The sequence below is a fragment of the Delphinapterus leucas genome, chromosome 4 (genome assembly GCF_059928025.1).
Source record: "Delphinapterus leucas isolate spDelLeu-1000000601 "Yukka" chromosome 4, BTC_Dleu_Yukka2, whole genome shotgun sequence".
In the NCBI taxonomy this organism is placed as follows: domain Eukaryota; kingdom Metazoa; phylum Chordata; class Mammalia; order Artiodactyla; family Monodontidae; genus Delphinapterus; species Delphinapterus leucas.
This window is the reverse complement of record NC_143132.1, coordinates 53,751,780-54,328,495: the sequence shown is the minus strand read 5'-3', so window position 1 is coordinate 54,328,495 and position 576,716 is coordinate 53,751,780. Positions and strand designations below refer to the sequence as shown.

General features: G+C 37.5%; 1 protein-coding gene, 1 long non-coding RNA gene and 2 pseudogenes across 2 annotated transcripts; 1 reads left to right on the top strand and 3 right to left on the bottom strand.

Moving 5' to 3' along the window:
- Positions 1-4,230: 4,230 nt before the first annotated feature.
- On the bottom strand, positions 4,231-5,215 carry CCDC54 (coiled-coil domain containing 54; the record flags this gene model as incomplete). Its single annotated transcript, XM_030760696.2, is given in 2 exon segments — positions 4,231-4,734; positions 4,736-5,215. Coding segments are annotated over 2 exon segments (984 nt in total), but the record flags the coding sequence as incomplete, so codon positions are not given.
- A 122,599-nt stretch (positions 5,216-127,814) lies between these two features.
- LOC149749310 (uncharacterized) lies at positions 127,815-393,735 on the top strand. Its single transcript, XR_016392989.1, has 4 exons — positions 127,815-128,553; positions 242,992-243,204; positions 304,817-304,896; positions 390,379-393,735. It is a non-coding gene; the product is annotated as an uncharacterized LOC149749310 (long non-coding RNA).
- Positions 131,683-137,101, bottom strand: LOC111175904 (mitochondrial import inner membrane translocase subunit Tim17-A pseudogene; annotated as a pseudogene).
- On the bottom strand, positions 137,382-138,152 carry LOC111185233 (phosphatidylinositol N-acetylglucosaminyltransferase subunit P pseudogene; annotated as a pseudogene).
- Positions 393,736-576,716: the final 182,981 nt, after the last annotated feature.

Sequence of the window (576,716 nt, the reverse complement as noted above, 5' to 3'; positions counted from 1 at the left end):
GGGTGTGGTGTATAACATGATTAATATAATTAACACTGCTGTATGTTATATATGAAAGTTGTTCTCATCACAACGAAAAAATATTTTTTCTTTTTCTTTAATTTTGCATTTGTATGAGATGATGGATGTTCGTAAAACTTACTGTAATCATTTCATGTTGTGTATGTGTCAAATCATTATGTTATACACCTTAAACAATGCTGTATATCAATAAAACTGGAAGGAAAAAAATAAAGCTTTCTAGTTGTTTTTTTCCAGCCTGTGGAATCACAAACAAACAAAATAAATGAACAAACCAAACCAAACAAACACACAGATGGTACAGATGAACCGGCTTGCAAGGCAGAAATAGAGACACAGATGTAGAGAACAAGCGTATGGACACCAAGGGGGGAAAGTGGCGGGGGGCGGGTGATGGTGTTGTGATGAATTGGGAGATTGGGGTTGACATGTATACACTAATATGTATAAAAGAGATAACTAATAAGAACCTGCTGTATAAAAAATAAATAAATAAAACAAAATTCAAAAACAAACAAACACACAGATACAGAGAACAGAGCATTAGTTACCAGAAGGGACTGGGTAGGGGAGTGGGCAAAATGGGTAAAGGGCCTCAACTGTATGGTGATGGATGGAAACTAAAGTTTTGGTGGTGAGAATGCTGTAGGGTATACAGAAGTAGAAATGTAATGTTTTACACATGAAGCTTATGTAATGTTATAAACCAATGTTACCTCAATAAGAAATACATTTAAAAATTATCTTTGTTTCATATAATATTACCCTATTAGGATTGGACTGTGGACATTGTGGAGGCTGGGAAGCCAAGCAGGAAAACTTTTCATTCATATAGAGATATTATGGCTTGAACCAAAACAGAAGTGGGGACAGAGATAGAGGATGGATTCCATGAATTGTTGGAAGATAAAACAGGGAAAGATTTGATGATTAATACATCAGGTAAGGGAGAAGATGAGAGTAATTTCCAATCTGGTGTTGTGGATAGCTTGCACTGTCATGCCATTAACAAAAAGGATACTGGAAGAGAAATGGGTTTAAGTCAGAAGAAGGAAGAGCTATTAATGTTAATTTTAGAAAATAAAGAGTTTGACACTCATCCAAGTAGAGAAGATGACTTGGAACTAAAGCTTAAGATGTCTCAGGAGAGGCTGGTTTAGGAGTCCTTTGATTTGGGAGTGAGTAAAGTGAAGTAAAGTAAAGTGAAGCATCAGTATTTTAAGGGAATGACTAGTGGCAGAGGAATCATCTAAGAGACTGAGGAAGATCTGCCAGAGTGATGGGAAGAGGACCAGAAGAGAGAGCATGGAAGACATGATTCTAAGAGCTGTGGAAAGAGTGACAGAGGAGGAGGTAGGGACAGGAGGGTGGGCCTCTCATTCAGAGAGGATGACAAGAGATCAGCAAGAGAAGAGGGGACACAGGGACAAGGCAAACATATACTTGTGAAAGCTGAGCTCAAGGAACTGGGAGGTGGTGATTAACAGGGAGGAAAGAACAGAACTAGCTGATGAAGACCCTATGAGCCACTGGAGGAGGAAGGTGGACGAGAGAGGCATCACTTCCTCTGAGCCAGGTGGGATGGAGGTGTGTAGGCTGAGAGGCAGGTGGATTTGAAAGCAAGGACTGGGGAAAAACTATTTGCTCACATGTAGTTTCAAGTTGAGTTGCAATTTTAATGAGTCATGTGAGATCTCATCTAAGTGATGATAATAAGTATTTGACTCAAGAGCAAAATTATCTTTCCTCACAAGGAAACTAATGTGAATTAACAGAGGGTAAAACAGTCATCTTCTGGGAAATTTGAGATCCTGAGAAAATCATGTAGTGTACCTCTCACTTTCTCCTTCTCTAACATTCTTATGTAGGTGAAAAACAGGTTAAAATGAACATGGTGGGGATCCCTGAAGAGAAAAATGAGATCCATAGAAGAGTTAAAATGATAGCCCAGGGCTTCCCTGGTGGCACAGTGGTTGGGAGTCCGCCTGCCGATGCAGGGGATACGGGTTCGTGCCCCGGTCCGGGAGGATCCCACATGCCGCGGAGCGGCTGGGCCCGTGAGCCATGGCCGCTGAGCCTGCGCGTCCGGAGCCTGTGCTCTGCAGCGGGAGAGGCCACAACAGGGAGAGGCCCTCGTACCGCAAAAAAAAAAAAAAAAAAAAATGATAGCCTGTCAGTACTTTACATTAATAAAATGCTTGGTGGCTTTTATTTCCCACGTTCCCTACTGGCTCCACTCCTGTGCTCTTGTTTTTCTGTACACTGCCCTCTCCATCTCCTCCTCACCTTCCCTCCTTACTACAAGGCTCCTCAACTCTCTTTCTCCTCTGATACCAGGAGCACTTTTTATATTGTTCTTTGCTGCCCATCCCCATCTATCGTGCCTTAGAGTTGTGTGTACGTGTTTTGTTTGTGCCATTTGATGTTATGTGTCTACAGTACAGGGAATGTCTTCTACTTTGTCTTTTGCCCTCCACTATCCCTTGCTATTAGTAAACACTGAAGAAATATTTATTAAGTGAATATAATGATTCCCTTTTTACAGATGACAAAACAAAGGTACTTGAGACGAAATAATAAAGCTTGCAAGTGTAGAATTTAAGACTGTTCAGAACTAAGGTCTTCTGATTCCAGGCTCTTTTCCTAAACTCTTTGCCTCTCTAGAAACATCAAGCAAGTGCAAAGGGGGAACATAGGGCAGTAAAAGTGAAAATGTGCATTAATATAGAGGCTCAGGTGACCCAGGCAAATACCAGTTGAGTCACTTTTTACTCTCCCAGTAGCCACTTGTAATGTCATTTGCCTGTGTCATGGCCGACCTTCCCTAGTTACTCTGATGCGAGGGTCACAACCAATGTGCCCAGCTAGAGCTCAGCTGTTCTTTACGGATATCGCTGATGGTCAACATAGACATAGAGTTTGCTGGTGCCTTTACCAAAACGATACTTTACTTTGTTGGCACTGTTAACCCATTGAAAACAAACCCATTTAATAGATAGTCTTGCTTTAAGTAGGTATATGATAGGATCATCCATGCTGCCCCTATCACATATTGACATATTTTAAAAGTTATGTGCACATCTTATCTGTAAATTTGTAAATAAGGATAAAATAAAATGCATTTTTGTAATGAAAAAGTTGTAATGTATAATGACAATGAAATGAAAAAGTTGTAATGTATAATTATTACCACACTGGCACCAGATGATGTTGTGTCTTCTTATCCTACTTCTCCCTTTGTTTCCTCTATATTCACCGTAGTTCCTTTTTCCTCATTCGAAACTGGGTTGTTCTTAGCTAACTGCCGAAGCCCTCATTTCAAATGATTAGCTGAGAATAGTTTAAAATAGTACATTTTCCAAGGATATTTGTAGTTTAACAGCATATGACTGACTATTGGTAGATTTCATTTACTAACTTAGTGGTGAGGAAAACATTTTTTTTGCAGTTAATTTGCATGATATTTAGAAAAATTACATTACAGTGGCAACCACCTATTATGTCCAAAAATGAAGCACACACCCTGGATATGTAGTATACGGTTCATGCAAACAAAGGCTGTCACATAAGAATCTATGGTGGTATAGTGTTGAGATTGAGATTTAACTTAGTTCACAAATCCAGACTCAGATTTTCCCTTTTCCTCTGCCTCAAACCTGCAAGATATGGTATTTGTCTCATTTCATGAAAATGTAAAAATAAAACCGCAATACCATAGTCACCTTTTCCCCCCTTTTCTAATTGTTTGATAGAGACGAAGTTGAAGTTGAAAGAAAACTCCCATTTTTGGAATAAATATTTTCCTGGCAATAACTTGTCCTTTCAGTGCCTTTCATTTTTTATAGCTCTAACTTTAGTAACCTTGACAGTGGGTATCTTTTTCACTCTATCCTCTTTAAAATTTTGTTAGTAGAGTCTGTCTCTAGTATCACGAATCTTATCTGCAAAGGCCACTAAGATAAGAATGCATAGAAAACTGACGCGAGGGCTACTAAATGTGTTTCTCATTCCTTTGACCCCTTTATTCTTTGCCTCCAATTATCTATGAAATGGGCGCTGGATGAGTCCTCATGAATTGCCTTTGAGAAAACAAGAAACTTGGCAGAAAATGCATCATGATTGTCCAATGGGATGATATGCCTCAACTTACTTTAGACGTAAAGAAACTTTGCAGACAGCCAACCCATAGTGAGCTAACTACCAAGGAGTTCACAGCAACCACAAAGATGTGTGAATGCTTGGAATGGCCAGGTTACATTTATTTTGTACCAAGCAAAGCAGAAAATTACTCTGTAGTCGAGTTACTTCCTCTTTTGAGGAACCGAAAAGACAGTAAATATAGTTGAAAACAGAGAGACAGATTGTGGTCAAGCTTACAATAGGCCCAGTGAGTGGACAATATCTCTGGGTTATGACTAGTGGTTCCTCAGGAGGGATGGCTGGCCTACAAAGAAGCTACTGGATGAATTTCTCTAACTTGGTTGCACTAAGGAAAAATCTCCACTTTCCTCCATGGACAAAAGTTAGCTTGATCCATGTATTAAAGTCTGGGTAAATACAAATATTTGACGTTGCTTTTTGAAAGCTTCTTAAGGCATTTTAATGATTACTTTTCTTCAGAGCTTTAATTTGGGGAGAAATTGATTTTTCCTCAAGATGATCAGTGGGCTTGGGATAACTGGGCACTTTCTCTGGTTCTGCTGAGATTTCAAGAGTCTGTAGAGGCCAATGTGTTCTTCAAAGTTTCTGGTTGTATGAGTTTGTGAAGAAGTTCTATGATCTCTCTATCCTTTTCTCTATCCAGAACCTCTAAACAATGTACATTGGAGCAAGAATTCTGGTTTTCCAATTCTGTCACCTTTTTCTTTAAAGCATCAATGTTTTCCTTCAGAGAGAAGATATCTTTAGTTATTGTGCACTGTTTGTCTTCACTAACATTCATTCTGGTTTCCAGTACCTCCATTTGCTTCTGATAAAAGTCAGTCCTTTCCTGGATTTTTGGTACTGGACCCACAATGTCAGTCACTTGCCTGAGGATTTCAATCTGGGCAGTTTTAATATCTCGGAGCATTACTATAACATTCATTTCTTCATCAGCGTTTACGTCATCTTGATCACAATCATAGGAAATCATAGTTGGATATCTAGTTGAATTTGGGTGCTGGTTCTTACATGTATGGTAAGCATTTTTTTTTCACGTCGTTATTGCAGTATAATTGCTTTACAATGGTGTGTTAGTTTCTGCTGTATAACAAAGTGAATCAGCTATAACAGATACATATATCCCCATATCTCCTCCCTCTTGCGTCTCCCTCCCACCCTTCCTATCCCACCCCTCTAGGTGATCACAAAGCACCCAGATGATCTCCCTTTTCTGGTAAGCATTTTTAAGACATTGTCTGATCTTGGAGAAAGTTGAATGCCACATCTGCCAAGCAGCAGCATTTACCCTTTTTTGTTTGTTTGTTCGGTACGTGGGCCTCCCACTGTTGTGGCCTCCCTGTTGCAGAGCACAGGCTACGGATGCCCAGGCTCAGTGGCCATGGCTCACGGGCCCAGCCGCTCCATGGCATGTGGAATCTTCCCGGACCGAGGCACGAACCTGTGTCCCCTGCATCGGCAGGCGGACTTTCAACCACTGTGCCACCAGGGAAGCCCCAGCATTTACCCTTTTGGTGTGAAGTTTGTACATCTTTCGTAATGAAACAAGAGACAAGGTGTTGGGAAACCTGACCAAAATTAAAGAAAGAAGCAATGTCAGAATGAAACGGTCTTTCTCTTACTATTTTTCCGGTGGCATCCTAGAACGCCCTATGGAGAACGTCAAGGGCAATAGTAGGCACCCTTCGATGATTAGCTTCTTACAGGGCGGTCCAACTGGAGAGCTCTGTGAAATAATGGGCAATTGCATGGAATCCCTCATAGGCTGACCTGATGCTGATGCCACAATGGCTGCTGGCTTAGAATATATTTAACCTTAGGGCAGTAATTCTCAAAAGTTTTGGTCCAGGACTCTTTTTCACTTGTAAAAATTGAACACCACAGAACTGTTGTTTATGTGAGTTATACCAATCGATATTCCATACTAGAGATTAAAACTAAGAAAATCTTAAGATATTAATTTATTTAAAAAATAAACCCATAACATGTTAACATAAATGACATATTTTTATGAAAAACTAATTATATCTTCCAAAAGAAAGAAATAGTGAAAAGGGTGGCATTGTTTACATATTTGCAAATATTTTAAATACCTGGAATACCTGGATTAATAGAAGACACCTCTATTCTCATATCTGCTTCTGCATTATATCTGTTGTGATATGTTGTTTTGGTTGAAGTATATGAAGATATTATGGCCTCACAGAGATATATAAATGGAGAGGGTATTTTAATGGCCTTTTCAGATCATTGAGGTTTTTATTCTTTGCTACTCCACCAAAATTTGACAAATGATAATTGATTAGAAGGTAAGTGTAATGTGTAATCTTACAACAGAATAATACTGTTACATTAAAATTCATTGGTCTATCTTCCATTTTTAATAGATGTGTAATATCATGCATTGGTCATTTGGAAAATAATGATTCACTGAATTATGCAGATCTTTCAAATGGTAACTCATTTTATTATATAATATCAAAATATCACATTCATTAATATCACCACCAGTCTCACCAGAAAAGTCTTTGAGTATTGGCAAGAAGCCAAGCTCATGGTGGCAGATAAAATTTTCTGAAATTCTAATTTTAGCTTGAAAAGCTTGAAATTTATTAAGCGTGTTAGTTGTTTCTCTTGAAGTGACAGGCTCTCTATATCCTTTTTTTTTTTTTTTTTGCAAAAATGCTTGTCAAATACCCAAATATGAATACCGTAGTTTACTGCCAGTTTTTCTTTCAAAATGATGTCCCATGAAAAAAGCAGCTACTTCAGTTTGTAACTCAGATAAATACTTTTCCTGGAGACAACCATTATATTTCTGTAAGCAGCAGAAGTGCTTCATGTGTACTTCTCATTACATCACATTTAATATTAAAAAGACATACTGAAGGTTGAGATTTAATAAAATGTAAAATTTTTACTGCTTCATCAAGGACATTCTAGAGCTAAACTGGCTTTTTCTTGTATGCATTCTTTTTTTTTTTTTTTCTCTCTCTGAGTGGAGGTGAAGAATACAATCACTATTGGTAGCTTAGTGCCATTGCCTGGGCTTGTGCTAAGGTATCAGTTTTACCCACCCTTGCTTTTGCAAGGCAATTTGGAAAATTAAAATGACATGATAACCCTGTCTGTCAAGGTATAGTCCCACTTTATTAAAGAAGATATTCCTTCTTGGATCAGTGCCAGTTCCAACCGTCTTCTAAATCACTCTTTCTCATATTTATGCTTAAATGCAGGGCCAGCTTCAGCCTAGGTTTTGGTATAAACTCTGAATTTAGGCAAAAGTAATTTAAGAATTTTGGGTCATTAGTGATATCAGGGATTTTGCTTTACTGTCCTATCTTTGAATTGTTCTTTAGTAACTTTTCCAAAACTTCTAGAAACCTTTCCAAACTCTTGCTGAAAAAAAATGTTCCTATCACAGAAAGATATTTGGAGCCAGAAAAGGTAGTGTTCAAAGCTGTCCCGTTTACCTTGGCCAAGGCCATTTTATCCATCAAGCACTACAGACACTGTGCTTAGGACCTATGAAATTTCAAGGAACCAATAAAAATAAATATTTTAGAGCCAGAAAGGGGAAAAAAAAAAGAAATCGGGCTCAGAATACTAAAATCTGCAAGATTGAAACAATAAATGTTTAATTAAATATCTCCAAAGTGTACAGTTATATCATCTTCATTAATTGTTAAATTAGTATTAAAATTTCATTACATTTGGAGGCAATTTGTAGATTAGGTATTCTTGCTTTACAGGAATTCCCAGTTAAATTAGAGGGATTGCTTGTAGCAAATACTCCCTTCGGGTTAATAACAGCTAAGTCTTATTGGCTGCATACCAGACATTGTTCTAAATATTAGCTTATTTAACTGTAATTCATAGAAGTCAAATAATTTTCCTTTCTGCTAAAAAACGGGCAGAGTCAAATTTCAAATCCTTACATTCTAGCTCCGGGGTCCGTGTGTTTTTCCTCCTACTGCCACACAAACCAATACGATAAAAATATATATTTGTCAACTCAAGAGAAAGATAGACATTTCACTTTTTAGAAAAAATACACTATATATTTATTTAAAAAACTCATTTTGATTAAATTTTTAGAAATATGAAAAAACTAATTTTTTGCTTATTTATCAAAGCTAATTGAAGCAGAACTTTGTAAAGACTTTAGAAGTTAAACTATCTCTAATTCGAGTAAGTAAACATGAACATTTAGAGGCTATTCTTGCCTTATTGTAGTAAAAGTATAACAACTGTAATAAAAAAAGACTTAAAATTTTTCAACTAAAAATATTTATGTATACTGATTATTTTTATAAAACAAAAATTAATCTAGTAGATTTGATGCAAACATAAACCTGTCTGGTTTCTAATTACTTACCTATTAATGTTAACGAAAGGAGCCTTAGCCTATTTGGGGTTTGTTGGGCAGTGAAAAGCTGTAGTGGGAGAATACAAGCCTGTTGATCAGGGTCAAGTTGTGAGAGTAGTCAACACGTGAATGAATAATGGGAAATGAGCTGACCCCCTCTCTTCATGTTCCTGCCAGAGATGTGGAGCCATTTAGGAGTAAAATAACATGGCAGACTGGAGCCTAGTTACTGACTCTTACCAAGGAAAAATGTCCTTCAGGAGGCAGGCTTTTAAAGGAATGGTATTTGGAGCCAGAAAACTTAGAGTTCAAGGCCCTCCCATTTATTAACTCTGTGCTCTTAGTCAAGTTACTAACTTGTCACAAGACTATAAAATGGGATAATGACAATACTTATTCCATAGAGTAGTTCTGAGGATTAACAGTGCTCAATCTTTGTAAACTCTTTTCCTGTTCCTCTCTGACCATCTTCTTCTTACTCTTCTTTCAAATGAAAGAGGAAATGGTGAAGAGTTTTAAACTTTAGCTCTGCTCTCCCCGTCTCTCAGTCTGCCTTTTATTCCTCTCCTTCAATAAAGAGGCCACTGTACCATCATATGACCAAGACATAAAGCATGTGCTGCTCACTGTTCAAAATCTACAAATGCAGATAAAGCATTTGGATTAGGACACCAGAATGCAGCAAACAAGGCCAAACAAACTGGCATTCTGTCTCCTAGTACAGCTATTATAGCTAGCAAAACCAGCTATGGTGTCAGACAGCCTGGCATGTAATAACCAATGGAGAGATGGCTCTAATAATAGATAATCTTATTAATGTTTAAAATGCTGGTGTTTGAGTAAGTTAACTATAAATTAATTACGGTAGAGTCTTTTTTTTTAAGATTTATTATTTATTTATTTGGCTGCATCGGGTCTTATTCGCGGCACGCGGGATCTTAGTTGAGGCATGTGGGATCTTTTGTTGTGATGTGCAGGCTTCTCTCTAGTTGTGGCGTGCGAGTTTTCTCTTCTCTAGTTGTGGCACGCAGGCTCTAGGGTGCGTGGGCTTTGTGGTTTGAGGCACGCAGGCTCTCTAGTTGAGGCACATGAGCTCAGTAGTTGTGGCGCACGAGCTTAGTTGCCCTGTGACATGTGGGATCTTAGTTCCCTGACCAGGGATCGAATCCACATCCCCTGCATTGGAAGGTGGATTCTTTACCACTGGACCACGAGGGAAGGCCCTATGGTAGAGTCTTTATTTAATTAAATTAATTAATTAATTAACTTTTGGCTGCATTGGGTCTTCGTTGCTGTGTGCAGGCTTTCTCTAGTTGCGGCGAGAGGGCGCTACTCTTCGTTGCAGTGCGTGAGCTTCTCATTGTGGTGGCTTCTCTTGTTGTGGAGCACGGGCTCTAGGCACACTGGCTTCAGTAGTTATGGCACATGGGCTCAGTAGTTGTGGCTCGTGGGTTCTAGAGCGCAGGCTCAGTAGTTGTGACACACGGGCTTAGTTGCTCCGTAGCATGTGCTATCTTCCCAGACCAGGGCTCAAACCCATGTCCTCTGCATTGATAGGCAGACTTTAACCACTGTGCCACCAGGGAAGTCTCTCTGGTAGAGTCTTGATCATCTATATAAAATCACCCCAATTTACATCTTTTTTTTTTTTTTTTGCGGTACGTGGGCCTCTCACTGCTGTGGCCTCTCCCGTTGCAGAGCACAGGTTCTGGACGCGCAGGCTCAGCGAACATGGCTCACGGGCCCAGCCGCTCCGCGACATGTGGGATATTCCCGGACCAGGGCACGAACCCGCGTCCCCTGCATCGGCAGGCGGACTCTCAACCACTGCGCCACCAGGGAAGCCCTACATCTTTTTTAATATGCTTTTTCAAGTTGGGAGAGAATGGGGTAGAATTATAGTTATCCTGCTAGCATTTGGGCATTATTTGTACCCTTTATGTTACACCTACAGTCATCTACTATTACTCGTGTACCCTTAGTGCTTGTGACCATGAAAAATTATTGCAAGTCTTTTTCTTCCCCCACAAAATTTGAGGACCAGGTTTACCAGAACTTGGCCCCCCGCCCCCCGAATATCACTTGTTACATGCAGAGTGAGATAAAAGACTGAGAAAACAGGAACCATGAAGGTCTTTCTGATTTGACCAGGGTGTCTGACCCATGGGGATAAGAATGTATTAATGAGAGAGCACTAACCCAGTGTTACACAAAGGAACAAAGCTGTTTTCTTCTTCTTTTCTTTCTTTCTAGCCATGAGGAGTAGGAGAGAATGAGAGTGAAATCAGAGCTGTTGTGCTAGATCACGACAGGGATGGAGCAGAAAGCAAAGGTATGGTGTTGATGAGATAGGCAGAGCCTGACGCAGTGATGCAACACTATCAGCTTCATGAAGTGGTAAAACTGAGTGACATTGATAAAGCAAACTGGTTAGAGTAACACATGAGGTGAGGGGGCCACTTCCATTCTGTGGTGTCAATAAATGTTTATGATAACACTTTAAAATCATATGAGGACTTCCCTGGTGGCACAGTGGTTAAGAATCTGCCTGCCAATGCAGGGGACATGGGTTTGAGCCCTGGTCCGGGAAGATCCCACATGCCGTGGAGCAACTAAGCCCATGTGCCACAACTACTGAGCCTGCGCTCTAGAGCCCGCAAGCCACAACTAATGAGCTGGTGTGCCACAACTACTGAAGCCCTCACTCCTAGAGCCTGTGGTTTGCAACAAGAGAAGCCACTGCAATGAGAAGCCCATGCACCACAATGAAGAGTAACCCACGCTCACTGCACCTAGAGAAAGTCCGCGCACAGCGACGAAGACCCAACGCAGCCAAAAATAAATAAATAAATAAATTTATTTTTAAAAAATCATATGAAACCAATGCCAAAAGAATATGATGTCATTAGAGAAATGCAAATCAAAACTACAATGAGGTATCACCTCACGCCAGTCAGAATGGCCATCATCAAAAAAATCTATAAACAATAAATGCTGGATAAGGTGGAGAAAAGGGAACCCTCTTGCACTATTGGTGGGAATGTAAATTGATACAGCCACTATGGAAAACAGTATGGAGGTTCCTCAAAAAACTAAAATTAGAGCTACCATACGACCCAACAATCCCACTACAGGCATATACCCTGAGAAAACCATAATTCAAAAAGAGTCGTGTACCGCAATGTTCACTGTAGCTCTATTTACAATAGCCAGGACATGAAAGCAACCTAAATGTCCATAGACAGATGAATGGATAAAGAAGATGTGGCACATATATACAATGGAATATTACTCAGCCATAAAAAGAAATGAAATTGAGTTATTTGTAGTGAGGTGGATGGACCTAGAGTCTGTCATACAGAGTGAAGTAAGTCAGAAAGAGAAAAACAAATACCGTATGCTAACACATATATATGGAATCTAAAAAAAAATAAAATGGCTCTGAAGAACCTAGGGACAGGACAGGAATAAAGATGCAGATGTAGAGAATGGACTTGAGGACACGGGGATGGGGAAGGGTAAGCTGGGAGGAAGTGAGAGAGTGGCATGGACTTATATATACTACCAAATGTAAAATAGATAGCTAGTGAGAAGCAGGTGCATAGCACAGGGAGATCAGCTCGGTGCTTTGTGACCACCTAGAGGGGTGGGATAGGGAGGGTGGGAGGGAGACCCAAGAGGGAGGGGATATGGGGATATATGTATATGTATAGCTGATTCACTTTGTTATAAAGCAGAAACTAACACACGATTGTAAAGCAATCATACTCCAATAAGGATGTTAAAAAAAATAAAAACTCAAAGAAAAATGAATAACAACAACAAAAGAGAATATGATGAACACCTCTAAGGAAATGATGGAATGATAATTTTGATAATTGGTAATGATAATTTAACATTTCACTGTAACTAAAATTGTGTGGTCTGTTTCTGGAATGCCCTCCATATATATATATATATATATATATATATATAATATTTTATTTATTTAATTTTGGCTGCATTGGGTCTTCATTGCTGCACGGCTTTCTCTAGTTGCGGCGAGCAGGGGCTACTCTTTGTTGTGGTGCGTGGGCTTCTCATTGTGGTGGCTTATCTTGTTGCGGAGCACAGGCTCTAGGCATGCGGGCTTCAGTAGTTATGGCACGCGGGCTCAGTAGTTGTGGCACATGGGCTTAGTTGCTCTGTGGCATGTGGTATCTTCCCGGACCAGGGCTCAAACCCATGTCCCATGCATTGGCAGGCGGACTCTTAACCACTGCGCCACCAGGGAAGCCCCCTTTGTTTTTTTTTTTAATTAATTAATTTACTTTTGGCTGCATTGGGTCATCGTTGCTGTGCGGCTTTCTCTAGTTGCGGTGAGCGGGGGCTAGTCTTCGTTGTGGTGTGCAGGCTTCTCATTGCGGTGGCTTCTCTTGTTGCAGAGCACGGGCTCTAGGTGCTTGGGTTTCAGTAGTTGTGGCTCACGGGACCCTCCATATATTTATTCTGCAGTCAAACTTCTACCCATCTTTTAGGAGACATCCTGATAATACTTTCCTTGTTCTGTCCTGTTCTGATTCTCCCTGTGATCTTACCAGTGCTACCGACCTGTTCTGTGTCCCTACCCAGTAGCACTCAGCATAGTGTATCATTATTGTTGGTGTGCCTATGTCCTCTTTAGATTGGGAGCTCCTTGAGGGGAGAGACTTGCTTTTCAACTCTGTGTCTCCAGTGTCACAAAGCCTAACATATAGTTGGTGCTCAGTATATCTTTATTCAATGAATGAATGAATGCATGCGTTCATGCACTTGTGAGTGATTGTCAAGGTATCCAATGGGTCCCTCCTGCGCCCATTTCTATGGGTGGCTAGGGAACATATTGCTTGCTTCATAAAGGTAATCTATGATAACTTTTTTTAGTTCCTGAGGGATCATTTAGCATTTTGGGACAGGGATTTAATAATTTCTTCCCTGAAGACCTGAAACAGTTAAGTAGCATGAGAGGTAAACTGAGATCAGGCAGATGGAGGTAATTATGAACCTGGAAACAGCTAAGGGGTGGATAAGAGAGAGCCTGGTAAATGATGGTAACAGCAGTGGTGTTAATGGCACTGATCCTACAGGTGACTAAGGTACCCAGCATACTGCCCCTCTGCAACATATGAAGTTTTTTAGGCCTCCAGGGAACTGCAGGTAATCAGCATATTCTCCAAGTCTCTGTGGAAATGCCTGCGAATGCATTTGTCATGAACTTGGGTACACAGGCACTTATCTCTTTATTCATGTCATCTTATATTCTGAACTCCAGATTTACAATGAACTCTCTCCAGCTTATCTAGACGTACTCTTCACCATTTAGTTCCAGAACCCTGGGGACACATTAGTATTTTATGTAATGTCTCCACCCCGTCATCTTCCTCCAGTTCTTTCTGTTATGCTTGGCTCTCCCTGGTAATGTATCATATTAGGTTGCTCGGTTTCTGTAATTCTTAAGTTCACCTCTTGGTTTCCCTTCTCAGATATTACCTTTAAACTTCTACTCCCTTTAGCTGATGATTGACACTCTTTTTACAGTGCTTTATAAGCCCTGATGTGCACAATTGATGTAGCCATTAAAATAAATGGCTCGAGAAAGCGAAGGAGAAGTGTTTTTGCTTAACCATTCACCTTCCTTTAATGGAATCAGTGAATAAATCCAGTGAGTTAGTTTTTAAACACCTCTGTTTTACTGAATTTATATCATTTAGCAGAACTTTTTGAAAATCATTATATGATGAGTGCTGCCCAGTGTTAACTTTCTGTCTTGTTCCTGAATTGCTTTGTACTTCATTTAGGGAACCCCGAAAATTAAAAGGTATGGAATACATAGTGATCACATAGGAAATAGGGATTTAAAATGTAAACAAATACAGAAATCATAAAGTGTAAAAACTGAAGAATGTTAATTTTCTCACTTCTAATTATGAATACTGTACAGTTTGTGGTCTTGTCTTATTTGGGTCTGTTAATATATTAGTAGAGCCTTATTTAAGAAAACTTCTGTTCTAGTGTTTGGCTTTTCACTTGTAATGATGCTTTATAGTACTTTGGATTACAATATCCAAGGAGCTATCTTCTTTAAAGTTTTAAAGATTATAATGTGAAAGATTGCACTGGCTTTCCTTCATAGTACTCACCTTGAAAGACATCTGTTTTTATGGCATTTTATGTTTCTGAGGGAATTTGCGACAATGTCTTTGTGAAGTAAATGTGTATTTATCCCTTGGCTTTAGTTTTCCTTCTGTTATTAGTCTGTTCTCTGCCTATCTTGGGCCTATTACTGCCTATTCTGTTCCATAAGAATGAAACAATAAGAACAGCATAATGCCATGTGCTGTTACTAAAAGGAGTGTCATAAGGGTTAACATGAAAAATTTTATTACATCTAATTTTTAACTTGATATAATATCTCTTATTTAAGAACTGTAACTATTATTATTATGCACTATTTCTGCAGTGTTTTTCCTTCAGGAGTTTGATTTTTAGAATCATTTCCTCTCTCTGTTTAAAGCTACCTTCCTCCTTCCTCCTGTATGGGTTTGGATTACAAAGATCTTATTTAACTTTCCAAATGTATTATTTCTCCTTACACACTCTGATTACACACAAAATGGAAAATGCTGGAAGGCAATCATAGAACTGAAGGTTTTTTCTCCTCCTTCTTTACCTAGGCTTTGACAACTATGATCTAAGGGAAAAAGTATTTAGTCATTGTTTTAAATATTTATTGAAGGTTCCCTCTACCTGCCACCCCTCCCCACCAAGAAATGTGTATTGCTGCTGCAACTGCTTCTGTATGACAAAAACCAACTAGAGTATAAAAGGTATATAGGAATGCTTAAGTATAAGATTGAAAATTTGTTTTTCTGGGCCATTTCTTTCAGGAAATTTGAGGTCTCTTTCTGGTGGTCTGAATGTAATGTAGGTATCAAATGACAAGCTAAGAGTGATAAAGCAGTTCTATTAGACACATATTTCAATAATTTTCAGCTTCAGTCTTTGGCACTAATGGCTATGATTCTCACTGTAACTTGTAAGAATTAATTACCATTCATTCTATTTATGTCCCCAAGTTTCTCCTCCATGATGTAGTATAAAATGATAGCAAGCTGGTTGAAGTTCCTGGGCAATTTACATATTAGAATAGGTAAAAAATCTTTATCATAACCTCCACTGGGCTTCACATTTAAATTTTTCAATGGCACTTCAAAAGAAAAGAGATGTTTCTGGAAATCACATTCTTTGTTGGTAGAAAGTAGAGCTGAAATCAAATGAATGCCCAGGCTCACTGTTATGATTGAGAAAGTGACATAACTGCTTAAAACCTAGTAAAACAAAACATCTTAACTTTTTTTTGTATTCCTTTAATAATCCTATGAAAGCTTTGCATGCTTCCTTAGGAAACAGCATATACATACAATTTTGCATATAATTTTAGGTGATTCACAGACCTCTGTCCTCTCCCCTGCCCCCTCAGGCATTTATGGACATAAATAGTACCATAAATAGTACCTCAGGTTAAAATTCCTGACTGTAAGAGAAGGATTATTCTGGCACCAATACCTGTTTGTGGGTGTTTTGCTTCTAAGGGGTCTGGGAGCTTCGAGGTAGTTTGGTTCCAGACCTTAGACTGACTATGTGAAGTGCTGAAAGTGAAGGCCATTAATTATTAGGGATCAAAGGCGGGAGAGGCCAGTGGAATGCAGTGACTTGGGAGGTTTCAGGATGAACCTTTAAGAATGAGCGAGATCTGGGTAGATTAAAGTTAGAAGGGTCTTCCAGGTTGTATGAACCATGAAATCAGGGTCTCTGTCTGGTTTGTTCTTCACTATGCCTAGCATGGTGCCTCCTATATGCCCCTAGGCTTTCAATAAATATTTACATAGTGCTTTGTGACTCACTTCTACTGAAGAGCGTGAGTCAAGAGAAATGGCATTAACTTAGGGGTGGAGTTCTGTAACCGACCCTCCTGAGACAGTCCCGAAAAAGGATCCTCCTGCCAGCTATCATTTGAGCCAATAGAATGAGACCAAGTTTGGTTCAAAAGCAAAAGAAGCAAAAGAAAGCTTTATTCTTTCATCAAAGAATGGAGGGCTTCCCTGGTGGCGCAGTGGTTGAGAGTCCGCCTGCCGATGCAGGGGACACGGGTTCATGCCCCAGTCTGAGAAGATCCCACATGTCGCGGAGCGGCTGGGCCCGTAAGCCATGGCCGCTGAGCCTGCGCGTCCGGAGCCTGTGCCCCGCAATGGGAGAGGCCACAACAGTGAGAGGCCCGCGTACAAAAAAAAAACAAAAACGGGGAAGTGTGAGCTAGTGCTCTAGAGTACACGCCCCCTCTCCCCCCAACCACGGAAAGGCCAGGGGCGGGGCTGCTTTCTAGGGATCTTGTCAGCGGGAGCGGGGGAGAGAACTGAATTCTCTCCCGAGCTGTGACGCTCCCGCTGCAGATTTCACGCAGGGCCCGCTCAGTGTCTCTATGCACGGCCCACCGCCGCCATCTTGAATCGCAGTGTCCTGTGCAGCGCTTCTGCACACGGTCCGCTGAGCTGAGGCGTCTGGCGTAGCCATTTTGCCTGAGGAACTTAGATCCGGAAACTCTGCGTGCAGGGCCTCTGCGTGTAGCACCGTACGAGCAAGTGAAACTAGACAAAGCACAAAGGAAAAGAAAAAGGTTAGACTTTATTTTACTACCCAGATTGTATTTTTATTCCCCAGGGATTGTTAATGAGCTTTGCTGGTGACAAATCTCTTCTCCGTCTTTTGTCCTGCTCCTTATTCTTGAGGGGAGCTGAGGGGTGAAGGTCCATCTGATTTTGGGTGTCGGTCGTCATAACCCTGGGTAGAGGAGTAGAACTTCTTTCTCCCAGCTGCCTTTAGATATGTTTGGCTGTCTCCAGGCTTTAGCCCAACTGTTCATATCCCCGAGCACCACCACTTGTCTAACCTTTTGGAGACAAAGGACAGCAGACAATTTAAGATACATGGCCCAAATGTTAGCAAGAGAATAATGGTCATATATCAAATTCGTCATAAAAATGCAAGTGTCGGGCTTCCCTGGTGGCGCAGTGGTTGAGAGTCCACCTGCCGATGCAGGGGACGTGGGTTCGTGCCCCGGTCCGGGAAGATCCCACGTGCCGCGGAGCGGCTGGGCCCGTGAGCCATGGCCGCTGAGCCTGCGCGTCCGGAGCCTGTGCTCCGCAACGGGAGAGGCCACAACAGTGAGAGGCCCGCGTACAGCAAACGAAAAAAAAAAAAAATGCAAGCGTCTACGTCTTTCGCCTGTAGGCAGAAGTGTACCCTGATTTTGAGGCTCACTGCCGTGGCTCAAATATATCCCTGGTTACACTTTCGTTGTTTTTCAGAAGAGTAAGCTTCAGGTCAGAGAAAGATGAATGGCATCTACATACTGGAGGAGGGTTTCCTTCTCCAGGTGTAGATCTTTCAGGTCTTTAGCTAAAGTTTCCCCAGAGAGGACGGCGAAATTTTTGAACACTTGGGGCAGGACTGTCCAGCAGAATTGTTTTCATTGTGTGTTTGGGTCCTGCCACTCAAAAGCAAACATTTCTTGTGACTCTGGGGCTAATGGAATACAGGAGAAAACATGTTTTAAATCTAATACAGAATACCAGGTCCTAGTGGATAGTAGAGTAGCCAGCAGAGTGTAAGATTAGGGACGACTAGTTGTATATCCCAGGTGGCTTCACTGACTGCCCTGAGGTCCTGTACCATCCGGCATTCCCCACTGGGTTTCTTTACAGGGAGAAAAGGGTATTACAGACTTATTGGCATGGTCTAATAAGGCCTGGGTCGATTAGGCCCTGTATAACGGGGGCAATGCCCAATAAGGCCTCCTGATAGAGAGGACACTATTTTCTATTGGTCCATATTTGTAGTACCATGGGACTGGCTCCTGCAGCTATTCCCACCCATCCCTGGGCCCAGACTTCAGGATTTACTCCCAGGAGGTGGACTTGCTCTGTCCCAGGAGGTTTGTCCTCAGCCATTAACATTATCATCTTGTGCCTTTGTCTAAGGGGATGCCAGTCTCCAGTTTGTCTCCCATTAGGTGACCCCCAATTTCTGTAAGATATCTCTTCCTCGCAGGGGTGTAGGGCATTCGGGAACATACAGGAAGGAATAGGTAAAAGTATGTTCATCCAACTTGCATTCTAATGGCTCTATGAATGCCTGTTCTTGAACCTTCCCTGATACCCCCATAATTTTACAACCCTTGTGACAGAGTTTGCCTGGATCTGGTGTTCAGAACCAGATAAGTGGCACTGGTGTCAACTGAGAATTCGACAGGCTTCCCCCCATGTCCAATGTCAGCCGGGGCTCTTGGGGGTCATTTGAAGCACCAGCTTAGAACCCATGGCCCCATCATTCTTCATTTATTTGGACCATCTGCCTTTGAGGGTAGTGGCCAGGATCTTCCATTGCCATCCCCCTTTGGGGGCAGCGAGGGCATTTTCCTTTTCAGAGTCCCTCTGGTTTACATATGGTGCAATGATTGGGTCCCAGTTTCCTTGGCTTCCTCAGCCTTCCTGAGGGGGCTGGGGCTCACTCATTAGAGTGGTTAGTTCAGATTCCCATGCTGACTGGTTGACACTGGAGGGCAACAGCCAGTAGGTGGGCTTGCCTCTGGGCTTATTTATCCTCTGACTTTTCCTCCTCTGTATCTTGGTTATTAAACACCCAGTAGGCAACCTTGACCAGGCGAGAGGTAGGGGTATCTGGTTCTATTTCCAGTTTCTGAAGTTTACACCTAATGTCGGGGGCACTTTGGCAAATGAGATGTAACCTCAGGATTGCATTCCCTTCCAGTGACTCAGGAGCTGTGGTAGTAGATTTAGAGGCGTTCCCTGAGGTGCTCTAGGAATCCTGGAGGGTCTTCGTTGGCTCCTGATTGATTTCCTTTATCTTATTCCAACTGACAGGTTTCTTTCCTGCTGCCTGGATTCCCTTTAGGATTTTATTTTTATAATGGGTCAGCCTCTGTCTTCAGCTCTTTCTCCATTGTCTGGGTGGTCCCAGTTAGGTTTGTTATCTGGGATCACTTTCCCTGGTCTGAAAATAGCATGACCTGCATTGTTTCTGTTCTCTTTGTCTGGTCTTTTCTTCCCCTGTTAGGAGTACATTGAGGAGGCCCTGGGCGTTAGCCCAGGTAGGTTCATGGGTCTGAAAGATTCTCCTAATCAGATTCAGGAACTCCTCTGGGTCTTCCCTCAACCCCTTACTATGAGTCTTCCAGTTATACAAGTCAGAAGTGGTAAATTGTTGTATACTTGGCTGAACACTCCTTCTTCTCCTGCCTCAAAGGGAGTACTTTTCCTGATGGGCTGTTGGACTGTGGCTGGTAATTAGTCCTGCTTAGTGTAGACGGCTCCTCGGGCCTGTGGCCCAAATCAGGGTATATTACCTCAGTGGAGGAGAGCCACATCCCTTTTTTTTTTTTTGCGGTACACGGACCTCTCACTGTTGTGGCCTCTCCTGTTGCGGAGCACAGGCTCCGGACGTGCAGGCTCAGCGGCTATGGCTCACGGGCCCAGCCACTCCGCGGCATGTGGGATCTTCCCGGACCGGGGCACGAACCCATGTCCCCTGCATCGGCAGGCGGACTCTCAACCACTGCGCCACCAGGGAAGCCCGAGCCACATCCCTTTTGAAGGCCTTTGTTCTGATAGAAGGCTATAAAAAACTGGACATAGGGAATTTTATCCAATTTATTTTGTCTCTGGCATAGCAGGTCCAATTTTAAAATGGTGTTGTAATTTAGAGACCCATCAATGGGCCAACTTTCCCCATCTCTCAGCCAGATTGGAGCCAGGCTGTCCAACTACCGAAGAGGGTGGTTGGAGTGATTTGTTGGCATACAAATGCCACAAGATTTGACCCTAATAAGATTTTTGGTTCAGGAAATTTGGAACCAGCACCAAAACGTTAATGGATTTCTTAAAAGACCAAAATAGGAGGCATCCAAATAGCATGGACTCTGCTGTAACTGGGGGTCTCCCTTGAACTTGTAAGGGCCTGTGCTTGGGATAGTGAGTCCCTCCTCAGTCGGAATATCCCACGGCAGGTTAGATGGGACTGCCTCTGGGCCGGAGCAACTTAGCCACATTAGTTCCTGACCAGCTTGGTCCATTTGGGAGTGGCACAGCTGTCTGAGGAGGGGGTCTTCTCTTTCCTCCTTTCGGCCGAAGAGGAGGAGTTTTCAAACTTCCCTCCAGGTGAGAGTTAAAACATGAGGGATTTCCATGGGATACTCCCCAGATTACTGGGGAGGAGAGCCTGTGGAACCTCAGTTGATAAAGAATCACCCAAGGTTCATCTCACAAGCAGTGGGGGAGGAGAGGTCTGGCAGTGGGTGTTTCCTGTACTTGCCAGCAGCTCACAGGGCTTCCTGATAATGGGGTTCCTGGTCTTGTGAGCAGCTCACAGAGCTTCCCTGCACTTCAGAGAAGCTAGTGCTGACTGGAAGAGCTCAACCAGCTGCATACCTACCTTTGGACCCTTTCACACTCAGGCGTCCCTGGTGTCTTTCCCTGAACTTGGATCAAGTGTCCTTCTTCCATTTTGTCAGGTAGTCCTTATTACCTGGGCCGTTACCCAATCTTGCCTATAGGCCCTTGGGGCTGGCCACTTTCTTTTACCAAACCCAAAGTGACTATCAAGAATGCTACTGTTGACCCCTGGAGGTTGGCGAGGAGAGCATAAAGCCCTGGTGCAGCTGCTACTACTGCCTTGTAGAGGGGTCAAGAGTATAGCACTACTGGTGAGCCAGAGGGCAAGTCTGCCTTCCCTCCTTCTTGTCCACAGGTCCCCACTGTTCCCAGGCACCTGGTACGGCAGGAAGGCCATCCAGAGGCAATGGACAGTGAGTTTCAGTCTTTGATCCCCAACAGTGCCACAGTATGATTCACTCAAGGGGGCACAGTCCAGATATCTCTGGGGGCCAGGCTATGTGGACACCATACCTGGGTATTGGGTTGCTGGGCAGAGTTGCTCTGAATTTGGCTGAAGGCTGCTGCCTTTCTGCCCTCTCAGAGTTACTCAAAAATCAGAGTCAATCATCCTCACACAAAACTCCCAAAGCCCCTGCTGTCCTCCCACTGAAGCCAGGATGAGCCCAGAGCCTGGTGAATACGTACAAGCAAAAAGGCCACCGTCTGTCCCTTTGTGGCCGACAAAATTTTGTTACCACCCTTTCGAGTTGGGTGCCAACAAAAGTCCTCCTGCCCAGTGTCATTTGAGCCAATAGAACAAGACTGACTTTGGTTCAGAAGCAAAGGAAAGCTTTATTCTTTGATCAAAAGATGGAGGTGCTTCCCTGGTGGCGCAGTGGTTGAGAGTCCGCCTGCCGATGCAGGGGACACGGGTTCGTGCCCCAGTCCGGGAAGATCCCACATGCTGCAGAGCGGCTGGGCCCGTGAGCCATGGTCGCTGAGCCTGTGCGTCCGGAGCCTGTGCTCCGCAACAGGAGAGGCCACAACAGTGAGAGGTCCGCGTACCACAAAAAAAAAAAAAAAAAAAAAAAAAAAAAAGATGGAGAGGTGTGAGCTTATGTTCTGGAGCCTACCCTTTCCCTGAAAGGCCGTAGGTGGGGCTGCTTTATAGGATTCTTGTCAGTGGGGAGGGGAGGTGGAGTTCTTGCAGGTCAGTTGCAGCTGTTCCGCTCCCTGCTCTCCACATAGCAGCGCTGGGTGCATGCAGCATCTCTGCACATGGCCCACTAAGCTGAAGTGTTGGGTGCAGCCATTTTGCACTAGGAATTCTGGTCTGAAGTGCTGGGTGCAAGGCCTCTGAATGTGGCACCCTATGAACAGGTGAAACTAGACTAAGCACAAAGGAAAAAGAATGGTTAGAGTTTATTACCCAGATTCTATTTTTATTCCCTGGGAAAGTTCTGCCTGTGCCTGTGATACAAAGTGACTGAGATAAATGTTGGTGGCTGGTCTAGATATCTCTGGTGATGAGTTGGAAGTATGGAAGTGTTTTATAACAGTTCTTGGGAGGTCAAAGCTGCAAAATTAAATGTCTTAATTTTATTGCTAAGGAACTAAGGATCAGCAGATGTGATGTATCCAATATTTTATGATAAATAAATTCTGATAGCCCTTAGGACTAGAACTTGTAGTGGTGATTCCAGATCTGAAAACTAATTCCTAGACCTAAATCCCCCATAGCAGTGGAGGAGCTTCTGTATTTATCGTGGCTCCTCTAGTGTACAGTTTTCACCTGAGCACTGCACCTAATTTCCCAGAGTGAGGAGGAGAGAAGGAAAGGCTTTGTGGGACAACTGAGTCGTTTTTCATTTTGACTTTCCCTGTTCTTTCAGTACCGTTTTAAAAGGACGTGTTATCAAACGCAGAACCTGCTTCGTTCACAACCACACCCCTTTTCTGGCCTCCTCTTCCCACCTGTACTCATGTGGGCTCTCTACCTGCTGAGTCATCGCGGCATGGCGGTGAGTCCGTTTGTGGCTTTCCTTTATTCCAAAATGTAAATTAAGCACCAGCTATTATTTAATTGAATCCTGAGTCACCAGTGGGCATTTTTGTTTTCCTTTCTGTATAACTTCCATATCTATACATATATTAACGTCGAAAAAATTAATCAGTATATCTAAGAAAGAAATGGAAAACGTTCTTTGAGTCAAATTGAGGGCTATAACCTGGAAACAGCATCTCAGAATGCTCCCAGAACTGTTCCGCCCATTAGAAGTCAAGGCAGAGTTATGTAAGTTTTTTGAGACAGAGGGCTGTACAATAAATGACATTGACAGTTTACACAATCCAGATCTAAGCGTCATTGTGGCCCCTTACCAGATCAGGAAGGGATGTTATCTTTTAAGGAGTTGTCTTGTTGATGCTTGGAGAATGTTGCTCCTTATGGTTTGGCAGGCATTTCTGCCCATGGCAGAGGTTCGGTTGATGCAGAATGCAGGTACACGGTGCACAGTAGGAGGAAGAGAGGAGGCCAAAGGGAAGAAAAAGTTTTTTATGTTTAAATTTTTCTTGTCTTGCCGTGAACTATGAATTTTATTTCACATTAGTCTGTCTTACACATACAACACAAGTGCCAGTGAAATTTCCCCGTTTTAAATCCTTGACTTTACTCGCAACAGCACTACGTCTTTTCACTTCTTCTTCCTTCCTGACTGTTATGAAGAAAATGATCATGAACTGAAGTGCTTGAGGTCCAACATGTCCATAATGAAGAGAGTGGACTGTATCACAGTCCAGCCACATGGCATGTATCTCTGTGTGTGTGTGTGTGCGTGCGTGCGCACGTGTATGTGCACATGCGTGCATGCCCGAACATGTGAGTGTGGTGATGGTGATACCTCCTTTCTCAGACTTCGTGGTTCCACAAAGAGGGACAAGAATCAGCATGTTGCTCCTGCCCTGCCTCCACCTCCTCAGAGGAGGATTGCCTTTGCTTAATGCTGAGTTTGGGATAAGGAGCTGGGAATGCATACCTCATCTCTTTCCTCCTTTCCTTTGTCTTGGGATTTGCTTGCCAGCTGAGAACTCTTCATTCTGCCCTCCATGTCACCAGCTGGACAGGGGCTGACTCTGCTCCCCTCCCCTCTCCCTGCCCAGCTCTGAGAGACAGTCCAATTCTGAGGTTGAGTATTAGGAAGACTATGGTCGCCATACATCCATGCCACATCCATCATAAGGGTGATTTTTTTTTCTCTGAATAGCTGTACTCTTCTGCCTATTTCAGCTATAGAAACTGGGAGAGGAAAAACGGCATAATTTGCTCACCTTCTCATACACCCAACAAAATAGGCTCATTTCTAGTCATTAGAGATTTGGATGACGTTACTCAGCTGCTTGTTTTGGAGAAGCTCAGAGTAAAACCTGTTGAAAGTGGACTGTATTTGGTGAGAAGCCTGTGAATTTGAAATTCTGATTTTAGGTGCAAGGTTTATAATTTAGATATGACTGAACCTCTTTGTTTTTTCTTGCTACCACAAATATGAGAAAAACCATACTGACCTGATTTTTTAAGAGAGCATTGTGAGTAGTAACCTGAAATTACCAGGTATAGGTACTTCAATCCGTTTCTTAAAATTTTCTCTGCCCCTGTTTCCTTATCTGTGATATAGGGATAATAGTAATTCACAAAATTGTAGAGAGGATTAAATTAAATGAAAAAAATGTATATGAGAAACCTGGCCCATCATAGGCAGTACCTGGTCCATCATAGGCATTCGATAAATATTTAATAAACACCTATGATGTGGTAGGTGCTGTGTCATAAAAAACTGTTCTTTATGAATCAGTGAACTCAATGACCCACCATTTTGTTGTCCAAGATAGAACCATTTAAAAAGAGGGAATGAGAAATCAGTCTGTTACTGGCGACCTCATATTTTTCCCTTCTGTCTATTCCCTAAATGTATCTTTTTATTTTTAATTCAACCAATGCCATTTTGATCCTGTAAAATCTAGTTCTCGATGTTTCTAATCAATGGACTTTCCTTTAAAAATTGTTCATATTGCCTTAAGAAAGAGAGAAATCCAGAAGTCTGCTGCCAAGCAGGTCTCTTGGTGGCATCCAGACTGACCCCAGGGCAGGGGGAACAGGGTGAGAAGGCTGGAGGTTGGCTTGGCTCATGTTGCCAGACTAGTCTAAACTGAGTTTGAGGCACAGAATGAGAGGTAGCGATGTTTCAAGACAACCTCAAAATTTTCTTTCCTATCTGTCTGGAAGATAAAACAAGTTTCACCAAACTTGTTTAGTTTTTTGATATTCCTGTGGAGCAACCAGAATTTCTGTTTGTAAGTGCTCATGAGCCGTAGACTTTGGGGGTAGAAGGTGGGAGTTAGAGTTGGTTCCCTGACTCTTTATCATCCTTCCTGCTTCACAATGGCTCTGTCAAGTTGGTTCTTCCCGGGAATGTGCTGAAGAAGAGGGAAGGCTACCACATAAAGTCAATCCACAAATTTACCATCTCTCACAGGCCTGTCTCCCTTCCAGAACTGGTAGATCCCAGTAATCTCCTACAAGGGTCATGGTTTAAGAAGAAAAAGAAAAAAGGAGAAGGAATTCTTTCTCATTTTTAAAGATCTGGGCCTACTGGATTTGTTTACTTTTACATTGGTTAAGAGACCTCTCTTCTCTGTGCAAAAGGAGGACGATTCTAAAAAAAAGAAAATTTTCTTTCTCTCTGTGTGGCCTTAGGAAGGCTTGTCCAACACAAGTATGACAGTCTGGGGTTTGGCTTGGTGAGGTGATGGAGGGAGCCCTGGGCAGAAGGCTCTGGTTTTGCTCTGTCGTTAACCATCTGTAAGAGAGCCCCTGGGCTTAACTGAAGGGACTAAACTCAATGATATCTTTTTTTTTTATAATAAACTTATTTATTTTTATTTTATTTTTGTCTGTGTTGGGTCTTCGTTGCTGTGCGCAGGCTTTCTCTAGTTGCCACGAGCGGGGCTACTCTTCCGTTGCCATGTGCAAGCTTTTCGTCGTGGTGGCTTCTCTTGTTGCGGAGCACGGGCTCTAGGTGTGCGGGCTTTGGTAGTTGTGGCTCGAGGACTCTAGAGCTCAGACTCAGTAGTTGTGGCGAACGGGCTTAGTCGCTCCGTGGCATGTGGGATCTTCCGGGACCAGGGCTCGAACCCCTGTCCCCTGCATTGGCAGGTGGATTCTTCACCACTCTGCCACCAGGGAAGCCCCCTAGACTCAATGATATCTTAATTCCATTCCAATTTAAATATTAGAAAAAGTATACCTTATGTGTCAGAAGGGGGATTTAATTAACTTTCAGATTTCTGAATTAAAAAAAATACTCCCTGTTGTATTAAATGTTAAATACTCTATTATATACCATGTTCATAATGTAAACCCGCTTTTATATGCTTATTAAGGTTGAAACTTTTTAAAAAATCACTTATTATCCAATATTTGGTTATTAACAACTTAAATATTTACCTATTTAATTGAGAATAGTCACATGTCATGCAAAAAATTTAAGAGTTGGAGACTCTTCCTTTATTAATGTCTGCTTCAGGTATTAGAAACATAAAAGTATTCTAAGACCAGGAAAATTCCAAGGTCATTTAAACTGCATTTTATTGGATCAAAGATGCAAATTTTTTGCCTCATATTTTAATATCACTGAAATTGGAATTCATCTTACAATAGATGGCATCTTAGCATTGTATCATAGATTAATTGGTGATGCTTTTCTTTTCTTAATAATACTTGCAGTTAATGACATCCTAGTTTTATTGAAATACAGTAAATATTAATTTACTATAAATCAATACCAAAATTTAAGACTAGCTTTCTAGTCTTATATAAATGCATTACACATATTAATCCTTAAGTATAAATCCAAATTTCATGAAACTAATATATCCTAACATGATCATTTTAAATACACAAAGCTATATTGAGCATTTTTCATTCAGTGAAAGTTCCAACTTGAACCTAAGCTGGGATTTAACATGTCCGGGCATGTTGAGTGAACCTGAGCCTGCATATGAGATGTTGACATATATGAATCGATTCGTGTGGGTGCTCTCAGAGGAAGAAGAAAGTTCTGTTTTGGTGTCTGCAACTGGACACAGGTGTATCAGTTGGGTTCTCTAGGAAGCAGCACTGAGAAGGAGTTGGAAGTACAGTTTATTGGAGAAGCATCCATGAAAGATAAAAGTAAGAAGAATTGTATTGAGCAGGGAAAGCCTTCAGATCTGACAAAGTCTTGGCCAACCCACCAGGGAGCTCTGGAGCAAAGATTATCTATTAGGTTGTGTCCCCTACTGAGCAGAATGTCCTGGTTAGGGCTACCCAAATAGAGCACAGTCTCTGCTTGAAAGCTGAGGTGGATTCTGAACATGCTACAGCTGGAGACTCAGCAAGCTGCACTCCTTGCAGGTAAAATATAAGATCTTTCTTGATGGGGAAATCTGAGAACTGCCCAGGAGAGCACAGTGTCTGTCTTAGGTAGCAGTTCTGATCCAAGGACTCATGTCTGAATCCTGTAGTGAGAGTTGTGTCTACAACTATGTAGGGTCTGAGATTTTACCCTACTTGCAAGCGAACAACTTAGCCTGGCACAGTGTCATGGACACTGACAGAAGACATGAGACTCCTTGGTTAGAGACAGAGGACATTGTTACTCGTGGCACAGTAGATATCATGGTTGCATGTTTCCACAGGGTGATGCAAAGAGGGCTAAATGATGTCTGTGCATGCAGTGGGATGTGTTACAGAGGGAGACCTCAAGCCTAGGGAATCTGAGTCTGTTATAATTGCACAGAGCCTGCCTGATTTTTGCCTTTGCCCCAGAGGACAGTAAACAAATTTGACCTTTGCTCCAGAGGCAGACACTCTATCTTCCACAGCTTTTGGCTATGCAAACATCCTTAAAAAGCTAATCCAGAACAAAGGCAGCCACTGTCTCTGCTCACAAGATGTGCAGAAATGTGAGAGACCCAAGGGGAATTGTCTCCAAAAAGGTACTCCAAGCAGAAGCTTAAGGGAGTATTTTCATAAGTGACTCTGGAAGATAAGGGGCACAAAGTAGAGACAACTCTGCCTGGTTCTAAAGTGATGTGTTGGCACATAGTAGGGAGAAGGACATTCTTCCTACTTCTTGCAACAAAAGCAGCTTCAGCTCAGAGAGAATTATAGGGGAGACCATGCCATGTAGGCACCTGGAGGGTTTGCAGTTAGAGGAGCACCGAGAAACAGCATTATCGACATGAATATCAGCTCTCTCACTGACTTCCTCTCTCAGTGTTTGCCTGTAGTGAGTCAGGCCACAGCCTGAAAACAATAAGACTGTGAAAATTGTGGAGATACTCTTTCAGGACCTTTAGAGATAGTTGGGCAGGGTTACAAGGGCTGACTTTCATGAGACTGATTTCTGTTGCCTCTGCAGGTGAGAATAAGAGACAGAAATCTGAGATGTGATCATTACTATTATCCTGCTAGTACCCAAATGCTGGAGAGACCTGCTTAAAGAAAGTCAGGTCATACCAGTCATGCTTATTCAGTAGTTCTCATGAGCTCTTTGATATATGAATGACTATATTTAGTAACTCTTTTCAGCCTAATTATAGTTGGCAGTGTGTCTATTTCCATTTTGGTCCTTAACCCTCCTTTCTCCAGAATGCCTGAGGAAAGACTGAATAAGCAAATAATTTCATCTGGGTTAAAAAAAAATAAAGATTTAGAACTAATGAAGGAATTTCTCATTCATTTTCAAAGCTCAATTTCAATATTTATCAGTATTTCAATATTGAAATATTTTTGATATTTATCTCTTCCTTGAAGCTGGTTTATTCCAGATCACTGTGGTCTCTTCCTCCTTCAACTCATATAACTAATTGTAGGAATGGCAAAACTGTTTCATCACATATACTTAATCACTCAACTGGGAGTGAGTAGCAGGAGTACTTTGTTGAGAACTGTGAGATCATGTCCCAACTCCTGGGAAAGGCAGCCGCGAGCAACGTGGTTCATGACTTTGGCACAGAGGGGTTGCAGATGCATGGTATATATTTAATGACACCCGCCCAACTAGTTTTTTCAAAGCTTTTCCACAGAAGACAGTTTGGTTTTGGTTATTTTTTTACACAGAGCAATGAAATGTCATGAAACAAGTTTTCTTTTTCCAAACAAGTTTTGAAAATGTTGCAAAGTATGAAACTCTTGAGAATTCACAATGACCATTGCCATAACAAAGACTAAAAGAAATTGAGCATTAAAGAAAGCTGCTTGAATATATGTAATCTAGAATCTTCAAAAAAATTTTTTACTCCATAATATCCTAACAAACTAGTCGTTATATAACACTCTGTGATAAGTTTTTTTAATTCTCTTGTGTAGAAATATAATTCTTGAATTATTTACCTTTTTGTGTGTTTGTTTCTCGCTGCGGCTGAACTATAAACCTGTTGAGAACAGAGATTATGTCCTAAAATTCTTGAATGCGTCACAGACTTTAAATCAATGCCATGTACATAGTTAGAGTTCAACATGTATCTTTTTGATGTCTTAAATAAGTTCACCATGGTAATAATGATGGTTATAGATACTTCACCAATTCACTGGTGTATTTCCAGTGCTTAGCATGTTGTTAGAACTGAATTAAAATGTATTGCAGGTTAGAATTGTGTGCTAAGGCAGGTGAAGATGCTAAGATAAATCAGTTCTTGAAATAAAGGAGCCTTGAAGTTTTTGAGGCAATTAAAAATTTTTATTTATTTTAATTTTTTTCCAATCTTATTGAGATATAATTGACATGTAACACTGTGTAAGTTTAAGGTGTAAAATGTGGTGATTTGATACACATATATTGTGAAATATTTATCATAATAAGTTTAATTAAAACATCCAAAAAAAAAAAATCCTTCACCTCACTTAATTTCCATTTTGTTGTTACTGCTGTAGTTGTGGTAAGAGCATTAAAGCTGTACTCTCGTGTCAACTTTCAGGTATACGATCCAGTGTTGTTAACTGTGGTCACCATGCAGTACCTTAGATCCCTGAAACTTACTTATCTTAAAACTGAAAGTTTGTACCCATTGTCCAGCATCTCCCTGTTTTCCCCACTTTTCTGCCCTTGACAACTACCATTCTACTCTATTTCTGTGTGGTTGGTGTTTTTAGATTCCATATGTAAGTAAGATCATATGGTATTTGTCTTCTTCTGTCTGACTTATTTCACTCAGCATAATGTTGAGCCAACTTTTAAATAAAGGTAGTGGGCTCATGTTGCAGCAGAAGAGAATGAAGTAGGAATACAGAGAAGAACCTGACAGTGAGTTTGGCTCCCCTGGAACTGGGTATCTGAGAGGGGCATCCCATCCGGACCGAACTAGCAGTTTGCTTGAATGCTTATGAAGCAGTATAGCAAGTGGTGAAGTGCGTTTTCCTGGTTAGACTGCCTAAGCTTAAGACCTAGCTCTGCTACTTGCTAGCTTGCTAGATTAACCTCAAGTTAATCTCCAGTTCCTATCTAGAAAGTGGAATAAAAAGAATGCCTACCTTGTAGGGTATTGTGAACATTAAATAAGATATTTAAAGAATTTTCACAGTGTCTGTTGCATGTATTGAGCAGAAATAAATACAAGTAATCTATTATTCTTGCTAGGGTAGATTAAAAAAAAACCCACAGAAAGCTCTTTGAACTTTTGAATAGCAATGTAGTATAAGTCTTTTTTCCTTGATGTTTTCAGATGTCTCTTTTTTCTCAATTTTTACACTCTTGTTATATGCTATGTCTTGTGTAGCAGTATGATCAGTCAAATTTCTACAATAAATTAAAGTCAGATTGTAATGTATGATTTTACTTCAGGGCAAAAACCATATCCTACACTTTTTTGTATCACTTGCTGAGCCAGCACAGTACTTCCTAATAGTTATATGCTCAATAAACGATTATTAAACATTACATTGAAATATTTCAAAAATATATCCAACATTAAAAATAAATAACTTCCAAATATGATTGTGAATTAAGAGGTAACTGGTTCTTTCAAGTATGACAAGATATGTTAGCTGGCTAGATAGCTGAATTGCTGCTTTGTATATTTTCTTATAGGCATACTTTCTTAAAGCTTCTGTTATTTTAGATATTAACTATTTCAGTATAAATTTCTTGGAGCCTACTTTTAGAGTTGCTTCTGTTTTCCAACTCCCAAGCAATTAATTGCATATATAAATAGCCATTTTTCTCTTTTTTCTATGTAAAATTCATTATTTATTTCCTTCAACAGTACCAATAATTCTTTCAAGTTTAATACTGTCAGGTTTAGAATTACGTATTTTAAGACAATTCCCCAATTGTGTTAGAAAAATATCACAGATGATTGTAACAAAGATTCTTAAACATCGCATTTGTTTCTCATTACTTCTGTTGGCTACTTAGGCTTTACTCAACTTAGACAAAGCATGGATTGAGCACTACTTAAGTTTTTTCATCTTCCCTCATAAGCCATGAGGTCTATTTTGGAGCTCGGCTGGAGGACTGTTCCTCACAACACTGTTATTCTTCCTGGACAAGAAAAACATAGCTAGGAAGAAATAACTTGATAAACCTCCTGGATCTTTACTGTGATTTAGGAACTTGTTATATCTGTAAAGCTCATAGCAATCTTATGAGGCAAGTACTAACATTATTTTGCTGAGGAAGCGGAAGCCTAGGGAAGTTAGGAAATTCAGCCAAAGTTAAATGGCTAGTAACTAGTTGCGCTGGGATTTAAGCCTAAAGGTCACTCTTATCCAAGTCTTAACACTACTCTATGCCACCTTTTTTTTTTTTCTTTTAATTTTTGGCTGCACCCTGCGGCATGTGGGACCTTAGTTCTGTGACCAGGAATTGAACCCACGGCCCCTGCATTGGAAGGCAGAGTCTTACCCACTGGACCACTGGGGAAGTCCCAGCTCTATGCCATCTTTTACCCATAACTTTTGACATGGTACAGACGGTCCCCAACTTACAGTGTTGTGCTTGGACTTAAAATTTTTGATTTTACAATGATGCAAAGGTGATAACGCATTCAGTAGAAATCTGAATTTTGATCTTCTCCTGGGCTAGTAATATGCAGCCAGATACTCTCATGATGATGGGCAGCTGAATTTTGATCTTCTTCTGGGCTAGTAATATGCAGCCAGATACTCTCATGATGCCTTTGCCGCTCCCAGTCAGCCACGCCATCACGAGGATAGACAACCATTATATTACAACGATTCTGTTTTTCACTTTCAGTAGAGTATTCATTGTATTGAGTAGAGTATTGATTGAGATATTCAACACTTTATTATCAAATAGGCTTTATGTTGGATGATTTTGCCCAACTGTAAGCTAATGTAAGTGTTCTGAGCATGTTTAAGGTAGGCTAGGCTCAGCTGTAATGTTTAGCAGGGTAGGTGTATTAATGCATTTTCAACTTACAATTTTTTTGACTTACAATATTTTCAGCTCATGATGGGTTTATAGGGGTGTAACCCCATAGTAAGTCGAGGAAGATCTGTAGTATTATCTTTATAGTTAAAATATGAATGAATAAGCAACAGTAGGCCATTTTGGACTGCTCAAACTACCAGGACATTGGAATACCTCCCACTTTTCTTCATACATACTCCAACTCTCAAGTATGTTTAATCTTAAAAAGAAACAAAAATGTTTCACCGTAGCTTTATAAAAGCTATAATTTGTTCTGCAGACTTGAGTCTAGTTCTCCTGTTTTCACGTTCACTCAACACCTACTTCCATTCATGCTGAGTCAGCTAATAAGGTGCAGAGATAATGCTAAAGCTTATGAATAAGAAAATTGGGATGACTACCACGGTATAAATCTTTCTTTTAAAGCCAGAATTTGAGGTTTAAATAAATGGCTGTCTTGATTACCTACTGATCCCCCTGTGAGAGAAAGTATATCTTTGACTCATCTGTGTCTTATTAGTCATCTTTAAAACAACTAGAACATAATGAAGAAGAGGAAGAATTATTTTGTTTATGCTATAAAGTATTTCAAAAACATGTATTTGTCATTATCAAAAGTGTGTACTTTTATTCACTATTAGTTTTTTCCATGAGAGCTCTAAGCTTAAACTTGGCATCCATCTGGTAAGTTTTCTGAGAATGTTATTGTCCTCAAAAAGCTCACAAAATGATAACTTGGAAGAAAGAAGGCAGAGGCTTTTGCTCTGGACTTTCCACCATATGATAAGAAGATTCTGCATAAATCTTGTTAAGAAAATTTTCTTGCATCACTGAGCTTGCAGGAAGAAAGGAAAATCTCCAAGAGCCCCAAACATACAAACACATGAAGAACAAAGCAGAAAAAATAATCTATGACGTAAAATTGGAGGAATGAGTAAGCATCTGTGAAAAAGCAGGGTTACACTGGTTGTAATGCGAGAGCTAGGATAAGGAGACTAAGACTTAGGTATGTAACAAAGTTGAGTGGGTGATACCAAGACTCCCAGATTAAGCTGTGGATCTTGGAACGGGCTAGAGTGTTCTCAAGTCAGTAGTGCTAACTGGGTCTCAGAAGAAACAAATTTAATTCTTTTCTGGATGATAGTATATTCAATTTAGGCTCCTGTGTTTTTCCAAAATATTGGAGAGCAGGGCCTATTAAGAAAGGTGAGAAGTGGTAGAATCCTTCTGCTCTGAGTTGAGACCCTTTTGATTTAGTGTTCCCTTTTCTCTTTCTTACCTTCTTTTCTTTTTTCTTTATAGTACCATAGCTACACTCTAGAAGTAGTAGTGAGTGAGAAATGAAGCAAACCCTTGAAGGGACTGAAACCTAGCTTGAAGTAATTTCAGTTTCTAAAATTGCATTAAAGTGACCCCAGACTGTTAAAGCTCTTAACCACTTGCCAAAAGAGATATCAAATCTCTCTTTGGGAAGATAATATAGGCCTAAATTTAATTCTAAAAATTTTTATATATAATATCTGGCACTCAAGAAAATAACTAATTAAAGGGCACATAAGTTTATAAGAAAATATGATCAAAATTTAAGAGAAACAATAAATAATGGAATAGATCCACAATGGATCCAGAAAATGGAGATACCAGATACAGATTTTAAAGTATCTGTGCTATGTTCAAGAGAATTTTAACAGAGAATGAAATGGAAACTCTAGAACTAAACACATTTTTTAAAAATCCCTGAAAATAAGAATTCAATAAGGAGTATTAAACATACTCTGGACATCATATTAAATCCAGCAGAAGAGAGAATTAATGAATCAGAAGATAGTTTGAAGAAAATATTTTTTTTTTCTCAGTACGCGGGCCTCTCACTGTTGTGGCCTCTCCCGTTGCGGAGCACAGGCTCCGGACGCACAGGCTCAGCAGCCATGGCTCACGGGCCCAGCCGCTCCACGGCATGTGGGATCCTCCCGGACCAGGGCACGAACCCGTGTCCCCTGCATCGGCAGGCAGACTCTCAACCACTGCGCCACCAGGGAAGCCCGAAAATATTTTTTTAAAGATAGAAATAGATAAAATATTTGGGGATGCTGAGGGGATAGTCTGAGAAATATTTAACACATGGATAATTAGAGTTCCTGGAGGACAGGAGAAATAAAATAAAGCAGAAGTATATTTGAAGTGATAATGGACTTTCAATTTTTCAAAAATGATTAAATACATCAAGCCACAGATTCAAGGTACTTTATGAAACCCAGGTAGGGTAAATGAGAGCAAAATCACACATAGGCACATCATAGTAAAACTGGTGAACTACAAAGACAGAGGAATACTTAAAAGCAGCCAGAAAAAAGCTTTTTGTAACCCCCAAAGGAATAAAAATAGGATTAACTCTCTAAACTCGTGGTATGTAGCTAAAGCCATGTTGAGAGAAATTTTTGGTTATAGATACATATACTAGAAAAGAAGAAAGATTAAAGTTAATGAGTTAAATAGAAGCATGGAAGCTAGAGGACAGTGAAGTAAGTGCTGAAAGAAAATGACTGCTAATGTAGAATCCTATTTCCAGTGAAAATTTTCTTTATGAATGAAAGTGAAGTAAAAGCATTTTCCATACAACCCCAAACTGAGAATATTCATCATTAGCAGCTTCACGCTAAAAGAAATACTAAAGCATGTCCTTCAGTAGGAAAGGGGGAATGATTCCAGACAGATGATTGGAAATGCAAGAAAAAGTAAAGAGCACCAGAAGGAGTAAATATGTAGGTAAACCTAAAGAAATGGTTACTGTTAAAATAATAATAGTAACAATATTATTATCTTTGGATTTTAAAATATGTAGAGTTAAAATGTGGTAACAGTGTCATAAAAATCTGGAGCGGTAGATATGAGGTCCTGTATTGTCTTGGAAGAAGTAAAAGTACTAAATTATGTTAGACTCTGTTAAATCAAGAATCTATGTTTTAATCTCAGGATAACCCCTATCCCAATAAAAAAAGAACAGTAAAGAGGGTATAACTCAAACAGTCAATTATTCAAAGAAAGTAAGAAAAATCAACACCAAATAGTGACACTTTTAGCTTGATTCTCTGTGCTGAGAGAAAATTTACTAAAAGTTAATATGTGCTACACCAGAAAGCATGTCTCAACACATTTAAAGGGATTAGAATAAAATAGAGTATGCTCACTTACCATAGTGGAATTAAGATAAAAGTCAATAAGGTAAGTAGAAAATCCCCTAAAATGTTTGGTAAACAAACAGTATGCCTCTAAGTAATCTGTGAGTCAAAGAAGAAATTGCAATGGAAATTAGGAAACATTTTTACATGTTAAAAAAAATACTACCTGTCAAGCTCATGGCATGTAGCCATACTGAAAGACAAATTTTTAGTTTTAAATACATATATTAGAAGAGAAGAAAGGTTAAATGAGTTAAGCATCTATCTCAAGAAGTTAGAAAAAAATAGCAAATGAATTCTGAAGAGAGTACAGGGAGGATAGAAATCTTAAAGAGAAGAAAAGAAATCAGTGGTAGATTTAAAAAAAAATGATAAAGATCAACAAAACCAAGAAATGGTACTTTGGGAAGAATAATAAAATTGACAAACCCATTATGAGACTGATCAAGGAATAAAAATGCAAAGAGAGCGAGAAAGCAGAGATACTTAACACTAGAAATGAAAAGGTGATGTTTCCACAGATCCTGTGTATCCAGCTTCATGCCAATAAATTTGAAAATTTACATGAAATTAACAAAGTCCTAGAAAAGCATAATATTAAAACTGACATAAGAAAAAATAGAAAATTTGAACATTCTTGAATAAAGGTATTTGCCAGTGAATTTTTTAAAATACTTAGGAAAAAAGTGCTAATTCTATAATTTTTTCTGGAGAATAAAACAGGAGGAAACACTTCCCAGCTTACTTTATGAGGGAAGTATAATTTTCATAATAAAATTTTAAAAGGATTTACAAAACGAAAACTATAGGCCAAACTGACTCAATTGTGAAAGTCCTAAACGTTCAATTAGGAAATTGAATCAAGCAATATATAAAAAGTGTAAAATATTGACCTAGTTTGATACAGGATATATACAGCATATTCCAAAACAAACAAATCAAACAAAACAAACTACAGCAAGCATCATATTCAATGGTATAATGTTTCTCTCTGAGATAGGAAGGATACTAGTTGTCATCACTTAAGTCAACATTTTGCTATAGGTCCTAGCCAGTGCAGTAAATCAGGAAAAGAAATAAAAATATTATAACTGGGGCTTCCCTGGTGGCGCAGTCGTTGAGAGTCCGCCTGCCGATGCAGGGGACACGGGTTCGTGCCCCGGTCTGGGAAGATCCCACATGCCGCAGAGTGGCTGGGCCCGTGAGCCATGGCCGCTGAGCCTGCGCGTCCGGAGCCTGTGCTCCGCAACGGGAGAGGCCACAACAGTGAGAGGCCTGCGTACCGCCAAAAAAAAAAAAAAAAAAAAAAAAAAATTGGAAAGGAAAGAAAACATCATTATTCATACACAATATAATTTTGTACTTAGAATATCCAAAAGAATCACTGATAAATTATTAGAATTAATAAATGATTTTAGAAGATTTGCTGCATGAAAACATCGCTTATATTTTTATGTATCAGCAATGAGTTAGAAAATAAAAGAAAATAACAATTGCAGTAGCTTTAAAAAGAACACAACAGGGACGTCCCTGGTGGTGTAGTGGTTAAGAATCTGCCTGCCAATACAGGAGACACAGGTTCGAGCCCTGGTCCGGGAAGATCCCACATGCCTCAGAGCAACTAAGCCCATGTGCCACAACTACTGAGCCTGTGCTCTAGAGCCCGTGAGCCACAACTACTGAGCCCACGTGCCACAATTACTGAAGCCTGCATGCCTAGAGCCTGTGTTCCCCAAGACAAGCCACTGCAATGAGAAGCCTGTGCACCACAACGAAGAGCGGCCCCTGCTCGCCACAGCTAGAGAAAGCCCGTGCGCAGCAATGAAGACCCAACGTAGTCAAAAAAAAAAAACAAAAAAACACAACAAATACCTATGAATAAATATGACAAAAGTTGTACAAGACCACTATGCAAAAAAACAGTAAAAAATAAAGAGAAAAAAAAAATTTAAGGCCTAAAGTAGTAGAAAAATATGCCATATTCATGGCTTGAGTCAATATTTTAAAGGTGTCCATTCTCCTCAATATGAGCCACTGAATTCAGTGCAATCCCAGTGCAATTCAGTGCAATTTTTATGTGGAAATCAACAAGTAGATTCTAAAATTAATGCAAAGAGCCAAGAGTCAAGAATAATCAATTATCTTGAAGAAGAAAAAGATTAGAGAACTTGCTCTCTCTGATATAAAGCTTATTAGGAAGTTATAGTAATTTCAGTGTGGTGCTGGCACAAGGATGGATAAATAGCCAAAGATAATAGATTAGTGCCCAGAAACAAACACACACATATATGTCTACTTGATTTCTGTTAAAGAAGGAACTACAGAACAGAAGGAAAAGGAAGATCCTTTTGATAAATGGTTCTGGGTCAACCAGATATCACCATAGGCAAAAGTGATACCTGATATCACATGCAAATATGAATTCCAGGTGGATGTTAGATCTTTTTGGAAATAATATAGAACATTTTCATGACCTTGAGGATAGTGATAGATTTCTTAAGCAGTGCACATAAAACATTAGTCATAAAAGATTGATACACCAGAGTGGGTACCTTAAAGTTAAGAACTTGCATTCATCAAAGGAGTGAGAAGGCAGGCCACAAAGTGGAAGAACATATTCATAACACTTATAATCAACAAAAAGCTTATATTCAGAATGTATAAAGAATTCTTAGATATAAGATATAAAATTCTTAGATATGGATGAGAATAAGAGATGTTAAAAAAACAATTATATAAACAAAGAATTAGTAAAAATTAGCACATTAAATAAGGAGAAAGAATCAAACATTCAATAGAAATGACCATGTTTCTGAAATATTAATATTTCAGTTTCTGGAATATTAATAAAGTCAAATTTTGGCTAGATTGATAAAGTAACTACATATAATATTATTAATGAAATTGATATAACTGGATTCTGTACAGAACAAAAAGAGAATACAATGAATAATTTTGTGCCAGTATATTGAAAACTTAGACAAAATGAATTTCATATAAATGACTTACCAAAACTAATTCAAGAAGAAATAGAAAGCCTCAACATTCTTAGGATCATTATCTTCACAAAAAAGAAAACAGGGACAGATGCTTTTAAAGGAAACTCCTACCAAGCATTTAGGGAGCAGATGATTACAATCTTACTAAATGTTTTTTTGCCAATAGAAAAAGAGGAGATATTCCAAACTCATGTTATTAGAATAGTGTGGCCTGGTAACAAAATTATTAACAGGTATTATGGTAGTTAAAAAAAAAAAGTGTATGCACACTCTTTGATACTCAAGATTGGGTTTGATAAACCCCATCAAGAGGTGGGGTTTATTTCCCCTCTATGATATTCACTGCTTGAGACTGTCTTAACAATAAGTGATGGCAGATGGCAGAAATGGTGCTATGCCAGTTGTGGCCCTAGCTTTTAAGAGGACTGGCGGGTACTGCCTTGGTCTCTTGGAGCCCTGAGCCATTATGTAAGAAGTGTGACCACCCTGTTACATAGACCGTGTGGAGAGGCCCTGAGATTATATATAGGAACCCAGCTGAGCTTAGCATTCCAACCTTCCCTGTTAAGGCACCAGACATTTGATTGAATTTGTCATGAACTTCAGCGCAGTCCAGTCACTAGCTGAATATCACTGAGTGATCTCAATAAGTGGCCACAAGGAGTTGAAAAATTTCTCAGTGAAACCCTGCCCAAATTTTCAACCCATAAAATCAGGAGACATAATATAAGTGGTGCTATTGTTTTAAGCGTCTATATTTGGGAGAACCTTGTTTTGCAGCAGTAAATAACTGGAAAAGATTGTATGAGGGATCACATTTGCAGTTCCGTATCAGGCATGAACATAGATGCAAAAATCCTAAAGAAACTATTTGCAAATCAAATCCAGTGAAGTATAAAAAAAAAACACACCATGACCAAATTGGGTTTTTTCCAAGCATGCAAGAGAGTTTACTATTAGAAATATCATTAATGTAATTCACTGCATTAATAAATTAAAGAAGAAAAACATAATTTTATTTCAATTAATGCAAATGAAGCATTGACATGTCAAAATACATTCGTGATAAACACTCAGAAAAATAGGATTAGAGGGGTATTTTTTAATTTTGATAAAGAGTCTATCAGAATTGAACAGCAAACATTCTTACTGGTAAAATATATTAGCATTTCATTGAAAATCAGGAGGTTGTCTGTTATCAACATTTCCATTTAACATTGTACTGGAAATCCTAGATAACATGGTCATACATGAAAAAGAAGTAAAAAGCATTAAAATACCATTTATAACAGCAACAAAAATAGGTACAGACTAAGTAGCCTAACAGAAGGTAGGCGAACCTATATGGAAACAATTTAAAACAATTTAAAACTTTGTTGAATGATATTAAAGTAGACCTATATAAAGTAGACCTATATAATATTTTGTGGATAGGAAGATTAATATCATAAAGATTTGTGTTTTCCCCAAATTAATCTTTAGAATTAATGAAATGCCAATGAAAATTTCAACAGTTTTGCTTTAGTGAAGCTTTACAAGCTGATACTAAAATTTTGTATGAAAGAGCAAAAACTCAAAAGACAAGACATTCTTAAGAAAAATAAGGTGGGAGGATATGTTATGTTACAATGCTATAGTGGTTATTATATTTAATATTTGTTAAAGAATAGGCATACTGATCAATGGAACTGAATAGAGAGCCTCCAAATAATATATAAGAATATAATCTTTAATATTGTATGTATAATATCTATAGTAATCAAGAAGTACCAAATGTAAAAGAGATATTTCAGCTGCAGCTCTAAACTATAAAAGTTTTTTTAAAAAAAGCACTCAGGGACTTCTCTGGTGGTGCAGTGGCTGAGAGTCCGCCTGCCGATGCAGGGGACGCGGGTTCGTGCCCGGGTCCGGGAAGATCCCACATGCCGCGGAGCGGCTGGGCCCGTGAGCCATGGCCGCTGAGCCTGCGCGTCCGGAGCCTGTGCTCCGCAACGGGAGAGGCCACAAGAGTGAGAGGCCCGCGTACCGCCAAAAAAAAAAAAAAAAAAAGCACTCAGAAAGGATGGTATATCCTAAGAAATCTGATGTTCAAGCGCAGGAAATTCATGACAATTAGAATTGTATCTGCACCTAAGCAGAACACACTACTATGTCATGGCTTCAACGAACATTCTGTTCCCTCTATTGCCTGACTAGTTCCTTATCATTAAAAAAAATCCATATCAGATATTGAGATGTTCCCTGCTTAATTAAGTTTCTCTGGGTTAGCTTCAAGAACAGTTCATTGGTCTCTTTGTTGTACTGTCTTTGTGAAGAATATAAATTACTAATGTATTTTTGGACTTGAATCACAGTAACGCAATTTATTTATATGTTTGCTGTATTAGATTGAGTTTCTTGAAGATAGACAGCCCTTTTTATAGACCACAATTTTGGCCAGTCTGTACGCTGGGTATTGAAGATACAGGAATAAATATGTATTGAGAATGTGCTTGGAGTCATGAAAAGGATTGAGAGAAAAAGGAAAGAAAAGAGGAAACAATGGAAAGGTAGTAACATATTTTGAATTATTTAGCACTGTGCTTATCACATTAACATATATGGGCAGAGTCATGGAATTACAGAGCTGGTATGGACTTTGAGACCATTTATCAAATCCTCTTATTTTACAAAAACAACTAAGCCCCAAAGAGGTTTTGTGGCTTGTTCAAGGTTACCTGGCTGTCTGGTCATGGAAAGTGCTGAAGTCCAGACATCCTGACTCCTAGGCCAGTGTTATTTCCCCTATATCATATTGCATCTAGTTCTGGCCTTTCTATAATAAAAGAACAGAATTTAGTATCTCAAAACTCATTTATATCATCTGACCATGACACATGTCCATTATGTCCTAATGCTTCCAAAATAACAGTTTTAAGCTTGCTTTAGAGGTTGTTTTATTTCTTCCTGTGAAAAATCAGGTACACATGCCTTTGAATTATGTGACTTAATACTAAATTATGTCCCATGGTTTAGTCTTTATACTATTTGTAAAACCCAAATATCATCAAGTTATTCTAATTTATGTTACAAAAATATCTGTGAACCCTGGGCTGGACAAGTAACATTATTCTTATTAAAAACTTCAAGTGTATGTAAATTTATAGAATTAAGCATTTTTAATGCTTAGATTATGTGATTGTCTATAATTACATCAGGTCAAAACCTCTCCTTAAAATTTTGTTTCAACCTGGGTTATATCCAATCAATTGAGACACTGTTATTTAATATTTGCTTTTACAGTTTTGTATAAAGTTTAATAATCTACTTAATTTGATTTAATTTTCTAAAGGCTGAAGTGTTTTTGAATAAGCTTTGCCTTCAGTTCCTATTAGGATTCTTTCACTCTCATAAAAAAGTTAGTTTCATTTATATTGCAAGAACTACACGCAAATAAAATATTTCTCCTGGCTTATAATGATGTCTCAATTTGAACCTGTACCATTCATTAATTAAGCCACCTAGTTAACAAAAAAAAAATTGACTGAATAGCATACATAATTCCAAAGTTTTAGATTTTAGGCCATTAGGTACTTTTAAATAACCACTGATCATTTGTCAGAGAGCTGAACTCAAAAGAATTTTCCCTGTTCTCCAGAGATGAAAGGTGAAGAAAGGGGAGTCTGAGAATAGAGACAAAAAATACTCAAAACACCATCTAACTTCTGTTTTCTGGGTCACTAGAGATACTCTGAATAACATGTCTCCAGACTGTTGGAGAATATATTGGAAATTTTCTCCTGTCTTCCCTGACCTTTCCAAAAGCAGGTTATTTGATTAATCAATTTGAAAGTCTAAAATTCTCAGCTTTTCCTAAAACCAGATTTCTGAAAACCTAACTATATCAATAGTAGATTGCTATGAGAGGTATGTTTATTAAGATCCTCAGAAATGATGTTGTTTGAATATCATGTATGTGATTTGACTCCATTCCAGGTCCACTGTTCCTCTGTGTGTGTGCATCTTAATCTGTCTTATTCTACTTTCTCATTTATAGATGGAGAAAATAACTTTCCTGTAGCTGAGAGCTGGGGGAACTGTTTTGAAGCAGGAATGAGTGCTGTTGTGTCACTCTGCCCTGGCACCAGCTCCTTTGGGGAAAGTACCTCTGCAGTTTTGCTGGGGCAGCCAATCACACCATTATAGTCTCAGTACCTGGTCACAGGGGTAGACAACCAGCCTAACTGGGCCAGCCCTTGATGTTGCAGGGACCTGGCTAAGGAGGCTGCAAGGGGTCTAGACCAAGTTAACCAGGGTCCTGTAGGATGTTCTAAACAGAAGTTGGGAGAGAAAAGCTATCTCTACTCTGTGTTCAGAAGCTGTGAAAATGTGGTCATGTCACCTGCTGTGTGAAAAATCTGAGAGAAAAACAGCATCATGCAGTGATGAATATAATAGGGCAGACAAAGAAAGCAGGGACAGGGCTGACAACATTCGAGTCCCTGGCCTGGTCCTGGCCCTGTTCCCAAGGGGGCCATGTTCCTGCCATTCTTCCTTTGATTCTGGGGCATAATCCAGTATCTTCAAGAAATATTCTTTTCATGCAAACATATTTGAGCTGTGTTTTCCTGATAATACAATTAGCTATCTAACTATTCTTCCTCTTTTTTTTTAATGACAAAAATAAGGAAAGAAGACTGCCAAAAGGAGGTACTTTTTTTTTAAATTGGAGTATAGTTACTTTACAAAGTTGTGTTAGTTTCTGCTGTACAGCAAAGTGAATCAGATGTATACATACATCCCTTCCTTTTTGGATTTCCTTCCTATTTCGGTCACCATAGAGCATTGAGTAGAGTTCCCTGTGCTATACAGTAGGTTCTCATTAGTTATCTATTTTATACATAGTAGTGTATATATGTCAGTCCCAATACCCCAATTCATCCCACCTCCTCTTTCTGCCCTTGACGTCCATATGTAAAGGAGGCACTTTTTAAGAGACAAGTAATGCATTTATATCTGACATGGATGGTGGTTGAACAGCAACATTACTGGGAAGTTTCATCCTTGCTAGATTAATTTATGGAGTGTCAGCAGGCTTTCAAATCAGAGAAAATATCTTTCTATGGCCTCTCCTTAGGGTCTTCACCTCCCATGAGGGCCTCTTGGAAGTCAGGTCAGGTACTGAGGGATGAAGGGTCTGAGTAGCCTGCTCTCTCTTGCCTGCAGTACTTCTGGTCTAGACCACTGTCCTGAAGCCACCCAGGAGTGTCTCATTACCCTCTTGGCCAAATTAGAATTGTACCAAAATGTGCTTTCACAGAAATCCACAGCACTGATGTATTCCTCAAAGCTTTATTCTTTCTAGCACATTTATGAACAAAATTTTAAACAGAAAATTTGACAAGGTTTCTGCACAGAAATTTAAAGCAATTGCATGACAGTGGTGGCTCCTGTAGCCCCACCATATTTTAGTGAGGAGGCAGGTAATATCCTGTTTATTAGAGAGAGGGACAAAAAGGGCAGAGGAATAGATATGTGCCCCTAGTCATTTGAGTGGTACAAATGTAAGAGCAAGAATGGTGTATTGAGAAATTACATGGCATTGAGAGGCATAGCTTTTTCTTGAATTCACGTGAATGTTCTGAAGTCTTTTCTGTGATAAAAGTAAAATGCTTTAAGAAATTCTTCTGAAAGCTGTTACACTTCTGTAATAATAATCAGCTTCTGGCAATGGGGCTGACATATTTCGGCTCAAAGTGTACACACACACACACACACACACACACACACACACACACGTTATTTTAAAGGCAACAATCTAGCAGTTACCCATGATGTGATCCAACTTCTTGTGTCATGTTCCTGACTGTATCGGGTAGCAATGCTTCGAAGGAAATGTTTCATTTTATTTGATGATATCAACATGAAGTTTCATACAATAAAAGTGAGGGCAAGGAACAAAGGCAGCACATCATTGTTTGACAACATTTATAGCAATGGCCAGGTGTGGAGATATTCTCTTGTACCTTTTAGGTGAAATCTGGCTCTGTGTTGTTTGTTTAGATTAGAGTTTAATTCAGTAGTTGAAGAACATTGCCTGAGTATTTTTGTTTTTAGTCATCATTGTAATAGGCCAGTGATTAATTGAATTTATATATAGTAGTATGTTTTCTTTTGCAGGGCTCAGTTCCATTTTAACAAGCTGTCTTCCATGTAATAACATATGCTTTTACCAATGGAGCATAGTATTTTAATAAAATATTAATACATTGTGTTTACTCATATATTTCATTGGAAACAATGGATCATATTTCTTAATTACAAGACAGAATGAGTTCCAACGATTGAACTAAAAGATTGAGTCAAATTTAAGGAGTGAAACAGTTATTCTTGATGAAGTGCAGGTAGTGATGTAATTTCCATGCACGTTGATGTAAACATCATTACTGAGTTATATTTTCATGTTTATATAATTTTGTGATTCATGTGCATGCCCTGTAAGCAACTTTCCTAAGAGAGTAGTTGTCTCAGACCCAGACCATGGGTGGATTAAATGTAAGTTTTTCATCATGGTATTGTGTAAACAAGTGCCACCGAAAGTGTGGTCTGTGGACCTGCATCCTCTTCATAACCTGGGAGCTTGTTAGAAACTCAGAACCTCACTAAACAGAATCTCTGTGTTGGCAAGGAGCTCCTGAATCTATGCTTTAACAAGCTCTCTTGGTGATTCAGTGTACACTAAAGGTGGAAAACCACTGATGTAGACATTATAGCATTTCAGTTCCTCAGGTATCAATGTTGATTCAGACTTTCTATTCAAGAGCCATTATAAGAGCTGAGGTTTCCCCTTTCTACCATGGACACTTACCCAAATAAATAATCAGATTACTTTAGGGAACAAGTGACTCAATTACTGTCTCTGTGTTCAGAGTACTTTCTCATGGGGACCTAGTCATTCCTTTAGTCGATGGGTCATGAGTCAAAGAACTGGCTAAATTCTAGAAACTGGCAAGGATTTGGGACACTGCATTGGTGCAACTGACATCAGCTTAATTCTCATCCCTATTTATTTGTTTGTTTATTTATTTTGGAAATTTATAAAGTTGTGTAACCATTACTATGATCCAGTTTTAGAACATTTCCATCACCCCTCAATATTCCTTTGAATCCATTTAAAGTCAATCATTTGAGTCAATCCTCACTCCCACTTCTAGTCCCAGACAACCTCTGATCTGCTCTTTAGCTCTATAAATTTGTGTTTTTTGGATATTTTATGTAAGTGGAATCATACAATATGTATTCTTTTGTGCCTGTCTTCTTTCAGTTTGCATAATGTTTTTGAGGTTTGTCCAGCTTGTAGAATATATAAATATTTGTTCCTTTTTATTGCTGAGTAGTATCCCATTGTATGGATACCACATTTTGTTTTTCCATCACCAAATGACGAATATTATGGATAACAGTACTATGAACGTTCATGAGCAAATCTTTGTGTGGACATGTTTTCATTTCTTTTTTTTTTCAGGTTGATTAGTTTTTAGATTTTTTATTGAGGTATAGTTGATGTACAGTATTATATGTTTCAGGTGTACAACATAGTGATTCACAATTTTTAACGGTTATACTCCATTTATAGTTATTATAAAATATTGGCTATATTCCCTCTGCTGTACAATATAGCCATGTAGCTTATTTATTTTAGACATAGTAGTTTGTACCTCTTAATCTCCTGCCACTATCTTGCCCCTCCCCTCTTCCCTCTTCCCACTGGTAACCACTCGTTTGTTCTCTATATCTGTGAGTCTGTTTCTTTTTTTGTTTAGATTCCACATATAAGTGATATCATACAGTGTTTGTCTTTTTCTGTCTGACTTATTCACTTAGCATAATATCCTCCAAGTCCATTAATGTTGTTGCAAATGGAAAAATTTCATTATTTTCTATGACTGAGTAGTATTCCATTGTATATATATACCACATCTTCTTTACCCATTCATCTATTGTTGGAGGCATATTTTCATTTCTTGTGGGTATATACTGAGGACTGGAATTGCTTGTTCATATGATAAGATGATATTTAAATTTTTAATTACATAACCCAACTTATTTCCAAAGTGGCTATACTATTTTACATTCCCACCAGCAGTGTATGAGGGTTTGAATTTTCCTACATCCTCACCGGTACTTGGTATTGCCTGTATTTTTGATTATATCTCTTCTAGTGAATGTGTAGTGGTATCTTACTATGTTTTTAATTTGTACTTCACTAATAACTAAGGATCTTGAGCTTTTTTTATTTGATTATACCCATTTATATGTTTTCTTTGATGAAATGTCTCTTCAAGCTTATTTTTATATTTGGTTGTATATATTCTTATTGAATTGTAAGAATTTTTAATATATTCTCGGTACAATCCTTTATCAGATATATTATTTGCAGATATTTTCTCTTGGTCTGTGGGACAACCCATTTTCTTAATGGTGTGTTTTAAGCACAAAAGGTTTTACTGAATATTTTTTACTGAATATCAATTAATCAGTTTTCTTTTCAGTTGTAATTTGTGATTGTTGTAACATATTTAAGAACTTTTTGCCTAATGTGTCACAGAAAATTTTTTCCTAGAAGATTTATGGTCTTAGCTCTTTATGTCTGTGATCCATTATGGAGTTATTTATATGTGAGCTAGCTAATTGACTCAATTAATGGTATTAGTAAAAGGTTCATATTTGTAAATATATTCAATTGTCCCAGCACCATTTGTTGAAGAGAATATCTTTATCCCATTGAATTGTCCTGGCACTTTGTCAAAAAAAAACGATTGAATATAAAAGTAAGGGTTCTTTTTGGATTCTCAGTTCTGTTGCGTTTATCTGTATGCCTCCGTTTATGCTAATACCACACTGTCTTGATTACTGTAACTTTATAGTATAGTAAGTTTTGAAATTAGGTAGGTGTAAGACCTCCAATTTTGTTCTTTTTCAAAGTTATTTTAGCTATTCATGTTGCCGTAGAACTTCATATCATTCTGGAAGAAAGGTTAAATCTGTGATACAACCATATTACGACTGGTTATGCAATATTTTGTAGATATATCAACTTGAATGAATATGTAAGGGCTCCTGTCAGCAGCAGGGAATCTAACAAATGATATATGACAGTAACTTCTGATTTTTAACTTACGCTATATTTTTGCAGAGCCTGAGAAAATTTTGAGAACTCAGAGTCCTGCATATGATTGACAGTTTTAATAAATACTTTTCTTAAATCTTTATGTGTATCTCTATTGACTAGGATTTCTCTGTGAATACAACTGTAGGTATATGTGCAATAGCTCAGCTGTATTAATCAAGTCTTCTTGTTGAACGAATTGTCTTTGACACCTGTGTTTAGCCCAGTATTGCTTGTCATTGTAATTGATTATCTGAATTCATCAATAAATATTAAATCACTTCTTCAGTTGTACAATTTGACAGTGAAGAAGTTTTTATAGACTACTTTTATTCACATTTTTCCAGATTTAGTCAAAGATTTTCTGACTATACATTGTTAGTGGATTCATCAGTCTGCAGAAAATTGTATTGACTTTGTCATTCTCTGAATAATAATTGATGCTTTACTTTCTGTTCATAACTGTAATTCTAAAATGAACCCTGTTATTTGACAGAGGCACCTTATCAATCACATTTCTTGTTTTGTCCCCAATCATTGCTTTGACATTTTTGCTATGAGGATTCTATGTTTTTCACCAGTTGCCTCACAACACCATAAAGCTTTTGTACTCTTATCCTTATTATACAGCATGTTAGTTTCTAGGGTGCTTGAATGTCCTTCTGTTTTGCTTCAGTAATTTTGGTAAGTTTCTCATAGTGTTCTTTGTATGTGTCAAAATGACACTAGTGTTTCCAAACACAACATGTAATAAAATAGGTTAGCTCTCAGCTGGCAGTCAAATTCCACATTTCAAACAGTATTTGTCATATTTGTGCAATATTTTGTTTTTTGTTGAAGCTGGTATGTCTTTTAACACTAACAAGTGATTCAGTCGTTATTGTGACTTTATTGTTTTCACCATTAGTGTTCATATTTGTTATAAATTTCTTTTATTAGGCCTAAAAATCTCTTTAAACCTATGATAGTTTCAATTAAAACACGAAGAACTCAACCCAGATTATAATTCACAATGGTATATACTCATATAGTAAACTGTGATTGACTTCCTGATGTGATAGATTGATACATTAGTAAGAAATACATGATGATGGGAATGGAAATTTGATATACAAGAATCTGTACCAGCTATCTGTTCATTCATACTACCCTTACATCCAAAGCAGAAGTTTTAATTATTGAAGGTTTGACCCATTCATGGATCTGCTTGAGTAAACAAACTCTATGCAAAGTAGACTACCTATTTTGGCTTTGCTGTAAGTAATAACATCCATAAGAGTAAGGGTTTGTTCTGCTAGTTAATTTCTTTCCTGATGTTAAAAATATACAACTAGTAAAATATTCAAGTGTTAACAATATTATCTTGTGGGTCAGTGGTGGTATATGTGGCATGCTTTGGGAAACATTGCCTTATCCTGTAACATCAGGATCTCAAGTCACGTAAACAAACCCACTAACTAAGTCATCTGACCATCTACACTGTGCTATTCAAAGATATAAACTCATATGAAGAATATCTGTCAGTATTTTTGATTCCTGCTTCTGAATCTAACTTTTTAATGAACAGTTGAGATTGTTAATAGATGAAAGAGGCAAAGAAAAATTTGGATAATAAAAACATCTTCCACTCTCTTCTCTACATCATTCTAATTGAGAAGCAACCAGAGTGTTAAAAAATCTGGATTCCAATCCAGATTTTTAACTGAGAACTCTTAGGTAGTTTAAACCATGCTACATATGGTTTCTTCCGTGTATATTAAAAATAATTATATCTATCTTGGAGAATTCTTGTGAGGTTTAAATAAGATTTCAAATGTCGTGTGACTGGCACAGGGCTTAATGCATAGTAGATGTTCAAAGTATTAAAAATACTTTTAATCAATTTATTCATCTGGGCTACGAATAACCTTTATACTCTTTATGCTACTGTAGAAACTAAATTACATTGTAAAAATTCTTTGAGCTGTCTATCAAGAGTTAACAAGACTTTCTTTGAAAATTCCAAAGGCACCAACAAATCTAAGAAGTAAGACAAATAATGGAAAAATTAAAAATTTCTAAAATATAGTACAGCCTAATAATGTACTCTAAATGTTGAATGTTTTGGGTTTTCAGATGAAAGGCACTGCGGAAATAAGGTATCATTACTGTGAATATTACTATGCCGTGCCAAACAAATTTTTTAAAATTATAGAATCAAGACATGTAGTTCAGCCTTCCTATCACATTATCCCTAAGAATATGTACAAAAATCTCTAAATGTATTGGTAAACTTGAATCACACTATACAAAATTATGATCCCAATTATGAAAATACAGTATTGTATTCCCTAATTGGTGAACCTAGAATTAAATAATTTTAAGAGGAAATGATGAAAGTTGTTTGGACAAATTAATATTTAAACAAAAGACAACATAGAATGCACAAAGCTAAAATGATATTTCATTTAAAATATTGTTATTCTTATTATTTTTGTCTCTAAGAAAAAAGAGTCAGAATTTATTTGTGTAGGAATTCAGGAATGATTTCTATAGCATATGGTTTTGTTTGGTGATTTTTCTTTTCCTGAGAGACAAGCTACCTGGAACCATAAGTTATTTTTCTAAATCCATTCCCCCTTGACCTGCTTATGTGCTTTTTCACTCATTACAAATATTATAGGATAAGCCCAGAGCAAAGGACTTTGACCTTAAAATGTTAGGAATATAAGAAGCCAATGAAAAAGCTTAACACCATTTAAAGACCACTGTTTCCTATAGGTATTAATGAATAGTAGTAATACAAAAGAATGTGGTCCAAAAAAAAATAATAAAAGAATGTGGTCACTCTTCTGGAACAGTTAGTGAGCCAAATGAACCTTGTATTTGATTGCTTAAACTGTATTCTCCAAGGACTGAGAGGGAAGTCCAAATTTGGACCTAGTTGAGCAGAAAGCTCAGAGGAGTCTGATTAAAGTTAGGTTAAGAAGAGAGTCTTTGTCACAGGGAAGCAGACAGACTATATTATTAATAATTAAGTAAACATGGATGTCAGTTTGTGATAAGTTCTATGGTAAAAAATAAAATAGGGCTTCCCTGGTGGCTCAGTGGTTAAGAATCTGCCTGCCAATGCAGGGGACACAGGTTTGAGCCCTGGTCTGGGAAGATCCCACATGCTGCGGAGCAACTAAGCTCATGTGCCACAACTACTCAGCCTGCACTCTAGAGCCCGCAAGCCACAGCTACTGAGCCCACGTGCCACAACTACTGAGCCCATGTGCCACAACTACTGAAGCCTGTCTGCCTAGAGCCCGTGCTCCGCAACAAGAGAAGCCATCTCAATGAGAAGTCTGTGCACTGCAACTAAGAGTAGCCCCCGCTCGCTGCAACTAGAGAAAGCCCACATGCAGCAATGAAGACCCAACACAGCCAAAAATAAAAATAAATTAATTAATAAAATAAATAAATAAAGTAAAACAGGATAACAACCTAAGTGTCCATTGGTGGATGAATGGATAAAGATGTGAGATAGATATATATATATACACACACACATATATATAATATACAGATATATAAATATATATTATACAGTATATATAATAGTAGTATTCTATTTTATACACACACACACACACACACACACACACACACACACACACTACTCAGCTATAAAAAAAAAGGAAATCTTGACATTTGCAACAACATGGATGGACCTTGAGGGTATTATGCTAAATGAAATAAGTCAGAGAAAGACAAATACTATGTGATCTCACTGATATGTAGAACCTAAAAAACAAAACAAATGAAGCCCTAACACCCAATGTGATAGTATTTGACGTATAGTATTTTGGGAGGTAATTTGATTTAGATGAGGAAGTGAGGGTGGGGCCCTCATGATGGGATTAGTGCCCTTATAAGAAGATGCACTAGAGAACTTGTTCTCTAACTCTCTCCACCAAGTGAGGACACAGGGAGAAGGTGGCCATCTGCAAGCCATGAAGAGAGCCCTCACCAGAACCTGACCATGCTGTCACCCTGATCTTGGATTTCCCAGCCTCCAGAACTGTGAAAAATAAGTTTCTGTTGTTTAAACGACCCAGTCTGTGGTATTTGTTATGTCACTCCAAGAAAACTAAGACAGGTAAATGTATGAAATAGTTGCATAGGAGAGGGCAAAAGGAATGGATTAGAGAAATTAGAATTGCTAGTTAGCACTAAGGGCCCACTTGAGATTGGAATTGATACATTTCAGTGAGATCTGCCACCCTGAGAGTGTTTTTCACCACCTCCTTTCTCTGTGTAGCTGTAGAGTCACAGATAATTATCTTTTATTGCTCACATAGTAAGGGTTGATGAGAGTAAGACAACTAAGCAGCTCTTACATGTCCAGGCACAGTGGAAACACAGAGGTAGATAAACATAAGAAGCAGCGAACCATAGCCCCAAACTCAGTAGCAGAGCAGTGTCTGTGGTTGATTGAAAACCGCAAACAAACTAGATCAGCTGACTTTAAGCCAAGGAGTTTCAATGTGGGGATGCCCTGAATCCAGAAGAGCATGGATAATGGATCGCTTGCTCATTTTTTATCTCCTGTTTGGCATACTGTAGACTTAATCAGAAATATGTCTAGGATGGAGTCATTGTCAGGTACTGGGACTTTCTAACCATTAACATTAATCCAAGAGTGAATCTTCATATGTATAGTCAATCCTCATTATTCACAGATTTCATATTTGTGAATTTACCTGCTCACTAGAATTTATTTGTGACCCCAAAATTAATACCTGTGGTGTTTTCACAATCATTTGTACACATGCACAGAATGGTAAAAAATTTGAGTCCTCTGACATGCGCATTCCCAGCTGAGGTCAAACAAAGTGACACACTGCCTTCTCTTTTCAACTCTCATACTGTAAATTAATTAAATAGACCTTTCGTTGGTCTATTTAGTGCCATGTTTTTTGCATATTTGTGCTTTTTGTTGGTGATTTCACTATTTAATGTGGCCCACAAGTATGGTAGTGTTCCTAAATACAGAAGGCTGGTATGTGCCTTATAGGGAAAATACGTCTGTTGTATAAACTTTGTTTAGGTGTGAGTTATAACACTGTTGGCCAAGAATTCAATGCTAATGAATCAATAATGTTAAATAAGGTGGCTTTAAACAGAAACACACATAAAACGTCGTTAAGTATTGATCAGTTGGTGAAAATGTTATGACCAGAGTCTTACAGGAACTTAACACTGTATTTCTCCTAGGAGCAATGGTTCAATATTTGCTAATGCAGTGTGCTTTTGTGATTTTATAACACGTAACTACCAAGAACAATGAGAATGAGTTGTATCTGCTAGGTCATTCAGTTAATCATATTAAAATTTTCAGAAATACTGCGCTCTTGGTCTATCTCATTTTCCCCATGGGACTCACTCACCTTCTCCCTGTCCTTTATCCTTGTAGGTTTCCTATGTGCCCAGTCTTGTAGGTACCTTCCTACCTCAGTAGGTTTCTTCCTTCTCCCATAAACATTGAATATTTGCACTGCCATCTAGTACTGGAGTCCCCATAGGGGTTTTATGACTGTACTCTCTTCTTAATTACCTTTTTAAAAGAAGCCATGAGTGTTTTGTCTCTTCTGTGTTCTTGCCCTTGGGCTTTTCTTGGCTGTCCCTTCCCCTGTCCCTGCCCTGTGACTTGTAGAATCCACTTGCCTCCCTTAGTGGCTTTGGGATATGTCAACTTGTCTAGGATGAACAATAGTATCCAGAATTCCCTTTCTAGTATGTTTCTGGTTAGCATGGGCTATAGGAAGTATTCTCGTAGGAGAGTTGAAGGAGTACAACTTTGTAGCTTACACACGTTGTCCCAGTTACTCATTCAAACACTAATCTAGGTTCTGCTGTGAAGGGATTGTGCAGATGTGATTCAAGTCTTTAATCAGTTGACTTTCAATTAATCAAAATGAAGATTATCCTAGGTATACCTGACTTAATCAGTTGGAAGTCCTTCAGAAGAGGGCCTAGGTCTTCCCTGAGGGAGAGATCCGGAACAGCTACTAAGTCTGTAATTGTCCTCCCTTTCTCCTGGATCTTCCTTTCTGGTTTCTACCTATAGACAACAAGCTTCACACTGTGCCCATGAGCTCTAACTGCTTGGGATCTTCCTTTTCTGCCTGTCTGTTCTACTGACTTCAGACTTGCTTAGCCAGCCTCCATAATTGCATGAGTCAATTTCTTGTTTAAAAAAAAAAAAAAACTCTTAATATATATGTATATATCTGCTACTGGTTTTACTCCTCTGGTTGGACCCTGATTGATATACTTCCCATGTTGCAGATTGCCCCTTCCTATCATCTTCTCTTCCTCTGTAAATATTTCACCTTTTTCCTACAGTATAGGATAAATATTCAAACCCTGACTCTTTCATTTTCTAGATGTACAAGTTTAGGGAAGTTACTTGAACTTCCTGAGTCTTAATTCCTTCATCTATAAAATGAGAATGTTACTAGTACATACCTTATAGAATTGTTGTGAGGCTTAAATTGGTTAATGTGTATAAAGCACTTAAAACAATAGCTAGCATATTGAAACCATCAATAAATATAATTGCTAAAATTATTATTATCTAAAGAATTTTATTTTTTCCTTTCACATCCCCAGTACTGTGGAGAACATAGGGGAAGCTGAAGATAGTTCTTTTCCATTATAGGTTATTACAAGATATTGAACATAGTTTCCTGTGCTACATAGTAAATCCTTGTTGTTTATCTATTTTATATATAGTAGTGTGTATCTGTTAATCCCATACTCCTAATTTATTCCTCAGCCTTTCCTTTATGGTAAGCATACGTTTGTTTTTATGTCTGTGAGTCTGTTTCTGTTTTGTAAATAAACTAATTTGTATTACTTTTTAGATTCCACATGTAAGTGATATATAATATTTATCTTTCTCTGCATTACTTACTTAGTATGATAATCTCTAGGTCCATCCATGTTGCTGCAAATGTCAATAGTTCATTGTTTTTTTATGGCTGAGTAATATTCCATTGTAATATCCTATTCTTTATCCATTCATCTGTTGATGGACACTTAGGTTGCTTTCATGTGTTGTAAATAGTGCTGCTATGAACACTGGGGGGCATGTATCTTTTCGAATTAGAGTTTTCATTTTTTCTGGATATATGTTCAGGAATGGGATTGCTGGATCATATGGTAACTCTATTTTTAGTTTTTTAAGGAACTTCCGTACTGTTTTCCACAGCAGCTACACTAGTTTACATTCCCACCAACAGTGTAGGAGAGTTCTTTTTCTCCACCCCTCTCCAGCATTTATTATTTGTAGACGTTTTGATGATGGCTGTTCTAACCAGTGTGAGGAGATATACCTCATTGTAGTTTTGATTTGCATTGACAGTTCTTTCTCTTTAGAGTTTTGTAATGTGCTTGGGAAGAGAAGACAAATGTATGGAGATTTATTTCCTGAACCAAAAATAAAAGAAAAAGATGTAATAGATTGGATTACATTTATAGGGGCAGTGGATATAAGGTGAGATGTGTAGTCCTCTGGGAGAGGGAAGATACTCAATTTCTCTGGTTTTTTTCACCTCTCTTACTTAATTTCTCCCAAGTGGAGAAGTTATTAATCTGGATAGATAGATTTGAGGACTCTGATTAGGTCATGTTTATTGGTAAACTGTGGTCCGTGTGCATTACAAGGTCCCATGCATGTGTCCCACACATGTACTCTCCCTATTCTGCCCCTGCTTCAGAAGTAGTAAGTGGACTATTGGGGTGAGCCCTGCTCGCACAACTGGCATCAACTTCCTTTTTCCACAGGGTGACTTCTACACGACAAGATCTGTTCACCTGAGCTCTCTTTCTTTTTCTTTTGTGTACACTTTATAGATTTCACTTTTTCATTAAGTCTCAGTTCCATGTGGCTTTTAAGACAGTGGTTATATCATGAAATTTGGGTTTGGAGGTTAGGGCACAGGGAGGCAAGCCCAGAACTCTCTATGCTGGGATTTTAGGAACAGGTCCATCTAACGAGAAATGGGTGCTTTTTTTGTTTGGCTCTGTCTCTTGTTGTATACGTCCCTTAGGGCTTCACAGGGAGAAGAGGAATATTAAACAAATATTTCTGCCCTCAAAACCTTGAAAATATATACATAGGATAAAAGCCACCATGTAGTATGTCATCATCATTTGTAGTTTTTGGCTCCTTTTGGAAAAGTTCAAGTATGCTGAGCTATGTAGCTTTCTTGTACAAATTACAGGCCTAAATGGCCTCCTTCCCCACATTCATTCAAACCCAAATCTCCAGATTCATTACTCCAAAGAAATAAAAAGCCACACATGCCAGTCCTAAGGGAAATAAATCCAGAGAAAGGATGTGTTTGTTTTGAGGCCTAGGGGTGCAAAATGCAAGAATTCTGGGGGCAGGATAAGTCCTGAGCCCATGATGACATTAGAATGTGGAAAAGAAATTCCAAATTGCTCAACAAATAACATTTCTAGAGGAAAATAGCAGAGAAGGGATGATCCCTTTGGGTGATGTGATCAGAGAAAGTTTTTTGATGGAGATGAAATTTGAACTGGGTTTTAAAGAATGAAGAACTTTGATTGATGGAGAGAAGATGGAGAGAATTTTAGGCAAAGGTGATCTGTAAATTTAAATTCTACTACCATCATTATTATTTGTCTTAGTTTGTGTATCCTCTAAAACCAAAGCCTGAGGCAACCACTTATTTTGAAGTTGATTCCACGAAGCACAGTGAGGAAGTGGGCGAAAGTGAGATAGGGTAATGAGGAGAGCCAGTAAGGAGTATGTTAATGAGCCTGTTACCACTGTAGTCAAATGGAGCTCAGTCCATTGGGGATTCTCTGAGAAAATGTATGGAATGTGCTTCAGAACTGTTCCACCAGGGGCCAGGAAAACTAACTGTTCCACCGGGTCTCACACTCCCCATTGATTGAGGGTTGTATGTTTAATATTTTAGTTTGTACCTGCTTATAGTTCAGATAGCTCTTGAGGTACCAGAGAAAACCTTCAGAAAGAGGGCTTCAGAATGCAGAAAACTGTCCTAATTCCTTTTTCACCTCACTAAAGTTCCTTAGTTCAATTGGAAGAGCCAGAACTTAGAGTCATTTACTCAACTATAACATTTATCGAGCACTTACCCTGTGCCTGGTACTCATCCAGGTGCTGAGTGCTAGCACATCCTACATGTTCTACTCCAGAAACATCCCAAAGCAGTCCTCTTCTCTCCAAATCCATTTCTCTATCAGTAGTATGGAGCATGGTGGCCATTTAAAGTTGTTGCCAAATTGAGACAAAGTGCTGAATCTTTGTAGCCCTTCATTGTGCCACTACCACAGTCCATTCCCATGCCTTTCCCCCCCACATTTTTGTTCCTGATTTTCCAATTTTGCTTTTTCCATATACCTGTCCAGCCAGCTAAATAATTCACTGCTGCACATGAGTCTACGTATATTCCTAGTTTCGGCCACTCCTCTCTCCACATGAGTCTATGTACATTCCTAGTTTCAGCCGCTTCTCTCTCTGCACCCTAAGTAGATGATTGCCGTGGTTAATTTTATGTGTCAGCTTGACTGGGCTAAGGAGTGCCCAGATATCTGGTAAAACACAGTTTCTGAGTTTGTCTGTGAGGGTGTTTCTGGAAGAGATGAGCATTTGAATCTGTATACTGAGTAAAGAAGGTCACCCTCGCCAGTGTGGGAAGGCATCATCCAATCCACTGAGGGCCTGAATAAAGCAAAGAGGTGGAGGAAGTGCCAATTTGCTCTCTCGATTTTAGCTAAGACATTCATCTCCACTGACCCTTGGATGTTTGGTACTCCTGATTCATGGACTTTTGGACTTAGACTGGGACTTTCACTATCACACCACCTGCCCTCCCACACCTTGCAAATTCTCAGGCCTTAGGACTTGGACTGAATTATGCCATCAGTTTTTCTGGTTCTTCAGCTTGTAAATGGCAGATTGTGGGACTTCTCAGCTCCATAACCATGTGAGCCAATTCCTATAATAATAAGTCTCTTCTTATATGTATATCTTATTGGTTCTGTTTCTCTGGAGAACCCTGAGTAATACAGTGATGAAGTGCACTGTCCGAAGCTATGCCCAATGGGAAGATTTATTCTTGTTTCTATCTTTCAGGGTTCTGTGAGTGGAATTGAGTTGTGTCTACCAAATGGTATATTGAAGTCCTAACCCCTGGTACCTGTGAATGTGACCTTATTTTGAAATAGGGTCTTTGCAGATATAATCATTCAGATGAGCTCATACTGGACTAGGGTAGACCCCAATTCCAGTGACAAGTGTTCTTTCAAGGAGAGGGAGATTTGGAGGCAGACACACAGGGAGGAAAGCCATGTGAAGACACAGGCAGAGACTGGAGTTATGATGCCACAAGTTAAGGAATGCCTGGAATTGCCAGCAACCACCAGAAGCTAGAGGAGGCAAGGAAGGATTCTTTCCTATATCCTTAGGAGGGTGGATGGCCCTGAGCACACCTTGATTTTGGACTTCTAGCCTCTAGAACTGTGAGAGAATATATTTCTGTTGTTTTAAGCTACCCAGTTTGTGGTACTTTGTTATGGCAGCCCTAGCAAACTAATACACAGATCACTCCTGAGTGGCACTGTGGTGCGGTTACAGTCCATTTTCAGCTTGCATCCATCCATCAACCAAGCTCAGCTGTTTTTCTCCTATAGTGTTGATCATAAAAGACCCCCACTACCTACAATGTGACATAGGTATGAGCTGAGAAAGAGCTGCCCTTAACTATAGTGGTAAATTGTGTAGTTCTGGGCCACCTGTTGGTATATTTTTAGTGCCCTCTGGCCCTCCTTGTAACTGATCATAACTGATTCCACTTTCATCTTACAAGTGATTGTAGCTTGGCTGCCTGACCATATGACTTGATGGATCTGACAGAATTCAGCTTAGGGTATGGAGTATGCTGTCTCTATAACTCAGAGGCCTAGCAAGTTTTATGCTTCCTTTTTATTGCTGGGAGAATCAAGAGGCAGTAATCTGTCCTTTACTTTCAAATGGATGTTCATTTAGGTCTCAGACCACTTGCCCCTTAAAATCTTCACTGATGTGGACAGATCACTGTCATAAACATTTGTGGTGCTGTTGCAGGATTCTTCTTCATAGGGATCCAGCTCATCTTTCAATCAATGGTTTTTAGGCCTGAGAATTGGCTCAGGTTTAGAAACTAGGTAAAGGGTTATGAATTTTCATTGGGATGATTGACTCCATCCTTCTGTTTGTCCACTCCTGATTACTTTTGATTATATATATTTAGCAAAGTTTTTGTTGGTTTCCCACTTATACCTGTAAATAAAATATTTTATAAGCCATTTTCATAGAATCCTACAAGTCTGGTCCTTCTGACTGCCCTTCCAACATTGCTGATCGTTATGGCAATTTCCCACCTTGCTTTTGTCAGTAAGGTGCTACCATCTGGCCCCCACTATTTCATGATCCTATCATCTTCTTTGGCACTAAGGGCTTGGTTCTGTAATAACATCTGGTGTTAGTCACAGCCCAAAGAGAGCAGCCACAACTGAGCTTTTCAGTGATGCTGGTGCCCTTCTCACCAGCACATTTCTCGTTCTTTGGTAAATGGAATGCTCTTTAGGTCCTCCCATGGGACACAGTTGGCTCATGGATTGTTAGGTCTTGAAAAGTACAATATATTCACTTTTGCATCCTTTGTTTTCTGAGCTTTTCTTCTTCCTCCACTGTCTGCTCCAGCAGATCTAGTATGTATACTTTACGTAGTGTGTGCCGTAAGTTCCTTACAGTTGCCAAGAGCCATCTTAGCAGATATTAGTAAGACCTGCTCTGGTCTTTGCTAAGGTGTTAAATTCAGTATTATAAGAGAGTACTCTCCTGTTGATAAACCCCCTCTTATCCATCTTTATATTTTACGTCCCTTAATCCAGCAGCCTCACTTTTCTGTCCCATGTGTGCTCTCCTGGATCCTACGAGCTCATACTGTGTTGCCCTGTACTCTTTCAATGTGTATAGTCCCTTTCCCTCTCTTAGCAGGCCCAACAGTTTCTCAGGTGGGAGTTATGCTGAGATTGACCCTAACTAGGGTTTTGTGGCTAAGAGGTAGGTAGGGATAGATCCTGAGAGATAATGTGCTATCTTTTGAAAATAGATCTCATCTGCAAACAAGGGGGCAGGTTAGCCTTTAACATGAAGAGGTAAAAACATTTACTGGCCCATAGGTTTCATCTAGATTTTGGTGTCCAGGTTCTAAAGTGTATTGACCCAGATGTCCCTATCCCTAGTCCTAGGGTCCTACTTCTTTTTAATTAAAGCCTTCTATTTGGTGTAGCAGAGCTGCTGGTGTTGGAGTTCAACCATCTCTGAAGCTTCATTACCCTTACAACGTTATTAGACTGACCTTAGCTTTTTTCCACCTTTTAGCAGGTAATTCAGATCAAAGAGTCTACTTCCTTAGGACCATTTCTGGTACCCACCATTTTAGAGTGAGTTTCATGGAAGCATATCTGAGGTGAAGATTTGTGTGGGGCGTTCCCTCAGGAACAACACCTTTAAGGAAGTACAGGAAGCAGAACTCGATAGAGGTAGAAATTCCACTGTGATGAAATTATAACAGAAGTTTCAGATGATCCTTCGGGGAATCTCTGGACCTGAGACACATCTTTAGAGTTATCCACACATTGATGCAGGGGGAACAGGTTTTTATACTTTGCATTAACCAGGCATTTGATGTAGTCTGCCCTAGGGCAGTGATTGTAACCTTGGATGAGGTGGGTCCCTTTGATAGAGGGCAATTCGAGGGGAGAGATGTGGTTATGAGATATCAGCAGCTAACACTTCCAGCAACTCACAAATAAGCACCTTGGTCCTGATAAGGGCATCCAAACAGCACTCTAGTATAATACGTAACGCATACCTGCATTTATCTGTTTATTTTAAGACAATAATTAGAATATAAACTGCAAGAGAACAGGGACCTTGTCTGTCTCATAAATTGCTATATACCCAGAATTAGAACAGCCTGGCTTAGTATTTACTCAATAAGTATTTGTTGACTAAATGATTGAACTAAATGAGTAATTAAAGCATATTTATAGGTGCCACATTTTGTAAAATGACAATCACTTGGCACATAACAGGGGATACAAATAAATGAAAATTTATTTATTTATTTTTTAAAACATCTTTATTGGGGTATAATTGCTTTACAATGGTGTGTTAGTTTCTGCTTTATAACAAAGTGAATCAGTTATACATATACATATGTTCCCATATGTCTTCCCTCTTGCGTCTCCCTCCCTCCCACTCTCCGTATCCCACCCCTCCAGGCTGTCACAAAGCACCGAGCTAATATCCCTGTGCCATACGGCTGCTTCCCCCTAGCTATCTACCTTACTACGTTTGTTAGTGTGTATATGTCCATGACTCTCTCTCGCCCTGTCAAAGCTCACCCTTCCCGCTCCCCATATCCTCAAGTCCGTTCTCCAGAATAAATGAAAATTTAAATAGGAAAGCATCCCAAAATACATTTCTACTCTCACATTCCAGTACAAATCTCCAACATGAGTTTTTTTAGTATTCTGAAATTGAAACCACTTTTAATGCATTAAATGCATTTATGAATGGCATGGGCAATATACTCATTTTCAGCCATGACCTTTTACTCTGATGTGGATTCTTAATGAACTGACTTGGTTGTAACTGGTGTTAAAAGAGTATTGAGAGAGAGATTATAATTGGATCAGCTCTTGTAGTTGGATTGACTCACAAAGGCAAATTTGGTTTTGCACCTAGATCTCATTAATATTCACTTTCAACTGCCTTCCAACAGATGTCTGTTTTGACTTTAAACGTAGATTTTTCCAAACATTTTTATGATACTATAAACATATAGAATCTTCTGAAACTTTTTTCCTAACCATATTGTATTAAATTTTGGCACTGTCCCATATGGAGTGAGAAAAAAAGTAAGACTGAAATGTCATCCACTCTTTAAACATTTCTAATGCAAAATGTCACAAAAACTCAACATTAATAAAACATTTACTTTTCCCCATTTTGACAACTACCATGTGTGGGTTCAGGTTTACAATTGAAAACAAATGAACACCTAATTATGAAGAGCAAATATCAAGAATAGCAGCAACAAGGAGTTCTGTGGACCTATTGCCCAACAAAAGAAGCATAAGTGGTGATAATTATTTTTAAAACAATTTAAAATCTTTGGAACTTGTGCTAAGGATATACAGCAAATGAAGAAACAGTTATTAAAGAAAATCTACTAAAACTCATTAACAGTAAGGCTCTGCGGCACTTGATCCATGACCCTTTCCCTCATTCTCACCCCCAACACAGCTTGATTGAAACTCTGCTTCAAGTGAGTATGGGCAAGAAAATGGGACTTCCTCTTTCCTAAACTCTTAGTCAAGGAATACCATACCTCACATGGAGGGACAGGCTGCCAGTACTTCTCATACCCTCCCACTCTGAGCTGCAAAGGCTAAATTCCTGGTGAGTGGCTGAGAGGTCAGGAGTGCCATTCCTTCACCCAGACTCCACTCAGAGGGAGGAGACTCTACCCAAGCACGGCAGGCTGAGTGTCCAGGGGCCCTGATCACTTTCACTCCAACTCACTACTGGGGTGGAAATTCCATGCCAGGAGGGGCAAATTCAGAAGACCAGAGGCTACCACTCCTGTCCAGTGCCCAGAGTATTGACTCAGATTTTTTTCCCCAGGGGATAGGCAGTCGGTAAGAACAGACATCTACAAAGCTTTCCCCAGAGGAATTGATTTTATTTGAAACAGAGTATGGGGAATTTCAAGCCTCAAAAGAGATGTGCTCAAAAACAATGGAGATTTTGGTGATAAGCAATTAAAAGGACGTTGGCATGTCTGTAAGAGACCTAAACCAGAAGCCATCTGGTTCAGCAGAGAGAACCAGCAAAAGACAGTTAAGAAGAGCCCTCCTGGGGCCAGAACAAACGTCAAAAACTGTCCTCCAAAAATACTCCTGAAAAGGGGCTCCAATTCAATTAGATCAGACTGTAGAACAATTTATGCCCCAGAACATGGTCGAAAATAGTAGAACTATCAGTCAGCAATTAATGGAGTCTAAGAGCTTGGTGTGATGCCAAAGGGGGAATACAGCTAAACAGGAAAATCAGAGAAAGAGAAGAGCTCTGCTGAAACCACTGTCATCCCAGGGTAACTGTGTGCATGCCCAAAGCTGTTCCTTCTGAGGAGAAGCATCAGAGGTTTTATACAGGATAGTAGACTTTACTAAAACTGTCTATCCAAGTCATTAAACAAATAAACAATCAAACAACAATAACAAAAACACAAGCTCCAGAGATGGGAGGGGATCCGTATCCAGTGTTGCTATAATATATTACTTAAAATGTCCAGTTTCAAGACAAAATTAGGAGACATGCAAAGAAACAGGAAAGTGTGACCCACACAAAGGAAGAAAAAACAGGCAACAGAAACTGCCTGTGGCCCAAGATAGTAATTTGAATCCACATGAAAAAGCAGAGGGCTGGTAAAGGTAATTATGTAAATTTAAAAGACAAAATGCATAGTTCTTTTCCTATCTTTACTTAACTGATCCAAAAGCAATTATGAAATAAAATATGTACATAATTGTACTGTTGGACCTGTAACACATAGAAATGCCATATATTTGCCAGTAACAGCACAGAGAAGGTGGGTGGGAGCAAAGCTGTATTGGAGTAAAGAAGAGACAACAGATGGTAACTTAGATCCACAGGAACAAATGAAAAGAACCAGAAATGGTAAATAAGAAGGTTAATATAGCAAATTCTATAAATATGTACCTGCTTTTTTCTTTTCTCAGCTCCTTTAATAGACATAAAATGAGTAATTAAACATTAATTAATGTAATGTAATAATTATAACAATGTATATTGTTGGATTCAAAACACATATATGTACTAGTTATAATAATAGCACCAAAATTGGGGAAGAGAGAATAGATGTGTATAAGAATAACATTTCTGTATCACACTGCAATTAAATTAGTATAAATCTGAAGTCGATTCTGATTACGATGTATATGATAAGCCCTAGAGCAACCACTAAGAAATAAATTTTTTTAAAAGTGAAAAAGATAATTAAAGACAGCCATGTGAAGATGGACACAGAGATTGGAGTGGTAAAGCTACGCACCACGGAATGCCAAGGATTGCCAGCAACCACAGAAGCTAGGAAGAGGCAAGAAAAGGCTTCCTCAGACTTCAGAGGGACTGTGGGCCTGCCAACACCTTGATTTTGGACTTCCAGCTTCCCAAACTATAAGAGAATAAATTTCTGTTGTTTTAAGCCACCCAGTTTGTGATAGCAGCCCTAGGAAGCTAATATAGACATCTAGAACTGTTGTTGAATGTTTTTGGAAATGGATGTTGGCATACGAGTTTTTCTAAAAATTTAGAAAGTAATGTCTCAGAAAAAAAATGCATTGTTATGGATTGAGTTGTGTCCCCCATGTGTTTGAATTCTAACCCCCAATACCTCAGAATGTGACCTTACTTGGAAATAGGGTCATTGCAGATGTAATCAGTTACATTAAGATGAGGTTACGTGGAGCTAGGGTGGGCCTAGTCCAATCCAATATGACTGGTATCCTTAAAAAAGGGAAAACGTGGACACAGACTTGAATACGGAGATAACACCATGTGAAAACTGGAGTTACACTACCACAAGCAAGCAGAAGCTAGAGAAGAGACCTGGAACTGATCCTTCCCCAGTCCCTTTAGAGGGAACATGACACCCTGATTACGGCCTCCTAAACTCCAGAACTGTGAGATAATATGTTTCTGTTGTTTAAGCCACTCAGTTTGTGAGTACTTTGTTACGGCAGCCCTCACAAACTGATACACCCACAATGCTATTTCTGAGCCATAACAACGGTTAATTTTTTGGTTTATCTCTTTTCAGTTTCATCTCTATAAAACTGTAGATCCACATTTACTTTATGCACAGATATACACATGTAACCTCCATCCAGATTATCAGAGGCAGGTTCCTCTTAATAAAATTATCCAAAACTTGGAAATCAAGGCAGAAAGATTATTGGGTGGCCTTCCAAACTCCAGCTGGAGACTGTCTAACAAGCTGGTCTGAGCCACTCTAAAGGGAGGTAATTTGGACTTACTATTTACCATTGATTAATGCCCAGTCTCTATTAAGTTACATATTAGCTGGAGAAGATCAGTAAGGCATACATTACTTTTTTTCTGGTAGAGACTCAAATGATTTCTGTCCTATAGAAAAGATAACCCCCAAAGATTACCGTTTCATTGCTCTGTATCTAAATTAGCAATCTTATTTCAGCTTTCTTTCTTTTGGTAACTCTCTTTCAAACTCTCATATCCTCCTTTGAAACAGGTTTACCATCTTGCTAATTCTCTCATTAATGAGTTCAAAAAAATCTTTGACATCTGTACACTATATATTTGTATGAGTCATGATTTTAATTTTTTGAAAATTATACTTGACATGCCTTAGAAGAGTAGTTCCCAAACTTTCAGAGTTCATGAAGAAGAAAAATTATTAAAATAAAATGAAGTTGGCTGACTGAGATAGGGTTGCCAATTTTAATTTTCCAAGTAATGTCAATTTTAAAATTACAGACACAGAAATAATCTTTTAATACCACCATTTCATAAAAGGCAGTGCATGGCCTTTTTACACCAAGAGAATAGAATAAAATGTAGTATAAACTATGTAACATTATGAAAATTTGCCCCATTCTATTTATTCTTCTCACTGTACAGTATATTGGTGAAAACAAGCATAATTTAGGAGGCACTGCCTACAGATGACTGGTTTCCTTCCTACTTGTGCAGTCTCTTTTATTCACTCATTTAAAGTCTTTACTTAGGGCTTTCTGTGTCCGAACAAGAGCCTGCTATGTGGCAAAAGAGCATCAATTACATGTCAGGGAGGCATCTTCTATATACAAACAAAGTTTCTGACATTGGGGGAAATATATTCTAGTGGAGAAAGATGCATTAAATAATCCCTCCAATATAATTAAAATTGTGCTAAATATTATAAGGAAAAAGCATACATTTAATAGTGTGCCCTGAGCTGCTTCTCAGTAACTTCTCAGTGAAAACTGCTACCTTGATAGAAAGGCCCAGAAAATTATTCTCAGAGTTGCTTCTCTCAATAAAAGGAAGCCACTTTTCTCTCCTTAAAAGTTAAATATGTGACTGTGCTTGGTGGTACCAGATCACCAATAATAATAGACTTTGACTTGTATAGCCACCTGGGCTTAACAGGAACCCTCAGAAAGAGCAGCGACCTCCCACCTCTTCTTTCCCATTTTCATCCCTAGAAGAAAGGAGCTGGGCATTGAATGGTCCCTTCTAGATGAAATAAACAAATTAAAATGAGGTCAGTTCATAGTCTTTTTAAGAGCACAGAAGTGCTTTGTTGCAGTTGATTATAAAGTTATATTGTTAATTAGCTCAGCAGCTCCACAGACTTGGGCCCTAAGGCTGTAAAGCAGTCCTACAAGGAGGGAAGAAGGGCATTATCATATGCAAATCTCCCTTATCATAAACTTTCTGGAGATAAATTTTGACTTGGTTGAAAAAGTGTGGGCAATTTGAGCTTCAGGAAAGTTTGTAAATACATGAGTGAGGAGGCCAAACACTTCATGCTCTCCCATACAATGTCATGGAGAGTTAATTGAAAGACAAGAAGCCAAAACTCAAAAATTTAGGACCAAAGACACTTGCTTTAATAAGGGTGGCGATGAATCCTAGAAGAGAAAGACATCATCAGGTGTTTGGAATGGAATTCTGAGACTCTGAAGTTGGTTGAGGAGCAGAGAGTATCCGACTCCTAGAGAGCACAGTTTGCTGCATATTGCAAGCACGAAAGTGGTTGGTGGATTTCTCTTTGTTGTATAGTCAGGGAATACTCCCTATATGTTTGCGTGTGAACGTAATTCAACAAAGTAGCACTTTGTAGGTTTGGCAGAGGACTAGGACAATGAATAATCTTCTCATTCTTCTGCCATCCCCAAGATTTATCTGCATTCCACTGTAGTGTTCATAGCTAGGGGATGAGCCATATGGGTGAGGCTCACCCAAGGTTGGGATGAAAGTCTGCTATAAACTTCTGAGGAAGCTCGAGGGATAAATATTTAATTTATAGAAAACTAGCCAGGTAAGATATTCAGAGGACTAAAGGCCCATTTTGCCACTCAGGATAAGAAAAAAGAAATTTGATGAAAAGTTTAGTAGTGTCAACTCTCTGCTCCTCAATAGACAATCAGAGAAGCCCATTGATCAATGAAGACTAAGTTTATTTGACTTACAGCAGTGAGGAAGAACACCAACTTGAAAAAATAATGGTTGCTTCTCAAAATAGGGAAATTATGGAAGAGTACTTATAGGGTTTTAGAGCCAACTAATTTGGGAGATTTCAAGCTGAGTCCTGCAAGGTGGGTAACTTCTCAGGATTTGGCAGAGTTTATGATATAATAACTTTGGATTGATGGGCACAGCAAGATGAGGGACTTAAAGAGAGTCTTGATAAATACATTTCTAGTTTTGATAAGTAAGCTGTTAAGTTGGTTCACGGGCTTATCTTCTTGGGAGCAAGTAATTCCTAAAGCAAGCAAGTACCTATTTTTGCTCTGACCCAGTATTGTGTAAAATAGGGACAGGAAAGTTTGCCTAGTCCCAGTATTGTTTAACATAAAATGTAGGAATTATGTTGCTTTCAGTTCTCAGGAATCCTGTTGGTCTTTCTCTAGCCTAAGCTGCAGGATAGACCATCATCACCTAAGGATGTGACAAATCAGGATGTATATCATTGTTTGATATGTTTTGGTCATGTGAAGAGTTTCTGAGGGTTGTCATTCAACCTCTATTAGTGACAGATTTTCTTGTTCATTTTGTTGGAGGATCATGTTTGGATCATTTCATGGAACAGCATCTGCACAGCAGAATTTGAGACTCCAGAGAACATATATTTGAGAGTTGCAACATGGACAATTACTAAGAGAGAGATTGTGATACGATTGTGATATGTGTAATCACTTTTAAGGCAGGAGCCAAGAGTAAACAAATTAAAAAGAACTAATACCATTCTCAATCTGAAAAGGCCACACAACCAAATATGAGGATATTAGCAAATTACATAATTTTATGATTTTTATGTTTGCTTCCCAGATAATTTTAGTATGGTACTAGTAAATATCCAGAGGTCTGTAGCAATGTAAGTACAACATTCTTTCCCTAAGTCCCATCTGAAAAGAATGTTGTACACATGTACCACCTTGAAAGACCTCTATTTTGAACCACCTGTCCAAATTTATGAACCTCTTGGGTGAGGAATTCTATTGCCTCAGTAATGTTGTCATTCTTCTGCTATTCTCTGTACCATTCATTGCCTGTAGAATTCTACTTTTCAAGCCCCAGGTAAAGTGTGAAATAAGGAAAAAACAGTCGAAAATATTCCTTTGGTGGTTATTTTTTAAATGTAAATTGAAGCTCATAATTTTTTCCTTTTTGAATTAAATTATCTAAATATCTGTTTTTCTTAGAAGGGAAATGAGTGGATCAAAATGGACCCAGGGTGATATTAAGAACCATTCTGAAGGCCATCATCAGTTTACTGACATTATTGATCCCTGTTCAACTTACAGATTTCCGATTACAGTCAATAGTCTTTTGTGCTTCAAATACTCATATATGGATATCAAATAGAACAGGCATGGCACAAATTCCATTACCTGGTGCCAGGGCAATTCTATTTGACATCCACATATGAGTATTTCCACTGAAAGCAGATCATTGTGTGGCTCCTAACTACTAGTATTGGATTTAAATCACAAAAGACTACTGACTGCAATCTGTAAATTGGACAGGGATGAACATTTAGCTTAACTAATGCACCTTTCTTACAAGGTCTGTAAAAGTGAGGCGACCTCTCAATATATGCCATCTGTTCCTTAGATTTTTCTATGCTCTATTTCTGTGAAAGCTTGATTGCAAAGGCTAGCTCTTCTGTGTATTTCTTTTTTCTACAGAAAAAGGAACACTCCTTTCTAGGTTTGACATACAAGAGACTTTAGATTTCTGTTTGGTCTGTTGTAGTTTTTGCCATCTAAATTAGTTGCTTGGTGGTTGAGTCCAATTAGCAAGGATTATAACAAGGAATGCGTTTTGTCTGATTTGTGACGAAGAAATGGTACCAAATGAAGCTCGGTAGCTCCCAAAGTAAAATGAGTATAAACCAAACATTATGTTTGATTGTATGCTTTAACCAAGTCACAATCAAATTATAGGCAGGTATTGGAATCATGCCAAGAAGTATGTAACTATGCAAAAAAACTATTAAGTTTAGGAACTTTATAGGTATCATGGTTAAGAAATAATAAGTGTCTGTTAAGGACTAGAAATCTTAAACCAGAAAAGAGGAAAGAAAATATTTAGGGAAATAGAGAAAAAAAATAATGCAAATTAGAGGATGGGAATCAGTGGTTCTGGTCATCTGGATCTTATTCATGGATCTTAAATGGAAGCAGTCTACTATTCACAGTTGTCTCCTTGATCTGAAGGTCTTTGTTAGAAGCTGTCTCCACCCACAAAATCATGTGTTTCTTGAGGATTCCTAAGGACCCTCAGCTTGAAGTCTGGCTGGGACAGGTTTTTAGTGTTTTAGGGATGAATTATATCTCTTTAGTTAAAAGATGTAGATCTAAGGGTCCACACCCTATAGTTTTTCTCTTGTATTATTTATTAACAGGAGCCACTAAGGTTCTTTTCATCAAGTCTCAAGAACAGTTTTTCTGTGATGTTTCTTCTAAAGACTAAATCTCCTCGAGAATTAACAGAATGGAAGAAAGTTAAATTCTCTTGAGGCAGGAAACACAGTAAGTTTGTGAGGATATAGTCTTACTCTGAGAGTAAGAACATATTATGAACAGAGAGGACACTGACAAACCTCCAGGGCTTTTTGATTTGTGCCGTAAAGTGTGCTATGATTGTCCCTGATTAAAATAGGTATCGAGGCTGAGTAATCTACAAATCAAATCTTTTTTTAGACAATTATACCAGTCTATGTACATGAACATTAGTGTGCTTCTAATGTAAAAGTGTACACAGTTATTGAAATATTTTGTTATGTTAGACTTAATATAATCTAGTTTCAGGCAATATTTTAAAAATATACAATAATAAGTAAAAATGATTATTAGTAACCTATCTTTTCTCAAAAGTAAGAAACCTTTGGTTAAAATGCAGAGAAGTATCTTAGTGATAAAAAGGAAACTTTGTTACCGAACAAAGAACGGCTGAAAAACTCACAAATTTGGTGAAAGAAGATAAGTCGACATCCAAGAAGCTCAGCAAATTCTAAACAGGATAAACTTAAAAAAAAAATCTTTCAAACACATTGTAATCAAACTTCTGGAAATCAAATATAGAAAGAGAATTCTTGAAAACAGCCATTGAAAAGTGCCGACATTTTGAATGACTGAAGATTTCTCATCTTCAGATGAGAACACCCAGAAATCAAGAGATCAGAAGATAGTGGAACAACATTTTTCAAGTGCTGAAAGAAAAGAACTATCACGCCAAAATTCTATAGCCAGTGAAAATATCCTTCAGGAATAAAGGCAAACACATTCTTAGGTGAAGGAAAACGAAGAGAAGTTACTGCCTTTAAAATAACTGCTAATTTTTTTTTCAAGTAGAAGGAAAATGATAACAGAGTGAAACCTGGAACTTTACAAATCAAGGAAGAGAAATTGAAATGGTAAATATCTGCATTAGTTTCCTAGGACGGCCATAACAAATTACTATAAACCTGGTGTCTTGAAACAACAGAACGTTATTCCCTCATAGAAGTCCAAAATCAAGGTATTGTCAGGACTGGACACTCTCCAAAGACTCTAGGGGAGAATCCTTCCTTGCCTCTCTCATCTTCTGGTTGCCGTAAGCGTTCCTTAGTTTCCGTGACTGCATCACTTCAATATCGGCCTCGTTGTCACATTACCTCCTCCTCTTCATGTTTGTATCTTCTCTTCTGTCTCATATGTACACTTCTCATTGGATTTAGGGCCCACCTGGGTAACCCAGGATGATCTCATCTTGAGGTACTTAATTACATTTGCAAAGACCCTTTTTCCAAATAAGGTCACAATGACCTCTTATGTGCTTTAGTATATATATGGCTTTTGAAATTAAAAATTATAACATTTTGAGATTAGATTTTCTGTGCACTTCTTTCTATGTGTCAGTTGTAATATATTTCACAAGTACAACATGGTGGATAAAGGGACATGTGTTTGCTGTAAGGTTTCTATATTCTGTCTGAAGTGGCAAAATATTAACTTTAAGTTTATATTTTAAGTTAATTAATTACAGAAAGTTAGGCATGTATATTGTAATCCCTAGAGCAAGCACTGAAAAAAAATATATGAGAAAGCATAGTAAAAAGAGCCAATAATGAAATGGTTTACTAAAAAATACTTAAGTAATTCAAAAGGAGAAAAAAGGGGAAACAGAACAAAAAACAGAGGGACTAATAGACAACTAATAATAATATGCTAGACTTAAATCCAACCATATTAAAAATTACATTAAAAGTACTATTTTTAAATTAAAAAGAACAGATATTGTCAGATCAGTTAGAAAAACAAGACCCAACTATATGCTGTCTATAAGGAACCCACTTAAATTATAATGATATATAATAGATAGGTTAAAAACAAAAGCCTGAAAAATGATATACCATGCAAATACTCATGAATAAAAAAAAGCTGGAGTGCCTATATTAATATCAGACAAAAAAGACTTCAGAACATGGAAAATTACTAGGAATAAAGAGGGACTTTACACAATTATAAAGCACTCAATTTACCAATGAGACATTAAGATTCTAAATGTATACACATTAGCAACAGAACTTTAAAAACTTTGTTTAAAATGATGCAAATGCTGATAGAATTTAAAGGAAACAGACAAGTCCAGAATTATACTTACAGACTTTAACATTCTTTTCTCAATAATTATATAAAAAGTAGATAGAAAATCACCAAGGATTTCAAAGCCTTGAACAATGCTATCAACCAATTAATCTGATTGTCATTTTTAAAGCACTCTATTCAACAAAAACAGAGTACATATTTTTTTCAAGTGCACATGGAATATTCACCAAGATAGCCGATGTTACGAGTCACAAAAAAACTTATTATATTAAAACAAATGAAATAATACAAATTATATTCTCTGACTACAAAGGAAATAAAATAGAAATCAACACCAGGAAACCTGGAAAGTCCCTAAATATTTGTAAATTAATTAACATAATTCTATAGAAAATATGGGTCAAAAAGGAAGTCTCAAGGAAAATCAGAAAATATTTTGAAGAAATAGGAAATAGAACATATTAAAATTTGTGGGATGCAGTTAAAGCAGTCCTTAGAGTGAAAGTTATAATACTCAGAGCACATACTGGAAAACAAAGTTGTCTCAAACCAGTAAGGTAAGATTTACATTAATAAACTAGAGAATCAGTGCAAACTACACCAAAAACAAGCAGAAAGAAGGAAATAATAAAGAGAGGAACGGAGATCAAGAAACTGGAAACAAAAAAAAGAGGAAAACCAATAAATGCTAAAAAAAATTTCCTTGAAAAGATTAATAAATTGATATACCTCTAGCAAGACCAATGAAGAGCAAAAGAAAAAAGGCACAAAATACCAGTATTAGTGAGGAGAGAAAAGATATCACTGCAGTCTCACAGACATTAAAATGATAATAAGGGATTACTATGAATAACTCTTAAGCACATAAATTTGACAGCTTAGATGAAATAGACTGATTTCTTGAAAGATAAAACAAAAAGATAGAGAGCCTGAAGAGTCCCATATCTATTTAAGAAATTGAATTCACTGTTAAAGATAGTCCAAAAAAGAAAACTCCAGGCTCAGATGATTTCACTAGTAAATTATACCAAACACTTTTGGAAGAAATAACACCAATTTTGCATGATCTCTCCATAAAATAGAAGGACCATCTCCCAATTTATTTTATGTAGTTAACATTACACTAATACCAAACACAGACAAAGAGAGTATAAGAAAAGAAAACTGTAGACCAATATCTCTCATAAACACAGATGCAAAAATCCTCAACAAAATGTAGTAAATTAAATTCAGCATTATATGAAAAGAACAATACATCATGATCAAATGGGGTTTATCTTGGGAATGCAAGGCTGGTTCAACATTCAAAAATCAATCCACGTTAACTCACCATACTAACAGACGTAAGAAAAACTGCATGGTCATATCAATTGATGCAGAGAAGTTATTTGATGAAATTCATGTCCATTTATGATAAAACCTCCTCACAAACTAAAAGGAAGATGGAACTTTTGCAATACAACAATGGGCATCTGCAAAAACAAAAAATAATAACCTACCTCTAACATTATATCTGGTGGTAATGCAGACTGGAACAGCTCATCTGGAAACGTTTGGCAGTTAAACATAAACCTATCACATCTGGTTCCTAGGTTCTTACTCTAGAAAAATAAAAACTTATGTTCACACAAAAACTTGGATGTGAATGTTTATAATAGTATTATTCATAATTGCCTCAAAGGAGAAACAAACCAAATGTTCTTCAATGGGTGAATGGATAAACAAACCTTGGAATACTTCTCAGCTATAAAAAGGAATGAACTGTTGACACACACAACAATGTGGTTGTATGTTTTATACTAAGCTAAAGAAGTCAATCTTTAAATTTATATGACATTCTGAAAAGGGCAAAACTATAGGGACAGAGAAATGGTGCTTACCAGGCTTACGTGTGAGAGGAGAGTGACTACCTCCTGGGCAGTAAGGAGGAATTTGGCGGGAGTTTGGGGATTGTTCTATATCCTGTTTGTGCGGAGCTTACAAGAATCTGTGCATGTTTGGGGAATTCCCTGGCAGTCCAATGGTTAGGACTCCCCACTATCATTGTGGAGGGCCTGGGTTTGATCCCTGGTCTGGGAACTAAAAAAAAAAAGAGAAAGAATCTGTGCATGTGTTAAAACTGTACACAAAAACATGAAGTTCACTCTATGTAAATTTAAAAAGGCTAATATAGAGATTATATATATTTATTAAAATATATTTATCTATTTACCTATAGATTTTTAAATATGTAAATAAATATATAAATTTAAAAATAAAACAAACCATATTTATTGTCTTGTATACATATTATGATTTCTCCATAGTCAATTTTATTAATTTTAACAAAATTTTTACTTTTAACTAAATTAACCAACTTTTACTTTTTAAGCTATATGAGGAAACTAGAAGATAAACCAAAATAAGTATAGCTAATTTTTTATGAGCATATATTTTATTTTACTTAAACAAATTTTAAGATGGCAAACTAAATGTATTTACTATTATTTGAATATATTTGCCTATCTCCTTAATTTTTAGTAATTCCCTATATAAAAATAAATGATAAAGGAAATTTAAAACTATGTTTAATGACCAAAGTGTTATATTTTTCTTATCTAGAGATTATCCACGTATCCAAAGATTATTTATTAAATAACACAATTTAACATTAGTCTAAAATCTTAGACTAAAGGTCTGGAAAAAACAATTTAAATCAGAATCTCCTATGATTTAGATTAGCATTAGAAAAGTTCACAAGGTTAAACACTTTAAAAAATCTGTCAGTTCAATTTCATTTATTAAAAATATTTAAATATTTTTTCCAATTTTAAACAATTCTCTAGAAAAAAATTATACCTCCCAAGACACATGGAACTAATGGAAGAAAATTTTAAAATAGTAATCATTACAAATTAAGCCCAAATCTTGTACTACTTAAAATATTGTGGAAACATTATCTTTTATGTGGTGATAAAACCAGAGAAAAGACATGGAGTTGTTTAGGGAATTCTCTGGCTGTCCAGTGGTTAGGACTCTGCACTTCCACTGCATGGGGCACGGGTTCCATCGCTGGTCAGGAAACTAAGATCCCACAAAGCGTGCATCACAGCCAAAAGCAAAAGGAAAAAAATTAAATCACTCTAATTTGTTCAAAGTTCATCTATTTATCAGGCATGTTTTAAGACCGTTGAATTAACTTCAAAAGGTCTGAGTGTCTAGCTTTTCTTCTTATCTGGAATCAAAGGTGATTATCCAAATTCACAGTTAAACCTTTTCTTCTGAGTTACTGTTTTAGCTGGGAAAACATACAAATGAAGTACAGTTAACATTTTCTCTCTCTCTTTTTTTTAAAAAAAATTCTTGACTACCTAGAGTAGCTATTTCTAGAGTGTGTAAATTAGTACAAAACAATATTTTTATGATCAATTAATCTCTAAAGTTTCCCAAGAGTAGGGAAAAGGAGAGAGAAAGAAAGGAAAAGGAAAAAAGAACTAGCTGGCTTTAGGCAAATATAAAATTATTATTGAAAAAGTCTAAGTATCTCCTCTCTACAAGGAGGGAGTAGGCTTAGATGTGAGAAAATCGATCTTTACACTTAAGCACTCTTGGGCTAGCACGAATGTGAGCACACACATACACCCACACACACAGGGTCAGACAAGGAGACAGGGAGGCAGACACAGGCAGAGACAGACAGACAGACCAATTAAGCCAGTTTAAACAGTACCATGTGATCCAGAGAACCCACTCCTAAGCATGTATCTGGAGAAAACTATAATTCTGAAAGATACTTGCACCCCATTGTTCATAGCAGCACTATTTACAATAGCCAAGACATGGAAACAACCTAAATGTCCATTGACATATGAATGGATAAAGAAGTTGTATATATATATATATATATATATATATATACACAATGGAATATTACTCAGCCATAAAAAAGAATGAAATAATGCCATTTGCAGCAACATGGATGGACCTAGAGATTATCATACTAAGTTGAAATAAGTCAGACAAAGACAAATATCATATAATATTGCTTACATGTGGAATCTAAAAAAATGATACAAAAGAACTTATTTACAAAACAGAAATAGACTCACAGACATAGAAAACAAATTTATGGTTACCAAAGGGGAAAGGAGTTGGGAGGGATAAACTGGGAGTTTGGGATTAGCAGATACAAACTACTATATATAAAATAGATAACCAACAAGGACCTACTGTATAGCACAGGGAACTAGACTCAATATCTAGAAAATAATCTAAAAAAATAATATATGTATATGTTTATATATATATATATGTTTATATATATATTTATATAGCTGAATCACTTTGCTGCACACCTGAAACTAACACGGCTTTGTAAATCGACTATATTTCAGTAAAAAAAAATAGTAACTCAGGCCTTTGATAGTTCTATCAAGTGTACAATTTAAAACTCCAATATCTTTTGATCCCTGAAGCACAAAGCTAAAAAGAAAGATTCCTCCTTTGTTATCAAAGTGTTCTCTCTTTTATATTGACAAAACAGAATCTTGTAAGGGTTTCTTCCCTTCTCCTTTGAATGTATGTCTCACATGAATAATCTTATTCTTGTTAAAATTTCCCCAAAGTGGCCACTGAATATTAGTGGCAGAATTATGCTAGGTACAGAAAAATGCACATGAAAGAAAACAGAAATCAAGGAGGCACTCAGCGAGGCAGGCAAACAGAGAGGATCCCATTAAAATTACAGTGATTACCAAAAATGATGCTTGTGCAAACCTCTAATCTCTAGAAACTGACCAAAGATTATTTGTCACCAGCTGGGGTCCAGTGACCCCTCCATCTCTGGGTAGGCAAAACCAAATGAAGCAGTTCTTAGGGATACAAAGATAAGACTGAGGAAGATCCTAATAAGATGTTGAAAAAGTGTCACAAGTCAAAGAGTGTCCAAGGAATTTGATCTGGCAAGAACTCCTGGACTTGGCAGTTCATAGGGCTGACTTGAGGACATGCTTCTCATGTTCATGTCTGTCCTCTTCTTTAACTTTTGTTGTACAGACTCAAACAGAAAGTGACAGGAGAAGACAGGGAAACAAACAGAAGCGTGTTCCACCATGTATAAGGGATTTCAATAGGGAAGAGCCAGTCAGTGTATCTGGAGAACTGCTCTGAACCTTCTGATAAATGATCAAGTGGTACTATCTACAGAAGGTAGAATGAATGACAGACTAAAAGTTTCACCTGATCATAGACATTATGTAATACATGGTTCTCAGTTTATCAGGTGCTGAGCTTGCTGAGAATTTCTTGCTCATAAAGTCATGTGAAGATTATAATTTTTACTTATTCATTTCAGTTTATTTACCTACTGAGTAGTTTGAGGTTTGATTTCACTAAAAGGTACTGGGGCATAAGAATGCCATTTATGAAATACTTTAGACGTGGTGATAAACTTGTGGTATGTAAACATGAATTCGATCTTGTCCCAAACTTCAAGGGGTTTTTAGTCTAGTAGATAATCATTTAAAGTAATAAGAGGGCATCCGTGTGTTGTTCCTGTCTTTAGGAAAATGTGGTTCCAATGTTTAAAATTATGTTTACTACTAGTTTATGATAAATACTTTAAAAAATCACATTGTGGAAATGTTTTTCAATTCCCGTTTTCTAAGAGATTTTTATCAGGAATATGGTTGTCTTTTCTGCATCCCTTGATATGATCATGTGATTTTCTTCTTTAATACATGTCTTACTATTGAACTGCTCTTTTGTTTTTAATATGAAACACACTTGCTTTTATACTTCTTTGTTACACTTTTGGAATAATTTTTTAACACTGTATTTAGGATATTGGCATCTGTATTCATAAACACTCTTTCAAATTTCACTAGGCTAGCTTAACTAGAGCTACAAGTTGATTTTAAGAGTGAATAGGAATTCCTTGTTTCAGAAGTTTTTGATAGACTCTTTCTCCAAAACCTCTAGTCCTCTTGCCTTTTGGGGGTGAAAATCTTTTCATTTTTTTCTTACCTGTTTGATTTATCCAATGCCTCCACAAGTATGTACTGAATGTCTCTCATCCAGTGCCTCTGTGAGGTGCTCTGGGTAGGGGCATTTACTATGTTGAGCAGTGCAGTCACGACTCCTGCCTTCTGCCTGTGTGGGTCTTCAGGATCTATTCAGATTGCCTACCTCCTCTTGAAGCAGTTTGGCTACTTTCCTAGTGTATGATATGTTTCATCTGGATTTTCAAATTTATTGCCATAGCATATACAATGAGTATATCTCCCTTTATATTTCTAATAGTTTATGTTTTTTTTTCTTTTTATTTCTTGGTCAGGAAGTGGTATATAAAAGAAGATCTAAAAAGATGCATTATTATAATAATCACTCATGCTTACATCGTACTTCCAATCTGTTCTGTTTTTCTTGTATTATTTTATATAACCCTCATGAAACCCTATGAAGTAGATCTAAACTGAAAGCTTATGCCCTTTTAGAGACCCTATGCCAATTTTCTATACCTGGCATATTGACATCTGATTTTGTATCTTGTCATTATTTCTTTTTCCTGAAGGAACACTTCTATTCCTTTTTTTTCTTTTGCCTTTTTTTAGCTTAAGTATTTCACTGTCTCTGTAAGAAATAAACACTAGAGAGAAGAAATGAGGTCAAGAGCAATACCACAAAGGAAAAGATAGAAAATTTTTAAAAAGAAATACCTCTTGCTCTCTGTTTTGTTTAGGAGCAAATGTTTACTTGTTAAATGACTGGAGTGAACATTCTAAAAGCTCTCACAAGATGAAGCTAGGAAAAAGTAGATATACTGAAATTGTAAACATTATAAAACCTGCTTGGGTAGACAGGAACCAGAAGATAATATTCTCAAATATTTCTCTTAGAGAAGAGGTCCTGGAATTTAATTTGGGTAGGTACAGAAGGCAGAACTAAACTAACACAAGTTTACCGGGAAGCAGATATTAAATAAGCATGAGGAAGAACTTTCTAGGAATTGGAGCTTCTGTCTATGAAGGGGGGGACTGCCTCACAGTGTAGTGAATTTCCTCCTCATATAGGGTGACTGTATGAAATTTGAGAGTAAAATAATTATAGTTTCATAATTTTAAAAGTAAGTATTTACTGATTGATAAACTGGTTTTGTTTTATTGGTGGCATTGTATAATAAAAATTCTATTCAAAAACTTTAAAAATGAAATTCTTAATAAGTAAAGAAGATAAATCTACGTATATTAAAGCAAAATATAAAAATGACTTATATGGATTATCCATATATTCAAATTATATAAGCAGAGTTCTTTGTCTTATTTGAATACTTTCTTATTTTAAAACTTTTTTTTGTACTTGTTTGAATACTTCAATCAGTACTTTACAGGTTAGGGCATCTTTGTCTTTATTTCCTTTACATATTTCACATATATCAGCCCTATAATTCCCCTATTTCCTCAAGAATCCACTGACTGGCAGGCTGACATCTTGGGGTACCCTGTGGGCTGGGGTGAGGCCATGACAAGAATCGCTGCCTCAGCCACACCCCACTGGCTGGGCCATCACTAAGCTAGCAGGGCAGGAAGCATCCAGATGGTATTTGTAAGCATTTCCTTTTATTACTGAGTGTCCTGCATGATCTCCTTGGGAGATTGGTGTTAGTTGCTTTGTTCATAGAAAGGTTTGGGCATCTATCAGATTTAACCATGCACTAGAGTGGGGACTCCACTCCCTGCACAAAATCTCAATTGGTCTCAGCTGAGTCAGAGCTGAAGCTGGAAAAGTGAAAGTCGACCAGACCCATCTTAGCATTTTCATTGAACTATTACTAATAATACTAGGTTAAAAATGAAGAACCCAGGGCAAATGCTAAATTGAACAGGCCAAAAATATGATGGCGTAAGAAGAGACCATCCTTGGCAAACCAGCTGTGAAGATCTCAGACATGCAGAGTTGTTTTCTCTTTTATTAAGCATAAATTCTGTGCAGGCAGAAGGAATTCAAAATAAAAATTCATGGGGTTTTTAAGTATGTCTAAAATGTCCTGTCTCTAGCGCTGTTTGTTTGGTACGTTATTCATCAAAAGTTTTCCTCCATCCCCGTCGGAGCCTGGAGACATTGGAGACCTCTGAGAAGGGAAGATTGTAGCCGGCTGCTACTGAGTAATGGAACTGAGGGACCTGCACTTGAATCTGGGTTCACTACCTACTGGTCTTGAGCACTCAGTGTCTCCTTTTTCTCCCCTGTAAATTGGAGATAACAGTAGTAACTGTGTCACAAAGTTGCTATGAAGATTAAATCGCCCAACATTTGTAAAATAGCTTTCACTATGCAATTGTTAAATAAAATAAAATAAGCTCCCCAGCCATGTGGGAGAGAAAAGGAAATGTGTTGTTCTACTGTGTTCTGTTCTTCAAACTGACTGTTGAGAGAGTTCCTCTTCACTCTCTACAAGGAAAGAATTACTTTCAGTGCTAAAATAAAAATCCTATTTGATATGGTGACGAAGACACAATGACACGAATGCTGCTACTCTCAAAGGGCCTTTAATGCAAGACCATCTTGCTTGTGATTAGAAACTTAATTAAGGACTTTTAGGTCCCTGCACTCTGGTTAGGAGATACCCTTAAGATTCTGAAACCCGGAACTACCCAGGATATTTTCTGCAAAGAGCATCAGCCGTGGACAGTAAGTAGCAGCCTCAGGGAGGAAAATTAGAATGAGCTGAAAATCTCTTCAGACTCCCGTGATAGTTACAAGGGAGAACAAAATGTTAGCACTGTAAACAGGACCATGACTCATCATCATATGGCCTCTGAAATTATGGTCATGAAAATCAAAATGCTGTACATAAGAAATCATACAGCAGCTTTGATATACTGTAAGATTATGTCATTATTCTGGTTTTAAATTTAACTGCCTGTCATTCCACGCTTATGCTAACCCCAACAGTGTGGGGCATTCAGTATTTTTTTTTTTTCATTCCAGAATAAAATGTTCTTTAACTGGAAAACTGTTCAGATGAATCACAGCCTAGGAAGTGCACGTGGGCAGCTCATAAAATAAAAGCATTACCTTTGCTAAAGCATCAGAATAATAATTTTTTTTAGTAACATGCACTTTGCATTCAGTGGTAATTACTATGTTTTTAAAAACAGCAGTTGAATAAAAAGCTTGTACTACTTATTACTGACCTGCTGACTCACCTGAATTTTAGTGCCTCTAGATGACGCCAGATTGATTTTTTTCAAAGATAACATCCCAGGTTTAGCCATGAATTAGGGTAAGCCGGTCATGGCATTCACACTTCTCTGACATCAATTCTGTCACCTAGTTAGGACAGTATGAGTTCCAGTTCTTATTCTTCAGACACTGTGATGAAAGAAGTTTGAGATTATGTATCGACAGGTAGCTCCTGTCTCCCACAAAATCAAAGGGTCAGGCTCAAAGCATTTACCCATGGAGTGGACCTGTCTCAATTAAAACTTGCTGAAAAGCTCTCTGCATGGCTATGTTATAAAGGAGTTAGTTGCTAAGGGATAAAGACCTGATTAGCCACATGAGAACCTAGGAGCACTTTCACCCACAGCTCACATGCATTTCCATCTGTTCAAATGCTCAGACCCTTCAAAACAGAAGGCTAAGAATAAGAACATGATCAATGAAACTCTTCCTCTTAAATTTCAGGGCTTCCTAATACACCCCATAACTTCAGGTAACAAAGAACAATTTGTTAAACAAGGAACAAAGTTTTTAGGAGTTGAGGTGTTTTTTTTGTGTGTAAGGAGAAGGCTCTTGCATTTCAAGTATCTGTAGCAACAGAATTTGAGTCTTTATTAACTTTACCAGTAAGAAGTCAGCTTTTTCATAGGCATAAATCCTTTATTGTTTCATCAGTGAAGGACCAAGTAATTTATATTTGAAGTTTAGGCATGTAGTTGTACTGATTTGCTTAATGCAGAAGGTGGCAAGCTATGGCCTGCAGACCCAGTCTGGCCTTCACCTATTTCTATAAATATTTGTTGGAACTCAGCCACACTCATTCATTTAGATATTGTCTACAGCAGCTTTCACTCAGAGACTATGTTCAGAATGTAAAATAATTTATGTTTGGTCCATTACAGAAACAGTTTGCTGATCTCTGGATTAATACATATTTTCATAAAACCCTCATGGATTTTCTTTGTGGTTTCTTGCATAGTGGGTCCTGGTAGAGAGAGGAAAGTATGTAGGTGCAGCTGAGCAAAGATCTATTCAATAGTTTTATACCGTGTGCTGCCTTTGTTTACCCATCCAAGCAAAGTTGCTTCTTACTTCCTTTGTGTCTCTTTAGACTCTAGAGATAAGTCTCTTTTTGCACTCATTGGTTTAAATACTTGTCTTTCCTATTTGATATCGAGTAACTTGAGATTAAGGCCTGCGCTTGACTTAATTTTTTATTTTAAAATCTAACACAATACTTGTTATAATACTAAAAATTTTAAGGAGTTGAATTAAATTGGGCAGAATTTCCCAGCAACCTAATAAAGCAGAAGCATTTTATGGTGGGTGCAAAAGACGCAAAGAATGCATTCTCCCTCAGAGCATTTTAAATTATTTTTAAAATAACATGAACTCTAATCCTAGGATTATATGGAAGAACAGGAATTGAAAGCCTCTGATACATCTTGATCATATAGCTCAAAATCAGTAACCAGGAAGCATGTTTAACAAAGATGGAGATTTAGTTTTTGCTTTTGATTTTAATTTTTCTTTTAAAATAGTTAAAACACTATGAACTCCTATTCATTGAAATGATGAGGGAATGGGATTTTTTAGTTAATCTAATAATCTGGCTAGTTACTATACAGTTATAAGTTTTCAATTTTTAGGGGGAAAATGATGAAATCAACAGTGATAAAACCATCTGGACAAATTCTAAACTTCCTTTGATTGTAAACTTGATTCAAAAGGCACTTCAGAATTTTGAAGTAACAGTTATAATGGACATAAATAGTAGGTGGTCAAATACTTATTGATTTGCATTCTACACTTCAAAGTAGACAGTCTGAGAAATTGGGCTGAAAAGATGCTGACTCTATGGTATATTTTGAAAATTGCTTCAAAAATTCCTGATATCAGCTTGTTTACTTGTCATTTAAATTTTTCACATAAAAGTAAATTGCAGTTAAAAAAAAAAAACCTTTCAGTTATTTGAGTTTCTAGGCTATTTACATTGTAGACAAAGGAAAGTTTTACAGTTTTTAAATACCATGAGAGTTGGCAGGGTTCTAAAATACTTTTCCTTTCAGTTTTGATGTCAGTAATAAGTATTAGTTTGTACCCATTTTAAACAGCAGAAGCAAATATTATTCTGTCAGTCTTCTTCCAAAATTGGTTTTCTGTCTCAGTGTCCAAAGTGATGATTGTTATGGGCCTAGATAGAGAGAGATGAGCGTTAATCCTGACTCAGCCACTTATTATTTGTGTGATCATGGACAATTTATTTAATCTCTCCATGTTTCAATTTCCTCATCTGTGGAATAAGGAAACTTAATAGGGTTATGGTAGGGATTAAAAAGAATGAATATAAAGTCTGTGGTTAGCAAGTTTCTGGCACATAGTTAGAGATTTGAAAATGGTAACTATTTTTCTCAGAGTTCAAGTTATTAAAAATTATTTACTTTTTAATTTTTAAATTAACATCCAGTAAAATTCATTTTTTGGGTGAACAGTTCCATGAGTTTTAACATGTGTATGGATTCATGTAACTGTCATCACAGTTGGGATATAGAACAGTTCTGTCACCTCAAAAGTCCCTCATGCTGTCCCTTTGAAGTCACACTCTCCCCCCAATCCCTAACTCATGACAACCACTGATCCAATTTTCGTCACTATAATTTTTCCTTTTCTAGAATGTCCTATAAATGGAGTCATACAGTGTAACATTTTGAGACTACTTTCTTCATCCAACATGATGCATTTGGGATTCATCCAAGTTTTCCTGTGTGTGAATAGTTTGTTCCTTTTATTGCTGAATAGTATTCCATCGTATGGATGTATCACAGTTTGTTTATCCATTCACCCATTTAAGGACATTTGGGTTGGTTCCAGTCTTTTACAATTTTGAGTAGAGCTATTGTGTGACCGTATGTTGTGTGACATATGTTTTCATTTCTCCTGGGTAAATATTTAGGAGTGGAATTTTTGGGTCATATGGCAAGATGTGTTTAACTTTATAGGAAACTGTCACAGTTGTTTTCCAGAGTGGCTATATCATTTTGCATTCCAGGAATGCAAGAGTTCCAGTTGCCCTGCATCCTCACTGACACTTGGTATTATCCTCTATTTTAAAAAAATTTTAGCCTTTCTGATAGGTGTGACATGGTAGCTCACTGATTTTTTGATTTTTGTTTTTGGCTGCACTGCGAGACTTGGGGGAATCTTAGTTCCCTGACCAGGGATGAACCCGGGCCCTCGGCAGTGAAAGCCTGGAGTCCTAACCACTAGACCTCCAGGGAATTCCCTGTTTCTTTGTTTGTTGTTTGTTTTATAATAACGTTGAGCATATTTTCATACACTATTTGAAAACCATGTATTTTGTTTGGTGCAAAGTCTATATGAATATTTTGTCCATTTTTAAATTGAGTTTTCTTATTAGTGAGTTTTTGAGAGTTCTTTGAATATTCTTTCTATATCTTGGATAGAAATCTTTTGTCAGATATGTGACTTGCATATATTTTCTCCCAGTTTGTGACTGGTCTTTTCATTCTCTTAACAGTCTCTCACAAAATGAAGGTTTTAGTTTTTTTTTTTTAAAGAGTGTGAAGATAATTATTATTATTTTTAAAATATTTATTTATTTATTTGGCTGCTCCGGGTCTTAGTTGTGGCACACGGGATCTTTAGTTGTGGCATGCAAACTCTTAGCTGCAGCATGCAGGATCTAGTTCCCTGACCATATATCAAACGCAGGCCCCCTGCATTGGGAGCGTGGAGTCTTAGCCACTGGACCACCAAGGTTTTAGTTTGAAGTCTAATTTATCATTTTTTTCTTTCATGAATTGTACTTTTGGTGTACTTTTCTTAGACATTTCTAAGAGCTCTTTGCCTAACCACATATCATGAAACTTTTCTCCTATATTTTCTTCAAAAGTTTTATAATTTTATGTGTTTTTTTTGTTGTTGTTTGTTTGTTTTTGTGCTATGTGGGCCTCTCACTGTTGTGGCCTCTCCCGTTGCAGAGCACAGGCTCCGGACGCGCAGGCTCAGCGGCCATGGCTCACGGGCTTAGTTGCCCCGCGGCATGTGGGATCTTCCCAGACCGGGGCACGAACCCATGTCCCCTGCATCTGCAGGCGGACTCTCAACCACTGCGCCACCAGGGAAGCCCTGCTATTGTGTTTTTAAAAATTATTTTTGGTTTCCAGTTGTTCATCATTAGCATCGAGAAATGATTGATTTTTGTGTGTTGATTATGTATCCTGATACCTTGCAAAACTCATTTATTAATTCTTAGTTTTTTTGTTTTTGTTTGTTTGTTTTAAACTACTATGGATTTTCTGCAAAGACAATTTTGTCTCTTGCAAATAGGAACTATTTTATTTCTCCTTTCCAATCTTCTTAATGTTGAATAGGAGCGGTAAAAGAGAATATTTTTTCTTTGTTCCTCATTTAAGGGGGAAAGCTATCAGCTTTTCATAAACAAACATGTTGTTAGTGAATTTCTTTTCTTTTTTTTGTTAGATGCTCCTGCTCTTTAACAAGTTAAGAAAGTTACCTTCTATTCCTAGTTTGTTGAGTCTTTTTTTTTTGGTCATGAAGTGATGTCAAACTTGATCAAAAAATTTTTGTGACAGCTTGGTTCAAGATGGCGGAGTAGAAGGACGTGCTCTCACTCCCTCTTGCGAGAACACCAGAATCACAACTAGCTGCTGGACAGTCATCGACAGGAAGGCACTGGAACTCACCAAAAAAGATACCCCACATCCAAAGACAAAGGAGAAGCTGCAATGAGATGGTATGAGGGGCACAATCACAATCAAATCAAATCCCATAACAGCTGGGTGGGTGACTCACATACTGGAGAACATGTATACCACAGAAGTCCACTGGAGTGAAGGTTCTGAGCACTATGTCAAGCTTCCCAAGCTGGGGGTCTGACAACAGGAGGAGGAATTCATAGAGAATCAGACTTTGAAGGCTAGCAGGATTTGATTGCAGGACTTTGACAGGACTGGGGGAAACAGAGACTCCACTCTTGGAGGGCACACACAAGTAGTGTGCACATCGGGACCCAGGGGAAGGAGCAGTGACGCCATAGGAGATTGAACCAGACCTACCTGCTAGTGTTAGAGGGTCTCCTGCAGAGGCGGGGGGTGACTGTGGCTCACCGTGGGGACAAGGACACTGGCAGTAGAAGTTCTGGGAAGTACTTCTTGGCGTGAGCCCTCCCGGAGTCTGCCATTAGCCCCACCAAGGAGCCATGTAGGCTCCAGTGCTGGGCTGCCTCAGGCCAAACAACCAAAAGGGAGGGAACCCAGCCCCATGCATCAGCAGACAAGCAGATCAAAGTTTTATTGAGCTCTGCCCACCAGAGCAACACCCAGCTCTACCCACCACCAGTCCCTCCCATCAGGAAACATCCACAAGCCTCTTGGAGAGCCTCATTAACCAGAGGGCAGACAGCAGAAACAAGAAATACAACAAGAACTGCAGCATGTGGAACAAAAACCACATTCCCAGAAAGGTAGACAAGATGAAAAGGCAGAGGGCTATGTACCAAATGAAGCAACAAGATAAAACCCCAGAAAAACAACTAAATGAAATGGAGATAGGCAATCATCCAGAAAAAGAATTCAGAATAATGATAGTGAAGATGATCCAGGACCTCGGAAAAAGAATGGAGGGAAAGATCAAGAAGATGCAAGAAATGTTTAACAAAGATCTAGAAGAATTAAAGAAAAAACAAACAGATGAACAATACAATAACTGAAATGAAAATACACTAGAAGGAATCAATAGCTGAATAACTGAAGCAGAAGAACGGATAAGTGACCTGGAAGACAGAATGGTAGAATTCACTGCGGAACAGAATAAAGAAAAAGAATGAAAAGAAATGAGGATAGCCTAAGAGACCTCTGGGACAACATTAAATGCAACAACATTTGCATTATAGGGGTCGCAGAAGGAGAAGAGAGAGAGCAAGGACCCAAGAAAATATTTGAAGAGATTATAGTCGAAAATTTCCCTAACATGGGAAAGGAAATAGCCACCCAAGTCCAGGAAGTGCAGAGTCCCATACAGGATAAATCCAAGGAGAAACACGCCAACACACATAGTAATCAAATTGGCAAAAATTAAAGACAAAGAAAAACTATTGAAAGCAGCAAGGGAAAAATGACAAATAACATACAAGGGAACTCCCATAAGGTTAACAGCTGATTTCTCAGCAGAAAATCTACAAGCCAGAAGGGAGTGGCATGATATACTTTAAGTGATGAAAGGGAAGAACCTATAACCAAGATTACCCTACCCAGCAAGGATCTCATTCAGATTTGATGGAGAAATCAAAAGCTTTACAGACAAGCAAAAGCTAAGAGAATTCAGCACCACAAAACCAGCTCTACAACAAATGCTAAAGGAACTTCTCTAAGTGAGGAACACAAGAGAAGAAAAGGACCTACAAAAACAAACCCCCCAAAATTAATAAAATGGTAATAGGAACATACATATTGATAATTACCTTAAATGTGAATGGATTAAAAGCTCCAACCAAAAGACACAGGCTTGCTGAACGGATACAAAAACAAGACCCATATATATGCTGTCTACAAGAGACCCACTTCAGACCTAGGGACACATACAGACTGAAAGTGAGGGGATGGAAAAAGATACTCCATGCAAAGGAAATCAAAAGAAAGCTGGAGTAGCAATACTCATATCAGATAAAATAGACTTTAAAATAAAGAATGTTACAAGAGACAAGGAAGGACACTACATAATGATCAAGGGATCAATCCAAGAAGAAGACATAACAATTATAAATATATATGCACCCAACATAGGAGCACCTCAATACATAAGGCAACTGCTAACAGCTCTAAAAGAGGAAATCGACAGTAGCACAATAATAATGGTGGTCTTTAAAACCTCACTTACACCAATGGACAGATCATCCAAACAGAAAATTAATAAGGAAACACAAGCTTTAAATGACTCAATAGACCAGATAGATTTAATTGATATTTATAGGATGTTCCATCCAAAAACACCAGATACACTTTCTTCTCAAGTGCGCATGGAACACTCTCCAGGTTAGATCACATCCTGGGTCACAAATCAAGACTCAGTAAATTTAAGAAAATTGAAATCATATCAAGCATCTTTTCTGACCACAACACTATGAGATTAGAAATCAGTTACAGGGAAGAAAATGTAAAAAACACAAACACATGGAGGCTAAACAATACATTACTAAATAACCAAGAGATCACTAAAGAAATCAAAGAGGAAATAAAAAAATACCTAGAGACAAAAGACAATGAAAACACAACAATCCAAAACCTATGGGATGCAGCAAAAGTAGTTCTATGAGGGAAGTTTATAGCTATACAAGCCTACCTCAAGAAACAAGAAAAATCTCAAATAAACAATGTAACGTTACACCTAAAGGAACTAAGAAGAAAAAACAAAACCCAGAGTTAGCAGAAGGAAAGAAATCATAAAGATCAGAGCAGAAATAAATAGAAACAAATAAAACAATAGCAAAGATCAATAAAACTAAAAGCTGGTTCTTTGAGAAGATAAACAAAATTGAGAAACCATTAGCCAGACTCGTCAAGAACAAGAGGGAGAGGACTCAAATCAATAAAATTAGAAATGAAAAACGAAAAGTTACAATGGACACCACAGAAATACAAAGCATCCTAAGAGACTCTATGCCAATAAAATGAGCAACCTGGAAAAAATGGACAAATTCTTAGAAAGGTATAACCTTCCAAGACTGAACCAGGAAGAAATAGAAAATATGAACAGACCAATCACAAGTAATGAAATTGAAACTGTGATTTAAAATCTTCCAACCAACAGAAGTCCAGGACCAGATGGCTTCACAGGTGAATTCTATCAAACTATCTATCTTCTCTAAATGAGAAGAGCTAACACCCATCCTTCTCAAACGCTTTTAAAACTTGCAGAAGAAGGAACACTCCCAAACTCATTCTACGAGGCCACCGTCACCCTGATACCAAAACCAGACAAAGATACTACAAAAAAAGAAAATTACAGACCAATATCACTGATGAATATAGATGCAAAAATCCTCAACAAAATACTAGCAAACAGAATCCAACAACACATTAAAAGGATCATACACCAGGATCAAGTGGGATTTAACCCAGAGATGCAAGGATTCTTCAGTATATGCAAATCAATCAGTGTGATACACCATATTAACAAGTTGAAGAATAAAAACCATATGATCATCTCAAAAGATGCAGAAAAAGCTTTTGACAAAATTCAACACCGATTTATGATAAAAATCTCTCCAGAAAGTGGACATAGAGGGAACCTCCTTCAACATAATAAAGGCCATATATGACAAACCCACAGCAAATATCATTCTCAGTGGTGAAAAACTGAAAGCATTTCCTCTAAAATCAGGAACAAGACAAGGATGTCCACTCTCACCACTATTATTCAGTATAGTTTTGGAAGTCCTAGCCACAGCAATCAGAGAAGAAAAAGAAATAAAAGGAATACAAATTGGAAAAGAAGAAATAAAACTGTCACTGTGTGCAGATGACATGATAGTATACATAGAGAATCCTAAAGATGCCACCAGAAAACTACTACAGCTAATCAATAAATTTGGTAAAGTTGCAGGATACAAAATTAATGCACAGAAATCTCTTGCATTCCTGTACACTAATGATGAAAAATCTGAAAGATAAATTAAAGAAACACTCCCATTAACCACTGCAACAAAAAGAATAAAATACCTAGGAATAAACCTACCTAGGGAGACAAAAGACCTGCATGCAGAAAACTATAAGACACTGATGAAACAAACATGATACCAGCAGATGGAGAGATATACCATGTTCTTGGATTGGAAGAATCAATATTGTTAAAATGACTATACTACCCAAAGCAATCTGCAGATTCAATGCAATCCCTATCAAATTACCAATGGTATGTTTTACAGAACTAGCACAAAAAATCTTAAAATTTGTATGGAGACACAAAAGACCCTGAATAGCCAAAGCAGTCTTCAGGGAAAAAAACAGAGCTGGAGGATTCAGAGTCCCTGACTTCAGACTATACTACAAAGCTACAGTAATCAAGACAATATGATACTGGCACAAAAGTAGAAATATAAATGAATGGAACAGGTTAGAAAGCCCAGAGATAAACCCACGCACCTATGGTCAACTAATCTATGACAAAGGAGGCAAGGATATACAATGGAGAAAAGGCAGTCTCTTCAATAAGTGGTGCTGGGAAAACTGACAGCTACATGTAAAAGAATGAAATTAGAACACTCCCTAACACCATACACAAAAATAAACTCAAAATGGATTAGAGACCTAAATGTATGACTGGGCACTATAAAACTCCTAGAAGAAAACGTAGGAAGAACACTCTTTGACATAATTCACAGCACGGTATTTTTTGATCCACCTCCTAGAGTAATGAAAATAAAAACAAAAATAAACAAATGGGACCTAATGAAACTTAAAAGCTTTTGCACAGCAAAGGAAATCATAAAGAAGACGAAAAGACAACCCTCAGAATGGGAGAAAATATTTGCAAATGAATCATCGGACAAAGGATTAATGTCCAAAATATATAAACAGCTCATGCAGCTCAATATTAAAAAAACAAACAGCCCAATCCAAAAATGGGTAGAAGACCTAAATAGACATTTCTCCAAAGAAGACATACAGATGGCCAAGAAGCACATGAAAAGCTGCTCAACCTCACTAATTATTAGAGAAATGCAAATCAAAACTACAATGAGGTATCACCTCACACCAGTTAGAATGGGCATCGTCAGAAAATCTACAAACAACAAATGCTGGCGAGGGTGTGGAGAAAAGGGAACCCTCTTGCACTGTTGATGGGAATGTAAATTGATACAGCCAGTATGGAGAACAGTATGGAGGTTCCTTAGAGAACTAAAAATAGAATTACCACATGATCCAGCAATCCCACTAGTGGGCATATACCCAGAGAAAACCATAATTCAAAAAGACACATACACCTCAATGTTCATTGCAGCACTATTTACAATAGCCAGGTCATGGAAGCAGCCTAAATGCCCATGGACAGACGAATGGATAAAGAAGATATGGTACATATATACAATGGGATATTAGCCATAAAAAGGAATGAAATTGGGTCATTTGTAGAGAGGTGGATGCATCCAGAGACTGTCATACAGAGTGAAGTAAGTCAGAGAAAAACAAATATCATATTAACGCATGTATGTGGAACCTAGAAAATGGTACAGATGAACCGGTTTGCAGGGCAGAAATTGAGACACAGAAGTAGAGAACAAACGTATGGACACCAAGGGGGGAAAGTGGCGGGGGTGGTTGTGGTGGTGGAATGAATTGGGAGATTGGGATTGACATGTATACACTGATGTGTATAAAATGGATGACTAATAAGAAAATAAATAAACATTAAAGAATAATAATAGTAATAAAATAAAATATGACACAAAACTCCCTGGTGGTCCAGTGGTTAAGACTCCATGCCCACTGCCATGGGCCGAGGTTCGATCCCTGGTCAGGGAACTAAGATACTACAAGCCACACAGTGCAGCCAAAAAATAAATAAATAAATAATAAATGAACTTATCTACGAAACAGAAACAGACTCACAGACGTAGAAAGCGGACTTGTGTTTGCCAAGGGGTGGGGTGGGGAAGGGATGGATTGGGAGTTTTGGGATTAGCGGATGCAAAGTATTATATATAGTATGGATGAACAACAGGGTCCTATTGTATAGCACAGGGAACTATATTCAACATCCTGTAATAAAATTTTATAACTGGATCACTTTGCTGTACACCAGAAACTAACACAACACTGTAAAAAAAAAAAAACAAATTTTTTTGTGATATCTACTGATTTCTTTAGATGGCCAATATGGTAGATATATTAATTGGTCACAGTGTCCAGTGGTCATTATTTTATATATTACTGCATACTATCTGCTGCTATTCTGTAGAGGATTTTTGTGTCAATGTTCAGGAGTGATATTAGTCTGTAATTTTCTTGTCCTCTTTGGTCTGTAACTTTCTTTACTTTCTTGTCCTCTTTGTATGCTGAAGAATGCTGGCTTCATAAACAGGTTTGAGAAGTGTTCCCTATTCTTTTATTTTCAGGAAGAGACTGTAGATCTGATGCGCCTTCTTCTTTAAATATACCACTGAAACCATCTGAGCCAGGAGATTTTTTGGAAAGGTTTTTCCTTAATTAAACAATTTCGATTTTTAACAGTTAAAAGACTATTCAGAATATCAATTTCATTTTGGGTGAGTGTTGGTAGTTTATGATTTTTGAGGTGTTGGTCCATTTCATAAGGTTATTGGATTGATGTAAAAGTAATTGTCCATAGTATTCCCTTATTTTCCTTTTAATTCTTATTGGATCTATAATGATATCCCCTGTTTTACTCCTGATATTAATAATGTATGTCTTCTCTGTTTTTCTTTTTCAGTTTTGATAGAACTTTGTCAATTTTATTAGCCTTCCTAAGGTTAATAAAACCCAATTTTGCTTCTCTATTGTTTTTGTTCAATTTCTGCTCTTAACGTTGTCATTGTCATTTCCTCCTTATGCTTACTTTGGGGTTTAGTTTTTTTTCCCTCTAGTTTCTTAATGTAAAAGTTTGGACTACTGATTTGCGACCTTTCTTTTTTCTAACCTAAGCATTTAATACTATAAATTTATCTCAATGGAGGGCTTTAGAGGCATCCCTCAAATTTTAATATGTTGGACTTTGATTTTTTCCAGTATAATATAGTTTTTAACTTTTCATGAGATTTCTTCCTTGATCTGTTGCTTATTTATTAGTGTGTTGTTTAATATCCAAGTGTTTAGAAAATTTTGTTATCTTTATGTTATTTTTAGTTCAGTTGTATTATGGAGAACACATTTTATGTAATTTCAATTTTAAAAAATTTGTTGAGTTTTCTTTGGTAATCCAGGATAGAGTCTGCATTGGTGATTGTTCCATGTGCACTTGAAAGGAAGATGTACTTGGCTGTTATTGGGTATTCTGTAAATGTGAATCCAGTTAGTTGATGCTGTTATTCAGTTCTTCTATATCCTTTCTGACTTTTGTTTGCTTGTTCTATCAAATACTGAGAGAAGTTGAAGTTGTCAGATATAATTATGGATTTCTCTTTCCATTTTGTCAATTTTTGCTTCATGTATTTTGAAGCTTTGTTGTTCATTTAGGATTATTTTGTCATCTTGGTGGATTGACCCTTTTATTATTATGTAATAGCCCTTTTAATCACTTTAGCTTTCTTTTCATTAGTGTTTGTATGGTATACCTTTTTTCCATTATTTTACCTTTAACCTACCTAATTTTTATTTTTAAATCCTTTCTGACAATCTGTCTTTTAATTTGTGTGTTTAAACTATTTACATTTAATATAATTATTGATATATTTGGATTTAAGTCTATCATTTTATTATTTGTTTTCTGTTTTCCCCCTTCATTATTTGCTTTTCTGTTTCTGCTTTACTGCCTTCCTTTGGACTATATGAATTTTTTAATTATTTCACTTTATTTATTGTGTGTTTGACTCTCTTTTTCATAGTTTGTGTTGTGCTCAAATGTTATAATATACTTAATTTTTCACAGCTTATACAAAATCAATATTTTACTACTTAAGTTAGAATGTGGAAAACTTAACACTGTGTAGCTCCTTTTATTCTCCCCCATTTATGTTGTAGCTGTCCCATGTATTACTTTAATGTGCATTGAAAAATTATCAATGTAATAATTTTTGTTTTCACATATCAAATGTATTTTAAAGAGCTCAAGAGAAGTCATATTTACCCAGTATCTACCATGTCGGTGGATTTCCCTTCAGTCCTGTTGGTACAAGTTTTCCTTTTGTATCATTTCCCTTTGGTCTGAAAAACTTCCTTTAGCAATTGTTTTAGAGCAGGTTTTCCAGCAACAAATTTTCTTCATTTGAGAAAACATTTATTTTATCTTTATCCCCAAAGGAAAGTTTTGCTCTTGAAAATATTGAGCCAATTCCTTCTGGCCTCTGGGATTTCAGATGAGAAACAACATTTGAATTGTTGTTCCCCTATAGTTAATGTATTATTCTTTTGTTTTACTTTTTAATACTGTTTTGTCTAATTTTCAGAAGTTTGATTATAAAATGTCTTGGCATGAACTCTTCTTTGTGTTTATCCTGTTTGAAGTTCACTGAACTTTTAACATGTATAAATTCTTGACTTTCACCAAAAGTAGGACATTTCAGCCATTAGTTCTTCAGATCTTTTTCTGTACCACTCTGTTTTTTCTTTCCTTCTGGAACTCCAATTTCACGAATATTAGACCTTTGGGTACTGTATCACAGGTCCTCTTTCCTGTCATCTCCATTCTACTATTGAGCCTATCTGGTAAGGTTTGTTTTCTTTTTTTTTAAACAGAGTGAAAACAAGGTCTCTTTTATTTTTATTTTTTAAAATTTTATTTAGTTTTGGCTCCGTTGGGTCTTTGTCGCTGCACGTGGGCTTTCTCTAGTTGCAGGGAGCAGGGGGTACTCTTTGTTGTGGTGCTTGGGCTTCTCATTGAGGTGGCTTCTCTTGTTGCAGTGCACGAGCTCTAGGCACATGGGCTTCAGTAATTGCAGCACATGGGCTCAGTAGTTGTGGTGTGTGGGCTCAGTAGTTGTGGCTTGAGGGCTCTAGAGTGCAGGCTCAGTAGTTGTGGCACATGCACTTAGTTGCCCCGTGGCATTTGGGATCTTCCTGGACCAGGGATCGAACCCATGTCCCCTGCATTGGCAGGCGGATTCTTAAACACTGTGCCACCACGGAAGTCCCTGGTGAGTTTTTATTAGAGATGTAAAGGTCAAAAAACATTATGTTGTTGAAAGTTTCATGGAAAATCCCTTATATTCTGTTGAGTCTTATATTTGTCCAGAATTTATATTTTTAACAAAGTATTATCCTTCATAGGTTGCATTAATATAAACTGCCAGTCAGATCAATGGGACATAGGAGAAATTATTAGTTTCATGTAAAGTATGTGTGTGTATGTTGTGGTTTTCAAACATGTCCACAAACTTTTTAACGCTCTTCATCAAAAGATTCACTTTAATTACCCTCCCCTTGAATAGTATTCAGTACTATACTAGTGACTTGCATCTAACAAAGAGAATGCATTGAAAAGTGATGCTGTGTTACTACCAAGATCAAGCTAGAAAAGGCAATACAGCTTCCTTATGACCCTCTTTCTTGAAAAACTCACTCTTGGAAATCAGCCACCATGTTGTGAAGGCACATGCAGAGAGCACATGTCGGTGTTTTAACTGACACCCACAGCCAAGGCTCCCGGAGAACTCCAACATCGACCACCAGACCTCAGAGTGAGCAAGACTTCAGATGATTCCAGTTGCCAGCCAGGCTTCAATCTACCTCAGCCAAAGCTGAGTGGAGCATAGATGATTTGTCCCAACTGAGCCCTGTTCAGATTATTGGTTTTAAGCAAAATACATGTTGTTGTTGTAAGCTTCTATATTTGGGGTAATTTGTTACCTAGCAATAGATAAATGGAATAGATTTTGGTATTTGGTACCTGGAAATGCTGCTGGGGGTACTGCTTTAACAAGAAACTTAAAACATGTAGGAAGTGCTTTGGAACCTCAAGGAGAGTGTTAATGAAAGCCTAACACCTTGAAGAGACTGTTAATAGAAAACAGGCTTTAGCAAAATCCGTCTACCAATGCTTTCCATTCTTTTAGTTACATCTGCCCCCATACCATTCAAGTACTGGAGCTACTGCATATGCCAAGGCTTTGCCTTTTGCTTGTACCTCATTCCTATATACTGTAGATGAGAACCTTAGTCATGGTGATGCCACAGCATGGTTAGGAGTTAACCTCCCTCCTACACTTGCCCCACACAATGGCTGCTATCTGACTGTTGGGTAATTCAGTTTCAAAATCCTATCCTAAGGGACTGTTTTCTGGAGCCATTTTCCATTCTAACTCTTAAATTGGGTTTTCATGGAAGCAGAGTCTGACTCAGTGATGCAGTGAAGGTGCTTTATTTGGGACATAATCCCAGGAGACAAGTGAGAGAATGGAGAGAATGATGTAGGAAAGGGAGAAAAGTCAACAAATGGTACATTATTGTGCAGGTTGTTGCCGAGAACAACTGGGATTCGATCCCACATGTGAACTCTGAAGAACCTTGTAGAATATGCCTCCGATGTCTTGCTAAAGAACTGGAGGCTAGTCCATTTCCATAAAAACTCCTGTTCAACATTGTTTAAGGGTTGTCCCCATGATTATTAACACTTCTTCACTTTTGTGTCTACTGAGCCTCTACTGAGTGACTTCCAAGACCTCAGAGAAACTCTGAGGCAGAAAAGCAGAGAGGTGTCATGTTTGAGGAGAGATACTGACAATATGCATGGAATTGTTCACCTCAGCTGCACTGAAATCAGATGGACTGAGTGGGATGTGGTTTTGGGCCTCACAAATGTCTATTACACCTACATATATATTTGAAGAATATGTAAAATTTCAGTTAGAGGGTAGGATGGAATTCATTTTTCATGAAGCTAAAAGATCTTTCGGCAGCCCATGAGTCCCATGTTAAAAACTCTTGGTCTAGAAGCTCAGTAATTTTGTATATATCCTCTTTCCAGGCACACAGGAAGCCTCACTCTCCAGCCTCCCTTGCAGTTAGGTTGATCATGTGACTGAGTTAGAGACAATGGCTAGGGGACAGAAGTAAAGTATACTGTTTCTAGCTCTGTCCCCTAAATTTGCTCATCAACAAAGAGAGGATTCAGTGGGAAGATGATGGAGTCACATGATGGAAGGAACTTGAATCCCTGAATTGTCACTTGGAAGAGAGCAGCCCAGGCTAGTCACCCAACTCCCATCAGACTTGAGTGAGTGACTTGAGTGAGAAATAAGCCGTGTGTGTGTGTGTGTGTGTGTGTGTGTGTGTGTGTGTGTGTGTGTGTGTGTGTGTGTGTGTGTGTTTGAATCCACAGATGTTCTGAGTTTGTTTTTTTAGCAGCTGGTTTTAATTACTTTGGCTAATGCAGTCAAAGTATCTTACAAAGTAATACTGGTATCTTACATAAGACTGGTAGTTTCTTGATTCTTACTACACTTGGGTCATTGAAGAAAGTATTAGTTATCACCTCTTTATCTTATTGGCAGGCATGTGATGATAATTGACAGAATCATTTTTGTGCTTTGCTTTTAGTCTCCTAGGGGCTAGGCAGCAGCTCAGCTGTAAGCAATAGTATAATTATTTTTAGATCACTGATTGCTTTCCTCCTAGTTAGGGAGAATCACCCATTGTCACCTTGCACTTGCTGAACACAACTTGAGAGAGAAATCCTCCTTCACATTCCCAAGATAATAAACAAGAGAAAGAACCAGCATGAAACACTGTCTGCTTTTCTCCTTTATCATGAATGGCCAAGAAAATATCCTGGGTATAATAAATATGAATCAATGGAAGACAAGAAGATAATCACTTGGATTTTAGATGAGTAAAAAAGAAGCTTCCCTAGTGTTTAATAATATGTCATCATTTTTAGACAAACATGAGGATAATATCTATTTGGTGTCAGAGATGGACTGTGACAAAGAAGTAAGAATACTCCCTCTTGTGGTTCTTGAGAAAAATATTCCCTCCTATGAGAGTGTATTGAGAAAACAGAAATTCTGGATTCAAAGGCAATTTCAATGGATAATTACAGTTTACCCTTTTCTCTCTGACCTGGTTCTCTGAAGCTGAATAACCATGTTAGGCTATGGATCTTCTTGAGGGTGTTTATGAATTTATACTCTTAATCTCAGGGAGAAACTGTGAATGTGAGGAAAGCCTTCTTCATCCTGAACTGGAAAAAGTCTGCTTCCACTTGAAGTTTTTTTTTTTTTTTTCCTGAAACGTTAAGAAGTAGTAATTGTCACTCAATTTATTCTTTCTTTAACTTGCAACTGGTTCCCCAATGTCGCCTTGTACTAGCTTTTGGGGAAGCTTTGATTTAAGAAGAGTAAATTTGTGTTAGGGCACTATCTCCTCTAAAATACATCACTCATTATTTTGTGGGGCGGGTGTAAATGTATTTCTTGGATATATGTTTTTTCCCTTTATTCTATTTGGAAACTTATTTAGCAACTTTGTTTTTCTCAGGGGATGGTTGGCTGCAAAACACTGGAAATAGTAAATTTACTAATTTCTTAAGAAGTAAAGTAGGGATGGCGTTGCAATCATAAGACAACACATATCCAACGTCAGCAGTGGTTTGATGTGAAATTATCATTTGTTTTCTCATAACTGTTGCCTTCTGTTTTTTAATTCTAATGTTTCATCATTAGAAACATGATATCCTGCACTTCTGAGGAGGGTGGACATCTGTGTAGGAAATCGATATCTATTTATCTCTTGATCTCTCTTTCTTTCTGGTTCTCTGGTTAGGTTGTATATATTGTTCTGGTTTGCCCTGAAAAGTCCTTGTTTACACTGCTGTCTCTGTGTCCCACTTAGCTTAGGATTTGTTCCTTTCTCTTTCTTTCTTTTTTTCAGTGAAAATGTTAGCAATTTCAATTTCATAAGTCAAAACATGCAACTTGAAGAACACAGGAGGCAATTTTAAATTTAAAAAGATTTAAATTTTACATTAAAAAATACATTCTTTAGAAAAATACCTGACATATTATAAACAAGAAAACAAAAGTACGTGAATTGTGAGGGGAAAAGAAACTGCCTTGGACTAGATGAAACACATTACTTCTACTTAATGTTTCATTGGAAAGACAAGTCACACGGGCCACTGAGTTGCATAGCTGCTGGGAAATGGAGTTTAGCTGTCGGCTTAAAAAATAAGAAATGGGTTTGAGAAACATATACTCGGTCTCTGTCATATTATATTAGAACAAATGAATGAAGAGAGGGCATGAAAAATATATGTAGTACAAAAACAAGAAAGGTGTTATTTACACTTTATAGATAAAGAAACTGAGGCTCAGAAGAACTGAGAAAATTGCTTATAGCCACACAGGCAAAAAGGGGCAGAATTAACCATCAGACTTGAGTCTACTTGACTTCAAGGCCCAACATTTACCATCACATTCCAAAGATCTCGTTGTAGTTTCCAGAAATCATACTTTATAGTACCATTTATATCTTTATCTGTGTTTAACAGAAGTTAAGATTTAAGTGATTTAGGTTATTATTTCTAATTTTACCTGAATTATAATACTTGCATACATTTTTGGAACTATAAGTATAAATACTGAAAGGATTTATGTATACTTGTCTATCAGTAATTTAGATTTGATTTGAACTTTCTTGTTGTGAAAGTCCATTTATTACCTAATTATACACAGACAATAAATAGCCTTTCCTTTTGCCAGTCTATCTATCTATTTTATTTTATCTTTTTTCTCATTTGAAGCCATGGAGTTAGAAGCAAAAAATCTCAGGAGATTTTATCATTTTTTTCTGGATTGGGCATAAACACACAACCTGGTTCTTGCTCAGAGCTCTTTATTACTTTTGGGGGTGAGCATACTATAAACCTGGAAGGTGTCTCTCTTTATCTGCATTTTCTCCCACATAAATAATCTTGAGATTCATAAAAGGAAAGTAAAATTCTGAGATTAAATTCCCCATTGCCTTTGTTGGTTCATTTTATCAATTGTGTTGACTGGTTGGTTTAATAGAACAACTTCCTAAAAACATGTAACAAATTGACCAATCCACTTTTGCTCTTTTCCCATATTTTTTCCAAAGTCAAAACACAAGATTTTTTGTTGTTGCTGTTAAATAGACAATTAACAGAATTATATGAATCTAAAACTTTGAAAGAAAATGACAAACATTATGTATAGCTTGGGCACTTTTGCTCTGTCCTGCTTTTTGGAGTTACTTTCTGTCAAGGATGATTCTACCTGACACCTGTTAAGCAAAGTTGAAAAAAGTGAAAGATTGGTTGGTGGCCTTTAACTCCACCCCCTTACATTTCTGTCTGCTTCCTTCAGCCAGAGTTCACATTTGGGCTGTCTGTGTGTTGAGAGCAAAGTGGACAGAAAAAAAGTGGACAGAAAAAAAGTGAAAGTAGAGGACACATTCATTTCTTCCCTTAATGCTAACTCCAGCCTTGCTTTGATTCTGCTTTTCTCTGTTCTAAGAGTACTTGATTCTGGACCAGCAGATCTTTTTGCAGAAACAACACTGATGATTTTCTACCTATCCTTTCTGGAACTGTGTCTGGTTAATTGTTGCTTTGCCCTTACCCTTTCCAAGCACAAAAACTCTGAGTTTTGTCCTTTGAGGAAGCATGTAAGCTACTAGCAAAGCATAAATCCCTGTTTGTCTCAAACAGGTCATGCATTTAGTTGCTCATCAAGAAACATTCTATCTCGGTTCCACAGAGAGCAGCAGCTCAGCATGCTCAGTGTTCTGACTGACACAAGCTCGGAGATCCCATATCAATAGTATGTAAATGTAGGAGGTGAACAGGCTGCAGACTCGAGGGGAATTCAGACATGTCTGAACATGCCTGGTGTACTGGTAGGGCCATCTCCCCAAAAGACTTGTTCTTCTGATGAACTGAGGAGATATCTAAGAAAGTATGTGTCCTAAAACAGGAGACTTTGACCCTGTAACAAATCCTTAGTTGTCTGGATGGATGGGTAATTCTGAATACAGCATCAAAATTTTCACTTTCATTTGGCTAGTAGGCAAGACGCTATTGGATGGAGGTTTAAATCCTGTGGCGAGCAGGATTTAAGATCTGATTTTCTAAAAACTCTCAAGTATAGATGCACAAACAGTGCTTCACTGGAGGTCTCTAAAACAGACGCAGATGTGAGAGAAGCTCTTCTCCACGCGGTTAAGTGTGGTGGACATGAGTCTAAAGATGCTTTCCCCCAACCCCACCCCAGGCTTCTGACTCATGGTTACCTATTCAAACAGTCATTTAGGTACATCTTTGAAGGGATTTTGCAGATGTAACTGAAGTTCCAAGTTAGTTGACCTTAAAGTATGAAGATTACCCAGCTGGGACTGATCTTATCAGGTAAGCCCTCTTGTAGGTAGGAGCACACAAAGAAGTCAGAGATTCAAAGCACGAGGAGATTTGACGCACTGTTGCTGGATTGACGATGAAGGGGGCCTTGTATTAAGGAATGCAGGTAGCCTTAAAGAGCGTAAGCGTAGCCCCTTTCTGACAGCTGGCAAAGACACACGGACCTCAGTCCATATTTGGCCAATGATCTGAATGAGTTTGGAAGCAGATTATTTCCTAGGGCCTCTAGATAAAAGCCCAGCCCAGGGGACACCTTGATTTCAGCCTTGTGAGACTCTAATCAGAGAAGCCAGTTGAGCCCGCCCAGACTTCTGAAACAGAAGTGTGAGAGAATTTATTTGTGTTATTTTAAGTCACTACATTTACGGTGATTTGCTATGCAGTGAGAGAAAACTAATGTAGTAATAGAATCAATGAAGCTTTGTATCTTGTGGGACTCAGGTCTTAGTGGTGGTGGGAGGCCCTTGTGTCCCACAAACCTGGTGGTATACAGTGAGTGCTAGTGGTAAATGGTGGAGTGAGAAAAGACTTGGTGAGTGCTTGCGAAACATCCCCTAGGAACTCCCAGAAATTCTCCTGTTTGGGGAAGCAACCAGAAATTTAGATTGTTACAGTTAATATGAGTCACTAGAACCTATAGGCTCATGAAGTTCAGGGAAATTGACTGCACATACCTCAATAAAGTCCAGTTAACTCTCCTAGCATAACTTCATTCACCAAAAGGGACACAATTTTGTTTCGTTTTTAAATTGTTTCGTTTTGTTCTTTGTTTGTTGTTGTTGTTTTTTCTGATTTACTTCTCCCTACTCCTAAATTCTGTGGCCTTTTTCTTGGCCCTGATGTCTTTTGGTAGATGCCAAGAAGTGGATGTAGTAAGTATATCCTTGGATAATGGAAACAGTAGAAACAAGTATCTCTTTTTCTTTATTATTAAATCCTTGCTACTGAGATAAAATAGCAACTTAAGAAATAGGTCATCTTTTTCAGTATACTTAGGTGCCTTTATCACAAACTTCCAATCAAAAAAATAGTAAGCAAACATTTTATATTGGGTTCTTAACAAAGGAAACTTGACCATAGTATGGAAGAGCATGGACTTTCCATTTTCAAAGCCAAGATATAGATTAGTACAGAGATGATTATAGTATAATTGCACTGTAATTTTATAGGAATATTCTTGGGAGACAATTTCCTTCAGATCTCTTGCATTTCTGCACATCTGAGCAGATACATTGGCAGCTTCTGTTCTAGAATATCTTTTTAAGTATGTTTGTATGGCAAACAGTTTTAAAAGATAAAGATAGTGTCTCTCTCTGAGGCAAAGGGCAGATTTGTTTGTTGTCCAAGATAATAAAGATAATGTGTCTTTCTGGAGCAAAGGTTGGGCAAATTTGCTGGCAGTTTCCTTTAAAAGTTTGGTGTTGCCTAAGGTCAGGGCATCTAGGCTGTGATACAAACTGTGTGTGCACCAGGTGATAAACTTATCTCAGTTTGCCTGATACTTTCCTGATTGTAGCATAAAGTCCTGAATACCAGGAACCCTTCCGTTTGGAACACACCAGGGAGTTGGTCGCTTTAGTGAGCTGCATGCACCTGAGATGCTCCTTATCACCCCCATGGGATTTGGGAGGCAGGGAACCAATGTAAGTTTGAAGCTCATGCTGTCACTGTGCTCTGAGTAATAAAGTCCTTTGGCTCTGACCCAGGAGTCTCATGTCTTTGACTAGCACCCTTAAAACTGTGGTAGCCTAACTTGTTAGGTAGCAAGTACAATAAAATCTCTGACCCTTCACAGTTCTTTACAAACATAAGTCCAGTGACTGCTGGAACTGTAGTTGGAAAAATGTCTATTTTAGATTGGAGAAGTGCAGTAAGCCCATAAGCTTCCTCTAATGTTTTCCAAAAGCTGTTTTATGAAATGAATAATTCAAAAGCAAATCAACTTATGAAAGTGACTTTGTAAGAACTTGTGTTATTTCTATTGCAATTTTTTTCTCTTATTCATACATTATTTAGAAGTGCATTGTTTAATTTTCAAACATTTAGGAATTTTTCTAGTTATCTTTATGTCACTATTCTTTAGTTTAATTCCACTCCAGTCAGAAAACGTACCCTGATTTCAATTCTTTGAAATTTATTAACATTTGCTTTGGTCTATTTTGGCAAACGTCTAACTGCATTTGAAAAAAAAAATGTGTACTTTGCAGTTGTTGGCTGTAGTGACTATATTATTGCTGATTATTCTGTCAGCTATTATAACATTTCCAGGAATGATTGTGGATTTGTCTCTTTTGCCTTTAAATATTGGGTGACACGAATTTAGGAATATTTTATTTTCTTGTTTAATGGACTCCTTTATCATTTTGAAATGTCACTCTATTTCTAGTAATGCTTAAAGTCTACTTTGCTTGGTATTATTAAAGCTGTACCATCTTTATTTTGTTTAGTTTTTGCATACGATATATTTTTCCATTCTTTTTATTTTTAAGGCTTCTGTGTTCTTATATTTAAAGTTTGTCTTTTGTAAACATCATATAGCTGGATATTATTTGTTTGTTTGTTTTAAATTCAGTCCAACAGTCTTTGTCTTTTAATTGAAGTCTTTGTTCTATTTACATCTTGTATAACTACTGATATAGTTGGTGTTATGGAGTGAATGTTTCTCCCTAAAAATCATACGTTGAAACCCCACCTCTTAATGTGATGATATTAGGAGGTGGAGCCTTTGGGAGGTAATTAGGATTAGATGATGTCGTGATAGTGGAGCCTTCATGAATGGGATTAATGCCTTTAGAAGGGGAGCTTGCTTCCCCTTTCTGCGCTCTGCCATGTGAGGATGCAACAAGAAATCAGTAGTCTGCAACCTGGAAGAAGGCTCTCACCAGAACTCAAGCATGCTAGCACCCTAATCTTGGGCATCTAGCCTTTAGAACTGTGAAAAATAAGTTTCTGCTGTTTATAAGCCATCCAGCCTATGGTATTTTCTTATAGCAGCCCAAACTGACTGAAAAACAGTTTGGTTTACATCTACTAACATATTGCTTGTTTTCTATATATCCCATCTGTTCTTTGATTCTTCATTTTTCCTTTCTTGAATTACTTTAGATTAATCAGGTATTGTTCATTACTCTATTTGCCCTCTATAGGATTTTTTTGTTGTACACTGTAAAAATTATTCTTTTTGATGTTTTCCATGTAATTACAATATACATCCATATCTTATTGTAGTCCACTTTAAATTAGTAACTTTACCAGTTACTGACCAATATAAGAACACTTCAACAGTTTAATTCCATCTACCTACCGGCCACCATTTGTTCCAGTGTTGCCATCTATCTATCTATCTGTCTCTATATATATACACATATATTTACCACATGAGGCATTAACATGAGTTGAAGGGAAGTTGAATGCAGATTTTTGGATCCTTCTCTCAATTCCTTTCCTGTCTGGGATTGTGATGCTCAATTCCAAGACACAATGACAGTGCTGAGCTCAGACCTCTTTCCCCTCAGTCCAGTAAGACTGTGCCTTTCTGTTCTAGCTATATTCCCTACATTACAATTAGAAAAATGCCCTCAGAAAAAGGCCATAGCGTGAATATAGACCTCACCATATGTGCTTCCTTTCTCTCAGAGACTGAGTCCTGCCTATTCTGTTTTTTTTGTTTTGTTTTTTTTGCCTGTGCCTTCAAACAGTTGATTTACGTATGTCATCCAGCTTTTATAGTTGTTCTTGGCAGAAGGCTTCGTTCAATACCAGCTACTTTATCATGCATGACTGAGACTGGAAATCCCTTAGAATGTTTTTATCAACAGAAATTTCTCCTCATGTAATATTTGGTACACCAGTGGTATAGTTCATGTAAAAGCATGATTATTTCTTATCAGTATTTAAAATAGTGAGATAATTCCTTAGCATCCTTCAATGTTGACCAACTATTATTATTTTTAGTGTAATTATGAGTTCATGATTAAAACATATTTGTTGTAGGAATTATTCTTAGTGATGCCCAAATTTTCCCACCTTTGACCACTGGGAACCTCTTTAAGTTAGCTCTTGAGTTCTTTTGAAATGACCCTGGTGGGCTTTTATACTTTCATTGTTATATGTTTGACAGATATTCCAGGATCATCTTGTGCGTTTTTTTTCTTCCTAGACCTGGAATCAGCCATTTGTCTAAGGAACCCAAGATAGAGTATGAGAGGAGGATCAAGGGTCAGTGGTGTTCTCAGGGCACTGCCAAGGTTCGGTTAAAGCAAGAAGGTAAAGAGCCTACCTAGACAAAAAGTTGAAGACATATTAGGTGATTTTGCTGATGGTGGTTCATGATTTCTAGAGGGCAGAGAGATTGTTAGAGGTAGGTAAAGGGTGCGAGATTAGGTAAAATGAATGAGTTAAAGGAAAAAAGGAGATGGAAAATAGAAGCCTGGTGAATACTAACATGTATATTAAACCACTTAGTATGTATGTACTTATGTCTTGTGCTAACAAATTTCATTATATTAAAAGTCACCATCAAACAATTCCCATGTTGCTAATAGCTGCATAGACTCAAGTGTAGGACTTGACTGATGATATCTGTTGGCCACGCCTTTGTTTCTATCAGATTTATCTGGAAAATATCTCTGTACAGAGCTCAGAAAATGTGAATATTTCCTCCTTTTCATTAGCTTAGTAAAGTGGTCCCCTTTGAGAAGTGGGAAGAATCACCAGACACTGTAGAGAAAGAATGAGTAGGACTGTAATTCATTTGTACATTTTATTCAGTCATAACTCTGCTCCGTACATAACACATGTAAAGATATTTATTTCATCTACATATATTATTGAAAGAGTCTTAGTGCATAAACTGTTGGTTGATATTTTCTGTTGAGTTGATAGATTTTAGAGAAATTCCTGGTAGGAGCAGTATCATTACTTGCAAAGTTATCTTCCTGGGCAGGAGTCTCTTGAAATTGTAGTTATGCTAATGGAGATAGTTGAATAGTAAAGTCATGTTAGTGTTGACTCTAAACTGTGTGTGTTTGTGTATGCGTGTGCGGTACATGATTTTGATTTTTCACTGCGAAGGATGAGACAGACCTCTCTGATTTCAAGAATTTCATTAAGTCTAGTGGTAGGGACAGGTAAGCTATAGAAAATATTTAAGGTAAGTAATAAATGCTTTATGCTTGGGCAGCAGGGATGTAGGGTTAGTAATAAGTGCTTTATGCCTGGGCAGTAGGGAGCATCGGAGGCTTCACCGAGGAGATGATCCTTGAACCTTCTAGTTGGTGTTCACCCGCAGTGGAAGGAGCCTTTCCAAACAGAGGGAACAACTTGTGCAAGGGTGTATAAGGAAGAAGGATAGGAGATAAGGCTATAATAATGTATTATTCTATATATAATGTAGCTAAATCGAATGGCCTTTATTCCATCATAAGGAGTTTGCACTTTTATCCTATATGAAAAGGGGAAAATAACCATTAGTTGAAATTAGATACAGGCAAGAGAAATTTAGTTAGTAGAATAGAGCCAGAACATTTTTAATAATTAGGTATGGGAGATTATGGAAAAAGAAAGGTTAAGTGGGCTTCCCACATCCCTGATTTTATAACTGGATAATAATAGAGTGGGAGTGGGGTGGAAATAAGCAGTCATTGGGGGAATGGGACTATGATAAATTTTATATATCTCTATTAATATATTTATCTACAGTTGTGTGTATGTCTCTCATGGTATTTTTTTAAAAAATAAATTTATTTATTTATTTTTGGCTGTGTTGGGTCTTCGTTGCTGCACGCAGGCTTTCTCTAGTTGTGGCGAGCGGGGGCTACTCTTTGTTGCAGTGCACGGGCTTCTCATTGCGGTGGCTTCTCCTGTTGCGAAGCACAGGCTCTAGGCATACGGGCTTCAGTAGTTGTGGCACATGGGCTCAGTAGTGGTGGCTCGTGGGCTCTAGAGCGCAGGCTCAGTAGTTGTGGCACACAGGCTTAGTTGCTCTGCGCCATGTGGGATCTTTCCGGACCAGGGCTCAGACCCGTGTCCCCTGCATTGGCAGGCATATTCTTAACGGCTGTGCAACCAGGGAAGTCCCCCTCATGGTTCTTTTTTTTTTTGCGGTACGTGGGCCTCTCACTGTTGTGGCCTCTCCTGTCACGGAGCACAGGCTCCAGACGCGCAGGCTCAGCGGCCATGGCTCATGGGCCCAGCCACTCTGCAGCATGTGGGATCTTCCCGGATCAGGGCACGAACCCGTGTCCCCTGCATTGGCAGGCGGACTCTCAACCACTGCGCCACCAGGGAAGCCCTCTCATGGTATTTTTTAACCTTATATATCTCTTAGGCTAACCTCTCTGCTCTTCATAGATAATGAAATATATTCCCTTGTTTTTATTAGGAAAGATTTATCTTGTGCTGCCCTTTCAGCTGTTTACTTGTTCTGTAAGCTTTCATGTTTTCTTGAATAATGTTATGTACCCAGTGGATATTTTTATAATGAAAAGTCACACATAGGGCTCTATCACACATAGAGATAATATTAGTCACTTCAAGAAACTGTCATCACACAAAAATGGGCCAGATTGAAAGTTAGCTGGATATGCCTTGCTGGTTGCAGCCATGAAGGGGGTTCGGTACTTGACAACAGATTTAGACTTTAAGGGAGGAATTAACTGAAAATTCTTGAAGAAGACACAGGTAGCATAGAGGCAGACAGACAGGACGATGTTGGAATGGAAAAGAATGCATAGTTTGGGAGGCAGCTCTTTGATACACGTTTGGCTTGCATTAGAGTCTGCCACATTAACTGAGTTTTCAGTCACCTTGCTATTTATTTCTTGTATGATTTAAAAATTGAAATGTTGGAGTTCCCTTGTGTCACAGTGGTTAAGAACCCGCTTGCCAATGCAGGGGACACGGGCTCGAGCCCTGGTCCGGGAAGATCCCACATGCCACGGAGCAACTAAGCTTGTGCGCCACAACTACTGAGCCCACGTACCACAACTACTTTAGCCCGTATACCTAGAGCCCAAGCTCTGCAACAAGAGAAGCCACCGCAATGAGAAGCCCGCGCACCGCAACAAAGAGTAGCCCCTGCCCGCCACAACTAGAGAAAGCCCGCGCACAGCAATGAAGACCCAATGCAGCCAAAACTAAATAAATAAATAAAGAAAAATATTTTAAAATTGAAATGTTTACATATCTGTAAGTGAAAATATTGAGAGAGAGATGGATTTGAATTTTTTTATTTGACCAAGTTCTCCATATTGGTAGGAGGTAGGACAGAGTTACAGAGAGTCATGAAGCACCATCACAATGTCTCCCATTTGTCTCTTCTGACTCAGTTTATGTGTTCATTATCTCCTCCTGACCTACTGAAATAGCCCTCTCTCTGTTATGTTCCTATCTCTAGACCTCCTTCCTTCTGATGCATTTCAAACACAGCTAGAAAGAATTTTAGATGCTATTCAACAAGTCTTAACAATATGCATGTTGCTAAATTAATTAAGCAAGGAGTCCACAGACTATGCCTCTAATGCCCTGGTGGCCTGTAAGCAAACTGACCTCTAAGTCTGTCAGTGCGTCAAGGTTAGGAAATCAAAACTCTGAGGATAACCAATCACAAAGAGCCAACTAGGCATTAGCTTTAACCAATCAATAATTTCCTTTCTTTGCTTCCACACTTTCTCTGTACGTCTTTTGCCCGGCTTCTCTTGGTGGAGTTCTCATGACGACTTTCAGTTTGGGGCTGCCTGATTCACATCAGTTTTTGCTCAAATAAACTTGAAATTTTCAGTATGCCTTGGTTTATCTTTTAACAGTGATTTTTCAGTCAGTTTGTACTTTCAGCAAGACCTCTAGCTTTTAAGTTTAATACGGGGTTAATGTTTTTGAAATTTCTTTCCAAAAGGCTTGAATAAAGTCCAAATATTTTACCTCGGCATTTGAAACTTTCCAAGATTTTGTTGTAAATTTATTAACAGCCACTCTTCCCTTAGGCCATTGTGAACTTGCTCATGTCACCTCACTTTCATATGGCTTTGCCTGCCATCACTAGAGTGTAGGCACCACAAAGGCTAATCTCCAGGAATTTGAACAAGGGGAAGATTTTGAAATGAATGAATCATTCATGAGTCATCCACTCATTTGTCTACCTCCTCCTCAATCTCTGCATATCTAAATTCTGTGCTTACCATAAGGCCCAGATCAAATACCACCTCTTCCATGATGGCTTCCCAATTCCTTCACACAGAAGAGCCATGTACTCTGGAGTCTATAATATTTTGTTTATGCCTCTTTTATGATGCTTATTCTCTTCTTGAAATTATTCTTTACATATTCTCTAGAGTGGAGTCTATATTATATTTATTTTTGTATCTTCCCTAGACCCTAGACTCATGGGGCTTGGCACATAGTAGGAACTTAGTTAATGTTCCTTGAGTCCATTAATTATGAAAAGAGAACTGAGAGGTGATTGTTGCATGAATGCCTGAATCTCTAGAATAAGTTCGTGTAAACACACATTTGGAGCTCTCTTTTCATTAAAAAAAGAAAACCTAGTGAAAGTAAAATTACAGCCAATTTTGGTATTACCATTCCAATGATTAACAACTTTGATAATAGTAGCAGCTATGCTTTATTGAAAACTGACTCTGTGCCAGACAGTCTAATCACTTTAAGTATATCATCATGAATCTTCAAAGCTACCTTGTCAGGGACTATGTCCATTTAAATAATGAGCATATTAAGGCTGAGGCTGAGTCTTACACATTTAAAGCTTACATGACTAAGATTTACATATTGATCTGACTGACTTCAAAGCTCTACCCACTCGACCATACCTCTGCACTTTTGGGGTTAAGAAATACTTTTGTTTAACTAAGTTAAATGTCTTGTGTGATGTCCACAGTGGAGACACAAACATGACCAGGAAACCTGGCTATTTGCAGTGACAGCCCTTAGTCTCCTTAATAGAGAGCTGCTGACTATACTGCTACCAAAGGAAGAAGGTACTGTTAGTAAACTTTTAAGGGAAGTCCCAGAATTTAAGTTGAACTTGGTCACCATTTTCTATAATAACTGAATATTACAACCTGGAATCCAGGGGTGAAAGGGAATTTTGAGAGTACTCCTAACTGTGGCTACCTGATTACAGGTTAAAGACCTGTGTATCCTGATGACCAGGAGTCCACAGGATTGCCTTCCTCTACACTGCCTCATTAACCTAACTCCCCCTGCCTACTCTATCTCCAGCCATCCCTGGGAGATGCTAATTGTAATGGCTCTGGAGTCAGTGGAAGGTAGAAACCACACAGGCACAAAGCAAATAAACTGCAGAATTTCCAGTTTTATTTCACAGCCTCAGACTTTTGTCCTTATGATTTTCTTTTCTGGTTGTTTAAAAGATTATAGTATGGCTAAGTCAATGAACCTTTAATTCTGTAACTCTGTAGTGGGTGTTCATTATCTTTTACATGGGAACTAGAGAACATTAACTCTCTTTCCTTCCATTTCCCTAACTGATAAGAGTTAGGTAAGTGAGGAATGTTCTAGCTTTTTTTTTAGTTTCTAAGTTAATTTTTTTTATTATTGAGGTATAATTGATATATAGTATTATATTAGTTTCAGATGTACAACATAGCAATTCAACATTTGTGAAATGGTCAGCACAGTAAGTTTAATTACCATCTGTCACTTTACAGAGTTCATGTAATATTATTGTCTAAATATAGCTCCTTCTTGATTGTCTTCTTCCTGCTCCTCTAGTCTATCCCTGTTAGTAAGGTTTTCTGCCTCCCCACTTCAGCACTTCTTTTAGTATCTCCCAGTAGTAATAATTAATGAATGGAAATCATCCATGTTTTTTGTATGGTGATTTCTATTTTGCATATCCATTATCTTATTTTAGCCTAAAAATAACAATCTATGGAAGGTAGATTGATAGTATTTTCATCTCCATTTTACAGCTAAGGGGACAGGTCCTTTTTCTTTTGAATGTGAGAAAAAATAGCATTTGTAGTTCTGCTGTCATCAGAGCCATCAACTTCAAGACTATATTGTTGTAACAGAGGACCAGGAGATAAGCAAGCTGAACTAGGGTTCCTCTTCCTTGTTTTCTCTTGAACTTATCAGTACATGGAACACTGAGTTAAGAGCGTAGCCTTTGGATTAAGACAGCAGGAGCACAAGTCTCAATTATGATACTTAGAAGCTGCATGTTATTGGGCAAGTTACTTGACCTACCTAAACCTCAATTTTGTATTCTAAAAAGATAAAAGATAAGGATTATGATAGTTATACCCAACTCAGTAAAATAACATTAGGAACCATTTAATTCCAGGTCATCATCATTACACTTAACACTCATCTATTCAAACTGGCTATGTTGTTCCGGTGTTCGTACGTTCCCTTAACAAATATTTGAGCGTCCACTGTGTATTAGACACTGTGTTGTAAACCAGACACACACAGTCCCTGCCCTCATTAAAGTGTACATAACAAGCTCTTCACCCAGGGATGAGTTACCTGCTACAGGTAGATGGATCATGAGCAATTTAGGCCACTGCTTCATAATGTGAGATAGAATATGCTGTTATATTTGCAATACCATTTACATGGAAGATTTATTTAGAGAATCTGTAAGTGCTTGCAAATCATTGAGTATTTGCCATAAGTCCATAAGGTGAATGCTTTGAAGCTATTTCCTTTGAGTTAAAGTGATTCACTAAATAGAGAAATCATAGCCATCATGTTTAAAGGTACATGAGTATATAGAAAAGGAATAGGGCCTCCAGTTCACACATCATGCCAATTCTTTGTGTAGATTGCCTTGGGGAATAATATTTTTAAAATTATAGGTATCCATAGAAAATAGGAATAGCAGATCATTTGCTTCTCACTGCTCACATTTACTAAGACTTTTATAAAGATTTTCCCTGGGCACATGAATCAGTTTAATAATGATTGCTGCCAGTTGGTGGCTAGACATCAGACTGCCAGCCTACTCAACAGTGTTGCCATCTGCTATTTGGATTCACAGTGTGCTGCGGCTACGCACCACCTCATTAAGAACGGGACCCTTGTGAGCTATAGACAGTAGCTTATTCAAGTGAGCTGAGGCAAACTCCTCCCCGGGCCACATTTGTAGAAGCTGCGCGCATCTCATCTTCTTTGGGAATTGCTCTATGCTGATTATACAGTCTGATAGCTCACCATCTCTGATATTTAGGCGTTAGTCTTTCAAGCCAGCTCCTTGTTTCAAAGTGGTATTAAAATACAAAAATGATTATTTCAAAGATATGGATTTTTTTTTTGGTAATACAGTTACATCTTGGGATGATATTAGTCAGTGGCTTGCCAAACACAAATATTTTAATAAGTTAAGTATATTATAATTCATTGGGCTTTTTTTGGTTAGACTTTCCAGTTCTGAAGTTTTTTTCAGTTTTGAGGAAATCCTACTGCCTAGTTTTCATGGAAAATGATTTTCAAAGGCTTTCAATATACTTTTCTTTTTTCTTCTCCCACTAAGTATCCCAAGGCAGCTGTGAATGCAAAATATTTGTGTTTGTCAGACAAAATTAAATGTGTTTTATCCGAACCCACTGATCACTTTTAGCGTTTTTTACAGGAAAATAAAAATTTATTTGTGTAGGTCATATAATATTTAGAGTTTCTCCCTCTGCCTCAATAGCTAATGGATTCTGTAGCACTTTAAGAATTAGGTGTATCTCAAAATTGGTCTGGTTTCAAATTGTAAAGGACTCATGGGCTGGTGATCAGGCTCAGGCACCCTTCCCTCACTTCCCACACAGACACTTACCCAGTTCTCACACTTGTACTTACCAACATCCAAGATGTGTTTCCTAACCCTGTGCTTGTTAGGTACTCTGTGAAGAAAGGTTTTGGTGGGCAAACAGAATTGGGAAGCGGGGCATCTCAGACTGGTTTCTCCAGGATGCAGACTCTGAGATGTAGCTTAACCTGCAGGATGTTTATTTAGAAGAGTGCTTGGGATCAATACTTGTAGAAAGAGGGGAAGAAACAGGAATGGGTAGAAGGAAAAGCTGAGATGTAATGCAGGTCCAACAACAGCCTTGGCCGACATCATGGAGAGCTCTGGAGTCGGAATGACCTTCAGAGTTTCCCTGAGATGGGCAAGAGAACAACTTTGTAATCTTGCACTGGTGGGTCATTGGATATGGGCAACCCATGAAGGGGTGCGACCTTGGTTGAGTGCTTCCCTGCAGCTGAGGCAATTCCCAAAGAGGGCTGACGGCTGCAGGCTGCCTACTAACAGTACTCCCAGCAAATGAGGAGCAAGTCCTTCCTTGAAGGGGGATCTGGGCAGTAAATAGATCATAATGCTGCCACAGGACCCAGATCGAATAATATCTTTTGAAGAGCTGTACTAAACTTCCACATATGAATGGCTTTGAGAAGCTGACACTGAAGAAACCTTCCAACTTTGTTTTTCTTCTAACATCAGTTCATATCCTATGGAACTAGTGTGTCACAGAACATAATATGATAAATGTCTCACTAATCTTACAGTGCCTTGCAGGCTATGTTAAAAGAACTGAGTACAGATGATTTTCTCCAGGCTCCGCTGCCTATAAGTCCTGATTGAAAACTTTGGTGTTGCCGTAGTAATTATGGGCTTGCAAGTCACACATTCAGGTGTGTGGAAAAAGGACTTTGCTTTTCCATAATTGACCTTAATTTATTTTTTAAGCTGTCCTTCTGCCTAGTGGCAAACATACAGTCACACCCCCCGGATCCTTAACTTTAGTCATTTTCCAGGTATACAGACATCATATCTTAAGGTAAGTTAATACAACATCTCCTCTTCCACCCAGGGTTGCAGCTAAGCTCCAGGGGACTTCAGTCATGTCTTGGTCTTGGGGGTACATCTGATTCTTTATTGGCACCTGTCCACAGCTGGCATCAGCTGAGATGAACACTGTCCTTTCTGGTCTTCACTGACATCACCTTCCATGCTGACATCTGATGGGATGTCTGCATTTCCATCCAGTACTGCTTCAAAGAGTTCACACTCCATCTCTGGCCAAGAGGTACCTCTAGTCTGTCAGCTCTTGAGGTCATGTTTTCAATCACACCAAGAAAAGCATTAGCTCCATTCTGTAATTCTGTGGTCCCATAATGTCTGTGACATAGTTTAGGATCCATCTGCCTAGTTACTCAATGCCGATATTTTTTTTTTTTATTGAAGTATAGTTGATTTACAATGTTGTGTTAGTTTCTGGTGTACAGCAAAGTGATTCAGTTATATATATATATTCTTTTTCATTATAGGTTATTACAAGATATTGAATATAGTTCCCTATGCTATACAGTAGGACCTTGCTGTTTATCTATTTCATATATAGTAGTTTGTATAAGTCCAAACTCCTAATTTATCCCTCCCCACCCCTTTCCCCTTTGGTAACCATAAGTATGTTTTCTATGTCTGTTTACATTTTGTAAATAAGTTCATTTGTATCATATTTTAGATGTTTTGTAAATAACATATTTTAGATCCCACATATAAGTGGTATTACATATTTGTCTTTCTCTGTCTTACTTCACTTAGTATGATAATCTCTAGGTTCATCCATGTTGCTGCAAATGGCATTATTTCATTCTTTTTTATGGCTAAGTAGTACTCTATATATATATATATATATATATATATATCTCACATCTTCTTTATTCATCTGTCAATGGACATTTAGTTTGCTATGAACATTGGGGTACATGTATCTTTTCGAATTAGAGTTTTCTCTGGATATATGCCCAGTAGTAGGATTGCTGGATCATATGGTAGTTCTATTTTTAGTTTTTTGAGGAACCTCCATACTGTTTTCCATAGTGGGTGCACCAATTTACATTCCCACCTACAGTGTAGGAGGGTTCCTTTTTCTCCACACCCTCTCCAGCATTTATTGTTTGTGGATTTTTAACGATGGCTATTCTGAACAGTGTGAGGTAGTTTTGATTTTCAATGTAGCTATTTCTACTCCAAGTTTAATGCCACAGTGTCAAAACAGCACTGTGGGACTTTCTCAGGATAACCAGACAAGAAATAGGGCACTGGTCTATTTTTAGTTCACATACATTTTTTCTGGGGGGTTCTTTCATGCTGTAAGTTAGAATAATGAAACTCTCTTCAGAACCCTCAGCAGCAGTTAACTCTCTTGCTTTCTCTTCAACTGTGATTTACTTTCTTCTTACTTAGTGTTGAGATTTTTTTTTCTTCCTTGAATGAGTTTGGAGGAGGTAGGCATGGAAGAGATTGGCTAGACAAGTATCCCTCCAAGCCTACATTTTAGGCCATGATTTTGGTCCTTGGAATCCCAAAGCCAGTAACTAACTTTTATTTTGATGAATCATCTATGGCCTCTCTTCCCCAAGGCGTGAAGTCTACAAGTATAATTTGAGTGGGGGAATGAGCTTGGGTGGGGAATGGGTGCTGGGGTAGGAACAAAGCGTTTGCTTCTAGAAAAAACATAACCATAGTTTTACTTCACTATTCTATTCTATTAGCCTATTAATTTATCATTGTGCAAATATTACCTATCTTTATTTCTGTAGCTTTCTGGTGGGTTTTGATATCTGGCAGTGTAAACCTTCCAACTTATTCTTCAAGACTGTCTTGGCTATTCCAGGTCCTTTCTATTTCTGTATACATTTTAGATTCAGTTTATTAATTTCCTCAAAAAAAAAAAACCCTGCTAGAATTTTTATTGGTATTGCAATGACTCTATAAATAAATTTGGGAAAAATTAAAAATATTGATCTTTAAAATTTTGAGTCTTCCTTCCATTAACATTGTTCATATCTCTATTTAAATATTCTTTAATTTCACTTAGCAATATTTTATAGTTTTTAGTGTAGAAAAATTGTATTACAGTTAGTTTACTTCTAAGTATTTGATGTTTTTGATACTGTTGTAAATTTAAAATATTTTAATTTGTCCAATTGATCCAGTACAATAATATGTAGTACAATTGATTTTGATAGAGTTACCCTGTATCACAATGTTGACCTCACAGTCATTCTTATTGTTTATTTGTAGATTATTTCAGATTTTCTACATATGGTAGATCATGGGGTAACAATTTTATTTTTTCCTCTCCAATATATATATTCCTGTTTTTTTCTCTTCTTCACTGTCCTGGCTAGGACATCAAGTGCAATGTTGAATAGAGGTGATGAGAGTGAACATCCTTGCCTTAGTCTCAATCACAAGGGGAAAGATTCCATGTTTTACCATTATGTATTATGTTAGCTGTAGGTTTTTAGCAGATACTCTTATCGGGTTAGGAAAGTTCCCTTCATTTCTAGTTTGCTGATAATTTATAATGTTAATGAGTGTTGATTTGTCAATTGCTTATTCTGCATCTATTATCATATTTTTTTCTCATTTTTCTGTTATTAATGTTCAAATGTTAAGCCAACATCCTGATGTACTAATTAACCTCTTTACATATTGCAGATTCTGTTTGATAATATTTCATTTAGTGTTCTAGCACCTACATTTGTGAGGTTTATTGGCTTCTGAGCAGGAAAGAGTTAAGTAGCTAGATTCCAAAGAATATTTCCTGGAAATGTTTCCAGGAAAGAAAGATGTTTCCAGGAAAGAAAGAAGAAAAAAGAAGCCAGGTTAATTATCTTGTAAACATAGTGATAACAGACTTCATGTAAAGAAAGTAATATTAATTAGTAGGACATGAATCCTTATCTTTGAAACATTTTTAGCAGGATTTCCCTGACTTAGAATTGATTATGGTAAACAAAATCACAATCTCTGCATTTATGGGGCATGGCTCTCAGGAAAGTATCATGTAAGTTATACAATTACCTGGGTATATAATGAAGAAGTGTCATCACCCAAAATCCTCCATGTTGTGTGAAGTGACCTCATTTAGAGAATGTATCTTTCCAGCTTTGCCAAATAGCTCATCCAATGCAAGAAGGAAGGAAATAGGAATACATAGACATTATTCACGACTTCTCTCTGCTTTGCCTGTGCCTCTTGATTGCTTGTATTCTTGAGATTATTAGCAAAACTATATCATGGATAAAATCTTTTATTCCTGTGTCTTTGAGTCTGATTTGACAATCCTATCTTTTATGTCGGCTCCATCTATAATTTTCCCTTTTTGTAATTCCATGTCAGGTTTTGGTATCAAAGTTATGCTTGTTTTTTTTCCTTAAATGTTTGGAAGAATTTACCAGTGAAGTCATATGGGACAGCATAGTATTATATGGAAAGCTATGGACTTTTCCTGTGGTGGAAGATATCACAAAGCCCCCTTCTTGACAAGACAGTAGGTAGGTGACCCCTTATGAGATGCCTCCATCTTCATTCCAGTCTGCTGGGCAGATGACTAGAATTAAATCCAGCATAACCTCATTTGAGAAGTGCTGGGCCTGATAAGGGAAGAAAAAGATTATATACTGAAGGTGCTACAAGAAGTAGTATGTACCAGGTTTGGATTTTTGAGGGTGCTTTATCCGGGGGCCAGGATATAAGGCTAGAAAAATAAGAACGTGTTTATTAAGGGACACTTTATTGGGACACAGGATTTATCATCCTAGCAAGAACCCCAGGAGATGGGACAAATTCACTTATAGGCTAACCCTTAGAAGTCTGATATAGTTATGGCCAACACAGTGAAATGGAAATGCCCAATTTGTCCTGGATAATGGTAGGACATTCAGTGAAAAGGCTGAGGGAAGTGGTTATACTGGACTGGATATATTAGGAACCTAGAAAACCCAGCACATGATTTTGTTCCAAAGCAGAGCCCAGAAGACACATGATTCAAAAGGTTGCCAGGGATGTGCTTGTAAAAGGGTACGAGCATCATGGGTTCAGTGGTGGCTCTCCTCTTTAGAACAGGGCTGATTGCAGGTGAGGTGGTAACAGAGGTGGGCTTATTAGTGTCATTGGGGGTGAGGGGCGCTGAAGTAATAGCGGGCTGGTGCTTAACTACCGAAAGTCAGGCTGCCATAATTACTGTAACAACTGGTGAAGTGGGAGGGACAGTCAAGGGGGCTTGACCCTCAGGGTGTTTGGGAGATGATTAATTGAACATAACACCCCTACAGCCAAAATAAAAGGGCAAGTGACAAGAATGCTGCTTAATATCTATAACCGGTAAGGCAAAAATGGAAAAGGATGGGGCCGAGGACATTGTTCCCAGTGGAACCTCATGCTCCCTTGTTCACTCCCCAGATCTGAGGCAATTTGCAGATTCGGAACCCACAGATGGAAGAGGGGGCTGGGTCCCTAGGAGGAAGAACCCTGCTATACAGTGGCATGAATATACTGTGATGAATCACCAAGTTCTTCCCTAAACGGACATGTGACCAGTTACTAGGGTGACATTGATACCTGGAAATCCAAAGCAGCATCATGGCCCCCTGTTAAAGTGCGGGCTCCTGGGGACTACTTGGTCCTGGCTGTCGTACTGGCTAAAATCTGGTTCACAAAGGACACACTGAGTCTGTGGACCCACAAGTGGTCACGCCCACAGTACCTTAATGTGTTCTTAGAAACGATTGCAACATACACATAAAGCCTTTTGGAAACCTCTGAAATTCCTCCTCATCCCAGCCAAAATAAGAAATCAAAAACATTTGGCCAGGGTGGGGATGGGGGAGGTGGAGATCATTGGTGGTCCCCATCATTTCTCCATTTACTTTGCCAGTTTGGGCTTTGAAGAAACTGGAGAGAATGGCTGTAGACTACTGCAGGTATAACCTTGTATTAGCCCTGATTGCAGCTGCTGGGCAGATGTGGTTATCATTGGTGACAGAGATTAAGAAAAGCTCAGGTACCTAGTATGTGTCCATTGATCTGGTGAATGTATACTTTTCAATCCCAATCAGGAAAGAGGATCAGAAAGAGTTGGCTACATTATAGCTATGACCAGGAATGTACTTGAAGGTCAGTGAGAGGGCAACTCTTTCTAATAAGCAGAGCTGTGAGTGGTGTACCTGATCATCTACTTTGTGTAGAGAACTGGTTCTAGGTGAGAATGTGTACTTTACTGGCCAGTGGCTAATGGCTGAGGCATCTGTTCAGGGACTTGGACGGAAAAAGTACTGGATAATTGGTATGTGGATGGGCCTATGGGAGTAGACACAGAGTGTGAAGATTTTTGTTTCACACACTAACATCCACCAGAAAGCAACCATTATGAAAGGGGCACTTAGCAACCAAATAAACAAAATGTTTTGACAGTCAGGCCTTGTCATCAGACACCCCGAACCGGCATGATAGGCACGTGAACGGAGTAGCTACAGTGGCAGAGCTGGAAGTTATGTTTGGGCTCAGCACATGGACTCTCACTTACCAAGGCTGATCTAGCTACTGTGGCCTCTGAATGTCCAGCCTGTCAGCCACAGAGACCGTCAGTAAGTCCTCAACATGGCACTGTTCCTCAAGGAGACTAACTGGTCACCTGGTGACAAGTTAACTATAACAGGCCTCTCCCATCTGGAAATAGCCATTAATTTGTCCTCACAGGGATAGAACCTAGTGCAGGTATGGGTTTGTCTTTCCTACCCGCAGAGCCTCAGCCAGCACCACTATAAAGGACTTACATAGTATCAGATCACTTGATGGTGATGAAGGTGCAGGAGTAGGCCCATGACCATGAGATCCCCTGGCCTTATCCCATACTCCACCACCTACAGCCTGATGCATGCAGCCAGCCTCGTGGAATGCTGGAACAATCTTCTAAAGGCACAGCTAAAGTATGAGCTTCGAGGCAACATTCTGAAAGGTTGGGATGTTATCCTTCAGGATACAGTGTATTCATTAAACCAGAGATCTGTATGGTGCTGTGTCCCCAGTAGGAGGATTATGAGAGTCAAATGGGATGGCAGAGGAGTGGCCTCATTTACAACACTCCCAATGACTTCTTATTGGAAGCATGCATGCTTCCTGCCCTGCAACTCTACCCTCTCTAAGCTGAGGCCCTGGTTCCCAAAGTGGGGATACTCTTGCCAGGGGCTATGGTAAGGGTCCCATTGAGCTACAAGAAATAATTGCCATTAGGGCACTTTGTACTCCTTGTGCCCAGGGGTATGCAGGTGAGGAGTCACCATATTCACGTGATGAGCAGGTCGGGCTGCTTTTACAAAATGGCACAGGGAGGCATATGTGTGGATTCCAGGTGAGGCACTTGGTGCCTCCTGTTCCTGCCTTGCCCTGCTGTAACTGTGAACAGACACACGTGGCAAACCCAACCTAAGAAGGGCATGGTCACTAAAAGTTCAGACCCTTAGATGTGATGAAAATTTGCATCACATCATCAGGTAAACTGCCAAGAACTGCTGAGACGATTGGTAAATGGATAGTGGAGGAGGGAGAGGATGAGGACCACTTGAAGCCCTGAGATCAACTGCCAAGAGAGGGGATGTAGTTCATTTCGCTAATGTTACTACCTCCTTCTTCTAAGTTTCCCCCAGGAAGATAGGCCCACAGGGACCACGGAGGCCTCGCTCCCTGAGCTCGGCAGCACAAGGCGTGGACTACAGAGCCATGGAAGTACATTACCCAGATCTATTGCAGACAGTAGCATACCTGAGGGCCCCAGCTGCTCTCTGGATCCATTAGTTTCATGCTTAGGCTACATTTCCCATGGGTCATTTCCATTGGAACAACCACTGAGCAGGTATCCTAACGCACGCCTATTCCTGTGAGGTAGGAACTCCTTTGGGAGGCAAGTTCTGACCATAAACCTTCCTGGAATTATGCTGCAGTCTGGGACCCTTGCTACTCAACCCTCCTTCCTTATCTCTTTCTTTCAAAGGGGTCAGACATGTTAGGTAGTCTGAAGACTCTACTCCTCTGGCTTCCTCTCTGTTTCAACCCTTACAGGCATTTCCCCAAGTACATCTCTTGTAAATCTAATTCCATATTTGCATGTGCTTCTTGGAGGACCTGAACTAACAAATTTGGACTTGGTTCTGGCAGGTAGTTACTTGAGGATCAGCTTCATGTTACTGAGGCTTGTTTTTTGAGCAAGTCTAGATTTTATTGTCACGCTAGTTTAGCCCTACTTATGTAAGATGTAGCCTTCCTGGTGTGGAGTTCTCTGTGAGGACACCCCACTATGGCTGGATGGAAGTTAAATGTTTCCCACTCTTGTGCTTGTTTTGGGAATTGTTCAGTGTGCAGCAGTGGGCACAGAGGGATCCGTATGCAAATTTCTGGAAATTTTTTCTCTGCATACCTTCTTTCTTGCTGATACTCTGCCCTGAAATTCAAGACACTTGTCCCACTCGATACTAACCCTTGTCTCCTCAAGTCAGCAGGACTGCTCTGCTCCGTTCAAGCTCCTCCTCCTGCAACGAGGTCCAGAGTGCTTAAACCCAGAAAGGCAGGACAATGGTAGGGTCACCTTGTTCCACCTGCTCTGTGATCAGTCCTTTGCTGCCAGTTGTCCCATGTCTGAAAAGCTGCTTCACACAACTATTTTCCTAGCTTCTTGAAACACTGATAGCTAACCTTTTTGTAAAGTTTCTAATATATGTATTTGGAGGTATACATTTCCCATAAGCATTTGCTTTCACAGCATGCCACGAAGTTTTGATATGTTGTATTTTCATTAGAATTCATTTAAAAATATTTTCTAAATTCCACTGTGATTTATAGGTTGACTCAGGGGTCATTAGGGGTATGTTCCTTACATTACGACCATTTGGGAAATTTTTTATCTTTATATAACTGATTTCTGATTTCATACTCTTACAGGATTTTAATCTTTTGATATTTGTTCTGACCATTTGTGATCAATCATATGGTCAGTTTTGGTAAATGTCCTGGGTATACCTTAAAAGAGTATGTATTCTGAAATGTTTGGATGTAATGTTTTATATTATGTCTTACTCATATGCAGTGTGCCAATACATAGCAAATAGTAGGAGCTCGATCCATATATATATACTTTTTTATAAATGTATTAATTAATTTATTTTTGGCTGTGTTGGGTCTTTTTTCCGGTGCGTGGGCTTCTCATTGCGGTGGCTTCTCTTGTTGCGGAGCATGGGCTCTAGGCGCGCGGGCTTCAGTAGTTGTGGCTCGCGGGCTCTAGAGCGCAGGCTCAATAGTTGTGGCCCATGGGCTTAGTTGCTCTGCGGCATGTGGGATCTTCCCGGACCAGGGCTCGAACCCGTGTCCCCTGCATTGGCAGGTGGATTCTTAGCTACTGCATCACCAGGGAAGCCCTTGATCCATATTAAATAACTCAAAAGTTTATTCCTACTGGTGGCAGTTCCAGACCAAACAAGTGAGGATGATAATGACATCACATGGATGTAGGCAGAGAGAAAATTATTTCTGGTAAAATGGAACTTCAAAAGAGGAACCCCAAGTCAAAATGTGCAGTTTCCCCCCTGCCTCCCTGATTCCAGCCAATATTAATGCCAGCCCTTTAGGTTATGGAAATTATTCCAACATTTTTCCTTCCTGTGTTTCTACCAATTTTTCCTTTGTTGGTTGTAAGCTCTGTATCACTAGTCTATGTGACAGTAGAAAACAATATCTTAGGAAAAATTAATGACACTGATTTATAAAGCTAATAGAAATATAAGAAATGATTAATTTTATTTCTCCAAACAATTCATGATTACTTCTGAGATTACATGAGTTTAGAATATATCTAATATTGCTATCCAATGGTAAAATGTTTCAAGTAGAATAATTTAAAAATTTTCCAAGTTCTAGGGTCACTTTCTATTTCTTGTGTCACTCAAGGTTAAAACTGTTAACATACAGCTTCTAGGAAATACATTTAACCTTCCTATTTAACCCTTCTGCCAACCTTGATCTGGACGATGAAATTTTGATGATAGAAAGAAGAGAGAATATGGATTTAGACAAGGCTAACAACACATTCTCTAGGCTTATGAGATGCCTCCTGTGCACTGTCTCCCATCTCTTCCACCTCCGATTCCAGCCGCAGCTTTGGTTAACAGCTCTGGGCAGGTTTCATCCCGCTCTGTGTTGTCAGTGCCTCGTCTCAGGGTTGCGTCAAGAATCTAGCTTCCTGTCCCAAAGCTTCTCTGTTGCAGCACATGTGATGCTGTAGTACCAGTGAGGGTCTCCTCAGGGGGGAGTTAATGCCCCATGGGAGCAGCCCTCAGCACACAGGTGATAGCTGCTGAGAGATAAATCCTTCTTCTTTTCGTCCCTCAGGCAGACTGTTCTGAGCCAAAGTTTGTTAAGAATCCTGGGAAGGCTCTGCACTAAGCCATGAACGCTAGTGGACCACTCAATAACACTACCTTGTTTTGTCTGGACTTTCCCTTTTCCGCCTGTTCACTCCCCTCTGTCTCATTCCTGTTCCCTGGGATCACATTCCCAAATAGAATGTGTCTACCTTTGTTTCAGGCTCTACTTTCAAGAATAACCCAGATTAAGACCGTAGGTAAATAGGTTGTTGGTAGACTAAATAATACAGGAATATAATTTCCCTTGACTCTGCACATGCTATAAGGAAACACTTAACGGAGCACAGTTCATGGTAAGTTCGATGATTTTCCATCCTTTTCCTTTTTGAAAGTTCATCATCGATCCTGATGCCTGAACGCCTGAAGAAAGAAGTTGGTACAAATTAGCTTATAATTGAATAGGCAAATTTCTTTGTGATGACGGCTCTAAGTGTTTTTTCTTTGTGAGGCAGCCCTCAGCTATTTGATTGGATATTTCAATCTAATAAGGAGGAACCCTCAGTCTACTTAATGAGGTAAAGCTTTTCGTTGCTTTGGAAACAACCATATCACATTTCTTATTCTCTTTGGTAAAAAGCTGGAGCTTTTACTGCTGTAATCCTTTTTGCTAAGACACTCAGACATACCTTAAACATTTAAAAATTACTGGAATACTGTCAGGACTTTCTTATTCATGAAAAACTGAAGAAGTATCTTGAAAGATTTAGAGGTTATTAGGAATAAATTAAGGTTGCCCACATGCCAGCCCTGAGAAAAATGTTATCAGTTATAATTTTTTACTCATTTAAGGTACTGAAGACACTACAGAGAACAAGATTGGTTAAATCCCCCTCCGTCTTCACCAGAACTTATATTCTACTGGTGGGGAAAGTGAGACAGTAAGGAAATTAAATAATTAAAATACATAGCATTGGGCTTTCCTGGTGGTGCAGTGGTTGAGAGTCCGCCTGCCGATGCAGGGGACGCGGGTTCGTGCCCCGGTCCGGGAAGATCCCACATGCTGCGGAGTGGCTGGGCCCGTGAGCCATGGCCGCTGAGCCTGTGCGTCCGGAGCCTGTGCTCCGCAACGGGAGAGGCCATGGCAGTGTGAGGCCCGCGTACCACAAAAAAAAAAAAAAACCCATAGCATTTCAAATAAAGGCTACATATAAAAATAAATTGGGGATGGGGGAATGAACTCACAAGTTTTTTGTTTTGTTTTGTTTAATTTATAGGTCTTACTGAGAAAATGACGTTTGAACAAAGACCTGAGGAGGAGAAGAGAGTCAGTCATGTGGATGTCTGGGGGAGAACCATTCAGGAAGTGAGAAAAACCATCCCAAAAGCCCTGAGATGGAAAGATGCCAGTGTGGTTTGCGAGATGTGAGCATTAGAGATGAGGTTAGAAAGGGCATGGGGCAAGGAGGAAAGGAGGCAGTGGCAGATCATGTGAGAGAGGGGTTCTCAATGGATGTAGGGCCATTCTATGCACCTAGGGGATATTTTGAAAAACTGGGAGGACATTTTGCTATTACTATGATTGGGGTGGTACTATGGGCTTTAATGGGTAGGCAACATTTATGCTCAAAGTACAGTAATGTTCGGGACAGTTCCACCCAACAGAGTATTTTTCCACATTTTGTGTGTCTTTAAAATGCCCTGCTGCTCATTCGTGTAGATGTATGCTAACTTCTAAATTCCATTCATGGTAAGCTGGGTTATTGGGATCCACTCCCCATTGAAAACAAGTAAATGTCCTGGATAAAATATAGTTGATCAATTTTGGAAAGCTTTTGCTAATATTTTTTCAAATATTTTTCTGCCCCAGGCTCTCTCTCCTTGCTTTTCAGGAGTTCAGTTTCATGTATGTTAGGCCATTTGATGCTGTTCCATCAGTCACTGATGCTTTGTTTATTTAAAATATTTTTCTCTCAGTGCACTTATATTTGGATGATTTCTAGCAACCTGTCTTCAAGTTTAATGATGCTTTCATGACTGTGTCCAACCTACTGATAACCTATCAAATAATTTCAGATATTATATTTTTCAGTTGTAGGATTTCCATCTCATAAAAAAATATTACCCGTATCTCTCTCGAAATTCTCTACTTCTTCACATATTACATCTTGTTTTAGTAAGATTCCTTAACATGTTTATCATGGCTAAAGACCTTGTCTATTAATTGCAGGATCTGTACTCATTTATGTTTCTATTGATTTATGAGAAAGGTGACACTGCAGGGCAGTGGGAAAAGAATAGTTTTTCAAGAAGAGCACCTGGGTCAGCGGGATAGCTATATGAAAAAAAAATTAACAACTGCACACCATACTCCAAAATCAATCCTACGTGGTTAGTAGATTTAAAGATTCAAAGAAAAACATTATGTTTTAATTAATTTATTTTTTTTAATTTATGGCATGTGGGATCTTAATTACCTGACTAGGAGTCGAACCCTTGCCCTCTGCAGTGGAAGTGTGGAGTCCTAACCACTGGACCACCAGGGAAGTCCCCCAAACATTATGTTTTTAGATGGTAAAACAGGAGAAGGTCCTTGTAGGCAGTGGTTTCTTAGGATAGCAAAGGTACTAACCATAAAAGAAGATTGAAAAGTTAGACTTCAATAAAAATTAAAAATTTACAGTCATTAAAATTTAACAATGAGATGGTTAAAATGCAAGTCACAGATTAGGAAAAGTTTGTTTGTTTGTTTGTAGTACTCATAAATGAAAATGGACTCACTGTAAATCAAACAGAAAAAGACAGCCTCACCAAAAATGGAATAAAGAACCAAAAGGCATTTTACTAAAGGGGATATTCAAACGACTAATAATTACATGAAAAGGTGCTTTTTTTCATTAGTCATCAAGAAGTGTAAACTGAAACCACACAACCTCCAAATGTTGGTGAGGGTGTGGAGCAATGAAAAGTCTCACACGCTGCGGGTGGGAGTGTAAATTTGGACAATTGTTTGGCACTATCAACTACAGCTAACCATAAACGTAACCTATGTTGGAGCTATTCTACTTTTAGGTATATATCCCAAGAGAAATATGTATCTATGTGATACATATATAGCTTTAGATACACATGATATGCTGATTAGTATAGTAATGTTCACAGCAGTATTATTTGCAATAGCTCCAAACCTGGAAATAACATGAATATTCAGGATCAGTGTAAGGGACGAGCCACAAAAGACATATGACTCCATTTTTATGAACTATCTAGAATAGGCAAATCTATAGAGACAAAAAATAGATTAGTGGTTGCTTAGGGCTGGAGAGGATGCAGGGTAGGGGAGTGACAGCTAAAGAATATGGAGTTGTCCTGAGGTGATGAAAATGTTCTAAAACAGACTGTGCCTGTCAATGGTTGCACTTACCTGTGAATATACTAAAGAAACATTAAACTGTACATTTTAAATGGATGAAAATTGTATGGTATAGGAATTATACCTTAATATAGCTGAAATTTAAAAAATAACAGTATAAACGATAAACTGCAGCATATTCACACAATTAAATGCCATACAGCATATAATAAAATACAGACCTGTTACATGCAACAGTGGATGAATCTCAAATGTAATATGGAAAGAAATAAAATACTACAGAATATTTACTGAATAATTCATTTCATGTGAAATTAAAGACAGAACTAATCTTTTGATTATGGTTATATTTGGGGAGAAGTTGCCCTTGACTGAGCACGCTCTATTTCTTGATCTGGGTGGCAGCTGCAAGGTTATGTTTGTGTTAGTCTTTGAAAGTTTATTGAACTGTATATTTACAGTTTCACGTTTTTGGATTTGGTAATTCAACAAAAGTTTATTAAGAAAAATTTTTTAGAAATCCAGTTCAGTACGTTGTCCTATTAATATGCATTGAAAAGCTGGACTAGAAGAATACAGAAACATTTTGATAGTTCATTTTTGTGGGTTGGGAGTATGCTGAATTTTAATTTTTGTCCATATGCTTTTCCGTATTTTCCAAATTACCAGAGTGGACATAAATATATTACATCTATCAATAGAAAAAATGCTATATAAATACAATTGTCTGAGATCTTGTATTGTTTATACTCATTTAATCACAGTGTGAGGACTTTGGTTTTTGCTCCCAGACAGGAAGGGATTGTCATTTTAGAGCGAAGGAGGGTGTGGCTGCTTGTCTGGGGATATCCTGGCAGCCCTCCTGACTGCCAGGAACTCAACAGCCACTCAGCAGAGAAGAGCAGAGGTGCAGGTGTAGGGGCCCAAAAGATGGTAAATTAAGCCTCAGTAGGTGGCGCCCAGTAAGCCCGGTTGGGTCGTGGTCCTCCTGGAACCTGAGTCCTTACTGCAGAACTGTGGTTGGACCAGAGACTTAAGCTCTAGCCTCCGTGCTGGGTAAACTGAAAGACTGTAATCTAATCATAGTAATCCCCATGTTTTTGTAAAGCCTGAAGCTAAGAGCGGGGTTTTTTTCCTTACATTTTTCTGAGGTTGTTAAAAAAAAAAAAGAAAGAAAAAGAAGCGACAGAGGCGACTGTTCCTGCCCTGCAAATCCTAAAATATTTGCTATCTGGCTTTTTACAGAAAAAGTCTGTCAACTCCTTGATTAAGAAACTCTAGGCTGAAGAATTTTAAGGTATTTAAAAATGTTACCTGGGTAAGCTGTTGTTGGCGAGAAGCCCGGTGTGGAATGAGCCTGCCCGGGCATTTTCGGTCAGTGGTCACGAGCTGTAGTACTGCCCAGGCTCGTCAGAAAGTAAGTCAGAATCCACTAAGCAGAGTGTGAAAGCTCACCTCTGGAGAATCCAGCCTGCACGGGAATGGCCAGGCACCAGCGGCCGCACGCAACGGACTCTTCCTGGCAGAGGGCTCCAAAGGATAAGCGATGATCCCTGCAGCCCGCAGCGGATCGCAGAGGAGGGGGCGGGGTTCAACTGGGAAAGCAGCGTCGTCACTCCTGGAGAAGACAGCGGAGCCCCCTCGGGAGCCTTCTCTTCTCTCCTCTGCTCCAGGCAGCCGAGGTGACTGCGAGGTCTGCCCCACCTCTGTTAACTTTTGGAGAAGCGCCGCGTGGGCGTGGCTGCCACCTAGCGCCTGCGCAGTGGTCGCTCGCAGTGTTCTCCCACCGCGCAGGCTCGGCGGGTCCGTCCGCGCTAGGAGGAGTACGACCCTGCTTCGGTACTCGAGGGAGGAGGAAAGCAGGGCGGAAGGACATGTACAGTGTGTTTTGCTGAACAGTTTGAGAGTGAGTTGTGGACGTCATAACCCTTCACCCTTAAATGTTACCAATATTTGACCTGCGCGGCAGACCATTTCATTTAATTCAGCCTAATATCGCAGTACTGTCCCCTGAGAATAAGGGATTCTCCTACATCAAGGTTTATCAACTGTGGCGCTGTTGATTTTGGCGTGAAGTCTCTTTGTAGTGAGGGGAGTGGGGCTGTCGTGGGCATTGTACCGTGTTCAGTAGCACTCCTGGCCTTCACACGCTGCTGGATGCCAGTAGCACCCGGCCCTCCCCTCCCCAACTTGTGACAACCCAAAATGTTTTCAGACATTATCACGTGGGTGTGGGGAGGGCGGGGCAGGGCAAAATCGCCCCAACTGCGGACTACTGGCCTATAGGATCAGTGCTGTGTCTTTAGGAAATGTATCCCTAGGCTTTTCAGACCTGGGGAGGCGGAATGCACTAAACGTTGTTACATTACTCTAAGTTAATATATAGTCCATATTAGAATTTCCTCCATTGTCCCCCCACGCCACCCCAAATCCTTGCTTACCCTGTTGTTGTCTGTAGAATAAAAATCCAGGATATAACAAGGCTCACGTATCGATTTTAGTCATAAAGTCTCTTGAGCTTCCTTCAGTTTAGACTACTTCCTCAGCCTTTTTTGCTTATTTTTTTTTTTTTTTTTTCTGGCATTGACTTTTTTGGGAAAGTTCAGACCAGTGGTTTAACAGAATGCCCTTCAATTTGGATACTCAAATTGGCCCTCGTTGAAAGATTGACGTTGAATTTTTTGGCTTTTCTGGCTGGAATTCCACTTAGGTGATGTTATATCCGATGTTTTCTGTTTCACAGACCTATTTAGCTGTTCTAACAACATTTAATTTTCAAAAGCCCATTTATTTCGCAGTGATTTGAGATACCACTTTTATCACATACATAAATTTTCACATTGTATGTGGCTCTACATCTATATTTACTATTTTTTTCTATTGATCTGATTGTCTACTCAAGTGCTAATATTATACTGTTCTAATTACAGAAACTGTATAATATGTTCTAATATCTGGTAGAGCTAGGCCTGCCTTATTGCTGTTTCCTTATTTTGATTTCCTGTTTTGGGGGGAAATAATCTTGCTTATTTATTTTTTCCATGTAAACTACAGAAACTAACTGTGTAAAAAACACTTTGAAAATTGGCATTAATTTATGATTTTGCATTATTCAATTGAGGAGCAAGGTTTATTTTTCTTTTTATTCAAGTCACAGTTTTCTATCTTTCAGGAAAGCTTTAAAGTTTTTCTCATATAGGTTTTGCACAGTTCTTATAACATTTACTCCTAGGATATTTTTTCATTTTTGTTGGTTATGTAAATGGGATCATCTCTTCTATTTTCCCCTATAATCACTTATTGCTTAAACATATGAAGACATCGATTTCTACATGTAATTTTGTATCTCGCTCTCATATTGAATTTCCTATTGCTTCTAGTTTTGCATTGATTCTATTGGCATCTCTATATACACTTTTATATAATTGCAGTGATTATTCATTTTAAAGCTCAAATTGCCCATCTTTGGCTTCTGTGTTCATTTGATAACTGCAAATGTCTTGATAGCTTCCTTGCTTTTGGATACTTTAAAGAGTCCCAGTCTCGTATTGGAACAGTCTCATTTACCGCTCCAGACCTAGAATCAGCCATTTCTCAAAGGAGACTTCATTGCTTTCAGTGGAAATGGTATTTGTTGACCACAATCTGTGCATGTAGGATGTTCATGGCTGAAAGGCCTGTTGTTACTTCTCAGACATTTTAATACAGATCTAGGAAATATGTGGTTTTTCAAAGAAAAATAAATCATAAATTTGTGCTGATACTCCAATTCTAATGAAATGTTATAGAATTTTTTACTTATTTAATTTTATAGAATCTCTTTTCTGCTGAAAAGCATGGTTCCTAATAATGTTAACATAATTGCTTATTTACTTTTTCCCATAATATATGTTAGTTTCAAATTAACAGAACCAAAGTTATAATGAATTTATAAAAGTGCTAAATGCAGTTTGATACAACTAGGTTTATTTGTTTCAGGTTGTTTTCAAATCTAGTTTGCTTAATTAAAAAGAAAATTAAGTCCAAAGTACGGAGAAAAAGAAAACAAGTCTTAAATATTTCTAATTTTTTGAGGATAATGTCTATCTCATTTTCTCTCATTTTTATTGGTACAAATATTTAAATCTATGAATCTTTCTAAACACTCTTTAGCAGTATCCTGTAAACTCTGATATCATGTTTTCATTATTTGTTTCTAGAAAATTTCATTATCAGTTGTTATTTTTTCCTTGAGTCAAGCTAAGTTTAATAGAAACATTTTAAATTTCACAGTGGGAAGATTTTCTTATGTTTTGATTGTTATGGATTCATACTTTTATCATCTTGTTGATGGAGAATATTATTTGTACTTTTCTTTATGTAATTTATTGAAGTATAGATGTCTCTGTAATTATGGAATCAATTATTATAAATGTTTTTTGGTACCATTTTTGGTCTTGGACCAAGGGAAGTATACTAAAGTCTGCTATTATTTATGTATTTCTAGTCTCTTTGAGTCTCTCGTAGTTTCTGCTAAATGAAAGAAGCTACTGTGTTATTTGCTGCATATTTTATAAATATTTTATTTTCACTGTGAATTGTAGCATTTAGCATTTGTAAAGTGCTCTTTGACTTGTTATAGGTTTGGGTCTAAATTCTACTTAGTTGGATTTCAAAATCTCAATTCTTTCTTTGTATTTTCTTGGTATACCTTTGTGCATCCTTTCATTGTTAGCATTTCTGAATTGTTTTATGTGTGTCTTTGTCTTTTATGTGCAGCAAAGAGTTGGGTTTTGCTTTGGAATCAACTGTTTTGTCCTTTTAATAGGGGGGTTAAGCCCTTTGTTGGTAGATATGTTTGGTTTCAGTAGCTCATTTTTATTACATGTAAGATGTAGCATATAATATTTGATGATGATAAGTGCTATTGAGGAAGATAAAGGAGGGGGAGGAGAGTAGGAAATGCTAGGGGGGAGTTTTCTATTTTAAGTAAGTGGTCAGGGAGAGCCTCCACGAGAAAGGGACTTTCGCACAAACTCTTGAAGTAGGTGAAGGAATGAGTCGTTTGGATAAGTGGGCTAAGACTTACCCTGACTGAGAGAACAGCAAGGCCCTGAGGCACAAGATTACTTGGTGTATTTTCAGAGAACAGCAAGGAGGCTGGTGTGACTGGAGCGCTGTGTGCAGGAGAATAGTAGGAGACAGGCCAGAGGGGATAAAGTCGAGGGTATCAGATAGAGCCCTCAGTCTCAGGGAGGGAAAGGACTATCCCTTGACGAGGAATTTTAGTGCCAGATGTTGAAATAATATTACTTCTGCCATTCCGCAGTCATAAATTAATAACTCTGTGAGAATGCATTAGTAACTCTGGGAATTCCAGCCTAGGTGGGAGAAAGAAGCCAGTCTTACAGGTTTTATATTTTGGGGTGCAACTCAAATTATGCATGAAATAGCTTAATCTCTGCTGATTTTGAAGGTTGGATTATGAAACACCTTCCAATGCAGTGGAAATGATCCTTGAATGTATTCCTCAAATCTCTGATGTTACAGTTTCTACTTTATATTCTACCCCCAAACTCATCAGATACAGCTTCACAACTGCAGCTTTTTGCTGTTTAGCTGAAGGCGTGAATTTACAGGGGAATAACTTTATTGAAACATAGCAATGAAATGTATCTTGACTAATAAATGTTTAAAAAGCAGAAAAGCATTAAAATTCTATACAGAGACGCTTGACCAAAGGCCAGCACACAGTTTTTTGAATTCTTTTAAAAAGTATTCAGCTTAAAACAGTTTGTTCTTTTTATAAAGAAATATGTTGTTTTAACAGAAAACTGTATGACAGAGAAGGTAGAATGAAATGAGTGTATCTATGAGGGAAGGGTTAAGGGTGAATTAAGTCTGTAATCCAGGAAAACAATGTTTAAGATTCCAGTGGATGGGAACAGAGAAGGGACAAACTTTCAATACATGCAGGATTACTTGTTCCTTGTTTTTTTGTGTTTCATTTTGCTGCACTTAATTTTCTCTTTCCTCTTTTTTTTTCTCCTTCACCTTTTTTTTTTTCTTAAGCTAAACTGTCAGTGAAATGCTGTCTGAATAAGTTACAACTCATAGAAAACTGAACAGTGCATTGTAAAATAGGACACAAAACAAAAGACTTCATCTGAGAGCTGAGATCATCGCGTTGGGGTACACAGACCCAGTGCAGCAATTCAACAGTGTTTCTTAGAGCCTGAGACAGTTTCCACAATTCTTGGTGTGCTATTGCCCCCTGCTGTTCGTATGGAAGCACTGACAACAGAAATAGGTTTTCAAAACGTTCCATGTTTTAGTCTAATTTAGCGTGCTATCAGAGAAAGTTAGACGAAGCAGTTCAAATATTTAAAACAATAATTTAAGGAATTGTTTTCTAAAAAGCTGAATATCAGAGAGATCCCAAAGCATCTTCCCTACTCCCCAATATATCAAAAAGAAATGTATGATTCTGTTATTTGGCTAATGAATCTAGTTTCCTTTTTAAGTTTCTGAAGAGAGCAAAGCACAAGGCAATTGAGGTAGCTCGGAGAAAAAGTGGTGAAGTAAGCAGGGAAAATGGAGGGCAAAATGTGCAAAAGGAGGGGGTAATGAATAATTTACATACAGCGAGGGTAAAGCAGTTCAGTCCTGAACAGATCATTCGCGTTCCTCTGAGCATGTTGGATAGAAACTGTTTTGTCTCCACAGAAGAGGGTGGATGGGTCATTTGTGAACCTTCAGGTCTTCTGCCTCCTTGTTCTTGGGTTTGGTCATGAAAACTTCTCAGAACCATTATGATGTGAATTGGGGCCCCTGAAGCAGAGTAGAAGCATATAATCCTTGGAGCTAATTTCCTGATTTACTCTGCAATTTCTAAAGAGGTCTGGGCTGTCTACTGGATGAAAGTCAGCCCATGTGCAAATATGTGTGTTTGAGCATAGGAGTTTCATGTTATTTTTTCCAGGTTTCATAACTCTAGCAACCATGGGCTGCTAGTTCCTGCATGCCAGTTCTTCCAGTGGGATTAGGTAATTAGGTGCCAGGATCCCCTCCACTCAGTAAAAGCAATTTAAAAACTAGGGGCCTTGTTTCAGCATTTTGTTTTTGCTTAGACTCTTTCTCCATGAGGAACATGACTAGAGAAGAATCTTTTAATATTTAGAAAATCACATGCATATTTATATACAAAATTACATCCTGTTATGATAAACCTAGAAATCCAGCCTGAACTACTGTTGAAAGATTTAGTTTTGGCTGTAAATACCACTAAGAATGTCGTTTCTAACTTCTGAAGTCCCCACCTCAAAGGCACAAATGATGAATTCTAAGATAAAAATTTGAGAAAACATTTACATCATTTATTTCAGATAACAATAAGCTGATTCCTTAATACTTGAGGTAGTTACGTTCACAGTGTTGGTTTTAGTGCTTATAGAATTTTGTTTCTCCTGTGTGATATTTTACTGTTTACTTACTCACTTAAATGTGTATTTTCCACTATGGCAGATGTTTAAAGATATGGTGAAAAATATGATAGACTCTGCCTTTAAGCTTTTTATAGTAGTTTAGCAAAATGTAGAACAACAGCATGATAATCACATAAGAAGGAGCCAAGAGTAGAAAAATAATTTCCCATTCCTTTTCACTTTATCATTTTATTCCCTTTCATTCCGTTCCGTGTCATTCCATTTCTTCTCTTTACTATTTTATTTTATTTGTTCATTTTGTTTAAATTACAAATCAGGAAACTGATTGTCCTTTTTATTTATCTTTGCACAACCCCTAGTACTCCAGCACTGAATGAAATATGAGCACTTACTAGTTGCCTTAGTACTATCCTGTGCCTATGTAAACTAGATGCACATTTGATTTCAACAGAGGAAAAGAGTGAAATTAAGGGGGATTTATATAGACCTAGATGGAAGTATTAGAAATATATTTTTTGTGTTCAAACTCTAAGGGGTAATAAGAAACTTTTTAAATGAGAAAAACTAGAACACAAAAATTCCACCATGTAAGTACTTGAATCTTTTTTTTTTAAACATCTTTATTGGAGTATAATTGCTTTACAATGGTGTGTTAGTTTCTGCTTTATAACAAAGTGAATCAGCTATACATATACATATATCCCCATATCCCCTCCCTCTTGAGCCTCCGTCCCACCCTCCCTATCCCACCCCTCTAGGTGGTCACAAAGCACCGAGCTGATCTCCCTGTGCTATGCGGCTGCTTCCCACTAGCTATCTATTTTACATTTGGTAGTGTATATATGTCCATGCCACTCTCTCACTTCGTCCCAGCTTACCCTTGCCCCTTCCGTGTCCTCAAGTCCATTCTCTACGTCTGCGTCTTTATTCCTGTCCTGCCACTAGGTTCATCAGAACCATTTTTTTAACAAAAATTCCATATATATGTGTGAGCATATATTTGTATGAGCATGTATTTGTTTTTCTCTTTCTGACTTACTTCACTCTGTATGACAGACTCTAGGTCACTACAAATAATTCAATTTCATTTCTTCTTATGGCTGAGTAATATTCCATTGTATAGATGTGCCACATCTTCTTTATTCATTCATCTGTTGATGGACACTTAGGTTGCTTCCATGTCCTGGCTATTGTAAATAGAGCTGCAATGAACATTGTGGTACATGACTCTTTTTGAATTATGGTTTTATCAGGGTATATGCCCAGTAGTGGGATTGCTGGGTTGTATGGTAGTTCTATTTTTAGTTTTTTAAGGAACCTCCATACTGTTCTCCATAGTGGCTGTATCAATATAAGTTCCCACCAACAGTGCAAGAGGGTCCCCTTCTCTCCACGCCCTCTCCAGCATTTATTGTTTGTAGATTTTTTGATGATGGCCATTCTGACTGGTGTGAGGTGATACCTCATTATAGTTTTGATTTGCATTTCTCTAATGATTAGTGATGTTGAGCATCGTTTCATGTGTTTGTTGGCAATCTGTGTATCTTCTTTTGATAAATGTCTCTTTAGGTCTTCTGCCCATTTTTGGATTGGGTTGTTTGTTTTTTTGATATTGAGCTGCATGAGCTGCTTGTAAATTTTGGAGATTAATCCTTTGTCAGTTGCTTCATTTCCAGGTATTTTCTCCCATTCTGAGGGTTGTCTTTTCATCTTGTTTTCGTCTTTTCCTTTGCTGAGCAAAAGCTTTGAAGTTTCATTAGGTCCCATTTGTTTATTTTTGTTTTTATTTCCATTACTCTAGGAGGTGGGTCAAAAAGGATCTTGCTGTGATTTATGTCATAGAGTGTTCTGCCTATGTTTTCTTCTAAGAGTTTTATAGTGTCTGGCCTTACATTTAGGTCTTTAATCCATTTTGAGTTTATTTTTGTGTATGGTGTTAGGGAGTGTTCTAATTTCATTCTTTTACATGTAGCTGTCCAGTTTTCCCAGCACCACTTACTGAAGAGGCTGTCTTTTCTCCATGGTATATTCTTGCCTCCTTTATCAAAAATAAGGTGACCATATGTGCATGGGTTTATCTCTGGGCTTTCTATTCTGTTCCACTGATCTCCCACGTTCCCTTAAATAGAAAAAGGTGCTAAATGTCTCTTCATAGCCTATTTGGCCATAGTTTTCCCACCTACAGTTTTAAAAACAGACTGAACTTGATCTTCTGAAATCCTTCCTTGAACCGCAGCTCATTCTCTTTAAGAAGTCCCGGGAGAGAGGTCCTATTGGTATTGTTGATAGTCCCTAAAAGGTGAGGATGGTAACTGGTATGAAGGCAGCTGGGAGGGGTCTTCAGCAAACGGAGGGCTGTTGGGAAACTGGGCAGAGGCAAATCTGGTTAACAAGATACCAGCTCCTTCGATGAGAGCTAGCAGAATGCCACCCATCGCGGCTGACCCAACCATGGCCACTGGTCCATTTCTTGCTGCCAGGATGGCTCCTGTTAAGGCACCACTCGTGATGCAGTTCCAGGGGTCTTCTTTCCCTCTGACATGAACCATACTGCAGTCAATCATGGAAAACAGACCTCCCCAAACTGCAAAGCTACCTCCCAACTGCAGAGCCCTGGTTCTAATAGCTGTCAGATTCCCTCATAGTCTGTGGTTTACTCCCACCCGAGAATTGCGAAAACCTTTGCTTGAAAGATCCCACCACCTATGGCTCCCATCGTAAAGACCCCATCACAGTCGTCCACATTGCACCAGGGGCAAGGCTTGTGTCGTGTACTCCCCCATCTTGACTCTGCCGCTCCTGAATCTCTTTTTAATGATTATCGTAAGTTGCCAAAACATATGAATTTTCAACATTTCTGCCTGTGCAATTCTTATCAGATCTGAGTACATGCAACCTATTGAAGATTTGGTAGAAACCTGAAGATAGGTAGCGAGCAATGATGATGCCTGTTTTTCAAAAGGAAGCTGAAACTTATTTTCTTTTTGAATCAAGAACTAACTTATCAGTGTTTCACTGTACAAAATTCATAGTATATTGGAACATGCTTTTTGCCACCTTAATGGTGTAACCCAAATTGTCTGCTACTATTTAATTGTTCTACTTAAATTGTATTGAATGCCAATATCTAAGAAAACTGTCAGCATAAGTGGTTCCAGAATTTCATTGGGTTACTGAGAAGTGGATCTTCTCTGCAAGTATACTATGTTATACTATAGAGTATTCTATATATGTAGTTTTCATATATAGTATCTATATGTAGTTGTACTATGAAGTTATCTATATCTAGTAATGCAGTATTCCATTAATGTCTAATATTTGAGAACATTTACAATATGAATGGAACTTAATCTAAGAGACATTCAATTAACTTGTTTTTCTTTTTACATTTCAATACTGGATATTAATAAGAAAGATAGTCAAAATAATTATGATCAATATTATGTCAAAAATAATAAATGCTTGGTGTTAGTCTACATACAATTCAGTTTTTGGTGTAAAGTTCTTTGGTTGCAAGAAGGAATATTTAGTTTATTTCACTAATAGAAATATCTTCTAATGCTAGATGGCCTCTTGGTATTTCTTCTGCTGTTGATTTTTAGCATTGTTATCTGTGATTACATGAATGGAGTTGAGTGGGGAGGTACTCATCATGTTTATTCCAAATAAGACTATGTAACGGATTGCTATAGTAATAATGAGGTAGACAGGCAATGCAACTGCCTGATATTTTTGAGGCCAATAGGTTAAGCCTTAGGTGTTCAACCAAGATTCAGGAATAAAAGGCCACATGAGATATAGTGTGCACCAAAATTGGGAGCTTAACAAAAAAGAAAGCCATAGATCGCTCTTTCTGGAAATGGCAAGGGTGACTTTTCCATCATTTTTTCTGTGGCTGTAGACAATCTTGGGCCCGTCTTGCTGGCAGCTCGGCCTCCTGAGTGCCGAGTGCCCTGCAGGAGGAGAAATTGAGGAAAAGGCCAGGGAGTCACCCGCTGGTGTGCAGGCGCACCGCCTTCGTACCGGGCCGGAGGGTGCAAGCTGTAGAGTAGGTTTATGTTCTTCTTTCTTTCCTGTCTCAAGTCCCATGGACTCCGCCTAGAAAGTTTGGAACTGTTTTCTGGTAAGTGGTCGTGTGGAAATTAGTATGGAAGAAGCTCACAGGGTTCAACAAATAGTTGACAGGAACTGTAGTTTAAATAGTGTAAAGTCTTTTAATTTTAGTGTTTTGTGACTCTTCTTCACATCAGGCATTGCCTAAAAGCATGTTTAAAAAAAAGCTTCTGAGTTTCATATGTGCGGTGGCTTCATGTCTAGTCAATCGTCACAAGGCATTTTATAAGTGCTTCATTGCATATGGTGCTGGGCTAGGTGCTGATGAGGGAGAACAGCACAGACTGTGTTCCATCCTCGAGTTATTTATAATAGAATGTGAGAGGAATAAAAAGAAGTCCGAAAGCACAGAATTAGAAGAAAAAGTAAGGTAGATAGCGTCTTGCTTCTATTTCAGTGAAGTGTCTTTGGGGAGGCTTGGTTAGTATAGGGTGGAGTGGTTGAAACTGTTGAAGGTACAGACCTTCTCAAATTATCCACCAAAAAGTTGGAATTCATGAATATAGATCCCCCTCTGTACAGGAAGCAATCTGCCTGTCTCTGTCCCTGTCTCTGTTTTGCTTTGAAACCCCGATCTCTGTCTGGATGGCTGAAAACAATGGAAATTATTAGAGCTCCTCATAATTGATCACTCTTGCCAAAGCCATATTGATAGATATGGTTGGGATTTAGGACAAAAACAATAGCCCACATGACTTGGAAAATGAAAATAAATGTGCTGCTGAGATGCTGAAAATATATCATTAAATAGCCTAAGAGGTATAGGAAATAATTTATGTATGTTTTAGGCTGGTCAGTATGAGGTTTGTATTTTAAATGGTCTCTTCTCTCAATTCAAATTGCCTTAGGCGTCTGGCTTTTTAAAAATATTTTGTATTCATGAACACTTCTTTTATAATTGATGGGGATGTTTGCTTATGGCCCAACTCTAATTTGTAAGCTGGAAAGTTCATTTATTTATTCATTCCACATCTATTATGTATTTACTGTGTGCCAGATATGATGATAGTGATTGGTCTTTACGTTAATTATAAAGCATACTTAAAATTTTGTGAGCTCTATTTACCTAAATTCCAAGAAATCATGTTCAGAGAACAAATCAAGGCAAGAGCAAGTGGGTCTGTTACATTTTGTCTAGATCTCTATTGTAGCAGTTGTCACACTTTCCTTTTTTACATTAATTTTGCCTGCTGGAATGAGAGCAGAGCATGGTCTGGATTTGATCATCAGTGTGTTCTCAGCATCTGACACAAAACTTGAAACATAATAGAGACCCAGCAAAGGAGGTTTGGATGAATTTAAAGCACCACATACACAAACATAACATTGTTCTTTCTGAAGACATTTTTATTTTCACTGGGTGTCAAGGCCGTTTCACACTGGAATATCTTCCTCTAGGAAGAGGCAACATCTTTTCGTAAAAACCCTTGTTATCTAAATATCTTTCTTCCAGAAGTAGACTGAACATTGATCTGAAGCACTAAGAGTCCCTCTTAGTGGAATCTGATTAAAATCATTTTTGTTATAATTAAGGTCTTCAGGTTCCAAGTGAGTATTTGCTTGACATTTATGAGAACAGTTACTTTATATTAATCAATAATATTTTTCAATTTGCCTGGTAGGTAAAAATCAGGCTTTAGAGAAGCAGTTCTTATTTGGGAGGTGCTGATGATGAGCTTTCTGAGGAGCCCTTCTCGTTCATCTCGCATTTGTTGCTTTCTGTGTTTTCAGTGGGTTTATGTCCACCTAAATACATTTCAGAAGTGCTTTGAGTATGAAACAGTGCAGAAAGGAGACAGCAATCATATGCAGCCAGAGGATTATGTAATTCACATGAAATTCTTGATGATTCCCATTTAGGGTGGGAGTTAATGGTAGTACTTGGGAGTAAAATCCCTGATGCTACGTTTATTAGATCTCATATGGGACTGATGGGATTGTCACTTACCATTGAGTAAATTGTGCACTGTACAAAGAAACTGATCTAAGGTGCACACTGTTTATATCATAGACTTATCAATTTGAATATTTACTGAGACAATTTTATGGCAGAGGGCAGTCAAGTTTCTTGTTCAGATAAAATTAGTATATTATGATACATTTTCTGGCAAATGGAAGTAAAATGTCTTGAGGAAGAGGTACCTTGTTTTTTTTGTTTGCACAAATGCTCTGTATGGGCTAATGGTGGCCTGAACTTGGACAAGTTACATAACTCCTTTGGCCTTCAAGTGAAGATATTAATCCCTACCTCACTAAATTGGTTGACAGTGTTAGACATGTCTGGCATATGGTCAGCATTCAAGAAATGCTTTTGAATGAATATGAAAGCACTGAGATTAATGTGTGTGGTAAAGGTTTGATAAGTTGCAGCTCACTTTTGCCTTGAATAAGGGGAATTTTAGAGGGATTAAGTATATGTGTAAATATATGTATTTGAACTTTTGAACTTAAGTGTTTCACATTTTACACTTATTACTATGTGGTATTACCTTGGATATCCATACTGAGATGTTTGGGGTCCTTCTTTATTTTCCTGAGGGGTATGCATCCAGCATAAAGAAAATTATGATAATGTGACCTATTGAAAGGAAAATAGTGTCTCGTAGTTGAGTTTCTTTTGGAATCCCAAAATACTGGTATCCTAGGTTTAGAAGGGTCTGTTTGAATTTCCCTTGATTTATCAAATACATATTAGTCAGTTATTACATGGGAGTATCTCTGCTATGCACTAGGGCTGTAAAGATAACCAAGATACTATTGTCAAGTAGTTGCAAGTCTTTGCATGAACACTTCCAGGGACAATTCACAATTACTAACTTGATTTTTAGGAATCTCTTTTAAGACGAATCAAAATTTGTCTTCCTGTAACTTTCATTTATTGGTGTTAGCTTTACTCTTTGGGGCACAAAAAATAAGTCTGATTCTGTGATAGAAAGGTCCTTCTTACTTATTAAGGTAATTAAGGTTTTTCAGAAACTTCTGTTCTTCAAGTTAAACATCACTGTATAAATCTGCTGTTTCTCAAGCCTCTTCTCCCTCTTGCTCCCATTAGTGCCTTCCAGGTCATCTACTTACCTCTAAAGGTGTGGTAGCCACTGGGTATTCAGGGCTCCAGATGTATACCAACCACTGCAGGATACAGTAGTATGATCACTTCCTGCATTCCAGATTCTGTCCCTCAAATCTCTCTGAGTGTTCATTTTGTACTGTATTAAAAAGTATTGTATTTATTTTGCACAAGTTACCATGTAAAGTATTTTTGGGAAAAGGATAAGTGACCTCCTTGATTTCTTGAGGAGCTCTTCATATACTGTATCGGACATTCCAAATGGGAACTGTAATGAGGCTACCTTGCTAGAGTTCTGGGTTATTGAATTACGATTTGGAAGTCATTTTTGGTCCGGTTGGTTAAAGCCACTGTAATTCATACATTTTCTGACAGCTAAGAGGTGACTGACGAGCAGAGGAAGGACTTCTATAGTTTTGCACAATCCATTTCTATAAATTATTATCTCACTTAAACATTATGTTTCTTTTTGATGAACAAAGAATATGACAGGAAAAGAATTGTTCTACTTACAACTCTAAGCACTTACTAAAAAACCTTCATATCTTCTTAACATTTTTGTTTAAGTTAACAAATGTGTGGAACTCTCTTTATACCACGTGTACTCTGACTCAGTGTTTGGGACAAGTAGCCCTGCCTAGCAGAGTGCCAGAAGATGCCAGTTATAACTCAGCCACAATTTATAGGTGTGTGCACTGCTTTGCTTTGTTCCTTTTAGTAGAAGGAAAGGACAAAGAGAGATGCAGTAATTAATCGGAAGATGGGAACAGGGAAGAGAACTATGCTTAAATAAATGCAGAGTGTTTGGCAGTAGTGTGGGTTAGAATTAGATGGGTAGTGTGTTAGTTTCTTAGGGCTACCATGACAAATTACCACAAACTTTGTGGCTTAAAACAACAGAAATTTGTTCTGTCTTAGGAGGTCAGAAGTCCAAAATCAAAGTGTTGGCAAGGCCATGCTCCCTCTGAAGGCTCCACAGAAGAATCCTTCCTTGCTTCCTCCGAGCTTTGGTGGCTCCTGGCAATCCTTGGCGTTCCTTGGCATGTAGATGCATCACTTCAGTCTGTCTATGTTTTCACATGACTTTCTTTCCTGTGTCTCCTCTTGTCTCTTTGTCCAGATCTCTTTTTCTTATAAAGGCACCAGTCATTGCATTAGGGCCCAACCTAATCCAGCAGAACCTCATCTTAACTTGATGAACTGTAAAGATGCTATTTCCAAATAAAGTCATATTTACAGGTACTGGGGGTTTGGATTTGAACATATCTTTCTGGGTAACACAATTTAACCAACAACAGGTGAGATGGTACTAAATCATGGAACACTTTAAATGACGGGTAGAATAGTTGGGGTTTTATTTATAAGCCAGTGGAATCACTGGACAATATAAGCAAGGGTACTGATAAGATACTTATTACAGGAAGGTCTGGCAGCAAGCATTATGCTTCAGTATACTGAACTGAAGATGAAGTTTAGAGGCTAGGATATTAATGGGGAGTATGTTGCAATGTTCCAGGAAACATGAACAAAAATTTATAGAGGAAGATGGGGAAGAGTGTATTTTCCAAAGGTGGCTCCAACAGTGTCTCTCATACCACTTGCTCTTCTGCAACGAGACCTCCTTACACCTTCATCAATAGTTGGTGTCTGTTTCTCTATCCGTGAACTTGGGCAGAGCCAGTGACTACTTTGACCAATAGAATAGGGTGAAAGTGACACCACGTACCAGTTATATGCAAAGACTTTTCTTGGCCCAGCAGCTTTAACTCCCTTACCTCTTGGAAGATAGTCATGATGTAGGAGGTGTGACTCCCCTGAGACCACTGTGCTGTGGTGTGTCTCAATTTGGTGCTTCCAAGCCATATGGAGAGGCCCTAGAGGTAGGGCCAGGGCTGGGGTGAGGCAAGTGGGTTTTCTAGGGTGCAAAATTTAAGGAGACACTCGCTCTCAGGTGTACTTGCATAATACTGAGAGTGAGCACCTCCTTAAATTTTGCACTCTGGGAGATTCACTCTTAAGAAGGCACTCATTCTCAGGGGTCAGTAAGTACTGGGGCAGCACTTGAGAATTAGTGCCCCCTTAAATTTTGTGGCCAAGACACCTCTTCTTGCCTTACCCTAGTCCTCGCCCGTCCTGGAGGATGACATACCAAATGGAGAGAGAGAGGAGAGAGGAGAGAGGGGAGAGAGAGGAGAGAGAGGGGAGAGAGAGGAGAGAGAGGGGAGAGAGAGGAGAGAGAGGAGAGAAGAATGGGCCGGTAAGGAGCTTGAGAGGGAGAGAGAGAAAGAATAAAGCAAGAGTGGTGCAAGACATTTAAGTGAGGAGACCATCTTGAATATTGATCTTCTGGCCTTAGCTACCAGCTGGATCAGGTAGATGAGATGAACCACTCAGCTGAGTCCTCCTTAATTCCTGATCCACAGAATCGTGAGTGAGTTTTTTATACAGCAATATATTACCCAAAGCACTCTTGCCAATATTATGTAGGACTGAGAGTTGACTGAGAAATACCGGGTAGCCATATATTTACTCAATTCTGATGGAGCAAAATATGTTTGATTGCTGCTTAGGGAGAAGGGATGAAGAAAGTGATGTAGAGAGATTATAGTCACTGGCAGCCTAGGAAATAGAATTTAAAGCTTTGCTTCTTCAACGCTCTGCTTAAACTACATACCCGTACAACTTTTAATGTTTGAAGTTGGCCAGAACAAAAAGATATACACACTCACAGTTTGAGTCTTTATAGAAACAAAGTCTGTTTTGATCTGACATGTAGAGGGTTGTGAAATTCTCATTTTTAAAGCAGATGGTCTGGATTCTGATGCTAAATGAATACAATTGTCCTTGGATCTCATTAACCCTCATATGGGATGGAGGGAACTCTGTATAGTTATTTCTTCTTGGCTTTGTCTGAACAAATCAAGCTTTGAAATGAAAGGTTTAGTTTTTACAAAGGCTGAATTTACTAATTTTTTTATTGAGTACCTCTGTTTCATGGTAATTTACACATTCTTTCAAATGGCTGTTGGCACGTTTATTTATTTTCCTTTGAAGTATTTTCTAGTTACTTGTAAACAAAGCTGAGAGAAAAAGCAAATTTGGAAAAAAATTAAGTAAGGGACTGTTTGGCAGAGGAGTTGTATTACACATAAAATTAAATATGATGGATATATATTTTAATATTTTATTTATTTATTTATGGCTGTGTTGGGTTGTTGGGTCTTTGTCGCTGCACACGGCTTTCTCTAGTTGCGGCAAGCAGCGTCTACTCTGTTGCGGTGTGCGGGCTTCTCATTGTGGTGGCTTCTCTTGTTGTGGAGCACGTGCTCTAGGGCGCGTGGGCTTCAGTAGTTGTGGCACGTGGGCTCAGTAGTTGTGGCTCACGGGCTCAGTAGCTGTGGCTCGCGAGCTCTAGAGTGCAGGCTCAGTAGTTGTGGCGCACAGGCTTAGTGGCTCTGCGGCATGTGGGATCTTCCTGGACCAGGGACTGAACCCGTGTCCCCTGCCTTGGCAGGCGGACTCTTAAGGGCTGTGCCACCAGGGAAGTCCCTGATGGATATTTTTATAACCCTTCAGTTCATTTTATAGGTTTCTCTGCTTGCTCCTACAAGTGGGCAGTGAGTAAAGATTTCCTGACCCATTATTCATTTCAACAAGGTGTTAGACATTTTTATGACCTCCTAGAGTACTTTATAGTCTGTACTACACAATTTAGCACCTAATTATATTCTGTGTTGTATTGTTCATTATTATATCATTGTATGATTCTTGTTCCCTCAAGTAGATTATGTGATCTTAAAAGGCAGGGACCATATCTTATATTGCTATATTTGTATTACATCTAGTATAGTGCTGGTCATGGTATCCACTTGGGAGAATTTAATTGATAGAAGTATATTAAGTAATTTTAGTCCCTCAAAGCTCAGTGAATGTGTCTATGGAGCATTTGTCATGGCTCTGGACTTAAGGGCACTGAGATAGGCAAGTTACTTTTCCTTTCTCCAGGGAATTTGTCATCAAGTGGAAGTACCAAGGTGAAGGATTGCTTTGACTGATGAAGTGACTTCTCCTTTTTTCCTTTAGTGTCAGACCAGGGCAGTTGAGAAGCAGAGAGGCATGTGCCATTGTGCTACCATTATCATTTTGATATAGATGATGGTTGACATTTTTTCCTCTTCATTTCTTCAGTTGGACAAGCCAGCTAATGGTGTCTGACCTGGGGAGGGATGGGTATCTTTTTTGGCTGAGCAGCTATAGGCTAAGTGGGTTGGCAGCCTTTACCTTTCTCTTGTTTTGAGTGAGCATGCTGTTTCTCAGGGCATTAGATCTACATTATTTTTTTTTTTATTGTGGTAAAATGTAGGTAACCCCAAATTTACCATGTTAATCATTCTTTTTTAAGATTTTTATTGAAATATAGTTGATTTACAATGTGTTAGTTTCAGGTGATTCAGTTTTTACATATTTATGTATATATATACACATATATATGTATCCTTTTTTAGATTCTTTTCCATTATAGGTTATTATAAGATATTGAGTATAGTTCCCTATACTTCAAGGTAGGTCCTTGTTGATTACCTATTTCATATATAGTAGTGTGTATATTTTAATCCCAAACTCCTAATTTATCCCTCCCCGGTCTTCCCCTTCGGTAACCATAAATTTGCTTTCTATGTCTGTGAGTCTATTTCTGTTTTATAAGTAAGTTCATTTGTATCATTTTTTTTTGGATTCCACTTGTAAGCGGTGTCATGTGATATTTGTCTTTCTCTGTCTGACTTCGCTTAGTATGATAATCTCTAGGTCCATCCATGTTGCTGCAAATGGCATTATTTCATTCTTTTTTATGGCTGAGTAATACTCATTTTAAACATTTTAACCATTCTTAAGTAGACAGTTAAGTAGCAATAAATATATTCACATTGTTGTGCAGCCATCACCAATATCTATCTCCAGAACTTTATCATCTAAAATTGAAACTCTGTACCCATTAAACAGTTACTGCCCATTTTCCTTTCCCCAAGCCCCTGGCAACTACCATTCTACTTTCTGTCTCTATGAATTTGATAACTAGGTACCTCTTACAGGTGGAATCATAATGTTATTTGTCCTTTTGTGTTTGGCTTATTTCACTTAACATAATAATCTTTAAGCTTCATCCATATTGTAGCATGAATCAGAATTCCATTCCTTTTTAGGGTTGAATAATATTCTGTTGTATGTATATATAACATTTGTTTGTCCATTCATCCATTGGTGGACATTTGGGTTGCTTCCACCTTCTGGCTAGTGTGAATAATGCTCCTATGAACATGGGTGTACAAATATAGATCATTATTATGAGCACCAATACTGATTTAATGCTCATGGTGAGCAAAATATCCTTATCACCCATTAAACTATCTGGAAGAATCAACATGTCTCTGGAATTTCATAACTTGAATTCAGAGACTTAAGTACTCATAGGAAAATGTGGCCTGACAATATTTTTTAGATTAGGACTGTGACCAGCACTTGCATTCAGTGAGTATGTCTTGTTTATTTATCCTTCAAAATGCTTTTTGTCTCCATCTTTCTACTTGTCACTGCTCCAAGGTATGTCTTCATTGCCATGAAGTAGGTGTACTGCAGTCACATCCTAACCAGTTTGTCTAACTTTTCTCCCCTTTCCAGTTTTTCTTATAAAGTACTGCTTTGGTCATTTTACTTTATTGAACAAAAACTTTCAGTCCCCGTCATTGTGCAGGACAAAGCTCGAACTTGTTTGAAGGACTTTTGTAACCTGCTACCAGCTTACCTTTCAAGTCTTACTTCTATTTCCTTATACAAACTCTACTCAGAGTCAAAATTGTCTTCTCATTCCCCCCTGGACAAATCATCATTATTTTGACTTTTGCTGTTGATTCCACCATGTAGAAACTTTTTCATGCTGCCTTCAAGTGTTAAGTCAAACCTCAGTGTCACTGCTAAATCTTTTTAAAATAGACACATTTGAAAATGATTGCTTGCTCTTTTGAATACTTGTACACTCACCATAAGATTAATCATATTAATGTTTTTGTGGTAGCTAACATTTTTTGAGTTCTCCGGCTTGGCCTAAGGGCTTTAGTTGCATTATTTCATTTCACCTTTACAGCAGCATGTGAAGTATATACTATTATTATCCATTACGCAGATGATAAACTTGAGGCTTTGAGACACTAACTTGTCCCAAATCACACAAATAGTAAGTGGCAAATCTAGGGCTTGATCACAGGTTTTCTGCTGCTAAAAGCATCATTTTAAACGTACTATCTTAATTAGATTATAGACCTGTAGGTGAATAGGGTATTTGCTGCTAATGGTGTCTTCCATAGGGACTGCCTGTGGAGGTCAAAGTCAAAAAAAGACTGCCCATTGAGTGGAAACTTTTTTTTCTTTTTAACTAGCTCACTGTGGATGAGCTTGGCATGATTTTTCAACTGGTTACTTTCTACTGTTTCTTTAAGACCAGGAAGGCTTCCTGACTGCTCACATCTGATTAGGTATCCTTCTGAGGCACTTCCTTCTATCAGAGTACGTGCCACACTAACTGTATTTATCTGCTTGCTACATGTTTGTCTCCTCAACAGCATCTTTGCTTGAATTCCTAGTACCTAGAACAATATCCAGCACGTATGCGCAGTAAATGCTTATTAAATGAATTAACTGCATTTGTGACCATGATCCATACAAGGAGTTGGTTTCTAAATGTGTTGCTGTTATAGAGTTGAGTAATACCTAAGTCCAGTGAAGTTGAACAGGGTATATCCTCAAGGAGGCATAATGGGAATATAAATGAAAACTGTAGTTTATTTAATTGTACTGCAACTTACATTACGTGGTATAATGGTATTTGTGGTCACTTTTAACAAAGGCTGATTGATTGGAAGGAGTTGACATCTATATTAAAAGAAGAGAGATCCTGAGTTTTAAAGGCATGGGTGTATTTGTAGGTACTTTGGGAGCAGATATAGTTTAATGTTTTGTATAATATTCTTTAAAATTAGCCAGTTATTTCTGGATATATGCTGTACACATAACCTTCTGATTAATAATTGGATTTCTCAAATACCTTGATACTCAAAACCAAATCCATAGAGAGTAGATATTAATATTTTGGTCACTGAAAAAAAGTATATTCCCCACAAAAATAGCAGATGATTTTTTATATTTAATTATTTACGAGTCTGCTAACGGTGTCTTAAAAAAATTGAAGCAGAAAAGCATAAGACGTTAGACAATGGTGATGTTACTAAAAAAATTTCCCCAGAGTTCTTGCCTGAGAAGCCAACTAAACTCTTCATTTCTCTCTACAGATAGGCACAGCGGCATCTGGCACAATGCTTTGCACACAGTAGACCTGCAACACATACTTTTTAATTTTGTCAGTTCAGTAGACTACAGTAATCTAAAGCAACATTTGTCTATCATTTTTCCTTCATGACACACATGATAGATGTTGCTTCAGCCTTCTAATGCATCTCTATATGTCTCCTGAAGTTTGTTTCATGTATACCAGCTGTAACTGCACTTTCTCTCTCGTGAAGCATATAGAATGTGCATGAGAATACATTATTGTAGAGGTAATAACAATAAGAGTGATGATGATGATGAAACAAGTAGAATATTTCAAGCATCAACCTGATCACTGTTTTGTTTATAACCTTGCAGTAGCTTCTCGTTGCCCAGTGTCAGCCCCTAAACTTTTGTTTGGGACACAGGGCTTAGCATGGTGGTGGTATCAGCTGGAGCTGAGTGCTTGTGCCCCTGTAGGATGCAGATTCACTTTGGCAAAGGCCACCAGGCCCCAACCACATTCCAGACCATAGAACTATCTGAAAAATAACTGAAGAGAAGCAGGAATAACAATTTGGTATTCAGTGTGAGCTCAGCTTGTTTCCTAGTCAGACAGCGGGTATATATAGATTCTTGGGTGCTCGGGGATTGTGAACGACTCTCGGGAAATCTCAAAGAGGCAACTTGATATGAAGCAGCTTCCACCTCAGGACCTTACTGAGGGTTTGCTAAAAATGGCACGACAGAATGTCCTGCTGTGAGGTTAGAGGGACCTCACAACAAGGATAAAGTTATCTGACTTTGATGGGTTTTTGAGTACCACACTGCCACTTCCCAGTTCTTTGGCAACTTAATTCTGAGAAAAACTCAGCTTTTCTATGTAACAGAATTTTAATTTTCATTGGACTTGAGGCATTAAAAAATTTTTTTTTGTCCCTTATAAACTAGTTTATGGTACTTCCTGAAGGATTCCCAAGGCAATATAGAGCAACTGAGTCATTGATGGACTATCCTTTAATATCCTAAGGGTAAAGTAGTAAATAATTGATTGATTTTTTTTTTTGTACTCACATTATGGTATAATGGAAAGAGAGACTAGTTTCAAATCCTGGTTTTACAATTTACATGCTATAGGACATTGGGCAATGCAGTTCATTCGTTCATTTTTTTATATAGCAGATTATGGATTTCTTACTTTGTGTCAGACACAGTATTAAAGCTCTGAAGAGAGAAGTCAAATAGAAATGATCTCTGTATTTACAGAGATTTTAGTCTACTGGGGGAGACTGGCAAGTAAACCAGCGATTTCATGAGTGTACCATGGAAGTATGTAGAATTGTAGTGTTGTGTGGAACTGAAACCAAGGCGAGTGTGAACTGAGAATGGGGGAGGGCGTTAGGGAAGGCTTCTCAGGGAAAACCATACTTAAGCTGAGTCTTAAAGCCAAGTACAATTTAGTTGAATACAGATATAGAAAGAACATTCTAGCAGCCTGAGCAAAGCTAACAGGGAAGCACGAAATAAGATATATTTACAGATCAGTATTAACTGTTCAATATTACTGATATGAAAGTTTCATCTTGAGGAGACAAAGGAGATAAATTTAGACAAATGTTTATATTTCCTTTTCTCTAAAATGAAAATAACTATGTCTACCTCGTGGAGTTGTTGTGAGCACTCAGTAAAGCAGCGTATGTAGAGTACCTAGAACGTGGGTGCTTAAAAATCTTAGCTCCTTTTTTCTCCACCATATACCCTCCCCTGCCCTTCCTCACTTATGATGTTGCTAAGTGGAAAAAAACCCCTAATGATGGTTAGGTTATCAGTTTGGAAATTATGGCTGCATTTGGAAAGTGGAGGAAGAGTCAAGAGCTTTAGAACTCTGTTCTTTTTCTGACCTGGACTGCAGAATGTTGAATTGAATGGGGGCAGTCCTTGGCAGCAACAGTATTTTATTCTGACACTGCACAGTTTGCTGTGTCATCACAATTGGTATGTGAGGAGGGCACTGGTTCCTAAAGGGCACTGTATTCTTGGTCTGTCTGTTTGATTTGCTGAGTTCAGCACTGAGCACAGGTCATGTGCGCTGGAGTGCCTGGAAAAGACCTGGGAATGATGTTGTTGCGTATGTTCTCTTTTCTTTCACCATTTTGAAGTCTCTGGATGTGTTGCAGGGAGCTCGGTTTTTAAGTATGCATTTTTTTCTGGGTAACAGGTCCATAATTTCTGTGATCCAGTAAATGTTAAGGATCACTGCTTTTGAGGATTTTTGGTCTACAGTTTGATATTTCTTTCAAGGAGCTTTGCCTCAAGTACTGGGTTGGATTCTGATAAGAGTTACCTTAGTCTGGAGAGATTTTATTCATTCTACCATTTATTGTTAATAAGAAATTGATGTTTATACTCAAATGTAGTTTTCCCAAATGTTTGTCATTTGCAAATATCTTTCATGATTTTTGTCATACCCAGATACCTTCTGTTCTATATATTTACTCAATATTTTCTTTAAATTTCCAAACTTTAAAAAACTTACATGAATTTAGCCTCATTCTAAGCCATAATACTTATGAATTCATGGACTTCGTATGCTAGTTACAGTTTTCCAATACATATTCAGACAAGTGTTAAAATAAAAAATGATCTAATCTACCATCTAATACAGGAATCAACAAACACAGTCAAGTCTATTCATTTATGAATCGTCTATGGCTGCTTTTGACCTATAACAGCAGAGCAGTTGAGACAGAGACAGAATGGCCCACGATGACTAGCATATTTATTATTTAGCTCTTTAAGAAAACTTTGCCAACCTCTGACCTAAAATTGTCTGCATACCATCAATACAACACATAGCACACTCTGTTAAACATTACTGTAGTGCAGTTTTGCCGAGAGAGTGTGCGTTAAATCTTTAATCACATTTTTTTCCAGAACCAGCAAATACTTTACCTTTTTATTCTGGAACTGAAATATTTAATTATAAATAGCTTATGTTCTGAGACTCTTGGTGACAAGTCTGTTTGAGACCCAAAGAAAAACATAGACATTAAGGATAATTTGTATATTTTTAAAAGGGAATATTTGCCTATAAAAATACCTGATAGTACAAAAATTCATAAAGTGAGAAGTAAAAATTTCCCTGCAAGGAAACTCTAATCTTACCCACTAAAAACAACATTCGTTATATTTCCTCCTAGTCATTTTCTTTGCATATTCAAGATTAAAGACTTTTTTTTGCGGTACGCAGGCCTCTCGCTGTTGTGGCCTCTCCCGTTGCGGAGCACAGGCTCCGGATGCGCAGGCTCAGCGGCCATGGCTCACGGGCCCAGCTGCTCCGCGGCCTGTGGGATCTTCCCGGACCGGGGCACGAACCCGTGTCCCCTGCATCGGCAGGCGGATTCTCAACCACTGCGCCACCAGGGAAGCCCCTAAAGACTTTTTTTCTTTCTTTAAAATATAGCTTCTTTTTTTTAATGAAAAAATATGATATCAATATTGCAAGCTTTTTATAACTTAGATATATTTCTGTTTAGAAATTTAGGTAATATGGCTAAAATTATAAATTGTTTAATATTACTTCAGAGTGTTTCTTAAGAGCTTTGTTGATATATAATTTACATATTGTGAAATTCACTCATTTTAAGTGCACCATTCAGTGATTTTTAATAAATTTGCAGAGTTGTGCAGCCATCAGCACAGTCCAATTTTAGAACATTGTCATCATCCCCAAAAGATTCTTCACGCCCATTTGCAGTCAGTCTGTTCCTACCCCCAGCCCCAGGCAACCACTAATCTACTTTCTGTTTATATAGATATGTCTTTTCTGGATATTTTACACAAATGGAATCATATATTATATGATCTTTTGTGTCTGGCTTCTTTCACTTAGCATTTCAAAGTGATTTTAAGGTAAAAGATGAAGGAATTGTTCAAATAGCCCCAGGAATCTTCATTCTTTTGCATAGGATGCTTTAGCTACAGTCAGTATTTTGCTTTCTTTTCTTTGGAAATTAGTCTTTGAGACATGCAGTGATACAAGTACCAGGTAACTTCTGCAGTTCCTAAAATCCACAGCTTCCCAAACTTCTGTGTACACTTGGAACAGTGGTTATTTGTGCAGCACTCTGGAGTGATAGAAGAGGCCGCTCACTGCTGGTGGCAGCAGGTCCTTGCCTGGCCACTTAGAGGGGAACAAGATCTTGGCACAGCTGTATCAAATGTACACCATCCCAGTGTGCTGTGCCAGGTGGGCCAGGAAGTTCTCCTGCAAGTCTTCCAGCTTTGATGTAACAAAAACTTCCAAGTATTCTTATGAATGTGCCACGTGGATCCAGCCCCAAGAGCCCTTTTCTCAGCCTCGGTCCTATGCCCTTTCTTATGTAATGACGATGGCTTAAAGCCAGTTAACAGACAGTCAAAATCAGTGAGAAACTGATTTATTTTTCTCTATCATATCAGCAGATATAGATTTACCTATTTCTTTTTAACAGAATTTCAATGCTTTGATATCACACTTTATTTAATCAGTTTATTATTTAGTTTTTTCTTTTCTTTTTTATTATTGCAAGCAGTGGTAAATGTCACATTGTGATTTGCATATTTTTGCCTTCTCCTCAAGTGTCAGTTGGATGAATTTCTACAAGTAGACTCACTGGATCACGGGCTGTGCACATGCCTGTGGCACATGCCGCGGGACAGCTAAGCCCGGGCGCCACAACTACTGAGCTCACGTGCCTCAACGAGAGAGCCCGTGTGCTGCAAACTACAGAGCCCACGCGCTCTGGAGCCTGCACGCCACAACTAGAGAGAAGCCTGTGTACCGCAATGAAAGATGCCACAACTAAGACCCAACACAGCCAAAAAAATAAAGAAAATAGATATAGAAAATAAATAAATAACAAGTGGTCGCCTACTGATCTCTGGAAATCTACTTTTGCACTATAATAAAATAATCCCAGGGTATAGTTTCAAGTTATAGGACAATGATACTCTGAGTTTCAAGGAGGGAAAAAAAAAATGAAAAAGGTTATCTCTAAGTGGGTGTAGAAACATTTCCAAAATTAAATAGTAATGAATTAAACTCTTCAAGTCACAGTGTACTGTGGGATCAGGAGGCAGTTGTGGGTCAACTTCAGAATTCTGGTATTTTCATCTCTGTTGGAATTTCTTGGCAGTGACTCCCACTTAAAGGTTTATAGTGAATATAATATACTATTTCTACTGATCAAAGAAAGTTCCTTGGTGTCAGACAGCAACTTGGGAGCCAGAGTGTTTACTATTTCTTAATGAGCTCTGGCTCATGGTTCTCATCTTTTTAAGAGGGAGGAATGTAACTCGGAATGCACAGAGTCAAACCATGAGCATTTTGGCAGATGTGGAGATGCAGCACAGCTGGAGAAGAACTCCCTTCTTTGAAATCTCGTATCTCAAGTGCTACATCAATTTTTAAGCTTTTTCCGCTGCCAGTTCAGATTTTAATTTGAGCAGGAACTGGGGGATGTTTACTGATACAGTCAAGGAAACATCAGTATCTGTTCACTGGTTGCCCTCTTCTGTCTCTACAAGTAATTTGTGAGGACAGTGGGTGAGGGGCAATGAGGGAGGAGAATCAGGTGCTCTGTTGTTGCTGGATTGGCAGGAAGCGTGGCAACAGGGACAGCTGGGATAGTAATTTATCCTATGGCATGATCTTCACCTCCTGAATCAGAAGCCCTGTGGTTAATCAGGGGGACACAAGGCACTGATAATTATTCTTTTAAAAATGCTTTTTATTTTTCATTATAAAGTTGTACATGTTCAGTACATAAAATATAGGAAGTAAAGGAAAAATTGGTGAAGATGTTGCTTTGTGCAGCTGCCAGCTTTCTATCTTTAATATGTCATTGTTCTGGTCCAATATGACTTGAATAAAGACCTCAATTCCCCCAGACAACAAAATATAGTTCTTCAATGGCAGTCAACAAACATATATCAAATTGCAACCACCGAATCAGGAACTGGACTACTGCTGAAAATACAAAGGCAACAGAGATTTGGTTCCTTACACACAGATCCTAATGAGTAGTGTAAATGATGAACAGTTGAACTAATTGATGAAGCTTGAGAAATTACAATATAACTGGAGGCTCAGTGAGTCTGTATAAATAAGAGAAGAAGAGTACAAGTGGCATGGGTCACTAACTGGTTGACTTGATGTGTTCTCCGCGCCTTGGCTTCTTTCCCTGTGAAATGAAGGGTCTGGACCAGATGATATGTAGAGTGAGCAACTTGTTCTGATCTGCCTGGGACTTTTTCCAGACTGAAAGTCCCAGGTCCCAGGAACTCCTTAGTCCCAATTTTAAAACTCAAAGTCCCTTGTCTTAGTAGCCTCAAAGTCCTGGGCAAACAGAGAGTCGGTCAGTCTATTTATAGGGTTCCTTCTAATTTTCATGTTTATGATTTGTTAAAAAAACAAAATTCAACTGAGTCAATTTTAAAGATCTTATTGGTTTTATTCAGTGATTCATGAATTGGGCAGCATCCCAATTCTAGCAGATAGAAAGGAGCTCTGAGAAGCTGTACAAAAGGAAAGACTTTTATAGACAGAAGGGAGCAGGAACAAGGAAGTTATACTAGGCACAAAAGTAGGTTGGTTATCCCAAGGATACGTTTCTTGAGGGGATGGTAGGGGTCTCAGGCAGCTGACCTAGCTAGTGCTGATCAGGTGATTCCTGATTGACTGGTTTAAGATTCCATTTCTGGGAGAGCCAAAGCTGTAGTTAAGTCCTGGTTTGGTGACGTGGGGCTTAACATAAGCAACTCCATATTGGGCCTGTTGTCTTGTTTTTAACAGATGGTATATTGAGAAAGAATATTTGGCAAAGTGAGAAAGAATATTTGCCGAAGTTTATGATATGACCAAGTGTTAAGATGCTTAGGTTGAAATGCTGTATGTACATTAACAATACTACTGTTTATGGGAAAATGGGTTTTATGATATTTATGGGGAGATGGGTTTTATTCTTCTGAGAAAATATCTCACAAATAAGTATCTGCAAACACTTTGTAGAGTCAGAGTTTTCTGCAAGCTGCTGCCTTGGTTGTGATTCTCAGTTGAGTCCTCTAGGGGTCTGGTGTATACAAACTGGCTTTTTAGTCAGGCAGTTTTTGCTCTTTTGTTTACTAGCCATGAGAGCTGATGAAAACTCTTCTGTGATGTAGTTTCTTCATTTTTAATATATGAATAATAACAGCTACCTTGCAAGGTTTTTAGGAGAATCACAGAGTATATTAGTAAGTAGTAAGTGCTCAGCAGATGTTTGTTTTGTTTTCCTAAACAGTTTGCTTTCTATTGTTTTTAAATTAATGGGAACTGGATCCAAATTAGGACAAAAAAGACCAAACAAACTGAGAAAGATGCTTTTTACAGGAGCTTACCCTAAAATAATTGCATGTATAAATATATACGTGTGTGTGTATACATATGAATACGTATACTTAAATATATAGATGTGTATATATATATGAATACATACATAGACGTATACTTAAATATATATTTTCCATTAATGTTGCCCAAGAAAGCCAAAGCATGTTCTAAGTGTTACTACTGAAAATTAGGATCCAACCTAGGTCATTGAGTCTTACAAACCCCATTTAACTGTTGAAACTAACTGTTTTAATGCAGTGATTTTACTTGTTCAATATCCATTAAGTTTAATTATTTATTTGAATTTTAATAGCAAAAAAGAAAGCTACAATTCTACAGGCAATACCTGTTGAATGCTGATGCATAGGTTACTCTCACAAGGATAATTTTAATTTAAAAGAAATATTTAAAGTCAGAATTCTTAAATGTATACCATAAATGATGACTAATAAGTGATAATAGCTTTTAATTCATTCTAGTATGCATATATTAGAAAAACTACTGTGGGAAGTAATGGCCTAAAGAAAAAATAAGGCACACATAAAGGAAAAAAAAGCCTGATGTCATAATGCATCTGAAAAAAAAAACTGTAAAAACTCAAAGGTTTGTTATACATGTTCACTGGTGACTTTAAGGGCAAGCGGGCCCAGCTCCTTGAGATGTATAACTATTCAGTAACAAGTCAGAGTGTTATTAGCCTGTTCTAGATAGTGAATAATATAATTCCTCCCCTCAGCTCTACATTTATACATTTCTTAGCTAAGAGACAAGTGTCAGTGTGTATTTCATAAGCCCAAGCTATTTTAAGTGTCTCCATTTTCATTTTTCTGTATAGACAAAAATGTTGGCTGCCAAAAACATAGCCTTAAATATTGAATTACCTAGTTCTGCGGTTGTATACCCACTGTGTGCATGGGAACCGTGCTAGGTTCTGGGAGGAGTGATGATAAGTCAACTCACTAGCAAACAAACAAACAGTAGGCATATTTCTTGCCTTCTAAGAGTTAACAGTTTTGCTGGGGAGGCACAATTTCACAAAATAAAATAAGCAGTTTAGTTAGGATTGTTTAAATATGAGTTTTTGAAATGTTTTCCCCCAAAGTTAAAAAAATAGGATCAGTGCCAGAGTGGCCAGTTCCAAAGTGATGTTCTAAAACTTCAGAAGTTTCCTTGGAGTAGCAGAAACTTTCCAGGAAGTGAAGCAGTTTATAAATAGTTTCAGATCTTTGGGGAAATATACAGAGAAACTGACAGAAAATGAATCCATGGAGATTTGACACCTAAGCAAGACCCACCTAAGCAAGATCTAAAAATAAAACTGAATGGAGTTGTCCAAGGATTATGTACCTCTTATCAGAGACATTCATGCAAAACTTTAGGTTAGGCGGTGACAGGATTACAACCACAACAAGAAAGTGAGATACAGTTAGTGAAATTCTAAAGTGCTCTCTTAGGCTGAGTCAACCTCAAGAAAGAGCACCCCCATTTTTGATAACAGATGAAGAAAGGCTATGGAGGAGACAGATTCTGGTTAAGGCAGAGATTTGTGTAACAAGCACAATAAAGATGACATTTCTAATGTATGGGCATGGGCTTTATTTGCAGTGTTACAACTGTTTTTTGATCAAATGTGTTGTGCAGGATTTGTGGCATAATAGGCATCAAGGGAAAAGGTTTGGATATTTTTAGAGAACTGTACCTTCAGTATGTCTCAACAGTGTGATTGAGGGCTTTCAGGGAAAGCTTCCCATCTCCAATTAGCTCTCACACTTAGGAATAAAAAGTTCCATTATTAGCAGTTTCTCTGTGGTGAACATCATCCTTTCCTTGTCTCTTTTTGAAGGTGGAAGAATTGCCGAGAATGGCAGCACTTTCTTTCCTTCACACTTCAGATCAATACTTGTTAGGTCACCTTCCTGTTTGATGAGAGAGATGGGAAAACTTGAGAATGAAAGGAAGTGGGTATGGAAGGGGGCGGGGAGAGCAGAGGCCACCGAATCAGAGTCAGAGTCCTGGAAGACAATCGTGTTGGTTTACCAACGGTTTCTGGGCTCTACTGAATGAAACATGGATTTGTGTACAATGACTTGAGAGTTAAGGGATCTTTATGTAGGAAATAACTTTCTGTCCTATCTCACTGGTATATTGTTAGGATAGAAGTAATAATGAAATAATAATAATAAACAACTTTTAAAATTCTCTGAGCATTGCTGAAGAATATGATTATAATATTGTGATAGTGGATAAGTTATCAGTAGTCAACTTTCATGCAAACCTGGGTCAAAGAAAATTTAACCACAGGGGGAAGAAAATAAATCCATGAGACTGCCTTTAGCAAGGTCACAGAGCAAGATACTTTCCAGCCCTGAGAACCCGCGATTTCCTTCCTGTTTCTTTTCATCTTTATCTGTTCTGTATTCCACTATTTTATGTCCCTTCTCCCACCCTTTGCCTTTCTCAGTAAGGATATTTTCTTTTCGAGACCTGAGGATATTGCCACTGTTTTGGTTATTGCTTTTGCACTTGTGTAGCAGCTTTTAAATTCCCATCTTCTTTAGCAGCTGCAGCCAGACAAACATATGAGTCAGTGGGAGGGGTTTAGAGGAGCTGGCTCAGTTCTCCAGGGAGCAGTAACCTTTTGGCAGTCCAACAGACACACATTTAAAGTCCAATGACTGCAAAAGCTCTCTCTGTACATGTGATAGCAACTGCAGCTTTCCCAAGCTCTACCAAGAGTTTTTTCAGAGGGAATCAGGTTTCTGCCTATAGAGAGAGACATTCCTGAAGGCTTAACTCTGACCTCAGCTAAAATCTGAAGACAGCTGGGAAGTGATAGGGCGGTGGTGTGTGTGTGTGTGTGGGGGGGGGATGAAATTTGGGGATATGAATTTGAAAAGGTCTTATTAAATGTTCTCATTAGGTTTTGTTGCCGTGTACCCTATACTCCAAATAGTGAATCAAAGCTGATCTTTCCTTTTTCAGTAGTTCAGAGTACCAAGATATTTCTCTTTACTGTGTTCACATAAGTGATTCTCAAAGTGTGGTTTCCGATCTGGTTATCCTTGAACGCCACCTGGAGGGGTGTGCATTTTCAGCTCAATCTTTTTCATCTGTTTATCCTCTGACAATGACAGTGGTCCACAGACTAAGATGTTCCTGTGAGTGAAGCTTCTACTTTGCTAATTGCTTATATTTGATTAAAAACAAAACTGCCAGTTTGATCAACTTAATATTAAGAAGAAAATAAAGATAGGAGTGGCTTGTTGATTCCTACAAGAAACCAGTAAATGATTTCTTTCTCTCTTTCCTTACATTGTACTTCCTGTATCTTTTGCTTTCTTCTTCATTGTTTATCATAAAATGAAAACAATAAGAGGATCTTGTGTAAAAGGGATGAATCATGGAAGATTTTTTTCTTTGTGGCGAGTAGGAACAATTGGTTCTTTTGCTAAGTGAAAATTCAGACAATACTTTCCTTGATATGCATTTTGCTAAGATGAAGTTTCACAATAAAGTCTGTTTACACTGAAAAAGGCAACAGAATAGTATCTTAGTTAACATAGAAGAAAGTGATGATTAGAGGCCAGTTGGAAAGCCAAAGCCACAGTCTCAATGAGGCTGCAAAGTTTTACTTGATGACCCAAGGTACCAGTTGGGGTTCTTGGTTTCAAATAACAGAGAACCTCTGTCTAACATAGGCAGAAAAATAATTTGTTGGAAGGATATTGGGTTTCTCACAAATTGGCTAGAGGGCTAGAGATCAAATTCAGAAAGAGACTGGGAACCAAGGGAGGATGAACAGCTGAGGACATAGCTGAGATCCCTCCACTGCTTAGAATATGTCACTATTCCTGTTACCATTGACATTGATGCCCCTTGGCATTTACCACCACACCACTGGCCGCTGCCCTCTGCTCTGGGGGTCAGGAATATTTCCTGGCAACTCGAGCAACTTGACATCTCTCTCTCAAGAACCAAAGAGCCAGGTGGCGCAGTGGTTGGGAATCCGCCTGCCAATACAGGGGACACGGCTTCAAGCCCTGGTCCGGGAAGATACCACATGCTGCGGAGCAGCTAAGCCCGTGCACCATGGCTACTGAGCCTGCGCTTTAGAGCCCGCGAGCCACAACTACTGAAGCCCATGCACCTAGAGCCGGTGCTCAGCAACAAGAGAAGCCACCACGATGAGAAGCCTGCACACCTCAATGAAGAGTAGCCCCCGCTCTCCTCAACTAAAGCCCGCGCACAGCAACGAAGACCCAATGCAGACAAAAATAAATAAATTTTAAAAAATAAAATAAAATATAATAATAATAAAAAGAATCAAAGGGCCAGTCAAGAGCACCTAATTGGCTGAGTTCAGGTCATGTGTGTTTTTCCAAACACCTAGGGATGGTGCCTGATGCAGGGGTGTGTGTGTGGGGGCGAGCAGGAGATGAGGAGGTGGACCTTTTCATTTTCAACTCAATTTTATCTATCTATTCATCTCCCAACAATGACAAGAAGTCCCCTCCCCTTACTTACCCTGTTGGAGGTGAAGATATCCACCTTTCTTGCAGTACTTCGTATATCGGCTTTACTGCATTGTTTTATTTATAATTGACACGTCTGCTTTCCCTTACTAGACCTAATTTATGGAGAAGGATTGAGTTATGTTTTTAGCCTCATCATCTAGGGTGCCTAACAAGTATTAGGAACTTAAAATATATTAGTTGAATAAATTATGTTTAGTTGTATCACAGAGAAGGCTAATACAATGAAAACATATGAAATAATAATAGCAAACAAGTACTAATGAAGGACTTGTTATATACTGACAGTTCTCTCATTTCATCCTTATAACAGTCCTGTGAAATAGTTTCTATTCTTTTCTTCATTTTATGCATGAGAGACCAAGGCTCAGGTTAACTAACTTGTTCTAGTTTATATAACTGAAACTCACAGAGCAGGGATTTCAGATTCAGGGCAGTCCGACTTCATCAGAACTGTACTGCCCCCTGGAGGTAAATCAGAGAGAAGAGGAAAAGGAGTCCAAGTCTCAGAGAAGAGAGATCTCTAGTTTGCTATTCTCTGTTCTTAGATGTTCACCTAGGATGGGTGGCATTTATTCGGTGGTAGACGAGTCAGGCAAGAGAGTTTTATGTTTACTGATATAAATTACGTCCTTTTTTGAATTTGATATTATCCTAAAGAAACTGGTGTTTCATCATAACTTGATTAATAAAGCATTCCTTATTTATGGAATTCTTAGCTCTGTGTTTCCCTCATAATATAAGCAAATAAAATAAGTATAAAATCCACATAAATGTAGATTATTCAAATCAGAATTTACAAATTTTGTATCTCACGTCAAAATCTTTGTTTTCTTTACTTAGTTAACAAAAGCCATATTTTACCCTAAAACAAGAATTTTGAGTATTTTTTCTTCTTAACTTTAGAAATACATCTTTAGAAAATGTACTAAAATCACGATTGTCTGCTTTTGAAAAGAATTCTTGCCTAAATATGAGTAAGAAAATAGCAGTAATCCAGATATTTTTATTGGCATAAATGTATATATTTTTATTTTTATGGTGAGTTGTATCTGAGAGAGAGCATATACCTTCTTTTATCAGAAATGATGAAAACATGGGATTGCTCCTTGGGAAACATTAAAAGCAGGTTTTCTTCATGATAGTTAAGAACACAGAATAGAGTGAATTTAAATGTGATTGTTTTGTATTTGGATAACCAGTTGCTAAAGCAAGGATATATTCTGTTATATCGTCATTTTATTCCTGGTACTTGAGGCATTATAGAAACGTGAAGAACTCATACTTGTAATTGCATTCTTATACATGTCTTCTAGTATAGATAGCTCTGTTACTCCGGAAGGCTAATTACTAGTGTGGATTTACTCAACTTGTAAGTTTCAAGTAAACGGACAAGTAGTAAATGCGGACGTAGAGGAATAATTTGAATTTAAGTAGACTTGTGGGAAAGACTTCGTAGGTATGGAAGATTGAGTATATTTGTGTTAGAGGGAAGAGAGAGGAGAGGGAAGGAAGGAGTAAAGGTATGAAAGAGGCAGGAGATTGTTTATGAAGATGTTAACTAAAGAGTGGAAGGAAAAAGATCAGATTTAGTAATGGAGAGATTGGCGGTGGAAGTAAGAGTAATATAGCCAGAGAAAGGAAATGCAAAGATCATAACCTTGAAGGGGGGTGGTTCTAAAAGATGATAGGATGCAGAGTGGCTGAAGTGGATCACAGTTGTAGTTGTTTGACATTGAGAAGGTCATGGAAGATGGGATGACAGATGTGGGGCTGTAGAAGATTTTCTCTTGGGTGCTAAAGTTTTTAAATAACTTGGGAATGCCCTGGAGGTCACCAGATGACAGTGGTAAAGATATAGGAAAGTACACAAATGCTCAAGTATGCCTCAGAAAATGTGCTGAGAGCTGGTGATGGGCAATTGTGGGGAAGCCGCAGTGGAGATTATGTAATGCTAGCTCCTCCAGCCCACTGAATCCAGAGGCGCGGAAGAGAGCAACATCTACTGGAGAGAAACCTGGGAGTGAGCATCAGACAGAAAAATTGAGATTTCCAATCAGGTTAGGAGAAAGTACATCTGTTTTTGGCTTTGGCTTTAATTATTAACACACTCTTAATGAGTTACAACCATGTGACAGACATCATGCTGGATGTTGGGAATTCAGAGATTTAAAACAGTGTGTCATCATGAAGAGGGTGGATTTTGAAGCTAGCCTCAGTTGGCTTTCAAATCTGACACCATCACCACTATCTCTGTGGCCCTGTGGAGTTCTTAGCTTACCTGAGACTTTGTTTCCTCTTCTGTAAAATAAAGATATTGATAACTTATCTTGCAGCATTGTTGTGAGGATAAAATAAATTGTAAATAAAAGTTCTATCATTGTGTGGCCTTGCAGTTGCTATCATCATCATTATTGTTGTTGTTGTTATTATTTTGGTGTCTAATCTGATTGGTTGGGGCAGATGACGTGCACATAACCATCAGCTGGTAGGAAGACTGAGGTTAACTAACCCCTGACAGTCTTATTTGGGAACTCTGGCAGTGGGTCAAAGTTTAATGAGCCCTAGGCCAGGCAATTTTGATGAGATGAGATAAGGAGGTAGAACACACGAGGACCACATTAACAGCACTGCCATGTGTAGTGATCATGGATGCAGACCCAGAAGAAACACTTGCCTTAGAAATCAGAGAAACCATCTGTCTGGGTTTCAGTTTCTTCATTTACTGAGAATATAGACTTCCCTTCTTTCTGTTTGGTTGTTGTGAAGATGATGAGATAAATGCGTTGACAGCTGTGAGTGGTGTGTTTCTGAAAGGTTTTGTTGTTTATGAATTTTTGTGGACAGAATTTCCAGTGGCTGCTGTCCCCACCATCCTTACAAGACCTAGAGAAAATGGAGAAAATACCCTCCACAGGAGATTAAACCAAGAGTAAAAAAAAAAAATTTCTCCTCAGTGTAATTGAAACATTTGTGAATCATATGATAGGGAAAAGACAGAAAAATGTTGTAGCATGTAAATGTTGAAAAATGTAGGCGTGATCATGCTTGGTAGCTTCTAGAGTTGTCGTCAGTCATTAGAAAATGTTTTGCTTAGTAATCAATACTGTAATACGATGAAATGTGACATTTCTCCAAGCCATTCTTGGATCCTTAAAAGGAAAAAAAAAAACTTCCATTGTTTATTTGGAAGACTATCAGAAAGTGAGGATTTCTTGCCCACTAATATTTCTATCCAGACTTGTGTGACTCTTCCCTTTAACTGATCAGCCATCTCTATCACATATTCTTCCTCCCCCCTGCCTGTCTGTTGTCTGGATGGAGCAGGTTCTGCTCATCGGACTCAGCTTTGTGTTTCATTTGGCGTCCAAATGATTGGTTGGATCTAAAATATTTAAGAGCTAGCCAGTTTAAACTATGGTAACAATAGGTAAAAGTGAGTAAGTATAAGGGATTGATTCCTCAGCAAATGCCACCCATTTAAGACCAGATGAAAGAGGTTAATTAACATTCATAATAATAATGGCTAACATGTTGTGAATGCATCTTTTAACCAGTTAAAAATCCTCATCGCGACACGCTGAGCTTGTTATTACTACCCGATTTTAAAGGTGAGGGAATTGAAGGAGGAGAATAAAGTCACCTGCTCAAGGACTCCATTTAATCAGTGGCAGAGTTGGGACTGTAAACCTGATAGTATAGCCAAGCACTAGGATGCATCATCTTTTCAGGTTTGAAAGACTTAGAGAAAAAGTGTTAAAATGGAAAAAAAATCAGTCAATCAATCCATCCATCAAAGGCCTGGAAAGGATTATAGTTGGTTATCAAATTTTAGAATGTGAGGAATAAGAGCACTTTTTGAAATGTGAGAGGTAAATTTAGCACAATAATTGGAAATGTGTTTCATAAATTTATGCAATTTAGTAACCCAAGAAACGATTTATACTGAAAACCTCCTCCCTTTAAAAAACCTCTGATGAAATAGATGTACATTTGAGTATCTTTTAGGGCATACATCCTCTAATTTTTAGGCTTATTTCAGGGAAAACATTAGGCTCTTTGCCTTTTATTCTCATGGTGCTGTTTACAGAACCGTAGTACTGGGCTGTGGGAAACGTTTTGTGTTCTGACTTATGAGAACTTAACTTCCTTCTGTGGGTTTGACTTTATTCTCATGTCTTTGTCTCCATGGGGAACTGTCTTACAGTTTTTCAACATCAGCCTGACAACAATGAATGGAACAATGACATGGTGGCTGGCAAGGGGCAAGAGGCTCAGGTTTCCAATAGTTTGTATAATAACTGAATTTATGTAATTTATGAAATACTCTAAAGAGGAACTTTTTATTATGAAATTAACAAGGTAGATTTTCAGATCCTTAAATCTGTCTTTGAAAAAATTATCCTGTTCTAATTTGTTGAAATGTAGCCCTTGAATCTTTCATTCAAAAATATGTGTACTGTCTTGGGTGTTATTTGCACTTGTGAATTTTTATGAGATTTTCATTTCAAATTGTTAAATGGAGTGATTACTTCTATTTTTTTAACTTTTAGTTTTTAAAAGTTATTTCAATTTATTTTCTCTAATTTTTTTTTTAATATTTATTTATTTGGCTGCACCGGGTCTCAGTTGCGGCATGAGGGATTTTTTTGTTTTTTAATTGTGGCATGAGGGATCTTCATTGCAGCATGCAGGATCTTTAGTTGTGGCATGTGGGATCTTTTAGTTGCAGCATGCGGGATCTTTTATTTGCAGCATGCAAGCTCTTTTAGTTGCAGCATGAGGGATCTAGTTCTCTGACCAGGGATCGAACCTCGGCCCCCTGCATTGGGAGCACGGAGTCTTAACCATTGGACCACCAGGGAAGTCCCTAAATGTTTTAAAGAAACTTAAGATTTAAAAATATATTTGCAGAGCCAGAGCTATGATGTATTATTATTTTGTAAAATATTTTAGCAAAAAATTGCTAAATTTTTGCAAAGGAAGAATGTGATCATTCAGTAGACTTGTAGAGACATGGTTAACTCTCAATGCAGTTACTCCTGTGTCTTTCCTGCTCTATTTGCCAATAACAAGAATTGAGTTTTTTGGATCCTGTGGTTTGGAAATAACAAATTACGCATTCCACAAACTCTTTATTGAGGTATACTATGTGAGACAAATGGTGTGATGTTCTGTTTGGAGACCAGAAAGCTGAGATGTTCTAGGGGCAGTGGGCGTTCCTAGGCGGCATGTGGGGAAGTAGGATAGTGTGGTGATAAGTAGGATAGTGTGGTGATAAGGTGATGGTTCCCAGAGGCCACGGGAGTTGGACTGGTGGCCTGGCCCAAGGGAGATACCCTGGCCTCTGGGTCACGGCTCTCTAACCCTCTGGGTTTATATGCTGCATTCGCTCAGGCACATTTCATGCTCACGTGAGAGGAAAACACCCTCACTGGCGCATTAAGGCACAAAGAGGCTTTCACAAATGCTGTCTCTGTTAGTTTCTGAAGGGGCTTTTCAGCTGTCACCATGACCCCTGCTGGACTAAACATATGTTTAAAACATGTGGAGGAATGGTCAGGTTGAGAGGCTCTGTTGCCACTTGGTATTATTCCTGGCTCTCTTTTCCAGTCGACTTGCCAACATTCTAATTGTGTGGGGCTTGCAGCTGCCACAGTCATACTAGTCTCAGTTTGGTGTTTCCAAGCTCCTGAAGGTTCCACCACTTCTGCCAGATGTCCTCCCAGTTGTTACCACCCTGATTGCTTTCAAGTTCAGAGGCAAAGCAGGGGGGTGGGGGTCAGTCTGTCTCTCTCTTTCTGTCCTCTTGTGCTCTAGATCATGTTCTGGCTTTTTCTTATTTACATGCCATATATTCATGGAGAGCAGCTCTGTTACCTTTGCTTGTATGCAGCCTCCACAGGGCTCTGTGAAGAACACTTCATGAATGGCTTAAATATCACTCACCAATGTCTTTCTAGTCCCCTCTGTTGTTTCTTGCTAAAAGGGTATCTGGGTTAACTTAAATGCTTCTATTAAGCAGGATCTCCTTCCTCTGTGTCAATGCAGTTATTAATGGATCATAAGTATATCAGTTGTGATATTTAATTCTGGCAGCTTTTCATAAAAGATTTACCCTGTTTATTCAAATGATCCCCTCAATTTCCTGCTGGCTCTGGTACCTAAATGTAGTGGTCCAGATTGGTCAGGTACTATTTACTTTAGTAAAACAATGGATGTGACAAATATTTCAGTTGGTCCAAATGAAATCTCATTAAAGAGTCTGTAATGTAATTGATTCTGATGTTTTTGAATGGCAGCACTGAAGGAAAGGAGAGAAAGGGGGATTGGAAGACAACTGACATTTGTCTTCCCCAGGAGCCATGTTTAGATCTTTATAAGCATTTTCCCATTTAATCCTGGCAAAAGCCCTTTCATCTAGTTAGTTTACTCCTATTTTAAAAATGGGGAAACTGAGGCTCAGAGGGTTAAATATCATATTCTAGGATACATACGTATCTAGTAAGTGGTAGAAATAATTTCAAATCCTGGTGGGTTTGATGCCAAAGTCAGTGTTCTTTCACTTGAGTATACTGCACCCAAGGTTGCTTCACACTTACCTTGGTAAGTGTATAAATGTATATGTGGAAGTCTCCTTACCTGTCCTGTTACCATCTGTGAAGACTGCCTGCCAAAATTATTACCTGCTTTATGAGATGTAAATATAAATTAATGAGGCTCATTTAAATAATGTCCTTCCCCTATTTGTGCCAAATGAGAGCTGTGCCCACATATCACGTACCTCAGGAGGTTATGAAATCATACCAAAGCCAGTCCTGGTTAGTGGCATTTTAGCAATCTCTCTTTGGGAATTGTGCAGTGCAATTAGCTTTGAACAGTGTAAGGGCCAGCTTTCTCTCAGAGATTTGTAGAAAGGAGCTGAGATGGGCCAGACATCTGAGGGACTTCATGTTTGCCACCCTCAGTGTCTCTGTGCAGTCGCAGAAAATGTTTTCTTTTGAGAGCAGGGTGGGTTACAGTGAGATGGGGTCTTGAAGAGATGTTTGGAATGTCTGCTGTGGGGAATTAACCAGTGTCACAGGGCAGTAGTGCTGAGGGTCTAGCCCATAATTCAGAGACAACATGTTTGGTTTATTCTAGGATCGCTAGATGGTTGGACTGATAAATATGTAGAGTGAGTATGGAAAAAGGAACCATGGCAGTGAGGATAATGGCAGGGTGTGGATGATATGAAGCACTCTGGGCTCCGGTTCTAGGGAGGAAACTGAAACCATAGGAGGGGTGTTAAACAAGAGGATGGGATAAACATCCCAAGTGAGAAATGATGTGAGTATAAAGCAGACACTTAACAGGCACAGGGCTGGGAGGATGCCTGCCTTTAATCTGCTGCTGCGAGTATTTGTGGTGGGGAGGGGACAGAGGTCACCTGACCAAGTTGAGAGACTTCAAAATAGTATTTTTAAAGGGTTGTAGCTATTCTTTGTTTATAATTTCAGACTAATGTAGAATGCCACTTTGACTATAATTTTAAAAATTCTACTAATTATAGTGATATCTTTTGCATGATAAAAGCAAATAAAATCAATTTGTAGCTAATTACAAAATTTATATTCATTTCAAATGTACAGTGGTAAATCAAAGTTGATAAGAAACCCATGATCTGAGGTCTTCCAGATTTTTTTATTCCATAGGTTCCAGGCCCAGGCTTCCAGTTTTTAAGTTGAGAACAGAAATTGGTTTCCATATTCTGAGATAGAACACATGAAAGTCTTTAGTTCAAGGAAGTTCAGCTTGTAATCAAGTTTATAATGACTATATACAGTCTTGGTAGGTGAAATGAGCCATAAATTTGTCTTTTAGAAAACAACTGCATTTACATCAGAGAGAATTTCAAAGATAAACTAGCATGAAATTTCATGAATATTGTCTTTCTTCATATAAACTGAACCCTACATACAATAGTGAAATCTTCTGGTATAAATTTACAACCTGTATATTCTGATAAGTTGAAGATTTTCTAAATGTCACAAAATTGTCGTAAGAAATATCATCATCGAAATTGCTTTTCACAAAAGCTCGCGTTTATTAGTTCTACTGAATAATTTATATGTTTTGGAAATGGCGTGTGTTAATTTTTATGAAAAGTAATAATGTGATTTGTTTGAAAGTTCTGTTTTTTCTGAGAATAAATCAATGCTTCTTAATCAGTTGTCTAATCTGCAAGCATTGTAGGTATAAATCAGGTTACAAATTAAGTCAGAAATCTAAGTTTAGACACAGATTGATTTTGATTTTGATTCCACTTGCCTTCAAGTGAAATAGCCTGGACCCAATAAAATTCTCTCCATTGATTTCCAGAAGTGGCATTTGGGGTAGCCTCATGGTATTAATGTGCTTGTCATGGCCCGGTATTTGTACTCAGCTGTGGTAGTAGAGTAAGTTTAAATTGATAAGATTGGATAAATAGCATTCTTCAGATGTTCTGGATGACAGCATATCTAATGTGATTGCATTTGTCTGCCAGTTTCTATGTGTTAGAGCACAAAAGATTTTGATCCATGAATAATTTCAATAAAGAAATTCAACTCACTTCCTTCTATAGTATACTACAAATTATAAATTTTCATTACAACTATTCAATCACTTGAGAAAAGAATGCATTTTAAATCAGGTTCCATGCCAAATATCTCACTTATGGAGCTGTGCTGCTTAACATTGGACAAATTGATTACTTTGGTGAATGTTGAAAATCTCAGTTGGAAACATTAAAACCATCTTTATTAGTTCTAGGATCTAGTAATACATATACTTGTGTAATATTAGGAGCTACTAATAGACCAGCTTGTAAGTGAGAGAATATCTATTTGCTTAATTGTGGTGAATTATCGGGATATGATTACGTAGGCCTGGGTGCTGAAATATGACTAAAACATTCATGAATGCTATCAGCTCCTTTAGGAAGCTAATAAATATGCCCATTAGATAGTCTTATGAGACATTGTGGGCTTTAAGGCCTGATGATAATGGTTGACTTATGCCTGTGTAGCTACTTTTATTACAAGATCGTGAAAGGCTATGCAGTCATTCACTAACTGATCACCACAATCCCTTTATGAGTGAAATGACTGGTATTTATTGTTCCTTCAGTATCTGGTCACTTTTCAAGAGGCTAACATTTTAATCAATCTCTTTTGGTTCCAGTAACTTCATAATTTGAATATATGATACTGAATTGAACTATTATGTTTAGAAACTCATTTATGTTTCACTTTAAAAGATAGCTAATTTTTTCAAAAGTTTTATTCCTACCTCCATGCAGTCTCTCCTTACTTTTTTATATTAAATTTAACTCTGTAGCTTTGATAAGGTTTTCTGGATTCTGTCATGAAGAATCAGAATTGTGACTGGAACTGACCTTTAAAGTTTCAGGTTCTGACTCCAAGCCTCAATCCACTCTGGGCGTCTCTGAAAGATGGGCGTTGGGCCAGGATCATAAGTGTTTTCCCTGGAGTTTGTAGCAAGAAAGCCCTGATTTGAGCCTCTACCTAATGAACCTGGTGGGGTTATTGCAAATTTTTTGAGATCAGCTTTTCAGTTAAGAGACAGCTTGAGTGATTATAGTTTTATTTTTATACCGAGGTAAAACTTCTTTTGCAGTGACCTTAGGAATTAATAGAGTATGTAGCTTCTACTGTTTTGACACTTTTAATGACTGATATGTTCTTTACTTTTCCATATTCTGTGGTAAATATTTCTATTTCTAATTTCTTCAATCCCAAAATAATGACATGGTTTCTGGAGGTCTTGCAGATCACTCTCATCCGTATTTTCTCCTGATATCCACAGTTGTCTTAAATTGTTGTTGCCAGAATTGCACATGCTGGTGAAAAACTGTAATAGCTAACCTTTTTTTTTTTTTTCCTAAAGTAGGCATTGTACTAAGTAGTTTATATGCATTATGTATTTTAAAAAGTTAAGCATTTAATTTTAAGGTAATTATAGATTTTATCACAAATAGTTGTAAAAAATGATGCAGAGAGATCACGTGTATCCTTTACTCCGTTTTTCCCAATGGTAGTATATTCCAAAATTATAATATGTTATCATAACCAGGAAGTTGACATTGATGCGATTAATCTGTCTTTTCAGGTTTCCCCAGTTTTATTTATTCTTTGTGTTGGTGTATTGAGCTCTATATAGTTGTATCAATGGCGTATGTCCACCACAGTCCAGAGATGGGATATCCATCACCTGAAAGATCCCTTGTGTTGTCCCTTATGCAGACACATCCCCTTCCTTCCTGCTTCCCCTCCCCAACCCCATCCTTAACTCCTGGCAACCACTAATCTGTTCTCCGTTTCTCTAATTTTGTCATTTCATGAACGTTGTATAAATGTAATCCTAACAGGTATGCAAACTTTTGGAGACTGGCTCTTTTTGTTGTTTTTTTTTTACCAAGTAAAGTTATCTGGATAAACATTCAAACTATTGTATGTATAAAGGGTTTGTTCTTTTTTATTGCTAAGGAGTATTATATGGTATGGATGTACCACAATTTGTTTATCCATTAACCTGTTAAAAGACATCTGGATAGCTTCCAGTTTTAGGCTATTAGAACATGAACAATCATGTACAGGTTTTTTTGTGTGAGCATTTTCTCTGCGATAAATGCCCAAGAATGCAATTGCTATTGTGCAGTAATTGTATGTTTAGTTTTCAAAGAAACTGCCAAACAGTTTTTTCAGAGTTTCGTACCAGCAATGTATAAGTGACCTGGTTTCTCCTTGCCTGTATCCTTGCCTGTATTTGGTGTTGAGGTACTTTTTAAAATATTTTAGCCATTCTAATAGGTGTGTACTATCTCACTGCCAAGATGACAGAGTAAGAAGACTCCGAGTTCATCTCCTACAGGCACACCAGAATTACAACTCTTTACAGAGCAATTATTGATGAGAAGTATTAACATGCATTTTTTTAAATGGCTAATGATTTGAATATTTTTTCTCGAGTTTTTTGCGATTTGTGTATCCTTTTCAGTGAAACGTCTGTGCATGTCTTTTGCCTATTTTCTAAATGGATTGTTTGTTGTTTTGTTTGAGAATTCTTTATATATTCTACCAGTCCTTTGTTGGTTTGGAAAATTTCCTCTCAGTCTATATTTTGTCTTTTCAGTCTTTTAACAGGGTCTTTTGTAGAGCAAGAATTCTTAATTTTGATGAAGTTCAATTTTTCCTTTTATAGTTTATGCTTTTGGTGCTCAGTCTAAGAACTCTTTGCCTGGCTGTAGTTCCAGATGATTTTTCTCTGTTTTTTTTCCCCTGGAAAGTTTTATAGCTTTCTATTTTATGTTTAAATACATGATATATTTTAGTTGATTTTGGATAAGGTGTGTGGTTTAGGTTGAGATTCAGTTTTTTTTTTTTCCACCTAGGGACGTCCAGTTGCTCCAGACCATTTGTTTAAAAGGCTATTTATTCTTCCTTCACCGAGTTGCTTTTGCACCATTGGAAAAATCAATTGAATGTATTTATGTGGGTCTATTTGTGGGTTCTCTGTTCATTCCATATATCTATTTTCTGTCAGTTCACCAGTACCACACTCTCTTGATTATGTAGACGTACTGTATATAATTAGGTAGAGTGATTATTCTCACTTTATTTTTCTATTCAAAATTGTTTTAGTTAGACAAGAGTGCCCAAGATGACAGAGTAAGAAGACTCCGAGTTCATCTTGGAATTACAACTCTTTACAGAGCAATTATTGATGAGACTGACCTGAAGAGTAGCAGAAAAAAATTTCAGAACTAAAGATATAAAGAATGAGCCACAGTGAGATGGGTAGGAGGGGCAGAGACGTGGTACAGTCAAGATCCATACCCCAGGGTAGGTGACCCACAAGTGGGAGGATAATCACAATTTCTGAGGTTCTTTCCAAGGATCAAGGGGTCCAAGCCCCACACTGGGCTCCCCAGTCCAGGGGTCCTGCATCAGGAAGATGAGCCCCAAGAATTTCTGGCTTTGAATGGCATTGGGGCTTGTGTATGTGAGACCCAGAGGGCTGTGGGATTCAGAGACTCCACTCTTAAAGGTCACATGCAAAATCTCACACCCTTTGGCACCCTGCGCCAACAGAGTACTTTGAAAGTAGCCTGGGTCAGACTCACTTGCTTATCTTGGAGAAGCCTCCCAGAAGTGAGAAGGCCATGTAACCAGCAGAAGGCCACTGGGATTCCCCCCAGAGACAAAGATACTGGCAGCAGCCATTTTTGGGAGCTCGTTCTACCACGAGAACACTAGTGCTGGCAAATGCCATTTTGGAGTCCTCCCTCTCGAATGTTAGTGCTGGGACACAGCCGTGGCCACCAGACAGTGGGCACCAACCCACCCCATCCTGAGCAGCCAGTTGTACCGGCACGTGACCCCTCCCACCAGCAGACTGGCACCAGCCCCAGGTCCCCTGGCCTCACAACCAGCCACCATGGGACCCAGCTTCAGCCACCAGTGGACTGGCACCAGCTCTGGAATCCCCCAGCCCCACAGCCAGCTGCTTTGGGACCCTGGGCCCATAGCCAGCCCACTGGGACCTGGCCCTGTCTGAGGGTGGGCCAGCACCAGCCCTGGGAAGCCCTGGTCCAGGCATCCAGCTGCCCCAGGACCCCATAGGCCTGAAGTTAGCAGGCTGGCACCAGTCCCAGGATGTTCAAGGCTCTGGCCCTGCCCACCAGTGGGCCAGCACCAGCCTCAGGACTCACCAGATCCCACAGCCAGCTGCCAAGGGGCACTGGCCCTGGGACCCCCCAAGGCGCCCTCAGCCAGTCATGCCAGGACCCAGCCCCATCCACCAATGGGCTAGCATCAGTCCTGGGGGTCCCGAGGCCATGTAGCCAGCCGCTCCAGGACTCAGCCTTGCCCTAGAAACAAAAGTCCAGGACTCGATGGCTTTGCAGGTGAGTTCTACCAATCATTTAGAGAAGAGTTAACGCCAATCCTTCTCAAACTATTCCAAAAAATTTGCAGGGGAAGGAATGCTTTTGAACTCATTCTGTGGGGCCAGCATCACCTTGATACCAAAACCAGACAAAGATATTACAAAAAAAGAAAATTAATGAGATGATGGATGTTCACTAAACTCATTGTGTTAATCATTTCATGATGCATGTAATTCAAATCATGCTGTACACCTTAAGCTTACACAGTGCTGTATGTCAATTATATCTCAATAACACTGGAAAAATTGTTTTAGTTATTCTAGGTCCTGTATCTTTCCATAAAATATAAAAATAAGCTTGTCTATGTATGTACAACACCTCTTTGAGATTTTGATAGGAATGTTTTAAGTCTATAAATCAATTTAGGGAGAATTGACATCTTTGCTATGTTAAATATTCCAATACATGAACATGGTGTGTCTCCCCATTCACTTAGATCTTTGATTTCTTTCATCAGCATTTTGTAATTTTAAACATACAGATCCTGTTCATGTTTTGATAAGATTATACCTGAGTATTTCAGTGTTTTTGAGGTGACTGTAAAAGGTACTGTGTTTTTAAATTCTAGTCGGCATATTCATTGCTAGTGTATAGGAATGCTATTGATTTTTTTGTGTTGATCTTGTGTCCTTCAGCCTTGCTGAGTTCACGTATTACTTCTACAAGCATTTTTATAGATTCCTTTGGATTTCCTACACAGAAAATCATGTGATCTGCACATAAGTTTCTTACTTTCCAAACCGTATGCCTTTTATTTCTTTTTCTTGTCTTATTGCAGTGGCTAGAACTGTGTTGACTAAGAGAAGTGAGAGTGGCTATCTTTGCCTTGTCCTTAATCTTAGGAGGAGAGCATTCAGTGTTTTACTATTAAGTATGTTATTAGCTATAGGCTTCTTGTAGATGCTCTTTATCAAGTTAAGGTAGTTTCCCCCATTACTAACTTGCTGAGTTTTTTTTCTTCTTTAGCTGTTAGTATGGTGGATTATAGTAATTGATTTTCAAATGCTGAGACAGCCTTTTATACCTGGAACAAATCCCACTGGGCCATGGTGTTGAATTCATTTTATACATCGCTCAATTTGATTTGCCAATGTTTTTGAGGAGTTTTGCATCTAAGTTCATAAGAGATACTGATTTGCAGTTTTTGCTTTTCGTCCTATATTTGTCTGATTTTGATATTTCGGTAAGACTGGCCTCATAAAATGAGCTTGGAAGTGTTCCCTCTTTTGTTTTCTGGAAGAGATTGTATATTTTTTCTTTAAACATTTAGTAGAGTTCTCCAGTGGAATCATTTGGTTGGAGATTTCTTTTTTGGAAGTTTTAAGTTGTGGGTTCAATTTATTTAATGATTATAGGACTGTCGAGATATTTCCTTCATCTTAATTGAGGTTTGGTAGTTTGTGGTGTTCAAGGAGTTGGTACATATCATCTAAGTTGTTGAATATATGAACATTTTTCTATCAACTCTGCCAATCCGTGAATTTAATTGATGATTTTAGACCATTTGCATTTTAGGTAATTATTAATATTTTGGGGCATAAGTCTGTCATTACAGTGTTTATTTTCTGTTTCCTGCATTTCTCATTTTTATGTTTCTTTTTGCTTTCCTTTGGGTTACTTAAATATTTCCTAGGATTCTATCTTGATTTATTTATAATGTTTTTTAGTGTATTTCTTTTCTAGATTTCTTATTGGTGTCTCTGTGTATTATAATATATACACAGAGAGTATAATATAACATAGTATAATATACATGTGTTTATTATCAAAGTGGTATCAATATTTTACCACTTTTATTGAAGTGTATACCTTACTGCTGTTTAGGTCTATCTCCCCTGCTTTTAAGTGTCATTGTCGTGAGTATCAGATAGTGTTACAATTTTTGTTTCAATAATTGAATACGATTTATAAAATTCATGAGGAGATAGTCTATTACATGTACTCATATTTGTGCTTTTTCAGTTGTTCTTTCTTCCTAACTGATACTCCAAGGTTCTTTCTTTTATCATTTCCTTTCTGTTTGAAGAATTTTTTTTAGTCATTATTTATGGTCCTGTCTGCTATCAACAAATTGTTTTAGTTTTTCTTCATCAGAGACTTCCTTTATTTTTTCCATGTACCTGAAGGATAGTTTCACTGGTCATAGAATCTATAGTTGACCATTCTTTTCTTTCAGCATTTGAAAAAAGTTGTGCCCCTTTCTTCTGGCCTCCAAAGCTTCATATAAAAAATCTGCTGTTGTTCAAATTAGTTTTCCTTGTACATGTGTTGTTTCTCTCTGGCTGATTTTAAGATTTTCTATTTGTCTTTAGTTTCCAGAAGTTTAATTATGGTGTCTCTTGGATTAAATTTCTTTGGATTTATTTTATTTGGGGTTTGCTCCACCTCTTGAATCTGTCACTTTATGTCCTTTGCCAAATTTGGGACGTTTTCTGTCATTATTTCTTCAAGCACTTTTTTAGCCCTACTCTCTCCTAGTCTTCTGAGACTTTAATGATACAAGGTGTTGGGTTTTTTGCTGTTTATCCCTCGGGTCCCTCTCGCTCCCTCCCTCCCCTCTCCCTCCTTCTCTCTCTCTCTCTCTCTCTCTCTCTGTTGTTCAGGATGGTATAAATTCCATTGATCACTGAGCTTATCCTCTGTTATCTCCACTATACCGTTGAGCCCATTCATGAGAGTCCATTCTCCATACCACCACCCCCCATTGTATTTCTCAGTTCTGTTTTTTTTGGTTTGGTCATTTATTATTATTATTTTACAAATTCTGTTATTTGCTGCAACTTTTACATTTTTCATTTGTTTTTAAGAGAATTTGTAATTGCTTGTTGAAGTATTTTTTTTCAGTCACTTTTGGGCATTTTTATGTTTTTTATGTTCAGTTTCTCTATATTTTTATCTTTTTTTTTTAAATTGTAGTTTGTTGAAGTATTTTTATGATGGTTGCTTTAAAATTATTGTCAGATAATTCTAACATCTAATTTACTTTGTTGTTTATATCAGTTGATTGTTTTTTTCTCCTTCAAGTTGTGATTTTCCTAGTTCTTGGTATGAGAAGTGATTTTCCTTCTTTCCTTCCTTCCTTCTTTTTTTCTTTTTTTTCTGTATTCTGACAATCTTGGTTATTATGTTATGAGACTCTGGGTCTCAATTAAATCTTTATTTTAGTAAGCAGTCATCCTGTTTAGATTTAGCTTGCAGGTCCTGGCCTACTTTCTGGGTTGTGATTCCAGTGGAAGTTTAATTTTAAGACCTTTGTGGTGCTATTTTCATCTGTTTATTGTCTGGTGCTGCCTGAACTTATAATGGTGCTTCCTGAAGCTGCAGGGAGCTTCCCCAGTCCAGACTTGATGGTTCCTCTAGATGGCAATAGGGAGTCACATGGTTCACGGGGGTGACAAGCACTTCTTAGGCCAGGCACTTGTCATTGCCCCTGTTGGTACTGTCTGGAGAAAGAGATTCTCTAGCCTGTGGAGACTAAGAGGCTTCCTGAGCTGGGCCACCTGATGTGGTGGGATTCCACCTTGCCAGTGGCGTCTGGTGACTCTCGGTGGGGGAGGGTAGTCTCAGGCCCAGCAGAGGAGAGTGCTTTGTCTGGCCTTTTATTTTCAGTGGGGTTTCTGACCAATCTTCACTGCCAGTTATTGCTGAGCTCACTTAGTGTTGTCATTGGGATCCTGTTTGATCTGGGGGGGAAAAAATGAACCTGTATGGATCACCTTCTGTTGATACGTTGGAAATGCCAGGTCTGGGTTGCCTTCTTTTGTTGAGTTGGATGTCATGTCATAGGTTCCGTAATCAGTCTATCTTCCTCTTTCCACATTTCAGGTTTCTCTTTCTCTTGCATCATTTCTAGAGTTATATTTGTCCTTAGTGGGGAGAAGCAAACAGAAATGAACCCATGCCATCTTATTTAGTATGTACTATTTATTTTAATTCTAGGGACTGCCCAGTGCCATAGGAATAATTGCCTCCCTGCTGCTGCCTGCCCAATAAGATGTTTTTTCAGTAATTGCTGTTTAAGCTGTCAACATGTTTTGAACATCTTAAGAGGATTTTATTTTTATATTAATTTATAGTCTAGTAAAAATTAAAATCATACATTTGGGAAGACTGTAGTTAATGTTGTTTTCAGGGACTATCTTCTTTTTTTTTTCTTGTCTTCCTCAATGGTATAATAGCCACTCTTGAAATTTTCTCTAAGATAAAGCCAAACCTCATAGTTTCTGGAATCATTATACCTCTTTAAGAAATTTGCTTGTATTCCATCATTTGAGATCCTTAAAAACTATATGAATTCTGTATCTTTTGCTTTGAGGTATAATATTAATATAGGGACTTGCATCATTTAGATATACTCTTATTTCATTACCTATCTCTCTTTCTTTAATCATTCCAGACTATTCTCCCATCTGATTGTGTTTTACAAGGGTTTCAATATTATAATTCATTTCATTGGTGAAAATGGAAGAAGCACAGGGGTTGAATAGATCTATGGTCTTTATCTGTTAATATTGCACTATTTTCTCCAAAAAGGAGCCTATCCATTCTTAGCCCTTCATTTGTTCTGAATACATGTTTTGTTCTTTATCACATTCTCTATCAATTTTCTTTGATCTTCACTCTGAACTTTCTTTTTTTCTGGGTCCTACAAGTCTTAACAGTTCTTCTAAATAAAGAAAATTGGTCACTGTCATTACATAAGAAATATGGTTAAATTTTTCTCAACTGTCAAAGTAATACTATTATATGTAGACAGTACATTTCATTATGTGCTGTCCATCATATGCAATGATAAAAATGATGTATTATTATCCCATGAGAATGGAGTCCCTTTCTTTGGATAGCTGTGTGTGTGTGTGTGTGTGTGTGTGTGTATGTGTTAAAGGAATTTGCTTTTATCCATTTATATGATTTTATCATATAAATGATGTGTGTATGTGTCAAAGGATTTTGCTTTTATCCATTTATATGATTTTATCCTTCTTTTCCTTTGAAATCATGGCCATGTTTTTGATATAGCTGTCAGGCGTAGGGGTACAATTAGACTAGGGAACTAGTCATATGAAATTTGAACTCATGACATGAGCCTCAAAGCAGTGCCTGGATTGAGCTAGCTGGATACTAAATTATAGTATGCAGAATTTTTGTCAACTGAGTGGGCTTTACAGTCGGGTTAAGAAGTTCCTTTTGCCATGCATAGGAGATTTTTTCAGTTTTTGAGTACTATACTCAGTATTTTGTTCTACCTATTCATACATGGTCATGAAAGAGCTATTCATTATCCATGACTAACTTACTCAGATGAAACTTATTTTGCTGATCATTCTTATTTTTAGACAAATCCTATAGCCCAAGATTATTTCTCCTCCTTATTTTCCATGTAAATAAACATACGTCCCCTATTTTTAATATTATTTTATATCTCCTTCCATTTCTCTGGATAGTAACTGTCCTGTCTAATGTGAGGAATTATCTTACCCTCAGACCAGAGAAGGCAGCAAGTAGATGCTGTAGTTAAGTGTATGGCTTTGTAATCAGACTGCATCCTAACTTCACAACTGAGTAGCTTAGCTTTGTGACTTTGGACAAGTCAATTAAAGTTCTTAAAACCTCAGAACAAACTGAAAAGGCGATGGTTTAGTTTTTACAGTTCCAACAGTTAAATTGCTCTAATTATAGATGAGTCTTTTATCTGTTCTGAGGTCCACCCATAGGCCTCATCCAGTAGTGTTTCTCTCTCCTTTCTTCCTTCCACCCCTCCCTCCCTCCCTTCTTCCCTTCCTTCCTTATTGTTTTTAATTGATATATAATTTAGATACCACAAAATTAACCTGCTTAAAAGTGAACAGTTAATGGTTTTTGGTACATTCAGAAGGTTGTACAACCATCACCATTATCTAATTCCAGAACGTTTTCATCACCCCAGAAAGAAATCCTGTATTCATCAACATTAACTCTCTGTTTCCCCTCCCCCTGGCAACCACTAATCTACTTTCTGTTTCTATGGATTTGCCTATTCTGGATAGTTCATATAATGGAATCATAAAATATATGGCCTTTTGTGTCTGGCTTCTTTCACTTAGCATGATGTTTTCAAGGTTTATCCATATTCTAGCATGTATCATACTTCATTCCTTTTTGTATTCCATTGTATGGAATAGATGCACCATATTTTTTTGTGTGTGTGTGGTTGGTATGCGGGCCTCTCACTGTTGTGGCCTCTCCTGTTGCAGAGCACAGGCTCCAGATGCGCAGGCTCAGTGGCCATGGCTCACAGGCCTAGCCGCTTCGCGGCACGTGGGATCTTCCCGGACTGGGGCACGAACCCGTGTTCCCTACATCGGCAGGTGGACTGTAAACCACTGCGCCACCCGGGAAGCCGCCATATTTTATTTATCCATTCATCAGTTGGATATTTGGGTGGTTTCCACTTTTTGCTGCTATAAACATTCATGTATAGGTTTTTGTATGCATATATGTGTTCGTATATGTTTTAAGTCTCTCAATTATGTATCTGGTGGAATTACTGAGTCATCTGATAAATCCATGCTTAGCTTTTTAAGGAACTAACAAACTGTTTTCCAAAGCGGTTGCACTATTTTACACTCCCAGCAGTGTATAAGGTTCTGATTTTTCTCTACATCCTCACCAACACTTATAATGTTTTTTATAGTCATCTTTGTGAGTGAAGTGGTGTCTCATTGTGGTTTTGATTTGCATTTCCCTAATGACTTCAAGCTCATCTCCCACCTTTTCTAAATATATTACACTGTTAACTCAGTAAAAACTTGTCTACCTGTGTCTTTTTTTAATCTCTTTTGTTTCCTATACCTAGAATGCCCTTATCTGTACCTCTCTTGATAACACTTGTCATTCTCAAAGACTCATGGTTAAATCAACACTTTATCCATGAAATAACTACTCCATATAAAAGTGACCTTGCAGGGCTTCCCTGGTGGCGCAGTAGTTGAGTCTGCCTGCCGATGCAGGGGACGCGGGTTCGTGCCCCAGTCTGGGAGGATCCCGCATGCTGCGGAGCGGCTGGGCCCGTGGGCCGTGGCTGCTGAGCCTGCGCATCCAGAGCCTGTGGTCCGCAATGGGAGAGGCCACAACAGTGAGAGGCCCGCTTACCGCAAAAAACAGAAACAAATAAACAAAAAAAAGTGACCTTGCAATTATTTAAACCTCCATAACACTCAGTGCTTCCTTTATTATAATTATTTTACCATTTATCATAATTTTATAGTGGTATTGTACCTCTGCATAACAGATTTTAATTTATTTAAGATAAAGGATAGTCTCTACAATTTTGGTTTTCTCTAAAGTGACAATATGTATTTTCTCTATCATAGACAATCATATATTAGTGAATTGAACTGATTATCCTGCAACTCTCTCCTTTCCTTTTGTGTTCCACAGTAGTTTGGGCTCTTAATAGTTCCTGTCTGCCTTAATTTGATAAAATTCTAACCAATTTGCCTGACTCTGTTTTCAGTCTGAATCAGTCTATATATTGTGTGATGATAATTTTACAACCCAGGACAAATCATGTCTTTTTGTTCCAAACACACTGTTGCCTTCTAAATAAGATCCAGTTTGGTTAATACGGCACCCAGGACCCTCCTGCCTCTTCTCCTTATCTACTCAGTGCCTAAACTCTATGCATTCATCTTGATTCCTTAAATAAGCTCTTTGGTGTCACGGTACACATAGGAATAACATTAGTAAGTCACCCTGGGGTAGCTGTGCACAACTACTTCTGACAGTGGTAATTGGCCTGTGGTCTCTGGCTACTCAGTGTTCACCCAATTGTCTTGAGAGTTGAGGGGAGTTTATTTAAACACTGCCAAACCCATTTATGACACACCTTGGCAGAAGCTTTGTACCATGCTTTTGTACACCTTGACTTTTGCTCATGTTGTCTCCTTTTCTGGGAAACTTTGTCCTTCACCAGTTCCATGTGCCCTCCATCCCCTTCTCCCAATGTGGCTTCTGTTGTCAGAATGTATGCCTGTCTTTCAAGGCCTGACTCTGATGTTGCCTCAGAACTTTTCTTTTGATGTCTTCTTCTGAAACCAATTTGTTTTGTTTTCCCCATAACATTTTATTTTGCATTTTCTGTAAAACTACAAATAATCTTTCTGGTATCAGTTAATTTTTGATAGCTTTCCTTCTTTCAGCCTCATATGGTTGAAAATTTTTGATTTGCACTCCACTCACTATTTAATCCACTCACTTTTTAAATCTTCCTTAGCAGATAAGGCGTAGCCTACACATATAAAACATGGAACAAACATTTTTGAGTTGAATTGTTGGGTATCTAATAAGAGTAATATGTTATGTTATATGTAGAACAATTACATTGGCAGTGTTTCTAGTTATTTTTTTTTAAAAAAAATTAATCTTGATTTTGCTATATCATTTTTTTTCAAAATCATTAGGTCAGTGGTTCTCTAACTTTAGTGTACGTAGAATAACCTGGAAGGCTTGTTAAAACACAGACCGCTAGGCTCCAATCCCATGGTTTCTGATTTAATAGGTGTGGGGGTCGTATCCCAACATTAACATTTCTAACAAGTTTGCTTGTGATGCTGATGCTGTTGATCAAGGGGTTACATTTGAAAAATTGTGCTTTAGGCTACAGATATACTTTTTTATGCTTCAGGAGGCCTTGTTAAAAAAATATATCATTTTAGAAGGATTTTTTTTTTTTTTGCATATGTGTGACAAGACAGAAGTGTTGCGGGATACATTAAAACCAGAGGTTAGGCTTTCTAACCTCAACCGTGTTTTGTTGGGCTTATAAATAGGAAATAATAATGTTCCTTTGGGATTTACTCTTTTGCAGATATATTGGATCTCTCAAACTGTAGATGTACAGTACTGTGTCAGAGATTGTTCTCTTTGTGGGCCAGGGATCAAGAAACATTCTTGGAGCCTCTGTATTTCGCTTAGTATCTCCTAGAAGCCAGAGGTCACCAAGTCTACACTATTTGTGTTCAACTTCTAGAGGAGAGAGAGGAGAAGGGCCAGGTTCATTGCTGGACCTTGCTGCCATCTTGAAAATGGGTGATTATAGCAAATGTGTGGCATAGAGAAGAGTAGAACTATGAGTGAGAGAGAGATGCATGTTCCTGGTGCCTCATGGTTTCCATATTATGCCCTATGAAGGATATTTTTGCCAATAAAGAATAGTCCGTTATTAAAGGCAGTGGCATTTTAATTACGTTGTGAGTTTACCAGGGCTTGTGGACAATACTGTGAAGCTGGCCATCATTTATAACACTGTTTATGGGATAATTCTGAGCTCCAAATAGCCAATTTGCAAATCAACTTGGAGAACACAACCTATCTCCAAATTGGGAACTGCTTGTATTGCAATTTCTAGAGCGTATTTGTTCTACTCATTTCCCCAAATGGTTCATCTGTATATAGCAGGGCAATAATATGAGCAGGTGCTTAGTCTGTACAGAGGAATTGACAATTTCTTATACCTAGACATTGTTTCTTCACATAGAGTGGAGACAAGGATATAAAATCCTTCTTAAGGTAGTTGCAAATTTTAGCTCTGAATCAAAGAAAGGCTAAAGGCTAGTTCTGGATCAAAGAAAGGCTAAAGGCTACATCTGTATAGTTGCCAACACTGCAATGTGGTAAGTATCCTAAAGCCATTGTGTCAGTAGTGGCCACTCTGGGCATGTTTGGCTGGTGGGCAGGCTGAGGAAGACCCTGAGGAAGGAAGGACCAGGACTAAAGGATAGCACTGGCTTTGACACGTAGCACTTGTCCAAAAATAGTGGCCAAGAGGGTTGTGCATGTTTATTTTACCAAATTGTGTGTTAAGTTGATTGTACGGTGTCAATAATAATAGCTAGGTGAGCGGTTTCGAGCAAGGGATCGTGGTAATCTCTTGTCACCAGATGGGTTCTCCAAGAGGCCAACTCTGATCCAGAGATGGACACGTAGAATGTTTATGAGGGTGGGCTCTTAGGATCAGTATCTATAGAAAAAATGTAGGGAAGCAGGACTGGACTGAGGGAAAAGTTGGGCTGTAGTGCAGTCACCACAAAGCCTCCCTTGGCCATCCCTGCTCTGAGGGTGGGAGAATTTCCCTGGCTTGGGCCAGTGGCACTGGTTTCTATCCTCTTGCATCCACCAATCTTTGGATACAAGCCGCCCTTTCAGGAAGAGGGTGTGGCTTTGACTCAGGAAATTCCCAGAGAGGGCTGACAGTGTCTGTCATCAGTGGGGGAAATGCATCCTTTGGTCCTGAAGGGGGGGTCTGGGTGGCAAAGCAGGGCGTCCATGACATCTCTTTGGAAGGAAGGAAAATATTTGGGGAGCTGGTAATACAAGGAATAAGAGGTCCATGGTCTCAGTTGAATAGGCTGTTACAGGGCTGTGTGCACAGTGGAAGGAACTGGAATACTATAATATGACCCTGATTTATTGATCTATTGTTATTTCTTATAATAGCCCTAAATGTAGATATTAATAACTCTACTTTACGGAAGGACACTCACAAGAAAAGGTTGCTTCCCCACAGCCAGATGGATGATAAGTGCCTGAAGCAGACTCCAACTCAGTTTCTTCCCAAAGCTCCTGCTCCTTTGATTCTGTTTCCTGAACACACCCAGGAAATTGTCACACAGATTTTCAGAGCCAGGGCAAATCCTGAACTGGCCTCAGACTGGAAGAACACAGGCTGGGGGATCACTCCCGAGTGCTAGGCTTAGGGCAAGAGGGTTCCTGACAATTAGCGGCGGAGGCCTTGGTTGGAGTTTAGCTCACAGATGAACAGAGCTGGGGGAGGAGCGATGGCAAATCAGAGACCCAAACTCAATGTTTCCACCTCAGAATGAGGGAGTCCGCTGACTGAAATGCGATGGTTTATTAGTGTTGAAGCAGGCTTTCAAATTAAACTCACACTACACTGAGCTGTGTGAAGGAGCGATAGCTTTATTTTCTGTAGATTTGATCTTCTTTAAGAACCTCCTATCTAGTTAGTGAGGAGGGTGGAAGTAAAACACCCAGATCTAGTCATTCTAATCCAATGATTTATACAGGCTCTTAAGGTAACTCAGAGTCTTTTAGATCAAACCCTAATCTTTAAGATTTTTACCCACCAACCCCCTCATATTTTCTTTTCAGACGATATATACATGGAGGTGGACGTGACTTGGCCCGGTGGTGCCAGGGAGGAATGGTGGGGACCCAGGAACCATGAGCAGGTCCCAGTACTGCTTCCTCTCCTTTGGTAGCAGTTTCCCTTATCTGCCCCTGAGGTCAGCTCAGGTCAAGTTGAGGTCTCTTCCCTTTGGCTCAGTCACGTCCCCAAGGACTTCCCTGAAGACTCAGCCTCCCCTTGCCTTTGACAGCCCTGTGGGCCTGCCTGAAATCTGCTTGCAACTGATTTGATTCCCAACTGTGGTCTTTCCTGCTGCTTCCAACCTCGGCCATCTGACCTTTCTTGCCAGCCATGATATCAGCTACCTCTGCATCCCTCCACGCTGCATGTGGAAACCTCTACCTACTGTTCATGTCCTCAGGAACAGGAAGCCTCCAGACAGTTAGGTGCAGACCTGTCTCTGACCAACAACGACACCCTACCTCTTCACATTGGAATGGCCACCCAATGCTGATCTGAGCATGGCTGGTTAAATCATTACCTCACCATCTCAGACAGACATAGGGTCAAAGCACGCTGACTTTTGGCTTGACCCTTTCTTTACCATGCCTTCTGCATTGGCTGAAAAGGAGGGCAGGGCAGACAGTTGCTCTGTTCCTTTCTTCCTCTCACCAACTCCCCAGTGCAGCAGTGACAAGCTCTCATATCCCTTCTCCTGATTCCTAAAAACTTCCTTTTTCAATGTTCTCGTTTTTGGAGCAATGATGGTGGAATTGCTGTTGGGGAACAGGGAGAAGATCAAAAGCACATTGGTTTAATATTGCCAAATAGTTTTTTCTATCGGCTATGACACATGCAATGAATTGTCTTTGCACTCTTTCTTAGCACCCAATTGTCTGTGCAATGCATCCCCACTGGTATTTGCCTTAACTTCTACTGACTTACCGTGCCTCAGAGTTAAATATTTCGCCAAAGTGGAGGAAAGAGCCTTTCTAAAACTTTGCATATAGTTAAACTGTTGAATTCAATAATTTAAAAAATCCTTTGGTTGCTTGACTGTGTGGTCAAAATAATAATAAAAAAAACTGTAGTTAAATTTCTCAGAAATTGAAATAGTCATACACTAAGCCATTTCTTATATGATAATAATGGGTACTTTTAAGCCCATGGCATATAATGAGAAGTCTAAGAGGTCAAAAGAGCAATTTTAAACCATTAATATTAAAGACTTCTTCAGTCATTCAATTTCCTTTAAAAATCTCATCAGTATGTAGTTTACTTTCATTCCCTGCTGATAGACCATTTCTTACATTTGACAGCTTCACAGTGTTTTTACCAGTCTCATATTCTGAAGTGCTGTGTAGTTGGCAGTTTTGGTACTCAGTGTCATCTGTGGACCAGCAGACCTGGCATCACCTGGAGCTTGTTAGAAATGCAGAATCCCAGCACAACCCAGACCTACTGAATCTGAAGTTTAACAAAGTCCCTAGTTGACTTGTATGCACATTACTGTCTGAGACGCACTAGGCAGTAACACTGGTGAAAACCCTCTAAAGAGACAACATAATTCACTCAGTGTGTTTTTGTAAACCATTTATAAAAAATAATAAAGTGGAACCAAACCATCTCTTTGCACTCTGGTTCATAGAATATTATTTTTCAAATCTGTGTCCACTTTTTCCCCTAATCGAAGTAGAGACAGCTGTTCACTTGGTGCACCTGGGTACGCCTGTTCCAGGTCCAGTTAGGTGTCTGCATCAGTCAAGCCAGCTGAGAGCAGCTGTGGCTTCAAGTCAGCAGTTCTTCAGGCCACCTGTTGCAACAAACGACATTAGAACACTCCCAGGCAATCCTGTCTCTAGGTCTTTCCTCCTCCATCCCCCAGTAACAGTCCATAGTAATTGAAAGCAACATAAATTACTAGTCAAAAGTAAATCTCGCTGAAGAAAAGCAGCTGTGTTTTATGGAAGGGACCTAATTTTACTGAGTAGTTCCCTTCCTCCCCATCAGTTAAAACCACAGGAGAGAGAGGAGTGGGAGGATGGGTTATAAAATTCCCTCGTAATCCCACCAGGAAAGGCCTCTACAGCCAAAGAAAAATGAAGATCTAAACAAAGATCCTGCTAATGTAGGCCAAACCCAGAAGTGTCAGGATAATTGAGGATAAGAGTTTCTTTGTTCTCCCTTCCCACTCTCTGCTATTTTCTCCTGTTTCATTCCTCCATTTAGCTTTATCCTCAACAATTGCCCTACCTTTTTAGCATTCCAAGAATACCTCTAAGTATCTGCCTCTTCCTGTATACACCCACCCCTTCCTGCTCAATATTCTTTTGTAACTTGGTTAACTCAGCAGATAGACTGATGTAGAGTCATGCCCATAGCTCCGTTCTTTGGTAACAGGGGAGCAGAGCCCATAAACGGGCACAGTCTGGCATGGAGCAGAGTTTAGGGAGGAAAGAGGACAGTAAGGGCACAGAATCCGATGTGCCTGGTGATAGGTGTAAGCTATTGGCCTTTGTTAGGAAGGTCCAGCAATGGTTATAAATAAAGATGATAATAATGGCTGCATTTAACACCCATGTCATGTTCATTTACTTATTACAGAGGTTCGAGGCAGATATTGTTACTATCACCATCATCACTGCTTTAGGAAACCAAGGCTCTAAGAAATTAAAAAGAAATCCACAGTTAGTAAACTGTGGTATCAGGATTCACACCCAGGTTTGATTCCCAAGTCACTGCTCTTGCTACAAGGGCCTGCTTCCCTTATGGGTGTCTTAGCAGATGGGCACGGCATGAACACAGACATGTCTGACAACAAGACAATACATGGATATGCAGCCAGGTAGCCATATGGTGGGCATAAGGAAAGTCTGGTTGGAAGTAACAGAACATCTGCTATGGGCATGGGGTTCGTGGGCAGGATCTAAATGCTGAAAGTATGGTTAAAAACCTAGTAGGATCTAGTCTTAGGAGAATGAAGCTTCTTGGCAGTTATCAATTGTAGGCTCTCTATCTGAGTAGAAGTAATTATCTGGAATAGAACATGGGGGCTGAGTCCTAGCAGCCACTTACTAAGGAGAACTAGGGACAAGGATAAAGTGGGAACAACAAGGACATGAAAAAAATATGTTTCATTTTCACTTGAGATATGGATCTGTGAATTGTGGAATTCCCTCTGAGTACAGAACTGGTGCTAGAAGAGGATTATAATGGAATCTGAAGGTGGGGATTTAGAAAAAGAGGGGACGTTTTCTGGGGCTTCCCTTTGTGGTAGTAGGAATTTCAGTGGAAATTATAAAAATAAAACTCAGGGACGCTATGGTGGAACAGAATGTTGTATGAAGGTGTTATGCTCCCGGTCTCTGAGACTTTGGCAAGCATTCCCCTGCTTACGGGGCATTTAATGGCTTCTGTCGGCAGTTCTTCACTCTTACTGTGGCCCCAAGGCCCTCTCTAATGTGCCCTCTGTGTGGTTCTCTGACCTCCTCTTTAACAATTTCTCATTCACTCACTATTCTCTGTCAGGGTTGCTCAAAGGAAGTGCTGGTATTTTGGGTGGAAAATTTCTTTCTGGAGCAGTCTCCTTCAGATTGTGCTAGATATTGAGTGTCCTTGGCCCCTGTTCATGAAATAGCAGCAACACCCCCATACTATCATGTGACAATCAAAAGTGCTCCCACACATTTCTGACACTCCAGTGAAGACTCGCTCTGTGGTTTTCTGGCATGCTCTCATTTTAACATGCCAAGCTTGTTCTCATCTCAGGGCTGTCATGTTTGCCTTGGATCTTCCTCCCATGATGTTTCATATTACTTCTCATTTTTCAGTTTCCATATCACTATCTCCAAGAGCATTTCCCAGCCCTCATTCTGAGCATTTAACATGGTATGAAATTACTTTCTTTTCTTTGCTTCTTTCTCTTTTCCCTTCCTCTCACTAGAATGTAATCTTTGTGAGAACGGGACCTTGTACTTCACATTCACTAGGTACATTGGCACACTGAGGAGTGCCTGGGGCATAATAGGTCCTCAAGTATTTTTTTTATTTTATGAATTAAAAAAAAATTTGAGCATTATGAATGAAGGGACAGATGATCACTTTCCAACATCCTGTATAAGAGATTTTTGCATTGCTTAGGAAATTGGGTTCCTTATCAACTGTAAGATTCTGTTGCATTCTTTTCTATAGCTTCTGGAGTATTCGAAGGAGAAGAAATTCTTCTTGGTGAGCTTCTAATCTCCTGTTTGCATTATTTACCTGAAGATAAATATGACTGTATAGTTAACAGCATAATTAAATCCCCCTCTTGGAAAAGACATTTTAAATGATAGAAGGGATCTTCACCTCATCAAGATGAAACTGCAGAACATAGATTCATAAATATGACCTCCAAATACTGAACATACCCTAGTCTTTCCAAGATGACTGGGAAGATAATGGAATTAGTAGAGAGTCCTGAGCAAGCTTCTTGATATCAAAAAAAAAAGAAAACTCAAGAAGCCATTCATCCATTTTTTTTAACATCTTTATTGTAGTATAATTGCTTTACAATGGTGTGTTAGTTTCTGCTTTATAACAAAGTGAATCAGTTATACATATACATATATCTCCATATCTCTTCCCTCTTGCGTCTCCCTCCTTCCCACCCTCCCTATCCCACCCCTCTAGGTGGTCACAAAGCACAGAGCTGATCTCCCTGTGCTATGCGGCTGCTTCCCACTAGTTATCTATTTTACGTTTGGTAGTGTATATATGTCCATGCCACTCTCTCACTTTGTCACAGCTTACCCTTCCCCTTTTCGTCCATTTTTGTTGCATATTCCCTCGATTCTCGGCATTCTGATGGGCACTGGGGGAATGGTAATTTGGGGGATCATTTCATCCAGCTGTCAGCGAAATCAAGAATGGCCCCAGAGGAGGTTTATTTGGTTTAAAACACTTTCGTCCTCTTACAACCCAGGCATAGAGGGAACTGGAGTCTGGTTGGTACACTAGTACCATTGTTTCCAGGTATCGCACAGCCTGTTTCCAACCAAGACCCCAGGAGTTCTTTGAAGGTAGATAGCTCCAGTCTTCTGAGAAGAGCATGGCTGAGGTTGCTTTATATTTGTTCACTATTTTCAGTTCATATACACAGTTCATATCCTCTTCCTGGGTCAAACTGGACCTCGTTTCAGAAATCTAACACTTCATAGTCCTAGAACTTATACCCCTACTGTGCTGGTCTTTCCAGATACTTTTAGATCCACCCCTACCCTTCCCTGTTGTCTTCTGTACCAGAGGGTTGACTCTTACTGACATTTCCCAGATCTCTTGCCAACTAGCTTCAGTTAGATTAGGCCAGTGTGAAGCACTGGAGCAGACTGGAGGGCAGGAAGAGGGAGCAACTGGAGTGTTTCCCTTTTCTCCCTGCCTCAGTGCCCAGCACTGGCTGTGTCTCCTCTGTGGTTCTAGCTCTTACTGATGACCTCTACCCTGAGCTCCAGTTATACCATCTGTGATGGTCAACTTTATGTCAACTTGCCTAAGCTATGATATCAAATGCTAGATGTTGCAGTGAAGGTTTCTGTGGATGTGATTATCAAATGCTAGATGTTGCAGTGAATGTTTCTGTGGATGTGATTAACATTTACCGTCAGTTGACTTCGGGTAAAGCAGATTACCCTCCAAAATGTGAATGGGCCTCATCCAATCAGTTGAAGGCCGTTAAGAGCAAAGACTGAGGTTTCCCAAAGAAGAAGCAATGCTGCCTCGAGGTTGCAACATCATATCTTACCTCAGTTTCTGGCTGTCAGCCATTCTTACAAATTTCTGACTTGCCAGCCCCTGCAATCACAGGAACTAATTCCTTAAATCTTTCTCTCTCTCTCTCCCCCCCTCACTCCTCTCTCTCCCTTTTCCTCCCCATCCTCCCCTGCCCCCATTGGTTCTGTTTCTCAGGGGAACCCTGACTAATACACCACTTCTTCCCATTGTCTTTCCAGCCTTGAGGGTGACAGTGACTTCCTATAATTTTTTATCTCTGGAACTGCCTCACTAGCTCCTAAAAGCTCTTTAGTGCTTCCAGCTCCTTTGTGAACCAGTTCCCTACATTCAGTTCTCTCTATTGAACTACAATATGGGTGTTGTCTTCCTAACTGAACTCAGCTTTATCCCAAGGCAGATTTTTAAGTCACTCAAAACCTAATCTGCCCTTCTCTTAGGAGGACAGGTAGGAGGCCTGCTCCTTCAGCACTTAAATAAAAAGGGATAGCACTCAAGAAAACCTTATGAAAAGGAGGAGACTATATTACTGTGCCATTCTCTGTTCCTGTCTAGTTAAGAAGTAACAGTTGTAAAAGAACAAAATAATGTCATTTGCAGCAACATGGACGGACCTAGAGATTGTCATACTGAGTGAAGTAAGTCAGACAGAGAAGGACAAATATGATACCGCTTACATGCGGAATCTAAAACAATGGTACAAATGAACTTATTTACAAAACAGAAATAGAGTCACAGATGTAGAAAACAAACTTATGGTTATGGGGGGGAAGCAGGGGGAGGGATAAATTGGGAGATTGGGATTGACATATACACACTACTATGTATAAAATAAATAATTAATAAGGACCAACTGTATATCATAGGGAACTCTACTCAATACTCTGTAATGGCCTATATGGGAAAAGAATCTAAAAAAAGAGTGGATATACGTATATGTATAACTGACTCACTTTGCTATACACCTGAAACGAATACAACATTGTAAATCAACTATACTTCAATAAAAATTAAAAAAGAAAAAGAAGGAACAGCTGTGGAAGAGAAAACAATCGTTGGGTGGAGCACCCCTGTGTGACCTTGGGTATGGACGCCAGCTAGGGTGGGGAGAGGGAGGTTAGGTGAGTGGAGCTGTGACAGCGGGAGAGGGGGAGGGTAGAACTGAGGGGATGGGATCTGTGTGAAGGAGTGGCACTGGGTGTTTGTGTGAGTGTGAGTGAGTAGGACTCTGTGTGCTTGTGTGGGGGTGGGGCTTCGTGTGCGTGCGTGTGCGTGTGTGACCGGGTGTGTGTGCCCATGTGCGTGGGACTGTAAGGAGTGTGGGTGAGTGCATGTGACTGGGGTTGGCTATTACTGTAGAGGAGTGCGTGGGACTGCGTGTGAGCGTACTTGTGCTATGCACTGAATGCCTGTGTCCCTCGAGAACTCGTATGTTGAAACCTAGCCCCCAGTGTGACAGTATTAGGAGGTGGGGCCTTTGGAAGGTGCTTATCTTCCATGAAATGAGTGAGATTAGTGTCCTTATAAATAATAATATTAGCACCCTTATAATCTCATGAATGGGATTAGTGCCCTTATAAAGAGACTCCAGAGAGCTCCCTTGTCCTTTCACCACGTGAGGATACAGCAAACATACACCATCTGTGAACCAGGAAGAAGGCCCTCACCAGACACCAGATCTGCTGGTGTCTTGATCTTGGACTTGCAGCATATAGAACTGTGAGAAAGAAATGTTTGTTGTTATTGTCACCTAGCTTATGGTATTTTGATATAGGAGTCCGAACAGACTAAGGCAACTTATATGTGGGATGGGGAAGGTCTGTGTGAGAATATAATTATTGTAGAGTAAATCAAGGAGAGGAATAATAAAAGAATCATGAGAACAGGAGGGCAGGGTGAGAGAATTGGTCAGCCTCTACCCAGCAGCATAAACACGTGGACTCTATCAGGCTAGAAACCAGACACCTGGGGAGCAGACGTGACATGCAAGCTAGAGGGAGAGACCTTCTCAGATGCTTCTTGGTAGAGCGTGGACTAAATCCAAGGTGTAGACCCCTCAGTGCTCATGTGGAGACAAGGCAGATGATTGAAGGCCCAGTGAGGTGAGAGGCGAAGTCTTGACAAAAGAATTAAATTTAGTTAATTGAGATTTTAATTTTATCTCTTGTCACCTCCGGTATCCATCAAAACTTGAAAAAGTTTATTCATCACAGAGATCCAAACACACACATATCAAAGAGGTTTAGTGAGGCAGACTGGTGTTGGCAGTCTCCTCTTTCCTTCCATCTCTGAGCAGTGTACATCCTATTATTTTCTGTGCCACCCCCGCCCTGTTCTCTTTCTTTCAGCCTCACTTATGTTATAGAATTAATTTCTTACAGTTAAAAATGAGAGATCATTGCTCTTAGATAAGTAAACAAATGAAGAGATTAAATCGCAAGTCTGGATCATACCTACATGTCAGGATTGTTTGCAGTAAGTTATAAAAAGGTTATTTAGAGGGAAGGTTTGTCTTTCCTATACAATAAATAACCAAAATATTGATATGGCTGCTAGATAATGTTTCCATTGGAAACAAGGAATATAATATATAATAATCTCTAGATGATAAATCAAAAGGTTATTAGCTAAATTCCATGAACTAACTATTCTAAGAACCCCCTGAAATCATATTCAAAATCTGAATTTGCATTTTTCTGGATGGAGCATCCATAGTGTGCATTAAAGTCTCAGAGGGAGACTCTGACCTCCCAAGGTCATGAACTACTGTTTTAGAGATTACCGCCCCTACAGACTTTGAGTTCCTGTGGGACTTCTGTCTTAGTGATTTCACGAAAGCTGCTCCTGCTTCTTTGGCTAGAGCTGGTTCTGCGGGGGCCTTGACCTTCAGTGGGTTGCTGTTATAGAATCTCTTGCAATCCTTAGAGTCAACATCAAAGGGAGAGAAAAGGAGAGGGAGTTTGCCATTTATTCACATTAAAAGCAGTATAAATAAATTCAGTTTATCTGTATATATAATAATTTTTTTGTTGTATCAGTTTCCGTGGCAACTAGTTCTTTAAAATATTCTCCTCATTTAGAACTTAGGTTTTTTCATTCAATACCTTGTTCCAGGTATTGGCATACCGATAATTTTGCTCATATTAGATAATATTCTTTCACTATTCTTCTCTTTCTCTTTGACTATTTCTTTTTTTTTTTCCTGTGTTGCAGTTTACCAAGAGGGAGTTGCATCTATTTTAGTAGTATATGTAGGGGTAAATCCCGATTTGTGGGACCTCAAGTTTATACAGTTTTGGGCCCTTCTTTAAGAAAAAGAATAAATATTATGCATACAGCAATGCTAGGGACTTTCTCTGGGCTTTGGGCAGGTGAGGGGCCCTGAGGCTTAGGCATCACCTAAGGCATCATTAGCATCACCCCATGCGAATGCGTGCATGTGAGGAAAAAACCTATTTAACTTTTTAATGTTGGGGTAAGGGGTTAACTTTGGCCATTTTGTTTAAATACACCATTAAGAAGAGCTACCTGGCCAAATCATTTATTCAACGTTAGCTTGAGGGATTTATACAAATTTAGACTATGCATGAAATGTATAAGACTCCAAGTACCATAAGCACTCTGGTACCAAATGGGCAGTTCAGGGGAGAGTTGGTTCAGTTTACAAGTTCAAAATAAGAGGGAAAACTAACTCTGGAAACTTGTTCCCTTGAGATGCTCAGAGAAGTGTCCTGGTTTAGAAAGCAAAAAAAAAGAACAAAAAAAAACACAGAAAGGAAGCTTTATTCTAAAAGCTAGGTTTGTCTTTAGGAGGAGGATTGCTTCATACTCCTTGGCTCTGAATAAATTAGTAATGAATGGTATCATGAAACTATCAGTGGGGCTTAGTTGTTTCAGAAATAATTGTGAATGGGATGACAAAGAGAAAATGAGTGAACGAGAGAGATTGGAATGAATTACATAGACATAAAATTTTATATACAAACAAATGCTGGTGTGAGCATACAAACAAAATTTCCAAATGTGCCATTAATAATTAATTTGTAGGCTGCTAAGGATTCTGAATTTATTGAAGAAATATCTGATTGCAGCAAAATAAAAAAGCTTACTTGGCTTTGGGAAGCAGCAGGCTTAGGAGAAAAAATTGTACAGGAATTCTTACTATAAGGTCAAGGTGAAAACATCGCATTTTTTCTACTGCTTCACTGCATAATCTAAAGATGTCTGGAAAGGAGCCAATCAATTAAAAATATAGCTGGAGGGAACTGTTCAGGGAGAAGGCTTGTGGCAGTAGCAGTCCATGAAAACATTCCCTTTCTCTTTCTCTCTTTGCAATTGAAAAATAAACTTTGATTATCCCTTTATCAAAGAAGGGTATTCAATTGCCAGTGAAATGTGGAAATTGCATCTCCTGAACAGCATAGTACCCAATTATTCTTACAGAAAATAATTTTATTTTTCTGTTACATACTTTAAAAAACCATAATGTCTCCTTGGGTGTGATTATTATTTTTGTGTGTGCAAATAACCCTGTTTAGAATAATATTTAAAACTGCCGTGGATTTTTTGAGGGTTTCTGGATTAAGACATTGAGTAGATAATTAAAGTAAAATGTTAATAGAAATAATTCTCAAAGGTGGTCCTCACCCAGGAGTCTTTTAAAACTTAAAACATATCATACATTTCTTGTTGCTCTGCATACATACGTGTGTGTGTCTGTGTGTGTGTGTGTATGTTTATATACCTTGTGGGAAGACGTGGGTTTAATCAGTATAATTTCTGTGGTAGTCATTAACAAAATTCTATCAGTATATCTGTCTCTTCACCTTTTGGGTTCACAGTAGGATTGAATTCCATAATTCCATGGTTCTCTTACACCTGGGTTTGGATCATGTGACCAGTTCTAGCTAAATATTTACGAGCAAAGGTGACATTTGTTACTCTGGCCGATTGCAAGTCTCACTAGTTCTCTCTTTTGCTCTGTGACGTTTGAAATGATGGCTGTTCTATGAGTCTGGGTTCCTGAATGACTAAGGTCAGCAGCACCCCTAGTTGACCTACTATGGACGTATTCCATGAATAAGAAGGAAAGCTTTCCTGTTTAAGTCGTCAAAACTTGGGGTTATTTGATATTGCAGCACACACTAGACTATTCAGACTTCTACAGGCTGACAATAGGGCACATTTGGGGACAGTTTACCCAAAGTATTATTCTGGTGACTCAGGTTGGAGAAAACAAATCCCTGGAGCTGCCATCTCTAGAAATAAAGGGCAATTGCTTCAATTTTTACAGATTCCAGTTTGTTTTCTGACTAGGACTCCAAAGGGTTTGTTGCACTGTACAGTTTTTTAGAAATTTAAAGCTAAAACTTGGAAAATCCATTTTTTCCTCTAGAGCTGTTTCATGGACTGTTTTCAGTAGTAGAGACCAGATCCCACTGTCTTGGATACACCATAAGCATTGCTAGTTTTTCTTTGCAAAGGTGACGCTTCAAGTAACTATAATCTTGATTTATAATATACATGAATACAATGCAAAAATTGATACTTTGGGGGGGGTCTCTCATTAAGCACATTTTATTGATTGCAGAGTTTTACAGCCAAAGGTGTTATAGAGAATGTTGGGGGTTGCCTAAAAATGCTGAGTTTGTTGGCAGAATCTAGACTAATCTTAATTTCCAACAGAATGTTACTTTTTTAGGGGCAGGAGCCAAATGTTGTATTGTTTTAGCCAACCTTCTTGAAAGATTAGCCTATAATTTCTTTCGCTGTTTTCTGACATTTTTACTCACTGTCGTAAAGCTTTAGTCACCATCTCCACACCAGGCCTGCTCTGGAAAAGGTCTCTACTTTACTCCAAATCACCAAGATCCTTGGACACACTGCACACTTATTATTTTGATCTCTCTGCAGCCTTCAAAACTGACCAATCACTTCCTTCTTGAACCTTTTCCCTCCCTTCCTTCCTTGACTCCACTCTAGCTTGGAGGTTCTATTTGTCTCCATCTTAAAGTTCTGTTGAGGGCACAGGAGCTATATTGAAAATATTCACCTGCTGATGCTTTGATTAAGATCCTCTACGGGGCTCCTACATTCAACAAATCAAACAGAATCCATAATCTTCCCCTTTCCAAGCATCTCCACCTCAGAGTCTGTTCTTTCTTTTGTGTTTCTGTTCTTGATGAATGAAACTTCCATCTGCTGAGCTATTAAACCAGGAACATGGGATTCATTATTGGTCATTCATATATGTGTTAAAACCCCATTGTTTCGACTGCCTACATATTTCTTGAATTTATGTTTCCTGCTATACCTTGTTAAAGCTGTCATATTTCTCTTTGTCTTTTTTTTATGAATTAATATAGTAGCTTCCTAATCAGTTCACTTTCCTCTTGTCTAAGCTTTCTGATTTATCTTCCACAGGCAAGTCAGAATGATCTCTCTAAAGACAAATCAGAACATTTCATTCCTTTGAGCAAAACCAATCAGTGGTTCTCCATTGATTTAAAATTATACTGTAAACTCTTTTGTATAGCACATAATGACCCTTAGAATGGTTAGCTCCCTGAATTTTTATTTATTGCTTGTCTCTTTTTTTTTGTGGTACACGGGCCTTTCACTGTTGTGGCCTCTGCTGTTGTGGAGCACAGGCTCTGGACGCGCAGGCTCAGCGGCCATGGCTCTCGGGCCCAGCCTCTCCGCGGCATGTGGGATCTTCCCGGACCGGGGCACGAACCCACATCCCCTGCATTGGCAGGCGGACTCTCAACCACTGCGCCACCAGGGAAGCCCTGCTTGTCTCTTTTATGTGTGCTCTAGAACTATGGAATTTTTTAGGTCTCCAAATACCTATATCTTCTTTTACCTTTCAACCAGTTTGTTCCTTCTGCTTAGAATAGAATGACCAGTTGTCCCAGTGTGCCTGAAATTTACCTGGTTTTAGCCCTGAAAGTCTCCCCTATCCCAGGCAACCCCTCATTCCCAGGCGAACAGGGTTGGTTTATCACTCTAGCTCAGAATGTCTCTTTCCCTTTAGTTTTCCTGCCTTATTCTTCAAGAGTCTGATTAAGTTGACTTTTTCTAAAATCCTATTCCAATCCCATTTTCCCTCCAGGCTGAAATGTATCTGTTTATGCGGCAGGGAAAGGAATTGCCATATTCTGCTTTAATCTGGTCCTGCTATACTTTGCACTCTTTGAAGGGAGTTGCTCTGTTTTGTTCATTTCTACATCTCCTCGTGTCATACACATCTAGCATAGTGTTTTGCACGTGGAAAGCTGCTGACAACTATTAGTTGTATGGTATTAGGAAAACCCAGGGCTTCTGTCTTAATGTTATTCAACAAGTATCATAAATACTTTGCTGATTAAATTAGTCTGGTATTTCCAAATGTTTCTGTTGTTTTCACCTTGAAATAAAATGTTTCATTTTTACTCATCTTATTTACTGTCATTATTTAACTCAAAAGTAATGATGATTTTTCTTGTTCTTTTAGTAAGTCTCGTCACATGTTTAACACGTATTTGAATATCTCCCCACTGTTTCTTCTGTCCTAGAAGATTTAGAGATGTTTGGAATACTTAAGATTGTTTTCAAAAAGGATTTCTTACATCACCCAATGATGTCCAGAAATTTACCAGATGCTGTGAAATGCTAGGTATAAACCAAGGAAGTTAGACTTCTGTTCTCCAGAAGTTTACAATCCACATGGTAAAGCAAGCAGGTAGAATTGAGTACAGAATATTTTCTTCAAGATTTATTTTAGCACATGGGCCTGAGAACTAGAGTTCCAAATTACAGATGTACAATCTAATGACCTGAGGATCCCTTCCTATAATGTATAAAATGTGCAGTTGGTAGAGATAGTTTGAGAGGGGGTATTGCTTAGGGAAAAAAACCCGTCTACCTCCTGTGTTTCTCCTTTACCCCCACCCTACTGTTACACTCAGGACACTCTGGTCACAAAATGTGTGGCTTTTTCCCCTACCAGGAAGTTGTCTGTGATACCACCTGGGTGTCCTACAGTTTATTCAATTCTGACACTATCTACCTGGAGATAGCATCAGATCCCACAGGTTAAGAGCTCTGTCCCACAAGACCACTCCCACCTCACTTCGGTTACCAATTGCAAGTACAGGTTGTCACCTGTGCTTCTGATCCCTAGGCTGTAAATCTGAGGCTCCCATGACTTTCTTTTTGGGTTTGATTAATTTTAACTGAGCAGTTCTCAGAACTTAGGAAAGCAGTTACTTATGCTTACCAGTTTATTAAAGGATATGATCAAAGATACAGATGAACTGGGAGGATCCCGAGCACAGAAGCTTCTTTCCCATGGAGTTGGGGTGCATCACCCTCCAGGTCTGTGTTCACTAACCTGGAATCTCCCTGATTCCCATACTACCGGATTTTATGGAGGCTTCCTCATGTAGGCCTGATCAGTTATTAACTCCATTTCCAGCTCTTCTCCCCTCCTAGAGACTGAGGGGCAGGGCCGAAGATTCCACGTTTCTAATCATGGTTTGGCCTTTCCAGTGACGGTCCACATCCAGGAGCCATTCAGGAGCCCATACAGTCTCCTCATTAGAACAAAAGATACTCTTTTCACCCAGGAAATTATGAGTTTCAGGAGTCCCACGTCAGGGTCACAGACCAAATATTAGAACAAGAGATGTTCCTAGAGCTCTTATTACTTAGGAAGTTACAAAGGGTTTTTAGGAGCTCTGTGCAGGAACTGGGGACAGACACCAATGTATGTATTTTCTATTATCTCACAGGTATTTGACTTGTTAATTGCCAAATAAAACCAAAAAAAGGGCATAGTATTATTTGAAACACAAAACAGAATCTTTCCCTTTTACTTTTATTGATTTGTTTTCAATTTTAGCTATCCTGTTTTTAATTTTAAAGAGTTTTTTTGTCTCCCATTGTTCCTTTTCAATAGCACTCTGTTCTTTGTTATTGATGTAAACTGATTTCTCAGAGAATGTTAGTGATAGGTTGTTTTTTTTAAAAAATGCTTTATTATACCCTGTATTGCCTTTATTCCTTCTGTATTCCTATTTTGTCCTGTTCATTTTTCCCATTAGGGGATTCTTTCAAACACTGGTGATAACTTGGCTGTCCATTCATATTAAGAGTGAGGCGATAGAAAGTTAATTGAAAGCCTTGGGTCGGAGGGATTTATCTGCTGATGATTTACTGTAGGGTAGTCTGAGGGCTCAGCCTTTTCATTAGGGGCCCTTAAACTTGTGGTGTCTTTTCTTTGGGACTGTTTGATTTTTTTTTTTTCCTGGGGAAGAAACCTTTTATATCTTGCCCTGGGGTTGGGATTTAAGCCCAGCTCTGGCATTCTAGAATCAGGGAGGAGGAAACTCTACTTCTTTGGTCCTGTCGTCAGCTCCATATTCCTACCTCCCTCCTCCCCCCCAGTTGTGTCTGGTGTCTTAAGTCTGGGGCCTTCAGCTTCAATTTCTCCAGAGAATAAACCTCTCACCTTTAGGGAGGTGGTAGTGGTAGGGTCTTGGTAGGGAGAGGAGTAACCACAAATCCGTGAAGGGAGGTTGGGAGAAGACTATGGATCTAACCTCTTTACACGTAGATTTTCCTTTTAGTTTGTCTCTTCAGTCACTATAAGTATGATAGAGTGTGTTGTTGGTAACATAAGGCACTACTTCTATAGAACACAGCCCATGGATGAACTGGAAACTAGCCTTCTTTAGGCATTCTAGAAAAATCACATTGCAAAATTACCTAATCACTTAAAAAATATTCTGTGCAGGAAATTTCTTTTTTTTTTTACTACTTTTTGAAGGGTGGTTTTCATGTAAAATAAAGATACAACAATAAAAGCCTTAACATTTTCAAAGGACCAGTTTTCTACTTAATCCACCCCCTCTTTTTTTGATGTCAGATATTACTAAGAAGTGAAGTCTTTTTTTTTTTTCTTTCCATATAGATATAAAAAACAAATCTTTTCAATCTCCAGGTTTTGTTGATTTTGTTTCTTCATTTTCTCACTTTCTATTGCCTGTACTCTGGTCAAACCACCCTCACTGTTCCCTGATTCTGATGAAAATGGCAAATACTTTCCACTCCTTCACTGCAGCCTTTCTTGGCTTATTCCAGCCCATTCTCCACATTGCCACCATAATGGTATAAAAACAAGCATAATCATAATCCTACAGCAGAGATTCTTAACCTGAGATCATCCATGGTTGATGACTTTAGAAGTCTGTGAGTCCTTTGAATTATAGGCAAAAAATTGCGTTTATGATTATTTTATTTCAGGGGAGAAGCATTGGTATTTTATCATATCCTTGAAAGAGGCTATGATACCCTCAACTATTAAAAACCACTTCACAGAGAATTAAGATGATGAGTAATGATGAGAATAGCTGATGATCTCAAAACACACATCCACAAAGAGTCTCCGTTATTTCTCTGGAAATTTGTTTACTAGAAATCCAAACAGCATATGTAATTGATTGCTATTCTTTTCTCCCCATACAATGGTGGCAAAAGAATGACTGTTAGTGAAGTGTCTGTCAAAGTGAGTCACAAATATGTTCACTAGAAAACAGTCTGTTAAAATGGATCAGGTATAAATATATTTTGCATACCACAAAAGAAGCCTAAATTAAGGAAAGCTGTGGAAGAGCCGATAGCCATTTTTCAATTATATATGACCAGTGTGGCATTTCTTGATACCTTAGTCAGTAATTCAAAGGTCTGGAAATGCCATACCTGACTTTGTAATTTGGAGTCACTGCTTTTTTTAATTAATTTATTTATTTATTTATTTATTTATTTATTTTGGGGTATGCGGGCCTCTCACTGTTGTAGCCTCTCCCATTGCGGAGCACAGGTTCCGGACGCGCAGGCTCAGCGGCCATGGCTCATGAGTCCAGCCGCTCCGCGGCATGTGGGATCTTCCCGGACTGGGGCACGAACCCATGTCCCTTGCATCGGCAGGCGGACTCTCAACCACTGCGCCACCAGGGAAGCTCTGGAGTCATTGCTTTTAACACGGGCAGTGAGTCTAGAAATTCCTACCCTGCTCAGAACAATCATGCTTTGACTTTGTGCAGTTACCGAGATTGCACCTCATTGAACACTTTTATGTTTATGCACATGAATATTTACTGGGAAATAGACCTGAGCATTAAGAAAAAAGTCATCCAGCTTCCTTGACTTCATCAGGTTGTTTGTGGAGAGGCCCTTTCAGAAACATACAAGCTACAAATCAAAGGGATGTGACACCTTTTTGTATTATCAGGCAACATGGTGAAGAAAAAAATGAAATGGAGTTTGTGAACTTTATTACTCAGGGTGACAAGTTAATATGTGGGTGATGGTGTGCTGCTCCCAAGTGAGATTCGTTGCATCCTCAGCGCTGCTTAAAATGTCTAAAGAGAGAGGGAAGTTTCCGCGCCGTCGACAGACTCGTTGGCTCTCCTGAGGATGTTAGATTGGAAACGTATAAGTCCACAATCGTTTGCAGGTGATAAAGTGTGTGAAGTGGAGAGCTGGGAGAGACTGTGTTTGCGTGAAGAATTTTAATGAGTTAAAGTTTCTTTTCTTATTATTAATTTTGGCATAGGGAGGCAATGAGATAAGGAAGTCATCAATCTTACAGATGTCTTTTTCCCCTACAAAAGGCATGGTTGATTTTGTACAATCACCATAAAGCAGGAAACCAAAAAACAGAATCAAATCAAACATGATTTTATAGTTATCATTCCTAAGAATGGCTGCACTCCCATTGACATATATCTTAGATAGGAGAATGATAGTGGAAGTCCTAGTTTGTGCACCAAGGGGCTATGTATTTGGAGAGGATGTGCTTGTTGGATATGACAGGCTTGCTCCAAGAAGCATCACTGGGTCTGCTCCCAGACCTACTCATGATTCAAGGCTGTGAGTCTTCTCTTTGCACATAAGACAGGTGAGTTATATTACTTGCTGGGTAAAAAGGAGGGCAGGAGATGAGTTACCTGAAACCATCTGACTCATTATTATCCCCTCAGTACTAACATGATGTCAGAAGAGGATCACTGAATCAACTAGAACTAAAGCATTCTTTTTAATCTCTGTGTTGGGGGCTTGTCTGTCCTGCTGTGCTAGACTGTTCAGGTGGAAACCAGATAAACTCAAATCACTTGTCTGATTAAATGGGCCAGCTGTTTCAATCACAGCGCAAGTAAGTGGTGTTTCTGTGTCAGTTTCCACATGTATACTTTGGAGTAAACTGTTATATTGTCATCTCATGTTTTCTAGAGGCGACTTAGAAGTATTGGAAAACTGTTTTGAAATCCTAATTAGAACCTAACATTGAGGCTCACATTATTTTTCCTTTTTATGTGGGTATTCTCAGTTTAAATAGCTTTATATTTTTACTTTTTCATTTAAAAAATGTAAAATAATTTATTTTGCTCCTCTTTGGGGATGCTAAAATAGGATCATTGAAAGGACACTTATAGTTGTCCACTTGGCCCAGAATTCCTGCCTTTTTCTGAGATGGCACTAAAACGTTTGATCTAAAATAACACAGTAATTCCCAGATTAGACCCATATCCATTAAAAAAAATTACTTAGCTGTGAAAGATCAGAACTTGTACTTGCTGTCTACCATTCCGTTATTAAATCAATGAGCATAATGGCCTTAAAAGGAACATTCAGTTGAATCCAAAGAAACATTATTTGAGGTCCTATTTATATGTCAAACCTTGTGAAGCGCATTGGGGAGGAAAAGGCAAATATTATACCATTAATGAAAGTAGGTAAAGACATTAACAAACAATTCTAACACAATGTGATAAGTACTATGAAAGGGAATTTGGTTGTGTGATTTCAGTGTCAGTAGATTTCTAATTCAGTTAGTCTCATCTGCCAAAGAAAATATTTTTGTAGTGAGGAAATGCTACTTCTGTTCACCACTGGAAATAACTGTTTATCACACTATCATTTACTTGGATAATTTTACTAGGTATTGCCTTACAGATGATATTGAGGGAGAATAAAACTGTTTTCGGCAGACCCACCTTTGGCTTATAAACTATGATACTTATAATGTTTAGTGCATATGTGGCTTCCTGCCCATCTGGTCTTTTGTTGAAGGCCTAAATAATTGGATCTAGGACTAAAACAAGTCCTCACTGTGATTAATTTTATTATTGTCTTCCTTGGGCCATTTTTTCCAAATAAGAATATTTACTGAGCATAAACTTAATTGCTTCAGAGGTTTTCAGAAAAGTATTATGGTCATGCCCTTGATTTGCTCCTTATCCCATGGATGAATTTTAATTGACCTTTTTTCCTTAGCGAGTGTTTCAGTTTCATTTTTTATGACTTAGAAAAAAGAATCAGTTGTATATGCCAATCCAGGAAGTCCCTGAATTTAAAAACTCTGAATGAAGGGCAAGAAAGGAAGAATCAGGATGCCCTGTGATCCTCTCTGTGTGTCTAATGTCTGTCTTCTTCATGTCTGCCAACACCCAAAGCCCTGTACAAAGACTCCACATTCACCTTCCTGTCGCCCACAAGGAGTCTCCCTGGCTCTTCACCCTCTTGCTTTTACAGGTTGACTTCCCCTTGTCATTGTGTGCATCAGGGTCTGACTCCCTTAGTGCTGTCTGGAAACCCTATATGGGCTGACATCTTATCTCTGGCACTTGCACTGGCTCAGCTCTCTCTTGGTAACTGTGGACACGAGTGCCCTGCCCCCTTGCCCAACTCCTTAATGACATAAACTGTACATACATAAAATGTATGTGCTATCGCTAAAATCAATCAAAGCATAGTGACCTAACAGAAAGAACATGGTCACCCCAAAGGGAGTGGCCACAGGGCAGGAGGCCTTGGATATAGAGAAGAAACTCACTTTGGGATACTGGAAGCTTTCTGTGAATGGATACAACTTGTGTCCAGGGGGCCTTGGGTGAAGGCTGGTGAATAACGTGAAATTATAGGAGTTGTATGACCTTAATAAGTAATACTATTTAACCTGAGTTTTTTATACAGATTCCAATTGCACAGTGTCCTAAGGCTGTCTAAGTTTAGCAGAATGATTTCTCCTAAGTAAATCGCCTTACTCTTCTGAGCAGAGCCCAGGTAGCCTGGTTATCTTAACTGAAAAACTGAGAGTCCTCTTGTCTCCTTGGGGGATATTTGAAAATACATAAGGCAAAATTATATCATCTTAACTACACTATGAGTTCAAAAGCATTCAGTCAGCCCCAACAAATTTTCCTTTGCCTTGGAGAATTGGAATAATCATAAGTGCAGACAAAATGAGGTTTCTCTCACAGGCAGTCTTGTGAGTCCAACCTGGATCTTTGGGAATTCTTTTCAGTTTCTCTGGGGAGCGAAATTAAATTTCTGCAGTGAGGCCAGTGGGGGGCACCAAATAATCATGATCGATAGAGTGGTTAGGCTGAGCGGTTGTGGGAGGTTCAAGCATCAGGCCTGTGAAGCCTCTGTGTCTGTTTTGAACATTTTGGGCAGAAAGCGTATTGAAGTCTCTTGTGTTACTGAATCATCGTCGAAGCAGGAGCTGACACCCCAGCTTAAGTGGCCCAAACTGTGCTCAGCTAACGAGGAAGCAGAAGTTGGCAGGATCTGTGGTAGCAAACATTCTTAGAAAGTCTCTGTACTCCTTACACCCTTTTCTTCTTTCACTAATCAGAGTTAAACTGTAGGAAGAATTGAGAAGCAAAGTTTGCTATGTCCTTAAAAAGGACTGGGATGGGCCTTTCTTGATCTTTCTCTCTGAGGCAGAGAAATCACTGGCAGGTTTCCAGCTTTAATACTTCTGGATACGTTGCCGAAACGTCACTTTGGTCTTCAGGAAAGGGGGATACATTATCACATTTTAAAATTCATCTTTACCTTTGGCTATTTGAGAAAAGTCTGCTTCCTTCCCTTCGGCAGGATTTCTAAGTTGAAGACAACTTTCAGAAGTATTCCACCATAATTTTGTAATTTATCTCATATGGAAAAGTCATGCTTCCTGTTATTGGTACTTGTTACCCTTTGTGATCTGTAGTTTCCTTACATTTCCTTATTTGTAGTGGATTAATTGAGGGCAAGGGGCTAGGATGAAGGCAGAGAAGTTGGAATTTCCTCTGTTCAATTGAGGAGGATACAGGTATGCCTACTCTGTTCTTTGCCAATACTTGATGGGTTCCAACTCTTGCAAAATACGTTTGAATGCCAAAAGTTGTTAGTTATGATCATGCGAAGTTTAACACACACATAAGCCCTGGACTCTCATTTGTCACCTCAGTTCTCCTTTTTGACTTTCTGTATGGTTTAGGGGTATATATTTCAAAGTGGCCCTTTACTGCCTCTTTTTGTAAGGTAAAATCTGTGCTTATTTTCTTTCCCAGTATGGGGTACATGACAAGTAAACCGATGTGTGCAGAACAATTCTGACTTGGGGAGACAGACCCTGTGAGGATCCTTATAGCTACAGGCACCTTTATATGTCCACATTTTAACTTAGTGTTTAGGAACTTGGACTCTGGAGCCAGACTGCATTTAGGCTCTGCCTGTTACTACCTGTATGACCTTGGCAAGGTGCTCAGCCTCTCTGTGCTTCAGTTTCCACATTTGTAAAGTGGGGTAATGACAGTATCATAGGGTTATTACAAAAATTAAATGAGAATTAAATTACATATAAAGCAGTTAGAATAGAACCCCTTATATAGTGTTTCATAAATACATGCTAAATAAATGTTAAAAGGCAATGTAAAACCTGTTACTCTAGTCCTACAGACTTTTTATTTCTCCAGAGAAATTCCCCATCAGGTGATTTTTATATGGGCAGATATTGACTTGGGTGTTTCATGTACATGTACCTGGTACTCCCTGGCTGGAGGTTTAGGACTCTCCCGCTATCTCTTATGCACATAGAAACCTTTGAGAGAGAAGAAATGGAACAGCCAAAATCTTGTACAAAGATCCTGTTAAAACTGACTCCTCAACATAATTTATTTAACAAACATTTATATAGCACTTACTATGTGCCACACAGTGTTTTAAACCCTGTCCAAATATTAACTTATTTAATCTTCATTATAACACAAGAATACTTGTTGAATTTCAATTAAGTGATGTGGGAAAATCCTGTATCCCAGTGTCCAACATGATAATCCTTCAGCAAATGTTTGTTGAGCGAATGAATACCTGAGAGTGACTCGATCAATCAGTCTATCTTGTTTGCTATCAAAAAGCAAACAATACACCAGGATGTTATATTAAGTGGCCTAATGTGTTCTCAGAGACTGGAAACAGTTGAGACTCTTCTTCCACAGATAAATTCAATTTGTACTGAAGGGACTAAAGTAGTCTAAATGTTCCTGTTGCTTTCTCAGTATTCACTCACTTATTATTTTAATGTTAAGTTTAGCTGTTTAGATGTCATAGAATAGATAAAGTCTTTGGTGACTTGTAGACTATTACACTCAACTATATTGACAGTTGAACGTACCATTCTAAATTTTCATTTTAATCGTTATTTTGGATTTTGAGCAGAAAGTATTATGGTTCTGTTTGAAACACTAAGATTTGTCAATTTTTCTGCACTCTTTAAATTGCATCCTTTATTTTTATTCTAATCTAGGAAAACATATTTACATCATACTTCTTAATTTGTCACTATTCTGAGAAGATAAGCAAATAAGTACTTAATATTTTATAATGCTTTGTCATAGTTGAATATATCCACAAATTAAGCCTGAGGAATAAATTACCTTAAAAATAAATATGTCAGATCTATTCAAACACCCATTTGGGAGCACTTGAGAGGTAAATGCCAGTTTTTTATGAGGTACAGTACATATTTTTATTCAGCATGTTATTGCTCCAGTCAATTGTAGACTCTTTTTATAGTCACCAAATTTGTTGCATTTAGTCTTAAATTGTACTTGTTGAAGCACAGTTAACAGGACAGAAAAGAATCAATGTAATAACAACCTAAGACTTCAACAGTGTCTTGTCCGTCTCTCTTTTCTCTTGCTCTCTCTCTTGCTCCCTTCGTCTCTAGCTACTAATTGAAATATTTATCTCTTCCTAACTATGACAAGAATCTGGTGAAATGGGATTTAAAATTTTTTATGGAGCTATTGAGATGTGGCAACTGAAGGGCATTTGGAAAAGTGGGTAAATTTGCATGAGGACTTTGGTGGTTATGAAGTGGAGAGGAAAGATCAAATCTGCAGCCTTTTATCTCTGAGATTAAATGTTATTGATACTGCTGGGGTAGACACGGGTGATTGTGGGCAAGTCCTGGATTAGGGAAAGTCAACAAGTCTAAAATCACAATGTTGGCGAAAATTACAGTTGGGGAGTGTATTGCTCTTGTACCTCCATCCATTGGTCAGAGGTAGAAGGTGGGTTGCAGTTGAAGAATTGGCAGTTGGTAAAAACTGTCCCAATCCAGCCAAGTGACGGTCAGGCTTGAAGCCAGGTGGCTGTTCAAATTACTCTAAGAATTCCAGTCCAATTTGGGCACCTTTGTTTGGGTGTAGTTCTAAGATGGGGGAAGGGGGCGGTCTCCTCACTGCACGTTGAAGGTTTATTGAGGTGAGGGCACAGTGAGGAAAAGAGGATATCATTGGAAAGTCTAGATTTCAGCTGTGAACTGAAGCCTCACATTTGGCAGTAGGGACTTTGCATTATGGACTTTGGTATTATTCAAAGAATATATAATTTAAATTCTGACAAGCTTTTAACACATTTTCTTCAAAGTAATGCCTACAGATTAGTCCTTTACTTCCCCTTCTTAGACTGGGGCTGTGACTGAAATATCAGATGGGAATAGGATCATAAATTTCTGTTATAGTTGGACCTAGATCAACAGGAGGACCTATGGGTAAGTAGAAGCAGAGTTACGGATGGATTCTGGAGCCTGCTTGCTGACATAGGCTTGTGGCTGTGACTTTGTAAGTTTAGTTTTTAATCTGCTGTCAACTAGCACAATATCATAAATAGCGTAAGGGAATAAACATTTAATCTTATGAGGAAGGCTCCGTTGACCTGAACCTTTCTCTGAATAACTTGACAAAAGATCTCATTCTCCATGATGTGAGAGAAGTCTACCAGTTGCACTGTTTTGCTGCATAAAGTATATTCGAGTTTAAATTAGTGGCGTATAAAGTTATCATCTTGCTTGAACAAAAGTCATATTAAATTGAGCATGTTTTTATTCCCCCCCAAAATTAAATTTTTAGATAATTATTTTTTCAGTTGGAAATTTATTGAGTTAATAGAAAATAAGTTACACAGCCTTCCAAGGAATATATTACACGGTTTTGCATTTTGATTTTCTTTGGCATTGTGTGGTTTTTAGAAAATCTTGCAAGTTAAATATATTAGGGTAGAAATTGAAAGAAAATAACCAGAGATATAACAGTAAGTTTGCAGATAAAGATTTCTGTAAATAAATGTTCACCGCAATATTATTTATATATATAGTCTGGAACTACCAAAGTCTCTAACAATAAATATATTGTTATAAAAACTGTGACCTTTCCATTAATGGACTATTAGATAGACATTAAAAATATTTTTGAAGAAGTTTTAAAAGCACATTTTTTTTTAATGTAAGAAAAAATACAACAACAACAAACCCAGAAAACCAACTTTATATACAACAGAATTTTGGTTTGTAAAGACAAACTCATGAATGGGCATAAGGCAAAGTATCATATTTAATCCTCTTAGGAGCACAATGAGATTGTTATGGGCAACTCAGAAAATGCCACTGTCAAGGACTAATTCCCTGGATGAATAGTTTTTGGAGATCATTTTGAAGTTGAAAATCATAGGTCAACAGTTTGAAATTTTGTACTGGAAGAAATTAAATATGCAAATATAGTGGATGTAATTGATTTTAAGAGTATGTTTCTTTGGATGAGGTGCATTAACTGCTGTTGTTCAGACTGGTTCGTAAAGTATAAACTGGCCAAGTGGGTTTAGGCATTAAAATACCCAACAATGACTGGTTCCCTCTGTAGCCTTGGCTAGAGCTTTAACACCTTAAGGCTCCCCTGAAATGAACTGCTTTACCGTGATGAAATAGAACAGTCTCTTTGATAGAACTTACATTCCAGTCATGGTGGTTTTCCCATGAGAACTCCAAAGAGGAGGTGATCTTCTCCCAAAGCAGAACGAAGAGTCCCAACATGCTTGGAGTCCAAGGTTTCTAGGACCTGCCTTTGCCATTTTTCTTCACTTATTGCCACCCTCCCATCATCTACACTGACATCTAAAGGGTTAAAGAATGGTGTTGCTTGTTGTGCTAACAGTCTTCACTTATGATTTTAGGGACTGAGGTAAGCACCAGCAGTAAAGTTTGTGCTTAGATGCCAATTTTCTCCTAAGAATCATTATTATGTTATGTTGCCAATGCATGCAAATGTTTTTTTAATACAGAGGAGAATTGGGCTTTGGTTCTTTACTTGAGAATGATACCTAAACATTGGTTGGTAACTTCATTTAGCGTATGAGTAAAATTAAAACATAGAGAAGACCGTAATTTGTCTAAAATCCTGTCTACTTGTGACAGACAGAGTCAGGATTTCACCCAGCTCTGTCTAGCCTTTGGTTATTTCAGTAATGGGATCACAGATAGTTTTTCTGCTTTTTTAAAAAAAATTTTTTTCCTCTGTATTTTCTAAACCTTAGATGGTGGTATTGCTTTTATAATTAAGTGATAAATATTATGAAAGTAGAGATAAAACATTTTAACATAACCTGAAGAAGTGGGAAAGAAGAGATTTTTCCTATTAATTAGAAACATGTTCCTGTTTCTCTTTTCCATCCTGGACTATTTGCTGTGATTGCACCTGACATAGTCTGAAATGACCTGAAGACAGATAGAAACAATGTGTGCTCTACAAGCCTGGAAATATATACCTCAACCTAGTTTTATTAATGCCTGTGTGATCAAATTGTGCAAAAATTAGTGTATATTATTAGGTAAACTTATTCAAGTGCTATTTCTTAATAAAAATACAGAACAATAAAAACAGTTCACAAGATATTCTTTATTAGTTACCACTTGATTTCTTCCAGTTCCACCAGCATTCTGTTTAACTGTAGAAACTTGAATATATACAAATCTGCATGGATATAATTCTTAGTTCTTTTTGGGCTAGATGTGCTTGCCCCCAGGAAAGAAACAGAATTTTTGGAATTCATTTTTATTCATGGAGGTGCTCTCTTTAGACTTCTGAGAGAAGAGCTGCTGGGCAGATGAGTTAAATGTTACTCCTGTCTGACATGTCTGCCCATCAAGACTAGCTGATACAGTGTACTATAATCACCCTTCTATAGTCAGAACTGACACTGGCACTAACAAAAAGAATTTGGGACAAAGAACTGTGTTCACCTGCAAATCAGCTTCAAGTTTCACCACAAGCTTTGCTTTTTGTGTTACCTATTCTGCTTAAGCACTTATTTGTATCTCTATAAATTAAATGCTACTTTAATACTTAAGGACTTTATCCTAGGTCCGGGAGGGGACAGTTTGGATCATACTGTTTTGGCAGGTAAGCTCTTTGATAGGGAAAACTATGTGGCTCAATCATTTAAGAGCTAAAAGTCACTAAATCTGAAACTACTGAAATTTTAAAATATCTGTTGGAATGTCTCCTATTTGAGCCATGTTTGTAAATGAACTTATTCAAAGGCATTTCAAAAGCAAGTACATTAAAAAATTCATTTGATTCTGAGAGTTATATAAAACTTCAAGTACTTTATTAAAAACCCTAAAAATTGAATGATTGAAGATTGTTAACAGAAGACTGGGCAGTGAAAACAAATTGGGAGTTGGAGAAATGGAGTGGTATTCAGATACACAGCTAATTTAGACTATCTCCAGGGCAGGGCTTAAATAACTGAAAATTCGAATGGACTTCTGAAGGATAGCCTGTTTGTGTTTGAGTCTTACATTACAGTATGTTCATCTTTAAAGAGTGTTTAAGAGTATGGTTCCAAGGAGCTTGAGGGTCCACAGCTGCAGTGAATCCTGGCATAAGCCAATAGCAAACTTTCAAAATGACAAGAATTCTTCTGAAACTGTTAGTTCTTCTCAAGGAATAGCAAAACACTCAGCTTTGAGACTCTCTTACCAATGCCCATTAGGTTTAGAGCAATAGCTAGATGATAATTAACCTAGTAGCTCTCTCAGTAATTTTATATTTAGGTGATAAATGTCAATATATATCTGCATGGTTTCAGTTCTTTTGTGTGTACCTGCTTTGTACCAAATTGAGGCAGCCCTGGCGCTTTGGGATGATTGAATTGGACTGCTAGGGGGAGGCTCCCTTCTGACTCACCCCAAGAATACTGGTGACTCCCATGGCCTCAGTATCCCAGGAAGAAGTGAATGAAACAGCTAAACAGAAAATCCGTGGTGATTACATCTAGGGATTATTTAATGCTGGTAAATAGAATATTTCATAGAGATTGTAACTGATCAAGGAGGGTAACTTTTTCCTCTGTGAATGCAACCTGAAAATTCTGTCAAAGCAAGAGTGAGATAAAAATCCTTCTACTGACACGGCTTATGGTAGATAAGGGATGTAATACAGCAGAAAAGAAAAACAGGCTCACAGTGGATATTAGGCAGAGCTGAGAGAAATTTTCTCAGATAATAAACACTTGCAGTCAGGATTTTGCAGGGTGTTTGGGAAGAAAACAATGCCACAGAAATGCATTTGAGGGAGACCATGTTGAAATGTTGAATTTTGCCATTTGTAATAAAGAGATCAAAAGTTACTTTTGAATTGTATTGAAAACATTGATATTAAAAAGTGACCACTCCAATAGATATTTGTGGAAGGTATAATCAGTGTCAAATGCAGATAAGGTCTACAGGTGAAAAGAATTAGATGACTAACAGGGACCAGAAGCCAAACCAGAATAGTGCTGAGTCATTTCCTCTGGCTTCGGGATTCCACAGGAGGGAAGAGCTGGATGCTTAGCGCAGGAAAAGGCTGCAGGTAAGTGAGCATAGGGTGCCTGTGTGTTTGAGGATGAGTGAAGCCTAGTTTTAGTATCAGTAATGAAGCATTTGTTATTAAAGCAAAACAAAACAAAACTCCTGTTAAATTAATTAAGCAAGGAGGCTGTTAGACTGAGGTGTCTCCACTGCCGGGACCCATGTGATCAAACCAAAATCTAAGCCTGTAAATGCCCTGAGGTTACCAAATCAAAACACTAAGGACAACCATAAACAGCCAGCTAGGCTTTAAGCTACAGTCAATCAAATTTCCTTTCTTTGTTTCTGCACTTTAGATGCCTTTCCCCTGGCTCCTGTCCGTGGAGCACCCTGAACCACTTTTGTTTGGCGTTGCCCGATTCCAGTTGTGTTTCTGTATGTTGAGATAGGACATATCAAGCCTGACTTTAGGGGAGGAAGAGGGGAAGCCCAGTGAGGTCTAGTTTATTCATTCAGTGAATGAACTGAATTTTAAATGTGTACATCTTTCTTCTCTAATCTATAGGGTGCGTTTTATCATTCTCCATTTTTGTTTATCTTTATAAAATATTTGTTTAATCTCCCCCAGATGTTATTACACATAAGTAACTGAATTAGTGAAACTTCTGCTGACAATTGCAGTCAGGATTCTCTGCCTAGAGGGTAGAGTGGATGAATAAACATTTTTATAGAATGATTCCAGAAAAACTTTCTATTGACATGAGTTTGACATAATATGCCTACAAGTTATCATTATTTGCAGATTAATAAGACAGTTTAGAAGCTTCTTATCAATTTTGTCAAGATGTAATTCTTTATCCAACTAAGGAGGGATTGTTAGCACATAAGTAACATTCCAAGAGTGTGTCTTGCCCATTATAGTAAGTCAAATACGTATTCAGTTGGTGTTACAAACAAGATCTAAATTCAAGAGGATTTTATGTCCTTCCTCAGTTGAAGGTATAATGCAAAGTAAATTAAGTTTCTGTATAATTTGTTGGATTTTTAAAAGCTTTGTGTGCTTTTCCTAACAATGCCTTGAGGCATTAACAATAAAATTAAGCACCTGCATCTCCTTACTACAATAACGATATACTCAGAAGGAAATTAGCAACATGCGAATGAAGCAAGATGCCTAGTTACCCTTGCAATACTGAAGGGTGCATTAAAGATATATACTTATTTTCATGCGGAAGGGTGAAAATCTTTCTTGTGTTCTCTTTTTATATTCTCTTCACTTCTCTTGCTAAAGCAGCCTCTTTTTGATAAATATTCCACCTGTTCAAAGTTAAAACTCACTATCAGGGCTGCTTCTTTTCTTTCAGGTGGTACCACCTCCTTCTCTTCCTTCCCAGGAAGGCAGGTTGGTGCAGGAGGACGCTGTGTTCTCACAGTGGGGGTGGGAATTAGGGGATTGAGGATGGGAGGAGGGTCTGTTCCAGCCAGTCCTCTGGGTCAAGGTGTCTTGTCCTGCTTGTTCATGGGCCTCTGTCACTGACACGTCTGGTACTGTTCTCTCAACACCAGTAGTGCCGTGGGCTCTGAACTATCGGGCTGCTTCCGATCATTGCTTTCTTCCCCACATCTGCTTTTCTGAGCCCTATATCCCTGAGGTTTGGCAGTGAGTCCCATTTAACCTCAGCTGGATGGCTGGCCCCTCTGCTCCCTTCCTCAGGGTTACTCCCTTTCACTGTGCTGCTCCACCAGGTCCACCCACCAGCCAGCGACACCAGCTGTTCCCTCTGGGACAGAGGGGGCTTCTGGATCACTTACATGTCACACCTAGGCCCTGGAGAATGTGGGGTACTGTCTCAGGTTCTCTCTCTATCTGAGCATGCCATCAGCCATTTTATTCCACCATAGTCACCCCACATTGGCATGGCTGATTTTGAGGGATTGATTGCCTCCCAGAGTTCCAGATAGCACTTGGCTTCCCCTTTAATTAATCTGGGGTAACCAATCTGTCCCTCTTGACCTGAGGCCTGATTCAGATCTGTAGGTTTCTGTAACCTCTCCGTCCCACTGCTCTTTCCCCCTTATTTTCCCCTGTGAGGAAGGAGCCATTCTTATGTGGGAAATATAAGGAGAAAAAAATAGGTGATCAGTTGCCTGTAATCTTGAGTCAAATGCATGTCTCACTCCTAGCTCTCCAGTGCTTGGTGTGTGCTGGGGAACCAAATCCCTTGACTCCTGTGAGTGCAGATGTACAGCCAGGGGCTGTGTTAGCCGGTACTTGGTAGGGAGAGGAGAAGCAACACAAGGCACGGAGGAGGACGTGTCGCAGAAATCTTTGTTAATAACTTAGTAGTGTCAGCGATGATCCGGGATGCAGCATGGTTGTCATCTAGGAGTATGGATTTGCTTTCACTCACTGTGTTCATCTCCTCAGCTGAGAAATGAAACTAGCTTAATAATTTTTGTTTGCTTTTTGCCTTTAACCCCTTTTAGTGAGAATAGAATAGGAACCAATAGATAAATTTCATTTTTACAGTATTCTTATACAGCAACGATATTAGTTTGCTAGGACTGCCATAACAAAATTACCACAGACTGTATGGCTTAAACAACAGAATATGTTTTCCCATAGTTCTGGAGGCTGGAAGTTCAAGATAAAGGTGTCCATTACTTTGGTACCTTCTGAGTTCACTCTCCTTGGCTTGCAGATGGCTACCTTCTCCCTTGTGTCTTCACTGATCTTTCCTCTGTGTACAGCATCCCCGGTGTTTCTTCATCTTCTTATAAGGACACTGGTCATGTAGGATTAGGGCCCTGCTTAATGGCCTCATTTTATTTTATTTTTTAAATTTATTTATTTTATTTATTTTTTATACAGCAGGTCCTTATTAGTCATCCATTTTATACACATCAGTGTATACATGTGAATCCCAATCGTCCAATTCACCACACCACAACCCCCACCTCTCGCCGCTTTCCCCCCCTTGGTGTCCATACGTGTTTTCTCTACTTCTGTGTCTCAATTTCTGCCCTGCAAACCGGTTCATCTGTACCATTTTTCTAGGTTCCACATACATGCGTTAATATACTATATTTGTTTTTCTCTTTCTGACTTACTTCACTCTGTATGACAGTCTCTAGATCCATCCACGTCTCAACAAATGACCCAATTTCGTTCCTTTTTATGGCTGAGTAATATTCCATTGTATATCTGTGCCACATCTTCTTTATCCATTCGTCTGTTGATGGGCATTTAGGTTGCTTCCATGACCTGGCTATTGTAAATAGTGCTGCAATGAACATTGGGGTGCATGTGTCTTTTTGAATTATGGTTTTCTCTGGGTATATGGCCAGTAGTGGGATTGCTGGGTCATATGGTAATTCTATTTTTAGTTTTTTAAGGAACCTCCATACTGTTCTGCATAGTGGCTGTATCAATTTACATTCCCACCAACAGTGCAAGAGGGTTCCCTTTTCTCCACACCATCTCCAGCATTTGTTGTTCGTAGATTTTCTGGTGATGCCCATTCTAACTGGTGGGAGGTGATACCTCGTTGTAGTTTTGATTTGCATTTCTCTAATAATTAGGGATGTTGAGCAGCTTTTCATGTGCTTCTTGGCCATCTGTATGTCTTCTTTGGAGAAATGTCTATTTAGGTCTTCTGCCCATCTTTTGATTGGGTTGTTTTTATTTTTAATATTGAGCTGCATGAGCTGTTTGCATATTTTGGAGATTAATCCTTTGTCCATTGATTCGTTTGCAAATATTTTCTCCCATTCTGAGGGTTGTCCTTTTGTTTGTAGTTTGCTTTGCAAATGCTTTGAAGTTTCATTAGGTCCCATTTGTTTATTTTTGTTTTTATTTCCATTGCTCAAGGAGGTGGATCAAAATAGATCTTGCTGTGATTTATGTCAAAGAGTGTTCTTCCTATGTTTTCCTGGAAGAGTTTTATAGTGTCCGGTCTTACATTTAGGTCTCTAATCCATTTTGAGTTTATTTTTGTGTATGGTGTTAGGGAGTGTTCTAATTTCATTTTTTACATGTAGCTGTCCAGTTTTCCCAGCACCACTTATTGAAGAGGCTGTCTTTTCTCCATTGTATATCCTTGCCTCCTTTGTCATGGATTAGTAGACCATAGATGCGTTGGTTTATCTCTGGGCTTTCTATCCTGTTGCATCGATCTATTGTTTCTGTTTTTGTCTTGATTAACGTAGCTTTGTAGTATAGTCTGACGTCAGGGAGTCTGATTCCTCCAACTCCGTTTTTTTCCCTCAAGACTGCTTTGGCTATCTGGGGTCTTTTGTGTCTCCATATAAATTTTAAGATTTTTTGTTCTAGTTCTGTAAAAAAAATGCCACTGGTAGTTTGATGGGGATTACGTTGAATCTGTAGATGGCTTTGGATAGTATAGTCATTTTCACAATATTCTTCCAATCCAAGAACATGGTATATCTCTCCATCTGTTTGTGTCATCTTCGATTTCTTTCATCAGTGTCTTATAGTTTTCTGAGAACAGGTTTTTACCTCCTTAGGTAGGTTTATTCCTAGGTATTTTATTCTTTTTTTTTGCAATGGTGAATGCAATTGTTTCCTTAATTTCTCTTTCTGATCTTTGTTGTTGTTGTACAGGAATGCAAGAGATTTCTGTGCATTAATTTTGTATCCTGCAACTTTACCAAATTCATTGATTAGCTCTAGTAGTTTTCTGGTGGCATCTTTAGGATTCTCTATGTATAGTATCACGTCATGTGCAAACAGTGGCAGTTTTACTTCTTCTTTTCCAATTTGTATTCCTTTTTCTTCTCTGATTGTCGTGGCTAGAAATTCCAAAACTATGTTGAGTAATAGTGGTGAGAGTGGACATCCTTGTCTTGTTCCTGATCTTAGAGGAAATGCTTTCAGTTTTTCACCATTGAGAATGATGTTTGCTGTGGGTTTGTCATATATGGCCTTTATTATGTTGAGGTAGGTTCCCTCTATGCCCACTTTCTGGAGAGCTCTTTTCATAAATGGATGTTGGATTTTGTCAAAAGCTTTTTCTGCATCTACTGAGATGATCATATGGTTTTTATTCTTCAATTTGTTACTATGCTGTATCACATTGATTGATTTATGTATATTGAAGAATCCTTGCATCCCATCAATCCCACTTGATCGTGGTGTATGATCCTTTTAATGTGCTGTTGGATTCTGTTTGATAGTATTTTGTTGAGGATTTTTGCATCTTTATTTATCAGTGACATTGGTGTGTAATTTTCTTTTTTTGTAGTATCTTTGTCTGGTTTTGGTATCAGGGTGATGGTGGCCTCGTAGAATGAGTTTGGGAGTGTTCCTTCCTCTGCAATTTTTTGGAAGAGTTTGAGAAGGATGGCTGTTAGCTCTTCTCTAAATGTTTGATAGAATTCACCTGTGAAGCCATCTGGTCTTGGACTTTTGTTTTTTGGAAGATTTTTAAATCACAGTTTCAGTTTCATTACTTGTGATTGGTTTGTTCATATTTTCTATTTACTGGTTCAGTCTTGGAAAGTTATACCTTTCTAAGAATTTGCCCATTTCTTCCAGGTGTCCATGTAATTGGCATAGAGTTGCTTGTAGTAGTCTCTTATGATGCTTTGTATTTCTGTGGTGTCTGTTGTAACTTCTCATTTTTCATTTCTAATTTTACTGATTTGAGTCTTCTCCCTCTTTTTCTTGATGAGTCTGGCTAAAGGTTTATCAACTTTATTTATCTTCTGAAAGAAACAGCTTTTAGTTTTATTGATCTTTGCTATTGTTTTCTTTGTTTCTATTTCATTTACTTCTGCTCTGATCTTATGATTTCTTTCCTTCTACTCACCTTGGGTTTTGTTTGTTTTTCTTTCTCTAGTTCCTTTAGGTGTAAGGTTAGATGGTTTATTTGAGATTTTTCTTGTTTCTTGAGGTAGGCTTGTATTGCTGTAAACTTCCCTCTTAGAACTGCTTTTGCTGCATCCCATAGGCTTTGGGTCGTTGTGTTTTCATTGTTATTTTTCTCTAGGTATTTTTTGATTTCCTCTTTGATTTCTTCAGTGATCTCTTGGTTATTTAGTACTGTATTGTTTATCCTCCATGTATTTGTGTTTTTTACGTGTTTTTTTCCCTGTAATTGATTTCTAATCTCATAGCATTGTGGTCGGAAAAGATGCTTGATATGATTTCAGTTTTCTTAAATTTACTGAAGGTTGATTTGTGACCCAAGGTGTGATCTATCCTGGAGAATTTTCTGTGTGCACTTGAGAAGAAAGTGTAATCTACTGTTTTTGGATGGAATGTCCTATAAATATCAATGAAATCTAACTGATCTGTTGTGTCATTTAAAGCTTGTGTTTCCTTATTAATTTTCTGTTTGGATGATCTGTCCATTGGTGTAAGTGAGGTGTTAAAGTCCCCCACTATTATTGTGTTACTGTCGATTTCCTCTTTTATAGCTGTTAGCAGTTGCCTTATTATTGAAGTGCTCCTATGTTGGATGCATATATATTTATAATTGTTCTGTCTTCTTCTTGGATTGATCCCTTGATCATTATGTAGTGTCCTTCTTTGTCTCTTGTAACATCTTTATTTTAAAGTCTATTTTATTTGATATGAGTATTGCTGCTCCAGCTTTCTTTTGATTTCCATTTGCATGGAATATCTTTTACCATCCCCTCACTTTCAGTCTGTATGTGTCCCTACGTCTGAAGTGGGTCTCTTGTAGACAGTGTATATACGGGACTTGTGTTTGTATCCATTCAGCGAGCCTGTGTCTTTTGTTTGGAGCATTTAATCCATTCACGTTTAAGGTAATTATTGATATGTATGTTCCTGTTACCATTTTCCTAATTGTTTCAGGTTTGTTTTTGTAGGTCCTTTTCTTCTCTTGTGTTTCCCACTTAGAGAAGTTCCTTTAGCATTTGTTGTAGAGCTGGTTTTGTGGTGCTGAGTTCTCTTAGCTTATGCTTGTCTGTAAAGCTTTAATTTCTCCATCGAATCTGAATGAGATCCTTGCCGGGTAGAGTAATCTTGGTTGTAGCTTCTTGCCTTTCATCACTTTAACATGCCACTGTCTTCTGGTTTGTAGAGTTTCTACTGAGAAATCAGCTGTTAACCTTAAGGGAGTTCCCTTGTATGTTATTTGTCAATTTTCCCTTGTTGCTTTCAATAATTTTTCTTTGTCCTTAATTTTTGCCAATTTGATTACTATGTGTCTTGGCATGTTTTTCCTTGGGTTTATCCTGCCTGGGACTCTCTGTGCTTCCTGGATTTGGGTGGCTGTTTCCTTTCCCATGTTAGGGATGTTTTTGAGTGTAATCTTTTCATATATTTTCTCTGGTCCTTCCTCTCTCTCTTTTCCTTCTGGGACCCCTATAATGTGCACGTTGTTGCGGTTAATGTCCCAGAGGTCTCTTAGGCTGTCTTCTTTTCATTCTATTTTCTTCTGTTCCGTGGCAGTGAATTCCACCATTCTGTCTTCCAGGTCACTTATGTGTTCTTCTGCCTCAGTTATTCTGGTACAGGTTACTTCTAGTGTATTTTCCATTTCAGTTATTGTATTGTTCATCTCTGTTTGTTTGTTCTTTAATTCTTCTTGGTGTCTCTGTTTAATTCTTCTAGGTCTTTGTTAAACATTTCTTGCATCTTCTCGATCTTTGCCTCCATTCTTTTTCCAAGTTCCTGGATCATCCTCACTATCATTATTCTGAATTCTTTTTCTGGAAGGTTGCCTATCTCCCCTTCATTAAGTTGCTTCTCTGGGGTTTAGTCTTGTTCCTTCATCTGGTACACAGTCTCTGCCTTTTCATTTTGTCTGTCTTTCTGTGAACATGGTTTTCCTTCCACAGGCAGCAGAATTGTAGTTCTTCTTGCTTCTGCTATCTGCCTTCTGGTGGATGAGGCTGTCTAAGAGGTTTGTGCAAGCCTCCTGATCGGAGGGACTGGTGGTGGTTAGAGCTGGGTGTTGCTCTGGTGGGCAGAGCTCAGTAAAACTTTAATCCACTTGTCTGCTGATGGGTGGGGCTGGGTTCCCTCCCTGTTGCTTGTTTGGCCTGAGGCGACCCGGCACTGAAGCCTACCCGGCTCTTTGGTGGGGCTAATGGCAGACTCTGGAAGCGCTCACACCAAGGAATACTTCCCAGAACTTCTGCTGCCAGTGTCCTTGTCCCCATGGTGAGCCACAGCCACCCCCCGCCTCTGCAGGAGACCCTCCAACACTAGCAGGTAGGTCTGGTTCAGTCTCCTATGGGGTCACTGCTCCTTCCCCTGGGGCCTGATATGCACACTGCTTTGTGTGTGCCCTGCAAGAGTGGAGTCTCTGTTTCCCCCAGTCCTGTTGAAGTCCTGCAATCAAATCCCGTTAGCCTTCAAAGTTGACTCTCCAGGAATTCCTCCTCCCGTTGCTGGACCTCCAGGCTGGGAAGCCTGACATGGGGCTCAGAACCTTCACTCCAGTGGGTGGACTTCTGTGGTACAAGTGTTCTCCAGTTTGTGAGTCACCCATCCAGCGGTTATGGGATTTGATTTTATTGTGATTGCGCCCCTCCTACCGTTTCGTTGCGGCTTCTCCTTTGTCTTTGGATGTGGGGTATCTTTTTTGGTGAGTTCCAGTGTCTTCCTGTCGATGATTGTTCAGCAGTTAGTTGTGATTCTGGTGTCACAAGAGGGAGTGAGCATGTGTCCTTCTACTCCGCCATCTTTTTTTTCTTTTTTTTTGTGGTACGCGGGCCTTCCACTGCTGTGGCCTCTCCCGTTGCGGAGCACAGGCTCTGGACGCGCAGGCTCAGCAGCCATGGCTCACAGGCCCAGCCACTCCACGGCATGTGGGATCATCCTGGACCGGGGCACTAACCTGCGTCCCCTGCATTGGCAGGTGGCACTCCGCCATCTTGAACCAATCTCCAATGGCCTCATTTTACATTAATCACTTCTGTAAAGACCTTATCTGTATATACAGTTACATTCTGAAGTAATGGGAGTTCGGACTTCAGCATTTTAATTTTGGGCTGGAAACAGCTCAGCGCATAAGAGCAGCTGTATTCTAGGGAATTCAAAGTACTTTTAAATCAAAATCATTACTGAAACAAATGTTTGTACCATTGCTACATTTCAGACAATAATATGCAAGAGTAGGGAATGGTTTATCAGAGGTTCCAAAGCTCAGGAGAGAAAGTGAGAACTTCATTTAATCCACTTAGAATGAATGGATTATATGCTTTTGCAATTTTATTTTGTTCTTTTAATTATATAAATAATACCTTAAAATGTGCTAGGTGGGGAAATTTCAAACTGTACAGAAAAATCTAGAGTTGCTATCTACTTTATATTGTCTCCCTTTCCCCCAGAAGTTAAACACTGTTAAAATTTTAATATCTATTCATCCAGAAAAACAATATTTATACGCAAACACATTATGAAGATTTTTAAATTTTGATTTTGTTTTTACGAAGTGTGATAATACCGTAAGTGTTGTTGTCTGTTTGGGGGAGAGGTGTCCTGTGCATTGTAGAATGTTTAGCACCATCCCTGACCTCTACTCGTTGGACGCTAGTAGCACCCCCACCCCTTCTATTTGTATCAACCAAAAATGTCCCTCGCTGTTCATTGCCAAAACTGTTTCCAGCTTGAAAAACCACTCGTGTAGAGATTTCTGTAATTTTTAGAAACTGCTATGCAGTATCCAGAGTATGGGTTACGCCATAGTTTATTTACCTCTCCTCCTGTTGTTGGACATTTAGAATATTTCCGTTTTATTACCATTAGGAGCAACACTGAACTGACCATCTTTGTGTGTGACTCTGTTACACGTACTAACGTTGCTTTAGATGAAAATACCTGGAAATTTAATTGCTGGGTCAAGGATAATGCACATTTTATATTTTGATAGATGCTGTCAAATTATCCTTCAAAACCTTTGCTTAGTTTACATTTCCAAAAGTGAGTGTTCTTTCCTTTACCTTGCCAACACTGAATAGCATCAAACCTTTTATTTTTCGTTAGTGTGACTAAAAATTTATATCTTGTTATATTTCCATAATGACTAAAAGTTGAGCATCTATGTACTTTATTTCCAATTTTGTGATCTGTTCAAATTTCTTACTCTCTACCATTTTTTTTTTTTTTTTTTGTACGCGGGCCCCTCACTGTTGTGGCCTCTCCCGCTGCGGAGCACAGGCTCCGGATGCGCAGACTCAGCAGCCAAGGCTCACAGGCCCAGCTGCTCCGTGGCATGTGGGATCCTCCCAGACCGGGGCACGAACCCGTGTCCCCTGCATCAGCAGGTGGACCCTCAACCACTGCGCCACCTGGGAAGCCATACCCTCTACCATTTTTGTGGATGATTTGATATGTAGGAGTTCTTCATATGTATTCTGACTCCTAATCCTTCTACTGCTACATACATTGCAAATATTTTCTCCTAATCTGTTACCTGTTTTCTAACTTTGTTAACACAGCCTTTTATGATCATACATTTAAATTTTTATACAGTTAAGCATTTGAATCTGATTTCAGAAAGCACTCCAAACCTCTATTGCATAATACTTTATATTTTTATTCTTCTTTATGTATTTTTATCTTGCTTCACATTTTACCATTTAGATCTTCAATTGTCTCTAATCTATTTTTTTGTAAATATTTTTATATGGGGTATTTTCATTATTCTCTTTTTAGGTATATTTTATTTATTTATTTATAAATTTATGTATCTATTTATTTTTGGCTGCGTTGGGTCTTTGTTGCTGCACACGAGCTTTCTCTAGTTGCGGGGAGCGGGGGCTACTCTTTTTGTGGTGAGTGGGCTCAGTAGTTGTGACACGCGGGCTCTAGAGTGTGGGCTTCGGTAGTTGTGGTGCACGGGCTTAGTTGCTCCGCGGCATGTGGGATCTTCCCGGACCAGGGCTGGAACCCGTGTCCCCTGCATTGGCAGGTGGATTCTTAACCACTGATCCACCAGGGAAATCTCTTTTCATTATTCTTGAAACAAGCATTTACATAAACAAGCTTGAAGCTGTATGATCAATTTTTATTTGGGATGTTCTGTCCAATACAAATGTGATGATAGAAAACAAATAAAATTTGCATTTCTATCCATATTAAAATTATTTACAGATCTCCTGTCTCTCTTTTATGTAGAGAACTCATGGCACTTAGGGCAGGTGAATTTCTGAGTGTTGTTCCCATAGCTCTCCTGTTCACTGTTTGGCTACAAGTGGATGGAGTAGAGCAGTCTCTGAGCGGGGAGCAGAGGAGCAGGATTGTGATGATTCGTAACTAGTGGCTCCTTTCCAGAGAGCAGGATCACCATCCATATGAGGCCTTTGAATTCCTTCTCCATTTTGCTCTGGGCTAGCCCCCCTGTGAAATGTATGCCACGCAAGAGATAGGTCTCTTTTCATTCCCTGGGTTGGTTAATCTGGATGACTTCCAAAGGTGCAGGATCATCACATATTGAAGAGCATATTGTTTTTGGATTGCAAACCAAGAGGATGAGGTGAGGCCTGGGAGGGCCCCGCTAGGAGGCAGGAATTTGAAAAGGTTCTTGAAAAGAAGCAGCCCAGAGCCGGAAGTTCTAGCAGAGTCAGAAGAAGTCAGTGGTTTCTTTACATCTCATTACCAATTCTGCCCTCACACTGGATGAGTTCAAACCCTTTCATATTCACTGCAGATTAATTAAACTTTGTACTCAGGGAGGAGAACAATGAAGGAAGTAAAAAGAGTCTCAAAGAATATAACATTAGTGAGACTGTACATGAAAAAGGACAAAATAAAAATGTAAGTGGGCAGTGACATCTGTTTCCTCCTCTGACCCCATGTCCTACCAACCCCACGTCTTCTCACTCAGCTCCAGCTACCAGCACCTCCTTGTTGCTCCGTGAATACACCAAAGTGAGCCACTTTGGAAGGGGCACTCTGCCCCCCCATATTCCGGGCCTGCTTACTCACTTTCTTCAGTCTCGGCACACAGGGAGCCTATTAGTGAGACCGCTGAGTCCTGTCTATAAAATAACACCTCTCTGGTCACCTTATCTGGGTTTGTCTTTCTCTGCAGCATGTCATACCTTTGCTGGGCTGTATACTTAGTTACAATGTGCACATTCACTTATGCACATGCATTACTGTCTGCTTCCCCCACTGGAATGTAAGTGCCTCATCTTTAGTACCTAGAACAAGTACCTGGTGCTCAATGTATTTTTCTGCTGAAGGAATGACTAGATTGAGGTTACTCAGCTAAGATGTGGGGAAGGGAAGGCATCAAGTACCATCCTCTGATTCCTAATTCCATCCTTCTTAGGAGCCCTGAGATATTGCATTTAAAATGAATATGTCATTTAGGGATGAGGTAAATGTACTTTTAGTGTATATTTTGTGTGTATCTTGTACTGTGCATCTAACTTGTGGCAGATTAAAGGGCAAGCTAAATTTGCTGAAATAAATGCTGTCGTCAGTAACTTTGGAATTTTATGAGATTAGAAAGCAGAAACTAGGGGATGCAGTGTTACCATGATAGATTTCCCTGGTCCGTGGCTAGCCTGCACCTCTCTATGAGGCCATCCATGAAAATCTTTCTATTTCAGGCTCAGTAAGGTGCACTATTAGAGATTTATCCTTTTGTGAATAATGGAATCAATAAAAGATTAGAAGGATCTTTCTTGAAAACTAACAAATACTTTTTCTTCTGTACTACCTGTTTCCCAATAATTATGAATAGTATCTCCTCACCTTCACATATTGTTATGTGAAAAATAGAATCAACTGTACACATTGTATATCTGCAGATGGTCAAATAAAACCTCTGAATCCTGCTTTCCTGATTTGTGTATTTTGATAGAATGTTTGAATCTTTTTACCATATAAAGGAAGAAAAATGAAGTAAATAGAGAGTATTATATTGAAATCAAATTCATTTCCAAATCCTGTCTTAAAATTGGTGTTCTCAGTGAGCTTATCCTGAGCCTGTCAACCAGTGGAGCTTTCCTACCTTGGAACAAGGAAGTACTTTGGACTTTCCTGAAAACACTTGCTGGCTTTATATTTTAATAAATTATATACATGTCCCATTTGCTCAATGCAGTTGTGATTTTAAAATTTATAGCTGCTTGGGATAGGTCTTTTAAAAATTAAAAATAAATGTTTAAAATGTCAGTTTCATAATAAGATAAAATAAGATAAAATAGGATTTTTTTCATTTGGTTATATTTAGGGCACCATGAATGTTTATCTAGAATAAGGAATATAATTTAACATTTATCAAACTATATTACTAAATTCTGAGAAATGAGACTGCCCTTTGCCCTCAAATGATTCTGGTGAAAAAAACATTAAAATAAATATCTGGAATACATGTGAGAAATCACAAAAAGAAAAATAATGAGCAAAATTACATTCTTAATTCCCATACTTAAGCATTGTGCTTTTTCTAAAGAGTTCTCACTGCAGAACTATGGCACAAAAGGAGGGCAAACATATGCAGAAAGACAAATTAATAGAAATTTTCCATTAATTTCTCTGCCCGTTCTCTCAGGCAGGAGAGAAGTGGAAATATCTCTAAAGAAATGCAATGAGAAAAGAGAATACAATTACCAAATTTACCAAGATGAATATTTAAGCTTTATGAAAAATCTAATGTTTCCAGCTTATATATGCACTGGAAACATGATTGCTAGAACTGTCCCATTCCATAATATCTACTCTTATTATATGGTATAAAGAGTAAAGTAAGAATTAACTTGGATTATGTAATAAATAGTCTCATCTCTAATAGTGAGTTGTTTGCATTTTTTCTTGAAATCTTTTGCCTATTTTTGAACAATTCATTGTTTGCTTTATTATCAGTTATGACAGGATCATCAGCTACAGGCTTCCTTCTGCAGGGATGTTACTCAGGAATAGGTTAACTGATGCTTTCTTGGAAACTTTATTCCAGGCAGGATTTATAATGCTGTGGCTCTTTGGTTCAGCCTAAATCTCATCTGTTTAATACTTTTACTGGCCAAATGAGATACTTCTGGAGATTCATTGAGAGCCTGTCAATTCAGTGGGAATCCTTAGATAAAACAGCATTGCTTACATGGCGGATCCAGAAGACACCACTCATTTGTTGATGACTGTGAAATGAAGTAGAAATGGTTTACAGTGAATGTAAGATGAGAGCTAGGGCTAGAGATGATATTTGCAGAAAACAGTGCCCATAAAACTGTCAGAAAAATAAAATTTCCTTTGAAGAAAAACAAAAAAAACCCAACTTTCTACCTAAGCCCAACTTACATGACTTATGTGGTGGTGGTCATTTTCAAGGCAGTATTCCCTCCCTCCTCCCCCATAGGTAGCAACTAGGTATTTGGATAGGCAGTAGAGCATAAGTATTTATTTCTGAAAGATATACAGGAAAGAATGACTTAGAAACTAGAATGATTTTCTCTTTCTCTTTCCTTTCTAAATATTCATACACTTGCTCTTCCCTCTGCCAGGCACACGGTGTTGGATATCACCCTATTAACAAGGATAATACCAGGATTACACACTTATTTCTGTGTGTCATTCTTTTATAGGGCATTGACTCTGGAAACACACTTCTTTCTGTGTGTCATTCTTTTATAGGGCATTGACTCTGGAAATCATCTCCGACAATAACTACTGTTAGTTATATAGTATGACAGAGACCCTTAGACTATTATCCTTCCATGGCATGGCATTAAAATGTGACTTATTGTTTCAAGTACCCCATACTTTATGCGGAATTGCTGTTCAAGGCTGATATAAACCACTCCATAGCTTTCTTTTTTGATCTATTAAACAAAACAAAGGCTCTACTGTCCAAAATCTGTGTATATGTCATAGTAAAATAATGCCTATTGAGTCTTTAAAAGAAACTAAACTTCTACATGAGACTGCCTTTAATGGGAGCTGCTGCTGACTTATTGTATTACTGTTGGCATTAACCAGCACAGCTACATGCTCTCAGGCCTTTCCCCCCAGGTCTAAGTGCTTCTGTAGAATGTAAATTGTTTCAGGACAGGAGCTACATCTTTTGAAAGTGCCATTTAAATTTATCGTATTTAATATCCATGGATGCAAAGTATTAAGTGATGATGAATGTGATGAAGATGAGTCTAGGTTTTCTTTAACTCCAATTTATTGTGAGAATCATAACAACACCAGTGCTTTTAGTCTCAGAGATCCCCCTGCCTCATAGATAATTTTATAAACTGTCTCGGAACTTCTTCCATTGCCCTGATTTTCTGCATGTGTATGCAGTGGACCACCAGGCTCAGTGTCTTGAGACAGGACAGAGCTTGGCAGGGACTTAATGTAGAAAAGAAGTTTTCAAAGTGCTGGATTTCCTCCAGCCCCTTTCAGGAGACCAGGCTCTCAGGCCGTGTAACTGAGTGGGCCTGTGGAGTCTCTAGGTTTCCACCTACCTCGGTTCCTGCTTGTTGCTGGTGGATGATGAGGAACCCAGCTTCTGGCCCAAAACCTTTGTGTGATTTGTTTTAAGCCTGACCGTAGGAAATAACAAAGCCTGCCAAGCAAAGCTGCCTTCCTCACACCAGGCTTGGTGCAAAGCTAATGTATTTGCAGTGTCTGGAGGGAATAGCAGCTGAGGACTCCAGCCCCCTGGCTGGCCATGCTCTCAAGTATTTTTGCATTCCTAGACCAGGCACCTCCATTTGGAGGTCTCTTTATTGGGGGCCTTTGGCAGAAGCCTTTCTCAGGTGCCTCTGCAGAGACCTCCTTGTCTAGGGAAGGGGGGAAAGCTTGAAGACACTTTTTCTCCATCTAACCCTGTACTTAGTACTTTTTCAATCCTAACCCTTCCCTCTCCCCTCTTTCTGGCCCTCAGGTCCATAAAAACCTCAAGAGTCTTTTATTTTGGACTCTCTTGGCAGTGAGATGATTCCCATCTGGGCTTATTCACCAGACCCTGACCTAGGGCTGATCGATCCATGGGGAAAAGTGGTACAGTGAGGGAGCTGCCACTTTCCCTATTTGACCTCTTGCTTATACTGTCACAGTAAATTATTAAAGGCTTGACTGTTTCATTTTGGCTTGTTATCTTAATTGACCACTCTAACACCACTCAGCTCAACTCAGCTCAGCCCTTGACAGTCGATATTACTTTCATGTAGCATTGTCTCACCTTACCCAATTTCACATCTGAATTTTAAACATCAGAATTTGAACCAGAAGTCTAACCATTGAACCATATCTTGGAGTAGTGTACAGAGGGGGGAATCCACTCTTGACCATTACTAGGACAACTGGTTTTATAGGTGAAGCCAGTCATTAAGACTCACTCATGAACTGTCTGCCATGGTTTACCTTATCTGCAATGTAGATAGAAATTTTAACCAGTAATATCTTTAATTAAATAACAATGAACATTTATTAAATGAACACTTTGTGGCATACACTATGCTGGGCATATAGTAATAAAAAAAATCTCACAAGTTCTGTATAAAATATTGGAGCAAAATGTGGGTGGGTAATGCTTAAAAGCAGATGAGTAGAGCTTCATGTTTGCGGATCATGTTTTACAATAGCAAGGTGCTGACTAGTTGTTGGTGGATGTGGAGATGAGTAGGTGGCTAGCAAAGATGGGGTGGCTAGCAAAATTTAGGTATCACTGTCCTGGCCATGTAGGATGGAGAGCAGGGCATGGTACTAATTTCACCATGTCACTGAAATGTCAGATGGGAAACAAATCAGATTAGACATATAAATGGAAACAATATTGTAGGTATCAGGGAAGGTCCTTGTAGTTGAAGAGCTGTGTATATTAATATCCAGTCATCCTGCCTAATCCCATAAACAGACTCTAACCCTAAAGCATCCACCTGAACCCTGTACATACAACCAGAGGCTGGTAGGCAAGGCAGTGAGGTTGCTAATTTATCTATTGATCTGATGAAAATTGGCATATAAACTGGGCCAGGAGGAGGGCATCAATCACCCTAGTTGTACAAGCTAGTAAGTGGGAGAGAAATTTGAGCAGGTATTGAAAGATCATTTATCACTGGCCCATCTGTTGAGTGAAAAGGTTATGGACCTTAAATATATTGAAATACAAGGACTTCTGCTTCCTGTTTTGAGGTAGAAAGTTGAGAAAGACCATCGATTCCACTGTGAATGAGAATAATCCGATAAACTTGAATAGCAAAGAGCTAAAGAATTACAAGTGAATTAAAGTCTAGAAAGGAATCATGATCCTTCCTAGCAGCAAAGGACCCATGACTGCTTTTTTCCCTGGGGAACAGCAGAAAGAGGCACCAACTCACCTCAAATTGGACAGAAAGAAACCAGATGAACTTCTAATGAACATTTAACAATGCCTGTTGGATTAGACCCCAACGAGCCCTGGTCAGAGAGCAAAGCCATGTCTACCTCCCAGTTCTTGCCACTGAGAGTAGAGGCAGCATGCTGAAGGATGGGAGCAAAGTAGGAGAGCTAAGAAATTCCCCTGAGGCACACAGTGTCTTTTAGCATATAGGGCAGGTGCATGGCCTAGAGGCTGGAGGCAGGGCCAGAGAGCTGAGAGAAACCCCTTTGGCATACCAGGAATTTACTGATTGCAACATGGTGGCACACTGAAGTCTAGGGGAAGGATAGTAGGGCGGAGAAAGATTTTCATGGTTTGGCATGGGAGAGCAGAGGGACTCCACAGAGGTCTTAAAAGCCGTTGGATAGATTATAAAGCATAGAGGGACCTTTGAAGCATTGCTTGTGTTCAGATCACAATCCGTGATCTTGCCTGATACAGGAAGAAGCAATATCTGAATAGCCTCATGTCAATGAAAGAAATTTAATTTGTAATCAATCACCAGAAAACGCCAGGACCATATATTTTCAATGATGAATCTTATCAAACATCTAAGGAAGAGAACTATTGATCTTACATAAACTTTTTCAAAATACAGAGGAAGAGAAAACACTTCCTAACCTGTGTTTTGAGCATTTCCCTGATACCAAAACCTGAGAAGGACATTTCAGGATAAGGAGACTACAGATGAGTATCCCTCATGAGCACAGACACAGAAATCTTCAGTACAGTAGTAGCAAATAAGTCTAATAATATATAAAATGTATTCCACTAAAATATGCTGTGGCCATTTATTTAAACCAAGGTAAATATTACTGTGTTACTGTAAACTAGTTTCAAAATGATTACCATAACAAAAACTCTTCATGATAATAGAAATGCCTTTCAGGTAGAACTACAAAACCAGTTGCTGGATGAGATTTTTAACATGTTAAAGTTAGGCTGCTGCCTTAATGCTGGCAAATGTTTAAACAGTTTGAATTAGTGTCACTTTAGAACCAACCTTCCTCCCTTCCTCCCTTCCTTCCTTCCTTCCCCCCATCCCCCCTTCCTTCCTTCCTCCCTCCCTCTCACCCTCCTTCCCTCCCTCCCTTCCTTCCTTCCTCCCTCCCTCCCTCCCTATCTGTCTATCTACATCTATCATCTATTTAGTGAGCATTATTCAGTTTTCTTTAATCATGTTCTTGTTATCTACTGACAAGTTTTAGTAGGCTTTGTCTTCCTGCATTAGTGCTTCCTAGAATGTGTTGATCCTTAATTCTATGACCTATACAGGGAGGCCTTGCAGAGCCTTATTGGTCCAGGTACATGTGATGCTAGTATAGTGGACTACTTTGGAGCCTGCCTCAGTTGGTATGTTCCCCAAACTTACTGCTTTGATTTCAGACACTTTAAGAATGTGGATCTTAACTACAGGTATTCTTGAAGAGATAAACATAGATTACGTAGTGTGTTATAAAGCAAACATCCATCATTAAAGCAGCTGCTCAAAAATATTTTCTCTGTGCCATTTTCTCCTTTTCTCTTCTTCCTTTTCCCCACTTATCCATTTATCTGTTTGTCTTTCTGTCTGTCTGTCAGTCTGTCTCTCTACCCATTTACTACTCCATTCATTCTCACTCTCTTTCCGTGCATTCATGTTTATTTACCCTACACATTTTCCTTTCCCTCTCCTTTTCTTTAGTTGAGATATCTATAACTATATATCTCCCTATATATAGAGAGTGTGTATATATCTCTCTCCACACACACACACACACGCGCACACACACACACACAAGCAGCCCTCCGTATCTGCTGGTTCTGCATCTGTGGATTCAACCAACTGCTAAAAAGCTAAAAAGCAAAATTTGAATTTATGTGCCAGCAACTATTTACATATCATTTACATTAAATTTACAACTAGTTACGTAACATTTACACTGTATTAGGTATTATAAGTAATCCAGAGATAACTTTAAGTATATGGGAAGATGTGCATAGGTTATCTGCAAACCGTATGCCATTTCATATAAGGGACTTGAGCATCCTGGGACTTGGGTATCTGTGGAGGTCCTGGAACCCATCCCCCAGAGATACCAAAGGATGCCCCCCCCCACCTCTCTCTATATATGAAAACATTCCCAATATGAAAACTTTTATGTCTTTTGCAGCACCCTTGGAAGTTTAATGTAGTTTATGCTGTATTTTCTTTTTGACTTTTCCTTTCCTCCTTTCTTTTTCTTTTCCTCTCTTCCCTTCTTCTCCCTACCTTCTCTCTTTGCCTCTTCTTTTTGTGGGGATAAACATCCTGGGATTCTGGTAAGCAAAAATTTCCAGCTAATTACGTTTCATTTCCCTAAGAGAGGTATTTATTATATGGTGTGTGCTGTTTCATCAGCTTATTTAACCATAGATTTTTTTTTTTGAGGGGACATTTTGTGGAAATAATTTTATATGGAAAAAAATTGGGACACTCTGCTCTATTTTAATAAATTCATTCTCTTTTTTTGCTTTTAAGGTATTTTTCAATAATAAAAGCAAAGTAAGTGCTCATTATAAATGACAATTTTACAAATGTATAAAGTTAAAGAGTTACGGTTCTCTTACATTTCAACTAAAGGGGTGCTCCATGAGGGGAGGGACCATGTCTGCCTGATTCACTGTTTTATCCTTTCATCCAGCACATTGCTGGGTACTGAGTAGGCCCTGAATAAATATGTGTTGCATTTTATAAATTTGTACACACATATAATGCGTATCTATTAATCAGAAGCTAAAATATATTTGCAACTATTCTGCATTTAAATGTCATATAGTTCTTATTCAGTGACTCACAATGAATTCATAGTCTATGTAATGTGAAAGTCCCTGCCTAACAGCAGATGTAATCCAAGGCTTTAGACTGAATTATTGCAAGAATTTATGAATATATTCTCAGAAGCAATGGGCTGCTCAGAATCCCCCTCCCCATAAAATAGAATCCCTAATGTAGGGACCCAGGATTCTATTCTGCAACAGTCTTAAGTGCACCTATTTCTCTGCATCATTCATGCCACAGGCAGTGAAGAATATTAGAGACTTTGAAATCACAGACCTGAATAATTGCTATTCTGTCTATAGGGGGAATCAGTGTTGGCAGCTGCCTTCTAATTTAAAGCCACATTACCCTGTATACTGTCTGTGACAGGTCATAATTTAAATTTATTTTGATAACTAGTTCTTTAAATTTGAAAATAAATTCATGGAAGCTATTAAATGTTCGAATAGCATGGAAGAGAATACAATAAAAACAAGTCTAGAGACCCCTACCCACCTAGCCCACCCTTTCCAGAGGCAAATGCTCTAACAGTTTCCTTCCAAAATTTTTTTGATCACAGATTTTAGCTTCCAAGATTGTTTTCTGGGAGAGAGTTAAACAGAGACATACAGAGAAAACACATAACAGGAGATTAAAAAAAAGAAGAAAAAAGAAAATGGAGCCCTCTAGTTTCCATATATCAAGTTGGGAAATAGAGATTAAAATACACACACTCATTTGTACTCCAGGCCTCCTGCTTTCTGTATTCTCCATGGGGATGTTGAGAATCCCAGCCTATCTTTTGTGAATGAGAACTCATGGGATGGGTGGTTTCTTGGCTATTGCCCTGGTGGTCTGTCATTTGATCACCCCTCCAGAGAATGAGTCATGTTAAAAAAAATTCCAGGCTTCCCTGGTGGCGCAGTGGTTGGGAGTCCGCCTGCCGATGCAGGGGACGCGGGTTCGTGCCCCGGTCCGGGAGGATCCCGCGTGGCGCGGAGCGGCTGGGCCCGTGAGCCATGGTTGCTGAGCCTGCGCGTCCGGAGCCTGTGCTCTGCAACGGGAGAGGCTGCAATGGTGAGAGGCCCGCGTACCACACACACACACAAAAAATTCCCTACCTCACTGGTAACTGTCTTGTTTCATATGGATAAAGGATGTTCTCAGTATGATAATGGCATGTGGGGTGATACAGATTTGGAACTGGACATGTGTGTGTGTGCTTTCTTTAAACCAGTGGTTCACAATGGAAGCAATTTTGTCTCTCCAGGGGCATTTGGCAATGTGTCTGGAAACATTGTTGATTGTCATGACTGGGGGTGGGTGAGTACTGCTGGCACCTAGTGGGTAGAGGCCAGGGATGCTGCAACATCCTATGAGGCATAGGACAGCCTCTCACAGCACAGAATTATCTGGTCCAGAATGCAATACTGCTAAGGTTGAGGAACTCTAAATTAGCTGTTTTGCCATTTGTTCTTTTGGGGACAATGATTTTCATTCAGAGAAACAACTCAAAATAAGCAATAACGTCAACAGCAATAAAATCCTATGGAGTTTTCCACTGGGTTTACAGTTCAGGTTCTTGAACCTTGGAACATAATGGAAGAATTTGGTGTCTTACTAGTTCGTCCAGAAAATACTTTTTTCATAGCATTATCTACCCTTAGCCTTTTCTCTCTCTCTCTCTTTTTAAATAACCTTTCTGATTATATTGCCAATGGGAAAAAAGCAACATATTGCAGGGAGATGAAACTTGAATAGCAGGGAATAATATCAAATAAATATTCTATATCTGTTTGAAAAATACTAAAAAAATAGATAGCAAGCCCCATGTTCATTTTCCTTTGCTGAGTTTTATTACCAGCTGCTCTTTATCTGGTTATGACCAGAATCTTTACACAGATACCCTCTTTCAGTTAAGTGGTGCTATATAAATCCCTTTCAGGGGGTGAAGCCTGACAACTGTGTTCTGGTGGGTTAATTATATTTAATCTGCTCATTTCTGAATGTCATCACAGATTAAAGCATGTGAAAAATTAAATAATGTGAGATTGCATTGACTCTGGGTTAGAAGATTCTTGACCCATAGTAAATCCTGCCTTTGCTTCATTTTGGAGCATTTTGTTGGCATAGAGGAAAATGTGAAATATTGAACACTTAAAGTTGTCTTAATGAAGGGAATTAGATTGTTGGATCTGCAGTAAGGTGGTTTAGAGGGTGTGGAATACATCCCCTTGAGTTATTGATGAGGAAGTGGAGACTCCAACAGGTAAGTGGCTTGGCCTGGGTCACAGGTCAGTGGTGATCCTGAGGCTAGAGTCCAGCCCCCCCCCCATCTGAGTCTACTGCTCTTTTGGCACTATTTCTGTGCAGGAGTTCATAATTATCACCATGTGACCAGAGCTGCCCAAAGTGAAATATGCCAAGGTCAGACCATAATATCTTGTATGTGTTCATCACTTTAGATTATTCAGGCTACTTTCACATATATTATCTCATGTCAGAAACAACCTTATTACATAAATAGAACAAGAATTATCTCAGTTGATCAGAAGAAATAGAGATGTTAAGTAACTTATGTGGAGTTAAATAACAATAAGAAATAGACGCAGATATCCCAGTTCAGGACTCTCCTCTCCAGTTCCCTGCAGGTTTATTGTAGAGGCAAACAATTCTGCACTGGTGTAAAAATAGCTGCTCTCTGTTGGTTGCTTACTGTGTGTCTGGTACTGTGCGAAGTGCATGCATCAGCCCATTCATCCCACACAATAGCTCTAAGAGGTTGGTATGATTTTTAATATTATTTGTGTGATGAATAAACTGAGGTTTAGTGAGGTTTTGTAACCTGCTTAAGTTTGCACTATTAGTAAGTTTAGACTAAGATCTGTTTCAATCCAGAGTCCATACATTAACAATTATACTGTTCTACCAGCATTGCTCAGTATGGTTTTTCTATGGCTATTTTGTAACCAGTACAATTTCTTGATTGGAATAGCTATTGCACATCTAATTTTATGCACTGATATTCTGATTTTTAAAAAAAATTATACTTTTTCACCCTTATTTGTAGCTGATGTTGGGGAGGATGGAGACAATAGGTGAAGGTAATTTTCTCTCTTTCTCCTCCATATTTACCCAATAGCTCCTATCCGATTTTCCCCCCTCAGCATACCTGCATTTACACATTCGATCTAACCTACCCACTGCAGATAGAGCAGGCTTTCTAGGAAAGAAATCTGGTTGTGTCACTACTTAGGAGCCTTTAATGGATCACCCATAACGTAAAACACAAGATATTCTAAGATCTGTTCCCTGCTTTATTATGCAATTTTATCTCTTGCCAATCTACCACAAACTCTGCTCTAGCCATCCTGAAGTTTGGTAGTTTCCCAGTGACGCATGCTGCTTCATGTGTGTGCATTTTCCTGTTCTTCAGATGACATCTCCACACTGCTACCTGCTTCCTTCCCCAGCCCCAATCTGGCCCTTATTTAATTCTTTTTGTTTAAAACTCCCTTCAAGAATATTGCTTCTGAGCTCCCAAAACAGTCAAAACGTGGTTCTATCATGGCCCCTATCACTGTCATTGATAACTGACTTTCCTTCTCGACTATTTTATGAGCTATTTGATAGAAGGCACCATTTTTTATGTGTCTTTATTTCCCCAATGCTTAACTCAGTTCCTGGCATATAATGGCAAGCCAATAAAGTTGAATGAGCGTGGTAATATCACAAGAATTTGGGGATTGAGTAGATATGGAAAGTAAATGAGAGAGAAGAGTGAAAGATGATTCCAAGATATCTCCTTTGGGTAACTGGGAAGATCTTTACGATATGAACTGGAGCAGGAGACTTAAGAGAACGATAATGAATCTGGTTGTGAGAAGGAAAGTTGGTAAACTTGGGTTTGCTCATGACCAAAGAATAGCAATCTTCAACCAACTAAATAATATGTAACTAGCAGAGTAGTTAGAAATTTAGGTTTTGGGACAAAAAACTTGAAAAGGCTCTGTTATCCTTTGTAACTGTAAAATAAATAGACCTCAAGTTCCTCTTTAATGCATGTGTTTATGCAAATGAAAGAGTGGGCTGGCTTCCTTGCTCAGACTGCAGGTTTTCTTCTGTTACCTTTTTGACATTGCTCACGCAGAAGTAGAAGCTGACTCTACACTTTATGAGCAACTGTTCCGCAGCAAGTGAGTACACTTTATGAGTTTGGCGGAAATGGAATGCTGTGCACAAATGGACTGTTTCCCGGTAGCTAAATGGCTCTTAATAACGTTGTGTAAATATCATTCATTGAATTAGCCAACTAGGAGCAGTTTGCTTTAAGACGCTTATGCCTTTAGTTTATAAGCCTTATTATTTAAGCAGAAAATTTGTTTATGCAACCGGACCTTCTATTCTCAAAGTCTGAGCTGGGGACCCAGTGTAGACTGGAAACGAGGAACAGAGAATAGAGTCCTGTGATGAATAAACTCGCTTTGTAAGAATTATACAGATAAAGCAGAAGGGCAGATAGTATACAGTTAGTGATTTTGCTTTTTCTGGAATGGACCTGTCTAGTTACGTCACTACTACTTTATCTCCGACATGCATGCATACCTTTTGGCAAAGTGTAGCCATTATGATTTTTAGTTCCACAAGGATTTTGAAAATACAGAATGCCTCTCTGGCAGAGGGGCTAGTTAGCAGAACTTAGAATTCTCTTAACAGAGAACTTACTGTGAATGCAGTTTAAATAGAAGAAAGGTAAGCTCATTGCTGGGAAGTAGAACTCTGTCAGGCAAGTGCTGGACAGCAACAATATTTTTGCTTTCCCAGGTCTTCCTGGGAGCACTTCACTGAGAAATCACATATGAGTATTCTGAAGTAGGGCATGTGTCTGTTGTGGGCTGAATCATGTCCTTGCCACAAGTTATCTGTTGAAGTCCTGACTTTCAAAATGTGACTGTGTTTGGAGATAGGGTCGTTACAGAGGGAATTAGGTTAAAATAAGGTCCTTAGGGTGGGCTTTAATCCAATAGAAGAGGACATTTGGATACAGACACACATAGAGGGAAGATCATGTAAAGATACAGGGTGAAGCCAAGGAGAGAGGCCTGGAACAGATCCCTCCCTCACAGCCCTCACAAGGGTTCAAACTGAAGACAGTTTCATCTTGAACTCCTAGTCTCCAGAACTGTGAGAAGATAAGTTTGTCTTGTTTAAGCCACCCAGTGGTACCTTGTTGTGGTAGCCCTAGCACACTAAAACAGGGTCTTCTCATCTTTGTATCCTCAGGCCTTAGTGTGTGGCCCGGGATATAGAAGTTCTCAATAAGCATATTTGTATCAAAGGAGTAGAAAAAGGTCATTCTGGTCTTTGTAAAAGGATTAGCACAACTTGGAGGAACGTGCATAATCCACAAACTATTATCCATTTAAAAAAATTCACCAATCAACCAACAGATACCACAGCTTTAGGTGTTTGGTCTTGTAGTGGGTCCTGTGTGTTGGTTGTGCTCAGAAGAGTGGGCATCAGCCCTGCTTTCAAAGAGCTCATTGCCTGGGTTTCTTCATCCTGGAAAAGACTTAATGTAACAGTCTCATGGTAGCCTCATCTGCAAAGGTGGTCCTCCCTCTTTACTCCCTAGCTCTGTCTGTATCAGTAATGGTACATTTTTTTGGTGGTGTGGGGGTCATCAGTCATTTAAATTATAGCCCCATAAATACATACATTCAAATTTTCCTGCCAGTAGGTAGAGAAGTAGGCTGGCATAATTGGGGATTGTTTTTGGCCTGGGTTCCAGGCCAATGATCAAATGATCATTAGTGTCCACTGGGATGTAAGTATCCACTATACATTTGTCAGTATCATTTTAGTGTTCTTTATTTAGACTTGCAGCAAAAGAGAATATTTACCCTGTGCATGAACTTAACTGAATTTTCTATGGAGTTGAATAGAGCATGAAATACACAAGGCTGAGTTTAAGTTGGACCGAAAATCTTTTCTCACTTTGAGAGCTGGTAAATTCTCTCTAGCCATACGTGGATACATCGACATTTCAGTCTTGCTTTCTGGGAATGAGAATTATTCTTCAGTGCAACATCCTCTATGTAGCACATATTTTGGTGACCCTTTATAGCTGCTGCAACAGCCCAAGGCAGTGAATGTAATTGTGCTGAGCCATTTTACCTCCTTGTTTTCATCAGTGTTCCTCTTCTGATCCACTTTCTCCTGTTCTTTTCTTACGAATGTTGTGTGTATAGTGGGTAGATGTTGAGAGGGCTTGGAACTTCTTAATGGCTTTACAATTTCCCAACTTACCTGTTTCTTAACTCTATTCTTTCTTTGTGTCTCTGTGATTCTTATCCTAAGCATATTCACTGAGGGATGTTCTCTGCTCCGTGCCCTGCTGCTGTGTGTCCTGATACTGCCACTTCTCCACACTGCCATTCCAGCCCTCCGTTTTGGGAGTTTAGCCTTGTCTGCTTCATCATCAGCCATTCCCTTTCCTTGTATGCTCTGCATTTCCTTTCTTTGTGTTGCCTGATACTACACTCTGTTTACATTCTCTGGACTTGCCTGCCCTCTAACATATGATTTAGCTCACTCTAGAGGCCTGGGCATTGGATAACTGGTTTCACATACTCTGTGGTCCCACTTATTTACTTGTTTCTTTTATAAGTAAAACAGAAGCTTATCTTTTGCTTAGGCAACTTCACTCTTGAAATGGGAAAAGATCTACTTTGTGGCAGCACCTGCCAGGAAAATTATCTTCTCAACCCACACAAAAAAAACCCTTTTATGGTGTTCCCACATTTTCAAGAATACCTGTGGTTGATAGATATCAAATCACACAGAAGATTAATCTAACATGTTTCTAGACCTGCATTTTCCAATGTGTGTTCCCAGAAGCATTAGTTCTGTAATTTTTTTCCTTAAAAATTATAATCACAGATAATCTCATGTCATTTTCCTCTCTCATTCACCTCACTCCTGATACATGAACACAGAGACTATGGCCATCTTGTTCTGATGAATGCATAGTACCTAACACAGCCTGGTGAGTAATAAATATGCAATAAAAGCTCATTACATGAGAATTCATAAATAAAGAAATGAACAATAGCCCTGTGAAGTACACAGGCTTTTCAAAGAGGCCAAGATTATTTGCTAATATCACACACCTGTTAAATGATGAGCAAACTAGAGTTTAAGCCTTTGTGATTGAAAGTTTAGGGTCCAGTCATGTTCATTGATTGGCTGTCTCCCACTCCTGCTATGCACTTCTGTTGAGAAAATTACTAAATAATGGGAAAAAAACTGAGAATAGTCATGGAGCATGAAGTGCACAAATAATAGATAAATTTGTTATTTTTTGTACGTGAAAAATGAGTAGACCAAATACAATATCTGTGAAGTATGTAAAAAACAGATTGGAGAAGGCTTTGAATGTTAGGGTAAAAAAATCCAAACTTTATTTTGGAGGTAATGATCAGCCTTTGAAGTTTTCAGAACAGAGAAATGGTATTTATAAAACAGAACTTTGCAGTGAAGAATGTGAGGATGTTGTTTCAAAGGAGAATGGAAGGGATGTCCACTAAGGGTTATACTGCTGTTTGATTATGTGGTTGGTCACATCATATCCTTCTTGTTCTTGGTGTTAAAATGATGAAAGAAGGAGAGTCCAGAACAAGAAGAGCATGATCCCTATTCTTCTAGTCCTCTTGTGACTTCCTAAGGTTGTCTCATAACCTCTCTGGGTTTTTCCAGCCAGTCAAGTAAATAGTTCGTACTGGATAATCTCTTAGCTTCTCATTTTAGCACTGGTGAAAGTGCTAAGCATATAGTATGCACTAAAGAAATATTTATTTGTTAAATGAATTAGTGAAGAAGTGAATGAATCTATGACTATGACTGTGTGATACATTTTCCACCTTTTAATATTTATAGTTCCTTGCAGAAGTCTTGAAATTTCAGAAAAGTACGAAGAAGGAAACAAAAGTCACACATAACCCCATCATCCTGAGACAACCATGATGAACATTCTCATGCATCTCCCTTCCATCCTTCTTCCTCTGTCTTATTTCTTCCACCCTGCCTTTGTAAAAATGTTTGTTATGAATTTCTTGGGGGTGATTAATATATTCTCTATGTGAAACATTTGGAAAATCCAAGAATAAGAAAATATTTCTTTAGAATAAAAAAATGTATATAATCACAGTAATATGTCCCTTTTGCCCCCACCAGGATGCTGCGGGTGGTGGGAGCTAGTCACAGAGTTCTCACCACTGCCCCTCACTCCTGACCACATGCACCGTCTCTCCATCACAGTGTGCCTGAGAGGCCCATTGAAGGAGGCTACAAGTACACCTAACCATCTGCCTTTCCCTAAGATGTCACCAAACCCTGCGTCTTCATTTTTCTCAATCACTTCAAGCCTCCCAAGCCTGCCAGTCCGTCTTGCAGCCCAAGACCCTTATTCTCATGTATTAAATGTGACTACATTCGCTGATAAGCCACAGCCTCCCTTCCCAGCTCTTCCATTGTACGTTCTGCCATCATGGAGTGTGTACAAATCAGGAGAGACTAGGTTTTACTGTGGTGACAAATCAAACACACATACACGCAGACACACACACTCACACCCAGAAACACCACTGGCCCTCACAAAACAAAAGCTCATTTCTCACTTAATCTTTATGGTCAACATTGGTTGGCAAGGAGTCCATTCTACATAGTCACCCAGAGAGGAAGCCGACAGAGGCTCCAGTCTCTTATCAAAAACATCTGGCAATAAAGCCTTCTTGGCGGCCTCAGAAGAGTAAGAGTGAAATGAGAGAATTGCACATGGGCTTTTCACTGCCTCAGCCCAAAAGTAACATGGGTCATGTCTCACATTTCTTTGCCAGAAATATTCAGATGTCCCTGCTTAAGTAGAATGGGGTTGAGAAGTCCTGTCTTCCAAGTGGCTGAAAGGGGAGGTGAATGATATTTTTGATCACCAGTAAAAACTATCTCAGTCTGTAATTAAAAAAAAATACCCCATCTTCAATCTCTTCTCTTAAATTTCTCTTCAACTTCTTGTACTAAGAGAACCTGGCTTTTCCTAAAGCTTTTTCGCCTATACCGCGTATACTCCTGGACTTGTAAGCAAAGTAGTGTATTCTTTGCTCACTGTTTATTCTTCCAGAATGTGGCTCTCCCTTGCTTTCCTTGCTTCTTCCCACAAATCTCAGTTCCTTTAAAACACATGCTGTCTGACCGGACCATCTGATACCCTTCCTTGTTGCAGCCATCAGCTGTCTTCTGGTCACCTTGCCTCCCATTCTCCCTCCCACCTGTCCCACTCTCCCTCCCCACACCTCCCACACACAAACACAGGTTCATGGAAGATTTTAGCACTTTCTCTACTTTGGTTTACTGTATTTTTCTCCTTTGTGGATTCTGTCATCAAGCTTGGTGATTTCAGTATCCACAAGGATAATTCATTCTGTGCCTTATTCTTGACTGCTTCATCCCCAACTGTTTTGTCTTTTCCTCACCTCTGACATCTATTTTCTTTTCTTCTCTTTTTTTTTTTTTGTGGTATGCGGTTCTCTCACTGTTGTGGCCTCTCCCATTGCGGAGCACAGGCTCTGGACGCGCAGGCTCAGCGGCCATGGCTCATGGGCCCAGCCACTCCGCGGCATGTGGGATCTTCCCGGACCGGGGCACGAACCCGTGTCCCCCGCATCAGCAGGCGGACTGTCAACCACTGCGCCACCAGGGAAGCCCTGACATCTGTTTTCTTGATCACACTCTAGGCCTTTGCTTCCAAAACCTCAATTTTGAGCATCTTACTTCCTGGACGTCGCTTTGTCTTTCCATTTCAATCCCCTTGTTATGGGCTGAATTGTGTTCCTCTAAAGTGCTGACTCTGAAGTCCCAATCCCCAATACTCAGAATCTGACAGTATTTGGAGATAGGTCTACAAAGGTGATTACAGAGGTGTTTAAGTGTAAATGAGGTCATTAAGGTGGGACTAATTCAATAGACCGGTGTTCTTATAAGAAGAGGAAATTTGGACACAGACACACAGAGGGAAGACCCTGAGAAGATACAGGGAGAGAGGATGGCGATCTATAAGTTAAAGAGAGGAGACTTCGTAGAAACCTTGATCTTGGACTTTCAGCCTCCAGAATTGTGAGAAAATAAATTTCTCTTGTTTTAGTTACCCAGTCTGTGGTATTTAGTTATGGTAGCCCATGTTGACTAACATAGCTCGCTGATAGCACCATGCTCTCACATCTTTCCTCAGATCAGATTTCATGGTCCCACATCATAATCATGGCCGCTCTACACCTTTGTTTTTATGGTGCCTCATCTTTTTGTTATATTTTATAAGTCCTGCTTGGCAAAACTTCCACTCTGATTAGATCCCGCTCTCCACTTGGATAAAGCCCGTGGCCAAACAGCTGAGCACGGCTAAAGGAAAACAACACTCATTCAGTACCTGTGGGAGCATCTCACATTCAACATTTACTCTCTTCTTCCCGAGAAGACTGTTTTTTTATTTTTTGTTTGTTTGTTTGTTTTGTAGTACGCGGGCCTCTCACTGTTGTGTCCTCTCCTGTTGCGGAGCACAGGCTCCGGATGCGCAGGCTCAGCGGCCATGGCTCACGGGCCCAGCCGCTCCGCGGCATGTGGGATCTTCCTGGACCGGGGCACGAACCCGCGTCCCCTGCATCGGCAGGCGGACTCTCAACCACTGCGCCACCAGGGAAGCCCCGAGAAGACTGTTTTACAGCATCAGGTTAGTCCTCATACTTGCACTCCCCTTTACAGTCTCAGCCAATGATCTGCCTCGTGATTTAGGGCCAGAATAGTGGTAACCAAAACAGTACCCCCGATCCTCCCTCAGCAAGTATACCAGCTTCACATACTCTGTAGTCTTATCTGTGAAAATGGTTTCCTGCAATTGTCCCCTTTCTCTCCTGCATCAATGCCCTTCCCTCCTTTCTGCAGGATCATTCCTATCAGCATGTCTATATGCCCTAATACTTTATTACAGTAGGCTTTGCTGGTTTGTGGTTACAAGCCCTGAAATCTTAATGTACAGAACAGTGATTTATTTCTTGCTTATACAGCATTAAGCAGGTGCTGGATGACTCTTTAGAGCAGCTGTCCTCTATGAGAGTGACACAGGAATTCTGGTTCCTTCAGCTTGTGAGGTCAATACATGGCTCTAGGGTCCCCATGGCCAGGAAAAGAGAGTGGAAGGTGGCATAAACAGAGTTGGAAAAAGAAGCTTTGAAGAACAACATATAACTTTTTTTTTTTAAGGAAAAGCTGTTTTAGAGATAAACATTTAAAAATCCAAGATATTTTAAATTTAACTGTTTACTATCCACTATGTGAGATTTCACCTACCACTGATAAATAGAATAAGGATGATGAACTCCTTTGCATGCAGTAGACACATTAATGGGATTTTCTCTTTCATTGTGTGTGTGTGTGTGTGTGTGCGTGTGTGTGTTCTCCATAGAATCTATAGCAGTATACTCATCTTATTCTTGGGAGAGCAAAGGTGATTTCATTCAGTAAATATGCAATTGAGAGGGAGGGATTGTTCATGTGGGTTAAATTTTCTTTTCAGACTCTGCAGAATCAGGCATAAAAATCATCTGAATTCATATATGAAAGGAAACTATTTGCTGTCCATATTGTCAGAGTGAGGGCAATGTATTTGTTTATGCTTGGGGTTTTTAATAGGCATTCATGTCACTCCAGACTAACCTTTGGTTTTAAGAACCCAGCTGCATGTTTATAAATATGTCCTTCAAAATTGACAGAACTAACAAAGAAGCATATGGTATATGGTTTCCTTTTGTTACATAATAAACCACTCCAGAACATACTGGCTTAGGACACTTGTTTATTTTGTTCGTGATTCTGTGGGTTCGTTTGTTCTTTTGGTCTCACTGGACTAAGTTAGGTGTCTGCAAGCAGTTGTCTTTCAGCTAGGCAGCTCTGCTTCTGAGGGTTGGCTGGCTGTAGACTGGGTGACAGTGGAGATGGCTAAGCCAGCGTCTCTCATCTGCCTGCAGTACAGCCCAGGTGTGTTCACACAGAAGTAGGCAGGATCCCAAGAAAGAGTGGAAGAATGTAGGGCGCTTGAACTCAAGGCATGGAACTGACACTCTCAGCTCTGCCACATTCTACTGGCCAGACAAAGCACAATGTCAGGCCGTAGTCAAGGAGTGAGGGAATAGATTCCAACTTTTTTGTGGCAAGAGCTGCAAAGTCAAATGAAAACGGATATAAGAAAAGGAAGAGAAATGATTTATGGCCACTTAGTAACCTACCACGTCGGACAGGCACTTGAGAAGTGCAGCACGAGATCTTTGAAATCTGTTCCTTCACCTAGTACTAGCCAGCGAGGAAAACAAAAGTCAGAAATAAGTGTTTGAAAACAAGGCTTCCTAAATATTTCTCCATTGCTTGCCCAGTTCTGCTGTCACTATTAAATACAGAACTTTAAGAAAATAGTCATTCTTTTAAAACTAAAAGCTTCAGTTTTTGAGCTCATTTATTTTCCTGTGGAAATAGTTTTTCTGAACGAGGAAGTGTGTTGACTGCACTGAGAAGGACCAACATCTTGTCCCCATGGTAACAAAATTTTGAATTCTCCAAGTGTTCGCCACGTGGTGTTTTGAAACCCAATAGCCATATAGTACTGCATTATATAACGTGAGGACGGAATCTACACACACTGCACGTACAGGGACAGTGAGTGGGCTCATAGGTGCAATTTGGTATCAGATCAGAATTATGGCCTATGAAATAATAAGAATATGGTTATATTGCTGAAAGTAATAATAATAAAAGTAATCTTTCTTGTAGGAGATACTTGGAGAACTCTGTTATCTTAGAAAAGTACTCCTTTCAGCAACATAGGAATAGACTGCATTTTAACGCTTTTAAGTACGTTGTAGGCATCAAGCTTACATGCTCATGTGCAAATACACAGGAACATACACACACATGTGCATGTGCATAACTGTTGAGCTCTGAATTTAAACAAAAGTGATAGCAACTGTAACAGGCCTGTTATTAGTTACTGGAATATTTGAAATGATGACTCCTGTCCTGACTTACTGTATTCTTTTAAAGAAGATGTTTAAGAAATACAATGTCTGAGTCATAAGATATTCGTGTGGGTGGTTGCTTTTCCATGGTAATTGTTCACTCTCCTAAGCCCCTATCTTAGTAAGTGTCACTAGGGCTTTTAAAAATTAGAATTTAGATTCAAATCAAGCTACATCTCTGTGTAGTGATTTGGGGTATATAAATGATAGATTTAATATCTGTGTCTGTGACCTTTGTTAAGCTGCATAGGAACCATGAAAGAACAGATCTCTGCTCACTGTGGTAGCTGAATGGCTGCTGTTGCTGCTAGGACTGTAAAGCAATTTTCTATTGTAAAACGCATGGTAATAGAATGCAGGAAAGGTGGATTCCTAGGGGGATTGAGGAGGGGATGCATGTGGGATGTTTTTGAATGAGTCACTGGGCAGGACTGGAGGCATTCTTCAGATTAGAGATAAGAACTAGTGCTTGGAAAAGCAGACATGGGCTTTGAACTGAGAAGAGAGGGGTCTTCGGGACCCTAGGAGGGATCCTGGGATGATGTCTTCCATCTGAAGGGTATACAGAAAGTTTGGAACCTAGATCCTGATACTAACTACAAATAGTAGGTTAATAAGACAGACCTGTGATCAGCTGGTGTAATGATTAAAGAAGTCAGTGGAGGCAACATGTTTTAAAAACTGTAAAGCAATGCACGAAGCTGTTTCCTCTTCACTGGGGGCCCACAGAGGGAGAAGTGAGTTAGAAGGTAGGTGGAGTGTTAAAAAAGAAAACACTGTTGATATGCACTTTCCTTCCCCAAACTGCAGAAGGGCCGGCTCCCATAGGGCTTGGAAATACAGGTCTGAAGAAGGGAATACTGAGTGGAAGAAGGGGGATCTATGTACCTTCTCAGTGTGCCTCTCAGGTCACTTGGCAACTGGATGTTGGTTATCTTAGGAGAGGGAGTTTATGCTCAGGAAAGATCTCCCTTGTACTTGCATTCCTTGGGTTCTCATTTGTAATCCATCGTACATAATCTTATGGGTTTCTGTCCACCATATGTCATTTATTTGTCATTTATTTGTCTGTCCACCATATGTCATTTATCCAACATTTATTCCTCACAATCACTCTAGGATGAATATATTTATGTGTCGCCCTCCCCAAATTCCAAAATCCAGAAAGCTGTAAACTGGAAAGTTCTTTTTGTAATTCTGGTGACAACACCTAACTTGAACTGTCAGAAAACTGTTAATAAATTGCATTTTTCTCATCTAGTAGATTACTGATACTTCATTTTTCTGAATGAATATCAATATGTTTGCTTACTAATTGCTGTCCCAAACATTGTGAGTCTGGGACATTATAAAAAATTCTGAAATCTGATCCCAAGGATATCAGGTAAGAGACTGCGGACATGTATTATCTCTAGACTAAAGATTGAAACTGAGGTTCAGTGAGGCTAACTGCTTGGTTTAAGGTCACATAACCAGGAAACAGTGGATTTCAACTCAGGTATATTGGAATGGTGGTTTCTTTTTCAACCAAACTAACCAGTGTCAGTGAATTCTTTGTTTTTGAGTCAGAGAATTATTTTGATGCACCACTTTTAAAAGAATAATGAAAAATGTCTTTGAGAGCTGCAGCCTTAGGCAAGCACTCACCATCGATCCATCACTCACATTGTAAAGACGGAGAAACCTTCCATTGTTCTTTTAGCTTGCAGAAGCCTGTTCATTCCATACGCCTTTCTCTCTAGCATTAGTACCTGGATGACATACTGGCTTCCTGTCATCTTAAGCTGAATATCTTCTTAGCAACACAAATAAAACATGGTGAGGACAAAGCAAGTTCCAAACACAATCCCTGGGCCCTCAGTATGTGAAATCTAAACCTTGTAATCATTGTCAGTCTTTCCAGACCTCGTTCTTCATCTCACTCTGTTTCTATATTCTCTTTTCTTCGTTTTACACACTCCATGAAAGAGGGTTATATGATGCCATCTCTACTCTTTACCTGCTTCCTTTTAAAGGGCTGAGTTTTCCTTTCTCCCAATCATTTGCCAATTTTGGTAGATCAGGTGATTTAGTTGATTTAGTGGTGCATAGTCAGGATTCCATGATTATGGTTATATTTATTTTAGAAATGGAAAAGTGTGTGAAGCAGATGTCATCTGTCTTAGTCAGGTTGGGCCGCCGTAACAAAATACAATAGACTGGATGGTTTAAAATTTTTCACAGTTCTGGCTGCTGGGAAGACCAGTATCAAGGTGCCCGAAGATTTGGCTCTTGGTGAGGATCTTCTTCCTGGTTTGCCTTAGTCCCAGGGCCATCTTCTCGCTGTGCTCATGTGGTGGAGAGAGAGAGAGAGCTCTGGTCTCTCTCTTTTTCTTATAAGGACACTAATCCTATCATGGGGCCCCCACCCTCATGACCTCATCTCCAAAGGTCCCACCTCCAAATACCATTACACTGGACTTAACGGCTTCAACATATGAATTTGGGGGGACACAATTCAGTTCATAAAATCATCTATTTACTATAACACATTCTTTTAATATTTAAAAATTCTACATAAATGTATACATAGCACTGGATTGGTAATCAAAATGTTAGATTCTGGTTCCTGCTTTGCTATTGGAAGAAAAAAAAAACACCTTAATACAATATACCCCAGTTTAAATAATTTTGTCAAGTCTGAACACTATGTTACATGTATAACAGAGCAACACAAAAGTAATAATATCTCTAAAGTATACTACAAAGACTTTTTTGTAACTTCACTTTTTCTTACTAGTTAGTGATTTACCCATCTTTTCTGAATTGCTACAAGTAAACATTTTCCTAGTTTCACAGATTTTGGAGTCATTTTTTCAGCTTCTGCTCAATGGATATTTCTATCGTAGATAATAATTGCCTTTTGATCTCCCTCTCTCTCTCACTCTCTCTTTTTTTTTTGGCCACGCTGTGTGGCTTGCAGGATCTTAGTTCCCCGACTTGAACCTGGGCCTCAGCAAAGCTCCAAGTCCTAACCCCTGGACCACCAGGGAATTCTCTGCTCTCATTTTCTTTTGATCCCTTTTTAGGTAGCTCTGACTTTGCTCTTTTGGGGGAGAATTGATAGTGATAGCGCAGTGGCTGTAAGTGTTTAAAAACAAGTGAGATGAAAGTTCTGTATTTTCAGAATATAATTTCTATACAATTTGCAGTTTCATAATTGAACATTGACATGATCCCCTTTCTAAAACAAAAAAGGTATAAAATTCCCAGTGCATGTGTTTAAAAAAATTCTTTCATTTCATAGCTGGCAAAAATCATGCCAGATATTTAAATTTTTTTTTTTTTTTTTTTTTTTGCTAAAAGACTGTTCTAAAGTAGCCCTGACTAAAAAAAAAAAAAAAAAAAAGTGGTTCTGAAGAACCTAGGGGCAGGACAGGAATAAAGACAGGAATGGACTTGAGGACATGGGGAGGGGGAAGGGTAAGCTGGGACGACGTGAGAGAGTGGCATGGACTTATATATACTACCAAATGTAAAATAGATAGCTTGTGGGAAGCAGCTGCATAGCACAGGGAGATCAGCTGGGTGCTTTGTGACCACCTAGAGGGGTGGGATAGGGAGGGTGGGAGGGAGACGCAAGAGGGAGGGGATATGGGGATATATGTATACATATAGCTTTGTCGTACAACAGAAACTAACACAACATTGTAAAGCAGTTATACCCGAATAAAGATGTTAAAAAAATAAATAAATAAAGTAACCCTGAATATGTCTTTTCAAAGTGTATAAAGAAATAAAACCGTCATCTATTGGGGTTCGGTGTGACTTTGTCCTTTGTCTTTTCTGTCACAGTAGCCTGCAATCATTTGCTTTAGCTTGGCCCACTTTTCAGAGATGTGATTGTGTGGGTTTCAGGGGACTGTCAGCTCTCCTTTCCCCAGATGCTGTGGGCCAGCTTGAGGCCTCCGGACACCTCTGACAGAGGCAAGTCCCAAAGTCGATAACTCTGAAGAGGCTGCTGATCCCAGGACGGATGACAAAATGTGCTGAGCCTTTGGGACAGACATGGCAGGATGTTACTATTAAAAGACAGACCTGCTGCTGAAGAAGGGGAGGGAAGCAGATGTGAGGGCAAGATTCAGGTGACAACCTGGGCACTGCAGAGATACAGGAGGTTATGGAGGAGGGAGAAAAGTAAGTTGGCACCTGGCAGTATGTGCAGAGGCGAGACCTGAGTGTGGGCAGTGGAAATGGCAGCTTTCAAAGATTTCTGACCTTCTGCCTGCCAACTTGGAATTAGATTTCTTGATGGAGGGGGAGGAGGAGGGAAGGGGTGAAAAAGGCAGATGCCAAGAGAGATTATTGACCTGGCAACCAGACAAAAGGCTACTGTGGCTGGCACGCAAGGCAGAGAGGGGCAGAGCGGTGTAGCTCATAGGTGTAATCCAAAGGACTGAGTGCCAGAGTTTCAGCTGCTAGAGAGTAGCCTGAGGTGGCCTCTTCTGTTGACAGGAGAAAATAATCAGTACAGCAATAAAAGAAAGAAAAGTGAAATTTAATATCTTTGGATAATTTTTAGGGTTGGCATTCAGAAGTGTATTCAGCTACCTTTCTCCAATCTGAGAAGCAAAACCTCTTGTAGCCATATTGATAATGCTTAAAAAAAAAAAAAAATCCCAGTAATACTGCTGCCACCTTTCCAATTCCAAGACTGAGGTGGTATGATTTGACTACCGGCTTCTCATTCCCCAGCAGTGAATATTAAGTGACTTTTCCAAATGTTGACCCAGAAAAATATTTTCTTGGAGACAGGACTCACTGATTCCATTGGAATACAGTTTTGTTGCCACATAAATCAGGAAACTTTAAACGTAGCTCCATGGTTCCCAGGTTTTGGTCTCAGCTCTCACTGAGCATTTCTGTCTCACCCTCCTATATCACTATGTGCCACTAGATGTCACTGTTACCCATGCCTTTGGGCGACAGAAACAGAGCAATCCGTCTGCCCTTTTGTGCAGGGGGAAAAATCTTCAAAAGTGGAGGATAATGCTATGTGGATTTCAATATAAAGACCTCTTTACTTGGCATTTTTCATTGAAAAACAGACACTCTGTATATTGTGTTATTTGGTTGCTATTTCCCTTTCTGTTTTTGAAAAGGAGAAAATGAATTAAGTGCGGTTCTTCCCACGAATGCACCTTCCCCTACATCCTAACTAATTCTTAATTCTCCCTTAATATATAGTTTTCAGCTTTATAATATGAGGACTATTCGTTAGCAAATTTGGAAAATTACTGTTATTCTGTCTAACCTTGTTTTTTCCCTTTAGAACACTTCCACAGTAGTGACACTATACCGGGTCACTTGTCCTTTGTCTATCACCCCAAGTTGACTGTTAGCTCCCCAAGAAAAAGTGCTGTATCTTTTTTACTCATTGATATACTCCCTAGCATCTAGCACAGTAACTTGCATGTAATAATGCTAAAATAAATGATGGTTTGATGAATGAATACTTGAGAAGAAACAGGTGCTATATAATGTCATTGTGAAGAGAGAGAACTCTCTAGGGCCTGACTTCCCTGAGTGCAGATCCTTTCCCAGGTGTGTGACTTGCCTAAGTCATTATTCATTCTGTGCTCAAGTCCTTCACTTGTAAAATGAGGTTGATAATAGTAACAACCACATAAGGTGGTTTTGAGGATGAAGTATTTTTTAATGTTTTAATATATGTCAACATTCCTGGCACAGAGCAAGGACGAGGTATTAGCTAGAGGAGGTAGAAGCAGATCATTGTCATGTGGACCTACAGAAAGAGAGCTGGGTGAGGGAGGGATCCTGTCTGTGGAGTTGACAACCTCAGGCCAGAGGGCTGCACCCAGGGCAGGGGAGGGGACAGGGAGCAGTTGCTCAATCAGAGAGAAAGCCTGGAGAAGGAGGCAATCTGCATTCTGTACGAAAGATAGCTCCAGGAAGGGTGCTATCAAATGGAGGTGCCATCAAAGGCAACGCAGCCATTGCCAAATTTTGCCTGCCGCCTGCAGGAACTGTCTGTCATTGGCAGGGACCAAACTGCTCCTGATTTTGGCAGGGATTCATGAAACTGATATTTTGGAGTTTGTTTTTCTCAATGAAAAAAAAAAAAAACTTGAATTAACGATCTTAAAAGAGGAGAAATGTGCATGCTTGCTGACCTGTGGTTTGCAAATTGCTTATAATTCTATTACTGTCTGCCACCAAAATATCTCAGCCTGACAAGATCAGAACTACTGTCATCCTTTTACATTTAATTTTAATGTACACGAAATAATGTTCTCCTGCTCCATTTCTTCCAGTTCTTTTCTTCTCCTCCCCTGTTCATTTTTCCTTATCATTTCAGTTACTTCTCTCAGCAATGTCATCTTCTTTTGCTGTAATGTGCTTCACCTTTATACATCTAATAAACGCATTATTTTCATTTCAAGTTTATGTCCTCTGTGGTCACACTTATAGGCTGTAGAATTGAACTTAGAAAAAAATAATAAGCTGACTTTGTAACAGAGATGATTTCGCTTTTGTTAACAATCATTTTGGCTGGCATTTCTTTATTTTGGAAACCTTTATTTTGAATTTAATTTAGAAATTCAGGGGGCACTAGAGTGCACATGAATGACTTTTTTCCTCCCCTCCGTTCTGCCTCTCTTTCCCCACATCTCTTTCCTTCTTTCCTTTTCCATGCCTTTACAATACACCTATAACATGAAGAAAATTTTTAAAATTTTATGGCTATTGGTTTGTGTCTTTTCTAGACCTTAGATTTATTACTAACAGATTTTTAAACAGTTTTCTATACAAAAATGTTTGTTTTGACACAAGACCTTGCACTGGGGAATAACTTTACTATAAATATGCAATGTACAGCCTTAGGGATAGGCGTTTGGTTTCTTTTTCAGCTCAACAAGTAAGCATTTACTAGCCACCACATTTAGAGACCTAACACTATCCTGGATGAATCATAAACCTGCTCTAATTTGGTAATTCTTTATGTACTTGCACGGGAGCTACAGATATTTTATCATAATATATTGCCTTCATAATTATTCTGCTTTGGAATACAGAAACACCCAGTGCTCTGATTTCTTCTTTCTGGTAAATTTGTCTCCCATTTCAACTCTAACCTCTTCCCAAAGAGGTTACCTCTTAATTCCATTACTAATATCACATGTTGAAAGTTCGAACAGACTTTTGCTAATTCACTTTTTCCCCAAGAGATGATGGCTACTATTCTTTTGAATTATTGCATCCATTTTAGAAAAGGAACTAATTATTCTTTATTTAACGAAGACTATCCTGTGACTGATACAGTTAGGTTCATGTGAAAATGCATAAGTGGTAGTGAGGATATCATTTTCTCCAACAGAGTGTAATTTCAAAGGTGATTTAAATGGAACATAAAGAAGTACTCATGACTTTGGTTGCTTTTATAGCTAATGCAGATATCTTACTTCTACCACTGATATTCCTGAGTGCCTTCTACTTAGCAGGTTCTCAGTAAATATTTCTTGATGTTAATAGTTTTCCAATCCTGAATTTTGTGATAGCTCTTGAAAGCTTTACATAGTGTTTAGAAAATATGAGATCCATAAATATGGATATGGGTATAGGTATCCATATCTGTGGATCTCATATTATCTAGGTGATATTATAGCTGGTGACCTGGATAATTGTGTGTTGATATGACCCCAAAAGACTCTAGTGCCATCTACACTCCTCTTCCTACTGCATAAGTGTCCCTTTATGTGCCCTGGCTTGCATTCCTTCCTTCAATTACAGACAAAACTTTGCCTCTTTCAAGGCACATGCTTGACTATAGGAAGTTTTGTGACAGTTATGAATTTACTTCTGAATTTTCTGCATTACAGATTCCACTTCAGTGCACTAAAACTGGCTGCAATTAAAACAATGTGTATCATACATTCTGTGTATGCTACCCATTTGAGCGTGATGCTTGGAAGATAACAATTTTTCCCCGTCATTGACTTTGGTGAGCCTCATTGCTGCTGTGAAAGCAAAATACCCTACACACGAAAGCAGAAAAGAGGACTCTAGATAGAAACCTGGCGTGCGAGTAGTGATGGCCACTGCCTCCATTGTTGTTTAATTGATTTTCCTTCATTCACGATCTTTAAACAAGCGTTTATTAATTATGTAATATCAATCAGGGCTTCCTCCTGGGACTTCGTTTTCCTTTCACATCTGCTTTTTCATTTGTTTTGTTTTTGGCCATGCGGTTTGTGGGATCTTAGTTCCCTGACTAGGGACCGAACCGGGGGCCCCTGGCAGTGAGAGTGCCAAGTCCTAACCACTGGACCACTAGGGAATTCCCATATCTGCTTTTTCTTTAAAGAACTTTTATTTTACAATTTAAGCAGGATTTTGTTTGATTTGGGCCATGTTGTTTACATGATGAGCAGTTTTAGTTAGAATGGATTTCACTGGTTGCCAAGAAAATGGGTTAAGCTGCCAGGTGGGACACCAATCAGGGTCTAGTTATCATAGTTGTGGGAAGTTAACTGCAACACCCCTCCTTTTGGATCTTCCAGTTAGTTGGTGTTCATTTGACACCAGATTTGATCAGTTCCTAAAGGTGTGCTGGACCCGGACTTGATGCTCCACCTGGTTATTCGCAACTTCATTGTAATGTGAGATGTCTGCTTTGCTCCTAACTCTAGGCTCTTATGATTCTGAGAGCAAATCTCCAAAATTACTGTCGCCTTCTAGTTGTATATGATAGAAACTTTTGAAACCTGATGCAGGCTCCTGACTTATTTGTTTTCCTTAGGCAGATTACCATTTCAGAATAATATGCATCATCTAGAAAGTATATCATAATTAGATGTAAAGTATATATTGAAGCTTCCAGATGACTCATGGAATATGTTTTGTTGATGCTTACAGACTAGCTCATGCTACTCTTTAGGACTGTATAAGACTGGGACCAACAGGTAGTACTTCAGTCCTTTGGTAATAAGGGAATTCATTAATCAAGAAACCATTATTTCTGAACAAAGATACTTCTAATATGTTAAAACACTCTGCCAATTCTCTTATGCTCTCTCTTCAATCTTCTGTTGCAGAAAATGTGAAGTCACCTAGCTTCAGCTCTGCTTTTCTTTTATTTGCTCTGGCTGACCACTGTGTTCTCCTTATTCCTTTGAGAGGGAAACATGCTGACACACATGTGAGTATAAAGTGAGAAGCTGAATCTAGAGTTACATCTAATCACCATAGTTTTGGCCCATAGTTTTAGTTTTGGCCCATAGTTTTAGGAGAGTTTTGGCCCACAGTCCCAAGCTTCTGACAGTGGCAGGACCCTGAATCTACTGGAATATAAATTCCAGTGAGATTTACACCAGAGCTATGCTTCTCAAACTTTAATGTGCATATGGACCACCTGGGACCTTTCGAAAATGTGGATTCTAATTTAATAGGCTCGGGATGAGGCCCAGGATTCTGCTTTGTTACAAGTTCAGCACTTGAACCAGGCCTAGAGGAGCAGAACCCTTTTGATTTTCAGTATAGGCCCTAAGTGTTATGGGCCAGATAAAATTGATATTCTTAGATTTCCATGCACAGGAATTGAACTCAAAGAGAAGGCTTTATCACTGACATTCTCATGCTGAATGGACCCGCTCAAAATTCTCAATCCAGAATTCTGGGAGTACTGAACCATTCATTCTAAAGACTACTGAACTTGTACCGTGCCTGAAATTAGTTTACAGTTTCTAATGTTTTATAGAGTTGTTGTACAGAGACAACAGAATGGGTGAATGGGACAAGTAGATTATCCGGAGTCAGAAATTCTGAGTTTGAACCCAGTTTTGCCTCTACTTGGTTCCTTGAGTTTGAACAAGTCATATATCCTCTTTCAGTTTCCATTTTCTTGTGCCTAAATTGGCAATAGCAAAGTATAACTTTATAGGTTTGCTTTGATATCAAGTTGAGAATATATATAAAGGTGTTTTGAAAATGTCAAGTACTATAAATATTATTTGAGGAGCTTGTAACCTAGCGATGATGATTTACATTCACATCAGAACACTTGTGTTTCCTGAGATCCTTTTTTTTTTTTTTTTTGCGGTACGCGGGCCTCTCACCGCTACGGCCTCTTCCGCTGTGGAGCACAGGCTCCGGACGCGCAGGCTCAGCAGCCATGGCTCACGGGCCGTTCCGCGGCACGCGGGATCTTCCCAGATCGGGGCATGAACCCGTGTCCCCTGCATCGACAGGCGGACTCCCAACCACTGCACCACCAGGGAAGCCCCTGAGATCCTTTTGTTGTTTGTTTATTAGCAGCGAACATTCTGACTGAGAACACAGGTATTTCATTGTTTCCTCTGGGTGTCATTTGTATACAGTCATTGGTCATAATTCTGTAGTAAAAAATCCTTTATTTTGTCCCTTAAAATGCCAGTGTTGTCATTAACACCCCATTATGTTTTGGGGAAGGAGAAGTGATGGGTAGCGTGTATAAAAGTTGGTATAGGATTCTGCTTGGAAGAACTAATTAGTGTTCTGTGGCAGTCATGGATGGTATACTGGGTTACCCACAACTTTTGAGAATTGCTTAATCATCACAGAGATATGCTTGCTCTGAGGAGAATACACCGTGCTCATCACCTAGGGAAGAAGTCGGCCTGCAGGCAGCTTGCATTTTAATTGATTTCTTTTTTTCTTTTTTTTTTTGGTACGCGGGCCTCTCACTGTTGTGGCCTCTCCCGTTCCGGAGCACAGGCTCCGGACGTGCAGGCTCAGCGGCCATGGCTCCCGGGCCCAGCCGCTCCGCGGCACGTGGGATCTTCCCGGACCAGGGCATGAACCCGTGTCCCCTGCATCAGCAGGCAGACTCTCAACCACTGTGCCACCAGGGAAGCCCTGTGCCAGGTTTTATTCCCATTGTCAAATCCTCCACAACACTTTTCTTGTGCTTGCAAAAAGTATGATCTCTCACTTTTTAAATGCTTCCTCTGCACTCCAGTTAAATGGCTTGGGACCTTGTATTCCAGTTATTTGTGATAGCTTATTAAGGCACACAGCCTCCTTTGTGTTCCCCAGAATGCCTTGCTCTTAGGGCTTCTGTAGAGGTGTTTTGGTTTGAATTTTGAATTAAACTCGATTACTTATTCAGTTCTGGTTATTAAGTGACCAATGTGTTCTTGAGCTTCATTTGTACCATTATATTCCAGAGGGACAATTTTTAAGAAATTATGAGTTGGAAGGTTAATAGTGATTTAAACACTTCCCAAAGTAGACCTATTAGTTATCTGTGCTTCTAATGCCCCTTTCCACCTTACTATGCCGTTGTCTACATGAAGTACAGCAGCAGAATAATTGCTAACTAGCTGAAGATCTTGAACTCAATTTACCAATTGCTGCAAAGTAGAAAAAAAAATTACATGAGCCATACTTTCCATTATGAAATATTCATAGAAATGAGTTTCAACCTGTGTTACAATAAAATGTTCATAAGACTTTTAAGAAGACAAAGACACATGCTTACTGTTGGGATAACTAGATTCAAATCTTTTATTCCTCAATTTGGTAAAAAAAAAAAGGGGTAGTTTGGGATAATTTAAGTGTAGTGTTGTCAGGTAGATGGATACTTGCTTATTTTCAGGAAAACTTTCCATTGCTATGAAGTTTTCATGGATAATTATAATTTTCAGCATCTCCCTGTGGCAAAATAAAACAGTTGGAAGTATATCTAAGTATATGCTCATACCTTACTACCATAATATATTTAATAGCAACTTAAATCACCTTCATTTGGGGGGAGCTCAAAAATACTATCTAAGATTGTTTGCTGTCCAAGTGAAGATCATAGTCAAGGAATAATAACATTGCTCAGAGTTTAGGAATTTCTCTGCAGAGATAGAAGTGGGAAGTCAGAGTATCTGCTAAGAATTAATAAGCTCTAATAGGATGAGAAGAGTCTCTCCCATTTTTTTTCATACTGCTTCATTTACTGACTCAAAGCAGCTATGGAGAGAATGTCAGTAGCCTGTCACTTTAGGTGGCAAGTGTAACATCAGCCTAGCGTATTAACCTACAAACTCTTTGCCTCTATCAATTTTTCTGTTGGCATTGTGGAACTGACCATTCTGGGCAGGACTACTACTGAGCTGCTCTTCTGAAGTGTCAAAGGTATTATTGACTGGAACTCTTGCATTTTTTGACAATAATAAGTTCCTTGACAGGACATCTGGACTCTAGCTTGTCTATTTACACTATAGGGAGAAGGAAATTATCTATGTTGTGTCTGCAGAATTCTGGAATCAGCAGCCATTTCTTTGGAATTCCTAATGTGATAGCCTCAAATTATACAACAGGCACCGATAATACAGTGGTCACCATGACTTGGAGTGTAAATCGTCAGTAGGAAGCAATGTTAGTACTATGTTGAAGCCAGAGGAAAGAGGAGAAGGTTGCAGCATATACAGAGCTGGCTTGAGGTTATAAGAACCCAAGTTCTTCTAAGTTTTAATCTGACGTATTCTGACCTTCTTCAATTCAGTCTTTTATTGTTAAAGCATTCTTTTATAAACAACAGGCAACGGGTGGCAGGCTGTGTCTTCTTACTCTTTTGCATATAACTACTGGTACTGAGTTGTGGGTGTTTTGGTCACACCGTGTGTATTCAGGGCTACCGCTTTTGCTGGTGATTGCAGCAACTGTTCAGATAATTGCAGTTATCTCTATATGATCCCTTCTATGATTAAAAACATTAATATGTGAATGTAATTCTAGAGAGAACTGTCCTTATAGCTTATTATCAATTTTCAGCACACGGTTATGCAAATCTAGGACTTCATAAATGTCACTTTCTGCTAATGATTTGCAGTTTGGTGAGAAGTTTTAGCTTTTCAGATGGACTAAAAGAATATATAGAATTTTACATTTGTGAGAAATACAGTGTCAGTGAAGTACCTAACTGGGAGGCTGATCTTTTCTGAGAGAGAGAAAAAAATGTTACCTTTTTGTTTCTGTCTACTTGAAAACGAGGTTAACATCCCCTCATTTCTTTCTCAAGCCTTTCTCAGGATGGAGACGCCATCTGTGTCACATGCCTCGAAGTGAGAAAGCATTGTAGAAGAGTTGCAGCTTTTTGTTATCCCAGTGGTATAAAACACCAATTTTCTGGGATAAAGTATAAGTTCAAAGAAAATAGAATTTACTAGCATGTCAGTTTTGGACATTCTGTGAGTGTCCAGCAGGGAAGGCTGTGAATTGCTTCTGTCATTATGACTGACATAAGCTCTTCAAGCTGTTGACAGCCTGCAATTCTTCTTACTGACTTTCAAAGAATTATTGACGTTATTATGCACTAACTCTCCTGTTAATGCAACAATAAATGATAAAATATAAATTTGATTTCAAATAAAATCTCACACTTAAAAATTAAACCTCTGAAGATCTATATTTATTGTCATTCAGTGGCCATTTGATTGTATCAGGGTGTTGCACTTGAATTCAGTTTCAAGCAAGTTTTAAAATCTGAGGTAACTTCCTGGGATGTCCACATGCTTGAACTGGATTGGGCCAACATTGTGTTGTTAATTAACCCCTCTGGAAAAATTGCATCTGGCTTATGCTTTTACTCTGCAAAAGCAATTATATTTTGAATTATGCTGTAAACTATGCCTTACCAAATTCTTTCTATGCCTTAGCTAGTTGTATCCTGATATGCTGCAAAATCGTTTGTATTCTAATAAAGGAGCCTTGATTTATCATTCTTTTATAAGCCGGGATCTCAGATAGTGACATTTATTTATGATAGTGTTTAATGCTGAATTCCACCTTTTGATTAAAGGCTTAGTCTACTAAAATGGGGTTTGGTTTAAATTCCAGTTAACCTTTTGCTTCCTCTGTGCTATTTAGGTGCATAGTATTATTTCACCTTGATAAGAGAGTGCAATTTTATCCTTTAGTTTTTCACTGAAACCAACTATATTTATTAAGCTAGTTTGAATCTCCTAACTCCAGCTATACTGCTGGGATGACTAAACTAATCATTGTAAAATAAAATAAATGATTCCATTTACAAATTTAAAAAAAATTATCTCCTTATAATATTTTTAGAACTATGAGTAAAATATTTTTTGATAAAAGTGAATATGAGTCACATTTTTATAAACTTGGATGAACTTCATATGACTCTAGCTTTGGTTAACACCACCTATTCTGAAATATTTAATAGTAAATTATATTCAATTTAATTCAACAAGGCACTTGAGGCCTTTGTAGTATAAAGTTGAATAGCATCTCCTGACTTTGAAGAACTCAGTAAACAGCAGGGAAGACAAGCACATGAAGAGTTAGTGTGATATGCTCTGAGGGAGCAGTGTGTATGAAGTAGTGCACAACACTGATAATGGAGCATCTGATGTGGGACCACAAGGGAAGGCTTCCTAGGAGAGGTAGAGCATTTGAACTAGGTCAAAGTAAGAGTACATCAGGCATATGAAAGGATGGGGATGCAATATCCAGGCTGAGAGGGTAGCATAAGCAAAGGCCCAAATCAATGAAAGTGTATTGTGGATTTGGAAAGTTTGAGTTGTGCAAAATGAAAGGTTCATGGTAAGTGTATATGGAGCAGGGGAGATGGAATAGAAAGGTGGGAATAGGAGGGGTAGGAGATTAGGATATAAAGGGTTAGATAGCCACAGAATATTTTTATGCAGGCTAAAATGTTAAAATGTTTTACTTTAAATTGGTTTTAGAAGTATCAAATAATGTGCATAAAGACAAAGATGCTCTTTCTCCACCTCTGACACTTGTGCTGTCAGCCATTCCCTAAACTACTTAGGGATAGGGTGAAGGCCAGAGCTGTAAGGTGCTGTGAGAGATAGGATGGAAGTCCAGATTCAGTACCATTTAGGAATAATTAGTTTTCATATTAGCTGGCTTCTTTACACATCTTGGACTACAAAATTAGTTGAAGATGAATCAGCACAACTGCTGTAAGTTTGCCCCTTTTCTAATAGGGCTCAAAGGTAAAACCACACACTAAGACCATGCCTCACCAAAGACTTTTTCCTACCCAGTCCCAGGACTAAGGTCCCATTCTAGAGACCTCTTGACTCCATGACGAGGGGTTCAGAGAAAGTTCCAAACATCCAACCCTCCCCACCTCTGAACTCAGATCATCACCAACACAATTGACCCTGAATCCACCAGCACAAATCTTATGCCTTCTATCTCTTCCTGATCTGTCAGACCATAAGAGGGGCCCTAGACTATCAGTCATCCTTTAGCTCCAGTGTTCTCCATAAGGCTTTGTAGAACCTTATGCTCCCTTTTCCCACCTATCTCCAACTCCTGAAATATTTTTGTTGTGCTTTCTAAAAATCATTGTCTAGCATCACCAAATAGTATATCAATATATGTGACTACTCTCTTATTGAGACATTCAGATTACCTTTTTTGAGCTAATGGAAGCCTGTTCTTTCACATGCTTACCCCGCTGGCCCTTAAGACACTACTTCCCCTTTAGCTCTTTCAGCTATTGATAGTTTTTCTCTCACAGATATCATACTCTTGACCCTGAAGAGGAACTTTATGTCACCTGATTATATCACCCACTTTCTATTATTTTTCTGTCATCTCAATCTCTGGATTGTTCCTGTTCCTTTTTCATAGATTTTAGCACCTGGTTACTTGATGCTTTTGCCAACACCATTCCTACCTTAATTCTGCTTGGGTTCAGCTTCACTGATGATCCTTTCAACATTCTCTCCTCCAGTGATTTTGTCCTTTACCCTGTTTCAGCTCTCACTCATATGGTGTTTCTCTAGACCCTATCATTATCAGTAATTACAGCCCTTCTAATATGTTAATTTCATTCATTCCACTCTCTTACCAGGCTTGAATTCTGTGAGCAATCATTATAGATGCTTCTTGCACACATGCTCAATTCTTTTCTTCCTTTCTCACTTCATTGAACTTACTTGGAAAGAGCACAACTCTAGTTAAAAGAGCTCTTTGACTACTCAGTGCTTGCCCCTGTCCACTGATTGGAGAAAAATACCTAAACATGCTGATTGGTCCTACTTTAAATTCATGGCCATGAGCATCAATTTTTTTATTTTAATGCTGCCTGGCAATCATGATGAATTTTTGTAGACTGCCATGGGCTCTCCTAAACTACCATTTCATATTCTCCCCTCTTTCCTCAAACCTCCCAAACCTTGCCCTCCATCTCCTATCTCAGTTAATGACATTGGTTCCTACTTCACTGAGAAAATTGAAATGCCAAAATAAAAACTTCTAAGGACTCCCACAGCTGCATCCAGTCACCTGTCAGCTTTTGCATTCATATTTTTATGCCTTTGTGCTTAAATCTGGGCTCCTATCTAACACTATGCTAACAGATTTCATTCTTGCTCCCCTATTTGATTATCTTTCCACTTAGTTTCTCAAAGATAGCACTTCAGCAGTAATCCACTGTTGACATCTAAGTTGACATCTTAAAAATATTGACTTTTCTGACTCAAGAATATGGTTTATCTATTTATTTGGGTTTTCTTTAATTTCTCTTAGCAACATTTTCTAGTTTTCAGTGTATAGGTACTGTATATATTTTTTTGTCATTTATTCCTAAGTATTTCTTTTATATATTTTGTATTACAAATGGCATTATTTTCAATTACCAACTGTTTATTGCTAGTATACAGAGATAAAATTGACTTTTGCATATCGATCTTGAATCCTATGTGACCTTGCTAAATTCACTTGTTAGTTTTAGTGTTTTTTTTTTTTTTAAGATTTCATCGAATTTTCCAAGAACATGATCATGTCATCTGTGAATAGTCAGTTTTACTTCTTTTAAAAAAATACGGATGCATTTTGTTTAATTTTCTTGAAGAATTACGTGGAGTAGAACCTCCAGTGTAATGTCGAACAGAAGAGATGGGGGCAGACATCCTTGTCTTACTCATGATCTTAGTTTGAGAAAAGCAAGCTGTCTTTCATTATTTGGTATGTTGTTATGTATGTGGTATATTGTTAGATATAGATGTTTTGTAGATGCTCTTTATGAAGTTGAAAAAGTTCCCTTCTATTCCTAGTTTTGTGAGAATGTTTGTCAAGAATGGATATTTTGTCAAATGCTTTCTTGTCTATTGAATTGATCATATGATTTTTCCATTTTGGTTTGTTGCTGTGATGAATTACATTGACTTTTGAATGATTAAATAAACATTGCATTACTGTGATAAATCTCTTTTGGTTATGATATTACTCTTTTTATAGATTGCTGGATTTAATTTACTAAAATTGTGTTAAGAATTATTTCTGTTTGTATAAGGGACATTGATTTGCCATTTTCTTTCCTGGTAATGTCTTTGTCTGCTTTGGTATCAATATAAGGCTGGCCTCGTAGAATGAGTTGGGAAGTATTGCCTGTCCTTCAATTTTATGAAACATTGAAAAAAAGTGGTATTATTTCTTTCTTAAATATTTGGAAGAATTCATCAGTGAAGCCATCTGGTCCTGTAGTATTCTTTGGGGAAAGGTTTTTGACAAATTCAATTTCTTTAAGAGATATAGTACTATTCAGAATATTTATTTCTTAAGTGAGATTTAGTAGTTAGTCTTTTAAGGAACTTTCATTTAATCCAAGTTGATGAGTTTATTGGCGTAAAATTTTTCATAATATTACCATATTGTGCTTGTAACAATAAAATTTGTAGTTTGTTACTTCATTTATTCCTGATATTTGTACTTTGTTTCTTCTCTCTTTTCCTTGGTCAGCATAGCTAGGTCTATTAATTTTATTGATCTCAAAGAATCAGTTTTTGTTTCATTGATATTCTCTATTGTTTTTCTGTTTTATACTTTATTGATTTATGCTCTGGTTTTTATTATATCCTTTCTTTCGGTTGCTTTATGTTCATTTTGCTCCTTATTTTCTAGATTCTTAGGTGAAGCTGAGGTCACTGATTTGAGATCTTTCTTCTTTTCTAATTTGGGCATTTAGGGCTATAAGTTTCTAAATACTGCTTTAGTGGCATCTCACAAATTTTTATATGTTGTGTTTTCACTCACTCTAGAATACTTTCTAATTTTCCTTTTGATTTCTTCTTTCACCTTTGGGTCATTTAGAAGTATGTTATTCAATTTCCAAGTGTTTAGGATATTTCCAGATATATTTTTGCTATTAATCTCTAATTTAATTCCATTGTAATCAGAGAACATGCCTTGTATAAATAAAATTCTTTTAAGTTTATTGAGACTCAATTTATTTACTCTGGTAAATAGGCCATATACACTTGAAAAGATTGTGTATTCTGCAGCTGTAAGGTGGTGTGTTCTCTAAATGTAAATTTGGTCAAATTGATTGATACTGTTATTCAAACCTACTATATCTTTACTGATTTTGAGTCTTGTTGTTCCATCAGTCATTGGCAGGGCACTGGATTCTCTGACTGTAATTGTGGATTTATCTAGTTTTCCTCAGAGTTCTATCAGTATTTGCTTTAGCATTTTAAAGCTTTTTTTTTCATTATGGCACAAAACTTAGGGTTTTTAGGTCCTATTGATGAATGGACCCATTTATCATTATGAAATGACCTTCTTTAACTCAGGCAATATTCTGTGCTTTGAAATCCAGTTTGTCTGATAACAATATAGCTACTCCTGTTTTCTTTTGATTTAGTGTTTGCAACAATTTTTTTCTATCCTTTCACTTTTAAGCTTTTTGTTTCTTTATATCTCTTGTAGGCACCATGTAATTGGGTCTTTTTTCTTGTCAAATCTGAAAATATCTGCTTTTTTATTAGGATGTTTAGATCATTTATATTTAATATGAGATCCACACCCATAACTTGCTACACCTGCAGTCTTCTCTTACATTTAATAACTCCATTTTCCTTTCTCCAGGCCAAAAAAAAGGAAAGAAAACATAGGCTTAGAATTATACCTGACTCTTCTTTTTCTCTCATAATCCCCATCCAATCTGTTAGGACATGCTATTGGTTCTACCTTAAAACTGTATTCATTATCTAACATCATTTTCACTAATGCCACCTCGTTCTGAGCCAACATCATCTTTCACTTGGATTAATGCAGAAGCTATTCACTTTGTTCTCTGCTTCTTCCCTTTTCTCCTCCTCAAGACAGCAGCTAGAGTGTTGCCTTGAAAGTGTAAATTAGATCATGCCATGCTGCTCAAAACCCTGCAGTCATTTCCTACTTCACTCAGAATAAAGGCTAATATCCTTCTAATATCAACCAAGGTCTCAAATAATCTGTCCCCTCATACTCTCTGCCCTCACCTTATACTATTCTTTTATTCACTTCCTCTATTTCAGCTATACCAGTCTCGTTGTTATTCCTTGAGCATGCTGTGCCCTTTCTTCCCTTAGAACCTTTAAGCTGGCAGTTTCTTTTGCTGGGAACACCCTTTCTCTGATATCCCCCTCAGCTCCTTTAACTCTTTGCTCATATCTTATATTCTCATTGAAGTCAATCCTAATAACCATATTAAAAATTTCAAACTGCCCCACTTCCCAAACCCAGCATACTTGATTCTTTAACCTCTTCAACTTCTTCATTATGCTTGTCATATTGTAACATATTAATTTCATTTCTTATTAGTTTATTTGTGTTATCTCTCTCACCTTACTAGGATTTAAACTCCACAAGGCAGGGATCTTTGTCTGTTTTGTCCACTGATACATTCTAAGCATTGTAAGAGCACTTGGTTCATAACATGCACCTAAGAATGATTAGTTGAACTAAATAAATAAAAATGTTTTTGTATTTTGATGTTACCATTTTGTTATGGGAATGTTAGAATAATCCTGTTAAAAGAGCTGATTCAAAATCCACTTACTGCCACCACTGCTAATAGGTTATGTCTCTTGTCCTGTTTCAAGCATGGGCTATGTATACTTGGCTACAGAGTTTGTGTCTTATGCTACAGGTAGTAGGGATGCATACATTTTTTTTTTAGCAGTTGTACTGTAAGACATTACGTGTTTTAGAAAAATGAAAAGTAGCCATTTGAAAAAGAGGTTTTGATGAGAAAATACTGCTAGCAGAAAAATCACTTAGAAGAGACTATTGTGTAAATCTGTTTCAGGGAGATTGAGGCATGTGAATATCTGTCAATGTGCCTTGCTCTCTAGTATCTCACGTGCTATTCCCTCTCCTTGACATACTCTTCAAAACCATGTATCTGCATCTGACTCCTTCAAGGAAAATCAGTTTTTTCTTCTCCAAGTTTCTAAAGTATTTAGCATGCTGTATCTAATTGATTACGCATCTGTTTTCACAGCTATACTTTGATAGCTGCTTTTTTAAATTTAATTTTTGTGAGCCCAGTAACAAGCATGTTGTTTGGTGCAATGTATATAGTGAAGTGGTCAATACATTATTTTGAGATGATTGAACAGGATGATGAGAAAGTGAGTGGCAGTGACAATGAGGATGGAGAAGTGTGCATGTATGTGTGGCAGAGGGAGTTAATCAGTTATAAATGAACCGTGAAGGAGACAGAGAATCTCGGATATCATTTAGATTTAAGCCTTGTCCTTTGGATAAATATTTGATTCACCAAGGACACTAGGTGCTACGGTAGAAAAAAATACTGTATGCAGTCTTCTTTTGGAGACATTTGGAAAATATCCCTGAAATGTATTATGTGCTTTCTAACTTATAAAAGAAAATATGATGGGGTCCAAGTCTGATTCAAATAATTGTTGGAAAAAAGTGCTTTTTCCAGTATTGGGTTACCCTTAATTGAGCACAGTATTGTACATTCATTGACAATGTAGCCACATTTACAGTCATTAATATCTTTTGAAAATGTCTGGCTACAATATTGATAAGCATTTGTATAAAAGAATTCTAAAGCAGCAGTGTGATAGCTTGGGTGCTAGCATATATTTGAATGAGTCACACGTGGTTCTAAAGATGCTGACTGAGAATAATTGATCTGGAGGAAATCTAGATATCAGTTCAATTTGGTGGGTGCTAGTATGGGACATGGAGAGTCCAATACAGAGTAATAATGTAAAATTAAATAAGAGTGGGCATTCTCCTCGCTGGTAATCTGGTTCATTGTAGGATGGATAAAAAGGGTAGCCTCCAAACACAAAGTTTCTGCCTTTAGTTGAATCAGTCAAATTCCACATCCACAGTGAAATTCTAGAAGAACATCCTCAAATGAGAAATAAGGGACGAATATATTCAGATTCATTCATTTTATTTGTTGTCATTAGGTGTCTTGAATGTGTCAGTGAGAGAAGTATTTGAATTGAAGCAGGTTCTTATAAATCTCTATTGATTTAAATACATAGCACATATGAATTAATATTAGATCAGTCTCAGGAATTATGGGTAGAGTGTGTGCTGGTTTCTGTAAAAAGGAATATATTGGAAAAAGGTATTTGGAGATATTTTCCACAATTGTGTTCTATGGAAATGGGGTTAAGCATCTCCTTATACTGCTGTTATGAAGATGAAAGAAAATAAAGAAAGGAAATATCTTTGAAGAAGAAAGAGTACTGTCTCTATATATGTGGGTGTAGGAACATTTCTGTTCTTCTCTGTGCACCAGGAAGCTTCCATTTCTGCTTGTTTCTTCCTGTATCCACCTCCATGAGAAAAAACTATTCAGTGAGTTATGTTTACAAGTGGGCAGATGACTGTGTTAAAAATTAGGTAGTTATGTTCTATTCTCTCCTATATAGCTGGGCAGGATGGTGGATTCAGTCATTCTTGCTATTTCTTGTCTTTTACTTTCTTTTATTCTCACCACCTCTGTGAATATTGAGGAGGGGGTAAGTGAGCCAGGGCTCATGCTGTAAATCCAGCTGACTCTTTTGATTCCATTTCTGCACAAGCATGTAGATCCATGTAGACTGTCATCTTTCTAGGCAGTGTGTCATACAGGCTGCTAGCCAAGAATAGGGACGTTGTTGTTTCAATGGCCTGAGATTTCCTTCCCTAGGAAACTGGAGGAGGCAGACAGCACTGTTGTCATTGGTTTTAACAAGTACAGCATACCTTTCCTATTGCCTTAGGCAACCCTGAAGATAGGGCTATTTGCTTGGAGCAGGAGGGCCAATTCTAAAAGCGTTACCTCCTACCCAGACAAAGATTTAGTTTCATAGAGTGGACATCAAGGGCAAGCTATTTAGTTCAGCTCTTACAAGGAAATTCTGGATTGAATTATTGGGCCCTTATCTTGTTACAGGAGGCAGTCTGGGGGAATGTTTAGAACATAGGCTCTGGATTCAAATCCTGGATTCAGATCTGAGATTTGCCGCATATTAGCTGTTTGAGTCAGTTAATCTTTGACTCTCTTGGACTCAGTTTTCTTTTATGAGAAATGGAGATAAGAATAGAACCTTCCTTATAGGTTTGCTTTGAAGAGCGCATAAGTTAATGCACATAAAATGCTTAGAGTGAGTCCTGACACACAGTAGATGATTAAAAAATTTAGTCATTATCATCATTTCTGATCTGTACTTTGGTTCTTATTTGTTACTCCTTGTATGTGTAATTCCCTTGGGGATGCCTTGGAAAGAGTGGGTGATTGACAGGAATTTCTGGGTCTCTGGAAGTATTATCTATCTCAATTGAATAACTTCTACCTCAGTTCCTAGAAGAATAAGTTATTTCTATTAGTCAGCAAACTGAAGGCTACATTTCTGAAGTTTAGCACAACGCCTGGCAAATGGTCAGTGTACAATAAATACCTGGGATAAATGAGTGAATCCTAGAACCCTCTCTGTTTGTGGGGGAGTGAGTCATGACACAGAGAAGTGAGAGATTAGTTGAAGGCCACACGCTAGGTACCAACAGGCCAAGATACGAAGCTACCTGTTCTGATGAATCTCAGTCTATTACTTTTAAAATTGTTTCCATTGCTTCTTGAATTGTTTTTGTATTGCCTTAAAACTACAGCTCTTCTCAAGAGTGCAGGAAAAAGTCAGCCATCTACCTGCAAGGCTAATGGAGCTTAGGAATCAAAGACAGCCTTGAGACACAGTATTGTGAGTCATCAAATTCTACACTGGATGCTAGAAATCAGAAGCGATAAGTTATTCAGCTCTTCTGAATAAAGTTTCCATTTAAACAACAGTGATAGTTCCTGGAATACAATAGCTGTACATGTGTGTCAGTTCTTTCTGATTTAATCTTGATCTCTGGGATGTTTGAAGGGCTGTAAGAAATCATGGGAAAGGGTGGCCAAAGCACAGAGGGAGTTCATTCTGATTATAGCACTCATTGCCTGAATCCTTCAGCAGGATATTCTCAGAAGGGCGTTGCTGAAAATTGACATAATTTTTAAGAGAAAAAATTAAAGTATCATTAGAAAAATGCACTAGGCCTACTTATAATCAAATACGTGTTGGTTATAAAATGATATTTTGTAAATTCAAAGAAACTTTAGGAATTGAGCCTAATTCTTAATTTTAAAAATACATATTTTCCAGGATCAACCCCCCCAACATATTTTCCAAATTCATGGAATTCAGACTACTAGCAGAAACACTTTGCCCTTCTCTTGTAAAATGTCACAATAAAAACATTTGAGTTGAAAATCTGAAACGTGAGTTGTTTTCACTATCAAAAAATAGAAATTTTAGCAAGGTTTCAGAAATTTCTTGGTTGTAATCCTTCACACATCAGTGTATTAAATTATATTTTAATAGTATTTAATTTTGAAATAGAATGCCTGTTATTATGTTTATTTTTTATTTTATTTTATTTTCAGCTGGGGGAACACAATATTTCTTTTTTTCTTTTAACATCTTTATTGGAGTATAATTGCTTTACGATGTTGTTAACAACATTGTAAAGCAATTGTGGAATGGAGAGCTTTTTTTTTTTCATGCTCTGTTACTTTCTGCTGTATAACAAAGTGAATAATCTATACATATACAAATATCCCCATATCCCCTCACTCTTGCACCTGCTTCCCACCCTCCCTATCCCACCCCTCTAGGTGGTCACAAAGCATGAAGCTGATCTCCCTGTGCTATGCAGCTTCTTCCCACTAGCTATCTGTTTTACATTTGGTAGTGTATATATGTCAGTGATACTCTCTCACTTCGTCCCAGCTTACCCTTCCCCCTCCCTGTGTCCTCAAGTCCATTTGCTACATGTACGTCTTTATTCGTGTCCTGCCCCTAGGTTCTTCAGAACGATTTTTTTTTAGATTCCATATATATGTGTTAGCGTACGGTATTTGTTTTTCTCTTTCTGACTTACTTCTCTCTGTATGACAGACTCTAGGTCTATCCACCTCACTACAAGTAACTCAATTTTGTTTCTTTTTATGGTTGAGTAATATTCCATTGTATATATGTGCCACATCATCTTTATCCACTCATCTGTCGATGGACACTTAGGTTGCTTCCATGTCCTGGCTATTGTAAATAGTGCTGCAATGAGCATTGTGGTACATGGCTCTTTTTGAATGATGGTTTTCTCAGGGTATATGCCCAGTAGTGGGATTGCTGGGTTGTATGGTAGTTCTATTTTTAGTTTTTTAAGGAACCTCCATACTGTTCTCCATAGTGGCTGTATCAATTTACATTTCCACCAAAAGTGCAAGAGGGCTTACCTTATCTCCACACGCTCTCCAGTGTTTATTGTTTGTACATTTTTTTGATGATGGCCATTCTGACCAGTGTGAGGTGATACCTCATTGTAGTTTTAATTTGCATTTCTCTAATGATTAGTGATGTTAAGTATCCTTTCATGTGTTTGTTGGCAATCTCTATATCTTCTTTGGAGAAATGTTTATTTAGGTCTTCTGCCCATTTTTGGATTGGGTTGTTTGTTTTTTTGATATTGAGCTGCATGAGCTGCTTGTATATTTTGGAGATTAATCGTTTGTCAGTTGCTTTGTTTGCATATATTTTCTCCCATTCTGAGGGTTGTCTTTTGGTCTTGTTTATGGTTTCCTTTGTGTGCAAAAGCTTTTAAGTTTCATTAGGTCCCATTTGCTTATTTTTGTTTTTATTTCCACTTCTCTAGGAGGTGGATCAAAAACGATCTTGCTGTGATTTATGTCATAGAGTGTTCTTCCTATGTTTTCCTCTAAGAGTTTTATAGTGCCTGGCCTTACATTTAGGACTTTAATCCATTTTGAGTTTATTTTTGTGTATGGTGTTAGGGAGTGTTCTAATTTCATTCTTTTACATGTAGCTGTCCAGTTTTCCCAGCACCACTTATTGAAGAGGCTGTCTTTTCTCCATTGTATATTCTTGCCTCCTTTATCAAAAATAAGGTGACCATATGTGCGTGGGTTTATCTCTGGGATTCCTATCCTGTTCCATTGATCTATCTTTCTGTTTTTGTGCCAGTACCATACTGTCTTGATTACTGTAGCTTTGTAGTATAGTCTGAAGTCAGGGAGTCTGATTCCTCCAGCTCCGTTTTTCTTTCCAGGATTGCTTTGGCTATTTGGGGTCTTCTGTGTTTCCATGCAAATTGTGAAATTTTTGTTCTAGTTCTGTGAAAAATGCCATTGGTAGTTTGATAGGGATTGCATTGAATCTGTAGATTGCTTTGGGTAGTATAGCCATTTTCACAATGTTGATTCTTCCAGTCGAAGAACGTGGTATATCTCTCCATCTGTTTGTATGATCTTTAATTTCTTTCATCAGTGTCTGATAGTTTTCTGCATACAGGTCTTTTGTCTCCTTAGGTAGGTTTATTCCTAGGTATTTTATTTTTTTGTTGCAATGGTAAATGGGAGTGTTTCCTTAATTTATCTTTCAGATTTTTCATCCTTAGTGTATAGGAATGCAAGAGATGTCTGTGCATTAATTTTGTATCCTGCTACTTTACCAAATTCATTGATTAGCTCTAGCAGTTTTCTGGTAGCACCTTTAGGATTCTTTATGTATAGTATCATGTCATCTGCAAACAGTGACAGTTTTACTTCTTCTTTTGCAATTTGGATTCCTTTTATTTCTTTTTCTTCTCTGACTACCATGTCTAAAACTTCCAAAACTGTGTTGAATAATAGTGATGAGAGTGGGCAACCTTGTCTTGTTCCTGATCTTAGTGGAAATGGTTTCAGTTTTTCACCATTGAGAACAATGTTGACGGTGGGTTTGTCATATATGGCCTTTATTATATATTATATATATATATATATATATATTTTACATCTTTATTGGAGTATAATTGCTTTACAATGGTGTGTTAGTTTCTGCTTTATAACAAAGTGAATCAGTTATACACATACATATGTTCCCGTATCTCTTCCCTCTTGCATTTCCCTCCCTCCCACCCCTCCAGGCGGTCACAAAGCACTGAGCTGATCTCCCTGTGCTATGCGGCTGCTTCCCACTAGCTATCTACCTTACGTTTGGTAGTGTATATATGTCCATACCTCTCTTTTGCTTTGTCACAGCTTACCCTTCCCCCTCCCCATATTCTCAAGTCCATTCTCTACTAGGTCTGTGTCTTTATTCCCTTCTTACCCCTAGGTTCTTCATGACCTTTTTTTTTTTCTTAAATTCCATATATATGTGTTAGCATACGGTATTTGTCTTTCTCTTTCTGACTTACTTCACTCTGTATGACAGACTCTAGGTCCATCCACCTCATTACAAATAGCTCAATTTCGTTTCTTTTTATGGCTGAGTAATATTCCATTGTATATATGTGCCACATCTTCTTTATCCATTCATCCGATGATGGACACTTAGGTTGTTTACATCTCCGGGCTATTGTAAATAGAGCAGCAATGAACATTTTGGTACAGGCCTTTATTATATTGAGGCACGTTCCCTCTGTGTCTACTTTCTGGAGAGTTTTTATCATAAATGGTGTTGAATTTTGTCAAAAGCTTTTTCTGCATCTATTGAGATGACCATATGTTTTTTATCCTTCAATTTGTTAATATGATTAATATGATTGATTTGCATATATTGAACAATCCTTGCATTCCTGGGATAAACCCCACTTGATTATGGTGTATGATCCTTTTAATGTGCTGTTGGACTCTGTTTGCTAGTATTTTGTTGAGGATTTTTGCATCTATATTCATCAGTGATATTGGTTTGTAATTTTCTTTTTTTGTAGTATCTTTGTCTGGTTTTGGTATCAGGATGATGGTGGCCTCATGGAATGAGTTTGGAAGTGTTCCTTCCTCTGCAATTTTTTGGAAGAGTTTGAGAAGGATGGGTGTTAGTCCTTCTCTAAATGTGTGATAGAATTCGCCTGTGAAGCCATCTGGTCCTGGACTTTTGTTTGTTGGAAGATTTTTAATCACAGTTTCAATTTCATTACTTGTAATTGGTCTGTTCATATTTTCTATTTCTTCCTGGTTCAGTCTTGGAAGTTTATACCTTTCTAAGAATTTGTCCATTTCTTCCAGGTTGTCCATTTTATTGGCATAGGGTTGCTTGTAGTCGTCTCTTATGATGCTTTGTATTTCTGCAGTGCCCGTTGTAACTTTTCCTTTTTCATTTCTAATTTTATTGATTTGAGTCTTCTCCCTTTTTTTCTTGATGAGTCTGGCTAAAGGTTTATCAATTTTGTTTATCTTCTGAAAGAACCAGCTTTTAGTTTTATTGATCTTTGCTATTGTTTTCTTCGTTTCTATTTCATTTATTTCTGCTCTGATTTCAACTTCTGTCCTCTCAATATGGTGAGTTAAGCAAGGGAATTAAATAAATAAATCTAAGACAGTATGATTAGCATAATAGTGGAGCTAAGTTCAAGGTACTGTGGAAGCATAAAGATTCTGAAGAGGAAATGATTCTTGGACCACAGATAATGGACTACAGCACTGTGTAGAAACGTTGCTGAGTTGGATGTATTGTAGTGTCTTCTGGGGTGATTATCTTAAGTACCTTGAAGCTAATACTGTATCTTTAAATATTTGCATGCAAATGATTCAAGTATCTGCATAGGGCAGATTTAATACCATCTCTTAAAAGTACTCAAAGTGAGTTTAGAAGAGGGAGATCGAGTTTGGAAAGGCCTGAATTTCGATCTTGGTTCTTTACGTGGAGGCCACCTAGCACAGGTGGCAGAGGGCAGGGTGAAAAGCTTGGTATTTGGAGCCAGTCTTCCTGGGATCAAGGGCCAGCTCTGATATTTACTGACTTTGTGCCCTTAGACAAGCCGTAAATCTTACTTCCTTTTCTTCTTTTGAACAAATGTGGATGAAAATAGTATATATGTTTATAGGGTTGTGATAAAAATTAAATGAATTTATTCTTATAATTTAGGCCAGTTTAGAGCAGTTTCTGACACATGAGGGCTCAATAAATGATAACAGTTACTATTATTATTACTATATAACAATTATTATAATTACTATATTATTATTATGCATTATAACAAAAACAAATATTAAGGTTTTTAACCCAACATTCTTCATGGTCATTTTATATTTGAAAACAAACAAAGAAAACAAGTAAATGCTATATTACCTGACTACATTTCTTCACCTTCTAGACCACTGGTGAAGGGCTGGTTAGAATGGAGTTGGGTCACTTGAAGGGGTGTGTCTCATTGGATGCTCGTGTTGTAGGAGAGGACTGGGTTGCACTATTACAATACATTTTTCATGACAATAACGAATGGATAAAGATTCCAGAAGTAGCTGGCAAGAGTTGAGCTTAAATACACAGGTCACTGGACATATTTCTGATGACTCTGTTGATTGGAGTCAACTGTGAAAGGGCCTGCGTACTCCTTTGAAGTGAATTTGGATTAGGATTTTAATAAAAAAAAAAATCCAACTAGTATTGCTACCGACTCTCCTGAGTTGGGCCCCAACAAGGGTCCTTCTGCCGGGTGTGTTGTTTGAGCCAATAGGAGATGCAGTTCGGTTCAGAAGCAAAGGATGGAGAGGTGCCTGTGAGCCCTGCTCTAGAGCACACTGTTCCCTCTGCCTCCCGCAAACCAGGCCATGGGCGGATATGCTTTGTAGGAATCTTTCAGCAGGGAGGGGGTAGAGTTGTCGTGGTCAGTTGCACCTGCGCCGCTCATGCTCTGGATCGCAGTAAAGGCGCAGCGCCTCTGCGCATGCCCTGCCGATGCCATCTTGAATTGAGGTGTCGTGGTGTCCCGATTTCCATGAGGGACTCCAGTCTGAAGCGCTGGGTTCGAGGCCTCTGCCCGCAGCATACTGTGAGCAAGTGAAACTAGACTAAGCATAAAGGGGAAAACAAAAAAAAAAAGCTATAATTTATTTTATTACCCAGATTCTATTTTTATTTCCTGGGAATTGTTAATGGGCTCTGCCAGTGATGTTATGGGATAGATTTGTTATGACTTGGATGAAGAGAAGGGAGTAAGAGAATTACAAACTGTATCTTTATGGAGCAGATATCAGTAATCTACATGTAGTGAATTTTATCTGGATATAAGTCTGTGAGGAAAAAATAAGGGTGCGGGTTGCAGCTGAAGATTGGAGAAACCCAGTGAAGAAAATATGTGCTTTAGTGTTTTACAGAGGTTGAATCTATCAATTACCAGCAACGTATTTTACCTAATTTCCTTGATACGCAGTTTCCTCATCTGTAAAATGGGTGCAGTATTTCCTGCTTTCAAGGTTGTTATGAGGAATAAATGTACTAAAGCATGCAATATAGGACAAGAGAAATTCCTATTAAGTATCAGATCTTTTCCACAATCTGGGAATTCTAGATAATTTGCTACTGACATCTGGAAGGAAAGCTGCTCTAGGAAAGTAGGAACGGATTACTACTGGAAGATGCTCCTTCCTTCTGACCTTCTCCTGTGCTTTCTGTAATTCCACATCTGGTAAGCTAGGCTTCCCATCTCTCTAGATAATAAAGTTCTCCTTTTCTTGCATAATGCATCCTTCTAGAAAATATTAGGGTAGAGAGTGTATAGTACCAGGATTCCCAAAGCGGTTTAACTTATCTCTTTTTATATGTAGCTTTTAAAAAGGGTAAATATTAAATTACTGAATTTGATTTTCAATGAGGAGGAGGAAAAAAAGAAACACATAGAAGCACACAGAGAGGAGAAGAACTTAATAGTCTCTGAATTGCAGCCTCTGCTGATGCAGGCAAATGGTGGCTGCCAATGTGCCGTGTGTTTTGCTGAGTCCTGCAGCGCTGCCAGCCATTATCGACCTTAATATTTAATAGGCATTTGTACAGAAACACCACATGAGTATGAGAGATGTTAATTGTTCATAATACTTTAATTTTTTTTTTTAATTTAGCAGGCTGTTAGTCATTAAATAAAGAATGCTGTTTGGCTAGGTTGAGATTTTAATGTTCAGCTCTTAATTTTTCTGAGATAGTTTTTCTGTGAAAAGTTTGTAATAAATACTTTGTATTTGCACCATGCCTCACTCCAAAGAGATCAAAGTCCTGATCAGAAACTTCTTGAGACCCGGGAAGGATTCCAGGCTCTTATGTACTTTGCTCAGCTCTCGTGGAAATGCTGCTCCTAGCAGTGGGTCTGACCTATGGGGAAACCGTCTCTTTTATGTACCATCAGCTTCTTGAAGTTCTTCTCAGTTACTTATCCCTTGTGGCAAACATCTCAAATCCTGAGGTTCACTGCGCATCTAGTTCTAGTACAATCATTGAATGATTGTTTTTTTTCATGTTTTTGTTAACAATTTTACTTAAAAATCAGTTTTAGTTTAAAGAATTATGCAAGATATCTGTACAAAAGCACTAAATAAAACAATTTCTAGTAACCTCTTAGGGTTACAGCAGGAGAAGTGATACCTGAAGGTAAACAGTGACAGAATGTATTTTAATAGAGAAATCTTACATAATCTGAGACTTTTCTGATCATTCATAGTATATATAGTCATGTTCTATACTTCTGTGTTCTTTTAATGAAACGTGCTATCCTGCATGCTTTTAATATGTTTCGAACCATTCTTTTCACTGCTGTGAAGGCTTATTCTTTTTTTGTCTGTTCAAAAGTTACTTCCTCTGAGAAGTTTTTCCATACCTGACCATAGGCTCAATTTGTTATTATTTACTCCAGCCTAAATGTTCCTCAAGTCTAGTACCCATGGCACTGTAAATATCTGTATACATGTTTATCTCTCTCACTGTGCTGTGAACCCTTTGGAAAGAGATCATCTGTCTTACTGTTTTCTGAATGTTTACTGTCTAACACAGTGCTGCACACATATAAAGTGTTCAGAAATATTTTTAGAATGAATGATTTCTGTAAATTACCAAAAGATTTTACAAAATTTAAAACTACAACAGATGTTCCATTTCAAATAGGCTCCTCTCTGCTTACACCAAATTAGCGTCACTTCAGGAGACTTTCTATTGTTGGTGCTTTAAAAACAATTAAATCATTTCCTTTATTGACCTTAAATGAGTATTTGAGAAAGAAATAGGAAAAAGGAAATAACCTGTAGTCTTAAATAAAAATTAGGTAAAAAAAAATTATGGAATTAGCTTTCTAAAATGAATTTGCTTTGTTAAGTGAAAAACTCTGTGTATTTAAACAGAAAGGAAAATGCCTGTCTATGAAAGGCAACAAGGTGGTGCAATTTCTGGAAACCTCCACAGATATATTAAATGTAATTCTTTGTAGTTTCATCCCTAAAGCAATATTGTCACTTGTTTGCTCTTGTGTGTTAAATTCATCTCTTCATTTTTTATCTCATTTGTCTGCTTGAATTTCATAGCACAGTCTAATCTTCAAGAGAATGTGGGTGTAACTTTCTCATTCTTTCTTACTCTGTAGAAGCTTGAGTCAGTTTTTCAACAAAATAGTTCAGTGAATTGCTGTAGGCCACAGAGCAAGTAAATTGTAATGAAGGGAAGCAACTTCAGGTCTCTCACTTTCCTGGAGTCCCATTCTACTCTATGAAGATTAAAATGTTCTATCCTTACACCACATATTTCATAATGATCTATAAAAGAGTATAGAGTTTCTAAGGTAGTATGACCCTCCATAAAGAAATAAAGATCTATATAAACAATAGAACCTTAATACAACAAATCTGGAATGAAGAGCTTTTTTTTTTTTTTGCTGTACGGGGGCCTCTCACTGTTGTGGCCTCTCCCGTTGCGGAGCACAGGCTCCGGACGCGCAGGCTCAGCGGCCATGGCTCACGGGCCCAGCCACTCTGCGACATGTGGGATCTTCCCGGACCGGGGCACGAACCCGTGTCCCCTGCATCGGCAGTGGAACTCTCAACCACTGTGCCACCAGGGAAGCCCAAGAATAACTATATTTTTTTCATTTTTTCAGTATCCTATAATGAGCATATATTGCTGCAGAATTTTTTCAAAAAGGAATCTTGAAAGATACCAACTTATAGGTTAATAATTTTCTATTCAGATTTTACTGCAGAAAGTTACTTTTCAGGGTAGATTCAATACATGATAGAGTGTTGTTATAAATGATATCTTGCTGCATGGTGTCCTAGAAAATGCAAATGGATCTCATTTGATGATCACGGGCTGTTCATCAGAGTAACTTTGGTAGAGAGAAGCTTTTAAAGAATATTCCTGCCTGGGACTCATCTCGGTCCTGTTGCATAGGTACATCTGGGAATGTGGATGTAGAATCCAGTATAAATATATTTTGTAAACCTTTCTCCAGGTAATTCAGATACATATCACTGATTATGCTTTGCTACTTTGGTTATAAATAAAGAGACTAAATCTTGAATCAAGCTTAAAAAGGAGAGGTGAGGTTGGATGAGTAGGAAACATTTAGCTTCTGGTGGAAAGGATAAGTGAGGTGCTCAGAGCTCTCTGAATAGGGAGATAATCATCGAAACATCTTTAAAAACCTGCCTGTTACAACAGATATAGAATAATAGTTGGTGACTTACTACTTTCTTAAACTCCAGAACTGAGGGTGGGCAGAAGAGGAATAAATAGATATTTTTTTAATTGGAATTATGACTTGAGAAAGATATTTAAATCATTTATAAGCCTATGCATATCTAAATTGGCAGCCTGATTTAATCAATATTTCTATTCTTTAGCAGTACAATACACACGGCTCAGGAAATTCCTATTACCCTCTCCCATTTTATATAATACTACTTCCACTATTCTTATCTAGTTTTTATATCACAGAAATTTTTGTTACTTTTTAGAATCAGCGTTTGTTCAAATTGACCATAAAATTTGGCAATTTATTTGCCCATCTTGGTTTCTTTCAAACCATTTTTTCCTTTATTCAAATTATTTCTTATGAAAATATAGTGGCTCATTGTGAGAATGCGAGTGGGATTCTGAATTTTCTCAGACTTTGACTTTTAAAATGTGTGAATTTTACCCTCATTCTTGAATATACAAAACAAAATATGAGCAGATATCAGCAAGATGGAAGAATAGGTCTATGCTCTCATTCCCCCATAGAAACACTGATTTAACAATGAGATACAAACCAGAATACCTTTATGAGACTTCCAGAGTCCAGTTAAGAAGTTGTAGAACCCCAGGTGAGCCCGAAGCTGAGAACTGCTCCATTGAAACAGATAAGAGCAATTTCACTTTACCCACATCAACCTCTCCTTCAGGCCAGCACAGCTCAATGTCAGCAGGGAATGCTCTGGCTCACCACTTCTACTTTGGGGGAAAGAGGAGCATGGAACATGTGTACCAATGTTCCAGGATTTTGGAGGACTGTACAAAGGACTGGTGTCTGTTTTACCTCACTTAGAGAGTTAAGAGGACCAGGATAGTTTGAATGCTAGGGTTGACTGAAAGGTTGGTTCAGCGGGGAAAAGCATACAACTTGAGGATTCTTTCTCAGAGGGAAGAAGAAGAGTGCAGTGTGTTTCTGGCAGTCCAGCTTTTCAGAGATACCTCAAGGGACTGGTATCTGTCTTTACTGACTCAGGGTTCTGATAAGGAGTTGGCATACTCTGGATGTCTGGTGGCTTTATCTTGCTGCTGAAAATCCAGAGAACATGCAGTTCCACAGACAGATACCAGAGGGAGCAAGAGATTACAAGCTCCTGAAAAAGAAACTGGCAAATCTCTCTAATTGAGAAATTTTATGCACAGGCCCAGAGAAATTGCTTCCCAAAATGGTTCAGAGGCCCCCACAATCTGTAGATGGATAGACTGGTGAGGGTCTCTCCCTGCACGAAGTCAGTCTATAAAGACAAAGAGAAGGCTGTTTTTCAAATGTGTGGATGTTAACATAAAGCTACAAGACACATAAACAAACAGGGAAACATGGCCCAATTAAAGAAACAAAATATATCTCCAGAAGCCAACCCTAATGAAATGGAGATAAATGAGTTATCTGACAAAGGATTCAAAATAATCTTAATAAAGATGCTCTACGAACTCAAGAAAACAGTGCATGAACAAAATGAGAATATCAACAATGAAATGGAACTTATAAAAAAGAACCAAACAAAAATTTTGGAGCTGAAGAATACAATAACCGAGCTGACAAATGCACTAGAGGGGTTCTACAGCAGACTTATCATGAAGAAGAAAAATCAGCAAACTTGAAAATAGGTCATTTGAAATTATCTAGTCAGAGGAAGAAAAAGAAAAAAAAGTGAAAATGAGTGAAGAAGGCCCAAGGGACATATGAGGCACCACCAAATGGACCAATATATGCATTATGGGAGATTCAGAAAGAGAAGAGAGAGAGAGAAAGGGGCAGAAGGCTTATGTAAAGAAATAATGGGCAAAAACTTTTCAAATCTGAGGAAGAAGATGGACATACAGATTCAAGAAGCCCAGCAGAACCCAACTAGTATGAGCTCAAAGAAATCCACAGTGAAACACCTTATAATCAAAATGTCAAAAATTAAAGACAATTTTGAAAGCAGCAAGGGAAAAGCTACTCATCATATACAAGGTAGCTCTTAGAAGAAAATTTCTCAGCAGAAACTTTGCAGGACAAAAGGGAGTGGGATGATATATCCAATCAGTGGATTTTTTGGCAGATATCTTGCAGGTCATAAGGCAGTGGGATACCATGTTCAAAGGGATGAAAAAAACCCCTACCAAACAAGAATACTATAGCCAGCAAAAGTATCTTTCAAAAATTAAGTATAAATAAAGACTTCCCCAGATAAACAAAAGTTGAGAGTTCATCAGCAGTAGGCCTGACTTAAAAAATTGCTAAAGAAGTCCTTCAGGTTGAAACAAAAGGACACTAAACAGCAATGCTAATCATATGAAAGTTTGAGGCTTTCTGGTAAAAGTAAATATATAGACAAATACAGAATACTGTAATACTGTAATGGTGTGTAAATCACTTTTAAATATGGTGTGGAAGTTAGAAGACAAAAAATATAAAAAAGTAACTTTAGCTATAAAATATGCAATACTTTGTTATTCATTTCATAAATTACATATTTTATATTGTATATCTAAATGAGTAACAAAGTGTGGGAGAGAGAAGTGAAAGTGTAGAATTTTTGTATGCATTTGAGGTTAAGTTATTATTAGCCTAAAATAGATCATTATAACTATAAGGTGTTTTATGTAACCCTTATGGCAACCACACATAAAATATCTATATAAGATATAAAAGAAATTGAAAAAGGAATCAAAACATGTCACTCCAAAAAAAAAAATCAATGAAATACAAAGGAAGGCAGCAAGAGAAGTAAAGAGGGACCAAAAATGCTACAAGATAGAAAGAAATTGACAAAATGGCAATGAGTTTTCACCTATCAGTAACTAGTTTAAACATGAATGGATTAAACGCCCCAATCAAAAGACATAGAATGGCTAAATGGATTAAAAAAAAAAAACAACAAGATTCAACTATATACTGTCTACAAGAGACTCACTTTAGACTTATGAACACACATAGGCTGCAAGTAAAAGGATGGATTTTCCATGCATGTGATAACTAAAAGACAGCTGAGATGGATATACTTACATCAGACAAAATAGACTTAATATAAGAAACACTGTCAAAAGAGACAGAGAAGTACGTTACATAATAATAAAAAAATCAATTCACCAGGAAGATATAGCAATTATAAAAGTATATGTACTCAACATCAGAGAACCCAAATATATAAAGTAAACATTGGCTAAACTGAAGGGAAAAATAGTAACACAATAATAGCGGGGATTTCAATATCTCACTTTAAAAATAGATATGACAGGGCTTCTCTGGTGGCGCAGTGGTTGAGAGTCTGCCTGCCGATGCAGGGGACACAGGTTCGTGCCCTGGTCCGGGAAGATCCCACATGCCGCAGAGTGGCTGGGCCTGTGAGCCATGCCCGCTGAGCCTACGCGTCAGAGCCTGTGCTCCGCAACGGGAGAGGCCACAACAGTGAGAGGCCCGTGTACCACAAAAAAAAAAAAAAAAAAAAAAAATAGGACATCCAGACAGAAAATCAGTAAAAATACAGAGGACTTGAACAACATTCTAGACCAAATAGACCTGAAAGACATGTATAAAACATTCCAACAGCATCAGAATACCCATTCTCTTCAACTGCACATGGAACATTCTCCAGGATAGATCACATGTTGAGTCATAAAAGAAGACTAAACAGATTTAAGATGGAAATCATATAAAGTATAATTTCTGACCACAGTGGAATAAAATTAGAAATTAATGGCAGAAGGAAAATTTTAAATTATATGAAATTAAATAACACAGTCTTTTTTAAATATTTTTTAATTGACGTATAGTTGATTTACAATGTTTTGTTAATTCCTGCTGTATAGCAAAGTGATACAGTTTTATATATATATATATATGTATACATACACATTCCGTTTTTTAAAATTCTTTTCCATTGTGGTTTATCATAGGATATTGAATATAGAGTTCTCTGTGCTATACAGTAGGGCCTTGTTGTTTATATTCCATTCTATATATAAAAGCTTACATCTGCTAACCCCAATCTCCCATGCCATCCCTCTCCCGACCCCCTCCCTGTTGACAGCCACCAGTCTGTTCTCTATGTCCATGATTTTGTTTCTGTTTCATAGATAATTTCATTTGAAACAACACAATCTTGAACAACCAATGAATCAAAAAAGAAATCAAAAGGGAAATTAGAAAATATCTTTAGACAAATGAAAATGAAAACATAACATACTAAAACTAAAGCGTTGCAGCAAAAGCAGAACTAAGAGGGAAGTTTATAGTGATACATGCCTACATGAAAAAGAAGAAAGATCAAAAATAAACAAAATAGCTTTACACCTCAAAGAGCTAGAAAGAGAAGAACAACCTAAAATTATAAAAAGGAAGAAAATATTAAGATTAAAATAAAAGTAAATGAAATATAAGAGAGAAAGACAATAGGAAAAAGTGAAGAAACTAAGGAAGACAGTTCAAGATGGTGACATAGGAAGATCGTGAACTCACCTCCTCCCATAGACACATTGAACCTACAGCTACATATAGAACAAATCCCTCTGAAAAAGACCTAAAAACTATCTAAACAGCTCCTTCATGTCAAAGAAAAGGGTCATATTGAGGCAAGTAGGAGTGGCAAAGACACAATCTCACCTTAAACCCTGGTGTGGCAACCCACAATTGGGAGGGAACTCACAAATTTGGAGTATCTCCCTAAAGAGCGCAGTGTTCACACCCCACATCAGGCACCCCTACTCTTCAGGTTTGCCACACATCTAAAGGCCTGTCGAGGTCCTTCCAGGGAATGTAGGCTGGGGACTCCATCTTTGTGCTCTGTCTCTGCCTTGTGGCAGCTTGCTAATACCTCCCAGAAAGGAGCTTATCCACTCTTCTGGAGCCCTGAGTTTTGCAACTGTTGCCCAAGGGACACTTCCAGATTGTCTGGTCTGGAGACCAGTGGGGTTTATGGCTGTGGTACCATGGGACTGTATATGTTTGCATACTTTACAAGCTGTTGCCTGAGGGTCTGGTTTCCAGTCACCCTGAAACTAGGTGCTGACTGAGATCCCTTTCTTTGGAGCACTAACAGGTCTTGGCACGTCTTCAACAACTAGGAGCTAATAAAAATAAAATGGGCTGCTTGGATAATCACAAAGGTTTGAGACACAACCAAGAACTGAGACAAAGTTGAACAATATGGTTTATTCTCTATATGAGGCCACACGTCAACTCTGCAAGAGGTAGTTGTTTCACCTAATACATAGAAATAAACAAAGAAGAGTCAAGCAAAATGAGGAAGTAGAGGAACATGTTCCAAATGAAAGAACAAGATAAAACCTCAGGAAGAAACCTTAATGAAATGGGAATAAGTATTATTTACCTAATAAACAGTTCAAACTAATGTTTATAGAGATGTTCACCAAACTTGGGAGAAGAATGGATAACTACAGCGAGAACTTCAACAAAAAGATAGAAAATATAAGAAAATACCAAACAGAAGCCACAGAGCTGAAGAATAAAGGAACTACTTTCAGCTGAAAAGAAAGGACACTAATTAATAATAAGAAAACACATGAAAGTGTAAAGCTCACTGGTAAAAATAAATATATAGTAAAGGTAGATTAATCACAACGCTAGTATGAAGGTTAAGAGACAAAAGTAGTAAAAATAATTTTAATTACAATAATTAGTTAAGGGATACATCAGATAAAGAGATGTAAAATGTGACATTAAAAACATAAAACCTGAGGAGGAACCAAGATGGTGGAGTAGAAGGACGTGCTGTCACTCCCTCTTGCGAGAACACCAGAATCACAGCTAGCTGCTGGACAATCATTGACAGGAAGGCACTGGAACTCACCAAAAAAGATACCCCACATCCAAAGACAAAGGACAAGCCACAGTGAGATGGTAGGAGGGGCGCAATAACAGTAAAATCAAATCCCATTAACTGCTGGGTGGGTGACTCAGACTGGAGAACACTTATACCACATAAGTCCACCCACTGGAGTGAAGGTTCTGAGCCCCACATCAGGCTTCCCAACCAGGGGGTCCGGCAACGGGAGGATGAATTCCTAGAGAATCAGACTTTGAAGCCTAGTGGGAATTGATTGCAGGACTTTGACAGGACTGGAGGAAACAGAGACTCCACTCTTGGAGGGCACACACAAAGTAGTGTGTGCATCGGGACCCAGGGGAAGGAGCAGTGACCCCAGGGGAGACTGACCTAGACCTACCTGCTAGTGTTGGAGGGTCTCCTGTAGAGGCGGGGGGTGGCTGTGGCTCACCATGGGGACAAGGACACTGGCAGCAGAAGTTCTGGGAAGTACTCCTTGGCATGAGCCATCCCAGAGTCTGTCATTACTCACCAAAGCACCAAGGTAGGCTCCAGTGTTGGGTTGCCTCAGGCCAAACAACCAACAGGGAGGGAACCCAGCCCCACCCATCAAGAGTCAAGTGGATTAAAGTTTTACTGAGCTCTGCCCACCAGATCAACACCCAGCTCTACCCACCACCAGTCCCTCCCATCAGCAAACTTCCACAGGCCTCTTAGATAGACTCATCCACCAGAAGGCAGACAGCAGAAGCAAGAAGAACTACAATCCTGCAGCCTGTGGAACAAAAACCACATTCCCAGAAAGGTAGACAAGATGAAAAGGCAGAGGGCTATGTACCAGATGAAGCAACAATATAAAACCCCAGAAAAACAATTAAATGAAGTGGAGATAGGCAACCTTCCAGAAAAAGAATTCAGAATAATGATAGTGAAGATGATCCAGGACCAGAGAAAAAGAATGGAGGCAAAGATCAAGAAGATGCAAGAAATGATTAACAAAGACCTAGAAGAATTAAAGAACAAACAGAGATGAACAATACAATAACTGAAATGAAAAATACACTAGAAGGAATCAATAGCAGAATAACTGAGGCAGAAGAATGGATAAGTGACCTAGAAGACAGAATGGTGGAATTCACAGCTGTGGAACAGAATGAAGAAAAAGAATGAAAAGAAATGAAGACAGCCTAAGAGACCTCTGGGACAACATTAAATGCAACAACATTCACATTATAGGGGTCCCAGAAGTAGGAACATGGATACAAAACACTGACAAAGCACGATGATCCAAAACCTATGGGATGCAGCAAAAGCAGTTCTAAGAGGGAAGTTTATAGCTATACAAGCCTACCTCAAGAAACAAGAAAAATCTCAAACAATCTAACCTTACACCTAAAGGAACTAGAGAAAGAAGAACAAACAAAACCCAAAGTTAGCAGAAGGAAAGAAATCATAAAGATCAGAGCAGAAATAAATGAAATAGAAACAAAGAAAACAATAGCAAAGATCAATAAAACTAAAATCTGGTTCTTTGAGAAGATAAACAAAATTGATAAACCATTAGCCAGACTCATCAAGAAAAAGAGGGAGAGGGAGAGGGAGAGGACTCAAATCAATAAAATTAGAAATGAAAAAGGAAAGTTACAACAGACACCACAGAAATACAGAGCATCCTAAGAGACTACTACAAGCAACTCTATGCCAATAAAATGGACAACCTGGAAGAAATGGAAAAATTGTTAGAAAGGTATAACCTTCCAAGACTGAACCAGGAAGAAACAGAAAATATGAACAGACCAATCCCAACTAATGATATTGAAACTATGATTAAAAATCTTCCAACAAGCAAAAGTCCAGAACCAGATGGCTTCACAGGTGAATTCTATCAAACATTTAGAGAAGAGCTAACACCCATCTTTCTCAAACTCTTCCAAAACATTTTGCAGAGGAAGGAACACTTCCAAACTCATTCTATGAGGTCACCATCACCCTGATACCAAAACCATACAAAGATAGTACAAAAAAAGAAAATTACAGACAAATATCACTGATGAATATAGATGCAAAAATCCTCAACAAAATACTAGCAAACAGAACCCAATGACACATTAAAAGTATCATACACCATGATCAAGTGGGATTTATCCCAGGGATGCAAGGATTCTTCAATATACATAAATCAATCAATGTGATACACCATATTACCAAAATGAAGAATAAAAACCATATGATCATCTCAATAGATGCAGAAAAAGCTTTTGACAAAATTCAACACCTGTGTATGATAAAAACTCACCAGAAAGTGGGCATAGAGGGAACCTACCTCAACATAATAAAGGCCGTATATGACAAACCCACAGCAAACATTATTCTCAATGGTGAGAAACTGAAAGCATTTCCTCTAAGATCAGGAACAAGGATGTCCACTCTTACCAGTATTATTAAACATAGTTTTGGAAGTCCTGGCCATGGCAATCAGAGAAGAAAAGGAAATAAAAGGAATACAAATTGGAAAAGAAGAGGTAAAACTGTCACTGTTTGCAGATGACATGATACTATATATAGAGAACCCTAAAGATGCCACCAGAAAACTACTCGAGCTAATCAATGAATTTGGTAAAGTTACAGGATACAAAATTAATGCATAGAAATCTCTTGTATTCCTATGCACTAATGATGAAAAATCTGAAGGATAAATTAAGGAAACACTCCCATTTACCACTGCAACAAAAAGAATAAAATACCTAGGAATAAACCTACCTAGGGAGACAAAAGACCTGTATGCAGAACACTATAAGACACTGATGAAAGAAATTAAAGATGATACCAACAGATGGAGAGATATACCATGTTCTTGGATTGTAAGAATCGACATTGTGAAAATGACTATACTACCCAAAGCAATCTACAGATTCAATGCAATCCCTATCAAATTACCAACAGCATTTTTTACGGAACTAGAACAAAAAATCTTAAAATTTGTATGGAGACACAAAAGACCCCGAATAGCCAAAGCAGTCTTGAGGGAAAAAAAAACGGAGTTGGAGGAATCAGACTCCCTGACTTCAGACTACACTACAAAGCTACAGTAATCAAGACAATATGGTACTGGCACAAAAACAAAAACACAGATCAATGGAACAAGATAGAAAGCCCAGAGATAAACCCACGCACCTATGGTCAAGTAATCTATGACAAAGGAGGCAAGGATATACAATGGAGGAAAGACAGTCTCTTCAATAATTGGTGCTGGGAAAACTGGACAGCTGCATGTGAAAGAATGAAATGAGAACATTCCCCTAACACAATGCACAAAATTTAACTCAAAATGGATTAGAGACCTAAATGTAAGACCGGACACTATAAAACTCTTCGAGGAAAACATAGGAAGAACACTCTTTGACATAGATCACAGCAAGGTCTTTTTTGATCCACCTGCTAGAGTAATGGAAATAAAAACAAAAATAAACAAATGGGACCTAATGAAACTTCAAAAGTTTTGCACAGCAAAGGACACCATAAACAAGACAAAAAGACAGCCCTCAGAATGGGAGAAAATATTTGCAAACGAATCAACGGACAAAGGATTAATGTCCAAAATATATAAACAGCTCATGCAGCTCAATATTAAAGAAACAAACAACCTAATCCAAAAATGGGCAGAAGACCTAAACAGACATTTCTCCAAAGAAGGCATACAGATGGCCAAGAAGCACATGAAAAGCTGCTCAACATCACTAATTATTAGAGAAATGCAAATCAAAACTACAATGAGGTATCACCTCACACCAGTTAGATTGGGCATCATCAGAAAATCTAGAAACAACAAATGCTGGAGAGGGTGTGGAGAAGAGGGAACTCTCTTGCATTGTTGGTGGGAATGTAAATTGATACAGCCACTATGGAGAACAGTATGGAGGTTCCTTAAAAAACTACAAATAGAATTACCATATGACCCAGCAATCCCACTACTGGCCATATACCCAGAGAAAACCGTAATTCAAAAAGACACATGCACCCCAATGTTCATTGCAGCACTATTTACAATAGCCAGGACATGGAAGCAACCTAAATGCCCATCAACAGATGAATGGATAAAGAAGATGTGGCACATATATACAGTGGAATATTACTCAGCCATAAAAAGGAATGAAACTGAGTCATTTGTTGAGACATGGATGGATCTAGAGACTGTCATACAGAGTGAAGTAAGTCAGAAAGAGAAAAACAAATATTGTATATTAATGCATGTATGTGGAACCTAGAAAAATGGTACAGATGAACCGGTTTGCAGGGCAGAAGTTGAGACACAGATGTAGAGAACAAATGTATGGGCACCAAGGGGAGAAAACCGTGGTGGGGTGGGGATGGTAGTGTGCTGAATTGGGCGATTGGGATTGACATTTATACAGCGATGTGTATAAAATTGATGACTAATAAGAACCTGCTGTATAAAAAAATAAGTAAAAGAAAATTTAAAAATTAAAAAAAAAATTCCCATCTTTAAAAAAAAAAGAAGAAAAACATAAAACTCGGGAAGGGTGGTGGGAGTAAAAATATAGAATTTTAGAATGTGTTCAAACTTATGTTGTTATCAACTTAAAACAGGCTATTATATATATGTGTTGTTCTATGTAAAGCTCATCCTAACCACAAAGTAAAAACCTATTGTAGATACACAAAAGATATAATGGAACAGGATAGAATGCCCAGAGATAAACCCACGCGCATATGGGCACCTAATTTATGACAAAGGAGGCAACAGTATACAATGGAGAAAAGAAAGCCTCTTCAATAAGTGGTGCTGGGAAAACTGGACAGCTACATGTAAAAGAATGAAATTAGAACACTACCTAACACTATACACAAAAATAAACTCCAAATGGATTACAGACCTAAATGTAAGACCGGACACTATAAAACTCTTAGAGGAAAACATAGGAAAAACACTCTTTGACATACAGCACAGCAAGATCTTTTTTGATTCACCTCCTAGAGAAATGGAAATAAATAAAAAATAAACAAATGGGACTTAATTAAAAGCTTTCCCACAGTAAAGGAAACCATAAACAAGATAAAAAGACAACCCTCAGAATGGGAGAAAATATTTGCAAATGAAACAACCGACAAAGGATTAATCTCCAAAATATACAAACAGCTCATGGAGCTCAATATCAAAAAAACCAACAATCCAGTTAAAAATGGGCGGACGGGGCTTCCCTGGTGGTGCAGTGGTTGAGAGTCTGCCTGCCGATGCAGGGCACATGGGTTCGTGCCCCGGTCTGGGAAGAACCCACATGCTGCGGAGTGGCTGGGCCTGTGAGCCATGGCCGCTGAGCCTGTGTGTCCGGAGCCTGTGGTCCGTAATGGGAGAGGCCACAACAGTGAGAGGCCTGCGTACCACAAAAAGAAAAAATTGGGTGGACAACCTAAATAGACATTTTACCAAGGAAGACATACAGATGGCCAAGAGGCACATGAAAAGATGATCAACATCACTAATTATTAGAGAAATGCAAATCAAAACTACAATGAGGTATTACCTCATGCCAGTCAGAATGGCCATTATCAAAAAATCTAGAAACAATAAATGCTGGAAAGTGTGTGGTGAAAAGGGAACTCTCCTGCACTGTTGGTGAGAATGTAAATTGATGCAACCACTATGGAAAACAGTATGGAGGTTCCTTAAAAAACTAAAAGTAGAACTACCATATGACCCAGCAGTCCCACTACTGGGCATATACCCTGAGAAAACCATAATTCAAAAAGAGACATGTACCACAATGTTCATTGCAGCTCTATTTACAATGGCCCAGACATGGAAGCAACCTAAGTGTCCATCGACAGATGAATGGATAAAGAAGATGTGGCACATATATACAATGGAATATTACTCAGCCATATAAAGAAACGAAATTGAGTTATTTGTAGTGAGGTGGATGGACCTAGAGTCTGTCATACAGAGTGAAGCAAGTCAGAAAGAGGAAAACAAATACCGTATGCTAATCATATATACAGAATCTTAAAAAAAGAAAAAAATGGCACTGAAAACCTAATTGCAGGGCAGGAATGGAATAAAGATGTAGACATAGAGAATGGACTTGAGGACACGGGGTGGGAGGGGAAGCTAGGGTGTAGTGAGAGTAGCAGCGACATATATACACTACTGAATGTAAAATAGTTGGCTGGTGGGAAGCAGCAGCATAGCACAGGGAGACGGGTTTGGTGCTTTGCGATGACCTAGAGGGGTGGGATAGGGAGGATGGGAGGGAGGCTCAAGAGGGAGGGGATATGGAGACATGTGTATGCATATGGCTGATTCACTTTGTTGTACAACAGAAACTAACACAGTATTGTGAAGCCATTATACTCCAATAAAAATCTATTAAAAAAAAAAGGTAATGAGAAAGGAATCTAAGCATAACACTAAAGAAAGACATCAAACCACAATTGAAGAGAGCAAGAGAAGAAGAAAGGAACAGAGAGGAACTACTAAACAGCCAAAAAACAATTAACAAAATGGCAATACGTACATACCTATCAATAATTACTTTAAATGTAAATGAAATAAATTGTCCAATCAAAAGACAGAATGGCTGAATGGATGAAAAAACAAGACCCATCTATGTACGCCTACCAGAGACTCACTTCATATGTAAGGACACACACAGACTAAAGGTGAAGGGATGGAAAAAGATATTCCATATAAATGGAAATCAAAGGAACGCTGGGGTAGCTATTTTATATCAGACAAAATAGTTTTGAAAATAAAGACTGTATCAAAAGACAAAGTTCTAGAAGTGGAACTATTATGTGATCCAGGTATCCCACTTCTGGGTATTTATCCAAAATAATTGAAATCAGGATTTTGAAGATATTTGCACTTCCATGTTCATTGCCTCATTACTCACAATAGCCGAGAGGTGGAAATGACCTAAATGTTCATTGATACCTGAATAAATAAATAAAATGTGGTATATACATATAATGGAAGATTTTTTAGCCATAAAAAAGAAATGAATTCTATCATGCCATAATACTGATGAACCTTGAGGACATTACGCTAAGTGAAATGAGTCAGTAACACAAGGACAACTACTGTATGATTCCACTTATTTGATGTTCTCTAAAGCATCTTAGTAGAAGCAGAGAGTAGAATGGTGGTTCCCAGGGATGTGGGGGAGGAGGAAATGGAGAGCTGCTGTTCAGTGGGCTTTGAGTTCCAGTCGTGCAAGATATAGAAGTTCTGGAGATCTGCTATATAACATTGTGCTTATAGTTAGCAATACTGTGCTGTACAACTAAATTTTTCAGAACAGAATAGATCTCATGTGGGGCTTTTTTGGCTGCAATTTAAAAAAAAGAGAAAATTGAATTCAGTAATACATAAACTGTGTTAACATGTATAAGAAGTGTGGTTTATTCTGAGGTAGCAATGTTGATTTAACATTTGAAAACCTCAGTCACTGCATTGACCAAATTAACCTAATCAAGGAGAAAAGCTGATTCTCTCATTAGAAAACCAAAAAGGTTTGATAAAATTAAACGCATATTCATGGAAGAAAATTTCAGTAAGCCAGAAATGGAAGGGTCTCAATCTGAAAAGAATATCTATAAACATTTAAATAGAAAATTTAATAGAGTACTTAACAGTAAATATTGAATGCTTTGCTTCTTAAAGTATGAAACGAGACAAGAATATTATCACTTCATTATACTGGTGGTCCTAATCTGTACAATAGTGCAAAATGAACTTTATTATTCACGTATCTATATAATATTAATATTTCATGAATATTGAAAATGTAGATTAAAACAGCTATTATCTGCAAATGACATGGTGTGTGTATATAGAAAATTCCAAAAGAATTCACTAAGAACATTAGAATTAATAAGTGAATTTGGCAGCTTTCCTGAATAAAAAGGTAAATATAAAAACTGTATTTCTGTATACTAGGAACAATATTTAAAATAGTATGAAGTATTAAATACCTAAAAACAAGTACAATAAAAGATGTACTAGACCTTTCCTCTGAACATACAAACGCATTTTAGAAAAAAATTTTAAAGCCCATAATATATTGAACAATATAAAATGTTTATGGACCAGAAGACTCGACATTGTTAAGATGTCAGTTTCCCCTAAACTAATCTGTAAATTCAAAGCAATATTGACCAAAATCCCAACAGTTTTTTTCTGAAGTTTGCATGCTGTTACAAAGAACATAAAATAGCAAGAACCAACATGATCTTGAAAGAGAAGAAAATAGTTTGAAGGACTTATATTGCCACACAGCAGTATTTAACACAAAACTACAATTATCAAGGTAGTGCAGTATTGGTGTAAGGATAGAAAATAAATTTGAAAATTTTTGATAAATTTATACATTCGTGTAATCTAGACTCTGATCTCCTGATCAAAATATAAAATATTTTTATCTTCCCAGAAAGCTTTGCCTTGTTGCTTTCCAATAAATCCTCACCCCTTCCCCAGAGTAAATCACTGTTATGATTTTTATGACCATAGATTATTTTTTCTGTCCTTGAACATTATAAAAATGAAACAGTGAGTACTCTTTTGTGTCTGACTTCTTTCACTCAAAACAGTTTGAGAGTTTCATTCATGCTGTTGAGTTTCTGTTTTGGTTTTTATTGCTGAGAACTATGAATATAGCATAATTTGTTTTTTTCATTATCCTTTAGATGGGTATTTGGGCTCGTTCCAATTTTGGCTGATACGAATAAAACTGCTATGTAAATTCATGTATAAGTCATTTCATGGTCATATGTTTTAATTTTTCTTGGACTTCCCAAATTTTCCCATCCACAAATTTTGAGAGTTTTATTTATCCCACGTCCTTGCCAATGTTTGGTTTTCTCAGTCTTTTAAATAATTTTTTTGAGTATGCAATTCTTTATCTGATGACTGATAATGATTAGTCCATTTTTATGTGCTTTTTTTGGCCTGGAAATGGCTGAGATATATATATATATATACACACACACACACACATATATATATATCTTTTGTGAAAAATATTTTCAAGTTAATTGCCTTTTTATTTTTCATTTGGTTAGTGTTTTTGTTATTGATTTTTAGAAGTGCTTTATATATTCTACATATGAGTCCTTTGATAGCTATGTTACAAATATTTCTTCCAATCTTTGTATTGCCTATATATTTTAAAACATTTTAAAGTAAACATATGTCAAGGATTATTATTCAACATATGAATGAAGTAACCAGTAAGAATTTTTAACTGGTTCATATAAGAATTTGAGTTATAAAGATTCATAATCTCTACTAAAGAAAATTGACTTACATTGTTATGAATAGGGATTATTTTGTTGCTAGTAATCCTTTGCATGGCTATCAGTCTTCTACAACTTAATCACTACAATGTAGAGTTATAAAATTTCCCAGCCAATAGAAAGTTAATGAAAGGTGCATGCTCCTATAGAATCAGATAATTAGAGCGTTCTCTAGGCAATGCCTAGCACTCCACTGAAAGGATACCAAGTACAGTCTTTTAACTATTTCCAAGTTGTGGGGTATTTTTTTCCCCAAAATATTCCTTCCTCTAATCACCTGTGACTATGAATAATCTCTAAAGCTTATTCTTGATCACAAAAATGTCTAGTTCATTAGATCTTGTTTGATTCCTTACTAAGATGCATCAATAGTGTTAATCAATTATATATGTCTTCTTGCATTTTCTCGGCAGACCTTGAGCCATACAGTATAGATCAGCAACTAAGTCTGAAGAATTTACTTTAGTCTAAAATATTTATAAGGATTTTTGGATTGGAATTTTTACATCCTTTTTGATTACTTCACTTAATATGATAATCTCTAGGTCCATTCATGTTGCTGCAAATGGCATTTCATTCTTTTTCATGGCTGAGTAATATTCCATTGTATATATATTCCACATTTTTTTAATCCATTCATCTGCCAATGGACATTTAGGTTGCTTCCATGTCTTGGCTATCCTAAATAGTGCTGCTGTGAACATTGGGGTGCATATATCTTTTCAAATTAGAGTTTTCTCTGGATATATGCCCAGGAGTGGGATTATCGGATCATATGGTAAGTCTATTTTTAGTTTTTTTAAGGAACCTCCATACTGTTCTCCATAGTGGCTGCACCAATTTACCTTCCCACATATAGTGTAGGAGGGTTTCCTTTTTTCCACACTCTTTCCAGCATTTGTTATTTGTAGACTTTATGATGATGGCCATTCTGACTGGTGTGAGGTGATATCTTGTAATTTTGAGTTGCATTTCTCTAATAATTAGCAATATTGAGCATCTTTTCATGTGCTTTTTGGCCATCTGTTTGTTTCCTTTGGAGAAATGTCTATTTAGGTCTTCTGCCCATTTTTTGATTGGGTTGTTTGTTTGTTTTGATATTAAGCTGTATGAGCTGTTTGGCACATGTAAAAATTTTTTATTTTACGTATTTAATATTTTTGATGCTAACTTCTATTTCTCAGAGAAAACTAAATGGTAGATAATTGAGAACTTTCTGTAACATAGAAGAAGTTTTAACAGTACCAAAGTGCATGAATAAAGGAAAAAACCTTATATTCCTTTACACATTCTTATGCTCAGTGATCAATCTTCCAGTAATCAGTCCTTCATAGAAATCATCTCCCATAGAAATCAATGGGTAATTACCCATTTATTAACTCAAGGTGATATTAGCATAAGTTATTATGGTACCTAAAGATCTTGAAAATTAAGGTCTAACTGACACACTAGAAAACCTAGTTACTATTGGTATAAAAATGATCAAACTTATGATTCAATTTAATTGAGCAAAATTTTATATAAACATTATTTTAAAGATTAAGCATTACTCTGAGTCATCTGAGAAACAGAAGACAAGATGGCATTGGTCATTCATGAGCTTCTTTGGGAGATTCCCTGCTGTGAGGGAAAATGAGAAGGGAGCTGGAGGAGGCTGGGCGAGCATCTGATTGTGATCCGTCTGACCCCTGTGAAGGAGAAAAGGAAAGAAGGAAGGAAGAAAGAAAGCCTTAGATTGCAGTGCCGTTTTATGAATGCTTTGGCAAGGCCAGTGTAGAGTCTCTGTGCCAAAATAGTCTGTCAGAGGAGTCCCAAATCACTGGAGTGTGCTTGCCTTAACATCCCTTTGCGCTAAGTCATTGGTTGGGAGCAGCTCAGTGGAAGCATGCCCTCGGCCAGGATGCAGTGATGTATTCAGAGCATAGCAGCTGGGGGTGTCAGTCAGTTGTAGTCACTACAGTTGGAAATTTGAGTGGTACTTTTTTTTATGACTGTCATAGTCTATCCCTTACATCACACAGATCTGCTTCTCCATACAAGTTCAGGGATCAGCTTCTCCATGATTCCTACGGGCTTATCTTTCTTTCTTTTTTTTTTTTTTTTTTTGCGGTATGCGGGCCTCTCACTGTTGTGGCCTCTCCCATTGCGGAGCACAGGCTCCGGACGTGCAGGTTCAGCGGCCATGGCTCACGGGCCCAGCCGCTCCGGGGCACGAACCCGTGTCCCCTGCATCGGCAGGCGGACTCTCAACCACTGCGCCACCAGGGAAGACCCGGGCTTATATTTCTGAGAGGAAACTTAGCAGATTAGTGAGATAAGCTACAGCTTTAATAGTTGCAGTTGATATTGGGGCTAAAACCATTCTCATCTTTTACCATTTCCACTCTCCATTCCAAATTCCCCTCACCCTCTGCTAATGCCGTGTTGGATCTTAGTAGCTTACCTGGTGGTGTGACCCAAATCTTCCTTTCAGAGGGCTCTGAAACTCTGGGAATTATTTCCAGGCCAGAGTTGCTGCTTATGTTCATTTTTTGCTACAGTGGACAAAAGAGTACCAGTTGCCATCCAAGTGGATCACCTGGGTTCCACATGTATTCTTCCCTTTCCGCATTGTGCAGAACCATCTCTACTCCTCCTGTCGATCATGGTTAATTACCCTGGACAATATGGTAGTAACACCTTGACAGCTGGTCCCCGGACACAACAATTCCAAAGTGCTTAGCAGCAGCTCTAACTTATAGTGCATTGGAACCCTTGCTCTGTCCACTGGCAAGATTATGTCCCTGTGCTCTCAATTGATAGCTTTATATATTTTGAAGTTGTGTTATAGGTGTATATATCATTAGAATTTTCTTTTCTCGATAAATTGACCTTTATCACTACAAAATGAGCTATTTTTCTCTGGCAACACTTCTTGTTTTAAAGTCTACTTTGTATATTCATATGGCTACTTCCGTTTTCTTATGATTATTTTATCTTTACCTTTTAATCTATTTGTATCTTTAAATTTAAAGTATGTCTCTTGCAAACATCATTCAGTTGGTTCTTGACTTTTTAATCCAGTGTGACAATGTGTGACTAATACTTGGAATATTTTGTCTATTTACATTTAACATAGATATCGGTATGATTTTGGTGTAAGTCTATCATCATATTATTTATTTTCTGTTTATACCATCCATTCTTTGTTACTTAGACTGAATTTCCTGCTTGTATTTTTTTAAGAATTTTATTCCAGATATTGTGCATAAAAAGTAGAGATTGAAGTGTCATGTTGTTTGTTATGTAGTTTAGAGAGCTGAATTCCTTTCTTGTGTTGAGCTGAGGCTAGGTCACAGCTTTTATTAGATTGAGCTCATTCTGTTTAAATCTCATAAATATGTGAGCTGGGAGTCAGTTGGCTGCAGCTTCAAATATGTTGGTTAGTCTTTGGATTCTATACCTGTAGGACTCAGCAGTCTAGTCACCGTGAGAATGCATGGATTATGTTTCTATTCCTTCCTCCACTGAAGCTCTCTTTGCAGAATTTTGAGGACAGAGTTGGTGGAGAGAATTGTCAGACTCAGCAATTTGCTCTTGTACTTGGGACTTTTCTATACTCCAGTTCAGTCTACACTATCATTCAGGGCTTGTCTGACCTCTCCCGTTCCCACGTAATTGTTTCATCTTTAGCATCTCTCTCCTTAGTCAGATGTACCTAGGCCATATGCCCACCTCCAGGTATGGAGGCTGTCAGCTTATCAAGACTCCTTTGTCACATTGAAAATATGACTTTTATTTTGTTAGGTTTTTTCTGGCTGTTACCACTAGGATCAAGGTCTTTTTCATCCCATACATTTCATCCAGAAGCAGAAGTCTTTTGCTCTTTCTTGAAAGGTCAGCTGCATATTATATTCTATCTAATGTTTGAGCTTGAGACTTTTTAGGCCATCTTATTTCTCCATCTTGTTGAAATACGAACAGAAACCATAAGTTTATCTTTACATTATGACTACTAGAGGGATGATATATTAGTGGTTTAAAACACTGATGTGCGTTAGAATTTTTTGAAGCCTATAAAAATATAGATACCTTGGTCTTATAATAGATGATTCAGATTCACTCACTTCATGGGGAAAACCCAAAGGAATATATGTTTTCCAAAGGCTCCTCAAACTTATTTTGATGCAAATAGAAGTTTGAAAAGAAAATGATGAATTAAATGAATGGTGCCCTGAAAGTCCGTGATATTTATCTATATTTTATCCCTAGTGCCCAGCACAGAGCTAGTGAGTGCTCGGTTTATGTTTATTGAATGGGTGAATGCATTCATTATGGCATCTTGGTTTTCTACCTAAATCAGATGTGAGATGATTTAGACATTTTAGACATTATTTCAGTAAGTAAAACTATAGCCGTATGAGCAAAGACTGAATCAATTTACTGCTTTTGAGAAGGTTACCGATGTCCTCCTTGTTGCTTAATATATTGGACACTTTCCCTTATATATTTTATTTGAGCTCACTTTAGAGTTTGACACTATTTTCCTCCTGAAATAAAAATATTTCCTTGCCTTTATTTTAAAAAATTAATTAATTAATTTTTTAACATCCTTATTGGAGTATAATTGCTTTACAATGGTGTGTTAGTTTCTACTTTATAACAAAGTGAATCAGTTATACATATACATATGTTCCCATATCTCTTCCCTCTTGCGTCTCCCTCCCTCCCACTCTCCCTATCCCACCCCTCTAGGTGGTCACAAAGCACAGAGCTGATCTCCCTGTGTCCTTGCCTTTATTGACACCATAATTTTCTGGTTTCTCCCTACCTGTTGGTCTGTTCATTAGAATTTATAATTCTGGTTTCCTCCTACTAAATCTAGGGCTTCTAACATGCTTTTTTTTTTTTTTTTTTAGGGCTTCTAACATGCTTTTTGAAACTTACCATAGTTGCCTCATTTATCTCAAGATGGGTACAACAAAATTCTTATAGACAAGGAATTCGCTATCAATGCATGAGTCTGTGTGTGTGTGTGTGTGTGTGCATGCACATACACACGCATGTATTCCCTATCAAGAATAAATATTTATTAAGTTTTCTTTACTGTGCTAGATACTGGGAATACAAAGAACCTTAAGATACCACCTCTGTGCTTAAGGAGCTTGTAAATCAAATAAGTAATGATATTATTGTAATTCTGAAAGAGTTCTGAGAACACTGCCCCAAGATATGGAACACAGGCTCGTTCCTCCTCGAAGACTTTAAATGTCCTTCTCTTCACCTTCTCTTTTTATTTTCTTGGAAATTTGTTTTAAGGACTTCACTGTCTTCAAGTATATGTACATGAGAATTTGTGATAGGAGGAGATGGGGGAGAGCAGTGAGGAGGAAAGGTAAGAGGGAAGGAAGGATGGTCTCTAGGCATGTGGCTTTCTGCTGCTTTATTATAAACAAGCATGAACAGAATAAAGATACACTATAGTATTTTAACTTTCTAAAGCGTCCTTAAAACTTCCTCCAATTTTATTTTCACATTACATTTTACTGATGGAGAAACTGGATCAGGGTATGTCCATATGTCTACTAGACACCTCCATCCTTCAGCCCTCAAAGCACATTTCATCTACAGTATCAGTTTGATCCTAACCACAGTCCTCTGAGTTTGTTGCTCATAAAACAGGGAGCAGCAGTAGAATGAACCATGTTTGAAAGGGAAAATAACCCAACCCAGCTGAATTTAAATCTCTGCTCATCCATTTGCTAGCTGTGTGACTTCCACTTAACCTCCATGAGCCTATTTATCTATTAAATATGAATAATAATTCCTACCAATAGAGTTTTGTGGCTGACCTCATGCTTTCTAAATGTTGGTTAACTTTCCCTTTTGTCTGAATTTACTTTTGTTCCTGGAGATCAGTTCTTCCAAAGACAGGTTTTTTTGTTTTGTTTTTTTCTTTTCATGGCAAAAGACAGTAATCTGTCTGTAATCTGCATTTGAGAAGGTAAACACGAACTGCATCTGGCTGTTACTAGTCTGGTAGAGCCCATACCCCTTTCTCTCACGTGAAACAAAGTCTCAGGGAACACTTTATCCTATGCAAGTTTTACTTTTTAATAGCACAGCAACACCCTAGATGGAATAATCTCTTGAAAATAGAAAAAAAAAAAAAAGAAAAGAAAAGAAAAAGAGGACCTGGAAGTTGTTATGTGCCATGTGTGTAGCTGCACAATTTCTAATCTAGTAAGAATTCAAATGTAACAATTAATGTCACATCTCACTTCATTCAGATTAGTCTAAAGCTTATCTGCCTCAGGCAGTAATAATTGGGACTCAGTAAAAGATGCTAGAGCAGATGGAGGTACTACAGTTTCCAATTAAACTCTTCTTTGTTAAACTTTGTATTCTTTCATGATTTATTGAACTGACTTCAGCTCTCCATCACCTACACAACTGCTGTGTGTGTTTAGCACAACCGGGCGACTTTGGCTACTTTCTTAGGTAAGGAAGGGCTTTGTTTAAATAGAGAATCTCATTTTACCTTAATGAGATAGTTGTAGAAAAGATGGCATTTCCTTTTGTAGCTGGAATAAAAGAGAAGGAGAAAAAGGCAGCTGATGTTTATTGAGCATTGGGAATGCCCTACAGGCATTTTGAATAAATATACTCCGGGGCAATGCCTTGTATGTATTGTTGCATGTAATCCTCATAACCATACTGTGAGGAAGAGGTTGTTTCTTGTTCGCTCACCATTTTGTTGATGAGAAAACGGAAACTGGCATGAGTCTGAATCAGCAAGCTTATAAAATCATATCATCAAGGGAAAGAAAGGTAAGAGAGATTTTACAAATGAGAATGTTGAGAATGTTAAGAATAAAAACATCTGGTTTTATTAAAAGAGCAACATAGAGCATATACATGTATACATGAATCAAAATTAATCTTTTGAAAATTCGAGGAGTCTCTTCTGCATGTGAATAGCATCACTATGTGAAGCATGTAACAAACGTGTGTAGATGTCACACAGCCAGACACTGTGCTAGGCATTGGCAGTTTAGTGGTGGAAAAGACCGCCTCTATTTTTGCTTTCATAGAAAAAATGAACACAAATATTCATGTAATTCCAGTTAATGCTTACCCATTGTTCACTAAGAAGATGAGAGCTTTGTCTGCTTGAGTAGTCTGAGGTGATTAACAAGGCAGAAAGGATGCACTACTGTGGGAAGTGCAAAAGAACTCTAAAAAGAAGGTGGGAAAAAGGCAGGTGCTATCTCACCTCATAAGTCCTAGTTCCTGAGAAGGACTATGGAATAGAGTGAGAGATGGGTCAGGTGTTTCAGTATCTTGTTAAGAACAGCAGGGTCTAAAAGTGTTTAGGATTCCTCAGAAAGTGGAATTTCTTTCTGTGCAACTGTATTTGCTCCCAAGAAATTACTGTTCTTCTTGGCACTTTAGTAAGGCAGTTTAGCTAGTCAATAGCAAGTAACACTTGCTAACTGTGTATTTCTTGTATCTCATGACCAGGAGACACTTAACTGTCTTAAAAACAGTGTATTTGATATGTCATTCTACATACACAGATTCAAAAATTTTGTGTTGCAACATGAATTCTCCAAATACCGTAATTTGAATTAAGCCAAAAATAACTTAATCATTGATAGCTTAAGTGTAATGTTGATGTCGTATCTTTTGTTTCCAAAATTTTAAAATAGTTGGTTCTATTTTCAAGATACAGTGAAAGATGTAAATTCAGGAGTAAACATATGATGTGAGATGTGAGTTTATGATAAAGTTTGGTGTAGAAATTAATGGACAGTCCAACAAAAGCATCTCAAAAGCAAGCAGGAAAAGAGTAATAAAGGAAAAATAAAATCAGGGATTAGTCCGCATATTTGGGCAAAATATGAAGCAATATTCAAAACATTATTAGACTGTCGAGTTTATCTAATTAATAGGAATGTTGGAAAGGCTCAGATATCACAAAAATGGTCAAAGGGTCAGAAAAAAGGAGCTATAGAGAAAACTTTAATTAGAAATATAACGAGAACAAACCCCTCATTACCACACCTCATAACACAAATTTGAATATAACACAGTCACATGACTCCCCAAAGAAAACTCCACAATAAAATTATAAAATTTTTAACGTATAAGGTAATAGTTCTATCCCCTACATTAGCACTGAAATTGGGCTTGGAAAGAGAAAGATAAGAGCAGACTTAATAAGTCTTTATAATAGTTCTTTATGTGGTGAACCGACAAATTGTGGAAGCAATGTACGAAGATGAATGATTTGTGATAATGGCAGTGAACTCTTCTAAAACTTAGGGAACTATTCTAATTCTAGTTCTTTGTAGCACATGGATATATCATAAAACATATGTGTGATTGCTCATTTATACATGGGGATTATACTTGGTTTATTCATTTAATAAAGCATTAGTGGGTTAAATTAACATGCTTTCAGAAAAGGGATTTGAAAAATTAAAGTTACAGAGTAAAGTTTCTACCTATAAAATAGTCAAATGATAGAGTGGATCAGAGAAGATGGTTGTTGTGATGCCATGAGTAGGAGGAAATTATTTTAGTTTTGACTCTAGAAAGTTAGGAGGTTCTTACCACAAGAAGTTAAGACCTCGTGCCCCTCAGAGACTTGAAATTTTGCCTTTTAGGTTTTATGGAAGTGCCATGTGTTAATTCAGTGGCTTGAATTCTAATCTAGGTTCTAAGGTGTGGGAATTCTAATAAAGGCCGCAAATGAACTTCTTATTATGCTGCCCGGGCTGTCTTACATAATAGTTTCTAGACACACCCTTCCTCTTACCTGCAAAAGTCTCTCTTACTTGCAGGAGTCTATGGAATGAGGACTAGGGTACAAATACAGTCTACTGAAAACGTGAAAATGTGCAGTTCTCTATTATTGCTGTTAAAAGAATCCATAAATTTTCAAACGTTGTACTCTCTCTGAAGTACAACTTTCCATTTGGAAATAAATACAGGTTTATTTCTTTGGGTCTTCAGGAAGCAAACAACTTAAAGTATGAACAATGAAAAATGTTTTAGGAATATGGAAACTTAATATTATACTGTAATGGTATATAATAGAATTTATATATTTAAATGTGTCTGTGTGTGATATCCACATTCAATTTCCTAGCCAATTTTAGAAGTCTATCTAAGGTAGGGATTAAGAACGCCAGAAGAAGAAATCAAAGAGAGCGAATTAATATTCAGCTTCTGACACTATACAGATAGAAGTTTATAGAAGACAATAGACTTAAAAGCCTGGCTTTGGTAAAACAGAGGATTTTCTACATTATTTTATTTCTTCATGAAGCATAACATGAGTGAGGCTGATGAAACTGGACTGCAGAGTTCCATTTTCAGGTGGTCCTTATCAAGCAGGGGCAGAGAGAGAGGGAGAGAAAAACTGCTGCTTGTCTTGGTAGTTTGTGGGGAGAGGAAGGCAGAGGAGAGGACAGAGAGGAGGGTGAGTAGATGAGGAATAAGGGCTCTTACTATCTGCCTAAATTTGAAAAAAAAAAAAAGAGTTGACTTGATATATTTACATGGGTATGTGGGGCCTGAGTCCATTCAGGCTGGTCATGCTTCCCTGGCAAGACTGAATGGAAGCCTTTGAGCCTCTATCCCTCAGATACTTCCAGCTTGGCATGGAGTGGTTATGCATATACTTGCTGTAAGGCAGCTAGGTAGATGGTCTGCACGGTGTTCTGGGATCCCAGAATTTCTCCAATGAAGTGATGAAGAGATGTTGAAATTGCTGGCAGGTAGCAGAGACCAGGGATCAAGACAGAGTGGTCACCATAGGTAAGGACTTGAGACTGGGTGAAAAGTCCTTATGGGTCCTAGCAGTGGTGCCAGCATGTCACCCCAAAAGCCTGGTCCAGCCACCTGCCCATCAGCAGTCACCAGTCTGGGGAGGAGACTACTCCATATATTCTGTATAAGAGAATATAGAGATCCAGGTGATACCTCATGGATCTGAGGAATGAATCTCTCCACCATCCTTTCATGTGTCCTTCACCTACTTCTATGAGGACAAGGTCAAACCCCCTCACACACTCATATAAACTTGAGAGGACTAAGGGGGTAAATCTGAAAGACTGGACGTTTACCTTAAAAGACTAAATTCTGTGAAAGAGGCAAATTTTAAAAAGCCCTAATAGGAAGTTGAACTTTGGAAAGACTGAATAATGGTTGTTGAAACAAGAAGAGGCAGAAATAATTTAACTGACCAGTTGAAAAAAAAAAAAATCTTCCTACCCATGGTTAGAGGTTGTGAAAAAAATAAATGCAGATTTAAAGAATTTAAGAAGCTATTTTCTTTGTGCAGCTCAATCACAGTGAGTAAATATTAAAATCTTCACAGAGTTTAGAAAAATAATGGAGTTTGAGGATTAAAATGTTGGTGTTTCTCTTGGTAAAATGATAATTTCAACCGATACAAATATTTTGAATTAAGAAAAGAAAATTGACTTTACTATTGCCTCAGTGGAATTACCTCCAGAGTAGCCAACTTTGATGCAACAGAATCTGACTTGAAATAGCAAGTCCTGGTTTGAAAAATGCATTAGCATTATTACCTGTGTCACTTCAGGTAATAAGTCGATTAATTTCTCTGAGCCTCAGTTTCTTCACCCATGAAATACATAACGCTAACCTCGCAGAGTTGTGATAAATCTCTCATATATGATCATGCATATGACTTGTAGTGCAGACCCGAGCCAAAGCCAAAGCCTGCGTGCTGCCTGTTTGGTGTATGAAGTTATAGTGGGAAATGGCCTTGCCCATTTCTTTACCTGCCCTATCCATGGCTGTTTCACACTACAAAGTTAGAGTTGAGTAGCTGTGACAGAGACTGTACTCTGTGAGCAGGTGCTGTTGTTTTTATCATGTTAACCCCTTTGCTCTGAGTCCAAGCTCATATAATTGCATTTTGGTAAATACATATAGTTTTAAAGGCTTCATTCTGGAGAAAACTATTCTTTCATTCAAAAGTATGTTTCTCATTGTAAGTTAACCAACTGGCAACAGGTTTATAAAGCAGCCTATTCAGAACTTGGTTACATTTTCTCTCTTTGCCAAGGCCTGATCTCCCCAACTGAGCTGATACAATTAAACTTCTGAGTCTAAAATCTAAGGACCACCTGTTCCTCTGCAGCCACAATGAGCCATTCCCTGCCCAGCATCATCACTGAGATCAGGAGCCTGCTACTTTATCACACTTACCACAGGATAGCCATAAATTTTTGCCTCCTTATGTGAACATGAAATCAAAAGATAAATTACTTTCAAAAAAGACACAGTATATCCGCTTTGATATTTTTCCTTTTTCTTTTCTCCAGTGTTCATCCTCACATGGACCATCTGTCACCTGCTGCAGGGCAAAACCTACTGAGAACAACAGGCAGCTATTCCGTGAAAGGTAACCTTGGGTAGATTTGCCATGATTCTAATAATAATTTCACATGTTAGTTTATTATTAAATGAAACCTGATTTCTAAAAAATAAAATTAGTGATATAACATCCAGTGATGGGAACGTAACATGCTTGCGTTAATTGTGTCACTCTTTAGGTAAGAAGTTAGTTGTTAACAGCTAACCACCTGCCATGTGTTAAAACATAAGAGGCTTTAGATTCCTTTCTGGAAATAAAACGTTTTTGAAATTGAGATGCTGTAATTTTGCCAAATGCTGATGAAACCCCAAAAGGTAATTATGTCAGCCTGAGAAGACTATGATGGTGAAAATAAGATTAAAAAAAGAACTGTGGGTTTTCAGCCATAACCAGCAGACAATTTTAATTTTGGAAGTGAACGTCACTGTGCTTGGACATAGTTTAAATTTTTTCCTCCCTACCAACTGTTCCCCTCATTTGCCTGAAAACCTTCCAGTTCCCTCTCACCTTCTTTTCTCTCTTTTCCTTCTCTTCTTCCTCTCTGGACTCTTCTCTGCTTCTCACCCCTCCCATGGCCACAAATGCTCTTAACAAAACTTAGAATAATATAGAAACCTGTGCTCTTTCAACAGTGATGGGAAAGCAAAGGGTTTTCTTAGTGCATCACCTTTGCTTCTTCTTTACACATTAAAAAAGTATCGAGCATTCCCCACAAGTCCAATTCAAGGAATCTGTTCTACAGATAGACTCTCACCAGGGTGCAAAGTTCTGTTATGAAAATGTTCATTGCAGCCTGAGGATGGAAAGAAAAAGAGAAGCTGAGCCCAGCAGAGAGCTGGAACGATAGGAGCAGTGGGAACAGGAGAGCCCAGGAGCTGGGAGCAGCACTAATAATGGAGCAAGGTTCAGGAACAGCGTGGGAGAGAAGAGCCAGCAGTGCGGGCTCCCCGCTTCTTCTTGGTCCCCAGTGGGCTGTGTGCCAGGCAGGTATCCCTGCAGCCTGCATGGCAGTGGTGACAGACACAGCTGAGCAGTGCCAGCTGCCTTACAGGAGCCTCCCCACTGTGTGGATTCTAAAATGCTTCCACATCCAAGATTAGCCAGTGCCCTAACGGGAAGGATTGAATTGAGGGATGGGAAACTGGCATTTCCAAGTGGCATAGCCAGTGGGGAGAAAACTCAATCCTTAAAAACCACAGAATGAAAATGGGTCTTTACATAGAATTTGTTTTTGAATAGTGGCCATTTTCTGATCATTTTAGCAGTAAAAAAAAAAAATGAGTCTTTTTTTCTCAGATCTTGTCAAATTTTATACCAGTGGTAGTTGTTCGTGAACACACTGCTACTAGGAGCCATCTTATGTTTGTCCATACTCCAGGCTAGCATGACATAAAACATCTGGCAATTTGAAATGTTCATTAAAACATTTAAAGGAATATAATTGTGGTATAAACAAAACATACTAGTACATGGATAGACCAAGATATTTGTTTCTGAAGCATCATTTAAAGACAACTTAGAGACTAGAGGTTTATCAAGTACAGTAACTATTTTCACTATTGTCCAGCCCATTTCAGAAAGTCAGATTTGATGGTAAAATTTTACTCATTTTGCATGTGAGTATTATCTCACAGGTTCCTAGTGAGGTCAAGATTAAAAGTTTGAAATAGTTTTTCAGCCACTTAATAACCTCTAAAAGAGGTCTACTATGGGTGACTCATTCTTCAAAGCAGTATACTAAGACCTTGTGAAGAGGTTATTATTTCATGTGTTATGGGCTAAATTGTCCCACCTTCCCTCTGAAATTCATATGTTGAAGCCCTAACCACCAGTACCTCAGAATGCGACTGTATTGAGAGACAGGGCCTTTAATGAGGCTATTGATTTTATTTATTTATTTATTTTTTAAATTGAAGTTTAGTTGATTTATAATGTGTTAGTTTCAGGTGTACAGCAAAGTGATTCACATCTATATGTATATATATACATATATATATTCTTTTTTCAGAATTTTTTTGCATTATAGGTTATTACAAGATATTGAATATAGTTCCCTGTGCTACATAAGTAGGTCCTTGTTGTTGAGGCAGCTAATTTAAAATAAGACCATTAGGGTGAGCCTTAATCCAATCTGGCTGGTATCCTTTATAAGAGGAAATTTGGACACACGAGAGAGACATCAGGGATGCACTTGCACAAAGAAAAGGACATGTTGGGATACAGCAAGAGAGCAGACGTCTGCAAGCCAAGGAGAGAGGCCTCAGGAGAAACCAAACCTGCCAACACTTTGATTTTGAACTTCCAGCCTCTAGAACTGTGAGAAAATACATCTCTGTTGCTTAAGCCACCCACCCAGTGTGTGGTATTTTATTATGGTAGGTGGAGCAAACTAATACAGTGTGTCACAAACAGACTTTATACAGCATAAACTATACAAATTTCATTGTTTTAACTCAGTATCATAGCTGTAGAGAATCTCTTTTTATTTTGTTGGTGAGGCATTAGTAATGAGCCCAAAGTATCCTAGAAAAGTACTGGGTACATCTGAGGGTACTTTTCATTGACAGTGTATTAATGAAAGATGCCAGAGAGAAGGAGAGCATTAGGCTGCCAAAGGTATTTATTGTAATAAACTTTGTAGGATGGGTCATGTGACATGATGAATCCTCAATTGTTTGGCCTGCAGCAAGAGAAAAACAAGTTAGGAACAGGCAGTGCCAGGACTAGGGAAACCTTCTCAGCAGAGGGTTTGCCTGTGAGGATGGTGGCAGGAATCGGATTTGGGATCCAAGTTGATGCAGCAAATTTGTTCTCCATCTGGACTTGAATTGATATCCTGAGATTCAAATCAGGTGGTGGGGGCCCCTCAGCCTGAGTTTCCCTGCAGTAGTGCCATGGAGACAGGTGGATGGGGGTTATGTGGTTTCCGGAGTGTGGGAGTCCATCTGGGTTGAAGCAGGATTCCAGCCAGCTGTTGGCAGGAGGGACAGAGGGTCCAACTCCTAGGGAAAGTAGGCTTGTTTTAGAACCCTGTTATGATTGTTGAAACTGAGAAGCCAGATCCAATCCTAGTCAGAAAACTGGCATATAAATCAGGGCTTGAAACAGTTTTCCATTCGGGTGGAGAAAGCAACAGCTCTGTAGGCACAAAAGCATCTTGGAACTCACACCTGTTACAGGGCTGACAGTTATTGCAGACCCTAATTCAAAATTATACAGTCAAGTTTGTTCATTTGGTTCGGGCATGGAGAGGACAGTATGAGAAACAACACAGGCGATCTGAAATGACATGCATGGTGGAATCTTAAGAAATGTTTTGAATGGTGCTGACAACTCAAAAGATACTGGAAGCACAAGCAAAGAAGATAATTTTTCTGGCAGGCAAGTAAAGCAGTTCAGGGATGATTACTTCACTCTTTAATTTATTAATCTATTCTTCAAAAAGTTCGTGGTGTTCTGTTGCCCTGAAGGACAAACAGCTCAACATATTCAATTTCATAAGAATAATGCAGATGAGCAAAAAGCAAGCTAATCATCTACTTTATATAGAAAGCAAGTGTCTGAGAATGTTTTTAAATCCATACTCCTTCCTATATCCCACATCAGGAGCAGCTATGGCATGTATAATTAATATAATGATAATTCTAAGTAATTGATAAAATGTGAAATTTGGTTATATTGTACATAAGAAGGCAGAGAGAAAATTTGCTGTTTAATGAGTTGCTTTAAGAGTCTATACTGGGACTTCCCTGGTGGCTCAGTGGTTAAGAATCTGCCTGCCAAGGCAGGGGACATGGGTTTGAGCCGTGGCCCAGGAAGGTCCCACGTGCTGCTGCGGAGCAACTAAACTAAGCCTGCGCGCCACAACTACTGGAGCCCGTGCACCTAGAGCCCGTGCTCCGCAGCAAGAGAGGCCACCGCAAGGAGAGGCCTACACAACGAAGAGTAGCCCCTGCTCGCCATTAGAGAGGGTCCACGTGCAGCAACATAGACTCAATGCAGCCAAAGATAAATAAATAAAATAAATAAATTTATTTAAAAAAAAAAGAGGCTATACTAACATTGTAAATATCTTTTGAAATTCCGTTTTTACAAATTTTTTCTTTTTTTGCGGTACGCGGGCCTCTCACCGTCGCAGCCTCTCCTGCCACGGAGCACAGGCTCTGGATGCTCAGGCCCAGCAGCCATGGCTCACGGGCCCAGCAGCTCCGTGGCATGTGGGATCTTCCTGGACCTGGACACGAACCCGTGTCCCCTGCATCAGCAGGCGGACTCTCAACCACTGTGCCACCAGGGAAGCCCCGTTTTTTACAGATTTTAATCTTTAATTTGTGTTATATAATATCAGATCCCATTCATGCTTTGCAAATGTGAAATTCTCTGTGGTAACTCAATTACAAACATTTCCATAGAGGTACAAATATAAGTGATTTAGCAGATGTAACAAGTTTTCATTCATAATATATATGTGGGTATGAATATTTATATGCAGGTATATCCATTGTGTGATTACAGTGTACTGAGAGGAATGGATTTCTGCACATCATGATAATTATCATTAGTGTGTGCTTACTAGTTGTCAGACATTGTATTAAATGATTTTACAAACGTTAACTCTTTTAATACTCAGAAAACTTCTTTGTAGCAAATACTCTTATCCTGATTTTACAGATAAGGAAACGGAGAGCTAACAAGTGGTTAAACTGCCTAGGGCCCTAGACTTGGAGGGTGGTGAAACTGGAATTCGGGCCAAAGTCTGTCTGGTAGGCATTGATGCTCTGAATCTCTCTGCTACATTACTGTACAAATTAACTTAAGTATTCACGAATGAAGCCACAGTTGTACAGTCAGTTTATATAGAAGCCAGTTGGCTTTGGGTAGAGGAAAGACCGCTGCTTCACTGTCACCATCCTTGACACTGCTCGAAACATCTGTGCCTCTTATTTCCACATGGTTGGGCAAGACTGAGGAGTTATTTTATATTTTATAAAACTTGCAGATGAATAACTCTTTCAATTCCACATTTTGATGCCGTGGCATCTAATATGTAGGAAAGTAAGTTATGACATTTCTTAATACTTTCTAATTACATCTAACTCAACAGCAGATAGTATGATGGAAAGAAGAGCATTTCACTGTAGGCAATGCTATTTACTTAACCTCTATCTCATTTTGCCCCATCTGCAAAATAAAGGGATGGATTCAGGTTCCTTTTATCCTTAAAACTTTTATTCTAAGCATCTAATTCATTTCTAGTCAAATTATATTTTTTAGAAATAATACAAAACATGAAATTAATATTCACTGAGCTGTTTTTGTACTCCAAGGAGTGTAAACACATACATACACTCACAAATTTATTCACTTGTTTAGTTACCTAAGGTACTTTGTATAGTACTTTGTATAGTAAAACTGCATAGCATGTGATATTCTATGCATTTTATAGAAAAAGCATATTAGGACTTAGAAGTCATTGAACTTTCTAAAGATCTCAATCATAAGATGTAAACTTGGTATTTAAAACCAAGTTTATCAAACTCCAAAGCCAATGTACTTCTGTTTAATAACTAATCTTCAGTTTAATTGGGAAAGTAACTTGTTTAGAACACACTGTGTATTAGGTTAGGCAAGGATATGCAGTGTAACAAATTAGAACATGCAGTAACAGTGATGTAATATGGAATTTTTTTTTTTTTTTTTTTTTTGGCCGCATGGCATGGCTTGTGGGATCTTAGTTCCTGGACCAGGGATAGGGATTGAACCCAGGCTCTCCGCAGTGAAAGTGCTGAGTCCTGACCACTGGACCACCAGGGAATTCCCTATTTCTTATTCATGTGAAATTTAGCAGCAGGTCTTAAATGGTTTCAGAAGAGAGTGGGCAGAGGATATATACCCACCCTTAACTTTTGACTAGAATTTACATGTATGAATTCCATTTACATCTTGCTAGACGGACTAATCATACAGCCCTGACCTAATAGCAAGGGCAATTTGGAAATGTGGTTTTCTTGCATTTTCAGAAGAAAAATGAAATGAGATTTCATGAACCCACAGCATTGGTTCTGCCTGTGCTGTATCTCCACCACTGGTCATGGTGCAAATAACTGAAGGACTGCTACATTATCTTTTATTATTATGCTTATAGACAGAAAGAGGGTAACACAGAGCTTATGTCTTCCTGATAGTAGTATTCTTTATTTAGAAATTTCCAGAAAACTGTAATATAGTGGGACATCAAAGCCTTCCTCTTGATATAGGAGTTCCACAATTGCTTTATCATGTTTCCCATCTTCATCATTTCCCTCCACTGTCTCTCACAGGGTCCAGGCATCTGTACTTATGGCAGGGATGTTGAAATGTGGCTGTAGTGATTATGGATGATTAATGGGTGAAGGTACTAATATTTTATCACCTGCTTGAGAAGCCTCTCAGTGGAGGTAAATATGTAGAAAGACACCACTGAAATTTTGAAACATTGTAACAGTGTGAGTTTTATGGTCTACTATCTTCTCTCAGTCTCAACTTAACTATATTAAAAAAGAAGGCATGTTTCATCCACAATGGTTTAAGCTATTTCTGAGCAAAGGCCTGACCTTTCTGCTGAAACAGAATTCACAAATGTAGACAAACTCAGGCAATGATGCCTAGAGCAGTTTAGATGAGAAGGCTGAAAAGGAGCACTTTTGGTCTGTGTATTCCTTGACTCAAGTGCCCTTTGCTGCTTGCTGGGGAGCTTGGGGAGGGCAAGATGACATTTTGGTGGTGCAGCATGACCTAGACCAGTGATTCTCAACCTTTCCACGTTTAAGATTCCCATTTAAATGTCAAACTTTTCAGAATCCCCAAAGACACTAGTTGTATTTTTTTGAATCAATTGCCAAAGAATTTTAAGATAATGAAGGAACTACAAAACAATGAGGAACTACAAAACAATGCTAATTCCGTTGAACTCAGTAGTAGTTTTAAATGCATTCATATTTTATTAATTACAATGCATATATCTGAAAGATAGTCAAAGAAATGCAAGACAGATTTATGTAGTCAATCAACTATTCTTCGTGCACTGTGGACTTGAAGATGCTTTGCAGTAACGCTGAGGACCACTGGTTGGGAAGCCTTGAATTTGGCTGAAGCATGGGTCCTTGTGGTGCCAAATGCAGTTCTGAGCTTCACAGTAACACTGCATGTTACTTGTATATATTTGACATATACAGGTACTTTGAACAGTTTTAATTGTTTAAAAGTAAACACCTGGTTATGAATATTCCACATTTCAGTAGAAAGTTAGGATGTGCAGAATGTATATGTGTACATGTGTGTTTGAATATTTATCCATTCATTTGCTGTTCTAGGCATTGAGGAAAGTGGTGAACATAAACAATAAAAGCTAAGACTTATATAGTGGTTAATATCTATAAAATATATATTTGTTATTATATATTTTAAAGTGTATTAGTCCTGTTATTAACTGTATTTTCCAGGTGAGGAAACCAAGACATGGAGACATTAAGCAATGTGCCCAGGACTCTAATTCTAGTGTTTAGTTCTCAAATCTGTGCTCTTAATCTTTATGCTGTGTGGTCTTTCAAAATCGTTACTATCCTCTGTCTCATGGACCTTATATTCCATTGGGTGAAAAAGAAAATAACCAAGTAAAAAATTAAGAAACGTAATTAATGCATATACAAGTTCTGTGATAGAGTGAGTGCTGGGCATCTGTTTTCTATAGGAGTGTATAGGGAAAGCCTCACTGAAGAGATGACATTGTAATATTTAAATAAGGATATGTTCAACTTCTCCCTTCTCAACCAGACCATCACCATCAAAGCCTCTCTTTTCTTTTTAGGGAACCAATTGCAAATACAGTGCTTGTGAAGTCATAATTTGTAGCATCTATAGAATGATTAGATTACTGGCTCAGACATATCTTTCCAACATAATTTCATTATATATTTATCTCTTTGTATGCATAGGTAATCTCTGGGTTGATCAACTCTGCCAACAGAGGTCCTATATTAAAAATTCTAAGGAATTGCTTTTTGCTTGTGATTTTTTTTTTTTTTTTTGGCCACCACCACGCGGCATGCAGGATCCTTAGTTCCCAGACCAGGGACCGAACCCGTGCCCCTGCAGTGGAAGCATGGAATCTTAACCACTGGACCGCCAGGGAAGTCCCTTGTTTGGGATTTTATTGCAAAATTGTATTATACTGACTCGTTTGCCATTCTTTTGTTTCTATACACCACTTCTTACAAGAACTCTGAGCATAAGTTATGCTAAGAAGTTGACTTAAAAGAAAATAGCATCTAATAAATTTAAGCCAGCAGCACATCAGGGTGACCTGCTACCTCAGCCATGCTGCCAAGCTCCTTATATTTTGAATTGCTTTCACCTTGTTCCATTAACTGGAACTTTGAAAAGTAAGGTCATGAGTGTTAGGAGCACCTCAGAGGCAGGCTCCATCTCATCTGCACTGTTCCTCCGTATTCTTATGTCCTTGTTTTGACCCACGAGGTCTGCTTCCCACATTTGTGGTACCCACTGGTGGCTTGTTATCTATATGCATCCATTGCTCTATGCTGTTGGCTCACTTTTGCTCTGAAATACATAGGACACACACACACACACACACACACACACACACACACACATGCCTCTAACCTTTGTGGAGAATGTGAAACCTCTCTCCTCTAAGTAACTGTCCCCAGTATTTGTCTCCCCACAGAAAATCTCTGTCTCTGCTTCTATGTATGTTTTGAAACACTCAAGACTCTATTCTCTTTGAAGAGTTCCCTTCCTGGTTCATCTCTTCAGCTTTCCTGACTCCTGTTAAATTTCACACGCGATTCTGCATCTTTTTGGGGAGACCTAGAATGATTAAGCTGTCAGTTTGCTCTTGTGTATGATTTCAGAAAATTTTCGTACATTTCCTTGGAACACATTGTCGGCATTTGTTCAGTGCATTTCTCTAAGTTCTGAGTGGGCCAGCGTAGTTGATGCAGTCTTGTTACCCTCATGAATTTTTTCTATTAGCTTAATAATCAATATCCAATATTAGCCTATCTCTCCCTTTCCATATTTTTTTTTCTTTAGGAAATATCTATTGTATGCCTGTTCTGTGACTTGCACCTTGCAAACTGCTGTGGGATGTAGTTTTGAAAAATTCATAATCCTCAATTAATAATTTGTACACGATGAGAGAATTAATATAAAAAATTGTGTGTGCGAATATGTACATGTAATTCCCAATAATAATAATGGCATTGTTTTATTGACTGCTTATGATGTACCTGCTCTACTCCAAGCTTTTAACCTGTATTAATCCATTTAATTTTCATAATAACCCAATGAGCTAGGTATTTTATTATACCAAAACTTTAGATGAGAAAACTGCTGCACAAGGATTTCAGCAGCAGTTCTGGGTACCTCAGTAAGTAGAGTTGCTGGGAGTCCAGTCAAGACACACTCACTCTAGAGCTCGTTTCCAGTATGTTGTATACATTAAAGTGTTCAGTGCAATCATTAATTTCTTAATACCCTACTTTACCACTGCTTCCTGATGAATCTTCTAAGACAAAAGCTTACAGGTTGTATTTTCCTACTTCAATCCTTTTGGTGGCTGTCCCTACAGGTTCACATGTGCCATTTAACACTCTCCATTAACCAGATACTATGATAAACATCTCATTGATGAATCAGTCACTTGGTTAACCTCTGTCTTCTACATGCTCATTTCCATTTTGTACCATTTTCCAAGTGGTCTCCCTTCCACATGAGATATCTTCTTGCCTCTCTACCAATCAGTTCAACACGTATATTTCCTTCAATGACAGTTTAAGACCAAGCTCTTCCATTCCTTGCTAAATTCCCAAAGCAAGTATAGTTTGAAAACGTTCTAGTGTTTTGTAATACACACTACACTTTATTTTCTAGTAACTTTTGTATTTTTTTTTTTAAAGCAACCAGATATGATTCTTCACCGGTAGAGGTCACATATTTTACTCTTTTTTTTAAACCTCCACAGTGACTAGAATATATTTGATGATGACTAGCTTCTTCTTGATAGACAACTTTTTGAAGAATAAGAAATTATAATGTGATTTAAGGCACTTCTTCAATGTGGAAAGTATGTTTCCAGAAAAGAGTTAAAGATTCAGGTCAATGCTGTTCATGTAAGTGATAATTATAGCACATGCAATATTATATAAATTATTCCCCAGAATTTTAAGACTCTCTGCCCTTTGACTACAACACAGTGTAAACGAAAGTGCTCACCTGACTTATTGGTATTACTTAAATGCTGTTTAAACACATGCATGGTTTGATCTTGTCACCCTTGGAACAGGCAGAATAGAGATAGCAGGGAGAAGAGGCAAGTGGAAGCTGCATAGGATGTTGTTTCCCCAGTAATCTTCCTGTTTCTTTTGTCCTTGATTCTGTGGAAAGGACTGCTAGAGCAGGTGGTAGGACATGCTTTTATTACTATTCAGAATTTGAAATGGGTGAGTAGGCTTTTGATATGGTGCTTTGGGCATTCTTGCTTTTTCTCAATGGATGAACTATCCCTGTTTCAAATTCTACTTTCTTTATAAATTACAGTTTAAAATGTCTACCAAGAATCACAGAGTTAGTAGGTGTACACAAGCCCCTAATAAATAATTATAGTGTATGGTATGTCACTGAGTTAGGGAAGGCTGTCTTACTTTCTGATGTAACTCATAATGAACTAGTCACTAAATATAACAATATAATAAAAGATTGGATTGTATGGAATTGAACAATACTTTTAATTGTAGTCCCTAAGCATTCATACCAATTGTTGCTCATATATTTTTTGAAAATATACTGGCAAATAGCAATCATCGTATTTCATAGGAGAAGTTGCACATCAACTGCATACTTCAATTTGTAATATTTCATTCATATGGACTACAGAGAAGTTGACATTTCTATTATAGACAGTGTTTTAGAGCATTAACAGAACCATAATAATTGGCCACCAGACAAAATCTGCAATGCCAGGCCTAACCTTGGGGCAGTTTTTAAGCAATTATTGTTATGAAGTCAAACCGCTTTGGAGTATTTATTTTACAAAGTACTGTATGCTGAAATAGACCAGGGAAATATGACTTCATTTTCAATATGTTTTAAAAAGATTTCTAGCTTTGGGGCTTGAAAACACATTTTCTTTTAAATGTAGAGGATTCATAACTCCCCATCAAAATAAAAGCAATCAGAACCTACCAGCTTTAATACATAAATATCCTTTACATATTTTAGGCTTATATACTTAAGGATAATTACTCTTATTTGAATACAACTTTAGTGAATTCATAAAGAAGACTTGGGGTTTATGCTGTTGTATAGAAGATTAAAAAGTATTATTATGAAGGCTCTAGTAAGTAGCTTTTGGGGCAATATGAATATTCAAAATTGTGCTAAATATGCAACAAAATGTATCTGAAATATCCTATTGTGTATACAATAGGGACTTACTCTGCAAGAAAGGAAATCTCTTTGAATATTTTACAGCAATATATATTTTTGAAAATTATTTTACAATCATTGTATATGTTTTTCTTCAGGCACGCTGGCTAGAAATGGTGCTGTTTTAAATTGGAAGGAATAGAAAGAGGAAAAGAAAGGTATATATACAGATGGAGTCACAACCTCTCAGATGAAGATAGCTCCACACAAGGAAACCTTCTCCCCTTGCTCATTTACTGTTAGTTTACTTAGAGGAGCTCAAGAATTTTGTCAGAATTCCTATCTTCTTTGACAGTATTTGATCTCCTTGGGCCTCCATGGAGTTGAAACTATAAGGCTGATTACCATCAGAGAGCTGAATGTACCCCAGGGAACAGAGAGAACTGGGGGATATGGTGGAGTTGGAGCTCTCAAATGAGTGGCAGTCTGATTTGAATATCATGTTAGTGCATGGCGAGACTAAGGTTGTCAAACTAGCTGGAGCCAGGGTTATTTGAGTACTTGTGTCTCCTACTTAGTACTGCCACTTGCTTGGCTAACTCACAACACAGACCCATTTCATCAGTGTGGTGTATATAAGAGCTTGACTGGAAATGGTGGTTATGCCCCCTCAGAGGGTATCATCACCTGTGACTGAGGATATCCAGGTAGTCATGTTGCAGTGGTGTGTGCCTGATTCCTGAGCAGCACTAGATAGACATAGACCTAGAGTTTTATTATTATTACTACTGTTTATTACAGTTAGCTTGTCAAATCAAGTGCATTTATTTTTATGTCTTCTTGATTACAAAGGCTGTATTTTTAGATGATGTACGTTTGCAGGTCTAAAAGAAGGAATTTCTAAATTTAATGTTAAATGTAGCATTAACTTTGAATTTAACGTTCGAAAGCCTAAACAAAGGAATTTATAAAAGCAGTACAAAAACTCCATACCTGGGTTCTAAAATTAAAATACTTCTTAAAGACTGGCCTCAGCTCACTGATGTCTGCTTTCTGTTTCAGTTAGCCATTATGAGCCATTATGAAAAATACTAACACTAACATTCATATATTCCTATTTCAAACATGTGCTGCTAATGGTTGATATAAGTTACAGGGGCACTGACTTTTGTGAATTATTCCATTGTTAATGTACCAGATAGTAGTTTAAGAACGTGGGTTTTGGGGACTTGTTGCCTAGGTTCACATTCCAGCTATAATACTTACAAACTAGATGACCATGGGCAATTTACTTAACCTCCTGTGCTAGTTTCCTCATCTGTAAAATGGGAATAATAATATAATAATAGTACCTTTATCATAGAGTTGTTGTGAAGACTACCTTACATATGTACTTCTTAGAACAGTAAAACAGTGTCTGGCACAAAGTAAGTCCTATATATAGGCATTAGCCACTAGTATTATTGCATGCCTTCAGATATCTAATGAAACATTTCTCTCAAAGCTTCCATGTGCTCAAATTTTTATAATAGCAGAAATTCTTCTCAACTTTGACATTTATTTTGTATTGGGTTTCATGACTGAAACAAGAATCCTCCTATACTGCTGCTAGGACTGGACTATAAATTAGTGTGATCACTTTGGAAAAATACTTAATAGTATCTCTTAAAGCTGATCTTTTGCATAACTTATGACCCAGCAATTTCACTCCTTAGTGAAATTGGATGGGGTATCCAGCAGAAAAGTGTGTGTGTGTGTGTGGGTGTGCGCATGCACACACACCAATGGACATACAAATGAATATTCATAGCACCATTATTCATTATGATCCTAAACTGGAAAAACATAAATGTCCACTGAACAGTAGTATAAATAAATAAGGGTGTTATAGTCATACAATGAAATACTGTTTAAAAATGGAAATGAAGGAACTACCATCACAGCCAACAACAGGGATGAATTTCACAATTATAATATTGCTGGGAAGGTCAGATACAAAAATGTCTATACTATGTAATTTCGTTGATAAAAAATTGTATCAAATAGTGAAAACTAAGCTGTAGTGTTAGAAGTCAGGATAGTGGTTTCCTGTGAGGAGATGGGAAAGCATGGTGGTTGGGAGTTGCCATGAAGGGAGGGCTTTTGCAGGGTTAGCAATATTCTTTGTTGACCTAGTGATAGTTACACAGGAACTGGTTTTGTGATAACTCACTGAGCTGTACATTTGTATTTTTTTGCACTTTTCATTATGCATATTATATATCGTAATACAAAACAGTTTTGGTGTTTTTTTTAACATCTTTATTAGAGTATAATTGCTTTACAATAGTGTGTTAGTTTCTGCTTTGTAACAAAGTGAATCAGTTATATATATACATATATCCCCATATCTCCTCCGTCTTGCGTCTCCCTCCCACCCTCCCTATCCAACCCCTCTAGGTGGTCACAAAGCACCCAGCTGATCTCCCTGTGCTACGCGGCTGCTTCCTACTAGCTGTTTTACATTTGGTAGTGGATATATGTCCATGCCACTCTCTCACTTTGTCCCACCTTACCCTTCCCCCTCCCCATGTCCTCAAGTCCATTTTCTACATCTGTGTCTTTATTCCTGTCCTGCCCCTAGGTTCTTCAGAACTTTTTTTTTTTTTAGATTCCATATATATGTGTTAGCATAAAATATTTGTTTTTCTCTTTCTGACTTACTTCACTCTGTATGACAGATTCTAGGTTCATCCACCTCACTACAATTAACTCAATTTTGTTTCTTTTATGGCTGAGGAATATTCCATTGTATATATGTGCCACGTCTTCTTTATCCATTCATCTGTCGATGGACACTTAGGTTGCTTCCATGTCCTGGCTATTGTAAATAGAGCTGCAATGAACATTGTGGTACATGACTCTTTTTGAATGATGGTTTTCTCAGGGTATATGCCCAGTAGTGGGATTGCTGGGTCATATGGTAGTTCTATTTTTAGTTTCTTAAGGAACCTCCATACTGTTCTCCATAGTGGCTGTATCAATTTACATTCCCAGCAACAGTGCAAGAGGGTTCCCTTTTCTTCACACCCTTTCCAGCATTTATTGGTTGTAAACTTTTTTTTTTTTTTTTTTGTGGTACGCGGTCCTCTCACTGTTGTGGCCTCTCCCGTTGCAGAGCACAGGCTATGGACGCCCAGGCTCAGCGGCCATGGCTCATGGGCCCAGCCGCTCCGCAGCATGTGGGATCTTCCCGGACCGGGGCACGAACCCACGTCCCCTGCATCGGCAGGCGGACTCTCAACCACTGCGCCACCAGGGAAGCCTTGGTTGTAAACTTTTTGATGATGGCCATTCTGACTGGCGTGAGGTGAAACCTCATTGAGTTTTGATTTGCATTTCTCTCATGACTAGTGGTGTTGAGGATCCTTTCGTGTGTTTGTTGCCCATCTGTATATCGTCTTTGCAGAAATGTCTATTTAGGTCTTCTGCCCATTTTTGGGTTGGGTTGTTTGCTTTTTTTGATATTGAGCTGCATGAGCTGCTTGTAAATTTTGGAGATTCATCCTTTGTCAGTTGCTTCGTTTGCAAATACTTTCTCCCATTCTGAGGGTTGTCTTTTCATCTTATTTATGGTTTCCTTTTCTGTTCAAAAGCTTTTAAGTTTCATTAGGTCCCATTTGTTTGTTTTTGTTTTTATTTCCATTTCTCTAGGAGGTGCATCAAACAGGATCTTGGTGTGATTTATGTCCCAGAGTGTTCTGCCTATGTTTTCCTCTAAGAGTTTCATAGTGTCTGGCCTTCCATTTAGATCTTTAATCCATTTTGAGTTTACTTTTGTGTATGGTTTTAGGGAGTGTTCTAATTTCATTCTTTTACATGTAGCTGTCCAGTTTTCCCAGCACCACTTATTGAAGAAGCTGTCTTTTCTCCATGGTATATTCTTGCCTCCTTTATCAAAAATAAGGTGACCATATGTGCGTAGGTTTATCTCTGGGCTTTCTATCCTGTTCCATTGATCTATATTTCTGTTTTTGTTCCAGTCAAAACAGTTTTAAAAAGTGAATAGCTATACTGGCCACAAGCATGGATCTTTCGGTGTGTGTATGGCGAGTTTACATATCTAACTGTATAAGAGATCTCCAACTAAAAGACCAAAAGTGCAGTAACCAAAATCACGAACTGAAATTTTATGTGTGCATACCCATGAATACTTTAAATTTTAATGTTGCCTCCTGTTCCATAAGTCTCAATGCCAAATCAGTCTACTTTTCTCTTTTCATCATTCTAAGATTTAAACAGGCATCCTTAGAATGGCTGGATCACACCAAGCTGTTGAAGAGGCTGCTATTGAGAAAGGAGCTGAATACAATTGCCTAGGCTTTTTAGCAGACAAGAGCACAATCAAGGCAGTTTTTCGCCTGTGCTGGCAAGACTGGCACCATGTCAGGGGCCCTAGCCCTCTAAAAAGAGCCTTGAGAGCAAATTTAGTCACGGTTGTTTGTCACTAGCCTATCTGAAAACTGCTGAACCTTAAAAATGTTCTGCATATTCATTAGTGATCACTGTGGCAGTCAGGACTTCTAAGACAATCATGCAGATGAATGAATACCTTCCACTGATGTTTTTTGGCACAATGCACTATCCATGAAATTACAGATAAAAGCATTCCAGAAACAGTTGCACAATTTTTTCTAGACCCCAGCTATTCTGTTATCCTAAAGGTCTGAGCATGATACATTCATGCTAATCATTTGTCTCTTGGAAAACATACCCTTCCTCCCCTCCCCCCCCATGTATTACTGACAGCACATTCACAGAGGTGTTTAGGTGGATGCAGGTTACAGGTTTTTTCTTTTTCTGTTCTTTGATCTCTTTGGCTCCTCTTAGTGAGAAATTAGCTTCTGGATGATGAAGAGTAGTTTTTAATTTGGGGGACATTTTGTGAGCTTAGTAAGGTTTGAGATATAAGTCTTTGCATTCCAGTAGCAATGCTAATCTACTAACAATGGATTTATATACATTAAATATTTAAGCCAGATTTTAAAAAATGAGCTTTGGGACAGTTGAAAAAATATTTGAATGGGCTATCACAAAGGAGGGAAATGTTTTTTTACCTGGAAGTCTTAGGAAATAGGATTTATTCTCATCTACCTGGGATAATATAAGTGGAACACAGACTAGACGACCTGAAAATGGTTTCTTCTAAGCAGTTTAACTTATTTTTCATTAGGATGAGAGCATACGGAGGATTTTAGACACATTTGGGGCAGTTTATTTCTGGGTTATAATGTTTCGCCATTTGTCATTAGCGCTAGATGAAGATGAATTGTGACTCTTAGAAAACCATTACAGCTCATTACTTTAAGCCAGTGTTTTCCAGATATTCCTGATGACAAATTTTAATTTGGGTGTTTGTGAAATAACATTTGTCTGGGCCTCTCCTGAATCTGAATCTCCAGAGGAAGCCCTAGAACTTATTATTCATGTAACAAGCAACTCAAGAGATTCTTTCGTTCGAACATGAAGGGGAAACATGATTTATAATTGAATCTTCAGATTGGGATATTAAGGGCATCAAGGGAATATTATTTAACTATTCATCTATATATGAAAAAGGGATAGGATAAGAAGAGATATTACGCAAAAAAGCAAAAGTAAATTTCAAAATTTTATTTTATTACAAATTGACTTAATAATAATGAATAACATGTGTAGTTTCTTTTATAGTGAGGGCCTGCATATGTGGCAAATGACTTTTTAGAAGATTTTACCATGTATAAAATATAAAGTCAGATATATTCATCCATTTAGTCCTCTCAAAACCTTGTGATATGTGTGTTACTATGATCAATCTCAGTTTCTAAATGTCAGTGGAAGATCACAGAGGTTAAATGACTTGATCTTGTATCTCTTGCAAAGTTAAATCTCATCTAATTTTAGAACAATTCATATTGAAATTGCTTTTCTACTCATGACTTTGCAAGGAGCTAAGATTCTGAATGCCCTGGGTTACATTTTTCCTACCAAACTTCTTTTCATGGAGTAGCCTAAAGAAAACAACCTCTTGAAATAAAAATCTTCTATCTGAAGTGAAATATCCCACCATGATTTTTCCTTTTATAGCAGAATTTTTTTGGAGCTGCTATTTTTGTACTAGAATCTGTTGGTGATATTATTCTACCCAAAGTTCTCTAAGAAATTATTTGTTTTTGTCTTCCAGGTAGAATAAATATTCTTTTCTATCTTATTATTTCATTTAAAGGCCAAAAGTATACTCAACTTCTCTTTAGAAAGCTGAAGTTGACAGCACGTGAATCACACAATAAAGCTAATCTTTCTATTAGCTGTTCTGTAAGTTAGCAGTAAACTCATTGCTAGTGCAGGAGCAGGATTTTGGTATAGCAAAGAAAAAGAGTGAAGTGCTACAGCAGACATCCTAACAGAGAATCTCCCCTTTTAAAAGGAGCACAGAATTAAAAAATCACCAAGTACTCAGGGAAATTCATTGCCATGAAAGAGAGACAACAAAGGTGATAAACAGAAGAACTTAAACCCAAGGAAACAGAGCTGTTAGAATAAGGATTTCTTATTAGAGCAAATTATATTTTAGCAACAGGGAGCTGCAAGAGGATATTGATACCTAAAAAGTAATCAATTATTTTACATGGAAAATAAAAATTGGTTAGTCAAACAACAGCAAAATAGATGAACTAAGTATAACAGAATGAGTCCTGAAGCTGATAAGTGAATTTACATACTAAAAAAAAAAAATATGAACTGAGGAATTCTTACAGAATCCAGAACAAAAAATAGAGACGAAAAGTATTAAAGGTAAGGTAATCTCCTGTCTCAAACTTCACATACTAAAAGATTCAGAAGAAGAGAGTGGAGTGGAGGTAATTAGTAACATTAAATGAAAGAACTGTCAAAAATTTCTTAGAATTGGGAAGAGTTGTGTCTTCAGGTTGAAGAAAGCTATCAGAGCACCACCCATCCTAATGAAATTTAGAAGGACAAAGACAAAACCAAGGACAAAGACAAAACCCGAAAAGCTTCCAGAGAAGGAAAGTAGAAGAGATTGTTTACTAGGAAATAATGGTCAAATTGAAATTAGATTCACCTCAAAGTTCACTAGGTTAAATAGATGCAAGAAGATAATGGGAAAGTACAGTTGAGGTAAATAACTTTGTATGATTCTTTATCTGATCATTCAGTTGTGTGAGAGAAAGAGGGTTGGTTTGTACATAGAATGATTCAGAGAATGTATCACTTAAAGACAAGGTTGAATTACTGTTGGATGTTCCCCTGCAAGAAGACAAATATGGATCCAAGAGGAAGAATAAGGATACTGAAGCACTGATAAGCAACTAAATTAGTCAAAAGTATTATAAATCCTAAATAAATATTGACTGTAATTATTTTTTCTAAAATTATTTATAATTAAAAATTTCCAGGTTATATCAACAAGGCAAATGGGATGGTGAAGAAAAGCATAAACATGCTAGAGTTCTTAACTTATAGTGAGAAAATTTGTTTATGCCATTTTTAGAAACAGTAGAATTACAATTCATTATAAAGGAGTAGTTTAAAAATTAAAGTTACTACTAGAAGAAGAGAAATAGATGTTTTACCCATTAGTAAAAATAAAAGATACAAACAAAAGTTGATTGATTCAATAAAAGGCAAGAAAGGGGGAGTACAAATATTTAAAAACCTGGTAAAGAGAAAACAATACATAGGTTCACAGAAAAAACATATAAACACAGATGCAAAATTTTAAAATAAAATATTTATAAATATCAAGCAGTGCACTGAAATTAAAATATATCATGAACATCCAGCGTTTACCCCAGAAATATAACAAATGTTTCAGCAACACAGAATCTGTCAATGCAATACACAATAGTGACATACTAGAGGATACGAAAAACTTTTAAAATAAAACTTAAATTCATCCTTTAACAAACAAGGACTAGAAAGGTTGTTATCATTATCTTGAAGGTTTTTTACAAAAATCTATAAAAATACATATCCCATTAAATGGTACTTTCAGGATTCCCATTGAAAAGAGGGACAATAAAGAAGGTCCGTTATTACTGTAGCTATTTAACAGGGTACCAGAGGCCTGGTCAGTGAAACAATAACAACAACAATGTAACCGGATAACCTGCAGAAGATGATTGTCACATAGACAATCCAAGAGAATCAGCTGACAAACTATCAGAACTCAAGCTTGTTCAACAAGGTGGCTAGATAAAATATCAACATACAAAAGTAATTACTTTCATATATGTGAACTTAACAAACTAGGGAATACAGAGTTAATAATCCAAATAAAAATAGCTAATAGCAACAACAAATACACAAACCATAAAGCACTTAAGAAAAAAGCCAGCAAGTCTGTCCACGGAACTCAGGATTAAAATTTTAAAATATCTAAAATGTTATTTAAGGAGTTTTATTAGAAGAGCTGCAAAAATGGAGAGAGAGAAAATTTTATGGGTGAGGAAATTTATCATTTTAAATATTTCAGTTACCATAAGGCAAATCTGTAATCTAGATCTGTAATTTAAATTCAAACCATTCAAAATCAATAGATTTTTTCCAATGAACTTGAGAAGCTGATGGCAATTTATAAGTAAAAGTAAATGTGAAAAAATAGCCAAGACGATATTGAAAGAAAAGCAATGGTGGAAGCTTGCCCTAATAAAGTGTTAAAAATTATAGTAATTAAATAGGAATTAAGTAATTATTAATTGAAAAGATATTAGCAAATAGGTAAATGGAGTAAAGAGCCCAGAAGTGTTTACTTCTCTCTTCCTTTCTTCGAATTTGACATAAATTGTAAAGGAGACATTTTAAGTCAGTATGGAGAATGGGTTATTCAGTAAATAAGATAAAAGTTGGTGTGTGTTCTACAAAATTTTTAAGATATGATTTCTTACTCATGCAACTTATAAATGAAAAATAGATTAAATATATTCATGTGAAAGTAAATTATAAAACTATTAGAAGACAATATAGAAGAATGTATATTTGATCTTTAGGTTGGAGAAACCTTTCTAAAATAAATTAAGTAGCCAAACTTATGAAGGAAAAATTGAAGAAATTGACATTACAATTAAAATTTAAATACAGCAAGAGACACGTTAATATTTAGAATACACAGAAAGCTACACAAATCAATAAGGAAAAGATAAATAGCCTTATAGGAAAAATGGAGGAAATACTTGTATAAGTAATTCATAGAAGATGAGAAAAAAGCTCATTTTCAGTGGTAATAGGTATACTCCTACATTGCTGTTGGAATTTTTATGGATTTGTGTTTGTATGTGTAGTGTATATAAAATACTATATACTTTTACATACACATTAAAGTATATGGTATTTTACATATATATTATTATGTTTAATAGTTATACATAAATGTGATAAAAGGAGGAGGAAGGATGCACACTCAACTGATAATGTTGGGTACCTCTGGGGATGAGACTGAAATTTAAGTTAGTTATCAACATTTTCTTTAATCTCACGTCTTAATTTTGCACAGGGAGAATATGTGTTATGTGTGTTTGAAATTATTTTAATCAATTTATATATAAGGTATTAAAAAAGGTAAAATGAGAAGTTCACATAAATATTTTTTCTAAATTCTAAGCTCTAGATATTAGTAACTGAAGCCAGTTCATATAACAACCAAGCACTCTAACCAATGTTCATTTTGGAAAAACAGTTACAACCATTTAACTAAGTTATCACTAATAAGGCACCAAAGATTTTATACTTTACATGGGTGTCCAACAGCACCTAAGTCTCATCTACTAGCTAACTCTCTCTTTTTTGTCCCTTGCAGAATTTGGCAAGATTAATGTTAAACTTCCAGGCCACATTGACATTTTCTAGAGTTTGTATTTCAAAGCATGTACATATTCATAGGGATAAATCTATAACTTCCTAAAACATTATTGTCATTTGTTGAGAGCAATACAAACAGATATTTAATTCCACTTTGGGAAGATTTTTTAAAAGCATTTTTGAAAGTGAATTCATAGCTTTACTTTAGAAGTCAGGGAAATGTTATTACAATATTTGTAGCACAGAGATGCAAGAATATTCAAAATGTGCTGTAATTTAGAAGTGATCAAATTATGATAGAAAAAAAGCCTCATTTTGGTATCAGACAATGATGATAACACAGTCTGAAAACGATTTCCTAAAGATTCATTTCCTGAAGAGAATTGATGGAAATGGAGCCTTGATATCCATAAGTTATCACCTTGTACAGAAAACAGACCCACAGCACAACCAGGAAGGTGATGAAATATAGCCACCCCATTCTTCTATGTTTCAATGGCTCACGTATTTATTTGGTAGAAAGCTTTTTACACCAGAAAAGACTTGTTCAAGGATTAATATAAAGAATAGAATTTCTTAAAAGAGAAAGCTGCCACAGAGTAATAGTATGCGTAGACAAATAATATAATCAGAAGCACTTCAACTGTTGATCCTATTGACAAGCCCTGCATTCATGCAATTAGCTTAATTTTTCTTGCAGAGAAAATGGTTTTCCTGGCTTCTCTTTCTAGTCACCCTCATAACCTTTATACTTAAAAACTCGGGATTTATCTAGAGTCCAAAATTTAAGGTAAAAAACATTGATTAAATTTAGTTTTACTTTTAAACCTTCATTAATTTGAAAACTTCTGTCCCTAATTAACTATGCAAATTTTTCATCATCATGCAATTCTTTTAAGTTGTTTTCACATATTCTACATTATACACATTTAAAAATAAGTATGGCAGCATATGCTATAACAGATCTATCATAAGATGTTAAAAAGCTGTAGATGTAAGTGAAAATGGCAGTTGACTAGGCAGTAAATGACTGTTAGGAAAATAGAATAACATGATTGTTTTTCTCAGAAGGACAGTTGACCCTGCACTTCCTGGTAGGCAAGGATGAAAGGAAAACAAGCAGGTGTATAATCATCAGAGCCTCTTAAAAAGAATGACTCGGATTTTCCGTATTAAAAAAAAAAATCCTTGTACAGAATTTTAAGAGAAAAATCAGTGAATCATTATATGAAAGAAAATGAATAGAAGTTTTCAACCAAGATTTAAACATTATTTTTACCTGTTGTTATACTGATGATTGCCAGAAACTAATATTTTCTTTTTAAAATTTTCCCTCTTAAATGATTAAACATTTTCTCTCTTTTTACCTTTTTCTAATAGTAAGTGATACAGACTTGTTTTTAAAACATGGAAAGCAAAAACAAATTAAATCTCTCATAGTACTTCCGTAAAGCCAGTTACTCCCAACTTTTTGGAATATTGTATTCCAGGCTTCTTTGATATACATTTTATGTAATGGGAAATATTATGAATATTTTTGTACCCTTTCTTATTAATATTGTATCATATGCAGTTCACAATATGTAAAAACCTTTGTAAAATCTTTATATAAGTATATAAGGATTGGATTTAATCATTTCCTAAAGCTGAATATTTATGTTGTGTCCACCATTTTACTAGTAATAAACAATGCAATAATATGTGGTGTTGACATAAATTTTCTTTTCAATTTGATTTCATAAAACAGACCTTCAAAAGTAGAATCACTTAGTCATAGGTTTTGGATACTTTTCAAGCAACTAATAACTGGGTTGTTCTTCATAAAAATTGTATCAGTTTAGACTATTATCAGTTGTGGTTGGGAGTGCCTAGCTTCAATGCACCAGTTCCAGAACTGGATGTTCTTATTTTTTAATCATTGTTTATTTTATCAATTAAAATTGGATTCTATTGATTTAATTTGCATGTAAATGATTCTTAGTGATGTTAAACATTTATTCAGATGTTTATTATACATTTATTTCTGCTATTTCTTCAACTACTTACTCAACTGTTATTTTTCCAAAACAGATAGGAGGGTCTTTCATTTTTACTTATTTATTAATTTGCATCAGTTCTTTACATAAGAATAATGATTTGTCATATTATAACATTTTTATGTTGTGATTTTAATCTCCATATTATTGTAGATATATTGTTTAAACTTCTGTATTTGACCTTTACAGTACTTTTTTTCCAGAGTAATCAACTCAGTTACTGTATGATTTCTTCATTTTTAAGTACGTTAAACCTTTCTTTGTGATTTATATCAATTTTTGTGAGTAGTTCATAGATACAGATAAGATGGTTTTTTCTCCATGAAGTAAATGATTTTTCTTAATTTGGTTTAGGGTCTAAAAAATTATCTGATGTGGATATTGGATGACTAATTTAATTACATTAAAATTGTGTTATGTAATGGTGTAGACTGGTATTTTTTCTGGCATCTGTTTTATTTTTAAAGCAAAAATATAAATAAAATATATTTTTTAATAAAATATTTTTAATAATGTTTTCTAAAAATAGGTTAATAGTTCAGTGTTTATGGGTAAGCAGCAATATATATGAAGTTATAACTGTCAGCTGGTTTACTTTTATTTATTTTTGTCAAATTTTAAATAAAAACTGTTTTTCTTTGTAGTTCACAGTCTGACCTCAGGTCTGTTAAAGGCAGTTCTGAGTGAGAAGTAACATGTTGCTTTCTAAAGACTGAAGGCTGTATTACATGTTAATGGGTTTTATCTGCATTTAATTTTCATATATCAGTGTTTTCAGAAATTAGAATTTTAAAAATATTCTGTTGACAAATGAACACCTTTAAAATGAGACTCCAACACTGCTATCCAAAATATATGAAACATTCCAGAAAAAAGTACCTTAAATATAATTATGCTATCTTTGACAGCAGCTGAGTGGAAATTTGTCAGCATTTGAGTTATGAAGTGTCGGTGATTAGTTTTGGATGAGAACAACATTATAGGCTCTGAACTCTTAAGGTCAGTAAATGTTTAAAAACAAATTTGGAGTAATTATGTTTTTGCCTTGCATGCCCCTGTTACTTTAAGTGGAGTTGTAAGCTTAACACACCTGAGGGTGTTGCTCGAGTTGAATGCTTATTGTAATATTTAAAGGTTCCTGCAATTTTCACAAGGGCTTAAAGAAATTACTTTATAAAAAAAGGAATCCTGTATTTCTTTCTTTTTCACAGTAGGTATGTTTTTATTTATTTTTATTATTTTCGAGAATGAATAATTCAATTCTAGATTATTGATGGTAGTAGTCCACAAAGAAAAATCAACTAATTGTGTGTTTTTAAAAAGATTTTGCTCAGGAATCAGTTAGGCAACACTGGCCCCACCCATGCTTTCTCCAGTTAAAACATCTCAGCGGTACTACCAGAGGGAAAAATGCCTATATAGTCCTAAAAGCAGACAGTAAAATGAAACACATGTACCCAGAGTTTGCACTGAGGAAAGAGAAAGAAAGATGAGTGAAATGTTTATATTCCTTTCTGTTCAAAGCAAGTTTTATTTGTTAACCTGCAGCTTGTTCAGAGATACTAGTTAAGTTCTAGCTTTTTGCATACAGGAAATGTGACTTTGTATTGTATTCTTATTACAAAGTTATAAGGTGATAAGACTTTTTGAAATTAAATTTTATTGAGGTAAAATAAGTACATAACATTATATAAGTTTCAGGTGTACAACATTATGATTTGATATCTGTATTCACTACAACTTTGTTGTAGTGATCATCACCAAAAGTCTAGTTACCATCCATCACCATATGCTTGACCTCCTTCATCCATTTCACCCACTTCGTAACCCCCTTCCTTTCTGGTAACCACCAACCTGTACTCTGTGTCTATGAGTTTGTTTTTGTTTTGTTTCATTTGTTGTTGTTGTTCTCCTTTTTTTTAGATTCTACATATGAGTGAAATTATATAGTTTTTGTTTTTCATCTTTTGACTTATTTCACTTAACATAATACCTTCAAGGTCCATGTATGTCATCGCAAATGGCAAGATTTCATTCTTTTTTATGGCTGAGTAGTTTATTATGTATATATAGCTCATCTTCTTTATTCATTCATCTGTCAGTGGACACTTAGGTTGTTTTCATATCTTGGCTATTGTAAGTAATGTTGCTGTGAACATTGGGGTATATATATCTTTTCAAATTAAGTGTTTTTGTTTCTTTGCATAAATACCCAGACATAGAATAGCTCCATACTGTTTTCCATAGTGGCTGCACCAATTTACATTCCTACCAACGTTGTATGAGGGTTTCCTTTTCTCCATATCCTCGCCAACATTTGTTATTTGTTGTCTTTTTGATAATAGCCATTCTGACAGGTGTGAGGTGATATCACTGTGGTTTTGATTTGCATCTCCATAAAACTTATGTTGAACATCTTTTAGTGTCTGTTGGCCACCTGTATGTCTTCTTTGGAAAAATGTCTATTCAGATCTTCTCCTCATTTTTTAATCAGGGTTTTTTGTTGTTGTTAAATTGTATGAGGGTTTTTTTTTTTGTATGAGTTCTTTATATATTTTGGATATTAACCCTTTTGTTGGATGTGTGATTTGCAAAAACCTATATTCAGTAGGTAGCCATTTCGTTTTGATGATGGTTTATCCTTTGCTGTGTTTTTTAGTTTGATGTAGTCCCATTTGTTTATTTTTGCTCCTGCTTCCCTTGCCTTTGGAATCAGATCCACAAAAACATCGCTAAGATCTATGTCAGTGAGGTTACCGCCTGTGTTTTCGTCTAGGAGTTTTATAGTTTCAGGTCTTACACTCAAGTCTTTAATTCATTTTGAGTTAATTTTTGTTTATGGTGTAACGGTGGTCTAATTTCATTCTTTTGCATGTGACTGTCCAGTTTTCCCAACACCATTTATTGAAGAGACTCTCCTTTCTCCATTGTATGTTCTTGGCTCCTTTGTTGTAAATTAATTGTTCATATATGTATGGGTTTAGCCATCACCTGTATTTCTAAAACTTTTCATAAAGACTTGCATATTGTTGATGATTTGGGTATTATAGATACCATGTTAGAAGAGAGAGGGAGAGAGCATTTTAAGCATTTTAATGTAACAAGATATATGATGGGAAGATAATTCTATTGGAAGTTAAAAGACTATTAATTGGTTCAGTGACTTAGACAAGTTATTTTAACTCTCTGTGCCTTACTATATTTATTTGTAAACTTGGGGTATTTTGTAGAGGAGCACTAAATCCTCTTTATAAAAAAATGTATAGATTTCAAATACATATTCTTAAGATACAAGACTTAAGATATCATTACACTTTGAATTTTGGAGGCATGTAAGCATAGACATCTCAGTCTTCTTTTAATAGTATGTATGGCAGATCATATTTACCAAAATGGTTGCAATAAGTTCTCTTATTCTACCTACACTTCTTATGATATATTATAGGCATTTCTCCCACTGAAATGTTGGGGCAAAGGAGGAAGGTTGTCTGTGTTACCTTTCCTTGAATTTGGGCATGCCTTTGACTAAGGCAAGAGTCATACTATGTGACTTCCAAAGATAGGCCATAAAAGGCAATACAGCTTGTTCTTTGAACACAATCACCATGCTGTGAGGAGATGAAGAGACCATATGGATTGGCCATATGTAGGTGTTCTGACTGATAACCCTAGCCAAGGGCCCAGCTAATAGCCAACATTAACCTCAAGGCACCTGAGTGACCAAAGCATCATATGATTTCATCCCCCAGCCTTTGAGTCTTCCCAGCTGAGACTCCGGACATTGTGGAGCAGAGGCAAGCCGTCACTTCTGTGCCCTGTCCAAATTTCTGATGCACAGAAATTGTGAGATATAATAAATATCCATAAGGTGTTGGAGTAATTTTTGCTCAGCAACAAAAAGCCAGAACAGATTTGGGTGCTGGAAATGAGCAGCTAAACAATTAAAACAGGTGGCTTTGACTTTCGATGGCAGATGGAAGCTGGAAGGACTTTGAGAAGACTGTTAAGGAAAGCCTAAAGGACCCTAAAGAATGAGTTAGTGGACACCTAAAAGCCACAGGGAGGCTACTGGTGAAGCCTTAAAGGAAAGTAAGAAAAATGTTATTAGAGACTAGAGGTAAAGGAACCATGGTTATATAGTAGCAAAAAGTTTGGTGACATTGACACTTACAGTATATGGAAAATAGTATATGTATCTAATGAATTCCATGATCTAGTTAAAGAACTTTCCAGGGAGAATGTTGAAAGTGTCACTGAACTTCTTGGCACCCATGATAAAATATGAAAACAGGGAGATAAGCTAAAAAACAAACTGTTAAAAATAAAGGAGCCAGGAAACACATGTAAAAACAAAACTGTTTTTCATTCCCACCTCTCCAAATGGAAAATTATTCTAAAATTAAGAAAAGGCTTCCTAATATATGTCAAATCCACGTCATTGTCAGGAAAACATGGTCTAAAGAAAAAGCCAGGAATATGACTGTATAATCTTTTTTTTGAGACCTCAGAAAGATTTAAGGTGGTGCTTCATCGACTCTTTTAGACAGACAAAAGCCTCTCTAAGGACCTTATGGGTGTACCTTATAGATCTCTGTTAAGTAATAAGGCTTCAAGATTCTTACATATGTTGAATCATAGCAGTGTTTCAAGGAAGACTAGGTAGAGGAGCTCATCCAGAAGAGATTTGTGGTTATGACTTTTGCCTAATGAAATGAATGAACACCAAAAAAAGTCGTAGAATCTCAAGGAATTTTTAATTTCATGGAGGCACCACCAGCTTGGACTGAAAGGGACAGAGCGTACAAGTAAAAGAGACTTCCAGTCCCTTTCCCCACAAGTTTTACTAACAAGACACATCTTGAGAAAATTACTCAGCTGCAAACATGAGCTGATTTATACATAAAAGGAAAGATAATTCATAAGGCAGAACAAAGAGTCATGGAGAATCATTCCTAGGGGCAGTAATTAAGGAACTGGCAATATATGTTAGGATGGATTTCAGAATTGCTGTTAACTTGTGACTGCTATGTGCCTCCTGCTTTTCCCCTTTTTGAATGTTTGTCCTGTCCACTATCGCTGACTGAGTCATTTGTAGGAAAGACGCTGCTCTGATAATCTGTTAATGCCTAACTTGTCTCCTAATGTCATAAGTCTCCAGCTGGAAAGGAAGGGTGCTTAAGGAGCTGTAGTCGAAGAATCTCAGCTAAGGAGCCCCATCTGCTTGATTTAGATGATTCTCATGGACTTTGAGCTGTTGCTGTAATGGAATGAGACTTTGTAGTCTTGATGGTGGGAATGGAGGTGGTTTGTATGTTTGAGAGAGAGTCGACTGTAGCAGATTGTATTTTCCATGCTGGCAGCAACAGTGATATCGCCTGCCCTTTATGCTTTTCTTATAATGTGATGTTGACACTCTTCCTTAGAGTCTGGGTGGACCTATGACTATGGTAGAAGTGAAGCTATATGACTTCTGAATCTAAACAGCAAATGGTGATAGAGCTTCTGCCTGCTCTTCCTGGGATACTTACTCTTAGAACCCTCTCACTATGCTCTAAGGAAACAGAAAAACCGTGAGAGATTACTGCTAAGTATTTTGGCAGATAACCCTAATAAACCCACAGCTGAGGTCCAAGTCAGTAGTTAGCAACAACCTTCAGAAATGTGAATGAATGAGCTATTAGATGATTTTGTCCTCCAGCCATTCAGTTACTTCAGCCTTCAAGTCTTCTCAGCTGAGACCTCGAACGTCATAAAAAAGACACAAGTTGTTCCCCCTGTGACCTGGTCAAATACCTGACCCAAAGAAACCATAAGAGGTAATTGAATGATTATTATGGTTTTAAGCCACAAAGTTTTGGGGGATTTGTTGTACAGTTGTAGATAACTGGAACACTATCATTTATTTAAATGATTCTTGGAAACAAATTATATCTTTGTACTCATACTCCTTATACAAATGAGCTACATCATGGAGTTTACAATCCAGTACATTTAAAGGTAACAATTACACAATCAAAATGTATCTTTTGATTGAATTTCAATACTTATTAGGGCATATATTCTGAACAATGTTCATATAACACTGAAATAGAGTTTAGTACATTTTTTTCTTGGAAAGTGTCTTAATCTATTCATTCACCAAACTCTTTTTGAGCACCTACTATATTACAGACACTGCATTAAGTTCTGGGGATACAGAGATGGATTAGACTCCAGTCTTATCCTTAGGGAACTCATAAAGCTTTCTCAAACTGGATAATTTCTCTCTAGTTATCAGAATACTGTGACTTTTTGATCCAGAGTTTATTTTTCTGATGAATCAAATTTATATTTTCTTACTATTTATAACCTGTTCTTATCCATTTTTCTGAGGAGAGCTTTTCTCAGATTGCCCAGCATGTGAAGATTTGGAAATGTTGGTTCTTCATTTTTTGTTTCATCTCAGTTAGGATAGCACAATTTATTCATTTTTTGATTTGGTCATTCAAAATATGTTAATTGAACACCTACTATACATTATGTCAGATTACTAAGGATAAAGTAGTAAACCAAATTAATAGTCTCTCTGTCCCAGAACTCAGTCTAGTGGGGGATGTAGACATGTAAGTAATTATAGTACGGTGCTATGGTAGGACAGGATACAGTGATCTCATGGATGCGGGCACCTCATTCATTTGGGGGTGAAGGAATCCTTTCTGGAGAATGCTACTCCCATGATCTTAAAGTGTTTTCTGATTCCCAGGTTTTATAGAGTTGCCTCCATCTCTTCCATTCTTAACTATCCTGTTTCCCAGGATCTTAAAGATACACAGTTGTAACATTTTTATACTGTCACTTTCTTTGGAACCAGCTCCTCTGACTCATAATTAGCAAATAATTGTAGACATTTACTCTTACTACACACAGATTTAGCCTAGGCTTTAACTCTAATAGTTACAAGATCTCAGCAAGAAATATAGAGATGGAGGCCCATTTGCCATAGGTCTAAATATTTAGAAGTTATAAATCAAGCCAACAGACTGGTAGATAAAATATATTCTATCCTCCTTCTTTGACAAATATACTTTTATAATTGCCTGGAAGGCCAACTTCAAATTTGAATTATTGGACTGCCCCATCCGCATCTTCTGCAAAAAGCCATCCTTGACTATACCTAAGCTCATATCAGTTGATATAACCTTAGGAGTATAGACCCTTGGAAGTGCTTGTGCAGGCCCTGAAAGAAGGTTGGGTCAATTGGAGAGGACATAGTAGGGTCCTAGGTATAAAGAGAGTGGCCCAAAATTGGGGGCATGTATCTGGTTCGGCCTAGTCCCATGGCCCCTTAGACTCCTCCCCTTGTATGCTGGGAGCGAGTCGGGGAGGGCAAGAGCAATGTCCTCTTTCCCTGCTCTAGGGTGGTATGCATTACCTAAAAGGCCATACCTAAGTTATATTCCAATGGTGATGAGACTGAGCTTTATATTCGTCAACTTTTATAAAAGGAAACTGAACTGACTACACCTCACAGCGGTCTAGGAGGCAAGTGCATGACCAGAGAAAGAAGTGTTGATGGGAAAACGTTCCCAGCAATTAGTTCTGAGTGAGTGATAGTTAAGGATAGCCTGATAGTCTACTTCTCTTTTCCTGGGACTCCATGTCCACTGAGGAGGGAGGAGATTTCTTGAGGTATGTTGCTTTGCCTTAGTTTTCTACCAGACCTGCTGAGTCTTTAAAAAGTTAAGTCTGCAGTTGAGGACTTAGCAGTAAGAGGGTATCAGCTCCTTACACATTCTCACAGTTGCTCAGGGAACAAAGGGCTCAGGAAATCATCTCAGGAGAGGAGCAAAGACAGAGTAGATAATACTTACAGATATGAAAGATAGCTCTAGATGTTTGCATCTAAACTGCATAAAATCACATCCGCAGGCATATAGTGTACCAGTAATAAATTGTCTTGACAAGCAGTTGTTTATTATAAATTTAGCAACTTTTTATTCAGATGCCTTTGGTTTCATTAAATTAAGCATTAAGATAGGAATCCATAGCTGAAGATAAATATTCCAGTGTGAATCTTATGGATGTAAAATAAATTTAATGTTTTTACATTTCTATTAGCATATTTTAAGACCTGCCTCGGGAAAGTGCTTGCTTGGCAGCGGGCTGAGCTCAGTGTAACTTTTGATTTTAAGATCGTTTTAGGGGCATGCCAGAGTCGAGCATGAAGCTGTTCAAAAGACTATGAGTGAAGGGAGATTTCTTCCTTGAGTTTTGGGGACTTTCTGGTAGCTCAGGATTTTCTAATGTGACCCTCGTGGATGCCCTGAGAAACAGGAAACAGTGTCAGTAGAGGCCAGGATGGGAGCGACAACAATAACAACGCAGTATCTTTTCAACTAGAGAGTTGTCACCGTTGTCCTGCTCGGGGGATGGAGTTTCAACCACTGCTCCACAGTACCAGTTAGCTCCCACCTTGGGTATATATGAAGGCTGAGTGAGGAACCTGGGCATCTGCCTCCACCTGCCTGTAAAAGTCAGCTCCTCTCCTTGCCCTGCCGAGTGGTTTCAGAAACCCAGCTAATGCAGGACACAAATAAGATAAAGTGTTTCATAACATAACATCTAAAATGTCCAGGTTTCAATAAAAATGACGCCTTATTTGAAGAACAGGGAGGATCTCAAACTGAAATAAAAAAGATAACCAATAGATGCCAACACCAAGCAGAGAGAGATATAATAATTATCTGAAAAAGGGTTTAAGCAACCATCATGAAAATACCTCAATGAACAGTTATTAACTTGCTCAAAGAAAAAAAGTCTCAGCAAAGAAATCAAAAAGTCTCAGGAAGAAATAGAAGATATAAAGAAGAACCCAGTGGAAATTTTAGAACTAAAAAATATAGTAACCAAAATTTTAGAAAAGCTAATGAATTGGCTCAACAGCAGAATGGTGGGAAAAGACAAAGGAATCAGTGAACTTGATGACAGAACGATAGAAATTGCCCAATGTGGAAAAAGACGAGAAAAGAGACTGAAAAAAAATTAGCACAGCCTCAGAGATCTGTAGAACTAAAACAAAAAATCGAATATTTGTGTTATCAGAGTCCTTGCTGTGTGGTATTGGTGGAGAGATAGACACAGAGATCAATGCAGCAGAATAGAGAACCCAGAAATATGCCCACAAATGTATACCCAACTGATTTTTGACAAAAGTGCAAAAGAAATTCAGTGGAGGAAGGGTAGCTGGAGCAGCTGGATATCCATTAAAAAAAAAAAGAACCTTGATTTATGTCTCATACCTTCACATCTTACACAAACGTCAACTCAAAGTGGATCACAGACTTAAATTGAAAATGTAAAATTACAACATTCTTAGAAAAAATATAGAAAAATTTTAAGCTCTACAGTTAGTCAGAGTTCTTAAAATTGACATTAAAGGTACCATCCATAAAAGGAAAAATTGATAACTTGAACCTCATCAAAATGAAAACCTTTATTCTGCCCAAAAAAAAAAAAAACTGTTGATAGGATGAAAAGATAAGCTACAGACTGGTACAGACTGGGAGAAAATATTTACCAACCATATATCCATCAGAGAATTAGTATGTAGAATATATAAAGCACCCTCAAAACTCAATAGTAAAACAAACACTCAATTAGATAATGGGCAAGAGACAAACATTTCTCTGAAGAGGATATACAGATGGCATATAACCACATAAAAAGGATGTTCGTCATCATTAGCTATTAGTGAAATGGATATTAACATCATGAGATATCACTGTGCACCTATCAGAATGTCTAAAAATGACTAAAATAAAGACAGTGACAACACATAGTGCAGACAAGAATGTAGAAAAATTCGCTAACTCATACACTGCTGGTGGGAATGTAAAATGGTACAGCTACTCCAAAGAAGAGTTTGGCAGTTTCTTAAAAAAACTAAACATGCAACTACCATACAACCCAGAAGTTGTTCTTTTGGGCATTCATCCTGAAGAACTGAAAACTTGTATTCACACAAAAACCTGTACATGGATTATACAGGGATTTAATTCTCTTAATTCTTTTTTTTCTCTGATTTTTCTAATAACTTAAAAAACTTTTTTTATTGGCATATGGTTGCTTTACAATGTTCTGTTAGCCTCCACTGCACAACAAAATGAATCAGCCATACACATACAGATATCCCCTTCCTTTTGGACTTCCCTCCCATTTAGGTTACCACAGTGCATTAGGTAGAGTTTCCTGTGCCATACAGTATGTTCCCATCAGTTGTCTATTTTATACATAGTATCAATAATGTATATGTGTCAATCCCTGTCTCCCAATTCCTCCCTCCCCACCCCTTTCCCCCTTGGTATCTATACATTTGTTCTCTACATCTGTCTCTATTTTTGCTTTGAAAATAAGATTATCTATACCGTTTTTCTAGATTCCACATATATGTGTTATTGTACGATATTTGCTTTTCTCTTTCTGACTTACTTCATTCTGTATGGCACTCTCTAGGTCCATCCACATCTCTACAAATGACCCAATTTTAGTTCTCTTAATTCTTAAGAGGGGAGTGGTTAAACTCTAGTACCATAGATTATGACTCAGCAATAAAAAGAAACAAACTATTAATATACTCAACAACTTGTACGAATCTCCAGAGAACCATACTGAGTGAAAAAAGGCAATCCAAAAATGTTACATACTATATGATTCCATTTCTGTAATATTCTTGAAATGTCAACATTATAAAAATGGAGCCCAGATTAATGGTTGCCAGGTCAAAAGGAGGGGATATGTGGCTCTAAAAGGCAGCATGAAGGATCCTTGTGGTGATGGAAATATTTTATATCTTGACTGTATCAATGTCCATATCCTGGTTGTAATTCTGTACTATAGTTATGCAAGACGTTACCATTGGAGAAAGTTGGGTAAATGGTACATGGGATCTCGCCGTATTATTTCTTACAACAGTATATAAATCCATAATTATTTTAAAATAAAAAGTGTAACTAAAGAAAACCAAAATGTAAATCATGTCCTTTCCTTGCTCAGATCCTCCAGTTGTTTCCTGTAACTCTTAGAATAAAATGTATACTCCTTTCCATGGCTACAAAGTCCCAAAATACATAGTTACTGCTTACCTCTCCTTGCTCTTCTTCTAACATACCAAGTTGTCCTCAGGGCCACTGTGTTTGCTGTTCCTTCTGCCTAACACACACTTCTCCCTGTTTTCCCAATAGTCAACTTCCTTACTTAATTCAGAGCTCTGCTCAAAAGTTAATTCTTCAGAGATACCTCATCTAGCACCCTCTTTAAAGAAGAACCCTTCCACCATCCTCACTAAGTCTCTTTCTCTGTCGGTCTGTCTCTCTCTTTCTCTCTCATTCTCTTTACATACTGTCTATAATTGCTCAAAGTTCAATATGTTATAAACTAATTTATAATCTGTTTCAGACCAGATCTTTGCATGGTTATGTTTTCCTTATAGAAGTAAAATATTGTAGAAAATGCTGAGGTCCTCTTTGACCATGAAAACTAAATGTGTGTCTTTTCCCTACTCCTCTATTAGATGTGTTTATCGTCAGATGTTTTTCTATGGACTAATATATACAAGCTCCATGTAGATTGTAAGTGTTGTGTTTTATTGATATCCTCATATACTACACATTATTTTGCAAGTTGCTTTTTTCAGTGATACATTTTGGAAATGGATCCATGGTAGTATCTACAGATATAATTGGTATTCCATGGTATGTGTCCCATGTTTTATTGAGCAATTTTATTTATCCTATTAAAGAACAGACTTTTCCCTAAAATTTTATTTGTTGTTTAAAATAACAATTAACTAAACATCTTTTACATGTCTCCTTGGGCATATTTGTGATAACTAGTTTGTTATTTAATTTCCTACATAGTACAATGACTGGTAATGTGAATTTCAATTTTAAGATGTATGAATGTTTCTTGCTATTTTTGTTGTTGATTTCTAATTTTTTCTAATAGGATCAGTGAATAAGCCTTGTGAGACTTATACCAATTTTTTGAAACTTGTCATCTTTATAGCCTGATAGAAAATCATTTTTTTTGTTGTGTAAGTGTGCTTAAAAAAGAATCTGTTCTTTTTCATGCAACTCCTCATGGTGTGTGTGTGTGTGTGTGTGTGTGTGTGTGTGTGTGTGTGTGTGTAGCAGATCAAACTTTTAAAGTGTGGCATTAAAATCCTCTGTACTAATATGCTTTTCTATTTTATCTGTTGATTTCTGAGATGTGTTATACTCTCCTACTGTGAACTATGGATTTATCCATTTTCCTTGGAAGTATCAGTTCTTCCTTTATAAGTTTTGTACTTCTGTTGTTAGATGCTTAAAATTTATGATTAGATTGTTGTGTTATCAGTATGTCATGAACTGCTTGAAAACTCTTTTAAAGCTTTTGCTTTGAATTCTCTTTTGTGTGCTATTGCCAATGCAGATTTATTTTGCTAGCATTTACCTTTATTTTCAACTTTCTTGTGTCCTTTTTATAAAAAGTGCATCATTTAAAAATAGAATATGGTTAATTAGTTTGTTTTAACAAATTTGAAAATGTCTTCCAAAAGATGAGCTAATTTAAACACATTTATATTTACTGGGTCCACTGAAACCTGATGTCTTGCTTTGTGTTTTCTCTTCACCATGGTATCTCTTTCTAAATTGAAAATGATACTTCTATTTCTATGCTTTTAATGTTTCCATTGTGACTTTAGCAGGTGTTAGAACTTATACTTTTAAAAACAAAGATTTAAATTATTGAACATCTGTATATACCCTAAAAGACGTAAACAAAGATGTGTTTGCATCATTTAATTTCCACTTCTGTGCTCCACCCTCACCTCAGGCACCTCTTGCCTTCCCCCACATACACATATGTGTTAAATGTTTTAATAATCAGTACCTATTTAAACTTTACAGTAACGCTGAGTAATTAATGTACTGTTACTTCCTGAATTCCAATAATTCCTCCTGGCTTCATTTTTCTACTTTCTGTGGTACCTTCTTTGGTAATTCTTTTACAGAATACCTCTCCGGGACACATATTGTGAGCCCTTATAGATCTGAAATCTCCTTATGTTAGTCCCACTTTTGAATAATAGTTTGTCTGTTATAGAATTCTAGGGTATGAGGTGACTTGGAAGCTGGTCTCTGGGCACAGGTTGCTATGGGCCCTGCCAGGGCTCTGGAGCATATGCTCTCACCTAGACTTTCCACCCAAGGGGGACACTCTCCTTTCTCTCTGTGTAGAAGGTGTGTGCACGTGGAGGGTGTGTATAGTGCATGGGTTGTGTATGCTTGAGGATCTGTCTCTCCTGGCTGATTGAACATTGAATACACTTAAAGTGTTCAGTGTTGCTGCAGTGAAAAATGGGAGGAACAGAGCTGCTCAACCATCACCCTAAAGCTGTTGGACATTACTTTCCTATGTGCTTTCCAGTAGAGGATGACAGTGCTACCTCACCCATAGATGCCTTGGTTATTTTGCTATAGTGCATATGTAATTGAGCTTCATACTCTTCCAGCTGATCACCTATAAGACAGCTTTTCAATATGAACTCTTGAAGACAGGGGTGTGTCTTAGTCCCTTTCAGGCTGCTACAACAAAAGTATCATAAACTAGGTGGCTTATAAACAGCATTCACTTCTCGCAGTTATAGAGAAGCTGAGAAGTACGAGATCGTGGTGAGAAGTGCTTCCTGGACTGCTGTCTTTTCACTGTAACCTCATGAGACCCAAGAGGTGAGGGATCTCTCTGGGGTCTCTTTTATAAGGTCACTAATCCCATTCATGAGGGCTTCACGTTCATGACCTAATCACCTCTCAAATTATCTAACTCTTCTTAATACCATCATTTTGGGGGCTAGTGTTTCAACATATGAACTTGGGGTAGTGCAAACACCCAGACCATAGCAGGGTGTTATCAGTAGCTGTGAGTCACCAGGCCCTAATGGGTCCTGAACCTCATTAGGTGAATGATTTAATGCCCTAACCTAACTCATTCTCTTTGTATCTTATGCTTCCCTAGTTTATCTTTTATTCAGGCTACTGCATTATCATTTGACACCACTTAGCCCTTTGCTCCTCTTGTCACTGAACCCTACTACCTTCTTCTGCCTTACGTTGGAGAATTGGTGGAAGAGGAAGAATCTATAGAAAGATGATATTTATCAAAATCATCAAGAGGAGATATTTATCAAAATCATCAAGAGGAGAATGGGGAATGTAATTACCACTGGTGTGTAGTGATTGTGGATACTTTTTTTGCTTCTTTGTCTGTTCATGCATTTAGGAAGTATTTACTGAGGATTTGCTGTTGCCAACCACAGTTTCAGGTGCTGCAGATAAATTATGGACAAAGTGCAGGTGATGAATGTGGTCTTGGAGTTTTGTATGCTATTGGTAAAGACAGAGGTAGTTGTTTGAATCAGACACTTTTTGTGATATTCTACCAAATCACAGTTACAGTTTCTGGATTCAGATTTATCGGTGCATATTTGTTTTTCATTAACTTTTTGCATTCATTTTCCTTTGATTCACTATTGCTGTGTGATGTGGGGAATCCATAAATCTTTGAGAAATAGCTGCTTTATTAGTAGTAATTCATCCATTCTCCAAAGTGACTAATTAAAAACATAAGAGTGATTGTATCAATGTATTGCTCAACACCTTTTAACGGTTTCTTATTGTTATCAGGGTAAAGTAAAATCTTTGATGTGGCTTCCAAATCTGGCATGATCTGACATCTGCCTACTTCTCCCTCTGCCTCATGCCATGCTTTTACCTCCTCTTGGCTGTCTCCATTCTGGTTTTCTCTCAGTTCTCAAACTTTCAACACATCAATCCACTCTGGGGCCTGTTAGCCTGAATAGTTTTCCTTCTCCCACAACTAGTTCCCAGCTGCTTTCCCTATTAATTTTCTTCATCTTTCAAAATTAGCTCATATATCCAATGAGTCATTCTATAAAGCTCCACTTAGTCAAATCTATTAAAAGCTCCCATAATACCCTGTTCTGCTTCACAATGCTTATCACACTGAAATGAATAATTAGTTGCTTATTGTTTTTTTTTTTTCCTACATGTAAACTGTAAATTCTGTGCAGGCAGGGACTGTACCCATCTGGATCATTGTTTTATTTTTAGAACTTAGCATAGGTAACAATACATTATAGATACTCAGAAATATTTTTTGGTAAACTAATTCAATTTTTAAGTTGACCTGGTGTATGCAAAACACACCTTGTGTATTAAAGTCATGAAATAAAACTTCTATAGATGGTGGATTCAGTAATGTTTTCTCTTGGATGGGAACACAAGGGGAGTATAACTTCAGAGAACTGATGAAATGCACATTAGGGTATGCTCTTGGATGAGAGATGAAATGAGTTTTGAGGAGGAGAAGTTCTTTTGTATTTCTTGAGTTTTCTGATATTGACTTGCCTAAACTGAACTACAATATAAACCAAGGGTCCCCTCAGCTTTTGTTCTTTTTTCATTTTGTTTTTCTTTCAAAAAGCCCTGTGGACATCTGTCAAAACTACAAAGTGGAAATTGGTTAGCTTCATTTAACACCATATCCTGCTGCAAAGGCCTCACATCAAGGCACTTGCCATTTTACATTCTTCTTATTTTAATAGTTTTCCCAACTTGAAAAACTTAGAGTTGTAAATAGCTAAAGGCTCCCGTTGTAAATCCCTCGAAGATTCAATTCTATGAAGATGTTAAAACCCCAGCATTTCAGCAGCCAAAGGAATACAAACTTTCTCTGATTCCTCATCGCAAGACTGCTGAAATCACACTGATGAAATTAGGAGGGCTTTGGCAACACACATTGAAAACAACATCTCTGGTGCTTTAACAGTAGAATTCCTTTGCCTTGGCTGACAGTATATATGTGTCTCTAGTCTCTAGCTGTAATTTTAAATTTAAAAGGCATTAAAAGTTTTCTGCTTTTCACTCAAATTTCACAAGAAAAAGACAGGAAACCGTAAGGTAATTTCCTCATAGGAAACAATATTATTAAAGGACAAATTATTGTTGCTTTGATATACTTATATTTTGTTCATGAATGTGAAAGCTTGTGGAGTTTGCAATTTATATAACTAGTTAATGAAAGCATAAACTTTACAAGTGGGATTTTTAAGAGATTTTAAAATAAAATATACACATTTAATACTTGCCACAGATACTGCACCAGGAAACTATTCTTGTTTTATTGATGACGTCCCCTTCTTTGGTGTTTGATAGATTTCCTACTAGAAGCAAGCTTGTTTTGTTGAATTGTTTGTCCAAAAGTGTGACACTAGACATTTTGACAATAAAAATGAGTATTTTTTATAAACAACTGTAAATACTTTTTTCTATTCTATATTTGTTTGCAATTAGCGTTGCTTTAGATTTCTGTAGGGAATGTATTATCTGCTCAATATTTAGCACTCGATTTTTAAAAAGATATGTTCTGTATATCCTAGCATAAATGAGGCTTGATATAACTTGTCATGGTCAGCTAGCTCAGAAACCTTTTCATTTCAAATGCTGACTTGGGGAGGTAGTGTCAGGAACTACTTAATGACCTAAAGAAATTACAGAAAGAGGTTAGCAATTATATTCACAGTGTAAGATCTATGTAGCTCTTTATTTTTTAAACTGACCTCTAACTCAAGGCAGAAAATTAAGTCCTCTGTGATAGCCTGCAGATGGTACTTCCGTCTATTGGTGCTCCTTCAGCTGAATTAGCATTCCAGTGTTGTCTGTTTTCAGTTTTGTGACTGTGGCATTTGGAACTTTGTGTAATTTAATTGTCAAAACTTGACCATTTCTTTAATTTGTTATTGGGCAGTTCATCAGGGAGTTTTATAAAGTATTATCACGAAAGGAGTTATAGCTCTGCAGGAATTCTTCTGAAGCTGGATTCCATTCAGGAATATAAATGTTGTACATTTAACCAAATAATGGAAAACATCCTTGCATAGGGTAAATAGTAAATAGTTGCTAGGTAAATAGTAACTCCCCTGGACCAAGCTCTGTGATAGGTACTTAAGGGGCATGGTCTTCAATTCTCCTGACCACCCTAAAACATGGCTATAATACAGAAACAGTCTCCATTTTACATGTGAGAAACTGAGGCATTGATTTCTTCGGTAGCTTACCTACAGTCACCTAGCTAGTAAGCAGAAGAGCCTAAAATTCCAGCCGGCGGGTCATTCAGTGGTAATATAGATGACCCCACCCGCTCCACACACACCCCGCTCATATCTTTCGGCCTCCAATTTTATATTTATTTTTACCATACAGTAGTAGAATTTCTTCTCCTCTCATCACAGATGTTTGGTTTATTGCATTATGTAGCCCAAATGTGAACCATTTCTTAGATGTCACATTGAAGAGTTTTGTTCCTTGGAATCATACTAAGAACTTTAACTGACATTTAAAAGTACTTTCATCATCATTTTTTTATACAAAAGAGGCCAAAGAATCTTTTGTTATAAACTCCTTTAAGTCTTTGTTTCCAGATCAGTGAGTATAAATTCCAGACAAATATGCTGTGATAGGCGTAATAATGGCCCTCCAAAGATGTCCGTGTCCTGTGAATGAATGTTAGGTTATATGGGAAAAGGGATTTTGTGGATGTTATTAAGCTAAGGAACTTCAGACTGGGAGATTATTCGTGGATTATCTGAGTGGACACAACATAACCACAAAGATCTTTAAAAGAAAAAAAGGCAGGTGGAAGTGGTAGTCAGAGGCAGAGAGAGAGATTGGGTGATGATGCTATCCAGCTGGCTTTGAAGGTGGAAGAAGGAACCATGAGTCAAGGTCTGCAGGTGGCCTTTAGAAACTGGAAAAGGCAAGGAAATTGCTTCTTCTTTAGAGCCTTGAAAAGAAATGCAGCCTATTGCCCCTTTGATTTTACATTCAGTAAGGCCCATTTTGGACTTTTGACCTTCAGAACTGTAGCATAATGAATTTGTGTTGCTTTAAGTAATTTGTTATAGCAGTAATAGGAAACTAACACAGATGCTATTGATTTAACTTTAATTTTAGATGTGAAATCAAACGTAGATTGCCTTTTCTCCTCAGTGGGAGCCCAGAAGTTCTACGTAGAAGGTGGTTAAGGCCAGTAATGTGACTGAAATGGGGAGCTGGGAGACTTGTATCAACAACAAGTCTTCACATAACAAATCATTTTTCTTTGTAAAAAATAAAGGTACTATTTCTTTTTCTTATTTATTTCTTTATTCATTTATTTTTACTTTGATTTTACTTTACTAGCTTTTTGATTTGGAGGAAACTAAAATCGCACTTGGGCTTCTCCTTGTCTAAAGGGTGTTTTGAAGATAAAATTTGGCAATGTATCATCCCCCAGTAGAGTAGTGTAAAGAACGTTGCCTGCTGTTCCAGTTCTTCAAGGATCAAGCCCATCGTCACTGCAGTTACCCACCAACATTATACCCTGAGGGGAATTCAGGATGGAGAAAACCAGGAGGCATTCTGTGCTTTGGATACTGGCCCTAGACAGTTCAGATGTATATTTAGATACAGTAAGTCCCCTACATACTAATGACTTCCGTTCCGAGAGCACATTCAAAAGTTCAATCTGTTCGTGAATCCAACAAAGTTAGCCTAGGTACCCAACTAACACAATCGGCTATATAGTACTGTACTGTAATAGGTTTATAATACTTTTCACACAAATAATACATTAAAAAAACACAAAAAATAAAGAAAACCTTTTTAATCTTACAGTACAGTATCTTGAAAAGTACCATAATCCAGTACAACAGCTGGCATACAGGGGCTGGCATGAGGTGAACAGGCAAGAAGAGTTACCGACTGGAGGAGGGAGAGGAGGTGGGAGATGGTCCTGTACTACTGCACTCTATACAGCACTGTACAGTAAAGTACACAAAAGCACAACCACTTGCAGAGGATGCACGCATGCGACACTGCACACCAGACACGTGGACTAACTTACTTGACTGGACATGCGAGTTCATGTTTGCATCTTTGAAAGTTCACAACTTGAAGGTTCGTGTGTAGGAGACTTACTGTATAAATAATTTCAATGACCCCAGATTTTTGCATCTTCCCATACATAGATAGAAAAGCACTAAAACCATTAACTTGAGACGTCTGTTCTTTGTGATTAGCAGTAATCATTTGATGTTCGACTACATGTCTTTTCCCAGCAAAAAAAGTTCGTATATATCCTGCCTCCTACCTTACCTCTTCAGAGCAGTTCCTTGGATCTACTGAGAGGCTGTCTCCTGGGCTGTAGTCCTCAGTTAAGGTCCCCGAATAAAACTTAACTTGAAATTTTTAGGTTGGGCATTTTTCTTTCAATTGACAGTAGTTAGTACATGGTAGGTTCTCAAAAATTGATAGTACTTTTGAAAAGCATGTCATGTTTCCAGCCAGACTCCAGGACTGTTCGGAGTGTGTGGAGAGGCAGTCATTGATTAAACGCTTTGTGAACTTTGAAGTACTCTGCCTGGAGCTCTCCCTTGTTTACACTGTCAATAAAATGGATGCAAGATGTTGAAATGCACATGCTTGGGAAAAATGACGCCTATTTTCGTGATCAAAAGGTCACTTTCAGTTATTCTCTGCCCCTTCAGCAATTCTGTCCTCAATAGCTAGACCTGGGAAGGTTTTCTCTGACTTTCTTGCCAATCTCACTGTGCCCTCAGCCAGGCCCTGGGCACTGCTTCCCTGTCATCCGGGAAAGCAGGTGAGAGGCTTTTCAGTTGCAGTCTTTCCACGAGAGCCCCAAACACCCCATAGTTAAAAAAAAAGCTACCCCTCACTGAATCTCAACTGAAACTCATTTTTATGCAGAGCAGTAGAAAGAACATCAGCTGTGGATTCTGATAGACCAAAGTTTGCGTCCGAGCTTTCTCACTAATTCGCAGTATAGCCTTGGGTAGACTGTCAACATTTCTGAATCTTAGTATCTAATCCATAACATGTGAATAATAATGCCTACCTTGCAGGGTCTCTGCAGTATTGAATTGAGATAATGTATATATAATGGGTCTAGGACAGGGCCTTGACTTTAGTGGGCATCCAAAAATGGCCAATAATTTGCGGTAGTGTTGAGGGCATTTGAGGCACTAGAGACAGGTGAGTTAGTCTTCAGCTTTTAAAAATATTTCTCTAGAGCCTCCTTTTACTAATTCCATGTAAGTTTGAAGGGTGAAAGTGAAAAATAATTTAGAATTATTATACAGCAATGTATTCTTTCAATCTTAAAATATACATTTTTACTTTTTTTTTTTTTTTTTTTTTTAATGGCGTGATGGAGATAAAGAGGCAAGAGTTTGTAGGACTGGTCTGCATTGCCTGAAAGGCTAAGACTGGCTTGTCAAGCACATCTGCATTGTTAATGACTGTTTCAATTTGCCTTGTTCACATAATGTTTTCTTTAATGTGAGATTAACTTCAATTAAAGCCTTTTGTGGCTATGTTCATTCTTCGACTTTCCCTTTAATTGTTCTCTGTGCATTTCTTCTGCATTAGCAGCAATTTACTTGTGCCTACTACTGCAGTTAGAACTAAGCTGAACTAATTCAACTTCTTAAGCTGAATTTTAGCTATGAGTCTTTTTTCTGGATAGTTAAAAAATTTAATCCATTATTAAGCTAGTGAAAGTAAAACCCTGTAAAAATTCATATGATGATTATAACTGACATGGCTCCTTTTCTAGACTTGAAAGGATTAAACTCAACATCTGAGATATTGATTGTATAAGATTCTTCATTTTCTCTCTCTCTCTCATAAGAAAGGAAAATTTCCCAGGCAAGAGAAAATGCACTGCGGTGTTGTACAAGCCTCTCTTACTGATTGTGGTTCAGAATTGTGCAGTATTGACTACATTGATTTAAAGTCTTATGGACAATGAATACTCATAATTCTGTGTCTGAATGAGAGAGGGAGAGAAAGTGGGTCACTGAAGATTGCTGAAGCTGCCAATTAGTGACACTGTTCATTACTTTCTGTAAAGAAAGACAGGTAAGACCTTCAGGGCCTTGATGATGGAATTCACAAGGCTTTGGGGTAGCTCTAAACAAAGTAATTACTTATATGTAGCTGCTGCTTTATTCCAGAAAGACAGTAGGTGCTTAGGGACCATGAGGAGGGGAAACTAAAATACAAAATATAAAATCAGGAGAGCAGAATGTTCTCAAGTTTGGAGGAAGAAGTGGTGTCATTATGAAGAGATGGACCCGCCAAAGCCTGCAGCATCTGTCTTCAGCTTCTGGAGTATGTAGTAGGCCCTCCAAGTGGGCACACAATTATGGAAATATGTGGACCTGTGCTTATAACATTGCAATGGGGGTGGGTAACATCTAGAAGGTATTTTTAGTTTGCTGGCATAAATAAGTCCCTACACCATGTCTGTTTTAATTTATATCATCTGTGCTTCTTCAGTTAAGGAGTAATTCCCTTATGCTTTATGACAGGAGATGTATAGACTTTTCCAACTTGTTGAGCTGTCATATTTCTTGAGGTCCTGTTTAAACAAAATAAGATATAGAGGAAAGAAACAGGGTGAGATTTCTCAGTTGGAAAGAACCTAATTCAGAACCCTTGTTTTGCAGTTGGGGAAGTCTGTGTCCTGGAATAGTGAAGTGATTTATCAGAGAGGAAATAAGGTGAGTGGCAGAGCCACATTAGAGCTCAGGCTTATGAATCTACAATCCAATCCTTTTCACTGCACTCATTGGAAAAACTTCAAAGTAATCATTATAGAAATTCCTATGATGTGTTGAAAAACAAAAGGTGGTTATTGAATAGTTACTGTGTTTCAGACACTGTTCTCAGTGAATATAATAAAGATCCCTGCCTTCCTGGAGCTTATCCTAGTGGGAAGAGATACACGATGAACAAGTAAGCACAGAAATACAGTGGATGTCAGATTGTGATAAGTGCTACGGAGAATAATAAATCAGGAAAGCAATGAAGGGAAGTGATATTTGAGCAAAATCTGAGCAAAGTGAAGAGGTGCCTTTTAAGCCTTTGGGGAAGAATATTTCAGAGGGAACAACAATGTTCCTGAAGAAAGAATGTACTTGATGAGCTTGAGAACTTGCAAGGAGACCGGAGTGGCTGGGCAGAGTGAATGAGAGAGAGAGTGGAAAGAGGTGAGGTCAGAGCTAACACAGGGATGGAATACACAGGGCTTTTAAGGCAATCTTAAGGATTTTTGGCTTTGAGGAATATGATTATCAGTTTCATGTGTCAACTTGGCTAGGCTATAGTACCTAGGTATTTAATCAAACACTAATTTAGGTGTTGTAGAAGTATTTTGTAGATGTATTAGCACCTATAATCTTGATTTTAAAGCAGTTTGTCCTCAATAATGTGGTAGACTTCATCCAATCAAATGAAAGTCCATAAGAACAAAACCTGAGGTTTCCTAGAGAAGAAGAAATTCAGCCTCATGACTTCAACATCAACTCCTGCCTGAGTTTCTAGCCTGCTAGACTGCCCTCTCTAGACTTCAGACTTGCCAGCCTGCACAATCACCTGAGCCAATTGCTTAAAGAAATCTCTTTATTTTGTTCCAGTTCTCCGTACAATTTGTCCTGTTTTATTGATTCAGTTTCTCTGGAGAACCCTGACAGATACAAGTGAGATGGGAAACTATTTTAGGGTTTTGACCAGAGAAGAAATATGATCTTTCTTAGGTTGAGAATAAGCTGCAGAGGTTCAAGAGTGGATGCAGGGTGACCAGTTAAGTCTATTGCAATAACTCAAGTGAGAGATGATGGTAGCTTTGCACTAAGATAGTAGCAATTGAAGTGGTAAAAAATGGCAGATTCTGAATATATTTTGAAGGTAGAGTCAACAGAATTTGCTGATGGGTTAATGGGGAGTATGAAAGAAGGAAGAATCAAAGTTACTCCAGGTTTTTTGGCCACAAGTAGAACAATGAGGTTGCCATGCACTAAACTGGGGAAGATTTAGGGAAGATCAATTTTCGTGAAGGGAGGAGATCAGAATTCAGTTTATACCTGGTACATTTGAGATTCCCATTAGACATCTAAGTGTGGGTGGGGAGTAAGCAGTTGGACATAACAGTCTAGAGTTTAGTGAGAGAGATCTGGACAGGAGGTATAGGTTTTTTGTTTGTTTTGTTTTTTGGCTGTGCCACGCAGCATGCGGGATCTTAGTTCCCTGACCAGGGATCAAACCTGTGCTCCTTGCATTGGAAGCGTGGAGTCTTAACCACTGGACTTCCAGGGAAGTCCCAGGAAGTATAATTTATAGCATCAAAAATAGTTGATATTTTAAGAAATGTGTATAGATAGAAAAGGAGAGAATATTTAGGGCCTTGAGCCCTGGGTACTGGAATATTAGAAACATGGGAGATGGAGATGAAATGGCGAAGAGACTGCGACAAGGCAGCTAGTGTGATGGGAGGAGAACAAGAAAGAGGAAAAGAAGTGAAAAGAAGTGAAGTGGCTGAGAAAATGTCAACTATGACAAATGCTGTTTATAGAATAAGGTCTGAAAATTGATTATTTGATTTAACAATGCTGACCTTCACCAGAGCCATTTTGGTGTAGTGGAAACAAAAGTCTGATTGGAAAGGAAGAAAGGAGAGAAGGTAGACAGGGAGGATAGCTGTATGCTTTTAGGAGTTTTCCTATTGGAAAGAGTGTTTTCCAGAAGGGGTTGTGAGGTCTAGATGCCTTAAAAAAAGATGCAAATAAAACGTTGAATTTCTATGCTCATGTGAATGATGTAGTGAAGAAAGAAAGTGGTCACAGGGAAAAGGGGAGCATTGTGGAACTATGTCCCTGAGGATACGAGTGGGGAAGGGAGCTAGTGCATCAGTGGAAGCTCCTCATAGAGGAGCTAAGTAAGGCAGTTCCTCTATAGCAATGGGAGAGAAGGCAGTGTATGTACAAGGGTTCAATTGCAGGCATGTTGATAGCTGTGGAAATGGCAGCATGCGAAAAACCACTTCTGATGGCCTTGCTCTTCTGAATAACAGGAAATAAGACCATGAGCTGAAAGTGGGCACACTTTTTTGAGGAATGAGGATTTGAGGATTTGAGGAATGAGAAGACTGATATGGTCATCCAGGGGTGGAAAGGAAAAAGATTAAGAAAATGTGGTGCATAGAAGGGTAGTTTAGGCTTCTTGTCAGGGACACACAGCTCTGGGCTTCTGTCTTTGCTATTGATTATGCATATGGAAAAGAGTTAGATTTTTCTTTAAATTGACGTTTTAATTTTTTGTGTGTGTTTTTTGCTGATTAGTAAGAAAGTAGCAAATTGAAGTCAGAATTAGAATGAATTCTGGTAAATGAGACTAAAGGTGGATTTTCCTTAGACTTGTTATACCTCTAAAAATGGTGTTAATCTAACAAATGCCACTAAAACTTTATGGTCATATCTTTGAATCGAATATGATACAATTAAACCTCAATATGGCAATTAGGATATGTTCCAATCCCCAAGCCAGAAGCTGGGTGAGGAGAAAACCAATATCACTAAGGATATGAGAAGATATTAAGTCTCATCCTGGCTTATGGTTGGGAAAATGCTATTTGATATAATTACATCTAAAACTATATTTCTGAGAGCAGTTGTATTGAGAATTTTTATACTCATATACATAAACAAGAATGTAGAAGGTTTGGGAAAAATGGATCCTTAATTGTCATATTTCCCCTGATGTGATATTGATACTCTCAAACATGAGAGTCATCAAAAAACATGATTTGACAGCTGCCTTTGAAGATAACTCTTCCTTTAGTACCTTGCCAGACTTCCTCTCCTCTAAAACATTCAGTCCTCTTAAAAAAAAAAAAAGGGCAATGTCTAGTTCTTTTTGACACTTGGGAAATGATAATAGAAGCTTTGCATAGTTTTGCTTAGAATTCACACCTATGCAATTCCAAATAAGAGCTGTTGAAACAAATAAGAAAAACAGTCTAAGAACAAAGATATATGAATTCAGACAGAATAATCTAAGAAAATAGAGTTTTCTCTTTAAAAATCTCATTTTAACAATGCTAAGAAAACTCAACTCCTTTAAAAGTTATCATTGGTGTTTATTTAAACAATTTTCTCTGAGCTGAAGATACACCCTTGAGGTGAAAATATTTTTCTTTGCCAAAACCTTGAGGAAGTTATAATTGACTAATAGTTCTCTGCTTTGAGAAAAACAGAACCATCAATATCAGGAGCATGTGTAATCTTTACAGCTTTTTTTTTGGGAGTATAGTTGCTTTACAATGTTGTGTTAGTTTCTACTGTACAGCAAAGTGAATTAGCTATATGTATACATATATCCCCTCTTTTCTGGATTTCCTTCCCATGTAGGTCACTGCAGAGCATTGAGTTCCCTGTGCTTTACAGTAGGTTCTCATTAGTTATCTATTTTATACATAGTATCAATAGTGTATATATGTCAATCCCCATCTCCCAATTCATCCCACCTCCTCCTTCCCCCTTGGTATCCGTACGTTTGTTCTCTACATTTGTGTCTCTGTTTATGCTTTGCAAATAAGATCATCTATACCATTTTTTAGATTCTACATATATGTATTAGTGTAGGATATTTTTCTCTTTCTAACTTACTTCACTCTGTATGACAGTCTCTAAGTCCAACCACTTCTCTACGGATGACCCAATTTTGTTCCTTGTAATGGCTGAGTAATATTCCGTTGTATATATGTACCACATCTTCTTTACCCATTCCTCTGTTGATGGACATTTAGGTTGCTTCCATGTTCTGGCTATTGTAAATAGAGCTGCAATGAACATTGGGGTGCATGTGTCTTTTTGAATTATGGTTTTCTCTGGGTATATGCCCAGGAGTGGGGTTGCTGGGTGATATGGTATTTCTATTTTTAGTTTTTTAAGGACCCTCCATACTGTTCTCCATAGTGGTTATATCAATTTACATTCCCACCAACAGTGCAAGAGGGTTCCCTTTTCTCCACACCCTCTCCAGCATTTATTGTTTATAGATTTTTTGATGATGGCCATTCTGACCCGTGTGAGATGATATCTCATTGTAGTTTTGATTTGCATTTCTCTAATGATTAATGATGTTGAGCATTCTTTCATGTGTTTGTTGGCAGTCTGTATGTTTTCTTTGTAGAAATGCCTATTTAGGTCTTCTGCCCATTATTTGATTGGGTTGTTTGTTTTTTCGATATTGAGCTGCATGAGCTTTTTGTGAATTTTGGAGATTAATCCCTTGTCAGTTGCTTCGTTTGCAGATATTTTCTCGCATTCTGACGGTTGTCTTTTCATCTTGTTTATGGCTTCCTTATATTACAACTTTCATTGTAAAATAGTGGATTGACTTTTAACTAAATTTTAGGATACTATTATTTTGGAGTCCTTTATTGCATTCTTTCTGGAAGAAAAACTCATAGCTCCACTTTGATGAGTAGGGCTTATGTTATGTTTTGCTTCAGAGAGAGTGATCTTTCATAGAGTATGGTGGCTGTGGAGAGGTGTTGTTTAGATCTTTCTTCCGGTAAGAACTTACTATTCACCTGAAAGAAGTACAGTTCACTGACAGCTTCTAGTTTTGGCACCATCAGGATACACCTCAGCTTTCAGGCCAAGGTAATGGTTTTCCTAGGCAGTCCCTGATCCACGAGTGTGCAGGTTGGAGGTACTGGGCCTGGTCGTTTCTGCCCAACATGGGACTCCACTTAAGGGTACTTATTGGTCTGAAGCTCCAGATTCATTGCTCTGGGTTGGCTATGACTTTTTCAGATACGCATTGAAGTCTGAAATCTTTCCATGACCAGTTCAGCTTCCCTGTCTTTTAGCTTTACAGGCCTGAATCCCTCTATACCTCCACAAATTCCTCACACTCCTCTCAGTGTTTGCTTCTCATTGGACTCAACTGACATAGTAACATCCCCCTAAGATATTCAATATATGCTTGTTGAACATCTCCCATCCCATACGTCAAGTAATGTGCTAGATGCTGGGAATACAAACATCGTTTAAACATAACTTTCATCCGAAGCAGCTCACAAGCTAACTGAGGAGAGAGCACCATGAATAAGAAATGCAAGGGAGCCAGCATAAGCGTGGATCGATAACTATGGAGTTTTGTTTTTCAATTGCTGCAAAACAAATCTCCACAGACTTAGCAAACTTAAAACAGCATCCAGTTCTATCAGTTAGATATCTGGGCAGGCGTATTTGGATTCTCTGCTTAGGGTCTCACAAGGCCAAAAATCAAGGTGTCAGCCAGTCTGGGCTCTTATATGGAGGGTCTAGGGAATAATCCACTTTCAGGTCCATTCAAGTTTCTGGCAGAATCTAGTTCCTTATGGTTGTAGTACTGAAGTTCCTGTTTCCTTGTTGGCTGTCAGTCACGGGCCTCTCCTGTATTCCTCATCATGTGGCCCCTTCCATCTTCAGGTCAGCAGTGGTCTATTGAATCCTTCTCAGGCTTGGAATCTTTCTAACTTCCTCTTCTGCTACCAGGCAGAGAAAACTCTGCCTTTAAAGGGCTCATATATCCTACCTGGATAATCTCCCCTTTGATTAACTCATGGTCAACTAATTAGTAATCTTAATTACATCTGTAAAATCCCTTTTATTAATTGACACAATTAGAACTTGAATGAATTCTCATCACATTCATGGTCCTGGGAATTGGACAGAAAAATCTTGGGGGACTATTTTAGGGTTCTACCTACCACAGGAGTGTAGAGGAAGGGTTCATCATAGTGAAGCGAGGAGTAGAAAACTTCCAGGGTGAGATGATGGCTGAGCTGAATTTTTAAAGAGTAATAATAAGGTCAAATGGGGCAATTTTAGCCAAGAATTGAAGATTTGAAGTAGTATATTATGAGCCAGCATACATAAGTAGGACTGTTGCTTAAGAACACTGGTCCAAAGTTCCAAGAAACTAAGCTTCGGAATTAGGTTTTATTGTTGGAAAACCATCATAGCACCGGTGTTAAGCAGGTGATTGGCATGTGTGTTAAAGAGTGACTTGGCAGCAGTATAGACAGGAAATATTAAAGTGTAATACTGGAGCCAGAGTGATCAACTAGAAGCTGTGAAAATTGTCCATCTGAGACAGTGATTGTCTGAATCAGAACATTGGTAGTCAGATGGGGAAGAGAAGGACTTTCATAATTTAGGAGGTAAATTTTGTAGCACTCAGTGATGGACTGCATGTAGAAAATGCCAGAGGCAAAGCGGTCTAGGATGACTTTTGGTTTAGGTTACAGTAAGTGGAGCTTGTCTAAATTGATTAGCATGAGAGCAGGGCATGCTGACTGAAGGGAGGAGGGAGCGGTGGGATGATGATGAATTCAGTATTTGAAATGTTGAATCTGAAAGAGTCGTGGAGCATCCACATCATCAACTTTTCTCTCTCTACTGGATCAGTACAAAACATGCTCTTCTAATTCCCATTAAAAATAAAACGAGAAGTCCTCCCTGAATCTCTCATAGCCCTCTTGCTACCAGCTTATACTTTTTCCTGCTCTTCCAGTAGCTAAACTTATTTCACATATCTCCTTGCATTCACTTTCTTTTTACTTTTCAGCTCTTCTCCAGTTTTGCTTCCCACCCAACCGCTCTATCAAAACTGCTTTTTCGGGGCTTCCCTGGTGGTGCAGTGGTTGAGAGTCCGCCTGCCGATGTAGATGTAGGGGACACGGGTTCATGCCCTGGTCCGGGAAGATCCCACATGCCGCGGAGCGGCTAGGCCCGTGAGCCATGGCTGCTGAGTCTGCACGTCCGGAGCCTGTGCTCCGCAACGGGAGAGGCCACGACAGTGAGAGGCCCGCGTACCGCAAAAAAAAAAAAAAAAAACCAAAAAACTGCTTTTTCAAGGTCAGAGGTGGCTTTCGTGTTGCCAAACCAAATGGACATTTTTGTCTCCTCAGTTTCCTCAATGCCCCAGCAGTATTTGATGTAGTTGACCTGCTACTTAAATCCACAAATTGACTTAGCAGTACCAACTGCAGACCTAGAGAGTGAGAAATAGTAATCACGCATGAAGTTCATCACAGCAAAATGAAAATAATACTGAAATGAATAATGCAAGCCATTTATTTAAGACATGTTCTCATTGTGTTTTCTATTCAGCAAGTTAAAATAGTAGACTGGGCAGTTCAAAACTGCATGTTTCAAAATTGTTTTTTTCTTCCTTAAAGAATATCTTCTTACATCAAAAGCTAAAGCCTTTGCCTATGCTTTGATCTTGTCCCCTCACAGGTCTTCTTAAATAGGCCTGAAGAGGTAAAAAATCTTTACCAACATTTAAAAACAAGCAGGTAACAAAAAATGTTAACAAGATTTCAGAGGCAAAGGGAGAGGTGAGATTGAAACTGGTTTTGAGGCTAAGCCATCCACTTTTTTCATTATTCCACAGCTTTCATTTTCACTTTTCATTTCACCTTAAACTTCACGTACAATACCAAATTTCTATTCATTTATTTAAGTTATTATGAAATATTATAGACATGTAGAATTTTATAAAAGATATGTGCGTGGGACATGCATGTTCTCACTATCTATTTAAGAAATAAATAATTTAAAAAATAATTAAATCATGTTTACTTCCCAGTAAAGGAAACCATTAATTCAGTTTTAATGTTTATCAATTTACTCAATGATAAATTGAGTAAATCATCTATTTCTTTATATTTTTGCTCAATATATATATAGCCCTATATAGTATGTAGTTTCATTTTGCATATTTTCATTTCTGTATAAATGGAGTCATTGAGTATGTAGGTTTTTGTCCCAAATATTTGTGATTTATCCATATTGAGTATTCACTTGCTGTGAATTCATTTTCATTGTTGTTTAATATTTTAATGTATGATTATGTCAAAATTCATTAGCCTGTTCTTTTGATAGACATTAAGTTGTTAATTAATTTTGCTACTATTTTTTTTTGACATATCTACTTATGAATATGTGTGATCATTTATCTGGTTATATACTTATAAGTATGCCTTCTGAGTAGTAGGTATAATCTCTTCAGAATTGCTAGATAACGCTAATTGCTCTAAAAGTAGTTGCCTTTATTGGTAGAATGTAAAATTCTCATTTATTATTCTTGCCAAAGCAGTATTTTCAGAGATGTGAAGTACTATCTAAAGTTGGATTTCATTTTTACCTCCTTCTTTCCTAACTTGGTTGAACATCTATTTGTATTTAAAATTTAGTAGTTGATTTTTCTTTTCTTTCAATGGCCTGTTTGTATCTTGTGACATTTTACATTGGATTTGTGTTCTTTTTCCTTATTGGTTTTCATGAGTCCTTCATATATTTGGGCAAATAAATGTGGTAGGTATTATTACATGCTTACTTAATATCCATGTACTCTTTTCTGTTACTAACAACTGATTTTGTCTGTGGCAGTAATGAGCCCAACTGAAAATATTCCATTTCCCAATCACCATCGCAGTGACAGGTAGCCGTTTGATACAGTTCTCATAGATGAGGTGTCAGTGGAAATGTAAGAGAAGGGCTTTCCCATTCAGAAGAAAAAGCAAAGCCTCCGAACCTGAAAGCAATATGCTCTTTGCCTTTTGCCTTTTTCTTCCAAATGGATGTGAGGCCTTTAACGATACAGATGTCTTGAAGCCATGAGACCACAGCATGAGGATATATGTCCTGATAATGATGAGAAGAAAGGTGGAAATGCCTAGATCTCTGATGGTATCTTTGAGTCAATCGCAAACCCTTCTACCTTCAAACTTCTTGTTGCACAAGACTAATGCGTTTAAGCAACTGGTATAGTGTTGTATTTTGGCTTTGTTTTTTGTTTTAATTCACCATATGTTTTGCAAATATTTCCTTTCTGTGAATTTCTTTTTTTTTTTTTTTTTACAAGATGTTGGGGGTAGGAGTTTATTAATTAATTATTTATTTTTGCTGTGTTGCGTCTTCATTTCTGTGCGAGGGCTTTCTCTAGTTGTGGCAAGCGGGGGCCGCTCTTCATCGCAGTGCACGGGCCTCTCACTATGGCTGCCTCTCTCGTTGCGGAGCGCAGGCTCCAGACGCGCAGGCTCAGTAGTTGTGGCTCATGGGCCTAGTTGCTCTGCGGCATGTGGGATCCTCCCAGACCAGGGCTCGAACCCGTGTCCCCTGCATTAGCAGGCAGATTCTCAACCACTGTGCCACCAGGGAAGCCCCACTGTGAATTTCTTTTGACACTTCATGTCTCTTAAAAAGTGTTTTAAACTTTAGCATGGTAGGTTTTTTGTTAGATATTCTTTACCACACTGAGGAAGTTTCCCTCTGTTTCTAGTTTACTGAGAGTTTTTGTCATGAATGGTTGTTGAGTTCTGTCAAATGCTTTTTCTGCATCTATTGATATGATCATGTGATTTCTTTTTCTGTTTATGTGATGGATTACATTAATTGATTTTCTCATGTTGAACCAGCCTTATATACCTGAGATAAATTTTACTTGGCTGTGGTATATAATTTTTTTGTACTTTTTTGGATTTGACTTGCTAATATTTTATTGAGGATTTTTACATCTGTATTCATGAGAGGAATTGGCCAGTAGTTTTCTTTTCTTGGAATGACTGTGTCTAGTTTTGGTATTCAGGTAATTCTGGCCTCATAAAATGAGTTAGAAAATATTCTCTCTGCTTCTATCCTCTGAAAGACATTGTAGAGAATTGTATTTATTTCCTTAGATGTTTGCTAGAATTCACCAGTGAATCCATCTGGGCCTGGTGCTTTCTACTTTGGAATATTATTAATTGTTGGTTCAATTTCTAAAATAGATTTTCTAGAGTTTTTAATCACAAATGAATGATGGGATTTTTGCCAGAGTCATCTTCTGCATTTATCGAGACGTAGTTTTCTTATCTATTATTTTGTTAATTACATTAATTTTTTTTTAATGTTAAACATTCTGCTTCTCTGTGCTTAATGAGTTGACTTGATAATATTTTATTTAGAATGTCTGTATCCATCTCCATCAAAAATATTGGGCTAAAATTTAATCTTGTGTTGGTGTCTATGTCTAATTTCTTTTTTTTTTTTTTTTTTTTTTTGCGGTACGCGGGCCTCTCACTGTTGTGGCCTCTCCCGTTGCAGAGCACAGGCTCCGGATGCGCAGGCTCAGCGGCCATGGCTTACGGGCCCAGCTGCTCCGCGGCATGTGGGATATTCCCGGACCGGGGCACGAACCCATGTCCCCTGCATCAGCAGGTGGGCTCTCAACCACTGCGCCACCAGGGAAGCCCTATGTCTAATTTTTTAATCAAAATTTTCTCACCACATAGAATATATTGTAGAGTAGCGTATCTATTTTTCTTCCATGGGAGAGTGCACTTTGGTAGACTGGACCACTGTTCTTTACTATGAGAATATTATTTACACTCTTGCCTGTATCATTTGATTAGCAATGTCTCCTCATGGGAGTATTCTTTGTTCATTAGCATAGTGATTGGACATATGATTTATATGAGAACTAATTATGCTTTTACTTGATTATCCAAGTGTCTGAAAAACTCTTAGCTTTAAATCTTGCTTCTTCCTTTTTTTTCTTTTAACATCTTTATTGGAGTATAATTGCTTTACAATGATGTGTAAGTTTCTGCTTTATAACAAAGTGAATCAGCTATACATATACATATATCCCCATATCTCCCCCCTCTTGCGTCTCCCTCCCATCCTCCCTATCCCACCCCTCTAGGTGGTCACAAAGCACTGAGCTGATCTCACTGTGCTGTGTGGCTGCTTCCCACTAGCTATCTGTTTTACATTTGGTAGTGTATATGTTCATGCCACTATCTCACTTCGTTCGTCTCAGCTTACCCTTCCCCCTCCCTGTGTCCTCAAGTCCATTCTCTATGTCTGCGTCTTTATTCCTGTCATGTTCCTAGGTTCTTCAGAACCATTTTCTTTTCTTTTTTTTAGATTCCATATATATGTGTTAGCATACGGTATTTGTTTTTCTCTTTCTGACTTACTTCACTCTGCATGACAGACTCTAGGTCCATCTACCTCACTACAAATAGTTCAGTTTCATTTCTTTTTATGATTGAGTAATATTCCATTGTATATATGTGCTACATCTTCTTTATCCATTCATCTGTCAATGGACACTTAGGTTGCTTCCATGTCCTGGCTATTGTAAATAGACCTACAATGAACATTTTGGTACATGACTCTTTTTGAATTACGGTTTTCTCAGGGTATATGCCCATTAGTGGGATTGCTGGGTCGTATGGTAGTTCTATTTTTAGTTTTTTAAGGAATCTCCCTACTGTTCTCCATAGTGGCTATATCAATTTACATTCCCACCAACAGTGCAAGAGGGTTCCCTTTTCTCCATACCCTCTCCAGCATTTATTGTTTGTTGATTTTTTTGATGATGGCCATTCTGACTGGTGTGAGGTGATACCTCATTGTAGTTTTGATTTGCATTTTTCTAATGATTAGTGATGTTGAGCATCCTTTCATGTGTTTGTTGGCAATCTGTGTATCTTCTTTGGAGAAATGTCTATTCAGGTCTTCTGCCCATTTTTGGATTGGGTTGTTTGTTTTTTTGATATTGATCTGCATGAGCTGCTTGTATATTTTGGAGATTAATCCTTTGTCCGTTGCTTTGTTTGCATATATTTTCTCCCATTCTGAGGGTTGTCTTTTGGTCTTGTTTATGGTTTCCTTTGCTATGCAAAAGCTTTTAAGTTTCATTAGGTCCCATTTGTTTATTTTTGTTTTTATTTCCATTTCTCTAGGAGGTGGGTCAAACAGGATCTTGCTGTGATTTATCTCATAGAGTGTTCTGCCTGTGCTTTCCTCTAAGAGTTTGACAGTGTCTGGCCTTACATTTAGGTCTTAAATCCATTCTGAGTTTATTTTTGTGTATGGTGTTAGGGAGTGTTCTAATTTCATTCTTTTACATGTAGCTGTCCAGTTTTCCCAGCACCACTTATTGAAGAGGCTGTCCTTTCTCCATTGTATATTCTTGCCTCCTTTACCAAAAATAAGGTGGCCATAGGTGCGTGGGTTTATCTCCGGGCTTTCTATCCTGTTCCATTGATCTATATTTCTTTTTTTGTGCCAGTACCATATTGTCTTGATTACTGTAGCTTTGTAATATAGTCTGAAGTCAGGGAGCCGGATTCCTCCAGCTCCGTTTTTCTTTCTCAAGATTGGTTTGGCTATTTGGGGTCTTTTGTGTTTCCATACAAGTTGTGAACTTTTTTGTTCTAATTCTGTGAAAAATGCCATTGGTAGTTTGATATGGATTGCATTGAGTCTGTACATTGCTTTGGGGGTAGTAGAGTCATTTTCACAATGTTGATTCTTCCAATCCAAAATCTTGCTTCTTCTTCATATACTCTTCCTTCTTTTAGTGCTGTAAGTTGGTGTTTTTACACTTGATCACTCAATGCTTTTAAAAATGCATAACCTAAAAGTTGAGAGTTATGTTTTATTTGGTGGGACTTTCTGAGGACTTCAAGCAGGTCTGAGGGACTGCTCTGAAGATGTAAGGGAGGAGCCAGGATATAAAGGAGTTTTTGCAACAAAGACCAGGTAGTCGGAACATCTAAAGATTACTGTTGAAGAAAACCAGACATCTCAAGTTGTTGAATTTAGTGCTTCTCTATGTATGGGAACATGCAAAAATACGGGCTCATTGAAATCATTCCTTTGATATGCACCTCAGATACCTGGGGCCAGTATCCTGTGCTTTGTCATCCTGAGTCTCGTCAGGGGTGGCTCTAATATGGTAGCTTGATGGCTGCAACACCCTTTGTTTGTTTACTGATATGACAGGTAACATTTTTTCCTTCACACTTTTAAAGTGTCTCTAATATTTGCCATAACTTTGTCTTTCTATACTGTACTTTAGGAAGTTACATTAGATCATTCTTTAGTTCAGTTAACTAATTCTTTCTTTTCCTGTGTCTGATCTGCCCTTTTTCCTATACTTTATGTTTTTAATTGCAATGAAATATATTTAATTTCTAAAGTAGTGTTTGGTTCCTGTTCTAAATGTATCTGTTCTCTTTTTATACTATATTATTATGATTCATGTTTTCAACTATCTTTTATGTCTATCATTTTAAGCATAATTATTTTATGGTAATTTTTATGATAGCTTAAATATTTGACACCCTTGAGTTCTAAACCTGTTATGATTGTTTCTGCTTACTCATGGTTGTTAATTTCCTCATGTGTTTTGAAACTGTGGGTTGTGAGCAAATGTTTGAAGAGTTGCTGTTATCCAGGATAATCCTATACCACCTAAGTTTTTTAGATTGCCTTTCCTTTTTTTAAATAAACTCCTAGGGTGCTTAAACACAGGGGCAATTTTAACTGACTTTCTCAGCTTAGTTTTCCTGGACCATGTGGACAGAGTAAATTCACACACAAACTCACATAAAATCAGGCTCTTGGTTATAATTACAAGGAAAGGTTTTTTTTTTTTTGTGGTATGCGGGCCTCTCCCTGTTGTGGCCTCTCCCGTTACGGAGCACAGCCTACGGACGCACAGGCTCAACAGCCATGGCTCACAGGCCTAGCCGCTCCGCGGCATGTGGGATCTTCCTGGACCGGGGCACGAACCCGTGTCCCCTGCATCGGCAGGCGGACTCTCAACCACTGCGTCACCAGGGAAGCCCAAGGAAAGGTTTTTTTAGTCCGCAATTAGAGTGAAGACCAACCCAAATATATTTTGTTAGCTTCCTTCGTTTTTAGTCAAACTGTCTACTGAGAATGTAGTCCTTTGTGTTTTGTGCTACAGTCTAAATCAGGAATATTTACTTTGTGGGTTCAAGACAGAATGTCTTGTCCTCTGGGTGGCTATTAGAATGCAAGGCAATAAGTAACACAGAATGTAAATGCCCCATGGTAGCCAGAGGTTAAGTGCCCACTTCCAACACAGGTTTTCAACATATTTTTCTTTTTTAGCTTATGGAGTTTCCATTATTTTCTGGCAGAGTGAAATATGCATTGAAAACTATTGTTAAAATTTATTCATTATGTTTCCTTTATGGGGGACGTTTTTGAGGTTGTCTCATATAAATTACCCCAGAAATGATAGTTTTCTTTCATTCTTAAACTCTTTGCATTCTGAATTCCTGCCCTCACTTCAGTTCTTGTAAATTTTCTTAAAACTCTCATAAATATCAATGTAATGACCTTCTCTGAATACTCACCAGCTCATAATTTCTCCTTGACGTTTCCCTTGCATTTCTGACCTCTTTTCTTATGCACTTCTTGTAATAGTACTACTCTTTCCTAAATTGCCTACAATCTAAACTTCAAAATTATATAACATTGTGATATCACCATTTTTGTCTCATAAAGAACAATAATCAAAATTAAGTTTTGCAATTTAATATGAAAAGGATGCCTTATGCACATTAAATTCTCATTACTTTCTGCATTGGCCTAGGATTGCATAACTAGTGAGTGCTGGGAACAGAACTTATAAATAAATATATAACTCTTCTAAAATCTAAGTCCTTTGTACTGTAAACATACTTATTCCATTATATTATACTTATATTGGCTTTGACATTTTCTCTCTGAGATTGTCTTCTAACAGAACGTCAAAGACAGTGTTCAGCTCCCTTCCAGGGTGTGTTTACATATAGCTGTACTAAACTCCATCATGCTCACTCTGCATATATGGGAAAGTTCTTTTCAGACGCAGAGTTACAGAGTTATAGTTAGAGTACTAAATTACACTCAGAACCCCATTGGAACTGATACACTGTGTTAAATATAGAATATGAATTATATCATGATTAGAGAAACTCTGGTATTTTTTACTTCTAAAGAAGATGTCATAAGTACTGAGAGTTATATCCATGTGGATGTTTAAAGTTGCTATTACCACATGATTTTAATTAATTTTGCAAAATATGCATATCAGTGAATTACTATTTTTTTATTTCAGCACAATTGGAAATTAAAAAATAACTGATAAAAAATAAGTCAGAAAAAGTGAGATCCTCACATCTGTGGAGACATTGTTTCCAACTGTTGGCATGTGTCTCCAAGTAATTCATTGACTTTAGACTCTAAGATCTTTTCCTCATTTTAGGTGGCTCCTAAAAATTTGCTTTGTTTAATCTGATGTTTCTCAAATAAAATTGCATATATCCATTGCCAGGGAATGTTTGATAATTCACATATCCTAACATATTGGAAACATTGAAATTTGGCTTTTTATTTCAATATTGGTTTGTCAATTTAAGAATATTCTGGATTACCCAAAGATCAGATTAAAACTGAGTATTCCCAAATGATTTTAGTTGTTAATTTAGTATTATTTTTGTGATTTTATTCAGCATAAGTGGTTACCATAATTGATAATGTATTAAGCATATCCGCAATTATCTTTTAATGTATTAAGCATATCCACAGTTATCTTAGCATCTCTTAATGTTAAAATGATTTCTATCTGTCACTATATTCACATTTGAATTTTTGTCATAAGGATCTACTTTGGATCCTTATATCAAAAGTGTGATATCTGACACAATTTTCATGTTTGACTTTTTAACAGTTGCACATGAATTTATAGTCATACATTTCTATTGAAAACATTTTCATACATTGAAACTTTAAATTATTAAGCTACATAAAAACTGGGATCTGATATTATGAAAGAACTTTGAGGTAGAGTAATGTACCACTTGTAGTGGACTGCGAAGAGGGAAACAGAGGTTGACTTAAAATGCAGATGTAATGTTTGCACCTAGTAAAGGTAAAGTGATATCACAAAGGAACACAAGCCATATGATAGTTTAAATAGACAGAAGTGGCGAGGAGTTTGTGCCATCACACCACCACTAGATTGCTGAAACTCAGCTAACTTCCACTACAGCATTCAGTACCATATTTATATTGTGAATTTTAATTTAGCTTCAACAAAATATCATTCATCCCGTTAATGCTGTCACTCTGAATTTTTATTTTCTTAAATTTTTTAGTATTTGATATAAATGCTTGGTTTTATGATTGGGAGAGTATTAAGCACATGAGAGATTTATACTGTTGTATGTTTGTATGTATTTAAGCAAGTTAAAAATAATTTATTAATTCACTGCTGGTCCATAATATATCTTTTCTTTTATATGGATCTCTCCTGTTCTCTCCGTGGAGGCATTGGCTTTAACCCTAATTATTCACGCAACAGTTTTAAAGGAAAAAACAAACACATTCTAAAGACCTACTATGATCTATTTTTGAAATGCTATGATAGGTTTCCCAGTTTCAGAATTTAGAGCAATTCATTATCACAGATAGTTGATCAAAGCTTGGAGCAATGATCTGCTGAAAAATGTTAGGAAAAATATAAAGCTAACCCTTGAACTCTGAAACTTTTTTGAAATACTTAATTATCAGTCCACTCTATGTATGTAACACATTTCCTCATTGATGTACAATTGAAAGCAAATTGAAACAAGCTTGAAAATAGCTAGAAATTAAGTAGATTGATCTAATATAGATAATTTAACCGCCTCCTCAAGGAGAGTAAAAAGCAATACAAATTTTGGGGTCTCTACTTATCAACATTTAGTTGTTTTATTTATTCTTTGTTTCATGGAGTTCTGGTAATTTACCACTGATCTTTAGGCCAGTGATCACTTTTGCCATGAGATAATAGGAAGTGATAGAGGTTAAGAAGATCCCCAACTACGCAGCTTTCTCCCTTAGTGGATTTGGGAAGCTCGAGTTTCTTCCCATGATTTTTCAATTACACTTTCACAACTGCTTAAATTCTTGTACCGGAAATAGAAATGAGTAATGTAGCTCTCTAGGTAGACTATTCATCTGATGCCAGGTTTTCACTAACGATAACTCAGTGACTCTTGGCAGAAGTTTCACAGTGGGCCTAAGATGCTCTATTTGGTGCACAAATCCATATAGTTAGTATTTATAACATTAGTGTCACCTGCTTTTAAACAGTACTTCCCTTTTCTTCCCTCTCATTCCCTGCTCCTCCCAATGCGTACCACAAATCCACTCTCCAACTCTAGGTTCAAAAGGTACTGAATATTTAGTTCAAATGGTAAAATTAAGTTATCATTATCTCTCTTTTTCCCTATACCTCACTGATGAGGACTACTGAAGCTTGAGAGGCAGGTACTTGTCAGAGATATGGAAAGTATTTATGAACTTAGAGATGTATCCATGGAATTCTTTGCCTGCAGTTACAAAGGAGATATTTAGAAAGGCTCCTATCCCAACAATTATGCAGAAAAAGTCTAGTCAAGTGTCTTGTGTATTCAGAGGAATTTTCTAGTATTTGATTGTGCTATCCTCTGTGAATAACTTAAATGCTCTGGTTGAATAAGTAAATTGGCTAGTGTTTGATTCTTAAGGTTGGATTTTTAGATATATTCCTTTTTTTTGGTTTAACTGAAAACAGTCACTCAAGAACAGTGGCATCTCACTTTGAAAGAAGGTTGGATCCTTGCTTCTTCAGACACAAAACATTTTATGGGATTTTTGCAGTTTTTCAAAATGTTTGAAAAATCTCTACTTACAATATCTTAAAAGGCCACAAGTTGACAATATTGTTCCATGGAGGTCAGTTTCCATTACTGATGTTCCTTTTTTCACTGTTTCTGTCAGTCCAAATTTCTTTCTCTGCCTCTTTTCCTCTATCTGCCTGGGCCTGTCTTTCTTTCACTTTCTTTGCATTTTTTTCTCTGTTTCTCCCCGCAAAACTCCTGTTTCTTTATTGTTTTTTACTTTCTCACATTCCTTTTTTAAAAAATATTTATTTATTTTTTATTTTATTTATTTATTTATTTTCACCACTCCATGCAGCATGCTGGATCTTAGTTCCCTGACCAGGGATTGAACCTGTGTCCCCTGCAGTGGAAGTGTGGAGTCTTAACCACTGGACTGCCAGGGAAGTCTCACTTTCTCATACTCCTTTAACTGTCTATAATATAGAACTATATTTTAATATAAATATATGTGTACATATTTATTTAACACATGCACATAGAAGTTTGAACAATTTAAAATAGCACCACATGTCAAGTAAAAAATTATTGCTAATTTTTTTTCTATTGAGACAATATCTTGGGACTGCACATTCTATTCACATTTTCATTTGATGAGGAATTAACTCATGTCTACTAACATTGATCTCTCATCACCTCCTGAGTTTTGCTACTAATATTATTGTTTTCAATTATTCTGTTTACTAAAATACTTAAATCTTGTTTTGTTTCATCAACTTCAGAACTATTTCAAAATACATCACTATGAAATAGGACAAAATTGACTCCCTTAATCACTGTCTATCTACCCCTCACAACCCTCACTATTCATTTTTGTATACCATATCATTTCTTACATATTTTTCAGTTTGTAACATTTATGTTCTATTAAGTGAGTAATTAATAGAATTCAGTTAAAAATTAATTTAAAATGCTTTGCTTATAGGTTGGTTTTAAAAATGGCAAATGAATAAAGGGCTCCTATAATTTAATGATTTTATATATATATATATATATATATAAAATCTACTACAGGATTAAATATTCTGAATAGATCTACAGAGAATGTGTGTAATCCTATATCATTTCAAAGAGAATGAGAATCTTGCAAGAGACAGGTCAGTGGATATTCAAATACATGTTCAAAATCAAGTCATAATGAAAGATAAGCTCCAAACTGAGAGAATATACTTGCAAATCACAAATCTGATAAAGGACTTAAGTCTGAAATATATGGAGCTCACTCAAAGCTCAATAGTAATAAGCCAAACAACCCAGTTTTAAAAATGAGCAAATAAGTAGTCAATTCACAAAAGAGCATACTGCAATGGAAATGAGCATATGAAAAATTGCTCCATGTTACTGGCCATTAGGAAAATGCAAATTAAAACCACAAGGAGATGCCACTACATACACAGTAAAATGGCTGAAAAACAAAACAGAACAAAATAAAGCAGTCATGGTAATCTAAAGTGCTGACAAGAATGTGGAGTAGCTGCAGTGTTCACACTTCGTTAGTAGGAAAGCAAAATAGCACAGCTACTTTGGAAAACAGTCTGGCAGTTTCTTATAAATCACATATACACTTATTATGACCCAACAATCCCATTCTTAGGTATTTGCCCTAGAGAAACAAAAACTTATGTGCACACAAAACCTGTTTACAAATGTTTATAGCAGCTCTTTTCTTTTGCCCAAACCTAGAAATAATCCAAAGTTTTTCAATGAGTGAATAGATGAGCTATGGCACATTGAAATACTGGAATACTCCTCAGCAGTGAAAAGGAATGAACTGTTGATACACACATCAACACAGATGGATCTTGAAGGCATTATGCTGTGTTAAAGAAGCCAGTTTCAAAAGTTACATGCATACTGTATGATTGCATTTATATGACATCCTGGAAAAGGCAAAACTAATGATCAAAAGATCAGTTGTTGCCAAAGGTTAGGCATAGGGAGATGGTGCAACTACAGAGGGGCAGCATTATAGAGATCTGGGGGTTGAGAGAACTGTTTTGTATCCTGATGGTAGTGGTATTAACATGTGTTAATACTCAAAGAACTGTACGTGGACAAGAAGCCAATTTTACTCTGTTAAAAAATAAGGTAAAGTAAAATAAATCATACCATATATTAGTTTCTTCAGATCTGGAGCACAACTTTCTTTTACAACATTTTCCCATAATTTTCTATTGCCTTTTAAATTTTTACCTTAAAGTAAAGTTAAAATAAAATATAACTATATAATACTGCAAATACCTTCCAGTTTCTTAATAATATTATGTGTTATGTGGGATTTATTTTTTTCTTGAAAGCAGTTGTTGGGTCCTTGGCTTTAAAAATTTCTAATTTTGACTGAATACTTGATATGTGTCTGTATTATGATCCAGAATCTCTTTACTTTTACACTCCTGAGTCAGTTGTGTTGTTTGCTGGATTTCAAGTCTTCTTTCTCAGAATATTTTAAAATTCCTAGATTACCTCTTTAATTTTTTTCTTTTGAGAAAAGGTGCATAAGAGGTAAGAAATATATTTCTTACCTCTTACATTTCTTTCCATGTCTGAAAATATATTTTGCTTTCATGCTTGATAATAGTTAGGCTAGGTATAGAAATCAACATTCCTTGTAGATAATGTTGCTGATAACAAGTCTGTTATCAATCTGATTGTCTTAATTTGAGTTCCTTATGAGAGCAGAATGTAAGAGAAAGGCTTGGGTACAGGTAGTTTATTTCAGTGTCAATCCAAAGTATGAGAAGTGAGAGAAGGGGGAGAGTGAGATTGGTAAGGAAGAGAATTCAATACAAGGGTACTTTCTCAAGGGAGCTACTGAGGGCAACAGGGCTCAATTCCTGTAGTATCTCCTGAAAAATGTACATAATATTGCCTCGATTTTTCCACCTGCAGAACAGGAGGCTGGAGACTTAATATGCAGGCTAGCACTCCTCATTGGTTGTTTCTTTCTAGGTGCATTAAGTTTCCCCTTACCACTGCCACTTGTTCTGTCAATTCTTCCAGTTTCTTACAATGTTAGAGAAGATTTTGAGGCAGCATACAAAAGGATGCACTCTTGATGTGCGATGCTGTCGGCATTAGATAACTTTGATCCCACATAGAACTGTCTACTGCAGCTGAGAATGAAATTGCATGTGGATTGATGGGATGTGACCAGTGCACCAGAGTTCTCTGGTCCACTCCTTGCACTATAAAGATTTCCTTATGTTCCACATTAAGTCCACTCTGTTTCTGATGCTTCAAGGTGATGAGCAGCTGGAATCTTTATAAGATTTCATATTTAGTGTCTTTTTGAAACAAACTATAGTCCCCAGTGCAACCACTGCTTCCAAGACTGTGATGGATATTCATTATCTCTTTCCTCTAGGACTCATTCTAGATTTTTCTCATCTTTGGCCAGCACTTCAGCTGGTCTAAACTGCTTGCTTGGTGATATAACCAAAAGCTTAATCTCTGAAAAGTCAGTGTGATTACCCAGAACTTCTTCCCTAATTGCCGATTATCTAATGCTGGATAATAAGCTACTGCAAAATTTAGTGGCTTCAAATAACAATGCCTTATTATCTCTGTGGTTCTTTGTGTTGACCAGGCTTAGCTGAGTGGTTCTTCCTTGGGATCTCGCCTATGGCTTCAGTCAGATAGAGGCTGGTGCTAGCACCATCAGAAGACTCAACTGACCTGGATGTTCAAGATGCTAAAACACATGGCTAGTAGTTACTGATTGTTGTCTGGATGTTCAGGTGGGGTTGTTGATTGGAGCATCTACATATTGCCTTTCCATATGTCTTAAGCATCTCATATATGGCAGCTGAGTTTCAAAAGTAAGTTTAACAAGAGACAGGAAGTGGAAACTGCCAATTTCCTGAGGCCATGACCTGGAATCCGGCATTGTGTAGCTTGCACTATATTTTATTAGTCAGAGCAATCACAGAGCCTACCCAAATCTTAAGGGGTTGGCCGTAAACCCTACTCTTGGTGAGAGGATTGTCTTTTTCATAGAAGTAACCCATGTTTGCAACTAAGTAATTTTCTTAGGCTGATTCTTGTGTAGATGTCCAAAGACAGATTTTCATTTCATTTTGTCCTGTTTCTCTCCCTTTCAGTCCAAGCTGATATCATTCTTTTAAAATCTTTGTGGACTTCCTGTGTATCAGATTATAGTCCAGTGCTTTAGATCAGTGGTTCTGAGATGAAGATGATCTCCTCTCTGCCAGGTGTCATTTAGAAGGTCTGGAAACAATTTTTATTGTCAAGAATGCAAGGAGGTATAAAACAGATAACTAGTAAGAACCTGCTGTACAAATAAAATAAAATTCAAAAAGAATACAAGGATGGATACTACTGGCAACTACGTGGTAGAGGCCAGGGATGCTGCTAAACATCGCACAGTGCCTGGACAAGAGAACAACCTCCTCCTGCCCCCTTAAACAAAGAACTATCTGGCATAAAATGTTAGTAGTGCCAACGTACAGATACTTGCTTTAGACAACAGCCACACTCATAACTCTTTTGGGGACAGGTATTCTCTACCTTTGGTCCCCTGTGGGACAATGTCTTTAAGATTATTAGAAGCCTTTGTTTTACCACAGAGGGTCTACAAGGCCCTTTGTCTGAAATTGTCTTTCAGTTACCGTCTTAGCTCTTTCTGAGGTTTATCAAGGAACTTACACTCCGACATGATTTGATCTTTGTTTTTAAGAAATTCACACCATAAGAATCTTTTCTGGAGGGACTGGAGATAAAAAAAAAAGTCTTATTTTTGATCCCCCAAAGATTGACCCTTTATGTTTAAGTTCTGTTAAAAAAAACACTTAAAGATTTTCTCCTTTATTTTATTTCTCTCTTCTTCTATTTTATCACAGGCAGCTGAAAGAAGCCAGTTGAGGTTTGGAAGTTTGCCTTCAAATCTCCCCAGGCATCCACAATTCCACTGGGGACTCTTTCTAGTTTCCTCATTAATGCAGGTGACAGTGTTGCCAAATTGTCTACCACTACATAAAAAATGCCCTTTTTCTTTGGCCTCCAATAACATTTTCCTCACTGTATTCAAACCTTCACTAACAACTTCCTCGCGGTCCTTTCAGGTTTCCCTAACAGTCTTCTGCAGACTTTTCCAGCTTCTGCTGGTTGAATAGTCAGCAGGAAGCTAATGCCAGGAAGGTTTAGGGTTTACTTCTTCTTAGTAGTAAAGGTTACCTTGCTCCTGTCAGGCTGTGGTTGCCGAAACTGCTCACTCATTGTTGTCACCAGGCATGTGAGCACCAAAATTTTAGTTCATGTTTCTCCAAACTAAGTCTGAGTAAAGGACTTGGGTGCAGGCCAGTTTATTTGCAGTGAGATCCCAGGAAACAGGGTTGAGGAAGGGGAGAAGTGAGACAAAGAAGGAGGAAAAGGTAATCTTAAGGTGCATTAATGAGGTCACTACTGTGGTACACAGGGTCTTGAGTCTGCTAAGATCTTTTGAGAATCACATATAATGCCACCAGAATTAGCCTCTGGAAATACAGGGAGCTGGATCATTTATTTACCAGCTCCTCTGCTGGTAAGGTTGCTCCTGGGTATAACTCTCTTATACTCTGGAATGTGCTTGTGCCTGAGCACAGGAGCTCCTTTGGGCTTGGAGAAGGCTTGGGGGCAGAAAGAGAAAAGACACACAATGTGTGCTTCAGTTGGGATGCTGTCTCTGTGAGATGTGTCCCAGTTCCCATGGAATATACTCTCCAGATGCAACTGAAATCAGTCTCAGGCAATGGGCTGTGATGTAACTGGGGGGCGGGGGCACTGGAAACATCTGCTACCCTGAAACTTGTTACTTGGGAGCACATCTTATTTTTCTTTCTGGAAGCTTGTAGCATTTTGTCTTCATCCTAGGTATTTTAGAATTTCATAATTATGTGTCTAGGTGTAGCTCTTTTAAAATTCATTATGTTTGGCACTGGTGACCCCTTTAAGTAGGAAGCCTCATATCTCTTTTTAACTCTGGGATTTTGAATTCCTACATAATTTTCTTTCCTCCATTTTATTCTTCCTTTCTGAAACTTTTATTTGTTAGCAATTGGATCTTTTGTATTTTCCCTCTTTGTCTTTTTGCTATATGTTGTAGGAAGTTTCTTTAACTTTATCAGCCAGCCTTTCCACTGAACTTTCAATTTCAGTAATAATATGTTTAATTTCCCATTCTTTCCCTATTATCTGTGTTTTCTCCAGGATCCAGGATCAGTGATTTGGCTTGTTCTTCTTCTTTTTTTTTTTTTGTGGTACGCGGGCCTCTCACTGTTGTGGCCTCTCCTGTTGCGGAGCACAGGCTCCGGACGCGCAGGCTCAGCGGCCGTGGTTCACGGGCCCAGCCGCTCCGCGGCATGTGGGATCTTCCCGGACCGGGGCACGAACCCGTGTCCCCTGCATCGGCAGGCGGACTGTCAACCACTGCACCACCAGGGAAGCCCAGGCTTGTTCTTCTTGATACTTTTCTTTGTACTGATGATTTTTCCCAACTGTCTCATGATAATTAGGTTTCCATTCATCTTTGTGAATAAAATACAATATTGATTAACTTAAGTTGCTAGAATAAGTTCCTTCTGCTGTAGATTTGTTTTTTATCAAACCATCATTTTCCTTATCCAGGAGGGCAGGGCTCAATGTGTGTGTGTGTGTGTGTGTGTGTGTGTGTGTGTGTGTGGTATTATTGGCAATGCACAAGTTTCATTTTAAGGCATGGAGATGAGAAGCAGGCAGGTATACTGCCCTCAGGATACCCCCAGAGAAAGTAAGGACAACTTTAATCTGGGCACAAAATCCCACACATGGAACACTTGCTGTTTCCAAGCAACTGATTCAATTTCTTTAGAAAACAGTCCTCTGGTTTATACTCATTGAACATTCAAGACCTATCATTCACCATTCACGTGGGAATGGGGGTTTGTTGGGGGGAGCCAAGTTGCAGTGATGTGGACAGCTTTTTAATTATTTCCTTTGATTGCTTCTCCATAGTTCTTTCTTACTCTCTAGGCCTGCCAATTTTTAGCTTCAGCCTTCTCAGTTTCTCTAAAAGAACAGTTTCTACAATTGCTGACACTTGTTCCTCTCTTCATATTCTGAACCATGGCTTCAGCTGTCCTGCATAGTTTATCTGCCATCACATCTGGTCTATGGATGACCTCTCCACTCCAAACCTTACTGTGGTTATGGATGCACTTTATAACATTTTGAGAGCTTGGAAAGGAAAGTACATGTTCTCAGTCTGTCATTTTGTCCTGGAGTCTAGAAATATTTCTCTTTTCCATTTTATTTATTTAATAAAGCTTTATTTTTTCTAGTAACAATTTAAAAGTCAATGTAGGAAATATTTTTTATATATATATATTTCCTTCTAAAAAATAAAAATTTTCTTTTATGTAGAATTTGACAGTATCAGTAGAGGAGGGCAGCCAACCCAATAGCTGCACATTCCAGATGCAAAATGTTTTCCCAAATGGTTACTAGCTCTTTTAAAGAAAGGGGTACAGCCTTCTTGTTGATTGCTTCTCAGCCACTCTTTCCTGAGTGCTGCCCCTTTCACCACTGCCCCACTCACTAAAGGTGCTGCCCTAAGCAGCAGTGCTTTTCCTGCATTTGACCTTGGCTGCTTATCCTGGTGACCTTCTCGCTTTGACACAAGCTGGGGGGAGTAGGTGGGAACTGCAGCATCAGTAACCCTTCTCTGGGTATTCAGTATTGGGTGGTCCTTGATAGCCACATTTTCCACTATGTCTACAAAAGTGATAGCTAGTTGGGATGGTAGGGTGGATGGGAAACTGAGAGTCAGCAAGTATGAGAGAAAGAAATAAACTGGCAGAAAGAAGAAGAGGTTAAAAGAATCCTGTTCGGTTCAGAGGCTTGCTGAGCTCTCTGTCCTTGTGTTGTATATTACGTCCTTGTAGCCTAGGTTTCTTATATTGGCTAGAGTGGGTTTCTACAGCTTGAGACACACACATGCAAAATTTGAATCAATACACCTTCCTTCCAGTGAACTGCAAAGGACATCAAGTGATCAGTTGTTTCTAGTGAATGCTATTCCAAGTTTCTTACAACGACATTTGATACTTCATGAAGCCAAGCATTAAAAGGGTTCCACAATCTTAATGATTTTAAACTATCCACAACAGTTTAAAAATGGTTACTCTAAGATAATCTTCATAGATGCCTTTCAGGAGAAATACATGGATACCTGAGGCCTTGAGGCAGAGGAAGTTGACAGGCTTGGGGTAATGAACTTTGGGTACAGCTGGACCAAGTCTTATAGTTGTGACTGGGAGAGTTAGGGGAGAATGGAGTCAAAAGAAATGTCAGGAGTGCCAGGAGCTAAAGGCAAATTGGAGACTGTTCTGACTCTGAAAATAAATGAAATATTGGTAGGAATTGGGAGTGGGAGAATTCACAAATAGAAACCTCCACGAAGTTTGCATTATATTATTACTCATTTAGGATCAAACTCTGCCCTCCGGTCCCTTTAATAGGGGAAACTTCTAAACGTGTCAATGTGACTAACCATTTTCTGAGGGCTGAGCAAGCTTTAGGGCCAACTGTGAATTAAGAACAACAGTAACACATAGTCTGAACATTACAAAAGCAATATGATACAAGTTATACTGAAGGCTTTGAAGACTCTAAAATATTTCAAGAGAGATCACTTCAGGTTACTGAGAATATAGAGGTGCAAAATATCAACTCCTGAGGGAATTTTCATGTGTTTGTGTTGTCAGAAATGTATACTCCCCTGAGAATTGTTATAAACATACATATAAATATTAGGCACCAAATGAAACAACTCCTCTTTTTGTCTGAATACTTTACAACTACACTTAAAATAAAGGAAAACAAGGAGGGCCAAGGCCCCAGCTAAGCTTTCCTTTCTGCAGGCTCTCTGTTCTCCATTTCCTACACTATATTTCAGACCAATATCATTTTCCCTTAGACTGTTTATAGTAAAAATGATGGAAAGCACCTATTATATGTCAGTTGTTCTCTCAACAATGCTATCATATATATACATGGATATTATTATTCCCACTTACAACTGAGGAAATAGGTCAGAGAAGTTAAGTATTGCCCAAGGTCACCCAGCTAGTAAGTGGTAGAAACCTTTGGCCCCTGAGTCTGTCCTCCTAACTACTACATGTTCATAATACATAGTCTCCAAGTGCTATTTCAGGCAACCACCTGTCCTCAGCTGCCTTGTTGGTAAATTCTCCCAACCCACAGACCAAGCTGAAAGGGTGGGTGCTCAGGTTTGTATCAAGTAACCTCCTTCCACTGCACATAAGAGGTTCAACCAGGAATGTATATCTCACAAACAATGCTGATCAACTCATATCCAGAAAATTTGGAATTAGAACAATAGAAGAGCCAGTTAGCCAAAGGGAGCTACAGTTAGAGATCTTAAGAGAGCTGGGGTAGGTTTACTGCACTGCTGTGCCAAAGCCACGCGCAAAATGCAGTTGTGGAAGGGCGGAAACTGAGGGTAAACAGAGGAATGCACTCTGCACCACAAGGAACCTCTTGACTTTAGTAATTTTGCTCATCTTTCAGAAAGATTGTAGCAATTTACACTTTCTGCAACTGTCTGAGAGTTCCCTTACCTTGATAAAAACCAGACTGTCCATCATTTCTGTTGTTGTTGTTTATGCTAATTGTTTGGTCAAAATGGTGTTGTTTTTATTTCCATGTTTGAGATTAATGGTGAGTTGAATATCTTCTACTATATTTTCCTATTTTCTTAACCATTCCTATTTCTTATTTTGTGAATTTTCTATTTACATGTTTTTGCCAGTGTTTCTATTGTTTTGATTTTTCTCCCCCCCAGTTTTGAGAAACAGTCGATGTATAACTTTGTATTCATTTAAAGTGTACAACATAATGATTTGATATATTTATATATTGAAAAATGATTACCACAGTAAGTTTAGTTAACATCCCTTACCTTACCTAGTTACAGGTTTCTTTTTTCCTTATGATGCGAACTTTTAAGATCTACTCTCAGCAACTTTCTTTTTTTTCCCCCCACATCTTTATTGGAGTATAATTGCTTTACAATGGTGTGTTAGTTTCTGCTGTATAACAAAGTGAATCAGCTATATGTATACATATATCCCCATATCCCCTCCCTATTGAGCATCCCTCCCACCCTCCCTATCCCACCCCTCTAGGTGGTCACAAAGCACGAGCTGATCTCCCTGTGCTATGCAGCTGCTTCCCACTAGCTACCTATTTTACATTTGGTAGTGTATATATGTCAATGCTACTCTCTCACGTCAGCAACTTTCAAATATACAAATCAGTATGTTAACTATGGTCACCATGCTGTATATTATACCCCCAGAACTTATTTATCTTATAACTGGGAATCTGTACACTTTCATCCATTTCCTCCAGTGATACATAAGAGTTCCTGGTTTATTAAAAACATTGTAATTTTTTTATGTCATGTTTTACATATGTTTTTTCCTAGCTTGTTTACACTTAGTTGATTCCTTTGCCTCTTGTTTTGTCCCTTCTGGTATCACTACTGGAGTGCTCTTTCCAAAATCCAAATATAACCATGAGTCTCTCCTGTTTTAAAAATGTTCAGTAGCTCTCCATCACTTACCAATTAAATTGTAAAGGCAGTGGATTGGCATACAAAGCTCTTCACTGCCTGATTGCTACCTCTCTGATGGCTTCCTTCTCTATGTAACTCCAATAATACTTATTTTTAACATTTAGTGTTATAAAACTTATACATGTTGAGTTAAATCATTCTATATATCTTACTACTAAATGAGTCTTCTGTCTTTCCTTCCTACTCCTTGTTTCTACTCCCTAGGCACAATTTTTTTAATGCTTTTCATTGTTCCTTTCTACGTTTCCTCGAATGTTTATAAATACATTCTTATCCTTCCTTTTTTTTTAAAAAAAATATTTTTACATGTAGCATATTTACTTTCAACTCTGAAAGATGAGAATTGTGCTTTGTTATGTATCCCCTGTGCCACAGTGCACTTCCCCTCCCTCCAATACAGTTAAGTGGTAATTTTGTTCTGATCAGTATTGCTTGTTCTTGCGTTACTATGGACATGTACATATTATTTACAGCTGAGCCATTTTGTTTTCATGAAGTTAAGTAGTCTCAATTTTTATTTGCTTAATTTTCTGAATACTCGTCACAAGTTCATTTACAAACACTTTGTTAGAAATCTCAGTCTCTTTTCAGTATGTTTAAACATCTCAGTATATCTCTTCATCTCATTTCTTTTTCCTTAGAGGTATTCCTTTGGAGCTTTCTGACTCCCTGCTCCAATATGTACTGATTGTTATACAGGCCTACTGCACATCTGTTCTCCTGGGATTGTTACTGAACACAGGTTCATGTGCCCAATGCACAGTGAGGCCACACAAACAGAAATGTTGGAGTTTGGAGCACAGAAAGGTTTATTGCAGGGCCATTCAAGATGATGGGTGGCTCATGCCCCCAAAACTGCCAGACTCCTGGAAGGGTTTCAGCTAAGCACTTTTAAAGGCAAGGTGAGGGAGGGGTGTGGTTAGTTGTTGCAAACTTCTTGGGGTCAGAACCCTTTGTTCTTGTAACTTTCTACTGAAGGTCAGGTCACGATGTTCTTGTAAACCTCCAATAAGACAAATGTTATTCTCTGTTCTGCAACTTTTTATCTCTATATAAATGGACTCTTTTAAAGGTCAGAGCCCTGAGAATAGGCTATCCTATATATTTCAGGCTGTAGGCAACATTCTTTTACAAAAGGTGCAGAGACAGCATGACTAAGCACAGGCAACAAAGTACAAGGGTTAAAGTAAAAGGAACAGATCTAATATGGAGTCAGATTTGTTTTTCCCTATTATAGGCTCTACCTTTACCATCATCATTTGGATTTCCTCTCCTGTGTTGAATCCTTTGCTTTCTTGATCCTGCATCTTCTCTCTTGGTTTATTTTTCTTTAGTCAGTGAAGTGGATTTGCAGTTGTTTCCCAGGATATGGTGCAAGATGGCTAAACTTTTCCACATCTTATATATCTGAAATATCTTAATCCTATCATCATGGTTGATATTGTGGCTAAGTATAGAATACTAAGTTGGAAATTATTTTCCTTCAAATAGTTTTCTAGATTCCTAAAACATTTTGAAAGCTGGGTGTCATTTTTATTTCCTTGCTTTTGTGTGTGACCTGTTTCTTTCTCTCTGGGTACATCAATGTCTTTTCTTTGTTGCCAGTTTCCTGAGACATTGTGATATGTGTCTTGATGTGAACTCCTTTCAAACCATATTGTATGGGAGTTCTCTGTGAGTACTTTTAACCTGGACTCTCTTGTTCTTTTATTCTAGTGAATCAATTGGAATCATGAATAGACATTTTCTTGAAACTGCCCTCTCTACATAAAAAACTCCTATTTACATTGCAAATTGAAATTTAAAAATTGCATTCATTGGGATATCTGACAACCCTCCCACCTCAAAAACAAAGCAAAGCAAAACACCACCACCAACAACCCAGGGCTATTATTCTCCCTTGTGCATGTACCTATTACTCCCTTTTGTTGTAATGTTTTTTATTGTTTATTTTTCTGCTCAGACAACGAGCAGTTTGAGGGTAGAGACTGTATTTTAAAAATAAATAATTAAAAAGTGTATTCCTAATTCTTTTACATATTTGTCTTATTGAAAGAAATTCAATATTTTTGAGAAAAAGGAAATGCCTATTATATAACAGTAAGTACTACAAAAAAGAAAAGCAGAGACTGCTCTACTTCTTAGTGGAGTGGGTAAGCAGCACTGATGCTGAGGGCAGCCAAGTGGGCTGTTTGTAAGCAACTGCTGGGGTCCTGCTGCTGGATTAAAAGAGCAGAGGTTTACTGGCTTCTATTTGCATTAAGTTGAGTGCAACAGAGATGGAAATCTGATTTCCTGAGGAGAATGTCTTTCTGGTGACACTAGCAGGAAGCCAGCCCTTTCCATCAAAGTCGCTAGGTTATCAAAGGACATAAATAGCTCCTTATACTGTGATTGAAAGAAAAGCAAAGTGAAACTTGGAGACTAAAGGCAGGCTATCTAGAGGAATTAGCAAAAAAGCTAGTGAGTACCTACGACAAATGCTTTGTTTCAGGAGTAATTGCTTATTAGTAGTGTCGGAATTCTACTACATATGTTTAAGGGGCTTAATCCATACCTGTTATTCTCCCACAAGCAATGCATGTATATTACCTCCAAAGAAATCTTCAGTTTTTTGAATTATATAACTTATTTACAAAACCTAGAAAGGAATTGTGCCTGATTCCAAGTGATACCTACATATTAAGTGATGACTAAACTAGTATTCAGGCTGGGATTCACAGTACTTGAGTCAGCATGTTTGTTCTCCTTAACAGTAAGAAAAAAAAAGGGGGAGGGGGATGTGAAAAAATAGTGACATCAATAATTTAAATAATACATTTATATTTTATCAAGCAACTCAAGAATAAGCTCAATGAGTGATTAAAAATAAAAGGTTTACAAATAAATTAATTGAATCATTTTATTAAAAAACATGCAACAATGCATAAGAATGGCCACAAACAAGTATTTTTAGAATATCACAGTTTATAAAGCACTTACACATATATTGTCTCACTCAACCCTTATTGTTTAAATAATGTCTCAGTGATATAGATTGTATTATTATCCCCCTTTCACTGATTATAAACTAAACTCAGAGACATTGTTTTTCCATGTTCATGCAACCAGTAAATTGTAACACTGGATCCAATTACTTTTCTAAGTCTTTTCTACTAAATCATTGCCAAGGTATAATTTGTGATGGTTTAGTTAATTCTAATATGCTGTCTCTGATTGAATAGTAAAAACAGTTTATATTGCAGAGAGCTGTAACCCAAATAGTTTCCCTCCTCTAACTCCTCCTTCTGTTTTTACCTTTCCTTTTCTGAATCACAACCACTTCTGAGTAAACCTGGCACTGGAACTCCCCATAGCAGTTCCTTCCCCACAAAGATCTTTGAGCTTGGGTGTGGGAAGTGCATTCTAGGAACTAGAGATGTAGATTATACCACTGAAGTTAGTGGCAGAGTATTTCTGGGCTATGTGTTTGTGCATCAGTGTGTAGATTAGTTCCTCCTGTGGATTGTAAGGGGGAAGAAACAAGATTTGCTAAACCAGCAATGGAAGAAAAAGAGATAAAGGGGGAGAAGTAAAAATATAGAACTATATTTATTAGGAAGTTGGATCCATTCAAATTTCTGAACACTTTGGAGCATGCAAAAATCATGGGTTTTTTTTCCCTTTTCTTCTTTCTTTTCCCCTTCCTTCCTTCCTTTTTTCCTTCTTTCACAGTAAGAACATATTCCAGTTTTAATCTGGTAACTTTTATATTTAATGAATTTAAAAAATAGAGATAATCATTAAACTATAACAGGAAATAGATCTAAAGTGGAGAGAAACCTCCCCTTTAATTTTCTTCTCTGTTTTCTGGTCTCTGCTACGTCTTCATTGATTGGTTTGCTTTGCTTGTGATAAGTGAGTTTTTTCCTTTAAAATTAAATTGACTGTCAATACTGGAGATAGATATAAGTTACAAGATGTTTTAAGATAAAAATCAAATTGATTGTTAAAAAAAAAAGAGAATATGTCTTAGAAATTTGCTTGAGGAGAGGGCATGGAGGTGGGTGAGCCAGGTGTTCCTACTGTGAATCTTGTCACTTGTGCCACGTGTGAGAGGGGAACACATGCTGACTTTTTTTTAATGTCAATGTCATCATTAGATAAAATAACAGTTTTATTTTGGCCTTTTACATAAATACTTCCATGTAACACAAATTAAATGACTCCTTTAATTTTCTCCAAATCTAATAGCATATGGCACATTAATATATGTCAGCTGATACGTCATTCAGATGATTTGCAGTGTATAGTATATGGTGTATGTATGCGTGCATGCGTGTGTGTGTTTCTGAATGTCCCCACAGCCTGCCTCCTTGTTTTTTATACATGCTGCGCTTGGTTTATTCTTCCCTGCAGGGAATAATGAGTGAGAAAATTACAGGAGAGACATTAAACAGCTGTTTGGGTTAAATTTTCTTAGCCTAATTGGCAGAATATGACCAGTCTCACAACATGCAGAAGACGAGGTGTTGAGCGAAGAAAAGTCTGGAGGAATGTGTGGATATTTTGCATTTCTAGTTTGTAAATACAATGGGTCACATATTACAGTTGGTCTGCTTACAGCAGCTTCCAGGTGTGGCTGAAGAAGGATGTGCTTATTAGAGACCAATTAGAGTAGAGAGGAGATCTTAACCCCTCCTGTTATTGCTCCTGGGTTCTTGGGTTGCAGTACTGATAAATTAGTCGACAAACCTAAGATTCTTAGAGGCATACCCTACAGAATATCCACAGGCTTTGAGACTCTCCTAGAGTGACTGTATCATTTCCCTAGCATTGCCTCTATTTTCACATAAGAAAAGACAAAGGCACTCCCCAAATTACTTGCCGAAGGTCCAAATTTAACCCACATCTTATAACACTGAGCATCAAAGTTTTCTTATTGAATTATTTGAAACATAGCTGTGAAGAATGCAAGACTGTGTGCTCTCTAACAGAAGGGTGACGTTTTTATTGTGATATTTTAATACTCATCGTAAGAGTGAAAAAGAATGGTCTGCTGATGTCTTATGTGTGTGCAACCTCCTGAAAATTCCAGTTTCCAAGGGCTCCTGAAATATTTCAGGGTAGAGTATGGAATGGAGGTTAAGAACACAGACTTTACAGTCAGACTGCCCGAGTTTATGACCTTAGAAAAATGCATTTTCTCCCTCTCTCTATCTTCTCATTTGTAAAATGTGGAGAATAATAATTCATTCTTCATAGTTGAAAAACATTGCTTTGTACACACCTCATAGTTGAAAGGCAGTCTGAGTAGTACTTAGAAATATGGGCTTTGGAACCATCTACTGGGATTAAATCCAGGCTTCTCCACTTGTTACCTCTGTGACCTTGGGCAAGTCACTCAACATTTCAGTGCCTCAGTTTTTTCATGTGTGAAATGAGAATAAAAATAGTATCTATTTCATGAGTGGTTGAGCATAAGAAGTGAGGCGTGAGTCAAATCTTTTTTCCCCCACTTTTATTAAGATATAATAATTGACGTATAATACTGTATTAGTTTAAGGTATATAACATGATTTGATATATGTATATATTGCAAAATGATTAATACAAGATTAATTAATATCCATCAACTCACATAGTTACAGTTTTTTTTCCTTGTGATGAGAACTTTTAAGGTCTACTCTCTTAGCAATATTCAAATATATAATACACTATTGCTAACTATAGTCACCACATGTACATTGCATCCCCTGACTTTAGTTATCTTTCAGCTCGTGACTTGTACCTTTTGACCACCTTCATCTAATTCCCCCAACTCCAACGCCCTCCTCTGGCAACCACAAATCTGATCTGTTTCTATGAGGTTTTTTTTTTTTAGATTCCACATATAAGTGAAATCATACAGCATTTGTCTTTCTCTGTTTGAATATTTCAGTTAGCGTAATACCCTCAGGGTCCATCCGAGTTGTTGCAAATGGTAGGATTTTCTCCTTTTATACGGCCGAATAGTATTTCATTGTATGCAGGTATACCTTGTTTTATTGGGCTTCGAAGATACTGTGTTTTTCACAAATTGGAGGTTTGTGGCAACCCTGCATTGAGCTAGTCTACTGGCACCATTTTCCCAACAGCATTTGCTCATTTCATGTCTCTGTGTCACATATTGGTAATTTTCAAAACATTTCAAACTTTTCACTATTATTATAAAGACATATGTCATTTTATTGCACTTCACTTTATTGTGCTTTACAGATACAGCATTTGTTACAAAATCAGGGTTTGGGGCAATTCAGCATTGTCAGATGATAGCATTTTTAAGCAATCAAGTACTTAATTAAGGTATGTATATTGCTTTTTAAAAACAGAATACTGTTGCACACTTAGTAGACTACAATGTAAACATAACTTTTATATGCACTAGTAAACCAAAAAAAAAAATTAATGTGACTCACTTTTTGCGCTATTTCCCTTATTGTGGATCTGGAACCAAACCTGCAATATCTCCATGGTATGCCTGTATATACACCAGTATTTCTTTATCCATTCGTCTGTCAATGGACACTTAAGTTTTTTCTATATCTTGGTTATTGTAAATAATGCTGTAATGAACATGGGGATGTATAAGTGATTGAGCCAAAACCCTTATAATAGCCCGTGGCACACTGATGCTCAATGATTATTAGCTGTTTCTGTTAACTATTTATTCATAGAATGACCATATACTTTATCATCCACTTTGGGACACTTTTGGTGGTTGAAAGGGAACACTATGAATAATTATGCAGGAACAAGAGAAATTAACAAGACCTGTCCCATAGTAAACAGAAATGTACCCTTTTTACTGAGCCGTAAGTAAAGAGCCCTGGTGTCATCTTGGGATTCTTAGGCTATTTCTAAGTAGCAAGTGTATCCTGTTTGCCTTTCTCCAGGTCTTTGGCTCACTAAGAAGGAAGCTGCTCTTTGAGATGGATTCTGGCATCCTTTCAGCTTCCTTACTTTTCAGCAGCTTGGTGTCTATTGCCATTTATGGTCTTCTCTTCCATGTGGCTTCAATAATTGACCATGTGCTCCACATTTTCTTTATAATAAAACCATTTTTTACATAGTAGTGTATATATATGTCAATCCCAATCTCCCAGTTTGTCCTACATATATATATATACACACTACTATGTATAAAAGAAAATTCATCCCATATATATACACTACTATGTATAAATAGGTAACTAATGAGAACCTGTTGTATAGCACAGGGGACTCCACTCAATGCTCTGTGATGACCTAAATGGGAAAGAAATCTAAAAGAGTGGATATACGTATACGTATAACTGATTCACTTTGCTGTACAGACGAAACTAACAAACATTGTAAAGCAACCATACTCCAATAAAAATTAATTAAAAAAAAAACCCAATGAACTTAGAAAAAAACTCACAGCCAAATCCTAAATCAGTTTATTCTTCCATATTTCTCTTCCTCCTTCAAAAATATAATAACTTTCAGGGATATCAGAAGTGAGGGCAAAATAATACAACTTGCATTTGTGGTGTCCCCCTCCATCTGCCATGGCCAGGACAGTCCTCAGACGGATCACCAGTGGAGGAGTGGGAGAGCATAAAGTGAAGACAGCACACGTGCACAAGCTCCACACGGAGCTCTGAGTCCCGTTAGACTGTTTCACCATTTTAAGGGTAGAAGAGTCATTGGGGGGTGCGGGTCTTATACATAGGGAAAAGGTCACAGATTTGATAGTGCATCTGGAGGTTCATTTTACTCTCTCCTGGATGTTGGCAGTATCAAAAGTTATATCAAATTAATTTTGATCAGATTAACCACTTAAAAATACTCATGTGTTTGACTTCAGAAAAGAGAGAAAAACAAGGCAGCACAAGTAATAGACAACTCTTTTGTGAGCCGATAATAGAAATGAATTTTTATTTTAGTTTATACATATTTTGAATAAATTGGAAAGTTATGCTCCATCCTGCTAAGTTCTAGGGGAGTGGTACTTGTCCAGAGGTGCTTCCAGATTTTACCATAACAGGGTGATGAGCTTAGTCAGAGGGCTGAGTTAAGTACTGAGGATTCTAAAGTGGGCCTAGCACCCAGCTGTTTCTCATTTTGGGGTTTTTGTCACATGCAACTCTTTGCATTGGGTGTCCTGTACCCCATGAGCCCTTATTATGCTTTTCTTTTTCTTCTAGTTTAGGAGATAAAAGTTCCCATTTATCTTATGAATCTTGTTCAAGATTTACCTTCTCTGTGAAATATTCTTAACTCTAAAAAGCAGGAATTAGACATGTCCCAATCGATCTTCAGCTTTACATCTATGATAACATCTATTATGATTGATGACTGATGCTGGCTTACCTGCCTATCTTCTGTTACAAGTCTTTGAAATTTTTGGAAAACGGGCTGAGTCATCAGTGTCCAATGCATTTCAAGGTTCTAGTATAGACATCTCAGAACTTTCTCCAAATTGAACAGAACTTCGATCATAATGTGATGGGTTAGAGATGCCTAGGGCCTGGTTCACATGATTAGATTAGTAAGTGTATAAGGTTACCCAGAAATTCTTGGTTAACCGGTTGGTGTATGCTTTGGTCCTCCTGTATGTTTTTCAAAGTATTGACTGAGGACCATATGAAATAATTGTCGGGGTAGGTTTTTTCTCCCTTATCCCAGAACAGAGGAATCAGAATAACCAGAGATGAGTCCTGGAATTCTGCATTTTATCAAGACGCTCAGGAAATTCTTATGATAAACAATATTGGGAACCAACACAATATAGATACTAACTTCCTCATACTTAAAAAAATACACTGAATGACATCATTATTAATGATAATAATAATGGCTAAGTTTTATTGAGTACTTATTAGGTACTTAGTAATAGTAGTAAGATCTGTTACTATACTGTAATTTCACAGGTGTGATATTATGAGGATTATGAATTAATAGACATGTCTGAAAGATACTGCATAGCCATGAAGTACAATTATCCCTTTATGTCCATGAGATCATAGAGTGATTTAGTAGCAGAATTGAAAATTGAATCCAGGAAACTCATTTTTCTTTCACCAATGCTTAATAGAGTGACTTCCATGAATAAAGAGAAAATGTAATATTTAATACCCAGCCCCAATATTATCTCATTTTTTATTGCTTTTCCCTTATTCTATGAGTCCTCCTCATATAAGTGACCAAACTACTCATGGCTTCTCATCCTTCTATATTTACTGTGAAGAAGAAATGTATTTTCATGGTTTCAAAAAATCAGAATTCTTTGTCATTAACATACTCTCATCACGGGCACTTGCATTGCCTGATTGACTTATTCATTAACGAGTGAACCTACCAATGGTAATGAACCGACCAATTCATGATGGTGAAACTGTCAAACCACTGAAGAGCTAGAACATTGACAATAGCTTTCATTTACTTATGTGCTCCTCCTTTTATTGTATTTCCATATCTTAATTTTGTCTTTCTCTTAATTTTTTTCAATAGTTTTATCCTAAATGTGTATGCCTAAATAAGAAATTATTTAATTTTAATTATTTAAAAGTCCAACAAAATTATAACAGTCTCATAAAGCATCTTATTTAATTAATATTAATGTACTGTATTTTATCCCTGTTATTGTGGGTGCTATAGTTCTTTTATTTTTGCTACAGGATTACATTGTGTTATTTGAGTATACCAAAATTTTAATTCCATTCTCCCTGCAATAGGCATTTTTAATGTTTATAGTTTTGTTTTATTACATACACTGTTTCCATGAATATACATGTATTTATCTCCTGGTGCATAAGTACACCAGAGTTTCTTGTACATACTTAGGAGCAAAAGTGTTTGGTCATAGAATATACATATTTTCAAATTTACCTAATAATACCACACCACTTTCTGCCAGCAACACATAAGAGACCTTGTTTGTTTTACCTGTTTATCTTAGTAATGTCTAATTTTAATCAGGATCTCTAATCTTTCCCAAAATTGTACAAGAAAATTGAAAAACTTTAACTCCAATCATTCTTCTCCATATTACATTTTATTATTATTTATATTTTTTGTAATTTTCTCAGGTATCTCTTCCATGTTACTAATTCATAGTGGCAGTACAGGGTACTAATGAAGAGCATAGACTCCCCAGGTTCAAATTCTGGGTCTCCTATTTGCCAGCTGTGATTTCTTAGGCAAGTTGCTTAGTCTACTTTGGCCTGGTTTCTCCATCTGTTAGTGAGGATATTATACGAACTATCCCATAGATTTGTTATGAGAATTAAACTAATTGATATATATATAAACATTTTTAAAGAATTTCTGGTACATAGAAATACATTAGCTATCACTTTTTCATATTTTATTTGCTCCTAAATTTTTATCCTCAGATTAGTAATTATTGTTAGTTTTTTAACAATTAATGCTTGATTAGATTTATTCATGCTTGCTCATTTCTTTGCCTACCACTGCTTCTTGCATCCTACTCCTTCCTTTATTAACATAAATTTCTAACCTTCTTCCTGAATTATGTCTTCTAATCATTTCTTTAATAAATACATGTGAGTGGTAAGTTTTTAAAATCTGAAAATGTTTTTCTTTTTTGAATTGTAGTTTAGCTAAGCATAGAATTTTAGTTTGAATATTTTAACTCAGCAGTAGGAAGAGTCATTGTCTCCTTCCTCTATTACTACTAATGAGCAGCATTCTAACAGTCTTTTTGTTTGCTTGCAGATGACCTGTCTTTTTTCTTTGGGTGCTCTTAAGATGTTTTCTTTGTTTTAGTGTCTGGTTATTTCAAAATATTATGTTTTATATGTATTCTTAAATATGACCCTATGTTTTCCATTAACTGTGGTTTATTTTCAGCCATTATGTTTTTTCCCCCACAAACTAGTTTATTATATATTTCCTGTAACATAACAAAGCATAGAGTTGAATGGTGTTAGTAGTTGAGGAAACTGAAGCCCAGAGATTAAATGCTTTTTCTAACAGTAGAACTAATTTAAAAACATTGTGTCTAACATTAATCAATAGATGAGTAACTTAGTAATCATGATAATAATTATCACAGAAATGAACTCACTTTTTCTGAGCAAAAAAAAGCCTATGATTTATCTTTATGTTACAAAATGCCAAGCCAGACAGAAGAGGTATTTGAAAAGTGAGATTATCCTGAAAAAACAGATCTATTTTACTATTTTAAAATAGCAAAAAACAAAGCTATTTTACTACTAATGGCTGCAGCATGCTGGAGTTATCTGGGGGAGAGATTGGTTCCAGTGGCAGATTGTGGAGAGGATTTGGGAGGTCCTAGGAGGGAAGTCTAGCAGCTCTAAGTTTTGTGTCTGAAGACTCTGGCTAGAGTTCTGTTGATGTTAGTTAATGATTCTACTTTAGGCATTCAAATGATTGTCCTCTGCAGTAGGCTGAATGATGGTTCCCAAAAAGATATGTCCATACCCTAATCCCCAGAACCTATCAATATTACCTGTTACATCAAAAGACATGATTAAGTTAAGAATTTTGAAAGGAGGAGCGAAGCCTGGATGATCCAGGTGAGTTCTAAATGCAATCACATGTATTAGTATAAGTGAGAGGCAGAGGGAGTTTTGAGACAAGAGGATAAGGCTGGGTGACTACAGAGTGATGTGGCCACAAGGCGAGGAATGCCTGGATCCACCAGAAACTGAAAGAAGCAAGGAATGGATTCTCCCTTGGAGTCTTCAAAGGGAGAATGGCCCTGGTGGACATCTTGATATCAGACTTCTGAACTTCAGAACCATGAAATAATACATTTCTATCATTTGAAGCCACCAAGTTTGAGGCAATTTGTTATGGCAGCCATAGGAAGCTAATACATCCCCTATCAGAGACATTATGTATTAAATACTTTTGGGGCCAGGGTTTTGCTTATAGGCGGAATGTTTGTGTTTTTCTCCCCACCCCATCATATGTTGCAACCCTAACTCCCAGTGTGGAGATGGAACCTTTGGGAGGTGATTAGGTTATGAGAGTACACTCCTCATGAGTGGGATTCTTACCCTTATGAGACCCCAGAGAGTTCCCTTGTCTCTTCTGCCATGTAAGGTTACAGAGAGAAGACAGCCATGTATGAACCGGAAAGTGGCCCTCATCAGAAACCAGATCCGCTGGCACCTTCACCTTGGACTTCCCAGCCTCCAGAGCCATGAGAAATAAATGTTTGCTTAAGCCATCCAGTCTGATATTTTTGTTGTAGTAGCCTGAATGGAATAAGTTCCTATTTCTTCTGTAATTTTCCAATGTTTCACCATTACTGTTGGTATTACTGCTGCAGTCTGGCACTGCTGAACTTAGAGAATGGGATAGAATATCGAATGGGGAGAATCCACAACCAGGGAGCTTGACAGTAGGTCTGATATACGGAGACTAGGTTGGCGTAGATAGAGGCGTCTCTCACCCACATACACACAAGGACAAAAAGGGCTATTCTATTGAGCAGCTATAAGTTGTGTTTAAAAGATGAGCTGATTTTGGAAATAGGGTAGGGTCATAGGTAAGAGGAATGGAACACAGGTCAGCACAGATACATTTGTTCTGTATTTTACACAAGGTCTTGGCCACTTTTAATTGACTCAGTCTTGTGTTTGGAGACTCATATATCAGAGCTGTCCTACAAGGCACTTCTCAGACTCTCACAGTTATATTAGGAGAAAAAAATGTCAGCTTAAACTGGGGAGGTGGGTACATGAGTGTTATTGAATGATTTTTTGTGTCACATAGATTTTATAAATAATCATATGTGTCTCCCGATTATATAATTTTTAAATGTTCTCTACTAGCCAAGGAGTTATAATCGAAATTGACAGTAATGCTATTCCTTCCAGAAAAATAGCCCATGCCCTTCACTAGATTGCTGTGTATGCAGCATCTGTTTGTATGGTGTTTGCCAGCAAGTTTAAACAAATAATGTTGAATAATAGTATCCTCCATCCTCCATCACTGCAGACCCCAGATGTGGATTGGCACTTTCACTTCAGTCTCTGATGTTGGAAGATCTCTCTGGCCCAGTTCTGCAGTTATTAGGACAAGATCCCAGATTGACTTAAAGTGATCATCATGCGGAACTGTTCACAAACCACGAGCATGATTTATCTACCTATGCAGGATGGTTTCATGGGGATGTTGCACTGATTTTCTAGAAGGGTAGTATTGTATCTTGGTCATGATACATGCAGCAAGCCACTCTGGAGTAAATACGCATGATTAAATATGACTTTACTCATCACACTTTAAGTATGAAATAAAACTAACAAACACTATGGCACATAGTAGGTGTTCCATACATGGCCATTCATTTTGACAGCATTGGCAAAAGTCTATGTCAGGGGGCCCAGACTATTTTCAGAGTGGAAAGGCCATAAAAAACCTGTTGAACACTGGCATTTTTCTCTGAGGTGGGACTAAGAAAGCGTAGTATGAATATATATGGGTTCTGCATACCTTCCATAGGGAAGCTTCTACATTGAGGCATAGATGTGGTGAGACATATCAAAGTGTCACTGGAGGCATCAATTCACCCCACTTTTAATGTTCAAATCTTTTCCAGCATCCCCACTGAATGGTCATCCACTCTCTATATGAACAACTTCACGATAGGGATCTCACCATCCATATTTCCACTGGTGGAGAGTTCAGTCTTTAAGGTCCAGCTTAAAAAAGTCCCCCTTGTGAAGCTTTACCTGACTGCTGTTCTATTCCGTACTCACGTAATACATATAAAGAACATTTTTTACATTGTGTATTAGGTATTGAGTATTTGTCTATTTCTTCCACTAAACTGCAACACCAACATGTCTTATTTACTTTATTCACCTCTGTATCTCAACTTTTCCCATTTAGTACATAGTAGGTACTCCATGAGTATCTTTAAAGTTTCTATGCATTTTTTAATAGATTTTTATTGGAGTATAATGGCTTCACAATACTGTGTTAGTTTCTGTTGTACACCAAAGTGAATCAGCCATATGCATACACATGTCCCCATATCCCCTCCCTCTTGAGCCTCCCTCCCACCCTCCCTATCCCACCCTTCTAGGTCATCGCAAAGCACCGAGCTGATTCCCCTGTGCTATGCTGCTGCTTCGCACCAGCCAACTATTTTACATTCGGTAGTGTATATATGTCGATACTACTCTCACTTCACCCCAGCTTCCCCTCCCACCCCGTGTCCTCAAGTCCATTCTCTATGTCTACATCTTTATTCCTGCCCTGCAACTAGGTTCATCAGTACCAATTTTTTTTTTTTTTTACATTCCACATATATGCATTAGCATATGGTATTTGTTTCTGTCTTTCTGACTTACTTCACTCTGTATGACAGACTCTAGGTCCATCTACCTCACTACAAATAACTCAATTTTGTTTCTTTTTATGGCTGAGTAATATTCCATTGTATATATGTGCCACATCTTCTTTATCCATTCATCCGATGATGGACACTTAGGTTGCTTCCATGTCTGGGCCATTGTAAATAGAGCTGCAATGAACATTGTGGTACATGTCTTTTTTGAACTATGGTTTTCTCAGGGTATACGCCCAGTAGTGGGACTGCTGGGTCATATGGTAGTTCTATTTTTAGTTTTTTAAGGAACCTCCATACTGTTTTCCATAGTGATTGTTCTTTTTATTAGATGAAAAATGATAACATTTAAATTAGCCTGTCCTACTAAATATAGAGTACAATTAAATAGTTAATTGTATTCTGTACTCTGACACATTTCACAGAGGTAAATCTCTTGAGGAAAAGTGTTTGTAAATGAAATTGGGAGTTGAACCATAACTGCATATTTTCCAAGTTGCTAGATCTCTACTTTTAATAAATTGTCAATGATTCTTATTAGAGTTTTATCTGATCCATGACAAAATAGGAAACAATCTTTAAGCAAATATTTAATGCACTGTGGGGTATGCTATATTTAAAATAACCCTGCTATGAATCCTTTCATAAACTTGAAATAATGTAATATAAATAATTACTCCAAATTGTAGCTTCAGAACTTTTTCGGCTGTGGGATATAATAGCAAAATGAACAGCATTTACTCTTTTTTTTTGTCAGAACTAACTTGAAACATTTTCTTGCAATGATTGATATATTGAGGACACTGAAACTCTATTCAATATTTTAGAAATTTCGAACTTTATATCATAGAGTCTTCACTTATTGAAAATAGTTTTTTTGTTTTTCCCTGTTTTTCTTCTTGAGGGCAACATATCAAATTGGATGATTCAAAGCTCAGGTTGAAAAGTTTTGTACTTATCAAACATCTCTTGTCTCTCGGTTATTTTCATTCTTTTTTTTTTTTTTCCTCTTTTAAATTCTCTTCCAGATTCAATACCAAATGTGATGCCATTAAAGGGAGATTCTCTAAATAATTTTTAGAGAATCAAAGCAGGCAATTCTGTTGAAGTATTAGCTTCTCCTGATACTTAAAATGTGAAATATCAATGTGTCTTACATTGTCCTTTGAAGAAAGAAATACTTGAATATCAAATAAAGAATGATTTAGTAAATTCTACATGAATACAATCAATGTTAATTAGCAGATAATACTTAAAATGACTTAAAAATATGAACACTAACATTAGCTCTTGGAGCAACAGTAAAAGATGACTCATTAAAATTAATCCTCAGAAAAGCTGTTTTTGTGCAAGCTGTTCCTCTACATGTATGAAATATAGGAAACATTGCTTCCTAGGTAAAATTTAATAAAATGGTCAAAGAAATGTCTTTCTGTGAAAGGGTAAGCTCTTAGGCTGTTTAGGTTAAAAAAAACCAAGGAGATGAACTCACTGCTGCTTCCGCTTCTCGTCAAAATTTCATTGAAATGAGTATAGGTCTGTTATCAAAATAAACATGAGATGAATTGCAGGATTCACGGTCCATTTCCTTGCTGTTGGAGGTGCTGTTGGTTTTTCCTGTAGCTGTAAACGATGCTGAAAGAATGCAGACCAGAAGCTAATGAATTCTATGCCGAGTAGTCACAGAAGCAAGCAAGCTTTCACTGTCACCCTATTCATGGAGGGATTTTTTTTTTTTTAAAGCTATTGATACAGAAGAGTCTATAGAATTCATAATGTTCAAATCTGGAAGGCAAAATCTATGTTTTTGAGTATTACAGTCTCTAGTTTCTGTATCTGTGTTTCATTTGAAGATGTTAGAAATTATAAAGAGGGGGTGCCTTTTAGGTAAGCTAACACTAGTGCTACGTTATATTTAGGTGTATTTGCTTAAGCACAGATCCACTGGTGGAAGCTCAAGTGATTTATCACTCAGTAAAAATATGCAGTAACAGCTTTTATTCTGAATGTACTGCTGTAAGATGTGAAACAAAGGAAACAAAACTTAATTTATCTTTTTAAGGGGGGGAGGACATCCTTATTTGCCACAAAGAATGAAACCTAAAATATTAAGCAACCTGTCTCAAAAAGGACTCAAAGCTCCAAACAGCCTTTAGTCAAGTAATTGTTCAATATGTAACCATGCCTCTGTGACTCTTTTGTAAAGGGTCACAATAACTCAAACGATTTGATCAAATTTCTTTGTGCACTCATCTTAGAAACAGAAACTAAAAATTGCTTCAAATATGTTTTTTTTTTTAAGATTTAATTTTATTTATTTTTGTCTGCGTTGGGTCTTCGTTGCTGCACGCAGGCTTTCTCTAGTTGTGGTGAGTGGCGGCTACTCTTCATTGCGGTGCGCGGGCTTCTCATTGCGGTGGCTTGCTGTGGAGCATGGGCTCTAGGCGTGTGGGCTTCAGTAGTTGTGGCGCGTGGGCTTCAGTAGTTGTGGCTTGCGGGCTCTAGAGCGCAGGCTCAGTAGTTGTGGCGCGCAGGCTTAGTTGCTCTGTGGCATGTGGGATCTTCCCGGACCAGGGCTCAAATCCATGTCCCCTGCATTGGCAGGCGGATTCTTAAACACTGCGCCACCAGGGAAGTCCCCAAATATGTTATTTTTGGATACTTTAAACAAAGCCACAGACATATTTCATTTGGTGGTCATAACATGCCTGAGAGAATAGCTATTTGTATTTGGCAGGGGGCGGGGGGGTGCTTCTTTAAATGCATTGAATTTAGTGTATTTGCATATGGAAAAATTGAAGAGGAAGGGAGTAAAGAGAGTTCCACACAAATGTCAGTACTATGTACTGTATTAAGTCACAATTCAACTTTAATTTCTATTTTAGTTTTCTTTTTCCAGTTAATTACATGTAGAGCCAACTGGGTACAAGGTACTGCAGGGGACGTAAAATAGGAAGAAGATGGTCCTGCCTTTGAGAAGTTTGTGATCTAATTGGGAAGAGAAGAGTCATGCAGAATTTACTTTTTTGCTTGGTGTAAAAACATAAAGCTGGGCAGATGGTTTATAGGAATACTGGTGGGTGTTGTAATGACCACCAATTCACCAACCCCATTCGTTTTTTTGTTTTTTTAAATATTTATTTATTTGGTTGCACCAGGTCTTAGTTGTGGCAGGCGGGCTCCTTAGTTGTGGCATGGGAGCTCTTAGTTGCAGCATGCATGTGGGATTTAGTTCCCTTACCAGGGATCGAGCCCGGGCCCCCTGCATTGGCAGTGTGGAGTCTTAACCACCTCCCCATTTGGTTTTTAATGTTTGGAAAATCATTAGGCAAAGTGCACATGAGATTAATATAATAACCAGCATTTTGAAATATTAGTTGTGTGGATCTTAATTTACTCTTTTTTTAAAAAAATTGAAGTATGGTTGATTTACAATATTGTGTTAGTTTCAGGTGTACAGCATAGTGATTCAGTATTTTGCAGATTATATTCCATTATAGGTTGTTAAAAGATAATGGGTATAATTATCAGTGCTATACACTGAATCCTTGTTGCTTATCTATTTTATATATAGCAGTTTGTATCTGTCAACCCCATACCCCTAATTTGTATCCCCCTTCCCTCTCCCCTTTGGTAACCACAAGTTTGTGGGTCTGTTTCTGTTTTGCATATACATTCATTTGTATTATTTTTTAGATTCCACATATAAGTGATATCATATAGTATTTGTCTTTCTCTGTCTGACTTATTTCACTAAGCATAATATTCTCTAGGTGCATCCACATTGCTGCAAATGGCAGTAAAGTACTTGTCAACACTGCTGGAAGAAAGATCAATGCTGTCTCTATATTTTTAGATTGATTTTGGTATAAGTAATGAGATGGCAAAATTTTAAAAAAACATAAGTGGGGTATGTTACTAAAATGCATTACAGCTGAGAATATTATTTCTAAAAACTAATTTTTGAGTTAAGAACACTTGTTGGTATGTGTTCTTCTTTTTTAATTAATAGGTTGAAAACAAATATCCATAAGGTCATTTATTTGAGCATTTATTGACCATCTGCTGCTTTCGGAAGACTGTTAAAAAAGCAGAAAACAAATAAGTTAGGTTGCAACTGCATATGTATACATTCTACAAATGCTTACAAAACTCATTAGATGTCTAATGATAATGACTCATGAGTTTGCAACAAGAGATAATCTATTTCCAACACGTTCCCTCTGATTACTTGTAAGGAATAGTCAGTGTAACATTAAGGACAGCAGCAGCAACTTATGTATACATATACTACCTAGGTTTATTTCTAGGGACTGGATGTCAAGTTATCCAGCACTAATGATTGTGGTCAGTGAGATTTGAATAAGCCAGGAAAGTTCTAATTCATTTACCTTAACCAACACGATGGCTAAATGCACAGGCAAAATTTCCAGGACTTGTATGAAAGAAGATTCAAGTCTCATAGTAACAATAGTTGATAATGTAGAAAAATGCTTTGACTACAATGGAAGAAGTAGGTAGGTATCATTGGTCTCCTATTATATTCCTGCTTAGATTTTTGGCTTGTTTGCAAGAGTAGTTTTTGGGTTGAGGTGGATTTTATTTACGGAGTTGGAGTTTTTTGAGATGAAAAAATTGGTCTGGAAGGAAAGTACATATTTGATGCCAGGACAACAAAAATAAAAAAATAAAAAGAAAGAAAAATATCGGTTCTAGTTCACGCTAGTCCTTTTTCTATTATTTTATGCACATGCCACTAAAATAAATTTAATTTCTTTTTCTTTAGACATAATTATTGAATATTCATAGATACTTTATTTGTTGAGTTTATTTGCCCTGTAAGATTATTTATTACTGAAAATGTTTTGAAATCAGCTCATTGTGGTCTACGAACTGCCTGCTTTGTAATGTAAAAAGTCACCATATTGGTCAAACCATATTGGTTTTAGTGTATGTATACATTTGAATGACTCATGAAATAATGTGGAATTTTAATTTTTTTACAGTTAATATCATAATGCCTCAAAAATTATCTTTGAATTATAGGACATAAATATATTCTTTTATATTTTCTTACAAAACTGCTGAAGTTTTGCTTTTCACATTTAAGTCATGAATTCACGTGATTTGATTTGTGTGTAGAAAACCATCACCATAAATTAAAGACAACATTTCCTCAGTGATCTGAAATGCCACCTCTCTCATTTGTTGTTTCCATTTATATATGGATCTGCTTCTGGACTCTCTAGTTCCTTCCATCAAGCAATTTGGTTTTCCCTTAACGTACATCATATTGTCTTAATTCATCTGGCATTATACTAAGCTCTGTTTTTGCTGAGGGCAAGTCTGCCCGCCTTTTTCTTTTTAAGTGTTTTGGGTATACTTGGCTCTTCGCTCTTCTGTGAACATTTCAGAATCAGCTTATCAAAATTTACAGCAAATCCTATGGTGATTTTGACTGGGATTGCACTGAATCTTTGGGTCAGTTGGGAGAGAATTGATATTTTAAAAAATGTCTCTTCATCACACATATGACATATGTTTTCATCACTTTATCATCTGGGATGTTTTTTATATTTGTATAATTTTCTCTGTCTGGGTTGTGAAACAATGTTTGTTAGATATATTCTAGGAAACTTACAGTATTTTTGGCCATTGTAAGTGTTATTTTTACAAGGCTTTTCCCAGTTTGTTGATGGGATATAAAAATGTACATAATTATTGTATATTAATCTTATAACCAACCACTTGACTGTTTTCTCATCAATTCCTAAAAACTTTGGATTTTTTTTCATTTTCTTGATTGTACAATATTATCTATGAGTAATGAGTTTTGTCTCTTCCTTTCAAATCGTTAATCCCTTATTCTTTGTCAAGCCTGATGCTACTAGTTAGACATTCTCACTAAATGTTGAATTGAAGCAGTTGAATCTTTGTCAAATTTCTGACTTCGAAAGAGATGCCTCTTAAATTTCACCCTTAACAGTAACATTTGTAATATGTTTTTATTAGACTTATCAGGTTAAGTAAGTTCATTTCTCTTGCTATTTTGCTTAGAGTTTTTATCCTAAAGGAGTGTCTATCTTTCCTGTTTTAACTATCTTTATTGAATCTATATATCACGGTTAAAACTTTAAGACCAGTGTACCGTTCTCATTGATTTGGGCAATATGCACCTGTCCTTTTTTTCCATTATTTGGAAGACTTTGTATAAATTAGAAAGATTTTATCGTTGAAAGTATATTAGAAATTGCATGGTAAATCACCCAAACCTGGAATATTGTTCTTTTTAGTTATTGATTAATTTTTATAATAATTCTAGGACTCTTCAGACTTTGTACTTTGTCTTGAGTTTTCAGTTCTGTTTTTTTATGAATTTGTCAATTTTAGCTGAGTTTATAAGTTTATTGACAAGCCTCTCTTTTATTCTCTCTTCTCTCTCTTTCTAGTGCTAGCAAACTAAATTTGGATCCTCTTACCTGTGCACAGTAAAGCCAATCTGCTGACACCAAGTTGTCAAAAAAAAAAAAAAAAGGGCAACATTTATTGTGAGCCCAAACAAGGAGTATGGGTGGCTAATGCCCAAAAAACCCAGAGTCTCCTATGGCTTTCAGTGAAGGATTTTTAAAGACAAGGTGAGGGAGAGGGTCACAGGATGCTTGATCAGCTCATGGACATCCTTCTCATTGGTTGGTGGTGAAGTAACTTGGTGATGTTTCAGGAATCTCAGTCATCAACCTTCTGTTTCCAATTTGCCTGAGATCTACATGCTGGTGGTCAGCAGTTAACTTCTTCCACCTGATGGGAGTTCTAGTATCTGCAAAACAAAACAAGGATATGGCTCAGGATATTATCTGTAGCCTTTGAGGGGGAACTAAAGTTTCTTGACTTGTTTTGTGGCTAAACTATTATTATTTTGTCTTGCTTCACTGTTTTCCTTTATTTCTACATTTTCTCATTTCTCTGGTTAAATTATTTGCTCTTTAGAACTTGGAAAAGGCCTATAAAGCTAAAACTTTTCTACAAAGAAGCGTGGAGGACACAGGAGGGTTGTGTCCTTGGGAAGATCCCCACAAGGTCCTGCTCAGTTTCACTGTGACTCCAATTAGAATTTATTAGATCCATATTGCAATAAAGTGAGTCACATGAATTTTTTGGTTTCCCAATGCATATGAAAGTTATGTTTACACTGTAATCTATTAGATGTGTAAAGCATAATATCTTAAAAACAAACAGTGTACATACCTTAACTGAAAAAATACTTTATTGTTAAAAAATGCTAACCGTTATCTGAGCCTTCAGCAAGTTGTAATCTTTTTGCAATAGTAACATCAAAGATCACTGACCACAGATGACTATGATGAATATAATAATAATGAAAAAGTTTGAAATATTGCAAGAATTACCAAAATGTGACACAGAGATATGAAGTGAGCAAATGCTGTTGGAAAAATGATGCCCATAGACTTGTTCAATGCAGGGTTGCCACAGACCTTCAATTTGTAAAAAATGCAATATCTGTGAAGCACAGTAAAGCAAAGCACAATAAAACGAGGTATGCCTGTATATATTTCATTTTTATATTTTCTATCCCATTCTATTGCACTTCTTTCATTTCAACAATTACATTTTTCATATCTAGAAATTCCATTTAATTGCTTTTCTAGAATTGCCTGATCATTTCTGAAAATCTCTTGAGGCTTGTTCCATTTCTGAATTTATCTTTTTTTTAATACATTTTCCATTTTATATTTTGCACTTGACATTTCCACTCTCTTAAGGTTTTTGGTATATTAAACCTTTTTTGTTTGTTTCTGCTGCCTCACTCAGGAAGCATCTGCTTAATGATATTAGAAACTTACACTTGATTGATCTTAATCTGAGAATACTGCGGGCTTAAATTGTGAATGCTTTCCTTCACCTTTTGGTTCTGAAGAGAGCCCTGGGGGACCATAGATTTAGGACTGCATTAGTTTCTTAAGTGTCAGCTTTAAATTCTTCATTTGGTTGCTGGCCCAATGTTTAATGTAGTACAATTACAGTCGTATTATGGGTACCTGCTCTTAAGGGGTATGTTTCTCCCACTTGATTGCCTCTCACTGCTTACACATTCAACACGTAGTTTGTTCCTTCTGAGGGAGGGATGACGGACTTCCCTGCTTCTTGCAAGCACTGCATGCATTGAGAACTATGTTATCCATTATCTAGTTGATTTATTGTAGGAGAATCTCTCAGAGAATTCAGTCTGCCACACTGCCAGATGGAGAACCCTCACATTTACTCTTGGAGGATGGTTGAACTAGTATAGAATTCCTTCAGCTCTTTGACGATGTCATGTCATTATTTCCTAGCATTTATTTTTTGCTAATGAAAATTCTTCTGCCAATGTGATTATTATTTTTTGGTAAGTAACCATCTTTTCTTTCTGGTAACTTTTTAAATTTATATTTTATTATGCCATTTCAAATGTAGACTTAAATTCCAGCTTGGTAATTGGAAGTCCATTGGATTTGAGGTCTCTTTTCCTTCTTTACTTTGGGAAAAAACAGTCAGCCATAATATCTTCTAATATTGCTTCTCTTCCACTTTCTTTTGAGGGGGTGGATAAATTCCTATTCAAGTTGTCTTGGAGACTCTCAGTTATTCTCCATGTCTAGAAACTCTCTCTCCTTCTCCCTCCCTTCCTCTCTCCCTTCCTCCCTTTGTTTTTCTTTCTTTTAAAATATTTTTTACTATCTGCCCATGTTCATAGTGAATATCACTCTCTTCAAATTTAATAATTCATTAACTCAAAAATATTATATCTGACCTATTGTTTTAATTTCAGTGACCATATTGTCAATTTCAAAAAAAAATGTTGATTGGTTGGTTTACTTTCATTTCTACCAGTTCATGTTTTATAATATCTGTTTTAAAAGTGTTTGGGTTTTTTTGGTTTGTTTGTTTGTTATTTGTAGCATTAGTTATCTTCACATATTTTGGAGTTTTACTTTGCACAGTGTCTTCAATGAGATATTGTTTTTTCTCTCTTGTTCTTGTCCTTGGCTAGTAGTTTTGTGGCTGCCACCACATGGCTTCTGGATCGTCTTCCACTAAGGGGGTCTCACTTCATCAATTCCGAGTTTTTTTGCTGTGAGGGCTCTTGGAGAGTTTCACAGACAGTGCGACCTGTCCAGTGCGTGGCTTGGTTTAGGATCCAGTTTTAAAGCTATGACCTTCCTTCTTAAGTTGGTAGCTTTATGTAAGCTATTCCCACATTCAGTTTTTGTTACTGAACACAAGTTCGTGTGCTTGATGCACAGTGAGGCCAGACAGTAGCAAAACGTTGGAGTTTGGAGCAGAGAAATGTTTATTGCAGGTCAAAGCAAGGAGAAGGGAGGCGGGTGGGCTCATGCTCCCCAAATCCCTGAATTCCGCGAAGAGTTTCAGCGAAGCATTTTTAAAGGCCAGGTGAGGGAAGTGGGTGTTGCAGGGTATGTGATCATCTTGTACACAGTTCTCTGATTTGTTGATGTTGAAGTAACAGGGCAGTTAACATTATCAGTCCTTGGGTGCCAGTAAGTCCGGGGAACTACATACTCATCATCATCAAGTATAGTAAGTCCCCTACATACAAACGAGTTCTGTTCCGAAAGTGCGTTCGTAAGTCCAATTTGTTCATTAAGTCCAACAAAGTTAGCCTAGGTGCCCAACACAATCAGCTTTATAGTACTGTACTGTAATAGGTTTATAATACTTTTCACACAAATAATACGTAAAAAGCAAACAAACACAAAAAATAAACATTTTTAATCTTATAGTACAGTACCTTGAAAAGTACAGTAGTACTGTACAACAGCTGGCATACAGGGTCTGGCATCTAGTGAACAGGCAAGAAGAGTTATTGACTGGAGGAAGGAGAGGAGGTGGGAGATGGTAGAGCTGAAGGATCGTGAGCAATAGGAGATGGAGGGCAAGCTGCAGTTTCACTCACACCTGACGTTGATGACACAGGTTCTGGTTCCTTGCTGGATTCAATTCTATCTACCCTCTTGAAAAACCGATCCAGTGATGTCTGGGTAGTAGCTCTTTTTTTCTTATGATAGTTGACACGGTAGCCCTGGATTGCATTTGGAACGGCTGCTGCAACCTTCCTGTACCATTCCACATTCGGGCCTGTGCCTCAAAAACTAACAGTGCCTCCTCAAATAAAAAAAATTCCCTTGCCATTTCCTGCATCGTGAATCTTTTCGGTTCTTCAGTTACTACTTCTTCCTCTTGTCTCTCTTCATCCTTTCTCTGGGCCTCCAATTCCATCAGATCTTCATTAGGAAGCTCTTCGTGTTGCATAGCAACAGTACTGTACAGTAAAGTACACAAAAGCACAACCCCTTGTAGAGGATGCATGGACATCCTCTTCAAGTTCACAACTTAAAGGTTTGTATATAGGGGACTTACTGTAGTTAATTTCTTCCATTTGGTGGTGGTTTTTAGCCTCTGAAAAACTCAGGAAATATGCATGAGATATTATCCACATACTTCACAGAGGAGCTAAAGCAGAGGATGTGGGGGAGGGATCTGTCCCGGGAAGGCACTAGAGGGTCCTGCTCAGTTACATTTTCTGGAGCAGTTTATCAGCCTCCTTTTAGGCACCAAGAAGGCCAGTCCTGGCTCATTTCTAAGCGATAAACCTGGTTAAGATTTCCCCTCTTACCTTGGCCACCTTATGCCCTGGTACTTCTTCCTGCTTCTGGACTCAGAGCAAGGAGACCAGCAGCTTGAGGACTACTTGCCTCTTGATGTTCGTCTTCCATTTCCTGTTCACAAAAATCTTTTCTTAATATCTATGAAGGCATTTGGATTTAGTTATAGTTGATTTAAACATGTATATCCTGGGCCATGTATAAACCATTTTTATAGGAATCTTTAATGCTTATTTTTATGATACATGATAAAATTATTTTGAAAGTGATGAAAATTAATTGACTGTACTTGTTCAGTAAAAGTTTAAATTGTGTACTACTTTTTAAAAAATATTTCAAATCCTCTTTTTTCAATGTAATTACCCCTAGGGCTATCTCATTATATGTCCTTGGATAACTTTATTTCATGTGTTATCTAAATACTGCAATATGATATAGTGAAAGCAAAAAAGATTTTATTGTCAGGCCGAAGTAGGTTCCTATCTCAATTTCAATAGCCAAGGGATTGAGGAAGTTTCTAAATTGTGTTTTCTTTCTAAAAACAAAACATCATTTCAAATATGAAAGAGAGGGCTTCCCTAGTGGCGCTGGCGCAGTGGTTGAGAGTCCACCTGCCGATGCAGGGGACACGGGTTCGTGCCCCGGTCCGGGAGGATCCCACATGCCGCAGAGCGGCTGCGCCCGTGGGCCATGGCCGCTGGGCCTGCGCGTCCGGAGCCTGTGCTCCGCAGCAGGAGAGGCCGCAGCGGTCAGAGGCCCGCGTACCACAAAAAAAAAAAAAAAAAAAAAAAATGAAAGAGAAATTAGATCAACATGCAATATAATTCTTATTCAGCCTTATTTCATAAAAAGACACAAAATACTGTACTTGGCATGCAGGTCTTCATTTATTTATTCATCTTGTGGTCATGGCAGGAATCACTAGTTAAACTTTGTAGTTTCCATCTGAGCCAAGATCCAGCTGCAAAATTCTCCACAAAGAGCACCTACCAGTTGGTAAGGGATGACACTGCAGAAAACTGATAGGTGATTTTAGCTCTAAACCTATACCTTTCACCTTTTTCCTAATATGCTGCTTTTATTTATTGCCGATATGCATCTAGCAAATAAATGTATTCAAAGGTCCAGGGAAATGTTAATATCTCACATGATTTAATTTCAGATGTGTCACTTTTCTTAAACAGATTAGGCTACAGAATAAGCCATTTTACAGAACGCGTTCCATTCGAGTGGCAATAATTATCAAGTGGTAGAAAAGGATATGGATAAGAAATGGCTCAGCAGACTAATAGTTTAGCATAAAAGCACTTGACAGAGCATATTCTACAGGCTATGAATAGGTGTTGACAGAAAAAAGTTTTTCATGAGAAAATAATTTTATGATAAAATTCTGCATTTAATGATGTTGAGGATATTTTTTTTTCCTGACAAGAACTCCCAAGAAGAGGAAATAGTATTATTTTCCCAAAGTTCTTGGCCATGGAACACTTTTTCCTAGGGTTTTAAAGGCTGATATGTCCACTATGTTGTTCTAGACAGTCCTTTCTGACTTCTGGGCAGTCATTCTTACTAGTTTCTGCCTGGTCCATACCAGTTGCTAAGTATTTTTAAATCACATTATACAGAATATATTTTAGAAAATGCTATTTGAAAGGTTGTGTCACTGATGAGTTAAATGTTATATAGGATTTTAATATTATATTAAAATCATATTATAATAGGGGACATTTATTATATTTGTCTATTTTAAATTGTTTCAGATTTGTTATTTTTTTGCAAAATAAACTTAACTTTGTATATTGATTGCTATGTGACATATAAAGTGCTGTTCTAGGCATTATATTTGTAAAAACACATTTATATGAAACACAAGTAATTCATATCCAGTAAAAAATTTTAGAAAACACAGATAAAGAAGAACTTAAAAATTAAAATATCATTTGGGATACTTCCCCCTATTCCTTTTGATAAGTACAGCTAAAACCCTGGACATTAAATGTTAAACAAACATACGAAAACTCTGAAAGGTGGAAAGAGGAAGGCAGATGACCCAGGAACTTTGAGACCCAAGAAACAATATAGTGATGAACTCCTTGGGTGTTCTTCTTGCCTCATATATCCCAGACTTGGAGCTGAAGAAGCAAGCAACCTGAAACATCAAGGGCAGAGACATAATTAAGGATCCAAAAAAAGCAATCTCACGGCTTTTCCTCTAAAGAATACCCCTCTTTCAAAAGTCATCAGTGAATTCTGTATTGCAAAATTCAACTCTTACATAGTGCATTAGTTTCCCATTGCTGTTGTAACAAATTACCAGAAAATTAGTGGCTTATAACAACATAAATTTATTATCTTACAGTCCTAGAGGCCAGAAGTCTGAAATGAATCTGCAGGGCCACATTCCTTCTCTCTAGGGGAGGATCCAGTTGCTGGTGTCTTCCAGCTTCTACAGGTCATTGGTATTCCTTGGTTTATCTCTCTTTATCACCTCTTCCTCTTCACATCTCCTTCCCCAACTCTGACCCTTCTGCCTCCCTTTTGTAAGGACCCTTGTGATTGCATTGGGTTTGCCCAGATAATAATACAGTAAAATTTCCCATCTCAGGATCCTTAACTTAATCACACCTGCAAAGTCACCTTTGCCCTTTGTGAAGGTATCATATTCATAGTTTCTGAGGATTAATGCCCAAACATTTTTTGGGGGGGCATTATTTTACCTACCAAATATGGGTTTCCTTGAATTCCATGACTCTATACTGCCCTGATTTATATTTCTTAAATAAGTGGCCATTTTTTCTCAATTTCCTTTCCAGGATTTTTTTCTCTACTCTTTCCTTAATTATTGGGTCTTTTCAGGTTCTCTTCTTAGCCCTATCTCCTCCTGGGCAATTTAGATCATCCTCTATGTGAATCCTAAAGATCTCTATATTTCTGACTCTGTTATTGAAATTTCATACAAATGACACAACACCTCAGATATAGCCTATCTCAAACTGAAATCAGTTTTGTACCATCAAAGGTGAACCATTTTGCACCCTTAGTGACTGCCACCTCTATGCACTCTTTGCCTAAATCAAAGAGGGATTATCCTTGATTCCTCTATCTGCCTCATATCCCCAAATCAATTAGTCCACAAACCACATAGGTTTGATTCCTCTATAAAGATCCACATGCACAGCCACTCCCCAATTTAGGTTCCTTCGTCTTTTTTTCATATTTTGGCAACAGGTTCCCAAATGGTTTTCTATCCAAGTTTGTTTCCTTCTAATTTGTTCTCCACATTGCAGCCTACGATATTCCTGTTTAAAACCCTCCAACGACTTCTCAGTGATGTTAGGATAGAGGCGAGACCACGTGCTCAACTTGGTGTAAAAACTCCTATATAGTGAGTTCACTGGCTTTCTCTCTAGTCTCATCTCTCATTGTATTATTTTACTTCTTTACAGGCACTAATAATATCTCTTTCTCTCTCCTTTGGCCTCTACCAGCTATCTTTCCTCCTGAGCCTCCTATATGCTGTTTATGCTATTTCTTCTGTCTAAAAGATATTTTTCTCTCCTGTCACCTAGCTAACTGTTACTTTCTTTTCAGTTTTCCAACTCTTCCTGGAAGCATTTTCTGGCCCTGACTTCAGGTCAAATGTATTTTCTTAAAGGCTCCTGTAACACTAGTACTCCTTGTGTCACCCGCTTGACGTGCATTGTAACAAAATAGCTTCAACCGAGGAGGTCAACGGAAGACCTGGACCAGTTATCTCCATCCCACAATAGTAAGCAAAGAATTGCAAACTACCACTTGAGGCTTAAGCACAAAGCAAAGTTTATTTAAGCATAGATACACTCTCAGAGAGGGGGAGAGAGAGCGAGAGAGAGAGCGGGCTGTTTCTGAGAGCGGGCAGTTTCAGCGAAGTGAAGCAAGCCCAAAGCAAAGTTTATCGAAGCAAAGGTACAGTCTGAGAGAGAGCGGGCGGCTGTTTTCGCGAAATGAAAACAACCTTCCTGTACAGGCTTAAGGGCTCTATTAAGGAGCATTTTGCAGGGAAGCAGGGGTGCGTGACAGGGGATCGTTATTTCATTGACCGTCTGGAGCTATGGCACAAGTTTACTGCTGCGCATGCTCTCACCTTTGAATCGCTAAGAAACGCCCACGGGGGCGAGGAGGGCAAAACCACATGTAGATTTTATTATAATGATGGTATAATGAGTTTGGGTTTACTATAGGTTCTACGCCTGTCTGGTCTGGGCATGCGCATCCCGGGGACGTTCCCTTGTGTTACCGTACCCCTCTTTATCAGGATAAGCTGCCCACTACACAACCATAGTTTCGCCTGTTGTGAGTGGGGTCAGGGGAGAGTCCCCAGATGGTTGGGTGTGACTTGATTGCTTGCTCTTGTCTTTCTCGCCACTGTCACCTTCTTGCTGCAGATGTCTAACTACCTAACACTTGTACATTGTTTCAGGTTACCCTCATGCCCTTGCATAACTGCCCAGCATCAGCAGTAGACTGTACACACTGTGAGGGCAGACATACAGAGTTTGTAATAGGTATTCATTAATTATCTGATGAAAGAAGAAGTAAAAAATTACAATATTTTATGAAATACTAATTGTGTGTGAGGGATTGTAAATCTTCTTTGAAAAATAGAAACACTCTTGAGTGTAAGATCTCATGTTTTCTTAAAAAGAGAGGAAGAGAGAAAAAGAACGAAGATAATCTTTAATATCTCTTGAGATAAAGTATTAATGCAAATGTTTCATTGATGGATTGATATTTTTGATATTTTTAACATTGAGAGCTTTAACTGTTTACTGTCTTTATCAAGGAACTTTACTGTGATAAGATATAAACAAAATCCCATGTTGTTTTTAGAACTGACAAACCTAATTTGGAATTGCCAACTATGTAATTGTGACTACCTGTAAAATGGGGATGAAACACTTGCTGAATTTAATTTTAGAAGGCTTCAAATAAGAAACTAGGGCTTCCCTGGTGGCGCAGTGGTTGAGAGTCCGCCTGCCGATGCAGGGGGCGCGGGTTCGTGCCCCGGTCCGGGAAGATCCCACATGCCGCGGAGTGGCTGGGCCCGTGAGCCATGGCCGCTGAGCCTGCGCGTCCGGAGCCTGTGCTCCGCAACGGGAGAGGCCACAACAGTGAGAGGCCTGTGTACCGCAAAAAAAGAAACTAGCTTATTTGGGGTCCTAAGGATTGCAACTTGGGGAAAAAAATGAGAGCATGTTCCTGTAAAGAGAAAGAGTCAGGGGCCAATAAAGACAAAAAGCCACAAGGTTGTTAAAGTTGCCTGGTGATAATTGTGGTCAACTCTGACACAAGTTGGGAAATATTTGGCCTTAAGGAATTATGAGTTATTTTGGGGTAAGGGCCCGATAACTATGAGTTTCTGGCAGATATTCTGGATGCCTTTGTTAGGACAGTAGTGGTCAAAAGGTCCAATTCTATCCAGGCATAAAGGATTTGTATGATAGTCACACTTCCTGAGTGGCCTCCCTGTTCCATTTTCGAGAGCTCTATTAGCAATACTCCATTTTGAGAGTCCTTTCATAAGACAAAATACCATTGATTCTTATAATAATTAGAAAAAGTTAAGGTTCAGAATTTGCATCTTCATTTCAATAGTATCCTTTTCTATAAGTCTTAAACACATCTTAAATTGGACTTTTAAATTTTATGAGATAAATAGAGTTCTAAATTGTATGAAAGCACTCTGTATGTTAAAACTGCTAAGGTCTGAACATCTGTGTTCTTTGGTGCCCTATTTCCTTTGATTTGAAGTTTGAAATGAAAGATATTAAGTTCAAATGCAAAACAAAAAGCTACAAAAAATATGCTCCAACATAAAAACAGTTCAAAAAGAGTAATCATGCTTGAAACTCTGTAACTGTTTTGCAGATGATTTATTCACTTCCCTTCTCTAATCACAGGTTTTTCTGTACAGTCACAGAGTTAAGATTGTTTCCTTGAGGCGAGAAAGAAATGCAGAGGTCCTGACAAATAAGAGGTTGCCTTGGGGAAAGGAGCTACAGTAAACACTCAGAAGTTCTTTCCTTAACAAGAAAACCTTTCAAAGTAAACATAAAAAGCAGTGTGGGTTACTGACTTTTAACCACATAACTTAACATTTAATCTTTTATAATCTGGTCATTTACAAAATGCTTCATATATGTTAAATACGTGGACTAAGAATGCCGCCCGCCATATCAGCAAACAAAGGATGTTGTGGCCCTCAGGTCATCAGCCACTGCAGCTTCCCCCCACGGTGAGCCCTGAGGGGACTCAGGATGGGAAAGAAGAGGATACTGGCCCTAGATAGCTGAGGTGCACATCAAGGGAATGATTTCATTGAGCCCAGACTTTTGCATCTTCCCATACATAGAAAAGGGCTAAATTCATTAACTTAACGTGTCTTTTTTTTTTTTGTTTAAGTTAACAGTGATCTTTCGATGTTCTAACTACCTGGTTTTTGTTGTAAAAACTCCTATATATCCAGGGACCTCCCTCACCTCTGCGGAGCAGTCCCTTAGAGCTACCTGAGAGGCTGTCTTCTGGACTTAAGTCCTCAGAGTCCATTGAATAAAACATAATTCTCAACTTATAGGTTGTGCATTTTTTTCCAGTTGACAAATAATTGTTCCTAATAATACTACTCCACTGTAGATGAAGATTATTCAATATTAAAATTTTATTTATAAATACACAAATAAGAGTCATTCAGGTTTGAGAAAGTCACTAAGTAAATGTAAGAAAGAGCTATAGAAAGGAATCCAGGATACTAAGGCGTCTTTAAAATAAAAGAAATAATAAACACCAGCTTAGTGGTGTAGGGGAAAAGGCATTTTAGTTTTAATTAAAATCTGTATTACCAATGTTGGGCAAGTAATTTACGTTTCTAAAAGTCAGTTTACTTATCTATAAAAGAGGTTTCTTCCTGGGGGAAGCAGCGAGGATGCCTCTTTCTGTTGGTAGAGTAGTCCCTCGTTATCCACAGGGGATCGTTTCCAGGACCCTCACAGATACCAATGTCTGAGGATGCTCATGTCCCTTATGTAAAATGGTGCAGTATTTTCACCTACACATATCCTCCAGTATACTTTAAATCAGCTCTAGATTACTTATAATTTCCAATGCTCTGTAAATAGTCATAAATACAATGTAAATGCTATGTAAGTAGTTGCTGGTATGCAGCAAATCCAAGTTCTTTTTGGAACGTTCTGGAATTTTTAAAAAAATATTTTCCATCCCCGGTTTGTTGAATCCATGGATGTGGAACTGGTGGATACGGAAGGATGACTGTATTCCATTTTTCTGACATATTCTGAGTTAAAATATCAGGGGGAGAAGAAATGGGGGTAGGGTTTCTCTGTGAGAGGCAGTAACCATTTGCTAGATTCCAATGGTAATAATCAATTACATCAGTTCCCACATGTTTGTTTTTAACACTTGTTAAAGCAACAAAGTTAGTTAACCCATATTAACAATTGTGTATACCCTCAAGTCTATCTACAGCTCATCTTAAATCTGGAATAACTGGATCTGTGTTTATTGTGCATGTAAACAGGTGCTGGAAGGGGAAAAAATAATTACTGCTATGGAGGGATACTAAATAGAAAATAAATGCTTAGAGAGATCTGAGACGTTTTAAAAAATAACAGAAATTAAAGCAAGTTCCATTTGATGATATTTGAGTTAAATATCAAAGTTTTTTCATAGTTTGAAATCCTCAGGACAAATCTCTTTAAAATGTCATGGATGACAGGTTTGTAAAACTGTGTGAACCCATCATCCTCTCGAAATGTTAAACAGTGATGGTTCTAAAGAAAGTAAATGCAATTCTCTTGAATTTAATAGGAAATTTTGGCGGTGGTTTTTTTAACTTAATGTACCACCACATAGAGGTCGAAAATTCTTAAAGTGAAAGGAAATAAAGAATTATGCCAGTTTATCTCTTAAAAGAGAATTAACTGGTATATGAAGAAAGATGTAAAAGATGGATGAATGAAGAATTAGATACTTAACTGTGGTCAGAAATATTGAGAAAAAGAACTGAAGATTGAACCAAGAGTGAATAGCTGTAGGTATTCACAGTTTCTCAGACTGTGTATTGCTATTGTAAAACATGAATAATTATGTGATCACTTATTTGGCAGCTATGAAACCAATGCATTCTTTAACCTAAGATCATAGAAAAAGAATAAGAAAAAACATTTTCAGATTTTTATCATAATCAGACCTCTCTACTTCCTTATTTCTCTGGGGTTTTCCTTCTTTTCTAATTGTGTCGGAACTTTTGATTTTGGACCGTGGAACACATTGAAAATTTTAACATACGTTTTCTCTTACTCTTTTCTTCAAGAATAGTCTTAGAGATGTTTTCAAACCACATAAATCAAAGACCTTGAATAAAATCTATCTCATACCTTCTCTTTGATCCTATTTCCTTTGCCCTCAAATGCTCTGTCCATTTCAGAAAGTAAATGGGGTTTCAACTTTGCATTGTTCTTTTCCAATATGACTTTCAAAGACATTAAAATAATCCTTTCCACTTCACTAAAAGTGATTGTGTCCTGGGTTTTTTTTTTCCCCTTTCTCAGTTATTAAACACCCTGAATCATTACATTTTTTGTGTGTTGATCTTAATTTGGGATATAGCCTCACTTATGAAATTAGTGAAAATCCTAAACTTTTTAGGGAATAAGGAATAAAGATTCCAGCCTTGAAGGGCATTGAGGTTTTCAGCATCATAACAATTTCTAACTTCTTAATATACTGTAGTTAATTAAATCATCAACTAGACATATCCTGTTTATTGCTCTTTTGGATTAAAATAAATTAAAGCAGAAAGGAAACACAGCTTAATTGGCCTTAGATAAGTTGTTACTGTTACTACAACAGTTCTCTTGGAATTCAGTAATCATAATTATGTGACTCTTAATTAGATAATTATTGTTGTGCAGTTTTTCTTGACTTAAGGGGGAAAATTCATTGGCATAATCAGCCATATCATGCTGTGTCAGAAACTTTAAATCAAAAAAAATGTTAGAGTAAGTTGTAGAGTGCTTTATTATTTATAGGAGTATAATCCCCTAGGCAACTAACAGAGGAAAAGTCTGAAAATACTCCTTGCTTGAATATTTGTTCTTTTTCGTAGTTGCCAAAGTATTGCTCTGATTTGTCAGAGTAAGACTAATGGAGGAAAGACAAGTCATCATGCATGGGTGATTTTTCATCAAAGTAGACACCTGATAAAAGAGGCTCATGGATTTTTGGTTCTTTCAAGAATAAATTTTGAATAAAATTTGAATAAATTTTGGTGTTAGCCCATCAGAGATTGAGTTTAGCCATTTCGTTTCTACTTTTCATATACAAACAAATCAAAGAAGGAGGAGAAATGAAGTGTTTCTACCTTAACACATTATATGCATTCCTAGAAATTTACATATTCTGCAAAATAGAAGAATGTGAATTTTGAGAAAAGTAGAGTTAATTAAAATAAAAATTTTCTAACCAAAATGCTAACAAAAACAATGATAGGTATTTTAAGAGATAACTTGAACAAACCAGAAAGGCAGTTCAACATGGATAGAGGATATCGCAGTTACAGAGTAGAATGACTTATGGCATCAATAGAGTAGATAGAAGTGGATCTCTTAGCCAGTATAGCTTTCATTGAGATGGTCACAGAGGAAGAACAACCTGCTCTGACGTTGGATCTGGCAAAGCTGAAATACTGCCTCTTGGGAGATCTGGGTTTAGGCGGCATTTGATTTTTTTACCAATAGAATTAATGAACCTGCTTTACAGTCCTCCTGGTTTTCTCATCAATGAGTTAAACACATTTTTTCACAACTTTATTCTAACTCAGCTTTTTAAATTTTGAAAATTGTAGCTTGATTGCTTTGGAGGTTACACCAGAGATTTCCAAGTAAATACATTCCAGAGCCATTTAAACAGTGTAGCGAGGGAATAAACATCTTCTTTCCTTGGCTCCCGAAGCAAATCCCAAGGACCAATATAACTTTATTTACCTTCACTGACTCTTTGTTTCTCCTCCACACCCCACACCCCGATTCTGTGCTTTTGCTTTTGTTTCTGCTTCTGGTTTCCTAAAACCTGGAAGTTATTCTTTTTTTTTTTTTTTTTTTTTTGCGGTATGCGGGCCTCTCACTGTTGTGAGAGGCCTCTCGCATTGCGGAGCACAGGCTCCGGACGTGCAGGCTCAGTGGCCATGGCTCACAGGCCTAGCCGCTCCGCGGCATGTGGGATCTTCCCGGACCGGGGCACGAACCCGTGTCCCCTGCATCGGCAGGCGGACTCTCAACCACTGCGCCACCAGGGAAGCCCTGGAAGTTATTCTTAATTTGCCACCAATGTATGTGAATTTGGTTTTATGGCCTATTTGATGGTCTTTATCAGGCAGAGACCTATTCTGTTGGGTGAGAGATGACAGAAAATTTTGTTTGTTGGTTTCCCTGTTTATTCAAGAATACATCAGCCTTCCACTGAAAAGGTTAAGAGCATTTTGACATGCAGATTTGTGAGCTTTTGTTCTTCATGTTTATTTTAAGTTATGACTAATGGTATAGAACTAAAGCTACAAGCTGTGTGTCTGTGTCTGTAATTGCAAAAAAGTCTTTATCTCTCATTTTGTGTTAGAAATACTCTCTTCTGGAAAAATAAGTAAATCAATTAGATATAAAATCTTGTAAATTAAGGAGTTCTATATTGATTGGTTTATAAATAAGGTTTATAAAAGTGTAATATAAGGGAACATACAATTTCCTAGAGAATTAAAGACACTAAATATCTAATGCTTTAAATTTGGAACCCTTAAAAAACAAAAAATACCAAAAGAACACTTTTCACTGAAAATGCCAGTTTAAAAGCATTTAAAAAAAATACACAAGAATCCCGACTTCCGTAATTAAAACAAATTTTTAGACAATTCTGACTAGTTTGAAAATGTTTTTTCGCCTACCTCAGTTACTTTATTTTTTTAATTGAAATATAGTTGATTTACAATATTAAATTAGTTTCAGATGTACAACATAGTGATTCAACATTTTTATATATTCTGTTCCACTTAAAGCTATAAAATAATGGCTATAGTTATCTGTGCTGTACAATATACCCTTGTTATTTATTTATTTCATACATAATAGTTTGAATCTCTTAATCCTTACCCTATCTTGCCCCTCCCCCTTCTTTCTCCCCACTGGTAACCACCAATTTGATCTCTATATCTGTGAGTCTGTTTCTGTTTTGTTATATTCATTCATTTTATTTTTTAGATTGCACATATAAAGGATTACATAGAGTATTTGTCGTTCTCTGTCTGACTTATTTTATGAAGGATAATGCCCTCTAGGTCCATCCACATTGTTGCAAATGGCAGAATTTCATTATTTTTTATGGTTGAGTGATATTCCAGTGTGTGTGTGTGTGTGTGTGTGTGTGTGTGTGTGTGTGCGCATGTGTGTATACACCACATCTTCCTTAGCCATCTGCTGATACACGTTTAGATTACTTTCATATTTTGGCTATTGTAAATAATGCTACTGTGAACACTGGGGTACATGTGTCTTCACAAATTACTGTGTTTGGGTTTTTTTTGGATTTATAAACAGGAGTGGAATTGCTGGAACATATGGTGATTCTAAGTTTAGTTCTTTGAGGAAGCTCCATACTGTTTTCTAAAGGGGCTGCACCAGTTTTCATTTCCACCAACAGTGTAGTAGGGTTCTCTTTTCTCCATATCTTTGCCAACATTTGTTATTTGTGGTCCTTTTGATGATAGCCATTCAGAAAGGTGCGAGGTGATATATCATTGTGGTTTTGATTGGCATTTCTCTGAATAGCAATGTTGAACATCCTTGCATGTGCCTGTTGGCCATCTGTATGTCTTCTTTGGGAAAATGTCTATTCAGGTCTTCTGCTCATTTTTTAATCAGGCTGTTTTTTGTTTTTTTTTAATATTGAGTTGCATGAACTATTTATAAATTTTGGATATTAACTCCTGGTTAGTTATATCATTTACAATCATTTTCTACCATTCAGTAAGTCTTTTCATTTTGTCAGTGGTTTCCTTTGCTGTGCAAAAGCTTTTAAGCTTAATTAGGTCTCATTTGTTTATTTTGTCTTTTGCTTCTTTTGCCTTAGGAGACAGATCCAAAAACATATTGCTATGATTTATGTCAAAGAGTGTTCTGCCTATGTTCTCCTCTAGCAGTTTTATGTTTTCTGCTCTTACATTTAGGTCTTTACTCCATTTTGAGTTTATTTTTGTAGATGGTATGAGAAAATGTACTAATTTCATTTTTTAACATGTAGCTGTCCAGTTTTCCTAGCACCATGCATTGAAGATACTGTCTTCTCTCCATTGTATATTCTTCCATACAAATTGTGAAAATTTTTGTTCTAATTCTGTGAAATATGCCACTGGTATAAAGAATAAAATATAAAGAATATTTTATTTTATTTTATTTTATTCTTTTATAAAGAATAAAATATCTAGGAATAAACCTACCTAAGGAGGTAAAAGACCTATACTCAGAAAACTGTAAGACACTGATGAAAGAAATCAAAGATGACATAAACAGATGGAGAGATGTACTATGTTCTTGGATGGGAAGAATCAATATTCTGAAAATGACTATACTACCCAAAGCAATCTATAGATTCAATGCAATCCCTATCAAATTACCAATGGCATTTTTTACAGAATTAGAACAAAAAATTTTACAATTTGTATGGAAACACAAAAGACCCCAAATAACCAAAGCAATCTTGAGAAAGAAAAACAGAGCTGGAGGAATCAGGCTCCCTGACTTCAGACTATACTACAAAGCTACAGTGATCAGACAGTATGGTACTGGCACAAAAACAGAAATATAGATCAATGGAACAGGATAGAAAGCCCAGAGATAAAACCACACACGTCTGGCCACCTAATCTATGAAAAAGTAGACAAGAATATACAATGGAGAAAAGACAGTCTCTTCAATAAGTGGTGCTGGGAAAACTGGACAGCTACATGTAAAAGAATGAAATTAGAACACTCCCTAACACCATATACAAAAATAAACTCAAAATGGATTAAAGACCTAAATGTAGGACTGGGCACTATAAAACTCTTAGAGGAAAACATAGGAAGAACACTCTTTGACATAAATCACAGCAAGATCTTTTTGGACCCACCTCCAACAGTAATGAAAATAAAAAGAAAAAGAAACAAATGGGACATAATGAAGCTTAAAAGCTTTTGCATAGCAAAGAAAACCATAAATGAGACAAAAAGACAACCCTCAGAATGGGAGAAAATATTTGCAAATGAAAAAACTGACAAGGGATTAATCTCCAAAATATACAAACATCTCATGAAGCTCAATATCAAAAAAACAAACATGGGGCTTCCCTGGTGGCACAGTGGTTGAGAGTCCACCTGCCGATGCAGGGGACATGGGTTCGTGCCCTGGTCCGGGAAGATCCCACATGCCACGGAGCGGCTGGGCCCGTGAGCCATGGCTGCTGAGCCTGCGTGTCCAGAGCCTGTGCTCCGCAACGGGAGAGGCCACAACAGTGAGAGGACCGCGTACCACAAAAAAATAAATAAAAAATAAAAATAAATAAATAAATAAATAAAGTCTATTTTGTCTGATATGAGTACAGTATGTCCCCTACATACACCTTCAGAGATGCAAACATGTATTTGCATGTCCAGTCATGGAAATTAGTTCACGTGTCTGGTGTACATTGTCATGTGTGTGCGTCCTCTACAAGCGGTTGTGCTTTTGTGTACTTTACAGTACTGTATAGAGTACAGTAGTATAGCATCTTTATTTCAAGCTCAGGATGTCCAGTAGCAAGCGTATAAGCAGCAGTATATACTGATTATGTTAGTTGGGTACCTAGGCTACCTTTGTTGGACTTACGAACAAATTGGGCTTCTGAACACTCTCTCAGAACTGAACTCGTTCATATGTAGGGGACTTACTGTATTGCTACTTCACTTTCTTGTCGTTTCCATTTGCATGAAATATTTTTTCATCTTCGAACACTTTCATTTTTTGTGTGTCTTTAGCTCTGAAGTGAGTGTCTTGTAAGCAGCATATAGATAGGTCTTGATTATTTTATCCAGTCAGCCAACTGATGTCTTTTGATTGGAGCATTTAGTCCATTGACATTTAATGTAATTATTGATTGGTATGTGCTTATTGCCATTTTATTACTTGTTTTCTGGTTGTTTTCTGTTCTTCTTTCTGTTTCTTTCTTTGTGATTTGATGGTTTTCTTTAGTAGTATGCTTGTGATTCTTTCTTTCTAGTTTTTGTGTATCTATTGTAGGTTTTTGATTTGTGTTTACTGTGGGGTTCGTGTATGCAGATCTATAACTATATCTACTTGTTTTAAACTGGCAGTCATTTACATTCAAGCAGATTCTAAAAGAGCTACATTTTCTACTCCCCTTGAGGTAAAATTTTGATGTCATATTTTACATCTTCACGTTTATAACTTTACTGATTATTAGAGTTATACTTGATCTTATAGTTTTTTCTCTTTTAATATTTACACTAGCTTATTTAAGCGGTTGATCCTCAGCCTTACTATATATTTGCCTTTAATAGTGGGTATTTTCCTTTACTACAGATACTTACTGTTATATCCCCTTCCTTTCCAGTTAGAAAAGACCATTGAGGGTTGGTTTAGTATTGATGAACTAATTTAGTTTTTGCTTGTCTAAGAAGTTCTTTATCTCTCCTTCAATTCTAAAAGATAATCTTTTAGGGTAGAGTATCCTAGGTTGCAGGTTTTTCCCTTTCAGGACTTTGAATATATCTTGCCACTCCCTCCTGGCCTGCAAAGTTTTTGCAGAAAAATCAGTGTGTAGCGTTATGGGGGCTCCTGGGTATATGACTCTTTGTTTTTCCCTTGCTGTCCTTAGAATACTCTCTTTATCTTTAACTTTTGCCATTTTAATTATGATATGTCCTGGTTTGGGTCTGTTTGGGTTCTTCTTGTTAGGGACCTTCTGTGCTTCCTGGACCTGGTTATTAGTTTCCATCTTCAGATTCAGGATATTTTCAGCCATAATTTTATCAAATACATTTTCTACTCCTTTCTTCCTCTCTTCTTCTGAGACCCCTATAATGCGAATGTTGGTATGCTTGATGTTGCCTCTTAGGTCCCTTAAACTGTTATCTTTTTAAAATTTGTTTTTCCTTTTGCTGTTCTGGTTTGGTGATATCCAGTATTCTGTCTTCCAGATCACTTATTCATTCTTCTGAATCACCTAGCCTGCTATTATTTCCTTCTAGTGTGTTTTTCATTTCAGTTATTTTATTCTTCAGTTCCGACTGGCTCTTATTTAAAAAATATATTTTAGTTCTTTGTTAAAATTCCTACTGTGTTCATCTATTCTTGTCCCAAGTCAGTTAGCATGCTCATTACTAATGCTTTGAACCCTTTATCTGGAAAATTATTTATGTTCATTAGTTGTTTTTTCAGGGCCTTTGTTTTGTTCTTTCAATTGAAACAAATTTCCTCTGTCTTCTCATTTTGCTTAACTTTCTCTGTCTCTATGAAATTAGGTGAAACAGTTTCCTATTCCAGTCTTGAAGGGGTGTCCTTGTATGGGAGCATCCTTATATAGTCTGTACCCAGTGGCTTTGGTGCAAGAGCTGGATCTGATGTGAGCACGCGTCATATCTTTCCCCAGGGTTTGCTGGCAGGTGTCACCTTGGTAGGAGGTGGGGCTGAGGATGGCGGGGATAGGACCAGAGTAAAGTGTAAGCCAGGGCTTCTCCTCTGCTCAGTGTGCCCAGTGGCCAGCACCACCCTATTGGGGGTGGGCTCTAAGTTGCTGGAGCAGAAGCCATGAGGGTCAGCCCTGAGGTGGCTGTGTTCCCTTCAAATTTGTGTTCTTCCCACTCCCAGCACTGGCTGCCTTGTCCCAGAGGGGAGCAGTGCTGGATCAATAAGGGCTATTGCAGGTGCTTGGGGTGGGTCTGGGTATGAGCTTTGGTGGCCCCAGCTACAGTCAGAGCCCAGAACTGCTTTTGATGGCTGCCTCCTTAGGCACTGTAATGGCTGCCCCTACATTGTTCAGAAACTGATCCATGTCTGTGCTGGTTCCACCCCTCATAATGGAGCTCTCTCCTTGGCTGTGGCAGTGCTTACTCCAGTGTGGAGATGCATCATGAAACAAGCAGGGCCAGAGTAGGCACTTGGCTGAGGCCGGGGCACCCATTGGGTGGTCATGGGAAACTGGCCAGCATCCCATGCAGTTTCAATCTACCTCTGCTCTATTTTAGGAGTAAGCAAGCATATGTGTTCCTCCTGAGTGGAGTCCAGGCTTCCCCCAGCCCTTCTGTTAGTCCTACCAGCTCTCTAACCAGCCAAGGGGACTTGTCTTCATGGTGTTGGACCCCAGGGCAGTGTGCGCAATCTGTTGCTCAAACTGTTCACTCTGTAGGGGGGTTCTCTGCCCATGTAATCCCCCTCCTCTTTTGAGTACCCTCCCTGTGGTGCAGGTCCCAACCTGATTACTTCTCTTCCCTTACCCCATTCTTTGTGGTTCTTTCTTATAGCCTTGATTGTGTAAGAGTCTTTCTGCCAGTCTCCAGTTAGTTTTTACTGAAAATTGCTCCACATACAGATGCATTTTTGATGTGTTCCTGGGGAGAGGTTAATTCCGTGTCCTCCTACTCCACCATCTTGATCTATCTCCTTTGGGTTTGACAGTTTTGGTTTTAAACAGCTATATGCATTTACCTTGTCTTATCTGTGTGATTTTTATTTAAACTTCCTAAACATATTATATACATTCTATACTTATGGTATATCAATCAGATAAAAAACATCATTCCTACAAAATGTTTAAGAATTTTAGGGGACAGAGATCAAGATGGCAAAATAGGAGGACGTGGACTCACCTCTTCCCACAAATGCATAAAAAAAGTATATCTACATGTGGAACAGTTCTCACAGAATACCTGCTGAAAGCTGGCAAAAACACTCATATAACCAAAATTGCAACAGAGATCATCACATAACTGAGTAGAACAAAAGAAAAGAAAAGAAAAAAAGAAAAAGGAATCAGTACATGGCCTGCACCTCTGTGAGGGAGCTGTGAAAGAGAAAATGTTCCCTCACCCTGGGAACTCCCTTCATTGGCTAGAGGATTGGCCAAGACAGAAAGGGAGCTTCAGAGGCTCAGAGGAGAGTGCAGCACCTGGATTGCGGCAGGCAGAACAGAGAGAGACCAGTGCAGAGGGTCTTGGCCACCTGCCTGCAGTCCCCAGCCTGAGCTGTGTGTCTGCTGGTGTGTATGGGGGCTGGGAGCTGAAACTCGGGCTTCAGAGCACAGACTCAGGGAGAGGACTGGGGTTGGCTGCATGGGGACAACCTGAAGGGGCTGGAGTGTGGTCTGAGCTGCAATGGGGGCGTCCGCAGGACTGAGCCTAGGTCTGCTATAGGAGCCCGATTTTTAACACAAGTGCTGAAGGGAGGCGTGGACCCCAGACATAGCGGCCTCATTCTCGGTGTGCTCACAGGAGGCATGGCTCCACCTCTACGAGACCTGGGAGCACACAGGCACTGGTGGGTTGCCCACACATGGAGAGGCTGAAATCTGAGCCATCTCCTAGTGGCTGTGCCGCCCCCGGATTTACGTGCTGCCAGCAGCTTTGTAAGCTCAGTGTCTGTGGGACATCTGAGCAGATTACTGGTGCCCCCGTGGCAGGGGCAGATCCGGGGTTAGCAGCTGTGGACTTTGCGGGAGTGCGCATGTGGAGGCAGGGCTGGGGTGTGGTCTGATTCTGTAGCTTCTGGCAGGGGGTCCAGGTGCATGACTATGGCAGTCCTGGTACCTGACTTCAGCAGATCTGTGCCAACAAATCTGCACTGGTGGCTGTGTGAGCACAGTGCCTGAGGGACACCTGGGCTGATTTCCTACACTCCCATGGTTGAAGTGGGGCCGGGGCAGTGCCAACAACAGTGTACTTTGTGAGCCCACACAAACTGGGGGTAGGCGACACCATAGAGTGCACTTCCTGGTGGACAGCTCCTGTGGAGGAATACCCAATGGTTCCTCTCCCAGCAGAAGTGCTCCAGTCCTGCCTGCCTCACACCACAGCTCAGAAATGGCTCTGGGGGCTTCTGCTCCAACAATTAGGGAGCAGACCCTGCACTCGACGGGGCTGTGACAGCCACAGAGCAAAGAGGAGGCCCCACTCAACATCCAGTGCAAGCTCTGGTCATCACAACACTGATCACACCTCTTATCAAAGGGGTTATGGCCAGCACACACTGAGGAAAGACATGACAGGCATCCATACTGAAAACAACCCTTATACCAACAATATTAATTTGAACAGACTGATCAGTAGAAGTGAAATAGAATCTGTAATTTAAAAAAATCCCTGCAAAGAAAAGTCCAAGATCAGATGTCTTCACTGGGGAATTCTATCAAACGTACAAAGAACTTATACCAATTCTTCTCAAACTCTTCCAAAAGATTGAAAAGGGGTGAACACTTCCAAAGTCATTCTATGAAGCTGCCATCACCCTGATATCAAAACAAGACAGGCAGTACCAAAAAAGAAAATTGTGGGCCAATATTGATGAATATAGATGCAAAAATGCTCAACAAAATATTAGCAAACTGAATCCAGCAACGCATAAAAAAGATCATACACTACGACCAAGTTGGATTCATCCCAGGGTCACAAGGATATTTCAACATATGCAAATCAATCAATGTGATATACCACATCGACTAAAGAAAAGACAAAAAACACATGATCATCTCAATAGGTGCAGAAAAAACACTTGATAAATTCAACATCCATTCATGATAAAAACTTCAAAGTGGGTATGGAGGGAACTTATCTCATCATAATAAAAGCTATTTATGACAAACCCACAGCCAACATAATGCTCAATGGTGAAAAGCTGAAAGCCTTCCCACTAAAATCTGGAACAAGACAAGGATGCCCACTCACACTAGTTCTATTCAACATAGTATTGGAAGTCCTAGCTACAGCAGACAAACAAGGAAAAGAAATAAAAAGTATCCAAATTGGAAGGGAAGAGGTAAAATTGTCCTTATATACAGATAACATGATACTATATATAGAAAACCCTAAAGGCGCCACACAAAACTACTAGAACTGATAAATGAATTCAGCAAGGTAGCAGGATACAAGATTAACATACAGAAATCTGTTGCATTCCGTTACACTAGCAATGAAATATCAGAAAAAGAAAGTTAAAAAAAAAATCCAGTTTAAAATTGCGTCAAAAAATACTTAGGGGACTTTCCTGGTGGCACAGTGGTTAAGAATCCACCTGCCAATGCAGGCAACACAGGTTCGATCCCTGCTCCAGGAAGGTCCCACATGCCGTGGAGCAACTAAGCCTGTGCACCACAACTACTGAGCCCGTGTGCTACAGCTACTGAAGCTGCGCGCCTAGAGCCCATGCTCCACAACAAGAGAAGCCACAGCAATGAGAGGCCTGCACACCACAATGAAGAGTAGCCCCCTCTCACCGCAACTGGAGAAAGCCCGCATGCAGCAACAAATACCCAATGCAGCCAAAAATAAATAAATAAAATATATAAATGTATAAAAAAAATACTTAGGAATAAACCTGACCAAGGAGGTGAAAGACTATAATGCTCAGAAGTATTAAGCATTAATAAAGGAAATTGAAAATGATTCAAAGAAATAGGACGATATCCCATGCTCTTGGATTGGAAGAATTAATATAGTTAAAATGGCCATACTGACCAAAGCAATCTACAGATTTAATGTGATTCCTATCAAAGTAACTGTGACATTTTCCACAGAACTAGAACAAATTATTCTAAAATTTATATGGAGCCACGAAAGACCCAGAATTGCCAAAGCAATCCTGAGTAAAAAGAACAAAGCTGGAAGCATAACCCTTTCAGACTTCAGACAATACTACAAAGCTACAGTAGTCAAAAGAGCATAGTACTGGCACAAAAACAGACATATAGATCAATAGAACATAATAGAGAGCCCAGAAATGAACCCATATACCTAAGGTCAATTAATCTTTGACGAAGGAGGCAAGCATATCCAGTGGAGAAAAGACAGTCTCTTCAGGAAGTGGCATTGGCAAAGCGGGACAGCTGCATGTTAATCAGTGAAGTTAGAACATTCCCTCACATCCTACACAAAAATAAATTCAAAATGGCTTAAAGACATGACATCATAAAACTCCTAGAAGAGCATAGGCAAAACATTCTCTGACATAAATCATAGCAATATTTTCTTAGGTTAGTCCCCCAAGGCAATAGAAATAAAAGCAAAGATAAACAAATGGGACCTAATCAAACTTATAAGCTTTTGCACAGCAAAGGAAACCATGAACAAAATGAAAAGACAACCTACAGACTGGGAAGGAATATTTGCAAACGATGCAACCAACAGGGCTTAATTTCCAGAATATACAAACAACTCATACAAGTCAACAACAAAAAACAAACAACCCAATCAATAAATAGGCAGAAAACCTAAACAAATATTTCTTCAAAGAAGACATACAGATGGCCAATAGGCACATGAAAAAATGTTCAACATTGCTAATTATTAGAGAAATTCAAATCAAGATCACAATGAGGTTTAACTTCACACCAGTCAGAATGGCTATTATTAAAAGTCTACAGTTATGCTGGAGAGGGTGTGGAGAAAAAGGAACCCTCCTACACTGTTGGTGGGAATGTAAATTGGTGCAGCCACTATGGAAAACAGTATGGAGGTTCCTTAAAAACTAAAAATAGAGTTGCTGTATGATCCTGCAATACCACTCCTGGGTACATATCCAGAGAAAACTCTAATTCTAAAAGATACATGCACCCCAGTTGTTCACAGCAGCATTATTTACAATAGCCAAGACATGGAAGTAACCTAAATGTCCATTGACAGATGAATGGATAAGGAAGATGTGGTATATATACACGATGGAATGCTACTCAGCTATAAAAAAAATGAAATAATGCCATTTGTAGGAACATGGATGGACCTAGAGATTATCATATTAAGTGAAGTAAGTCAAACGGAGAAAGACAAATATCATATGATATCACTTATTTGTGGAATCTAAAATATGATACAAATGAACTTACTTACAAAATGGAAACAGACTCACAGAGACAGAAAAATTTATGTTTACCAAAGGGTAACAGGGGAGGAATAAATTAGAAGTTTGAGATTAGCTGATACAAACTACTCTGTATAAAATAAACTGTATAGTACCGGGAACTGTACTTAATATCCTGTAATAAAGCATAATAGAAAAGAATAGGAGAAAGAAATACATATGTATAACTGAATCTCTTTGCTGTACACCAGAAACTAATACAACATTGTAAGTCAACTATACTTCAATAAAAAAGAATTTTAGAAAAACATATTCTGTAAATTAAATACTAATTTCAATGATTTTTATATCAATAGTAATTATCTTCTGGATGCAACAGCTGAAAATATAATTTTTCAGGATTTTAGTTATTTTTAAAATATCAGATTTATATTTTCTTGTCATTAATTGATAGTTCTTTGGACTTGAATAATTTCTAAGCAAGATAAAATACTGAAAAATTGGTCATCATGCATGGTTTTACTATATATATACATTGTTTTAATATACATGTAAATATATATAATGCATATTTAATATAATATATGTGTATTTTCCATATATTATATATTCCTGTGTTTTTTAATTTGATATGTTATAGAGTTGCTATACCTTTGTGTGAGAATACTGTGATATGCCATTCAGATCTTCTTTTAGGAATAAAATGTTTATTCATCTAGGAGCAGAGAGTGCTAATAAAAGAAGACCCTTATCCCATTTGGAGGAGTGCCCCAGTTAAAGAAACCTGACTTGCCCTTGGTCACATCTTCCAGAGGCAGCTTATATTCAATGACTAATCAAACATGGGCATAAGAAGGTCCCTTTTATCAATTTGGACATCTCTCAATGGCTATCCCAGTCCTGAGATGTGTGGTCACCTGTGGCCTTCGTAATACTTGCATCCCAGCTCTACTTCTCCCCCTGCTCAGTACTGCTTCCTTCCCCCTACTTCCACAGGTCTTGATCCTAAAAGCACTCCTTGATAATTGTTGTGCACGCTCATCTCCATTTCATAGTCTCATATTCTTTTCCTTTATGCATTGTTACAGGATATTGAATATAGTTCCCTGTACTATACAGTAGGACCTTGTTGTTTATTTTACATAGAGTAGTTTGTATCTGCTAACCTCCAACTTCTAATTTATTCCTCCCCCACCCCCTTTCCCCTTTGGTCACCATAAATTTGTTTTCTATGTCTGCTTCTGGGGAATCCAGACTAGGGCACTTTGGGTCTATCTATATACCTACCTACTTGTTATCTTTATCTTCATTATCTATCGATCAATTTATTGATCTATCGATCTAGCTATTCATCCATCCACTCTAAGAAAGTGTAAAAAGGATGTGTGCACTTACAAAATTTTTGGTATACCAAATGCTTGTAACAGCTCTCATTACCTATTCTCTAGTTCTCTGAAATAAAAATCAGTTATTTCATTACAAGTTGTAATGTGCATGAGTTATTACGGGTCTGTGAGCAATAGTGCCAAATTTTTTGACTGTATATTTAAGATTATGAGATGTGTTTTTGTTTATCAAGAAAAAATATGAGCTAATTGGTCTTATAGAAACATGTGCTGATGTAGAACAGGCTGTACCTCGGTAAATCTTGAGAATGTAACAGAGAATTTTACCGAGGAAACTGCAGTCAGTGATGTGAGGATGATACTTGGCAGAAACTTCTGAAAACAGTGTAGACAGAATTCTTTGGCACCTAAGCAACGATTCAGGAAGGATGACCAATGTTAATTACAACTAAACAAACCTTTCTTATTTACCAGTCTCTGTCAAAGGAGGGCTATTGAGCAGTATTTATTTTTCAAAAGACAGAAAATAGATGCAGTTGGCCAAGGCTCCAACTCTGATTTATTTATTACCCTTTTGTACATATCATATAAATTCAGAACTTTATGACTATCACCATTTTTATTGGAATCACTAGCAGTAGCTTTATAATTTCTATTAACCCAAGTTTCTTCATGGCATGATCTCTGTTTATCACTTCTGCTTCATCTCTTGTGCTCTTCTTTCTGTCACACCCTGCCACCAACCCCACAAACCACCAGTGTCACTTCTGATGGTAAAATACTCTGTGCTCTTGCTTCAATACAGTCAAGTGGTTAAGAGGGTAGACCCTGCATTCGGTCCAGCCCTACATGTTTTCTGCCACTTCCAAACTGTGTGTCTACAGTAAGTTACTTTCCCACCTTGTGCCTCAGTTTCCTCAACTGAGAACAATGTTAGTACCTCACTTGGATGTGGAAAGATTAAGTGGAGAGTGCTTGGTTCATAGTAGCTTACATACTGTTTGGTGCTGTGTTATTTGGTAGAAATTACATATTCTTGTTTAGGGGCTGTTCTGTTCCGTTTCCCTCTCCAAACCTATTACTGTGATTGGGAGTATAGTAAATGTGTGTGCTTAAACATTTCAAGTTCTACTTTATGAATATGTATGACAAAAGGAATTCATTTTGATAGAGTACTTGCACATGTAGATTACTGCATAACTGTTGAGAAATTAATGAAAATTTTATTTAAAATGTTCCTGTTGCCTGGAGACAACACAGATGCTTGAAAGTATCTCTACAAATTTTGCATTGAACAACTGAGGTTTATGTGTGGATTTGTTTCTTCCTATAAAAAAAATTAGATGTGTAGAAGGCCCCAAGAAAAGTCTCTTTCCTTTTACCTTGACTGGTTCACTACAGGGAGAACATTCTGGAATTCTCTGGTAATCAGACTTAGGTGTGATTCAAGAAGAGGGGCTGACCTGTGTGAGGAGACTGAAATGCTAGTTCACATTCAGTTCCTCACTCTGGCTGTTATTACCACTGACGGAAATGCTGTGTGCCCAGCCCAGCTGCTGTGTCCGTATCTCTCACAAACTGCAGAAAGGCTGCAGGAAGTCTTTAGAAAAGTAGATATTTGTTTTTCCAGGGATTAATGGCACCCTTCTTTGTCTAAGTAATGGATTTTACATGGTATATTTTAAACTTATTGAGCATTACTTAATTCCTATAATGCATGCCAACAATGTGATTAAAGCTGATTTGCACTAGATCATTTGTCAGATTACTTGGTTACCAGTTAGCCTCCCCAGGTACGAATTTCCACTTCTAAGCACTAAAAATAGCATCTTTACAGAATCCTCAAAAATGCACACTGTAAACCAGTTGCCACATCCAAAAATGAAATTGGATGCAACTGAATGTTTGACCATTGTGGGAAATAGCAACGTAACAAATACGGGGAAATGTTTTGGACGTAATTTTTGCTCTTTTGACACTTAATTTGCTGTCATATATTGACTTCAAAACCCTCAGAATCCCAAAACATTCCCTTCATTTGTTTGTTTTCCTTGATTCCATGTTAGCTTTCCCTGACTTCCCACAGATACTGCATTCTATTCACTTTTCTTCACATCTAAATTTTTATTTTCCTAATTCCTGTGGGAAAAAGTGAACAAACCAACATAGCATGCATCAGGTAACCAAAAGACCACCCAAATATGATTATATATACCTATAAATATATAAAGCCCAAGACTATCATTTGTTTTTTTCTGCTCACTCAGCAAATCAGTCAATATATCCTCATATTGATTATTTTCTTGTCATTCTTTCTGTACTGTCTTGGTCTGGGCCTCATTGTTCCCTGCCCATGTTATTGCAATAGCTTTTTAACAGGTCCCTCTGTCTCTGGTTTATCCCCTCACTAGGTTCTTCTATTCAGCATGGCCAGTATAATTCTCCACTTTCATCATGTCATTTTTTTGCTTAAAACCTGACAATGCCTATTATTTATCTATCATAATGAAACTTTCAGCCCTTCTAACTTAAAGTCAAATACTGAGTTCTGGCCAGCAGAGTGTGGCCAGAGTGCCCATCTCCATGCCTGGACCACAAGACCTTCCACACTATTGGCTACATGCTTCCTCTCTTCCATCATGTGTTGACTGAATGTAGGCAATCCAGTGGAGAACTTGGAGGTGATAGGGGATGGAAGAACCAATAAAAGAGTAGGGTCTTTTAATAACTTCATGGTGCAGAGCTTCTTGCCCCCAAATCTCACTCTTGCCATTGGACTCTTATGTAAACCAGAAAGAAAATTCCATTGTGTGAAGACAGTGAGGTTGTTTGGGGTATTTGTTGAAGCAGTTAGCCGGTTATCCTAATATGTATCAATTTTGCAATAACAGTGTTATCAGTGCAAATCAAGATTAATGAACTTGCTGGGAGGTTATTATTTGGATTTGGGACTTTTTGTGCACAGTTTTTTCATTAGTTCCTTCTATATGGCTTTTGAATATAATTGTCTTTTTACTTTTATAATTCTTTAGGCAAGTAATTTTTAATACTGTTTTAGAGCATTTGAAAATGTCTATTCATTTGTTCATTCGTTCATGGATGCAACAAACATTTACTTAGCATCTATTTTGTCCTAGGAACAAAGAAGAAGAGGAAAAAAGTTATCTTCGATATACTTTTAAAAAGTTAATGGTATATTACAGTCTTATCCTGAGCCCATTTACTACTTAATTTTTACACTCAGTGTAAAACCTCAACATTACCACTCTTCTCAGGGTTCCAAGGGATTAGAATAATTTTCAGTTCTTATCTAAGACACCCAGAATTGTTCTGTTGCCTGATTCTTCCTAGGGTTTGATGGTAATGGAAGAGTTTTTGTTTGTTTGCTTTTCATTATTCCTTCTGAAGGAAAAATTCTCTTTTACTGAATTCCCACCCTTGTACAAGATCAGTATAGGTTTTCTTTTGCAAGCACCCATTACTTTAGGCATTCCTTTTCATGGCTTGAGAACTTTGATGGCAATACCTTAGTAAAGAAAGCACCTCCCATCACTCCTAGAAGCTGAGTTTTTGTTGGGTAACTAGGTCTAGGGACAGAAGAAGGAAATCACATCTTCTGACATGGTCCAGGACTGAAAAAGTGAGTCATTCTTGGCCAATTCTTTTTCAACCATTCTTCTCTCTGCCATCTGATAAAGTCTATCTTGCATCTGAAGGCTTAAAAATGACATTTACTAGCTCCCCACTATGGAATTCACATTTTGGACAAGTACAGGGATGTCAAGAGGGTCTTGACACTTTATTTCAAAATCTTGTTTTGCTTCTCAATAGCACCAGTGGCTCATTCTTTGCATTTCCTGCTATAGGAAAATATATATGCCAAGAGTTTTAGATTTGACTCCTGGGTTACTTAAAATGCCGAATTAACAGGTGAGCTTGGTCAATGCCATTCTCAGGTGTGTGTAAGATCGTTAAACAATCCCTGATAATATCTTTCATAACCTTTCTGAGTGAGTAGGGGTTGAGGCATGTCAAGAAAGGTCAAGAAAGGGGAGAGGGAGGTTAAAAAGAAGCCTGATATTTGGTTTCTGAGCCTGGCTCTGGAACCAGCTCTAACATATATACACTACCAAACATAAAATAGATAGCTAGTGGGAAGCAGCCGCATAGCACAGGGAGATCAGCTCGGTGCTTTGTGACCACCTAGAGGGGTGGCATAGGGAGGGAGGGAGGGAGATGCCAGAGGGAAGAGATATGGGAACATATGTATGTGTATAACTGATTCACTTTGTTATAAAGCAGAAACTAACACACCATTGTAAAGCAATTATACTCCAATAAAGATGTTAAAAAACAGAGCAAAAACAAAAATAAAAGCTCTAGGGACCAGCTCCAGCAACCGTAGAGACCATGCTGCTAACCTTCTTTGTTTTTCCTATACATTAGTGGGCTCAATAAAATGATGAGACTTCACATTGTATTGTCATTGCCTGTCATTGTCATTTGTTTGTCTTCCATGTTTGAAGAAAAGGACCATGTGTTACCTTTGAATCTTGAAACAAATACATTCAATAAAGTTTTGGTGGCTAAGGGAGTGAATAAGTGAAGTGAACCATCGTTGTAGTATAATAGGATGATGTAATTGAACTATAGACTTGATCACGTATGAATCCTGTGCTCCCATTTAGGCTTTTTACAGAATAAGCGTGGTAAAGGAAGAAATTAGTAGCGAGAAATAGGAATGAAGGGCAGGGTAGTGTAGATGGGGAGGAATGGGTGAAAGTTAATCATGAGAGAACAGAAGAGATTGAAAGGTGAGAGGAAATAAGATTTATAGATGGAGGTAGAGAGAGAGCTATGGAAGAGATGAACATGTTGGTGGAATCAGCCAGTAAGCATCCAGGATTATAGTCAAGTAGTTCTCTGACCCACCAAACAGCATGTTGGGAAGATGGAGTACAGTAAACCATGGAGTTTCTCAGAGGGAAGCTGTTGCATAGATAAGAAAGTCCGATTATTCCATATTATTATTTTCCTTTCATGTTGGGAGGATGTACCAGTAACAGTTGGAGTCTCCTTTCAGCCAAATAGCTCCCATATGCTACATAATTCTGCTGCTGATTAAAATCCTATGGAAGATTCAGGCTGTATCTGGAACAATAGCAGGCTGAATTCGATTTATCAGTCTTCAGGGGAAAAAAAGATAATCAAATTTCCCCCTTCAGCAACTTTGGGACCATGCCATTTGCCGAGATGACAATGGATGTGAGTTGTACACTTTCTGTTTGTACACCTGCTGCCTGTTAATCACAAGTTCCTGGCATTTTGTGATATATTTTTCCCTATTGATATCTTATGGGCTTTGTCATTTAAAGGCAAGGGCATTGGCATTTCTGTAAAAACTGTTACTGAAACATGTATGAAAAATTAGGGAGACCAGTAGGGAGGCAGAGTTGTGGACGATGTGAAGAAAAACACAGTCTTTAGTCAGAGAAACCTGGGTTTCAGTATGCTTTTTAACGTTTTAGTATGTGACCTGGACAAGTGATTTAAGTCCTCTGAACTTCGATTCCCTTATCTGTAAAATGGGGATAATGATATTTACATCAGATGATTATTTTATGGATTAAATTACATAATTTATGTTTGGCTGTGCATTCTGGAAAAATCTAGGTAGTGAGAATTGCAAAGAACTCTCGGCTTGAAAACACCATTCAAACCCCGGCGCTCGGAGACTTGGCCAAACTTTAACATGGCTTCTAGCAGCCTAAGACTTCGTGTCCCTGGGACAAAGAGCCCCCTTTGGAGTTCTTGTTTTGAAAAGCTCAGGGATGTCAGAAGAATTTACTGTTTGTTCTAGCCAACACCAGGTCTCTTCTTAGAGCATCTACTAAGAAAGTCTTGCAATTGTGAATCTTTCCTCTGAACCTTTAAGATGTAGATGTATCTCCCATAACTCAGAAGTGTCTTTCTCAAGGACCTGAAAAACATTCCTTTGAAATGTAATAATCAGGAAGGCCAGGGGCTCTATCTCCTACACTCTGGGAAGATAGGATCCTAACTTTAATAATTGCCACATAGCAGAGTCAGCTGGCTGGCCTAATCATGTTTACACCGATCAGCCCTTGGTAATTTTGAGTCCCTGCTTGCTTCCCTTTTCTACACCGTCATTCTGCCTTTAAAATCCCAGTCACCACTGTGAAAATCAGAATGGAGCTCAGCTCTTTCCCCTACTGTCAGTATTTACTGAATAAAATCTGTTATCACTCTAACTAATGTCTGGCTTTGTTTCTCTTTGGAAGTAAAGGCTGGCTTTGTGGTAACACCTACCAAACCTCTGCCCCCAGGTCTCTTTTAATGGGATATGTGTGTGTGTGTGCGTGTGTGCATGCCTGCGTGCGTGCGTGTGTGCGTGCGTGTGTGTGTGTGTGTGTTTTCCGAAGGAGAGAGTGAGGTTCAGTCTTGTCAGGAAAGGTCATGGGAAGAAATTGGGAAAATGTGAGAAGGCTGTTGTGTGTTTCCTGACTGTCTCTGGGGAATAGGCTTGAGGGTTAGTTTCTTCTCATACATTTTTCAAAGGCCAGAAATATAACTTAAACAGCTTTCATTATTTTAGCTTAAACCAAAATGGAATTTAAGGTGGATCCAGCTTAGGGCAAGGTGGCATGCAGATATTTAAAGGATGAAATTAGGGCTCTGTTTCTTCCTCTAGATTATGCTGTTTGGTAAAATGCTCTGTGTTTGCAGAAATGTTTTATATCTAAACTGTCCAATATGATAGCCTTTGTGACTATTAAGCACTTGAAGTGTGGCTAATAGCAACTGAGGAAATGAATGTGTTAACTTAATTTTAATGAATTCAAGTGTAAAGCCACATGTGGCTGGTGGCTGCTCTGGTATAGGGCACAACTCTAAATCATGCTATGCTTGCCTCTTCTTGGCTTTATTCTCAGGCCGTCTCCATGTGGTGTCAGTGGCTCCTGGAAACTGCAGAATTAGTTGGTCCTCAAATAATACGATCTCACAGAAGGAGAGAAAACCATCTCTTCTTCAGCAGCCTTATCCATCCCTGAGAAGGATTCGAATTGGCCTTGTTGACGTAAGTCATGATGTGCAGGAGGGTGGACACTCATGGTCCACCCTGAGTCACATCCTATTGTGGACCATTCAGTTCACTGTCTTCCAGAATTGCTTTGAGTTTGAGAGAAATATTTATCAAGTAGTGGTTAAAGCAAAAGTAGACCAACTTTTTGAGACAGGGCAAAAGTAGTGGTACCTTGTGGCCTTGGTGACAGAGTGCTGCACATTGTTGAGGAATGGAACATTTCTTCTTCATCACAGAGAGGATTTGGCACCTAAAGTCCTGGTCAGGCAGCAGCAGAAACCGTACAATTTATAAAGCAGTGTCCTCAAAACAACAACAGCAGCATCCAATACACATTCAAGAAATCTTATGTACAGAGAGCAATAAAAAGATAGGAGAGTAAAAGACAGTAAGAGCATGACAGGTGTTATGTGGCCCCTGTAAGGGGCATTCTGCTTCATGAGCACATGACAAACACTCTTCAGGAACTCTCAGAACACTAGAGAGGATCTGATAGGCATCCGGACTACCTGTGAGTAAAGGTGGGAGTTAAATACAGGAAATAAGGCTTTACTATTAATGTGACAATAGTTGTGTTCAAGGACTGGTAATGCTGAAGTATTTGAATTACATATTTAAGCACTTGGAACTATTAGGTGCTCAAATTTTACCTGCCAGTACCAGTGTATGCACGTACACAAACACAGCCTACATTCATTCCTCCTTGAATAAGTACACAGTTTTTCTGTGCTTTATCGAAGTTGGTGGTATGAAGAGACATGCTAGAGTTAACTTCAGGATTTAGCACATCCTTTAGAATTCTGAGGGTTCATTTTCTGAAACCGTAAGAGTTAGAAAAATCCACTGTTGAGAATGTTGGAAGCAAATCTATAGATCAGGACGAACATTCAGCATTGTACAACATATAGCCATATCTTTTATTAAAATATAAAATGATTTTGAATGGACCTGTTATATATAGCAACTTTCCTGAGTCTCTCAAGTTTCCTCCTACCCCTTATTGCTTAAGCCACTTCTGCCTCTTGCCACAATCCAGCAATTGAAGGGTTGATTCTCAACACGGGCAGGGGCCTCCGGGACCAAGGCACTCTAAACCAGCTTATGTTCAGATTGGTTAATGGTCTTGCCATTCATTTTCTCTAAAATTCCAATTGCTAAGCACCATCTTTGGCTCCTCAGGAAAACCCACGATAACCATTCATGTTCCACTAGCGTTTTATTTTGCTTGTGTTTATTCATCCACCTAAGTTGTTATGATTACATAACTTTTACATCCTCTTGTGATCAAACAGTAATGGAACTTTTAAGATGTGGTGCCTAGTTTTAGGGAAGCTATAAAGTCTTTGTTTTATATCAGATGAATATATTAAGAAAAAGGTGTTAAAATTTGATTTTGTAATGATAGAACGCACAGTCAGAATCTGAAAAGAAATGTTGCAAGTATGCCAGGAGACTAAGTCTTTTCTAAAGAAAACTGCCATTGGTAGCTGTAAGTTAGATAGTCATGATTAAAAATTTATGAATGCATAGGAGGCACAAGCAACTGGGACGAAAACTGTGATCAATAGGCTCCATCATTTCCAATATAATCGCCTCAAGTCCTTGCCTTACAGGTGAACACGTGGATCACCGGTAGAGAAATTTGTGTTGTGACTGGCAGAGGATGCTCATTTTCTGTCAGGAACTCATATGCCAATGGTTTGGGCTTTCCTTCAGGAAATGAATATTCACCTTCTTTACCACAAAACCAATTTCTTTCCATGGTTTTATCTTTATGATATATAAATCGGTATCTTGTCAAATACACACACACACACGCACACTTTGCATTATAGTTATTGGCATACATAGGTTGATTTAGTTAGGTTATGATAAAATTGTTTATGGAGATTTCTGTGGAGGCTAAGTGATTGAAAAGTTTGGAAAAAGCTGTGGCCTTAATTCAAGGCAGTTTGGATCAATAATTCTGAAGGCAAAACTGTAGCTATTAATAAGCCTAAAACCTTGAGGGAAACAGAATTTTTCAGCTTTAGGCCATAGGGAATAAGAACACATTGTTTTGCAGTGTTTTTATCGTTTAAATTTTTGAGAGCTTCTGCAGTATAAGTCTCAACTCTTTTGCTAGGTGATAAACTCATCATGCTAGAGATGAAGCAATGAGTTCAGATAGGTTTTTGACTTCTTTAAACCATCTTCCCTTTTTGCTCAAATATGGATCAAAACCTGGAGAGGTGACTCCTGTTTCCTCTGCCTCATTACCCTAAAACTGTGAAGAAACTTTTGAGTTTGTAAATTCCAAATGTGAATATCTCAGAGGTCAAATTTCTCTAACTCAAAATCATGTCACAGAACAATAATACATGAGCCAGCAACTCAGATCTATGTTTCTTTAGTTAGATTTGTTTACTGAGGAACATTATGGCAACGGCTATGACTTCTGAAAGTCCAACCTCAGCATTTGAGAGCATTTACTATTTAATCAAGTGGCAGAGCAGCAAACTCATTTTGAGTAAGATATTAAAAAGAAGAAAGAAATGTCATATGTCATCAGCTGGAATAATTTAACTTGCAAATCAGATGTTGGCAAGAGCTGGTTGACAGCAGATGGCTCAACTCTTCTGTGTTTGACTCCAAACCTATCCTTTCCCATTTTGCATTGGAAATCTAATTAAAAGCCTTTTTATCACCATCAGATTAATTATAAACATGCCTTTTTATCTGGTAGGAAATTGACCTGTGCTTAACAAATTTCCTCCAAAACCCTCTATTTTCCAAGATTTTCAAGAAGAATTTTTTTCCAAGCTTATTTATTCAGACTAAATGCATCTAATCTTTATAGGTTAAATCCCATGAGCTACTACTTAGGCCAAATATGAGTTACTTATTTACTATTTAGGACATAAACTGATATTAACTTAAGAGTACTTGCTAATTTAATTTCTTTACTTCTAGTTAATTTGATGAAATTCATTGAAAGGCAACTTTCTTCCAAGTAAATAATTTGCCATGGCAAATAGAATCTTATAAAGCTTAATTTTAAAGGCTTTTATCATATGGTGGTACAATTAATATCAGAAAAAAGGACATGTGTTTCATTAACTTGTCTGTCACTCCATGAGTTTATGATGTGAGGACTGACACTTCTGTGCCATCTGTTTGTTATGACCATAATAGAATCCGTACATGCCAGCGGACTGAAGTATTTTCATAGAGTAAATCCACAGGTATGGGCTCAACATTTCAATAAGTGTTAGATTATTCCCCACACATAATTTTGTCATTATTAGACTAATTCTTGTAGTAATGCATAAATTTTGAAAAAGCTAGTGCTATAAAAATGGGCAGGAATGAGTATATTTCCTCAATATACAAAGGAACTGTGTATTTCAGTGGTTAAAATAAAAGAGAGAAAGTGATCATCTGGCTTTTACTTAGGATGTAGAAAGCTGGAAAGAGCATCATTACTACCCTTACAATGAAAAAGAGAGATAATCTGCAAATTAATAGTTGTCCTTGAATTTGTCAGAGAGCTGAGGTTGTAGAGCAGTCAACTAACTCAAAATCTAAAGAAAAACATTCTTCTGGAAGGAGAAGCAAAATATGAGCAATTTCTTTCCTGGGGTAAATGCTAAACCCCACGCAAGCTGTTCATGAGAATTCAGCTAAAATTTCTGATGAATTACTTCAGACTGTGGACCGGCATGTGTGTATAGAATCTCTTGGGAGCTGCAGTCACAAGGAGAAATTGCCCATGTGTACACGATCTTCTCCACAGACCATGTATGTACTTATAAGAGAGATTAGGGGCTGGGTTGGAGACCTGAGAAAGCCTCTATTTTGGTGAAGGTATGGGAGAGGAGAACAACAGCTCTTGTGGAAAAGGTGTAAAGCCTCACCTAGAACCTTCTCTCTTACCTTCTTTATGGGGTAAAAACTTAAGCTGATGTGGGAAGGACGGCAGATATTGTCACCCTCAGGCCAGAAGTGAACATGCATTGCAATTAGGTGAAGGAAAAAACAAAACACCATCCGCCCTTAGGGGAGGGACAGAAAAACACCCTGAGCCTAGACCACTTAGAGCTCTACCTTTGGGGGAGGAGTATGACCACAAAAAAGGCCTCATATCCAAGATCTGGACACACAGTGCCTTCCTCAGATTGAGGTTGAACCAGAACAACAGAAAATGATTCCCTGTTCCCCCTCTTCCATTCTTCTTTATCAGGCTTGCAAGTGACCTATAGCAGTTGTCATATGTATAATGCTGGGATAAGGGCAAAGTGAAGAGAGAGATGTTTTCTCAGGCACAAAGGAAAAACCTAAAACTGACAGGTGAGCAGACCTTGAGAAAAAATCTTCTGAAAAAGTATTCCTCACTCTAAATACAAGTTAAAACCAGAGAATTTGAAGCTTGTGGTGCCCCGAGGGTAACCATAGAAGCCAAAATAACAACAAAAAAAATAGACTCAGCTGAATTCCTGACTAGACTGACACAAACTCTTATAATCCAAAGAGAAAAGGCATGCCTATTTCCAGGCATAAATACTATTTACAGTCATCTCTACTCTTCCACACAAGGTATTCAGCTTTCAGCTAAAATGCAGGGCATACAAAGAAGCAAGGGGGGAAAAAAGCAACAATACACTGTCAAGAGACAAAACAATCAACAGAACCAGATCAAATATGATTCATATTTTAGATTTAAAATAGCTGAATAATGTGACAAAGATTCTAGAGGAAAAAGTGGACAATATGCATGAATAGATATGGAATCTCAGCTGAGAGATGGAAACTATGATAAAGAACCAAATGGAAATGGAAGAAATTAAAAGCATGGTTATCGAAGAGATGAATGCCTTTGATGAATTTTTCAGTACAATCAATACAGTAAAAAAAGAAAAAGAAAAAGAAAAAGAAACAGTAAAGTTGGAGATAGGTCAAGGGAAGTTTTCCAAACTGACAAGCATGAAACAAAAAACCATAACAGTTCTTCTAAGAGCTAAGGGACAATAGTAAATGGTATAAAATAAATGGAATTGGAATCATAGAGAAGAGAGACTGAGCAGAAGAAATGTTTGAATAGATAATGACCAAGAATTTTTCAGAAGCAGTAAATTATAAAAACTATAGATATATGAAGCTCAGGGAACACCAAACAATAAATACTTCCAAACACGCCTAGAAACATAACTGTTCAAACTTCTGGAACCTGAAGACAAAGAGAAAATCTTGAAGGCTGCCAGATAAAAAGTGCACATTGTATACAAAGAAACAAAAATAAGGATTGGAACAGACTTCTCATCATGAACTATGAAATCTAGAGACAAGCGAGTAACATCTTAAAGTGCTGGAACAACAAAACCTGTCAGCCCAGATTTCATACTCAAAGAAAATATTTTATAGAATTGAAGGAGAAATAAATACTTGCAGAAAAAAACAAGAACTGAGAGAATTCCTTACAAGCGTACCTATTATTTATTCCTTAAAGGAAGTTCTTCAAAACTAAGGACTAAGATACCAGACAATAACTAGGATCTACACAAAGAAAGAGTGCCGGAAATGGCATTCATGAAGGAAAATTTAAAATTTAGTTTTCTTATTTTGAATTTCTGTAAAGATAGCTATGAAAGGCAAACATCATATCAAAGTATTACATGTTTATGGTATATATAAAGTAAAATGCATGACAATAATAGCACAAAGGATAGGAAAGGAATTTAAATTACAATGTTGTAAGTTCCTTATAGTGCATGATTAATTAAATGTGGATATTGTAAACTCTACGGCAGTCATTAGGATGTGGAAAACTTCTAAATAATAACCCCAAATTGGAGATGTTAGTAGATTTAAAACCAATCATTTAAATAATTACATTAAATTTAAACTGTGAAAATATACCAAATAAAAATTAGAGATTTTCAGATTGGATAAAAAAGTAGTACCCAACTGTGTCCTGACAACAAGATCTACTTTAAATATAATGAAATTGATTAAAGTAAAAATATGAAAATAATATAGTGTGAAACCATTAATCAAAAGAAAACTAAAGTGTCTATATTAATGTCAGACAAAGTGGACTTCAGAATAAGGAATAGTACTAGGACAGTATTCATAGTGATAAAAGGGACAATTCAATAAAAGGATAGTAATCTTAAATATGTATGCACCTAACAACAGAGCTTAAAGTATATGAAATAAAACAGACAGAACTGATAAGAAAAATAAATCTACAAGTAGAGTTAGAGACTTCAACTTTAAGTATTAGATTAAACAAATAGAAAGTTGGTAAGGAAACAGAGGATTTCAACAACACTATTTACCAAATGGATCTGTTAGATACATAAAAAACACTTCAAATCACAGCAGTAGAATATACGTTTTTCTCAAGAGCATATGGAACTTTCACCAAGATAGATATTATTCAAGATAGACCAATAAAGAATCAAAATCATTTAAGGTTTGGTCTCAAATCAAATGGGATTTAAACTAGAAACCAGCAACAGTAAGATATCTGAAAGATTTCCAAATATTTGAAAATAAACACTTCAAAATAGCCCATGGTTCAAAGAGAATGTCACAAGGGAAATTCAAGCATGTTTTGAATCAAATGAAAATAAAAGTTCTATGTGTCAAAATTTGTGGGATGTAGCTAAAGAAGTTTAGAGTTAAATTCATAGCTTTTAATGCTTTTTATTTGAAAAGCAAAATTTTATTTTTTTAATTTATTTTTAAAATTAATATTTATTGGAGTATAGTTGCTTTACAAGGATTTTTTTCCTATTATAGATTGTTTATTATTTGTCGACAACATTTATGAAGACCATTATAAAATTTTGTTGAAATACAGTAAGGAAGATCTAAATACATGGTGAGCTATAACTTGTTCATGGATAGGAAGAGTTAGTATCATTAAGATGTTAATTCCTCCAAAATTGTCCTATGGATTACATGTAATTTCATCCAAACTCCCTATGGGGATTTTCATGGAATTGGACAAGTGAATTCTACATTTATATGGAAATGCAAAGAGCTAAGATGATCCTGAACAAAAGCAAAACAGAACTTTCCCTACCAGACATCATGATGTAGTCACAAAATGGAATAGTATACAGCAAAGAAAATGAACAAACCACAGATAATATGCATCAATATGCATGAATCTCAAAAAATATTAACATTGAGCCAAAACAAAAAAAGCCACAGATATGTAAAATATTCCAGTTTACACATTTAGAAAACAGGCAAGTGGAGCTATATTTCTTAGGGATACATACACATGAGATGAAACAATGAGGAAAAGCACAGGGATTATTAATAAAATCCAGAGAAATAGCTACAAGGGACTGATAATAATTAAGTTAGGTGGTGAATACACAGGTGTTCATTTTATTATTCAGTGTCTTCTTACACATTATTCTCTTTGTGTATATTTTATAGTAAAACAGTTTAAAAGATGGAATGCTCAGAAAATAGTCATGTTGAAACCCTAAACAAAGAATGTATTAAATTTTGCCATGCTTTTTTAGAATAGTTTTAAAAAACAACCATAACTGAAAGGGAACAGGAGGGGTCCCTCAAAAGTAATGTGGTCCAAAGTTTAAAACTCCCAATTTTTTTTAACATCTTTATTGGAGTATAATTGCTTTACAATGTTGTGTTAGTTTCTGCTGTATAACAGTGAGTCAGCTATATGTATACATATATCCCCATATTCCCTCCCTCTTGCGCCTCCCTCCCACCCTCCCTATCCCACCCCTCTAGGTGGTCACAAAGCACCCAGCTGATCTCCCTGTGCTATGCAGCTGTTTCCCGCTAGCTATCTGTTTTACATTTGGTAGTGTATATATGTCAGTGCTACTTTCTCACTTCATCCCAGCTTACCTTTCCCTCTCCCCGTGTCCTCAAGTCCATTCTCTATGTCTGCATCTTTATTACTGCCCTGCAACTAGGTTGATCAGAACTATTATTTTTTTTTTAGATTCCATGTATATGTGTTAGCATACGGTATTTGTTTTTCTCTTTCTGACTTACTTCACTCTGTACGACAGACTCTAGGTCCATCCACCTCACTACAAATAACTCAATTTTGTTTCTCTTTATGTCTGAGTAATATTCCATTGTATATATGGGCCACATCTTCTTTATCCATTCATCTGTCAATGGACACTTAGGTTGCTGAAAAGCGAAGTTTTAAATCAACAATTTAAGATTCCACTTCAGGAGACTAGAAAAAAAAAAAGAGAAAATTAAGCCCAAAGCAAATATCATAGAAGAAATAATAACAGAGCAGAAGCCAATGTAATTAAAGACAGAAACATATGAGAGAAAATCATAGTAAGCAAAAGCCAGTTTCTTGAAAATGACAGTAAAATTGATGAACCTTTAGTCAGGTTAACCAAGTAAAATGAGAGACAACACAAATTGTAAATATTGGAATGAAAAGGGGTACGTTACCACAAACCTTGTAGACATTAAAAGAATTAGCAGAGACTACTGTAAAGAATTCGGTGCACATGAGTTCAACAATTTATATAAAATGGACAAATTTCTTGAATGATAAAAACTGCCAATGATCACTCAAGAAAAATAACCTGAATGGACCTATAGATCTCTGTAGATTTCTATCCATATTTAGAATACATCCACAACATTTAAACAACCTGCCCTTTGCTCCAGAGAAAGACACTGTCTCTCTCCTCCATGGCTGTTCACTATAAAAACATTCTTGAAAGATAGTATGGAACAAAGACAGTAAGTTCCTCTGCTTATAAGATGTGAATAAATGCAAGAGACCCATGGAGAATTGTTTCCTAACTGGATTGAGATGACTTAGGGATGGTTGAAATTCTGTAGACTCTGGTTCTCCTTATATCTTATGTGTAGCTCTCCAGAAGTTCCAAATGAGAAACTGAGAGCCTGGGAGTTTTCTAGGTTCCCTGTTTTTTCGATGGTCTTGAACAACAATTTCTGTCTCTTTAGCAGTGGAAGATTACAGAAAAATTCATCCTGCATTTCACCGGTTTTGTATCTTTTGTCCCACGAGATTATTCAAAGCTCTTTTGACTTCTCTACCCATTAACAGAAGTCATGAGACTCCTGGGTCAGAGTCAAAGAACAGTTTCTTTTAGCAGTGTGTCATAGCACAATTTTCTAGTTTTAGTTTTCCACACCCTGTCACTCAGATGTGGACACAACGAGCGTCAGTTGACACCTGCACACACAAAGGGGTGTGTAGTCCCTCGACTTAATTCTTGACATTTAGTCTCACTCCAAGAATTGCCTGAGAGAAGAAATGGCCAACAGATTGTCTGCTCACCTCTCTGTGGTTCCAGTGTCTCTGTGATTTTGGCTCCTCAAATTCTAGAAGCTTCAGCCAGTCTCTAATGCCTTAAATCAAAAGCTTCTTTATTTTCCTTTTACCTGGCTCTTCTACTTTTTCCTGAGAGGACTACTGGTTTCTGCAAGTAATTCCACCTTAGCTGCTTGCAAGATTCTTCAATTTAGTCACACTTCAAATTATATTACATATTAGTTTCTTGTTTATTTTCCATCTTTTTTAGGACTATAAGCTCTGTGAAATCAGTTTACTTTGGTTAATTCTTCAGTGAATCCCCAGTGCCTTGAAAAGCACATGGCAACTGGTAAGCATTCAGTAATATTAAGCAAGTAGACAGCTGGACTCATTTAGGTGAAAAATGATAAAATCACAATTTAAAAGGTTTCTAGCTGGATGTCTGCTGACATATCTAATCATTTCTACTTCTACCTATATCTCTGTTAGTACATATTTTCTCAGTGAAAATCGCTCACATTTTAGCATATAAATTTATTAATGCACAGATATGTCTTTAGCTCTAACTAGGGGGAGATGCATAAATGTTCTGTGAGTTTAGACATAGTTACCTTTTTCTCTATGACCTAAAAGAAGGTGTAAATAGAGATTATTTTGTGCACACATCCTGTTTCTTCTCCTTGTAGAGTCTTTTCAACTCTGCAGCTTCATGCCTGCTGTCTTCTTCCTTTGATCAAAATTACACTCATTTTGGATCCAGTTAAAAAGTCACCTTTTATAAAAAGTCTTCTGAGACCTTTTCATGGTAACTCAATTATTCTCATCTCCATGCTCCCACAGCTCTGCATGCATTTATCTGTTACAGCCCTTATTATACCATCTTTTAGTTAATTGCTTACATGGCCTGGGTTCCTACCTGATTACTGAACTCCTTTCGTAAATGTCTTTGTGTCCTTAGTACCTAGCACATGGTCCGGCACATAGAAGTGTTTTAGAAAATGTTGCTTGGATGCTTTATTAAATTTAAAATGCTATCTTAGGAATATGCACATTTAAAAAAGACAACAAAATGAAACTAATTTTGGAATTTTGACTAGCAATCAGCTGTGTATGGAAGCCACTGAAGGAAGGGGAGGCCGTCCCAGAGCCACTTGACTCTATTATTCTGTTTATTCATGAACTTACACACTTTAAATCCTTTTTCCACAACTTATATTTTTGGAATCAGCTTTGATTTGCGGGGAGGGGAGGCTATAGGGTGTCATCTATATGGTATAATTTTAAGAGAACCAGCAAGATTTTCCTCTCTCTATTTGTGTTAGGAATTCCACATATAGTAATCTACTGCCTTGTTTTAGCTCTGCAATCATGCTGTAGACTCATCTTTAAAAATACTTTTACGTAGGGACGTATATCAACTTATTAAGTAGATAATTTCTCTTTGTGATAGAAGAAATATGGTCTGGTGATGCCATGCACATCTGGAGAGGGGTATGAATAACAGAAAGGGTAGAACAGAGATAGCAAGGTTGACAAATGGGGAAACCAAACCACTGGTGAATTATTGGCACCTTTGTAAAAAATTTAATCTTCCCTTGAGATGCTATTTTTATATTGTATTTTCCTGCTCTGCCAAAATAATGCAAATAGAGCTCTAAATATCTCCTTAAGTGTTTATTTAGTAGACTGTTATATGTCTCAGATGTTGAAAAAAGTTTCGGTTTGTTTTGAAAAGCATATGAAGGCCATTTAGTATGAGAACAAAATTACAGAGACATGAAAATATCCCAATATTTTCTGTTTCTGACTTAACTATTCAAATCACATGTGAAAATAGGTATTTTATCCTATTTTTGCTCTTTACCACCAAAAGTTAAGAATTATAATAGCTTTAATGCAAATAATCTATTTTGGTTTGCTTTTTATAGGTTAATGGCAGTTTAAGTATCTTGGACCATGAGTACTTCCGTTTGGCATGACGTTGCTCTATACTTGCAAAAGAATTTGCTTTTGTAAATAGACTGCTGTGTCTCTCACCGGCAATGTTTAGAGGCTGTAGATATAGGTAAAAGGATGGTGATGGTAGGCTTATTTAAGTTGGCCACAACCAAAATCAATATCTGTAAACCTTTTCTCGACATGTGCTTACAATATAGAACCATGTGTTGCATGTATATGATATGATTAAAGAATCCTTAGCTTCTGTAAAAAAACATACCTATATTTTTGAATTGAAGAGTTTATCTACATAATGAGATGTCACCTCACACCTGTTAAGATGCCTATTACAACAACAACAAAAAAGGTAACAAGTGTTGAGAAATTGGAACCCTTGTGCACTGTTGGTGGGAATATAAAATGATGTAGCCACTATGGAAAATAGTATGGAGGGTTCTCAAGAAATCACAAATAGACTACCATATGAACCAGCAACCCCTTTTCTGGGTATATAGCCAAAAGAATGGAAATTAAATCTGGAAGAGATATCTGCACTCCCATGTTCATTGCAGCATTATTCACAATAGCTAAGACATGGAAACAACCCAAATGGCCAAATTGATAAAGAAAATGTGGTAAGCACACAAAATTTTTTGAAGAGTGTAGATGTCGTATTAAGTGTTCTTAACAAACACACATACACACACACATACACAAAAGCAGAAGGACACAAAACTTTTGGAGGTGATAGATATGTTTATTACCTTAATTGTTGTGATGGTATCACAGGTTCTGCCTATGTTCAAACTCATCAAATTATATACATTAAATATATGCAGTTTTTTTGTATATTAATTATACCTCATTAAAGCTGTGGGGAAAAGAAGAAAGAACATGCTTAAAAAAGTTTAACAGTGGAACGGTAGAACTAACCATGCAGCGGATGTAGGTTACAGCTAAGCCAAGGGCCTTTGTTAGTTCCCCTGTCCTCCTGGTAATATATGGGACTTGAGCTCACCTCATTCCTTATCCAGTCTCTTTACTTTCTCTTTTTTCTTCGGAATACTTAGGAGCTCACAGCCCTCACTTGCAGGAAGCAGAAGGGTGTAGGGGTTGAAGCACAAACTCCAGACTTTGGCTCTTCATAACTATGTAACGTTGGGCAGGGAACCAATCCTCAGATTCTGTGTAGTTACGTGTGAACGTGAGGTTTAGAAACAATACCTACCTATGAGGTTGTGGTGAGGGTTTAATTAGATAATACACAAAGCACAGTGCTGGAAGACAACAAATGTTTAATAAATAATAGTTGCCATTATTATTATGGTTAATGTAATAATATTTCCCCCCTCCTCATACTTCCAAAAAGGATGGAAAATTAGCACTTCACTCACCTAGAGGAAAAGTTATGGTGGATTAGGGGAAGAGCCTCTTTTCACTCTCTGTTCACTCCTACCCATGGATGAAAGACTAGGAAATTTTATGTTAGGAACATTCAATTCCTAATGTGCCCAGTCCAACTCCTTCTTACTTTTTAGAGCCTGTTTGCCCACAGGGCATTAAATTCTGGTATTTTCTCCACCAAGTCTGCCTCTTGTTTGCTGTTGTCCAGCTATGCCAGTGTCTAATTTAGGATGAAGTGTAAACAAGCTCATTTGTTTAGGATGAAGTGTCAAGCTCAGATCTCGAGCCACATTCTGCAGTCAGCTTTATCAGTAGTAAGTGTGATAATTTTATCTCCATCTGTCTGACTTTCCTCCCTCTGTTATGAAGTTGAACATGGAAAGTGAAAGGGTTATTTACTTGCCCCCTTACTCCCCCAAGTTTTCATTTTCTAAATTATTGCTGTGTCTTTGGTGCTATTAACTGGAGTTATCATTGTGGAATTTCTTTACAATTTGAGCCTTAGGCGTTATTCCCCCACCTGCTGGCTGCCCCCTTGCCAGGCAATAGCCATTGCCCCTGTTGGACTGCTTCCACAAATGCCTTTGGCCCTGGTCCCATCACAGCTGCAGGCTGATGTGGGAGATGGTGCTGCCTTAGACACTTTCTCAGTGTTTGCCACTGCCCCTTCCACTGTTGCCATCACAGAGATATGGCCGCCTGGTGTGGCCAGCATCCGGAAGGCACATTCCACACAGTTTAGGAAACAGTATCTTTTAGTGCCAGGCCCCATGGACTGGCCCTGGGAGCTCTCTTCTGCAAACGAAGTAAGACACTTCTCCAAATATTCAGGATATGTGCCGTGTTTAATCTGCCTACACTGTGAGAATGGTTGCTTTTCCATTCCCATTCCCATTTCCATTCCCATTGCCTCCTTGTTGAATATACAGATTTCCTCCTTAGAAGCACTCCCATTATTGTGTATCAACACTTAATCCTTCTCTTTTAGGGATCTCCTCTATAGTGAGAAAAACTCTCCTCTCAAGGTTTGGCTGACAGCTGCTGAAATGAATACCTGGTCAGAGTTTGTGTGGCCAGAAGCAAAAGCATATTGTCATGCAGGAATTTCTTGGCCTATGTTCTATGCAAACAGCTGCTGCATTTTCAGTTTTTAACTTGGCAGGCCTTGTTTTAAATATGCAATGCCAAAAATTGCGGGTCATTTACTGTAGTTTCCTTCTCCCAATTGGAAAAGAAGGGTCAAATAGAGAGCTAAAGTGGGGTCAATATGGAGTTGAACCTCTAGTAAATGACAATATTTACTTATCAGCATCAGATGTTTTGGGGGTATTCGTGTGGTCTGTTCCATTTATGTATGTATATGTGTGTGTGTGTGTGTGTGTGTATACACACACATACACACATAATATATATATCTTATGTATATATTATATATATATATATTATGTGTGTATGTATGTATGTATTTATGAAGCAAATCAGCCATAGGTTTTTACAGAGTAGACAACCATGAAATTAACGGTTTGTGGTGGTTTCCTAATGCCTACGGAGATTTCTGGTCTAGTAAAACATGATCTTTTACAACCTTAAAATAGTGTTTATTTCCGTTACTAAAATTTCTTATATCAGGTATTACTCTTACAATTATTCCCCACCAGTTGATTTTCATGTCTTGTTAAAAAAATAAGAGAGAGAGAATTTATGATACTTGGGACTCAAAAGTCCCCATCCTTTTTTATTGTCTCATTTTTGATAACTGTAACTGCTGTGGACATAGTTCTGGTGGTCTGCATTACTGAACCTCTTTTCTGTGCCACAGCCTCTCCCTTCCAGTGCACTTTCCATATTACTATTTGTGATGCAGATCAAAATGTAAATCTGACCATGTCACACTCCCCTGTGTTCAAACTCTTGCCAGTTTCTAATTTCCTACTGAATAAATCTCCTACTCTTTATCTTAGCATAAAGGGAAGACCCTTCAGTATCTAATGTGAAACTCTTTCCAGACTTCTACCTTGGAGCTCTTCCTTCTAGCTTCTTCCCTACTTCTTGCTCATCCATTCCTTCCCTGGTAACCATAATTCTAATTAAGTACTCTTTTGGAACATATCATGCACTTCCATGCCTCTGAGAATTTCTTCATGGTATTCACATCGAATGTTACCTCTAGATTCCTTTGTCTCCCTTGTCTGCTTGGAGAATTTATACCCATCCTTCAGGACCCAACACAAACAATACCTTGTTATGAAGTCCTCATGTTAATTGTACAGTATTTCTTTGTTTGCACGTTTGTCTAACCAACTAGTTGTAAGCTCTTCAAGTGTGGAGATAGTACTTTATTAAGTTTCTTCCTGAGATTTATGCCCATTGTATTGGAGCAGGAGGGAGAGAAAAACAGATGTCTACCTCCTCGTACAAGTGCCTGCAAAGACATCATTTCCTCTTTCGGTTTGTCATCACAGCAGGTCTAAATTATTGTCTAAGGGCCCAGCATGTGTGGGTGTTGGTAGCCTCAACTGGCCCTACTGTTGCGGTATTCAGACCTAAGCAGCTCCCTCAGGCATTGTTAGCTCTTGAGAGATGCTGCCTCATCTTCTGGCTGGTGGTGTCTTGCTCATGTTCTTTTCCTCTGAGGCTAAGCTCTGCCCTGCATTAGTTGGTCCATGACTAGCCTGGAGGTTCCAATCTCATCTTCCCCCTATGGCTCAATTGTGTGGACTAAAGGCAATGTCTGCTTTACTCTGAAGAGCTGGTACTCCATGCAGCTTCCTGGCCTCCTTTCACCTTGGCTGATTTCCCAGGCCCTTTCTCCTCAGTACAAATAAATGAACTCAGTTTACCCTCATAACAATCCTATGCAGTATATACTATTATTAACCTAGTTTTACAGAAGAGGAAACTGTGGAACAGAGACACAAAGTCAAAAGAACCAGGATTCAAACCCAAGCAGACACCAGGGTCGTGGCGCCAGACTCCATGCTCTTAACCAGTGTACTGCAGTCTTTATATTAAACATTGTGCTTAAAACGGGAGATAATTAATGTATGCTTATTGCCTATAACATGACAGTTAATTATATATATATGATGTATATGAAATGTATATATTCATTGAATCATTGAATCCTCCCACCAATTGTGAGAAAATGGTGGAACCATGATTGAAATTCTGGTTTTATCACTCTAAAGTAAATGATTTTTTCACTTAATACAATTTTTTTCATAGTTTGTATGCCAAAAGTAGTTTTTGAAGATCTTTTTTAAAAGTAAATTTATTTTATTTATTTATTTTTGGCTGCGTTGGGTCTTCGTTGCTGCGTGTGGGCTTTCTCTGGTTGTGGTGAGTGGGGGCTACTCTTCGTTGCAGTGCGCAGGCTTCTCATTGCGGTGGCTCCTTTTGTTGCAGAACATGGGCTCTAGGCGCACGGGCTTCAGTAGTTGTGGCTCGCGGGCTCTAGAGCACAGGTTCAGTAGTTGTGGTGCATGGGCTTAGTTGCTCTGCGTCATGTGGGATCTTCCCGGACTAGGGCTCGAATCCATGTCCCCTGCACTGGCGGGCGGATTCTTAACCACTGGACCACCAGGGAAGCCCTGAAGATTTATTTTTAAAGGAGGGGTAACTTCCCTGTTTTATAAAAGTATTCATAACAAAGGTAGCTATAGTAAGGATAGTGAACAATCTTAGGATCTGAAAGGTTTTTGTGTGCATTGACATTTTGTCTTTTTTTTCAGCCCATAGTATCAAATAGCCTGGCTTTTTTCTTTTTTTTTTTTTTTAAAGGTAGACTGAATGAAAGCATCAGTTTTTATTCCAGTGACTCAGTCCCCATTGTTTGAAGTAGATTAGAATGGATAAGTTGAACTCTGTATGTTGTGCACCTCAATTATCCACAGAGACAGGCTGTCAAGTTTACTGTGGAAGTTCTTGGTGTTGCAGGTATGAATGTTTATCTGTTTGTGCTATGTCATCATAACTAGGTTTTTGCCTTTTAAATAGACCATCAGATTAACACATTAAAGCAACATCCCTGATTCTCATGGAACATTTGAATTATGTACAGCAGTATGTGTTTTAATCATTTATTTTAATCATGTTCCTCACCCTGCAACTTAAAATGAAAGATATTGAAATCAAAATATGTAGCATCAAATCACTCTAATTATTTCAGATAGATTACACTTGTTAGTACCTAAATGGAGAGGTGCTTTTGTAAATTTTTGCATTTGTTTGTTTGTGAGGCCCCCTCCTTTAAAAATTTTTTTTCTACTAAAAATTTGTTAGGTTGCAACATCAGTTGACACTATAATATTTCTTTTTTCTTTTATGTTTGGATACTGGTTTTCCAGACTAACTGGCTTTCCTGGGAACTGTGACTCTGGCTATAACATGAAGACTGAAAGCTTTCCTTTCTGTATTTCTAGAGGAGACTTCAGTGCACTCATGGAGAGAGAGACAAGGACCAGACTTTTGACATAACTGGCTTTGGCCCTGTGAATGAATGTTTCCTGAGCATTGGAAAGCTGGTGGCAAGATACGAAAACCACAAATGGGCTATGGGGAAATGCATTCAATGAAGCAAAAATCTCTAAAAAGATGATTTTGCATATCCAATGCATTTCCAACACATGGCGGATAATCTTAGCTTCTGCTATGACTTATAAGCCCAAATAAGGCAGGTCTTTGAGTTCTCTGGCACATTTGCAACCGATGGCTTTCCTTGAATGCATATTGTGGCGGTGGATTCATTGGCTGTGTAAAAACAAACTGCTCATTCCTTATCTATGCTGAAAGGTCATCTGGCTTGTGTATCAGGTGCCACCTCAGGGATGTCAGCCAGTATCCTGTGGTGCATTCAGCCCAGTCATTGTGCCCTGTCAGCGAGGCAGTCATAGAGTTCCATTTGTACAGAGAGGTACAAAGATAGAGACAAGCTGTATTGGCTTTTTCTTCTTTTTTTTTTAATTAATTTTTACTGGAGTATAGTTGATTTACAATATTGTGTTAGTTTCAGATGTACAGCAAAGTGAACCAGTTATACATATATCCACTCATTTTTAGAATCTTTTCCCATAGACGTCATTACAGAGTATTGAGTAGAGTTCCTTGTGCTATACAATAAGTTCTTATTAGTTATCTATTAATATTTTATATATAGTAGTGTGTATATGTCAATCCCAATCTCCCAATTTATCCCTCCCCCTTCCCCCTTGCTAATACATAAGTGTCTTTTCTACACCTGTGACTCTATGTCTGTTTTGCAAATAGGTTCATTTGTACCATTTTTGTAGATTCAACATATAAGTGATATCATATGATATTTGTCTTTCTCTGTCTGACTTACTTCACTTGGTATTACAATCTCTAGGTCCATCCATGTCTCTGCAAATGGCAGTATTTTGTTCTTTTTCATGGCTGAGTAATATTTCATTGTGTATATGTCCTACATCTTCTTTCTCCATTCATCCGTTGATGGACATTTAGGTTGCTTCCGTGTCCTGGTTATTGTAAATAGTGCTGCAATGAACATTGGGGTGCATGTATCTTTTCGAATTATGATTTTCTCTGAATACACGCCCAGGAGTAGGATTGCTGGACCATATGGGAGCTATATTTTTAGTTTCTAAAGGAACCTCTGTAGTGGCTGTACCAATTACATTCCCACCAATAGTGTAGGAGGGTACCCTTTTCTCCACAACCTCTCCAGCATTTACTGTTTGTAGATTTTTTTTTTAACATCTTTATTGGAGTATAATAGCTTTACAATGATGTGTTAGTTTCTGCTTTATAAGAAAGTGAATCAGCTATACATATACATATATCGCCATATCTCCTCCCTCTTGCATCTCCCTCCCCCGCTGCCTATCCCACCCTTCTAGGTGGTCACAAAGCACCGGGCTGATCTCCCTGTGCTATGCAGCTGCTTCCCACTAGCTATCGGTTTTACATTTGGTAGTGTATATATGTCTATGCCACTCTCTCACTTTGTCCCAGCTTACCCTTCCCTCTCCCCATGTCCTCAAGACCATTCTCTAGTAGGTCGGCATCTTTATTCCCGGCCTGCCCCTAGGTTCCTCATGACCATTTTTATCTTTTTAAGATTCCATATATATGTGTTAGCATACGGTATTTGTTTTTCCCTTTCTGACTTACTTCACTCTGTATGACAGACTCTAGGTCCATCCACCTCACTACAAATAACTCAATATTGTTTCTTTTTATGGTTGAGCAATATTCCATTGTATATATGTGCCACATCTTCTTTATCCATTCATCCGATCATGGGCACTTCGGTTGTTTCCATGTCCTGGCTATTGTAAATAGAGCTACAATGAACATTGTGGTACATGACTCTTTTTGAATTATGGTCTTCTCAGGGTATATGCCCAGTAGTGGGATTGCTGGGTCATATGGTAGTTCTATTTTTAGTTTTTTAAGGAACCTCCATACTGTTCTCCATAGTGGCTGTATCAATTTACATTCCCAGCAACAGTGCAAGAGTGTTCCCTTTTCTCCACACCCTCTCCAGCATTTATTGTTTGTGGATTTTTTGATGATGGCCATTCTGACTGGTGTGAGATGATACCTCATTGTAGTTTTGATTTGCATTTCTTTAATGATTAATGATGTTGAGCATTCTTTCAAGTGTTTGTTGGCAATCTGTATATCTTCTTTCGAGAAATGCCTGTTTAGGTCTTCTGCCCATTTTTGTATTGGGTTGTTTTTTTTTTCGATGTTGAGCTGCATGAGCTGCTTGTAAATTTTGGAGATTAATCCTTTGTCATTTGCTTCATTTGCAAATATTTTCTCCCATTCTGAGGGTTGTCTTTTCATCTTGTCTGTGGTTTCCTTTGCTGTGCAAAAGCTTTTAAGTTTCATTAGGTCCCATTTGTTTATTTTGGTTTTTAATTCCATTTCTCTAGTAGTTGGGTAAAACAGGATCTTGCTGTGATTTATGTCATAGAGTGTTCTGCCTATATTTTCTTCTAAGAGTGTGATAGTGTCTGGCCTTACATTTAGGTCTTTAATCCATTTTGAGTTTATTTTTGTGTATGGTGTTAGTGAGTGTTCTAATTTCATTCTTTTACATGTAGCTGTCCAGTTTTCCCAGCACCACTTACTGAAGAGGCTATGTTTTCTCCATTATATATTCTTGCGTCTTTTATCAAAGATAAGGTAACCATAGGTGTGTGGGTTTATCTCTGGGCTTTCTATCCTGTTCCATTGGTCTGTATTTCTGTTATTGTGCCACTACCATACTATCTAGATTACTGTAGCTTTGTGGTATAGTCTGAAGTCTGGGAGCCTGATTTCTCTAGCTCCATATTTCTTTCTCAAGATTGCTTTGGCTATTCAGGGTCTTTTGTGTTTCCATACAAATTGTGAAAATTTTGGTTCTAATTCTGTGAAAAATGCCATTAGTAGTTTCATAGGGATTGCATTGAATCTGTAGATTGCTTTGGGTAGTATAGTCATTTTCACAATGTTGCTTCTTCCAATCCAAGAACATGGTATATCTCTCCATCTATTTGTATCATCTTTAATTTCTTTCATCAGTGTCTTATAGTTTTCTGCATACAGATCTTTTGTCTCCTTAGGTAGGTTTATTCCTAGGTATTTTATTCTTTTTGTTGCAGTGGTAAATGGGAGTGTTTCCTTAATTTCTCTTCCAGAGTTTTCATCATTAATGTATAGAAATGCAAGAGATTTCTGTGAATTAATTTTGTATCCTGCTTCTTTATCAAATCCATTGATTAGCTCTAATAGTTTTCTGGTAGCATCTTTAGGATTCTCTATGTATAGTATCATGTCATCTGCAAAGAGTGACAGCTTTACTTCTTCTTTTCCAGTTTGGATTCCTTTTATTTCTTTTTCTTCTCTGATTGCTGTGGCTAAAACTTGCAAAACAATGTTGAATAATAGTGGTGAGAGCAGGCAACTGTGTCTTGTTCCTGATCTTAGTGGAAATGGTTTCAGGTTTCATCATTGAGGACGATGTTGCCTGTGGGTTTGTCATATATGGCGTTTATTATGTTGAAGTAGGTTCCCTCTAAGCCTACTTTCTGGAGGGTTTTTATCATAAATTGGTGTTGAATTTTGTCGAAAGCTTTCTCTGCATCTATTGAGATGATCATATGGTTTTTCTCATTCAGTTAGTTAATATGGTGTATCACATTGATTGATTTGTGTATATTGAAGAATCCTTGCATCCCTGGGATAAACCCCACTTGATCATAGTGTATGATCCTTTTAATGTGCTGTTGGATTCTGTTTGCTAGTATTTTGTTGAGGATTTTTGCGTTTATGTTCATCAATGGTATTGGCCTGTAGTTTTCTTTCTTTGTGACATCCTTGTCTGGTTTTGGTATCAGGGTGATGGTGGCCTCGTAGCATGAGTTTGGGAGTGTTCCTCCCTCTGCTATATTTTGGAAGAGTTTGAGAAGGTTAGGTGTTAGCTCTTCTCTAATGTTTGATAGAATTCACCTGTGAAGCCATCTGGTCCTGAGCTTTTGTTTGTTGGAAGATTTTTAATCACAGTTTCAATTTCAGTGCTTGGGATTGGTCTGTTTATATTTTCTGTTGCTTCCTGGTTCATCTTGGAAGGTTGTGCTTTTCTAAAAGTTTGTCCATTTCTTCCAGGTTGTCCATTTTATTGGCATATAGTTGCATGTAGTAATCTCTCAGGATCCTTTGTAGTTTTGCAGTGTCAGTTGTTACTTCTCCTTTTTCATTTCTAATCCTATTGATTTAAGTCTTCTCCTTTTTTCTTTATGAGTCTGGCTAATGGCTTATCAACTTTGTTTATCTTCTCAAAGAACCAGCTTTTAGTTTTATTGATCTTTGCTATTGTTTCCTTCATTTCTTTTTCATTTATTTCTAATCTGATCTTTATGATTTCTATGATTGCTAACTTTGGGGGTTTTTTGTTCTTCATTCTCTAATTGCTTTAGGTATAAGGTTAGGTTGTTTGTTTGAGATGTTTCTTGTTTCTTAAGGCAGGATTGTATTGCTATGGACTTCCCTCTTAGAACTGCTTTTGCTGCATCCCATAGGTTTTGGGTCGTTGTGTTTTCATTGTCATTTGTTTCTAGGTAGTTTTTGATTTCCCCTTTGATTTCTTCAGTGATCTCTTGGTTATTAAGTAGTATATTATTTAGCCTCCATGTGTTTGTATTTTTTACATGTTTTTTCCTGTAATTGATATCTAGTCTCATAGCATTGTGGTCAGAAAATATACTTGATATGATTTCAGTTTTCTTAAATTTATTGAGGCTTGTTTTGTGACCCAAGATATGATCTATCCTGGAGAATGTTACGTGAGCACTTGAGAAGAAAGTGTGTTCTGTTGTTTTGGGATGGAATGTCCTATAAATATCAATTAAGTCCATCTTGTTTAATGTGTCATTTAAAGCTTATGTTTCCTTATTTATTTTCATTTTGGATGATCTGTCCATTGGTGCAATTGGGGTGTTAAAGTCCCCTACTGTGATTGTGTTACTGTTGATTTCCCCTTTTATGGCTGTTAGCATTTGCCTTATGTATTGAGGTGCTCCTATGTTGGGTGCATAAATATTTACAATTGTTATATCTTCTTCTTGGATTGACCCCTTGATCATTATGTAGTGTCCTTCTTTGTCTCTTGAAGTAGTCTATTTTAAAGTCTACTTTGTCTGATATGAGAATTGCTACTCCAGCTTTCTTTTGATTTCCCTTTGCATGGAATATCTTTTTCCATCCCCTCACTTACAGTCTGTATGTGTCCCTAGGTCTGAAGTGGGTCTCTTTTAGACAGCATATATACGGGTCTTGTTTTTGTATCCATTCAGCCAGTCTGTGTCTTTTGGTTGGATCATTTAATCCATTTACATTTAAGGTAATTATCGATATGTTTGTTCCTATGACCATTTTCTTAATTGTTTTAGGTTTGTTATTCTAGGTCTTTTCCTTCTCTTGTGTTTCTTGCCTAGAGAAGTTCCTTTAGCATTTGTTGTAAAGCTGGTTTAGTGGTGTTGAATTCTCTGAGCTTTTGCTTGTCTGTAAAGCTTTTAATTACTCCGTCAAATCTGAATGAGATCCTTGCTAGGTAGTGTAATCTTGGTTGTAGCTTTTTCCCTTTCATCACTTTAAATATGTCCTGCCAGTCCCTTCTGGCTTGCAGAGTTTCTGCTGACAGATCAGCTGTTATCCTTATGAGGATTCCCTTGTATGTTATTTGTTGTTTTTCCCTTGCTGCTTTTAATATTTTTTCTTTTTATTTAATTTCTGATAGTTTGATTAATATGTGTCTTGGCGTGTTTCTTATTGGATTTATCCTGTATGGGACTCTATGTGCTTCCTGCACTTGATTGACTATTTCCTTTCCCATATTAGGGAAGTTTTCAACTATAATCTCTTCAAATATTTTCTCAGTCCCTTTCTTTCTCTCTTCTTCTTCTGGGCCCCATATAATTCGAATGTTGGTGCGTTTAATGTTGTCCCAGAGGTCTCTGAGACTGTCCTCAGTTCTTTTCATTCTTTTTTCTTTATCCTGCTCTGTGGTAGTTATTTCCACTATTTTATCTTCCAGGTCACTTATACGTTCTGCCTCAGTTATTCTGCTATTGATTCTTTCTAGAGAATTTTTAATTTCATTTATTGTGTTGTTCATCACTGTTTGTTTGCTCTTTAGTTCTGCTAGGTTCTTTTTAAATGTTTCTTATAGTTTGTCCATTCTATTTCCAAGATTTTGGATCATCTGTACTCTCATTATTCTGAATTCTTTTTCAGGTAGACTGCCTATTTCCTCTTCACTTGCTTGGTCTGGTGGGTTTTTACCTTGCTTCTTCATCTGCTCTCTGTTTCTCTGCCTTCTCATTTTACTTAACCTACTGTGTTTGGGGTCTCCTTTTCGCAGGCTGCAGGTTCATAGTCCTTGTTGTTTTTGGTGTCTGTCCCCAGTGGCTAAGGTTGGTTTAGTGGGTTGTGTAGGCTTCCTGGTGGAGGGGACTAGTGCCTGTGTTCTGGTGGATGAGGCTAGATCTTGTCTTTCTGGTGGGCAGGTCTGCGTCCGGTGGTGTGTTTTGGGGTGTCTGTGACCTTATTATGATTTTAGGCAGCCTCTGTGCTAATGGGCGGGTTTGTGTTCCTGTCTTGCTAGTTGTTTGGCATAGGGTGTCCAGCACTGTAGCTTGCTAGTCATTGAGTGGAGCTGGGTCTTGGCATTGAGATGGAGATCTCTGGGAGATTTTTGCCATTTGATATTACATGGATCTGGGAGGTCTCTGGTGGACCAGTGTCCTGAACTTGGCCTTCCCACTTCAGTGGCACAGCCCTGATGCCCGGCCGGAGCACCAAGCTGCTGTCAACCACCAAGATGCTGTCATCCACTCGGAAAAAGAGAAAAAGGGAAAAGTATATGTATGTCGTTGCTCCCAAAGTCCACCGCCTCAATTTGGGATGATTCGTTGTCTATTCAGGTACTCCACAGATGCAGGGTGCATCAAGTTGATTGTGGAGATTTAATCCGCTGCTCCTGAGGCTCCTGGGAGAGATTTCCCTTTGTCTTCTTTGTTAGCACAGCTCCCGGAGTTCAGCTTTGGATTTGGCCCCGCCTTTGTGTGTAGGTCGCCTGAGGGCATCTGTTCCTGCTCAGAAAGGACGGGGTTAAAGTAGCGTCTGATTCGGGGGCTCTGGCTCACTCAGGCTGGGGAGAGGGAGGCGTACAGGTGCAGGGTGAGCCTGCGGCGGGAGAGGCCGGCGTGTCGTTGCACCAGCCTGAGGTGCCATGTGTTCTCCCAGGGAAGTTGTCCCTGGATCACGGGACCCTGGCAGTGGTGGGCTGCACAGGCTCTGGGGAGGGGAGGTGTGGATAGTGACCTGGGCTCGCACACAGGCTTCTTGGTGGCGGCAGCAGCAGCCTTAGCATCTCATGGCCGTCTCTGGGGTTCGCGCTTTTAGCCGCGGCTCGCGCCCGTCTCTGGAGCTCCTTTAAGCAGCGCTCTTAATCTCCTCTCCTCGCGCACCAGGAAACAAAGAGGGAAGAAAAAGTCACTTGCCTCTTCGGCAGCTCCAGACTTTTCCCCGGACTCCCTCCCGGCTAGCCGTGGCGCACTAACCCCCTGCAGGCTGTGTTCACGCCGCCAACCCCAGTCCTCTCCCTGCGATCCAACCTCGGAAGACCTGAGCCTCAGCTCCCAGCCTCCGCCCGACCCGGCGGGTGAGCAGACAAGCCTCTCGGCCTGGTGAGTGTCGGTCGGCACCGATCCTTTGTGCGGGAATCTCTCCACTTTGCCCTCCGCACCCCTGTTGCTGTGCTCTCCTCCGTGGCTTCAAAGCTCTCCCCTCCACCATCCACAGTCTCCGCCCGCGAAGGGGCGTCCTAGTGTGTGGAAACCTTTCCTCCTTCACAGCTCCCTCCCACTGGTGCAGGTCCCGTCCCTATTCTAGGGGACTGATAGTGAACACACTGATAAGGGCAAAATCCTAAAGATAGAAAAGAAATTAATAAGAACTTGGGTCCCTGTTACTAGAAAGTGTCTTGCCAGCTTTGGTTTGCTTATGCCTAGACTTTTATGCAAGAGAGAGATACATATTTATCTTGCTCTCATCACTGATACTTAGGTCTCAGTTACAGCAACTGAACATATAGTGCAATTTAATAGTTTGCAAATTTAATGCTGCAAGTTAATATTTTATAACCACCAAATTTGAGTGCTTTGTATGGACATTATGCTTGTGTAGATGTCTAGCAGTCTTGGAATTAAGCTGCTATCATCACATGTTACAGGAGATGGCTTTCCATTTCACTCAGACTTCTTATAGTAACCTTCACAGTGTGATCCCATATGTGGCCTCTTTAACATTCCCTACAGCTCTCTCCTCTCAGTGGGCTCCAGCCATACTTACCTCTTTGCTGTTCATAAACATTCTAGGCATGCTTCATGTTCCATCCTCAGGGTATATGTTGTTTTTGTTGTTCCTAGTTTTTTTTTTTTTAATCTCTCTTCTGCAGATCTCTTTACCTAGCAATCTGCATATATCTCTGTTTCCACAATTTTAAAATTTTGCTCAATTGTGACTTTTTCACTAAATCCTCCCCTGACCACTTCAATAAATTTTCTTCTCCTTTGCTTGATACTTACATCCTCTTTGTACACTTACTTTTTCTCCATTTATTTCCATTTTTTTCTCCTCACTGAAATACTAGCTCTATGAGAGCAGGGACTTTGCCTGTTTAGTCCATTGGTGTGTTCCCAGCATACTGTCTGACACCTAGAAATCAGCGGATAAATATTTATTGAATGAATCAACCACTTAGTGTGTGTATAAATATAAATGATGCTATATCTATTTAAGGGGATAATATTATTCTGATAACTCATGTTGTTTTCTGAAATATCTATAAAAGAAACATGTTGGCTTTTCTAGAAATATGTTCTCTTTCAGTGAAGCTATGAATGATGAAAATTTCATAGACTGGTAGGAAAAGCTCATTTATTCACATCCATTATTAAATTTTCTTAACAGACTACTAATCTCTGATCTTGAAATAATTAGAAAAAAATCCTAAAATTGCAAGGTTTTTAAGGAACAGTTTATTATACATATTCTGCAATATAATTGTGTTTTAATATTATATTTACTATCTTTATTTTCCCAAAGTAAGAAATCTGTGCTAAATCAGCCTTGAAAGTAAAAGTAACCACAGAACAAATAATCCTTTCTTGTAATGCCACTAACCAAAAGCTTAATACTATAGTGAGAATGGATTTATTATACTATATTTGAGTTTCAAAAATGTCACATTACTCTACTTTTTAAGTCAAATGAAACCAGCTGTGAGTCCTGAGTCCTGGGGTTAGAATAGAAATTTAGGCTTTTAAGATACCTTCCTCTAGTCAAGAACTCTGGGCTTACATGGATCCGGAAAGCTAGGAGTAGGGCTCATTCCTAGTCTGTGGGAGTTGCAGTCCATACCACTGCATCAGATAGAACATACAACTCCATGTTGGGCTCAGCTGCTCTGCATGAGTTAGTGCTGTCCCTCACAGCTGTGCTGCCTGCTGACACAGACCCAGCCATACCTCTTTGGTCTCTGCTTTCATAACTTTTCCACTCCATCAACACTCATTACCTTTTCCCCTAAGATAGGGGAAAAGGTTTCTACCCTTTGTGGAAACTCCCCAAGTCTTATTCTCTCTCTCACATATAGGAAACTACTTCCTTTTTCCAATATACTCTATAAATTCTGTGTGAGACATAAAATGCCATCCTATCACTACCTATAGTCTTGAAAACTAAAGCTATTTATTTCAGCTCTAATTAGAACACAACTTTAAGGAGCTTAATAAGACTTTTAAGGAGACTTTTAAGGACATTTTAGTGTCAGAAAAAAATATTGAAGGACTTTGAAATGGTCAAACATAGTAATTCTTCTACTTAGTGCAACCCTCTCGGCTTTCTTTACCTTTCGTTTTCTTTGAGCTATTTTACATAGCTATTTTCAGAAAACTGATAATAATACAAGTAATTTTTGCCCACAGAAATACAAATGAAATGTGTCAGGTTGAATGTAATTGATTATTGCCCTATAGGTAGTGACCAGTTTTGCATCTATTTGTAAATTCATTTCAGAATTCCTGATTGCCTATATATGACAATTTTAAGAGTTTTAATATGTTACTAGTTCCCTCACTAAGGAGTTAAATATAGCATTTGACAAGCATTAGTTTTGTATTTGTATGAGAGCCATGATTTTATCTTTAAAAAATTATTTTACTTTAGAGGCACAGTGATGACCTCTCCTACTTAAGAAGGGGCCATGGAAAGGAAATGCATGAATATTATTCTTTCTTAGAACACCCAGTGTAGACTAAAACGAACTAGAACAAAAAACATTAACCACAAAGAAGGACAGAAGTTAGTCAGATTTTTCTTTTTGACTCACCATTATATAGTCTTTTTATGTCTGCCAACTAAAGAATGTCACTCACCATCTGACTCTACAAGGATTGAGTCCTTAGCCTCTGCAGCCACTTACCTTCAACAGACCCTGAAAGGAGTTCAGGGCAGAGATCAGGAATGAGGCACTCTGTACTCTGAGAAAAACTGGCAGAACAGGCCCTCAGATCGTTAGATATTTTCAGGAGAAAAATTTTATAAACCTGGATTCTTCTATCTTCCCATACTTAGAAAAATTCTAAAACCATTAACCAAGATATCTGTTCCTTGTGACGAGTAGCAACCTTCTACTGATATGTGTGCTTGGTTACATGTACTCCCTTTGCCAAAATCACATATGTGCTGCCCTCTCCCCTTACCTCTTTGGAACAGTTTCTCAGAGCTCTCTGAGAGGCTGTCTCCCAGGCTAGAGTCCTCAGTAAGACACTGAATAAATTCGACTCACAGCTTTTACATTGTGTTTTTTTTTTCTTTCAGTTGATATATAAGAATTCTGAGCTTTAATAATACTCATAAAAACAGTTGAATTAAGGTATTCTATAAAAAGAACAGCTTTGTCTTGCTGATCCTTTGCCACATACTAAGAAAAGTTTAGTATCTATCTATCTCTCTATCTATCTATCTACATATGGAAGAAAAAGACTAACAATGATGAATAAAACCTTAAAGAAATCTGTAATTAATTTGAGTTATATTAAAATGGAATGTGTGGAATTTCATTCCAGGTCTGAGCTAAATTTTACATTTGCCTATAAAAATTAACATATTTCAAACATTTTTTTAAAAAGAAAATTCTTAAGTATTTAATGTAAAAATGATTCTAGGGGGTATAATCACACTGTTAAGTAACAAAAATTCAACGAAGTGAGTTTCAAAGACCTAATTGGCTTTATTGAATGAGCCATGACTCAACATCCCATCTTGCAAGTAGAGAGGAGCTCCAAGGAGGTGTACAGTATAGAAGATTGTTAAAGGCAGGTGGCGGAGGGAAAAGGAGAGAGCAGATGACCTCATTTTCCTTTGGTTGATGGAAAAGGGCCTGTGTGGCAGATTACCTCATTGGTGCTGACCAGAAAATTCCAGACTGACAGGTTAAGTCTCCATTCATGGGGGAGGTTGTAACTGCAATTAAGTTAGGTATTAAGCCTTGGTCTGATGATGTGGGCTTAGCATGAGGACTCCATTTTGGGATTGTTGTCTCTTTTTTTCAAGACTGTTAGGAATAAAATGGTGATTGGTGTCCCAAGAAATCTCTCTTTATTAATATGTTTGTATGAATTATATCATACCTTATCCTTATCTGCTCATGAAATATGTTTCTAAACCCTAAAGTTAGTTGGTTTAATTTTAATGGAAAGTAGTATTGAGGAATTATATGTGGTTTTTGACAGATCTTTCCATAATTTCTTTATTTTCTACCTACTTTTCTCAAATTATTCTATGATAGAGAAGACAAGATAGTTTTAATTTTTTTCACTGTTGCTATTTAAGAGGCCTGTGGATGAGCAGTAAAAGTGATAACTGATTTTTAGTATTTCCACTTGAGAAAGAATCATCCCCACTTGACTCTTCCCTGACCCTTGGTTTGAAAAGGCTCTGTTGATTATTGAAATAGAACAATATTGAAGAGGGTTTTTTATTTGTTAAATAAAAAGCCCAATTACTAAAAAATGCAAATACTAATAATTCAGAGCATATAAATTTTTTTTTTTTTTTTTTTTGGTACGCGGGAGTGTCACTGTTGTGGCCTCTCCCATTGCGGAGCACAGGCTCAGCGGCCATGGCTCACAGGCCCAGCCGCTCTGTGGCATGTGGGATCTTCCCAGACCGGTGCATGAATCCGTGTCCCCTGCATCATTGGCAGGCAGACTCTCAACCACTGCGCCACCAGGGAAGCCCACAAATTTATTTTATAAATGATCATAAGTTGGCCAAAAATAGAATAGAAAACTATGTTTAATTATTTTGAGGGGGAAATAAAAGGAATTATGTCAAAATCACATACTCAAAATAACTTATGATAAGCAGCATGATTAAGAGGAGAATTTCTGAACAGACTGAATTATATACTAAGTCCTTCAGTAGCTATTCAGTATAACTATTTCACAAAGTTTTCAGTGGTTTAAAGATTCAATAGCTAATCGAAACTGGCTGAGATCTGAATAGTGTCATGAACCTTTAGAACTAAACAAAGGATAATAGATTGCAGAAGCAACAGGGATGATTAAAATGCTTTGATTGGGGGGAAAACTAAAATGGAATAACTATAGATGAGTAACTATTAAAGTAAAACATCTTTCACTCAGATATATGGATTTATATTAAAGGCTAAATTTTTAAGGCCACCACATAAGTAAGTTTTATAATCTGCTCCAAATGCATCCTGTGAAAACATGAATACCAGCTAATTGGGATGAACTATTAGGGAATAGTTTATTTATTTATTTATTATAAATTTATTTATCTATTTTTGGCTGCGTTGGATCTTCTTTGTGGTGCACAGGCTTCTCATTTTGGTGGCTTCTCTTGTTATGAAGCACGGACTCTAGGCGCACGGGCTTAAGAGGTAGTACTTTATATGGTATATTTCCTGAATAAAATAAAGCTTTTATAAAAAGTTTTGTTATGTTTATCAGTACCTGTGTTTTGGAAAAAGTTAAGTATGAATACAAATAAATTCATTTTGAATACTTATTGAGGATTTACTCAATCCAGACACCAGCCAAGTAATTTTTCATGTCACACCTCATTTAATCCTCACAATATCCCTAAGAAATGTCACTGAATCCCTCAGTCTCCTTCGATTATGCTAATGTTAGCATTCTACCTTAATTGCAGCAGCTTCTCCAATCCGTTTTTCTTTTATCCTTCATCCATCTCTCTCTCTCTCTTTGCTCGTGGATATCGTGCATTAGAAGACAATTAGAAGACAATTCGGTCTAAGGGAGAAACCACTATTTCCCTTTTAAAAAAAAATCTTCTGCATCTTAATCATAACAATTTTTACTACTCTTGAGCACATATTATATGCTAGTCACTGTTCTAAACGCTTCCATACATTATATTATTTAATCTTCAGGATAACTCTGTGTGATGGATATTGTGATCACTCCAGTTTTCTGCCTGGAGAGCACAGGGCCAGACAAGTTTATGTAGATCATCCAGTGCTACAAAATGGGAGGTGGCAGACCTGGGATTACAGTTCTCTTTGTCTGATTTCAAAGCTAATTCTCATAATTTTTGTAGTATACAAAAATTGGTATTATATGTCACTCCCTGGAAATTGGTATTATATGTCACTCCAGTTTTACACACACACACAATTGAAGTAAAATTTACATATAGTGAATGAACAGATCCTAAGTGTATAATTCACTGAGTTTTGATAAATGAATATCTGTCTAATCACCACACAGTCAAGATACAGAACATATACTTCACTTCAGAAAACTCCCTCATCTTCCTTCAAGAGAATCCAGAGTCAAATAGGTAAACATGGTTCTGGTCTTTATTACTATGGAGTAGTTTTTCCTCCTCTTGAACTTCATATAAATTGAATAATACAGTATATATTCTTTTATGTCTGGCTTCTTCCACTCACCATAATGTTTTTAAGATTCATCCATGTTGTGTGTATGAGCAGTTCATTTTTTTCAGTATCATATTGCATATCTTTAGTTAATTTTTGCATACATATTTTCTGGTTTTAATGAAATTTTTGTCTTTTAAAAAAATTTTGTTTTCTATTTGTTTTTGCTGCTAATGTATTGAAATATCATTGATCATACCCTTCAAAATTGGTAAATTCACTTATTAGTTCTGATTATCTCCTGAATTATGTTCTCTCAAAATTATGTTGAAGCATAACCCTCAGTACCTCAGAATGAGTGTATTTGGAGATAAGGTCTTGAAAAGGGTGACTAAGTTAAAATGAGGCCCTTACAGTAGGCCCTAATCCAATTTGTCTTGTGTCCTTGTAATAATAGGAAATTTGGATACACAAAGAGACATTAGGTATGCACACACATTGTGAGATGTTCGCCATCTACAAGCCAAGGAGAGAAGCCTTAGAGGAAACCAAACCTTCCCACACCTTGTGTTTGACTTCTAGCCTCCAGAACTTTAAGAAAATAAATTTCTGTTGTATATGCAACTGAGACTGTGATATTTTGTTAGGGCAGCCCTAGAAAACCAATGCAGTTCCTTTGTGTTTAGGGGTATATTCCTTAGGACTTTGGGGGCATAAGTGTTTATGCCCTCATCAAATATAGAAACTTTTATTTCTTCGTTTACAATCTTCATGTCTTTTTTTTTTTTTTTTTTTCGGGCCTCTCACTGTTGTGGCCTCTCCTGTTGCGGAGCACAGGCTCCAGACGCACAGGCTCAGCGGCCATGGCTCACAGGCCCAGCCGCTCCGCGGCATGTGGGATCTTCCCAGACTGGGGCACGAACCCGCGTCCCCTGCATTGGCAGGCGGACTCTCAACCACTGCGCCACCAGGGAAGCCCCATACAATCTTCATGTTTTTTAAAATTGTATTTGTATTAGCTAGGTGTATCATAATAATGATGAAAGGAAATAGAAAATAACCATATGTTCCTTGCTCCCAATCTTAGAAAGTGTTCAATATTTCATATTAAAATTATGTATGATATTAGCTGTAGGTTTTTTATGTATGTCGTATATCAGTAATGAATGCTCCCTTCTCTTCTTAGATTTCTGAGTTTCTTTTTAATAAAATCAAGTGCTTTATTTGAAGTGGGAATGATTATGTGATTTTCTTCTCTGTATTTTGTTAATATGGTGAATTACTTTTATCTTCAAATGTAAAGGCGACCATTTATTCCTGGGATAAACCTTGATGTATTTTTTTATGTATTGCTAAATTCTGTTTTTTAATAATTTGTTAAGGAATTTGTTTCCCTATTTTTGAGAGATTTTGGTCTGTGATTTTCTTTTGTGGCAATATTTTTGCCAGGTTTTGGCATCAGAGTTATGCTGGTCTCAGAAAATAAGTTGGGGAGTGTACTTTCTGTTTTCTGAAGAATTTTCTATAAGATTGACATAATTTATTCCCGAAATATTTGATAGAATTGGTCATTGAAATCTTCTGGATTGAGGTTTTAGATAAAAAATTCATTGTCTTTAATAGATACAGGACTATTCATATTTTCAATTTCCATGTGTTAGTTTTGGTGAGTTGTGTTTTTTTTCTTCCATTTTTCGCATTTAATCCATGACATTGTCATACAATTGGTTTGTCATCATTTCTATATCTTTAGTATCTGAAGTGGCATCTTTTAATTCCTTACTTGTTAATTTGTTTTTTCTCTCTTAATTTCTAGACCAGTCTAGCTGTTTTTGTTTTCTGTTTCTTTAATTTCTGTCCTTATTTTTGCCCATTTACTTTATGTATAATTTGCTCTTCTTTTTCTAGTTTCCTAAAGTGATAATTTGTCATTAATTTTAGACTTTTCGTCCTTTTTAGTATAAATTTATAGAGCTATGACTTTCCTTGTAAGCACTTCATTTTATGAATTTTGATATACTGTATTTTTATTATTAATTATCATTAAATCATAAATAATTCTAGTGCCTTTGTGGTTTCTTCTTAGATCCATGTAATTTAGAATATAGTTTAGATTGTTTAATTTTCTTATATTTGGAGCTTTTTTAGATATCTAGGTTATTATTAATTTTTAAACTTAACTTTATTATTGATTTCTAATTGAATTTTGATGTGAACTAAATGTGAATATCTTGCCATTTAAAATTTGTCTTGTTGGCCAGATATGGCCAATCTTGCTGGACATCTCATGTGCATTTTTAAAGATGATTTTTTCTGCCTTTGTGGGATGAAATATTTGTTCTATGAATGTCAATTACAACAAGTGGTTTGATGTTATAAATTCTATAAATTTTCTATTTCGTTGTCTAGCTTTTTTTTAATCAATTTCTGAGAAAGATGTGTTTAAACTTCCAGCTATGACTGTTGATTTATCTCTCTTAATTTTTGTTTTTTTGTTTCTTGTGTTTTGAACCTTTGTTATTAATGTTATTAATGTACATACACATTTAAGATTGTTATGTCTCCTTGATTAATTTACTCATTTATCATTATAAAATGTTCCTCTTAATTTCTAGCAATATTCCTTGTCTTGAACTCATAGTTTGCTTATGAATATACCCACTTCAGTTTTCTTATTATTAGTGTTTGAATGACATATATTTTTCTTTTAACCTATTTCTTCATATTTAAAATGCTTTTTTTATGGGCAGCATTTAGTTGGGTTTTGCTTCCCCTATCAAATCTAAGAATCTCTTCCTTTTAATTGGAGTGTTTAGTAATTTACATTTAGCCTAATTATTAATTCAGTTTGAATAAAGCCTATCACTATGCCATTTGTTTTCTATTTGTCCCATCTCGTTTTTATTTCTCTGTTCCTTCTTTCCTGCCCTTTTAAAATATGAGTTTAATATTCCAGTTTAATATTCTAGTTTGATTCTTCCATTAACTTTAATTATATACCTCTGTGTTAGTTTTACTGGTGTCTCTAGGCATTATATATGTATCCTTAATTTATCAGTCTACTTAGAATTAATATTGTACCTTATTATCCTCCTGTCTTTTGTGTTATTGTTTTAATACATTTTATATTTACATACATCATAAATCCAACAATATAATGCTATACTTTTTTGCTTTTAACAGGCATAGGTCCTTTAAAGAAATTAAGAGAGAATTTTGATTTTATATTTACTCACATATTTATCATTTCCAGTGCTGTTTCTTTCTATAGATTTATGTTTCATCTTGTATATTTACTTTTAGCCTGTACACTCCCTTTTCCACTTTTTAATAATACAGATCTGATGTTTGATGGTGATACATTCTCTCAACTTTCACATATCTGAAAATGACTTTATTTCTCCTTAATTTTTGAATTATATTTTTTATGGAAAAGAGAATTCAGAATTGACTTATATTTTATAGGACATCAAAGATATAGTTCCCTTGTCTTCTGGCTTTTATTGCTTCAGGTGAGAGCCAGCTCTCATACATATAGTTATTCCTTTGTGTGTTATTTAACTCTTTATGCCTGTCTGCTTTCAAGATTTTGTTTTTCAACAGTGTGACAATAATATACCCAAGTGTGATTTTCTTTGTATTAACCCAGTTTGGATTTAATTTAGGTTTATGAATTTGCAGGTTGATACTTTAACAAAACTTAGTAAATGTTTGACCATTTCTTTGAATATATTTTTAAAAATCTACTTCTCTCCTTTCTTTCCTTCTAAGACTGTACTTCATATATGTTAGACTGATGCATATTGCCAGACAGGTCACTTAGAACCTGATGTTTATTGTTCAGTCTTTTGCTTTTCAGTTCTTTAGATTAAGTCATTTCTATTAATCTGTCTTTAATTTTACTGTTCAATTCTCATTTCTCTCCAATCTGCTTGTATGTCAATCAAGGAAAAGTTTCATATTATATATTGTAATTTTCCATTTTAGAATTTTTATTTAGTCCTTTTAAAGATAGTTTCCATTTTCTATGCTAAGATTTCCTATTTTGTAATTCATTGTAAAGATAGTTTTTGCTTTACTACACTGAGCCTAATTCTAATAGCTACTTTAAATTCCTTGTCTGCTAATTCCAATATTTTAGTCATATTGTGTCTTTTTCTATTGACTGCTTTTGTGTGTGTATGTGACAATTGGTTATATTTTTCTGCTTATTTAATTATCTGCTATTTTTTTTTCCTGGAAATTCTGATTTATTGTAGATTGTTGATTCTGTTATCATCCTCTGAAGAGTGTTGCTTTTTGTTCTATCAGACAGTTAAACTAGTTGCCCGATCACTTTGAATTCATGGAGGCTTGTTTTTATGTAAACACCTTGCCGTAAGGCAAAGACCTGAGGTATTTACCAAGTCCCTCTGACGTGGAAGGATTTGTACTCCACACTCTTATGCAGTGGGAAGTCCCTGAGATCTCTGCTCAGTTCTTTCAGCCTTCTAACTCTTGTCTTCCTCTAAGGTTTTTCAAGTCTTCCTTATGTGTTTGCCATTCAGGGGTCAGCCAAGAGTATATGGGAAGTATGTATGATAATTTTGGGTCTTCCTCCATTGTGAATCCCTTCTTTATGGGATTTCTTCCCATAATTTTTCACCATTTTGGTAGGCACAATTACTTCATTTGACACCTTAAGCAACAAAACAAAACAAAGTAAAATAAAATAAAGTGGAAAAAAAATGCTGTAACTTTTTGCTTGAGTTCTATTTGCCAGCTCTATACAGACTTGAGAATGTCCTCAGGGGAAAAGCAATATAAATGTGAGTTCTATCGCATGCATTTTTTTTTCTTCAAGAATCAAATCCCTTCTAGTTTTTGCCTTTTTTGGTCATTCTCCAATGTGTTATTATTATTTTTTGTTTTACATTTTGTTCAGATATTATAATTATTATCTGTAAGAAGGATAGTCTGCTAACAGGAAGGCATATTAATCCATTTAGACTAAATGGCTTAAGATTTGTAGGATTCAATGGTCTATACTAGTTTGCTGTCTTTTTTCAATCTCTCTCTTTGGTCACCTACCCTAAAGTTTAATCCTTAGACCCACTGCTCTGCTAAGGAACCCTATCTTTAAATGCCTGATCATATGGCATTTAAAGTGTTTCCAGGTCTTGCTCATCACAGTCCAAAAAGGACCAAATGAAAACCTGGCCAATAATGCATGATTCTGGCCTTAAACATCTCTCAGAGGTTCTCCTTCCCTTTCTTCTTCTCTTTCTCTCTTTACCACAACCCAAACCCCTGAGCTATTACTGAATTATTTTTCTTACTACAATGATTTTAAGCCCAAGTGCCACGAATGAGACTCTCATCTACAAACAAAAGTCACCTTCCTATTTCTATCTTTAAACATTTTTCTTTTTTAAATTGAAAAGTAATGGACAAAACAGTCATGCATGCTATGAAGAAGAGATGGTTTGCAGTCAAATTATTTCTGTGCCAATAGGAAAAAAAAAGCAAGCCAGACAAAATCTTTCAGTATTTCTATTTTTCATTCCTGTTCATTACAGAGAAGGCTGGTTTGGGTTGAAATTGTTTTTAAAACTCATTTACTATGCAGCTGCATGTAAAAGTAAAGGATAAAGGAAGACCAGCTCCCAAAATAGTACATTTTCACCCTCATCACAATGAAAGTGAGGGCCAATCTAGGCATCTAAAATATTTTCAGGCAGCAGTTTGACCTTGGTTCTAGGGTAGTGTTTTACATGGGAAAAATCATTCCATATATTCCTATTATGCAATATTACCAGGAAAAAATTAAACAAATAATTACAAGATGGGATTTGAGACAATTTAAATTAAGTATTAATATCATATTGGAACTACTATTATAATAAGTATGAGACAAAATGATACTACATTTCAGAATTTAAAAAAATAACTAAAATCAATAAAATTTATTTTCAGATACTTTTATCTTTGGTATTATCTAAATTTTAGTGCATTTTAGTTCTTCATAGAACAGAATTTTTACCTGTGTGAAAGTGATGTATCTACATTATAAAAATGAATCAGAAAATATAAAAAAGAAAAATGTGCCCTATTTGCCCACTCTAATACATCTCCTTTTGGATTTACTTGTTCTAATTCTATGAATTATTTATTATATTTTCATTGAATTTCTGTCCTTTTTCCTACGTAAATTTCTAAAGATTTGAAATAAGAGCTTGCATATACTTTCATGTATTGTTTTTAATAATAATATGCTCAAATATTTTTTATTGTGCTCCACTTTTTTCATAGTCATCACTATAGGTGGGCTTACCACAGTTGACTCATTTTTTTAAGTATGAAAACATTTTTCAAATGTTTAATGTTATATACAGTGAATTCTGTCATCCGTATAACTGTGGCGTTCATTTTTCTTGTTTTTAAAAGGAAATGATACCTATCTTGTAGATTGTGGTGAGAATATTCTATATTAAATGTTTAGTATACTACCTGAAACATCTCTGACTAAAATAAATTGTTAGTCCCTCTTATCTTTTGAGACAAATCCTTAGGTCACAGATGCCATTGCCATACTACAGATGAGTGGATACATATGGTAGAGAAAATGAAAAAGCACCTGATGGTGAATATTTGTAGCACTTGAAGCAGGTCATACACTAAGGAAGAGCTTGGGACAGATATGTTGTGAATATTAAATTGTAATGTACATAAGAAGTATATCTTTTAGGCATCAGATATTTGCTAATATATGGGTTTTGGGAGGATAGTTTATTTTCTTTATGTCTCATCTTTCCATCTCTACAAATGGTATTTTTTCTGTTACAATCCCATGTCAGAAGTTTGGATTTGGAGGTTGACTGTGACCTTTTGCTCTATGGTGAAACATCCTATTTTAAAAACTCAAATTCTCACTTAAAGTAAATGTCTAAATTGACAAGCATCGATAGGAGATTTCAGAAAAAAAAAAAGAAAAAAGAGGGACATATTAAAGAACTCTGGATCAGGAATGAGAAGCCCAGTATCTACATTTAACGCCGTCACTAACATTCTCAGGGATTAAGCCTAGTTAGTTAGGTTCTGTTTCCTCATTTATAACATAAAATGTGTGATGGTTAATTCTGTGTATCTACTTGACTGGCCATGGGGTGCCTGGCTTAAATATTATTTCTGGGTATACTGGTGAGGGTGTTTCCAGATGAGATTGGCATTTGAATTGGTGGGCTCCGTAGATTATGCTCCCCAAATTTTGCGGGCATCATCTAATCCATTGAGGGTCTGAATAGAACAGAAGGCAGAAAAGAAGGAATCTCCTCCTTTTTCCTGTCTGTGTTGAGCTGGGATATCTCATCTCATCTTCTCTTGCCCTCAGACTGGGATTTATATCATTGGCTCCCCTGTTTCTCAGGTGTTTGGACTCAGACCGAATTACACCACCAGCTTTCCTGGGTCTCCAGCTTGCACATGGTAGACTGTGAGGCTACTCAGCCTCCATAATTGCATGAGCCAATTCCCCATAATAAATCTCTGTTTTGAGAGACTTACTTAATAATAAGAATGGAGAATGCTTACTGATACAGATGTATTTTATTCTTTTATCTTTGAGATTCCATGACCAGAAGCACACACAGGAAACACACATTTTAAACATTTCATTTTAATTTAAATGTGTAGTTGAGCAAATATCAACACATTTAGAAATAGTGTGGGGAATATCTAATGGCTACATCTTTGATACAGAAAGACTGATAAATTAAAATGTTAAAATTTAATTATTTTTTCAAAATGAATGTGAGTGGAAAATGAAATAATTTCATTATATCTCCTAATGGCCTAGATCCATGTTTCTATTCTGTTGTGGCCCTATGACCTCCAGAGAACATATGTTTATTTTGCCATTAAAAAAAAAAAGTATTATTGAGTCTAACTTTCATTGAAAACTAAGAATCTTGACACATCAGTTATCATCATTAGAGTCACCTCAGTTAGGGTAATTCTAATCAAGTGATTCTATCAGGGCTAAAATTATCATAGTTTTTGCCAGATTAATTAGTAATGATATACATATTTCTTTAAAAATTATCTACTGCTAAATTAATATAACAATAACAGTATGAGTTTGATTCTGATTTTTCTGGGAAAATTTACAATTACAATACTGGAAATCCAGTTTTAATATTCTCAGCATCAAAGTGAACCTCCATTATATGGAATACAAGTACATTTCACTGAAGCATCCTCTAACACTAATGGCAGAACTAAAAGCTGGGCAAGATGGAGCCAAATTCACTTAGTTGAGAAGGCCTCAAGAAATAAGTACACTTTCTTCTTTCAAAGCTACACGAGTGGAAAACTAAATGTACTGTTCTATAGCAAATGTCTGTGCTCCCTAAAAGGAAACCTGTAGAAATTGAAAACCCAATTGCTGAGGTCACGAGATATAAGTAGAGATTGGGATGTTGGTTGTATTAAAATTTGTGGTGGGAAAGAACAGGCAGATAAGAATGTAAGAAATGCCTTGCTATGCTGGACGGTTCACTGTGAATTCCATAAGAAATGGAAGTTGACATAGTACCTTACCTAGAAATAAGACACATTTTTAGATCAAGCAGCCATTTTTCAAAAGGTCACAAAAGCTCAGCCAGCAAGAAAGCCAAACAGGAAAGGAACGAATGGGCGCACTCAGGTCATTTTAGGCTGATTAGCCATTCGTATCATTTTCAGGTCGTAGACTAGTTAGTGGGCAAATTGTGAGACCTTAATATTATGTATCTGCATCAGTGAAAGAAATGATACAAGCAGGAAGAACGTGTGCATCAGTTCCGTTACCCTGGCCTATGTCATAAGGTAAAAATGGAATATGAACAGTGCTAGTCATGGTAGCTAGTACTTGTGTAGAAAACTCTTATAGCTGGCTTGGTAGCAACACTTGTTCTACAGTGTGAAACATGCATTATGGCAATATAATGCAAGTGTCTATATGCCTGGGATGTGATTAAAATCATGTCCTGAATACTCTAAGTCAGAATTCAAAACCACCATATTTTTTCATTTATTGTAGGAGAATCTTTACTCTTGTTTTCACACATGCAATTGTTTTCCCATTAATTGTGGTATAATCTTTACCATATTTCTGAAAAATAGGAAGGAGATATAGCAAGTAGAAATAAAAAAACTCAACAGAATAAGAAAATTGTCCCAGCTATTTTTTGCCCTAGAAGAGGTTTGTCTTCCAAGAATTCTCAAATATATTGAAAGTAATAATATATATTATAGTTGTGTAATTATAATAAGGAGTGAGTTTCATCACTGCCCTAGCCCTCATGTAACTATACTGTGATTTTAACTGTTCTAGTGGGATATACGAATGCTGAACGATCCAGGACTTTGAAAGCATCTGTGGGCAAAAGGCCTTTACTCCACATCTGTTGGATAGATGCCTTACAGTGGATGAGACACAATTCTCACCTCGGTGGTGACCCGTGGTATACAGGCATTGGCTCAAGCTTCCATGTGGACCTCTACCCTGGTGTTTAATCTGCCCTACCTCTGCTTCTCCCTTTGCTCTCTGTTTTGGAAGCTCTCTCTTTCATATTTTTCTCCCTGTTCCCAGCCAAGATGATCTTCACTCATATTCCGGAGATAACCAGAGAATAGCTCCCACTGGCTATTCCTGGAGAGCTGTCTCTGGTTATTATTGTAGATGAAGAAGAGGCTCACTGAATATGATAAATTGTGCTAGGCCCAGTTTCCAGACTTTCGAGGATAAAAACCTCATTTTGAAGGCCAAAGCAATTTCAAGAAACTACAACATAAAAGTAGTAATAATACTGATGGTATTGTTACTGAACCAGGTTCCTTTGCCTGATGTGCAGCAAGCCAAATGCCAAGATACCAGGGTTTGCAGCAGAGAAAAGATTTATTCATGAGGCAGCCAAGTGAGCAGACCAGAGAACAAATCTCACATCCACCTCCCTGAAGATAGGGTTTAGGGACATTTATGGAATGAAGAGGCAGGGTGATCTGAAGTGTGAGGAAGGATATCAGAGGTAAGAAAAGAGAGGTAATTGATAGTCTGAGCAAGCATAGTCAGGCTTCATGGCTCTTCACACAATGTGTGTTCAGAAAATGGAAGCCTTAGCATGTCCTGAGGATGGAGTTTTTGGCCCTCTGAAGTCAAAATGTCATTCATGGGACACTCATGAGGACCCAGTTGAATGGTCAATGGTCTCAACTGGTCTAAACTGGGCAAGAACTAGCTCCATGTTCCTGAAAAAAAGCTTAAGCAACCATTACTATAGTGACCCAAAAGTCAGATGTGTTGTCTTTAAGGAAACTAGTGGGAGTTTAGTTTAATATCTACTAAAAGCAAGAGACTAAAAGCAAGCAAGGCAGGTTAGGTTTGGAGGGCCTCATCAGATCAGCCCTCAGTTTCAATATCTATTGGCTTCTAAGAATCAGTACCTACTTTTCTACTATTTATACTTTATTAATCATAGCAGCATCAACATACATTGGGAACATATTTGTTACTATAAGAAAGGCAGTCTAACATTATGCATGCAAGCTGTGGGACTGGTCTGCCTGGGTTTAAACATGAATATGGCTCTGCCACTTATTAGCTGTGTGACCTTGGGCAAGGTACCCAAGATTTCCATGCTTCAGTTTCCTTACCTGCAAAGTGAGCCTAAAAATAGTAGCTATCTTGTAAGGTTGCTATAAGCATTAAATGAATTAACACATATAAAGTGCTTAGAACAGAGTACTCAATAAATTTTAGGTATTACTATTAGATGTGAGGCATGTTGTTTACTGAGCCTGTTCATAACACAGCTTCTCTAAGATTTTCAGGGACTACAGTTTTTTTTGAGATTCTGTTAAATAACATAACTGATTTAATAGCACATGGTCTACATATCTACTAAGATGTGTTTGGTCTTGTACGTTTAATGTGGGAGAATTAATAAATTGGACCTTGTCAGTATTAAGAGACAGAATATTTTAAGCCTAGCTGATTAGGAGGCAAGATATAATTTAGAGGATCATGAAAGGTGAACATTAACCTGTGGATCTACATGTAAGAAATCCCCATTGCCTTTAGTCATGTTAATCATGTCTCCCTGGACTCCACTCCTACCCATTAACAAATTACCTCATTGTCCCTTCTGGGGCTGACAGGCAATTTTAGTGATAAATAAAGTTGAAGACTTTCAAAGTAAAGTTTGAATTACTTTGCATATATTTACACACATAAACAAAACAACATTTGGCAATTTAGGATTTGTCAGGATAAAAGACATTTAATAAATTTATCACCACCTAGATGTTCCAGAGGCAAACACTAATTTTGATGCAATTAATCTAAGCATTCAAAGAGTGAATTAATGAATTTCTAAGTAACTTACTATGGCTTACTTCTGCCTTTGCAGATCTTACATCCACTCGTGTTGAAATCTCTTTCTCTCATTTAATTTCTCTCACCTCTCCTAAATTTTGGGGGATCAAAACAAACAAATAGTTAAAGACAGAAGGGAAAAGGAATTTCTCACTCTTCCAAATGCAAATATACATGGAAAAGAAGAACACAATGTTTTGATGGTGACGTATTTTTTATTATTTACCTGATGCCTAATACATAATAATAAATCACTTTCATGAGTCAAGAGATTGAGAAGAAGTTTGCCTCTACTTTGTAGAGCACTATATAATTCAGAGTATTCAATAGGGAGGGTGGGTAAGAACATTTGGAATAAGAGAGTTATAGGGAGGGGGCGGTAGTATAGCACAGCTTCTTTTACAGATTGAATTTGGCAATGTTCCTCTGCATAGGTTGCCAGTAAGTGAATAAATGTTACCAGCGATCAATAGAGAGTGTTAGAAAAGGCTAAGTTATCAAAACAGAACAGTTTAGTTTGTTCCGGGAGACCAAGCATCAGACTGTCATTGAAGTAGTGATAACCTCAGGCAACTTTAGATATTTATTTAGCCAGCCACTTACCTTGGGGGCTCACCCTCTATAGTTTGTAGTTCCTTAAGTTGGTTTGAAAAATGTGAGATCAAACAGTAGGTGGTTATTCCTAAAGCAGTGGTAGGGGAGAAAAAATAATTTCCCAACTACCTTTCTAGGTTCTCCAGCTGGGGCGCTGAAAATTTGACTTCCAAACGACAGGATAATAAGAGAAAAACAAAGTTTGTTAGCAGGTGCATTGTGCTTACACATGGGAGTATCCAGAGATAAGTAGCCCAAAGGGGTAGTTAGACCTTGAGTGTATAGATAGAGCATCTTAGCAAAGGAACAATACATTTTCAGATAAGTGAAAAGACAGACTGATTTTCTAGGAGTGATAAATTGTAGAAAAGCAAATATGTGGGGAACTAATGGAAGATAAGGCTAATTAGTAAAGTTTATTGTGGCGATTCCTCTGATGCCAATGGGCTGATAAAGGTTGAAAGTTGTCTCTGGTGATTAACTTTTGTCCTTCCAGGTAGAGGGGGGAAAGGGGACACTTTGGCAAATTTATGTCCTGCTTTTAGGCAGATAGAGGGAGGGCAGAGAGCTTTTCTTGTATCTGCTTCTTTTCTATTGCCTTTAGCTAAACATAATCTTGTTGCCAAAGTGGCATATTTGGGGGTGGCATATTCTGCTACCATACACAGTTAAATTTTCACTCTCATCTCTAAAACTGAAGAATCCAAACTGCTTAGGATGAAACTTGAGTGGACGTAGATAGCAAGCTACCCCAAATCAAATGCCTGATAAAAAACTTGGAGAACATTAACTATTTTCTTGAGTCTAGAAAAGAAAAGCTAGACAGTGATCAATAATGTAATGTTTTAATTTAGTAGGAGGTTTTAAATTCATGCACATCTTGTTATATTTCTCTAAAATTCTCCCTATTCACATCTTACGTTATACAAATCTTAGAATACTAAAAATTATTTTGATAATAAGTTTGAAATATATAAGTCAGAATAAAATATTTGCAGTTCCTTTCTTGTAGCTTTCCATGTCCAAGTGGAGATCACTTTTTGCCTATATATCAATTAAAAGGCACTACTCTTTACGTAGCAACAACTAACAGAGATTCATTCAAACTCTCCTCCTGTTTGAGAGGTTTACATCAACATAACTGATAGTAGTGTTTTAATATTTTGTTTTAAATTTATGCCCCAAATCATGATACTACCACCACCATCATAGTTAACAATAAAAATATATTAAACATCTACTATTTACCAGATTGTATGCTACAATTTTATAAAATTTCTCTACTGTATGTCTCAGTATCTACTATGATCCAATAACTGCCCTAGGTGCAAGGAAAATAGCAATGAACAAAAGAGACAAAACCTAGAGAATGGACTTGAGGACACGGGGAGGGGGAAGGGTAAGCTGGGACGAAGTGAGAGAGTGGCATGGACATATATACACTACCAAATGTAAAATAGCTAGTGGGAAGCAGCCACGTAGCACAGGGAGATGAGCTCAGTGCTTTGTGACCACCTAGAGGGGTGCGATAGGGAGGGTGGGAGGGAGGGAGATGCCAGAGGGAAAAGATATGGGGATATATGTATATGTGTAACTGATTCACTTTTGTTATAAAGCAGAAACTAACACACCATTGTAAAGCAATTACACTCCAATAAAAACAAACAAACAAAAAAATCTTTGCCTCAATGGAGCTTATATTTTAGGGGTGAAAAACCTGAGCTTAGATTAAGTAAATTCTTCAAGATCACAACAAGCAATGACAGTCTGTGAGGAAACTAAGATTCCATGTCAAGTATTGTGATTGCATAGACAATCAAATAGTCTATTCACATTAGACAACTGTTCTAATGAATCCAAAATATTTTCTCCTAAAAATATTATCTACAGTATGATAGTTGGTTTGCTGTTTTAAATCATTTGTCCACAGAACTGGCCTTCTTTTAAAAAAATAAAGTATAGTTGATTTACACATTATATTAGTTTTAGGTGTACAACATAGTGATTCAGTATTTTTACAGATTATACTCCATTTAAAGTTATTATAAAATATTGGCTGTATTCCTTGTGCTATGCAATATATCCTTATATCTTATTTATTTTATATATAGTATTTGTACCACTTAATCCCCTACCTCTATCTTGCCCTCCCCCAACCTGTACCTCCACCAGTAACCACTAGTTTGTTCTCTATTATCTGTGAGTCTGTTTCTGTTTTGTTACATTCATCTGTTGGTCTTTTTTTTTAGATTCCACATATAAGTGATAACATAAATATTTGCAAATGATATGTCTGATAAGGGGTTAATATCCAAAATATATACACAAGTCGTACAACTCAATATCAAACAGGTTTTTTAACCAGTTTAAAAATGGGCAGAGGACCTGGATAAATATTTTTTCCAAAGAAGCCATACAGATGGCCAACAGGCACGTGAAAAGATGCTCAACATCCCTAATCATTAGGGAAATGCAAGTCAAAACCACAATAAGTTATCACCTCACACTGGTCAGAATGGCTGTCATTAAAAAGACCATAAATAACAATGTTGGCGAGCATGTGAAAAAAAAGAAACCCTAGTAAACTGTTGGTGGGAATGTAAGTTGGTGCAGCCACCTTGGAAAACTGTATGGCGGTTCCTCAAAAAGCTAAAAATACAATTACCATATGATCCGGCAATATCCACTCCTGGATATATATCCGAAAAAAATGAAAAGGCCAATTTGAAAAGATATTGATATCTACACCCCAATGTTCACAGCAGCATTATTTATAATAGCCAAGATATGAAAGCAACCTAATTGTCCATCTACAGGTAAATGAATAAAGAAGATGTGGTATATATGTGTGTATATATATATATATATATATATATATATATATGCAAAGGAATATTACTCAGCCATAAAAAAGAATGAAATGTTGTCATTTGCAACAATGTGGATGAATTTGGAGGATATGCCTGGTGAAATAAGTCAGAGAAAGACAAATACTGTGTATTATTACAGAGCTATTCTTATCACAACACAAGGATTTGCCATTCTAACTCTTGTCCAGATGTAAGGAAATTAAATCTTCCCTTGGTTTTTGATCTGTTTTCTCCCCTATAGTCCATCTATATGGACTATAATTTCACCCAAAGTGAAAATTACTAAGTAAACAACTCATGTTTAAACTATGTGAGCTTTTTCTTCAGAATGAACCTTATTAAAACAGTAATACTATATACATTTGGGCCAAAAGTAAGTCTCAAGTAGCAGCTTAGTTGAACAGCTTAACCTCCCTGAACACAGTCTTGCACAGTCACTGTGGGACCAGCATCCAGCCTCTAGAGTGGTCCAGAAAGAGAGAGCTGAGGCCAGAGCTTGCTTGTGAGGTGACATAGAATCTACAGACCCTGACTTGATGAACAGTTTCTTCTTGTTAGCTGTTTTTTTTTTTGTTTAATTGTTTCTCATGTGGCAATGAAGAGGATGTTAGGAAAAAAGGGCTGACACTCAAAATGGCCCCTAGTCACTTATTTGTCATTCCAAGTGTGTGATTAAATTTCTTCTTTTTGCACTTTTGTCAGTGCCGTTCAGCCAAGACCATCAGGAACACACCTGCAGTTGAACAAAGTTGGGTTTATTGACTCGTTGCAATGAGGGAGAGCATGTACTGTGGGGAACCATGGCATATCTCAGTAAGAAGGTTTTAGAGGGGACTCCCTGCAGAATTTCAGCTTCTGTTAGTTGCTTTTTAGAAGGATTCAGGGAAGGAGGGCTTTGCTGTGTATTGGATGCCATTAGAAAATAGAGGTAACTCTGTTTCTTAACAATTCTTATCTAAAAAACAAAAGGAATGAAGCAAGGCTAAAGCTATGTTTGGTAAAGAAGTAGCATTCACTCATATTAGCCAGGACAGAAAGATGTTTGGTCATTTTTATGGTTGGAAATGTATATGATACTGTCTTTGATCAGACATGATTTTCAGTAGTCTTGATTTTTGCCTGGCATAATCACTGATTCAGAGTGGCCTTCTCCCACATTGGTGTTCTGTGAGACTGTTGATGTTCCACAAGAGAAGAACATGAACTAGCCGGGAATGCTAGTCCAGCTCGTGGTAACACTGAAGCCCAGCGAATACTGCTGTACCAAGACCTGGCTGTCACTGTCAGGGGTTGCCTTTCTCTCTCACTATTAACAACTTGCTTCAGAAATTTCAGGATCAGTTGTTGTTGTTAAAATATTGGTTGGTTTGAGCACAGGAAATATTGGGAACTTAAGATTTCATGAAGTAGGATTGTGGAGGAACAACACGTTTCTTCCTCAGACACAACTTTTCATTTGCTAGGACAAGGAGCAAGGTGCACACATATATGAGGGGGAAGGTCTTAAGCATTTTTGTGGGTATGTCTCTGTATAGCTGTATATATGTGTGTATGTGTTATATGTTTAAATCATGCATTGATTACCACTGCAGTCAGATGAAGATAATCACAATTACATTATACATTGGTATCATACTTGAGCATTTCATTTCCCAATTGACCCTGGAACACTTTAGAGTTTAAGGAGATCTCTCCAAAAAGTTTTAGTTACTACTTTTGAAGGGACTTAGTTAGGATACAAGCTGTAGAAAAAGAAATAGTGCATTAGAATTTAAGAGGTCTGGATTCTAGACTTTATCATTAAAACACTGTATGACCATGGGCAAGTCACTTCACATCTTTCCCTCTCATTGTTTTTTTCAAAAAAACAAGAAAACTAAAAAGGTTGACATACAGAAGTGGTTTAAAATTTTTCTTTTAGCCTTAGAATTCTTTATTTTAAAAAGTTTCTGTAGAGTCCCATTAGACAAAACAAAAGAAACTTAAGTGTTATCTGGTTGCAGTGGTTGAAAAGGGGAGAAGGCTAGGGTTTCAGGGAGTTGAGTAACACTCACGTGACCTCCTTCTTTTCTCTGAAGCAGTTGTCAATCATCTTAGACAATGTTCAAACTCAGACAGTTGATAACTTCTGAATCAAATAATCTCTCTGAGGTTTCCTATATTTCAAGCACTCTATGAATCCATGATTCTTTTCAGGAATGGAGTCATGGACTAGACCTTGAGAGTAATGATTTGAGAAGGGTTGATTGTGCCTTGATATATATATCAACTGGCCAATACTCTGCTAATGCTGAGATTAAAGCAATAGTGATAAACTACTACAGTTGATTTCTCTGATTGCTTTTAGGAACGTAAAGCAGAAAATGTGTTCTAATTCTAAAATCTTACGAGAAGAGATGGAGTTAGATGGCATTTAATCCAAATCACATTAGATTTTTAGATTTTATTTTATAAAATCAATGCAGTGTTTCTGTGTCTATTGGTTTTCTCCTAGCCTCATGGCAACTTGAACACATAAACATAGCCCCTTCAGTGCAGCAGGTACTTTCATTAGATTTCTAAAACCATTTATCTTTGAATAACTTAGACTTACAGAAGGGTTGCAAAGATAGCACATAGAGTTCCTATACATCCTTCACAGTTTCTTTGTTTCCATAATATTTAAAATCTTACATAACCATGGTGAAATAGTCAAAACTAGCAAATTAACATTGGTACAATACTGATTACTAATCTACAGACTTTACTTGGCTTTTACCATTTATCTACTAATGTCTTTATTTCGTTGTAGGGTCCAGTCCAGGATCCAGTATTGCCTTTAATTGTGATGTCTCCTTAGGCTCCTCCAATCTATGACAGTTTCTCTGATTTTTTTGCCTTTAATTATCTCGATACTTTTAAGGGTATTGATCACTATTTTGTTCCTTAATTTGGATTAGTCTTATGTTTTCTCATGATTGGATTGATGTTATAAATTTTTAGTAAGGCCATCACTTCTCAGCAAATTATTATCAAGGATTACTGCTGATGTTACTCTTGATCAGTTGGTTAAATGCTGTCTGTCAGTTTTATTTATCACACTTTTTGAACGATTCTGGTTTTTGGCAAATGCATAGAGCTATATTTCTACCACCACAATAATGTATAGTATCATTTCATCACTCAAAAATTTTTCTCATGCCTCTCCTTTGTCCCTACTCCTCTTTCTACCTCTAATCTCTAGCAAACACTAATCTGTTTTCCATCCTTATAGTCTTGCCTTTTCCAGAATGTCATATGAAGAGAATCATGTACTATGTAGCCTTTTGTGTCTGACTTCTTTCACTTAAAAATGCATTAAAACAAATACACTTTAGACCCATCCATGCTGTTGTATGAATCAGTTGTTTGTTCATTTTTTATTTCTGAATAATATTCCATTGCATGGGTCTACGATGATTTATTTATTTATTAGATTTTGTCTTATAAACACAAGTGAATGAGAAGGAAGTAAAAACAAGTAAGGAGGTGATTTTTATGTATTATCTTGTACATATATTTCTTTATTACTGTTATTTGGCATTTTAATGATGTAATTTTTTTTCTTGGAATAACTGTGAATTGAAGATAGTCTGAACTTAATTCCGTGGAGAATTTAAAATACTCCACACGCAAATCAAATAGAATCTTTGCTTTTCTTATAAAAAGGAGGGTTCTCAGTAACCTATGTTAATAGTTTTAATATGCCAGCAGAAACTCTTGACTAAATGTAATGTAGTATGTCTTGCCATTGCCTGGGGGAGGGAGGTGGGCACCAAACTCAGTTTACCACCTAGGGTTATCTTGGAGTTGTCTAATTTACTGAATATTCCACTTCCTAGTTATTCAGCCCCAAATTTGTAGCTTTTTTACTCTTAAAAAGCTCAAAGAAAATTACCCATGTAAGTGTCCAGAAAAAGCAGAAGAGCTGAATATATCTTTTAACAATATAGAGTTTAGGAAAAATTCAATGTAAAAATGATCATTTAAGCATAGAGTGAAATTGGAGAAATCTTACGTTTTGTAAATATTATTTCTAAAAAGTCTTAGCAACTAGTTCTGGTTTTTTGTTAATTCTCCTACTGATAATGTTAAGGGTTTGTTAGCAATTTCTTATAAAGTATAGGTGTATTAGTGTTCTGTGATAATATGCATTAACTTGGTAGACAAGGGACCATTACAGTCTGTCACTGCAGTGATCCATACAGTGAAGACTCCCTTAGTACATGTTGACACAATATTACAGCAGTGATCCATGAATTAAATATGCTTTGGATCCGAGTCATTACAAGTTTAATGGGAGAAATGTACCAATTCTACTGAAAAGTGCCAGTATTGACTCTGTGATCGATTCTTCCATAAACACATTTCCATTGTTTCTCAGTAATGAATATTCTTCCTAAACCATCCATGCTTGCTGTTTAGTGACTTCATCAACAATTAAAGTCCCATTTTATATGTACTACATTTGAAACTCCTGAGTGTCACAGAAGAGATCTATGGAATAATTGCACAATAGTATCCATACAAATGTAATTCTTTTGTGAATAATGGAAAGCATTCTTTTATCCTTTTTAAGGACCAGGCATAATAAGTACTCAATAAGCTTAAAATGAAAGAAAATTAAAGTTTTATTTGGGCCATTATTCAGTCCATCCTTCATCATAAATTGTTCCTGAAGTTGTTGTCATGGCAGAGTGAGCACAAGAAATGTGACAATATTCCCTGGTACTTAGCATTTATTCCTTTTATTCCATCATTTTTCTTTTACATATATTAAATTTTTCATAGTACATGTTATGCAAGGTAATAGTAGTAGTTTCTCAAATATTTATAATAGAGTTATTATATGTATTAGACTTACAAACATTCTTTACTCTGCTGAACATACTGGGCATTACTTCTGAAGAAACAGGATGCTAATTATGGAAAGAGAAATCGAAGAAAAGGGAAAAGAATGAAGGGTGAAGAAAGTTTGAAGGAATAGTCCCCCAAATATTTGAGTCAGATGTTCATCTGAAATGGGAGACAAGTTAAAAAGAACAGATAGAAGGACAGAAAACAGTGAGAAGGAATTTAGACAAGATAAAAATATTTTCAATGGCTTCACTTTAATCAATACACCAAGGAATGAATTATTTTGCCTTGAGGGTGGGTGTAGAAGCAGCGGCCCGAAGACAATGAAAATTCAGGTGTCTCACTGAGAGGTGCTTCATAGTCTTTTCCCACCAGAATGTCCATTCTCCGATCCTTCCCCAGGACAACTGTCACCCAATACTGTCTTCTCTGCTCTCCTTTTAGGATGGGACTTTCCAATCCTTGAGTCCTTGAAAGCAAAACAAAACAAAAAACTGCTACCTTTATTTTTAAACTAATTCTCATTCTATTTCTTGCTTTTCTTTGTACCTTTTCTGACTCTGTCATTTTTTTCTCTCGTTTTTTCTGTCCTTCTTTGACTTTTCTTCTCTTCACTTTTTAAGAATCATAACATCTGGGACGTTTCTGTGGGGCTTTGTTCAGGTGTAGGATGTGCCAGGGATCGGGCTGCCCCTCTAACAACCTGTGAATTCCAGGGATGATTCCGCTCTTCTATCTGGTCTGCCTTGCCTTTCTCAATGCTGAGTTGTAGAGAGCTGTAGAAGAGAACCAGAACTGGGAGGTGTGTGTATGAGAGAGGCAGTGGGACAAGGAGCAGACTTGGAGAGTGAAGGCATTGCTACTGCTGGGGCCATGGACCCGAGATGGGCATGCAGTTGTCAGCAGGTGTGGCACATTCTCACAAAGGTGAGAGAAAAGGAGGCTGAAGACTAAAACAAGAAAGGGAAAGAGATCAGGTGGCAGGGGTAGTAAGAAGAGGTGAAATAATGCATAAAGGATTGACTCACTTAAAAAGTATTTCTTAACCGCTATTTTCAAGGGACTGTGCAATGTGCTTTCACATACATTATCTCACTCATTTCTCACAACAGCCTTGTAAGGTGTATGCTGAGTGTCTTGGGTATGAAATTGTCAATTTAGGTAGCTTGGGCAACTGAATCTCCAAATCTCTGTGGCTACCTGAGACTAAATGTGAGCAGGGATGATTGAGCATGGTCCCACAAAATCTCGGCAGTGACAGAAGGAGGAGGAAATCACTAGGGAAGAGGAGAGGACAGATACAGAGAAAGGTGGGATAACACCACATGTGCAAAATACTGCATTATCATTGAAATAAATGCTTTAAATATATTAAAACATATCATTAAAAAGACTAAGCGGTCTCCTTCTATGGACCTAAATATACAGTGAAATTATGTAGCTTTATCTACTTATAGATTAGCTACTGACCAAGATGGCCTAATGTTTTCCTCAGTTTGACTATACTTTAGACAAATTTTGTCCTAACTATAGGGCCCTGACCTTCTTTTACGTAGAGCATTTACTTTAGAAAATTTGTAATTATAAGTTCTTTCTCTGTCCCTTTGAGATATAAATCTTGTCCAAGCCTCTTGCCGGCTTTACAGCCCAGGAATGTTTTTCTCAACGACCTGGGAACCATCCTTTGAAATCTCATCTTCAAGAAAGATAGCACCTGTATCTCCCAGTCTCAGCGGGAAGGAAGGAGCCTAATTTCAATGAGTGCCAATTAGCAAACACAGGTGGTCTAGTCAGATTGACCACAGCCCAGTAATGTCCTCCAGAACTTTTCACTAGCTCTCACCAGCACTTAAAACCTCTCCTGCCTTTTGTTCCAGAGGAGATGGGTTCCTCTCTCCCTTATTGCTGTCCTCTTGAACCCTATTGCAATAATCTCTAATAAAATCTTCCTTTCATGTTTAACTCCATCAGGTGCAATTTTCCTCTGATAGTTCTAACCCTAGGTGAGTGTCCATTTGTAAGACTAAGTACACAGTATTCTGCATCTATCAAAACAAACTTCAATAAAATAAATGACCATAGATCTGTAATAATTCAGGTGTTGTCCCCTCTAGAGATAAAGGGTGGTTCAGATCATCTTTGAGGTCAGGACATCTTTTGACCTTTGAAATTTAACCTCACAGGTGGTGAAAAGGAAGTGTTCATTCAGTGGGCATAAAGCACAATTTCAGACAGGTGTAGTATATATTTTAAGAAAAAAATGTGATGAAGGAAAACATCAGGTGAAATTTAATACTACACACACACACACACACACACACACACACACATTGTGTAATCTAGTAGGCAATATAATTAACTGAACACTGAACTGAATACAAATGAAATATACTTTGTAAGGTTATTTTATGTCTCTTTTTTTAAAATTAATTAATTTATTTATTTTTGGCTGCGTTGGGTCTTTGTTGCTGCGTGTGGGCTTTCTTTTTTTAGTTGCGGTGAGCAGGGGCTGCTCTTCATTGCCGTGCGCGGGCCTCTCATTGCGGTGGCCTCTCTCGTCGCGGAGCACCGGCTCTAGGCGCGTGGGCTCTAGAGCGCAGGCTCAGTAGTTGTGGCACATGGGCCTAGCTGCTCTGCAGCATGTGGGATCTTCCTGAACTAGGGCTTGAACCTGTGTCCCCTGCATTGGCAGGCGGATTCCTAACCACTGCGCCACCAGGGAAGCCCTCTTATGTCTCTTGATATAAAGTTGGTAAAAAGTTTCCAAAGTTAATTTCTATAAAATTTATCGTATAGGGGCCAAGATACCTAGCACCTGGTTCTCTGAGAGTCTTGTCTAGTCTGTAATTTAAACTATGTAGAAAAATAAATAAAATAAAAAGTCTTAAAAATATGAGATTCCACAAGTTGAGGTTTTTGTGACAATTGGGCTGTAAAAAGAGTCAAGTTATATTCTTGGGCAAACTTCTATGACTGCTAGATTTAAGACAATTACGTTCTAGGCAAGATGAAAAGAAACTGTTATTTTGACCTTAAATTATTGTTATTGCAAAGAAAAAATACTTTTTTTCTAATGATTAATTTTTAAAACTTGAAAAATAAATAAAGCACAAAGTAAAAATTATCCACAATTCTATTTATCTTAGAAGAGATGGAAATATAGAGATTAAAAATAGTATTACTATTTTGGCTATGTGCATCCTATATAAAACTCTCATACTATTTTGAGAGATAGGATAGCACAGTACTTAGAGGTTAGAGTTCCAGATTTCAAATGCTGAATCTGTCCTTTACATCTTGTAGGACCTTGGGTAAATATTTCAACTCTTGGATCTGCCTTAGTTTGTTTTTAGTTTAGCTTAGTTTTTTTTCCCCATATGTCTCATTCTTGCCTTATGATTTTAATCCTTTCTTTTTTTATGTCTCTGATTATTTTAACATACTTGTTTCAGTGTCCTTAATTTTATTCCATTATTGCATTTCTTAAAATTTGGGTTCTGCAGGTGGTTGTTTCCATCAGGTCTCAAAGTGATTTGTTTCCTTGTGTTAGGACTTTTCCTGCGAATATGGATTTAGCGTGCCTTCCTCCAGGGTTGTTCAACCTGCTCTGAGTTGTAGAGACACACGTATGAAGAAGTTTTATTTTCCTCTGCTGGGAAATATGCATTTTACCCATTTTATGTATAGGGTTTCCATCTGAGTACTGTAAGTTCAGATCCAATATCCACAGATGGCGTAGGTTTGGGCTTGATTTCTTGTACAAGATTCTTTCTTCCAACCATGGCTCCTGGTGAACAGCTTAGCCTCTTTGCCATTTTCTATAGCCAGTGAGTGGAGTTGCCTCATTCCTATTTCATGGACTGACAGTCCACTGTGGTTCCTGGGTTTATGCAGAAAGCTTGCATCCAACTGTCCACTGTGTACAGGCCTGAGGGCTCATCTCCTGACATAGTGAAGCATTAATACCCAGTCCTACAAAGTGTGTCTCATCTTCAGTAATCCCAGGTTTCTTTCAGTTTCAGTTCTACTCACCTCTGTAACTTCGAGTTCTCTCTTTTTTTTTCTTACGTATGGAAATTTTCCTTTCTTTTATATGGTTATACTTTGTCCAGCATCTTCATTTGCTTGGTGGAATTGGCCAGGGTGAAGGTGAGATGGGGAGTGGACTTTACACTATAACTGAATACACTATTTTGGCTAAAAACCAATTTAGCCTATCTAAAACTCCATTTTCCCATTATATCTTTATCAGAAAAGTTTTGCTTTTGATAACTCAATGAGATAATACATGCAAAGTTCTGGTACCTGGTACATGGAAAGTGCCTAATAAACATTAACTAGTATTATCACTAGCTAACCTACATTTAAAATTTTATATAGAGGGCTTCCCTGGTGGCACAGTGGTTGAGAGTCCGTCTGCCGATGCAGGGGACATGGGTTCGTGCCCCGGTCCGGGAAGATCCCACATGCCGCGGAGTGGCTGGGCCCGTGAGCCATGGCCGCTGAGCCTGCACGTCTAGAGCCTGTCCTCCGCAACGGGAAAGGCCACAGCAGTAAGAGGCCTGCGTACCGCAAAAAAAAAAAAAAAAAAATTTATATAGAAATATAATGTATTGATAGATTATTATATACTAATAATAGATTATTATATATCAATATATTATCAATAATATAAATTTATATAAGTATAAAGTATATACAAGCATATATTTAAACACTGGGACTTACTATGTGCCAGAAAGTTTTCTAAGAACTTTATAAATGTTAACTTATTTATTTCTTACAACAACCCTGTGAGGTACAATTATTATCCCTATCTTACAGGCGAGGAGACTGAGGCACTGCGATCTTAAGCAAATTACCCGAAGTCACACGACTAGTCAGTGGAGAAGCTGTATTTTAACATATGTGATCTGGCTCCAAAGTCAGTTCTGTCGCCTGTGCCATGCTGCCTTTTTAATGTTTATCTGTACTATTTTTAATCCATAATATTGAGTCTTCTCCAACAATATTTTTACAGTAAGCAATGTTTTCTGATAGAGATTAGATATCAGGTTTTCTTGTAGCAATTCTATGTTTGGGAGAATCAAAACCACATAAAAGAATGCAGAAGAACTCATGTGATAGGCTTCTTTCTCTGTTGTGACTTTTTTTTTTTTTTTTTTTTTGCGGTACGCAGGCCTCTCACTGTTGTGGCCTCTCCCGTTGCGGAGCACAGGCTCCGGACGCGCAGGCTCAGCCGCCATGGCTCACGGGCCCAGCCGCTCCGCGGCATGTGGGATCTTCCCGGACCGGGGCATGAACCCGTGTCCCCTGCATTGGCAGGCGGACTCTCAACCACTGCACCACCAGGGAAGCCCTCTGTTGTGGCTTTTTAATGAATCCAGGTAAAGCTGAAGCAACATCAAGGTGCTTAGAATGGTTTTCTTAAAAAAAAAAAAAGAAAAAGAAAGAAAAACAAAAAGTTAGAATAGATACTTCACAAAGGACGATATATAAAATCACATAAAACGTGTGCACGATCGTTGTTCATTGTATCAGTTATCAGTATATTGTCACTCAGCTCGAAATTCCCCCTTCAATCTGTGCCCTGTGATAATAGGGTTCCTTTAAGCTCTTCTTTAAAGTAAGCACAATGTTAAACTTTCTCAGTAGAAGGTGCTAGATGAGCATCACAGGAAGAAAGGGCTCTCTTGCAGTTTCCAGGTACTACAAGGAGGGTGGGCGGCGTGGCTGGGAGGATGTGCAGCAGCTCTGCTGCAGACAGAGCCACCAGCACCCCCAAAAACCTCCTACTGCCGCCAGCAACCTGATTTCCCTTGCAGGCACCAGCGTAGCCCCTCTGAGACCCAGAGGATCCCACCTGGCTGATGCTGTCTCAGCATGTGTAGCCTGGGACCTGGAGGATTCCTACCCCATCTGAACAACTGTTCCAGTTGCTAATGAACTAGTCCCCAGCAGCACACCAGAGGGCTGCTTTGTGCTGGCCCAGTTTTGCAGATAAGCTTTAGCCTGGAAAAACCAGGGAATTTTTCACCATCCAGTGAACTAAACTGTAACTTCTCCAACAAGGTCTGAACCTCAGCCTTGAGGAGGAAGTCCCCTTCTAAGTATGTCCTTCCTTGGGTACGCTGTCTCAGTCCTAGGGTATGTACAGCATTTTCTTATCTGTTATAGTTATCCTTTTATCATAGCTTGATAATTCTTTATATTAAACTTCTGTTTGATCCACTGTGTGGTTTCTGTTCCCTGTTTGGATCCAGATTAGTTCAGTCACTGGACTGTGCAAATTAAAACCACAAAGATACAATTACATATACACTTGAATGGATAAATTTCTTTTTAAAAAATTGAACAATGTCAAATGTTGGTGAGGATGTAGGGTGCCTGGAACTCTCATTCATTGTTCGTGGGAGTATAAAATATTACTAACACTTTGGAAAAAAGCCTTGAAGTTTCTTATAACACTAAACCGACACCTATCCTATGATTTGTCAGTTTCACTCCAAGAAAAATAAAAATGTATGTCTCCAGAAAGGCTTGTGTAGGAATGTTCTGAGAAACTGTATTCATAATGGCGCAAATCTGAAAGCAAACCAAATGTCCAGCAAATAGGTACATGAATAAACAGACTATGGTATATTCATACGATGGAATACTACTCAGTGATAAAAAGAAAGAATAAAAACTACTTATATGCAACAACATGAATGACTCTCAAGAGTATACTGAGTGAAAGAAGCCTTAAATAAAATGTTCATACTATATAGTTCCATTTTTATGACGTTCTAGAGCCAATAGCCTAATGTTTGGTGGAAAAAGTAAAAAACAGTGATAGTCTCTGGGAGGAGTGGGGATTAATTGGGGAGGAGCATGAGGTAAATTTCTGGGGTGATGGTAATATTCTACCTCTTGATATTCTATATCAAAGTACTAAGAGTGTATCTTTTAAAAAATGGGGGTTTAGGTTAATACAGGTTATGTATTTGTCAAAACTCATTTAATGGTACTGTTAAGATTTGTGCATTTCATAGCACCACATTTAACCTGAAAAAATTTAAACAAATAATAATATATATGCTGAAGTATTCAGATGGGAAGTACACTGGCGTCTGCAATTTATTTTGAAATGCATTCAAAATATAGATGAATTGATGGATGCGTAGAGGGATGGATAGGTGAATAGATATACAATAAAGCAAATCTAGAAAAATGTTAATTGTGGACTCTTTGGTGATTGGGATACAGGTGTTCACTTAATTCATTTTTTCAATTTTACTGTGTTTTTGAAAAATTTTACACAAAAGTAATTGGAAATAAAACTGGAGGTAGTCAAAACCATCTTAGATTTTGTCTCTTAAAACTGCTCAAACCATTCCCTGGCTTGCTATGACAACAAAGTGCTAGTTTTGAACGTGTATTGAGAGCTGAGGGTCTGTGTTGAGCTTGTGCAGCCTCACTCATAGGTATTTTTCCAGTGCTAAAGACTGAGGAAAACTGACTGGCTTGGATTTACTATTATAGCACCTCTCCTTTCTTGCAATTTATCGTGGTCTGTGTAATGGCCTAGAGTGTCTTTGTTTTATGTGATGAAGGCGTGTGTGCTTTTATGAAGGTATATATTTGTATTCTATAACTGATAAAGACTTAGCCTGACTTTAAACCATACCACCTGGAACTAATGTATAAATGTTTTTTTTATCTATTGGCTTTTCATTTCATCCATGTACATCTTGATTAAATTGTAAATTCCTCAATGTAGGAGCAATCTTCTATTTATTTTGCCCTCTCTACCCAGATAATATTGTATACTGCCATAGACACAGGGGATACTTAAATGATGATGGTGTCAATTATGTAGATCTTTAAAACCTTTTTGAAATATCCAGGTAAGGCCAGGACTCTCACCAAATAATACTTAGTTCACACAGAGTCAGTAGTACAACTAAAAATATGTAGTTCACTCAAATACACAATCTTTGATCTTTAAAAAAAAATTCTGTATTGTAGAAAGTGCCGAATAGCTTTCACATTAGGGACTGATTTTATTTTTATGCAGGAGAAAAAAGAATTAGCAGCTACTACGTCCATTTTGGACATAAGGTCCCCCTACACTCCCAATGTATCTACCATAAGCATGCCAATGAAGGGTAATAACCTCTGGGGAAACAAGCATCTACTTACCTGTAAGCCATGGACAACAGAAGTCAGATGAGATTGCAGGTCTTAAGTGGTCATAGAAGAGAGAAAAGTACATGTGGACTCATTACCCTAAAGTAATAGTATTCTCTTAAACATGTTTATCTTTCAAATTGCCCGGGGTAAATGCTCAAAATAAACAAAGAAAATAGGAGACACAATTATATATGAGTATGATAGGTTATAAATCAACTTTCCAAGTAACAGTAATACTGTCTATCTTCTATATAAACTGTTAAAATGAAAAGAAATGGTTTTACCAATAGGTAAAAATGACAATTAAATGTCACACATTTCTTCAAAAGTCAGTAGGCCATGGATATACTTGAAGACCCCAAAGCATGCCAAAAGTATGAATCAGAAAAACACCAGGGCACTTACCAAGAGCCATCATGTTATTGTTGCAAGCAACAAGAATCGAAAAGGGTGAGGTTAGCTATCTTCAGGAAGTTTTCTGAGAAGGAGTCAGTTCTGTACCAAGATTTATAGACATTTATAGACATTACCTTTGAGATTAATGAAGCTGGCTGTTAGGCAACGGGAAATGACCGACAGAAAAGACAATCACTGAAAAATCCTATAATGTGTGACACATGATGAAAATATGCTGAAATGACAGAGATATATGAAATCTAGAAAATGATAGTGGAGGCAGCTGGAGGAAATAAAAACTTGTTAATATTTTACCAAATATTAATATATTATCTAAAATATATAAAAAGAGGTAAGCAGTCTGGTCTCTAGAAACTCAAAATTACCCATCTATTTTAACCTAACTCAAATTAAATAAAATATTCATTAGGACTGCAAGCGTCTTTTTCTTTCATGACATATTGACCAGAAAACATTGTAACTATTAACCTGATTTTTCAGGTATGATGTTACTGAGGACGTAAACTTGGTAGGAAATATGAACATTCCAGTCCACTATAAGATTTACCTTTAGTTTCAAATTAATCAAATTTCTAGTCCCAAGCAGTCTAAGTTTGTACATTCCATGGCTATAATTTAAAATCTACATAACCCCTGAATCAAAAGATATTAAATTTTCAGACTTGTGGAGTGTCGTAACTGAGTTATAGCTGGCATTTACACAAGTGTCTTGTGTTTATTTCTGAGCTTCCCAAACAAATCAGTAACACAAATGCCTATTTGTTGGGTTTAATTTAATATTTATGCCAATTCCAATCATCCCATAAAACACATATTTTCACCTAAACCCTTTTATGAGTATGGACACATCCATCTAATTTTAATTTCCCAGCAAATAAACATCTCCCTACCAATTATTTCAAATCATTTTCTACCACTGCATAAACCCTGTAGTAAAATTTTTGCTGCAAGTGTAACCATAAGTTTTCACTAAAAATACTAATCACACTAAGAGAGAGTGATGGGATATTCTTCCCCCAAAGCCTTCTTCTCTACAATTTAAGGTACAGTGGGGTTTGTTAGTCTTCCTCTGTTGTAACTTTTCAGTACTTCTTCAGCAATGAGAAGAATATAATGTCTAGTATCTATTGATGGTTACACATTTGACTACTTGCTTTTAACGTATCAATCGTAAGCCAGGGTCCAGAATTAAGTAGATTTTTATTTTTAGGCTCTGGCCTTGATCTACCTATGACATGCCTGCTAGTTAAGAGACAGTAATGAAGGCTATCTAGCCCACATGGCTTCAGGAAGCGGGTTTAGCACTCTATAAACCCTACGTTTTACCTTATTTATACCAGTCACACATGCATCCTTTATTGTGTTCATCTACTTGGAGTCTAATTTAACCTACTGAAGAGTGTGCGTTATTCACTCAACCTTAACATGGATTTGACGCAGCTGTAACTATTGTAAGCTAATTGTGCCCTGTTGGATTTGAAGCGGATAATGATGCACAGTGACAGGTTTAACGAATTTTTGATTACCACATTCAATTACTTTGGTGCATCCTACTTATCAGTGAGCCAAACACTTAATTCATTTAAGGTTTTGACAAAGAATATGGGATGAGATGATTCACTCGGGAGATTCCCAGGACAGGTCTTCCTCAATAGATGTTATTAAACAACTCCCTCTATGTAGTTTCAGAGGTTGATTTTAGAGTCTAGTTGTGTTGTAGGAAATGTACTGCTTATTTGCCACATGTTCCTGTCTGGAAATAGATTATTCAGCATGCTGAGATTTGCATTAATGTGTATGTCAGCAAAGTAATGTTTGTGGCTTATGAATTCATAAGTAAAAATGAAGTTATTTTCATTTTTGATCAGTGATAATATGAGTAATTTATTATCGGTGATAAGATGAATGATAATATGAATAAATTATTATTTGTTTTATAATTGACTCATTTCTGAGTCTACTTTTATCAATACTATCCTGTTAAAAAGAACAAGGGTTTTAAAAATAAAGTGAAGATCACTTATTTCAATTATACATCTGTAATTCTCCATAGATGAGGTTAGCTAACAGGAAAATTTACTTAGAAAATTTCACCCTTTGAGCCAATAGAAAACAAAAAAATATTTAGTAAAAGATCATTTTAAGCCCTGTCTATAGAAGAAATAAAGTTCATCTTATTCTTATCAACCTAAAGGTGGATGAGAATCTGGAAGAAGATTCTTAAGGTAGAAAAACAAAGACTGGATGGTGACAGTTTGTTTGAAACAAATTAATCCATATATCAAATAGAGGATCATTACCCCTTACAAAACAAGCTATAATGATATCTGCACTGGTTAGGGTCTCTTCTTTCTTTTAACCTTCTTTATCAAGAAGAAGGTATTTGAGTCATACTGACATTCATTACTACGTTTATTTTGGTTTTTATATTGCTCAGTAATCAGATGTGGTGTTGAAGGGCTACTTCTCAGGTTTTGTGTGGGAAACCTGGTTCATTATTGGATATGTGTATCCAGCAAGACAGTGATTAAAAGTAATGCATAATAGGTACAGAAGTCTCTTTGTATACATATTTGCTAAAGGCAATTTTATTTCTTCATTTAATTGAAGTATCAGAGTTGATTCACAATGTTGTGTTAAAAGGTGAGGACACGGGGTGGGAGGGCGAAGCTGGGGTGTAGTGAGAGTAGCATCAACATATATAAACTACCGAACGTAAAATAGTTGGCCGGTGGGAAGCAGCGGCATAGCACAGGGAGATCAACTCGGTGCTTTGCGATGATCTAGAGGGGTGGGATAGGGAGGGTTGGAGGGAGGCTCAAGAGGGAGGGGATATGGGGACATGTGGATGCATATGGCTGATTCACTTTGTTGTGCAACAGAAACTAACACAGTATTATGAAACAATTATACTCCAATAAAGATCTATTAAAAAAATTACAAAAAAAAAAATCAACCCCACATTGCCCAGAGTGTAATGATGCAGTATGAGGGCCTCTCACCACTGTGGCCTCTCCCGTTGCGGAGCACAGGCTCCAGACGCGCAGGCTCAGCGGCCATGGCTTACGGGCCCAGCTGCTCCGTGACATTCCACCAGCAGGTGAGCCTGGAAGATCCTGAGCCCCAGATGAGATTGCAGCCCTAGCTAATACCTTGACTTCCTCTGGGGAGACCCTGAGCCAGAGGACCCCTTTCACCTGAGTCCAGACTACTGCTGCATGGAACCCGTGAGATAATGAATTTGCATTAAGCCACTAAGTTTGTGGTGATTTGTTATACAGCAATAAAATACTAATGCAATATCCAGTATTTATTTAACTCTTTTAATGTACCAGCACATCTATGGAACACCCATCTCTGTGCAATGGATAATACATAGATAATTTTATTTAATACAACAGGCTTGTGAAGCAAGATCTATTTTTAAAATTTTACAGATGAGAAAATTAAGTGTTAGAGAAGTCAAAACACTTGGCGCAGGTCACAGAGCTGGTTGACGAAGGAACTGGGATTTGTACTTGAGCTTTAATCACTTTTCTAGACTATGTTCTTTAATGTGAAACATTCCATAGAATAATACAAGTCAGTATTGTCCTGATTACCACCTTTTCAACTACTCTTTATCTTGTACATATCCAACAAAATATGATAAATACTATAGAATAAGCAGCCTTTGATGAAATCCATTTTTTTAGATGATTTCATGTGAAGATCTTTTTACGAATACTTCACCAATTATAGAAGAAAGTCTTCTGAAAATAAATCCTTTTTAAAAGGTTACTTAATTGCTATTTTACCTAGAAGAAGAACAATCTATTTCCATCTATCAGGTGGTAATGAGAAGTCATTATCTTGCACTCTTCTTTAATTAACATCAATCCTGATTAGTCAGAATAAATTAGGCTCTTTGTCTTTGTCCATAGTTGTAATTCTTCTGGTACAGAAGCCATTCAATTATGTGTTATCATGTGTTATCACTCACAAAAGATGTCAGTATAATTATATTACTGTATTTCAAATTTTACTTTTAAACATACTTCAATGTTAAGATGTAAGTTTTTTGTTTCCTTTTTTCCCCTTAAGATATGGGCAAGTAATGTTCTATAATTTTTTTCATATTAAAAACAAACTACTTAAAGTTTAATAAGGCTCAGGGATTTTAATAGCTATTATTCATCATAATATGCATTGGACACAATAGTAAAAATATCAGAGGTATTAATTGACTGTTACTACAAATTGGAGGGGATTGTAGTGAAGGACAGGATTATTCTGACTATAATTTGGAACAGATATTGAAAATTCAAATTGATAATTTGGCATATCTACATGGAAACTATGGCCATCATTTAAAACATTATTCTCCATTCCTTTTTTAGGGTTTTATATATGCATTGATTTAGCCACTGTTTTATTGGCTTTAGGATTAAAATGACACCTCCTCCCACTGATCACTAAAAACTAAGTGATGTAAATACAACTTTAATTTGTTTTGGATGGGATGGAAGTGGGTATACAGGTCCTGCATTACCTAAGATGGAAATAATTATTGGCTGCCACCCAGATAAGCTAGAATGAGAACAAACATCAGGCCCCTCCAACCTCATCATAGAAGTACAATTTTCTGGCTTAGGAATATATCAGTTTGAATTGATTAGCTAGCTACTCTATCAGTTTGAACAAAAATCAAATTGTACCATATCTAACAATGCATTAAAGAGAAAACTTTATTCTCTAGACATATCTAGAAAACCCTTTTGAGATCAGAACTGGAACAGGAGGAATTTCCAGACCTGTACAGCAGACATCAGGGTAAAGGCGATGCTGATTTGCTGCTCTGGCAGCGTCTATAAATCATACTTCTTAGTGTGGCTGCACCTTTCTTTCTGCACTTCCTTTGCTTTCACATTCTCATCAGTTCAGCATCTCTACAGTGCCTTATCAACCCAAACATCCCATCTTCCTTTCTTTTTTTAACTACAGAAATATACCTGAGGTTATTTTTTCTCTAAGAATTTTAGGTTGTGCTCTTTTCTGTGGCATTTATTTGGTATTTTTAAGGTTAACCGATCATGCTGAAACATAAATGAGAGCAAAACAGTCTTCGTCTTTCTTGAGCCAACAATGTTACAGATCATAGACTTTGCCCAGGAGAAACTAGGTTCTTTATTTGCAACTAAAATGGTTTTTATTGGGATCATTTTCTGTTTCCATTATTTGACACGGCCATCTGACAAAAAGAAACTTATTGTTTGGGCATAGCAACATTATTAAAGATAAAGCAATTTTAAATATTGTCTTCTCTGTTCTAATAGAGCTGATTTAGAAATAAAATCAGGGAGGGGAAGGGAAGAATGCCTTTGTGGATTTTGCATCCTTCTACTAATAAATTGTTAATTCTTCTATTAACATAGAGAAAAAATATCAGTGCTATTGTAGAAATTTGAATATCAGGAGTAAAAAAGACCATGTATTTAAAAACAAGACTTACATTACAGTATAAAGCTTGAATCAGTAATTTATTATCTTTGATAAGCAATTCAGTATAATGACCATTTGAAATTTAGAAATTCAGTTCTTTTACATAAAACCATGGTTTGGTGGGCACATGCTTTGTACTTTGTGAACTGAGTGATTACAGTTCAAATGGGCAAAATGGGTTATATATGACAAACATATTTTTAAAATTTCAAAATAATTTTGGAAGTAATCATAGGAGACCCAAAAGGAAATTTCACTTGTTTATGTAATAGTTCCTAAACAAATGAGCCTACTTCCTGCGAGCCTGAGGGTCTCACTCAGCATTCAGTCCATATTTGCTCAGTTGAAACAGGCATATTTAAAAGGGTATGGATTTATTTTTCACAATTCTGTAACCCTAGTCCCTAGTAGAACACCTGAGACGTTAATAATAAATTCTGACACTATTTTTTCCAAACAAATAAATGTGGCTGTGTCTTCTGAATTCCATTTTAACTTTGAGCACAATGTGTTATTTTTCAGCCTGATTTTGAGTCTTCCTAAAATTACAAGGTGTGTTAAAAACAATGTCCAGATGGCAGGAATTAGAAAACATGTGTTAATCTTGGAGACTGCTAATGAAGAAATCTTTATAAACTCATCAATCAGTGCTTTATAAAAGTGTTGTCTGAATACCATCTGCATTGAAATCACTTGCATTACTGGACCATGCTGGGACTGTTGTCTCAGAATATCTAGCTGTAGGGCTTAAGAACCAATAGTTTTTCCCAAGGTCACCAGGTGAAAGTTTTGTACCATAAGGCTTTGCTACTCAAAGGGTGGTCTGTGGATAAGCGGCGTCTAAGCACCTGGGAGCTCGATGGAAATGTGTAAGTCTCAGACCCCTATGCCAGAGCTGCTGCCTCAGAATCTGCATCTTAACAAGGTCCCCAGGGAATTTAATCACGCTTGAGAACTCGGGAATCTGAAGTTTCAGAATCACCATTGCCATCTTAAATTATAAGTTGACTTACACGCTCAAGGATCCATTTATCAGTTTCTACTATCAGAACATACTCTCACTATTTCCTGCTGTAATTGGAAAAAAAAATCACCTATTGTTCAACCTTGCACCCATGGACATGTGAGATGATGTTATAATTGTCTTTCTCACTGGGCTGTGGGTTCCAAGCGGACAACAATAGTATCTTGTCATGTTTTACCTCCAACATCTAATGCTTACACAGAGTAAGTACTTGAATGTTTAGTGAATAAATGGAAACTATCCCCAGATTGGGGGAGGTATGCATTTCAAAAGAGAGAGAAAACTATTTTTATTAAGGTACTGACTACAATTCTGATTTTTACCTTGTTCCCTGTTGATGCATAAATTGGCTTTAATGGGAAAGTTACACCTATTTTTGTGAACTTCATGATAAAATGGTCTGACCACATCAATATCCACCAAGTTTCCCAGGCTCAGACACCACAAATTCGCTCCAATTGGTTTTCCACCTCTCCTTGCAGAGCTAACGCACCATTACGTTGATCCAGTTCTTGATTTTCTGTGACTTTCAAGTCACCACCCCGAACCCTTCAATTCAATAGCCATAATTCTAATGTCCTAGTAAGATCCTAGTAACCACGAATATAGGGGAGGGAGAGACCAGAGTGACAATAAGTGGCCACAGTCTGGGAGAAGCAGGGAGTCAACAAAACTCTGCTACTTAGAGGCCTTTTCTCATTTTCAGTGTGAAGGTTATGGTCCAGGTGACTGTACAAGAAATCTGAGCTTTGGATAATTGATGTGTATTTTTTTGCAACTATATCAGTCAATCTTTCTGATGCTCTTATTTATATTGCCTTACAATATATCACCACAGATAAACCATGCCTTTCTAAAAATCAAATCCAGTCAGTTCTCATTATTTATGATAGTTAAACGTTCTGTAAAATTACCGCAAACATTGAATTAGGAGATACTGAACAATTGCTCACAGGAAATGCAGGATTAGGTTCCTGGGAACTTTTGTTCACAACATTTTCATCACAACATCAATATATAACCTTGTTTTATGTGCTTTTTCTGCTTGAAAACTCCTTATTTAATATATACTATTGATTCATTAAGATTGATTTTGGGGCCAATAATGCTATAACTCATGCTTGAATGAAGCTTACCCAACACAGTTGCTTTTTCCATAAGGCACATCACAGCCTTCTTGCACTTAGAAACACTAGACAGCACTTCAGCACTACACTTGGGGGCCATTATAAACAGCAAAATCACCTACAAAAAGCATAAAAGTGTGAAAAACATGGCAAAATAAACCTTCTAAAGGACACTCAATTACACTGCGAGACCTGTAATAATAAGGCAGAGGTTGCCTTTAGTGGGATGTGCATGTCAAGTGGCTCAAAATTTTCACTGCTTTGCATATCCAGTAATAAATTTTAGCAAGTAAACCAACTAGAATATATGGAATTTTCAAATAATGTGAATCAACTATACCATGTTTTGGTGTTCAGGGACTTTCCTTACTGTTATATACAATCTATAGAGAGGTACATATTGAATTAATGAAGTGAGTCTATCTTTTTCATGGATGGAAAAGTCTTTAAAATAAGCCTATGATTGACAAGTGAGGATAGGCAATGAGAGTTTATGTATATAAATATAAAGCATTGTGTAAATACACAAAACCTATCAGGCTGTGCTCCAAGCAAATATAAATAAAATTTGTTGGACCCTAAATTTGTACTAGAATTCTGCTGAGAACATCACATATACAGGCTTCTTTATGGAGGCTTAGGGTGGTGGAGTCCTATATTCAAATTCATACCTCTAATAAGTGTCATTATTTTCTTGGCTAGAATGAATTAAATTGTATTGCTTCTTTGTTTAAAATAACTGCGGAGCTTATTTATTGTGATACTAGCATAATTTAGTGATGATGAGAGGACTGGTTAAATACATGCATGAGAGAGTGAGTGTTTTATTTGGCTTATAAAGTCACGTTATTCAATCACTTGTTTCCATATCTATTTTTCACTATATTTTCATGTTGTGTAGAATCCATGTCTGCTCTATATTTTCTGACATATAAATTGTTAATATATGTCTATATTTCTACATATGCACAAATTCTGAATTTAATAATTTTTGCATGTTTTTCTAGTGCATACAGCCTAAAGTACTTTTTGTGTCTTTGAACAATTGCTTAAATGTTAAAGATAACAATGAGGCTTATAATTGCAGTCATTGTCTCATTTCTGTAATTGTACTTTCACAAATTCGCCTCTAGACCAAATCTAGTTGTTTGAAGCATACTCTCCACTTTCATCTTTCCCAGCTCTCCCTTTCCCCTTCCTCCTCGCCTTCCCCTACTTCCCTGTCCCTGTTCCTTTCTCTCTCTCTTTCTCTCTCTCCACACACACACACACACACACACACACACACACACACACACACATTTAGGTTTGACTTTTCAATTTTGGGCCTTTGAATTAGGTATCCTATTTACAGCAAATCACTGAGTTACTGTGATCCTCTTATTTTAACCCTTTATGACCATTTGCCTGCCTCACTGAACTAAAATAAAATAAAATGTGACAGCGTTTAGAATTATTAGCAGTCTTGCTTTTGGTGAAACCCCAAACTGGAACTCCAAAAGAGTTTCAGGTCAGGATAAACACATAGAGTAGATATGAACAGAGAATCATATTAGAAATCTATTTGAAAATAAGTGATTTGTCTTATTTCCATGCTACATGTGCAGTCCTCTTAGTTCTATGCCCATAAAGTCTTAATTTTCTCTGGCATCTGCCATCACGTTTCACCATATCATGCTAATTCATCCTGTTATAAAAGTTATAAAATGCAGGAAGCTTACATAAGTCTAGAAAGTGCTATTCATCACTTTTTAAAAAATGAAACAATATATTTGCCTTATTTTGCTTTACTTACAGTATTGGCATCATGCAAATCAAATTTATGTGAAGTATTATTGCATCAATAGGGTATAATGTATATTTCTTGCATGGTACTAAATTTATCATTAGGAAGCTAAGGCAAGTGAGACGACAGTAGTCTGTAGTCTCAACTTGCTAGATAATCTCTGTCATTGCACTAGTACTTTTGTGAGTTAAAAGTTATGCTTTTGATCCTAATTATTTATACTATCAATTCCAGTATTGCACACATGTCCATAGTCTATTAATTTTCAAAAAGTTTCATTTTATTAATCAGCATACAATAGGGCAAAGGGCATTACTGTATCTATAAATGAGACATTTATTATCTAAACTGGCTGGTGAAAACCTGGCCTAATAACTGCATCCTAGGGGCAATGGTTGAGGCATGAACTGTGGACCCAGCAGGCTGGGTTCAAATCCTGCCCTCTCCTAAATTAGTAAGGCCAAGGTACCATTGACACTGCTAATCATAGAGGAAGCCATAAAGAGGTGTTAAGACCCAACTCTTGCCCTGACAAAGCTTTCAGGCAAGAACTTTGATCAGTAGATATTGAGAATGTGAAAGTGTAACTTTTTCCACTCTACCCAGAGCAATACTTAGGCAAGTTAGAATGGATTATGCTATAGGATGTATAATCTCGGTTTTTACTTTAAGAGAACCATTTAATTAGCTAAGCATTCATACATACTGAGTTCAGTTGAAAATTTGTGACTATTGCAAATTGAAACACCTCAAAGTGGGAACAGAGAAAAAAATACTCAGAAAAGAAATAAAGATGTCAAGGTGTAACCAAGCACAACTTCTTTGGCCTCAAATATCAATAATACCAGAAAGAATACACTTTTAAAGGTGGAAGGCATTTTGGAGTCATTAAATCAATTATTTTGTTTTGTAAAGTGTATGAGGTCAAGATCTCAGGAAGCTATGTGGTATACTGGGTATTCAATATATGTTGTTTGAATGAAAGAATGAAGCCTAGAAAATTGAATATCTTGCCCAATGTTCACAAATCCAAAATCAACATTAACCTTGGTGTGCTAAGTTGTTATTCAATACCTCACCTATGTTGCTTCTTCGTAGAAACATGTGAATGTCAATGACACCCAAAGGGACTGTTTTAGGTGCAGGTCAAGATAATGACTAAAATTTATGATAATCAAATTCAGATTATAAGTTGTTGAGTTAACTTCCAGGGGTACTAAGAACTTATCTTTGTGGTTTTGAAATTTCCCCATTTGTTTTATTCTCTATTTCTCCATCTTCCCTCCCAACCCCCATTCCTGTGGGTAAAATTTATGTGAAACCTATAAAAGTATTATTTTAGTATAAGGAAGAGTAGCAGAAAAGTTCAATATGGAGAAGTGCATCTGGTTCATCCACAGATAAGTGAGAAGAGCCCAGGGCCTAAGAGGTTGTACTTCAAGAGAACATCAAAAAGGACATCAGTCAGACTCTCCCCAAAGATTTAGAAATAGGTACCAGGGACCACTCTATTTGGTTCAGGATTACAAGGATTAGAAGTGAAAGGCTGAGGCCTCATGAGTCCCCATCCATTATGTAATGAAAATGATTAGTTTTCTGGCTTGCTGAATAAAATGGTATTCCTAACAGAGTCAAAAACTTTCCTGAAGGTCAGACATGCTATATTTATTGCTTCCTCCTTGTCTGTAAGCCAGAACATTCTGTCACTGTTGTAATACAAGCCAACAAGGGCCAAATAAATCTTTGATTCTTTTGGCTCGCTCTGCCATTAAACATAAGCCGTTGTAAAGTCATGAAAATTACCTGAGAAGGATGTGGAGAAATTGGTTGGTTCAGAAAAGACCGACCACAGTGATTACAGGGATGAAAAATGTGACCTGTCTAGACTCTTCTGAAGCTAGTCATATTTAGTTGAAAGAAGAGGAGGCTGAATGGTAACTTAATAACTATCTTCAAATTTCAAGAGGATTACTACCTCTGTTTTTATCCATCTCTACAGAGTTCGAACCACCAAGAAATTTTCCTGTAACCAGCACATTTGACTGATTTTATATTAATTATTGTAATGTTTTTTCATTAAAAAAATCTGACCTTGTATTTATCATTCTTTCATTTGAAAGAGTAAGTGGTGAGAAGAGACAAGAAGTGAAGAGTATCATTTTCTTCTGCTTCTCACATCTGAGGGATAGCATTTTTTTTCTTTGTATAAACAAGTTTTGACAGGTTCTTGCCATTTATCAAACTCAAATACCTATGGATTAAACTCTTCTGTTACTTGGCTCCCACTATGCTTGGAGTTATTATTGTGAAGGCTTAATGATAATGACAAAAAGGAGGAAATAAACCTGTTAGAAGTTAAATTGCACTCCTTGTCACTTTATAAAGTGAAATAACAAGACTTGGAATCATTACCTTGTGTATTTCTGGATAAAGATTAATTTATAGAGTCTCAAAGTTGTTTTGAATCAGTCAGTGAGCATTTACTAAGTGTCAAATATTGTTTAGTGCTAGGTGTTTGGATGAAAGAGAAGAGAGAGAGTTAAGACAGGGCCTCAGAGCTCAAGATGCTTATAATCTGGAGGTAAAGATAAGGTAATGAATTAAAGGTTGGTGAGCAGTACTTATTCACATAAATGTGCAAGGCCTCAAGGGAAGCACAAATCCAGAGCCAGAACACACAGAGCTAGGAGTCTTATTAGAAGCCTTTCTTGGCTGTTAACTCTAGTGATCTACATTCATATCGCTCTGTTCCTTTTAGCGCCCCTACACTTGAGTATATTTCCACCAGACTATTCCTTCTCCCTGTTTGTTTGAGTTTTGTTTTGTTTGTTCTTTGCAGCTGAGCTTCTCCTTGCTTATATTTTCTTCATAAGTTTTTGCCTGTAAAAGCCTCAATCTTTTGCTTCTGAGATTTACATTCTTTAATTTCCTGCTTCTATGAGCCACCTACTTCTGTTTTTTAATTCTAATTCTGGAGAATGAACTTCTGATTATCCCCGTTTATTTGCACATCAGGTCATGTCATAGGTCACTAGCCAACCCCTGGGTCAGGAGCCATGGTACATCAAATTCGCACTCTCCCTAGGGCTCTCCCTATAACAGGCACTGTCATCTGGGCAGTTTCTGTTGGAATGAGATAAGAGCATAGCCAGCATCGTAATTTGCATTTAAATGTTTAAGAAAATATGTAATTTAGAAAGTTGAAAAGAAAAAGATCAGTTTGAAGGAACATCTGGAGAAGATCCAGATATGCAGATGAACACAATGATTATAGGGCTCAGAGAAATGACCTACTTATTTGGGGAGAAAGCAATAGTGTAAATAAATATATCTGGTTAGGTAGGGTGAGGAATGGAAGCAGAAGCTGCCTAAAGCAGGATGAAATTTTAGTCTGATTGTTCTTGAGTCAAGAATTTAACAGTTAAACAATAGTTAAAGGGATATGGTTGTGCATGTTCAAATTAAATGCCTGAGGTGGAGTTCTAAAATCAATGATGAAAAAAACCTTTTTATTTTGATTAGTAAGGGACTCTTTTAGAGAGGGACTTGGGCATGTTGCACTACAGCAAGAGATTGTATTCTTTTTTCTTGGAGAAATATATAACACTAGAGGAGCTAGAATGTGATAAGTTGGGAAATAAAGTATCACTGTTAAGTGTAGACAGAGGAAATTCACATTTCAGCCTGACCCATTCCCCAACCCAAACACTAACCCTAATTCTAATCTTTAGAGAGATCATCTTTGAAATGGTCTTTAATCCTGGAGAACACAGAAAGCTAAACTTTTTTAAGTTTTAGTCTTAAAGAGACATGCTATTTAGGATTAAATAGAAAATTATATATATACACAGACAGACAGACACAGATGTACATATTGTGACTGTTTTGAACTTTTTCCCTTTTAAATAGATATGAGACTATATTATTTTCCCTCTATTTAGAGAGACATATGTCATTGATCATTATTTTATCACATGGTAACCCTGGTTTAATTTTTAGTCTATGTTCACATTAAAGGAGAAAAGGACAAATGACAATGTAATAAAGAAAATTAAGAAAATTAAATATAAGCTTGATGTTCGTCTAATTACAGAGTTTAGTGCTTGTGAGTTCCAATTTGTCTATTACTAGATGGCTGTTTTGTATCCATCAACAAATCAATTTACAATATTGAAAATCTTCTGTTCCCAGTACTATGCTATTTATCAAATGATACATGACAATATAAGATATGACTGCTGCCCACAGTAAGCTCATGATTTATTTGAGGACACAACATACACGTCAGACAATTCATGAATGAGACATATTCGTGTATCATATGTAGGCAGGCCCTGCTTTCACTGTGTTTGCAGAGATCCAATTTTGAAACACATTATTGCAGGGTAAATTTTCAATTGGGGATGTGCCATATTCTGATAGTATTATCTTTGTCTTTTGGAACATATTTGATTTACCTACTAGTTAAAGAATAACAGTTAAAAATTTTGTTAAATTCAAATTTACCTAACATATATTATTTGTTATATATAATGCATCCTTTTAATAGGTAGTTAATCAGCAAAAAATTTCAGTTCAGTACATGTTCCTTATTTTCAGATAAGAAATGGCTCAGAGAAGTTAAGTTGCGTGGCCAAAGTTACATATTTACTAAATGTCGACACTGAGATTTGAAAATTGATTTTTCTCATTCCAACTTCAGTAGTCTTTTTGCTATCTATCCCATGGCCTTCATCCCATGATTGTGTGGGTTAGGGATTGAGAATTGATTATAGCTATTTACTAGGCACTGCTAATGATTAAAGCTCTAAAATGAAAAACACAGAGAGTTAGATACTACTTGCCCAGATATGATAAATTCTGTTGTCCAGATTATTTGAATCAAGAACTATTATACTTAAGGTGCTAATTGAGGGATACACACATACACCAATTTTTAAGAGGGTTAAAGAAAACATGGCCAGTGTGGACTAGCATCACTAGGAAAACGTCATGGGGAATTTGACTAAGTTCTGGAAAGTTTAATAACAACCATCTGAATAAATATCTGTTTCACTTCTTTCTTTCCTCCTCTGTCCTTTCCTTCCTTTCTTTTTTCCTATTTGCTATATAACTGCTGTGTGTAGCTTTGGGGATTTTCTATTGTAAGTGACTTTCAAATATGATATATCATGTTATTCTCAAGAATCTTTTGTGTTAGGCATAGCAGGTGTCACCTTCTCTTTCTGATGAGGAAATATGTAAACCTTGTTTCCCTAGTTCTTGCCTTGCATATTAATATAGGTCCCAACACCATACAAGTCCCATCAAGAATTGCCAAGTCCCCAGGGAGTGTCTTATATGTATTCGTGGGCCAGTCTGCAGCTAGCTCATTTTCGAGGTTCTGGTAGGGTTTCTTCCAGGTGGTGCTTCATCTGTCGTGTCATGTTCACTGGGTGCTACCACCCAAAAATGTCACTGCTGCCACTTATACTGTCTCACCACTAGTGCAATATGCCCTCAGGGAGCCAAAACTGGACAGAGCTCTCTGGCACAGTTGAGAGATTGCTTTTTCTCTCATTCTGTGTATTATGCTTTTTAAAGATTCCAAATAGCTCACAATTTTTTTTTAAGGAATCAGCTTTTAGTCACAGCCCATTTTCAAAATCCAAGATATAAGTTCACAGGGAGCTCAGGTAAGAACTAACACTAGCACTTAGTCTCACCTCTTAGTATATAGCCATCAAGACTCTTATTCAACAAACTTCTGCTAAAAATGTCTCTTTTCTTTAGGAATAGTTTCTTCAGTCCCTCTTGCAAACAGGTGGCAGACTTACTTTTTTTTTTTTTTTACATCTTTATTGGAGTATAATTGCTTTACAATGGTGTGTTAGTTTCTGCTTCATAACAAAGTGAATCAGTTATACATATACATATGTTCCCATATGTCTTCCCTCTTGCGTCTCCCACCCTCCCACCCTCCCTATCCCACCCCTTCAGGCGGTCACAAAGCACTGAACTGATCTCCCTGTGCTGTGCGGCTTGGCCGACTTACTTCTTCCACTGGCCAGGCATGCCTTGCTTTTTTCTGACTCCTACTGGTGGTAGATCAGGGTGGAACCTAAGAATAATAGGCAGGTCAGAACTGAACTTTCTTGTTGTAGAACTAAAAATCTTTAATTTTTCAAAAAATTAAAAATTAATTTTGTAATTAAAATTTAAATATTTTATCTGTTAAAATTAATACATTTTAACTACTTCATTCCAGGGTAGAATACAGATATGTAAACAGTGGAAACTCAGACAGAAACAACTTTGACAAAGGTACAGACACGTGTATGAGCTTTTTTTGTAATGGGAAAAGCAAGGGTCCCCGTATGACATAAAAGGTTGTTGCTGGGTAAGAAAATGTGTAGACCCTTAAGTGCTAGACAAAGAAATTTGCAAATCTCCTTTTAACATCCTATTAAACTTTTTCATGCCATGGTTTATTGTATACTCCTATGATATAAAACTTACAGTTTTCTCTAATTTCCCATGATTTCAATCACTTCATGGTTGTAAATACAAATAGAATTTCTGTATTAAATCTCATATTTTAGTAAGATGAATTCCATTGATTAATACTCTTTAAGAATATAGAAAACACACCTTAAATTCAGTTTTTATAATAGAACAAATTGATTTACTCGTAACACATTCATATCTTCCAGCAACCATCTGCTGCATTACGAACCTCAACATTGTCTTCCTCTGCAAAGAAAATAACGTAAAGAAAATATTTTAGAGCTACTTTCAGATCCAAATTCAAAATCTTGGCTTGGACTAAGGACTCAGTGGGGCTTCATTAGAATTGCTACAGAGGATTTGGTTGAAAATTCAAAAGCGTTTCTGCATTCCTTCTGCGGAGAGAATTTTTAGGGCAATGAAAATACTTTATAGGATATCATAATGATGGATAAATCTCATTATGTATTTGTCCAAACCCATAGATTGTTCTTTGCAGATTCATACCTCACCACCACCTCCAGCCCCTGGTAACCACAGGTCTACAGAATTTAGAATAACACCCCTGAGAAGCATTAAGCAACAAGTCATGATTTCTCACTTTCTGGTCTCATTTGTTTGAGAAAGTCGTTTTTCTTTCATGAGAGAGGGTAAGAATGAGGCCATTAGTTTCAGTTTTCACTGTTCTCTAGTTTTGTGCCAAGCTTAGGTCTCAAGTTAAATTTTCAGCTGCTTCCCTACACGGGTGGATAAAGTGTGCCTTTTATAAATAAGATTAGTATTGAGAATTAACATATTAACAGATAACATTGTAAATTGATAGATTTCCAAGGTAACCTGTGATCCACAAATCAAATTCTATTACTGTTTCCTCATATCACATCAGTGATGAGGAACTTCCACACCAAATGCAGAGTAGCACGGGCTACCATTGAACTTGCCTTTCCCTTTGATGGATTCACTGCATCATGCAAAGCTTTTTGTTCTTCTCCTTTAATATTGTGTTGGCTATTCTGAGTCTTTTACCTCTCTACATAAACTTTAGAATCAGTTTGTTGGTACCATGAACGTGTTTCTTAGATAATCTAAAACATATTATTTATTTGAATACTGATGTAGCACTGTTTTTTAAGATATTGATAGAATGAGCTATAATATTACTTTAAAAATAAAACAGAAATTAGTAGTGGCTAATGGTTACTTTTTTCCCTTTCCAACAATTTTATGATTCCAATAATTTTCTGCTGTAATCAGAGACGTTCATAGAGGTAAAACAGAAGGTTGCTTGGAGTCTGTGATTCGAGGGGCAGGAACCAAGACCATCTTTGAAATAACAGCCTCCAGCTTATCCGTGAGAACTCCTGGTATTCTCTCCTTAGAGGTCCATTTCTTTTGGGAGTTAAGGAGGGAATGCTACAAAAGTAGAGACAGCAGCATTATTCCTTCAAAGGGGTGAGAGGGTGTGCTCTCCAGATTCTTTGAAATCTTTTAAATTATTATTTTAAATAATATTTGACATCCTTAAAAATTATTATTATTCAGTCTTAATTTTAAGAGCAGTATTTGGGTCACAGCAAAAGTGAGGAGAAGAAACAGAGATTTCTCATATGTGCCCTGCCCTCACACATGTATAGCCTCTCCCATTGTCAACATCCCTCACCAGAGTGGTACATTTGTTACAGTTGACGAACCTACATTGACACATAATATTCACCCAAAGTCCATATTTGCATTGTAATCACTCTTGGTGTTGTACAGTCTATGGGTTTGGACAAATACATAATGAGATTTATCCATCATTATGATATCCTATAAAGTATTTTCATTGCCCTAAAAATTCTCTGTTCTCTGCAGATTCATACCTCACCACCACCTCCAACCCCTGGTAACCGCTGATATTTTTACTGTCTCAATAGTTTGGCTTTTCCAGAATGCCTTATAGTTGGAATTATACAGTATATACCCTTCTCAGATTGGCTTCTTTCTTAGTAATGTGAATTCAAGTTTCCTGCATGTCTTTTCATGCCTTCATAGGTCTTTTTTTTTTTTTTAAGCACTAAATAGTATTTCATGGTCTGTATGTACCACAGTTTATTTATCCATTTACTTACTGAAGGACATCTTGGTTGCTTCCAAGTTTTGGCAATTATGAATACAGCTGCTATAAATACCCTTGTGCAGGTTTCTGGGGGGACATAAGTTTTCAACTCCTTTGGGTTAATACCAAAAAGCCACTTGATTGCTGGATCCCATGCTAAGAGTATGTTTAGTTTTGTAAGAAGACACCAAGCTATCTTTCAAAATGGCTGTACCAATTTGCATTCCTATTAGCAATGTATGAGAGTTCCTATTGCTCTATACCCTTGCCAGCATTTGGTGTTGTCTGTGTTTCAGATTTTGGCCATTCTAATAGGTGTGTAGTGGTGTCTCATTGTTTTGATTTGCATTTCCCTGATGGCAAACATATGATGCAGAGCATCTTTTCATATGCTTATTTGCCATCTGATATATCTTCTTTGGTGTGGTGTATAAAAAGACATTGGCATCTCCAAGGTCATCTAGGTTTCCTCCTATGTTATCTTCTAGGAATTTTATAGTTTTGCATTTTACATTTAGGTCTGTGATCCATTTTGAATTAATTCTTGTGAGGAGTGTGAGGTCTGTGTCTAGATTTTTTTTTTTTTTTTTTTGCATGTGTATGTCCCAGCATCATTTGTTGAAGAGACTATCTTTGCTCCATTCTATTGCCTTTGCTCCTTTGTCTAACATCAGCTGACTATATTTATGTGGGTCTATTTCTGGGTCCTCTTTTCTCTTCCACTAATCTATTTGTCTGTTCTTTCACCAATACCATACTGTCTTGATTACTGTAGCATTATAGTAAGTATAGAAGTCAGGTAGTGTTAGTCTTCCAACTTTGTTTTTCTCCTTCAATATTGTATTGGCTACTCTGAGTCTTTTGCCTCTCTATATAAACTTTAGAATCAGTTTGTCAATATCTGTAAAGTAAAGTGCTGAGATTTTGATTGGGATTGCATTCAATTTATAGATCAATTTGAGAAGAATTGACCTCTTGACAACATTGAGTCTTCCTGTCTATGAACATGGAATATCTCTCCACTTATGTAGTTCTTCTTTTATTTTATTCATCAGTTTTGTAGTTTTCTTCATATAGTTTAGTATATAATTCATTATATTTATGACTAAGTAGTTCATTTTGTGGGATGTGAATATAAATGGCATTGTGTTTTTTTAATTTAAAATTCCACTTGTTCACTGCTGGTTTATAGGACAGCAGTTGACTTTTTTATATTAACCTTGTATTCTGCAACCTTGCTATAATTGCTATCAGTTCTGTGAGTTTTTTGTTGATTCTTTTGAATTTTCTTCACAGACGATCAAGTCATCTGCAAAGACAGTTTTATGTCTTCCTTCCCAGTCTGTATACCTTTTATTTCATTTTCTTGTCTTGTTGCATTAGGTAGAACTTCTAGTGTGATGTTGAGAATAATGGTGAGAGTGGACATCCTTACCTTATATCTGAACTTTGTGGTGAAGCTTCAAGTTTCTCAACATTAAGTATGAAGTTAGCTATAGGTTTTTTGTATAGTCTTTATCAAGTTGAGAAAGTTTCCCTCTTTTCCTAGCTTACTGAGAGTTTTTATCATGAATGGGTGTTATATTTCAGCAGTGCTTTTTAGGCATCTATTGATATGATCATGTGATTTTTCTTTTTTTGTCTATTGAAGTGATGGATTACATTGATTAATTTTCACATATTGAGCCAGCCTTGCTTGCCAAGAATAAATCCTAGTTGGTTGTGCTGTGAAATTATTTTTATGCTTATTGGATTAAATTTGCTAATATTTTGTTGAGGATTTCTCTATTTTCATGAGATATATTGGTCTGTAGTTTTCTTTTATTGTACTATCTTTGTCTGGTTTTGGTATTAAGGTAATGATGGCCATAGAATTGTTAAGCTCATGAATGAGTTAAGAAGTATTCCTTCTGTTCTAATTTCTGAATGAGATTATAGATAATTAGTATAATTTCTTCCTTAAATGTTTGGTAGATTTTACCAGTGAACACATCTGGACCTGGTGCTTTCTATTTTGGAAGGCTGTTAACTATAGATTCAATTTATTTATTAGTTATAGGCCTATTCTTATTTTCCTTAATATCTTTATATTATTATGTATCACAGGTCTTGTTCTGTACTTCATTGTTCAGTATTACATGAAGTCATTTAGTTTCCACATCAAGCTGTTAGCTGCTTCAGCCAGGGAATGAAGATATCATTTGTATAAGGAGATGAAAGGTACAATGAAGGGAGATTAAGAAAACTAAATGACCCTTAAATTTCATGAAGGATGATGATATCACAAAACAAAGTTAATATTATGTACAAAGACATTTAGTGGATTAGGTTGAGAAGGTAGAGTAACTAAGAGACAACCATGGCTAGTGCCACCATTAACACAAGCAAATAGGCCCCTGGACTAGTCCCCCTGATTTAGAAGGCCCCTGGACTAGTCCCCCTGATTTAGAAGTCCCCACTCTAATCCTTCTCTTACTGTGTCCCTCATCTCAATATGAAGATTTTCTGGGTCTAAGGGTATGTGTCCATCTTGAACCCATGGCCCCCCATTCTAAACCATGCCCCAGCAACCTCACAGTTCATCAGCTCATATCCAGTGCACCTACATAGACTTCTTCCCTATATCCATCTTCCAAGCTAGACACATGTGTGTTTCCCTTGATCCAAGCAGGACATCTATTTGTGTTCTTGCCTAAGTTCAGAACATGTTAGGGACAATCTGACAATGTTTGCTCATAATAAGATTTAGACTGGAGATTGTGTGTGTGTGTGTGTGTGTGTGTGTGTGTGTGTGTGTGTGTGTATGTATCTGGAGGTTATTAGAGAGTTAAGGGGAGAAAATATAATCAACTCTTTGGTTATGTTTCTAGGGCTTTGGCAGCTTAGGCCTGGATTTGCTCCCACCTGTCAGCAAATTAACACAGAAAAGATCAATGGTATGTGCATGAAAATCTGAAAAAAATCAGTTTTGCAACTTTGGAATCAGTTTATCCTGTTAGGGGGTATATGGGAGGAAGGTGGAAAGAAGACCATTGCTGCAGATAGAAGCCCTAGTAATGGAGAAATAACAGTTAAAATTGATATCAGGGTTGGTAGAGGGTTTGATTTGGAAAGGGGATGTCAGAACATGCTTATAGGCAGAGAGAAATAAACCAGTTGAAAGGGAAAGAAAAAATTGCTTTATTATATATTGACACTACTAAAACATATCCTTTGAGTTTACTGGGTAGTAAAAATTCCTTTTTATATTGCAAATATTTTATCTTTACTTTTTTTAGTATACAGAGTTTTCCTATAATGTATTTCTATAAATAAAATATGTATATATATACATAAAAACTATAATATTTATGTTTATATATACATATAAACTATAATTTACTGACACTTAAATGTGGGCCTGGTAACACTAATTCATCTAGTGTTGATGATTCAGGATTGTTCGTAGGCATGACAGTTGCTATAATGTCCCATGGAGGCACCCACAGATTTGCAGATTGCTATGGATTGAATTGTGTCCCGTCAAAACTCATATGTTGAAGTATAATCTCCAGTGTGATGGTGTTTGGAAATGGAACCTTTGAGAGATACAGTCATCCCTTGGTATCCATGGGGGATTGGTTACAGGACCCCTTGCAAATACCAAAATCCAAGGATGCTCAAGTCGTTTATATAAAATGGTATAGTATTTGCATATAGCCCATGCACATCCTCCTGTTTATTTTAAATCATCACTAGATTACTTATAATACCTAATACAATGTCAATGCTATGTAAATAGTTGCTGGTGCAAATTCAAGTTTTGCTTTTTGGAACTTTCTGGAGTTTTTTTTTTATTATTATTTTTGATTTGTGGTTGGTTGAATCTGCAGATGTGGAACCTGTGAGTACAGAGAGCTGACTGTAATTAGGTTCAGAGGAAGTCATGAGGGTGGGTCCTTCATGATGGGATTAGTGCCCTTATAAGAAGAGACGAGAGATAAGAGCTTGCTCTCTATCTCTTTCTGCTATGTGAAGAAACAGTGAGAATGTGGCTGTATACAAGATAGGAAGAATCTTCACCAGAAACCAACCATGCTGGCACTCTGATTTTAGACTTCCAGCTTCCAGAACTGTGAGAATATAAATGTCTATTGTTTAAGCCACCTGTCTGTGGTATTTTGTTATGGCAGCCAGAGCTGCTTAAGACACAGATAGAGACTTAATGTTGACGATGTGGGGCATAGAGCTGAACAGATGCTGAGTTCTGTAGGGCCTGTCCCTCCAACTTGCTTTTTAAAAAAAGCCCTAGAAGTCATCTTTCTTTCTTGGATTCCTAAAGGAAGCATATACAGCTGCATGCCAGGATACAATAACATAGCTGCCTTTCAGTACAATTAATTATAGACCCTACGGATATAGCATTTTTCTTCCTGTTCCCCAGGAAACCAATTCCTCTGCTATTGTCATCAGTATTCTCCAACTGGATACCATTCAGAGCCCTGACTCTGATTTATATATCAGTGACTCAACAGACCACAGACTTCCATATTCACTTTGCCACATTTACTTATCTTGCATGCATAGTTGGTAGAGGGTAAGGAAGTATCCTTACTTCAAGAATATGTACATGTACAACTTGGAGTAGCTTATTGCAAAGCATATATATTGGTATCAATCAAAATAAATGTTGACCATTCATCAGATGTAGTATTAGATCCATTGATTTATTCCCTATTTGAGTAGAGCTGCAAGCACAAACAATAGCAAAAATTGTGTCTTTTGGGGGGGTAAGATTAAAAACTATAATAAGTGGCTGGATAATAATTCAATCTGGATTAACATTTATTATAATGACTCACATTTTGATCCATGTATTGAATCAATGATATCATATTAAGGAGAGAGAAAAAATGGTTTTAAAATTTTCCAGCCTCTGTTGTTGACTGGAAGTAGATTTCCATTTTTTCATAGATTATTTAGAATGGACCATGTGTTCTAGAAAAGAGGTAAGGAGGAGCTACTGTGAGCAGTTTCTTGATGCTCCACTCCCCTGGGGAAGCTGAGCTGTAAGGTAGCCTTCTATTGAGTAGAGAGTATATGAACTGGGAAGGATCCTGCTAGCTGGCTGGTCATAGTTCCTCTCTGAGAAAGCAGATGCTCTCATTCAGAGCTATATCCAGCCTTTGCCTGCACCACACTGTGGATGAATTTTTCAAAATATAATTGTGTCATTACTTCTAGTTGGGACAAAATAGTATAGACCCATTTTCCTTGCTCCTCCCTGCAAAGCACAGGAAACAATCAAAACATAACTCTAAAAAATGCTAAGAAGGCGAGTTGTCTTGAGACCTCAGGAGAGAGAAATGATACAGCAGCAGAACATCTTGCATCCTTCCACCCAAAAGAAGAAGGCTGCTCAGACCTGGCATTTCTAGACCCCCAATATAGCATATGAAGGCAGCCTAAGTAGGCTCATTTACCCCCGATTCAATGGGAGTCCCTCTGATGACACTAGCGGAGCATGACACCACCAGAAAGGAGATCAACTGGGACTCCTGCCAGAAAAACCATACAGGAGAGTCTCCTTCCCTGCTGGCTCTAAGACTTATCTTTCCACCAAAAGGTACTGAAGCTGGTGGGCAGAACCAGTAAGAGAGACCCAGCTACAGCAGGTAGTCTTGCCTGGGAAGCTTCTTTCTCCTCTGGGATGATACTTTCCTCCCTGACCCAGAGACATCAGGGTAGGTGGATAGAACCAGAAAAAGAGACCCAATCACAGCAAGTGACATGGTATGGGAAGCCTCTTTGTCCCCACAGATCAAAATATTAGAGCAGACAAGCACAGGTAGGAGGATCCTACTGGACTCCTCCACCATGGGGAGACACCCAGAAATACTCAGACACCAACAGCAGGGACGAGTGGGAGTCCCAGAAAAGTTAAATGTACAGAAGAAAACCAAAATAATACTACTAAGGTCCTGAAAATTAAGCTGCTATAGAACCACAGCCTATAAAATTAAACCAAAATACAAGTGCTAAAACTAAACAAGGTGACTACCTGCTAAAATAAAAGATTTAAATAGGATGCAGAGTCTCCTAAATAACAGATGAATGTTCAGGATACAATAAAAATACATTCATCATACCAAAGACCAAGAAAATCACAACTTGAATGAGGAAAGACAATCAACTGATGTCAACGTTAAGATGAATGAGATGTTGGCATTATTTGACACGTATTGTATGCAACATTATAAAAATGCTTTAATAACCAATTGCAAATTCTCCTGAAGCAAAAAATATAAAATATTACTAAAGAAATAGAAATTATAAAGAGGACCCAAATGGAACCTTAACAAAAATATGGTAAGAGAAATTAAAAACTCACTGGATGGATTTAATAGTAGGGTGGAGATAACAGAAGGTAAGTTAGTAAATTTGAAGACAGAATAATAGAACTTATCAATTCTAAACAACGGAGAGAAAATAGACTGAGAAAAAAAAAAAAAAAAGGACAGAGGCAGGGTCCTGTGGCATGAGAGCAAATGATCCAGCATTCATATTGTCAGGGTCCCAGAAAGAGGCAAGAAAAAGTGGGGCTGAAAGAGAATTTGAAGAAATAATGGCTGAAACTCCCCAAATTTGGTGAAAGACATAAACCTACAGATATGATAAGCTGAGGGAACCCCAAACAGATAAACCTGAGGAAGCACATGCCAAGAAATATCTTAATTAAAATTTTAAAACTAAAGATAAATTTTAAAAAAAACTTAAAAGGAATCAGGGAGAAATATAGCATTACCTGTAGGGAATCCTAAATCAATTGGCAGCAGATTTCTTATCTGAAACCATGGAGACGAGAAGGAAGTGGCATAATATTCTATAAGTGCTAAAAGGAAAGAACTGTTAACCACAAATTCTATATCCATCAAGTCTATACTCATGGGGAATAAATAAGAAAGGGGAAATAAAAATATTCTCAGGTGAAAGAAAATTAAAGATCTCTTACTTGAATATTTTCCCTTAAAGATTGCCTAAAGGAAGTTATTTTACAGAAAGGAAATGATAAAAAGAAGGAAACTTGTAGCATCTGGATGGAAGAAGGAACAACGGAAAGAGCAGAAATAGGGGTACAAACATAAGGCTATCTTTTTCCTCCTGAGCTTTGTCAATTATATTTATCATTAAAACAAAAGTTATGTGATCATCTGATACTCAAGACAATTATATTTAAAACTGGGGGAAGGAAAAGAGACCTAAGTGGAGGTGAGGTTTCCACACTTCATCTGATGTCATAGATGTTGATCTCAGTAGACTATAAGTTATACAACTATTTATCTATATCTATATTTCTATTTCTATTCCTTTATCTATCATTGATATCTATATCATCTATTTCTATATGTAAAATATACAGAGCAGCATCTCTAAAAATTATGCAAAAATATACTCAAACACTATAAATAAATCAAGATGGGCTCCCAAAATTGTTTAATTACCAGAAGGCAGGCAAGAACAAAGAAACAGAATAAAAAGAAGAACCAAATAGAAAATATATAATAAGATGGCAGATGTATTAACATATAACAATTACCTTATGTAAATATCTTAAACCTACCGATAAAAATGCAGAAATTGCAGAGAAAATAATAAAAACATGACCTACGTATTATTGCTTACAGGAAAGTCACTTTTGACTTAAAGGCAAAATAGATGAAGGTAAAAGGATGCCTAAAGATACACCATACAAACATTAATAAAAAATTAGGAATAACTATATTAATACCTGAAAAAGTAGATTTCACAGAAAATAAAATTACTAGAGACAAAAAGATAGATATTGCATAATGATTAAATGATTACTCCACAAAGATTAGTGATTCTAAATTTGTATATATTAAGAAACAGAGTCTCAATAGACAGGAAATAAAATCTCATAGAGCTGAAAGGAGAAGTAGATAAATACGCAATTATAACTAGAGACTTCAACACCCCCTCTCAGCAACTGATAGAAACACTAGACAGAAAAGTCAGCAAGGATATAGAGTATTTTATTAATACAGTCAACCAATGGGATCTAATTGGCATATGAAGAAGACTCCACCCAACAACAGTAGAGTACAGAATTTTTTCAAGCATCCATGGAACATTCACTGAGATAAACTATGCCCTGTGCTAGGAAACGAACCTCAAAAATTTAATAGAGTTGAAATCATACAGAATATGTTTTCTTTCCATAATGAAATCAAATTAAATAGCAATAACATAATGACAACAAGAAAATCTGTAAACACATGGAAATTAAACAGCATACTTCTAAACAATCCATGGGTCATAAAGGAAGTCAAAAAGGAAATAAGAAAATATACAGGTATGGATATAAACAGAAAAGCAGCATATTAAAATTTGTGGAATTCAGCTAAAGCAATGATGAATAGAAAGTCATACCATTGAATACATATTAGTAGGGAATAAAAGTCGAAAATCAATATCCTAAGTTCCTATCTCAAGAAACTAGAAAAAGAAGAGCGAAGTAAACCTAAAACAAGATGAAAGAAGGAAATAATAAAGAGCATATTTCAATGGAATTGAAAATAGGAACACAGTAGAGAAAAATAAATGAAACAAAACTTGCTTCTTAAGAAAATCAGTAAGATCGATAAATGCTTAGCAAGACTGACATTAATAAAAAGAAAGAAAAAAACATGCTAACAAATATAAAGAATAAAATAGGGGATAATTGTTACAGATTGTGCAGCCCTTAAGAAAATAATCAGGGAATACTATAGACAACTTTACTCATAAATTTGATGACTTAGAACAAATGAACCAATTTCTCAAAAATCACAAATTGACAAAACTCAATGAAGATGAAATTGATAATTTAAATAGACTTATAACCATAAAATAAATTGAATTCATAGTTTAAAATCTTCTGTAAAAGAAATCTTCAGGCCCATATGAATTAACTGGAGAATTCTACTAAACATGTAAAGAATTACACCAGTTTTATACAAGTTGTTTCAGAAAATGGAGGAGGGGGGTACACTTCCCAGCTTATTTTTTATAAGGCCAGTGTTATCTGGATACCCAAACCAGAAAATAGCAGGACAAAAATATGAACCTACTGACCAACATCTCTTATGAACTTAGACACAAAAATCTTCAACAAAATGTTAGTAGGCAGAATTCAACAATGTATACAGATAATTATACACCATGACCAAGTGGGATTTTTTTTCAGGTATATAATGCTGGTTCAACTTTGGAAAAGTCAATCCATCTAGTTCACCATATCAACAAGGTAAAGGGAAAAAAATCATATGATCATGTTATCACAGAAAAAAGCTTGACAATACCTGACCTCCATTCATGATAAAAAAAAATAGTGAATTAGGAATAAAGGAGAATTACCTAAACTTGATTAAGAGCTCCTACCAAAAAACAAAAAAAAACCCCAAAAGACAAAACAAGGAAAACAAAACCAAAAAACCAAAAACAGAACCCTATAGTTAACATACTTAATGTACTTAATGGTAAAAGACTGAAGGCTTCCTTCTTTAACTTTGGAAACAAAGCAAGGCTGTTCCCTCTCACCACTCTTATTCAATATAGTACTGGAAGTCTTAGAAATTGTAATATGGTAAGAAAAAGAAATTAAAAGCATGCAGATTAGAAATAAATACATAAAGCTATATCTATTCACAGATGACATAATTGTCTACATAGAAAATCCTGAGGACGCTACCAAAAAAAAATCTTAGAATAAGTGAGTTCAGTGTGGTCACAGGATATAAGATAAGCATGCCAAATTAATTGTATTTATATATAGTAATGATGAACACATAGACACCAAAATTAGAAATACAATACCATTTATATTATATCCAAAATATATGAAATTCTGAGATCTAAATCTAATGAAACATGTGCAAGACTTGTATGCTGAAAGCTACAAAATGCTGATGAAAGAAATCAAAGAAGACCTAAATGAATTAAGAGATGTACCATGTTTGTGGATTAGAAGACTCAACATGGTAAAAATAGCAATTCTCCAAATTGATATACGGGTTTAACACAATTCCTATGAAAATCCCCCAGTTTTTTTTTTTTTTTTTTTAGATATAGGTAAACTCACTTAAAATTTTACATGGAAATGCACTGGCCCTAGTATAGCTAAAAGCATATTGAAAAGAAGAATAAGTGGGAAGAATTACTCTACTAAATGTTAAGGGTTATACAGTGTGATATTGGTAGAAGGGTAGAAACAGAGATCAATGAAACAGAATACAGGATTCAAAAATAGGCCCATACAAATATGTTCAAGTGATTTTTGACAAAGTGCAAATGCAACTCAAAGGGAAAATATAGCCTTTTCAACAAATGGTACTGGAGCAATTGGGTATTCAGAAGCAAAAAATTAACTTTGACCTTAACCTATATGATATAAAAATTAATTCAAGATGGATCATAGACTTAAATGAAAATGTAAAACTATAAAAATTTTACAAAAAGAAACTTAGAAAAATCTTCAGGATCTTGGACTATGGAAGAGTTCTTAGATATCACACAGAAGCACAATCCATTAAAGGAAAAATTGATAAGTTGAATCTCATCAAAATTTAAAACTGTCCTGGAAAGCCCACCTGAAGAGGATAGAAGACAAGCTTCAGACTGAAAGAAAATACTTGCGAACCATATATCTGATGAAAGACTAGTGTCTATATTATATAAAGAAATCTCAAATTCATCACTAAAGGTATAAATAATTCAATTAGAAAATGGACAAAAGATATGAACAGTTATTACACTAAAGCAAATATACAGATAGCAAATAACCATATGAAAAGATATTTGACATTATTAGCCATTAGGGAAATGCAAATTCAAACTACAAAGTTATATCACTACATACTTATCAGAATGGCTAAAATTAAAACAAAAAAACAAACACTAACAACACCAAATGCTAGTGAGGATATGGAGAAATTGGAGCACCATATGTTGTTGGTGGGAGTGTAAAATGGTAAATCCACCCTGAAAAACAGTTTGGCAGTTTCATAAAAAACTAAATATCTAGCAACCACATGACCCAGCATTTGCACTACTATTTATTCCAGAGAGATTAAAATTTATGTTCACACAACAACTTGTATATAATTATTCATAACAGCGTTATTAGTAATGTCCAAACCTGGAAACAGCCCAGATGTTTTTCAGTGGGTGAATGGTCCAACTGTGGTATATCCATACCATGGAATACTAGTGAGCAATTAAAAGGAACACACTGGTGATACATATGTGTAACAAATCAAATGAATCTCCAGGGAATTATGCTGAGTGAAAAAACGCCAATCCCAAGATTACATGTTGTGATTCCATTTCTACAACATGTTTGAATGACAGATTTTTAGAAATGGAGGATAGTCTGGTAGATGCCCGGGATTTGGGAAGGAAGGAGATGGGCTGGGCACGGTTATAAAATGGCAACAGAGGGATTCTCCTTGTGGTGTGGGAACTATTCAGTATCTTGACTGTGGTGGTAGATACATCAACCTACACAGATGATAAAATTGTATATAACTTAATACATACACTGCACATGATTACAAGTTCACCTGGGGAAATCTGAGTAAGATTAGTGGATTGTATCAATGTCAACATCCTGGTTGTAGTATTACACTAAGGTTTTGCAAAATGTTATGATTGGAGGAAGCTGGGAAAAACATGCATGAGAACACTGCATTATTTCTTACAACTGCATGTGAATCTGTAATTAATGAATAAATATGTCCATTAAAAATAATTTAGAAACAATGAACTTCCTCAGGAAAAAGCCTAAAACTCTCCAGCAGTAGACTTACTTCCTTTTCCTTGGCTTGTACCAAGTAATATGATAATAGTATTTCACTTGCTGTATAAGACAAAGAAACTAAACCAAACTGAACAAAATGTTCTCCATCCAGTTATTGACTTGCTTCTTGTAAGCCACAAGTAAATTCTTAACATTTTTTAAAGCTTGCATGGATGACATTTTCAAACAACCTAATGTGTTCATTTACAGTAGTTTCTCATATTATAAATATAACTCAATTTATACTTTTTAATTTTCATAATTCAATTTGTTAACACCAATCAGTGAAATCTGGCAAAAATTGGCAATTGTAAATAATTAATATAACTAACTGATTTAAACTAATTATATAGTTTTTTAATGCCATATCATTTAAAATTTTGAGTCAGTCTTTTTAAAAAATGCTCTCAAATGCAGTCACCTGCCTGTGCAAACTAATGTCTTCTTTATTTACATTCAGTTAGAAATAGGGGCATTGCTGTCTTTTTATTGTAAACAAGCATCAAAAAGCAGATCAGTATATGTACAATACAGGGGTAATATAGTGTCATACTTAAGGTCAGGATTTGAGTCCAAGATTTGCCACTTCATAGCTGTTCTACATTTTACCAAGGTACTTCAGCTTCCTCATCTCTGAAAAAGAAGAAATATCCAGAACTTCCTCCAAAAGTTTCCTGCTTAACACAGTACCCGGCATATAGAAATTTCTCCACGAATTTTAACTACCATTATAGCTCCAGATGCACCAATTTAGACAGCTTTCTAGATTTTTGGATAGCTTTTAGTCTGCAAAGATTTTTGAACTTTTGTTCAGCTCATTCAGCATTCTGATCTCAGTGTTGATAAACTAATTTTGTAATAAAGCATGAATGTTCATCTGTGCTCAAACTTTTCAACTAATGGAGACTTACTCTATCTTTTAATAATGCAGCATTTTCAGATTTCTACCTTTTGTTTTTCTCTAAATGTAGTTTGGAATTCATATTGTATAATGCATTTTGGGATTCACCTAACCCTTAGATGTTACAATAGAAACACTGTGTTTTATTTATGGCTTAGCTAGTCATATTTTCTTACACGGTTTTACATAAAATAAATATTCCTTTCTCTCAGATTGCTGAATTACTCTGGCTAGCATGCTTTTATTTATTTATTTATTTATTTATTTATTTATTTGGACATGCTGTGCAGGCATGTGGGATCTAAGTTCTCCCACCAGGGATGAACCCATGCTCACTGCAGTGGAAGCTTGGATTCTTAACCACTGGACCACCGGGGAAGTCCCTAGCATGCTTTAGGAAAGTATATTATTGCTACATTATTAGGAAGTATTATTCTGCCATTGAAAAAAGTCTCCCCCGACCCCTTCCCATTAAAAATAAATTTTTATGTGAGTATTTATTTCTCCATCTAAAGCTGTTCTAGAAGACAGTGAAGGCTGATTTCAGGCAGAAAAGCTTTTAATTGTATTCTACTAAATGTAATAGTTGTAACGCTTTTCTCTTTTAACACGTGATTTCTCTATGGTAACTAAATATATATCCTTCCATGTTAAACAGATTGTTGTGACCTGCCAATGGTTATCAGAAATACATAATAACATTTCTGAGTCATTTTGATCTACATCATTATTGATGTTGGTTTTAAAAAAAAGAACACATCACTGTAATTACTACCCAAAATAGAAACATGCTTTCGATAATTATAGTGACTTAGTGAATATATAACAAAACATTTTAAAATAAATTAATTTTTATTCCTCAAATGTAAATGCTTCCAGAGGCAATTTATATGAAGTATCACATGAAAAATTATTTATATATTTCTGTAATTATCCATCGGTCCATTCATTGTTTGAATGCAAACAGTTTCTAGAGCACCATTTGAAAATTTGTCTTTTATGTGCTGATATTTACCTTTTTAAAATGTGAATTTGCTTACATTTGCCAAACAGTATTGTTTAGAAAGAGCTTTCATTCAACCATTTACTGATGGCTCAATATGTACCATTCTCTAGAGTTAATGAAGATAATGGATTTCTTGCACAAAAGTGTTTAGGTAACCCAAATTCACACATCCAGAAAGTGTTAGAGTTAGGATTAAACGTTAAGGTTCCTATTCATTCCAATATTATTTCTAACATACTGCACTATTCATCAGAACTTTTCTTAACATTATTTCAAAAGTAAAATCAAATTGTTTCAGATTATCTCAAATTCCAAATTAATGCCTGAGTTAAAATTTTTCCTATTTGTCCACATAAAAGTCATGGTTACTTTTGCTTTGACACTAATAATTGTTTTGGTAGAAATTTTTATGGAAGTCATACTCAAAAATGATAATGTCTTTTGTCCAGCTATAAAAAAGGAAAGGATATATATAGGTCATGGACAATTTATATTTACTTTTTCCCTTTACATGCACATTACTTGTAGACTTCTCCAGAACACTAATTTTTAGAGCCTAGCGCATTAGCTGTAAAAATCCTGGGTTTGTTCACGTTTTAAACTGAGGGAGAGCTAGCTGGGTTCTGCCTTTTTTTCCTGTGCCCCTCCCAACCTGCTCACAAATACACAGGGTGACCATAATGCTGGTCTGAGGCAATGGTGCTTTTGAACATAGCTTCACTGCTTTTAGCTGAAGGTTTGGCAGAGGACTAAATGCAGAATCTGGTATCTTGGCTGCCTTTACTCATAACTTGAATTTAAAAGAAAGAAAAAAGCTTTTTGAGTTAAGTACAAATTTTATCTTACTTTCCATCATCTAATTTCACCTGCCACCAGTCAGTGGGTTTACCTGGGGCAACTCATATTTGCTACATTGAATTTTACCAGTCAGCATTATTGAATTAATATTTAATTCTTAATGAACACATTGGACTTACAAGATCAGCAACTTGAGAAATCATAAATAACTGCTTTTTGTTTTTCTGTGGCATATATTGTACCCTTGCCAGTCAGCTATTGGTTAGACTTTTTTTCTCTTATATTGCAAATCTTTTGTGTTTTAGGATATGTGTCATAAATTATATTATCCATTCTCCACTTTACTCTGTGGATACTTAGTCTTTTAAATGTTCCAGAAAGCCGTCATTCTTCATTTTGATTTGTTGGAGGTGAAATCCATTTACTGAATGAAAAATCATTCTCAAATCATAATGATTTTCTTTGTTCTGCTTTTTCAATTTTGATGCAATAGACAGAAGCAAGAGGTTAGAATTTTCTGTAAGCCAAATAATAAGATTAAGGAAAAATGCCAATAAGAAAAATAATTTGAAGTTTTTCATCAAGATATAAAGGTTAAACTATGAAAAAGGATTGTTTCCAAAAAAGAAAAAAGAGGATTGTTTCAATCATGCTCAGAAACTCTCATGACTTAAATATTGTTTGGTGGGCCCAAATGTAAGCTTTCAAATTAATACGAAAACGGATTCCTTTACCTGGTATTTTTTCACTTAGAAAGTTAGTTAATGTGCTTTTTATCTAATTCAGAAAATATTAGAAGTGCAAAGAAAAAGATTTTGAAGAAATTATGCTAAAAATATCTTCGTGATTTTCTGCATGGCAGTGTTTTCAGTAAACATCAAACATAACAAAGTTATATCTAAACAAATATACTTCTAAAGAGATCATTTTGTTTCTATGCACAAACATAAGTATTCTTGACCTGTAAACTTTGTTAATGTGCATTCTAAAAAATGACAGCATCCCTTTCAGCTTATTCAGTATCCAATATGCCCCTTCAGCTGCTAACAAGCATCATTTAGCATTAGACTGACTTAAACTAAATTATACCAAGAAAAATTTAGTATGAAGGGTATTATCAGTTCAGTGAAGAATAAATTGATTTAGTAAAGAAATTCTATAAAATAATTAATGTGAATGTAATATATCAGTTTGAAATATTTTTATTAATTTTTTTATTTTCATTAAGGAAAAATTATGGGATAATTTAATAAGTAATATTTCAATTACCTCCTGTAATAAGAGTAATTTCTAAAAACGGATAATGTAAGGTTTTAGATTTACTTTCCCGAAAAACCATTTATTTAGCTATGTCACAACCGGATGTTTACATGGCACAAGTTTACCCATAGTTTAATAAGCCACATAACCTCTTTTCATGTAGAAAAGTATATTTTTACAGCTAATCCAGATTTCCCATATTTGGCAATTTTGGATCTTGGTTGATCTTTATATGTATACCGTTGAAATGTGACTTTCACAAAATCCACTTAGTTCCTAGAATCCTTTTGAGCACTTTCAGCTCCCTGAATGTTCCATGCTTTCTTCCCTTTCTGTAGGTATTTATACTGTCTTTTCTCTCCAACTTGACGGTCTCTGACCCCAACCCTCTTCTGAGACTATTTTAAAGTGGGCATAGTATCCCTTTCCTATCTCTGTTAATGTCCACAATACCACATTGCAATGCCTCATTTAATTGTCTAGGCTGAGCCATATAGACTGCACGAATGTAATAAGAGCTGGCACATAATAACAATTCCATAATTATTTGTAGAATGAATGAGAATTTGAAATAAATGCTTCAGAATGTTGCTGAACCGCTTCCTTTTAAAACAAAGCCCAATGAAATCTTTCAACCCTATAAATACACATGAAGGTAGAAACAAAAGGAATTTACGGTCATTGATATCATGCTGCTATGGGTTAGGCAAGAAACCAGGTTCTTTGCATACAATATCAGAGAGCAAAGCATCAATAATTCTAAAACCCACCTTTAATAAATGAATTGATTAATGGGTAATAATCTCGGTGTAATTAATTATTAATCTTGCTCCCTCCCTAACCCTATTCTTACACACTAATCTCTAAAAACCACACTCAAACCTATAAAGTTGAAGGCAAAAATAAAACCATCGTGATGTCAAAAACATACAAATAAAAAGTTCTTGGGATAATCTATATGTTGAAAATAATTTCCTGTCCTGTGGTACTATATGAAACTATGTCCTTCTCATATGTGCTGAATCATAATTGTAATAGGAAATATATGTATTTGTGATGGATAAAGTCCTGAGATGTAGTCACCAATGAATGTAGAGGAGAGTAAGAACAGTGTAGAGAATAATGGCTTTTCTTGTCCCCACTCACATAATCTCTGTACAAGAGAGCCAGTGTTGCCTGTGTATTTTATATTGCTGTTATTTTGTTTGTATATAGTTTTGTGATTAACCAACCTCCGTATACTTCTCATCCTGTGTCAGATTTTAAATTGTTATACAGACCATATTTTTTCTTTCTTTTGTCAATTTCAATAATTTTTTTCTCTGTGCAAAAATGAAGCTGCTGGGCCATAATTAGTAGTTAAAATTGACTTTTCTGTTCCTAGTGATGGATTTTTATTGATCCAGCTAAACGTTCTCAGCTGTTTTGGTCAGCAACACATTAACACACGCAAACATACACATGCAGTGGCTTTCCATGTAGATCATGAGACCCTAGAATGAAGCAACATGTGTAACTCATGGGCTATAGAGGTATAATCTGGATCGAACTTAGTTAGCAGAGCACGCTAAACCGGGAAACTAACTAACTAGCTACTACTCTGGTCATAGCTATTTCTCGAGAAAAACTGATGAATCACTTACTAATTCCTGTATATTTATCCTGAGTTTAAGACTACAAATAGTATAGGACAATATTATAGAGTTGTGTTGTGGCATTAATAAAGGTTTAGAATTACACAGTTACGGGGACCGTCAAGATGGTGGAGGAATAAGACGTGGAGATCACCTTCCTCCCCACAAATACATCAAAAATACATCTACATGTGGAGCAGCTCCTATAGAACACCTACTGAACGCTGGCAGAGGACCTCAGACTTCCCAAAAGGCAAGAAAATCCCCATGTACCTGGGTAGGGCAAAAGAAAAAAGAAAAAAACAGAGGCAAAAGAATAGGGACAGGACCTGCACCTCTGGGAGGGAGCTGTGAAGGAGGAAAAGTTTCCACACATAGGAAGCCCCTTCACTGGCAGAGATGGGGGATGGGCAGGAGGGAAGCTTCGGAGCCATGGAGCAGAGCACAGCAACAGCGGTGCAAAGGGCAAAGCGGAGAGATTCCCGTACAGAGGATCGGTGCCAACCAGCACTCATCAGCCTGAGAGGTTTGTCTGCTCACCTGCCAGGGCAAGTGGGGGCAGGGAGCTGAGTCTCGAGATTTGGAGGTCAGACCCCAGGGAGAGGACGGGGGTTGTCTGCATGGACACAGCCTGAAGGGGGCTAGAGCTCCAGAGCTAGCTGGAAGAGAGTCCGGGGAAAAGTCTGGACCTGCCTGAAAGGCAAGAGACCATTGTTTTAGGGTGCGTGAGGGTAGGGGATTCTTTCCCTCTCTGCCCACAGAAGGCAGAACAGCACCTAAACAAGCTCCAGAGATGGTGCAAGCCACGGCTATCAGCTTGGACACCAGAGATTGCATGAAACGCTAACACTGCTGCAACCACCAAGAATCCTGTGTGAAGCACAGGCCACTGTCCACACCCCCCTTGGAACCTGTGAAACATGCCTCTGCCAGGGACTTGTGATCCAGGGACAAGTTCCCTGGGGGAACACACAGAGCACCTCAGGCTGTTGCAACATCATTTGAGTATCTGCTGCCGCAGGCAGGCTTGCCCCACATTCCAATTATAACTACCTTACCCCTCCCTTGCCCCCAGCATGAGTGAGCCAGAGCCCCCTAATCAGCTGCTGCTTTAACCCTGTCCTGTCTGGGTGGGAACAGATGCCTGAGGGCAACCTACATGCAGAGGTGGTCCCAAAACCAAAGCTGAGCCCCAAAAGCTGTGCAAACGAAGAGAAAGGGACATTTCTCTGTACAGCCTTAGGAGCAGCAGATTAAATCACCACAATCAACTTGAAGTACCCTGCATCTGTGGAATACCTGAAATAACAACGAATCATCCCAAAATTGAAGTGGTGGACTTTGGGAGCAACTGTAGACTTGGGGTTTACTGTCTGCGACTGACTTTGTTTCTGATTTTTATGTTTACCTTAGGATAGTTTTTAGCACTTGTTATCAGTGGTGGATTTGTTTACTGGTTTGGTTGCTCTCTTCTTTTTTTTATTACTATGTTTTTATTTAAAATTTTTTTTCCTTTCTTTTTTTCTCCCTTTTCTTCTGAGCCCTGTGGCTGAGAGGGGCTTGGTGCTCTGGCCGGGTGTCAGGCCTGAGTCTTTGAGGTGGGAGAGACGAGTTCAGGATATTGGACCACCAGAGACCTCCTGGCCCCACGTAATGTCAATCGGCGAGACCTCTCCCAGAGATCTCCGTCTCAGTGCCAAGACCCAGCTCCACCCAACGGCCAGCAAGCTCCAGTCCTGGATGCCCCATGCCAGTCAACTAGCAAGACAGGAGCAAAACCCCACCCATTAGCAGAGAGGCTGCCTAAAATCATACTAAGTTCACAGACATGCAAATACACACCACCGGACGTGGCCCTGCCCACCAGAAAGATAAGATCTAGCCCCACCCACCAGAACACAGCCACCAGTCCCCTCCGCCAGGAAGCCTACACAACCCACTGAACCAACTTCACTCACTGGGGACAGACACCAAAAACCATGGTAACTACGAACTGGCATCCTGAGAAAAGGAGACCCCAAACACAGTAAGTTAAACAAAATGAGAAGACAGAGAAATATTCAGCAGAGGAAGGAGCAAGGTAAAAACCCACCAGACCAAACAAATGAAGAGGAAATAGGCAGTCTACCTGAAAAAGAATTCAGAGTAATGATAGCAAAGATGATCCAAAATCTTGGAAATAGAATGGGGAAAATACAAGAAACATTTAATAAGGACCTATAAGAATTAATGAGCAAACAAATGATGAACAACATAATAAATGAAATTTAAAATTCTCTAGAAGGAATCAATAGCAGACTAACTGAGGCAGAAGAATGGATAAGTGACCTGGAAGGTGAAATAGTGGAAATAACTACCACAGAGCAGAATAAAGAAAAAATAATGAAAAGAATTGAGGAGAGTCTCAGAGACCCCTGGGACAACATTAAATGCACCAATATTTGAAATATAGGGGTCCCAGAAGAAGAAGAGAAAAAGAAAGGGTCTGAGAAAATATTTGAGAAATTATAGTTGAAAACTTCCCTAACATGGGAAAGGAAATAGTCAATCAAGTCCAGCAAAATCAGAGAGTCCCATACAGGATAAATCCAAGGAGAAACACGCCAAGACACATATTAATCAAACTATCAAAAATTAAATACAAAGAAAAAATATTAAAAGCAGCAAGGGAAAAGCAACAAATATCAGATAAGGGAATCCCCATAAGGTTAACAGCTGTTCTTTCAGCAGAAACTCTGCAAGCCAGAAGGGAGTGGCAGGACATATTTTAAGTGATGAAGGGGAAAAACCTACAGCCAAGATTACTCTACCCAGCAAGGATCTCATTCAAATTTGACAGGCAAATAAGAACCTTTTTAGGCAAGCAAAAGTTAACAGAATTCAGCACCACAAAATCAACTTTACAACAAATGCTAAAGGAACTTCCCTAGGCAGGAAACACAGAGAAGGAAAAGACCTACAAAAACAAACCCAAACCAGTAAAGAAAATGGCAGTAGGAACATACATATCAATAACTACCTTAAATGTAAATGGATTAAATGCTCCAACCAAAAGACATAGACTGGCTGAATGGATGCAAAAACAAGACCTGTATATATGCTGTGTACAAGAGACCCACTTAAGACCTAGAGACACATACAGACCAAAAGTGAGAGGATGGAAAAAGATCGTCCATGCAAATGGAAATCAAAAGAAAGCTGGAGTAGCAAAACTCATATCAGAGAAAATAGACTTTAAAATAAAGACTATTACAAGAGACAAAGAAGGACACTACATAATGGTCACGGGATCAATCCAAGAAGATATAACAATTGTAAATACTTATGCACCCAGCATAGGAGCACCTCAATACAAAAGGCAAATGCTAACAACCATAAAAGGGGAAATCAACAGTAACACAATAATAGTAGGGGGCTGTACCCCACTTTCACCAATGGACAGATCATCCAAAATGAAAATAATTAAGGAAACACAAGCTTTAAATAACACGTTAAACAAGATGGACTTAATTGATATTTATAGGACATTCCATCCAAAAACAACAGAATATACTTTCTTCTCAAGTGCTCATGGAACATTCTCCAGGATAGATCATATCTTGGGTCACAAATCAAGCCTTGGTAAATTTAAGAAAATTGAAATCATATCAAGTATCTTTTTGGACCACAATTCTATGAGACTAGATATCAATTACAGGAAAAAGTCTGTAAAAAATATAAACACATGGAAGGTAAACAATACACTGCTTAATAACCAAGAGATCACTGAAGAAATCAAAGAGGAAATCAAAAATGACCTAGATACAAATGACAATGAAAACACGATGACCCAAAACCTATGGGATGCAGCAAAAGCAGTTCTAAGAGGGAAGGTTATAGCAATACAATCCCACCTCAAGAAACAAGAAATATCTCAGATAAACAACCTAACCTTGCACCCAAAGCAATTAGAGAAAGAAGAACAAAAAAACCCCAAAGTTAGCAGAGGAAAGAAATCATAAAGATCAGAAATAAATGAAAAAGAGATTAAGGAAATGATAGCAAAGATCAATAAAACTAAAACCTAGTTCTCTGAGAAGATAAACAAAAATGATAAACCATTAGCCAGACTGATCAAGGAAAAAAGGGAGAAGACTCAAATCAACAGAATTGAAAAAGGAGAAATGACAACTGACACTGCAGAAATACAAAGGGTCATGAGAGATTACTACAGGCGACTCTATGCCAATAAAATGGACAACCTGGAAGAAATGGACAAATTCTTAGAAGAGCACAACCTTCCGAGAGTGTACCAGGAAGAAATAGAAAATATAAGCAGACCAATCATAAGCACTGAAATTGAAACTGTGATTAAAAATCTTCCAACAACAAAAGCCCAGGACCAGATGGTCTCACAGGTGAATTCCTTGAAACATTTAGAGAAGAGTTAACACCTATACTTCTCAAACTCTTCCAAAATGTAGCAGAGGTAGGGACACTCTCAAACTCATTCTACAAGGCCACCATCACCCTGATAGCAATACCAGACAAAGACATCACACAAAAAGAAAACTATAGGCCAATATCACTGATGAACATAGATGTGAAAATCCTTAACAGAATACTAGCAAAAAGAATCCAGCAGCACATTAAAAGGATCATACACCATGATCAAGTGGGCTTTATCCCAGGATTGCAAGGTTTCAATATACGCAAATCAATCAATGTCATACACCATATTAACAAACTGAAGGAGAAAAACCATATGATCAACTCAATAGATACCGAAAAAGCATTCAACAATATTCAACACCCATTTGATAAAAACTCTCCAGAAAGTAGGCATAGAGGGAACCTACGTCAACATAATAAAGGCCATATATGACAAACTCCCAGCAGATATCATTCTCAATGGTGAAAAAGTAAAACCACTTCCTCTAGGATCAGGAACAAGACAAGGTTGCCCACTCTCACCGCTATTATTCAACATAGTTTTGGAAGTGTTAGCCACAGCAATCAGAGAAGAAAAAGAAATAAAAAGAATCCAAATCAGAAAAGAAGAAGTAAAGCTGTCACTGTCTGCAAGTGACATGATGCTATACATAAAGAATTCTAAAGAAAACTACTAGAAAACTACTAGAGCGAATCAATGGATTTGGTAAAGAAGCAGGATACAAAATTAATGCACAGAAATCTCTTGCATTCCTATAAACAAATGAAGAAAAATCAGAAAGAGATATTAAGGAAACACTCCCATTTACCATTGCCACAGAAAGAATAAAATACCTAGAATAAACCTACCTAAGGAGACAAAAGACCTGCAGAAAACTATAAGACACTGATGAAATAAATTAAAGATACAATGAGATGGAGAGATATACCATGTACTTGGATTGGAAGAATCAACATTGTGGAAATGACTGTACTACCCAAAGCAATCTACAGATTGAGTGCAATCCCTATCCAACTACCAATGGCATTTTTCACAGAATTAGAACAAAAAAATTCACAATTTATATGGAAACACAAAAGACCCTGAATAGCCAAAGCAATCTTGAGAAAGAAAAATGGAGCTGGAGGAATCAGGCTCCTGGACTTCAGACTATACTACAAAGCTACAGTAATCAAGACAGTATGGTAATGGCACAAAAATAGAAATATAGATCAATGGAACAGGATAGAAAGCCCAGAGATGAACCCATACACATATGGTCCCCTTATCTTTGATAAAGGCAGCAAGAATATACAATGGAGAAAAGACAGCCTCTTCAATAAGTGGTGCTGGGAAAACTGGGCAGCTACATGTAAAAGAATGAAATTAGAACACTCCCTAACACCATACTGAAAAATAAACTCAAAATGGATTAAAGACGTAAATGTAAGGCCAAACACCGTAAAACTCTTAGAGGAAAATATAGGCAGAACACTCTATGACATAAATCACAGCAAGATCCTTTTTGACCCACCTCCTAGAGAAATGGAAATAAAAGCAAAAATAAACAGATGGGACCTAGTGAAACCTAAAAGCTTTTGCACAGTAAGGGAAACCATAAATGAGATGAAAAGACAACCTTCAGGATGGGAGAAATATTTGCCAACAAAGCAATGGACAAAGGATTAATCTCCAAAATACACAAGCAGCTCATGCAGCTCAATAGCAAAAAAACAAACAACCCAATCCAAGAATGGGCAGAAGATCCAAATAGACATTTCTCCAAGGAAGATATACAGATTGCCAACGAACACATGAAAGGATGCTCAACATCACTAATCATTAGAGAAATGTAGATCAAAACTACAATGAGGTATCAACTAACACTGGTCAGAATGGCCATCAGCAGAAAATCTACAAACAATAAATGCTGGAGAGGATGTGGAGAAAAGGGAACCATCTTGCACTGTTGGTGGGAATATAAATTGATACAGCCACTATGGAGAACAGTATGGAGAGTCCTTAAAAAACTAAAAATAGAAATACCATATGATCCAGCAATCCCACTACTGGGCATATACCCTGAGAAAACCATAATTCAAAGAGAGTCATGTACCAAAATGTTCATTGCAGCTCTATTTACAATAGCCAGGACATGGAAGCAACTTAAGTGTCCATTGACAGATGAATGGATAAAGAAGATGTGGCACCTATATACAATGGAGTATTACTCAGCCATAAAAAGGAATGAAATTGGGTCATTTGTAGAGATGTGGATGGACCTAGAGTCTGTCATAGCGAGTGAAGTGAGTCAGAAAGAGAAAAAGAAGTACAGTATGCTAACACATATATGTGGAATCTAAAAAAAAAACATGGTTCTGATGAACCTAGGGGCAGGACAGAAATAAAGACTCAGACGTAGAGTATGTAGACTTGAGGACACGGGGAGAGGAAATGGTATGCTGAGACGAAGTGAGAGAGTAGCATTGACATATATACACTACCAAATGTAAAATAGATAGCTAGTGGGAAGCAGCCGCATAGCACAGGGAGATCAGCTAGGTGCTTTGTGACCACCTAGAGGGGTGGGATATGGAGGGTGGGAGGGAGATGCAAGAGGGAGGGGATATGGGGATATATGTATACATATAGCTTATTCACTTTGTTATGCAGCAGAAACTAACACAACATTTTAAAGCAATTATACTTCAATAAAGATGTTAAAAAAACAAAAGAAACATGGAATATTTCTAAGTGTAAATTAGATAAAACATAGAAAAAGTACATGCCTGGGTATAAAATATCATTGAAGAGTAGTAAATTTTAGCATCATTTTCAAGATCATCATCATTAATCTCTCATATTATTCACTTCAATTGCAGGATGATAAAATTTCAAATTGTTTTCATATACTATGAGCATTTGATTCTCACGAAATCTCTGGAAGTTTTTTTTCTGGTGTTATTACTCTTTTACTGAAAATTTATTGATGTGTACAGGAAATTAAAAAATAAAATGCATAAATTTAAAAAGAATTATACAATTAATAAAAATGGAACAAAAGCATTCTCATTTTCCTTCAGTATTGTTTAAAGGAAAAATAACCTCCCTGTTGGTTGATATATATATATACTTTTTTCGCTCAAAATTTATTATATCTCAGTTAAAGAACAATTAAAACAGCATATTAGCCTGACCAAAGCTTAAAATACACTCCTAGCATTTAGCATATTTCTTATTCAATGCATACATGAATATCCTTTGAAAGGATTACAGAGAAACCCAGCTCTTTAAATGAGATCTCTGCCATAAAGAAGCGCATCCTCTAACCTCCAATACGTTCTTGAAATATATTCTTTAGGTCCCTGTGCAAAACATAAAGTTATAAAAGTCTGAATGATGATTGCAAATCACATATCCTAGTAACTTCAGTCTGATGGCACGTTTTTGCCCCTCCTTGAAGTATGAAATAGGCAGCAGTTGATGAAAAATGGAAAAATGTAAGGATGTAAGTATAAATGTACTGTTTGTAACAAATGTCACACATGGTTTCCAAATGGATTTTTCATAGAGCATGAAATTATATGAAAACTGCTTCCAAATTGTTTGAAATTATTATTTGGGCTCAGATGCTAGCTCATCAGATTATACTCTGAAGAAATAATTATTTGTATCTTAATTCCTTTCCTTTTTGGAACTGATAATTCTGATTCAGGATTTCAACAAACGGGGCTTTAGAAGAAAATAGAGTCTAATTTGTAAACTATAAAAGAACATCTATAAAAAACAAATCAAACTTTTAAAGTAATTCTCCTTCTAACATACTGTTGCTTAATCTGAAAAAGCCCAAATTTCTCTCTTTATCAGTTCCCAGGTTCTGCAGTTAATCACAATGGTAATTGTTGTCATTTGCAAGAATTCAAAGTAAATAAAAATATCTGTAATTATTTTATTTATGAAATCATCAAAATGATATTTATTGATTTGAGACTCTTAGAACTGAAAGCAAGATAGAGACAGTAGACTTCTTGAACAGTGAAAAATATAATTTCTAATGACAGCATTATGAATATTTTTGAGAGAAAGGGTTGGTAAATTATATTAGTGATAAAAATTTTCTCTTATTTTTTCCCAGTTATCTTCGTGGAAGATTGTTTACCATTATATTATCTATTCTTTCAACTGTGTGTGCAGGTAGGGTAAAACTAAAGGAGAGAAAGGTGGATTTAATGGCTCAGGACAGCTCTTCATGGCCATCTAATAGAATCTTCAAACCGTGCTGATACGTGCCTCCATTGATTTCTCTTTTGGAAGGTAGAGTAGACAGGTCAAAGGTAGAGAGGTGAGCAGCAAGTCACAAATTTGGCCTTTTCAATTCAAAATTAAGGTCACTTGTAAAGGAAGTTTGTGTGCCTATTCAAAGAAAATGTGTATCCAGAGGGAGTGTTCCTCTTGTAGGATTCTGGTTTTTTCTGTTTTGCTTTTAAATTTAATATTCAAAATAAGATTTCAGCCAATATCACAAATGGGGCATACAATATATGTTTACCAGAAATCTCTGTAAGTATATTAACTTACTATTTTATGAATGAATGGTGGTTTTTAGGTTTCAGAATGCATTAAAATCACTTAGAAGAGGATTTCATTTTCTTTTTCTTTATGTTTTCTTTTTCTGTTTTCTGCCTGCAGTTTACCTGTTATCCTCTTCCTAATCTGCATTCCAATCTATAGCTTATTCTTATGTATATTCTTGCTTAAGCACTCTACCCAAAGAACATTCTAGAAGAAAAGTAATATAAGCATTTTAAACAAATCTCTAGTCTTGCCCTGTGTAGAACAGTTGGGGAGGAAGGATGGGCTAATGAAGGGAGTCTGTTAGAGGTGGATCACTTGCATTTAAATGTCTTTCTTTCATTTGTGTAGCATTTATAGTATTATCTTACAGTGTTATTACTTTTACTTAGGAATTCATGGTTTTTGTTTTCAAAATGGCATTAAATTTTAAGCACCACTGCATAACATTTTTATCTTTGGTTAGCATTTCAAGAAAGCTGAGAAAGCATTATTTGTACTTGTCCATCTCTAACTCACCGAGCTAAGAACTGCACCATCAGAAAGAAAAGGGAAAATGTTAAAATGACCTTTCCTCCTCTGTTCTTCCAGAGATCCAAGGCTTGAAGCATTTTAAACAACACAAATACCATGCACTAGACAGTCTCAGGGTCTGTCTCCTCCTGTTCATCAGGGACCAGGTTCAATAGCCTGCATACTAAACAGTATGACAACAGCTCACAGAATCCTTTCCTGAGTCTCCATAATGGGTGATGAGAGTTGTGATGAGAGGTGCAGGACTTGGGGAACTAGGAAAATAGCCTGGATTCCTCTAATGCTCTTTCATTCTGGTTTCATAATTTTCTCAAGTTAACAAGAGAGCAGGGATACTATTTGGAATTAGAGTTAAGGAAATGAAGAGAGCTCACAGAGTTCCATGGTAAACTTCCCTTCTCACCAAGGTGGATTTGACCAGGTCTCAAAGCACTATGACATTTGACTGATTTCATATTGCTGATCAAACAAAATTTTAATTTTGTTTGATAAATGAAAACTCTACCTTGGGCCAGTACAAATGTAGCAATTAAAATAGACTCTGCTTAAATAAACAATTTTTTTTTAATGGCCTGCTTGTATCTAAGATCCTCTGGGGATCTTTAGTCTTTGGTTGACAGTAAGATCAGCTGTACTGATGAACTCAGCCTTATCTTTTTCTTTCATGTGTTCTCCATAAAAATATTTTCCAAGTGAATCGATTGCTTTATGATACCTTTATTAGCAGGTTATCTTAAAATACATTTAATTTGCATTATAGATGCTACTTTTTGTATGCCTTTATTAATACTGATTCACCATCACATTGACATGAGTTTGAATTATTTTTCCAATAATGGAAGTTGATTGTGCTGACCCATCCACACGTTTTTGCCAGTATTTGATGAACCCACCTATTTTATGGAATGGTGAGGTCTACATAGTGTGATTTTAGAAGAAATTCTACAGGGATAAATGCCCCAAATAATTTTATCCAACCTGGTGCTAGCAATTCCACCAGCAGAGAAACATTCTTTTGGTTCTTAGGAGTTTTAAAAATTCTTATTTAAAATAATGTATCTCTGGGTGGCATAACATCTTAAGTTACCATAAATAATATTTTAAAAAAGAGATTGGATGATAGTCTTCTGTGGAAAGGTTCTTGTAGTCCCTAAAAGGTAGACCCCAAGGGAGAAATCAGCTGTCTGTTATAGGAGAAAGGATTGAAGAGAAGAAATATGAAACCACCAAAGGCATATTGCCTATGAATAATTCTACCCTGCACATGTTCTCTCCTGGTCCTGTTGCAGTAAAATGAAAATATTCATTTGAGAATGCTCTAAGTGAATCAGAAACTATGTGTGTATGACTGTACGTGTGAATGTGTGAGTGTGTGTGTGTGTGTGTGTGTGTGTGTATGTATGTAGTGAATCTGTTTCTATACATGCCCCTACATCCTCCTTAACCCCTGGCAACTGCTAACCTGTTCTTTTCTATGACTTGTCATTTTGAGAATATTACAGAAATAGAACCCTACAGTATGCAAATTTTGGGGGATTGGCTTTTTTTTACTAAAGCATAATTCCCTGGAGATGCATCCAAGTTTTGTGTATCTATAGTTTGTTTTTACTGCTATTCCATGGTATGGATTTACCATGGTTTGTTTAACCACTCACCTGTTGAAGGTCTTCTGAGTTGTTTCCAGGTTTTGGCTAATATGAATAAAACTGCTGTAAACATTCATTTACAGGTTTGTGTGTGAAAGTAAGTATTTCACTGAGATATGTGACAGAGGGCAATTACTGGTCATATGGTAATTGTATGTTCAGTGTTTAAGAAGCTAGAAAGCTGTTTCCTAGAGTGGCTATTTGTACTGCCTCAAGCAACGTATGAGGGATTCAATTTCTCCACATTTTTGCCAGTATTTGATGTTGCCACAGTATTTCATTTTAGCCATTATGATAGGTGTGTATTGATAGCTCATTGTAGTTTTAATCACATTTTCCTAATCTCTAAATTGTTTAACATTTTTTCATGTGCTTATTTTCCATCTAATATCAGCCTTGGTGAAATTTTTTGTGTCTTTAGCCCATTTTCTAACTATACTGTTTATGTTTTTACTTGGTATTGATGTATAATTCTTTATATATTGCTAAATTCTAGTTGCTAATATTGTATTTTGTTAAGATATTTACATTTATATTCATGAGGGATATTGGTCTCTAATTTTCTTTGGTTGTATTGTCTTTATCTGCTTTTGGTATGACAATAATACCAGCTTCATAAAATCAATTGAGAAAGTCTTCCTTCTATTTTCTGGAAGCGAGGACTCTTCTAGTCCTTTTGCAATAAATCAAAACATTCATGTGTGAATTTCTGAATGTTCATCCCTGAGTGAATCGGGGTGTGTGTGTGTGTGTGTATGTGTTTATGTGTGTGTATATATAGTGAGCCTGTTTCTGAACATGACCTTATAGGGTTATACAATAAGCTGCTAATAGCTTGAGCTACTCTAAAAGTATCTCTTAAGAACAGGGAAATTATCTTATGTGAATTCCTACTACAGGACTAAGAAGAAAGGAAGGTGAACATTTTATTACTAATTTTCAGTAATAGAGAACTATTCCACAACAAGTTCTATAATATACCTCTTGTTAATCAGGACACTTCACAGAAATATCCAGATTCTTTGAAATTGTCTCCCCAGACAGGTATAGGCCAGGATAAGGCAGTGTTCCATAGGGATGATGTTGCCTGATTTTGCATACAATTGGTGCTGGGATTTTGACTGCAATAGTCTAGTAGGGTCCACTTAAGCCAGATGATCTTATGTAACATCTGGATGGGTTTTTATAGTTTAGAACTTCATGAAGAAGACAATGAAATGATTAGTTGATAGAAAGTGAAGCAACACTCTGAAATGTGAACAATGAACACTGTGATTCTCAATATAGTTCCTTAAAAGTTATCACAAGAAAAAGTTAATACAAATATACCTATGGTCCTTATAATAATGTCCATTTTTTTCCTAGCTAAGAAATTGATGAAAACCGTAAGACTGCTGTGGACCTGTGTTCTAGGCTGGATTTATCATCCCTGCATTATTCAGATTCTGCTCATACTTTTATAATATCCCATATTAATGTTCCTTCTTGTTATTCTGATTTCTTTTTGTTTGGTTGTATTAGAACTTTTTGTTATTTTTTGTGGACCAATTCATATATTCAGAGATGCTTGTTAATATGATTTGATATGTACTAAATCTTTATCCCATATTATATTCTAAAGATGTTTTGTATTCTTCTAACATATTCTGAACAAACTTTCCTAGACATTATTCCATGGAACACTATTCTTATAAAATATTCCACATCCATTACAAGAAAAAATATTTTTAAAAATTGAATAATAAACTTAGCACTGAGCTTGGCATTGTGGATACAAGGGGAAAAGGTGGCTTTCTTGTCTGGATAAAATTAAAGTTCCTAAGGTTATTCCTAGGTTAAAATTCCCAGACATTTTTTTTTCTGGTGATAAGGCTCAAAGGTTTTATTTTTAAAACATATTTTTTTCCTCAAATCCATATGGAATCTTGGGAACCTAATGTGAGATTGTGAGATTAAAATTTATAATACATAATTAAGATAAAAATGAGAAAAACCATTGAAGATATATTCTTGCTGCGCTTGGTCAATTACCAAGGGTTCTACCTCCGTGGGCTTAAAAAAATAAGAGGAGGAAGGTTAAAGTACTCAAAAAGGGCTGATTGGCAAGCAGACAAATACTATTTGTATAAAAATGGTTACTATGAAAATTTTCTTCTAAATTCATTGTTTGACACAAGATAGGTGTCTTTTCAACATAATCTATTACAAATCAAGTTGAGGAGATTACTAAATTGATTCTTCAAGAAACTGAGTCTCCAAGCCTAGCAATTGCAAGTAGCTAAATACTTAAAAAAAAAAAAAAGATCATGATCGAGGGGGTGGAAAAAAGCAGATTTGGTAAATTGACATACTCATTTATTTTCAATCACTTTCACTTCCTAAAACTCCTTTGAGTAAGTTTGCAACTTTCCACAAAGACAAACATATAGGGGTATCTGAAGAGTAATGGTAGGAGTTTCCTACTAAGTGACTGGTAAGCCGAGATCTAAAGGATGAGGAGGAGTTTACTGGGCTAAAGAATGGTGGATGGGGAGGAAGCCCTGCAAAGACCTTGTGGGAGTTGGAGCATGGAGTCCAAGGACCTGAAATTAAGCAGTGTGACTGACACAGAGACTTGAGGTGGGGTCCTGGTGTGGGAAGAGACTAGAGAGGTGAGTAAGACCAAGACCATACAAACTTGAAGGCAAGTTGAAATTTTATTCTAATTCTAAGAACAATGGGAAGACTTTTCTAACTTTTAAAAGATGGTGGGGCTGGTATTCATTCACATTTTGAAAAGATAACTGTAGCATCAGCAGGAAGAGCTCCTCGGGGAAAACAAGAAGGCAGGGTGGACAGTTAGGATGTGAATTGCTTTAGTAAGGGTAAGATATTTAGTGGCTTGTACTTTGGTGATGATAGTTTGAAATGGAGAGGAATGGGTAGCTCTTAGGGCTACTGAGTAAAACTGACAGGAGACTAGTGGTACTATTCATAAAATAGAGACACCAGAAGAGGATCAGCTGTTAATAGAGCTGTAATCATAGTTGGGATCGTTTAGGAAGAGCAGAGAGAAAAGAAAGCATGTTGTGAACAAGTTTTAAGAAATTCTAACATGTAGTCTCTAGACAGTGGAGGATAAACCTGCAGAAGAGACTCCAAAGTAGTAGCCAAAGTTGGAGGCGGCAACTTGGGGAATGAAGCGTCTCAGAAGATCAGGAGAGAAGTGTGCTCAACCTTGTGCTGCTGGAAGGTTCTTTGGTGTCATAACATGAGAACATCTATGGATTTAGCAAGAGGCCTTTCATTAGAGAAGAGAAAATCCAGACTAAAGTGGAATGAGGAATGAATGCTAAGTGAAAAAACTGGAAACTGAAACAGAAATTTAGAGAACTCTTTGAGATGCTGAGCATTGAAAAGAAGTCAAAAACTAGGATGGTATTTAGGGACTGGGATTCAGACTTGCCCTTTATCATGAACCTGTTCCTAGTTATCTGATGTAGTAAGTTTTGCAAACTATTAAGGTACTTATCTTGTAGATTCTTTTTCTTTTGAATACTATCACTTTTTTTTAACCTCTTTATTAGAGTACAATTGCTTTACAATGGTGTGTTAGCTTCTGCTTTATAAAAAAGTGAATCAGTTATACATATGCATATGTCCCCATATCTCTTCTCTCTTTCATCCCCCTCCCTCCCACCCTCCCTATCCCACCCCTCTAGATGGTCACAAAGCACCGAGCTGATCTTCCTGTGCTATGTGGCTGCTTACCACTGGCTATCTACTTTACGTTTGGTAGTGTATATATGTCCATGCCACTCTCTCACTTTGTCCCAGCTAACCCTTCCCCCTCCCCATATCCTCAAGTCCATTCTCTAGTAGGTCTGCATCTTTATTCCCGTCTTGCCCCTAAGTTCTTCTGACCATTTTTTTCTTCTTTTTTTAGATTCCATATATATATGTGTTAGCATATGATATTTGTTTTTCTCTTTCAGACTTATTTCACTCTGTATGACAGTCTCTAGGTCCATCCACCTCACTACAAATAACTCAGTTTCGTTCCTTTTTATGGCTGGGTAATATTCCATTGTATATATGTGCTACATCCTCTTTATCCATTCATCTGTTGATGGACACTTAGGTTGCTTCCATGTCCTGGCTATTGTAAATAGTGCTGCAATGAACATTGTGGTACATGACTCTTTGAATTATGGTTTTCTCAGGGTATATGCCCAGTAGTGGGATTGCTGGGTTGTATTGTAGTTCTATTTTTAGGTTTTTAAGGAACCTCCATACGATTCTCCATAGTGGCTGTATCAATTTACATTCCCACCAACAGTGCAAGAGGGTTCCCTTTTCTCCACACCCTCTCCAGCATTTATTGTTTGTAGATGTTTTGATGATGGCCATTCTAACCGGTGTGAGGTGATATGTCACTGTAGTTTTGATTTGCATTTCTGTAGTGATTACTGATGTTGACCATCCTTTCATATGTTTGTTGGCAATCTGTATTTCTTCTTTGAAGAAACGCCTATTTAGGTCTTCTGCCCATTTTTGGATTGGGTTGTTTGTTTTTTTGATATTGAGCTGCATGAGCTGCTTGTATATTTTGGAGATTAATCCTTTGTCAGTTGCTTCATTTGCAAATATTATATCCCATTCTGAAGGTTGTCTTTTCGTCTTATTTATGGTTTCCTTTGCTGTGCAAAAGCTTTTAAGTTTCATTAGGTCCCAATTTTTTATTTTTGTTTTAATTCCATTTCTCTAGGAGTTGGGTCAAAAAGGATCTTGCTGTGATTTATGTCATAGAGTGTTCTGCCTTATGTTTTCTTCTAAGAGTGTGATAGTGTCTGGCCTTACATTTAGGTGTTTAATGCATTTTCAGTTTATTTTTGTGTATGGTGTTAGGGAGTGTTCTAATTTCATTCTTTTACATATGGCTGTCCAGTTTTCCCAGCACCACTTACTGAAGAGGCTGTCTAGTCTCCATTGTATATTCTTGCGTCTTTTATCAAAGATAAGGTGACCATAGGTGCATGGGTTTATCTCTGGGCTTTCTATTCTGTTCCATTGGTTTATATTTCTGTTTTTGTGCCACTACCATACTGTCTAGATTACTGTAGCTTTGTGGTTTAGTCTGAAGTCAGGGAGCCTTATTTCTCTAGCTCCGTATTTCTTTCTCAAGATTGCTTTGGCTATTTGGGGTCATTTGTGTTCCCATACAAATTGTGAAAATTTTTGTTCTAATTCTGTGAAAAATGCCATTGGTAGTTTGATAGGGATTGCATTGAATCTGTAGATTGCTTTGGGTAGTATAGTCATTTTCACAATATTGATTCTTCCAATCCAAGAACATGGTATATCTCTCCATCTATTTGTATCATCTTTAATTTCTTTCATCAGTGTCTTATAGTTTTCTGCATACAGATCTTTTGTCTCCTTAGGTAGGTTTATTCCTTTGTATTTTATTCTTTTTGTTGCAGTGGTAAATGGGAGTGTTTTCTTGATTTCACTTTCAGATGTTTCATCATTAGTGTATAGGAATGCCAGAGATTTCTGTGCATTAATTTTGTATCCTGCAACTTTACCAAATTCATTGATTAGCTCTAGTAGTTTTCTGGTAGCATCTTTCGGAATCTCTATGTATAGTATCATGTCATCTGCAAACAGTGACAGCTTTACTCCTTCTTTTCTGATTTGGATCTTTTTTATTTCTTTTTCTTCTCTGATTGCTGTGGCTAAAGCAATCAGAGAAAGTATTTTTAATAATAGCGGTGAGAGCGGGCAACCGTGTCTTGTTTCTGATCTTAGTGGAAATGGTTTCAGATTTTTACCATTGAGGACAAAGTTGGCTGTGGGTTTGTCATATATGGCCTTTATTATGTTGAGGAAAGTTCCCTCTCTGCCTACTTTCTGGAGGGTGTTTATCATAAATGGTTGTTGAATTTTGTAAAAAGCTTTCTCTGCATCTATTGAGATGATCATATGGTTTTTCTCCTTCAATTTGTTAATATGGTGTATCATGTTGATTGATTTGCATATATTGAAAAATCCTTGCATTCTTGGGATAAACCCCACTTGATCATAGTGTATGTTCCTTTTAATGTGCTGTTGGATTCTGTTTGCTAGTATTTTGTTGAGGATTTTTGCGTCTGTGTTCATCAGTGATATTGGCCTATAGTTTTCTTTCTTTGTGACATCTTTGTCTGGTTTTGGTGTCAGAGTGATGGTGGCCTCGTAGAATGAGTTTGGGAGTGTTCTTCCCTCTGCTATATTTTGGAAGAGTTTGAGAAGGACAGGTGTTAGCTCTTCTCTAAATGTTTGATAGAATTCGCCTGTGAAGCCATCTGGTCCTGGGCTTTTGTTTGTTGGAAGATTTTTAAACATAGTTTCAATTTCAGTGCTTGTGATTGGTCTGTTCATATTTTCTATTTATGCCTGGTTCAGTATTGGAAGGTTGTGCATTTTAAGAATTTGTCCATTTCTTCCAGGTTGTCCATTTTATTGGCATATAGTTGCTTGTAGTAATCTCTCATGATCTTTTGTATTTCTGCAGTGTCAGTTGTTACTTCTCCTTTTTTATTTCTAATTTTATTGATTTGAGTCTTCTCCATTTTTTTCTTGATGAGTCTGGCTAATGGTTTATCAATTTTGTTTATCTTCTCAAAGAACCAGCTTTTAGTTTTATTGATCTTTGCTATCATTTCCTTAATCTCTTTTTCATTTATTTCTGATCTGATCTTTATGATTTCTTTCCTTTTGCTAACTTTGGGGTTTTTTTGTTCTTCTTTCTCTCATAGCTTTAGTTGTAAGGTTAGGTTGTTTGTTTGAGTTGTTTCAAGTTTCTTAAGGTAGGCTTGTGTAGCTAATAACTTCCTTCTTAGAACTGCTTTTGCTGCATCCCATAGGTTTTGGGTCATCGTGTTTTCATTGTCATTTTTTTCTAGGTATATTTTGATTTCCTCTTTGATTTCTTCAGTGATCTCTTGGTTATTAAGTAGTGTGTTGTTTAGCCTCCATGTGTTTGTATTCCTTACAGATTTTTTCCAATAATTGATATCTAGTCTCATAGTGTTGTGGTCGGAAAAGATACTTGATATGATTTTCAATTTTCTTAAATTTACCAAGGCTTGATTGTGACCCAAGATATGATCTATCCTGGAGAATGTTCCATGAGCACTTAAGAAGAATGTGTATTCTGTTGTTTTTGGATGGAATGTCCTGTAAGTATCAATTAAGTCCCTCTTGTTTAATGTTTCATTTAAAGCTTGTGTTTCCTTATTTATTTTCATTTTGAGTGATCTGTCCATTGGTTAAAGTGGGGTGTTAAAGTCCCCTACTTTGATTGTGTTACTGTCAATTTCCCCTTTTCTGGCTGTTAGTATTTGCCTTATGTATTGAGGTGCTCCTATGTTGCATGTATAAATATTTACAATTGTTATATCTTCTTCTTGGATTGATCCCTTGATCATTATGTAGTGTCCTTCTTTGTCTCTTGTAATAGTCTTTGTTTTAAAGTCTATTTTGTCTGATATGAGAATTGCTACTCCAGCTTTCTTTTGGTTTCCATTTGCATGGAATATATTTTTCCATCCCCTCACTTTCAGTCTGTGTGTGTCCCTAGGTCTGAAGTGGGGCTCTTGTAGACAGCATATATACGGGTCTTATTTTTGTATCCATTCAGCCAGTCTATGTCTCTTGGTTGGAACATTTAATCCATTTACACTTAAGGTAATTATCAATATGTATGTTCCTATTACCATTTTCTTAATTGTTTTGGGTTTATTATTGTAGGTCTTTTCCTTCTCTTGTGTTTCCTGCCTAGAGAAGTTCCTTTAGCATTTGTTGTAAAGCTGGTCTGGTGGTGCTGAATTCTCTTAGTTTTTGCTTGTCTGTAAGGCTTTTAATTTCTCCATCAAATCTGAATGACATACTTGCTGGGTAGAGTAATCTTGGTTGTAGGTTTTTCTCCTTCATCACTTTAAATATGTCCTGTCAGTCCCTTCTGGCTTGCAGTTTCTGCTGAAAGATCAGCTGTTAACCTTATGGGGATTCCCTTATCTGATACTTGTTGTTTTTCCCTTGCTACTTTTAAAATTTGTTCTTTGTATTTAATTTTTGATAGTTTGATTACTATGTATCTTGGTGTGTTTCTCCTTGGATTTATCCTGTATGGGACTCTCTGTGCTTCCTGGACTTGATTAACTATTTCCTTTCCCATATTAAGGAAGTTTTCAACTCTAATCTCTTCAAATATTTTCTCAGTCCCTTTCTTTTTCTCTTCTTCTTCTCGGACCCCTATAATTCGAATGTTGGTGCATTTAATATTTTCCAGAGGTCTCTGAGACTGTCCTCAATTATTTTCATTCTTTTTTCTTTATTCTGCTCTGCAGTAGTTATATCCACTATTTTATCTTCCAGGTCATTTATCTGTTCTTCTGTCTCAGTCTGCTATTGATCCCTTCTAGAGAATTTTTAATTTCATTTATTGTGTTGTTCATTACTGTTTGTTTGCTCTTTAGTTCTTCTGTGTCCTTGTTAAACGTTTCTTGTATTTTCTCCATTCTATTTCCAAGATTCTGGATCATCTTTACTATCATTACTCTGAATTCTTTTTCAGGTAGACTGCCTATTTCCTCTTCATTTGGTAAGTCTGGTGGGTTTTTGCCTTGCTCCTTCATCTGCTGTGTGTTTCTCTGTCTTCTCATTTTGCTTAACTTTCTCTGTTTTTGGTCTCCTTTTTGCAGGCTGCACGTTAGTAGTTTCCATTGTTTTTGGTGTCTGTCCCCAGTGGCTAAGTCTGGTTCAGTGGGTTGTGTAGGCTTCCTGGTGGAGGGGACTAGTTCCTGTGTTCTGGTGGATGTGGCTATATCTTATCTTTTTGGCAGGCAGGTCCACATCTGGTGGTGTGTTTTGGGGTGTCTGTGGCCTTATTATGATTTTAGGCAGCCTCTGTGCTAATGGACGGGGTTGTGTTCCTGTCTTGCTAGTTGTTTGGCATAGGGTGTCCTGCACTGTAGCTTGCTGGTCATTGAGTGGCGCTGGGTCTTGGCGTTGAGATGGAGATCTCTGGGAGATTTTTGGCTTTTGATATTACTGGAGCTGGGAGGTCTCTTGTGGACCAGTGTCCTGAACTTGGCTCTCCCACCTCAGTGGCAGAGCCCCGACGCCTGGCTGGAGCACCAAAAGCCTGTCCTCCATGTAGCTCAGAATAAAAGGGAGAGAAAAGAAAGAAAGAAAGAAAGAAAGAAGATAAAATTAAAAAATAAAATTAAAAGTTATTAAAATAAAAATTTATTAAGAAAAAAAATTTTTTAGGTTAAAAAAAAAAAACGGATACACTGAACTCTAGGACAAATAATAAAAGCAAAGCTTTAAAGACAAAATCACACACAGAAGCATACACATACATACTCATAAAAAGAAAAAAATGGAAAAAAATATATATATATCACTGCTCCTAAAGTCTGCCTCCTCAATTTGGGATGATTTGTTGTCTGTTCAGGTATTCCATAGATGCAGTTGATTGTGGAGATTTAATCCGCTGCTCCTGAGGCTGCTGGGAGAAATTTCCCTTTCTCTTCTTTGTTCGCGCAGCTCCTGGGGTTCAGCTTTGGATTTGTACCCGACTCTGCGTGTAGGTCACCTGAGGGCGTCTGTTCTTCGCTCAGACAGGACGGGGTTAAAGGAGCTGCTGATTCGGGGGCTCCGGCTCACTCAGGCCGGGGGGAGGGAGGGTTACGTATGCATGGCGAGCCTGCGGGCGGCAGAGGCCGGCGTGACGTTGCACAAGCCTGAGGTGCGCCGTGCGTTTTCCCTGGGAAGTTGTCCCTGGATCACAGGACCCTGTCAGTGACGGACTGCACAAGCTCCCAGGAGGGGAGGTGTGGACAGTGACCTGTGCTCGCACACAGGCTTCTTGGTGGCAGCAGCAGCAGGCTTAACGCCTCATGCCCGTCTCTGGGGTCCGCGCTGATAGCCGCGGCTCGCGCCCATTTCTGGAGCTCCTTTAAGCAGCGCTCTTAATCCCCTCTCCTCACGCACCAGGAAACAAAGAGGGAAGAAAACGTCTCTTGCCTCTTCGGCAGCTCCGGACCTTTTCCCGGACTTTCTCCCGGCTAGCTGTGGCGCACTAGCACCCTTCAGGCTGTGTTCACACAGCCAACCCCAGTCCTCTCCCTGGGATCCGACCAAAGCCAGAGCCTCGACTCCCAGCCCCCGCCCGTCCTGGCCGGTGAGCAGACAAGCCTCTCGGGCTGGTGAGTGCTGGTCAGCACCCATCCTTTGTGCGGGAATCTCTCCGTTTTGTCCTCTGCACCCCTGTTGCTGCGCTCTCCTCCGTGGCTCCGAAGCTTCCCCCCCTCCGCCACCCGCAGTCTCCCCCCCGCAAAGGGTCTTCTAGTGTGTGGAAACCTTTCCTCCTTCACAGCTCCCTCCCACTCGTGCAGGCCCCGTCCCTATTCTTTTGTCTCTGTTTTTTCTTTTTTCTTTTGCCCTGCCCAGGTACGTGGGGAGTTTCTTTCCTTTGGGAGGTCTGAGGTCTTCTGCCAGCGTTTAGTAGTTGTTCTATAGGGGTTGTTCCACATGTAGAAGTATTTCTGATGTATTTGTGCAGAGGAAGGTGATTTCCGCGTCTTACTCTTCTGCCATCTTGAAGCCCCTAACTTCTAATCTAATTTCTAAAGAGGAAAAAATTATCTTCTAAGTTTTCTGTGTCAGTCTGGGCATTTGCTGATGAACCCAGTAGTGCATAACTTTAATTAACATTATCATTTTTCTTAAGTGGTTCAATTTCAGAGTGTATTAATGCTATTTATATCATGTATTTTAATTTAATTCTATGCCATTAACTGGGAAATGTACCAATTTGCCAGTAACTTATTTGCCCTGTAAGAGGACCAAGATACTGATTGTGTTTACCTACAAAATAACTTGGTTCATTATGACTCAAGAGTCACAGAATAATTGAGAATCTACATTAGAAAGGTTTAAATGGTTCTGAAAGAGTCTTTTCTATATTATTGACCTGAGAGTTAGTGAATAATTTTTAGTAGAATTATTTGAATTGTTACATGAATTCTGTGTTGTAGTACTATAACAATTTTTTTTCTCTATTTTCAGAGAAAGTACATTTATATTTTCTCTGATTAAAATATTATTTCACTTGGAATATAAATAAAATATCTTAAAATTAAAGGAAGGGGAATATGAAATGTTTTGGCTGGAAATTTATAACAATTAGAGATAGTACTTCAATAATTAATGTGTTTTGAAATAAGATCACAAAGTTCATTACAATTGTTATTTGATTTCTCAAGGAGTATAAAAAGAGACACATAATTAAAAGGGAAAAAGTTAATTGCTAATTTTTTCCCACTATGAAAATTTACCTAAAAGCAAGTTACAAGATGTTTTAATCAGGCTGAATTTTTTAGTAGAATTTTAAGTTTAGGAGAAACATAAGAGGATGTAAAACTCTATTGATGACATTTTTTACTTTGGGAAGAAGTGATCAAAATGTGAAGGAATAATCAATCTAAAGACATTTTGTGTACATTTATGCCAGCCACTAAACAAATTAGTTTGAACTTAAAACTTAATCCACTTTTTGTTTCTTTATAAAAATGTCTTTCTCTCTAGCACTGTACTTTATAACTTTTACCTTACGAATCTATTAAGTGACTAGAAATCCTAACCCATTCCCAGTACTTTTTCTAGTCTGATTAATTGTCTTTTATGAAAACTATGGCTTTCACCTTTACTGAATTAGTTATTATGTCCTCTTATGTGTCAAATATTTATTCAGTATGTATTGCATATTCCATGTGCCAGGCAGTGTTACAAAGTCACATAAGTGTATTTGAAAAGTTTAGTTTCTAATGAAGTAAAATAGACATTGGAGTACCTTGAGTCAATTAAGGTTACATGGGCTCTGATAGGCAAATTTTCAGGTTATAAGGTGGGGGGGCGGTCAGAGAAGACAGATCATAGAAAGTGCTAGACAGATGATAGGAAAAGTAATCCACAAGCCTTCAGAGAAAAGATGACCCTTGAGGTGAGTTTTGACAGATGACCATGAGTTCCATAAAACTAAGAAGACTAAGGAGAAGAGGGAATGGGCATTACCAACAATAAGAATTGTGTAAATGAAGATGGAAGGCTGGCAACATCTTGTTTCAGTCTAACAATTGTCCGTTGTGTGATGTAGCTGGAGATTGTGATTGGAGTACAAGTGTCACAATACACAGGGGCCCAAGCATGCAGAGCGGGTGGAAGATCTTTCTTGGATGAGTTTATTCTGTATCCTATGGAATGGCATGCTTATGAGGAGTTTTAATCTGTGAAATATCATGATAAGATTTGGATTTTAGAGGTACTGTCTGGGCAAATATGTAGTGGAAGATGTGGCAGCCAGAAACCAATTAGGAGTCTACTATAGTACCTCATAGGGGAGTTAATGTAGTTTGAACAAAAAAGTGGCCCTGAGTAAGCATAGATAGGACAGGTCAGAGATCGATAAGGAAATAAGTCTTCAAGATTAGCTAATTGATTAGATATATTGGGAGAAAGAAACTTCCAGGTTTCCGAAAATTCACCTTTCTCCAAAGGGAATACAGGGAAAGAAGCAGGTTCATTTTGAAAAGATAGAGAGGGCTTGTACCTAATGCATTCACTTTTTTGTGCCATCGAGTTTAAGCTAGGTGTCATGTAGTCAGCTGCATATTTAAGTCTGGCATTCAGTGGTCTACTCCAGATGGAGATAAAGTTTAACGAGTGGATGTGTTAATACTTATGATGTGCCAAGCATTGTTTAAAGTATATTAATCCATTTATTCCTTGTGTGAATCATATAACATAGACAGTATTATTATTATCTTCATTTTACAAGTGAGGGAACAGAGGTACATACTGTTAAGCAACGGCTCGGCACCCAGCTAGTAAGGGGCGGGAACAGGATTCAAATCCAGGTAGCCTGATTCCAGAGCCCAGACCCTTAACCACCATGCTGCATTGCTTCTCCGATTTCTGAATCCCTGTTACATGGAAAGAAGCATCCTGGGAATTAAAAATTTAGTGGCAACATACAATATTCTATCATTTCAATCCAGGTACTTTAAAATGATTATCTTTTTTCATGATAATCATTTATCATAAAGAGATATTTAACCTTAAATTTATCTTTTTTAAATACTGTATTTCTATTAAAAGAATCAGTCTCAGAGACACACTGATTAACCTGGGGCATATTTGATTTATTCCATTTTCTGCTCACCCGATCTCAATAAATACTTAGCCCAATCAATCCTCTCACATCTGGCTTCTAACTATGCATTCTGTGACAGTTACCTAAATTCATAACCTCATTATTTCTTGCCTGGACTATTCTGATAGCCTCTAAACTGTCTTTTTACCTTCAGTATTTCCTTGCTACAAATTTATCACACATACTATTACCTATAGTACAACTCAAAAGCCACCAGTTCCAAAAAATTATTTATAATGTTATGCATAGGTTGTAAAGGCCTTAAAGACAAGGACTATTTTTTATCTATTTATCTCCTATGTCTATCACAATTATTCACACATAGTAAATTCTTGATAATATGCTATTGAATAGGTAGGTGATCTCTCTCTGTCCTCCACACTGGTGATGTTTTCTACTGTTACATATCACATTTTTAAGCTCTGTGAGAAAGATATGTTACTTACCTTTAAATTTACTAAAAATTACCTAGCATGATGTGTTTCCTATACCAGGGTTCAATACATAATTGATGAATTGATGGATTATTAAGTCAATCAGTCAATTTAACAACTATGGATAATAATAGAATGCTAGTAAGAAGAAACTGTAAATTCACATCAACTAGTAAATAATGGGGACTAAAATTTAATAAAAATTATATATGGGTACTTACAAAAAAGATTTATAAAATATATTTGTCTACATTTATTATGCAACAGTTCGGAAGCAGTTGAGTTACTATTTCTTTCCCATTTTATGGTCAAATTCACGTTTCTAAATTAATTATACCTCAGAACATACCTTCTGCAGGCAGACCATATTTGTTTGACTTTAGAAGTGGAAAAACAAAGGCATAATAGCATTCTAATTTTTGTGTGCTTCTAATTCAATGTTCAGGTCAGAACTGATGTTCAATAAATGTTTCCTTAATGTTTAATAGTAATCTTTTTTTGACAAGGTATGTTGAGATGATTCCTTTGCTTGGTTGGAAAAGTGTTGTAGAAATAATTTATCTGAATTGTATGAGTATTTAAAAGTTATTGTAGCTAAAATATGGAAATGTCTGTTGGGAAATAATACAATCAAGTACATTGGTAACTGGCTGAGTGCTACTTCTTGAATTAATGTCATCATAGAGGCCAGAGTGCCATTCTCCATGGTATTATTTGAGTTCACATTTTAGTTAATGGCATATGTGAGTAAGTGGGAGATGTAAATTGAATATGACATGCAGACAATGGGCTATGAGGATGTAGGGGAAGAAGAATCCTCCTCTGCTCTCTTAGGGTCTCTGGCTGAGCCTAAGAATTAAACTGACATAAAACAGATTAGGAGAAAAGCATACAAGATTTATTAAAATTTTACATGTACATGGGGGGCTTCATGGGAGATTGGAGACCGAAAAAAGTGGCCAGGGAAAAAAGCTTTATGCCTTTCAGACAAAGAAACAATAAGTTTGTGCAGGATTGATAAGTCAAATGGTTTGGGCTAGGGGTAGTAAATTGTGGAGAAGTGACTAGAAAGATGGAGTTAGTTTAACAAGGTTGGTTTGAACAGATTTCTTGGCCTGAATTCTCTGTCTCTGTGATAGGAATGTCTTCCTTCCTCCAGGTACAGGAAAGGTACCTTTCACCTGGGAGTTTTCTTTTAGGAAGAAAAAGAGGGTCAGAGTGCTCTTCTTGCACCTAATGTTTCTGAAGTCTTTCAACTCAAATAGTCAATATGCCAAAGCAGCATATTTGGGGATGACATCCTCTGGATTCCTTTAAGAAGAAAGGAAAGAAAGATAAGGCGTACAAATGATGCATTCAATGACCACATTCAGGATCTCAAGAAATATTGAAGGATCTGGATGAAAGGCTAAATCGAATGATGAAATCTAATAAGAATCAATATACTTTGTATCTAAAAATATCTACCTTGAGGAGCCATAATTCAGAATAGCACATGTAAAAAAAAAGTTAAGGTAAACTAAACTAGGTTATAGGCTCAGTGAGTCAACCTTTTTATATGACTTCTAAAGATGTTATTGCCACTTTGAACTGCTTCATAGAGGTATGGAGTTCCAGTCCAACTAATAATAACCCTATTATACTTTTCACAAACAAAACAGCCACAACAATATTGCAGAAATCATCCAGAGAATTGTGTCCAGTTGTAGGCACTAAAATTAAAGTAAATTAAAGTGTCCAAGAAAATGTTAACAGGGTATTAATGGTGATTGAAAACCATGCTTTGATGAAAGATTTATGACATTAGAGACATGTGGTCTAGAGGAGAAAAAACTCAAAGATGGAAAATATGATTTCAAATATTTGAAATAGAGATTATCCTTGTTCTTTCTGACTCCAAATGCCAAGATGAATTAGAGCTGCAAAAATGGACTTTTTAGCTAGATAAGCAAAAGTGTTTTTTTGAAAATGTGAGTTTTCATGTATCTATCAAACTATCATACGTTGTGCAAAGATTGGAGTGAGTTCCTGGTATAAGTACCAAACTAAGTAAAACATGCATGCTGCCTTTGAGGAGTTCATAGTTAAGAAAAGAGCTAGTCTTGTGTTTATTAAAATATGGCATGAGCTGATTGTGGAAGTAATAAAGTGACTGTTAACGAAATGTTCAAATATATGTGGGGCAGGCAGAATTCTAAGATGGCCCTCAGTATCTCCAGTTGCTAACATTAAGATATTAATTCTAACTGTACATCAGTTATTTAATCAAGCACTAATTTAGGAGCTGTATTGAAGGTGTTTTGCAGATACAATTAAGGTCCTAATCAGTTGACTTTATGAAAGGAAATAGGGTAATTTATCCTGGGGACACCTAACCTAATCAGGTGAGCTCTTAAAAGGGACTGGGCTCCCTCAGGAGTGAGAGACTCAAAGCAGTAGGATTTTTATTTTTATTAAATTTTTGAATTTTATTTTATTTATTTTTTTATACAGCAGGTTCTTATTAGTCATCAATTTTATACACATCAGTGTATACATGTCAAACCCAATCGCTGAATTCATCACACCACCACCCGCACCCCCCCCACCGCTTTCCCCCCTTAGTGTCCATACGTTTGTTCTCTACATCTGTGTCTCAGTTTCTGTCCTGCAAACCAGTTCATCTGTACCATTTTTCTTGGTTCCACATATATGCGTTAATATACGATATTTGTTTTTCTCTTTCTGACTTACTTCACTCTGTATGACAGTCTCTAGATCCATCCACATCTCAACAAATGACCCAATTTCGTTCCTTTTTATGGCTGAGTAATATTCCATTGTATATATGTACCACATCTTCTTTATCCATTCATCTGTCAATGGGCATTTAGGTTGCTTCCATGACCTGGCTATTGTAAATAGTGCTGCAGTGAACATTGGGGTGCATGTGTCTTTTTGAATTATGGTTTTCTCAGGGTATATGCCCAGTAGTGGGATTGCTGGGTCATATGGTAGATCTATTTTTAGTTTTTTAAGGAACCTCCATACTGTTCTCCATAGTGGCTGTACCAATTTACATTCCCACCAACAGTGCAAGAGGATTCCCTTTTCTCCACACCCTTGCCAGCATTTGTTGTTTGTAGATTTTCTGATGGTGCCCATTCTAACTGGTGTGAGGTGATACCTCACTGTAGTTTTGATTTGCATTTCTCTAATAATTAGGGACGTTGAGCAGCTTTTTATGTGCTTCTTGGCCATCTGTATGTCTTCTTTGGAGAAATATCTATTTAGGTCTTCTGCCCATTTCTGGATTGGGTTGTTTGTTTTTTTAATATTGAGCTGCATGAACTGTTTATATATTTTGGAGATTAATCCTTTGTTGATTCGTTTGCAAATATCTTCTCCCATTCTGAGGGTTGTCTTTTCGTCTTGTTTATGGTTTCCTTTGCTGTGCAAATGCTTTGAAGTTTCATTAGGTCCCATTTGTTTATTTTTGTTTTTAATTCCATTACTCTAGGAGGTGGATCAAAAAAGATCTTGCTGTGATTTATGTCAAAGAGTGTTCCTCCTATGTTTTTCTCTAAGACTTTTATAGTGTCCAGTCTTACATTTAGGTCTCTAATCCATTTTGAGTTTTATTTTGTGTATGGTGTTAGGGAGTGTTCTAATTTCATTCTTTTACATGTAGCTGTCCAGATTTCCCAGCACCACTTATTGAAGGTACTGTCCTTCATTGTATATCCTTGCCTCCTTTGTCATAGATTAGTGGACCATAGGTGAATGGGTTTATCTCTGGGCTTTCTATATTTTTCCATTGATCTATGTTTCTGTTTTTGTGCCAGTACCATATTGTCTTGATTACTGTAGCTTTGTAGTATAGCCTGAAATCAGAGAGTCTGATTCCTCCAGCTCCGTTTTTTTCCCTCAATACTGCTTTGGCTATTTGGGGTCTTTTGTGTCTCCATACAAATTTTAAGATTTTTTTCTTCTACAAAATGCCATTGGTAATTTGATAGGGATTGCATCGAATCTGTAGATTGCTTTGGGTAGTATAGTCATTTTCACAATATTGATTCTTCCAATCCAAGAACATGGTATATCTCTCCACCTGTTTGTATCATCATTAATTTCTTTCATCAGTGCCTTATAGTTTTCTGCATGCAGGTCTTTTGTCTCCCTAGGTAGGTTTATTCCTAGGTATTTTATTCTTTTTGTTGCAGTGGTAAATGGGAGTGTTTCCTTAATTTCTCTTCCAGAGTTTTCATCATTAATGTATAGGAATGCAAGAGATTTCTGTGCATTAATTTTGTATCCTGCAACTTTACCAAATTCATTGATTAGCTCTAGTAGTTTTCTGGTGGCATCTTTCGGATTCTCTATGTATAGCATCATGTTATCTGCACACAGTGACAGTTTTACTTCTTCTTTTCCAATTTGTATTCCTTTTGTTTCCTTTTCTTCTCTGATTGCCGTGGCTGGGACTTCCAAAACTATGTTGAATAATAGTGGTGAAAGTGGACATCCTTGTCTTGTTCTTGATCTTAGAGGAAATGCTTTCAGTTTTTCACCATTGAGAATGATGTTTGCTGTGGGTTTGTCATATATGGCCTTTATTATGTTGAGGTAGGTTCCCTCTGTGCCCACTTTCTGGAGAGTTTTTTTCATAAATGGGTGTTGAATTTTGTCAGAAGCTTTTTCTGCATCTATTGAGATGATCATATGGTTTTTATTCTTCAGTTTGTTACTGTGGTGTATCACATTGATTGATTTGCGTATATTGAAGAATCCTTGTATTCCTGGGATAAATCCCACTTGATCGTGGTGTATGATCCTTTTAATGTGTCGTTGGATTCTGTTTGCTAGTATTTTGTTGAGGATTTTTGCATCGTTATTTATCAGTGACATTGGTGTGTAATTTTCTTTTTTTGTAGTATCTTTGTCTGGTTTTGGTATCAGGGTGATGGTGGCCTCATAGAATGAGTTTGGAGTGTTCCTTCCTCCACAGTTTTTTGGAAGAGTTTGAGAAAGATATGGTGTTAGCTCTTCTCTAAATGATAGAATTCACCTGTGAAGCTATCTGGTCCTGGGCTTTTCTTTGTTGGAAGATTTTTAATCACAGTTTCATTTTCATTACTTGTGATTGGTCTGTTTATATTTTCTATTTCTTCCTGGTTCAGTCTTGGAAGGTTATACCATTCTAAAAATTTGTCCATTTCTTCCAGGTTGTCCATTTTATTGGCATAGAGTTTCTTGTAGTAGTCTCTTAGGATGCTTTGTATTTCGGTGATGTCTGTTGTAACTTCTCCTTTTTCATTTCTAATTTTATTGATTTGAGTCCTCTCCCTGTTTTTCTTGATGAGTCTGGCCAATGGTTTATCAATTTTGTTTATCTTCTCAAAGAACTAGCTTTTAGTTTTATTGATCTTTTCTCTTGTTTTCTTTGTTTCTATTTCATTTATTTCTGCTCTGATCTTTATGATTTCTTTCCTTCTGCTAACTTTGGGTTTTGTTTATTCTTTCTGTAGTTCCTTTGGGTGTAAGTTTAGATTGTTTATTTGAGATTTTTCTTGTTTCTTGAGGTAGGCTTGTATAGCTATAAACTTCCCTCTTAGAACTGCTTTTGCTGCATCGCATAGGTTTTGGATCGTCGTGTTTTCCTTGTCATTTGTCTCTAAGTATTTTTTGATTTTCTCTTTGGTTTCTTTAGTTGTCTCTTGGTTGTTTAGTAATGTATTGTTTAGCCTCCTTGTGTTTGTGTTTTTACGTTTTTTTCCCTGCCATTCATGTCTAATCTCATAATGTTGTGGTCAGAAAAGATGCTTGATACGATTTCAATTTTCTAAAATTTACTGAGGCTTGATTTGTGACCCAAGATGTGAACTGTCCTGGAGAATGTTCTTTGCACACTTGAGAAGAAAGTGTAATCTGCTGTTTTTGGATGGAATGTCCTATAAATATCAATTAAATCTATCTGGTCTATTGTGTTATTTAAAGCTTCTCCTTCCTTATTTATTTTCATTTGGGATGATCTGTCCATTGGTGTAAGTGAGGTGTTAAAGTCCCCCACTATTATTGTGTTACTGTCAATTTCCTCTTTTATAGCTTTTAGCAGTTGCCTTATGTATTGACGTGCTCCTATGTTGGGTGCATATATATTTATACTTGTTATATCTTCTTCTTGTATTGATCCTTTGATCATTGTGTACTGTCCTTCCTTGTCTCTTATAACATTCTTTATTTTAAAGTCTATTTTATCTGAGTATTGCTACTCCAGGTTCTTTTGATTTCCATTTGCATGGAATATCTTTTTCTATCCCATCACTTTCAGTCTGTATGTGTCCCTAGGTCTGAAGTGGGTCTCTTGTAGACAGCATATACATGGGTCTTGTTTTTGTATCCATTCAGCAAGACTGTGTCTTTTGGTTGGAGCATTTAATCCATTCACGTTTAAAGTAATTATTGATATGTATGTTCCTGTGACCATTTTCTTAATTGTTTTGGGTTTGTTTTTGTAGGTCCTTTTCAGCTCTTGTGTTTCCCACTTAGAGAAGTTCCTTTAGCATTTGTTATAGAGCTGGTTTTGTGGTGCTTAATTCTCTTAGTTTTTGCTTGTTTGTAAAGCTTTTGATTTCTCCGTCAAATCTGAATGAGATCCTTTAGTAATCTTCTTGTAGGTTCTTCCCCTTCATCACTTTAAGTATATCATGCCACTCCCTTCTGGCTTGTAGGGTTTTTTCTGAGAAATCAGCTGTTAACCTTATGGGAGTTCCCTTGATGTTATTTGTCATTTTTTCCTGCTGCTTTCAATAATTTTTCTTTGTCTTTAATTTTTGCCAATTTGCTTACTATGTGTCTTGGCATGTTTCTCCTTGGGTTTATCCTGTATGGGACTCTCTGTGCTTCCTGGACTTGGGGTAGGCTATTTCCTTTCCCATGTTAGGGAAGTTTTAGATTTTAATCTCTTCAAATATTTTCTCTGGTCCTTTCTCTCTCTCTCTTCTCTTTCTGAGACCCCTGTAATGTGAACGTTGTTGCCTTTAATGTTGTCCCAGGTGTCTCTTAGGCTGTCTTCATTTCTTTTCATTCTTTTTTCTTTATTCTGTTCCACAGCAGTGAATTCCACCATTCTGTCTTCCAGGTCACTTATCCATTCTTCTGCCTCAGTTATTCTGCTATTGATTTCTTCTAGTGTAGTTTTCATTTCACTTATTTTATTGTTCATCTCTGTTTGTTTGTTCTTTATTTCTTCTAGGTCTTTGTTAAACATTTCTTGCATCTTCTCGGTCTTTGCCTCCATTCTTTTTCTGAGGTCCTGGATCATCTTCACTGTCATTATTCTGAATTCTCTTTCTGGAAGGTTGCCTATCTCCACTTCATTTAGTTGTTTTTCTGGGGTTTTATCTTGTTCCTTCATCTGGCACATAGCCCTCTGCCTTTTCATCTTGTCTATCTTTCTGTGAATGTGGTTTTTGTTCCAAAGGCTGCAGGATTGTAGTTCTTCTTCACAGCAGTAGGATTTGATGCACCATTACTGACATGAAGTTGGAGATGGCCAAATGCCAAGGAATGCAGGTGGTGTCTAGGAACTAAATGCAGCACCTGCTGACACATAGCAAGGAAATGAGGGGCTCAGTCCTCCAACTGCAAAGAACTGAATTATGCCTACAAGAAGAATGAACTTAGAAGCCGATTTTCCCCCAGAGCCTCCAAATGGGGGTTCAAACTGGCTGATACCATGATTTGTGTTGTGATTTCTTGAGATGAGAATCCAGTTTTGCCACGCCAGAGTTCTGAACTGTGAGTGACGATGTGGAGGAAAGGAAACCCTTGTGCACTGCTATTGGGAATGTAAATTGATACACCACTGTGGAAAGCAGTATGAAGAGTTCTCAAAAAATTAAAAAAAGAATTACCATATGATCTCGTAATCGTACTTCTGGGTATATATCTGAAGGAAATGAAATCACTGTCTCAAAGAGATACCTGCACCCCCATGTTTCAGCATTATTTATAATAGCCAAGACAGGGAAACATCCAAAGTGTCCATTGATGGATGTATGGAATATTATTCAGCCTTAAAAAAGAAGGAAATCCTGCAATTTTTACAACATGGATTAACCTTGAGTCATTGTGCTAAGCGAAGTAAGTCAGAGAGAGAAAGGCAAATATTGTATGATCTCACTTATAAGTGGAATCTAATAAAACCAAACTTGTGGAAAAAGAGAGTAGATTGATGGTTGCCAGGAGCAGGGACTGTGGGTAGGTAGGGGAAATGGGTGAAGGTGGTCAAAGGGTACCAGCTATAGGATAAGGAAGTTCCAGGGACATAATGTACAGCATTAACTATAGTTAACAATACTGTGTTTTATATTTGAAAGTTGCTAAAAGAGTAGATCTTAAAAGTTCTCAATACAATAAAAAAATAAAGTTCTCAATACACACAAAGATAGTAACAATGTAAGGTGATGGATATGTTAACTAATGTGATAATCACAGTATGTATATATATGAAATCACCATATTATATACCTTAAACTTACACAATGTTGTATGGCAATTATATCTCAATAAAGCTAGGAAAAACATCCTGTAAAACTTTGAAAAGCTAATACAATATGCTGATTAGCAATTATCAGGTATCTCCAGACATCAATTGAGGAGCTGCCAAGTCAGGCTTCAAGGGTAAAAATATGCTCCTATCCTTTGTTTCTGAGTTGTCAAATGGAAGTCAGAGTCACAGAGCAAAAAAAAATGAATTCAATTTGTTACAAAAGAACAGTAGGTCTATCAGAGCCCCAAGCCCAGATGTGCACATACAAAGCTATAAACAACATATAATTCCTAGAGGCACTTAAATATCAGATTCATCTCAGGTAGCCACCAGAAACAATAATACATACATTAATGAAATAAATAGCTGGTAGCTTTTCAGATTAAACTTCTCTATGACTATAAAGAAAGTAATTCTGAAACAGATACTGTCTTATAGGACACTTTCATAGGACAAAAGGAAAAAATATATATATCCATAGAAAATTTGCCCTTTAACTATGATTTCTACCTTTTTTACATTCATTTATGGAACATATCATGATTGCCCAGAAATGAATGAGTTTTAAAGATCTTACTATTCCAAAGATATTATTGACCTTCATATGTGACTTTATCCATTCATTTAAATATTTTTTGTTTTAATATAAAACTACTAAAAATATTAGTGCTGGCTTTTTCAAAAAGGATATATCAGAAAGAAGCCAGAAGGATTTTTTAAACCCAGTGCTTCTGAGATTCTTGCATGATGGTTAATTGAGTTGCAAACCATTTAGCTGTGCTGTTGTCATTCCAGTGAATTCAGTCTGAATTGTGATCATAGAAGAGCCTATGTCAGATATACTTTCAAAGACCTCAGACCAAATATACGTAATTATTTCTATTCTCTGGAACATTTTTTTCTTAGAAGGAAGTAGTAATCAAATGCCTGACTAAAAGAAGATCCAAGAAAAAAAAATCCCTGTTTCCTGTCCCAATTATCCAAGTTGTAGAAGAAAGTGTAACCTTTAAATTTCAAATGATGTAGAAATAATTCTATTATGAGAAGAGAAACATCAACTCTAATAAGGGCTTTAATTAATCAAAAATAGAAAAGATGGTTTATTCCTTATTAACTTGAAAAACATGTATATATCTATATTAAATATATATGAATACATATACAAATATATATGGATATATACATATATGTACACACATGTATGAGAGTTTTTTTGTAGTATGTGGGGTTGTAAACCAGTGTTCCAGAAGACTATTTTTATCAATTTCTATGTTGATTCAAACTTTTAGGGTACATTACAATATAATAATATGCTTCCCATTGTCAGGCCTGCATTTTGCATAGTATTCCACAGCATGAATTCTTTTTCCACGTTGGGCGTAACTTGTGAGTTACTAACTCTGTTTACAAAGTGGCGTTAAGCAAGTGTCTCTTTTACAAGCACACTCTATTCGTAAGCTAGCATTCACCATTCGTCTTCTCAGTTGTGTGCTTATCCAAAGATGAATTTCCGTTCAGCTTGAAATGTTTTGCTGTTTCTCACTTCGTTCATTAGCGTGTAGAGATTGACAAGTTACCCTCCAGACAGGGCACCATCTTCTATTGTCGGTTTAGGAGCAAGCATCCAGTAGAACATAGACCAAAGGAAATATATAAATCTGTTTCAAAATTCAATAAATTCATAAGCCATGCTACTCACCAAGGCCTGTGGGAGCATATACATCATAAAACACCACTGTAAAACTATAAATATTTCAAGCACTTAGTAACGGCTGAGAGCCTACAGCTGAAAGCCTGGTTAAAGATGGGCAATGCACGATGCCCTAGTAAGAGCCAGTGCAAGGTCTTTGGTGGAGCAGTTGGTTTGTTTTTCCAAGTAAATGCAAAAAGCACAGTCCCAGCTGGCATCTAGTACTCCTTTATTTCAGGTTGCAGAGGCACTGGAAATCATCTTAAGCCCAACTCCCAGTTCTGTTTGTTCTCTCCTTCTTTCCTTCTGTCACCCGTTCTGTGGGTCCTGTTTCTCACCAGCTCAGATATGAGGAAGCAGTGACCCATACAGGTGTGGAAGGTATGCTAGGGTTGGCACACAGCAGGATCGGCCTCAGCACTTTCTTGGGTTATTGGGTCTCCCCCATCAGCTTTCAGTCCAGAGCAACCACATTCAACCCCTCATTTTAGTCTTGCATACCACTGTGTTTAATTTCACGAATATTTGCTCTTTGTTTTTCTTCCTGCTGCCATATTTGAATATAGTCTGATTCTTTTTCCAACTTCTTAAGGTGAATGCTTAAGTCATTTACTTTCAGCCTTTTATCTTTCCTAATATGAGCATTTTAGGTTTAGCTCCTTTCTATGAGTATATAGTTTTTAACACATCAAATCTTGTATTATGACTGAAAAAATCCAGTTCATGGTCAATTTTGTAAATTTTGGCCATTTTCCCATTATTGATTTGGAAGCTGTACACATTTTTTTAGTATATTATTCTAGTATTGTTCTAGTATCATTTAGCCTATTAATCTTTTAGTGGTTATTCTAGAAATTTTGATATACATTAAATATTAAATACAATAAAATCTAAAATTATTATCGTTACATTCTTCGTAAACTAAACAAACATCTAAGAGTATTTTAACTTCATTTAATTCATCCCAATTCACATGCTATTTTAGTCAAATGTTCTTTGCTGACTTTTTTTTTAACATCTTTATTAGAGTATAATTGCTTTACAATGGTGTGTCAGTTTCTGCTTTATAACAAAGTGAATCAGTTATACATATATATATGTCCCCATATCTCTTCCCTCTTGCATCTCCCTCCCTCCCACCCCTCCCTATCCCACCCCTCTAGGTGGTCACAAAGCACCGAGCTGATCTCCCTGTGCTATGTGGCTGCTTCCCACTAGCTATCTATCTTACGTTTGGTAGTGTATATATGTCCATGCCACTCTCTCACTTTGTCCCAGCTTACCCTTCCCCGTCCCTGCTGACTTTGTTTTGTCCCACAAATTATATTTTATTGTTTTATATTGTTAATGTTTAAGATTTAACCAAACAAATATTGTGATTTTTGTTCATCATTATTCATTCTTGAATCTTATACTTTCCTTCTGAAATCTTTTTCCTAAAGTACTTCCTATAGAAATGTCTCTTAGTGAAGGTTTTCTGGTGGTAAAAACTCCAATTTTGCCTAAAAAAGTTATAAAAATAATATAACTTCTCTTCACTCTTCACGTTGAGATACATTTCTCATTTTTGCTGCTGTTGTTGATATTAAAAAGTTAAGTGACTGTCCAACTGCAGTTTCCTCTGATTGCTTCTAAATCTTGACCTTGCTTTTGGTCTTGTGCATTTTCACCACATTGTCTGGTGGAAATCTTGAATCTGATCATTGGTGTTTTTCATCACTTTTGAAATATTCTTGGCCACTATTTCTTCTAATATGGCTTCTTTCTCCTTAGATCTGTGGTGGATCTTCTAATCTTTTCTTCACCTCATTTTCATATATTTTATTTTTTCTTTTTGCTTCTGTGCTACTTTCATCTTTAGATGTTTCTTTCAATATTTTGGTGTCATGTTCACCTGTGTTTTAATATGTCATGAGACATATTTGTGATGATACTAGTATTTCTATTTGGTAAATAATAGTATTACTCTTTGGGTGGAATTATGGGGTCAGAGGTAAGGTAATTATTTAAGTGTATGAGAAATTTTCTTGTGTTTATACTATTTCACATTCCCATAAATAATCTCTGAGAGTTTCAGTATCGCTATCATACTATGATGCTTATATCGTCACTACCTTTTATTTTAGATAGTCTAGTAATTTAATATTTTATTTCATTGTGATTTAAATTTATGGTTCTCTGAAATCTAATAACATTAAATACCTTTTTTGTGCATTTACCATTGTTTTATTTGATAAGTGCCTGTTGAAATGATTTACCTATTTTTATTGCATCGCTTGTCCTTTCATCGTTGTATTATCAGTGTTCTTTTCATGTCCTGATATTACTCTTCTCTTAGGTGTATGTATTACATATTTTGAAACAGTATTTTTGCTTGTCTTTTCATTTATTAACATTGTCTTTTGAAAAGCAGAGTATTCTTTATTTTATAAAGGCCAGTTTATCAATGATTAATGTATTTTGTGCCCTTAGAAGTCTTTCAATTTTATTCTTCTTTTATAATTCTGTTGTGGTTATTCTAGGTCTTTTATATTTTTATCTACATTTTTAAAAACAATTTTGTCATTTTCCATCAAAAAAGCTTGCTTGAATTTAGACTTGAATGGGCATGAAATCTATAAATCAACTTATTGATGATTAACCTATTTTGAATCTTCTAATCCATGAACATTGAATATCTCTTCATTTATTTAAGTATTCTCCCTGGCTATGCTGATAAATATTTAATAACCTACTCTATAGAATATACAGCTCTCATGTGTAGCCTTTGCCAATTTCTGTGAGATAAATAATCCTATGACTCATTTCTAGTAGTTACTGGTATGATATGACTGAGCACGAAGCTGGGAAAGCCAGTAAATGGGCTACAATATACCATGAGGGCTTCACTAATCTAGTGGAGTGATCTTGTACATTGTTTATTAAATTTATTTTTCTAATAATTTTATGTTTTGTGGTTATCAGAAGTGGTACATGTAATTTTATTTTGCAAATGTTTATCTCTAACATAATAGGAATATTATTTATTTTTATATTATCCTGTATTCTGTTACTTTGCTTTATTCACTTATTAATTCTAGCAAGTTTTTCTGTAGTAAGAATTCTTTAGGTATGAAAGGAATTATATAATCTATTAATAGAGACATCTTTGTACCTTTATGTCATTTTCAGCTTTATGTTTTTGGTTTTTCTTGTGAAAATCAATACTTACACATAGAATTTGCAATATTCATCTAAGAATAAGTCACATACTACCCCCATTATGTAAATTAAAGTTTTATCTCTTTTTTGGGGGGTGAGATACAGGTAGTATAATTTCTAACCCCAAACACATGAAATTTTATTATTAGAAATTTCGAAGAAGACATGTACTTGTTATTAATATGTCAGTGATTTTAGTATACTCATTATATTATGCACTCATCATCACTGTCTATTCTCAGAGCATTTCTATCACCCCAAAAAGAAACTCTGTCCTTATTAGCAGTTAGTCCCAATTTTTGCCTCCTCCCATCCCCTAGCAACCACTAATCAACTTTCTGTCTCTATTGATTTGCCTATTCTAGATATTTAATATAAATGGAACCGTACACTATTTGGCCGTTTGTCTCCACTTTCTTTAATTTACAGTAGTATTTTCAATGTTCGTCTATGTTGTAGCACATAACAGTACTTCATTCTTTTTATGAAATATCATTCTGTTGCATGGAAATACCACATTTGTTTATCCATTAATCAGATGATGGACCTTTGAGTTATTTCCACTATTTGAGTATTGTGAATTAATGCTGCTGTGAACATGCATGTACAACTTCTTTTGAATATATGTTTTCAATTCTCTTGGTATAAAACTAGGAGTGGAATTGCTGGGTCATATGGTTATTTTACATTCAACTTTCTGAAGAACTGCCAAATGATTTTCCACAATGGCTGCACCATTATACCTTTCCACCAGCAATGTATGAGAGTTCCAATTTGTCCAAATCATCACTACTATTTGTTATTTTTTGATTTGTTTTTTCCTTAATAGCCATCCTAGTGGGTATGAAGTTGTATCTCATTGTGGTTTTGATTTGTTTTTTTCCTAGTTACTAATAATGTTAAGCACCTTTTCATGTGCTTTTTGGTTATTTGTAGTATATCTTCTTTGGGGAAATGTCTATTTAAGTCCTTTGATCAATTTTTAGTTATCTGTCTCTTTGGTGTGGATTGTAAGACTTATTTATACATTTTGGATATTAGACCTTTATCAGATAGTTTGCAGATACTTTCTTTCATTCTGTGTCTTTTCACTTCCTCGATCGTGCCCTTTGACACACAAAAGATTTTAATTTTGATGAAGTCTAATTTATTTTTTCTTCTGTTATTTGTGCTTTTTGTGTTATAAGACTATCCTCTAATCCAAGATAAGGCAGGTTTTCACCTATATTTCCTTCTAAGAGTTTATAGTTTTAACTATTACATCTAGGCCTTTGATCCATTTTCAGTTAATTTTTATGCATAGTATGAAGTAGGATTCCAAATTCATTCTTTAGTATGTTGATATTCACTTGTTCCAGCACCATTTGTTGAAAAGACTATTCATTCCCCATCGAATGGTCTTGGCATCCTTGTGGAAAACGAATTGAACGTAAATGTGTGACTTTATTTCTGGACTCTCAATTCTAATCCTTGTGCCATTGTTCTATGTGTCAATCCTAGTGTCAGCGCTCAATCCTAGTGTGAGCACCACCTCGTTTTGATTACTGTAGCTTTGTACTAAGTTTTGAAATCAAGAATGTAAATCCTCCAACTTTGTGTTTTTCAAGATTGTTTTGTCTATTCTGTGTTGGAGGAGACATATGCTTTTAAAAATTCTTTCTGTTTTTCTGGAACTGAGATCAAGACTGGAAAATGCTGCCATTAACTTTCTGCAGGTTGTATTTTTGTCCTGGCTAATTCATCTGAGCATGCCCTTCTGTGCAATATCTCTGACCCCAATTGGGCCCAAGACTTTTTTGCCTCTTCTCGGGCATATTGCCTTTTAAAATCCAGGCCCTACATTTATGAAGACTCAATAACACACATAATACTTAATGGTGAAAGACAAAATGGTTCCATCCTGCATTCATTTCCTAAGGCTGCTGTAATATATTAGTATAAACTTGGTGGCTTACAACAATAGAAATCTATTCTCTCATAGTTCTGAAAGTCAGAGGCTGTAATCAACATGTCAGCAAGGCCTTGCTCCCTCTGACGTTTCTAGGAAGAAACCTTTCTTGCCTCTTTCAGCTTCTGGTAGCCCTTGATATTCCTTGGATTGTGGTATCCTAACTCCTATCTCTGCCTCCATCTTTACATGCTCGCTTCCTGTGTGTGTGTCTTTGTGTGTAATTTTCCATTTCCTATAAGGATACTGTCATTGGATTCAGGGTCCATCTTAATTCACTCTATCTCATCTTGATTCTTACTTTATTACATAAGCAAAGATCCTATTTCTAAGTGATGTCATAATCTGAGGTCCCAGATGGATATGAATTTTGGAGGAACACTATTTCATCCACCACCCTTGATTTTTCTAAAATCAAGAAAAAGTCAAGGTAGATGTTCAGCATTATACTGGGGAGGTGGGGAGGACCAGTGCAATAAGGCAAGAATAAGAGGCAAACAAATTAAAAAGGACAAATAAAATTGCTTTTATTTTGCTTTTATTATGAATTGATTGTATATGTGAAAAACATAAGGAATTTATGAAAAAGCTCATAGAACTAGTGTTAAGGAATGTTACACAATACAAATCAATATTTTAAAAAATGTATTTCTGTAGTTAGACAATGAACAATTGAAAATTGAAAGTAAAATTAACATTTACAGTACTGTAAAGACATGACAAAAGTTAACATTATATTTACCAAAAAGCATATAAGGCCCATATACTGAAAATTACATTTCTTATATTTAGGACTAAACATTATGCAAAATATTCAGCATTCAGAGATTGGTAAGTAAGTGTTGGTGATGCCAACCTTGACACATTTATTAAATATTTTGGTTTGTTAGCTTTAATCATTTTTTTAGGTTTCTTTTTCTTCAGTCTCTATTGATTCCTGGTAACTACCAAGGCATTACAGAAGCAGGCAGCATTATTATTTTTCACTAAAATCATATCTTGCCTTATTCTAAATATGAACAGGGTATAAATAAATGTATTAAAATATTGTAAGGAACATAGGATTTTCATTAAAAATGTGCCACTTGAAATTTTTTCCAGCTTTATTGACATATAATTGACAAAGAAGATATTTAATTGGTGCAATGTGATGATTTCATATATGTATACATTGTGAAAGATTCCCCTCCATCGAGTTAAACATATCCATCACCTCATTTATGTGTTTATCTATCAATTTATTTTAAGAACATTTAAATTCTACTTCCTTAGGAAATTTTAGTTATTCAATACAGTGTTATCAACTATAGTCACCATGTTATACTTTAGGTTCTTGGACCTTATTCATTTTATAACTGAAGGTGTGTACCCTTTTACCAACCTCTCCCTACTTTCCCAACACTCCCCCCCCCCAGCTTCTGGCACTTTTCTACTCTCTGTTTATATAAGTTCAAAAATGGTTCACATTGTTTTAGTAAGGAATGGTATTTTTTTGATTGTATATGACCAAAGAAAGAACATAATTCTCAGAAGTTCATGAATTCAATATATAGCTATTGCAGACTGAAGGAAATTATAGCTGAAAAATTCAGTATATAAAAATAATAAAATAAGTTTTATTTTTATGAGAATACATACACTTAATACACAAAGAGAGTGATGAGGCAGGCTGTACGGTGAAAAATATAATTCTTCCTAAGCAAACTTGCAAACAAAGGTATTCACTTTAGTCCTCTGTTTTAGTCCATATGTTTGATAACAAATAAGTTGAAATTCTCTTTACAAATAAGTAGCCATCATCTTACCTTGAAATAAAAGAGTTCTTAGAGAAAAGAAAACAAAATAGATCCAAACCATCTATTAAAATACCAAGAGAAACTGGGAAGATAATTCAGAGAGATGCTTCTCTATTAACTGAAAATTTTCATGTTACTGGACATTTTTCTTGAGGAATATGGATAAACTGCCCATTTTAGTGTTATCCCAACTCAGCAATGTCGATCTGGCCTCCAAAGCTTAGTGTGAGAACGGAAAAGACATTTCCTGAGCCTGAGCTATGACTTCCTACAATTCCTCTAGAATCCAACCGCCTCATAAAATATTCTTAATATGACAATGTTTGTTATGACACTTTTAAGAGCTTTAGTGTATCAACTTAGAGATATATTGGTCATTTGGATGTCCTGGTCCTTCAGAGATTTTAATTGCTCCCAGTGCTTAAAATGTGAACTCCTCTTTGAATCGACTAAGAAAATCTTTTTTTTTTTTTTTTTTTTCTTTTTGTGCTGTTTCACATAGTCTAGTGATTAATGGCTGGTTGGTCTTTGACTAAATTGATTCTAAGTTTCATCTTAGTGTCTTGAAGTGTGACACGTAGGAGCAATTGTATTACCTAAAATATTGCAGAAAGATTTTTCTAAATGTGCCATTGATTTAGCTGGAATCTAGAAATTAGGTGATTTTGATAAACTAATCAAATGTACAATGATTTTAAAATGACTATTTTTTTTGGTCACCTATTAATAATACCCAGTTGTTTCCAATCCTCACCTAATCCTTTGCCATTAGCTACTTGTAAGCAGAAGCTAAGTAACATGACATAATTTGATAGTTCTTGATTTGTGACTTCTTTCATCAACCTTCAGTTTTGATAAATCTCTCCCATCTTGGTTCCTTTTCAACCAGATTGTTAACAGCATTTTAGGCTTTTCGTGGAACATTTTGCACATCTGTAAATTGTTCCATACTTCGCATGATGTCAGATGTACAAATATGTGAAGCACGTAAATCATTTTTGTAAATCACTTTCAGGAGGGAATGCAAGCTGAATTGTATTCCCAGTGAGGTTGATGGATTAAGGCTGAAATACACATTTAAAAATTTGCATCCTTGTTAACTGACGCATACATTTACTGCGTGGCAAGTTGAAATCAGAGCAGCCTTCCATGGCAAAAGGTCAAAGAGAAGTGAGGCCTTATCAGTCTCTTCTACTGCAAACAAAGGAAATGCAGCTTCTCACTAGTGCCACTGCAAGCTGGGAGCTGAATATATGTAAAAATGGGAAATCTGTCAAACTCACCAGACTCCTTGATTTCAAGAAACAAACAATTACTGACCTGAAACTATTCTACTGCAAGCTCACGTGGGTTAACACGTTATCTTTTCCTACATGTCAGTGACAGTCATGGATCTTTATTTCTAATATTCATTTCTGTGTGCTTCATGAAACAGAATATTAAGAAGCACACAACTAGAAGTAATGGATGCATATGAAGACATTCTGTTTAGTTGGTACTTGTTTAGCCTTTTTCTCATCTCCAGACGGTGTCAGACAGGATTAATATTTAAGTTTTACAAAGAGAACTGGTTATATTGACTGTCAAGGGTATCACTACTTCTTTTTTTCTGTAGGCATATCTACACTAAGCAGTTTCTGAATCAATTTCTCTGAAAAATCTTTATTAGCAGCAATTACCCCCCAACCAAATGAGTTAGACAGAGATAGGAATATTAAATTGTTGGCACAGGAAACATTAGTTATAAAAAATTATATAACTTTAGAAATGTTATAAAACATGATTGAAGACTGAAGGCAATTACAGACACCTAGCTATGTGTCTCCCAATAATAATACCAAAAAGTACAAGAAGAGGAAAAAAAAGCTAACAAAAATCATCCCCACAGAATAACTTGAAGACAGAGAATGCTGAAACTTCAAAACAACTATGAATAAAGAGAAAAAAATCACCAATCCTATTGTATGACCTAGCACACTCTGACACATCCCTGCCCTGCTTCTAGGCTTTTTGGTGAGCAAAGGTAAACCATGAAAAACTGCAGGGAAGGCAGAAAAAGAAAATGAGAGAAGGGACCTAAAGTTGATCTAAAATTATTGTATGAAAGACTAGACTGTTCTAAGTCTGAAATTACTGAAAAAGCTCTGGGCAGTTAGGAGCATGAATCATAGGGAAGGGACCACAAAATATTTATAAATTAGAGGGCTATCTTTAAAAGGTATAGCTCTGGGGCATAAGAAGGAATCCAAAAAGGGAGAAATACATTTTAGCCATTGGGTGGTGAAGGGGGGAAAAAAGCAGAAGTGGGAAATGCAGGGTACTATGAATAAAAGGGAACTCATCAGCCCTTTCCCCACTACCAGACAAACAAAATCTGCTAAAATATCTGGACGTTGGTGAAACAGGAAACTTTAACAAACAACCCAATACCATAAAAATTAGGAAAGGTAAACAAATCCATATAGAGTCCCCTGGTTCCCATGGGAGGATGTGATTGGCTTGGTTGAATAACTCCTCCGCCTGGCAGGGACCTGAAACCTCAGGGATAAGCAGGAACTGCACCTGCTCCCGTGATAAGGAGGTCACTGGGTTAGGGCACAGAGTGAGGAGGGAAACTTGTCATTAGGCTATTTGAGCCATCCTGACTTTACCAGATGTCAAGGCAGCACATAGTACTGAGCCTTAATTTTAGGTCATCCATGACATACAACCACACCAAAGAGAATTGGGAAGGGATTAACTAATCTAGAAGAAATTGGAAAGAAGTATTTTGACTCAAGACTAAAGAAAAATAAACCATTTCAGTACTGTACTCTAGTTATTAATATTTTCTTTGTAAGGGTATGGGTTATCAATTCTGAAAATATTTTTATATAGTAGGATTGAACAAATAAGCAAATTTATTGTAGATAATGAAAACCAGGTAACTCACTGATGGAGGAAGATGATATAGATAAATGATTGATAGATAGATAGCTAGACAGATAAGGAAAATGGGAAGGCTTGAAAAAACTCTGATGGATTGGAATATGAGGTAGGAGTGTCAACTCACAGGATACATAGATAGATTGATAGGTACATAGATACACATGTAGAAAATTAAATGTAGATGTGTATACATGGGTTATTGTTTATAAATATATTTTCTAACTTTCTATGTGGAGTGCCTAGAAGAAATGCAATGAAATCTCTGTAATAAAGAGCACACCTAGTGCTGAGATTATGGTTTCTAAAAGTCATTCTCTAATAATGGAAGCCAGTGCTCCTTGGAGAAATAGTTGCTTCCAGGACTAGGGAAAAAAAAATATGAGAAGCTTGGAATATCTTGCGGTGCCAGAAAATAAGGAAGTGTTGAAAGTGGTTGAAGATGTTTTGAAAGGAGCTCTCAGTTGCCAAAGCTGGAACATTTTGAGCAAAAGAAAAACAATAATGATAGAATTTATAACATAATTACAATGTATAATGTAACTTTACAGTGGAGACGTGGTAGAAATCACCTTAACCAAGTGACAAAGTTTAACCTGTATCAGCATCATCTATATCATATATCTCCTGATAGAATGCACTGAGAAGGCTTCACCACTTTTGTGGTATTTTTGCCAACATACATAACCTCAACCTAATCATGAGAAAACAGACAAGTCCAAGTTAAATAAAATAACAAGGCAGTACTCTTCCAAAGTGTCAAGGTCATGTGAGACTTGGGGATACTAGGGAGACACAAGTAAATACAATGTGGAATCCTGGGTTAAATACTAGAATGGAAAAAAGGAGTTTAGTGACAAATTAGTGAAATTTGAACAAGATGTGTGTTTAATTAATAGTATTGCATCAGTGTTAATTTCCTGATTTGATAATTGTACTATGGTTTATAAAAGATATTAACATTAGGGGAGCTGAGTTAAAACTATAAGCTAACATAAAAGCCAGTATGGAAAGGAAAATCAAGAATCATCTTTGAGTCTGAAAACGGGCCCTTAAGCTGTGGTAAGTCCAAATACATATTAGAATTATAGAAGGAGCCCTATCACTTGCAGGGAACAGTTTAATAATTTTATGTCTGTGGCATTGCCTCTTAGGTTCTATGCTTTCCAAAACAGCGTATGATAGAGGTGTGTCATCTGTCTTTGTCATACTCAACTTATCAACCTCATAAACATAGTGAGTCGGGGCTAGATTTAAGAAATATACAATGTTGTCACTTTGTATATGGGGCCAAATTAGAAGGGAGTGTAGGTTTTAAATTACCCATACATTCTATCATCTATCTATCATCATCTATCTAGGTTAATAGAATCTAGATAGATACTTAGATAGACAGATATGTAGATACATGATAGATAGGATGTATGGGATAGATGGAATATAGATATAGATAGATTGATGTATAGACGTATATAGATATCTATATCTGTGATGTTATAGTATAGTACAGTCTAATAACTCTTCATTAGCAAATATCTTTCTGAATCTCAATTAATTCTTCAATTTTTCCCCAAGGCTTTTCAGGAAAGTCATTATCACCTTGCCTGGCCTTTCTAACAATGCAGTTAGCTCTTTATTGTAGGTCAGGAAATCCTTGAAACTATTGTCCCAATCCTTCAAAAGGTTTCACCAACCAGCATTGAATATTTCAGGTTTTTCTGTATCCACTGCTTGGGATATACTTGTACTGATACTGAGTGAAAAAGCAGGTGCAATTTCAAGAGAATTCAAATGGGTCTTCTTTTTTCTCTATGCTCCTCTCTTCTTTTTCATTCTGTATTTCATGATCCCAAGTTATGCAGCAACATTAATGACACTAAGGCAGACTGCTGAGGATTACTCTTATCTTTATTAAAATGCAGAGTACCCATTACCTCTGCATGGTAACAGTCATTGCAAGTTTATGAAGCACAGTTAATCAGGGGTTACAGCCTTCTGTCACTAGACCAGTCCAAAGATGTAGATCTCATCGTCCTGTGAGCCCAATATGGTGTTGGAACGTGGAGGTCTGTCAGTTCCACTAGGCCTCTCCTCCCTGTAAAATGCACGGAGTCAGAATTCTTTTCAGTGGCCTTGGTAGAGAAAAGGTTGGAAATCTCATATATTCATTATGTGCTAGGCAGATAAATGCTCAATCAATGTAAACAATAATGATAAGCATCATTATAGCTAAAAGAGGATCACAACCCTTGTCTAATTGTCTGCAAAATTTTACAAGTGATATTAAATTCTTTTAAATGTGTTGGATGGTAAATACGGCAATGCTAATTGCCCAATTTACTTTCTCTATAGATATGTCATTTTATAGTTTGGTCATCCTTGCTGTGGTGGCCAGTAATATAGAGGATACTGTACTTTTCTGTAGATCCATATCCTGACCCTTAATTAAGGTATCATTCTATTTCTTTTGGTCTGCAATTTTAAGTATCTGGTTCCATGGTAATGACATTTTTAGGGTCTCTGCTGTAATGATAAAAACTGAGAATCTTATGGAAATCTTTCTGTGAAAAATCTCTCCTTTTTTGGAGTAATATAATAATAAATATCATTCCTCTATCAAGGCCATCAAAATGTGTCAAGGGAAGGAGTATCCAATATTTCATAATTTAACTTCTGGTAAGGTAAAAATGATAAGAATCTAAAATAAAATAAATTCTGTGAAGTAAAATTTGAAAAATTCATGTTTTTAAAGCAGGTCCTTGAATTCTTTTTTAATGTTTCTTCATTAGATTGATAGGATCTAGACTTCTTTGCTAACAGACCTTATTATAGGCACATGTAATTCATCATTGCTCTTGCATGTAATTCATCATTGTTCTTGCTCTCAATCTTTTTTTCCCTTTTCTCTGAAATAATACCTCCTGCTTTAGCTCATACATTTTGAAAACAATGAAATGATGTTCCATCAAGTTGATCTATGTGTCCCAAATGTGTTTAAGGTACTTTAAAGACTTTGGCACTTACCCATCTTTTGAATACTTTTTTTCTAAGAGGATAGAAGAATATATATTCTGTGCTACTTTTCCTTTTCAAGGGATGTTTATGACCTGATTTATAAAATGAAAGACAAAAATGAAGAACAAAAAAGAAACTGAAATTTAAATAGAATTTAAAATTATTGTTCTATTTATTTTAAATAGAATAATACTTAAAAGAAGAAAGAAAAGGAAAGAGGAAGTGAGTGAGAGAAGGAAGGAAGGAAGAATGGGGAGGGAGGGAGGGAGTGATAAAACTTGAATCGAAATTGAGCATTAAAACAGAATAATAATCGGAAAGGAAAGGAAAGTACCCTTTTTTGAATATCCTTCTGATTGAATAGCTGTGGAAGATAAACTACCTGAGGATGAATCATTCATTAATTTTTTTCTTAGATATGGTGTTAGTACTGCAGAACTATTTTTAACATGTTACATTTGCACATTAAGGAAAAAAAATCAAATTTTTGTTCACACTTATGTTATAAACTTGCACATGCACATAGTACACAATAAGCTCCTCATAATTTATAGGTGGTGAGATGATGAGTAGTAAGACTTATATGAATGCTTATTTGCATACAAAGATGATCTTCAGTAAAAGTAAGGAAAAATATCAGGACAGTGAATTACAAGTAGAGATAAAGCTTTATTGTTTAGAGTTTCTAAAAAATCAGTTTTTTTTTAAATATCAAAAATTCTTTATTTTGAAAAACAGTGAAATCAATTTGACATAATTTATATATTGAACCTGTGGTACGCACACACAATAAAATTAATTTAAAAATTTTTTTGCATTTAAAAAATATTTTCAAGTGTAGTTGATTTACAATGTTGTGGGTTTTTTTTTTCTTTTTTACATCTTTATTGGAGTATAATTGCTTTACAATGGTGTGTTAGTTTCTGCTTTCTAACAAAGTGAATCAGTTATACATATACATATGTTCCCATATCTCTTCCATCTTGCGTCTCCCTCCCTCCCAACC